Below are 475,492 nucleotides of genomic sequence, written 5' to 3' on the forward strand. Positions count from 1 at the left end.
TTCCCATATTGGCAGTGCGGCCTACCCATTCCCTGTGGTGGGGCTGTTGGGTCCGGCATAGAGCAGCCCTGACCTCACCCCTCAGAGGAGCCCAGCAGCCCTGGGCACCCACATTCACACATCAGTATTTCAAATTCTTCGGTCTTGCTGTAAGTTGTGAATTATAGCTCAAGAATCCTACAGCTGATATGCAAAACTCAAGTTACCTATACATGGGTATTAAGTAACATACAGCCCCCTACATATGATCCTGTTAGAATTTAGAATTGCACAGGAAAGTCAAATCTTGAATGGTTTGACAGAAGACAGTAGAAATGTTTACATTTATGTCATAGTCTGACACAAGTTTGAAAAGACAGTGAATATGTGGGGAAAAAGATGAAGGACCACTCTGGACATCAGCAGAGTTTTGTCATCCTATATGTATCTTGTCAAAACAGAGAACAGATTTTTCATGTCCTTGTGGTAATGTACTACCCAAAAAAGTAAGTTTACTCAAACATGATTCTGCCACCATGAAGGGAGGTCTGCTACACTATAGCAGTTGCAAGCAACGCTCTTCAGAAACCCTGAAAGGGCAAAACACCCCAGAAGTTGTTAAAACAAGCCATCAGTTTCTGCCTGAAATGCTTTTCCATAATTTTTCAGCTGCTGAAATAAAAGACTTGTGGTACTCTGCCTCCCTCTTTTCACAAAGTGCCACCATAAGGTAAATAATGGGTAGACATCAGCATGTGAGCACAACAGGAATAACTGGAAAAGTTAACGTGCAGAGAGAGGAAACACTAAAAACAGGAACCAATAATCCAGAAAGATATCATCCAGGCAAATGGCAAAGTATGTATCTATATAGACTATATGTGTCTGTTTTTCTGTTATCAAGGCCCTTTAGAGAATGTATCTGCTAATGTTTTTGTAATGCGGCTAATTATAAATAGATCACATAGGTATTTTTCTAATTAGCAGCAGAGATTGATCATTTCTGTCTGGGTTGAGTCTGTGTGACTTCCTTTAGGCCAGAGTCAAGCTAAAAGATACTGCAATAGTTATCTCAAATTTGAAGAAATATTTGGCTACCGCTGTAGCATGCTTGCATTTCCAGGTGCTGGGCTTTGATTTTAACAGAAACATGATGATCAGGCCTAATAGAACATCTTTTTAGAAGGTAAATCAATAATACTGTGCTACGTAATTCTAAATTACAAGGAGATCGATAAGGGTGCTTGAGTTAACAGTGCTCTGTAAGCTCATATCAGTGCTCCATCCCGTTCCTACTATTCTCTCAAAAGCAAGGAATAAAGCTCAGGAGTTTGCTATTTGCTTTCCTCGGGTTCACACACTGCACTATTAATAAATGCTCAATAAATAAAGCAAATTTCAGGCCAATATCTTCTATGATATAGTGTTGGCTTGTAAGCACCAGCAGCTCTTCTCTTCTGTTCCCTACTTCTCTACAGCTTCTGGGCACTCCAGTTCACCTGGGGAATAGCAGCAGTGCTCTGCTGCCATAGTTCTTTGCTCAGTATTGCATTTTCATTATCTTCCTCCTGGAAGCACAGCTCCCTGCAGAGGAAAGCACAGCAAAGCTCCCTGTAGAGAAAGAACACCTTTCAGACATTCTAGCCATTTACTCTCTTTTGAGTGCATCTACATTATAGCTTTAGACTGGATTAGATATGCAATCCTAAGGTGCATTTCTCTATCATCTTTAATGACTATTCAGAGGGGTCCCAAGCTTAAGAATATGATTCCTTCTGGAGCTGCATAAAGGCAGTTTTCTGGCATTTTAAGGGGTTTTGCTAGTGTTTCAGGTTGGATGAAAAAACTATGTAGAAAATGCCAGGGCCTGGAAGCTGGTAATTTGCCCTTTTCTGGTTTTAATTAAGAAAAAAGAAAAAAAAAAAAAAAGGAATGTCTTTCAAAGCCAACCCTGGCACCAGAGTGTAAATCATGGAGAAACAATGGTTCTTTAAATACTGCTGCAAGACTTTTTATAGTGGGAAATTCTGGTTATCTTAAATATAGGTCTCACCACTTCTTACCTTATCATGCAGAGTTTAAAAATAATGCAACAGAGCTTGCTGATTCACTTCAAAAGAAAAAGCTACTGTGCTGAAAGCCTAATTGGAACATTACCACCCAGAATAAATTAATATAACACAGTTAGGAAAAATTGAAAGGTGGTGGGAAGATGCTATAATAGAAGTTGCACTTCTATGCTAGTTAGAACAGTCTTCGTCACAACTTTATTTTAAGTAAATGCAGTCTCTCAGCACTACATTTTCTAGAAGAGTTCCGTAAGCCATCAACACTTAGACATCAGAAAGTTGGACAAGTTTCCCACAGAGCCCAGATCTGAAAACTTCTGGGTCCTTTGCTCTTCAGAGCATGAGGGTCTCCTGACTTTCAAAGCATTTGGAATTGTTCTTAAAACATTGCCAAACATAGTTCTAGTCCAAAGGTTTAACTCCTAGAATCATTCCTGTATTTTCTTCTACCTATTCTTCTACGATGAGGTTTTTTGGAACAGTTTGAGTATATTAGTATGTACACTGTACACAGTGATTGCCTGCATACACAGTAGTTAGTAGATCCTGGCTTGGACATGGAAGGATGTTGATGGGCGTAGCATGATATCTCCAAAGGCACCATGTTTTTTTTCTAGGCTGGCTTTTTGTATCTCACAAGTAAACAAATTTTTAGTTATGTCTTATAGCCTGCATATAACAAGTGCCTAATTTTGTTTCTTCATATTACATTCCTCTTAATTTCATATTACATTTCCTTTGTCTAACTATATTTAGTGTAATTAGACAAAATTTAGTAGTGTAGAAAAGATGATCTATTCCCTACCAAAGCACTCTTTGTAATTTGAAATAGCAACATCATGCTATTGTACTGCTGTATGGTTTTATTTCTCTCCTCTAGTGAAAAAATTTCAACATTAGTAATTCATGTGCATTTCTCTAGTCATAAAAACAAGAACTTTTGGAACCAAAAATAAAGATTAATTTATTAATTATTTATATCAGTTCTAATCCTTTCTTGTGGAGACATCTTACACATCATTCCTCCAAGAAAGCACAAATTAAAAAGAGACTTCTTAAAATTTCTCTCACAGTAATCTTCAGAAAAATAGAAGCAAATCAACTGTACTGTTTTCTTCCTAGCTATCCAAGTGCATATGATCGAATTATATAGGGCTGTTCGTAATGTATCATGGGTATCTGTAAACTATTTTTCAACTAAACTTCTAAATACCTAAGGGAAATTGAGATTTTTTTCAAGTAGGTAATTGCAGCATCTTTTCGAAAAGCAAAAAGCCAAGTCCACATAGCAGATTCTAGGGTGCAGATTCTGAAAAATGAAATAATGTGGAAAAATAAAATAATGCAGAAAATATCTGCCACCAAGACAGTGATACTTTTCTAGTGCTTATCGCCTACAGGAGTCAGCCTGCAAATTACAAACATATACAGCAACACATGCTCACATGCACAGTGCAGTTTATCATCACAATGACTACAATGTTTCTCACAGTTCAATGTCTTTCATTTGAATCTTAAACTGAAATACATCAAGGATGTGACAAATCCTGATTTGTCAGAACTGGAGGTTCTGTCAAGTACCAGTTGCAGTGCTTCTTGCTGTGCCAGCCTTGCTATGGCTGGCATCTCAGCCAGTCTGTCAAGCTGCCCTTCAAGGAGCTTTGAAACTCTGCTCTGCTCCAAAAAAAAAAAAAAAAAAAAAAAAAAAAGGCCTGCATGGCAGATGAGGCTTCCTCTTCCTTCCTAGACCACCATCTGTCTTGCAGAGAGAGTTTTTAGAAAGGCAGCGGAGGATCTGGCTTCAACAGCTCTGGATAATGCAGGTTTCCAGCAGGCAAAGAGAAGTTGGGTTCTGAGCCTGCCTGGCGGTGCACAGTGGTAGGAAAGCAACACCAAAACCACCTCTCTGACATATGCCTTGATCTGTCCTTTTTGGTTCTCTGGGTGGCAAGCCTGTCTTCTTTCGTATCTGCAAGGATAAGCACGACCTCAACATATGGGTCTTACCCTGAAAGAGGATGTATAGACTGGAATGAAGAATGGAAAGCGTCCATGAACAAGGGCATACACACTCTGGAAATCAAATTAAAGCACTCTAATTCTTAGTGTAAGAGCACTATATGTGTTTTCTCCTTGGTTACACTGACCATATTTTGGCACTGAGCTCAACCCAGTGACATGAGCATCCTACTTTGGAGGAACTATGATATTGTACAGCATAAGGAGACATTGACAGTCCTTCTACCATTTGTTCCCAGGGTCTGATTCTTGCTAAAAGTGAGCATAATGTGAAAAGATGGTATGTACAGGAAGACAAAGACACTTCTGTGGAAATCTTTGAGCAATATCTTCCTTATCCACAGCTGGTGCAAGCCAGATGCATAGCCAGCATACTGGAACCAATATATTTATCTGGAAAACGTACTTTCCTGCATACCAAAATGTATTTCCAAGTAATGTATGTAAGTGATACAGATGTTGCACATTTCAAACACCTCAAGCCTTTGAAGAGATAAAAATAGATTTTTTAAAATGCAATATCTCCTTTCGCTCAATTTAAAACATTATGCTGAATAAACAAAAACATTTCTTATCCCAAGAATGCAGCTTTGAAGGTGTATTACATCTTATCTTCATTACTGCAGATTCATTTAAATGTTATTTTAAAAAGGAGTTATTTCAGTTCTACTGGTCACTAATCAATGAGAGATTAAAAAATGCTTCATAACATTCATCTCAGCTGATAAAAGCAAGGTTTTTCTCGTTTCCCCTCAGCCTTCACATGAAAGTTCATTGCATGCAGATTGAAATTCAGAACACAGTTCAGAACCAGTTCTCTTTCCCTCAGCAGCAATCCTATTGTCAATCTCCACACGACATTCAGAATCATGTTGTGCTATTCCAGAAGGAATATAAATATCCAGAGCTGTGTCAACAATAAGACCACTACATATTATGCTACTGGGCATAGAAAGTGCTTTGGTAAAAAAAACGTCTTTTTAGCACAATGCCTGCAGTTTTTGCAGCCCTGATGCAATTCAGTTTTTCCCTTTGTAATAGCAAAGAGTATAGCAAGTTCAGGATCTTGTGAAGTAATATTCCTTTCATCTTCTCAAGCCTCAGTAGCGTACATGACCTGATGAAGAACAAAGGGATTAACGATACTCTGAAAGTTAACTATGACTCACGTCGGCATCCACAAAATCATGTCTTTCACAGACAGGAGGTGTAATAAAATAAAAATAACATTTAATTGCATCTCTTAGGACTGAACAATAATCATATAATATCTGCATTTCCCTCTACGTGAGATGTAGTACATCTCACTTAGCAGTTTCAGTCAGTGCTTTCATACTGATTGATATACACCAGCCAATTAAGCCTGCTCCCCACTTAAAAGTAATTAGTGCCACTTCCCAACACAAGACCCATATCCTGGGGCAGGGAGAAGTACTTCTTTGAACCTTGCAGCTTCAGAAGCATTTATGATACAGACAAAAGTCCCATACAGGAAAATTGTGTGTAATTGATACTATCCTCCAAAACATACTGAATCTGCATTGTCCTGCTTCCTGCATTTTCTACCACATTTCCTACCACATTTTCTAACCACAGCTACTAATAGGACAAGGGGGGAGGATTTTAAACTAAAATAAAGCAGATTGAGATTGGATATTGGGGAAATTTTTCACTGAGGCTGTGGTCAGACCCTGGCAGAGACTGCCCAGAGAAGCTGTGGTGCCCCATCGCTGGAGGCACTCAAGGCCAGGTTGGATGGGGCCCTGGGCAGCTGAGCTGGTGGTGGGGCTGGGTGGGCTTTGAGATCCCTTCCAACCCAAGCTTTTCTATGATAAAATATAAAGCAATGCTTCTTCAGAAGCATGAACAAACCCTGAGTGTTGAATGTATTTGCACCAGTTATGTCCTTCTGAAAAGGACAAGGTGGGTTCTTACACTCAGGCAAATGTTCGAGATGCTGGGACATGTTATGAGACACAAAGTCTGTGCTCACATGAGGTGGCAGAGCAGGTGAGAGAAGAAAAGGCCTGTGGCCTGCCTGTGGCCAGAAAAGCCTTGTTGTAGAGCCTTATCACCAGAGCACCACTGCTTATGGGCTATTCTGTGAAAGTAGCTTGATCTTTAATCAGCAAGTACTTCTTATCTGCCAGGAACAGGTGGTCTTTGAGGAAATTTGAGCAATACATTTTTCTAAGGGAAAAAAAATAAAATTTCTTGAGAGGGAACTTGGGCAGGTGGCATGGACACATGCAATTGAATCATATGATTCACTAAATCAAGTGATCTGTGCTACAGGCAGAAAGTTACATTCATTTGCTATTCTGCCAGGTAGAAATTTCACTACTGATATTAAGGGACTGCTTATTAAATCATTTTGTCAAGAAGCTTGAAGCTGAATTCAGACACTACAGTTGCACAGTGGAAGGAACAACTTTTTTACTGTGAGAGTAACAGGGTACTGGCACAGGCTGCCCAGAGAGCTGTGGAGTCTCCTCTGAAGATAATCAAAATCCACCTGGACACCTACCTGAGTAACCTGCTGTAGGGAACCTGCTTTAGCACATGGTTGGACTTGATGATCTCCAATGGTCCCTTCCAACCCCTATGATTCTGTGATTCTGTGAAATGCTTGGTTCAGATAGAAATTTTCTAAGGCAAGCAAACCAATGTGAAATCAACTTCCAACACTTTGAAAGGATAGATAATAACAAGACAAGGAGAAATGGTTTTAAGTTGAAGAAGGGAAGATTTAGGCTGGATATCAGGAGGAAGTTCTTTACTATGAGTGTGGTGAGGTGCTGGAACAGGCTGCCCAGAAAGGCTATGGATGCCCCATCCCTGAAAGCACTCAAGGCCAGGCCGAATGGGGCCCTGGGCAGCCCGGTTTAGTATTAAACGGGGAGGTTGGTGGCCCTGCCTGCTGCATAGGGGTTGGGGCTTGATGATCTTTGAGGTCCCTTTCAACCCAAGCCATTCTATGTTGATTCTATGATTCATCCTAATTCACTGTAAAACCACTATTAGCTGTCCGGCAAAAGTGCCATATTTCCAGGTGTGCCCTCACCAAGGGACACTAATGGTGAGTCATCAGATGGCACCATAGCTCACCACACACAGCCTTGTTCTTACATTGAAAACTTCCAGGAAATAGACAGGAATGCACAGAACAGGAGAGCTGATGCTGCGGCCAGTTTAAATCCCTAATAGCCTCATGTTTCTTGATACAAATGTAATCATATTAGACAAGTTCCTATGGAAATTTATTCATTTGCCTTTATTATCCACCAAAGGAGATTTCACAAGGTTCTGGAAATCCAATAAACCTCCATTTATAAGTCATGGCTTGCAAATACTTAGTGATGTGCTCCACTGCAAAAAGCATATTACTATGTTAATGGGCACACACTGGGCTTCCATGAGATTTGGAAATTCTTTCCGAATTTTTGTGGGGAAACAAGATAAGAGTATATTATCATTTAAGAATGTCATTATTCCAGACCTAATCTCTCATTAACCTGAGCATGCATTAAGTTAGAGCTGGCACCTTGCCTAATTCTTATTTTATAAGCTACAATTGTGGTGCACGTTAAAAAAATACACAACTTTTCTGTCTTGCATTATCCTTGGCAATTTTTTTTTTTTTCTATTTGTATAGTTTCATATTAACATAAAGATAATGTAATTGCTTCTGTGCTTATAAGCATTATGTATAATGTACATATGCAAGAACAACATAATCAATTTCTTTTGTGTAAAACATCATTAAAACAACTAAGGAAATGAAGGCTGGGCAGTTTGGTAATAGCACAAGCCAGAGAAATATAGCCATAGATAAGAATGCAGTTTTGTAACAATAGAAATCAACTTGCAGATCACAAAAATAGTTAATGTTTTGAAAAGTTATGCAAAACTAGAGAGTGAGAACAGCAGAAGGCTGGAGAAAATTAGACTGGGAAATGCAATGCAATATAGCAATAAAGAAAAGCTTATGCAATTCTGAATTACACGCTGTCACAGCAGAGGGAGGTAATATTCCCTTTCTGTACATCTTTAGTGGGCTGACAAGTAGTATGCTGCATTCGCTTCTGCAACAGAAACTAAAACAAAATAAAACCGAAATTACAGAGCCCCTCAACAAGAATGTTTGAGAATATTTTAGTATATAACATACTGTCATTGGAGACAGCTAAATGCAGCATAACTCATGTCACTCTTTAATCTGCTTTTACATTTTGATTAAGAATTGCAGATAATGGCATGAAGGGTTTTCTCAAACCAAGGGGCATAATTGGCAACTCATAATACTCAAAAAATCCTAAATACCCATTTGATTCAGAATACAGAAAGCTGTTGGAACAGTACAGCCCAGGTTCAGTGAAATATCTGTATTTTTATATTTGAAGATGCCAAAAGCTGAAAGAAGAACTAGAAATCTACATTGTTTTATGGATGCAGTAGCAATTGCAGAACTGAACAATGTGTGACCTTCCTAGTACCCCTAGGAGCATATAGGTTGCTGTGTTGTGAATTATCTGCAGTCTAGATAGGATTCATTGGGGTCCACATTCATGAAGACCTGAAACAGTCCAATCAGTAAGAGACAAAAGCATTTATCAACATCTGGAAATCACTTTCACTGATCAGCAGTTACAGTCTGGCAATATCTCTTAGAAAAAGGTGTCAACAAATTAGAAGGAATAGAGAAATGGTAAAAAAAAAAAAGAAAAAAAAAAGATTAATGTGTTGAAGAATTGATTAAGGAGGAAAGAATAAAAGACCTGAATACGTGAAGATGTGAAATGACTAAATATTTTATTGTAGAAGCCAAAGGAGGAGGAAAATTGTTTGGAATTAACTAGTGAGTATCAACAATGCATGTGCAATGACAATGCAAGATGGGCACACCTAACAGACAAACGTATTTTTTCCCTGGCAATCTTTGCAGCTTCCACTGCTGCTCCTGACACTTCTCAGAATAAAGGTATTGGTGTTAGGAGGAACTAAAATGTGAAGGAAAATCACGTATTTGAAACTGGGTTTTGAAGGATAAACACTTTGTTTTCAAGAGGCTACAAAACCCTTTGCATCCCTTGACTATTGCTGAAAAAATAACACAGAGCAACCCACGTGTAGAAAGAAACCCCAATAACCTCTTTGTGTCTCAGCTTTCCCAGCTGCAGAATAGGCTCAGTAATATTTCTTGATTCATACACGGATGTTGTGACAACAAATTCAATGACATGTATGGGCCAGCAGGCCAGTGTGGGAACAAGGTCTTGTTACATTAGGGGCGAGGTGAAATGACAAGATATGAGAAGAAATGTATCTCTAGCATGGTTCTTAAAAATCATCTTGTTGACCCGGATGGGTTTTTAGTGAAGTCCTCAAGCTGAAAAAAAAAAAAAAAAAGAAATTCTGGGAAATGAGAGGCAACACAACTGCAAAAGAAAAAGATCTGGCACCACAGAGAATGGAAAAGTGAAAAGCAGAAAATTAGAGAAGAAAAAATATGTAGGTAAACATCTGAAATATTAGGGGAAGAAAAGGGAAATAGCAGAAATACAGGAGAGAAGTATAAGAAGCAGTACAGAGTGACACAGCAAACCAAGAGCTTCCCAAGAACAACTAACCTGGAGATTCTGCTGCCTCAGAATTTGGTGGGGCACTGGGGTGGCTTTGTGCATTGGAAAAGGAATATGGAAATTAGATGGCGGATCTGCAGAATGTCCAATATCTCACAGTCAGTGTCACTTGCCCCAGAGCCACGATTAGCTTAAATTGGATGGGAGTGGCTTTGTGAAGTATTTGATACCTGAATTGCTTGATCAAGGTTCTGGGTCAAAAGTTTGACATACAAAAGTCTAATGTAAGACAAGTACTGCTCTGAGGCCAGTATGGACATATAGAAGTGAGAAAGCACCCTGCTGAATGTGCTTTCAGTTCAGTAAGGATCTTCCAATCAAGGAAACCTCACCAAACTGGTGTTGGCATGGCAGGGTGTGGTAAGACAAACCTGTGTAGATGGATTCCCATGTGTTACATAGGGACCCTGCCCTAAATTGTGGACCACGTGCTGGATTACTGAAGCACACAGGAATAATGCAGAGAAAATAGTGCTGAAAAATAATTTTTATGTGAATCCACTGAATATGAAGTTCAATAGCTACTTAACTACATATAGCACTAAATGACATCACCTCTTCATCCTTGTTTTGATTTTGCACTCATTTTACATTGTCAGAATGCAGTGAGATCAAAATACTGAACGTTCTTACTTTTGGTTTTCAAGTTGTGAGTTTAGGTGTCAGTTGCAATTTTGGGCATTGAGGAAGAGCAGAAAAAAAAATGTGGACAAACTGAGCATTTTTAATGAAATTCAAAAATGAAACAGTTTGCGTGGGAGGACTACTGTGTCTTGAGGCTGACTCCAGATTTGGTTAGACAGCATTTGGTTAGACAGCAAGGTCTTTGGTTCAGGATAAGAGGCAGTGGTCACAAAATGAAACACAGGTGTTGAGATCTGAACATCAAGAAACGGTGTTTTGCTGTATGGATGAGCAAGCACTGGCACAGGCTGCCCAGAGGCTGTGGGGTCTCCCCCTCAGAGATCTCCAGACCTCTTGACCATGGGCCAGGGCACCCTGCTCTGGGCGACCCTGCTGGAGCGGGGCTGGGATCCGATGGGCCCAGAGGACCCTGCCCTCCTCAGCCATGCTGGGACTCTGTAAACACAATTAGTTTACACTGTATTAACGTTTTTTATGTCTTCTTCACAAGTGCAGGAACTGGATTTTTTATTTTTGCTAAGAATGAAAGTTGAGACTTGTAAGTACAATTTTCTGGCAGAAAGACTGGCAAGGACAGGATTTTAATGCCTCGTGCACTGTTGTCTTCAGACAACAGTGTAATGATTTCAATAAATTACAGATCTCTCTTCTACATATTGTAGCCTAAGATGAAATAAACCGGTGCCGTCACAATTAAATGTATCTATACTGACTAGACCTGACTGGTGGGCATAAGGCAGAGTGACACAACAGCAACAGGAACTCTGTGGTAGCCTATAACTTGGCATAGCAAGAACTTTGCGGTAAGGACCAGGATGTAAGTTAGCATATAGCAATTTTGTGGTTGTGTAGACTATTGGAAGAACTGAAGGTGAAAAGTACACTGGGAAGCCTTCGTGAGGAAGACTTGAAGACCCCTGCCCACAACCACCAGAGAGTAGCACGCATGCGTGTGGAGGTGGAACGTACTATAATGACTTCCCCAACCTAATTGGAATATTATGATGAGTTCTCGGAATTGTTTAAGCAAGCTCAGCCCACCATTTATGTAATCCTGTGCATATGTACATTTTGGTGTGTGAGTTAGGAGGAGTTATCCCCCTCACACCTGGCACCATAATAAACATATCTGCTTTATAACCTTATGGGGGTTATAGAGTTTGGTTCCGCATGTCAATACTTTTTTCCAGATCTCTAGCAAATGCAGCCTCCCTCACCGGTCTGGCAGCTTCTCTCTGCTCTTGCATATTCCCTGCTTCCATTTGGTTGTGCATCTTCCTTCTTAAAATTACTGGAGAAAAAGAAGGGAGAGCAGAAATGCTACATGTACCAGCAGCAAACTGAAAAACTGCTGTTTGTGTTCAAGAGCTTGCGGAGGATGACAATTTTAGACAATCTGTGGAGCTTTCTCCTTTCGCAAGAGAGCAGTTGGAGTTGAGCAGAAGTTGAATTATTGTATAATTGCAATAAAGTCATATTCACTTGCCAAAGATGAAAGGTACCAAATGCATCAGAGTTTAGCATGATCTCAAAGGAATACCAGAGCTGTCATTTTTATGGTGTGGCATTCCCTCAGCCTGAAATTGCAAAAGCAGCTTGTTCAAACTCTTCTAGAGCTCTTTTACTTTGGTTGGCAAGAAAGTGTTTAGATTTTTTTAGTGTTTTTTGGGTTTGGGATTTTTTTTTTTTAAATATATATATCAGAGAACAGAATAAGAATGAATACCCAGCTGGCACAGTGTGAATTTGCCAATCAAGCGTGACTGTATCACTCACTTAAAGCTGAGCTAAAGAGGCCTCCAGACAGATAGCACAACTCAGGCATGGCTTTTCTAGCTTTTATCCCAGGAGTCCAGAAAAAAAGCAACAGCAACAACAACAACAAAAAACAAACAAACAAAAAAAAACACCCAAACTACCAAAAACCCACAAACCTCATGAGATTTACTTACAGTCTGTGTGGACTTGCTAAAAGCTTTCATGTGATGCCACACAGGAATTGCCCAGTTAAGCTGAAAGAGATGGGGAACTGAAACAAAGCTGCAAATTCAGCTGGGATTTCACTGCACATGACAACATGCAGCCCTGGAAGGCGAACGTGTAAACTGGGAGAAGTTGCTATTACTGTTTCTTAAAGTTTGTCCTGGGACCAAGAGTTTTAATTTGCATGTATTTGCATAAGCAGGAAAGCTGGAGTTCTACGGGCAGGAATGTCAGGACAAATGAGATTCAGAACATCTCCAAGATATCATACAACCAAAGAATCAATAGGGCTGGAAAAAACCTCTAAGGTCATTAAGCCAACCATTGACCCATCCCCACCATGCCTGCTACCCATGTCCCTCAGTACTACAGCCACACTGTTCTTCAGTATCTTCATGGACAGTGACTCCACCACCTCCCTGGACTGCCTTTCTGAGAAGAAATTTTTCCTAATATCCAACCTGAACTTCCCCTGGTGCAATTTGAGGCCATTCCCTCTTGTCTTTTCGCTGCCACCTGGAAGAAGAGGCCAACCCTGTCTTGCTACCACCTCCTTCAGGTGATTGTAAAGAATGATAAGGTCTCCCCTGAGCTTCCTCTTCTCCAGACTGATCAATACCAGTTCTTCCAGCTGTTCTCCATAAGATTTTGCTCCAGACTCCTCACAGCTTCGTTGCCCATCTCAGAACACACTCCCATGGCCTCCATGTCTTCCTTGTATTGAGAGGCCCAAAACTGAACACATACTGAGGTGTGGCCTCACTAGAGCTGAGTACAGAGGGATATCATTTCCCTGCTTCTGCTGGCTGCACTGTTTCTGACACAAGCCAGGATGCCATTGGCCCAGCAATCCAGCTTGTCCACATCCCTCTGTAGAGCCTTCCTACCTTCAGGCAGGTCGACACTCCTTCCTCTCAGCTTGGTGTCATCTCCAAACTTACTGAGGGTGCACCCAATCCCTTTGTCCCTGGTTATTAATAAAGATATTAAACAGAACAGGCCCCAGTACCGATCCCTGGGGAACACTACTTGTGATCGGTCACCAGCTGGATCTAATAAACTCCATGCATCACCACTCTCTGGGCTTGGCCTTCCAGTGACTACATCATGTTGGGAACTAAAAGGACAAAAAATGAGATGAAATTCAATAATGGAAAAAATAAGGTCGTGCACTTAGACATTTATAAAAAGCATTTTTATTACAGACTGTGAATGATAGACAAGGAAAAGTAGTTGCCTGTATTAGTTGCTCACAGCGTGATCCCAGAACATTGCTGTGATTTGGGCATATACAAGCATACTACCTGTATGAAGAAAAAGTTGTCTGGGGAGACACTGGAAAGACTTCATCCATTGCAATAATCTGTGAAAAAAAAAATGTTATATTTCATGCCAGCTGTGTGTGGAAGAAAGCTGAATTCAAATTGTATTCAAGCTCTTGGTCCCAGTACTATAGGAGGAGACCAAGAATAGTAATAGGACAAGGGGGAATGGTTTTAAACTGAGACAGGGGAGGTTTAGATTAGATATTAGGAGGAAGGTTTTCACACAGAGGGTGGTGACACACTGGAACAGGTTGCCCAAGGAGGTTGTGGATGCCCCGTCCCTGGAGACATTCAAGGCCAGGCTGGATGTGGCTCTGGGCAGCCTGGTCTGGTGGTTGGCGACTCTGCACATAGCAGGGGAGTTGAAACTAGATGATCATTGTGGTCCTTTTCAACCCAGGCCATTCTATGATTCTGTGATTCTATGGTAGCAGTAAAAAAGAGTGCTAGCCTCAAAACACAAGTTCTGTGCCAGCCCCACAGCCTAATGATCCAAGGGGTTTGCCCACTTAGCAGAGCTGATTGCAGCACACAGACATCTGAGCAAGCTTGAACTATCCTTGCACGGTGCCTGGTGCCAGGAGAGCAGGTTAACGTGCTGCACCTCACTGAGGAGCGGGGGTCTGCTGACATCTGGCATCACAGCGAACAAAGGAAGTGAATAATTACAGAAAAACGTTTACATGGCAGAGGCAGTCGGCACTGAGCTCCGTGTATGCTGGAAGGAAAGAGCTCTTTCAGTCTTAGTGGTCCAGGACGCAGCTCGTCATCACATTTAAGAAGACAACAGCCTGACTTCCTTGCACCCACGGCTGTGTTTGTGACCTTACTTGGGACTGCTTTGATGGCAGAGTGCTCCCAGGTCCCACCACACAGGTCTTGGGGCAAGAAGGCAGCGTGCAGCAGCAGCAACAGAGAGAAATGGGCAGCTCTGCTCCCACAAAGGGATGGTTTGCAGAGAGGGCTAAAAAACTTGCATACGATATAAGTGACAGCGGAAAAAAAAAACACACACCTTGTTGAAGGCACAGATACTGTCTGCGCTTTCCCTATGTAAAAATGGTGACGGTGCTGTCAGTTCAACCCCAACTTTCAGCAAGGCTCTGAGCCGGCTCTTGGGATACCCGTCCTGCTCTGCCGACCGCCGAGCATCCCCGCGCAGGTGACCGGGAAAAAAAAAAACAACCCGGGCGGCTAAAAGCTCTGTGTTACCACTCCCTGCCCCGACCCCAAGCCATCGGCTTTGCAGGAACGCCCCCGCCAAGCGAGCGGGGCTCCGCACCCCGCCGTTGCCCCACAGCTCGCAGCGAAGCGCTCCGGCCGCTCCCCGCGGTGGGACCGCAGCCGTCCTCCCCCCGCCTCCCGCGCAGCCCCTCGCTCCCCTCGGCCGGGGGAGGGGGCTACCGTCACGTGTGCCGCCCGCTCCTTCCTCCCCCTCCCTCCCTTCTTCTTCTCCTCCTCCTCCTCCTCCTCCTCCTCCCCCTGCGCGGCGGCGGCAGCGCACCGCCGGGCTCCGCTCCCTTTGTTGCAGGCGGAGCGGCGGGCGCCGCGCACAAAGGAGCGCGGCCGGGGTACCGCTCCCGCGCCCCGCAGCGCCCTGCCCGGCCCTGCCCGGCGGCGGCGGCTCCGCGCGGGGATGCTGAAGGTGCGCTCCGGCGCGGCGGAGAAAGGACGGTCCCGCCCGGGCGGCGCCGCGGGCTCCGCTTGAGGCTGCGGGCCCTGCCGCCGCCATCCCGCCGCTCCCCCGCCGCCCCTCGCCATGGTGGCGGAGAGCCCGGCCGCCGCCCGGCCGCCGCCGCGAGCGGGACCCCCGCGGGGGCTGTGCTGCGCCTCGGCCCTGCTGCTGCTCGCTCTCTCGGCGCTGCCCGCCGCCCGCGCCTCCCACCCGCTGCCCGCCGGCGAGTGCCAGGGCGGCGGCAAAGGGAAAGGCGGCAACTGCTCAGGTAAAGCCCCGCGCCGCCCTGCCCACGCGTGCACGTGGGGGAGCGGAGCGGCGCGGAGGAAAACAAAGGGGCGCCGCTGCCCCGGGGGCTCCGCTGGGCGCTGCGCGGGGCGAGGGACGGGCGGCCGAGCGCCGCTGGGATGGGGCTGGCTCCGTGCGTGGATAGATAGATAGACAGACGGATAGACAGATGGAGAGATGCTGGCGCGGTGCGGTTTCAGCGCGTTGGTTCGGCGTGACAGCAGCGCGTCGTCGTGCATCGCGAGGGATATGGCGTTTGTAAAGCGGGGCAAAGTAAATACCGCATGAAGTTTCCGTTTCGCTAGCGGGGCTCGTTTCTCCCGTCCAACCCCTCCTGGTGAGGGCAGGTCGTTCTCTTTCCCCCCCTCCGAAGCGCCGCTCCCCACAAAGGGCCGAAGCGCCGCTCCGTGCCTTCTCCGAGGCGATGAACGGCTCCGTGCCGCCCGCCCCATTGTGTGCAGCGGGCGCGGAACTGAGCCCAGGCACGGGGAGCTCCGTCTTCGAGGCACCGGACCGCAGCCGTGACAAAGTGGGGAACAAACCGCACCGCCGCCCGCACTCGGTGTGCTTATTTGGTCTGAATTCATCCGGTTTGGTCGTCCGCGCGTTGTACCGCAACGCCGTCGCGGTGCGGCTGCCCGACTTTTGTATTGTGTTTGCAGGAATACTGTGGTCGTTCTTTAGGAGGGGTTAATAGGTCAACGTGTCGCCGGCATTAGCGGCTCAGCCGTCAGAGACGTGTGGGTCGTTGGAGCAGAGTAGGGGCATAAATCAGCGAGGGGGAGTGTGAAATATCAGAAATATCGGAGGAAGTTTCTAAGACAATGTGGGATGTGCGGAGACTGTTCAGGAAACACTGCTGGAAGAGGGCATCCAGGCTGACACCATCAAGTACAAAAAGGCAGAAGCAGATACACGTGCCATCTACAACATGAATGGCAGGCACCGGTTGTGGTGTCACTGTAAAAATGTAGAAGAAAAATTGTTCTTAAAAAGGCAGCAGTAGTCAGGTTCTGCTGTGTGGTAACTGCTTCACACATGATTGCGATGTTTCGGTTTTCCACGTTGATTTTAAAGAGCCTGATATCAACACGTGGTGTCTGGGACAGGTGTCCCAATACGGCTTCATTGAGTTTTACCTGGTTGGTTCTTCCCTGCCAGAGATGACTTCCCTGTATGTACACGTGGAGCATCAGCAGTTCTCGGCGGACTGGCTTGCACATCTCACTGTTTGCACAGGGCAATAAACTTAGAACTCTGTGACAGCTTTTTCTTCAAAAGTTGGGACTCATATAATTACTTTCCGTGCTCAGAGAAGCAGAATCCAGACCTTGCCTATTACTTTGTCATTTTGATGTTTGTATCAGGTTGACCGAATGCCCTAGAGCAGTTTCTTAAACTTTTTTGTGTTGGTCCCTGAGGCTGTAGCACTTCCTCACCACTCGGTTATGTAGCTACCTTTATTTTCTGTTAAATTGTTAGGAAACGGCTGAAGTCCTCTCTTTAATTCCTCTGGAGCATGCTGCTAAAGAAAGAGTTTGCTGTAGCAAAAGAGCACTGCAAGGTGAACAACGTGGGCAGATAACATAAAAATTCAGATGCTTTTCTAGCCTTGATTCTCTCCCTTCTGCCCAGGCATTGCAGTTCCATCTTTTGTTTAAATTATGATATAATGGCATTATCACTGGCCAAGGGAGGATCATATAATCAAGCAATTAGAGCAAGAAACAGAGAATTAGGACATAGCTGCCATTAATTGATGATGTGATGTGGACTTCTGTGCATTTGTTTATCTGTCGGTCCCTACTTTGCTAAGTGAGAAAACTGAAATAACTTGATTTTAATTAGAATGCTGGATAAAGCAGAAGTTGGTGGGGTGTAGGTTTTTTGTTTGTTTGTTTCTGTAAAAGAGAACAGGCACCAAATGTTAGGGTTGATGTTTTAGAGGTGTTATTGCCAGCTTTACTTGTAGTCATCTTGTGCTGCGCTTCTGGTACTCAGTGGCTGTAAGCAGGATGGTGTGATAGCTGCTTATCTGCTCTGGTAGTGAGTCAGTCTTGTCCTTAATAAAGACTGGGAAAGGAAGTATAAAATAGATTTAGTTTATGAGTTGCATTTGGGAATCCCCACGCTGTACTCTTCAGTTTCAGTCTGGATGGATCCCCTGTGTGAGTTGTGTTGCAGCCACAGGGGTTCATTTTATTGCAACTGCCCAAATTCAGTGCATTGCAGTAAGATTTGCTTTAAATTTGAGCACTCGGGATTCCAGTTAGCAGCAATATATCTCTCTTGGTAAGTATTTCAGCTGCTCCTTCCTTTATGTGATCATATATGCTTGTTGGGATGATTTCACACACCTTCTATGAGTCTTATTGGCCATATGCTGCCCTTGGTTTCTTAAAGTCTCTTTGAGCAATGTCTGTAAAGATAAAATTGTTTCAAGATAACTTATTGAGGACTGGATGAGGCCAAGGAATAGTAAAGGACATGTGGTCTTCACAGGATTACCCTTCTGAGGAGCATTAAAGTCTTTCTTTGGAACGATCATAACATCTCTGAAATAGCTTGAAGATGGAAGTAGATGGAAAATGCTGATTAGAGGGAGGAAAGGGAGAGTTGGACAAAGGAAAGTATCCATCCTGTGTGTAGGGTGATAGTGGAGAGTATGATGTGCTGTTTATTGAGCATGGAACTATAAGCTGTCAAAAAGCTTATAAATCTTTAGACAGAACAGCAGAGAAAGCTATAGAGGAGCAATCCTTTATCACATACACATTACCTTAAGTTTCAGTATGCTTTAGAAAAATGTTTTCTACCCTGAAATACTTCACAGAGTAAATTAGACAGAGAATGTGAAAATGGACAAAAGAGAGCGGTGAAGCAGGGAACATCAAGTGGTAAACCATCAGGAGTACAGCAAGCACAAGCAAAATTCATGCGTTAGGATACGGTAGAATGAGAAGGAAATAGTAGACATCAGAAGTGGATTGAAAACATCACGATGCTGGGCAACAAGAGGGTCCTGAGAAGGGATGGGAGTGGAAAGTGTTGGTTGACCTGTACATGAGAAGAAGTGAGTGAGGAAGCTGCATGTAAAAAGATAGAAAGCTGAGAATGGGAACAACTCACAAAGGATAACAAGAATTAGCCACATTGTATGCACATTTTCAAAGCGTGTTTGAGCTTGCCTGCTTGCTCCCTGTGTGAGCAGAGCTTTAGAGATAGAAGATTTGGGAAGGGCACAGAAGGTGAGCAGGAAGAGCAACGGGAGATGGCAGTCTCATGCAGATAAGGCAGGAACATCCCCAGAACATGATAATAACTCCAAGTAGTATAACAACAAAGGAGAGAAATTACACTAATTGTTGATTTTTGCACATACTCAAGGAGGGAGCAGTGCATTTAAAATATGTCTTCTGTCACTGTTGCTAGATATGCATGTAGTAACATAAATAAAAAGATCTCTTTTTGTTTGGTCCTCTCTTCTCGTTCGCTTTCTAGCACTGATGAATCTGCCATCATTCAGAATTTGAAAGTCTTTGTCCTTGTTCTCTCCTCCTGATATTGTTGTTTCCCCATATCCTTGTCATGCAGCAGAGGTTGTTCAATTAGGCGCTCTTTATTTCCATTATTTTGTTAGATGATATCAAGTCTGTTCTCCAGGCACCATAGCAAGGATCCCCAAGATTATCATTGCTGTGTCAGCAGAAGTGGCACAGCATAAACATATGAAGAAAAAAATTATCTGCACAAGTCATCTCTTTACTACTTTGATGTGGTGCATGTAACGAATTTTTTAAATACGTTACATAATAATAATAACAACAACATATTTTTTAAATTACCTGCAGTAATCAAGGACCAGCAATGAAGAATAACACATCATCTGTAGTTTGTGTGTGGACTACTAGTGCTGCTGTCTTGTTCAGTGCTTAATAGCTTGTGGGGATTGTAGGAAGTGGTAAAAACAAAGGTCACTGAAGCCAAACCAAAGTAGCGATGCTTGAAATATGTTGCTTTGCTCTCTCCTTGAGTGTGGCCCTTGCCTTTGCGAGGTCTCCTTCCTTCCAAAACTGTTCGATAGTTAACGGGACGAGACACTGAGAAGCTTAAAAAGTAAGTGCCAAAAACTTAGTAAACAAGAATCTGTTAGAGTTAGGAGTACAGTGTTTGAGGCACAAACTCAGTGCTTCTGACTACTCAGTTGCCTTTGCAAGATTTTCAATCTCAGAAGCATCTAGGATACATCCAGGATAGGCTCTCTTTCAAAAATACTGTCTACATTTACTGGCTAATTGCAGTTTTAGAGTTCAAACTAGGATAAAATATCACTATTTCCTGATGTGTTATCTATTATGCATGAGCTGTTGCAGTTGAATACTTCACCTTTTTGTTTAGGATAAGCAGGAGTCTAAAGCTACTCACATTGATAACATCTACTCTGTGAAGTGAAAAGCTGAGCTGAAGAGTGGGTTGGCCAAAGTGAGTTGTGTATGCACTCTTTATCAGTCTAGGCTTCTGCACTATCCGAAGCTTGGATCCATTGTGTCCCTACTGTGCAAGGGAAGAACATAAAGCTGTGCCCAGTCCACCTGGTCCAGATGAAAGCAATGTGGGATGACATAAACCTCAGACACTTGCTGTTGCCAGAGCTTGCCCTTGTTTGTGACTGAGCTCTGCGTGACTCTGTCAGCCAGAATCTGATGTAGCCTCAAGCCTGGCTTTTATCTGTGCTTAACCGCTGGAACAGGCATACTCTTTGTGCCTTTTTTTTTTTTTTTTTTTTTTTTGATTGTTATTCTAAAGATTAACTAAATGGGGTTTTTGGTTCTAGTGTGTCATCCTAAGTTATACAAGACCAAATCAATTTGTGTTAATAGTGTGAAGCCAGATTGGCAAGAATGGAAAAGCAGGGGATGGTTTGGGATACAGGTTCAGGTAAATTGGCCTAGCTGTTCTAAGAAATACATGTCTTGTTTGTTTGTTTGTTTGCATAGACAAACCTGATCTGAAATGGTATATGGGACTTGAAAAATTGGTTATTTTATCTGAGACTATGACTTATGTTCCCACAGATGAATTACAACAGTCAAGCCAAGTAAACTGTGATATGTGTTTGTGCCAATTGAGCTTCTGAAGTAAATGATCTAGACTCAGTCAGGTTACATATCACTTTGAGAAACTATCATAAGGCATGAATACAAATCAGCTATAAGGAAAAAGTGAGAACGATTAAAAAGAGAAATTAATACTCAGAGAACACCATGCACGTATTTCTTTCCCTATAGTGTAATTATTTAGCCATGGAATGTCCTTGCGATGCAGATTCTTATGCTGAATTAAGAGTGAAAAGGTAATTAAAGTGGAATTGAAAGTGTCAGAATAACAAAAAATCATCTCATAACAGGTGTCACTCTATCATTGTCACTAGTGGGAACTGATGCTGCTATGGAGTAAGTGAAGCTTGACTGAAGAGACTGGATGGGATCCAATTTCTTTACTGTTTCTTGAAATGGAGAAAAGAGCAGCAGTGTTTGTCATGAAAAATGTTGCCAAGAGAACCTTCCTTCTGTACCGAGACCTTCCTGATAACTCCTGTTACAGGGAAAACAAGAACCATCTTTATTAAGAGCTGTCAGGCATTTTTATTGCTGTTGATGTACGGATAAGCATTTGTACTTAGAGTCTGATGTTTTTTTTTTTTCTAGAATTGACAGTGCACTGGATAAAGGGAAGAGTTAATATTTACTTGGATTTGGAAAAAGGAAAATCTGTGGTCAGGGTCTTTGAGTGAAGAAGGAGGAAGGCACAGAATAGCACAGATATGGAGAGGAGGCTGGATTTTCCTTTTTCCTGTAAAGAGATGATCGTGTTCCATCACTGATCAGCAAGCTGAAAGTGCTTGTGACTTTTCCCTCCTATAGTCAGATTTTGGCATGTGTCCATATAGGAGATAGGAGAAGTACCTTCCAAATTAACTATAGATGTAACTTTTGGGGAAGAAAAAATGATGAGCACCAGGGATGTTGAAAAAGGATCTATTTTTCTGACTGTAGATGACAGCTTATCGTTTCTGGTAAGTCCCTACAGATGCTGTGGAACAAAAGTGGTGATAGAGGATATGTTGTGTTTTTGAGGAATAAGCCTGTCTTTTTGTAAGCTATCTGCAATATCTAATAGAGCTAAAGACCAAGGAAATTCTATGTTTGTTATTCTTTAAAAAAAAAAAAAAAAAAAAAAAATCATTCTATCGCAAGAATAGCTTTATATAATAATTAAAAATAAATAAATAATCAGCTATAGACTAAACAATCCTCTCTTCTAATGGCTGTAGTTTATTCCTAAATCATCTTGAATTTTTAACAATTTAGAAATACAGAAAAACATGGGAAGAAAAAAAGGAAAAGCATGAATGTGAAGTTGTATTCTGTAAATCCTGACTGTGTAGAGAAAAGCATACTGTACAAAAGAAAACCACAGTAAATTTTATTATTTGAAGCCATTTCTTGACAAAATGGTTCTCCTTTTTGTAATATTTTTTCCTCCAGAAAGGATAAAAAGATACAGAAAAAATTGTTTAGGGGTAAGTTCAGCAATCAAAATGTGATCTGATGAAATTAAAATTACCTGAAGAACCTCATTATCTGCTTCTTTGTCTTGATGAACAACTACAACATACCTTTAGTTCCAATTTACTTCACAGTTGGCTTCAAGAGGATCTGAGGGCAGAATTCTTTCGTTATTAGATAGATACCTAGTAGCACCATTAGTTATTGAAGTGTTTGGGAATCACAGGTCATATGTTCTTCAGTGCATGTATTTATTTATGAAAAGAGAAAAAAGAGTCAGACCTGTGTGTCCTCTAAGATTCTTACCATGGAATGTTTGTCTTATGTGAAGTAAGAGTCATGATGCCAGCAAAGCTCTTTGAGTACCTAGCAAAGTGACCAGAGGAATTCTTTCTGAGCCCATTATGTCCCCAGGCCAAGCTGGGTAGGGCTGGGACGCTGAGCAGGGGTTTTCATGGGTTTTGCAGAGGTGCATGCCTCTGTTCCAGATACAAAGTTATTATTAAACCAATTTCAAGGTTCCATTTCTTTGTAAGTTGCTCTGCAACTGCCTTACTAGTCACAGTGTGGTTTTGTGAGGAGGTGGTGTTTAACTAGCAAATCAGGATTTATTTTAGGATAATTTCAATTCTAATTATAGGCAACAATTTCTAAGGACTGAAAAGACGAGTCTTTTCTGGTAATAGATTATGTGTTACAGCAACAGTGTTTAAAGGATCAGGTTCAAAATAAAATTAAATCCCTGTAATGCCTCTCTTTTGACTTCGTATTATAAAAATAAATTTAGTTGCAATTACAGTCTTGAAACAGTCACTTTATATAACAGTGTTCAAGCTGGCAGGATCCTCATCCACGCCTCAGAAATAGCGTTAATTAAGACCAGCAGGAAAACATGTGAAATGAAAGAGGAGAAAATCAAGAACAAGACAGAACTGTCAGTAAGTTTTCTGAAGGGAAATTATCCTTTCCGTAGCTACAACAGCCGACTTCTGCCAGGCTGGGACCTTGCTGTGCGCATCAGTATCTTTAAAAGGAGCGCTTGGCAAGACAGCGCAAGGACATTCAGGCTGTGAGATGGCTTCTGCAGTCTGCTCTGGAGGCACAGCGTGAGGCTGCGGTGGGCTGCCCCTTCTCAGCGCTCGACCTGCTGGCGGGTGGCAGCTGAGCTCCTCCAGGCAGGGCCTCGGGGCCTCCTCCGCCTCACCCATCCACATGGGACCGGTGTCAGAGCAGATGGAGGCGGCTGGCTGAGCCAGAGAGCCGGCGAGCTCCGGTTAATCTGCCCTTGAGTGCTGTGGTGTGTTTGGGATGAAACGCTTAACCTTCAGAACTCTGATTGCCTCACCCCGGGTCCTGCCCTGCTTATTCCCCAGACTGGCACATTTTGGCCCTGTTTCAGCAGCCTATTGCAGATGAAAAAACCTGCCTCAGTCTGCTTGAATTCCTATGACATGGCATCTAATGATGTGAGAAGGAGCACCTGGCCCACAGCGAGGTTTTGCTGTCACATCTACTCACATATGACTGTAGAAAACCTAAAAACCCCTTTCAGCAGCAGGTGAGAAAGTGCCCCACTGCTAAAACCTGAAGCACAGGGAGGTGTTTGGTGAACCTCACAGGAGTTTGACTTGCTCTCCATGGTTGCATGTACGGTTTCACACATAACTACCAAGAATAAGTGATTAGATAAGCATCATTTGCAAAAGTTGCTGAATTTCCTCTAAAATGTTAGTACAAACAAGTACCTTCTCAATTGCAGCATAAAAGCTTGAGGTCTGGGCTAGCCAAATGTGTCAGTGCATATGCAGAAAAAAAAATAAAATAGATCAGGCATACAAAATGTGGGAAAGCTTTTAGAAAAAAAAAAGTTTTAATCATTAAAGTGTCCATAAGCCTCAGGGCCAAAATGTAAAGTCAGTAGCTGGTTGATGAAGACATCTCAGACAGCGTTTTCAACAGGCGTTTCCATAGATAGATTGATAAAAATTGGTATGTAGTTACCAGTTTGTTGCTTTAAAACTCAGGGAAGCGCTGATCTAATTAAATCTTTACATTTTGCTAATTAGCATTGACTGTGGTTGTGCGCTGCCTCTCTCTCATCCCTCTGGGAGAGGCAGAGGTCAGTTCATTGTGCCAGGTGGGTTCTCCAGGGCAGAGGGGAGCAGCAAAACATCCTTAGAAAAGCCAACGGGGTCCCCCTGAGCAATAATACCAGGTGCAGCGGTGGGCAGATGAGCTGTCACCTTCCTAAAACATGGTGTTTTAGGATAGATTTTCCTTCATCCTCCATTTCTCACATACCTTTACCTAGATAATTCCATAAGGCAGAGTCCCTTTTTCCTGTCTTGACTGGAATTTCAGGGTTATAGAAGTGAAAATAAAATAGACAGGCTCAAGTTAAGATTATAGATTTTTTTTTTTTTTTTCATGTACAAAAGGTGGATTGGGAAGGCAATTTGTTTAATTGTATTTCTCCCATGGCTATCTGCAAAGGATGTCCCTTTGTTTGTATGTCTACATGGAATGCTTTTGTGGAAATATGTATATATGATTGAAGTGTGCAGAGTCAGTTCTGAGCTGTAACAAATAGTCTTTTGCACATCAGAATCTTGCAGTTGTCATAGGTATGAAACAGAAATCTTGGCTAGAAAATATGGAGAACAGCTGCCTTATTTTTGTTTGTTTTTGTTAAGTGAGAAGAGGTATATCATTATCTCAGTGCTCTTTGTTTAAACCCCTGTCTGTAATGTAGAAGAGTTACCCAGGTGAGAGAACACAGCCTCCACATTTGCAAGTGATATTCGCACTGCTGACTGAGCAAACAAAGAGGAACTGTGGAACCAGGCTCAGAATTTGAGCGTTTTGGGTGATTTATCTACCAGATGGTAAATGCAGTCCAACGTAAAAAATTAGTCTGGGAGCAAGGAATCAATCATCCAGCACACTGATCAGGAAAGGGATTTGGGTGTTATAGCAGAAAAATTAATGAGCTGGCAATCTGCAGCAGAGCAGCATTAAAACAAAAAGATACTATACTGTAATAAAAGGGTCCATATACAGAAGACAAAAGAGATGAATATAATGCTTTGTTAAACACTGGATAAACCTAATCAAAAGCAGTGTATTCCCTAAAAAAATAAAAAAAATCCCAAATTATTCAAACATAATGGTGAAATTGTTTGGTATCAAAACCTGGAATTACGAGTTAATATACAAATGTGAAGTTTTTTTACTGCCTTCACAATTTTTTTTCCCTCAAATATACAGTCTGTTGAGTCACAGTAATTACTTATTGGTAGCATATATTTATATGCTATTTACAGTCACAGTACAGTGGACTTGGAATAATCTAAACAAGATTACGTAAAAGGAACCAGTACTACTTTACAGAATAAATATTTATTTCTATTAAAATCCTCAAAATGTTTCCTTAGCCCCTTTCAGTTACTCAGGGTGGAAGAGCTCAGCATAACGCCATCCTTACAACCAAACTCACTCCCTAACTTTTCTCAGACTTTTCATGAGAAGTCCAGGCAGAGAAGACTCAGAAAAGGTGGCTCCTGTGCTCAGTTTCCTCTTCTGTTTCTATTTTTGAATTCTAAGGATCAGGCTGCCTGGGAGGCGATGATGTGTGTGGGCAGTAGGACCGAGCCTGTAGGGCTTGACACAGGTGGAGACTTGGCAATGGATCCCACCTGAAGCTTGAGGCAGCAAAGGGACTTCTGTGAGAGGTGGTAGCTGAAATAAGTGGTCTGGAAAGTCTCTCTTTTCTACTTCAGAAAACCACGTGAAAGAAGTAGGCTACAATGTGGCTATTCTGCTACAGAAAGCTGCTTTAAACTGCTCTTCTGAATCCTCTATGAGTAATGTCTTTTATTTCTGAAAACAGTCAAAGAGATAGGAAACTGTATTGCCATACTGTCCTCCAATTTTGTTTCTTATTTGGTTTTTGTTTTTCTTGATAGTTTGGTGAACAGCTAGTGAAGTGTTGAGTGTTCCTGTTTATCATGTCAGCACACTGCCCAAATTCTTTCACTTACTATTTAAGCTTTTTGTTTTGTTTAGTTTATTTGCTTTTAAATGCTCCCTGGAGAAATATTACTATAAGGACAAGAGGAAAGGATCTGACTGTCCAACCATGTAACCAGAGGAGTAAAACCCACTACTTAAGGCATTTTTTGATTGTTAATCCCTGCTTGATATCAAGGAGGGGCTACTAATTGTAATTATGATGTATCTATGTATAAAACTACAAACAGATTTATCTGATAGAGTAAACAGGAGGAGCCTGCAAATACTAGTTCCTTACGGCTGTACTGGTTAAGATTGTAGAGACACTTGATGATATTCCATAGACTTTTACAGGAGCTGTAGCAAAATCTATAGCAAAGGGATAGACTTGAATGCCTGTATTTCTCCTACACAGAAAGGCAGTTTTACCTTAAAATTTTGCAGAGCATGTCAGAATATCTTCTGATACTGTGCTGAGTTGTGTTTACGTAGCTCAAGTGCACCAGGCCCAACCTTGGTGTAAATAGCAGCTCTACCTCCATCACCAGTTGTTTACCTTGAGGCTGAAATTGGCCTTTTATTTCCTCTCAGTTGTATGGGTGTGAGATGAAGGGCAGAATTTAGCCATGTGGCTATTTACATACAGGGGTTTCCCCTGGCTGTATTTATTAAGTATCTTTCTGTTGTTTTAGAGGGTCACAACATTGTTGAAGAGGGCTGAGGATGCCCGTGGCCCCACGTTTGAGCAGAAGAGGTGGGTTAGATTCAGCATGGCAACAGCACGGAGTCTGTCGGTGCCTTAGAAGTGAGATGATTCAGAACAGATACAGTTGTGCATCTGTGATCCTGCTTGTGTGCCCCCTCTCTCTGCGGGCTGATTGCTGGATTTGTAGGAATAAGAGGCTCCTCTCCAAGCACTGGAGGATTCTGACAAAGCGTGCGTGTCCTTTGCCACCTCCAGTTGAGGGCAAAATGAGAACCAACCACTTCCCTGCTTCTCTGCTGTAAAGCAAGTAATGGCAGCTAATTTATGGCAATTAGGAAGCCTCCCTCAAGAGCCGTGAGTTGACACCGGGTGCATTTTGGCACGGGCTGTGCTCCTCAGCCCTGGGAACCTTGGGAAGACAACTTATGAGCTGGCTAATCCGGTGTTACATTTGCTAAGGGAATCCCCAGTGGGGAAGAGCGAATAATTTCCACCTGCTTTGTGCTGCATGAGTGGCACGACAGGAGCTGATGCGATCGATGAACGTATTCGAAGGAGAGGCAGCATCTTGGCTGTATTTTAGAGAATGCATTTCTTTGTTCCAGATTCTGGCCATCACAGCGTTGGTCACATTCACTCATTCACTCGGGCCCTCTTTGTACCTGCAACCCTGATGGCAACGAGGCATGTAAGGATCCCACACTGTAGCATAGTGATAAATTCCCAGCCCCTGAAAATCCCTTTGAGGCTGTCAGAGGGGGTTAGCAGAAGCTTCGGGAATCATATTTCTCCTTGCGTTTCGGGAAGGATAAACGAGCAGGCAGAAAGGAATTATTAACTATAGATTGAGCTGACAAGTCTCTCTCTGGGAGGTAAATGCATTTTGGTAAGCTGAACAAGTCGTCAACAGTGATTTGTTTGTTAAAAGTGTGATGCAGTTGTTGAAGTTTTAGAGCAGCAGAGCTTATGACTCGGCTCTTTGCCGGTCCATAACTTACTGGCATTACCAGAATTCATTAAGTAGCCCAAATTAGCAGCCAGGGGCTTGTTTGTTTGTTTTTTCCCCGTGACTTTTATGGTACTGGTGGTTCTGCTACTTTTCTAAGGTCTTCCTGACTGTTTAATTATGGTTTTCAAAGTCATCCCTAAATAGAATAGCGTATGGGTGTTTGGAGGAGAGAGTATATGCAAATCTAATTATTCTCCAGTACTATTCAGAGTGTTATGTTTCATGGATATTACACAAGCGTTAATTTATTTCCTTTCTCTGTATACAGAATAGGATTCCATTGCTATTTTTATATAGGCATGTGTATCACAAGAATACACGGCAGTAATATTTTAATTTATAGATCCATTAAGGGATTCTAATGAAACGGAACACAAGAGGAAACTGAGTTTTTTGTATTAATTTGGAAACCATTACATTTCAATCTCCTGCGTGGAAAATACTCTTGTTGGAATTGGCTTCAGTATAATATTTGGGGAAAAAAAAAAGTACCCTGTGTTTCATTTGAAATCAGCAGCTGCTTAAGGTATTTTTATAAATTCTTGATTTTGAGGTAGTCTGGAAGAAATCATAGAGATCCAGGGGCATGATTCCCTCTAAGTAAGTTTTCAATTGTAGTACTGTTCTTTCCTTCTTGGAAAGGTCCGAAGCTGTAGAACAATTAGTGTTGGGATTAAATCTTTCAGAACTCAAATACTGCAACATCCTTTAGTCTTCTCTTTTAGATAACTCATTTTTTTAAGACCATGTTTCATTTCCTATATCTAGTTAAGTTCTGTAACTCATTTAGAAATAGGCATTTCTTCCCATGCTTTTAGATAGCGAGGTAATATTTGCAGAAAGGAGCTTGCCATGTAGGCTGACTGCCTTTGCTAGATAGTCTGTTGTCCACGTGGCTGGAGAAAATCTCCCGTGTCATTCTGGTTGCTGCTTCTACACTGAAGCCTATTTCTCAGCATGATTCTCTTTCTGATCTGATGTACTATTTGCTTAACAATCTCTTATCAGTGAAAATCCAAATTTTGTTTAAAAAAACTTAGTAAGCAGCTTAATTTAAAAAAAAATGGAATGGAAAGGATAGATTTTTAGGGACATTATTATAAGAATATCTTGCTCTTAGAACCTGTGTTCAGAAATTTCCCACTTCAAGAAAAGAATCAGTAAATTTTGATGTATTTTCAAAAAGTCTAAATGTCACCTGTGGACTAAACTAGGCTGAAAACTGCCTTACCTTTTTGTAGAAAATAAAGTTTGGGCATGAACTTAGATGTTAGGAAAAACAAAGCACTACTGAACAGCTTCCACTGGTGTGAGTTACTGCATCCTATTTGGGGGGGGGAAGGAGGGGAGGGGAGGGAACCAGTCAGACAATGGGAAATCCCCAGTTGCTGAGTATGTCTGGAAAGTCTGTTTTGAGTAACTTGTCTAGCATTGCACAAGGCCATTAGAATTGCGACAAATAAAATTAATTTTGGAATCTTCTTTCGGAGTACTTAGTTTACTCTTTTGTTATGGCTTATCATAACTTCCCTTTATTTAAAAAAAAGAAAAAAGACTCTCCCTACCAACAGCTAGGGAAAATTCAGAAATCTCACATGGCAGGCTGATTTTTTAAATAGCTGTGAGAAAGGTTAAAATCATTACGTACTGGCAGAGACTTCTCACTTGAATTAATGGCTTAATGGATACCATTGAAAATAGTTCTCCTATGTGAACCAGGCACATGAAAACAGACAATTTTGCTATGTACTGACATGAAAGCAAAGACCCAGCAATCCCCATCTCTCTGTCAAGGCTTGGGGTCAAGCATATTCCAGCCACTTTTGGCAAGCCTACGTTTTCAGGTAGATTGGATGGATTTTTTCATAGGAGGATTCAATGGTCTGAGCTTTAGAAAATATACCTCCATCATTCCAACGTGTGCCTCAGCTCCCGTGTAAGGACATGGAGAAGCTCAAGTGCCTTTAATGGTACAAGTGATACAATTGCTTAAAAAAAACACAAAAAAACAAATATGTGCTCTGATTTGATTGTTAAGAACAACATGGCTGGAAATCTTCTGTTTAAACAACAAGCCTGAGTGCTATAAACAAAACAGGATATTAGGATGGAAGATGTTACGCAATGTTAACTAAACACACAGTCCCAACTCTATGTATTATTTCAGTTTAGGAGTTTGCAAGTTGCATTCAAGTTAAAGAACTCTGCCTTTGCCCAAGAAGGTGGTCAGAAGTTGGGAAATGTGAATGCTTTGGACTGTCCTTGGGTGGTCAGACTCATTTGTTCAAATAGGTAAGAACTGCTTTCTCATCACTTTCTCATCTTTGTGAGAATGTTCCTGAAATTTCCTCTCGAAGGAGTCGGCAGAAACATTGTGTGCAGCCTTTTCTCCCTGTCTAGGTAAGCGTATATGTATTTAGTTATGGAAAAGAAAATATACAGATGTAACAAATATTAATGCTATTTGTTTTGTAGAAAAAATCAGCTGAATAATAACACCAGAAAGCACTTTTACAGAGCAGGAAGGGAAAGTTATGGATTTTTTATTGTTCTTATGTTTTAAATGTGAAAGACAGCCCAGATTAGGATATGGTATTACCAAGAATTGCCTTTGCCCTTGATTTCACCCTCCTGCTGCTGGCTGTGCATCCCACCACAGACCTTGGCCCACTTCAGCCTTCAGCAAACCCCACTGTCAGCCAAGTCCCCTCACTAGGACATAATGGGCCAACAATAATAGAACCATTAAATTTGGAAAAGACCTCTAAGATCAAAAAGTCCAACCACCAACCCACCCCCACCATGCCCACAAACTGTGTCCCACAGTGCTGCATCCAGACAGTTCCCGAACACTTCCAGGGAGGGTGACTCCACCCCTCCCTGGGAAGCCCATTGTAGTGCCTCACTACTCTTTCTGGGAATAAGTTTTTCCTAATATCCAGCTTGAACCTTCCCTGGTAGAACTTGAGGCCATTCGCTCTCATCCTATTGTTGTATCAGGCAGTTGTAGAGAGCAAAGAGGTCTCTCCTGAGCCTCCTCTTCTCCAGATGACATAATCCCACTTCCCTCATCTGCTCCACATAAGTCTTGTGCTTCAGTCTCTTTATCAGCTGCATTGCCCTTCTCCTGGTGCTATTAGTGGCTTCTTGACTGTTGTGATGGGTACCAGAAGTGACAGTGCCATGAGGTGGAGAGCAGAAAGAGATAAGGAGGAGAGCTGCATACTAGTCCCCATCAGTACCAGCGAGCTGTCTTCCAAATTGTATCATCACCACACCTAGAAAAATACACTGCAATCGCTATGGCTGCAAATATGTGTTAGGCTGTAGATTTCCACCACCGCCCTGAAGTAGTGGATTTCAGGAGATTTAGATTAGGTGTTGGGGAAATTTTTCACTGAGAGGGCAGTGAGGAACTGGCACAACTGCCCAGAGAAGCTGTGGTGCCCTATCCCTGGAGGCGCTCAAGGCCAGGTTGGATGGGGCCCTGGGCAGCTGAGCTGGTGGGGGTGACAGCCCTGTCCCTGCTTTGAACTTCATGATCCCTGAAGTCCTTTCCAACCCAAGCCATTCTATGATTCTGCATTATGGGCAGAAATTTTGTGGGCTTGAGATCTGATCTGTCTGAAGATGAAGATGCTATGGGGTGTGCATGAGATCGAGTTACTAGAGAAATTTCCTGCAGACTTTTGGTGTAACTGAAGACCGTCAGACACAAAAGGTTTATTCCCATTTTCAGTCTTACATAGGCAGCATGAAAGCACCGTGTATGATTCATTTTCTTCTTTAATTTGCCTTGTTCTTCATGTTACACTCCACTGAAGATACTTACTTTTATTTCTGCTATTCCACATGGCAGAATTTATCTTCAAGAAAGGAATTTAAGTGCAAGAAAGCTTTTATAGACAGAGATTGAAGCAGCAAAACATTAGGCAGGAATCAAATGCAAGATGTTAAGCACCGTCTTTCCTGAAATCAAGGAGCAATTAAACTCCTTATTTCACTGACAAACTTGAAACCTGTAAAGTAATACGGTAACATAATGGGAAGCAGCACTTAATGAGCTTATACAGTTATTGCAAGTTAAAAACAGTTGCATGTTTGGCAAACAAAATACTGAGAATACATTAACATTAAACGGTGGCGATAATGTAGTCAAAACAATAGCAATGTACATAAGCCTCACAGAGCTATTAAATTTACTGTATCTTCTTTGAGGAGCAAAAACAAGCAAAGGAAGCACAACACAGCTGTAGGGGGAAAAAAAAGCAGGATTAAATCAGAAAAGCATGCAAGCTAATGAAAAAGAGCAATCAGGTTCACCTTGGATGGCAAAAACAGAACAACTCCAAACAAAACATAATATAAATCTTTTATCTCAGAGGAATCTTCTTTTTCAGGGTTAGCCTCTCTGGAAACAGGCTCAGTGGGAGACTTTAATCACCTAATCAAACAAGTAATAGAAATGATTAATGATTCCTAACCTGTTCAAACCCAGCATCTCTCGGGGTCTGCTTCATCACCTGAACTTACAAGATCTACATCTGCCAGATTGGCTCATGAGCACGGAACCCAGGGCACAAAGCAGGCTATTTCTAAGAATGGTGTGAGCTCTCTCCACTTCAGCAAGTCGGCTGATTGGCAGCACGGCTGGAAGCATATAGCTTTTTCCCTTGTGTTTATGGAAGTAGCCTTCCCAGGCTACAGGGAAGCTGAGGACACAGTGGCCACAGTGTCCTCTGCTACTGCCCTTTCCAGCCTAGCTCCAATGGTCTGTCTGTCCCACCTGCGTTTCCTTAGCTTAAAAAAAGAGACTGCTGTGGGAGATGATGTCAGAAGTCTGACATTTCTCTGCTACCACTCTCCCTTCAGGCCCTTCCTTCACGGAAGAAAGTCAGCTGGGTCGAGCATGATCTGCCCTTCAACTGCTGACTGCTTCTACTAGCCTTGTCCTTTCTGTCTTTGAAGAGGGACTCTGAGAGGATGTTTTCCAGGGGCTGTGGTGAGAATGGCTGACTGACTGTACTCGGTCCTCTTCTTTGACCTCCCTGAAGATGGAGCAATGTTGGTCTTTCATGGGTAATTGACACCAGCCTCACAGTCACATCAGTCAGTCCTCTCAGATCCTCCAGTGAGACCCATCTGGCCTGACGGTGCTGAACATGTCTGATTTTTCTAAGGAGTCTCAAACCTATTGCTCTGCTGTTGGCTGTCCTTTTTTTCTGAACGGTGTTGATACCTACTGTGATTTGGGAGCAGGCTATGAAGACCTGTAAGACAAAAGAGACACAGTGTGCTTCAGCCTCTTCTTTGATGCCTGCTGCCTTTCTCTTCCCCATCCATCAAGAGATACATTTTTCCTGAACAACTTCTTGCATATGGCACTCCCAAAGAATTGTTTCTTTCTAACCTTAATGTCCCTTGCTAGCTCCAGCTGGGCTTTTTCTTTCCCGTTTTTGTACCAGAGTACCCAGGCAATGCTTTTGTTCTCCCCCTTTGTAGCCTGTCTGTGTTTACACTTGTGCGCCCCCTTTCTGTACCTTCAGTTCATTAAGAATCTTCCTCTCAGCCAAGAAGGCATGCTGCCAAAAAGGTGAATGCAAGACAGGGAGCAGTCAGAGCAATATAAAGGTGTGCGTGTGAAAAATATGGTGACTTTTCTGAAGGAGATAGCGAGGCGGATGAGGACAAGGACTGTAAAATAAGATGTAATGGTGTCCTCATTTACCCAGGAAGAGGATGTTGATGGTAAGGAGATCAGAGTGGGTCAAATGCCAGATTGTTCACCCTGTTTTTGGTAAAGTTTTCATCTCATAACTTCATAGTACTGCAGATACCTTGCTGCTGAGATAGGTGTACACAGTTGAGTGTGTGGAGTCAGGAGCAGAGAGGGCAGCAGGAAAGTAACAGAAGCAAAAGCTTTCTGAGGCAATGAAATTTTCTGTCTCTCTGTGTAGGAAGAATCCAGTGAAGATTAGTATCTAAGAGGAGTTATAGAGGGTAATTGGCTGGATGTCAGAAAAGGTGGGGCAGGATGGCAAAGCTAGTTCTGTGGAATGAGAAACCTTATTCATCGGAGAAGAGGAACTCAAAGATTAAAAGATCAGAAGGAAGAGTTCATTACTAAGTCTAGGTCAAATGGATGAGGTAGGCTAAAAGGAGCGAGAAGGGAAAGGTCTTCAGTCAGAAGTCAATGAAGATTGAAATTGCTTGAGTTCAAAGCAAAAGTTAAAGGAAGAGGGAGAGGCAAATGCAAGAACAGAAGGAATACCTAAAAGGGGATTTAGAGACATGGACTTGGAAGGAAAGAGGTCTTGCTAGACTTTAGGGAAAAACACGAGGTCATAGGGTGAGAGTAGCAATTCTTCACTGATGTTGAAGAGCAGAATGGGTTGTCTGAGGACAGAGGATCATGGTGGGTGGTGTGGGATGGCAAGAGGGCCATGGGCAGCACAGGGGTGCTGGAGAAGGAATAGGAGATATGGCCTTGAGAGATAGACAAGTCTTGGATCTAGATGACAGACTAGTTAGTGAGGGGAAATTATCATCAGAGAAAGAGCAGTGAACTGAACGTTCTAGAGAAAAAACTCTGCCGAAAAAACTAAAAGGCAGGAGGGGGAAATTAATCAAAAGCCAATTTCTTTCTTCCATTTTCTGTCTGCCGTAGAACAAAAAACAATGAGAACAATCCTTCCACCATTATCATATATTTATTTAATTAGTTTTATCAGTCATTGTGGTTTCCAATTAGACATATATATATATGTGTTTTTTTTTCTGTACTTCTCTGTTTAACAGACCATGAGGAAAATTGACAGATTAAACCCCTAATCCTGAATATATGCACGTGCTTAATTCTGAAGTCATATACTTATGTTATTAACTGTGTTGTTAGACCAGAGCTGTAGTGCTCAGCTGCTTTGGTATGTAAAAATAAAGATGCTTTCAAAAGGATTTAGTACTGTTTCAGATTTAGCAGATTTGGATATTAGATCAATAATACTTAAAAATAAAAAACAAACAAAAAAAACCCAAGCCAACAAAACATCAAAGACATGTACTTTCTTATCTTGATCATATTTTTATACAACAGTAAATTCCATGGATTTATCATTCATGAGATTTTCAAAGGTGCAAGCCTAAATTATTTGCTTAATGTTTATTGGTACCTTTGATATCCCCTCTAATTTATTTCAGAAAAAGAAATGTCTTCAAATGCAAAATGAAATCTATGCTGGACTAATCTACAATGACTGGATCAGGTCTGAAAGGTAGAAACAGGTGTTGTCCTGTTTTTGAATTTAAAATGTGGAGCATGAATGAATTGGGTTTAATCTTCATAAAAGAAGAACAGGTTGCCCAGGGAGGTTGTAGAGTCTCCTTCTATGGAGATCCGTCTGGACGCCAACCTGTGTGACCTATTGTAGGGAACCTGTTTAGCTGGGGGTGGAATTGGTGATCTCCAGAAATCCCCTCCAACCCCTGTGATTCTAAGATTCATCATTCACAGCTAATTCATTCATGACATTTGATTAATAATTGTTAGTTGAGATTTTTCACTGGAACATTCTGTTGTTTTGTCTGGTTGAAAAGAATGAAGCTGTATTGTCAGGGTTTTTTCAGCATGCTCTGACTTTATTCCTAGACTTTGTGACAGAGTGAATGAGGGTGATACTACAGAGGTTTATAAGCTCATTTAGAGATCATTCTGCAGTTGCCCAGTCTTATGTTTTTACCCTGTAGTTTTTATGGAAAAATGCACAATGTTCTAATTTTGTGTATGTAACTTCGACAAATAATTCACATCCTTCTCTTATTTTTTATTTTTATTTTTTACAAAGTTACTATCCATGATAAATGTTAAAGTATTACATTCTTACACTGTCTAAGCCTAGTGTAAACATGCTGGTCTTCATTAACTTTTATCTTGTCAACTGCAAGAGATACTGTGATGAAATGTCACATCCTGATACAAGTTTTCAAATCACTACATTTACCAACACTTGGTTGTTTTTTTTTTTTGTTTGTTTTTTTTTTTTTTTTTTGCATATTTAGAAGTATAATATAGAGTTTAAATATGCAAATTGTTTTTGAAAGACACAATTCAGAAAGGATTATAATTTTCACAGGATGTTTACAGAGATTTAGTGTTTTTCTTAAGTAAATGTTATTGGTGTCACTTTGATTCGGTGACATAGTAAAAACGATAGATCTTGTTGTGTAGTACAGGTGTAATAGAGTACAGGTTTGGGGAGAAAAAGTTTTTGGAGAAAAATGGATTACAATAAATGTTTCCAAGACCCTTTTGTGAAAACTAATATTTACAGTTGTACTTGAAAACCACGCATTAAATACAGGGAGAGGCATGGCTTTTCCCTTGGCCCTCCAGGGAAGTACAGCACACTGGTGTGCTACCCAAGGCACAGCACAGACCAGGAATGGATTAATCGGAAAGCCTTCTAGTTGAATATTCCTGCCTTGTGGCACCTTCCTGCCTCAGTGCAGGGCCTGCTAGTTCTGGGGGACCTTTGCTGACCTGTTTGGGAAGCGGATAGGAAGACAATGCTGTGATGAGTGTCTGTTTTTCTTGTTATAGCGCTAGGTCATCTGGGTTGTACTTTGCTTCCATAATTCTTGCTCAGTACTAGGAGGAACACAAAGCAAATGCTGTGTTGCTGTCCTTATCTTGTATGTGCAGTGATTTTTATGCAAAGATGTTCCATGACATGATTTCAGTGCTCTGACATTTGGGCAGTGTTTGGGTTTGAATGGATGGATGGATGTAGGAGTCACTGAGGGCTAGGGCTTGATTTGTTTGGCAAAAACCTGCTCGGTGATTTCAAGATAATAAAAGAGCTGCATTGTCTCCTGTGTGACACCTTAAAAAAATCCCCAGTGATAGCTTTCCGCTGGGATATGTTTTGCTATTACTTCACATTATTATGTGCTATATTTACCAATGCAAAATGAGGTTAGTTAGCTAGATATGACAGGAAAGGTGTAGGAGCATACTTTCTGTGCAGAACATCTTTCCTACAGGAAGGCAGCCAGGTCTCACACAGCTCAGGCAGCGAGCAAGGAATGATCTCTGTATGAGCAGTGTCTCAAAATCCTTCCCCTAATAACTGCACTTGTAAAAAGAAATATATATATATGAAAATGCATGAAACCAGTGTTAAAGAAGGGTTTGTGTGAAAATCAGCAGCCAGGCTGGGATTAAGGGCAGAGTGGTCAGATTGTTATGAAAGTGGAAGCAAGTCTTCACTTGCCCCCCTTCTATGCTCTGCTGAGTGTCAATGTGGGGTTTTATGCTTTCAGCTTCTTACACTGAGCTGCTATGACTGCTGCAAGGATCTGACTGATCAAAAGTGACTGGATACAGCGGGTTAGTTCTGGACACAGTGTATACGTGTTATCTATATAGGTTTTGTAAAACTAGATGGCCTCATGTCTGTAAAGACATTCCATACAAAATGCTCTCCTGTAGCAGCAGTACTAGAACAGCACCAGTATTGCTAGTTTGCTAATGCTAACAGAGTTATTCCTGTAGAAACAGTGTGTTAAAAGCTTTACTACTTCAGGAAGTGTTTGTTCTTCAGCAAGAATATTTTTGGCAGAAATGGTCTTGCAACCCTTGGGAAGCAGCTCAGAGCTGAATCCAGCAGGTATACTGTCCTCTGCAGCCCTCCTGTGCGTGAGAAACAAGCCAGGATTTCCAATTTTTCACAGTGGACACAATTCAGACTTCAGAAACTTCCTAAGCAGTCCATTGGTTTCTTCTCCTTGTGGATCTGTGCTCTTATTTTTTCATCTCTCTTGCTTTTGATGCCCTTTCCCTTGCCCAGATTCTTCCTATGCACAGCATTCTCCTTAGCCTAGCAATACTGCATTATTTCATAGCAGGCTTACAGACTGAAAAGATAAAGAGGAACCTTTCACCTAATTCTGTTCTGCCAATATGTTGCTATAACAAGCCCACAGCCGTGGTATGTGAGTACCTACCTATAGTGCATTAAGCAGAGCAAGAGCATTTGTCATGTGGGATCCTTTCCTTCTTTCTCTCCGTCCCCTGGGGAAAATTGGATGCTGATCATATTGCTATACTTAATGAGTTTATTAGTGGAGCAGAAGTTGAGGAGTAGAAGAATGCAGACAGGGGTAGAAATATGGGAGCAGCAGGTTTCTCTGTCTCTCAGGTGGAGTGCAGCTGTCTGGCAGCACCCAGCTCATTCCAGCAGGCAGTGGAGCTCTCCCAGTTCCCTGGGCTGGTTCCAGGTCCAAGGACATCACAAGCACCACACAGGGACAGTTTCCCAATGTGTGTGTGCTCAGTCATGCCCTGCGTTGGCTAAGAGTCCTGTTGTCTTCTTCCTACATAGAAACTCACATCTTCTAAGAACTCTTTGCATTTTATACTTCTGTATTTCTACATTTTGTTTCTCATGACAGAGAGAAGACCAACAATTGTTCGTAAACTATATCAAAAACTTTTTTAACTTTTTTTTTTTTTTTTTGGTGCTGAATATTTAACTGCAAGTCCCAGCAATCATGAGAGCACAGGAATTTCAAGCAACCTTTTATTTCCTACTGCTAGGAACAGTAAGGAGAAAGGATACTCGTGTCCTTCTCTGAGCAGAGTCCTCACGCCAGGATGAATAAAAAAGCAAAGGTTTTTCTGGATCCATCATTGTTAGCTTCAGCCGCTCTGAGTGCCATTTTTAGTCCTGCTCAAGCTGTGGCATGAGGTTACATGACCTGTTTTTACTGATGTCCCCTGCATGAAGCACATACAAGTACTTTGAGCAGTCAGCAGAAATTGATTGTGATTCTACAGGGATGGTGTTTGGTCAGATAGGATTTTTGGAGCTGTTTGACCAGCACTGCCATACTGACCTGCTCCCTCCTTAGGCTTGTCTGTCCTTCCTTCTGCTCCAGAACTCAGTGAGGTTCAGATTGGTTTGACTCACTGTGGTGATCCTCTTTGGAAAACGTCACTGGGGTCACCTTGGCTTGGAGATGTGGACTCTTCATTCTGAAGGTGCTCAGGATCCGTGCCTCTCAGTTGCCCTTTGGTATACCATAAATAATAGACTCTGCATGTAGTGTTAGGTGGACAGATATCTTTACATTTCAAGACCAGTTTCAGCAAAGATTTTAGCAATGAGTTTGGCAAGTTTTCCTGCTATTTCTAGCTGAAACTAAAGAGCGCCTGTTCCTATACTCTGAGCATTCTGTAAATTCTTTAAAAGTACAAAGTCAAAACTTACATCAGTCTTTCCCAGGCATAGAATAGTGCCGCTACCTCCTCAAAGGTGTGAATGAGCAGATGTGTGTACCCTTGAAGGCTGTTTTCTAAGAGGGCTTTAATGCTCTCGTGCTCTACGCAAAACTGTCAGCCTGTGCATTGACCTCTTCCTCACAGCCCAGAAACAAAAATCACAGATCTTCAATTTTGAAATATCTTTTATGGGAGGGGATGGGAGCACTGAGGGCCAGATTTTCAAACCAGGTTTGGATTAAAGTATGACATACTTTAAAAAAACCACATTTAATACTTTAATATTTTGTGTTTGTGGTGCGACGTATTTGTTATTGTCTACTTTTTTAAAAATTTGTTTTGCAAAGTACTAAAATTACTTAATTTTTTTTGCATATTTGTATATGTAAGTAAGGAAAAAAGTAAGGCCTAGAGAATTGTGTATTGAGAATTGTGAATAATTGTGAGTGGCAAGTATTCACAGAGAGCTTGTGTAAAAACAATACTGTTTGCTTAATAAGAAATGCAAATGATTTCTTTAGGAAAAAAATGGTAATTAAAAAAAAAGAATACCAAAATGTTTACTAAATCAGTTTTCAAATATAGGTAGTAAAGCATCTGTTTTCTCTGACTCTTCCTTCTAATGTTATCATTTCATGATGTAATAAATAGCCAGTCTACTAACTACTTCAGGGGGAACATATTTTTGCAGAAACTACATGGCACAGCTGTCCAGTGAGCTTTTATTTATTAGATAATTAACATATAGTTCCAGTTTCTATAAATCGTTGTATCTGGTATATAAATACTAGATTAATTCAGTTGTCAACAGAATATGTGGAAAGATACTTATTGAATGATATAGTGCAGTTTGTGTTAAATGGATGATTAAAAAATGAAAGTATTGCAAAAGCATCTGAAGCTTTTTTATAGCGTACTTGGTTTTCAAATGACCTTGTAAAACTAATTGTTCGTGGGGAAAGACTGCTTTTCTGTCTTTTAAAACTTGCACAGTATTTTATTGCTACTTTATCTCTTTAAAGATGAATTCAAAGGGAATTGGACAGAATTTTGCATGTTTCTTCTACCTTAGTCCTTCACAGAAGGTAATACTTTAAAGCTGGGTTTTTGCAGGTTGGCATTTATAAGTACACAGAAACAGAAACAGAGCATTGTTGCAGAGCAGCAAAATTGTCCAGAAAATAACAGCATTTGAATATTGAGAAGCTCTTATGTAGTGTAATTCAGACTAAGGTTGGATAACAAACACAAGCTGTAGTAAGAGTCATTCGAAACGTATGCATATATTACTTTTTTTCTTAAACCTGGAGGAGTTACATTTTTAAATCATCAAAAAAATGTAAAATGGAGGAAAAACAACCTGAAAATTAATTTTAAGGCCAGAGGGGACTACTACAGTGATACTTTAAAATAAAACATGCAGTACTTCAGTATTTACACTCGATGAGCATGCTGCCTGATCACTGCATGTGCATGGTCTAGTTCAGTCAGTAAGCCCCATAAAAGCCCATAATTTCTGGCTGAGCTACAGCATATTTTTTACAGAGACACTTCTATCTTGATTTTCAGAGACACGGAAATCCATCAGGTCCTCGGGTTCATTTCCACACTGGTTAACACTTCTCACTATCAAATCTGCTCCTCAATAGTGGTTTAAAACTACTCAGAGTTCCTGCTCCCAGCAGCCAAGCCTTGTTTTCCTTTTGCGCCCTACATCAAAAAGTGCTCTCTGCCATCAGTAGCCATCTTTCTGCCCAGGTGTTTTATATGCTGTAATCAGCTCAGCTTCTCAGCTGGAATCTTGGGGAGGAAGTTAGACAAGTCTAATTGGTCCTAAATGTCTGCAGATGTGTTCCAAGCATTGTCCTGAGCTGTTTGTTACAGAACATCCCGGAAGATGTGGAGGAAGACTGAGAGTAGCTCTTTTTGTGTGTGTCTGCAAAAGCTTTGTTCTAATGCGAGAGTCTGAGGCCCTCAAAAATCCTAAATGAGCTGGAGCAGTGTTTCTCTGCTCCTAGCATCAGGGCTGTCTGAGGTAAGCCTTCTCAAACTAGGAGGTCGCCACTTCTTCGAGCCTTCAGCAGAATCTCTGGTGAGCATGGCCTGTTGCTGAGGTGGTCAAGAGATTCTGAGGAATGTGGGCTGCCATTGCCTGGGGATGGTGGGGGCAAAGCTGGGAGCAGGGTGCTGGGGTTCTCTTCTGCCTGAGTGAATCTCTGTCAAGCTGATGATGACGCACATGGTCTGGGGAATTGCGTGGTCGTGCACGCGTGTGGAAAATGTTATTGATGCTGTCAAAGAGTCCATGCAAAATAAGTTTGAGATTGTCTCTCACTGAAAACTAAGGGCGGTTTCCCAGCCTGAGCTGTCTACCACAGAAAAGATTTGCCCTTCGTGGAAGTAAAGCAGCTCCTCACAAAAGCTGTTGCTGGTGAGGTACAAATAATCATTTTTGTTCCCATATTATTAATATAAGGAAAGCATAGATCTGATAGTACTGAATGTGTTTTCACTAGTGTATACGTCCTTAAGCTTTTAAAAGGGCCAATTTCAGAAAGCTGATAATTCTAGTTAGGCTCTGAGGAAAAAGTGTTTTTAGCAAGCATTCATATATTTTTTAAATTTAAATTCCACGTATATTTTACCAAATGCTCAACTATATTTATTCACCCACAATGCAGCGCTGGGACAAGAGAAGCATAAGTTAACAAGTAAATTAAAGCTTCTAACGTGTACGTTAAAAAGTCAATTTAAAATTTTTATTTGCATGTTTACATGTGTGGAGTCAGAATCAAAGAATATTTATGTTGCAATCCACTTCAAGAATACACCTTATCTATTTACGGTGTGTATATATGTATGCATAGATGTATGTATATATATGTCATGGAACTAAAAAGGAGCATGATATAAATTCAGTGTTTGGTAGAACAGCGTGTAGATAAGGGAAACAAGAGGACAAATGAGAAGAAATCAATGCCCAGCAGAGGTAAGAACAACACAGACTGTTCCCAAGGTGCAAGAGGATGAAGAAAACCCCTAATAAAGATAATGTTTCATTACCACATGGAGATGGTAATGGAAATGGCCAGAAAAGTACTCAGATAAGCATTCAGTAAATATTTCCTTCTAAATTCAAGAAAAGTCAAATGATAAATGATGTAAAGAAACAATGAAGACAAATTCTTTTTGGTAGTAACTGGGGAGAATTTTAAGCTGTATACCCGATGGTAATTTTAAAATAGGCAATTAAGGAGCTGTGTCCATCATTGCTGAACTTTAATAATTCTGAAAATTTGAAATCTTTAAGACTTCTTTCATCAATATTTAAAATTGGGGTTCTCTTCTACCAAATGCTTCTTAATGAAGATGGGATTACTGTTGTAGCAGTGCACAAGCTGAGGCAGTAGTTAACATCACCTTGTAAAATCATGTCTAGATATTTGTGCCTTTTGATCTAGGAATCAGTGCATAGCTAACCAGCTACACTGAGCTCACTTCAGTACGGTTTTTGTTTCTCAGATTTCCATCCTACTTCTTGTCCTAGACTTCTAACAAGGTTTTCCTTTTGGGGGAAGTGGGTAGAGGAGTGTCAGTTCCTGTTAGCTACAGATTTCAGACTCGTTTTTGTGACCTCTAAATCCTTTTCTGAGCCAGCTTTACCATGACAAAGCTTCTTGTCCTGTAGATGTGAACAACTTCTTTTTTCCTTTGTCTTTTTCTTGCCATTGCTACAATTTGGCATTGTGGTTTTAAACACTATTCAGGAGTTGAACAAGCCTGCGCTACCAGGCAAAATAGATCACACTGTAGGTCAGGCTGTCTCCTTCATCATTCATTCTTTCATGTGCTATATGACCTGTGAACTTAATTCAGATAAAGACTGTATTTTCTCTCAGATCACTGATAAAAGGATTGAATGGTGTCAGGCCAGGGATAGACATCAGAGCAGCTCATTAAAAATGCCCTTACAGAATTCCCAATTTACAATTATTGTTGAATTAGAAGTCAATAATTGTCATGGATTTCTGTGCATGATTTTTTGTTAATAATTCTAATTGAAGTGCTTTGCAAGTCTATTTTACAATCATAGTTACCCTTCACAAAGTCACAGTAATCTCACCAGAGAACAGCATTGAGTTCACTGGCCATCATAAAGCTGTTGACAGGCATTAAAAAACAGTAATTAAAAAAAAAAAAAAAAAAAAGGTGAGAGCATGCTCACTTCATTTCATTCCTCATATGCTGTTGTATGATTTTATTCAGAGTCAACATCATCAGCCTACCTAACCTGAACTATTTGGAGTGATGATGCAGAATTGTCTGTGTAAGAAGTTGCATCTATTTTGCAGTCTCTCCTGATTAGCTTGCCCTGGCCTTAATTTCCATTCTGCTGGAGAAAAACAAGATTGCTCTCCTGAGCTTTCTCAGCTTCAGCAAACTGAGCTGATCCCCTGCTCACAGGAAGGACCTAATCAGAGGCCACTGCTTGAATTTTCCCAGAATCAGGATAGTTTTTGTGAAACAACGGTAACAACTCGCTCAGCCACACGGAAAGCAAACAGGCACATCATTTGGATACCTGTCTGCATCTCTGTTGAAGAAGCTAGCACGTGTGCAGTTCTCAAGGGGGCAGAGGGGGAACAAAGCCTTGCCATCAAGTTGGTTCCAGCAGACAGAAATCAATACTTCCTGCAGAATTCTTCGAGCATTATCAGGAAAGTGACAATACAGATATCATCAGTTTAAATGAGAAGAAAGTAGAACGTGGAAGAAGTGAACATATTAAGACACAGTTCAAAGTAACATAACAGGCTAGATAGGCCTAGAGAAAGCCATGCTGCACGTAAACCCATGTCTTAGGATATTACTTAGGCTTCCCAGGTAGCAAAGAGAGACTCAAAACCAACCTTCCAGCCTTTCTCTGCAATTGATGTGAATTGATCTCATACTAATCCATCCCATACATTTTATGAGAAAGTTTTCCAGTACTTCCAACAAATGCCAGCAACAAATAAGACCTGGAGGCATAATAGCTAGGTGTGATATGGACATTGCATCTTAATTTAAATGTTTGAATAAGCATATATCTCTGGCTAGTCAGCCACTTTGTCAAGACTTTTAAAACAAAAAACAAAAAAACAGCCCTCAGGAAAGCCTGGAAAATGAAGTATATGGACCTACAAACACAGAATAAATTAAGCAAAGACACTTTTACCAAGCCTATTTGTTGTAAGCACAGCAGCAGTAATTTCTCCTCAGATGCACTATTAGCCCTTCATGCTCTCAGTTGCTTTTCTGTCGATTAAAAAGGAAATGTTGGCCCAGAGATGCTGACAAGGTTTGAGATAATGAGGTTTTGAAAGGCTCAGGTCTAGAAGTACGTGGTCAGAAGAGACAGTCAATAATTGCCAAGAAAGCTTAGGGAATGTAGGAATCCAAACACGAATGCACGGAACTTTAACTTTTATCTCTAAACAACATCTCATTATTTTAAGTCCAGTATGGAAAGCTTGCCTAAACATTTTTATAAGCTTGATGTTGGCAGTAATGGATAATGCTACTACTTTTCTTTGCCTTCATCGTTCTTAAGGAAGCGTACTTTGCTCTCTAGTCTAACAGTAGCTGGAAACATGTACTCTTATTTCTGGAAAGTAGAGATTGTCAGGAATCAGAGAGCTGGAAAAGTGGGCTTCTCTGATCACCCTGTGACCTGGGAGGTATTAAATATCTCCAGGGCTCGAATAGCAAGTGGATCATCAGACTTGAGATGGGGAGAAGAGTAGGGAGAATTGTTTTACTAGAAATAACTACAAAGAAAACAAGACAATTTAATTATGAATTTGTTACTTTTTCTTTTCACAAAACAGCTTCTCCACTGAATTCATTTATTTGAGATGAGTAAAGTCTAACAAGTGTCCTTGTACTCATAGTTTAGAAATGTACAGAGCTTTATCCCTTTAAGCTAAGGATGGCTTTTGCTTTTGTAGTTTTTTTTCCTTTAGCTTTGATGGTAAATAAATGAACTCCTCGGGGTCTTTTTAGAGCAATTTGAAGCTTGTGATGCCAGAAAGTGTTTCAGAAAGGAATAAGACTGTGAAATGAGTACTCTCCATTATACAACTGTCTTCCTCTAAGTAGTAATTATGACTCTCCTAAAAAAATAATAATACAAAAGCCAGCTGAAATGATGAACCAGACAAGCTCTTCCCTCCTTGCAAATAACAAAAAGTGATTATTAGACTCATTCCCTACCCTTCCCAGTGTTCTGTATCAATTTACTTTAGCATAACATACGTTAGAGAGAAATTAGTCTTAAATGAATATTTAGATATTATACAAAAATAAACCTGTCAGGAAAATAAGTTAATTATAAATGTCTCCCCTGTATACAAGTTATAATTTAATTTTCTTTTGCATAATAGGAATAACAATAAAAAGAAAGACAGTGTGTTCAAATTAGCACTTTAAATTCCACTTAAAAAATTGAACGTTATTGTTCAAAATGTTTGTTTTCTTCTTCCTCATAACTATTCACCCTGACTTTTCCAAAAAAGTTTGAAGACAGAACCTTCTTTTCTTTAAAGCCAACATTTACATTTATGGGACTTCTAGTAAAGATGTTTTAAACTATCAGTTTAATAAGGAGACTATTCTGGGGTATTTTGATGGCATGAGGAAAGTGCACAAGAGCTGCCTGGACACTGACTCACTGTGAGACCTTCTCTGTTTTGACCAAAACTAGAATATTTCAACAAGATTTCTAATTGATGCTTCATAGCCAGCTCTACTGCTGCAATTACTAACATAGGAAATTCACAAGTGTGTGTTCCGGGTCATTGTTGGCTGATTCTAAGACAAGACATAATGTCTTGCAACGTGCCTGAAAATCCTTGTCTGCACAGGCCATCTGTTATGCATTTTGCTTATCTATTAATAGGTTTAATGATGTGACTGACATCCTGAGACTGAAATGTATACTTTTAAGGGAATTAAATTTTCAAATAGCAGACAGCTCTTCCCATGTATGGGTTTGATAAGACGTGGCTGGTGATTGCAGTGGTTAGCTTCTGCAGAGGCTGCTTCTTTTCGAATGTAGTCAAGCCAACCATCAGCTAGGCTCCTAGAGAAAACAAAGGAGTTGCTGGCCCTTTCTAGGCTGTATAAGTGGGGAACATAAGCTTAATTTTGTTTTGGGGAATTTGCCATATTTTGATATTCATTTTTTTGTGGAGAATTTTATGGATGTATTAGAAGGAAATTGAATTGTTCATGATTTTTTTTATTATTTTTTTCCCCTCCTTCCCACCTGCCACCATCACCTCCCGTTAGCGACGTGTATGGTGTTTGCCTCCCTTAAATTTTACCCATGAATACTTTAATGTCTCTGTATTTCACATCTTGGCTCCTTTCACACCCAGAAAAATGGCTTAGACTGGGGAGAGCTTTTCAAAAACACCCTGAAGCTAGGAAAGGTGAGTCCAGCCCATGGAAATGTATGAAAGGGCAAAACAGAACTGTGAAGTCACCGATCAACATCTTCCCCTTTGTTCAGAGGAATGTGCATCATGAGGGTTATTTTTATTTTTGCTGCATTATTACTGCAGGATTGGATGTCTGCATGCTAGTGCTTGTGAACATAATGGAGGTGGCTCAAAAAATTGAGCACTATGAGAAAAAGGCCAGAAAGGGTTGTCAAATAAATGTGGCGTTCGGTTAAGCAATTAACATTTGATAAACAAGAACAGAAAAGAGCATTTGTAAAACCAGGCTATGAATTTGTAGTCCAAAGTTCTCGCTTTTACCAGTCAGTAATTAAAGATGAGGCTTTGAAGGTTAAATCTCAAACTTAGAGCAGTTCTAAAATTCAAACACTGCAAAGAAAACAGCAGATTTGAATGTGTTTCCTGTGTCTTCCTCAAGCTTCTTCTAACAGATGTCTTTCTATCCTAATAGACAGTTTAACCATGGCTTAATCAAGTTACACGTGTTTGAAATGTCTCATACATGCCAGCTGAGCTTCCTAGCATCCTCCTGCTCACCCGCCTGCCCTGAGCACATCTCTGCTGAGAGATGGAGACAGATGCCATGCTGAGCTTGTCCTCTGATTGAAACATGGCAGCAAGCCTCATAGATGCTCTAAGGGGGACCACTTGCTCACTTTCCTTATAGATAAGGCAACTAGGAGGTTGTGTGCAGTATCCAGATTTTACCGTGATGACAAGAGGTTTCATCAACACATCTTCTCTGTAGAAAAAAAGGGGCTAGGTGCATAGATACCAAATTCAAGACAAGCTTTTTATAGAACGCAATGGAAATCTAGTAAGAGCAAAAAGAGAACAGCAATGGAAATCCAGCAAAAGTATAAAGGACACAACAGTAATTGCTGAAAACACTGAACGTAGTGAAAGTCCTAAAAAAAAAAATTCACTCATTCACACCAAAACTTGAAGACATTCAGAGTGCTGTGAGGCTTTTAAGGTGGGCTGTGTCAATTTTTTTCAGATGTGAACTTGGTTTGTTTTTGGGGGAGGCGCGGAAGGGGGGGGGTTTGGAGGGAGGTGTGTGCGTGTGTGTGTGTTCTAATGCAGCTTAATATTAGGTTGTTAAAAATTAGAAATGTAAAATGCCTATTCTAGCGAAGGAGAATTAAAAAAAAAAAAAAAAAATCATCTAAAACCTCAATCTGCCACACATTTTAATGTCTGTGCTGTTCAGGGTCCTGCCCTTTGACATGGGGTCACGAAGCGCTGAACAAACGACACATTGACACCCTTCTCAGGCTGGGTGGCTGTCTCCCCCAACCCTCCAGCAGCAAATTTCCCTCTTTCTGACCACTGCGTTCTTTCTCCCCAAACAACTCATCCTCTTCCCACCCGCCTGTCCCCACCTGGCCTTCCTGTGACCTCCCATCCATCAGAAGCCTTGACATCCATCCAGTCGCTGTTCCTGGCTCCATCAATTCACATCTTGCCTCATTTCTGTTCTACCTTTAACTCTGGGCTACCATTTTCCTGTCACAGCATAATTTGCTCAAAGCATCCAAATCTGGCCTGTGCCAGAAGATATCTCAAGACCACCCTGAGACTCACTGTTGAAAATACTGACCTGCTTTTTCTCCTTTCTTCCATCACAGCTTGCCTTCTGCAGCCTCTTTCTCCTGTCCATCACTTCAGCTTCTTTCAGGATCCAGTTACCAGGCTATGCTGCTTTCCAAAGAGTAGGTGGATATTAACCACAGCTGTTTCTCTCCCCATGCTTGGTCTCTTTCTGTCTCATTTCTCTTCCCATAAAACTCTTTTCCCAGCCATAGGACTGATGTTATAACTATTTAGGAGCACTAGCTGGTATTTCTGGGTCTCTCTCTCACCTTTGTTGACCTTTTATTTATTAATTCTCCTCTCTCCTTTCTTATTCCTTTATTTGCTTTTTCTTTTTATCCTTTAGTATTATCCCTGTACAGAACAGGCATTGTTTTCTTCTGTCTTCCAAAAATCCTTCCCCTCCACTCAAGTATTTCCTATAACAAGTCCTTTTGGTCTTTGATACCTTAAAGATTTTGTTCAAATACTTTTCTGCATTCTTCTCTGTGGATTTCTCAGTAAGGTTTTGAATGATATGGACAAATAACCTCAACCAAGCTTCAGACCTGTTATTAATTACTGCATTGTTGTTGCTTGGAATCACTTTAAAACACCCCTTTTTTTTTTTTTTTTTTTTTTTGAGAACAGCCTTCTTCTCCCAACCAAACTTTTGTTTTTGCCTGGTTCTCTTTGTCTTTTAGTTAATTGTCCATCTGTCCATCTGCCCACAGTTGCCTGTATGTGAGCATCACGCTTCAATTTACTCAAGTCGAACCCTCAGTCACACAGTGTGCTTTATGTTCACTGCGTTTCTTTTCTTTCCCACAAAGTATCCTTACTCTTACCTGAATTTTCTTTTTCGTACGGTGTCTTTTCTCCGCTGATCTCAACACTTTCTGCTAATGATCTTTCTGAGAATTACAGCAGACAACAATGCATGGATATAGGGAATGTCAGTCATCTGTAGAAGTTTGTGACTAGATTTTTTTCTTCCACACTGGAAGTCCTGTGAGCAGTCTGTCACAGAATCACAGAATTGCCAGGGTTGGAAGGGACCTCAAGGATCATGAATCTCCAACCCCCTGCCACATGCAGGGCCACCAACCATCCCACCTAATGCTAGACCAGGCTGCCCAGGGCCCCATCCAATCTGGCCTTGAACACCTCCTGGGCTGGGGCATCCACAACATCTCTGGGCAGCCTGTTCCAGCACCTCACCACTCTCATAGTAAAGAATTTCCCCCTCCCTCATCTTAAAACCATTTCCCCTCATTCTGCAGTTATCAACCCTTCCAAAGAGTTGATTCCCCTCCTGTTTGTAGGCTCCCTGTCGTACCTCAGATATCTGTGTCTCTTCAAGCTTGATGTGGGTGTAGGTCTTAGTTTGCTATTACTGTTTAAGTGCAAATAAAACTTGCTAAACCTAATTTCAGGAAACACAACAGAGCTCTCTTTCTCTCTTCTGTTGGCGTGTTGTATCTGCAGTTCCACATTGTTACTGCCACCTCTGTGGCCTACACATTTAGGGTCTGTTTAAATCTTGATAATTATTTCCTAAAAAAAGATTTACCCCAGCTGGCCTTTTCTTCCTACCCAAACAGAGGAAATAAGATTTATGTGCCGGCTCTTGTTTTTCTTTGTGGTAGTCTCTGCTGACACCTGCACCTCCCACATCAGGCCCTGCAAAAGGCAGCTGTCAGAATCTCTGTCCTTGCCCATCACTGGGACCTTATTATCTTTCCCTCTCAATACTTGTGCTGACACCTTTGACTGCCTCTGGTTTAAATTTTTTGTTCTTATGTCTTCAGACCTCCCTTACCCTTCCCCTAGCCAAATGAGCTCCTTTCAGTTTCATCCTCCTCCCATCTCTGCTCTGACACTGCTGCTGCTCACTCTCTCCTTTCCCCTCCTCATCCACTCATCTCCCCTTCATCTAGGCTGCAAGGGCCTTGATGTTTGTTGTTACAGATTATATCCATTCGTAAGAAGCTCACTTCTGTTCAGACAGACAAAGGAAGAAAGACTTGTTTTCTTTCTGCACTTCCCCCTTGCCATAACTGGAGGCAGCTCGCAGGCCTGCCCTGGTCACCCTGCGTGTCGCTCACCTGCTCCACAGCTCTTCATGGTCACAGCACACGTGGGCTCAGGGAGAGGAGCCTCTTTTCATCTGCACTTTGAGGCCACTAATAGGCACTCAGGCAGTGTGAAAGGAGCTTTAATAATTAATCACGGCAATTCAGACACACAGATGCCAGGGATTTATTCTGGCTTCACATATTTGGTCGTCTGTAGGATGAAGCTGATTCCCCTGCTGCTTGCACTGTGTTCTGGTCCAGGACACAACTGTTGTGTCTGTATGTTTACTGACTTGGAGTCTTTTAGTTCAGTGGTAGATGGCTTTCTGTATGCTCTAAAATATCCTAATCACATTGTATGTTTTGTAATTCTGTCTACGTTAAGAAATCACAGTTCAGTTATTAAAACTCATTATAGTGAACTGAAATTAACATTCTCATATTGCATTTTATAATGCTTTTTGGTCACAGTATCTTCCCCTGTGTGGACAGAATTCGGTATCTTAGCAGCTTCAAGTAATTCCCACTATTTTTGGTCTTCCTTTGATGAATGGATGAAAAAATCAGAGAGCAAGCTTCTGAATTCCTTGAAGTTTTGTTATTATTTACTAAGAGTCTGTAGTCACCTGCAGTTAAAATGTCTTGCTCTTAGCTCCTTGAATTTTTTTCCGGTCTGAGGCATCACGTAAGATCATATTGTGTTATATTATCTGCTTTGTATCTGCAAATCTGACCAGGGCTGACTGTCAGCTTGGCGGAGCTGCTGCAAGGTGGGTGCCCATTGCTTGGCACGCCTGGCAGGCTTGCCGCTGGTTGTCCCAGTCAACAGCAGGCAGCATAGGCAGTGTGTCTGGTCACTGGATGGAGAAATCCAAAATGTGTTTTAGTCTGCCACAGCATCTGGCTGCCAAGTGGCAAACACAAAACGTGCTCAAATCTTGGATTTCAGCTGTGGCATCATGCTGGTAGTCGGGGGGGAGCATTGTCTGAGCTCACTGGGGCAGCAGAATCTTCAACACTTATTCTGCATGTCTAATATTACATTATCCTGTCTGTACTTTATCACATGCAAATTTACTCCTCTGGTTTAGTTTTGATCTGTATTAGGAGACTGATTTAAAAGACTTGAATGATATGTTCCACAGGACTCTTGAAAACTAATTATGTTTTACAACGGTAATGGGATTTGTTGAGACAAGATGACGTTCAGCATTACCAGTTGATGTGCTTCTGTTTTTCTTTATTTATATATATATGTATTTTATCAGTGGCTTCATTCAACTGATAATGGCATCTAAACAGAAACTGATCTAAACAAAAACAACATTATTACTTCATGGATGTTGTCCAGTTTTGTAGAGCTAAAAAACACCACTCATTGATAAGGAGTTCCTTGATGAAATTATCCTAAGTCACTGGCATAAGTGACTTTTTATGTATTTTTTTCATCTATTGGAAATAATGTTTGCAATCTACTTATTTCCTAATTGCCTCTACCTTTTAGAAAAACATGTCTATCGATGACTTGGGACTTTAAAAATAGGCATTTTTAACCACTTTATAACAATCTTTTGTATTGTCTTTCCCCTTATTTATTAATAGTCATAATTTCTCACTGGTGCGTCTTCCCCTTCACAGCCACAGTGTATTTATAAGAGACCTTTTGTTCTCAGTAATCACGTTAGCTAGCATTAAATCATTCCTCTTTTCTGCTGTCCATATCTTTTCTTAGCAAGGCTCAACTGACTAGCTTTTCTTTCATTTTTACATCCTTGTCTGCTTTTTTCACACTCAGATTTGCGAGGGGTTCCTACAATTCACATCAGCTACTTCCATCCCATCTTTTCTGAAACTTCTTTTCTGCTCAGGTTTGCCTTCAGAATTTTCTGGCCTTCTTTCCTATACCTGGGTATAAACGCTCCATGCCTCGCAAGGGTAATAGTACTTAATATTTAAAAACTGATTTTCATCTTCTGAGTTCTTTGTTAAATAAATTAATTAATTAATAGTAAAGCATTCTCTGAATGCATTCTCTTTCTTGAAATCAAATGCTGTCAATTCTGCTACAGAGAGGTGAAGTAGCTCATGAAAGTGCAGTGCTTTTCTTCATCAGGCAGATGTGTCTTAATTCTCAGAGAAGAACTACTATTGAGTTCTGGGTGAACACTCGTACAGAAATTTAGAGAAAGTCAGTTGCTGGTAGGAGGTTTCCCTGGAAAGAAACAGTCACATAATTTACCTCCTTCTGTACTTCTTGATTGAGCTTTGAAGTAAATGTCTTATGCGTTGATTATTTGGCTTTTTAATGATCTTGTCACAAATACTGTTTAGAGATGAAAAAATGCTTCTGAATGAGGATATGAATGTACACAAATAGATCCTCTCTAGTCTGAATACCTGCCATTCAGGCAGGATGGATTGCTTCTCGAACTCGTGCAGTTCCTCTGATCAGTTTCTATAGTCACAGCATCCAAGAGTGCCAATAAAATGATGAACTTCCCAAGGGCAGGTAAGCAGCACAGAGTTGTTAATGTTGCAATCCCTTCTGCTTTTTGGAGAGACTGAGCAGCAGAAGGACCTTCTGCATCTTCTTCTGTGCCAGTTTTGTTTTGGATCTTCTGAAGGAAAGGTCTTAAAATCTAATAAAAATTCTGACACTTGAAGAAGCACAAGTAAAATCCCTTGTTTTCTCTGCAGCCTAGAGATATTTGTGTTTCTTGCTTTTTCTTCCTCACTGTAGAACTGATATTCCCTGACAGCATAGATTGCAGCTGGAAAATCATTAACTGAATGAAAGCTGTTCCCAGGCAGGCCACCATTCAGAGGAAAGCAGCTATCTCCTGGGAAAGGGAGGGCAGCTGGGGTGGCCCAGTGAAGGCAGTTAACGAAACCTTGGAGAGAGAGGCTATTGGCTGAGAGCATGCCTTTGGAAGTTGGCCTTTGAGTTCAGAAATGTGCTCCTGATCCAAAGGGAACCTCCTGGTTGTACCTGCTTTCTGTGTGGAGTGGTTTTGGCAAACGAGAGTGAGATTGATTTTGGAGACAACTGGACTGAAATGAAGTCAGGATTGTGGATGGCCCATCCCTGGAGGTGTTGGAGGCCAGGTTGGAAGGGGCTGGGGGCAGCCTGGGCTAGCGCCTGATTTAGTGGATGGCAACCCTGTGTGTGGTAAGAGGGTTGGAACTAGATGATCTTTGAGGTCCCTTCCAACCCAGGGCATTTTATTACTGTACCCACTGCACTGCAGAAGTGGCAGTCAGTATGCGGGGCCAGCCTAGAGCAAGTCTGAAATGGTGTCTCCCCGTAGGAATGCGTGGTAGGCAGCAAGTCCTTAAGACCAAATGTTTTATATTGCAGACCCTCCTGTTCTGTCACTCTGGAAGACTGAAATTTGAGACAATCTGACCCAATAAAAGCAAATGGGGTCCTAGTCATAGCTCCTACGTTGTTGAACTTGTGTGTTTCGCTTCCAGTGTACTTCTTCATCTGTCTCTGTTGTGTCTCATCTTTGTGTTTTTGAAGCAAGGAGTTTAATATGAGGAAAGCTGCAGAAAGGTCTGACAGCTCAGGCTTGGAAATAGTGTTATAGATACGACAACAGCTTTTACACTACCAAGACGATCTGTAAGCTGCAGGTTTGTTGTAATGTCACATTTTAGTTGAGAACAGCAAGTACTTTCTCTGATTTCTGCCCTGGGATGGGTGTTTTTGCTTCTAGCTGGACAGGCAGGGCATTTTCTGTAGCAGGCACTCTGAGACACAGCGTGACTGTCGCATCTACTGTGTGAGATAAAAAGTTCATCCCTCAGCACAAAGCATTTCCAGCATTACTGGGAATGATTGCCTCTTGCTGGCTCACCCTGTCAGCACGAGGGCTGTAAAATTTCAGGACCTCTTGAGTGGTTCTCCGTGACCGGTGGCTGAAACTTGCCTCGTGTTTGTTACATATGGAAAATGATGAGAAGTACCTCACACCAAGGGGCTATTTCAGGAGTGGTCATAGCAACATCCCTTCTTCCAACTTAGCAGCAAGTATAGGTATCTTGGTATGACAGCCAACAATTTAAATATTTAAACCTGCTATTTAATCATGCACCATGCCATTTCAGGATGCTACCTGCACTTAAGCTGCATCTTTAAGCCCCGTGCAGTCTCCTGGATACCCAAAGTGGGCATCAAGGTGACTGTGTTACAAGAGAAAGTGATTTTTTTTCCTAGGATTCTCCTTGAATTTCCCAAACTCAAGGCATTACATAGTGTGTTTTCTTTCTAGCTCTGGTCACTCATTGCAAGTGGGTCACGCATATCTTGGTAGCAGCAAGATATCCCTGATATGTACTGCTAACATCAGGAATTTAGGTGAAATTCATTCCATCTGACTCTGTCAAACAAGCTAAAAGCGTTTCTTGGCTGAAGTAGCAGATGGTGCTTCCTGAAAGGAAACAGAGCAATAACTTTACCCGCTCATGGAGACCTGCTGCCTTTGCTTCTCCATCTCATATCTCTGTGGAGGGGAGATGTCAGCACTTAGTCTGGGAATTAGAAGGTGTTCTAGGACTGTCATAGAGGGAGGAAATGTTAGACATCCACAGATAGTCATATATCTAAGCAAGCTCTTGGCACACCCCAGGTTAGTGAGCTGTTTTAAGACACCATAGAATCATGGCATATCCAAAGTTGGAAGGGACCCACAAGGACCATTGAGTGCAGCTCCTGACTTCACACAGGACCACCCAGAATTTAAACCCTATATCTGAGGGTGGTGTCCAAATGCTCGTTGAACTCCAGCAGCTTGGGGCCATGCCTATAGCCTTAGGCCTGTTCTATGCCCACTGCCCTCTGGTGAAGAACCATTTCCTAATATCCAACAAATTTGTATGGTATCCTTATGGGACACGTTGGTGACTGCAGAGTGTGCCTGTTCACACATTTCCTGAATATGTCTCCACTGGTGTAGTGAAGATATAAAGCTCAAGTTGTCTTTTTCAGTAAGGGAAAATAAAAAATTTGTTGTTTCAATTACAGTGAAAGGTCTTAAAAAGAAAATTTTGTGCTGATTTGGATCATCTGTTTTATTTTGTAGGGGTCTAGATTTGCACTAGAAAATTACAGTTTCTCTTGCACATATAACTTTGAATTTTTGAAGGTAAGTTCCCAGGCACTATATAAAAAGAGAGGAATAAAGATTTCTCTATCTCAGGTATTTCAATAGTGTTTTTCAAATTTGTCTTTCACAGACCCCAGGAATTCATATTTAAGATCCCTATATTTCTGTAGTCCCACAGTCACAAAATAAGTCACATTTCAGGGAAAAGAATTCCTCCCAGAACGTGCACAATTCACATTTAACATTAGAAGTCAACAATTCACATTAACACTTCAAGTATCAGCCTACTGCCTCCAGATGCTTCTTCCTTCCTCTGTGCTTCTTTCCATGCATACCTGTGAGAGCCAGTTCTGCCCTTTACAAAGTCATTTTATTGTGGCTTCCAGTTAATCAGCCACTGGGAATACGCAGGTTAGCTAATATTCGTTTTGCCTTACAAGTGGAAGACAGAGCAAGCTAACTAATAAGGGCACAGTATCAGAGCATGAGGAGGCAAATAAAAATGTAATAAGAGAAATAAAAAAAATCCTAGACTGTGGAAAAAATATCATGTGGATGTGATAAAGAAAGAAAGGAAGAGGAAGTAAACCAAAATGGACCTTTAAGAAAGGAATTGCAGAGATACATATCTTGATTTGGATTTTCACATTATTAATTTTTTAATTAAAGTGGGTCTTGTAAAATATGGAGGATTTACAGTTCTCTTATTAGCAGCATGATCAAATGACAGCAATTCTTTTCCACTTTATACTCTCAATAGAGCTTAGCATTTTTTATTTTCTCAATTTAAATGCTTTTTTTGTGTCTTATCTCAAAGATCAGCTGCAGTCAGTTAAAAAATTCCTAAGAGAACTTAAAGTAAGGATGAAGTGATGAGCATTTACTTAAATTTTCCTGAGAGCACTCCTTATAAATGCTATTTCTCATGGTATTGCTAACATTTCTGAAAGAAAACATTTTACTGCTATGGTGATACTGGTATCATTTGACAGCACATCAAGAGTGCAAAAGACCACTAGTAATTTCATCAGGCATATAAAATGTGCTATAGGACAGTGGAAAGGAAGAAAACAAAGCAAAACCAATTGAGATATTTCAAAGTTATAAGCAATTTCTAACAAAGTTTGTTTTAACAGAAAGAAAGGGGAAATGTTATAAAGTACGTTTACGTTATTATGGGTACTTGTCTTTGAATAAATGGTGAGGAAGGAGGAAATGAATTTATCAGGCTTATCCCAGTTCCACAAATCTCTACAGCTGGTATTTGCCTTTTGAACACATCAGTATTTTACACTGAAATACACAAACACATTTATCTGTATGTGCTGAGCTTGGAACACACTTGAGGGTTGAATCTTAAGTTTTGCTTCAGAGTGGTGGGATTGTGAGGTATAAGAATCAGCAGATCCAGACAGAGGGCTTTGAAAGCTCTGAAAAAATATATTCTTTAAAAAAAAAAAAAAAAAAAAAAAAAAAAAGGTGTTAATGTCTTCTGGAAAAGTAATTATATGACATTTATTGCTAGTCCCAGCTGTAAGCAGATATTCTTTGAAGGTGGCCCAAGGAGACTGCAGCCCATGAGCTGCTGTTCCCCTCTTTGAACAGCAGCTGAGGAAGATCTTAATGGCTCAGCTTTTGGAGTCTCCCAGATTTTCAACCAGGACTTCTTCTCAGCTGTTGAAGTTGTCCAGGAGGGAGGAGGGTCCTGCCTCAGCCCCCACCCTCTTTTGTGGAGCCCAACTTGCTGCACTGGGACTGTGGCATGTCAGACTATGTGGTCTTCTCAATCATGGGTAGATCTGGAAGACCATATATTGAGCATGCCTGGAAACCCTGGGGAGCTTGAAAGCGAACCTGGGATGTGTTGTTGGCCATCACAAGGCCACACAGTGCACCACACAGTGCACCAAACGTGCAGACATAAAGGCAACCAGGAGATTTGGCTGTCTCCTGAATTCAGGCATGAATTGGCTTCAGTAGGGCCAAATACACTCTAAAATGCAAGATTTGAAAAGCATGGATGGTATTACCCCTATCTGATAAAGCATTGTCTGTTGTTTGCTTCCCTCCTCATCCTTCTTCCCCTAGGCTTGTGGCAAGTGCTGGCTGGAAAGGTAGCTCCTAAACTAAAGGAGGCGAAATTTAGCTTAGATGTTAGAGAAAATACATTTACTCAGAGTGCAGTGAGGTGCTGGCACAGCTGCCCAGAGAAGCTGTGGTTCCCCATCCCTGGAGATACTCAAGGCCAGGTTGGATGGGGCCCTGGGCAGCTGAGCTGGTGGGGGGCAGCCCTGTCCATGGCAGGAGGGTAGAGATGGGTGGGCTTTGAGGGCCCTTCCAACCCAAACTATTCTGTTATTCTATGATTCTATCTCTCGTGCTAGGAAGGGACAGAATAGCTTGGGTGTTTCCTGAATTTAATGTGAACACGTGGCTGCAATGCAAATAGACACTGGTGACAGCAATGGCCAACTGGCAGAACATAGGTTTGTGCCTCTGTTATTTTAAATTTAGGATGCCTACTGAGCCATCCTTATCCATCGACATGATGAGTTTTTCAGAGCCTGTGATTGTTTAATATAATCTGTTTACTAGGAAACATCTGATAGCTATTGTAGAAAATGTCAGATAATTTATGTTCTTGTTTTCCATCATGAGAAAAAAAAAAAATACCATTTTATATCAATAAATATTGCAGTGGCTTATACACAAATGGACAAAATGCAATGTCTGATGCACAGTCCTGAGAAATAGGGACACGAGCTGAATAAAATTCTAGTTGCATTTGCAAAAGCCTGATAATTGGTGTGATAACACAGATACAGGTATTGTTTGTATTCTCACCCTATTTTGAGTCATTTTTATGCTACATAGACTATTCCAAAAATACTATCCTTTACATTTTTGTGTTAAGATAGCTTTATAAAGAAATGGAGATTTGTGAATGGCACTCCAAATTAACACTGAGGAAATGGGCTGGGGGAGCTGGATAAAATGGAGAATAGAAAACCTATTGCATTTTCAATCAGATTATAGTAATCTACCCAAGATAAGAAAGAAGCATCTCTTACACTTTACTGTAATTATAATAGGGTAAATTCTGTGTCATAAAACACAAAGATTTGTTTCGCACTCATGATTATAGCAAAAATCTTCCTTATTTTTGAAATAAAATGGTAAGCTTTTCCCTTCTAATTAAGAGACACAATGTATAACAGTATAATATGGAATGATAGGTTTTTGTTTAAGAATGTATTAATGTCTACAAATCGTTTTATTTACAGATAAACATAAGCAATCCTGATGGATTTCACTTGGGATTTTATAGGCATGTGGTTGTTTCAGTTTAACCCTTCCTTTTGTATTTACAGAACAGTAAACTAAGACCAAGCCAAAATATTAGAGCCTTGTATATTTTTGAAAGAAAATAAGTTGTTGTTCACAGACAGTTCTTTCAGATGAGTCAGTTAAATGTGATTGGAAATGAAAAGCTATAATTTAAAAGCATTTTGTGAATTATACTTTTTGAAAAAGGAAAAAGCCCTTGCTTTTGACAAGGCAATTTGTATGGAGACAGATATTTCGTGGCTTCAGGTATTGTGCTTCAGAAGCAACAAAGAGGCAGTCGGCGTCCTCTTTGTCAGTTCAGCAGCTTCCAGTATCTCAGTGTGTGGCAAAACACTGTCAGTGCTACTCGCTAATATTTCATAAGCTGAGAAATACAGACTGAGGTTCAGCTGAAAGGAGCTGCTCCTTTTTAAAATCATTGACGTTGCACACAATCAATATGTGTACAAGGAGTGATTCGTTATTTGCAAAAAACTACATTTTGTCTCATTTATTAAGCATTGCTTTACCCAGACTTGTGTGTTTCCAAGAAACCTTTAACTTTGTTCTAAGTTTCTTGCCTTATACACATGGAAATGTGGAATTCTGCAATGTTTTTCATAGTAGCTCTTCATATGTCATCTTCTGGGAAAACTAAGAAAAGAGCTGCAGTATTGTAGTCCTGTAGCTCTTTCTGGGCCTGCACCAGGTGAAGAACAGGTCCCTTTGTCAAGATTTGACAACAACAAATCTCCTATTTTCTTTTTCTTGCACCCAACACAGCTTATTTTGCACAATCAAGCAAAAAAAACCCAACAAAACCACATTATTTTTAAAAAGCCTGATATTGCAATCGCAGTGAAGTCTTGCCCTTCAAGTGGTGGGGTTTTTATCTTTCTTCATATTTTATTTACAGATTTTTGGCTGCCCTACTTCTGTTCCCACTGGAAATTCCCTAGGACATGCTTTATAACTCTGCTGATGGAAGAACTGGCAAGCTTCCTCTCTATTAAATGGAACCAATGCAATATTCTCAATTGGAATTTAAGTTTCTCTTGCAAAGAACGATTAGAATAACATTTTGGAAAGCTTTTGCCTCAACAGAGCTAAGCAGCATCAATGCTGCCTGTGCTGTCTGCTTTTAGAAGAAGCAGGATAGCAAACTGCAAGCCATCTACTCGTTTAATCCCTTTTAGTTCCCTGTCTTCTATGCAAATGGCAATTCATGCCAGCTGCTTGGATTTCGTATTTGAGTCCTGCACCACCACGTTGCTGTTGGTGCTGTCTTGAGGGAGTCCTCTTCAATCCTTCCTCTTGTACCATTGTTTTACCTCAGGCCTCTGTCCTCACCCTCTCTCATTCATGGCAACTTAGGGATACTGTCATCCTCACCACTTCTTTGTCTCGTCCTCCAAAGTGCATTGCCTTTTAGTCTGTAACTTGTGTATGGGTTTGTAAAACGACGCTCTGTATGTTGAAACAGAGCCTTGAAGGAGTTTCCTCAGTAACCTGACTTCTATGCAAGCCTCTAACAGCAGTGCTGGATAATTCTTGTTAATAATGTTGGCAGCAGTAACTGTTTTTTCTATAGTTAGGGTAGGCAGAGGACTAATAGTTTGTCACATTTAGAACTGGAAAAAAAAACTGAATTAAATACGGCGTGCCAAGGTACCTCTCAGCTTTATTCCTAAGTGACAGTGATCAAGTGAAGGTATATACTGATAATGCCGTAGAAGCTTCTAATTAACTTGGATAAATTTCATAGAACCATTAGGGTTGGAAAAGACCACTGAGATCATCTAGTCCAACTGTCAGCATACCCCCACAGTACCCGCTGACCACATCCCTCAGTGTCACATCTATACACTTTTAACACCTCCAGGGATGGTGACTCCATCACCTTCCTCGGCACCCTGTGCCACTGCCTCACCACTCCTTCAGAGAAGAAATTGTTCCTAACTTCGTTCTGCTTTACTAAGATTGAGCAGTACTAAAACTCAGTAGTTAGATACTAATGGCTCTGGAACCTTAAATCCATGTTTGACATCAGGGCACTTCCTAGTTACTTAAACACTCCTTACTCGAACACCCACTTGGTAGTTTCCTTACGAAGCATCCACTGCTATCATGGTATCTGAGTCCAAAATTAGGAGTAAGCAGAAGCTCTTACTAGGAAACTTTCTGTTACCTAGTCAGAATGTCATTCTTTTCTCTGAAGAACATCAATACTGCCTTTGAAGTCTCCAGAGCTTTAGACAAGCATCTCATTCTTCAGACAGATATCATTGTTATTTCTAGTCCTGAGCAAGTACTACCATTTATATAGTTGTGTATGAGATTTCTGATTTCAGGTACATACACTGCTGACATACCTTGTAACGAAGGGCTAGATTTCCCTGGGAGAGACTAGTATGTAATCAGAATATAGCTGTATTTTCAATGGGGAAAAATGCTAAATGCAAACGTATTAATATACTGAAGAACAAGTTTCAACATTAATTAATTTGGATTTAATACATTTGCAATGGAAGACTGCCCTACATTAGACACAGTGAATATTGAATTATTTAGATGGGGTCAAGTTATAACTCATTGTGATGATTTGTAATTTTTTTTTTTTAAGTGAGAAGACTTCTTAAGCTTTTGGAGAAGTGTGCAATCCACTTCAGCCTTTTAATAATTATGACCTTTGCTTCTTCAGACTCTTGGGCCTTTGATAAGGACTAGTTATTTCTTTCCCTTGAATGTTACCCATGTGGTAAGAGATGAAATACTTGTTCTTTCTAATTCTTCCTCAGTTTCTGTCTGCCTCTCAGTTGTGCAGTGCTAGGCATGGAAATGAGTGCAGAATGTTTCCCCAAAGAAGAGTCCCAATTTTCCTACTGAGGATGAGGAAGAGTGAACCAAAAGGGAGGAAGGATACAAAGTGTTTCCTTTTACCGCATCTGTGAAAGCTTGCTCTTGTTTCCATGTTTAAGAGAGGAGAAAGTAAAAATAGAATTCAAAGCCATATATTTTCATGGAATCATAGAATGGCCTGGATTGAAAAGGACCACAATGATCATTTAGTTTCAACCCCTCTGCTATGTGCAGGGTTGCCAACCACGAAACCAGGCATTTTGGAGCCTTTAAAATGGTGCTACTTATTTGTATGGTTTGTATTTGCTTGATTTATATGTAGTCATACATGTGGAGAAGGTGGGGCACTCATACATCTTGAATTGGACTGCTGCACTTTTTGACACTTTTTCTCAGAGCGGAGCATCCAAGATACTTTTTGTGTTATCCTCCCTATATTTTACAAAGAATATTCAGTCTAGCACCCATCCCAAGCTATTAAATATGGAAATAAATGTTACCAGGATGCCAAATATATTTCTACTGGAAGTGGATGCACCTTCCAAATTTGGCTCAATAGCTTACCCCTTCAGTCATGTATACTTTTACGTTAAGCTCTTCAAACATGCCAGTTGTTTTCTTAATTCTTTTAATGAAGTCAGTGGGAGTAAGTGGGGGAAGACAGAGCTCTCAAAAATCCCACTGCAGCCCAAAGGCAGACTAATACTGAGCTTCTGTGCTGATAGGAAAAAATGAAAAAAAATATTATTGGGTATTAAAATATTCCCCAGCACTTCCTGATAAAAAGCCTGATAAATGATTTAATGTTCAAGAAATGCATATAGTTACAAAGGGATCTTTTTGATATTAGGGTTGCAAAGTACATGTGCAGGTATGACTGCATTCTGATGGCAGCTTCAAACTGAAGAAAAAATGCTCCATCATTCCCTATGGAATGTTTCTCCAGCAGTTTGCCCAAAAAATAAAGGCAATGCATTATTTCAGTGCTCTTTGTTGTGTCCAGTTGTTTCTGTGCTGACTTTACAGTTCCTGGGAAGCTCCTACCATTAGCTTTGCAGGATATCCAAGCAGTGCTTCTCCAGCACTCCAGGAGTCTGTTCCCTTGGAGGGAGCTCTGTCTCTTGACTGAGGACAGTAGGGGAGCACTCTGGGTCCCAGGGATTCTGGACAGCAGGGAGCCTTCAGCTCCTGTGTGGCCCAGTGATCCACCGCCATTCTGCTCTTGTTGCTTATTCTGTTCACTGTGCCACCTTCTAATGCTAGCAAAGAGATTTTACCACTGCCGGGCTCACAGAGGGAAGGCTCCTCTCAAAACAGGAGGTTAAAAAATAAAGGATTAATAGCATTGTATTTTTTTATCCCCCGACAGAGTGACACACAATTTTATTTAACATCTCTCCAGCTCTTTTACCATTACGGTTGAGGAAGCATTATTTGTTTTACTCTCCTTGTCATCAGGTGCTTACAAGCACTCAGAAAATTGTCCTCTGGGCTAAAAGTTGTTTATACCGAAGATTTCAAATGGCTTCATTTAGGGTGGGTTTTTATACAAAGAAATCTCATAGGTCCACCTGTCCTATTGTATAGTATTCTTTGTTCTACAACTTTCCGTCCTACAATTTTAAATCATACTCCAATCACAACAGTAACCTACATTGAAAAGTGGTGCTGAGGCAGTTTCTTCATCTTTTACATAATGCAGTTTAGTTTCAATTATTTCTAATGTAATATTGATGACTTTTTGGATGAATCTTTCTATGTGGAAGCTTTTCTACATACTACCTCAAATACTGAAATTCATTACAACCACTTGCAATGTTAAGGACCCTGAGCTTCAGACCTCGTGTTTGTGAATGTAACATCTGTCCCACATGTGTTATATGACACAGACATGTTTCCATCTTCACTGACACTGAAGATGAAAAACACAGAGGGAACCTGAAAAGCTTGAAGAAAACCCAGCTGAGTTCATTCTTCCCCGGTTCAGAAGGGGAGACAAGCCTTATTTTTACCTTTGTTCACATTGTTACAGTGCTGGAAGAATATTTTGCTCATACTTGTATTTATCTATGAGTAAACGGAATACTTCGCTTTATCATCCTTGCTACTGGGACTCAGTTTTAGAGATGAAATACAGAGAAAACTTGAGGTGTACAGGTGTTTCCTCAAATGTACCTCTGTTTACTTCTAAAGAGGGTTTCTTCTTGAAACAGGCTTGTGTTCTTAAAGCTATTAGACACGTGCAACACAAGACTGGTTATTTTGTCTTAGATACAAAGATCATTGAATGGTTTGTGTTGGAAAGGATTTCTACTCCCATTAGACCAGGTGGGTTAGGGCCCCATGCAGCCTAGCCTTGCCTTGAGTACTGCCAGTCATCCACAGCTTCTTTGGACAGCCTGTTCCAGTGCCTTACCACCCTCACACTGAAGAATTTCTTGATTGTATCAAATCTTAATCTCCACTCTTCTAGTTTAAAACCATTCTTCTTTGTCCTGTCAGTATTCACTCTGGTCAAAAATCTCTGTGCTGGCTTTGGGAGGTCACACTGACAAGTCGCAATCAGCACAGCAAGGGAAAATTTGTGTTTGCTCTTTCCAATCCTATCAAGTAGCAGCATATTGGAAAAAAGCTATATCTCTGTCTTCTTGTTGTGAGGATCTGATCCTGAGTTAGGAGGAACCAGGGGAGGTAGAAAACCAACAAGGGTTTTGTCAGGCTCCTGTTGGGGAAGGTATGGGAAGATAAGGGTTGTGATGTCTGCTTATCAGCAGACTGACTGACACAAGTATTTATAAAACATGGCTGACCAAAGTAGCCAATAGCCTAAGTAAAAGGATTCTAGATCTGAGCAGCTTATCTGGAGGTTTTGCACCATTAAAGAAGCAGGGTGATGGTGTGCTACCCCTAGGCCTGAGTTTATTATTTTATTTCCTCTTGGTAGGCAGCCAAAATTCTTCCAAAATTATATCAGGAGGAGACCACAAAGTGACATGGATTATTTTCATAGAAAGGATTGTTTTTCTGTTTTAAATTCCGTGCCAAGAAAATGCTTTTCTCAGAGTTGTGCTGAGTGAGGAGTGTGTTTGTTAGAACAAGAATAGAAATAGTGGTTTGGGGTTTGGTCTTTATCTCAGAAGAAAGATGGACAGACCTTTTAGAAAATGTGAGACTCTCAGTGGACTAAAACACAAATTGCAAGAGATAATTTGGAAGATCAAGCCTTCCAATTCAGTTTGTGACACAAAACTCAAAGTCTTTACAGAATTTTTCTGAAGAGTTTTCCAGTTTCCAATTCAAAGACACTGAATAATGTCATTATCTACATAGTGATTTTCACCTGAATGTCTGTTACTGCTTTACAGCTGTAAACACCAGGGGTCTCATTCTACAGCAGCTGCAGAAAAAAATGTTGATATTTGTTATATATTCAGGAATATCTCAGAAAAGAAAAAAAATCTGTTGCAGAGGAACTCTGTTCCATACTTTTCATCTCCCTTTTGTCCTCTCAGAACTTGTTTCCATTCTACTACATCCTTTTTGTGATAATGGACCAGACAGCACACATTATTAAAAAGGCAGGGTACATTCTAGATTATATAGTGGCATAGTAGTGTTCTTTGGTTTATTCTTTGTTCTCTTCCTAATAATCCATAACATACAATTTACTTTTTTTTTTAAATCATTGTTAAGTTTGGAGCTGACATTTTTAAAAAGCTGTCTATCACAATGGCAGCATTACAGTCTTAAATGATAATAACAGTCTCAGGATCTTTTGTTAATATTTATATATATATATATATAGTTTGATTTTTCTATATGTGTTATTTAACATTTATCTGCATTGAATAACATCAGCCCTTTTATATCCCAGTCACTCAACCTCATGTTTCTCTGCAACATTTCTTCTAACACCGTTAATAACCTGATACTACCATAAAGTCTTTTCACCTTATTATTCGTATGTCTTTCTACTCATTTATTAATAGACAAAGGAACAGGTGGCTGCACTGGTGACATCTCCTTAAAGAAAAATCAACTGTCTGTGCCCTGTTGTTTTCTTTGTGTTTGTCAATTATTTCTCTGTGTGATCAGTCCTTTGGTGCATTAAGTTATTTAGAATTTTTGATGAAGCCCTTTATCATATGAGCATTTAGGCATCAACAGCAGAATGTAACCTGTCTGCAATCCCGTAATGCTACTTTTGTTGCAGCAATATTAAATATTATTTAAAAATCGTAACACTTTAGTCTGTAGTATTCATCATTGCTTCTGTCATATCCATTGTCCTGGGTGATGTACTGTCTACAGGAGGGATCAAAAGGAGGGAAAAGTAGATCAAAAGAGATCTACTGACCCATCACTTGTGAGTTTGCTACATGAAATAGACTTATGTTGCATAATTGTTCTTATATGATTGCTTTTTTTTATCAGATTTTCCACTGTATTTATTCTCTGCCTCTGTTCATAATAACAGTGGGTCCCCTAGTTGGTTTAAAACTGTAAGGCATTTGAATTATCCTCAATAACCTATAATTACTTTTATGCAGCTTCTTATTTATTTCATTTAAAATTGTTGTATTTACTTACAAATTCTGAATATGGATGATACTTCTTGTAACACCCACCCTGATCCAATTTCCTTTACAGAGGATAGTGTACCTCAAAGCTAACTATAAGTTCCATGTTGAAAGCTGACCCTCAGTTAACATGAAAATTAGAAAGCCTAAGAAAAGAAGGATAAGAGGTCAGCAAAAAAAGTTGGGATTGCCCACAGATAATATGGAACAAAATTTCCCCATCCACTGTCATGATGTTAAGTTGTTGGTGACTTATATACTGTACTTCTTAAAGATGGACTTTTTCAGCTCATTTTGTTTATATCTTACTTCTTAATGCTAGCATTAAATTATGGATCTTTGCAGTTGTCTTATAATGCAAGATCATTTCTCTATTATCCATGGAAATGTGACTTTGTCAAAGGTTTCTTTTCAATACACCCGAAATGGGGAAGATACACATCACTTTACAATAGAGGTGGAAATGAGAAGACAGGTGAGCTCTGAAAAAGACTTTGAGGTACGCTATTTTAAAGATCTTTTCCATCCATAGGTGGATGCCATCCAGCTGAGCAATGCAGATTGGGAGAAGATATTCTCGAGAGTAGCCCTTCTGAGAAAGACTTAGGGGTCCTGGTGGATTAAAAACTTGATGTGAGCCCATTCTGCGCGCTTACAGCCTGGAATGGTATCCTGGGCTGTGTCAGGAAAGTGGTAGCTAGCAGGGCAAGGGAGATGATTGTCCCTCTCTTCTCTGCCCTTGTGAGGTCCTATCTGGAGTACTACATCCAGGTCTGGGACTCCCAGCACAGGAAAGATGTTGACTTTTTGGAGAGGGACCAGAGTAGGGCCATGAAGATGATCAGAGGTCTTTTGCATTTCTCCTATGAAGATGGGCTGAAGGAACTGGGTTTGTTCAGTCTGGAGAAGGCTGTGGGGAAATCTCAGTATTTAAAAGGAGATTATAAACAGAAGGAAAATAAACTTTTTACACAAGTAGACAGTGATAGGACACAAGAGAATGGTTTTAAACTGAAAGAGGGGATATTTGGATTAGGCATCAGAGGGAAGTTTTTCAGTGAGAGGGTGGTGAAGTGCTGGAACAGGCTGACCAGAGAGGTTGTAGGTGCTCTGTCCCTGGAGGTGTTCAAGGCCAGGTTGGATGGGATGCTGGGCAACCTGATCTGTATTTGATCTAGCAATTGGCAGGGGCTTTGGAACTTAATGATCCCTGAGGTCCCTTCCAACCCACACCATTCCATAATACTAAGTTTGGTCCAGTGTTCCTTTGCCCATCCATGCTGCAAGAATGAACCTGGGGCTGCTTTACTTCATGCACTCAGCAGATGAGCTACTTGCTCATCTGTCTAGCTTGGACATCGAATGCAAGACAACCTCAGAGACCTGCAGTAAGTTTTTACATGAGCATCGCAGTGAGTGTTGTATGATGGCATTCCACATGAAGCATTTGGCTTTCACCTTAGTGTGTTGGATAATGTCTATTTGTAAAGTGTGCATCAACTTGGAGGAAGGTTATGCAAGAAAAAGTGTAAAATCATGTGACATGGGTAAAAGATTTTATACATCTCACACTGTTCTAAACAGTGAGTGTTCAGAATTATCTAACGCGCCTATCCCTGAGTCGTTTTAATGAAGGTCTGAAGTCTAAATTTAAAATAAAGATGTTACATTTATGTTTTGAAATCAATTTTGAAAACATTACATGGTCACTGAGTGATAATGAAAACTCCTATAATGTGGGGCAGCTCAGTGCAATTAATGAAGCCTTCCAAGACTTTTTTTCTTATTTTTCGTAATCTCTGCCATCCTTTTGCTGATTCTTTCCACTTCTCTTCATTGTCTTTTCTTTTCTCTACTTTGATCTAACTTCATTACTATTTACCTTGGTTTTCAAATATATTTTCATCAGTTTTAAAGTCTCTCAGATATCTTCTGAATTACAGAGTACCTATTAATAATATTTCTGAAGTCCTGCAATGGCAAAATAGCAGATTTATGTGTTTAATATCTTATTGTATCAAGACCTCAGATGGCCTTAGTTAAACAAAAGGTTTTTCTGCCATCACCAAACCACCAAGAGATTAGTCCCCAAAGAGCTTTTGTGGGAAATCTGCATGAGGTGAGAGAAATTTATGAAGAGTGCAAGGTTGATAAAGTGACTGCATAATTACCCATCAGGATGCCATATCAGGTTTGATCTGTTTATAAAAGCCACGCACTAAAAATAAAACTTGGCCAAGTTTCCTTTGTATTTCTCTGTAGTAATCCTAAAAAGGTCACAGCTGTGGAAATGTGACTTCTCTGTCCCTAAACAATCAATCTGGTCTGTTCGTAATCATTTTAGCAATTCTTTAGTATGCTCAAAGAGCATCAGCTGCATCTTCGTACTGCAAAGCTCATTCTGGAAAACACAGTGCTGCCTGGGGGACATTACAAACGTCTTTGCTGTGTGTGAAAGGGGCTGAGGTATAGGGTGCTTGAGATTTAGACAACCTTATGGTGTCTTTGGAATCCTCCAGTACTGGAGAAGGTAGATATTTTAGCCTGTTCCTGGGGCCCTTAGAGGTGGTCTGCTTTAAATATGTGCATTTGATGGACTCAGAGGCACAAAGCATTTCCTCACTGAGTATTGTGCAGAGAGAAGCAGAGACTTAACGAAGAACAGGCTGGTCTTATTTCCTGCTGGAATTCTGTGCCTCAGAACCATTTCAAGTCTTTCATCTGCTGTGAAAATCTATTTTAGTTTAGTTTAGTTTAGTTTAGTTTAGTTTAGTTTAGTTTAGTTTAGTTTCTTTCCATATTGTCAAGTGCAGCTTGGCCTTTGAAGTAGCTACTTCATTAGTAGATGGCTCTAGATGTGCTGAGAGGCTTTGTTCTTCTTCCCATTTAGTATAGACAAGATAGAATCAAAGTGATGAGTTGAATAACGCATAAGGGATTATAACAACGTATACAATTGAAATTTAATGTTAATATTTATGCTTCATTATATATGCTATATAATTATATTTATAATTTTATAATAAAAATAATTACATATAATACATATGCCTTATAATATATATGCCTTTGTTCAGTGTCTTCATCAGTGACTACACAACATCATCAGTGATCTGGAGGATGGGATAGAGTCCACCCTCAGCACGTTTGCTGATAATAGAAACCTGGGAGGAGTAGTGGACACACCAGAAGATTGTGCTGTCATTCAGTGGGTTCTGGACAGGATGGAGACTTGGGCAGGGAGGAACCTGATGAGGTTCAACAAAAGCAAGTGTAGAGTCCTACACCAAGACTTGATGATCTAGAATCATAGAATTGTTTGAATTGGAAGGGACCTTTTAAGGTCATCTAGTCCAACTCCCCTGAAATGAACAGGAACATCTACAGCTAGATCAGGTCGCCCACAGCCTGGTCCAGCCTGGCTTTGAGTCTCCAAGGATGGGGCATCCACTACCTCTCTGGGCAACCTACTTGATACAGGCTGATAATAATATTGTAGCATAATGCAACTTATGAAAGAGATTCGGGAATTCATTCTTGTTTAATACATTCCAGTGTTTATCAGCTGCAAATAAGGAGTAGTCAGGAAACATATGGCATCTGTTGCACACCACATCGTGCATTTCAGTACCAGGAAGATAACAAAATTAAGGGAGGAGCATGGGTGTGAAGACCTTTGTTTTTCCACCTGTAGCAGATGGTCACATTTCTAATTTAAAATTTTCTTGGAGTTTTGGCACACTGCCATCTGCCTCCACAGCTACAACAGCGCAATAACTCTGTCACCTCTCTTAGAAAATGTTTCTTGAGAGTAAATTTAATGCTCAGTGAAGTGTTGAATTTACAGCTGCTGGGAGCAGAATATAGCATGTAAGAGATGGCCAGGAGGCCCTGCTGATTTCCCTCACCTGGTTACAAGTAAGGTTGTATTTATATGAAACTGTTGTGAGCAGCATTTGGGAGTTGCAGGGAAGATGTTTTCAGTTATTTGTTTTCACAGGCCCTTCAGCAATCCGGCATACAAGGAATCAGTCAGCAGTATTAATGAAGATCTTCCTAAAAGAGCTTGACTAAGATTATTCAAAAAGTCGCTAATCATTATCATTGCAAGAAGACTGTTTTCTGTAAGATTTTTCTTTGTCTCAGCTCTGTCAGTTTTTATCAATGCTGAAAATATCTTTGCAGTCAGGCATTTTTAGTGTTAAATGCATTGCCACAGATGGTGTTACTTCTATCCACAAATCTATCTGCTCAGATATTAGACTGGGGATGATGGCCTATCTCTTCAGAGCTGCCTAAATTGTTTGCAGGAGTAGCACTGCATGGGTGCTTGAGACATGGGAAATGTTTTGTTGAATTTCTCTGATGAAGGCAACTCAACTTCCTCCAGGTTTCAGTCACTGCTAACTTGAATTAGATTTGAAATTTGGTCCTGGGGTGAAGATCTTCCTGTCCTGTGACCACAGTCTCAGTCATCAAGTTGGATCTTTATTCTCTGTGTTTTCAGCAGCCTGGGGGGTTATGCATGTGTTTAAGAATTTCACATGTAAGTTTGTTCTGTTCCTCCATTTTTCTGAACTCAGAAGTAAAACTTATTATCTGTTTAAAGTCTCATGGTGTTCTCGGAAATCTTAGTCACATTGACTGCTGTCAGAAGGCAGGTAATTTGTGAGTGTTTTTGGAAAGTGTCAGTTGGACTGTCCCAGTCCAGCAGCTTTTTCCACACGTTCAGTCAGCCTTGAGCAACGCCAGGAGCAGAGGCTTGCAGACGTGATCTTTCTTACAGCTACCTGAGGTGTGGATCCCTTCCTGGAAAACCTCATGTGCCTGGAAAGAGAGAGAGAGAGGAGATGAGACCTTGCCATCAGAATACTGGTACTTGGGAATTACAACTTCTTTCACAGAAAACTGAATGGGTGAGAGCCGTTTCCTTTTTGAAGAAAGGCATTTTTCTTGGTTTAAGCCCAATCTATGCTCCCCTTTCTAGTCTTCTTTTCTCTTCTGTCTCTCCCTGGTTGGGGCAAAACACATCTCAAAAGTGAGTTTGGACTCCCCCACCTTCCCATGCACTTCTGCTCAAGAAGCAGCCCCATGTGCTGCGTGTTTCCGAATAAACAGGAGCTTTCCGTGGAGGAGTGAGAAACACACTGCTACTGTGCTAGCTGCATTAAGCTCTGTCACAGCCATACAGCTGGAACACAATTAGGGATTGAAACTAGTTGATTTTTGAGATCCCTTCCAACTCAAGCCATCCCATGACTTTTGAGCAGTGATTATAAGCTACTTGGATAGAGCTGATGAGTCACATGAGCTGCGTTAATACAGCAGCATAGCTCTTTAGCTTGCATTAGTTGCCTTCACAAGCTAATGTTCATTTTATTCCTTAAATCATTTGTGTTTGCTTTATTTTTGGTTACCATCATCATTTTCTAGTAGTAATACTGAAAGTATTTCCTTTAAAGAGAAGGTGGTTAAGGCTGGTATCTAAGCAATTGGATGAACTTGATGTGGTGTCTTGCCTTGCCTTTTGTTGTAACTTTTGATAAATCATTTTATCTCCCTCTACTTTTCTTCCTCATCCATTGAAATGTTCATGATAATGTCTAATTTGTATCATAGTTTCTATAACTTCTCTGCTTGTGCTGCAAGTCATGGACTGGCTGTTTTCCATGCCTTTCAGCAGGGGGATCAGATCTGCGTTGCAGCCTCTAGGTATTGCAATATTTCACGTACTTGTAAATGAGAATGACTGGAAGTAATGAGTAATGTTTAAAATTTAAGCTATTTAGAGGCCATGTTTTAGATTTCTGCTATCAAGTCATCTTGCAGACAGCAGCATTTTCCCCTTAGAGAGTGAATAATTAAGGGCAGATTAATACACTATCTGAAAACTCTTTGTCAGATATTTTCTGCAACTTTTAAAGGATGATTTCAAATATAAGAAATAAATGGCGACTTAAAATACTCCTCCAGACTATAATTAATTCTACTAATTTGTCTCTAATAGACCAAAGCCCTAATCAAGTTAATTATTATTTGCATAAAAATTAGGTCCTCAAAAGTTCCTTCATCCTACAAGCACTTAAAGACATTCTTAATCTTACACATGATCAGTTCCATTTCATTTATTTAGATCATAGAGATGCTCAAGGTTAAGTCTCGGTCCAAGCGCTCACAGGACTGAAGCCATAGATTATGTGATAAATGGCAAACGTCATTGCAGACAGTATAGTTCCTCACTGAAAGCCACTATGTACACTATAGAAAATTGGCCAAAACCCCTGTTTTTTCTTGGCTTTACATCTGATAAATGAAAGGGCTTGGCATTCCAGGTATTTTTCTTTCGGCTTTTTATTCCTGAAGGAAAAATGGTTAGAATAATGGGAAAGAAGAATGGGAGAAGAGCAGCATTGAAGCCAATAATGAACGCTGAAAATGTAATTACTGACAAGATTGAGTATGGAATACATGTATACATTCATTTTGCATTTTTAAAATATTTCCATTTTTCCCCATGAAGCATTTTTTGCAGTCATTGATAAACTGTGTAATATGCAGAGCCTGCATAATAATCTGATTGAAACTGTCCAATCTTTCTCAGTGTTGTGGCTTCGTTTATCTTCAAAGGTCCATGAAGAAGTGTTGGTTTTCACTAGTGTTTTCATTATCCTTGGAAATTACTTATTAAAAAAAAAAAAATTGAATAAAAAAAAAACAACAAGCCACTTTTGATTTCCCAGGCTCCCAAATGTCTTTAAAATAAAATAAAACAAACAGACAGGACCCAAGCAACTTCTGTAATTTTCATTAGAGGAAAGTGTAAATCCATGTGCAGAGCCTGAATTTTTAAGCACCCTTTGTTGTTCCAGAAAGGTTTCTGCTTTCATTTTATGCATATTTTGGTATTCAAATGTCACAGAGGTAAAATGATAGATACCCTTTATTTCAGAGGTCACATCCTAAATATGGGGTGGAATAACTGATTTCTTAAAAAATTACTGATTTTTTGTGCCCGGGAAGGAAAGTGGAAACCATTCCATCTTTGTGTTGGGACTTCCATGATGCTGAATGAATCCTGTGTTGATAAGAGCTCAAGAGTGAGAAAAACATACAGGCCTTATGGTAAAGGGACACGCTTTCAGATATGCTTGAGCTTTCACTGATTTCAGCTCATGTTTCAGCCACAAAGCCAGAGTTTTTCAACCTGAGTTACATGTCACCTACAGATCAAAGAATAAATTCTCTGTAATGTATGGAGGGTAATTATCTGGTTTGGTGTTGATTTTGACACCATTTTGCTTTGTTTAGGCCTTCAGGATTTCAGGATTTACACTGCTCTAGGTGTCAGTGAGAGCAGTGTTGTTTGGGAGTGTTTGAATAGGTTGTCACTGGTCTATATGCATAGGAAATAATTCTCCAATTTCCTTAATGAACTTGACTAAAATTTGTAATAAGCCATAGAAAGATTTATTCAGGAAGACAAAGCTATAACTTCCTTCGGAACAGTGTGCTTGCCTGCTTGGTTCCTGCACTGGGAATGATGCTAGAAAGCAGGCAAAGAGCCCTAGTTTGGGGATCAGGGGGAAGAGATACAGCAAACCCATAGCAAGGCACTTGGAAATATTTTAGATGTATGACCATCTATAGTGCAGACTGAGGGAGAGCGAGTAGGCATTAAGGGAATGAGGACAAATAATATTTTCCCCCTGACCATGTAATACATGTGCTACACAACAGTCAGAAGTCAACAGTTTCCTTTATGCAAACAAAAAAATTAATAGGAGTCCTGCTAGTTGAAGAGGGCTGATGAAGTGTAAAGCACTGTTTTTGAACTGATCAGAGTGCCTCCATTAGTACAGGCAGTGATGTTCAGCAACACATCAGTAATCCCATGCATTTCCTTGGTAATCCAAGTAAAACTCTCACCAGCTGTAGAATATTGCTTTTCAGATCTTAAAAGTAAGCTGAGAAGTCATATTTGGCATAGGACAGAGCCATGGCAGGGAACACAGTCCCTAGAGATTGGCTACTCTACTAAATTTTGGGACATATATTTTGTCAAGATATCTCGCAATTTTAGAAAACAAATACTGAAGTAGTCTTATTACAAGCATTCAGCCCCCATGAAAACTAATTTTACAGTTGAAATATTCCTGATTTTACCATCACATAAAAATACATGTGTTTCAATGTGTTTGTATCATTGAGATTTCAATTTCTAAGTCATAAAGGACCATAGGGACCATAATGGCATCGTTAGTAGAGAACAGTGACTACTTATTGCATGCGTGCGCGTGGTTTGATCACATGAGCCTTGTTCTGGTATATGTACTCTCAGCTCCTCCAATTAATGTAAATGTGGAACCTTTTCCAAGCAGCCGCTGATTTTTCATAAACCTGTAGGGAGGTCAGAGTCTCAGGGCCTCAATCACTGTCAGATTTGGCCAAAATTGCCCAGTGAGTGCAACGGTTGTTGGAGGAAACCAGCTGAGGCACTCTGGGAAGTCATTGCTCTGCACAGTAGTAGTTTCCCTAGAGACTACTATTGGTAATACCTGCTGTAATCTTCCTGTAAATATGCTATAAGAGCGTGTTGTGGGTTTTTTTCCCCCCCTAATATTTTAATTTTATGTAAAAATATTCAATGACATGCTAATTTCTTTGTAAGAGCCTTGCATGATCACGTTCAGTACTTTTTGTAGTAAGACAGAGATTCTGCTTTGCAGACAAGATTTGAAGGCAGTGTCCCGGGTGGCTGCTGACAGAAACACATATAAAATCTGTGCCCTGTGCCAGATTGCTGCACCACCTGACCCTGATACCAACAAATATATTTCCGAGAGAGAAAACCATTTCACGTTCTTACTGTGTCTTTGGCTGTCTCCAAGCAGTTGCACAGCTAGTCAGTTTGTACCATTTGCTGAAATGCTCACCTACAGATTATACATAATTTCTGAAATATTGTCAAAGCTTTTAATGTAACAAAAAGTGCCTCAACTTTCTCTACAAATACATTTTTTTTCTTTGTATGATGGAAACAGAAATGCACTATGGGCTGAATCCAATATTTTGACAGAACTGTCATCCAAATACTCATCACTCTGACACTTTCCTCACTTTTTTTCACACTGAATAGAGTTAGTCTGAGGCGTATTTGTAACGCGAATAATTGCAGTGTGGGAGACTCTCAGGTTCAAAGGCAATCTTGTTACCTTGCTGTGTGAGTGCTAGTTGTTAAAATTTGCTGTGGTTTCCTATTGTGTGCAAGAATACTAATTACTTTAGCAACACGTATGCATTCGTTTTCTCTGTGTTTTAGAAGGAGATTATCGTGACTGGAAACGTAAAAGTATAATCATCCTAGGTAAATTGGACGGCACTTAAGCAATCAAATGTTAATGCAGTTTTGTAAAAGTAGTTTTAGGGAAATATTTCAAGCTTTGTTCACTCAGTTAGCATTCTCAAGAGCCAAAGTACAGCATTTTTCTTCTGCACAATTGACTCTTAAATATTGCAGCAAGACAACAAAACAGGTTTTACTAGTTCTATATTACTGCTTGAGGTTGCTTCAAAAGCAGCAGATTTGCTATCAGCCATTCAAATCATCCATTCATCGCCCAATTAAAAAAAATGTCTGGGAGGATCTCAATTCCATTAGATTACAACTGTCTATGTTTGTTTGTTTGTTTGTTTTTTAAGGTAAATTCATTCTAAGCATTTCATTTATTTTTTTTCCCACATAGCTTCTAGTCTGTTCAAGTTGTTTTCTTCTAATGGAAGTGGGAAAAAAAATGTAGAATTTTCTGTTTGTTTCTATTTTTTCCTCTTGAATTTGAATAACTAGTTCAAATGAACAAAATAGCATGGTCCATTGTATCTTGCTTTGCCTTATCTGCCACAAGCAAGTATTATCTGTCTGGACAAGTAATACTAAGTTTGTCTGAGAGGTCTGACTGCTCCCTTAGCCTTTCACCATAGCCTCAGAACAGAATCTCAGAAGAGATTCAACAGTTATAAACTCTTGTATGCAAATTGCTATGATTTTTGTATTCCACAGTTGTTGAAACTGGTGGGAGACAGCAAAAAACAACCTTCCCAGAAGTGTTTGATACCCCTTGCCTGTGTTCAGTAGGTGTTTGAACAGTGCCCTCATGTATGTGCTTTAATTTTCAGTTAGCCCTGAAGTTGCCAACTAGTCAGATCAAATGATCTTTGTTGGTCCCTTCCAAATGAACTGTTCTAATCTATTCTGGTCTAGTCTCGTTCTAGTCTAAAATGGAATGGATAATTGAATGCAGAGCTGTTCATCAATTACTAAGTCAGGGACTTGCAGTAGTGGCTGCTCACTCACAGTCTTGTAGGATGAACTGCCTCTCAGTGAAGCACTTTATGAACACAAGATGGAGGCAAAACAGGAATGAATACTAGATGTTTAAATAAAATTGCATCAGTGGCAGGTGCCAAAGCAAGTGAAGCAAAACCTTGGGGCCTTCTTTCCTGTAGAACTGTTTGTATACACATACACATCTGAGCACTGCATGCTGACTTGTTTCAAAACAAACTGCCTTCACCACACAGTCATGAAGTAAGTGGAACGGCACTTCACTTTCAGAAGTTTACATTATTTGGTGAGTTTTGCTTCTACTTTTCCTTTTTGCTACAGAAACAGCACAGGAGTTGAGAAAAGTGATGTCAGCCAAGTGCTGGTGAATGTTCCATACCAATGCTATCAAAAATAGCCTTTGCTTTCTTTGTCTTCCGAAGAGCCAAGAAGAGAGACTGTGTGTCCCTGTTTCACATTTCCTGTATGAATTAGATCTTCGATGTACAGTTTCACTATCTTAAAAGAAGCACAAAGCCTCCAGGAAAAAAGCTATTCTTAGCAAATCGCATTGTTCCAGTCACAAAATGCGAGTAAAGGCATCTCTACTTTTCAGACACTGCTAGGGCTTGTTCCTTGCTTCTTTAGTGTCTCTGCAGTCATATCTGCTTTCGAGTTGTTTTTCTCCTTAAATTTCCTATTTCAACCTGCGCAGCAGAAACATGCTTCCTCTTGAATGTTGCTCCGGTGTTTTGAAAGGCACATAGAAAGTGCAGTGGATGAACTGTAAAAACAGGCTAATGGTTGGAAGTGGTGTAGAAGGTGTAGTATCACAGAATCATAGAATTATTAAGGTTGGAAAGGACCTCTAAGATCACCTTAAGTCCAACCACCAGCCCATCCCCACCATGCCCACTGACCACATCCCTCAGTGCCACATCCACACGGTTCTTGAACATCTTTAAGGATGGTGACCCCACCACCTCCCTTGACAGCCTGTGCCACTGCCTCACTGCTCTTTATGAGAAGACTTTTTTCCTAATACACAACCTGAATCTTGTGGCACAACTTAAGGCCATTACCTCTCATTCCAAAGCAGGAGCCAGCAAGGAGCTGAAGAGCAACAATGAAATAAATAGAAACAAGTTACATCATACATGGCTGTAACTTGCATTTATTGGTAAAATGGGGAATAACATAATGCTACCTGCATGGGACTGGTGGGATCTGCGGGAGAGCAGTGCTGTTTTGTTCTGAGCTGGCAGCTGCAGGCAAGCAAAGATATCTAAAGGGCATCCAAAATACTGGGGGAATCTTTTTTTGCAGCAATTTTATTTGCTTGTGATGTCTCTCAAAGTCTCCTTTGTGATTTAAGTGGACAAGCTGTGCACAACATCTGAGGTATAAGCTTGACTCTTGAGTGTCAACTTTGGTGTGGGATAAAGGATGTGACTGGCAGGTAAAGCTTTGTTTGAGAGTTAGATTTAAAACCCATGTTGTTACTGTACTTGTCACATGAACAGCTCACCTTCATAATCTGTAAGGGGAAAGTGTCCTTTTTTGTTTCTTTGGTGTTTTTTCCCCCCATTACACTCTAATCATTCCTAAGTAGTTTGCCGAAATCACCACCCAGAGAAGCCATTCCAGAGTCATAAGGCTGGTCAAGGAGGTAGTAGAACTTCTGCAGATTTTGACTTTCTTCTGTGATGCTGAAAACTCATCCAGTCATAACAGTACTATCCCCAGTATGCTTTGTGGACTTTAGTGTACCCTCACATAACATAATTTCTCCTTTGGCCACTCTTTTCCAAATAAATGTTGACCTGCTCCAGCTGTTCTTAAAACTTTGTTTGTTTAATCAATAGGGTAACAAGAGGTTTTTCCTGCCTCAGCTGAAGTATTGAAAAGGCTGAAGCTGGAAGCACTGCCTGTACCTGACACCTACACTCACTTCCAAGTGAGGAAGGTGTTTTTTGTTTCCTTGTATCTGTTCACCATCACCACGTGCAGCTGCCAGCCCCAGGAGAACCATGAGTTTTGAAAAAGCAAATTGCTTATGAAGTTACTGGATTTGCCCATCCTAGATTTTATTTTATTCTCTGGGCATCCAGATGGAAGAAACATGTGTGGTGTACTTAAACTACAAATTGGATTTCATCTTCAGGTTCAGAATTTTGACACATGTAATTTAGCTTGGTGCTAGAGGTTTGTGCCTCAGAGCAGTGCACTTCGAGGTCACAGAAAAAAGCCATTCTCCAGCTACTTGTATTGAGCTGTATTCTGAATTCTCTGAAAGGACACAAAATGGAAAAGCCTTTACTTATTTTTACTGATGTGTTATATTGTCACAAAGTAAATTTCTCTCAAAAGAGGAGGAAAAAAACCAAGCAAACAAAACAAAAAAAAAACACCAAAAAGACCTGGATGTGGTGCAGCCAGATGCCTGCAGCCTGCTCTGCGCAGGTCCCTTCTCATCCCATCTGGAAGTGTATTGGTTGAACAGATACCAGCAAGTCACTTGTAATACCTCATTTCAGGTCTGTGGAGATTAATTTTATCATAAATTTGGAAGCTTGATTTAATTGCGCTAATTTTCTCCTGGGAGCTGATAGATTTCTACGTACAATATTTCCCCTGTATGTAATGAATCATAGTGAGGCTTCCTTTTATTTATACCTGCTAAAAGTCTAGGAAATGAGTTGCAATAGGCATTAAGGAAACATGTCAGAAATTATCTTAGACCATTTGCTGCGTGATCTTCATCCATTTCTAGGTCTATTCTCACATATGATGATAATATTCCATTCTTCTGGAAATAATCGCAGAAACTCCATTTTAATTCTTTCTCCATGGGGAGTCCATTCAAGAGAGAGCTTATTTCAGACATGCAAGACATCTATTGCTCCTCTTCGCATCGCTCTCTTACCATCCATTCTCATTTATTCACTTCTGAGCAAAACGCTATAGATGTGGAAGTCATTATGGCTACCACACTTCTCAGTGCTTGTGATTTTGTCGAGTATAATCATACACATGTCAGAGCTCTGATTTTACTGCCGCTTGAATTTGCTGCTGAATGGAAGCAGGGATTAGATGCCATTCTATGAGAATAAAGTTCATCTGTCACATTCAAGAGCCAGTCACCAGGGTATCTTGTCTTTCATACAGTTTTGGAAAATCACTTCGCCTCCAAGTCTCTGAGTGACTTTTCCTGCTAGGCCTTTATTGCTTATGCAAAAAGCTTGCAATCAGTGTTTATGATTTATATAGAAAGAAAGGCAGTCCACTCAGAAAATTAAGTAACAGTGTTATAACTGTGTTGTTTCTGTCATCTTAATTCCTCCTCCTGAGGACTTTTTAAAAAATGAAGTCTGTTTCTTGGGGAGGAGGGGAGCTTACAAGGAATCATTCTCCACCACCATCTTTCTATCTCCTGGTTTTATCCTGAATTCGTTGCATGTTCAGCCTTGAGAGGAGGCTCAGGGACATCTCATCCACGTCCATAAATACCTGAAGGGAAGGTGCAGAGAGCCAGGCTCTTTTCAGCGGTGCCCAATGCCAGAGGTAATGGGCAGAACTGGAATACACAAGCTATTGTCTAAACACCTGGAGTACTTTTGTGCTCTGTGGTTTCTGGGGTACTGGCACAGGCTGCCCAGAGGCTGTGGGCTCTCCTCCTTGGAGATCTCCAGAGGCCAGCTGGCCGTGGGCTTGGGAACCCTGCTCTGGGAGGCCCTGCTGGAGATGGGCTGTGTCCTGCCTACCTCAGCCATGCTATCATTTGTAACTTATGTTGGGAGAATACAGAGACTGGGGAAAGTCTTCAGTAAGCTGCTTGGGCACTTGGACGGTGTGTAGATCTCAGGATTTCAAGCACAAGTTGCAGCTGCCGAGTGGCTGCTTCCACTGATATGGAATGTTGGAGAGCGCATAGCACCAGAGTACTGTGAGCTCAATTAAAGAGGGCTGGAGTTAAGAATGGGGAGCCCCCATCTGTTCAGTGCTCTGAGCTCCTGAGAAGAGGATTTTGATTTTGCTAGCACTGTAATTTGTTAGCTTGGTTACTCCCTTTTATAAAGTACATTCTTTGAAAAATGGTATTGCCAAAATGTGAATTCTTCTTTCAGATATGACAATCATTTCCTCTTAATTAATCTCGATAGTTTGTTCATCTTCACAGAGCAGATCTTCACAGGGAGAAAGAAATGCACGTTTCCTTCAGGAGCAAATTATGAACACACTAAATTGAAAAGCTGCAATGTTCTGTCACATTAACTCGGGTCCTACAACATAGCAATCACACTTGATAAATGGTGACATTAAAGAGAACACGTGCACCGGGTTGTGATGGCAACGACGATATCTGGCTACTCAGTGTTACATGCCTTGCCCTCCTCGTTTATGTCTTTGGGAGTGATGGACATATATGAAAAAAAAAAAAAAATCAATAGTTTTTCAATCTTTTGTTGCAGTTAACAAAACATGGGGATTGCAATTGGGATGTGTGTTGGGCTATAATATCCCTGCAGCTTTAGTTCTGTGGAAAAAATATGCCGTTGCACTGTGTTAAATATGGAGGTACATAATGCGTTGTAGCATCATTTGAGATACTTTTTTATGTAATAGATATTTATTAATATGAATTATTTGGGGGACGTATAATGCTATATACTCCCTCAGGAACAGTTTTGGATGGTATCTGCTGTTGCTATACCAAAGTGTTTGTCAGCACTGTGAGCAGGAGGGTGACTGCAAGTGGCAGGGAGAATTACTCTCTTCTGATTTTGACTTGCATCTCCCCATTTCTGAATGGCTGGTATTAGTGTTTTGTATAAGCCAGCTCTCTATGGAGAACAATTGTTACAAGTATTACAAGTTACGGGCATCATTTTAAAAACTACTGCTGTCACTGAATCTCTTAGTGGGCTGTGTTACTGTAGAGTGTTCAGGTTTCTGACTCAAGCCCAAGCACAGAACATCCTTTTGAGGACTGTCATTCAGTGTACTCTTAAACATTTGCAGTGGATTTTCCCAGTGCTTGTGGTACTGTTTTCCTCTTTTCATTGCAATCAATAGCAATAGCAGCACCACTGCATTGAGGCCACAAGTTCACATTTAGGCTAACGCTGATTCCTTCCATTATCCCTCCCGTGCCTTCTACTCTTCTTTCTCATATATAAGAATCAAATTAAATATATATTTCAAAAGAATGTACTTTAAAAATGTGACACTGTATAAGCAGCTGTTGTGTATGCAGCTGATGTATCAACCTCTTGGTCCCCTGTGCAGCACAAGCCAGTTTGCTGGTTGTGCCACTGGTACAAGCTTACTGGGGCAGGCGTTGTATTTTGTGCCATAGTTTTATGCAGCAGCTAAGACAGAACGGCTCTGGTTCATTACTCTGCCTCCTACAGTGCAAGCAAATTATAATAGTTTAAACACACTGTGGTTTGTTTTCAGGCATCTCTGGCAGAGAGGGTATGCAGTGTGATTTGGCAGTTCCTTGTGTGGTGAAGCAGAGCTGAGCTGACCGATGTGATGAAGCTGCTGCTGAGGAGGAGGCTACAGTCCTCTAAATTACTCATGTTTCAATTTCTGTTTCCTTTCTCTACTTTTTTTTCACAGAGTTAAATGTAAAAGAATCTGATGTAAGAGTGTGTGATGAATCGTCATGTAAATACGGGGGAGTGTGTAAGGAGGAGGGCGATGGCCTGAAATGTGCCTGTCAGTTCCAGGTAAGGAGTGCTCACTTTTCCATTTGCCTTTTGTGTCAGACTCTGGAAAATCCAGAGGCAACTTGATTATTTTTCTTCCCATACTTCTTGCCTGGGGAGATGGTGAGCTTGGCACCATGTCTGTAGCTCAGTCGGCTAATCAACTCAGAGCTGGATTATAGGTAGGGGGTGCCTCCAGTCATACTCTTCAAATTTCATTTACTCCTTTTGGTAGTCACAGGCCTTTAATACTCGCGGCTGAAAATAATAACAGCAACAGCAATAATAAGAATTAAATTAAATTGTGCCCAAACAGGAAAAACAGCAAAGGTATGTAAATGTACTCTGACACTGAGTGGGCAGTGAAAATGAGATAGTAACAGGATCACCAGCAGTGGTCATAAAGTTTATTGAATGAAAATGAGCTTATTGAGTGAATTATTCCCACTCAGGAAAACAAAAAAGTGGTGAGAATTGATTTTTAAAAAAACATGAACTTTAAAAAGTAGTGAATAAGAAGTTCAATTTGCTCCATTGATTTTTGTGCCTGTAGTTTACACTTTTTGTGACTATCATGGCAATCCTACCCCGAACATTTTTGAGAAAAGAAAATAATCATAGAATGAATCATAGAATAATAGAATGGTTTGGGTTGGAAGGGACCTCAAAGCCCACCCATCCCCACCCCGTGCCATGGGCAGGGCTGCCCCTCACCAGCTCAGCTGCCTAGGGACCCATCCAAACTGGCCTTGAGCCCCTCCAGGATGGGGCACCACAGCTTCTCTGGGCAGCTGTGCCAGAGCCTCATCACCTTTTGAGTGAAAAATTTCCCCATGATATCTAATCTAGATTTTCTCTATTTAGTTTAAAACCATTCTCACTTGTCCTGTCACTATCAGACCGCATAAAGAGTTGGGTCTCACTCCTGTTTATACGCTCCTTTTAAGTACTGGAAGGCCACAGTGAGGTCTGTCTGGAATCTTCTCCAAGCTGAACAAGCCCAGCTCTTCTTAGGAGAAATGCTCTAGCCCTCTGATCATGTTCATGAGATACTTTGAATTCATAATTTATACCCAGGACAAAAGTATCAAATATTGAGACTCCTGGTAAAACTACAAGAGTTAGCAGTGTTACCAACCAGCTCTAGAGTGGGCTATCATTCAGTGCTTTGAAAATAATTTTGTGTTCTGTTTCCAATAAATAATAAATCAAGGGGAACCAGAATAGCAACAATGTTTGTGTGATCTTACACCGGTTTTGGATCCTGGTCTTTCAGAGCTGGCTTTTGATGTAGTGTCATCAGTTGGGTACCTACACTGAGGGCATCCTACAGCTTACATCCCCTAGAAAAAAATGAGATCTTATTGCCTTTTAAAGTGAGAAAAAAATCTTAGGAGAAGAATTTTATTCATCAGCCTTCATTCTTGCTGTAACTGTTATTTATGAAGAACAATAAAATCAAAACCCAATAATGGTTTTAAAAATGGAAAGAAATTCAACCCTAGGCTAAGCAAAGGTTTCATTTATTTTCTGTAGGTGGTAAATTTTATAACCTCCCAATATTCAGGTCAGGAGGGCTAAAATAAGTAACCGTCTCATGTGATAAGCTGATAGTTTTTCTTCAGGAGCTCATTTTTAAAGCCAATGCTATTTTAAAGCTAATTATAAGTTTACTTGTACTTCTTGAAAAATTTATCCTATATTTAAGGAAAGAAGTCTAATCATGAGGAGAAAGTGTCATATTTTTCAGGCATATCAGGTTGAATTCTTTGTTTAAATTTCAACCTTGGTTATTCAGCAGAAGCTAGGTCCACCAAAATAACCCAGGCAATGAATACTCAGCCTAAATTGCTGGGTTCTCTGTGTTCAAATCTGTATGAGGACCAGCTAATCTTATTGCTGATAGCACAAAACTGCGCAGAGGAGTTAAAGAAATTTGTGTACAATGCTTCAACTAAACCAACACTGGAAGGAAGAAGCAGGGATCTAATCCTGCTCTCAGAATCACAGAATCACCAAGGTTGGAAAAGACCTCCAAGATTATCCAGTCCAACCATCCACCTACCACCAATATTTCCCTGCTAAACCTTGTCCCTCATTACCACATCTAAATGTTTCCTGAACATCTCAAGAGACAATGACTCTTCCACCTCTCTGGGCAGCCCATTCCAGAGCTTGACCACTCTTCAGGAGAAGAAATCTTTCCTAATATCCAACCTCCACTGGTGCAACTTGGGGCCGTTCTCTCTAGTCCTATTGCTAGTTACACTTGAGAAGAGGCCAACCCCAAAATCCTATGGAGATCAGTAGGACCTTGGCAGCTGTGTACTTCTGAAGACTTCAAACTATACTTTCAGAGTATTTGGTGATTGCTGTAGAACATGGTTTTTTTTTTTTCCCCTTTTGCCACATGATGAAATCAGGAGCTACAGGGTGTAAATGCAGAGGTAACCCTGAACAGAATTTCCTGTTCCCCACAACTCAAGACAGAGCATTTGGCTAAACTGGCCACTGGTCTGATTGACGTTTCTGTCCTTCCTCAAACTGCAGTTTTCAGGAAAATTGACTTTAGCAAGAGAGATGCCTAATTAAAAGTCTCATGTCCATTGCTGGTCAGGTGAGGGTTCTCCTGTTGGAGGGCAGGACTGTCACTGGCTGTGGGCTGCAGGCTTTGGCTCCCCTGGCTGCCTGAGTGAAGGCTGTTTTAGAGAAGAATTACACTTAGACTATTTTTAAGGCAAAGGCTGGTAAAGACTGTCCATTGTATTCAGGAAAATGCATAGAGACTTCAGTTTCTTTTCCCTTTTCCTTACTCTTTCTTCCTCCTCATGTATGGCCATTCCTGGCCTGGCAGCATTTATTAACTATTTGGTCTTTCAAAACTTTTAAATATCAATGAGTCATAGCTTTTCCTCCTAGGATCCCCTTTGGAAACAACTTGCTGCCAAATTTCAGTGTTGTCATTGAAACACATATCGTGGCATGGCAGCATGAACACTGCAGGCCGTAACCTCTCTGAACACCTTGCGGGCTTTCTCTATCTCACCAAGTCACCTACTGTAAAGTGAGATACTGGAACTTGACTCTCCAGCAACAAATGTACAGATTAGCCTGCAGGAGAGGTGCTGGAGGATGCCGTTGTGCTTTGTTTGCACTGACCTTAGTGATATCCTGACTTTCAGCAGGCCTAGTCAAAAAAAGGTTAACTCCTTTTTTATTATAACTGAGGTGGGAGAGAACACATTTACCAAACTTCTGAAAAGGTCTCTTGCTGCAGTTTGTATGACATTTTGCAAAGCCTGAATTAAAAAATCAACACCTGGCAGTTGTGTTCTGCATCAGAGATGGTGCAGTGTTCTTTTTAGATCCCAATAAGAATGGTTCAACCACAAATGGCTTAACAGGGTAACTGCTTTAATAAGATAGAATAAGGAATATTGATAGCAAGTAAATCTTGCATCTTAGCATCTTAGAATTCACTAAAGAATTACCAACCTATTAAAAAACATATCACTTTATCTCTCGTTTTCTATCCTCAGGATAGAAACCTGAATGCTTAAAATATGGCACAGTAACTTTACCATTAATAGTATCTCTAAGCTGCTGTCCCTTTGGAGCAGTTTAGCTTAACTAACATTGTTATTTCTGTGTGTACTCTCTGTCACTGGCTGAACTTTCTCAGTTTGATAATACACTTCACATGTTTAAGAAATTTGGCAGCTAGTCTGTGTCTTGGTTCATTTTTTCTTGGTGCTTTTTTTTTGTTTGTTTTTTTGCCTGGAAGTTCTAAAGATGCAGAAGATGTCTAGAACTGTAGTTACCACTGAAGCCCCAACAGGGCAATGTGATTTCTTCCAAACAGCGAGGTGGGGTTTGAATACTCGGCTCAAGCAGGGAGTATGTAGCACTCAGGCACTGGCAGACTAGCTGTTTTAGTCTGTTTCTCTGCATATCTGTACACGTTATACATACAAGAGATATATAATCCATTTTTCTTAGAATGAAAGAAAATAGCAAAAAACAGGCTGCTCCTGCCAAAGCCTTTCCAAATGATCAATTTTCCTTTCTTTTTTTCTTCTTATAAATTGTACCGATGCTTTAGACATTGCACTCAAAATTTGGCAGTACAGCTATACAAAAGCATTATTATAGTTGTTGACCATGCATAACACTCATGATACTCATGAATTTAATGGTGATTGTCTTCCATTTCCCTTGAAACATTGTTCTTTGCTCAAAAAGATCAACAGAGTTCCCTTTGAGTCCCATGCCTTTATCTTTCAAATGATTGTAGATGTTTGTCATATTCCCTTTAGACATTTCTGAGATCCAGAGTTATTTAGTTATTTTAATCTTTCCTGCTGAATTTCTATGTTCAGTCCTTATGGAGATGGACTATTATTTCAGCGATCTGAAAGGAGTATATACAGTGAAATAATTTTCCTTCAGTGATAAGAATTATAATTTGCTGCTGGCAACTTTATATTTACACATCTCTCTTCCTATACATTAACATGCAATTGAGATGATCCATGTGCTTTTGTATGACTGAGTTACTTTGTAAATTCTTTTTCAGTGTCACACAAACTATATTCCTGTTTGTGGATCAAATGGAGACACTTACCAAAATGAATGCTTCCTCAGGAGAGCTGCTTGCAAGCATCAGAAAGAGATAACAATGGTATCAAGGGGACCTTGTTACTCTGGTATGTAAAACATTCTTTGTCACCAATGAATGATGGTATATGATCAGCTCTTTTGTTTTTCCCATAAATCTAGAGATTTTCATTTTCATGCTTTTTGTTGAGTGAAATTACATGCAAACCACAAGTCCTCTTTAACAATGAAATATAGAGAAGAAAGCTGATATACTTTCTGATATCCTAACAGGTTAATAAATGAACACTGAAACTAGAAGTACTTTATCTAGAAAATACTGTGTGAATGCTTCTGATGTATGTATCAGGGAACCCTGATATTCATTCAAAAGACTCACAGTGAAATTGAACAGATTCTAGACTATTCATGTCTTTAGGATGTACATTTGTTGGATGTACAAGATTAGTGTGACATCCAAAAGCAGATTCTGATCATCCTAACCTCCACTGTACTTGCAGCCAAACCATCACCTTTACTAATTGCACATTGGTCATGACCTTGAAGATATGCTTAACTCTTACAAAATCACTGTACCTCACATTTCTAGTGGGCTGGTGTTTCCACACATGTAAAACAGGTTTTCCAGCACTTAAAATACACAGGACAAGTTTTCACTGTCTCTGTCTTGAATGCTGCAACATGCTGTTGGACATAGAAGCTTTAGGTACCAGAGGTCTTCTGAATGCCTGGTAAGATTTCAAAGCTGGTGAGGTCAAACAGATGCCTGGCTGTCCAGAATTAAACTGTATGGCTTAGCAGCATCAACAGCTGCATACTTTCATACATATACGACACAGAAAGAAACAAAAGCTTGTGGGACATCTCTCACCTTATTAGTAGTGACTAGCTTACATCTACGTGGTAGCACAAGGTGTGGCTATGGATCAGGTGCATACTCCTGCCTAGCTTTGCACTGGCAATTATAGATACCAATGACTATTTAGAGGCAGCAGCCTGGAACTTGCTGGTATCTGCAACATCTGTCTGGAAACTAGGGGAGATATTTGGGCAGTTTACTTAGGCCAAGTTCATTGCTACTGTTCTATTGCTGGTCTCAGAGATGGCTTGTTTAAATGCAGGGTGGCTGTGTTTTCATAGGCTGCTCTACTGCCTTCATCTGCAGCACAGCGCTATACTGAGATGTGATTTTATTTACTAAGGTCCAAAATGATGTATAGCATCTTGTGCCTGGCTGAGCTGCAGATGATTCTTCCAGCAGACCACAGGAAACTAATGGAATGTTACCTTCTTTCTCAATCTGCCACCTGTAAATTATCTCCAGAAGACATAGAATAGCAAAAAAAAGATCCATTAGCATTTTGGAGCATTCATGTATTCCATTAACAACATCCGAGAAGTATGCGGATTTCTTTTTTTTTATTTTATATGCACTCTGCTCTACTTACTAAGAAAGATATTTTGAAATGAAAAATTTGTTCTTCTCAGCTTCAGGTTGCTGGCAGCTAATTACAACATGGCTCTGCTAATCTGAGATTTTTTTTTTTAGCCTTTCTCTCCTTTTTTCTTATGTCCCACCATAAGCCCAGGAAATGCAGTGCAATTTTTAGCACTTAGCGTAATACATCAAGATGTGCTGAGACACAATTGAGCGGAAAGTACTGAAAACATTTCTGAAACGAGGGATGCCATTTGGGTTTTGTACTGCACTTACAGTGGCCCAGTCACTGCAGCTCTACCAGCTCCCAGAGTGTCTGGTACACTCTGATTGATCTGAGAAAATGGGATCATAAAAGCCATCCTCTGGAACCAGCCTATTCCCTGCTGGTGATAATAGGTCATTGTGGAGTCAATGTATTTATACTCTTGATCTGTAGCACATCTCTCTCCCTCTCTCTCTCTCTCTCTCTCTATATGTGTATATATATATATATTAGGATAAAATGCCTGAAAGGAAAAATCCTTTATAGGTTCACATTATTTTTCACATAGTGCCTTGGAATTTGCTGTGAAAATCCTTCTGTTTGGGGATGTCTTTGGGAGCCAAGCAGAGACTCACTGTTTTTCTATCAGAATCTGCTTTTCAAAGCAAAGGCTTGCTTTATCCTGGAGGGATGCACACAAGACAACAGCAAGGAATTCCCCCAGTGGCTATGTAAGAGCTATTTCATTTTAAGTACGTGAAAGCTCTGAAGCTCATACAAGAATGAAAATCTTCCCGTTTGCTGGGGTCTGCTGCCTTCTGAGGATACAGCACTGGAACACAGTACACAGAATGATTTAATCAGATGTATTTCTTGACAGGTAACACTGTGAATAATTTTTCACAGTCATGGGTGATTTAACAGCTTATTTATATATTTATTTCCTTTGTCTAAGAGCCATCAGAGTGGCAAGATCCTAAAATAAGCACCGTTAAAAAAAGAAAGGAAATCATAGGTGCGTTAGGAGTGAATAAAATGCAGGTTTTGATGTTAAAATGACATTTTAGAGAATTATAAGAGAATGTATGACTGAAGCTTTGGGACTGCATATGGAGGTCTCAACATCTGAAAAACCCATTTTTCTATGTAGGGATGGTTGATTTTGTTTGGTTGGTTGGTTGGTTTGGTTTTTTTTTGCCAAATCTGGTTTTACAAAGATGTTTATATGCCTAAACACTCCTGGCAAAAGCTATGATGAGGGTCCATGGGTTTTAGCCAATACGTGCAGTCTCACATTGCAGAATACAGCGATACTGGAAAAATGAGTGAAATGCAGCTTTAGTGCTCTCTTTGCTTAATACCTAAATATATCCTAAAGCAGCCTTAAGCTAGCTAAAAGTCAAGCAAATTAACCTGCATTCATAAAGAAGGCATTGTCCAGTTGGAGACTAGGTGGAGAAGTAATGTAATGTAAGAGGCTTGACAAGGGTACTTCTTGGTGTCATTTCCCACTTTTCCTTGTGCTTTGTTGGCCTTCTCCTAGCAACAGCTGGATGGCTGATTGTGGGATTGTGTTGTGAACTAGAACACAGCACAAGCCCAGCTTTTTCCTTATTGTTTTCCAGAGAAGCTGTGGTGCCCCATCCCTGAAGGTGCTCAAGGCATGGATGGGGCCCTGGGCAGCTGAGCTGGTGATTCTATCATTATTTATTTCTCTCTGATCAGTTTCCCATCTGCAGTGCAGCCCACAGATTTATGCAGGGCTGGGAGCACTGAGCATGCGGAAGTGGCAAGGCCTATGCCAGGACTGCTGCTATCTCAAAGCATCAGCCATCTAGCTGCTGTTGCGAGGTCTTCAGCAGCTCATTGGGGGTGGTGTTACACTGACACTGGTTATGCTACCTGAAGTTCCTCTACAAGGGGTTATCCCAAACTGGCCTGCTAGAATGGGGTTAAGAAGTCAGGGAGAGAGCCAGTCAGGGTGCTCACGCACAAAGAAGGACCATCACTTAGACCCTTGATTTCTTCTGTCTCCACCTGTCAGTGAATTTATTGATTGGTTTAAAATAAATTATTTAGTGAATACAAAATACTCCTGTATGATTTATTCCCAACAATGTGTGTTCCTATTAGCCCATACACAAAGCCAGCATTTTGACTGCTGTCAATTTTACACTATATGCACATGAAAATGAAACCACACGACACAGTCCTTGACATACCACATTTACAGGGTATACATACAGCATACTGTATGGTTTGGAAGGCACAGTCAATTGCTTTCTGTGTTGAGATTTCTAAAGTTAAAAACTAAGCTATTTGCAGATATTATGGCTCTGTTAGATTTAAGGAGTGATACTCTTAGAAGTGGCTTAAACTTCACGTTCTTCAGTGTGAAGAAGTAATCAAACTCTTACCCTGAATTTAATTCATCTATTTATTGGTGAGCAGCTTAATATATTAGATGTACACGTTGTCCTGAAAAGAAATATAATAAGTTTAGTTTAATCCTTTTGAGGAAGATGTGGAAGAAGTTCAGGACAGCTCACTTCTAGATTCAGAAAATGGGAAAATAACTGTTGATGTTTTTACAATAAAGCTGTAACAAACCTGAAAACCTGCTATAAAAACATGCGTGCATTTTGCCAGCTGACTGAGACAGTCCTAGCTTCAGTGCCATGCAGGAATTTCCTGTCCAGCCTTCAAGGAGAGCTGGTGATAGCACAGCATCACCATCTGTCATTGCAAAGGAAATGGTTTGCAAGTGAAGAACAAAGCTTACACAAACCATGTCAACACATTCCAGAATTTAATATTCTGAACTTCTTTTGCATGCAATAATTTATCAGGAATGGCTACCAGAATCAAATGATAGCAAATGCTTTTCCCCAGAAGACATCAAGATAAACCAGCATTGCCTATGTGCAGCCTGGCAAGGCATAGATTAACAGCTTCTCTCCAGCTGTGTGTGTGGGGGGGGGGAGAAGGGGGAGGAGTGGGAAGGGGGGGGCGGACGACCTTGCAGCTGCTGGCAATTAGACTTGTCAGCATTCCTTCCCAAATGCTGCTGATCTGAAAACCAGGGGTAATTGCTAGCAGAACCCCTGTTCCTGGGGATAAGAGCCCTGTGGGAGCAGGTCTGAGCTGATGGGTGTGTGGGGTGCCTGAATTTTCACCCAGCTTGGCAAATGTCCCTGTGTGTTTGGCCAGCAGCAGGTCCTGGGGGTGGCACTGCATTGGGTTTCACTCTAGTTGGCAGCTTAAAGTAGGCTATGATGGTTTCAGAAGTCTTCTGAAATGCTGGTCTTTGGATCACAGCCTGGGGACTTAACTGATCTGCTGCTGCTTTGCTTTGTGGGTGGGGATGCGCTTATAATAAGTTCTTGATTTCACCTGCTCTTCACCCAGAAGCACTCCTGTGTAACCAGTGTTAAACTGCAGAAAGTTTGGCCTGTCCCTCCTGAACTGCTTATCACTCAGCTCTGTCTTGGCCTGGAAAGCCAGACTGCATGCTGCTAATGGGACTGGGGTAGAAAGAGCAGTTGCCCTTTCACTCTTTCATTTTGGCTTAATAGGATGAGTAATTGACAGCAATTAAATAAAATAGTTGACGTTATCTGGGATTTGTGGAATGAAGTTCTGGGGATGCTGGTGTCAAAAGACCAAGATCTGCTTAGCGCAAGGAAGTGGCACATGCTGTTTTTGTATTAAAAAAAACCAACACATGCCAGCCACCTAACACCCAGCTATATCCCAAAAGCTTTAGGAGAAAATCCAGGACTTGGGTATAATAACTCCTGAGTGCCAAAGTTCAGATGCTGGAAATCTCAACAGTCAGCTAATCCTTGCAGCACCCAAATTCCACAAATACATCAGATTTTTTTTTCTTTTTTTTCCTGGAAAATGGCAGAGTTTTACCTCTGATGTAGGTATTTAGTTCTGCCCATGACACGATAGCCACTGACCTGTTTCTTACACAGACCTTAACAAGGTGCCATCTTTTGGCACTTCTTTGCATACTCCTATGCAAGGAGGATTTGGTGAATTTGCTCTGAAGGCACTGCTGGGCCATGTGGTTCACTAGAAGGGTCTGCTTGTTCTAAAGCTGTCAGCAGATCATTGGTGCTGCTGTTTGGAGCATGTGCCAAAACCAAGGGGGAAGCCAGTTCAATTTCCATGGTAATTGGAGTTAAAAGCTGGTCCCACTGGGAATCTCTCTCTAATTACTGAACTGAGGATGGTGGGATGGTGCTTCTGTCCAGCTTTCTTGCTTGAGTGTTCTTCCTGGCAGGTCCTGCAGCATGGATACTGTCTTTCAAAATTCTGCATTGGTTGAGGGCCTGAAAAGAGCAAGGCTGCCTATCTGAGTAAGCTTGTAGAAAATGCTACTTTTAAAACCAGCAGCTGTTTGGGAGAACCTAGCCAAGGCTCAGGAATACACAGGAACACCAGTTTGGTATAGCATGCTGGACACAGGCATGCTTACATAGCACCCAGCTCATGGAGAAGCACTCAAAAATGATGCCAAATGTTATACAGGATACCACTTTTTAAAATTTTAATGATACCTTGAGAACTGTAAAGCCAGCAAGTAAAGAATGTATCCATTCCTTTCCTAGGATGCTCTTCACAGAGTTGCCTGCAGAACTCCCGCAGGTCAGCCCAACGATGCTGAGCATCACATCTATCATTTACGTGGCTCTCGTAGCTCCTTGTCTTGGGCTGGGTGTGTGCTGGGGAGTTAGGGCCAACAATGTAAGCGTGGAGCAACTCAGGTTCCTCTGAGGCATTTTAGCCTTTGGATTTTGTAAGAATTGCACACTGAGCTTTCTCATGTTTGTAGGTCAGCATCCCCTCCCCTAAAACAGCTCAGGACACAATTTCACCACTTCAAAGAAGCATATGCACTTACATTATATAAGTAAATTACACTCCTTCAAGTTTCTTAATGAAGCAATAACACATCCTAAAGCATTTTTTTCAGCAATTCAACACTTACATTTTATACAGGATTGTCTGCTTTGTCAGTAAATTGGGTCACTACGGGTGGAACAGGAGTCCTTCTGTTTTTGCATTTATTTCTGTAAGGTACTAAGCACAGTCTGTTAGGCACAGAGTAGTGGTAGAGAAGGAAAGAAAGGAGAATTTAGTCTAGGGAAAAGAAAAGTCTCTCTTGCTGATATTCTGTGTGACAGGAGATTATTTTTAATGTGCAAAGTGACCCAGTAACGTGGAATTTCTCACTTTCCTCCACGCATTAGAGGGAATTATTCTTAGAAAGATAGCTGCTTAAAGAAGAGGTGGGGGAGGAGGAACTGAACAAATGGAGGTTTGGCTCTTCCTCTGATGTGAGCAATGAGCTCGTAGGTGGGAGTACAAACCCCCCTTCTCTTTCTGTTCTCCTTGTTCTTTTGGATTTGTGGGAGTAGTTTCAGCTGCCTCCTCTGCCATCAGACTGGGCATGAAAGGAGGGGTGTGGGATGTGCGCTGCGTGTGCTCTGCAGCTCTCCTCATCTTCCAGAAGGCTAAGTTAACCAGAGAGAGGAGCAATTTGCTGGCAGCGATTGCCATCCCATTTCACCTCCCTTAAGCAAAGAAAGACCAAGGGAGATCTGTGACTCCAAAGGGCTTGTCTGCACAGCAGCACCAGCCTGAGGACAGTGGGATGCACATCCCTGTGCCCTCACCACAGTGCTCTGAAGAGGAGTGAGTTGGCCCGGGGTGGTGATGAGGTACTCAAACTGTTAATGCAGAGGGGATGCAGCTACGCAAATTCACTCATCTGATGCTAATCCAGTCAGTCTAATGCCAATTAAATAATTATGCTGTTAGAGCATCCTTACACAAAGTGATTAGCTCACTTGAAAAGAGCTATTTAATAGATAGATGACCTAAACCAACTTTACCTTGAGGATCAGTTGTTTCTGCAGCCAAGTGGTTTATGTATTACTCCTTCATGTGCTATTCCCAGGGCTAGAGGGCTGAAGGTAAACCTACTTTCCTTAGTAAACAGATTTAAAAAAAATCAGGCTGCATGCTCTTCATCTGTTTTAGGTTTAACAACTCTGAAGCTATCACAGTTGAAAAAAAGGCTAAGAAAGCTGCTCAATACCAAGCATTGCTGCTCTTTGAATAAAAACTGTCCTGACAAAATAGGCCATGACAAACCCTATGAGAGGATGCCAGCCTTTATGCAAGATGTTTGTTTTTACAGCTGGCTCATGAAATGTAACACCTGCACAATGTTTTACAGTGACAAGTTGCTAACAAACAGCTGCTCCTGGAGCAATATTTTCATTTGCTTTCTTTTTTTTCTTTTTCCTCTCCCCTTCTGTTTCCTTTTCAGATAACGGCTCTGGGTCAGGAGAAGGAGGTGAGTACCAAACCCCAGTTACATGTGCTCTTGGGCTTTCTTTTTTAGTATATGTGTATCTGTGTCTGCATTATGTGAGGTGCTGCTGCGCCTCAGGAATTAAGGAAAAGGTATAACAACTAAAAAACAAGCTTGCATGCTGAGTTCTGAGCCTGAGCCTCTCAGAACAGTATTTCTGCAGAAATATTTTGTAGTGTGCATTTGACTAACGTTGTTCTCTCAGATATGACCTACATCATTTTTCATTTGTTTCATGCATGCTGAAACAGTATTGCCAGCGACGTAGTGTGCTATTTAGATCTCTACTAAACCATTGTATTTCACCTTTATTTTACTCTTGAAAATGTCTATTCACAATAAATTTGTTTTCTTGCATTCATTTCCTCAGTGCCTGCAATGTCAATTTCTCACTTTATCCTTGGCAAACACATTGCCTGAGATATATAAAGATTACAGTATGATATGTTTTTAACGAATATTTTAAATGTTCCTGTTCAAAGCTGTGTATTCAAAGAAGGCAAATAGCACAGCAGGTACTAATGGAAGCATTCCTGTCTTGAGCACATCTTAACCTTCTTCCAGTGATTAAAAAACCCATGATTTTACTTAATTCTATCTCTGATGCTAGTAGCAAGAATACATATAGAATGAAAAATGTAAGATATAGGTATAGACACAGGAAAGCCATTTTGCTTCTGAGTTTTGTTTGTGTGAAGCACTGCAGTGCATACTGATGGAGTGTATACAAGTCACTGTGTTTGACACCTTGAATTAAGTGCACATTACTCAAACAAAATATTCCCTCAAGCCTCTCAGGGGCCTTAGGTTTTTCGTATCTATTTCCTAATGGCTGTATGATTGGCAAGGGGCTTCATGATGCCTGCTTTCACCACATCAGTTCTGCACAGCCCAGGCACAGGCAGATGGGCAGCATGTAGGGCCAAACCCAAGCCCAGTTGCTTCCATGAGAAATGCAACAAGTGGTGCTCTCTAAGGCAGTCTGAAGAGTTATTTCACCAGCTCACATGAGGTCCTGTCTCCATGGACATGATGTTCAGTTGCCTTCACCTTTCTAACACAGTCTGAAGTATTGGGACCAATTTCCTGCTCAAGCACTCCCTCTTGTTACCTGTACTAGTGACTCTTCTGATGCTTTTCTGAACTTGCTACCCACTCCATTGCTAGCTCTGTCTGCTTCCCATTTTGCTACCCAGCTCGTTATTCCCTGCAGCTGCTCCTGCAAGCTGAGAGTTGCTTGTTTCAGTACTACAGTGCACTTCTTAGAGGAGACAGATGACAGTAATTTAGCCCACGTCTGACTTTTGTTTTTGCTACAGTTTTTAGAAATGCTTGAATGTTGTCGGGAATTCTTGTAGTATTTCCTTAATCAGATACAAAGTTTTCTGTTAAAGTCTCTTGTAAATTTTACTGTGTTAGTCTGGAATAGATGACTGACAGATGCAGGGATTTTCTGGTAATTTTGTGAACAGTTTGAAGAAAAGTAGGACAGAACACGCTGTCTTTTGTTGGCTAAGCTGCTCAGTGATGAGATGAAAGATACAAGTTCAAATACATTTGTTGCTTGGTTTGGGGCAGGAGACTGAACCCACAGTCTCTTGGTAAGAGAGTCCTAAACTGTATCTCCCTTGGCCTCTGCTGTTGTAGCTGCTCTCAGTTAAAATATTCATTGAGCCTGGGACAAAGGGACCGGGAAGAAGGAGACAGCCTGGAGGTTGGAAGGATATATTCTTCAGAGAGGCTTTGTTAGTCGAGACTTGAATTTTAATTATTTATGCAAAATAGAATGGCATCAGCTGAAGAGACTTGGTGGACTCTTCAGGCTGCTTTGCAGCAGTGGGCAGTGTCTGGTCTTGGGAGTGGAATATGTGTGCTTGCTCATATCAGGCAGACGGGAATAAATTCAGTCTGAATTCCTTCACCCCATGTGAGTAACTACACTGTCTGGGTGTTCTATGAAAAAGGGGCAGCATACTCTCTATCACTGCCTCCTCCAGCAGTTTTGTGACATTAGCCTTTCACTTACCTGACTCTTTCCTCTGTGTCAGCTGCAGCGTCCTCACTTTTGCCTACTATGAAAAACATCATATATTGTTCTTAATTTTAGGCAGAAAAATATTTTAAATCGCAAAAAGCTGTAATTCCCACCTGTCATGGTTTCTGGATTTTTTGTTGTTGTTTGTTTTGTTTTGCTTTGCTTTGCTTTAGACACATGTAGTGTCTAAAGTGTAGTGTTCCCATGATAGCGGGAAGAGTTTAAGGAAGCTGCTAAGCTGTATAGAGATAGGGTCAGGAAAGCCAAAGCCCGGCTTGATCTGAACTTGGCTAGGGATGCCAAGAACAAGAAAGGCTTCTACAGGTACCTCAACCAGAAAAGTCCTGGAGGTTGTACCCCAGGCAGGATGGTAGCAACAGACAGAAGTGATATGGGAGAACCATTATGGCTTCACCAAGAGCAAATTCTGCTGAAGCAACTTAGTGCCACTGCATCAATGGACAAGGGAAGAGCCACTGATGTCATCTATCTCGAGTTCAGTAAGGCCTTTGATCCGTATCCCACAACATCCTTCTCTCCAGATTGGAAAGATATGGATTTGATGGGTGGACTGTTTGATGGATGAAGAACTGGCTGCAGGATCAAGTCCAGAGAGTGATGGTCAGTGGCTCAGTGTCTGGATGGAGATCAGTGACAAGTGATGTCCCTCAGGGATTGGTACTGGGGCTGATACTTTTTAATATCTTTATCAATGGCATCAACAGTGGGGTTGAGTGCACTCTCAGCAAGTTTGCTTATGAAAACACCCCACCAAGCTATGGAGTGCAGTCAACACACCAGAGGGGATGTCATGCAGAGGTACCTACACAGGCTTAAGCAGTGGTCCCAGGTGATCCTCATGACTTTCAACAAATCCAGGTGCAAGGTCTTGCATCTGGGTCAAGGCAACCCCTGTTACCATTAGAAGCTAGAGGATGAAAGAACTGAGCACAGCCCTGCCAAAAAAGACCTGGAGGTACTGGTGGATGTGAAGCTGAACATAAGCCAGTAATGTGCCCTCGCAGCCCAGAAAGCCAACTGTATTCTGGTCTACATCAAAAATGCATGGCAAGCAGGGCGAGTGAGGTGATCCTGCCCCTCTACTCTGCTCTGGTGAGACATCACCTGGAGTACTGCGTACAGAAGTGGAATCCTCAGTGCAGGAGAGGCATGGACCTGTTGGAGTGCATCCAGAGAAGGGCCACAAAAATTATCCATGGGATGGAACACCTCTCCTATGAGGACAGGCTGAGAGAGCTGGGGCTGTTCAGCCTGGGGAAGAGAAGGCTGTGAGGTGACTTGAGAGCACCTCAGTATCTAAAGGGGAGCTACAAGAAAGAACGGGACAGACTTCAGCAGGGTCTGTTGTGATGGAACAAGGGGAGATGGTTTCAAGCTCAAAGAGTGTAGATTTAGGTTGGATATAAGAAAAAAATCTTTTACAGTGAGAGTGATAAGGCACTGGAACTTTTTGCCTAGTGATGTGATTGATGCCATGTCCTTGGAGACTTTCAAGGTGAGGCTGGATGAGGCCCTGGGCAACCTGATCTAGCTGTGGTGTCCCTGTTCACTGCAGGGGAGTTGGACTAGATGGCCTTCAGTGATCCCTTCCAAGTCTAAGAATTCTATGATTCTCTTTATGATGCAATGAAATATTGCTGCCACAGTCTCCCCTTTGTCACTGAGTTGGGCATACTCCTCTACCTTGTCTTCAGTGCACTGAGATATTTTCTGTGTCTGGGAGTTAGCCTTCAAAGAATGGAGCCCACTGTTGTTTTGATTACCAAACTCTGCTCTGGCCAAAAAAAATCAAGATTGTTGTACTCAGAATGTTTTCATATCTGGAAGTGTTTTTATTCCATTATTCAAGTAACTGTAAAAATGTTACAAGAAGATATTAAAAACATCAAAGAAGTATTACAAGCTAAGGAAATTTAGAATTAAAACAAACCATGGAAAGGCTGCTGAACCAGATGGGGTTGAAAGAGCATTGTTTGGGATCCTAACTAGAGAAAGTCCAACTACAGGACTGACAGGAGCACAGCACAGTTCCTTCCTGGCACAATTCTCTCTATTTTCTTCCAAAGGAAGCCAGGGCTTGCTGAGATACAATAATCACCTCGTTCTTACAGTTTCATAGAAGACTCTTGGCTAAGGGTGAGCAAATAGGGAACAAGTTCAGGGATTTATGTGCCCCGTTGGGTGCAGATGCTGCTTGTGAGAAGTACTGTAAGAGGAACAATGCAAGGGTAAGAGAGCAGGATTCTGTGAGCGAACATAATCGTTTAGAAATTTCTGTTTTCTTCTTAGGATTTACATTTCCAGAAGCTAATCACAGAATCAGTATTTGCTGTGTTCCTTAAACACGCAATTAGCGGGATTGTGTGCACACCAGCGATGCTGGCACATACCAAGTGGATGAGTGCAGCTGCCTGTACATGTTCAGGAAGCACTGCCCCTAATGTGCAGGAGATGTACCATTTCTGGTAGATTTTTAAATCTGAAAGAAAGTACTGGGAAAGGATCTATTGCTATAGATCTGCTGTCGACAGTCTGCACTGCTTAAATTAGCTGTGTGCCTCCCGTGCAGCTGAGATTTGTGCTAGTGGTTCACATTGTTCTGTTTCATTTTCCAGATGCACTGCAAGCTCATTAATGATTCTGAAACTTGACTTCATGCAGAATTTCCCTCTTGCTCCAAAGCTGAGTGATATTGAATGCATTCATTTTAATGTCAAAAAAGTGCATTTGAAACTGATTTTAAAAAAAAGAAAAAGAAAAAGGAAGAAAACCCTCTTCCTCAAAGATTACTTCAGGCAAAATCTTGCCTTAGAAGTTGTCATATGTCACAAAAATTGTGAAACTACTGATCCACATTCTCTCCCAAATCGTATTTACTGTTACAAAGACAGGAGATTTCAGCAAAAGAATTAGAAGTGGGAGAATGTCTTAAGTACAATTGAATGAACGTGAAAGACTATCACTTCTAAGGGTGACACAACTGTCTAGTTGCCCTCTGACTTTTTCAGTAAGTGATTTCTATTTCCTATGCTCTGATGGCACGGTATTCATAAAGAACTGCAATTAAAATCACTCATTTTGCTCAGTCCAGAAGTCTGAACCTTTAATTAGCATAATAAAAAATTATGGTTATGAAACCAAGCTGTTGATTACTTGTAGCAATGAGTATCCTGATGCCACTTCTAAGAAGAGTATGGATTGTTAATTCAGAAATTAGAGAAATTTCAAAAATCTCATTGTTCTGCCCTTATGTTTCACCCCTATAGAAAACAGTGTCAGAGAGTGGGATTCAGCTCTAAAAATGTTGCTTAATTGATGATGATTATGGGATCCTCGGACATGAGCTATAATCTTGTATTCCGCAATATCCATGTCCTGAAGAATACACACTCATAAAAATGACTCCTGATCCACTTCCTTTAATGTGATTTGTTACTGTTTGAAGCAGAACTGGTGAAGAAGTCACATTCTCAGATTCATGTTCATCTCTGCCAGTAGTAAATTGTAACAGGCTTTTTGGCCTGTTGGATGTAGTTCCAAAATTGATAGATCAGGGCACAGATCAGTTGTGATGTACACAAACTGTTGTGCATGCATAAAGAAGATAGATTGCTTGCTCATATGCCACATTTTCTTTTTTCCAACATGAATTTTCCTTTTAAAATTCTTATTATTGTTGGAACCTGCTATGTTCTCCCAATAAAAAGAACTGTCTTGACCCCGTAAAGCAGCCTACGGAAGATTAACTTGGATAGGTTTTATAGATTCATACAATGGCTCTGGTTGGAAGAGTTTAAAGACCATTTGGCTCCAACCTCCTTGCCGTGGGCAGGGCTGCCCCCTACCAGCTCGGTCTGCCCAGGGCCCTATCTAACCTGGCCTTGAACACCTTCAAGGATGGGGGATAGGGGATCCACAACCTCTTTTGTCAGCTGTTCCAGAACTTCAGTGAAAAACTTCCCTGACATCTAATCTAAGCCTTCCTTTAGTTTGAAACCATTCCCCCTTGTCCTATCTCTATCTACCCGTGCAAAAAGGTTCATTTCCCTCCTGTTTATGATCTCCCTTTAAATACTAGAAGACCACAATGAAGTCCCCATGCGGCCTTCTCTTCTCCTGAATGAACAAGCCCAACTCCTTCAAACTTTCTTCATAGAGAGCTGCTCCAGCCCTCTGATCATCTTTGTGGCCCTCCTCTGGACCCACTCCAACAGCTCTGCATCCTTCCTGTGCTGGGGGTCCCAGATCTGGATGCAGTACTCTAGATGGGGCCTCATGAAGGCAGAGTAGAAGGGGGCAGTCACCTCCCTGTCCCTGCTGGCCACCCCTCTCTTGATGGAGCCCAGGATACCATTTGCCTTCCGAGCCGCAAGGGCACATTGCTGGCTCATGTTAAGTTTTTCATCTATCAAGACCCCCAGGTCCTTCTCCACAGGGCTGCTCTCAAGGACCGCTCCTTCCAGTCTGTAGGGATGCCTGGGATTCCTCCAGCCCAAGTGCAAAACTCTGCCCTTTGCCGTGTTGAAGCTCTTCAGGTTCACCCAGGCCCACCTTTCTAGCCTCTAGAAGTCCCTCTGAATGGCATCCCTTCCTTCAACCATGTTGACTGCACCACTCTCTTAATTTCTCACTCTGCCTTAGTTTCTTGATTTGATAAAGCCAGCAAATGCTGATTATGATATTCACTTTGTGGTCTAGTTAGGCCTTCACAAGGATGCACTGAAAACTGTTAGCATGTGTTATGAATGGCACCACACATTTAACAAATGTCAGTGGCTTTTCAAGCCAACTTCTTAGAGACACATCAGTGTCCTTGAAGAGACGGGTCCTGTTGATTAGTAAGAAACCTTCAAGGATAGCATGTCTAACTGTCCTGCTATGCCCATGACATTAATTTTTTTATTCTTTTTGTTCAGAGAATATCTGTTACTAAGCAGAATGCACTTTTGATAAATAAAAAAAAGATGTAGTAGTGGTTAGACAGATGGCACCCAATCATTTCAGGCTTTTATGCTAAGGAAATAACATGCTTGCAATACATATTGCTAAGTTAATTATTATTAAAATAATTTGTTTTGAATTTCTAATCCCTCCAAAACCTAATAGGGAAAGTATCTTGTGATGAATGTCTAGCAGATTGCATTTAGTAATTAATAAATTGATATACAGTATGTGCTTTTTAGCAGGCTGCCATCTGTTCCTTCTCCTCACTGGGGACAACACTTATCCAATAATTGTCACACAGTCAGGGTGGTATAAACAGACACCATTTAGAACCTCAGATAATTTTTTCTTAAAATTCTGATAATACTACTGATGTATTTTAATGTATTTTAATATGACTGCAGGAGCTTGATGGTGATTAACACTCTGGATAGGAGGTAACATCTTGTCTTTTAGGCATATTTCTATAATGCGGAGTGATTTAGAGAGATGTAAGTGCTGATTCCATCACATGGTTTGTCACTGATTATCAATGTTACTTCCAACAGCTCTATTTACTTCTGAGGTCCTATACTCAGTAGGTAAAATTAACACCGAACTAAAACTTGCAAGAATTACTATAATTTCACCAAAGGTTCAACAGCGCAGAGACAAAGAGCTTGCATGTTCTGGTGTTGTGTCGGTGAGAATTGCCCTTAGCAGGGATTTTAGAGGGGCCACTGCTTGTTCACAGTGATGCAGGAATCTGGGGCTCAGAAGGACAGATTCTTCTTGGCTCCTGTGCAGGGTGACATATAAGAAATGAGAGCAGGTTCTTCTTATGTGACCTTTTAGGGCTCACAGAACTACATTTGGCATCTTTATGAAATTGCAGGACATCTTCTTTGACATCTAGTGACTTTCCTGTCCTTTCCATTTTCTATCATCTTCCACTTATGCATAATTTCTCTAGTGCTTACGCCAAAGCTGTTGTGTCTTTGGAAAAAAAGGAGTTTGGCCATATTTGAAGAAAGACAGTGTAGTGAATCGGTGTTTATATTCTCTAGCCAGAAGGTCTTGCAGTGAGAGCTGATCCAGCTCTTGCTAGTTTTCCCCACTGTTATTCATAGCATCATTATGCACAGAAGTTACAATTGCCAAATGTGTAAAATACCTGAGACACAACAAGGGCAGTGGTGGTAGGGAGTCTTGCAATGTGTGGCCTTGAGTCATTTGCTTCTGCACAACCTCAAGTTCTGCACACACTATCATTATAATAATCACTCGACAAACATTGCCACGGCTGGCCTGCAATTAAGATACCAACTTCAAACTCAACCTCTTCAAGCTCCTCACAGATAAATAGTCCAGACATCCTTTTATTAAATCTTCAATGCCAGAAATGGAATTTCAAAGGCTGGAGTCTTTCCTAGAGCACACTTACAGCTGCACCATGTTGTTTATACTGCACAGCAAGGTGTAGCTTGGACTACCAAACTAGGCTTTGCTCCTGATCCAGCTGGCAACTAATACTTTTGCATAAGCCAGCAGCTTGGTTTAGATTGATCAAGAAACTGCTTGCCAGAAATTTAGGATGGCTAAAATTAGTTGTTGCACTTGCTTCAAATGTAAACTTACTGACAAAAGAGCAAATTTGCACCCTTGTTTTAAATTATGAGAATAATCTCCATTTTAACTAGTCCATCATTATCACTGCCCTAAGAATTAATGGAGGAGAGGTTAAGTTACTGAACAGTTGAGTGAACTGCCACCCATAGTATGTGATGCTGTGGACTGTAGTTAGGAGAGGAATTTTCAGTGCTAGGCATACCAAGGGGATTAGTATGACTTCAGGAGGTATCTTAAGGATATAGAATAGGATTTGCTGTGGCCCTTCCTATTTTTCCCAAATTGTTTTTGATTTCAGTTATCTTCCATGAGGTTGCACATCAGTAAAAAATCTCTGTACTCCAAATACAGATAGGAATTGATTTTCAGGAGATCTTCCCCAGACCTGGGAGTTGTTGTTGCATAGATACATGGCTACAGAGCAGCCACAGCTCTCCACGGGCTCCTTCCATTTCACTGTAAGCAGTGATAAATATATGACAGCAAAGCTCTCTTTCCTGCCCATGCCTGGGGGCAGTCCAAACTTCACCTTGACACAAATCAATACTTTTTCTTCCAGCCAGAGGTATTACAATTGTAGGAACACACAAATGAGTTGCCAAGGGAAGCAATTTACTGCTGGCCAGTTCCTCCAGAGCAATTGTCCATTTGCAGGCTCCTGACGTAGAGCTGGCCAACTTCTGCAAGGAAATAACGACTCAAGGAGAAGTGTTAGCGGATAGTGCAGTTCAGACAGACAACTGGGAGTCACAGATCCCATCCTTGTGCCTTATTTCTTTGAAGGACAGAGTATTAATGAGGTGCTGACCTGAAACACTAAAGGAAACTGAAAAGAGAGGGAAAATGAGCTTTCACTCAACATGAAATTAAGATGTCAAGAGCAGAATTAATCAAGATACCAAAGAAAGTGAGGAGAAGAAATTTTGTAATCATTTATACATCAACATTAGAAGCCTGCATAATAAACAAGAAGAACTTGAATTGCTCGTTTAGGAACATATTTTGACCTAATTGGTATTACTGAAACCTGCTGGGAAGATTTGATTGATTGGAATATTAAAATTAATGGCTATAACCTATTTAGGAACAATCAAATATGTAGAAGAAAGGAGAAGGGAGAGGCAATCTGTCAAGAGGTGCATTGCCAATCTGGAGACACTCACAACAGAGGAACTATTGCCCTCAAATATTAATGGGTGAACTTATTTTAACAGCACACAAGTTGGGTACAGAATGTGTCTGCTACCTATTCAGGCTGAAAAGACGGTTATTATATATTCTGTGTTGATGAGAAAAGTTGCATTTACGTGAAGGACTTCAATCTAAATCATACACAGTGTTTCATGCTGCTGGTACATCATGCAGCTAGTAATGAAAGAAGCTTCTAAAAATTGCGGATGACCGTTGCCTAACTGGAAATGTTGTATCAAGATGCATTCATCTGCACTACACTTCTTCCTGACAGGTGTAAATTAACAGTACCTGAGGTGCAGGTAATTGTGATTTGCATGCATTTATTATGTGCAAATAGGATAAAGTACAGATAAATAACTCTATATGCACTAGGATTTGCATGTTTTAATCAACAAAAGAAGACCACACTTTTTCTTAAAAAAGCAAAAAATATTGAAGATAGAGAAAGCAATTTTAGCAGGGAGAAAGAGAAGTTCACACTGAATAGCTTATAGATACAATTACCTAATTACTGTTTATGAACACTGAAATGCCAGTAGTGCAGCAAAAGTGCTCTGTAAGGCATTCTGGTTGTATTTCAAGTGAAGTCAGATAGTTTATATAGAAAATGATGAAATATTTTCCATCCTAGCAGAACAGCAGAAGGTTACTAAGCACCAAATGTCAAAGGCAGATGTTTTATAATCTGCAGATCTGTCTGGTTTGCACCTAAAAGCTTCAAAAATGACTGATAAAGAATTTTGTGGGCTACTCATCTCTCTATATTTATTTTTTGTCATTAGAACAATGAGAAGTAATGTACAGATATTTTGAGAAAGGATGTAGCTGTAGCCTCTCATATTGGCACCTGTCAGAAGCAAAGCAATAGAATAGAAAGTGGAAGAATCAACTGAAAATAGAATTAAGGGGGTGGAGGAGGGGGCAAATTTTTTTTAATGACAGTCATGATTGGTTTCTGGTAAATCTATCTAACCACTTATTTTTTTAAAAAAGAAGTTTGTATAAAGTAGTGGTTTTGAGGTGTACCACTGCAATCAAAGGCAATATCTCACAAAAGTCTAAGTAAATAGAGGACACAAAATCCACACAGTGCACATCCAATGTAAGTTAGGAAATCATTAAATGTTAAAGAATCCTTATGAAATTATTGTTTTTCTGTGGACTCTTGGTCTTGAAATGTGTACAAATCAGAACTGATCAGGCTAATGATATGCCCAAGCTGGCAAGGTTTTAGAGCCCTAGAGTGAGTCCAGGATCTTGACCATCTTTCTTGGATGCCAGCCTCTCTCTTTGCAACAGATTGTTGTCTCTGAAGAGAACTCATTCAGGAATAATATGAATAATAATGTGAATGTTAATAGTAATGGTCAATGCAGAAGAACAGTCAAAAAGTAGCATGTTAGGCATATGATAAAATTTAAAAACTACATATAAATAAGTTGTAACTGTAAATATAAAAGAAAACTACCTCTATTGCAATTTAGTAAGTGTGGAGATAGAATATGTATGGTGGTGTAGTTTTGTAATAAATTTTGGGTATGTAGTCATCTTCAAAAAATGAGCATTATGCTTTAGACAGAAGTGAAGTCAAGAGAGACTAACCATGTGCTTTCCATATAAGCTCAGCCTACAGTTAGAGGGAAAGATTCCCTTCAGGTAAGATCAAGGAAGATTAGGAACGACTATTGTGGATTCCTTTTTTCTATTGAAATATAAAGAACATAGCAAGATTTTAATTGTTGATGGTTGGTTGATTTCCTCTTGCTACAGCATATGAAACTATGAGAAAGGAATCACTTTGTTTAGATCTCTTTTCGACAGCCTTGTGCAGTCAGTCTTATACAAACGTATATTAAAGTTCTTGACTCCCTCTGCAGATTTGTTTCCTTTTCTTCTTTTCAGGCTCTCCTACTGCATTGTTAAAATAAAAAATATTAAGAAAATATTGTATTGAAACAATTTCCATGTAGTTGTATTTCTTTACTCAACTAAGAGTTTTGATGTCTATGTCAACAGTAAGATCCGTGCATTTGTTTTTTAGAATATTTGGGGTATTAATTTTACTTTTCAGGGACATAGCATTCATCCCATTTTCTTGTTAAGATCACTTTCTTCCTTTAGTCTCGTACCAATCTAGAAAATATACCACAGCATGTATGAGAGATGAGTATAGTCTAAGACTGTCATCAGAAATAAAAAGGGGAAGAAATGTGAGAAGTAATGTAAGTGTGTGTCTGGTGAAGTGAGAATAAATACAATGAAATAACAATAAAGGAAGAGACAATGAATGAAGCAGTTGTGTTTTTTGGAATGCTTGTCATTGTTACTGTTCTATCAACCTCCAATTGCTGGATTTTGAAGGATGGAGCTCTTTTAAGGTTTAGAGCTCCAGTTTAAGTATATGATAACTTTTGACAATATAGTTGAAGGTAAATGAATTTAGGCAGGCAAAGTCAGAGCTTAATATAGAAGTCACGCTTTCTGCTAACAGTACCTTGTTTTGTTTAGAGTATGAAGGATCTGGCACAGAAGTTCAGAGAAAACACTCAAAATGTGGAGTTTGCAAATATAGGGCTGAGTGTGATGAAGATGCAGAAAATGTTGGGTAAGTAACAAGTTTTCCTTAACAATGTCAATGAACAAAAAAAAAGTATTTATTATCTTGACTATGCTTGTTTCTACTAATTGAAGTTTTAATGCTGTCTAATAATAATGTCTTTGATATGTAGCAGTGAAGAACAAATTATTTTTCAGCTGCAAGATATAGAGAGAAAACAATGCCAAGACATATTGGAGAATCTTTGTCAAATATTTTTTCAATGAAAGAATATTTATTTGTTACATTCTGGCAAAACAAACAAACAAACAAAAAAAAACCACAAAGCACAAGAATACAAAATAAATGCTATCATTCATCTCAGACTATTTTCTGTATGTTCTGCTTTTCTGTACAGTATTACTGTGGGAAGAATACTTTTCTTTTATCTTCGAGCTGGGATCTATTTCACATATAATGTGTCATAAGTTCACAAGATTTTATTCTGAGATATCAGCATAAGGAAATCTCAGGATGTAAGGCAGTTTAGCACTAATATTCAAGATGTACACTATAACTTGATCTTGAATATACAAGTGAAAACAAAATGATATTTGTACACATAAATAGTGGCCCAATACTTTAGGTTTCCTAAAATGTCATACCCTTGAAGTAGGCTTGTTCTTTTACGGGGAGACAAATGAACTGTAGCCATATTTCATAATAATTACGATTTTCTGCAATATTGCCTTGGTCTGCTTCATTTATGACTGTCGAGATGGGTATAGATTTGTTTGTTATATGCACTGGGATGTGCTCTTGGCTTTGGAAAATCAATTTTTGAGCATTCAATTTCAGTAAAAGATTGCCTATTCAGTCTATACAGGTAGAGTTTGCATTTCTGTGGCTTCATAGTATCCATAAGATAAAGTTGAAGAAAGTGGAAGATTTTTCCCCAGTGTTCCACTTATATAAATGAAGCCAAGCTCCCCCTTCTTGATAAAAGTAGAGTGTTTTGTTGTGTTTTGTTTTTTTTTTAAAGATTTCATTAGTGCTCTTCGAAAAAATATTGAAGATATTTAAATAGAAAATAATAAAAAGTTAGGAAATATTCTTATGAGGCTTGCTTACAACCTATCAGATCTGTTTTTTTTTCAATTTTGTCAGCTTTCCAACCTAAATGACTTCATTTTTTGCCCATTACCTTTGACCAGTATAGCCTTTAGTGATATTCTCTGTCAGTTTGGATTCAGACTAAGTAGGGCCCTACTACCTTAGATTACCTATACAAGGTTCATTTTGACATATCACACAAAATGTCGCAGACTTACTTCAGTAGAAATTAGGAGTTTTGGTGCCTTTTATTCCTAAAATCAAAGCCGTTATTTACCTGGCAGAAGATGGGATTGAAATTTGTTTGGGAAACTCTTAATACAACCTCCTTTCAGAATGCTTTAAACATCCATGTTTTTTAACCCCATGAAACTTTATCATCAGATATAAAATTATTTGCAACACAAACATCTTTAATCAGATTTGTATAGGCACCACTCAGTTCATATTTTTATTTAACTTTCTTAGTATCCTAGAATGGTTTGGGTTGGAAGAGCCTTAATACATAAAACAGTTCCAACCCTCTACTAAGGGCAGGGATACCTCCTACTTGCCCAGAGCCCCATCCAGCCTGGCCTTGAGCACTTCCAGGGAGGAGACATCCATAGAATCATAGAATAATTTTGTGCTGTATTACTGCCATTATCGCTCCCAATTCTAACAAACCATGCAAGCACTCCAATTTAATAAAAATACACTATCTTGATTTTTTCCTTTTTAAACCATGAGAATTACCACTGCAACTTTTTTGGCATAATGGAGTGATATCTATTGAATCATAAACAAAAATTTCATTTAGTTCTGTTCAGGTAGACTTAGGCCTGGGTAACCCTTGCTTGGACTTCATGGCGTTAAAACACTTAAACAATTGGTGTGATTACAAAAGGCATTTTAGGAGGATTCTTTTTCAAGATAATAACTGCATGAGTTAACTGAACTGTCTCCTACTGTTCAGTAGATGATCTCAAGCCATATTCATGAGATGCAATCTAATGCTTATGGTAAATATAAAATAATGCATTTTTGCATCCTTTTTCCAAACGCCGCAATCTGAGACATTGCAAACATCAGTTCCTTTCTGTTCTGAGTGCTCCTGAGATGTGAAATGACATCTGCACTACGATTTCATGAATAAACTAAGTTATGGATAAAATGATTAGCCTGCGGACAGACAGTAAATTAGTGGAAGGGGAGACATCTATGCCACAAAGTGTTGAGAGGTTTGAGATAAATGAGCTAGCACTAATGAGAAATCCCCAGTCCTGCCAACAGGGCAGCTACAGCAGCCTGGAGTGCAGCACAGGCAGATTTTCTCCTGGTGACAGAATGATTCAGCTTGAGGCAGTTTTATTTCATATGGGCTGTGGTTTGTCTTTTGGACCTCAAAAGATGTGGCAGTCCTATGCAAAAAATGATTACATCTTTAAGTGAAAGCTACAGGATAATTTCTACAGTGGAACAGGAGCAATACTGTGGTAGCAACTACTTGGCATTTTCTGATAGCTATAGTTGGACTTGCTGATGTCTAAGCAAGTTCTTTCTTCTTGGAGTTGCACAGTGATAACATAAAGGTGAAAGATGTGTCAGAGCATGGGAAATTCCAATTTGATATAATGGAAAACATTTCTCCCTTAGGGTGGTCAGACTCCAGAAGAAAGTGTCTGGTGAGGCTATGGAGTTCAGACCAATGAATGTGATCAGAACCTGATAAGACACAGCCACAGACACCCTGGTCCAGCTTTACTAGCTTTGAGCAGAATTTTGAAATAGCTGACCTCTGCACATACTTTCAAGCCAAAATTATTCCGTGATTCATAGAATCACAGAATGGTTTGGCTTGAGAGGGACCTTTAAGATCATCTAGTTCCAACCCACTGCTATAGGCAGGGACACCTTCCTCCAGAACAGGTTGCTCAAAGCCCCATCCAGCCTGGCCTTCCATGCTTCCAGGGAGGGGGCATCCACAACCTAGCTGGGCAGCCTGTTCCAGTGTCTCACCACCCTCACAGTAAAGAATTTCTTCCTAATATCAAGTCTAAATCTATTATCTTCCAGTTTAAAGCCATTTCTCCTTGTCCTGTCACTACATGCCCTTATAAAAAGTCCCTCCCCAGCTTTCTGTAAGGCCCCTTCAGCTACTGGAAGGCCACTGTAAGGTCTCCTTAGAGCTTTCTCTTCTCCAGACTGAAGAGCCTCAGCTCCCTCAGTCCTTGTAGGGGAGGTGCTCTAGCCCTCTGATTCTGTGTAATTATCAAATCCCAGTGCTTTCTAAAAACAAATTTAAACAAGTGTAGTTGTATGCAGCTGAGGTGCACTCCATGTTACCAGTTAGTGATTTTATTTTTAGTTGCTCCTTAAGCCATTCTTCCTCTTACAATTACAAGTATTTAGTTTTCAGGCTAAGCATTGAAGTAAGATAGCTGTCTCTGATCAAAATTGCAATATATGCCTCTATTATACAAGATCATATACAGTCTGAAAAATGACAGCTTTGCTCAGCATTTGTGATTTGTATCTTCATTTTGTTTGATTTCTCATAAACATTATCTATACCAGAAGTGGTTACAATGCATGGTAAATTGAATGCAAAAATATGAACAACTTTATCATTTGCATTGCCTTTTCAGAAACTGTGGATGTTAATTTCAAGTGGACTGACTAAGAGAAAGAAGTGAAGTCTGAGCAGATGGTTGTCATAGACAGCATGCCATACTTAGAAAATTAATGTTCAAGTGTATGCAAACTAGGATAGTATATAAGATTTCCTTATAGAAATATGAAAAGGAATTGATTCGAGGAAACATGACAGAAATATACTTTTTTTTTCTTTCTCATACAATTTATAAGTATTTCAAATAATTTTGACTTTATGGACAGACTTTTAAAGACCATAAACAATCACTAGTGAATGTAATAGTCTTAAGATACATAAAAAATTACTATGCATTATTTGTTCTGTACCTTTCTGTCGGTGGCAACAGCCTGCAGACAACAGACTTCACATAGATTAGATATGATTTTTTCCCCCTTTACCAACAGAACTGAATCATGCATTGCATTCTTCGTGGAGAAGCCATTGTCTGAGACTGGCCTGACTGTACTTCACTTTCTGTCCTGTCTATCAAAATGTTTCTCTGGCCAGAATTTTGCTCTGTTGCTTATAAGAAGCAGCATATGGTACAAAACTTGTAGTAAGAGAATGAAAAAGGACGCGTGAGGTTGGTAAATTTAAACTTTTGTGGAAGAAACTGGCCAGAAGCCTAAAGATGTAAGCAGCATGAGGGTGGTGTGTGTTTTCTGCCTGAATTAGGAACGGGAAATGACTTCCTGTTGAGAAGTGGGGCTGGAGATGGCAACACACAGCTTGGGGCCACCAAGAGTAGTGCTGATGTGGTGGAAGCAAGTGAGCTAACCCTGCAGGGAAGCGACAGAAACACAGTTTTCTATTGGTAGTTTCATCTTGGCGCGCACTGGACTTTTCAGCTCTACTGGTCATGTTACAGTACACAATCAGAATATGGTTTATTAATAAATATTGAAACACACATACTAATCCAGTATAAATGTAAAATAAATGCATAAATGTGGTTGCACAATCATATTAATTAGTGTAGCACTTACATCTTTCTTCAAGCAGTGTATACCAAAATTTATACTACTGCGGCTGTTAAGGACACTGAGATATTTTTTTTCTCAGATGGATTCACTTAATGTAAATCTCGTACAAAGCTTCCAAACCACATGATGCCTTAGTTTACTGCATATGATTGAAACAGATTTTTTTTCAGTTCCTTTGAGACCTGAATATTATTTTTTACAATAGCCACTTGCAGCAATGATAAAGAAATTGATAGCATAAATATACTTGTGATTTTTTTGGGAATATGAAAGCCCACCTTTCTGTATTTCTTTAGGAGATTTCAATTTTTAAATGGTCCCAGTTTATGTATTTTTTAAAGGTTTATTTTTATTACCTGATCTTTCTTTTTTCTACAAGTTTCTTCTTATACATACCAAAAATTATTCTCAGATTAAGGCAGGATTTTTTCATATTGATGTTTCAAAATTACAGAATGACAGAACTGTAGAGGTTGAAATAGACCTCTGGAAACCATAGAGTCCAACCCCCTACTACAGCAGGTTTCCTGCAACAGGTCACATAGGAAAGTGTCCAGCTGGGTTTTGAATATCTCCAGAGAAGGAGACTCCACCACCTCTCTAGGCAGCCTGTACCAGTGCTCTATTCCTGTCACCTTCACAGTACAGAATCTTTTCCTCATGTCTGTATGGAATTCACTGTGTTCCAGTTTTTGCCCATTGCCCCTTGTTCTGTTGCTGGGCACCACTGAAAAGAGCCTGGTCCCATCCTCATCCCCAACTTGTCCTTTAGATGTAACTTCATCTCACGTTTTTTCTTCATATGCAAAGTATTTTTTCAAACTAAAAAGTAGTTTTACTTATCAGAAGTGATATCCCCTCCTCTTGCACTCTTGCATTACATTGTGTGTCTCTTTTTCTCTCATGTCAAAGCATTACTGAATACTTGAATAAAACATTCTGCCAACACCTAGTAAGTATCTGAAGGCATTGTTGTAACTTCAGGAAATTATAAATAGAGGAAATACAGAAATGAGATTCTGAGCACATGCAGTCTTTTTTTAATAATAACTGCTATGCTGTCTAAAATCTATTTTGACTCATAGTGTGGAGTCTTTTCCATCAAGATCAACAACTGTTCCCCAAGTAAACCTATTGAGATTAACATTTTACAACATTTACTTTTGAGAGAATAGGTGTCTCAGTGCCATACAGATTCAACAGCCACGAGATCTATAATGTGTGTTTTCACAACAGCCAAAACAGGAATTCAAAAGTATAATTATTGATGCTTAGGAATAGCAATATGGATATCGTGGGATCCTTCTTTTTGTCTTCTCCATGTAATCTATCTTCCAGGGAAAGGATTGGTCTGTTTGAAGTTATGGCACACTAGTTCATACTTGCCTCTTTGGACCACTTTTCCGCTCACTTATCATAGTCAATGTTTTATGACCTTTTTTTATGACCTAGGGTATGATATTACATGCTGGTATTCATAAGAAATGGTATTTTAATCCTGTGTGAATGCAGTTCACAGGTTTCTGGTCCTAAGTCTTTGTGTGGCAGAAAACAAACACAAATAAAGGAAATCAACCTAAGCAAGGGATTTATGATTTTTATATGGGATTGCATACAATTCGCAGTTGTGATGTGAATTATGTACAATTGTCCTCTAGTAAATCCTGATATGAAAGGAATTGTACAATGATTTCTTCGTTATACTAACTAATAAGAAATTGAACAGGCTCTAGTGGATAATAATCCAGGCTTGTTTTTCTTTAATGTATGTTTTAAAGATCTTTGCAGCAATGCATGCCAAGACTTTGAAGGTTTGTATTACTTGAGGATGGAGGAGGAGTTAGGCCACTCTTGTGAGATCAAGCATCATTCACTATGTGCTGCTAGAAGCTCACTGTGATTAGGGACTTAATTTCTAAAGTGATCAGAGAAAGCCATAAAATTAATGTAGGAGGTGAAGGGATGGCGGGAAAGTAGCTGAGGCTTATGGTATTTAAAGAGTGTGCTGCTTTCCTGGCAGAAGTAAAGGCCGAGAGGGTGTTCAAGCAGGACATAGAGAAGCCTGCAGAATTGAAATGTATTTCACTTGCACTTATCTCTTCAGTGCTAAAAAGGGATTTTAAAAAGGACGCCAAAAAAAAAAAAAACTAATGAATATTCAACGTTAGTTGAATAGGTAGAGAAATCGCTTTGAAACCCAGATTTTCTTAGTTCAAGTTTCATCTGGAGAGAATTGCACACAAGGGAATGAACATCAAAGGAAAGGTAATCCTTCATTTGCCTTTATCACACTTGGTTATCTTCTTAACTGCAATTGCAACACCCCAGCTATTTCTGTTCACCTAAATTTATTCCATCAAGCTTACATTTATCCATCTGTGTGCATCTCACGTGCTGTTTTATTCTGCTGTTTCCATTCTATACTTGTAAACAGATATGTCAATAAATAGGTGAGTAGCTGGGAAAGTTTACTGTTGCATTCTACTACTGGAAAGGAGGGGCTAGCAGTACTCCTCATAATGTCCATCCAGAAAAACATTCCTGGAAAATCCCACATGGGCACAAAGGCCTGCCCTCTGCTTGGAATGGCTGGCCTCTCACAGCAGTCACAACCACTCCCCAAGTCTGCTTTTCCTCTTTTCTTTGAATCTGTCGCAGTTATTAAGCAGCCAGAATTTCCAAGAAATCGCATGCCCCTTGAAGCCTGAAAAGGAAAAGGAGCCTTGAAATGTGTTATGGTCTCTGGGGATCTAATTAATTTACTGATAGCAGCAAGTGCTCTTACAGCCTGAGCTTGTTTCAAATGTGTCACGTCATTTCACTAAATAAGTTTTCCTTGTTACACCTAGTAACCTCTTATAAATGAATGGTACGTTCTCATTTCTTATTTATTGGAAGCACCTTTTTTTGTTGTTGCTTGGTTCAGTTTTATCACCACTTGATATTCAAATGCTTTTCTGTTTAACTAATGGTGTTAATGAATGCTTTGCATGCAACTTCCAAAAGCAACTTTCATGAAAGCAAATCATTGCCTTCTTTCTTAGGATATCAGCTTTCTGACGACAAGTGACAAAATTTAGTTTCTTTGTGTTTACCCTGCCACATCATGAAAACATCTGGATATGTCCTGTTGATTTTTCAGGCCTAAATTGAGAGACACTAAGTAGTAACCATCTCCAGCAAGACATCAGCTTGGAGAATTAAGTACCGTTTCAAGCCTCTTGATTAAAAACAAATAGGAAGGGTCTTGAAAAAACTCTTGTTGTGCTCTGACTCTTTTTATCCCAGTATGACTTCTGTAGCAAGCTGGAAGCACTCATTCGCTTCTTTCTGGTATGAATCATCAAATACTTTTAAGTTATCCTTAGTACAAATGTATGTTAAGTGGCTGCTCTTTAAGTGATTAACTTTCTTCTTCTGAAAGCTGCACTGAGCAGCCACACATCAGGCAGAAGGTACTACTTGGTAGTTTTTCATTTTTCTTACCAGCAAAAAGCAGGATCATGTTTGGCAAGCACATACAAAAGCCAACAGCAGAGCAGCAGTAGGGCTTGAACTGTGGAATGCAAAAACATCCAAAATTAACAGCAGATCAAGAATTTTGCCATTCTCTCAGCCTGTGCTGGGATATGATGACCAATTTACTCAACAAGGCATGGCTTTGGCAAGTCTAAAGTAAGACTGATGTTTTCTAAAAATCAACTGGAGGGAACAAGGAAGCCTTTTTTTGCAGAGCATTTTTTAAAATTATTTTTTATAATAAAGAGTGCACTTTTCTGTGCACTCTTATCAGGTCAGCATCAGTAGTTTATGCTTGGACCACTGCTGGACTTTAGAGAATGGTTTCTGGAAGTTACTCAGGAATAACGGACTGAAAGCTAATGATACTATGGTATTTGAAAGTATTTTAATGTTTTTGCAAGCTTTTGATGTAATAATTTTTGAATAATTATTCTTGGTTAAAATTTGGGGTTTTCTTTCCTAAGGGCCTTCCTGATTCCCTTGTGGGATCACTTGCGAGGCACAAGCATACCTGTCAGCATGGCACTTGCCTGAGAGACAGGACTCAAACCTCTCTGCTGCCCATATTCAAGCCTTGTCACATGTGATCCCAAGTGTCACTGGCTCTGCTCTGGAGACGGGAGTTCACTTCAACCACAGTTTTCCTGTCATTGCATTTTCTGGCTACTTTCAGTATGAAAGCTGTTTTAACATCAAGTTTTCCACACTAGAAGCATATAAGCAAATACTGTTCTGCAGTTATTTGTGACTGACATCCTCACAGGGCAGCTAGGATTGTGGCAGTGATCCAGAATAGGATCAAGCTTTAACATTTATGAAAATATACTAAGGGGTCAAAACAGCAGTGTCTAAGCAATTGTGGTTCATTTCACATGCAAGGATTGAGTTTCCATATGTGAGTAATTTTCTATTATTACAAAAAGTATTGTGTGATAGGCACTGTGTTTTGTTTTTTCTTAAAACATCCATTCTGGTACATTATAATTTCAGTGTGCAGCTACTTGCTTACCAGAAGGCACATGCACAAAGCACACCTCATAATTGAATGCATCTTGCTCCTGTTCTTTTCCATAAAGAATAGAATGAAAATTTTATCTAAAAATCAGTTAAAAATATGAAAAGCTAGAATCAAAGCTGTGATGCTGTCTCAATAGATGCAGAATAGTACTTTAATACCTATTTTAAATGAGTAGAAATAAGGTGGAAAATTCTGTTTGAAATACCTTTTTTTTTTCTTAATGTGGGTTAATATCTTAACCTAAACCTTATCGATATAGGCTTTCCAATGCTTCCTGCTTTATAAAATTATGTTCCATTGCAAATCATTCCCCTGTAGTTTAACTGTACTATCTAATGTACAGTTACTATCTATATGTACTATCTCATGGCAGGGATAAGTTCACATAGAATTATATTCTATTTTTTTTTAATTTCAGATATCCTGGGTAAGGAGGCAAGAGGCTAAGGCATGTATTTGCTCTCACTGAAAAGTATTGCACTGCTATTTTACTGGAAAAGGAAGGGGAGGAAGGGTCACATGGTGTATTGCTGTTTGGGAGACTGAAAAGCAAAGAAAGCCTCTGAAGCACAAGGTGTTAAAATCAAAAGCAGGAAGTCACTGCCTGAAGTAACAAAATAAGGGCTGAAATCAACAAGGTGTATAATTTACACCTCCTCAAGGGCTGTGTTTAGTTGTCCTAGGCTTTGACATCTGCCTGACGTTAGGAGTCCAGCCCATGGTGGTGGTCAGTTACCCTTAGGCGGTTGGATTTTCTGTCCTTGCTACAGCATCAAGCCATTGTCCTGCTCTCTGTAGCTCTCTGACTTCAGGATGTAGCATATTTTCTGTATTTCACAGAAGGTTCATTTGGGAATCTTACAATACTTTCCTGAGTTGCTTTTAGGTTTCAGACAGTGGTAGTGAGCCTGTCCTCTCTCAGGAATTCAGCTGCCAACTTTGTTTTTTTGATATACAGCATCAGAGCAGCAATTCATTCTCCCATGGTTTTACCTTCCTTAGCAAACACCAAGCATTTAAAAACATTTTTTGTTTCATGTTTTCTACCAAAAGCATATTTCAGCTTCACTGGGAAGTTCAGTCCCTTAAGCTGAGTTCATAGGATGGGAGCATGTGGAGATGTGGGCCTCTGCTAGTCTGCTCTCACATGGCATATTAGCAAAAGGAAGAAGGATAGCAGATGAAGCAGTACCATGGAGACTAGAGGCTGTGCAAGTTGGTATCAAATGTGCCAAACAATTTTTCATTATGCTTCTACCTCCTTTTTTTTTTTTTTTTCCGTTCCTGTTCACACTCACCTCTCCTGGGCTGGGGCAGGAAGGTATGCTGTCAAACCACTCACCTCTGCCTGGTGCCCAGCTCAGAGTGCCCCACATGCACTTTCCTAATATGTGCTCCTGGGTCCCTCTCTGCTGCATCCACAGAGGCCCTCTTCTCTTCATGCCATCATGCCCCAGCTAAAGCCTTAACTCATTCCCTTCCAGCCCTCTGAAAGGCTTCAGATTTTCACTTTTGAATAATGGAGCAAAATAATCTTAATTTTTGAAGTATGTCAGCCCACTTCATTATCCAGCAGTATATGTAAATTGCCTACTTTTACATGCCAGACAGCTCAGTTCAAGCATCTATACAAGTAACTGAACTGCCAGGTGAAGGTCTGAGTTATCATTTTGCCTCACAGACATAGGCAAAGCAGCAGCTAACAGCCTCAGGCAGATAACTGTGCATGTGAGTGAATGTGTGAAACTTCTGAACTCTTGAGCAGAAGCTTGCTAACTGCTAGCTGCAACCACCACGGTCTGCTTGTAAATTTGGGGTAATACAGTCTAAGTGGAAGTGTCATGTCCTGAGTTCTCCAATTAAAAAAGAGACATGAGGCGAGGTCATCAATTAGGAACCTGATGGTGCATTTCATTCCTGATGGCAGTCTAGAAGGGGAAAGCAACAGCTTGGGTTCCAGAGAGAAAGCGGTCCTAAAAGAAAGTGGTCATGGAAAGGAGAAAGAGGGCTAGAAGGAGGATGGGATGATCCTGGAAGCAGGGACAGATCCTGAACCAGGCGTGCCCGTGCTGGGAGATGCCCTGGGACCTTAGCTGGATTTGCAAGCACCATGGCTAGTAGTGGTTGGTAATAGCAAAAAGCATCAGAGAAAGAACTAGCACCACTTTCTGCCCAGCCTCCTCACAGAGAAAGGCAGTCAAGACCTACCCAATGATACTCTGGCATTGCTCTCTAGCCAAGGAAAGGGATTGTGCTACTCTGCTCTGCGCTGTGCAGCCTCACCACAAGCACTGTGTGCAAGTCTGGGTGGCACAATATAAGAAGGACATAAAACTCTTAGAGGAACATACAAAGGAGGGCTACAAAGATGGGGAAGGGTCTCTTGAGGGCAAGAGGTATGAGGAGCAGCTGAGCTCGTGGTTTTTTGTGCATTTCTTTTTTCTCCCCTCTTTTCCAACATCTAGATAAGAACTTTAAATGTTGAAAATAAATTTTTGTACATGAGCTACGGGGTTGGAGTTAAGGCTGGGAGTGTTTATCAGTAATCTTAAAATAAGAAGACAAGAATTCACAACTACCTCCTAGAAGAAGCATTTTGCAGTCTGAAGTAAGTATGCATTTAACACTAGGTGTTAAGTCTGAACTAAACAGAGCTTGAAAATTTAAGCAGTTTCCAAGAGTTTCAACACTAACTTGTCACATGAGAAAGGAAAAATGATTTTCAAAAGTCACCTTGTTTGTCACCAGCAATGATAAGAGCTAACAGTAATTGTGGTGCTGCAGACTTTGGATGATGACTATAGGCAGAAGTGGAGCTGTTTGGACACAGAAACAGAGATGGAGTTTGCTTGGAGATAAAAAATAAATGTGACAAGGATGGGCATGCAGGTGTAGATGAGATTCCTGATTGCTGAGGAAAGATATCAGTAAGCACACAGCCAGTGCCACACAAATGAGGACTAGCTCTCTGTTAGTTTGGTTCAATAAATGTACACAACTGCTGAGCTGTGAACATTTATTTGCATATACTAAATCCTAATAAAGCTCTCATTAGGCTTATTGAGCTTAAAGTCATGGGGGAGCATGTAAACAAAAGAGTACTTCCTTTCCCAGGTCTAAGGTTTATAACCATGCTGAGTTCCCATTTCTAGTAAGAAAAAAAGTAATGTAACATGTCAATGCCATTGATATTTAGGGACAACTTTCAGGTAGCTCCCTAAGATGTGTAGAGCCTCTTTACTGCGGCAGTTTTTAATTGTCTGTAGGTGCACATTAAATCTGTTTGTGCTAGAGATGCTCGTTTGTCTAGCAATAATCTGAAGTTCACAAGTTTGAAATATTACTGGGAAATGTAGTAGCTTTAAAGCCAAAAATAACAAAAGTAACAAAATATGCTCATGGAAAGAGAGAAGAGAAAAAGTGTGGAAATAGGTTTTACTGCAAGATTTGTTACTGACTTGAGGCACACACACACGTTTATTTAATCATTTAATTGTATCTGGAACAGCTGGAAAGAACTTAAAAATCCTGACATGTAGATAGCTTGTCTGTTGTTTTTTTTCCCTCTCCATGTCTTACAAGAATGAATCCAGATTAATCTAACAGCAGTCAGACAGACCATGTGTCCCCTGTGTGGAGTTTTCTGGTGAGAGGACAGTGTGTCCTCCTTAGAGGATGCAGAGCTCTCACCTCTATCCTGCTCTCACAGCACCCCTGCCTCCTCCATCCTGCAGCCATACCACTTGCTTCTGTGAGCCTTGCGGAGTGACATGAGAGATATTTAAAAAAATAAAAAAGAGAGGTTCACATAAAAAGTAGTATATTGTCTGAAATAAGTAAGAGGTTGGAGGTTGGAAAGTTGGAAGTTTTCTAGTGCCATTTACACACGCCAAATTTCAGAACTTTTTGGGGGGAGCAGCAGAAATGTCTAACTAAAAAGGAGTAAGTCTCAGCCATAGACAAGTCTTAGTCTCCACTATGTTTGGGTCAGTAGCAGCCTGCACATGATAGGTCTTTTTCCTGATTTTTGTTTATGATCTCTTCTTGCAAATGATACAGAAAATGCTTTGTCTAAAACAACTGAAGTATTACATGGATGTAACATGAAATAGTTAGATCACATAATCCTGTTTTAAATACAATATAATAAATGCATTGTTAACTTTCAAAGGTATGAATGAATGTTTCAGCAATTCATTCAACAATGAATTGCTCTGAAATAAAAAAAAAATTCTTTTAAATGCTTAACAGAAATGAAAGTCCTGTTCTTGCTCCACCTCAGGGATCCCGACACCCCCCAAAAAGTGGAATATTCATTTGCTTTTGAAAAAGCAGAATTCTTGAAAAACAACAAACATACTTTTATTCATGTTGTGAATCGTCCTAGCAATGTGTCACCATTTTTTGTTTATTAATCAGTGAGACTGTTATCATTGTAAAACTGGAAATATCAATACATTTTTTAAAAAGATCACTGAGGTACTCATTCATGATTCTGTAAATTCTTCTTGGAAACCTGAGGTATCAGCAAGTTCTTCATCATCCTCATGCAACAGGCTCTTCTCCTGGATGAAGGAGGCTGGTATTAACATATTAGCTATTGTTTGCTCAAGACTCAACATCACTTGCTCTTTGCTTGCTGGATGTCAATTTTGTTGTTTCAATTTCCAGGTGTGTATGCAATATAGACTGCAGTGGGTACAGTTTTAATCCTGTCTGTGCTTCTGATGGAAGTTCTTATAACAACCCCTGTTTTGTTAGAGAAGCATCCTGTCTGAGGCAAGAGCAGATAGACATCAGGCATCTTGGACACTGCTCAGGTAGGTTTAATTTTATTTCTCCAACAAATGTAAATTCAGAATATAAATAGGCTTGTTAAAGCTTTTCCATTTTTAATTAGAATTGGCTGATCCAGGTATCAGTGAACTGTATTTTAGTTCTCCTCACTATCAGTGAACTCACCATCTGTATTTTAGTTTTCCCCACATAGATGTATGTTTACACTCCATATATATGATGTGGTATGCTTCCATTAACTTTTCTTCTTCTGGCTGCTATTACCTGAAAAGACAACAAAAGGTCATAGGAGAATGTAAGCAATATCCCTACATTAGGGTACTGTTAGAAGTAGGAAAGAAAAGGGAATACTGGAATGTGGAAAATGCTTACTGTTGCTACTGGAGACTGTAAAATATAATTGCAAGGTGAGTAAAGTTGGGCCTCAGTTGCACTGCTGTTTATCCATTCCCTTTTCCAGTGCTGGAAAGGTGCACCAAAACTGCCATGTGTGCTGTTGATCATAGAATCATAGAATGGTTTGGGTTGGAAGGAATCTTTAAGGGACCTTTAGCCTGGCCTTAAATGCTTCCAGGCAGGGGGCATCCACAGTTTTGGAGTCTTGGTTTCAATCAGATCAAGGTGAATTGCCTATAGGACCTTCCTGTTGTAATAACAGCTGTTCACCATCCCTTTGCTGGTTACAAAATCTGTAATTTGAATAGTTTGAAAAAGAATATATATCTCAACCAAAATAACTTAGGCTCATATAATGGAAGATATTTAAGTTCAAAATCTCAGTCTGAGGTGAGCCCTGTGTTAGGCTAGAGTCTGGAATTACTGACTCTACATGCTCCTGCCATGGTTGGATGGGAGGAACAATATGGGAGTGTGTGTGCTTGTACTGCACTTTTTTCTTTGACTATTATTCTCAATGATGTGTATGCAGTGGCTTGGAATTAAGCTTTTCCTAATAGCTATCCATGCATGTATTTATCATCTAGAAGCAGATGACACAAACGCAGTTGGAAAGAAAGACGACGGCATGCAGTACCGGCCAGAGGTGAAAGGTATCGTGCTGGCTTTGTGCTGTTTGGTTATGGTTTCCCAAGATGAGAAAAGACAGTGAGCAGGTCCTTTCTCATCTGCTTGCAGCTTTGATTTCTGTAGCCAAAACAGACCTGTGAACAGCTTCTTTCTTGCAGCACTGTCATTGTAAGGCTGGCATGAAGTAGATGTGCAGGATTTGTGAATTTTGCCTTGCCGTATTCTTTTAAGATGCTCAGCTGCTCATCACCCCTCCTCAACAGTCACAGGATTAGACCCCTGCCAAGTGCTGTGAAAATGCCTTTACTGCAAGATATCAAGCTGTGAGATAACAGATGAAATTACACAAGCCCCCTGCAATCCCCTCTTTTCTGAAAACATCTGCCAAAAAAGTGCAGATTCTGTATTTGGTCATTTTAATATCTTTTATGTAAAACAAAATGCTAAATCACATTGGTTGGAAACGTTTTACCTATATGAATTAATTCCTTAGTATAAACAAAAGAAGATAGAGTTTCACTTTCTGCTCAATTATTTTATGTGTCAGCACCTCATTTTTTCTCAGAACAAATGCTCATGGCTCTTGCTCAAAGTGTTGCTGTCCAGGAAAAACACCTGGCTTTCTCAGAGCAGATCTGCATAGGTGATAACCTTGCCTCCTCTTCTCTCACAAGTAATAGCAGTTTTACCTTCTCTGTTAGCTCTGACCTTTAATTTTTTTCTGTCATTACACTTGTTTTGCACTCCCATGGCCACCCGCAATAAAAGCATTCAGCCATGCCTTTAGACATTCCCTGTGTTCATCTTGAAAACCCATTCATTGCTAAAAAGCTCTGTGCTTTTTTCCTTTTTCACAAATTCTTTTATTTTCATTCTTTTTAAGTACCAATTGGAATGATGTAATGTCAATATTCACTTACATTGTGGGGGCATAAAAGGGATGAAATGCAATATACATCTTATTATGTGATTGATAAAACACCACTTTTGGTTCGTATTTGGAAGAAGTTATAGTCTTTTATTCCTTGCCCATAAATTGTCCTTGAAATCAAGTAAATGGGAAGAGCACTGCATATAATAATTATGATTAAATATATAGTTTGTGCGGTCTCAAGTTCAGCAGATGATGTGCAAGAAGGGAATATGTTGTGCTAAAAAATAGTTCTAAGTTTTTTTTATGTGGTAGTCAAGTTTTTTAGACAGCGAAAGCCTGAAGTGAAGTACTGTGAATGACTTTTTCCTACAGGAGAAGAGAACAGGCTGCACTTCTATCTGTGTGCTTTTACTTTTGAGTCCTGTGCATCACTCTTGTTAAACCCTCTCCTCTGAATATATAGTATCTCTCAGTCCTTAGAATCATGGCCAGGATGGTCTCCTCTTCCTATTGTATCTACCTAAAGTTAAATCAGAGTGATCTCACTTCATTGGTGCAACTGGACTTCTGTTTTTGTCCTGCTAAGATGGACATCACTTTCAGTTGCTGTGCAGGCCTCTTCTTTCTGGTAATGCATCTAATTTTTTTTTAATTGATCACTTTTTCTACACCAGTTAAATCTCTCACTTAGAAGTCTGGCTGGCCTCTCATGTTAAAAATTGATTCCCATCAATGGATGGATAAATGTCCATTTTACTTCGCTCAGCCCACGTTGTGTTTATGGCTTGAGCAGTTGTGGCTACTTGGCTGCCTTCCAGGGGATGCATCTGTCAGTGGGTCCCACTGTCTGCATTCATATATACAATAAGAACAGCACAGCCATCTGGACAGACCGATGTATGTAGCTTATTACTAACCCCTGATTGAGATAGATACAACAGTAATTAACTGCTTGGAGGAGGAGGGAGGTAACAATTTTGAGATGACACAATTTCCTCCTCTTGGACATACCACCATGTAGTCTATTCCAACAGAGGAGTATCAGGTGTATTGTCAACATAAGGCTATGTCTTCCACTTGTGTCAAGTCTTCTGTAACTTTGAAGAACAGCCTGAACAAATAGGCTTTCTTAGTAGGAAACCTAGAGGCTTCTGAAACCTCTAATGTTAAGATAATTTTTTTCTTAATATTCCAGAAAATATTCAAGGGAAACCTAAAACAGCAGCATGCATTTCCTTTTTTTAATCTGTATATGAATGCATTCTCTTTCTTTTTGGTGTTATTTGAAATAATCGGTGATTGTGTAAGAGAATTCTTCTTCACAGTCCTTTTTTGCTTTGCACCTGCAGTTCATTATAATCTTGTGTTTGTGAAGCTATAGTCTATTGCCTAGAAATGAACATAATTCCACAAGTACAACCACATCTTTTGATCCCTGCACTTTAGAAAAGTTCATTACAAAAGACCAACTTCTGTATTTCAGACTTCTTTACAGAACAATTTTTTGGGGAAATGGTATAAAATGTATGCAGGTTTTGATAGTGACAGATGCAGGAGGTCTTGGGCAGAAGGGACTGCCCTCCTCTGCTGGGCTGCTTTGGCCAGCAGCTAAGCACCCACCAGTTGCTCATTCACCTACTCTATTCCCTCAGGAGAACAGGGGAGAAAATTGGAAGAGCAAAAGTGAGGAAAAAAATAATTGCTCAAGGTAAAAATAGTTTAATAGATGAAGGAGAAAAAAAGAATAAAGCAAGCGATACAAAGACCATCACTCATAATCTCCCACAAGCTGACCAGTACCACCAATCTCTGAACAACTGCCACTTTGGGAAGGAAGACCAAAACCCCTAGTTCTGTTGCTGAGTATGAAATCCTGAATATCTTTTTGTACGCTTCGGGACAGTTGTCCCTTCCAAAGCTCTTGAACACCCCCAGGTTGCTCAAAGGGAGCAGAGGGATGAGCAGGACAAAGCCTGTTGGCTCTGCAAGCTTCCTTCAGCAACAGCCAATACTGGCTTGTTATCAACACTTTTTCAACTATAAATTCAAAACCCAGAACTATAGGGGCTGTGGTGATGAAAGAGTTAGCTCCATTCCAGCCAGAATCATTACACTTTCCAAAAGAATTGGTATTTTGAGCTCATTGCAGTATTTTGAGGTTCCTACTCTGAAAAGGAGTTTCTGTAGGAAGACTAGGAAGACAGCTGTTGTAATGTGTTTGATTTCAACTGTAATGACTGCTGATACCAGTCAGAACAGAATTTTCTACCCAGTAAGTATAAAATGTGCTTTAGTTTCTTTCCAACCCTTCAGATCTTCTGTTTAGACATAGGAGTGGGCTTTATGTATCTATGTGTTTGCTCCATGCTACAGTGACACTGACAAAACTTCTGATCTTACCTCACTTGGTTGTTTCTATCAGAAATACTTTTCTCCTTTCAAGAAAGCTCACATAAGAAGAATGTTAGGATATTTCTGAGGATCATTTTTCAGTGTGATGCATCCTACCAAATAACAGCAGGTGTTTATGAAACTTCACCCTTAAGCCTTTGCTTCACTGTTCTGCATTTCTTTACTCACCATCAGTCTTTCAGGGCGTTCCTCAACTATTCTTGCTTGAGACTTTTTAATAATACTGTACAGCATTTATATTTTTTATGTATCTTTTTTTTTTTTTTTAAGATGCCAGTGATCAAAGAGAAGACATTTACATTGGTAACCACATACCTTGTTCAGAAAGCTTTAATGGCTACTGCATACATGGAAAATGTGAATTCATTTATTCCACTCAGAAGGCTTCCTGCCGGTAAGTCCTGAACGCCTCCAAAATATGCTTGAAATTGCCATATGGCTTAATCAGAATGTTCCTTAGCCATAATTACAGCATGTATCCGTTTGCAGTTACTGAAGCAGTGGCACAGAAGCCACATGCCTGGGCTGTGGGCAGCACACAGCTGCAGTGGTCACGCAGAAGCCAGTGTTCAGAGGAAGGACTCAGCTGCTCATATGCAAGGTGGTTCAGAAGCTGAATCCCTCTGAAGACTCTGGCCTTAGTGTTGGCTCCTTGTTTTCAGCTGGTAGATCTTGTCAAGAGAAAAGCAAAACCTAGAAACCACTGCCTGTTCCTTGCATGGTTTTTCTGTCTGACTGCAATTGCCCTATTGATCTCTAAATCTGTTCTCGTGTTATCTATACATCTTATTGCTCTTGGCATAAATTCTCTGGAGTATCAATGTTATTTTTAATATTTATTGCCTCACAATTTTTAATATTTATTGCCTCACAATTATATTTATTACTTCACAATAGTATGTTTTATTTAGAGAGCATAAATTGCAAAATATTCTTTATCCACATTTTTTGTCTGCAGCATTATTTAACAGCTCAGTATTAAGCTACTGTTACCCAAGAAATGTGAACTTTTTATTTCTTTAGCTACCAAGTATTTTTTTTCTCTAAGTGTCACTAAATTCTATGTCTCTTTTTCTTTAAAAATTAGGAAATCATTTAAAAATGTGTGTTTCAGAAAATGGCTACATCTTAATAACATGTAGTGCCTTACTTATTTGGAGTTTTCACTCCTGAATTTTATCTCGCAAATTTGTACTTCCAGAATAATGTAGCGGAAGGTGCTATTACTCTTTGCTATTTATCCTTAGCTTTGGAAACTTCAGCTATAAATCCATCAGATCTTATACTTTCTCCCTTGATCTTTATCAAGTGAGGCGTTTCTTCACTACCAACATGTAAGGGTTTCCAGACTGACTAGAGAGCAGGAAGCCCAAAAAGAAGAGCCAATACAGACGTTGGCTTAGCCAATTGAAAGCTTGTATTCCTTTACCCACCTGAGACACGTTCTTGTTTTCAACTCTCTGATAGGATTGTATTTGTTTTTCTCTTTTCTTTGGCCAAAACCAAGAGAGGATAACATGCTTTGGTTTCTCTTGGGAATCTGGTTGCATCCCCAGCATTGTCTTGGTGGGCAGCAGTTTTTGAGTACAGTGTTCTTTTGATCCAGAGTTGTGTTTATTACAATTTATTATGGATTTATCTGCAAAATATTCAAGTTAGTGCTGTTTCAAAAAAACCATTCCGAATGAACTGACTTTTTTAATTTCTCAGTTTTATTCTGGTTAGCACTATTATAAATAGTCATTTATTTATTTATAATTCAATTACTATTCAATTGTTTAAATATTTATTGTTAATCTGAAGTACAGATAATGAAGTCTTAATGCTTTTGATTAATATACTGCCTCTTTAAATTCTATTTTATAATTACCTTTAGTATTACTACTATTGCTTATTTATTTAAATGGTTGATTATTTAAGCTGAAATAGTCTCAGCACTTGGCGCAGCACAGCAAACCTCACAGGGTTCCAGTCAAGAATTTCTGACTGTCAGTTTTCGGCCTGAAGCACCAAATGTCCTTTGGACTTGCTTGGCTATTTAAATACTCACGGTCCTTATTTCCAAAGAGTGGTGTGTGAGATGTACCAGATGACCTACAGAACTGCTGAAAATACCTATTCAGAGCAAATCTGATTTATGCTGTCACTGAGTACAATGAATCGCTATGCTCACCGTACAGCAGCCCTCCAGAACTGCCATCAGGTGGACTGGAGGAAGGCTTTGTAGTAGTAAATTGCACAATACTCAATTTAGTAGCTTTTGCACAACTGGGATCTGATCTGTCTCCTGCTGCCTCCCTGGTGCAGTGCAGTTGTGCCCTTATGGCAGGCTGCATCAGGAAGGCAGAGTTCATCCCCTGCAGAGGAATCTAATCTTCGTTTCATTAACTCCATTAATTGACTGATCAGCATAGTCTGATGAATCCTCACTGACCTATGTTTATCATGCTTTATATTAATGCAGAAGAATGCCTTAAAATCTGTTCTGCCCATTTACCAGGCAGCTTAAACTATTGCCTACTACTTCACCCACACTACCAACACAATTCTTAACACAAACAGTTCTGCTTTGCAGGAATTCAATAGTGCTAAATCTCCATTCAGTATTTCTTAGAAATAATTTCCTGCCACTTCAGTGTTTCACAGCAAATGTTTTTGAATTACTTGTGCTTCCTTTGCTTTGTTTTGCCTCATGCTGTAAAGCAATTCTCACATTGATCACCATTTGGCTGTTGTTATCTTCTTTAATAAAAATAAAAGCAAAGTCACAAAGAAGAATTCAATCCTCTTCACTTGCACGAAGGCCACTTTCTTCTTCTTTCTTCTTACGTGATCAACAGTGTTCCCTCTCCTCTTACTTCTTGTATGCTATCACGTTTCTCCCAATTCCTTTCCAATCTTTAGCCATTACCAGGCTTACTTACAATATGCTGAGGCTTTTCTTTAATAGCTCTGCTGTTACTGGAACTTATTTCATGCCTGAACGTAAGTATCTTACACAGCTGCTCGTGGCTGGAGATATGAATATGAAAACCCCAGCAGTTATCTCTGCACACAAAGGGAGTTTAGGAGCCACCTAAGCAGTTGCAGGAAGGTCTAGGAAATAATCATTTTGTCCCTCCAAACAGAATTAACACTTAACCCTAGCGCAACGCTTTTGTATGGATGAGACCAAGTCTGTGTTGTATCCAGTTTACAAAAGAAGTGGTTTTGTTCCTGTGGCAGTAATTCTGCAGCTTTCTACTGTATCCTTAATGATGTGCTCTCATCAGTTGATTTTAAAGGATAGCTGTACAAGGAACTTGTTACTCCTGCGCTTGTTAGTGGTCCTTTAAAACAAGCACTCATGGATTCATACTTCAACCTGAAGGCTGACGGTTTTCAGTAGTTCTTCCCACCTACACTGACAAGAAGAGGAGAGATTAAAATCCCTTGCCCAGGGATGTGTATTTGGTAGCCCTGCAGGCTCCAGCACTTCCTGTGGTGCTGGGTTAGATTTTTCCTTTCCTTTTTGAGCTTCAGCCTCTCTCTTCTTGCAGCATGAGGTGCTCCTGGGTACTCTGTCATTGCCACCTTCACTACTGGCAAACCTCACTGTCACTGCACAAATGTGTCATTGATTGGGAGCAGCCTCTGCTGAGTTTCTCACTGAGCTAGTTGCTGGTTTGCTTAGGCAAGATACCATTTAGAGCAGCTGCTTCTCTTTGCTCTGGCCAACTTTCATGGCTTCTTCCACAAAGTCTCACATAAACAGTCAGGGGTTATCAGGTTTTTTCCCATTAGCGTCCTGTAAGGGAGCTCAGTTTCCCCCCAGGGGATTGTGAGAGTCATCTGGATGAGCTGCCAGCTGTGAGTCTCCTTGACTTCTCTGCACAATCAGCAAGGGAGATTACCTGACCTCTGTGAAGCGCATTTGCCCTGAAATTCCTGGTGGCTCAGGGTAAGAGGTTGATAGTGAAGAGAAAAATTGGAAAAGACTGTAGTTTGGAGACATGGCAGGTGGGGTCTCGAAGCTGCTCTTGTCCAATAGTTTTTGCAGGATTCCACATCAGTAAGCTGCAGCTTGAAAGGGCATTTTCCTTTTTCCCTGTTTGTTCAAGGTTTTTCTTCCTTCTCTATACTCCATGCTCATCTTGACATTGCTGCCGAGTTCCTTGAGCGTACTGCTTTGTGTCTCATCTGGTCTATTTTCTTTTTTCATCTACTTGCTTTATTTTTCCTAAAAATTGCCCTAACTTAACCACCCCACATACTTCTTTTGCCCAACCAGGTCTCTCACTATCCAGGACAGAAGAGACAGACTACGTTTTCTGCCTCTCCTCTTGTCCCAGAAATCCAAACCTTTCTCCAATTCAGGCACTACCATATCTCCACCTTCTCCCCAGCTCTTTCTCAGCAACCATCCAAACCTCTTCACTCATTCACAGAAAAGGCAGAATCTCAGCTCTTTTGTGTGCTTCTGCTCTCTAAATTTCATTTTAGGCTTCAAAAAGTGATGTGTCCTGAGCTCCTGCAGCAGCAGTGATAGCACTGATGAGGCTGTTTCTCTCCTGCTGTCACTGATGTGAGTACTGGGCTTTTTCATCCCAAGTCTTGGACTCCTTCTTTCAATCACAAAATGACTGGACTGCTGTCAAAATACGTATTCCATTAAATGTTCCTTTTCTTTTTTCAGGTGTGAATCAGGATATACTGGACAGCACTGTGAAAAGACAGACTTTAGTATTCTTTATGTTGTCCCAAGTAGACAAAAGCTTACGCATGTCCTTATTGCAGCAATAATTGGAGCCGTACAGATTGCCATTATAGTTGCAATTGTCATGTGCATAACAAGGTGGGTAAAAGCCAAAGGAGTGAAAAATTACACATTGTACTTATACACTTTTTCTATATTTAAATCTTTTCCCCTCCGGATTTTTATGTGCATTAACAAGTACTCTCAAATACTCACATAAAAGATACCTATTACTCTTTTTGTCACAAAATACACATTCATTTCAATTTGCAAACCACCTGCATCCTCTCTGAATCCCCAGAACAGCTACGCATGAGAGGAGATCAGCCTTGAAACATTCAGAAGGTCAGCTATTGTGTTAGACCTTCATGGAGTTATTCAAGCTTTGATATTATCTTATAGAAGATATGGTTCCCCATCCCTCTCCCCCCACCCCCCCACCCTGCTGAAACCAGAGAGGTTGACATGTTGCTGTTTTCCTGCAGTTCAGCTATAAATAATGTTATATCTTGCATTGCCCAGTCTCCAGTGGGCTGACTAAGTCCTTTCTTGGTCAGAATTGCTGTCTTTTTTATAATGCTTTCTTAGATGTGTATCCGTCTCCAGGAAAGGGATGAGAGGTGGCCTCTGCCTGGGGAGTTCCAACAAGCAGCAGAGTACCTGGAGGTCCAGCACTGCAAGGACCAATTGATCCAGTCTTAACACCCCCTGGATTTTAAATATGAAATTGTAAAAAGTAAAGCCAATACAGCTATTTACCATAATACATGCATTTGTCAATCAAGGTTGAAGGGCATAGCACCTTGCTGGTTTGGTTGTCAAGTTAAGCAGAATTCTTTTCTCAGTGGGATTTTAAGTGTCCCACGTAAATCCACAACCATCAGCCAGGTACCAAACAGCATGAATGTCCACTCAGCCAGCACAGTTCCTACACTCTTTGGTGTTGTTAAGTCAATTCACTATTGCTAGGTTTAAATTTATATGGTATATATTAAAGCATTTGTCCTTTTTTCTTTCTTTCTTTTTTATTTTTTTTTAAACAGAAAATGCCCCAAAAACAATAGAGGACGTCGGCAGAAGCAAAACCTAGGCCATTTTACTTCAGATACATCATCCAGAATGGTTTAACTTAGTGATTTTTATACCTACATTGACCATGTGATGTACATTTTTATTATATCTTTTTTTAAAGAATGGAAATATTTATTTCAGAGGCCTTATTTTTGAACATTTTTAGTGTAACAATGTTGGTCTGTATTCTGAAAGCATCAGCTCTAACAGCTATGGACTGTTTTAGTACCTTTACTTTTCTGTTTTTGAATACAGTAGTTCATTTTCTGTATCTGTATCACATGGTTATATAATAGACTTGTGCTTTATTCATGGAATGTAATATTTTTGGGAACACAGATTTATTCCACCAATGGTTGTAGATTTAAAAGGGAACAAAACAAACAAACAAACAAACAAACACAAAACAACCAACAATAAAAAGTCCACATTACCTAGCAAACAAGGCATGAACTAAAGGTAAAAATGTTTACAGCTTACTTTTCTTATGAGAAACTAGAAAACACTGTGTTTAAATACCGTAGATATTTAAATGTTTTTGGAAGTTAGTAACTGATTTTTTAGACACTGCCTATCGCATGAACTGTGAAGCTGTGTGCTGTGTGTAGTTGTAACATATTTATGAAACGTGTGGGCTGGGTCAAAGCACTGCCATCTTCATTAATGATTCCGACAATTTATTTTTAAAGGGCAAAATTATGAATTTCTTAATTTGGGAAGTTGCCTGGTAGAGCAGATGGCACAGGTCCAAAAGAAGTAGGTCTTGGTAGATTTAGGGGTTGTAAAGGTTGGTGTTGAATAATTGAACACAAATAATTGGAATAAAGCCTACTTTATCACAATTGAAGCTGTTTTAATACTTCTTAAACTTTTTTAAAGAAAATACATGTTTTAACACCTACGATGCAGATTGTATAGTGTTTGTGATTCAAACAAAATAAATAATAATTTTAAAAAAAAACAACAAAAAGAGCAAATAAAAGTGAATGAGTTACTAGTGCTCTTGTATAGAGTATTTTCAAGAGCTAAGAAAGTCCATCCAAGTTAGTCTGCTGGTCATAGTTATATTAATAGACTGTTAGTTGTTGTTCGAGAGATCCAGAGATAAAGTGTGAATAGGACGTGTTCAGCTGTTTTAACATGTAGTTTAGGCTTTCAGAATTTTGCATGTAGGATTTAATAATTTGTTCAATTAAAAAAAAAAAAAAAAAAGCTTTCAACATTTTGAACTGGAAAAGCATGTCACAATACAGCGTTTTCACTATATTGCCTCCGGTTTAGTGTGTTTATTTGTTACCTCACGTGGCAATTGCAGCCAGCTGAAGAGCTGAAGTTTGTTTTGCTCCAAAAACAGCCAGTGCTCATTTTCCAGAGTGCTGTTTGAATTCCATCAGTGCAAGTGCTTCAGGAACACAAAAACAACAGTAGATCATTTAAAATATGCGAGTTTGCTCGCCTGCTTAGTTGGTAAGTTACTTAACTTCCCTGGATTAACACTAATAACTTCATCAGCACAGAAGCGTGACCCTTTAAAAGTGTGCTCCTTTCCAGACATTGCTTCCTAATTTTAGAGGTTTCATGTTGCTGAAAGCATCTGAGCCATCGTGTGTGGACATTTGGTGTGCAGAAGCATCTGACCCACCTCCAGGAGCGGCGTTCCACTCCCACCCTTCAGCATGGCCGAGGCCGCCTGTCACACCGGCTGCCTGCAGTAGTGGTTGCAGGGCATTCAGACGAAAGGCTCCTGCCAAAGAGAGGCAAAATGGAGCGCCGGGAGATCACTCTGGAGGCTGACAGACTCCACCAAAACCGCCTGTCGAGCGTCACTGAGGACGAGGAAGAGCAGGACGCGGCATACACCATCGTGACGGTCCTGGACAAAGTGGCCAACATCGTGGACAGCGTGCAGGCGAGCCAGAAGAGAATAGAAGAGAGGCACAGAGAGATGGAAAATGCCATCAAGACCATACAGATTGATATCTTAAAGCTTGCCCAGGCTCACGGCAACACTGGCTACACAGTAAACAAGCTTCTGGAGAAAACCCACAAGGTCAGCTCCACCATGAAGGAAGTGCGTGCGCGGGTGGAAAGGCAGAGCGCCAATGTACGGAAGGTGCAGACAAAGCAAGAGGAGATGCTGAGGAAAAACAAATTCCGGGTTGTGATCTATCAGGTAACCAAAACCTGTCTGTCATAACCATTGCTGTGCTATGTTTGTGCCACCTCCTTGGTAGCTGTGAGTAGGCACCATATGGTGAACCAAAAGGTGCAGCCTGTCCAGCAGAAGTGTGGCTTTATGCTCTCTTCAGCACTGAGCTCCACTTCTCCATGCCTTTCAGCAGAGCCCACGGGAGGCTGGAGGCTGTGCGTGCAGTCTATTATTAGTGTTGGTGGGTTTCAGAGCCAGTAGTGTAAGATTAACTGCAGATCAGCAAGGACTATTTGTTGCCTCTCTGAAAGGTAATATGAGGCAGGCCCTGTAAATCTTGTCATACAAACCATGCCTGACATTCATCTCTCATATTTTTTTCACCATATTAGGTAGAAGTCCAAATAACAAATTGTTTGTAAGCTCTCAGGTACAGTGTCTTTCTTTTAACAATTTTAAAACATATGGTGTATTTAACTTGCAGTGTTACCCAAGCTTTTGCTTGGGGACTTCCTTCATTGTCTCAGTCTGCAGCACTGTGTGCATAAACTCAGAACCACAGTGTCTTCCTTGCAGCAAATAGTTCCTTGCATTGCTATCCTTGGCAATGCTTTCCCACAGCACGGTTCTTCCAATCATGCTTGGTGAGTGAATTATACACTCTTTCATCATTCTTCATTCCAGGATGTTCTCTGTTCTTACAAATGATAGTATTTGAGGAGGAGTTTCATAAAATGGCAGGCTTTTGCTGACACCCATACACAGAGCCCTTAGTGCAGCCAGTTCATGGGATCTGTCACTGACAAGCAAGTGCTGTGAAACTCATTTGTTTAATGGCCTGATCCTTCATTTGCTGAAACTTCCCAGTTTCTCAACAGAAAGTGCGAGTGTTTTATCTTTTGCCAGAAGCATAGCTTCTCCTTCATTCCAGTGAATCCCCAAAGCTTCTTTCAAAACAAGTCCTATTCATCATTAGGCAGTCTTGAGAATGTCAGCCATTCTGAGTAACATGATGTGCTCCCATTGCCTTGTCTTGAACCCTGATTTTCTAACTATTTGTTCATAAATAACATTATTTGCACAAATGGGTCCACTTGTTTCAGTGAGTATATTCACCAGCATATATAGCTGATAAATTATTATGCATAACCCAGCTTTCTTAACTATTTTATTTTCCAGTTCTGGGAAGAAATAGCTTTTTTAAAAAAAAGTAAAAGCTGAAGGTAGGCATTCTTTAATGTAATGTTAGTAACATATGCAGCCAAATTGTGCCTCCCAGCTTTTCTGACTGAATTACTTACTGTGGCTGCACAGAAGAAAGTGTGGGCAGAATTCAGCCAATTATTACAATTATTGCAAGCTGCACTATCATGATGGAATAGCAAACAGGCAATTCTGCTTTTTCCTTGCATATCTTTTCTCATCTAAAGATAATAAATATCTTTGACTTTCCTGATTAATGGCATAGTGCCATTTCATCGATAGCCCTTTACCATAATTATTGCAGTAAAGTTGATGCTTTGAAAATGTTTGTTCTTAAAACAGTATTCATGACATAATACAATTTTTACCCCTGAAAACCTGAGTTATCACTTATTATTCATTAAGTATAGTAAAATGTTATGGAAATAGATTTACACATAGCTGTAAAGAACAACTGTTGCTATTTTTAGACCTGTCACATCAAAGGCAGCTCTCACCATGTGTACTTTCTGTGATAATCACCTTCAGTGGAGTCTCTGGACTCTTTGCTTATTTTGCTGGACAAGAACAACCTGCACCGTGTTCCATACGTTTAACCCTCAGTTGGAACTTTTCAGAAATGCAAACAGAATTTAGGATTTGTCTCTTTCTAGTTTTCCATTTCTGTGGTAGTTAAGGACTGGTTGAGCACATGAATTACTTCCTCTGTGACTTCCATCCTTTTCATAAGGTGAACTGAAGAAACCTTTCCCCTCATGCACAGCAGAGGAGCACTATATGCTGCTATCTTTGCAGTCTGACATTTAACACTTTCCTGGAGGAGGAGAACTGTTTTGATCACAAAAGCAAGGTATTCCAACGTGATGGAGTTTTAATGCCCAACACACTCCTGAAAGCCTCTTTCACACAAGCGTAGTCATTTTCACACTGTTGATTTACACCGGTGTAAGCGCACTGTTGCATTGCCAAGACCTGAATGACTGAAGCTTGGCTACCATGAGGGGAAGTCTGCTAATAGCTGGTGAGTCAGTGTGGGGCACCCACTCCCTTCCCTGTATTTTACAAATAGATGGAACCAAGTTGTTTACTTGGAGGTTGTGAGTGACAGCTCTTCTGTAGTGGCATTTTTTTTTTATGAGCCATTTGGGACGCTGTGGTGGAGCCAGTGACCCATGTGTAGCTACAGTGGAATGCTCCTGTGGATTTTAGTTTTAACTTGTGCCAGAACATCGGCCTATGAGGAAAAAGGAAACACCAATTAAATCCTAAAGATTTTCTTTCAAGTGGATGGCTTTGATCACATCATTGATGGAAGGAGCAGGCAGGTTGAAAAGGATCGTTGGCTGGAGGAGATTCCCAAGAGACCTCGGCCATGATGAAAAGATTTGGCAAATATCCTCACATTTAAAAGAGACGAAATGATCATCCGTGAGGATAATGATTAGGAGAAAGTGAGCATTCGTTTTTAAAAGGCCAGGCAGTTGAGGACAAGATTTATTGGCAGGCAGTTTTCCTGTCCAGGTTGATGGCACCATTAAAACTGCCAGGTTACGTCAGACTTTCTAGAGATGTCTTTGACTCCAGTGTGCCAGCTGTCCTCAGAGTATAATGAGAAACACAGAGTACATTATAGGTTGTACAGGTCTCTGTTCACCTCTGTTCATGTTATTCTGAATAACCAGCTGTGAGAGCTGTCATTTCTCTTCAGTCAAAGAGCACCTCACAATTTGTTTCATTCTGACTAAATTATTCAGAAATAGCTAATTTCTGAATAATTTTAATCCTGAAAGAACTTGCTTCATTTACTTTCTCTCATGTTCTGCATGTTCCTCTCCGAATCTGAATGTGCAGCCTCCAGGAAGCCCATGTTACAGCAACTGGTCTTCAGAACAGCATCCCCTGAAGGGACTGCCCCACTGCAGGTTTGGTGAGAGGCCAGCAGATGAAGCCTTGTGTGGAACACTCATATTATACATAAACAGATTAAAATAGAAAGGTATTCCTGGCCTCTGTCATTTTGCTGCATGATTATCTGGACATTAAAAATAGTGAACTTGAAATGGGGACAATAATCTGAAAATCTGAAGTGGAAGCACTTCCATATGCATTAGGGGTGTATCAAGCTCAAGGAGTGAGGCTGCAAACATAGGCTCTGTTGGACCTGCTGCATAAAAGCACCCTCTGTCAGTACGCAGTTTCAATTATGCCTATGCTGAGAAAAACCTGAGGGTCAGCGTGACTGAAAAGGTAGAGAATATAATGCTTCTATTTAAAAAAGACAAAAGAAACAACTGCCATTCATCTGATGTTATTTGGGCATGAGAAGGGCAGACTTAGGAGAGGCTCTAGGCAGCTGTCTGCAGAACAAAACCATTAGCTCCATGAGGCTAAATAGCTCACCAAGAACAGACTGTTGTAGGTAACCCATTTTTGATTATTTTTATGTGTTACAGAAACATGGCAGAGCTTATCCTTTTTCCTGTTTTTGTATCTGATGTCTTAGCTCTTAGTAGACAATCTGGAAAAAGAACAAATAACAGTGGACTGTTTTGTGGGACGCATGGTTTGTAAAAGGTTTTAGGAGAGTTTGCTTTTCAGACATCGCTGTCAACTGTATGCTACTTTTGTAAATGATCTTGGCACAGAATGCGATGCAGTTGCTAATAAAATATGCTTAAAATGATGACCTGTCAGTCCAGAGAAAAAAATACAGAAAAGAAAGCAAATTATCTTTAAAGCTAGAGCAGTGGTAATTGAATTGTGCACAGTCAGCTCCGCTACTTAGCAGAAGCTCTTGCTGATAGTTTGACTTCATAGGCCCCATAGTTGGGAAGGACATAAAAGGATATATTCATTTCTCAAAAGATGTTTGGGGGTTTGTTGCCATTCATACAGCTGAGGGAACTGGGATTGTTTCAACTGGAGAAGAGGAGGCTCAGGGGAGACCTTAGCACCTCTGTGATGACCTGGACAGGAGGTTGTGGTGAGGTGGGAGTCAGCCTTTTCTACAGGATAACAGTGCTAGGATGAGAGGCAATGGCCTCAATTTGCATCAGGGGAGGTTCAGGTTGGATATTAGGAAAAAATTTTTTCTCCAGAAGAGCGGTGAGGCACTTGAAATGGGCTGCCCAGGGAGGTGGGGGTGTTTGTGAATTGTGTGGATGTGGTACTGAGTGACATGGTCAGTGGACATGGTAAGGGTGGACTGGTGGTTAGACTTGATAATCTTAGTGGTCCTTTCCAATCAGAATCATTCTATGATTCTATGCATGTGCTGGGACAGGGATGAGGAGTACAGTAAAGAACGCTGGCAAAAAGATGAAGTGGCTGTAAATTGAATGAGTAGAAACCAGGGATGGACTCTTTGTGCTGGAGACATAAGAGCCTGGTCTTCTGCTTGACTCCACAGGGAGAGGGGATGAACTCTGTATGTAACCTCTTGCTATCAAAAATGGAGCATGAAAACTTAATGAACAAGAGATAGCATGAGTTGACTAATTGTGCTTGCCAAGCCTCAACACAGAGGGCCTTTATTCAAGATTTGTGGCGTATATAAATATATTTTTACAGCTGAAACAGGTAATTGCCTTGGCTGAAATTATAGAGAATAAGAAAAACCCAGCAGTTGTGTCAAAGAGTGTAGAAAGTCCTTTGTTTCCAGTGTGGGATTCAGCCTTTCAGGTCAGAGCTCTGGGCCACCCTGTGCCATGCAGCTAACAGCCAGGCTGGTAGAGCAGAGCCAGTGCTAAACACTGGGGGAAGATCATAAATCACCTGTGATTTTGAGGGGGAAAAATCAACCATGCTCAACCAGCTAAAGGAAAACTGTAGTTCTAGGGATGTGTTCTCAAAGAAAGAGAACAGGGGGGAAAAAAAAAAAAGAAAGACAAAGCAGCTGCTGGGCCATTTCTATGTTCTTAAAATGGGAAAGGTTGCTTGTTTCACAGGACCATGTGCTCACAGCATACTTGTCTCCATACCCCTTGACAGGGTGTAAGCAGGGCCTTCAGCCCCATTCCTTTGTGAGGCGCCTAACAAGAGACAGCAGCCATTCTCCTAAGGGATGCCACTGATTTTTCTCCACCTATTAAAGCTGAGTGGTGGAAACAGCAGATCCCAATTTACATTCACACTGGATGCTGTGGTTCAGGGCTTTGTGTGGGTTTGGCCAGCAAGCCAGTGGGAGAGTGCAGCTGCATTGTGAGCCTGCTTGCCTCTTCCCCATGGTCCCAGAGGCTGCCCAGAAAGATGTATGGAGATGTATGGACATAAGGCTGCACGTGACCACTGAGAACACATCTATTTCAGCAATCTGCCTTGTATCTGAAGAATTCTAAGAATAAATGAACTTGACCCTGATAACAGCAGTTAGGACTGAAATTCTCAGCACTGCTGAGAAGAGCTGGGTCTTGGTACAGGAATAATAGTGACCAATACAGCGCAGGCCTAGAAGTGAGGAATATCTGAAACCATGAACAGGAATTTTAAAATTTAGAATGGCATTCTTTCTGCCAGGTGTTGGACATCAGGAAGACACATGTTTGCTTGTAGACTCCCTTCGAGAGAATAGAGAGAAATTCATGGAGGTTGATTTGTCTGACCTACTGCAGATATCAGCTTCTCCATGCAGTTTCTGCTTGATAAGTACCTCTTACCTCCATTGACTTGAAAGGGAGTCTAGAGGTTGCTTGGGCAGACGAGTTCAGCAACTTGTGATGAATGGTTGGGTTTCTGTGTACTTGACAGCACTGCCCCTCTGCAGTAGCTTGCAAAAGCAGTCATGTTGTGAGGGAACAATGAATGAAAACATTACAAAACAGATTTTGTTTGTCTCATCACCTCTTGTAAACACTCCTCTTCCACTCACAAAGATTTGTTATGTACGGATAAATTGCAAACCTGCTGACTGTCCTGCAGAAGTATTCTCTAGGCCAAAGCCATAAAATAAGAGCAAAGTGAGCGTGAAGTTTTGATTTTCCTCGGGAGCTGCAAGTAGTCCACTTATGCAGCGTGTGGTGATACAGAGCCAAGAGCTTCTCCATGTGCTGGGGTACAACTGGGCAGCAACCCACACATAGCCTGGAGCATGCTGCGCTCAGATAATGAGAGAATGAGCTAGGTTTCTTTACTGTCCTGGCAAAATTAATGAATTTCTGACAGAATTTAAAGAAAAGGAATGCATATCAGGCTTCACAGAAGAGGAAATGAGAAGGATTGTCTGTTCTGATCAGTCTGCTTTTTCATTATGTAAAAGTAATTCTAAATACAAGCAACAGCACTTGGCCATAAAAAGTCCTACGTGCTGAAGTGTTTATTCCCTTCCTACTTTACTTGATAAAATCCCTTTGATGCCCTTTTAAGATAATCCTATTTCTCCCTCCTTTGAGCAGTTTTTTGCCTTGATAGCAGAGATTTTGAAATAACATATTTGCAGGAAAAATGAAGGGATCACTTGAGATATACAAAGCTTCACTCTTAACTGTTAGAATAGGAGTAAAAGTACAGATTGATTTGTAATTGGTTATTCATCAGCAGTTTCTTATTGATTTAGAGAGCGGTTACAAGGAGATGTTTTAGCAATTTACCTTGGCTACTGGTTTGAATAACAACTCATTCATTTAACATGCAAATTGCCAGGATTTTTTTAATATATTTTCTTGATACAGTTTCCTGCTTATCAGCTGCCAGTCATTTGCATCTCAGGTTGTCATAGATACCAACAGCATCTCCAGGCCAGGCAAGAGCTGGCCTCTCACCATTTTGCTGCTCTGTGCGCCGACTCCTTACTGCCAGGTGACCATCAGTCCCAGCTGTGCAGGAGCCATACCATAACTGGCACACTGCCTGCCACACGTCCCAAGGCTGGAAAGAGAACTCTCTTTCCATCACCTTTCCATTGTGCAACAATGACAGCGATTTATGAGGTTTCCACTGTCTCTCCTCTCTACTTTTGGTGTAAATGGGTTTGTTAGGAGCTCTTTAGGAGTACTATAGGTTCTCTAGGATTTTGAACATTGATTTTTGTATGCACACATACATACATGTTTGCATGTTTTAGGGCTTTTGTGTGTGTGTGATTGTTTCGTTTGTTTAATTGAAGGCACTACCATAATTCTTTACTTGCTCATTCTATTCTTCTCTGCTATTATTTCTTGTATTTAAAAAAAAAAAAATCTGATAAAGTTGTAATTGAAACTGAGTAACAGTTGAGTGTTGATAATGGTTCTCTTTATAATTGGTAGAATTCTACCATGAGGCTCTTTAAAAAAAGTATGTAAAACTATTTTATGAAGTTTGTAGCATATAAGTCAATGTTCATTTTTTCTTTTTTACCCACTCTAGAAGCTCAGTTTGGGCTTTGAAATATCTGTTTGAAATCCAGGATAAGTGTAACAAACAAGAAAGGAGAAGTGGAGTAAAGATCCTGAACTGGTCACATCCACTTTAATGCCCTTATATCCCTTTATTTTTTTGGTGGATGATGAAAAACATGCACAGCAAAAGCCCTGTCAGAAGGACTTGTACGAAGGCCTTTGAAAAACCTTCTGCTGTGAATTAAAGCTCATGGCTTCTCCGTACTCCACTGATAAGGGGTATAGAGTGTGCTTAGTGCTTGAGGGATAGGATAGGAGAGAGTCAAGGAGAAAGCTGTCCTATGGCTACTAAGTCACTGTATTTTTATTACAAAACCTCATTAAGATACAGTGCAGTTTCACTAATATTTTCCACTTTGCTAACATCTTCGATCCAGAAATCTGAAGAAGAGGTGCAACCTCAACCTAATTTACAGTCTTCCTACATTTGATTCTGCAAGATGTGTGCAGAAACCAAAGGAAAAGGGAGCATCAGAGCTTTGGCAAAGCTCACTGTCAGCAGCATCTCACATCCACAGCATGTGAGAAATACTACTCAGCCACTCCAGCTGCTGTGTCCAGTCTATAGGGCCTTAGCTCAGATGTTACTGTTCAGAAGTCTTAATTCCATCACACACCTATAAAAGTTAAAGCACTCTTCCTCAACTAGCAGATTGTAAGGCTGAGTGCTGCAGAGCTCTGGGAAACAGCTCGCCAAAAGTACAGACACATTCACTCTTCTCCTGGAGGAAGACACAGTCCAACGACTACAAACAAAATACCATCTCTCTGTCCTCTTTTTTTTTAACAAGTGTCCTTCATAAGTACAGTGTTCCCCATCCACCATACTGTATTTATTTCTGTACATATTGAAATTTCCGAACAGTCATTATGGAAATATTTTTGTTACCATTTCAGCTGAAAGAGTGAGCTGTAATTTAGAAACTTTGAGGAACTGTTCTCCAGCTGTGTTTTAGTTCATTTTCAGAAAAGAAGGGATTATGTTTATATATAGAAGTCTTTATGTAATTAATGTTAATTTGCACATGCTAATGCAGATGATTATTAGCAAAGTATTGTAGTTTTGTTCCTGCTGATTTTGACAGATGAGTTGAATAACATTCCACTGTAATCAATGCAACACAATTTGTTCCTAATTTTTGTAAGCATTAACAACTATTTTACTGGAGGGTTTTTAATGAAGCCAAAGCTATCCGCAAAAGGGCTTAATGTATTTTATTTTACATAGTGCTATTAGCCTGTACAATAACATTAAACATGACTTTCTAGTAACAAGTCGCTGTGAAAAATGACAACTACCGTTTTGGGGCAAAAAGTTTCAGTATACAGCAAGAGTGACCATTCCTCATGATCTCACAATTCCTGATCTTTCTCCTGCTTTCTGAATTAAGATAACAGTAGCAAAGATAGAGCTGACACTGGCAGGCCTCAGAAAGCAGCTGAAATGGTTACTGCAAACAGGAAACAGCTTGCAGAAGCTTTAGGTAGGTGTTGTACATCTGCACCTGAAGGGCTGCACTTCCTGGGAGCAGAGGACGTGCAAAAAAACATGGACAGAGCTGGTAGGGAAGGAAAGGCCATCTCTGCCTCATGAACCTCCAGCAAATTGCGGGCTTTCCTCTTTGTATCCCTCAGTGGCTGTAGGCAGAAGTGACACTGACACTGAGCCACACATCTCTGAAGTCTGTACAGACACCAGGCTTCGTATCAGGGGCCAAGTGGGTCTGTTCCCCTGAGAGATTTTCCTGTTCAGATAAACTGGATTATTGGATCCTTTCATTTTCACAAGTTATTTTTTTTCCACATCTTTAATTCTTCAGCAATTTTTGGTAAATTGTTTGGTTACAGCTTTTGGAAATTTGTATGTGTATTTTTGAGCTTTAAGCTTCTATCAGTCTTCCTCTGGAGGGGCTACATCAGTTCCTAGGGCTAAGGTATCATGAGCGCTCATCACTTCCAAAAAGGCAGCATGTCATATTACTTACCAAAGCAAACATGAAAACCAGAGGTGCTTGCTGTAAGTTACAGATGGAGCAAGACAAGTTCATGGTGCATATCCTGAGAGAATTGGGTGGAACTGGGTTTACTGAATAATGTTTAGTTTTCTTACTGACTCTTGTGTAGCTAGCACACATAAATTAATACGTTAAGGGTCCTTTCCTTTCCGGGCAGCATCAGAAATGTTCACTGAGTTCTAATTTGTCAAGAATGTGCAATTATCTTATGGAGATAAAGGGCTGCAGTCCTCTCTTCGGGAGGGTAGAGCTGGCACAAGCACAAGTACCTATTTTGTCTATGGGATATTTACTTTTATTCGTGAGAAATAAGAGAGGCATATCAGCTTCAAAAACCATGAAGAAGGACAATGAAACTGTGAACCTTCTGGATCACAAGTCTTCTGAGGAGCAGCTGAGGGAGCTGGAATTGTTCAGTCTGGAGAAGAGAAGGCTCAGGGATAACATTATTGCTCTGTACAATGACCTGAAAGGAGGTGGTAGCAAAGTGAAGTCAGCTTCTTCTCCCAGGTAACAGCAATAGGACAAAAGGGAGCGGCCTCAAGTTGTGTCAGGTTCAGGTTGGATATTAGGGATAATTTCTTGTAATAAAGAGTGGTGAGGCAGTGGCACAGGCTGCCCAGAAAGTTGGTGGTATCACTGTCCCTGGAGGTATTCAAGAACTGTATGGATGTGGCACTGTGGGACAAAGTCAATGGGCATGGTGGGGATGCACTGATCATTGGACTACATGATCTTACTGGTCCTTTCCAACCTATGATTGTCTGAATTGGACACATCTATTCTGAAAACTGTTAGGGAGTAGTAAATGTGAAGCCATGAATTCATTATTTTTAGACAGAACCAGTCTGAAAAGAAAATTTTGATTAGGTACAATGTTTTTACAGAATTTGCCAAAGGCTTCTTCTGCCATTTGTATCTTGTAAGATTACATGAGATAGTATGACCCTACCTTATTTTGTTACAAGGTTGTATTTTGGTTAGCAGTAATTCACTGCAAGCCAACAAACAGAATGCTTCACTCACAACCCTTTTAAAACAGACTTGCTGGAAGATGACTCTGTGCTTTCATTCACAGGAGGAAACCGAGTGCCCTTCATCTCTCTCTGTTATCAAAGAGCATACAGCTGGTGAAACTTTCGAGGATGACTTCCTCCCACCTGATGATCTGTCTTCTGATGAAGAATACTATATTGAAGAGAGCAAAGCAGCTCAGTTCAAGAAATCAGGGATGAGGCGCATAGATGATATCAAAAAGGCATTTTCAAGAGAAAATATCCAAAAGACGAGGCAAAATTTTGGCAAGAAGGTAAATAGGCTTCGAACTAGAATCGTGACCCCTGAAAGGAGGGAGAGGATCAGGCAGTCAGGAGAGAGACTGAAACAATCTGGGATACGGATCAAGAAAACCATCTCACAGGCAGCCCCGACAAAGGAGACGTTCAAGATCCACAAAAAAAACAAAGAGCGAACGGTAGCTGAGGGCCAGGAGGGGAGTCAGGAGGCTGGTGTGCACATAGCCACCGAGCTCACGGCCGCTGAGCCCTTCACTGAGGAGATCTCCTATACAGAAGTGATCACGAAGGTAAAGAAAGACAAGAACAGCACACCAAGAGGTGCTGCCCAGACAGCTGAAAGAGGAGTGATGACGATCCCAGAAGTGGTGCTTAAGCAGGAAGGAAAAGAAGGAGGGGGTGGAGGTGATGATGTCCCCTTGCTAGACTTGAAGCAATCATTGTAAGGAATTGATGAACAAACACCCCATACTGTCCTCAGGCACAAGAGAGAACACAGGCTGTATGCCCTCAGTTTTAGAAAAATGTGTGAATTTTTGTTCTATCACAAAACATGTATTGATGTTGTTCTATCATCTACGTGGGTATCTGTAGTGTTGTTGTCCTGACAGGAGCAAAGCCACACCAGCTGAACATAGGGACTGCCCCCAGAGAGTGCCAGCAGCCAGCATTAGCCCATATGGAACCCATGCGATGTGGCAAAGGGAGATGGAAATCTGCTCTGTTTTCAAGACTGAATTAGCATTCATTTAAACAGCCTAATTACTCTCTTCAGTTTTGTGTACAACATTATAAAAATGTCTTCCATAATCTCATACCAATTCTTTGCCTCAGAAAATGATAATGAAGCTATTACATCATATTAGCAGAAGGAAGAGCTATGAAAAATGTCCATTCAGCAGTATAAATCTTTTCATTTTAGGGCCCTCACTGCAACAGCAGGAGGAAGTTCCTGCCTTATTCGGGGTGGGACAAAACATAGAAAGAATAATAGTTTTTTTGCATTTCTTCTCAGTGGAAAAGATAAGATTCTGAAGTGCTTAAAGATTATTTCTAGCGTTCTGGAAGAGGAAGGATTGATGGGCTTAAGCAAGGTATTTCCTGCACTTATGGAGTAAGAGTAATAAAGCAGAGGACGTTAAATATGACATACCAGGAGGAAAAGAGAATGAGTTATATTCATGCTATGGAAAGACATGCTAGCAAGAAATGCAAGGGCATGGAAAAGTAAAAGAGGAATAAAATCAATGTGTAGGTTCTGGATAAATAGAGATAAAAACTAGAGTTTGTGTTTGTTCCCTCAAGATCTTTTTAAGATTTGTTACTCTATCCAGAGGATAATAGGGTTTATGAATGTAGTTGGCCAGACAAGAGAAGTGTTTTGTTTTCCATGACTGTGTGGTTTTTCTGAGCTTCACTGCAATTAAAATCTATTCTACAAAGCTGCTGAAGTAAAGGGCCATAACCCAGCTTTTTGTGTCCCACCACCATCACTATGGACAGCCACAGCCTCAGGGATTACGAGATGGACACCCTTTGGAGTATGGAATGCTGTTTATTTGCAACCCCCAGTGCCCTGAAACCAGATATGTTTGTAAACATGGCCACTATGCGGACATGAGTTGCTGGACTGTATTGCTCTCTTCATTCTGAAATGGCATTGCCTTCAAAGCGCTTACCTACAGCAACGTCAGGCGTTACTGTCTGTGCGAAACCTGTATGATAGTGCCAAAAGCTGTATCAGTGTGTTTAATATCTCAGATTCGTTTTAACAGCAGAGCGTAACTTGGTTATCTCTATACATTGTTTGAGGACTCCCTGTTGTTAATCTAGAATTTAAATATAATTAGTTTGATTTCAACTCTTCTGCCTTCCATTTCTTTCATTTAGTCCGGTGGACATCACATTTTAAGTGAAAGAGCTTTAGCAGTAATAACTAAGAAATGCTGACTGGGAAAGGTCAATGTTTTGCCATGTTAATGGCATCTATGGCATCTCAAAGCAAATTGAGATGTCAGATTGAAAGGAGTAATGCCACTGCATGGAGGGACAGAATGGGAAGAGGGAGGGAAACAAGCAGAGGAAGATACCTCTTTCAACAGTCAGTGGTGCATCTTCACTGCATGGTAAGCACAAGTAGAAAGGGAAAGAGACGTTTCTATGATGGGATACATTGAAGGTTTTGTTTTTCAATAACTTCACAGAATTTTCTGGAAGCAGGTAGCCGTGGTCTTCTTCCTGTTGGGTACAGAACTGTCACTGCCTGTAGTGGAACCCTGTACCATTGGTTCCGCAGTGGTATCACCTGCCTTCTGCTCTGTGAGATTTGAGGTCTTCCTGAATTGACAAAATAGGCATTAGTTGCTGAAATGAAAGGACCAAAGAAGCTGTCACTTTTTTTTTTTTTTTCCTCTGCTTCAGGACAGAGTGCTAGAACCATGCTCCTATAGATTTTCTTTACACAGAGTTTAATTTTTTAATCTACTTGACAAAGAAAGCAAGCGACGCCGTCTCCATGGAGCACAACATATAAGCTCAGCTGCATGCATATTTTTAATGAGCAGTTCTAATTTCAGGTGTTCAAAGGATTTACTGTTTTCATAACAAGTAGCGAGTACTTCAGGTGTAACTCAACGTAAGCTCTTCATTTTAAGCTTTATCAGTGTCACTGGCATGAATTTTGCATGCACCAAGAGGTTAAAAGTAACACCATAGCCCCTCAAGGAGACAGGAAGTGGGAAGAACCCTACGCATTAAGTCCTCATTTTCTATACCACAGCACAGGCTTCCCCATTGGAAGTCTCTCTTACCTTCTTCGTGATTTGCAAGGCAAAAATCTTGAGGCCCAGTTCTTCACCTTTCTCGTAAGCAGAATTCTCAGTGGAGTCAGCTGACACGCTGACACACAGCTGTGCTGCAGGAGGCATGGAGCAGATATTTGGAACAGGTGGTGTCACTGGGTAAAACCATCCCACCTCCACCCCATGTGAAGTAAGTTCTAAAGGAATCCTGCTCCAGCTGCTCGGTTTTCCAAGAAGAAACTTGGCCCTTTCTGCTTAATAGTGGGTAGGACTGCGAATATTGAACTTCCTCATGGACAGAACTCTGTGCCTGCTAATAGTAGATTGAAACTGAGTGTGGGGAAAGGTGAACTACCTTCTTAGATGGTGGCTGAAAAGAACAAGAAAATTGCAAGTGCTTACAAGGAGAAAAAAAAAGTGAGTAATGAAGCACTCACTGTTTCTTTCAGAACATCCAACAGCAATTTATTTTGCTTTGAATTTGTGCTAGTGAAAAAAAGCAAAACACATTTTTTGGCCAATAGCTGTCTATTAAGAGAAGCAGCAATCACCCTTCAATCATAGGGTAAACTGCAGAGGTGACAATACACAAAATAACACCAATCTTTTTAGGTGAATCTACTCCCAGAGATGGCTTCTGTATCCTCTACCTTTTAAAAATATATATATTATTTCTTTTTCTTCTTTTTTTTTTCTTTTTAACCTAGACTAATGCAAAATACAGCATAAAATGCAGTTGAGAGGTTTGAGGCTGCAGGACTCAAGGCAGTAACACCAATGTAGCAAATATTAGTTGGGCCAAAGTGATGTTTAGGCATGTTTACTCTAAAAATGGTTTCAGAACTTCTTCTCACTAAGAATTTGGTGTGTGCACATCTTCTTTCTAATGGGACATAGGTTTGGCAATGAGCTAGCATGCAAAAGCAGTAATTTGTGCAAAGATAAACTCACTTCTATTACCATTTCCATATACAAGAGACTATTCAAGGAAATAGCAGCATCCATCTGTAAAACCACTCAGCAAGTTTACAAATGCAAAAATCAAGTGCATTCACATATGTGCAGAAAAGGATGAAGTTTTATTATGAGTTTAACTCACTTGTCATTACTGCTTTAATAATGCTATGCATGGTAAGTTTTTAACTACAAAGTTGATTTTAAAAAGAATCATAATGTACTGTGAATAAGACTTATACTAGGAAGAAAAGACAGCATCTACAAAAGAACCACCATAAATGTTAGAGCAGTTATCACAATCATAAGCATGTTTTCCCTAGCATTTCCTGTATGAGCAAACTAATTGAATGTATTCCTCCTCCACCAACAGCTGCTGTACCTGTTTCCCTCTCATGTTCCCAGGTTAAATACATTTAGGTGTATTCACTGTGAAGAGAGTAAACTGATCTATGTATGCTTAACACGATCTCTGTACCTTACTTGCTAATTCCCACACCACTCTGAAAATAACAATGGAATTCCTACTGGCTGCAAACTTATTTCCTAGGTGTCTTTTTTTTTTTAGAGCAATTTGTTGGTCCTCATTTTGAACTGCAGAGCAGTGCCACCCCCCGTAAAGTCCAGTGATCAGGATTTTGTGCTGTTTTCAGGTACAAAGAAAAAATGTACGTCAGATCTGTCCTCCGAGGCTTTTTGTAGACAGGACAGGAGTAGTACACATTGCCTTGTTGCTTCTTTGGGTCTTGTAGTGCTGTCATGCTGACAGCATACACATGGACTACAGGAAGACTTGTGAACAGCACCTGAAAATGTTAAAAGAGACACTGGGTTCAGTATTAGCAGGATAGGGTGTCCAAACTTCAGCATGCTGGCATTGGACTCGTTGGACTGCAGCAAAAACAGCAGCCCCTCAGCAGAAGCACACAGAAGAATCCAACCCCTGTGCTCATTACTACACTGACCCCAACCTGTCTTTAAGCCACTGGCAGCTCAGAGAGAGTGGACTTAAGGAACATTGGAAGGAACAGAAAGTAAGAGAAACCAGCAAAGCTGCAACATGGCAAAGGATGAAAAAGTGGCAGTATGGTTTTAGGAGGGCGTGAGACCATTGCTTTTTTTCCCCATCCTTTTCATCTCTAGCAGGTGTTCCCCATTCTTTCCCCACCTCCTGTTCCTTGAATGGCAAGGTTGGAGCTGCAGAGGCCCAGCTGCATTCATTAAGCCTCCCTGTTACACCTGTGCTGTTGGCAGTGGCATTCTAAAGGCCCAGGGTGCCTCCTGGGTTATATTCAAAAGAGATCCCTCTGGTTTTCTAGCAAGACACAGTACTCATTAGCACAGATAAAGGTCTCAAACCGACAGCTCTTGCTGATGATGCCAGAGTATCTGGGTAAACTCCATACTTGAAGGATGTCTTTTCATAAAGCAGGAAATGAGTACCATAAGCTGCCACTGGCAAGATCTGGTTTGGAAAACACTGCCCTCAGCCAGGTACAGAAGTGTTTTACCTACAGAGCACAATGGCCTCAGCTCCACTTCCAGGACAGAACAAAAGTTTACCAGCACACACAGTGGCAGCTTTCCCTGTACACTGACCAGAGCATGCAATCACTACTCCTTAACTAGGCTTTAAATGTGCTCAGTTGCCTCAGCAAAATGTAAATTCATACATGGATAACTGAGCAGAAGCCCAGAACTAATACCAATAATTCAAAAGCAGTGCCAGGGGCTTCTAGTCACTTAAACACTGTGATCAGAGCAGGCCTGGATTCTGAGAACAGTAACAGGACCCACTCTCTCAGTCCGAAGGATTCATGGGTTGCACTCATTCAGATGCAGTTCAGCGCCTGGTCTACTCTAGTGCAGTGCCTCCCAAACTCATCTTCTGACAGAGGCTTTTTGGTCTGTTGTGGTGGGTAAACACCCTGTCCTTTTCCCAGTCCTGCTATTATTTTACTCTCTTACAACCAGCTGTGAAACATATGCTGCAAGCACTCGGAATACTTTCTGGTTTTCTCTGAACACACCATTTACACTCCAGTTAGTGATGCCCCATCAGTCTTTACCTTTGGTGCTGACTCGACCAGCTTGCTGTTCCTGCGGTCCCAACCAGCCCCTTCCAGGATAAGGCCATATATATAGACCCCACCAATGTCAGCGGGAGGCGGGCCAGCCACATCTTCTTTCATCATCTTGGTCACCTCATTGTGCAAAACAACACTGTCGAGTGCCCATCCTTTTGCCAAATTTGAGCGTGTTGTCTCCTGCCTCATGGCAGTGAGGAATCCCTGAGGACAGCAAATATGACACAGGCTTTTGAAGAAGCTTGAATGCACCCATTGCCAACTGTTTTCCTGTACAATAGTGGCACAAGCAGTATAAACCTCAACCCACAGAATCTCACCTACATATAAAACTAATTTCAGTAGTGTAACTCCGGTGCTTTCCTACACTGTCCCAGTGTCAGGCGTTCATATACACTTGCTATGCTTGTGCTGGCAAATAAGTCACCAAAGTGGCCTATTTAATGTACAGGTCTAACTAATCTCACCTTACTCACCTACTTCACAAGACAAATGGAGAAGGGTTTACACAGCTAGCAAATAAATGTGATTTGTAAGATTTTAAATGCAAGTAATTGCTGAGGCACCAATAATACCATGTTTTCATGCGCTATATTACCTTTCGTTGTAGGAACACTGTAAAAATGCTTTTCAGTCAACAATTCCCACTGCATTTTACAGACCACGAAGCAAGTACAAACTGGGATCATGTAATTAACTACTGAAATGCCCCTGTCAACAGGGCAAAACATAGCTGCTGCTCAGTGCAAAGCTTCAATGCACTTACACAGCATATTGCTGCAGACACCAGCAAGATGAACACTCAGCATTTCAGCAATAGACACTGGAACTGGTTGCCCAGCGCAGTGAATGCCCCCTCCCTGAAAACATTGAAGGCCAGGCTGGATGAGATTTTGAGCAACCTGGTCTAGTGGGAGGTGTCCTACCTATAGCAGAGGGATTGAATTGTGTGATCTTAAAGATCCTTTCCAACCCAAACCATTCTGTGATTTTAAGAAACTCATTCTCTGTTATAAAGGAACAAGAGGGATTTATTGGGGGGAAAAGCTGGTAAAGTGCTTACAGTAAGAGTGGGGCTGATCTCTTTTCACTGGTGACAGGTGACAGGATGAGAGGAAATGGCCTTAAGTTGCATCAAGGGAAGTTCAGGTTGGATATCAGGAAAAACTTCTTTACAGAAAGGGTTGGTAAGCACTGGAATAGGATCCCCAGGGAGGTGGTTGAGTCACCATCCCTGGACTAAAAACTGCTTGGATCTGGTGCTCAGGGATATGATTTAGCAGACGGTTGTTAGAGTTAGGGTAGTACGGTTAGGTTGCAGTTGGACTTGATGATCTTTAGAATCTTTTCCAACCTGAGCAATTCTGTGATTCTAAGAAATCAATAATAATGAGGGAATTTATTAAAATTTTTAGTTTACTTTTATTCATCCAATCATAGTGGAGGCTGAAGGAAAGGAAAAGAAGCTACATGCAGCAACAGCAGCATCATGGTCTTGGTGTAGGGCTAGCATCCAACAGCTGAGCCTGGTGCTTCTGCTGCAGGCCTTAGCACCTCCCAGCAACAAAGCACCCTTTCCATTATGAGATGACATTCATGAACTCGAATGTTTCAGTTAAGTGACATTGGTGGCTTCTCATTAATGCCATTTCAGGAACCCCAGGACAAGTATTGCAAAGAGCTTTTGTGATAGCAAAGATAATTGTAATTGCATTTGAAGTAGTTGAGAACTCTTGCACACCGCTAAGGGAGACAGGATTAAAGGCCAAGTTCTTCTATCAAAATGGCCATTAAATGAAAGCAGAATCCTTGTAGTTAATTTGTGGAATTTAAATTTGGGGAAGCATGATAGTACTGTTAGTTTAAAGCACACAGCATTCACTGCCAGAAGGCCCCACTGGGTCACCAGACCCAAATCTACTCAAATATGAAAGGGAGAAGAGCAGGAAGAAGACAGGACAGAACAGTGACTGCTCTAAGGGAATCAGTTCAAAGGCTCTGTGGAAATACAGATATAAAAGTAAGCTCAGATCTGTACGTTGTCTTCAGGGATAAGATTTAGTTAGCAGACTCTTCTTGCAGAGATGGCTGAACCTATATGTTCTCTGCAGTGGGACTTGAAACATTTATATTCCCATTAGAGTGAATCCCAGATGGTGTTAAAGCCTGCAGCTGAGACAAGGAGCCCCAGTTTTGATTTCTAGTATTGAAACCTCTTTTAATTTCTAGTATCATTGTCCTGTTTGGTTAGTTGCTTTTTCTTGTTGTTCTGGTTTTGTTTTTGATTTTTGAAGGGTTGCTTTTTGTTTTGCTTTTGGTTGGGTGGGCTTTTTGTTTGTTGTTGTTTCGTTTCTGAGTCAGGAGGTGAAAAAAAATTTTAAACTGCAGAAAATGATTTCTTCTTTCCCGCACCTGCCTTTTCCCAAACATCTCCCTGGCCTACTCACTGAAGACTGCTAAACATTGGATCCTTTGCCTTCTAACAACCCATGCATACTAACTCTGAACCTTCCAGAATCAGGCATCCATGGAAGCTGTGACAAGAAGTAAAGAAACCAATGTCTATTGTTTTCAAGATCACATAATCTCTTTCACCTTGCTTGTGGAGTTCCTTGTTTGTCACTTATTTTGTATTTCCTACAGAGAGCAAAATATTGCAGGGTTACTATGGAATCAAGCAGGCTCTGAGCAATGGAGCCATTGCACTTCATCTTCCTATTAGTATTCACATTACTTTGGCATCTCAGGCTCTCAGAAATAGGCTGGGGGTTCATTATGCTGAGCACTCTGCAACCAAAAAGACAGTTCTGCCTCATAGGGTTTAAAATCCATATAGGACAAGTGACAGCAGCTGGATACAGCAATGCAAACAAGGAAGCAATCCAGCACAATAAGGCAATGGGAAGGTAGAAATGGCAGATGCGTAGCACTGTGGGTTTGAGGACTACATTCAGGAGGCACGTTTTTTTGGTGATTGTCTTAGCCCAATGCAGAATTACAAAGGGAATCAGTTTTTCTTTCACACAGAAGCCTCAGCCTGCCCTCATTTGTATCACCATAAATAAAAATTAACTTCTGTGCAACCACTGAATTGATCCCAGTATATAACCAGTCCAAGGAAAGAAAAGTCTGGTCCTATTTTTTTTCCCTTATTGCCAGCGTGTTTCATTCTCCCAGTGCTATAAATCTACTTTATTGTCTTCTGTTACCCATGGCATTTACCCATTGACTATAAAGTGAGCAGTGAGATCTATGCAAGTAGGCAAATTACAAATTATTTAGGAGCTGCATTTCCTCTCCCAAATGAAAGGATTTTTTTCTGAGTTTCTCAGCTACAAACAAGCCATTAAATCATTAGAACCAGCACTTCATCACCTCAGTTTGCTTGAGAAGATGGAAATCAATTTTCTTAACATGTGAAATAATGGTTTTAAGAACAGCAACGTTATTAACAAAAATAATATTTAGCTAAATAGAAAATGTGTCTTCGTTCAGACAGATTTCTTGTAGAATGTTCCCATAGCCTGGGTTACAGAAAATAGAGACTACAGAAATAACCATCTGATTATGAAAGCTGTGATTGTCAGCACCAATGGTTGTTTAAGTCAGGTAAACACATCTTCTTCTGGACTTTTATTTCAATGCACAGTATGCATTTAGGGAGTTCTGGAATGATGTGTCATGAAGTGTTTAATTTTAGAATTTCTAGAGGCTTTCTCACTTACTGTGCTGTATTAAATCGTGACTTGTCTGGGGACATTTTACTCTGATTACTTGGCAGCTTTTTTGAGGAATCCAGACACATGGATCTGAAGGAAATACAGAATGCCACAACTGGGCTGGCCAAATTTCAGGACTGACACAACCCCAGACAGCAAAAACAACACCAGCTAAAACAGTCAATATAGAATCTGTGTCAGTTCTTCCTAATCTGTAGAGCAAAAGAAAGTAGTAACAAAAGCCAAAGCCATCAGGATTTCATCCAACCTGATCATTGCAATGGTTACTTAGGAATATTTTAGTGTTCTTAACGAATCAAGTACAGAAGCATAATTGTTTCATTAAAAGCACTTCTACTCTCTTTCATACTTTTGCTTGGGAACCCTTTACTCAGGGATTTTATAAGCATGCTTCTGTGCTTTAAAGTTGTATGGGCAGACAGCTGACAGACAGGCTAGATGATATATGAGCATTTCCCAGCAGTAGCACTAAAGAATATTTGCCACTGTTGCTTTCCCTCTTCGAGGCAGCTGTTTCAGCTAGCTTTTGCATTGCCAACAAGTACTGAGATTAAAATACATCTTTAAAATAGCTCTTTACTAAGGCTCCACAGCAACCTGTTGGCTGGATGCTCTCTCAATGACTCACTTCCACAATTCACAGTTCCCATAAACATCTGTGAATCACAAAAAGCTTTAATGAATGTGGTTATCTGTGCAGGGGATCTGCACATCACCAAACTATGTGCGCTTCACCTCTTTTAACTCTGCTCTCAGCTGTTCCCTTTTTTTTTCTTTTGTTTTTTGTTTGTTTGTTTTTCACTCTGTATCAATGTTTTATTTTGGGGTGCAGGGTAGGGGCTGTATGTTTTATAGGTCTCTCCAAATCAAGACTGGCATACTGGGGTGGTATAAATAACAAGCCTTCCATTTCAAGGAACTGATTTACAAGGATTGAGAGTGAAATCCAGATCCCTTTACCCTACGTCAAAGTTTTCAACCATATTTTGTTTTGTCCTTTAAGGGGTTTTCACACAATGAATGAAAAACAGATTACTGTAGCAGAGGAGAGGATAAAAACAGGAAATGTGGAAATGGGAGAAAAAATGCCATTTCTATCCTACAATCAAAACAATCAGAAGATCATTGAACCACAGAACAGTTTGGGTTGGAAGGGATCTCAAAGCCCTCCCAGCCCCACCCCGTGCCATGGGCAGGGCTGCCCCCCACCAGCTCAGCTGCCCAGGGCCCATCCAATCTGGCCTTGAGCAGGGATGGGGCATTCCATTATTTCATGGTGTCATTTTTTGTCAAGCAAAAAATTCATTAGATTTTGGACTTAATTTATGTTATATTTAAGCTAAAAATGTATTTAGATTATACTTAGGATGGTCATGATGGAGTTAGCTTGAAGTTCTTTCACTGTGTAATCTATTACATGTGAGCTGTGTCAATCCGGCTGACCTACCTGTGGATTAAAGAACCCTGTCATCCAGAACTGATTTGGTCGGCCATCCAGGAGCCAAGTGCTGAACTGCTGGTTTCTTTCAAGAAGCTCAGTAAACCAAAATCCTAAAGTTGTAGACTCCCAGGAAATCCGAAACCATAATTTGGGAATTCTGGCATCATACATACTATCCAATGCATCTTGCAGTTCTTCTGACATAATTATGGTTCCTGGAAGATAAGTAAAACATTCAGAATGAACTTTTCTCTGGCTCACAAAGGCAATTAAAATTTTCAAATGACATCCTGAGTCTAATAAACCCTCTTTTGTTGTCCCTTAATTGCACACCTGTTGCACCAGTCTTATCAGTGTGTAGTTAATTTGCACAAATTTATAAGACTCGATTCAAAGGAAATGTGACAAGATAAAAGATATTTCTTCTGTTATTTTGATCAGAAGTAAGGATTTTTTTAAACAACTCCTTCTCCTTCACATACAATATTTATATTCATTATATTGACATTGCCTTTGGAATGTGATTAATTATTTAATACTTTTTAATATATTTTAATAGCTCCCAAATACATGATCAATGATAGAGATATACAGTATAACTCATCTATATCCTCAGCATGTACTGACAGTTATTATATTCATGAAATGCACTGCTATTAATGATAACTTTGTACACTTCCATTATCAAGATTGCCAGTAGGAAAAGAGAATGTAGAATAAAGCTAGAGGCAAGATTTATTTGTTTTTATATTTATTTCGGCACTATATGCTCGTATTATCCATGCATAATACTGTTGTCTCCATTAAAATATTGGCAAATATGTGATTATTATATGACACTTGCCATTCCATGTGCCAGAAGTTCTTACATCTTACCGGTCTATTCCCAGCAGTACTGACAGCAAGCACATGGCTCATATGTGGGATAGGACAGGACAGGGTAGGATAGGATAGGACAGGATAGAATATCTTCTAAGAAACTAATCTGATAGCCTCCATTCTGATTATATGTTTCTCTAATATCAAGTGTTCACTACATCATCACGTACATAACTGTTGTTACTGCCAGAAGGGTTATTTGGTGACTGTAAAGATGAGCTGCACTTGCCCATACCAACATATCTGTATGGAAATGAGGCCTGTATTAAGCAGGCATTCCAAATACCTTGCTTTCGTGGCAGGTTCCCAGTTGAAGAGAAAGAGGAGAATATCCAGAAACCAAATATCAGCTTTTAATTTAGATGAATGCAGTCTAAACTCCTGTATAATCGTGTGCAAATCTGTTGCTTTGTAACTATATGGCAAATAGGCTTCATTTTTTTCTAGCAGATAATCATAGAATCATTTAGGTTGGAAAAGGCCTTCAAGATCACTGAGTCCAACCATCTACCTGACATACCGAATCCCATCACAAAACTATGTCCCTTACTGCCACAAGTGACTTGCTTTTATTTACATGCATCTCTTTCTATACAGCAAATGCCATGAGAAAATGCCTTTTACAAAACCCCAAATATTAAAAAGTGCTGCAGCAGTACAGACTATAGCAACCAGCTATTCTGCATTCTCTGTAATGGCTCCATAGTCAGGTTTACATCTGTGTTCTGGGATATGTAAAAAGTCTTTTATAACACAGTTTGTAAACATCCTCATTTGGTATAAACCATCTCTAACAGAATGCTAAGCACAAGCATTTAAGGAAGAAGTCACTCTGTGTCATCTCTCCTTTGCCTACAAAAATGTAGTATTAGATTGTACACTTGATTAGCCCTCTGGAGGCAGAAAAAGTGAAAAACAAATCATGCAAAACATGTTGGCTTCAATTTCAGAGTAACCTTAGTGAGAGCAGAAAATAAGTGAACAGAGTTCCCTTCTCCTCAGAATCATTGCCATCTGAACTGAGAAATAACTCTTTCACCTTTGGTTCTTCCTTCTTTTCAGGCAAATAGAGCCAACTTTCTCCCAAAAGAGGGGTTATGAGAGAGCCACATTTTCTTCCCAGTTGTAGGTAAGCCACTCTATGATTCAAATAGAACATGGTTCAAGAAGGCCAAGCACCCGGTGTTGCACTTGGATCAGGGCAATTCCAAACTTGAATAGAGACTGCAAGAAAAACTGACTGAAAGCAGCCCTGTGAAGAAGGATTTCGAGTTCCTGGTGGATGAAAAGCTGGATATGAGCCAGCAGCATGCACTTGCATCCTGGAAGGCCAACTATGGGCTGCGTCAAAAGAGGTGTGGCCAGCAGGGAGAGGGAAATGATCGTTTCACTCTACTCTGCTCCTGCAAAGTTCCATCTGGAGTACTGCATCCAGGCCTGGGGCCCCCAGTACAAGATGCACTGTGGTTGGAGTAGGTCCAGAGAAGGGTCACAGAGATGGTCAGAAGGCTGGTGCATGTCTACTACAAAGAAACACTGAGGGAGCCTGTCTGTAGAAGAGAAGGCTCTGGGGAGACTTCATTGTGGCCTTCCAGTTCTTGAAGGAAGTTTGTAATCAGCAAGGAGACTGACATTTTTTGTGGGCAGATAGGGTAGATAGGACAAGAGGGAATGGTTTTTAACTAAAAGAAGTGAGATGTAGATTAGATATCAGGAGGAAATTTTTCATTCAGAGGTTTGTGAGACAGCGTAACAGGTTGCCCAGAAGAGCTGTGAATTCTCCATCACTGGAGGCATTCAAGGACAGGCTGGATGGGGCTCTGGGCAGCCTGGTCTACTGGATGGCAACTCTGCACATGATAGGGAGGTTTGGAATAACTTGATCATTAAGGTCCCTTCTAATTCAAAGTAGTCTTTGATTCTATGAAGAGACTTGAGGAATGTTTATTCAATATAGGTTAGATGACACGTGGTTCAGGAAGCCATATGCTTCTCCGTTGAATCACATCAGATGTGATTCAATACAGATGTGATTCAATACAGATGAGCACAATAGTTGCTAACCCAGTAACAGGAAGATTTCTAAGAATGATCATCTGCAGTCTTGTTCCAGTGGTATTACCTCTGCTAACTGTTGCTTGGTTCTTTAATTTCCTTTAAAAATACAGTTGTACAGAATTTCTATATTGAGAGTTCTACAGTTTTGAATGCATTCTAAATATTACTGAGAGCTTCTGAAAAGGAAACTGTTTAGATATAATGTTGAATGTATATTTTGTTGAACTGATCTCAAAAGAAAAAAAAAACAAAAACCAATAAATGTAAACACCTAACCTAGGTGTTTCTGCTCTGGCAGGGGGATTGGACTAGATGATCTGTTGAGATCCCTTCCGATACCTGACATTTTGTGATTCTTGCAGGCAGACTGCAGCTTTTCAAGTATGTACATAAAACCAGTCTGCCTCAAAGTGTGGTGCAACCTCTCAGGATGGCTGCCCGTTATGACTCAGAGCAGCTGCTGAGAGCGTTAGGCCAAAGAGTTCTTGAGGATGAGGTATGTTCACAGCCCTGGCCTCGGTCATATAGTTGCATAAATATTCCTAGTGAGTGGGTGTCAGCCCTGGCAGTAGGCATACAGTGCTTGAATTTCAGCACTACAGCACACTGAATGACATCTGTGGGTGTCGGGATGCATTCCTGCAGCTATAATACTCTGATAAAAATAAAAATGTAAGAAATAAAGTAATTGTCAGAATTGAAATTGATGAGAAAAATAACAGTATCTTTTTGGAGAAGGGTGATAAATGCATTTGGAAAACTGTATTTGATAAACTGAGTAAGTAGTGCAACACCACATGCTTCTCACATTTAACTTCTCAGAAGATCAAAGCCCTGGTTACCCTATGAAGAGACTGAATGTCCTATGAACTTAATGTGACAGGCTGGAAAGTATTATGAATCAAGCCAACTGTTAGTAACCGAATTATTTTTGGTTTTACTTTACGGTATTCCCTCTCTTGAATGGAATAAATCTCATCTGAAATGGCTGATGGAAGGTCAGGTCAGTTAAAGATGTTAGGGCATTTTGATACTCCAAAACAATACTTAATGTAACTATACTGTCCACAGAGTACTTACAGCTTTGGAATTAGAATGCCCTATCTTCATTGCCCTAAATTTATTAAGTCTTGCTTTCAAATCACATCTAAATTTAACCAATTGCTATATAGCAAATGAGTTCAATCAATCTACTCAGTTCTGAGTATTACTAGTTTTATTGTTAATTAAGTAGTCTGTTCTTTTAAACTGATCTGTATTTAGAGTGACTCATTCAATGGATGTAATGCTGTCTGTGGACTATATCAGGAATTGTATTATTTCACATAGTTGGTCCTTTCCACTACCACACCTATCTGAAAATGGTGGGATTTGTAAAGTTTGGATCTACATTTTCAATTTTACATTTAGGAAAATCTCTATCTGGATTAGAAACTATGATTTTCCCATACAAATGACCGGATAAAGTTAGAAATGAAAGATCTTAAACTCCAGTATGAACCAAAATAACCCTCAGTTCACAGACCGATTCTTTCCACAGGCACAGGATGTGAATCAAGAAAACTAGAATAATTATGCGTGATATAAATGAGATGAGAAGGAGTTAGCTTCTCCATCAAGTACAATTTGCCAGTGGCTGTCACAATTATAATAGGGTTGCAGACCATCCCTCGAGAACAATACTTCCTAGACAATGAATCTGGGCAGAGCACTGTCCTCTACAGCCAGTCTTAACAGTACACAGAGGAGAGAGCTCAGTGAGAGCATCAATCTGTTCTTGGCTATCACTGTAACAACTACAACAAGTTGGTCTTTTCAGCCTTTAATCCCCACTGAAGCCTATGTCCCAAGCCACTGGGTTTGTTAATGTCAGATCATTCTGGATGGACCAGACACTCACTCCTTGTCTCTGTCACCAAGCTGCAACTCCCTCTGTTGAATGTGTTGAGGAGAAAATCCCAATTTGCTCATAATGTTATAAGCCTTCTTCTATTTCTGCCTTATGGCATCAGCTAACTTGCTGGTGCTTTCCCCAAAGAATGCATTATCTATCATTCTACTACATACACAGATTAAAAAAAAAAAAAAAAAAAAAAAAAAAAAAAAAAGCTGTTATATATTTTTTCCCATACCTAAAATCTGATCTTTTCTTTCCAAGTTGTAGTACATTCCTATGAGCAGACTGATCACTACCGCTATGCTGAAAGAAATCAATTTCTCTGCTTCAGACAATCTTTCCTATTTCCCTGTTTCTTCTTCTTGCAGCACTTGGGAACTTCAGCATTTGGAGATGCTTCCCAGGAAGCTCTCAAAGCTCATTTAACTACACTCTGCTGCTTTTGTCCTGAGCCACTCGACAATTCAGCACTTCCTTTTGCTTGTGGTCCCCAGAATAGGAAGAGTAAATCAGGCAGGCAAGCCCTGCAGTGTATAACACACTCTCCATTTTTGACTTTTAGACTATTATTCTCTCCAGCCACACCCAACCTTTGTCTTGTTCTGCTTTCTCTTTGTTTCATACTTTCCTTTTCTGGTAGAGAATCCTCTGATTTAATTCTTCAACTCAGGAAAGATGAAATAAGAAACTTAAGTTGCACGCTCTTTTTTTTCCTTTTTTTGTTCTCTCTCTCTCTATATATATAGAAAAAAACACAATTTTCTGCATTATCAAATTCCTTCAGTCAGTAGGAAGAGAATTTCAAAGTAGCCTTGTACAGCCTAGCCTTGCAAACTGTTCTGAAAACTTACTCCAATATCACTTGCTTACATCCACTAAAAGACTGAAAATAAATATTTTAAATCAATTAATTGAACATATGCACATCCTAAAAAGCAATACAAATCATTACCGTAAGCTAGAGTAATAGAACAGGCAGGGAAACTGTTATCTACATTTTCTCTTGAATGTGTTTCTAAACAGTTTTCTTGTCCAGCAAGCATACATTACAGTTATTGAGAGGTCTAGAAATAATATGCCACACTTTGCAAAAGACAGCAGGAGGCACTGTGCATGAGAACTAAATAATGGTCATCCATTATTTATGCTGAGATGCTGAGCCAAAAGTAACAACAACTTAGGACAAAATAGACTCATCCCTCCCATTCCTCCAATGAATTTCCCAGTATTCTATTCCATGAATATCTTCACTGAATGCTCTTATCTTCAGATAAAATCCTCATTCAAAAGTGGATCATACAGATCCCAATAAGCCTTACACACACACTGTAAGGATCAGTAAGGTAAGAGCCCGAGATCTTTCAGTCCAAAAGTCTATGACTAAGGTCAACAAGACGAACTAAAATTCTATATCTTAGCAGTTTTAAACCATTGTTAATCTAAATGGAATCTACCCATTTTAATCTCTTCTCGTCTTTGCAGCCAATGGGAAGAAGAAACTCCATTCATTGGAGGCTGCCTTTCCTGTGCACTACAGCAAGACTTGTTTCCCAAGCTTCTGTTTTTCACCGTATAGAGCAGAATAGATTATTGCCTAGTTCTTTTGGAGTTCAGTTACATTCCCATTGTAAGGTACAAGGAACCTTACAATTACTTGCAGCATCATGATAAAAACTCTACTACCAAGATCACAGTATTCTGAGTTTTAAAAATAGTGAATCTACCTCATTCTTCCAGGGGCTTAACAAGAGTTTGTGTATGGAATCTAGGAACTCTAAGAGATTCCTACTATATATGCAGGACTATGTTACCTTATGTCCACATGAAGTCTTTGGTGTTTCAACATATTCTCATATTAATGACATTAAGGAAATACCTAAGGCAAACACACTGACTATCAACAAAGTATAAGGACAGTGAGGAGCTACAAGCAGGTAATTAAATCATTTTTAATAAGGTAGTAAATTAATGATTGAGATCAAATCAAGCAAATCAAGCCTGGGTGTGTAGGCAATGCATTGTATGCATTACATGCATTAATTTAAGCTAGCTTTGTAACATGGTGAGTGCCATAGAGTAGTTGCAGTGGATAGTTTGCTTAAGGCTGATAGAACATCTACATGGCAGATGCTATGGTGACTTCTGAAGTTACTACTTCTATTGATTCCACTTCCTTTCCTTTCTATGTTGACCTTGTGGCTTATGACTCCCATAGCTATTTGTACACTGCTTGTCTTTTGTACCAAGTAAAATGAATGGAATAAAAATCCCAGGCCAGCAAGTCATGAAAACAAATCTTTACATATTAATAGTAAAAGCTTTTAGAAGGTTTTCTGCGTTCTCAGATAAGTGGTTAACATGAAAACAACTTATCTATCTAACTCTGCAAGCATTGCAAAAATAATAGTGGGAGTTCTGTGGTCAAATGACATTTATATATACACATACATATGACACAGAAGCATAACAAATCTAAAGTTTTGTACCTGGCTTCAACTTCTCATGAGGTAGGCAGTTGTAAAGGTTTAGTTTGAATACACTACTGAAAACAAATGCCAAGTGGATGCAGATTTTTGATCAAAGCAAGATCTAGATATACTTGTAAATAAATGAGGTAAGCATTTGTTTCTTTCACACTACAGGCTTTTAAACAGACTACTGAGCAGGTAAAAATGCAGTGAATAAAACATACTAAAAAACTGCTTTTATTTCCACTGCAAAGGATTCAGTATCTTCCAATACTACTACTAGCATGCTCCACTGGAAGTCGCTCAAGTGGAATTAGAGATAACTGCCACAGAATCTCTCTTCCCACTTCCTGGGCAATCAATAGTCAAAAACAGAATGATTGCTTGGGACATAATTGAGAGTACAAAGTGCAGCTCCAATATAATTATTACAATCTGATCAAAAAAAGTATCTCTCCAGGCAGCAAAGTTTATTGGTGGTATGCAGGCTTGGGCATGGTTGCCAGCAAATATGTTGGACACATGGTGGGCATCTTCACCCACTCAAGAAGGACTAAGGATAACTCTCAGAGAAACTCTCTCCTCACTTTCTTCAATGATAGAAGACACATATATGTGCCATCGAGGCACTTACCAGTGCTACTTCAGTGCATGGAGGTACATGCAGACCTCCCTCCACTCCAATCTCACAGATAGGTTAACTCGAAATTTGCCTGTACTCAAACTGCAACAGGGATTAGGAATAACTGTCTAGGCTATTACTGTTCACTTTTATTATTTAAGGACACTGTCTTCAGTGGCAGAGGTAGCAGAAAGTGCCCAGTCCTTAGTAAACAGCTACAGAGTTAGTGTGCCATACCAGAGGTACATACCCTTCCACAAAAAGAAGGCAAGGCACGTACAAAGCAACTCTATAGCTTCTATATTGCTCTGCAAAGAATACTGTCACTCTGCCAGGGGCTTAAGATCTGCTCTTCATATCCCATTAGGATCTGGAGTTTTGGTTCAATCCCCATGTCTCACTACTCCCCAGATGAAAAGATGAGAAAACAGCTCTCTTTCCTTGTCTCTAAACAGTTGTCCCTATTTGCAGCACAGTCTCAATTTAGGTCACTTGAGAGGACAATCATCACTGCTGTTTTCTGATTTATGTGAAACTCTGTATTACACCAACTGTGAAATAAATTCTGGGCAATCAATAAGTAATTAAAACAGAACTATTGGTTGGGACATAACTGAGAATACAAAGTGCAGCTCCAATCTAATTATTACAATCTGATCCAAAAAAAGTAGCCCTCCAGGCAACAAAGTTCATTGGTGATGATGCAGGCTTGGGCATGGTTGCCAACAAACATGTTGGACACATGCTGAGCATCCTCACCACTCCCAAAAGCTGAACGCTGTTAATCTGCCCTCCAGTCAGAGGAACAAAGCTGGCTCTACTAATTCCTTCAGCATCTCTCATGTTCAGCTGCATGCAGACTCTCACTGAGGGGGGTTTGTATTTCCCCAAATAAAACACAGTAAGCAACAAGATAATGACAAAGTCTGTCTATCCACATCCAAGCTGCAGAAATAAATAGTCAGACCTGCTTTTACAAAGCCACACAGTACATGAAGACTGAAACTATAATCTGAAACACAATATTTATTTGAAAATTTAGACCTGCTATAAGCAGCTGCTGGGGTCTTAGCAGGTTCATGATGCCAGGGCCAGATGCATGACAAAGGCAGATGTCAAAATGCATACATTTTATTTGAGCAGGCTAATCAGTGTAGAGAAAGAGGAGCACAGGAGATGATTTGATGCTCCGGTTGACTAGTTTTGGGAGATCTATTACAAGAGAGAGCGTTTTTCCCCTTTGCTGAAGCAAGACAGAGAGCCTACATTTTCTTTCCATCCCCTAATTAACACACCACGGCATGCACCTGATGCATCATGAATCTGCCAGAAGCCATTAATCGGTATTGTTAACTATACATCCCATTTTGTTTTCAGAGCAATTTCTCACTATATTTAACTTGCCTTTCCCTGAGAAATTATGTTTTAGAGGATTGCACAAAAGTTACAGCATTAACTTGATTAAGCACCTGGTAGAGGACTGTGCCCACTGTGCAACTGAATACTAAATGCAAAGAAATTATGTTACTCATCCACCTGTCTGCATAATACTGTACATTTTGAGACTGTCTTGATCAAAGAAAGATTAACTATTTCTTGGATAGAAAACATTATTTTAATTTACTTGAAAAGGGACTCTATGCACATATACAGGGGAATCTTGAGCTCAATTTTGAAATAGAAGACAACTGGTACTTCTAGCTTGGTCTCTGCATAGGTTATTATAGGATATGGAAACTAATTAGCTGTACTGCCATCTGTATCAGAAGGGATTCATTTGAGGCACTCTGACCTTCTCCCTGCAGGGACAGCTTGCTCTCTCTCAGGTATTTCCTACCTCTTTGCTGGAGAACAGGAGAATTGGGTGAGATCTTAACCACTGGAACTGAACCCATCCAGCATCATTTTGATTTACTGTTAATTCTTGCAGCATTCAAGCAACATTATAGGATATTTCTTGTATATTTCAACTCTTACAGAGGAGCAAAATAGGAAGTGAAATCAAAAAGCAGACAGTGATATCATCCTTCCTTCTTTTCCCTCACTCCTGATCAAATTCTCCATCTGCTTCTAGTCATCAGCACACTAGAGTTATATTAAATGCATTCAGCATTGCTGACTTTCAGCCAAACTCTCCCGTCTCTGAGAGACAGAGCACTGTTGCCTCCTCCTTTGATGGCCAAAAGCAGAACCCTGTCATTCTCTTTTGACTGGCACTCCTACTCACTTCAGATTCCATTTAGAGGCATTCCATTTGGTTTGACCAGTTTCATGAAAATTACAAATCCCATCCTAGATTAGAATCTTTGTCATTTGGCCTGACCACTCTGTCTCTCAATTACTTAACAGCATTGCCTGTACCTTCTTCAGTATCATCATGTCTCAGCTTAATTTCATAAATGATTCTGACACACACCCTGATCACACGATTCAACTCCTCTGAGCTCTGTAGAGATCCCAGAGAGAATCATGGAAGCACAGTAATACTGCACAACACATCGAACTGCAATACTGGAGCATGTGCAGACAGAATAAATTGAGGTGGAATGTCCTTAGAGATGCAAACAGGAATCTATATAGGCTATACTATGACAAAGAGATAGAGAAAGAGAAAGAGGTTGGTGGAGAAAGAAAAAGTGAGAATTGGGGGAAAAAAGGGAGAAAGGGAGAGAAAAAGAGGAAAAATATTTAATTAGTAAAACAGCACGAACAGCCTTTAGTAATTAAAAAAGATTGCAGCTTAATTAGTATCATTCTTAACATTGCAACTCACCATCTATAGCCAACTTGAGATCAATCAGTGTGGCTCGAACACTTGATATAACATGCTGCATGCGGTCAATTTCTTGACGGAGAAATATATTCATGGGTTGAATCGCTCCCATCTTTTGAAGCTGGGCTTTCACCTAAACAGGAATAGTGAGATTCAATCTCCTGTTTCCCATGCAGTAACTTTTGAAAGCAAAAGATTGTTGTTTTTTTCAACACTATCCCATAATTCAAGAAAAAATAATTCTTTATGTAACAGATGGCCAGGCAAGGCATGTGCCAGCAGTAAGATTTAGCACAACCTGACTCATCAGCTTACCAAAAGGAGATGCTCCATCAATCTAATGAAGGAAAGTTCCTTCTTTTGGAAGGAACACAGCAGTTCCTTCAGTCCTTGCTAGGCCACAGAGTCTTAGATCTTAGATCTTTAAAAAAGAAAATCACAAATGGGTGTTTTACTGATAATTTTGTGTTTCCAAATAATGCTATAGGTGAGCTTTCTCAGCTCTACTTGCCCTGCTGGGTTGAAATAATGCTACAGAGTGATATATAAAAACAGAACAATATAAAAACTAGTGCAGTATGTGCACCATTTTGTAGGTAGAAGCTTCTGGCCTTCTTAATTTTCAAGGATTACGGTATCACACTGTGTTCAGAGAATATTCTCAACATTGAATTGTCTATGTTACCTAAAGACATATCACAGAAAAAGTAGCAAAAGCCAGAAAATCTCCACAATGAGGACAGGCTGAGAGAGCTGGGGCTGTTCATCCTGGAGAAGGCTTCAGATAGACCAGATAGCAGCCTCTCAGCATCTAAAGGGGAGTTACAGGAAAGAAGGGGACACACTCTTTAGCAAGGTCTTTTGTGATTGGATAAAGGGAAATTGTCTCAAACTAAAAGAGGGGAGATTTAGATTGGGCATAAGGAAGAATTTTTTTACAAGAAGGGTAGTGAAGTACTGGCACAGCCTGCTAGAGAGGTGGTGGAAGCCTCATCTTTGGAGACACTCAAAGTCAGGTCCAGGCTCTGAGCACTCTGACCTAGCTGTAGGTGCCTCTTGTCATTGCAGGGTTATAAAGGTCCCTTCCAACTCAAATGATTCTGTGATTCAGTGATTCTAAATCACGTCTTCTACAGGTCATACAGCATAATGTTTTTTAGAGAATTCTTGACTGTAAGACTCTCAAGTGTTTTCCCCCCTGTTGTAACTCATCTTTCCGAAAGGCATTGACCTGCTGTCTGGACTTGCTGAGCTTATTTTGAGCTTACTAACAAAAGATGACGAAGAAAGAAAGTTTATTACTTTGAAAGAACAGAATATAATTGGAATTCTACTGCAGCCAAATAGATACCACAAAATTCGGTCGTAAGTCCTCTGGATTTTGCTTTGTATTTTCCCAGATACAGTCATATATCTATGTGAAATACTCATAGGAAACACTATTGGAGCGTACCTTATTATTATACCAAGTAGCAAATCTCTGCAGGATAAATATAATGCAGTAGTTGAGTAGTTATAACTGCTAGTATAAATGAGTAAATGCTTTGACAGTTTCCATTCTGCAAGTTTCAACCTTAAGCCAAAGAAAATACATTTTTAACTTTGTATGCTATTCTCCTTGGGAGACAGTTATCAGCAAGGCTATTCATTATATTTTAATCACAAAGTCCCATGAGTTTGTCAGACAAAATGTCCAAGAAGTAGTTGCCAGCCAATTATACTAATGCTTTGCAGTCTGACAGTTCATTTTAGTGACTGGGTTAATGTATTTCTTCCTAAAAAAAAAATCCTAAAATCAGCTATCATGAGACTAGACTAGGGACAATAAACTTTTGGGAGGATAGTTTATATAACTAGCTTTACCAATTTTTTCAGACAAAATTCAGGGAAAGCTGCTTCCTGACAGTTTCACAGACAAATTTATCACACTCACACACCAAAAAAAAAGTTTGATTTTTTTTTTTCTGAAATATTTAGAAGATCTCTACTGCATAACACTAATAAGAGTGGGATTATACAAAGTACAATTCTGTGCTTTAAATAAGAAATAAACTTCTTCTAGCCTGCAAAGTGTGTGTTTGTTTGGGGCATAATTTAGAATAGAAACTTTTCCTGTCTGAAGGAAAACTGTATAAAACAACCTGTTAAAGGTATTATTTTTCAAAATGCAGTAATTTAAGAAATTACAAAGAGAAGATCAAATAAGCATTCTAATATATTACTATATTGATAACAGCACAGTTTAACTAATGAATTCTCAGGGAAAAACAAAAACATCTGATTTTTTTAATGTACCTAAAAATACCTGCAATGTTTTGAAAAATGGAATGACCCAATAATGCAAAAAATTTTTAATCCATCCTAGATAAATTCACAGCACTCAGCCTGGAGCACTAAGCATAACTAGATATAAAAACTGAAATAATGACATACTTATGACCCTGTTGCGTACAAATCAGTCTTGATCTGCACTGAGATTTACTAGGTGTAAGATAGTGCTTTTCTTGGAAATCTTGCTGGTAAGATTAGTTTTAAATACCAGCTTGGAGGTATGATTGACTATTTTGTATTAGGATTCTTATCAAGCAATCAGATGAGTTACTGCCAGTGCTGTATTTATTATGACATAAAGAGACAGATCCTGACTGACAGAAAAAAAACTTCAAGACAAAACTCAGTAACCAAAATAGCCTTTCTGAGATTAATATACTAATTCCATAAAGCCCACTTACATCTCCTTCTCAACATGAAATCAGCTGTCAGCTAACATAAAACTGAGGTGATATAAAGAAAGAAGGAAATAAAATCATAGTCTTAATAGTTCGCCCTGTAAGATTTTGCAGAGCATATTTCTACTGTATGAGCCTTCTCTATGCACATTTTGTATCTGACCTCAGGTTACCAACTCCTTTGCCACTGCATACTGTGTCAGATGACCACTGTACCTGAGAGGGCTGGTAACTAAATCAAAGGTACCTTAGTTCAGATGAGGAACGTACTGCATTTGTTTATTTTTGTTGTTTTAGCCAAAGTACTTCACTGATAAGTAGATCCCAGGCATACAAACTGGATTGACTTCAAATTAAATTAACCCAAAAGATATGCTATCAGTGAGTCTGATGTAGTTCAGCCAATGGTAAGACCCAGACAAGAGTCAGACCAAAGCAAACTCCCAAGTAAAACACTTAATGCAGGCTGGGATCCTCAGATGAACTCCAGCTGCCATACAGTAGTTCCTAATGTAGTCTTAGCCTTAGTGGAGGGTAAGGTAAAATGATGACTATGAAAACATTTAAGGAAGAAAACATTGTTACTGGGGTTAAAAGCCAATAAAGTGCAGTATCTCTGGAATGTCTCCATGTCTATTCCCTAGTAAGCTGCTTTTCAAAGCTTCAAGAAAATGCTTTCCTTATAAATTTCTGCGTGTGACAGGCTGATGCTTACTCTTGCATCCATCTTCACTTGCATGGATTGATCAGACCTAATAATTTTAGCACTGATCTCTCTAAGAAGCAAAATCCAGATGCAAAAATAGTTATGAAAGCAGAAACTTCATCCTGCCTCTGCCTTTGGAATGAGAAAACAGTTGCCTTTGAAAAGAGAAGACAGTTTTAGGTCAGGTGGAAGGTTTATTTTGCTTTAGCTTCACATGGGTCGTATTGGAGTCTGATAAAGCATGCAAAAGTGACTTGTTTATAGGCTTTTGAGCTGACATTTGGTCAGTAGTGAGATTGTGGAGAGGAATCACTACAAGAATATAACAAAAGAAACTCCAAATGTCATGCACATCAAAGGCTAATACTTGGGAAATGAAAGCCCTGGTGTGGCAGCCTGTATTTCACACTGTATCAAGAGAAGGTACATCCAGCTCTCAGTGTCAGCAGACAATTGGCTTCACTACCATCCATCACTAACCTACAACGTTGGGGCTTTCACTCCAAACAAATGAACTCTACACTTTCTTACAGGAGTCACAAGAACTGGACATAGACTGCAGAGGCACCTACCACTTTCTCTAAAGAGAAATTGCTTTTACTTACTTTCATTTGTTTCCTAATTCTTTCATTTCCTCACTTCTTTTCTGCATTGACAGTATATCTATAACAAGATTTTGGAAGATTACCACATAATGGCCTTTCTGGAACTCAATATTCTGCTAAAAGAAACCAAATGGCACTGTTAGGACTACTAAATGTTTTTCCTTTGCTGCTTTTATCCAATGAGGCGTGCGTAAGAACTCTTTTTGACACATTCCCTCAGTCTCTTAGCATTTAGTAGATCATTTTTATTTGTTTCAGGATTGTTAAACTGATTTAGTAGGTAGTAATGTCCTGAATGGCCAAATGTTGACTTAAACTGACAAACAACAGAATTTGTCTCAATCTCTTTTTTTCAAATATCACAGAAAGAAACTGCATCATTCATTTAACTTCTTATACTTGTGAGCATAATTTCACTTTTCTCCTTCACTTATTATATTCCAGGTTCTGCTAAAATCTGTAGCTTCTTCCCTCAAAGAACATTTGAAATCTCTCCCTTCCCTTCTGCTCTGACTAACAAAATTATTGGCTGTATGTTAGAGAACATTCTTTTTTTAATTTTGGTATTCTATTCTATGTAGTATCTTGGTATTTTGTTTAGCTTGGAGAAGAGAAGGCATCAGGGAGACCTTATTGTGGCCTTTCAGTACTTGTAGGGAACATATAAACAGGAGAGGAAACAGCTGTTTACAAGGGTGGATAGTGATAGGACAAGGGGGAGTGGTTTTAAACTGAGACAGGGGAGGTTTAGGTTTATTAGATGAAGTTTTTCACACAGAGGGTGGTGACACACTGGAACAGGTTGCCCAAGGAGGCTGTGGATGCCCCATCCCTGGAGGCATTCAAGGCCAGGCTGGATGTGGCTCTGGCCAGCCTGGTCTGGTGGTTGGCGACCCTGCGCACTGCACAGGGGTTGAGACCAGATGATCATTGTGGTCCTTTTCAACCCAGGCCATTCTATGATTTGATTCTTTGATTCTATGTATTCTCTTTTTATCAGTTTATGCAAGCTGACACTTACAAATGCAGCTTTATTTACAGCTTACTCCTGTCCTCTCCACTCTTTCTACGAAGTTCCAGAACAATAGAACTTAACTTCAGATGAGAACGTTTGATCTTTAAAAATGGCCACACTCCAGCACCATATACTAATGCATACTGGGGACTAGCGGGAGAAAAGGCAAATTCCCTTCTGACAAAGAAAGCATTATTGAAGACCCAAAGTAGTTTTAAGATAAAAAGAATGACAAAAAAGGTAAATCTTTTAGTTAAGGGAAAAAAAGGAAATTTTGAAGAACCAGCAACTGCAAAAGAAGTATTACAAAATTCATAACACTGAAGAGGCAGAATCTAAAGCTGCATTGCCGCTGACTCAACCAAAAAGATGTACAGAAGAACACATTACTGTCAAAATAAACTTGAAGCTAATGACCAGTAATATTCTGTAGATACTTAGAGCAAAGGCATTACCACCATGATAGAGAAACTATTATTTTTGGATGGTGGAAAAGTTCTGTGTCATCCATCAGCAATGTGAAGAAACAGTGTGCAAATACAGAGATGTGATTAATCAAAGAGAAGTGCAGTTCACATATCAAGAGGTGCAGAGTCTGAGAAAACTAGAAATCACCAGGAAGAGGTAGCATCTACATTTATTAATAAGATAATGAAACAAAATTGCCCCTTGAGTTCAGAATACCTTTACAAGAAAGACAGAGGGAAAAAGCAGATCCAACTGGACATCTTCTGACTATGCTTGTTAGAAGAAATGTGAGAAAGGCTTGGGGGACATAATTTAAGAGTATTAATAACTAATATTGGCTGATCTGATACAATGTGAATCTCATTACTTGAATCAAGAGAAAATCTCTCAGCAAATTGAAGCAAGAGGTTTCCTGGAAGATTAGAAATGTCAGAGAAGGAATACAGAAGCAAAGAACTATTTAATTGTGATAATCATTATAGAGATGATTGCTTATGAGAAAATAAAATCTTGAATGTACACCTGGCAGGTCATGAAAGAAAGATAATAGTTTGTCTTATTACTGGATGATGAAATGGCACTGAAAATAATTAGTGGTTATTTTTTAATACATTCACATGGGAAAGTATGTATTGTACCCAGATAGGGTACCAAAAGAGAGACAAGTTAAGAGTGAAGGGCTGAACTTCAAAAAAAACCCCTCCAGGCTTTGTGTCTTTCACTACCATCCATGACTCCAACGCTGGTTGACTGCAAAGCTAAGATTTGTGAGGAAGTGACAGAAAAAGGAAGGCCAATTCTATGCACACTTTGTATGGACAACCTGAGTGAATGAAACCAAGGATTTAATGAGAGTGAACGAGGCCACAATTAAACAGAATAAATGCGAGACAAAAACAGTCATTTGTTCAAACAACTTAGAAGCAAATTTTGGATGAAACAAGCATGGTGCATTTTACAATATTAAAACACTCTGCACAAATTTCCAAAGCATAGAATATGAAGACAAGAATATCCTCTGATCACAATTTCAAGCAAATTGTACATTCTAAACAACTTCTAAAGTATTACAAATTCTTCAAGAGAAGCAAAGGAAAAAAGAAATCACTATTTGGAGGATTCGGGAAATACCTTGTAAAAAATAGCTTAATATCCATATTACAAATACGGCAGAACTATATAAGCTACACACATATTCAACATTCAAATGCTATTCCAAACTGAGAATAAAATTCTAAGGAACTAAATAAAACTTGACATTAGTTCAGTGAATCCACTTAAATCTGATGTGAAGGAAAAGAGAAAAGGATGGAGAACAATCCAAGGTGTAGACTATAGGCATAGATCCAAGGTGCTAATTATAAAAAGTATTAAATCAATAGTCGCTAATAATAATTATATACTTGTTTAATTTTATTTGCTATTTATCGTAGTTATTTATTTTCTTATCTGCTTCTGAACAACAACAGGAAAACTAGAAAGCTGACTTCATCCTGAAACAAGTTCTATAAATAAATGATGAATATGCTCCCACTGGGAATCACTCAATAGGCATGTGAGAGAAAAGGGATATACAAGCATGAATGGCTGGAAAAATAACTATATCGGGAAAGATGCTAGATAAACTCACAAAAGAAAAGTTGTGAATTTAAATAGTTTGCCAGGAGGGGGAGGAAAAGAGAAGTTCTAAGCCGAATTATAGCTATTTATAGAAGACATATTAAATGTAACATGAATTGTACAATAGAATACTGTAAATACTGCCAAGATCCCAAGACTATTGGACATGCCCTAAGTAAAAGCACTGGTATCTTCCTCTAATCTACTGAGGGGGAAGAGAACTTTTTGATAGCTGTTCTGTGTCAAGGTGGCTCATTCAGCAGACTGTGCTATTTACAATGTAAGTATCTGATGTAAGAATAATTTAGATGATCAACCCAAACAGTCTTCTAGAACGCTATGAATAAATTGAAGAGCTTTTTAAAACGCTTGACATTTAAATGTAAGAAAGAAGCACAATAAAACACATACACAAAACATCTGCATCAAAAGAGCATATACCTCATGGGGGTTGTAATCTGGAGGTAACTTCTCCAGCATCTCATCAGCAAGGCGCTGCACCACTGCTTCTCGGGTCTCCCCTCCTCCACTGCTGCTGTCTTTGGGCTGGATGCTCACTATTGTATTCAGCGTCTCATTTGCGAGGTTGGTTTGGTAAGTTATATCTGCATTAGGGTGCAGACCAAATACCTTAAAGTAAAAGGGAAAAAAAAAAAAGGGAAAAATGCATTTTTTCTTCTAAATTTTATCAGTGAAAGAACCCACTGATACTGATAAACAAGGAACAAAATCCACAACCCTATAAAATAATAGAGAATCAATGGAAATACATCCATTTAACTGGCAAAGAAGCGAGCACAAATTATACAGAAACATTAACGTAGGTTAAATCTACAATAGCATTTTCGTTCAGATGATGAGAGTGGTTTTGAACTATCTGGTTATCGCCATATACCAGGGTTTAGATCATGCTGTGCACACACTGATTCCTTTTCACTGGATCAGACTAGAGCTTGCTGGGAATGTGCCATGTGCAAATGCTGACCCCTCTCCACTACCTTTTCCCCTCTGTAGATCTACTACTTTTGTATCAGGTCAAGTAGATGCCCCTATCAATCAGACCAAGTGCCATTTCTAATGCATTTTGTTTCACACAGTCTCTTAGGCTTACAAAGCATGGAGCTCAGAGAATAGAAAACAGCTCACAGTTTAAGGACCTAGAGATTTTATGACTGGTGATAATATTTAGGACATTTTATGTTTTGAGCTATTTTTGGTTTAACTCTCCTATTCTTTACTTCTACTTCTTTTGAAATTGAATAATTTTATTTAAGATAGAGCTAGCACAGAATTACTGCAAAGCTGCCCTTTGTTCGAATGATAATGGCTTTCTCAGAAACCTCTGCTGAAATATCAGTAGTCTGTAATTGTCAAGTTGACTGCAGCTTTTCTCCAGGAGGAATTGGATTGTGACTTATTTCACTAGCCCTCACTGAATTATAGCTATTAATTACCTCTAACAAACTGAGCCACTGATCCAGCAATGAAGAAGCTTGCCCCTAAACCAAGCACCGAAGCCAAGCAACGTGCTTCTCATGTTTTGTGTTTTTGTACATAATATTAGAACTAGCATCTTCGAAAAAGACATTCCTACTGATAAATATTTACACACTCTGAGTATGGAGGGTAAAGGGCCATGTGCAGTATTTTTATATTTAGAAATCTAAAAACTCAGAGGAGAGGAATAGAAATGGCTGCAACAGTGTCAAAGCTAGCAAAGCTGCACTGATTTACACCAGCTGTGGAACTGACCCTTACAGCAGCACAAAGAACACAGTGCAGACCTAAAGCTGCCCAAGAGAGAAAGTGGGATCATAACTAGCATATAATTATTTTCCAGGATTTAAATCCAGGCAGGATTTAACACATTTTACAGACAGCGGTACCTCAATCTGTAGATTTAGAGACACAAAAAGCAAAAATATCAATGCACTTTATTTCACTCATTTTTTATCAGCATGCAATGATACACACAGTTGAAGATACGCACTTTTCTGCTTCTGCTCTCGCAGAATAAGGCTTTGTTTGGTTGGTTTTGTTCCAGCAGATTTTATGGCAATGCTATAGCCCAAGTTAGAAACACAACACTGCTATAGTGAATGTAATTTGCTGCAGTGCTAATCCAAGGGGTCTTAAAAGCAGAAAACCCTCTGGTCCTAGGTATGCATGAGAGTGACACATGAGGTATTGAGAAATCAGAGTAGCAAACCAACGGATGGACCAGTGTCCTGTAAATTAATCAAGGAACAGAGTTTCTCATTTTTCGTGAGTCAAAATCTTGAAATTTTGATTTTAAAAGGGATGCTAGATTCTGCATTTCAATTGGTTGGTTTTTATTTAGCTTGATGAAATTCAAACCCAATTGCTAATACTCTACACCCCTCTGAAATCAAAGACATTTTCAAAGGGATTTCTGAGTTCAATAGCCCTCTTCAGAAGTCAGTGTTTATTCAGATCAGAGGTTGAAATTTCATCAAAAGAGCAAAGATGCTGTAATCAGACTTATTCAGTCTTTCTTTTTCAACCAAAAATAGAAAGGAGAGGAAATAAAAGATACACTGCTTTTTTTATTGTGCTTTGACTAGCACAATATCCTTTGTGGAACAGAAGACCAGTAGCTTAAGAGGTTAAAAGTTTCCATGAGCAATTTTGACAGATTTTGGAATGACTGAAGATAGTAGTCATGTTCCTCCTAACCTGTGACAGCTATAGGAGAAAAAGATGTTTGCATCCTTGGACTTGATCCAATTTACATAAAAGTCAATGGTAAAAGGTGCCTCTCTGTCAGTATAGATGCCCTTGCATCTGCTATCACTACCTTCAGAGATTCAAACCTTTTCAAGTTTGTTTTATGAGCATGGATTGTTCTCAGCCTCCTTTCTAGCACATTATCACTAATAGAAAATCAGTTTTTTCTATTCAATCCTGCCTATTTAATTTTAATAGAACTTACCCATAAAGGCATTTATCAACTTAATAGCAATGAGACAGAAACTCATAACATTCACTTCCATTTCAATTTTAGCTAACTGCAACACATGTAGCTGTGTTAGAGAGAGCAAGATGTCCCAGTTCTGCAATTAATGTGACCACTGCAGTATACACACACTGGGTCATGTATGTAGGTCGCTCTGAAAGCAAAATCTATTTATTTTTCATGGAAACTACAACAGATACAAAGAGCACAATAACACTATTTGAAAGCAACACTATTGAAAAGAGTCTGACTCCTTCTCCTTTATACCCTTTCAATAGGTATTTATATGTATTGATAAGATCCCCCATGAGCCTTCTCTTCTCCAGGCTAAAGGGTCCCAGCTTTCTCAGCCTTTCTTCATATGAAAGATGCTTCAGTCCATCATCTTCACAGTCCTGTGTTGAACTCACTATCTTGCCTATGCGGATCAGAGCACATGAATGTGAGGTTTTTTTCTGAGTGCTTGAAGAAAGCTTTACCTATTTTGTCTTCCTAATTAGCAGAGCTATAATAGACACCAACTACAATTACACTCACACTGGTCTGCCTGTTAATACTGCCTATACATTCCTGGCTCCACAAAATAATTTCTCTGACAAAAACTCTCTTTAATACTTTAAAATGTTTTACCTCAGGTGTATCAATCACTGGCAATTGCTCTATGTACTGGAGATAGTCTTCAACTGTTTTCCCTTTTGGAATCACGTAATCTTTGTAGAAACAAAATTTGTCACTAAACATATGCTCTCCAAACCACACTCTCGCAAATGTATTCAGCAGAGCTTTGTCGAGGTCATCAGTTACACGGCCTCCGTACTGTACTTCTCCAAGCATGTAGCGAACACAGCTCCAGTTCACTCCGCGCTTAATGTCCATATCATCCAAATGATTCTGAACAAATTGCACACTGGCTGTGAAGTCTGCCTGATTAAATTCATAAGGAATGTTCCAGCCCAGTGGACCAAACTTTCTTCTTTCCTGCAAGACAGGTAGAGTTAAAGATAAAAGGCTGATTGTAACTTTGGAGAATATGTTGAGCGTAGAAGAATACAAAATATGCAGTATTCCACTAACTTTAAAAAATGATTCTTCACATACACACACGAATCCAAATGCTTGATTAATTACCTAGTAGTTAAATATTTTTCTTCATTTATCACCACCAGTAGAGACAGATAAACAAAGAAGAGAAATATAAACATTTTCACAGAGGAAGGAATTCCCCTTTTTAAAGTAGTCCATCTGTGAATCTAGAACTGTCATTTTTGAATTTCAGAAATGAAGGTACTGTTTTAGGATGTTCAAACCACATTGGCCACAATAATTTTTTATGGTTCTTTTTCAGTCTGGGTACATTCAGAACACTGAAGTCTCTGCATGGTGGAGATGCAGGAAGCAAAAGCTGCTTCTTACCTAATCATTTATAGATACAGCTAGCAGTGTGTGGATCATAGGGCAGTGTCTGATATTTGCACATTCTAAATTTCCACCAAGAAGATGACTCAAAGTCAAGTACACTTCAGGCTGCCATTTGGACCACAATGTTTGTATTGATTTGCTAATAAGGCTTTACATCTAAATATATTTTTCATTCACTAACAGGTGCATTCACAAATGAACATGACTTCATGACAGAAGAATACAAAATATGGTTTGAAACCTGAACAGTCGTGTGAAGAAACGCTACAGCATATAGTAAAGGTTTCCACTGTGGCATGTTGCTCACTTCTAGGTGATCCTGAGTGATAGTAGAGTAAGTTCGTTTCAAGCTAGCTTTCACACCTAGAAAGTAAGTATAAAAATGTAAAAGATGAGCAAAAAAAAAAGTATGGAACCAATAATTCCAGTTTCTGTTAAACAGGATTCACTCCTCCAATTTACAGTTTCATCTTATACATAGCTTCAAATAACCCTTCTGTAGCAACAATCTTTTCAGCTGGTCATGCCAGGCAATGTCCAACTACATTTGGTTCAGGTAGAAGACGATAGATCAAATTATATTAAATTCTGGCACACAGAAGGAATTACAATTTACACTTATTCTAAATGCTACCAGTAACAACTGAAATACAAACATAACTATTCAGCAGCAAACAATAGAAAAGACACCTAACATGTAAAATGAAATGCAGCACTGAACATCCGAGAGTCTGTTTCAATAATTACACATAAAACGAGCCTCTCATTAGCCATACAACACCAAGCATGAGTTCCTCACTCCCTCTTATGATAATTTCCATCTAACCAGCTTAACACAAGTCTAAAAAGATGGATTTCTAGTGCAGTAAATAGAATACTGAGGTCATAGTACTTCCAATGATAAAATAAAAGCCCTTATGCTTCTTTCCTACTTCACAAAGATCCTGTAGGACACTATTCAAGCAAACACATTTTCAACATGTATCAGAATAAAGCTCCAAAATTAATAGGAATTCATCAAACTAAGCGTCTTATCACAGCATGCTATGAACATAGCAGGACAGTATCAGAAAACTACAATTGTTTATATTTCATCCTGACTTAAATTGTTACCCCAGGCATATTTCTGTTATTAAATGCAAGCTGTAAATTGGCTATAGCCTGGATTATAAAACTGCCTCTTGGAGTTATAGGCCGTTATCATTTGATAGGATTTATGATTTGAATGATAAGGAGGGGTCACAGCACAATCAAAAATATGCTGAGCGCTGAATAAAAAAGGGTGGAGGAGAAGACAAAGAGATGAGAAATTTTTATCAAGAGACTGACTAACTGCTCTTGAGAGTGAAGTACGTACACTGAAAGAGGATGCCTTTCACTTTGATCAAACGCTCTGGAAAAAAACCTTACTAATATGCAAAGGATGAATACTGAAATAAGAGTTTTAAATGACTGAGGGATTAAATTTGACCTTGGATACAAATTTTCAGCCCCCACTGACTTCATTAACTGAAATCAGTGCTAACATGCATATAAATGCAGGGCAAGTTAATGCATTACGCAGTCAAAGATGAGGGAGTTACTAGACAGAGTAAGTGTTAGGATTGAGGATTTCATTCTGCTAGAGTTCAATATATGAGGGTTGCCTCGGAAGTAATGCCTCCTATTTTATTAAGTTGGGCCACTATATCAGGGATGAATGTTGGTGGTATGGCAGTAGAGGTTGAACCTTCCCACTAACACCCCAATGTTGCCATGTGACAGATGGCAGCAGAGGGGCAGTCTGACAGAATGGCAACTGACACGGAAGTGCATGTGAAGTAAAGTTGTGTCATTGAATCCTCCATGCAGAAAAAACGGCACCCATTGACATTCATCAGCTCTTGCTGAACGTTTATGGAAATCAAACAGTGGACATGATGTGAACATGGTGAGGTAGTGGTGGTGACAGAGACATGAAATACAAGCCACCTTCTGATGGTGTTGAATATGTTGAAAAATAGTGTTTTATAGTTGAGATTTTGCTCTATCAAATAATATTATTTTGCTTTTTTATCTGTTGTAGTTTCCATGGAAAAAAATAGGAGGTGTTACTTTCAGAGTGACATGTACAAATACAGCCCTTTCCAATCATACACAATTAGCAGCATGTAAGTTGCTCCTATAAATATAAAAATGACACTTGCAGATAGCAGCGTAGTTTGAGTAAGAGAGTGGCAGTCAGCAGTAGGACAGCTATAGGTTAGAGACTAAGAAAAGATGGATTATCTCATATCAGACAGAATCATGCCATACAGGTGAGGCTGCAAGGGGCCTCTGGAGGTTACCTTGCCCAACACTTCTTCTCAAAGCTGGATCAGCCAAAGCTTGTCACTCAGAACTTTGTCCAGGTGGGTTATGAGGAGGGAGCCTTTAAAAAATCTGAACAAGCTATTCCAGTCATACAGAGACCATCCTCACACTTGTTCTTTTTTCTATACAGAAATTGCCTGAATTTCTACTTATGTCCATCATTTTTCTTCTTTCACTTGGCACCAATGCAAAGTCTTGCTATTTTCTTTACTCCCTCCCATCACATGTATATATGCATTGATGAGGTGTCTCTGAACCTTCCCTTTTCAGGGTTAAACAATCAGAGCTCCCTCAGCCTTTCCTCATACGTCAAATGTTGTAGTTCATTCAGTATCTGAATATTACCCCTCACTAGACTTGTTCCAGTATGTCCATATGTTTTCTGCACTGAGAAGCTTAGACCTGGACAGACCACTCCAGATATTCTTTCAGCACGGTTTCAGTACAGAAGTATCACCTCCCTTAGCCTTCCTAAAGCAGTCTAGTACTGCTGCAGGCCATCTTTGCTCCAGGGGTGTATTGCTGGCTCATGTTCCACTTGATATCCATCAGGAGCTCCATGTCCTTCTCTGCAAAGCTGTGTTAGCAGCTGCATGACCTGTCATGTGTATGTGTATTAAGTTCTTTCTCTCCAGAGGCAGCAGACGCAGTGTCTGGCATTTCCCTATGCTGAAGTTCAACAGATTTCTGTTATCCCATTTCTCCAGCCTGTCAACCTCCCACTGAACAACAACATGACCATCTGGTATATCAGTGCTTTCTTACTGTTTTATATCATCTATATATACTTGTTGAGGGTGCACTCTCTCCCATTGTCCAGGTCATCAGTGAAAATGTAAAATATTAGTGGCACCAGTGTCAACCCCCTGTGTCCAGCTCTCCAGCTGGATTTGTGCAGCTGACCACAACACTTTGAGCTTAGGACTTCATACAATTGTCAGTCTACACTTGTGAAATCCCCACTTCATTAGTGTGTCTCTAAGGATATCATTGGCGTCAAAAGCCTTTTTCAAGTCAAGATAACAACACTCTTTGCTGTCCTTCATCCAGTAAACCCATCATCTCATAATAGAAAGCCAGTAGGTTGGCTACTAGTCTCAAAGATTAGTAAGTAATCAATGGCTTATGGTTTCCTGGCAGCCACTGAAAAGTCAAGTACACCAAGGACAGATATTGTTCATTATCTTCATCAGTTGCTTGAACAAGGAGACAAAAGGCAACAAATCTGCAGATAATAATTAAGAGAGGTTGACATACTAAACAGCGGAGCAGCAATTCAGATGGATCTTTAGAGCGCTGAAGACTTCACAAACAGTACCTGAGTGAAGTTCAACAAGAACTGTAAAGTCCTGCATTTGTGACAGAACAATCATATACATTTGTACATGCTGAGATCTGACTGCCTGAGTCCTACTGATAGGACTATAATAACCTCAAGGTTATTGCAGATGCCTGGTCTGCTAAAGGACTCACAGTAAATAAGGCAAATCAGATAGTGGGCAACCTTAGTAGGAGCACAGCCAGCAGATCAAATGAAGTCATCATCACTTTCTCCTTAGTAATGATCAGACCTCCCCCCTCAGAAACAATGTCCACTTTTGGCATGCAAAGGAGATGTGGAGAAACAGGAGAAACCTATAAATGTGGCTTGGAGCTAAGAGTGCATGACCTACAAAAACAGATACGTAAAAAACAATTTAAACTGTGAATACTGAAGGGCAGCAGTGCGTGTATATGTGAGACAGTGCTTGCCCAAAACTGAAAAGTTGAATTCTGAAGCACAAACCTGTCACTTGGTAGCTGCAATTGGTACAGGCTACAAAAACTGAGTGAGTCAGAATGATGCAAGTCAGAATGATGTAAGTAAGAACTACCAGTCAGGAAGCTGATCACACACTGTGCTTGTGCATGTGGACTAAGGCTGAGGAAATTGGCAGATTAAGGGTGCAAAAAAATGCAAGATAATCATTCTAGCTGGAGAAAACAACCCAGAATAGAGCAAGGTCCTGATGATGGTGGAGTTGCATGGATACAAATACCAGGGGATGCCCATAGACCTACGCCAGTAATGTTCAAGACTAGTTGTTGCATACAGCTACGCAGCATGAAGCTGACTTGACTTTCCACTGATTTTCTGTCTGAGCTTCCTGGACAGTAGCATTCTCTCAAATGGGAAGGAAAATCAAGACCAAACAAAAGAAGCATTGAGGTGTTTGGAACACAAGAAAGTGAAAGTCTAAAACAATCACATTGCGTAGAAGCTCTAACCTCGCTGGTTCTTCAGTAAACCCCTGTATTCAGATTTACCAGAAGTTCATATTTACTCTCTTGTTGGTTACAGAAGCTAAAGGGTGATCAACAAATACTTGAAGGGCAATAGCAGGGATGCTGGGATCAGACTCTTTGCAGCAGTGCCAGATGACATAAGAAAAAGCAACAAGCCACAGCCACATACTGCAGTATAGGACACTGAGGTCAAGTGTTCAGAAGTGTCCTTCAGTTTCACTGCCCAGAAGAGCACCGGATCAGTTTTCCTCTGCATCCTTGGGTAGGATCAACAGGATGGCAAGAAAAGAGTGGCAGCATGCCACTGTCAAGATCCATAGGGTCTACCCAAACAACAAAACACAATCAATTTCCGTTACAAAGCAATGTCAGTTTTCTCCCCAAAAGAATTATGCTTTACACAATGCAAGACCAACTTACAAAGTGCTGTATTTAGCACTTTGAGAGAATAAAGACTAAACCATAGTGTGGATTTCAGTGATACAGAGAGGAAATAAAATTAAGCTCCCTTTTCTACACTCCCCCAAGAAAAGATTTCCTACCTTGAGGTGGTTCATTAGTAAATTTGATAGATGCCTGTAAAAAATTAATAGGAAACTCTGGGTGAGCCTCTGTAGTTATCCAGGTTCTGAAATCTTCACTCATTGATTCTGTTGTTGTGATGGTGTCCATTAATTCATTAAGAAACACTAAGCCAAGGTGGCAGTTCTGTAGAAGAAGCCATCCTCCATCTTGCATGCATTGATTTAACAGGCGTCTTGCATGGACTTCCTGGCCCTGACCCATTGAAATGGCACGACAGGGAATGTTCTGGAAAATAAAAAAGTTTTTATTTGGAATTTTTTAAAATATAACTCTTTGCAATGATTGGCCACATGATTTACTGCTTCTTTAAGCCAGTAGGTAGTGACACTGTACCACAAGGAAAACCACTAACATCAATGATAATTTATTATATCAAAACAGAGAAAACAGAAAAGCATAAGATGAAAAAAGACCTCAGGAAGGTATTTGAAAAAGAAAAACTAGCCAGGTTGCTACTAGAGCTGTACAATTCCATAAATAAAATGCAGAAAAAACTCCCTCTTGCTTATCTCTCTTACTGCCCTTACTTGTTAATAAGCAATCCCCTGACTTAGGTTGGGTGCCTGGATTCTAACTGGGAAAATTAGAATTCCCAAATTCACTTGAGTACATTATTCTAAATACAGGTGGAGTTGGAGGCAAGAGAATTGATGAAAAGACTTAGTTTCATGAACAGTTTCCTGCCCAAGACATATAGCTGACTATCCCTCATGCCATGAGCTATGAGCTTCATAAAGACTTACCAGTCTGGGCCTATCTTCATCTGGCTAAAAGCTGCAAAGGTTAATGTTAGGTTTTCCTGCTAGGGACTGTCACTGTGAAACAAAACTGAAGGAAGAAAGTCAACCAGTCCTAAACAGTGTGGATGAGGCTGTAGGAAAGAAAGTTTAACCATATGGACACAGGGTGTGATGGGTCATTTCGCCTTAGGGTCAGAGAACAGGTCCTGACCTGATTTTACTGAATAGCATAAACACAGCTACTGTATATGATCCTCCTGGAAAAAGATTTAAGAAGAAAACATCGAAGATTAGAAAGTAGTTATATCCTGCTCTCAGATCAGTATAAAAATGAAACCCCAGCCAAAGAAGGAAAACTAAATAATGTGAAACAAGTAAAGCTGAATAAGCTGTGAAACCATGTGAGAAGAACAAACACTTTCTCTTTTCTAAGGAATATCCAAGTACAGCTAGCAATCCTGTAAGTCAGACACTACCACCACCCCTGCAGACTGCATAGATACTCAGCTAGTTCAGTATTCCTTAACAAAGCATCTGCTCATAATTTGCTCCTCTTAGCAATGTTACCTCTCAAATGTACACTCATTAAAGGTTATAGAAACATCAAGAGAAGGAAAAAATATTTTTTCACTACAGACTGTTCTTCTTTTATTCCTTCTAAAAGATTTTTATCAAAATGTTCGCCTACAGAATGTTTCTGTAAATAGTGAGTCATACCAGTATATCAGTGTCATCTTAATGCTGATGAAATTACTATAATTTTAGACATCCCAGTGTCCCTAACAGTTTTGCTGAAGGCTCTATGCATCAATCCCTAAATAAGAAATAAATAGTATAACAATTAAAATATCTTGTTCTAATAAAGTTAAAATACTAGGCGTTGTGAATTTCATTTTTTAATTCAGAAGGTTGAATTTTCACTCCAAGTTCAAGTGAAAGCACTGGGAACATAAATCCAACTAGTTTTAAAATAGACCTAGCTTTATAAGGGTAATTATATAGATCAGGAGTCACAGCTAATGTTTCCATTTCTTTGAGAAGTGGTCATCTGAAGAATAAAATTTTAGAGTGAAAGATAAATTCTGGTTATTAATTTGAATAGTTCCAACTGTAGATAATTGTTTTATGTTGTTCATATCATTTTCAGCCTGACATATTATTGTATCTATGCTTCCTTAAAACATGAAAACATTTTAAGACTGCCCACTGCAATACACTCTCAGAATGACAAGGAAGCCTGTTTTCTTGACAGCCAGAATTAGAGAGCACTTTCTATGAGCATTTGTCCCAGACTGACTGAGGTCTTGCTTAGGATTTGACAGCATGGGAGGGTGTTTTGTTCCCCCCACTGCTGACTTCAGTGACTCTGACTTAAGTGACTAGCTGACTTCAAAAGATTCTGTAGGGAGTTCAGCACACTTCACTCCTTACATGGCCAGTGTAATGAAAAGCTCAGCTCCTGGATGCAGGACAGTTACATTTCAATCATGTGCTCTGAAATGCTTTCAGAGGCACCACTCTTTATTGATCACAAAAAATAACTCCTATCAGAAAATGCATAAGTACATATCTAGGAAACTGATTTGCAGGATATGCACGTTGAAGGGCAAAATAGGTGACAGAAAACACCATCACAAAAGTGATACTCAAATTGGTATTCATGCCATAGGCCATGAAAAAAAAAAAAAAAAAAAAAAAACCACAAACAAAAACAACAAAACAAACTCCAATCAGAAACAACTAACATACAGGGGACTCAAAAGTTGTTCATTTCCAGCCTATAAATATTCTTGCAGTCACTGTTTTACAAACAGGAAAAATATTGTTCTTCCAACACACTGCTTCCACTAAGTCTAAAAATCCTGCTGAACCAACTACCTTTCTCCCCTTCCCTACAGTGATACATTGGCTGGTTCTCTGGTTTTGGGACAAAGGTCATGTCAACAACCTGACCTAAGATTCCTAACATTAAGCGCTGATGCCAGAGTTAGATCCTAACATTCCATATAACAGTCAGATAAATAAAATAAGAGAAGCCTGTTTTCAAGGATGAGCACCTGAACTTTCTAATTAATAACCCAGAGATTTGTGTGCAGTTCTCACTTTTGCAAGTGAATTTTACTATGTGTGTAAAAAAAATCTGCACCTATAAATGAAGATACATTCTGTCAAGGAGGAAGAGTTATCAGGAACAACTGTGAATAACTTATTCTCAGGACAATTATATTTGCATCTACACTGTGAATTATAAAACACAAAGTATAGAGTGCTATAAGAAATGTTGAATTTATCCTTCAAGTGAATTGATGGATGGGTCTCCAAAATCATTTTGTCTATCACTAATTTTTTATATTGCTTATTTATATTTCTGTTCTTCCTGTAACTGTCTTTACTGTGATCTCCTGCAGTGAATGGGATGCAGCGCACGTTGCTAGTAATGCTATGTTCTTATAGCTAAGTGTTTTCACTAAGTAATGAACTATACTGGTCTGCTGCATAAAGACAGAGGGCTCATTGGAATAAAACACACAGAAAGCAGGAACTAACATTTTCATTTCCTCAGAAAATTCATTTTGGCTATTGGTCTGAAATTAACTTGCAGAAAACAATTGTATGAATAAAAATTTCACCACTAGAACAGACACAAAACATGGAAATAATATTTCTAGTTCAAGAGAGAGACATTTTAAATGTCTTTATCAGCAAACTCAGTTTAGGATACCTTTGACTTTGCAAGACGTTCTATATTTTCAGTGGGGTCAGACCCCACTGATAAAAAGCATGTCAGAGGTGTTCGACAGTCACTTTCTGACCACATTGCTTCCATCTCAAGTATAAATCCTTCTGCGTATTTCACACCAAGGGATTCTGCAATGTAGTTTCGAGCCTGAAAAACAAATCAAAACAAAACAAAGCTACCAAAAACATAAATATTTTATTTTTAATTTACTGGATTGGTAGATAGCCAAGTGAAAGAGCTGCTTGTTACCTCCCCCATTAGCTCCTCTAAGCAAGTATTGTTGACTCTGGATCTACAGCATAGCAGAACGGACAAATTTTTCAACTGACTGAGTTACAGTATTCCATATATATGTTGGAAGAGCAAACAGAAGTTCTCCTATCCAGTGGTTGCTCAATTCAAGTTTCTTATGCTTAGTATCTATTTCTACAAAAAATAAATATACAGCTCAGACCGCAGTCTTAAAGGTCTCAGCCTTTTCTATGCCTCCATTTTCCTCTTTTCATGGACATTTTCTAAAAGGATTTCTAAGTTGTAAAGGATTTCTAAGGTGTATGAAAGACTTTTTTGAAAGCCATGATTTTCCAACTGTGCAAACAACTAATTGAGAAACATCCAAGATCAAAGGAGACTGAGCCAGATGCCAGATTCAGAAACAACACATCCATCAATAAACTTTCCACTACTGTGACTTTTGTCCTACTGAAAAGAGGTGAAATTTTATAGTGTTTGGAAAGACACTTTTAGGAAAAGAAGAGATAAAGAATATAATAACAGAAAAGTATCTCCTCTTTCCTCAACAATTAAAATAATTACAGTATTTGAAACCACCATCCAGAGACATTCTTTCTCAAAGGTGGTTGTGACAGACGATGTAAGTATTGCTGGATGAGCAGTAGCAGCTTTATTATTTTGTTCTGTTTAGATTGTGGAAAGTGGAGTTCCCATACTTCCCTTTGCCAGCTGAAGTGTAGGAAAGGAAGAAGGATGGAACTACGTGGATTTTGTTGAAGAAAAGGTTTCTGAAAAAAAGATAGTGCTCCTAAATACAGTGTGCTATTACAACATATAATGTGTAAAGATGAGATATAGAAGAAAATCATAGAATCATAAATCTTAGAATCATAGAATGGCCTGGGTTGAAAAGGACCTCAAATATCACTTAGTTTCAACCCCCCTGCTATGTGCAGGGTCACCAACCACTAGATCAGAAGTGGTTGCAAAATCAGAAGTACTACTTTTCAGTGCAGCTGAAGACTAAAAAAAAAAAAAAAGAAAACAAAGAAAAGATATAATCATATTCTCAAACATCTCTTAGAAACTTATATAGAGAAGAAAATCCAAATATCACATACTGTTGAGAAATTGCAATCCTATTGCAGTTTCTCTTACAGCATGTGCCATGGGACAGTCTTAATTATTACTTCTTCAGTGTGGAGGTGCAGGTAAGTAAAAAGTTCTGTTATTTTACTGCACCTGTCATTTAAGTGAACTGTTCTCTTTCCACTTCTTGTGTGAAGAAATATGGATGCATCTTTTAATCCTCTGGAAGAATGCAACTGCTTTACAAGTTTCATGGCTCCACTTACAAAACACCACAAAAAAATGACCAGTATTCTTAAAGCTTGAATACAGTGTTAAGCAATGCCCTAATGTGTAACAATTAAATAAAATATATTTTTCCTATATATTAAAAGGACTTCAATATCTTTCTCGTTTTTCAGAATACTTACTCTGTGAGAAAACTACGATAAAAAACAAAGTCAGGGAACATAAGTTTAGAATTAGTAGTTATAGAGGAGATGCCACATATCATAAACACCATATGAAAGCATATCTTACTTGGGCAACGGTATGATCAGGGCACCAGCTACGGACAAGGAGAAGCTTACGGAATTGATCCAGTAAGCTGTCATACCCATCAGGAACAGCAGCTTTTTCAGGTGCTTCTGCATCAAACCAAGCTTTCCAGGCCTTCTCATTCCTAACAACTTGTACCAGAAGTTCATTAAAAGGGCACAAGCTAGACAACTGCACAAGATTGAGCCACGTCATGTCAAGGATCCACTTTTTTGGTTTCGGTTCCACAGAATTTAGATCCAAACTGGCACCTCCTGCAAAGCAAAATAATTATATGGGGAATACAAACAAACAAACAACAACAACAACAACAAACAGAAAAAATAACAAGTAATCCAAGATACTGATTTTTTTTTTTTTTTATTTGGGGGATAACAATCTTTGTAAAATAGGACATAGAGACCTAGAATTATGCGTAGAAGACTTATTTATTGAACAGTGAATGGTCTCAATGCCTCCCAAAGCTGATATCTCAGTATTATTTGAGTTTCTTTTCCTCTATCTGGAAAGCTAAAGCAATACTTGTTCTATGATGCTTAAAACCAAGTGTTCTGTTCAGATGTAGAAAGGATCTATGTTTAGTCCAGCCCCCTTTCACCTACACTACAGAATGACAAAGCACACAGTATATTCATTTCCAGGACTGCAACTTCAACAGCTCACCCACCACTCCAGCATCATGCCCATTCGTACTTTGAATGCAGCTGAGTCACAGTTGAATATTAAACTGGTGTTCACTGAGCAAGCTGAGATAATTGGATGCAAGAGCCTGATTGAACTTATCTTCATTTGTGACTGTGCCTAGCTTATCTCAGAGACAGTGTATGCCCCCACAAGAACATTATAAACTTAACAAAATTTTTATTTTGTCATTGTGTCTTAGCAGTGACATGCTCTGGTAGCATAATATGGAGAAAGTGGTACATAGCAATATTTTACAATGTTCAACAAATTTCTACTTTCCTTTTACAATCACACTTAAATGTGGTACAGTGTACCCATGCCTTATTATGCTGGCTCACCAGCGATCAAAACAGGTTTTGCTGACTGTCTCCAAGCTCACAGATGAAAGCATGTGGCAACACACACACACACAAAAAAAGAGGCATGCAAGGGAAAATTACATGGTCTTTTACAAAGTAACAGCCTTTTTTTCCCTGTTATCCAACACAAAACTGTTAAATAAACTCATTTTAGCATTATTTTGACAACAAATAGTCTATGTTGTTTGTTTTGCAAATTTTATATTGTAAATTTCTCTTTTGCAATATACATGTATTCACTCACCAGTTAAAAAGCACCACTCCTAATGGATAGAACATACTGCTAGTGTAAGCACTGCAAAATCTGAATTTGGCAGTCCACAGACATATGCAAATAGAGAATATTTATAGAGAAATTACCTTTGATCAGTGTCTCAAACTCACTATGTGAAATTTTCTTGGCCTGCAAGTCAATCTTCAAGGCCAGCAGCAATGTAAAGAGGAATCTGTGATTTTCATACAGCCCTCGAACTGTATACTTGAAGACTTCATAGGTGAGATGCTCGATTATATACAGCACCCTTTTTCCTGTAATCTGAGATTTCTGAGATCTTTCCACTGACAGGTCAAAAATGCCAAGAAACTGCCGTAAGGATGTTTGGTACATGACATTCACCAAGCTCATTTCCACAATTAGGAAATAAAGAATGCTGCCACGACCAGCAACTGGCCGATACTCTTCACGTGCAGTATTGATTTTCACCTCTGTCTCTGCTGCTATGCTTAATTTTTCACTGACCTTAAAATAAATTGAAAAGACAATGCAGATTTAGTCATGTCATTTGTGATTTATACTGCACAAGCAAAAGGAAAAGGTCTTGATTAAGATCACATTTGTATTTTCAGTCAAGCTTTGTTGGTGTTTCAACAGAAACAATTGTGTCTTCATGCGCTCACCAAGCACAATATGATTTGATTCAAATGAACACTTGCAAGGTATGTCTGGAATATAGGAAATTATCCAGGTAATAGTTTAATTTTGCAACATTTTTATAATGGAGAATGATACAGTTTCTACTATTTATTATGAAGTACAATGCTGCATAGAAACTCTAAATTGGAAAGCAAAAACAGAAAAAAAATCTTTTCAGAGATAATCTTCAAATTACAATTACAAAATGCATTGGCAAGGTATTTAGAATTTACCTCTTCTGCTGTTGTTTTAGTGATTCTTAGGACTTCTATTAGAGACTCATCTTCAACCAAAGAGCCCTCTGTACTCGTTAGGCGAAAGAGTAGGTTATCTTCAAGCTCCTGCATTCTCCTCCTGTTAGATGTCACTTCCTCCATCAGTTTGACTCTTTCTGCCTCAAGTTCCTGTACTCAGAAAATCAAACATTTTCATTAATTAATTAAAAAAAAGCTGCAAAATGACACAGAAAATTTGATTTAATGCATGAGAAATTAGAGGGTTTCCTGCTTTTTCTATAAAATACAGAATCATTATATGCTAGAGTGATTTATATGTATACCACATTTGTTTGATTAATGATGCATACTGAGGAGTGAATATGCATCAGAATTACATGAACAAGCTTCCTCAGAGTAAGATGCACTGAAACTAGCTTCCAATGGGAAATGATAAAAGCCACCTTACATTAAGTACTTAAAATTAAATCAGACAAAGGAAAATGCCTTGTATGGACTGATTTTACATTTTAGGGAAATTGACTGGGTGGCCTATTCCATTTCTAATTTCTATCATCCTGTGACTTTGCAAGATACACTCCTCCACTGCTTAGAAAACAGAAAATACTACAACAATTATTATCTACATGATGTGGAATTTTTATGCAATTTCTACAAGACAGGTGATGGCAAGTGACAATAATAGACAAATCAACACAATGCCAAGTGAAATGAGGCATCTGCATTGCACAGTCCTACACAGCTTAGAGACACCCTTGCTAGGTGCTTTATTTAATCAATCAAGTCAACATTCCTGTAAGAAAAAGGCAGTTAATAATACCAGTCTGCCTAAACTTACGGCTTTGGTTTATTTTCATTCTTGTCAAAGTGACAAGTTAGAGAACAAGGAGATGTATGAAGTTATAGAGAACAGGGGAAGCTCTCTTGTATTTCAGAGAGGGAGTGAAAAATTTCTTCACTCTCACAAACTTCTTATTTGGAAATCTGTTTACAATATATTCTGAGGCTATAGAATGTAGCTCTGTGGAAGCTACAAATAAATGAGCCCTAAAAGAAGAGAATGACTAAAGCCTCAATCATTCAGTTTCTGCATTTTCTCCTCTTTCATTAACACACAAAAAAAGGTTAGAATTACACAATAGAACCAGTTCTGCAGAATAATTACATATGCATTTACGTATGTGCTTAAGTTCTATTTATGGCCATGCTTATTTAAGAATAGGCACACTACCCATTCTATTTGTAAGATTTTAAAGCATATCTTTCAAAAAGTGAGCAAAATGAGCTTTTGCTTGCAAGTGGATTTCATGACCGCATTTGTAACATAAAGACTAGCTGCTCTGAACGCAAACTTTGGCAGCAATTTATTTATCAAAGTAGAAAAAGATGCTGATGATATTTTTTTTCCAAACAGAGGAGCAATCTTTAAAGTAAAAAAAAATAAATACTTCTTTGATCATATATTTCATTGATCACTGTAACAATCATTAAGAATGTCTCGGTCCCTTTAATCTATTACTTTAGCTCAGTGATCATAAATTCGTCTTCTTGTTTCTAATAGAAAACCAGCTTTTCAGATTCTCTGTTAATGCTCTGTCTTTTCTTTGAACAAAATTTATCAGAGCTCCCTTGGCTATCCATGGCAGGACATTCATTTCTTACTGAGACAGAATAACCATGATTTGTTCATATCTGCTAAATGGAATGGTTTAATAAATGTGGATCACTTGCAACAATGTCCCTGTCCAGTAATTAATGCTAATACTAAATAGTTACCCTTGCAGCTCCCTTCAGCTGATACACTGCACTGGATGAATATTTTTCAGTAAATAATTTCTAGCTTGTATTTCTATATACATTCAGTGTGAATTCTGTAATGGTTTTGTCTAGGAAAAGAAAAACAACACCAGACTAAAAGCTACTCGCACCACTTTTTATCTGAGCAATTAAAAGTAGAAGCTTCTCTGCAGGCCATGAGAAATCACTTCCGTCTTGAAAAGACATTGAAAACTCCTTCTCTCATCAGAGATCTATAATCACCAATTGCCTGATAAGGAGGAGGAAGTTGATGAGACTTTCTACCAACAGCTGAAAGTAGCTTCATGACCACAGGCACTGGTTCTCATAGGGGACTTCAATCAACCTGAATATGTGCTGGAAAAACAACATGGCCAGGCACACATAGCCCAGGATGTTCCTGCAATGCGCTGAAGATAACTTCCTGATGCAGGTGGTGGAGTGGCCAATAATGAAATGTGTGCTGCTGGACCTTGTTCTTACAAAGGACTGGCTGTGAATGTGAAGGCTGAGGGCAGCCCTGGTTGCAGTGACCATAAGATAGCATAGTTCAGGATCTGACATGGAAGAAACAAGGCAATAAGTAGGGTTGCAACCCTGGACTTCAGGAAAGCCAACAATGACTTCCTCAAGGACATACTTGAAGGTATCCCACGGGTTAAGCACTGGAGCCAACTGCTGAATAAGGTAGGTGCCTTCTCAGATAACGAAATACACTGAGAGGGAGGAGTTACTGAACACTTTTTTTTGCTTCAGTTTTTACTGCTAAGACTGCCTCTCAGAAATCCCAGGTAAGAGAGAGGTAGGTCTGGAGGTAAGAGAGAGAGTCTGGGGAAAGGAAAACTTCTCCTTGGTTGGGAATAAACTCACTGCACAGAAATCCATAGGCCCCAATGGGACATACCCATGAGTGCTGAGGGAACTTTCAAAAGTGATTGCCAAACCACTCCCTACTATCTTTGAAAGGTTATAGAGAATGAAAGATGCCTGAGGACTGGAGGACTGCGAACGTTGCACCAGTCTTCAAAAAGGGTATCCAGGGAACTACAGGCCAGTCATCCTTACCTCCATCCCTGAGAAGGTGATGGAGCAGCTTATTCTGGATGGCATTTCCATCCAAGTGGAAGAAAAGGAGATTATCAGGAGTAGTCAACATGGATTCACCAAAGGGAAATCATACTTGACCTATCTGACAGTCTTGACCGTGCTGTGTGGTGAACTCAAAATGCCTGAAGGTCACAATGCTACTGTTTAACATCTTCATCCGTGACCTGGATGAAAGCATAGAGTCCACCCTCAGTAAGTTGGCTGATGATGCAAAGTTGGAAGGAGTGGCTGACACACCAGAAAGCTGTGCTGCCATGCAGTGAGACCTGGACAGACTGTAGAGTTGGGTGGAGAGGAACCTGATGAAATTCAACAAGCGCAAGTGCAGAGTCCTGCATCAGAGAAGGAATAATCGTATGCATCAGTACAGGTTAGGGGGTGACCTGCTGGACAGGAGCTCTGCAGAGAAGGAACCTGGGTGTTCTGATAGGCAACAAGCTGACCATGAGCCAGCAGTATGCCCTTGTGGTCAAGAAGGCCAATGGTATCCAGAGGTGCATTAAAAAGAGCATGGCCAGCATGATGAGGGAAGTTCTCTTCCCTCTCTATTCTGCCCTGGTATGGCTATAATGGGAGTACTGATTCCAGTTCTGGGCTTCTCAGTTCAAGAAAGACAGAAAACTTCTAAAAAGAGACCAGTGTAGAGATACAAAGATCATTAGAGGCCTGAAGCATCTCCCTTATGACTAGGCTATTACTCCCAACAGGGCAGGAGTAAAGTGGGTGGGGCCAGGATCTTTTCAGCTTTACCCAGCAACAGAACAAGGGGCGATGGGAAGAAACTGGAATATGGGAACTTCCACATGAACTTGAGGAATTTTTTTTTTACTTTGAGGGCTACAGAGTGCTGGAACAAGCTGCCCAGATACACTGTGGAGTCTCAGGTATTCAAAACCTAACTTGACATTTTCATGTGTAACCTGCTCTAAACTATCCTGTGAAACCAGTTGTTTGTTTGTTGTGGTTTTGTTTTTTTTAATTTGAAAGCAGCAACTCTGCTAACCCAAAATTTGTTACTTTTTTTTACAAAAATACAATTATGAAATACTCATTTGGAAATATATAAGACATTCCATTTGCTACAAAATACAACTTCCATGCTTTCATTTTAATGGGAAAATAAGCAAATATTTCATGTTAGAATAACTGAACAATATAATGTATTTATTGGCTGGCTGCCACAGTAAAATAGAAAATAATAAAAATGAAAAAAACAAACCACAATCCACATTTATCCCCAGTGCCTATGATGAATTGACCTCCAAGTTTTTTGGGTAGTCAGTTAAATTAGAACATACAGAAAGAAATAGGAATGACTTAAGAACAGGAATTGTTTTGGAGGATGTCTCAGATCTTGTATTATGAAATTTAATTTCTGAGAAACACCTATGAGAAAATACTCTTTCTTATATTTGTTTCCATATAATCAATGGAAATTTGATTATAAGCAGGGTCAAGTCTGTTTTGAGGGCTCCTTAAAAATTTCATATCTTCTTGCACACTCGAGCTGACTGGCAAAAGTAGTTTGATTTCATAAGCATTTATTCATGTAATTCAAATTAAGTTTAAAAAAGAATTCAGAAATAAAGGACGTTTTTGACTGAAAGAGGAGCATTTGCTATATATGAAGGAATAAAAAATGCTTTATGTAAGTCATGTATATGCCCATGATGTATTTTTAATGAATAATTTTCTTGTTTCTCTTTCCAGTGCTGGATCTTATAACAAATGTTTAGGTCCTTCAATTCAATTAAGAACCAGCTCCACACCATCCTTCAAAAAAAGCACTAAAATAAACCTAAATGGGCATTTTTGTTCTTGCATTTGATTTCAGTCAAGACACTCATGGTGCAAACAAGTCTTTCCTCTACACAAATCTTGCAAATTACTTCATACCTGTTTTTCTGTGAGGATGACACGGCCAAGGAGCTGATCTTCCAACCCCCGCACAGTAACAGTAAAGTCAATCACTGTTGTTCTTGCACTGATTTCTGGAGTATAGGCAGGATTAGCCAATTTTGTTGTCATGTAAAGGGTAAACCCTTTCATGAGATCTACCTCCTTGTCACCTACTTTCACCTGAAAATAATAATAAACAAAAACAACCTAGTTTTTAAAAGTTAAAATAAAAAAAAAATCATTTTCTCCACGAAAAACAGACTAAATCTTTCTCATTATTATTTCATGAACACTTTTTAAAACAAATAAGAAAACTTATGAGTTCATTGCTTATCTTTTTAAGCGTAGTGAAGGTATGAATCTTCATATCATCCAGATTTTCAGATACCCAGCACCTACCCTGTGTGTGTTTTTTTACTTTTATGTTCACAATTCATCTTACTTTGTGTGCTGAACCAGATTTTATGAAATTCTTTTCCAGGATGTTATCTAGAGCAGGATCAAGTTCCTCTCCAATGTTTTCTATTAACAGGGGTCGGCCAAGGGACAGGCTGTCTTCTATATGACTTCTGAAGAACTTGTGGTTCATAGCTGTAACCTAGGAAGATTGGTCACAACATAGCATGCATTTGTAAGCACATGGAAAACAGTACAAAATGTAATGCAGCTTTCAAAAAATCATACTTATCCTGGGATATCATAGAATCATAGAATGTCTTGAGTTGGAAGATGGAAGGAACCATAAAGCTTAACAGAACAGGGAATCACTCTTGTTTGTTTTCTTTACTGCTATCTGTATATTTAGTTATCTATCTACTATCTCTCTCTGTATATTATTACTGTATTTTCTTAATACCTTTTAAACACTAGTGGATTTATGCTTGAAACGCTAATGTAAAGCAAGTATTCATAGCGTTTGGTCAAATACCAATCTTGCATATTCCATATCAGATATTGAATTGCCAACTTAGTTTCCATTTCATTCACAATATCAAGTCTTAAACTTACTAAGAATAACAATGATAGTTTTTCATTTATTTAACAAATTTAATGCAAGCCTTTGAGATTAGAATTGAACAGCCTTGATAAGCATCTGTTATGACATGGTTTGGAGGTGCTTCTGACCAGAAAACAAACTGCGATAGATATGTTTTTTAAAATGAAGACTTCATCTTGCAGGCACTACTACTCTTTGAAAAATAATTAAGATTAAAATAATTAAATTACGATTTTTCAAAAAATTAATATATTTAGAGGCAGATAGCACAGGTTTTAAACAGTGTATTATGTCACATCACACTGCATTTTTAGCTCTGCTATAAAATAGATGTATCGGTTTCAACAAAAATAGTATCTTTTTAGTCCAAGTGAAACTGAGGGATGAAGGTAGAGTCTGATTGACCAAAACTGTAATCCCAACAAGACCATATTAAATGAAGCATTTACCTGTAGTCCATTATTCTTTTCTTTATTTTTAATCCAGATCTTTCCTTGACCTTGTGGATCAATGAGCAAAGGATATCGAGACGCTTTGGTGACTATTATGCCATTCTGAATTGAAAGGTCATCATTTGGAAGACCCTGGAGGTTCCATTCACTGACTGTAGCATTGTCAACAAGCATACTGGTGAGGTTCAGGTCCTAATAGAAAATAATGTTTGTAATGACAAAATTACAACCGGTTGAAGGAATTACATTAAAATATCCAGTGGAAGGATTGCCTTCTTATTCTGATCACAATAATGGAATGCATTTGGTAGTTTACCTTTTCTTTCTTCAAGGCCTAAACATTTTAAAGTGGGGCAATAATAAAAGTGAATTCCGTTTGAACTTTGAAGTCTATTAATTCTTAAATGTAATGAATGGCACCAAAGAAAGAGAGCAATAATGTTGGAGAAACTCTGAAGACACTTCAGTATCTGAGGGCAAACTGATTTAGATCTTGTCAAATTCTATTCTTGCTACCTCATGAGGGTTATACTGGCCAGAAGAGCTTCCTCCTGACATAAAGTTATGGAGTGCCTGCCAATTATGTATATGAGTACAGGATAGCTTGTGGAGAAAGAAAAAACATGTTACAGACCAATAACATGGGCTATCATGGAAAAATATTGCTGCTATCATCAAAACTCTTCCCAGCTCATATACTCTCCTAAAGTTTGATAGTACCTAACAACCAACTTGCTTCATTTTATTCACTAGGAACACTGACCTCTCAAAAATGTGTATGTGAGGGAAACAGTACTTAAAATCGCAAATTGAGCTCTCCAAAATATTTTTGAAGTATCATGATAATGATGTGAGCTTAGAAAGAATAAAATTGAATATTTTATATTTGTTCCTTTCATTTTTCACTCAAGAACTTTCATTTTTTAACCTTGCTCAACAAACTTGTCTAAAAAGAAAAAGCCTGTAAACCTTAAAAACAAAACAAAACCAAACCAAAAACCACAGAATTTAGCAGCTGAAGTCTAAAACAAGATTTCAGGTACTGTCAGACCTATGATAATCATAAATTAGTAATACCAGTGGCTGCAAGACTCAGAAGATTTTTTTAACTCTCTGATCTTTTTTCTACTCTCATTATTGAAAAATCTGAATGAAACAAGGAAATTTTCCTCAGAAGACAGAGAAACTTTAAGAGTTTGTTTTCCAGTTGTGAAAAGAACATAAAAGAATGTAACAGCCAAAATTTTCAGCAAGTGGAACATAAAGCCATATTTAATATACTAAGCAGCTGAGTAGCATCCAAACAGCTTTTAGGTTTTTGTTTTGTTTTGTTTTGTTTTTTGTTTTTTTTTACTGCAGTAGGGAGTTTCAGCCACTCTGCAACTCTGAAACTTAGCTTATTTAAGTGCCTAGCTACACCAACAGACAGCTAATTTGAAACAGCTCTCTTTAAATTGTTATGCCTAAATGACTCATACACCCACAGCCAGTTAGTCTGTGACAAAGTAAGGCAGATGTCAAGCCTCTCCCTTGAACTACAAAGCAGCTTTTTTTCCTGTGGTGTGAAGTATCAAGAGAGGCCCATCTGCTGCCTTTTGTGAGTACTTAATTTGCTGAAAAAAAATTATAACACTCTTCCATATACTGTCATTGAAATCATAATTCTATCTTTAACAGCAGCTATCTAAACAGAATGGTAATTATGGTTTGAAACTCATGTTAATTATGACATTCTGTGTCTAGCCTGTCCATAGGAAAAAAGCATAAACATGAGCAGCACAAAAATAATCAAAAAGTATTCCTCAAATTTTGAAGGCTGAAGCTTAGTATCAATGTGGTCAAAACATCTTCAGAGGCAAAATTTTGGTTCCTTGCTTGTACTTTTAGACATTATGTAGCCAAGGTCTTATTGTGAAACAGCAGGGATCTTGACAGATATTCTCCAAGGTAAGCAGCTTTTAAGAACATTTTGTACACTGGGTTTGAGAAAGAGCCTCCCTTAGATAAATGTATGTAGGATAAGTCCCATAGCACACTGGTGAAGAATCTTGCCTGAGACTGCACTGTGACTGGTACTTTATTAATAAATCCGTCCAGGCCTTATGTATTACTTTTCATCTGAAGCTCTCAAAAAGCTTTGCTGGGCAAGTCAGAATCATTAATCTTTATAAGTCATACCATACATTGGGCTGGGCTGTGAGGCTTACTCTGCCAGCTCAAAGTCAATCATTGTTATAAGAAGCACTATCCACCATATAGATAAATGAAAAAAAAAGAAAAGAAAAAAAGATTCACAAATAACTTCTACGAGATGAAGAGCATGACAAACTCCCTGTGGCTATGCAGCCCCCCTAAAATAGGTTTTAAGTGTCAAATCCCCCAAGAGGCTGACAATAAGATGCAGCAGGGATAGTAATCTACCTTTAACACATCTGTAGTGGTGCAGCCACAGGTGTACACAGGTTGCTCATTGTTTCAAGGAAAGGAGCCTGCCCTATACGGTAGTCCCAGCACAGAGGTTGCTCACTTTATTAGAGTATATGACGTGTTCAGGGAACTGAAGCTGCATGATGGACATTACCTCAGCTGCATTTTAGGCCACCTATATCCGTGCAGACTTGAGCCACTTAAGGGGAAGCTGTATAAACTCACAAAGAACAGCCTTACTGGTGACAAGCCTACATCAGTTTAACAGTTTAAAGTGAAGCAAGCTGAACTGGTGTAAATCCAAGCTTTTAAAAACATGGGGTTGTTTTTAACCTAATCATTTCAACAAGACCCTTGAAGTTAAACTATATTAAACGGTGTGAGGAAACAGCAGAGGGTGCAACAGGAGGGTATTAATTGCTAATATATAAGGATGCAGAGGGGATATTTCTGATAAAAAAATGTGTAATAGTCCATCATATTATTGGGTGTAAGAGTATTTTTATGTTGACCAAAAATCTAGCTACACGAAGACTAAATGTGGAATGTGAAGTCTGAAAAAGGAAAAACTGTGTTTCCATTTTACACATATTTTCTAGCAAGTTAGATTATTAAAACATTGTACTTCAATAAATCTGAATGAAAATAATGGAACCTTCTATTTCTACTCTATTTTCATCTACTTACAGTTTTGCTTATTAAGAACAGTAAGTTAAAGAATGTATGATGGAATTTGTCATAAATATGAAATAGATGCAAAAAAAACCTTTTTCCAAATTCCATCTTTATATTTTAGATTCACAGTTCAGAGTGAAAAGTGGATATCTAGAGAAAGAAAAAAATTTTAATGGCAACACATGAGACTGTACGTGGTAAAAGTGGAAACAGGGCAAATGCTGGTAGGTAGTTGACTGGGGCAAAACTCCCAGCCAGCCCAGAAGCCACAGACTAATCTCTCCATCTCTTCACTGTTCAGTGGGTCCAACTTGGGAGACTGAAAAAAATTCTAGGGGCATGGAAGTTAACCTTTTTAACAGGATAACTTAAAAAGTTGTAGGAGATGATTACAGTGGGTGTTCTCTTTGATACAGGTATTTTCTACTTTTGGTAAATGCTAGATGTAGCTGATTTATTCTATGACTGAAATCACAGATGCAACAGGGTATGTGTGAAAAACATTATTAAGAGTGAAAAATCTGACTACCTGATGGAACCCCTTATGTTGCAGTAGATCTGTTCTAAACTGCTGATTTTGACTTAATTTCCATTTTATGCAATTTCCTTCCAGGAGAGCAGATCTCAGGTAGCCTCTCTGACTTAGATTTGCCAGAGCCTTTTCCTATGCACTGATATTGCAATGCATGAAAGTATTAAGAGAATTTTTTAGAAGCTCAGTTGTCAACTGTTCAGAATTTTTATTTATTAAAATTATGATGCAATATGACAGCTCATAAATAATTTTTTAATTAAGTATTTTTTCTGGAATTGATTGCTCTTAACATTATTTCTCTGCAAGGCAATAAAGTTAAAACAAAGTATGAACACTTACATTACTGTATGGAATCTTGCTGCTGTTCATCTCTTTCTTCCACAAATGGAGCAGTAAATTCCTGTACTCCTGATTGAAAGGTCCTGAGTAGGAGAGAAATGCAGTGGCCAAAAGGACATTCCCCACTAAATGAGTAATTTGATTTTGAAAGTTTTTGCTGCTTTCAGTCCAACGAAGCTGTGTGTAAAAATATTATAAACAAGTTAGAAGAAACAGACACAAACCTAACCATGAAGATCCAATTTCAGAATCTCTCTTTCTTTCAGGTAGGTAACTGTTCTTGAACCACAAATATCCCTTTTCTTTTCTTTTCTTTTCTTTTCTTTTCTTTTCTTTTCTTTTCTTTTCTTTTCTTTTCTTTTCTTTTCTTTTCTTTGCTTTGCTTTGCTTTGCTTTGCTTTGCTTTGCTTTGCTTTGCTTTGCTTTGCTTTGCTTTGCTTTGCTTTGCTTTGCTTTGCTTTGCTTTTCCTTTCTTTGCTTTTCCTTTCTTTGCTTTGCTTTGCTTTGCTTTGCTTTTTTCAGAAGTAGAAGTAGAAGTTTTATTGGAAGAGATGGCAGCCACCTAAGCGGGGAATTAAGTATCTCTGCCAACAGGCTGGCCAAACGAGTAGAGGGGGCTTTAAAGAAGGAATGGAAAGGAAGGGAGAGGACAAACAACAATCAGTGAGGAACTGAAGGACCAAGTTGGCAAATAAAATGCATAGAGTGATGTATACACTAGAAACCTAAGAATCAATAAAACAGAGGACCACCTGTAGCATATCTACATAAACAAGGTACTGCCTACCAGAGAGAATCCCAGGATAGTTTTCATACTGGTTCTGGGAAATCAGCACAGCCAGACTCCTCTCTGAAATGCTCATACACTAATGTGCACAGCACAGAGAACAAACAAGGAATCAGAGGTCTGCAAGTAGCTACAGAGTCATGATCTCATGGGGATCACTGTGACACAGCAGGAAAGTTCCCACAATCACAGTGCTACAACACATATATAGGCTTGTTATGAAGGACAAGCTGGAACAGTGAGTAGTTTCCCTCTATGTGAGAAAGCAGCTGGAATGCATGGAATTCTTCATCTGAGTCTCTGGATGGTCAATAGTCTTTGGAAGGTCACTATGAGACTCCTGAGGACACAGCGAATACAAATATCACTCCTGTAGGGGTAAAATGAATGACGCTTAGAAAATAGAAGAGAGTGCACTGTCAGCAAGTTGACACACTTGATAAATGGGCTGCCATCCAGAGAGCACTTAACAGGCTGGAGAAATGGACCAACAGGAATCTCCTCAAATTCAGCAGAGGAAAGTGTTGGTACTGTGTCTGAGAAAGAAAAACTCAGTGCAACAGTATGGTCCCAGCTGGGACTGACAGCTAGAGTGCAGTTGGGAAGAAAAAGGCCTGGAGGCTCTAACAGACACCACGTGGAACATGAGACAGTAACAAATGCTCATAGCAAAGATGGCCAAGAGCATCCTGGGTTACCTTCAGATGACTGCTGGAAACGCATCCAGGGAGGTGATTATTCCTGCTATCACTGGTGAGACCACTTCTGGACTACTGTGCTCAGGTCTGAGCTCACCAGATTTGGACACATTAGAGAGAGTTAAGCAAAGGGCTCAAATGGGGCCTCCATCATATGTGAATAGTCTGAGTGTACTGAGACTATTTAGGCTTGAGAGCAGACTCTTGGGGGGAATTTTGGCAATGTATTAATATGTCATGAGTGATTGCAAAGGAGATGGTACCATACTCTTTAAAATGGTACCCAGTGAAAGGACAAGTGGCAGTGGGCAGGAATTCAAATACAGGTAATTCCATTCAAATATTCAAAAAGACAGTCAGAGTGGTTGAGACTGGAATAGTTGCCAACAGAGCCTGAGGAATCTCTATCTTTGGAGATACTCCAACTTCTATTGGATAATGTCCTGAGAAATCAAAAATATGCCAAAGCATCTAATATTTTGGACTAAACATTTTGAAGCACATCTGTACAAACACTTGAGATCTGGCCTTACAGGATTTAGTGGTTGAAAGTTGAAGCTCTCATCAGTTTTGATTCTGTGTGATTACAAACAAGGACTTCTCAAAGCAAATAATCAGCCAATTACAAAAAAAGACCATCCCGCTTTTTCTGGAAACCCTCAGGTTCTATTATAAGCTGAAGCTATAAATATCTGCATAGGAGAGTAAAACTTAAAGCTCAGCACAGAGGATAAAGATTAGCCCATAATTCTGTAAAAGGTTTCAGTAGCAATCTGAACTTAAAATATAATCCAGAATATTAGTCAAGCTTCAAATTTCTATTCTTGTATAGTTGGTGAGAAAAAAAAAAGAGTAATCCTTCTTATGAATATTTTAGGGCAATTATTTAGGTTAAGCCTAATTCCTCTTCTTACTAAAGTTAAAAGGAATTTGGCTCCTTGGCTTTCATTTTGAACGTTATCCCAATACAAGCCATATGATCATTATACGTAATAATTTGGCTAACCCAATAAAGGGTTTTACTTTGTTAGATACATTGGTTTCAAGAAAAAAAGAAAAAAGCCCACATGTGTAACTAAAATATAGTGTCACATGATATCAAGACATCACCTTGCCTTGAATTTCTTGAACACTTCTAATGTTTGTTATCAGACCTGAGGACCAACTTTGTGCTAGAACTATACTCATAATGTGCCAGCACCTTTTCTCCACCTAAGCCTTCTATCAGAGCTCTGGCATTATTCATCTTCCTTCTGCAAGCCTCGGCATCATCAAGTAAGGCCTGCTTCTCTTTCATAGCAGCATCATACATGGCTTGTACTTGATCCAATTCCATCTGCTTCTCATCCAGCTGATTTTGTGCATTATTCAGTTCAGTTTGGGCAGCTGCAAGTCTTCCCTCTTGCAAGGCTAGATTTGCCTAGAAGCATTTCAAAGTAAACAGTCATTAATACTTGTTATTTGGCAAGTCAATGATATTCATTTAGTGGCATATACTGTGCTGTATCGAGAACTTCTGAAAATAATACATACACAAGATAAAAACTTTTCTTCCTTTTTATTGTTATTCAATGCAATCTTAAAATGTTTTAATAATATTTTCGGAATGATCCATTAATCACACAACGATTAATGGTTTATAAGCACAGTACCCTTGAAATAGCTGTATACTAGATATATGAGGCACTGCATACAATATTTCCTGTGATATCTTCTCAGTGCAAAAGAAAATTAAGATTGTGCCTCACAGACTATAAAATAATAACAATGATAATGGAAACTAATCTTCTTCTTTCTTCATCATCAATTATTGCTACAATAAAAATGTAACAAACACATTTTTGGCTCCTCTGGAGACTAAATCTCTAAAGACATTTCATGTGTGTCTATGAAAATTTGAATGATAAGCTGACATCTTTGAAACTTGGCCTCTTCATTTCCATATTACTACTAAGAAAAATATATATATTCTGTGAATCCAGAATGTGTTTCCAAATACTTGTTTGTGAAAGATTAGAAATTGACAAAATGCTTATGAAACACTCACAGATAAACTTTGTTTTCATTTGCTCTGAATATTTAAAGCACCTAAATATTTAAATATCATGCATTTTTATTTTTCCTGCTCTAAGAGTTACAAAGATGGAAACTAAGAATCTGTAAAAATGTTTTATTAAAATTATGAACTTGAATCTAATCTCACATCACATCAGAGCAGAGCAAGGAATCTCTGGGATGACTTCTAGTAAACAGTATAACCTTGGGCTGGTTCTTAACATTAAATCTTGACTAAAGAGATAAATTTAATTCCTATCAAGCTATACTAAAATCAGCAAATTCTTGCAGTGGATAGGAAAAAAAATTAAAAGAGAGGAACCAAATCCCATTTTGAGATTAGGCGTGATAAAAAAGTGGAGCATGGAGTCCACTGTGTTTCAAGATAGGTCTGCCAGCAATTAGAGAAGCATATTTGCAATAGTAATTGAAGCAAAAATTTAACACTTCAGTGTTACACTTGCAGAGAACAGCACTATCAGCAAAACCATCATTTACTGTAGCCACTGCATCTGCTGACAGATCCTAGAGATAAACAAACATTCCATAATGGAGATAAGCCAGCAAAATGACCATTCATAAAATATCCATCATGTAAAGATGCTGAAATATTTTTATTCTACTTTTATTTCTTAAAGTGCATATTAAAGAACATCTCCTAGAGACAGACACTGTTGAATCAGCAGACCAGTGAGTCTTGATAAGACTCAGCTAAGCAGATTTCAGAATCACAGATACTACTTTTAGTGAATCTTGGGCTCTCTGGAAAAGCTTAAACGCTACAGGAGTTTTGAGTAGGTGACATGGTGTTCCTCTGTTCAACACCAGGGAAGGCAAAGAGATGGAGCAGGGCCCTTTCTAGATTCCAATAAGAAAGTACTGACAGCAGATGTTTTAAGAAAAAAATGCCCCAATAAAACAAGCATAAGTGTAGGTAGTGAGTAAATCTTATATCCCTTCAGATGCTGAGCACCCCATGTTCATGCAACATTGGACAGAACCTAGATGAATTTTCACATGGTGTGCCATGCAGAGCAGATCCTGTTCATGGAGAAAGACCGCTCTCTTTTGGCCATTAAAGCTATCATATACCCCTCTTTTTGTTCTGTCTGACTAAAGCAATTGTCTTATTAAGCCATTTGTTGTTGGATCTTTTACTGAGACCCAGAGAGGATGCTGCAGCATCCCTCTCTCTGCTACCTAGTCTCCTCCTCCTCTGGTGCAGATGATCTCTAATCACTGAAGCCATGAGAGACAAGAATGAGAGTAAAACAAAGTTATGATGCATTGCTTCATCACAGCTCACAAATGGTGAGGTGACACAGGGAAAAATATCATTGGAAAGCTTGGAAGAACAGCTGAAAGAACAGGAACATTAAACCTGGCTGTGAGGATTCATATTTCACCCTGGCATTTACCATAGCAATACACAGTGAGCCACAGTGAAAAAGAATGCCCAATACATACAAGCGGTGGTGCCTTGCAAATATGAAAGGCCATATCTCCACAGAGCAATAAACTGCACAGAAAGGTACAAAATATGAATAAAACAGACTTCCTATTTTTTAAAAGCTCCTAAAAGGCTACCAGCCTTGAAGATGTAGGCACAATCAAAATAAATAAATAAATCTCACTAAGAAACACTTCAGATGAGTGCAAAGAAAAAATCTATTGCACTCTAACATGGAAAATCTCCAAATTAGTTAGGCATTACAGGGATTGCTAGCAGAAGAATTATAATAAGAAGTAATTTTATAGACAGTTTAACTAAGGTTTTCAGCTAAGTTTAGGGTAATAATAAAATATTAGTTCATTTAGGTATTGGTTTGATGCGTAGGATGCTTAATCATATGTGGTGAACGACGCTTGGTTGCACAAGACTGAATGCTAATATACCTGGGTGACCAGCATGTGTGACTCCCTAAGGCAGAGACTACTTGCTTTGGTTCTCCCTGGAAATCATCACTCTCTGCCTCTCTCTTGAATTCCATGTTTCAAAATTACATGGGTACAAACACTGCTTTCATATAGACATCACTAGCAGGTTGGCTGGCAGCTTCCTGCGCAGTTTTGCCTTGAGAGCAGAAGGAAAGTTTTCCTGCCAAGGAGGCTATTAGAGTTGCAAGAAGCTTCTTATGAAGATTTCCAGCCAATTAACAGAGGGAAGAAAATGTCTCCCAACCACAAAGAACCATTGCGGCCTTTCTAATTTTAGTGACATTGCTACGCGAACAAGATTCATACCCTTCGTTTCATCTCTCTGAGTCACGCAGCAAAGCAACGATTCAAAATTTGTTCCAGTTGGATGCAGTGTGAAAGCCTGATAAATGGATTTTATGTGAATGAATCATGAGGATTGAGGACATGTGAACCACACAGCAAGCTGTGGATAGGGGGGGTTACGTGAGAACACCTGGAGGCTTGTGCAAGAGCCATGTCTTCGGCCTTTCCTTGCCGCTGGCACCGTGAGGAACCACACAACACCCTCATGTCTGCTTCAACCAGTGCCTCATTTGCTCTTTCTTTATCCTCCATCCTGCATCTGTCTGCATAGGCCAAGTGTCATTAATTGGCACAGACTGAACTGTTGAGCTACTTTGCCTTATTCCAAGAGGCCATCTAAGATGCCTTCATAGCAAGTGGTGAGATGATTTTGCCCCTCTTAACCTTTGTAGTTTCCACATAAATACAGGAAAAATAAACAAGTAATTACAATCCACAACTATGCTGTTAAATTTAACATGTCCAGAACCTTCCTCTGGCACTGAAATCTGTAAGAGTAAAGAAGCTCATGTAAGACTCTTCCTTTCTGTAAAACATAGCACTACATGCAAACAGACCTGCAGAAGGGCTCTTTGGCCAGGCCAGCTCCTGAGAGGTGCCCAGAGATCACTCAGAAAATGCTGCCTTGTTAAGATCAAGTACACACTAGGAACCATTCTAACAATTTAACAGTGTAGATGCTCATTTTCTAGCATCTAAAGTTCAGTCACACTGTTTAACTTATCAGCATTGCCATAGCCTCAAGTTCCTCACTTATTCACTGCAAATTCAATTTTGCTAACCACTGAATATAACCGGTCTTGATCCAGGAAGGCATTTAAATAAAAATAAATAAAAATGCTTTATTTGATAAAAATCTTCATATTATTAAATGCTATCTCTGCTCATGAACTAAATGCCTAGAACAACCCTTGATCTTTATGAAGAACAGCTGTTGCTCAGTAAATACAGGAAACGTTACTAGAAGTGCTTTGTGGATGCGTTGGATGACCACATTGGTCTTTTTTTCCTTTTTATTTTTTTTTTCTCTTTTTGCAGTCATTCCCTGGGTACATGGTATCTGGCTGACATTACTTCATGGTAATGCAATCTCTAGCTGCTCCTGCCTCAGCTTACTGCTGATTTTTCACACAGATGGTCCACTGCTTTTGTATCATCCTGATCAGAGCCTCAATATCATGAGAAGGTTGGAATCAGAGATAATTTAGGGAAACATTATAAGAGAAGCAAGCACATACATAGGTTTTGCAGACATTAAAAAAAAAAATGGCTTTTCTTCATCTCTAAAATTTACTACTCACACACACACATAAAAATACATACATACATGCATATATATACGTGCAAACAGATCCGTGCAGAATGACATTAATAAAATCTTGTCCTCTATTTCTTTACTATTGGTGACCATTTGGGGGAATTAAAACAACCTTTGAAAGGCATCGAGATCCTGCCTCTTATCTGCTTTATGCAGCCTCAATAGCTGTTAAAGATTCTTCACTTCTTCCTTTCCAAGTTACATGTCCTGACTCTAACCTGTTTTGTTATAGGTGATCTAATCCTCCCTTCCACCCTCTTCACATAAATGACTTCCTTGAATTCATACTTGTGGGTATCAACTTGACAAACACACTCTTATTTAAACAGTTGGCACCAAATTTTCACACTGTTCCTCCTAAGGTGAAATTCCAGTTATTGCCTCCTATGGGTTTTAGTTCCACACAGAGACAAGCAAAAGCAGAAAAAGCAGTAAAGTTCCATATTTAAAGCAGCATGTGATAGGGACAATTCCCCATATCAAACAGAATTTATAAACTACAGACAAACTTTTCTTGATCATCATAACAGCTTAAGGAGATCTTAATTAAAATCACTGGAGACATCTCCAAGGGAAATTATTTCCTTATTTTAATTGGATGCTAGCACAATCACAACTAAAGCCAGGGCTTCCTCATTCTACTGCTATTTTCTTCAACTAATGGATAAACAGATGATGTTTCAGAATTATCAGGTTAATCCAGCAGGCTTGCTGACTGGTTAACAAACTAGAGGGAAACTGCTCATGGTCATGTTGAGGGTCTACAGGAAAGCAGTAAATAAATGGTGGCTGCTTTATGATAAACAACCACACTGCACTACATTTGCAGGCAATGTTTTTTGTACTGTGTTCAACTCTGAATAGTGATGCTTAGGCTGCAGGCCACATATCTGAAGAGGTAGGTAATTATTTCAAGGGAAGAATTCATTTTTGCACGCTTATACACAATAATTACTAAGATGTAAGTCATTATTAGTCAGTTTTCATAAAGTGTCACATTTAAGATTAAGGAGGCTCTGAGTCCCATTTAAGATGCAACTAAAAAATACATTGGTTGGATTATGCAAGTGTTGAAGAGGCCTATCTCCTAGAATTGCAGTTAGGATAAAGTGATTTGATTACTTCATTCAGTAAACCTGCTTCTAGCACTGGATGATTTACCCTGTGCTAATCCTTTATGAAATCTGATTGTACATTTATTTTCAATTATTTTCTTAGCATCACTCCACTGCTTCCCACAATATCTTCTTTAAAACTTTCCTTCCTCTATTACCTTCAATTTTAAAATAATGGAAACTATTGCCATACCTGACAATAGGTATCACTTTGCCAAGAAATACATGCTTAGCTTTGTATCAGTTCCAGTGTGGCAAGATGTAAATATATAAATATAAAGATAAATTTATATGTAACTTTAAATAATGTATAATTAAAAACTGCAAGAGCACTTCCACAGCTTTCATAGAGTTGCATCTGAGCATTAGTCCAGTATTTGCCCTTGTTTTTTTCTTTTCTTTTATAGATCTCAGTAGGTGCATATCAGATTCTATTTTCATTAGTGAACGTTCTATTGTTTTTAAAAATATAAATCACAAAAATACAGTCAATGGTTACTTGGATCAAAAATATGTTTTAATGACTTTGAGTTAGATCAATCCAGATAAACTAAAAGCACATTTGAAGACTTTTGAATATGCAATGGATACACTGAATTACACAAAAGGAGACTGAGCACAAGTACAGTGGAAGCATAACTGATTGGTATGTATTTCTTTCAAAAGAAAAAAACCAAAATTATCCATTTAAGCAGTTACTATAAATCACTATATAAATATTCAGGTTTTTTTTAATATGCTCATATATTAAACATTTCAAAGATAATAAAACTATCTTTAGCAGTGCAGATAATGGCAGCTGATTCCTTTCTACTGTAATTTTACAATAATTTTACAGTTCCTAAAGAATTCTGTGCCAGGTGACTACATATTACATATACAATCACTTGTAGTGACTTGACAATCAAAAATTTTCTTAGATAATTCAATTCCAGCTAAATTCACTAAAGAATACTCCTTTGTCAAGAAAGGTCTCTCCCAAGACCATGACAAGCATGCTCCTTCCCAGGCCAATAAGACAGGGGAAATTTTCTTGAAACTGTGGTGCCTGGGACTAAGGTCAAGGACAGACATAGTAACTCTCACTTGCCAATAGCCAAGTTGTATAAAGAATCTGTGCACTGAAGGCTCCCACTGAAAAGTGATTGCATGCAGAGGAATAACAACTGTGCAACAGTGTAGCTGTGTAAGGGGAAAAAATGGCTGGACTTCTTTGACTTTTGAGTGTTGGACTTCGGAATTGAAGAAGCAAAGAAATAAGAATCTCTTGTAAATCGCTATCTTTTTTAGCCCAAATGCTGTTACATTTTTTGCCTTCAGCCGTAGTTACCTCTCAGAAAAATGAAATCAATAATATGAAATACCTTAAGAGGAAGGACTTCTTTATTAATACCATAGAAGTAAGCCATTGCTTGTGTCCATGAGCATAGGCCTGCTACGTTTCCACACACTTTTTTAGCCATCTCCAGATTATAATCCTCCATGTCCAAATAAGGCTCTAAAAGCTCCACAATTTCTCCTGTAATTGAGTCCTACACAGCAGAAGGGAAAAAATTATTTATGGGAATGAATGTTAAAATAAAATCTGCTTCACCAAAACACCTTTATTCTTAAGAACATGACTCTACCACTTCTTACAAAAGAAATGAACTAAATATTGCTCATGAACACAGACAGTGCTTTCTACTCTTGGAAAGGACAGATTAGTTGGGGTTTTTTTGTGAACTCAAGTAAAAATAGCTCCTAATTCCACCAAAAAAAAAGTTGACTAGAGTTTACATTCATACATATATTTAGAGATACTACTCACATTTGTAGCTCCTGACAGCCTAAGCTGGTCTAACTCCTATTACAGCTCTCTGCACCTTCTTCCCCTTTCAGCCTCAAGATCTGTTCTTGCCCCATCTTTGATGACATCATCAGTGCTCTCAGTGAGCTAGTATGGAAGCCAATATGATAGAAATCCAAGCCAGCACACAACAGTGTTCTGTTTTCTACTAGCAAGTTCCCTGAAGTGGCTCACCATGACATGATACAAATCATAGTGTAAACAGAGGGAGTTCAGTGTGAAGCCTGGGAAAGGGAAAAGGTGAAACTTTTCATTTCTATAGAGAAACCAACACAGACTTGATTGAAACCATCCCTTTTCCTTAACTGTAAATGTGATTTCTTTCAGCTTTTCATTTCATTATTCTAATCTTACATTTTTTTCTCCCTTCTGTAGAGAGTATGAAAAGCCAGATCTTTGATGATGGTGGTTAATCTATAATTACACAAGTGTCAGAAGAAAATGGAATTCATCTCCTTAAGCAATGTAGAGAGTAGAATAGATTATACAGGGTAATAATAGTTGCTTAACAACAGAAGCATTAAGAATCTTCCTTTTATTGGCAATGTATTAACATGTTCTTGAAATGAATATAAAAATGATCCCCCACTAATAGCATCAAGCAACATACCCTTTTTTTGGAGGTATATATCAGAAAGGACAGTCCTTAGCTACTATAATAATAACAAAGACATTAATTACATTATTCCTAAAATCATATAGTATGATGTTCTAATTATGAGCATTTGCTAATATGAAGAGTAATGCTGGATAAACATTTTCATTTTTTTATTCTCCTACTCGAAATTATAAGTTAGCAAGCCAGCAAGGGTGCAGCAAAGGCCAAACAGCAGTGGCCTAAGATCCTACTCAAATGTCATTCTTTTCCTTTTCAGGAACAAATTTTAAACCTAAGGAGTTTTTTTCTTCCACCGATCTTCCTCGCATAACAAAAATAAGAAAATATAAGAAATCTCACCAAAAACAAAAACAAACAAAAAACAAACAAAAAACAAACAAAAAACAGTATAGTATAGTATACTCAGAACTCCAGACATGACAGCCTTACTTCTCACATATGGTCAATACTGGAAACAAGAAATAAGGCAAAGGGATGACATAGAAAGTACTTCATCAGGGATAGATAGAATCTGGAATTCCTTGTCACACTCATCAGTATGAGTTCCAGCAGGAACTTAGCCTCACAGAGGCTGTTCAAATTGCTCTGAATAAAGTTAAATGCGTTCCAAACTACCAGCAAGAACATGTAGTACCGATAAGTGCTAAAACTGGAAACCTCATATGCTTGAGTAAGGAGTGTATAATTGATCCCCATTATCTTTGAACTTACTTCCTCTATCTGTTCAGAGAAGGCAGCACTTGGAAAAGTGGCCAGATTGACAGCCCCAGAAGGAAACTGTCTGCAGAGATTGCACAAGTATTCCACATGCTGCCATGTCAGTATGGCTCACAGAGAGAAACAGCTCCTGGGAATAGCAAAAGTAGCAGTTTCAAGCTACATCTGCACAACAGAAGAACTCCAGTAGCTTAAAAAGACATCAGCAAAATGCACAGCTGAAGCTGATTAAAGAATCCATGCACAAATGAACAGAGTTTTCTGCAACATTGCAGAAAACACAGGTTTTGCCAAAACCTGCTTGGTTTTCTGGGTTTTAGAGTTGGGCCCCAATTTTGTCATTCCATAATCCATCCCAGGTCTTCTTCTGGTCTAGCTACATAGAATCATAGAATCATAGAATTACTCAGGTTGGAAGGGTCCTCAAGGATCATCAAGTCCAACAGCAGCCTAACCATAGTACCCTAAGTCTAACAACCCTCTGCTAAATCATATCTCCAAGCAATGTCATGGTACATGTCTAGGTACATCTTCTCTTCCCTGGCAAGAAATTCCCCTTGCATCACAGTCTAGAGAATCTTGGTGTAAATGGGGCAAGCTTTTGCCCCTAAAAGAAGTAAAATCTGTTTGTTTGTTTTTTTTTTCATTTGGTTGATCATTCTGCACTTTACTATTTTTCTAATAAAATAGTCCCAAAAGTTTGCAATAGCTCTGTATTTTTGCAGGATTTTCATCCTCTTTTATATTTCCTCCCCATCAAACAATTTGGGAGATGGTGTTCTGGAGCACTTTATATGCAAACAGGTCTGGTAGATGGAAACCATCTTACTGGGGGTGGGAAAACAACCAAAAAATCAACAGTGAACCCTTTTTAGCAAATTCCTACAGAGAAGAAAGAGCTGCTTGAATAAATATACAATCAAGCTTCTCAAGATTTGATTCAGTGCTTGGAATAATTGTGTCTGCCATCATAACTGTGTGGTCCAGGAGAAAGTTTACTGAAATAGGGAACCATGAAAATGGAGAGGAAAACAGTTATCAGCAACAATAGATGAAAAAAACCTAATGTTTTTCAGACTACCTATGTCCTTCTGTTCCTGTCGATGATATAACACACAAATATGAGGATGATTTTACCTGATCTCTGAGATAGCTATGGGAGTAATAATGCCATTAACAACTTCTTACCTTCTGAAAACTAAGCAACATGCCAAGAAATCCAGAGTTATTCATTAATTTCAGAGCCTCAGTCCATGATGGCTTCACACATGGGCGTTCTTGATCAATTGTTACTGAGTCTATTTTTCTTTGGAATAGAAGTAGCACACAATCCATAATTCGCATTATCAAGTGAGGAGGTTTACCCAGTTTGCGAACAGTTGCGATGTCAGAGGGCTTTATTGTCTGTAAAGAGAAGAAAATAATCAATTAATTTAAGCCATTACTTGATGGGAGAGAAAGATCTTTTGCGGAGGACTGCATGTTTAATGGCACTGTTTCAGTTTTGCAGGTGACCCAGAAGTAACACTACAGAAAGGCCAGACTGCTTGTACCACTAAGTGACTCACTTTATTACCTGACAGTAGAGGAGATACTTCTTATCTTACCACTCTGCTACCTCGTTTTTCAGTTTTTTCCTACCAGGTCAGTGCTAGCTCTTTCACATTATTTTATTTTTTCAACCACAATATTCCACAAACAGCAATTGCAAAATACATGTATGTTCAGAGTATCTTTGATTCTGACCTGCAGGGCTGCCTCTGCTTCTTCCAAAGCAGGTCTTGCAGCTTCAAGCTTCTCTTCTGCTGCTGCTTTATCAATGGCAATGTCATCCACAATGACCTGAGCTTTGTCTTTTACCTTTTGCACCTGCATTTTCACCTTTTCAGCAGCTTGGGCTTTCATTGTTACTTCCAATAAAACTTCATCAGCTTTTTTTGAAGCTAAAGCCAGATCTTTCTCCTTCATCACCAGCTCTTTGGAAAGCTGATTTACTGAAACCTCAGCTTCCATCAGTTTTGCAAGACCTGTGTAGAATAAATTCCACGCAGCAATATGAGTACATGCGAGAAAAACCTCAGTGAAGTGATCTGGATACTGAAAATAAGTCACTCGTATTCACATTTAGAAATGCCAGTGAGTGATCCCCACCTAGATAAAGCAGGGTTAATATTCATTTAATATTTCATGTATTTTTTATTATTATTTTATGGATAAAAGTCCTCAGAATCTGTCATTGGTCACTTATTTATATTTTTATATGTGATGCTAAAAAATGCAAATGGTGCAAAATTCACAAGACTATATGAAGTACTAAACTGTTCCTAAGATCCACAGAACAGAGAAGAGGAACCTGACATCCTAAATAATGCAAGGGAAAGTGAGATTAGGCTGAGCTTCTACATTAAACATATAAAGATCCAGATGAGCAGGGAGGCTGGATTCTTGAGTAATATTTCAAAAATTTTATCAAAGGATGAAAAAATTACATGTCTCTATAAGTATAAAAATCCTTATTAGTAAATGCACGCATACAAATCACGTAAATCACTCTAACCTTCAAAAAAAAAAAAAAAAAGCACAAATGTTCCTTCCAGCCAGCCAGTCACCAACTATCCAAGCAGATATGTGTAAATAGCACTATTCTGAAGTTGGTGGCAGTAGGAGAAGAAATGATTTAAGTTCATGTCCAGCTCTAAACACCATTCAACTTCAGAAACCATTTGTTAACTGTGCATGCAGTGCACTATTTTAGCACTATTTTAGTTTTACACATGCTATATAATGTTTATTTAAAATAATCTTCATAGTGACTGAATCTGATTATTACATACTTTCCTTCGGATTTAATTTTAGTATGTTTAAATGTGAAAACTAGGAAGTCAGTAGCTCTGTGGCATACAGGCATATAGAAGCAGGAGTTTTAGGCATTTTAGCTGCTAGCTGGTGCTATTTTAAACACTCATCTGCAATATGCAATATTCACAAAGTTCCTCAAAACAAAAGCTCCATATGTTTTTTAATCATACACAACAAAGCTGAAAATAGGACAGCCTGCTTCCAAATGAAAGTGAGCTCACAGTTCAAGTCCATAAGCTAACTCTCTAGACATGTAAGAATTAACTCTTTAACATTCTTTTATTCTGATTCTTCTCAACTTAAAAAATAAATATATATAAAAAAATACACAGCCAGAATTTACAGTACCTGTTCTCATACGTTCAGACAAACTTCCAACACTGGCAAACTTCTCCTTGTAAATAGCTTTGTAGCCTCCAATGAAGGACAGGTAAGATTTTGGAGTCACAAACGTTCGGCGTCTGTATCGTTCAAAGTATTCAACACATTTTTCAGCTACAATATCTTGAAATGTTCCCATGGTGTTAATAACACTTTGTTTCACTTCATCTGTGCACTCTATAGGGTAAGAAACTAAAAAATGTTGTGCAACTGCTACAAGAGCATCTCTAGGCCAGCGCTGGAACCAGTCCATGGTGCAGCCTGAAATCAGAGCTGGAAATTTGAGTGCACGAGTTCTGAACTTTTCCCCAACAGGAGAAAAACAAAGTACCACGTGCAAGTTATTGCGAACTCGAGTAAGAAAGTAATTATAAAGATTTTCACCAGTGGGAGTACGCTTTGGATACTCTTTCCTCATTGCTGGTATCAGATCTTGTGTGATTTCACCTATTTCATCTCGTGCAAAAAGATTTGAGACTTCACCTGAAGCCAAAACATTGTTCAGGTACTCGAGAAAAGATTCATCTCTGATTTCGTTGTCTGTGAATATAAAGACAATGCTCTTTCCTTTTTGCCCAGCAGTGCGGTACAAGATTTTCAGATCATCCAAGAGGTTATTGGTGGCATATGTTCTGGGACAGAAAAGGATTAAAGAAAGAGAGAACAAAAATGATAGATCGTTCTGGGAAATACCTTTCATACGGGTCAGTTTATTTAGGCAGGATAAAATTCTACATATGAAATAAATACTGTATGTCCATGGTTTATGGGCTGGTTCGGCCCGGTTCTGTGACTAATTGGGGAGGAGGAAAAACATGATGTTGACTACTGATAACAAAAATTCATGAAACCATGACACTTTATCTCCCACTTTCATTTTTCAGGGATTTTTTTAATTAAATATTTTCTCAAAGTGAATGATTGGTTCCATAAATCACAGAAGAGGAGGTGAAATCAATAGAATAAGGTGCTAGAAAATAAAATGTAAGAGTCATGCTATCTTTAACATATGCATGATACAGCTGTTTTGCATCCCTGCAGATTGTAGACTTAAGCTCTTTGTTCAAATTGAAGGTTAGTATAGCTGGATAAAGTTGTCAAGTAGGTTCTGTTGCCCACTGCTGTTAAACTTAAATACAGATGTATTATCTTTCGAAGATATTAAGAGAAAGTTAAATAAAATCACTAAGAGACAAGAATAACCACAACTGAGTTTTCTATTGTGTTATTTGTGTTATTATATTGTCAATATTTGTAATATTGAACATATAATCACTTGGGCTGATTCATTCCTTACACCTCTTACAGGTGGTGCATACAAGTATGATTCTGATAAATTCCATGCAAATTAATGATTCAGATTGAGAAATATCAAGAAAAGTAAACTAAAGTTAATAAAATGCCAGATTTTGTCCATTGTGTCCTTACACTATTAAATTGCTGGAATTAGGAACTTGTGTTCTTTGAAATCAGTTAATTTCCAAGGGTCCTACGTAATGTAATACAGACAATGCACTGTTCAGTATTTGAAAACAAAACACTGTTTTGAAATTAAATATACCACACAGAAAGTCTTCTAGTTCCCTAGCAGCTCCATCTTAACAGAACTCTACAAATACCTTGAATGAAAGTACTATAGAAATTGTGCAACAATCTAACTGTTCAATTTGCTAGTGTGAACTATAATTACTACAGTGATTTGTGGTATTGTGATAAGAACATGTAAGTGAAAAATTCTCAACATGTTCCGTAGTTTTCAAAGAGAAATAGAATCATAGAATGGCCTGGGTTGAAAAGGACATCGAGTTTCAAACCCGCCTGCTATGTGCAGGGTCGCCAAACACCAGACCAGGCTGCCCAGAGCCACATCCAGCCTGGCCTTGAATGCCTCCAGGGATGGGGCATCCACAACCTCCTTGGGCAACCTGTTCCAGTGTGTCACCACCGTCTGTGTGAAAACCTTCCTCCTAATATCTAACCTAAACTTCCCCTGTCTCAGTTAAAGACCATTCCCCCTTGTCCTATCACTATCCACCCTCAGAAACAGAGAAAAACACACTGTCAGTCATGGATTCTTAACCCTGTAAATGCTATTTGAAAAGATAAACAGGTGAAGGGCAGTCATTACACTCCCATTTGCTTCAGGAAGATTTAAATGAACACCTTCCAGACAATTAAATGGTATCGCTGACAAATAATTAATTGGAAAGATCTCTTCCAATTCTCTAGTCGTGAATGACAGGGACTGTTTCAAAACAACATCTACAGAATAAAGACAGAGGAAACCTTATTTCCCACTGTGTTTCTACTCATCCTCCCCCTGACTTCTTCTCCCTCTGAAAAGAAACCTAATAAATGCAACTTAAAATACAGGGCTCTAACAAATAGATTAGATAGATAGATAAAGAGTTCCCTTCTCTTCCCCTTAGTTTCCACAAATTACTAAATTTCAGTACTACCCACTATTAAGTAATAGTAACAGTTCTAAAATACGATCTGGGTCCGTAGGCATCTGTAACAAAAGTCACTATTTCCCCCAGCCATATCTTTAGTGTAAAATGATTTAGTGGGAATTTACAAGCATGCATTGCAAACTCAAATGCTGAAGGAAAGGAAGACTTAATGCTGTAAAGGCCCCAAAACAAAGACCCGGGGTCAGTCATCTACAGATTGCGTATTTACACAGGTGCTTTTGGTTAAAAATGTAGTTTACATTGAGGGATAAAATGTTTGACAGGTTTGCGTTGCTTTAACGCATGCTTGCAGTTCATTTCTATAGGAAATATCTATGTACACTGTTTTGTATTACCTTGTTAAAGTAATCTGAAAGCTCTCATATCCAGCAATATATGATGCTAGCCTGGTCAGACTCTGTTTTCCAGATCCACCCACACCAACCAACAATGCATTTCCTTGTGGAGTACGAATAATCCGTGATATTTTAATCAAATGAGTGATTGCATCCTATGTATTGACAAAAAAAGGGGGGGGCAGGGGAGAGGGGGATGTTAAGGTATAAAAAATATTACAGTGTATATTTATCTAAAAGCATATAACTGAGCAACTGCCTCACAACAGATAGAGGCCTTTGAAGCCAACTGCTGAAAACTCAGTCCTGTACTCAACAGAATCAACAAGAGATTTTCATTTTCTTCAGTGACCAGCAGACCTAGTACAGGAGAAATGGCCCTGTATCAAGCTCATATGACATGCTGTCAAATATGCATATTTGTACGTCACAGATTCAAACATATGCCTCCTTAAGGGTTTGGAGGAAAACTAGAAAGGAAGTGGATTAACACCCTCCTCCAACTTTTTAGGTGAGCTACTTACAGTCTCTCTAAGTAGGCTGCCAAAAGTACAAGTACACTATAGAAATTTCTTATTCAACTGAAATATTCTAAAATGGCTGAAATATTCTAAAAATCAACTAAAGAACCCAATCTAAAGATAAAAGAGCACCAAGCATCAAGAGACCTTTGAGCCAGATGACTATTATGATGGGAACTGTAGAAACAAATGAGTTGTGCATTGAATTATGCAAGACAGGAGAAATAAAAAATGGAGAACTATAAAAAGATGGGATCATTTTTGAGAATTAAAGCATTTGGGAGACACAAACATGGCTTTATATATCTATAAGGATCACTGGATACATGTCTTGCCATTTGAGCTATCTCCAAGAATAATCTGATGAAAGAGTTTAAAACATATGCATCGGCAAAGTGCAAAAGACCAGGTGGTTTCATAATAACAAAACTAGAAGCACTAATACCTTGAAAAATACTAAATCCATCTTTGATCCTCTGATGCTTTCATTGTACTGTTGCATGAACATTTGTAATCTTTCAGCCAAATAATCCAAAGATGGGATAGGTTCATAAATTTTAGGAGCCTTCAATTCCACATCATCAGGTTCATCTCCGGTGGCTTCTGGGGCATCACGCAAAAAATCTGCAAAGTATAATTCTGTAGATCCATCTTCAAATAGATTTTGATTGTGTTCTGCAGCAGCAGTCTACAACAATACATTAAGGATCATTTTAATTACGAAACATTTTATTGGTCCCTCTCTGTAGCAAAGACTTTAATACTATTTGCATACCTTTTTCATCATATCTTCAAACCAGTCTTTATCACTTTGGCTGATGAACCTGTCTGCAATAACACGTCTGCATTCATGCTGGAACAAGGCTACTAAAACACTGATGCTCTGGCAGACTTCAGAAGTAACTGTTAGCATTCCTTGCCAAATACGACTAAGGTCTCGTAAATTAAAGATGTAATGAAATTTAGCTGGAGTTGGTAAGATCTGCAAAAGAACATCATAATCTACATTCAAATAACTACTAAATAAAAATATTCCTAGTTAGACTTAAATTAATACTGTATATTTTCACAAACTTCAACATCAATATTGCATTATAGCAGAAATGAACACTTGGCATTTAAAAAGCAAAGGTAAAAAAGAAATGACAGTAGTAATAACCAGCTCTTTAATTTCACATAAATTTCACATAAGTTTCTTTGAATCTTTCAGGTTCCAGTAATACAGGCTGGAGAGTAACCAAGAAAAGTTAGTTAGCAATGGCATTAAAGGCCACAGTAAGAACACCAATATTGCTTAAACTGTGGCATTTTCCTTACTCTTTCTTCCAAATCATTTCTGTCACTCTTTTTTTGTCCTTCCAAAGACTACATGAGGATAAAAAAAAGAAAAAAAAAAAAAAGAAAAAGCACACGAAAAAAAAGAAAAAAAAAAAAAAGAGAAGTTGAGGAAAGAGGATTTGGAAAAAAAAAAAAAAAGAACAGTTTACCAAAACTTACTAGTACTAAGAAGACTCAAACTAGAACTCCCTATTTCTCTGTATAAGCCAAGTTTACATCAACAGATCAGGTATCAAACCCATATCTATACTTTCCTCTACCCTCCTCCACTTTTTTCACTAAAAAACAAAAGGGCATATCTATACTGTAATTTTAACTTTCCAAATTTCATTCCATGCATGTATCCAGCTTTTCACCTGAGAAAGAAAAAAAGACAAACATTTTCCTTGCTCTAACCTCCTTTCAAGTAGTTGTTCAGAGAGAGTGATGAGGTCTCCTCTCAGCCTCCTCTTCTCCAAACTAAACAGCCCTAATTTCCTCAGGCAGTCTTCATGACTCTTGATTTCTAGTCCCTTCACCAGCTTTGTTACTCTTCTCTGGACAGACTCAAGCAATTAAATATTCTTGTTATAGTGAGGGGCCCACTTGAAGCATAGTCTCACAGTGGATATGTACAAGGGACAACCACTTCCTTATTTACTCTATTTCTGGCCAGAATGACACTGGCCTTCTAGGACACCTGGGCACGCTGCTGGCTCGTGTTCAGCTAGTTGTTGACCAGCACCCTCAAGTCCTTTTCTAGTCATGCAACCGGACTCAACTTATGGGCCTAGCCCATCCATATCCCTCTGCAAAACCTTCCTACCCCCAAGCAGATCAACACTGTCAGCTTAGTGAGGGTACGCTCAAGCCCCTCATCCAGATCACTGATAAAAATGTTAAAGACAAATGGGCTCAATATCAACTCCTGCAAAACACTAGGGTGATCAGCCACCAAATGGATGAAACTCCATTCACTATGACTCTTTGAGCCCAGCCATCCAACCAATTCTTTACTTAGAGAACAATACACCTATCCAAGCCATGATCTTGGACATGAGAACACTAAGGAAACACATGTCAAATGCTTTACTACAATCCAGGTGAACAACATCCACAGCTTCTCCCTCATCTAAGTGGGTCATTTTGATAAAGAAGGTTAGTCAGGCGGGTTAATTAGGAAGGACCTGCCTTTTGTAAACACATGCAGTCTGCTTCTGATCATTTGTTTGTCCCATAACGTGCCACTTAATGACATGCAAGACAATCTGCTCCACGACATTTCCTGGTACCAACATTAGATTGACAGGCCTCTAATTTCCTGGATTCTCCTTCACTTGTAGACTGGGCCACATCTGCCAACCTCCAGTCAACAAGGACCTCCCTGGATAGCCAGGACTGCTGGTAAATTATTGAAATTGGCTTGGTCAGATCTTTAAATTTTCTCATAATTCTAAACATCCTTTTAGAAGATTCCTGTTTGATTTTTAATTTATGGTTCCTTTTGCCCTTGACATTTTCTCATACAGAAAGCATCTAAATGCTCTCAACAACTATATTCTCTGTATTATGCTTAAATTTTGTTAGACAAATAGCGAGGTACTTACATTAAAAAATTCATCATGGGAACTTCAGACAACAGTTATACCTACAGCTATCATATGAAGTATAAACACACATGGCAGTAAAAAAAGTCTGGTTCTTATTATTTTGTCATCATCAGATGCTTCAAAGACTTCATAATGGACATAAATTTACCTTTGCTTTTGTTGTTTGCCATACTTTTCGTGTTGTAGATACTAACGCAGAAGCCAGTTTACATATTTCCGCAGAAAAACCTCGTTGCTCACAGAAATAGCCTTCAGCTACTGTTCGAAATATTTTGTCAATAGATGAACTGGAAGGTAATGTGCAGTTGTAGATGGTGAACTGGCGTTTCAGGCGTTGTGGGATGTCATTCCGACCTCCCCCAGGATGAATCATTGCAGCTACAAACTGAATATCAACCACGTTCATAAATTCACCTGGCTTCTCCAAGTTGTAGAAACCTTTCTGTTCCATCAATTGTCTTACAATCTCATTGGTGATCTAGTTATCCCCCCCAAAAAAGAAATGGAGCAGTTAAGTATGTCAGGGTTTTCCACTTAAAAAAGAAAAAAAAAAAAAAGAAGAAGAAGAAGAAGAAGAAGAAGGAAAGAAAAGAAGAGAAAATCTGTAGTATAACAAATCAGTAAACAAAAGGAAACATTTCCCGTATTTCTGAATTTCAGGTATTTTGTTGGGCATTTAGCAATTTATAGCTATACAAAATAGTAAGAAGAGCCCCAGTGCAATGAATTAGCTGCATCTAAGCTCTGTGAGCTAAGTAGTAGTGAACATGAGGTCTGGCATCCAATTCAGTTTCCATAATATCAGTCGAAGAAAATGCATATCTTTGAAGTTACATCCAGTCAGACTATTTTTTCAGATTGCCTGGGCACATAGATGAGTGACATAGAATGGTTAGTTCAGCACAAAATATAGTCACACTTTCTCCTGTATAGAGGTAGCGAGAGAGCAGGATTACATAAGGTGGACGAATATGACTTTCTCAGCATGTCTTTTAAAGTCAAAGTTTTGGAGTGCAGGTCAATAAGTACTCATTTATTAGTACCTCCAAACAGCTCACTAGACTTGTGTGTCAACTGTAGCATTAGATTTCACCTAATAATAACTGCATTTTAAAGTCCAGAGTGGATGGAAGGAAAGAATTTCTATTTGCTACCTGGACTTGTCTACATTCTTTCTCAAACTTGTTCTTAGTACAGATAGTTTGTAAATTCTGCAGGCTATGTATGTAGACAAAAGAAAAGATTTAGAATCTATAATGTCTGTACCAAATGGCTTGGCACTGGCACTAATCCTCTGGGGTTGCACCAAAGTTTATCACCCACAGAAAAACTGGCTTGGGGAAATTGCTTTTAGGACACATATTTATCTAGTCCATATTATACTGTTTTCCTACACTTTCTTTCCTCTGAAACCTGCAGGTCACTATTTCCATCAGTAGTAACAATAAGACCATCAGTTCTCAAATGTCAGCAGTTTCCTTTTACCTGATCACCCCATTCATTAATCACAGGCATGTTGATGTCATCAATAAAGACAGTCATTTTCTTCCCTGCTGGAGGACCATAAGTGGTACCCATTCTTTTATCTACGTAACTTTCTATGCTCCTTTGGAACATATTTGGTAGAGTTGCAGAAGAAAAGTTTAGACGCTTGGACAAGTGAACATCAGGATCATACTTGCTCATGTAATCCTGTAAGATAAGCCAATTCTAAGTAAATTAAATTGGTAAGTCCAGGTTACTTCAGTTGCCAGGAGACAGAGATGCCCAGCTGCCCTGCAAAAATCAAACATCTACAAAACCTCAGTCCTGCTAGTAACTTTAAAATGTCAAGCAGCAGTTTATTTAAAATAAATATACTGTCTCCCACCTAAAATTCATACTCTCCAATCATGTTTTCTATAAAGTCTCTAAGTATAAAAGTTTTAATACTTAGACACTTACTAAGTGTCTCAACAAATAGACATATGACAACTCAAGATGCAAATAAATTTTGCATTAGTAAGTGCTGAAGGGTTTCTAAACTCAAGTTATTAATGATCATGTGTTATAGCAGTCTTCAAGAAACGAGTGAAAAAAAAACATTTTTACATTTACATCATAACACCATACCTAACGACTAAAGCAGAGTAAAAGAAGAGTAGTGTAAGATTAAACACAGATAGATCAAATTTACTGATATTTATCTTCTCTTAATGAAGTAATCCTTGGGTTTTATGAATGCATACAACTCCCACAGCAGCTGCTAATGCCCTGAAACAACAAGAGATTCATTCTTCTTATTTAGAGTGGCTTTATAATGAAATTTAAAAAACAAAAAACAAAAAATAACCCTGGAGTCATACCAAGACATACATATAAAACAAGGGGAATGTTTTATTTAGTAAGAATCCTGGGACATAAATTAGTACTAAAAATTCCAGATTTCCAACATTATTTCTGTTAAAGATTTAGTTCTCCCACAATGATGACAAAGTTGAATATTCTTCACATTCTTATCTTTATAAAAGTGATGATGAGAGATGTTTGGTATGTCATAAAAGTAAACCTCTATCATTGCTGATTAAGCAGCCAAGGCCAACTCACCACAACCATGAATGTATAACCATTCACAACCACTCTAAATATACACCTTTGCAAAGAAATATCTTTGAAAAAATAAGTTTATTCAATTAGGTTATTTTCGTTAGTTAACTATCAGATTCTGTATGCAATTTTCAATGTTGTCACACAAGTTTCAAGTCAAATTCAGTTCTTTTGCAGTTCACCAATTAAGAATACAGAGTGCAAAGTAAAGATCTTAAAAAAGCGTTCCATTGTAGGTTCTTTATTTAATATACTGATGCCTTACTCTATCCTTCAGATTAGTACCTAAGAGTTCTATATTAAAGCTTTTTACTTCTTTATGAAAGTAGATGCTTATGTCTGGAATTTTCTTCTTCACAAGCTACTGAAAAGTAAAATTCTACAGAAGGAGAAAGCAGAAGGGGAACATTTGTAAGGGTAGTTAATTTTCAGTCTTACTTTAAATAAGATCAAATATCTACTGGGACTTCCTGACACTAAACTCCCATGTGTAAGGAACATACTCTGCTCCATAGAATAGACTTTAGGTAAGCAACACCCAAGAATCAGTTCCAATTATTTTTAGGGACAGGAATGGCAGCTGAAGGATCAAGGTTGCCAGTATCTGGCCAAAATCCAGCATGCAGAATATTGAGACCACCATCCAGACCCCGCCTGTGCACTCTGCTAAAATAGTTCTCCAGCTGGTGCCAAGAACAGAAGTTGACATTACACTGGCATGCATGTTGGCATCAACAGCTGAGCTGAAAAAGTAGTATTAATGGCAACTGGCATTGGTACAATTCACTTTATGTCAGGGCTCAGAAAGCACATCCCTGGAGGACATAAAATGGTTCCAGATTTTACGAAAGCCAAAGGTCAGTTTAGGCCAGTGTTTTTCAAATATTTTTAATTTCCAAGCCTCTACAAATCCTCCAGTAGAGGCACAGATGCTTGTATAGTAAATTCAGTTGTCCTAACAGTAGGTTAGGCTTATGCAGCTATCCTTCGCTGATGAAAGAACATGCATATTTCCCTGAAAATTGTAGAAACCATGCTAAAAACCATAACATTTTGATTTTTAAAAAGGGATTTCAAATTTGATGTGAAATTTGTGTTTGCTCATTCTATTTTTTTATTGTCTTCTGTAGTAAGTTACTAATTTTTACATGTCATTAGCACATACATTAATTTAATGGCAATTGTGTTCTCATTTTCTTGCGCAGAAAGAGCAGTTTGTCTTTTCCATTGAGGAAAATAAAAGAGCAGATTTTGAGCACTAAATTTCCCCTCTGAAATATTATCCCAAGTAAAGAAGGATGTTCCTTATTTCTTTTCAGTGTGGCTTGTGAAGAAAGTCCACGCAACAAGGGTGTAAAAAAAAAAAAAAAATCAATTCACATATTTCACCTCTGAGAAAGCAAATGGAAATAATAATAATTAAATCCTTCAAGAATTAATATTTCCTTAGCAAAATCAGCAGTTTGGCTTCTCCAAAGAAAGGAAAGATAAAAGAGCATTTACGAGTCACACAATCTGGTGATCATGGTTAGCAAATTTTAAATAAACCCTTTGTTCTAAAGTACAGATACTTTTGGTTTTTTGATTGTAGACTATGTGAGTATTGGAAAAATGCCTCAGTGGGAGGCATTGATCTTTCACTTCAATTTAACACTTCTGCCAATGTCAATTATTTTTATTGCAATGTTATCATACGAAGATATAACTCGTTTTTCCATTCCACCTACCTTAATCATAACTGTTTTTCCTGTTCCCTGTTCCCCAATTAGTAGAACAGCTTTTCCTTGCTTCATGATAGTGTACATTAGAAAGTCTGTTCGAACACTGTCTACATTTGGAACTAGAATGGAAGTATATTCTGGTACTGAATCTATAGGGTAAATATATTCAGGGACCTGCATGAGAAAGTTATAAAAAATGTTTAAGATTTTGTACATTGCCACACAGGCACTCTACATTAGAAAACAAAAACAAATGCACTGCATTTGCAAAATCTTTCTTCCTGAAAGCTAAGCATTGATTTATAACCAAGTAGTACCATGCCAAGCTTTTGTAAAAGGATGTGATGTTAGTATACTAACGGGATATCTGCATTTCACTATTCTCTACTACATGAATATAGTTTTTTCTTGCTGGGTGATAAGCACGTTACTAGGGTGACAGATAGGAGACAAATCTAGGATAACTTTTCTGTTTCTTTTCTAAAGCTATTTTAAATGCATGTTTCCATTCTCCACTAAAAATATTTATGGAGAAAAGAAAAAAGTCTTTCAAAAAGGAAAGAAACTCTTGAGCAGTTCATAGGGTTAATCTCCTTAACTGAATTATGAAGGGCTTTAAATGATAAAATAATCTGGCTCCTATCAAATACATTTTTCTTTTATACTCATTAAGAAAGCTTATCATGTCACTCCATACGAACCTTCTTTGACCAGTGTTCCCACTGGCCACTGGTACTAATGCCAAATTCAAACATGGTTTCTTCTCCATTCACAGGTGGAAGTTCTTTCACTGCAGAATGCTTTCGTAGGAACAGCTCCATTTTCAACCTGTCATCTGGTTCCAAAAGAGCTCCAATTGACCACATTACAGCAAAAATGAACAGGCGAGCAATATGTTCCTCACTGAGCTGCTTTTCATCTCGATCTGACAATAAACCCTGCAAAGCAGATGCAATATGTGACAACCACCATCCTAAGACAACATCCCAGCACAAATAACGACAGATAGAAAAACTGATGTCTTATCTACCTGTAGAAGGTCAATAGCTTGTTTGATGTACATACATTCTAAGACTGCCATTTTTGGTGTCACAGCTGAGAAAACAAAATTGATCATATCCTGGAAAGAAAAAATATCATTTTAGGAATCTGCTTCCCTGTTTCAAGTGTATGCTTCGTTCTCAGACATGGCCAAATTCTTAATTTCAACAATATTCTCAGCTATGTTCCTAACAAATGTTTTCCCCATTTCTGGAATTATGAATATGTGAACAAGAAAATTGACTAGCAAAAATATACTTTAAATTTGATTTACCACAGCATTCACATAAGCTGCACAGCAATTTTCTAAAGAGCAATTTGAAGATTGCTTTTCAGTTACATCAAAAATCTGCCATTTGTGCTCTCCACTGGAAATTTTAACCTACCATTGCCATTTGTGTAGTGGGAAGATAGAAGCACTCAAACTGCTGCAATGATATGCATGTAACATATGACCTCACCACTATAAATTTATATCTGATCTGTTCTCATTGCACCACAATGTACCTAACCCTCTCTAAACTAATACATTCTTTTCTGTAGAAGTATGACAATATCCAAAGGGAATTTTGCAAATAATTTAAATTTAATCCAGACTTTTCCAGATTATTCCATGGTGATGGCTACTGTGCCTGCCTCAAGTTTTCTGTAAGATCTTCAGCACAGTCGCAAATTGATGTAAAGTCCACTCTGAGAAGAACAGAATTGTTCTAAAACATCAGCTGCCACCTACATGCAAGCAGTCTGAGAGATTCTGTTCTAAAGTCCTTAAAAACTTGGACCTAAGTCTCTCTGAGATTCAGCTTCTTCATGTGTTTAATAGGATAACTGTCACACTGAGAACCTCAAATTGCTTAATAATTGGTTTGAGACACTCAGAATAAAGATATTTCATAAGTCAAAGTTCTCTGTACTTAAAGAAGCTCTGTTTTCACCAGATGTTTTATGTTACTTAAAATGCCAGTGAGGTTTGTGTTGTCCTTGTTCTTTGAGTTTACAGGAAAAAAAAGAAAAGCATTAGGTCTATATACACCAGTACTTTACTATTACTATTTTAAAAACTATATGACAGCAGGATGCAAGTTCTAGACAGCAATTAGCATGAGTTAGCTATGTATTAGGATATTTTGTTTGGATGGAGGACTGGAAAAATTAGTTGGGCCATGTTCAATAAACAAAAATTGCAAACAATTTGGATCAGGAACGTGCTATCTTTCAAAAGACGAAAAAATGAAATCACATGGTAAAAGCTCGTATGAGAAAATATTCCACTGCCATTTCCAATTACAGTGGAACTCACTGGACGCTGGAATACTCTTTAGGACAAGAAGTTGGTAACATGCTCACGGGGTTTTGACAAACACAACAAAATTATGCCAGGTTATTAATATTTCTAATAGTAATTTAAGCATCAGCATTTAAATATTAAAGATAGGAAAGTGTGGGTTATGCATTCAGCTCTGTCCTCCAGAGGTAATGGCAGCTTTTACCTAGATGTGATTAGGGTGAGATCTAACATGGATGGAGAGAGATGCCGTATCTGTCTACTTTGCTATTTTGAGAACTTTAGGAGTTCCTTAGAACAGGGCAATTAGGCATCCAGGCTAACAGATTTTAAGAATAAAATTAAAAAAAAAAAAAAAAAAAAGTGAGTGTGATCAATTTTTTTTTTTAAAATGTAAATTTAATTATGTTAGTTATTTCAATTCTTTAAAACTGTCTTGGATAATTATTTCAATCAGATAAGATCTGTTAATTACAGATAGCAGCACCATTCGCAGATTTAAAAAAACAATGACACTATAACTTTAAGAGAGCAGAGACATTGGAAGGCGATGGAAGTTAGCTTGAAATCACTCCATGATTCTATGAGTGAAATACCTCTCAAGCAGGGAATGTTACTGAGAAGAAAGAACAGAGACCGGGACAATGAATGTCCAACCCCACAATCACCCTGTATAAAACATGCCATGGAAGTAGTAAGGACTCAAAAATAATCTTAACTCACAACAAGGTTGGAGCCCTGCTTCTTTTTTTGTTTTGTTTTGTTTTGTTTTGTTCTCCACTTTATCCCTGTCTTTTACATAAAAGCTAATATCTTGCAGGAATATTTTGCTATACATGAAAAGAATTAAACTCTTTACATTAATTCATAACTATTATTCTCTGGGACTTCCTCCTACATAACTGCTATTTGCTGTACCTTTATTAGTGGTTATTTTGTCCAGTATATAGGCTTTCAGCAACAAATTCTATTTTCATTACCAAATATGATCATTGGGGATTTTTTTTTAAACAAACTGGAGTTACTGAAGCAACTATCTTACTCAATTTTAGTTAATTTTTCCAATTTAGATTGTCTTCACAAGACCTCTAGTCTGACTCTCCTTAGTTACTGTATTTCCATCTACAGTCTAATCTACATTTTCTTCAAAATAAGAAAAAAAAAAAAAAAGATATCTGGAAGCTGCTTATATATGAGCTTTTCTTAATACTAGCATTAAATTGACTTGGCTCTGTATTTGGGCTTTGATACCATTGTTAAAGCACCTTATTTCACAATTTTTCTTTTAGTATTTAGTTATCCATTTTTTTATACTTGGAGGGAAATATTAACTGTAAAAAGAGATATCTGAATACAAAAGTAGTGTCACCCTCATCTGTAAAATCACTGTCATCGCTTCTATTATGTGAGCAGCAAAGATAGCTCATTAGGAGTGAAAAAAAGCTGACAGCATGACAGCTCTCATTTACATTTCGATAGTTCCAAATGCAGCCTTCAGCACAGAACTAACTTCATATTTCACTGTATTTTCATCTCTCAATCTAATAAAATACGCATTTTTCAGGACTTTATTGCTATTGCTTCAGGCTTGGGTATTTTAAATGTTGTTGTTATATTTTCAGAGCAAAAAATATAAACAGAATTGTAGCAAAGAAGCAGTAAATTGACCCACATATACATCACTTCGGAAGCATATCTTAAAATTCATTATCAGAATTGATTCTCTTGCTGCTGCAGTAAATACTATGTCATATCATTATGTTTTTGAGGTAGAACAAAATGAATAGCTTGTTAAACATCAGTTATGAAGTGAATGGGCACTAAAATGAAACATATCTGTGAGAAGACATTTGTTAGCATTCTAGGCATTCCAAAACATAACACAAAAATAATCTTTCTGAAAATGTCACTCAAAGTTCATTATAAACGGCATTTTTTAAATCCAACAAAGAAAAAAAATACTACAGGAGAAGCCTTGGTGAAGTCTGACTCAACTCACACAGGAAAATTGAAGAGAGCAAATGGGAAGGGAAGGGATATCAAGCTGCATTTGTTTCACAAATTTTAAGTGAGGAAATCAAAAGATTACAAAGCTGAAAGATTAAAAAGTAATTATTTCTGTAAACCTTTTCAAAGAAAAATTAGTAATTTTTTCAAAATGAAAAAAATTATACTGCTAAGATTACTCATTAGGACCATTGTCCATCATACTAATGAAAACTTTTAAAATATTCAGTATGCTAGGGTAAAACAGAGAGAAAGAATGTTCTGAATCATCCCTGTGTATCTACTGATTGAACCGAACTTAGTAAGAGAATGTTTCAAAGAGATGCCATCTCAAAAATCTCTCAAAAAACCATATATCATTTAAAAACACATAAAAAATAAATAAGGGACCAAATGCATTCTTGTTACAACTGAAATTGAGAAAGATTACAATAGCTTGAATGAAGCTTAATTTCTTTCAGATCTTAATTTTCTCATTTAAAAAAAAAAAAAAAACATAAATTTATCCACTCCCTTGGTGTATCCTAACAAGAGCTAAAATTGCAGTAACTATTACAAAAAGAATATTTCTGTTTTGACATCACCATAAAATAATCATGAATTTAACAATTCACTGCCAAATATCCTACGCAGACAAAACAAAACATCCAGATTATTCATCAGATATAGTCTTACTTTTTCACTAATCTTAGAGATCTTTTTTTTTTTTTTTTTTAAATCCTACATTCTTATTTTATTACATAAAAAAAACACAAGTAAATAATTGAAAAAACATTTAGGATTAAACAATGCATCATTAATAAAGAATAAGGAATGTCTTTCTTTTTTTTTCTAAAATGATTAAGTACCTGAAATACAGCACTAAAGCAATTCCAAAGAACATCAGAGTATGTAGCAGGCAGTGTTTGCAGCCAAGCCATTAAAATAGGCTTCCAATCTAACACTGAAGAACTCATGAAGACCATGCCATTACGAGAAACTGTTGCCGGGGAAGCATTGTCAATGTTGTGAGGTTCAAAAATAATTTTGCAACTGGGGGACATTGGAATACGATCTCCATTGGCCAAAGTCAGCGTCTTATTATCATCCAGAACAGAGTTCAGGTTTTCAATCCATATCGCATCAACAGGCCCATCCAAAACTATCCAAATATGCTCACCCTAAAGAAAGAGACAAACATGCAACTTCATGTAAACTGACCAAAAATATCAAAAATAGACATTTAGTCTCAGAGGATGTACTCTTGGATATAAAATCATAATTTTCTGCTGACTGGCTCAGTATGTACTGCAGTTTTTCATGAACTGCTCAGTGGTTGAACCTTTCTTTTTTTAAACTGTGCCACATTTAAAAAAAAAAAAAAAAATCAAAGAATCGTGAAAAGCAAGATTTTGGACTGCTCTAAACATAAAGCTCTCCCTCTCTCCTACAAAAAAGCATTAGCAAATCCATCATTCATCAAGGTGGATTAAAACATTTCCAGTTAAATTAAGTCACAGACAAGGCACATGCTCCTCATGGGATGCTACTTAGTTTTCTTATATAAGGCTTCCTATTCTATAAATGAGAACTGAATAAAACTGAAACTTCTTAAGATTTGAGTGTTATATTACACAGTGAAACTTCATGTGCAGGTGCGATAAAAGAATTTGGAAATAGAGCAGTAATGACATAAAATCAGACAGGAGAATATTACCTTTCTTGTCATGTCAAAACTTGCTTTTGAATTTGAACAGTAGGACTACCTGATTACAGAAGGAAGCAAAACTCTTAAAATATATTCCAATTTAATTCTGGAACCTCTGGAGCTTGAGAAGCACATTTCTCTCTGGCATACACACATAATTCTGACTTTGGGGTACATTCAGCTATTCAGATACAAAGCAAAACTAATACTGCATTTTCCCATTTGAATTTGTAACAGAAGATTTTTTACATAAATGACAGATAATGAGATCTTATGGAAACAACAATAAATGCCCTTATTAACTATCACAATAGAATACCCATTACCTTCTTTGCTTTTAAAGTTTTTCTCCATAATGTAGAGAAAATGCCATCTGTCCAATCATTTGTGGCAACATCAAGGGTACCAAACATCTGGGAAGCTGTGATTGCCTTTGGGTTCATTCTCATCTCTTTATGAGGAGCACCACAATCTGTCATTGCTTTCATCAAAATATTAATGCATTTGGTCTTTCCTGCACCAGTTGGACCTAGAGTCATCATACCTTAAAAACAATACAAATGGTTTAAAATGAAATATCATGCTACCATTTCATGATCCTTTCCACTAGCAATCCTTGTTTTATCCAAAAGCCTATACAAAAAAGATGTTTCTCTATAAATGCCTGGCCTATTATGACAGGCAAGTCTATGTGGGTCTGCATCCTCCCTCAGGCAGTTCTGTTCCTTTTTGTAATTGGGAAACACAACTGCCTTTTGATGTTCACATACAGTGACATTGACATGACTGGTGGTAAACAAAACCAGTAATTTCTAAACGCATTTAAGGAGTAGTTCCCAATATATACTAAACCAAGCAAATCTTTCAGAGCCACACAAAATTAAAATATGCACCTGCATCTATCTAACATGACTCTTGACTATAATGATACATTTTTTCTTACAAAAGTAATGACAGTAACCACATTTTTAATTTCATCAGTATATATACATATTGTCTTAGGAAGAATGTCTTCAACAATAAATTAAGCCTACAGCTGATCTTCTTTAGTTTATTTTCTACATGAAGTATTTAAGAGTTCCAGAGTCTGTTCAAAAGCAAATGAACATTCAGAATGAGTTTCCAAAGCCTTCTATGGAAGCTTGGTAACTTCTTTCAATCTTAATGGCAACTGGACAACACAGACCTTAGCTGGCTTTATAAAAATCTTCAATAGAATGGAGGAACATCAAACCCAAGTTACAGTCCTAATCTGGTACAATACAGAATGTGCACATTTCCCAACGTGAGCAAGACTGTGCAGTAAAAAAGTCCTGGCATCCAACTGTTAGGTCAATTGGAGCTGCATGACCAATGGAATAGCAGGCATATGTGGAAAGAGGCATTTAGACAGAATGCCACAGTGGAGAAAGCACAGAGATTCCATGGAGCTTCTTGCTGTGGAGCTGTTCTTCAAACAGCTTCTTCCAGCAAGAGGTTTATCTAATCAAAATTTAAATCATGAAAACTTTTACGATTCCTGTATCAGCGTCATAATTTGATATGGAACACTGAATCCAGCAGTTTGGATGCAAATTATATACTCAATCAAGTATTAACTACTAGTTCCTTCATCTAATCCATAATCTGAAATAATCTTTTGAGACATTAGCTCTCAGACTATACATGAGCAAGTATTTCCTTCTATTTGTTCCATTTGCTTGAGTTTACTATCACACTAAAAGAATAAAAAGGATGGCTTCTTCAATATAGATTTGCTACTTTGCAACTTCATATTTTGTCCCTCACAGACTAAAATGCCTAGATTTTTAAGAGTCTTGGCAAGCATTTCAAAGGGAGAATATTTTTTTTCAACTATGAATGGCAAACTTCTTTGTACTAGCATCTTTGATATTCTTCTTAGGACTGGGTAAGTTTTATTCAACAGCCTCTTGTAGACTATAATCATGACAAGTGTAGAAAGCCTGACACTGGAAGGGACCTGTGGAGGCCATCTTGTCCAAACTCTCTGCTCAAGCAGGTGGAAGGCTTATTTCTCCTCAGACTCACTGGCCAGATTTGAAAAAAAAAAGAGCACTTGGAATTATAGTGCATGCATAGTAGAATCTATAAAATTAAAGACTTGAGTGATTATTTTTGCAGTCTTCTCAGTATCACTACTTCACAGTAACGTTAAACATAAGGTTCAGTACTGATCACTGAGGGCAACTGTGGTTTTCAGAACACGGAACAAATTCAGACATCTCTGAATTGGAACAAATACTCTACATTCTAACTTGTACTACAGAAATTTCAATCATTTTGAAGGCTATCTTCTTATTTCCCATAAAAATGTAATGCTACGAAGCTAAAAATTCACTATGTGTGCATTGCACAGTGATAAAGAGTCCTAATACTTTCCTATCCACATAAGCTTTAAAAATGACATCTGTCCAATTTCAAAATACATTTTTTGTGAAAATAATCTACACTCTGCACAGATAATATAAAAAACTGTATTGCTTTTATGTAGCCTCAAAACCTCTTCTCTCATGCTAACCATGTCGGACTCGTTGAGTTTCATACAGCTGAATGAGTTTAAGAATCCATGGTGGATGATGGATAAGCCCTGCTTTTTCTGCCTGTTTCTGAATGGCTGACTGTAGTTCAGGATACACAGCTTTATCCAGAGTAATTCCAGGGAATAGGTCATTAATGAGACTCATAAATAAAGGTTCGTCTTCATCCACCTGTAAAGGATAAAGTAGGGAGGAAATACATTGTTTATTAACTGAAATTGTTATTACAGCTGTAAACACTACTCAAGAACATGCCATTTAAAAGATAGTAGTAGAAAAGTGTATATTTTCCAACATAAATATTATACATCTGATTTATTAAGTGAATTTCATACAATGCAATCACAAGTAGCAATTTCTAAATTAAATACTTAAGGCTCATAAAAATGTTAACTTTATAATACAATTTGTATCAATATAATCACACACATTTCTCAATTTGTTATGCAAGTCAGTAAGATTTATTAAAACTGTATTTTCCCATTTCTTATGATCTTTTTCATTCTGTAAATCACTGAAGCATGCCTATAGGTTTGACTGCATGTACCAAAGAGCTAAACAGATTAACATCAGAAACAGCGTAATTGGTTCCCGTCACAGGACTGGCTGCCAATGTAAATACATGGACTCTAGATATGCTATAACCTTTCAATTACAGCAATATAAATAAAGGATTAATACTTCAAAGAGTGATAACAAGATAGACTACACTATACAAGGAAGTGTTAGCTGCTTCCAGCTACTTCACTCATTGCAATTCTTATAATATTCTAAAAAGACAACAGAGTCCCAAAAAATGTTTAAATTGAAATTCGGGATTAAGAATCTTCTATGACATTATTAAAAAAGTAACACAATGTATTTTTCCTTTCTCTCAATTGATGGGGTAGAAAGAAGAAAAAACAAAAGGCAGTTAGAGTAAGAGGTCAGATCCCCTAGAACATTGGTATTTCTGATTATTTCTCCACCTGTTTTTGATGTGTTTTCCTCTCTTTAAGAAATAGTGCTCTCACTATAACTGTATTCGGATAAAAATAAATAATCTAGTAGAAAAAAATGAAACGTATCCAAGTGCTGAAGGAAAAGAGCTTTTCAAAGTGCACTGTAAACACACTTCACAAAGTCTAATAAAGTACTCTTGGAAAAGACATCAGTGTTACAATACCAGTTTGGAGAGGTTCATGTCCCGCAGAACTCTCATCACTACAGTTTTCTCTGGCTCTTTGGGATTAGATCTTTTCACTGCTCCAAGTGTTCTTAAAACAGACAGGATATTTCTTAGTCCAAAGTCATAGTGAACCTTGAAATGATATATAAGCAAAATTGGTACCACAAACACTGAAGAATTCCATATCATTAAGGGGCTGAAAAGTATATTAACTAAAGAAATCTCAGCTATTGAATTTTTAAACACTATGAATTTCACACCTTTTCATCTTTTAAACTGAAACTCTATCTCACCTTGAAAATATTTTCCAGTGTTGCATGTGAATGCCTGCCAAGTCTCCCTTTTGGTGGTACACTACCACATTCACACATAACCTGTAACAAAGCTGCTGCTTCTATCATTTTCCTAAATTCATAATATGTCAGATGCACAAACAGTAAACCACATGTCTTCAGACTACTTTTCATTACCTGCACACGTAAGAACTGCTATTATCTTCATATATGGTGTATTGGGATTGGTAACTAAAAGAGCCCATTCTCTGGCTGGTATAAAAAGAACGCACTGAAATTATACAGGCACAATTTATTTATACGTAAGCCTATCTTATCCTATACATAATCTCAATTCATGCTCTGATATTTTCATAGCAACTGAGGTATCTCCACAAATAAGATATCTTCTGATCTATATACAATTATTTGTAATGTTGAATTCACAATTGCTATCACTGACAAACTGGAACAACTCACTGAGCACTACTCAAAATTTCAGCAATGAGTAGCTAACTGGTTATTACTTGTTAAGTTTGTAGCAAACAATACCATAACTACAATTCAAAATGACTGAGAAAATTCAACAAATGATCAACAGAGGATGAATTTAAATAAAGAAAAGTGAAAAATACAGCAAGGAAGATAATATCCAACTGCAAAAAAAAAGAGAAGAACAACTTTTCTTTATTGAGATGAAAATGAATCAGATGCAGAAAGCTTTCTGAAAGAAAGTACGTGTCATGGGACTCAAACCATAGATTCACCAATCACATAAATCTACAATTATACAAGGCAATAACAATGCAAGCGATCCTTTTGGACCTTTCCATTGCAGTTGGCACTTTCATACTGTGCCCAAAAGTAGTCAAACCTATACTAGGAAATCTAGAAAATAAAGATTTCAGCCAATTATAAAACATGCTATATCATGAAGAAGGAAAAAAATGTTTGCTTTGCAAGTAGGAAGAGTAAATATGTAGCACATAGTTTGAGTTACAATTAAAGTCTTCGATGTGCAAAAAAATTCTGCAAAGAGGAAGGGAGAAGGAATAGATAGGAAAAGAAGCAATGTATTTAATTACAGCATGGGATATTTAAGTCAGCTTTATAGCTTCATGGAAAACTTTGTGACCATAAGGAAAATCAAGCTTTGGAACAGACTGCCTGGGAAAGTGCACGCTGTCTGTCAATTGAAAATGTTAAGGAGAGTCACAAATATTTACAGCAAATTATTTAGCTAAGAAAACAGTCTCAGTGGTGCCAAGTGACAGGATGACAGGCAATAGGCACAAATGGAAATCCAAGAAATCCCTCTTCAATATCAGAAGAGGTTTTTTTTTTCCACTGAGATAGCAGCTTCACCAGAGAGGTTGTGCTGTCTCTGTCCTTGGAGATACTCAAAGCCCACCTGGATGAGGTGCTGAGCAATTTGGATTCATTTAAGCCTATTTCAGCATGGATACAGGACTCCTTCCAAACTCAGATCTCCTCTGACTTTAAAATTGTATATAATGGATTTATACATGAGCACAACTGTCCAAAGGGCTTCTGACAGGCACAGGCAGATGACAAAGTAGCAGACTGTCATGGGTTTGTATAAAGCTATGCTTCTTGGCTTCTACTGCAGAGTACAGCATCATGATGCCTGAAGTAAACTGCCAGGACCAAAGATCAATGTAACAGGCTTCTCTGCTCATTACTGAAGAAATGTTAGAGGGTCCTGATGAAATTATAAATTCACACAGGAGATTGTTTTCCAGAGATATACTAGCTGCTAAAATAAGAACTATGTAATTTAAGTTATTAAGTGTGATGAAAGGGTAACATTCAAATATATCATTGTGATGTGGCTAGGTCTCAGAGCTGTGCCTGTGTGCACAGCCAGTACATTTGGTAATTATATCCATTAATTAATAGTAAGGAACTCCCTTGCTAGCATCAATGTAGATGAGACAAAGGACTGACCTAAGACAAGGCAATTGAACTAATATGAGACAACAAACCATTTGACTAATTGTTAAGGAAATTTTCCATATAAGCATTTCAGTTTCAGACTCCTTCAGGCAGTTCCCACTACAGCTAGGCCAACTGAGAGGCAGCACTTACATGACTCAGTATGTTGATTAACATGCTGAGTGGAGAATCCCACTGTCTCCAGGGCAGTTTCTGCTGCAGAAATAACTATACGCAGAAACTTTCTGCAGATGCAGCAATGGTCACATAGAAAAAAAAAAAAAATCGTACACAAACAAAACAGTCAAAGTAAATTTTATATACAGTTAAGACAGTCAGTAGCAATGGATCATGGTGTCTGAGCACAGGAATGATCACACAGGACCAGAAGACCTGCCCAGGGGAGTTTCACTCAATTCAGCTAAAGACTTCATTACGAGGACCCTTGTAAGAGAGCTACCTATTGCCATTCAGTGATTCACTGAGTGAGCGTTACGAAAAGATCTCAATGCTTGCTTGGTTGACTGTTTGGGGTTTGTTTTCAAAGAATCACAGAATTGCCAGGGTTGGAAGGGACCTCAAGGATCATGACTCTCCAACCCCCCTGCCACACGCAGGGCTACCAACCATCCCACCTGTTTTGTTTTGTTTTGTTTTGCAGGGGAAGGTTGGTGGTTTTGTTGTTGGTTTTGGTGGGTTTGTTTTTAAGCACTCTGTCCAGGTATGCCTGTGCAACAATTCCAATGTATGTGAAGTGATGCCTGCACAAATGCCTCATCCACAGAGGAGGAAACAATCATGTCCAAGACAAAATAAATACAAAAACTGAGACAATGAGAAATTTTAATCCTACTCAAACAAGCTTCAGGGAAAAGAGAAGTCCATATTCAACATGTATAAGAAAACCTATGTTGCTAACTGCTGAAACTGTGGGCTTACACAAATTTTTCTGAACAATGTCCAAAAATTCCACTTGAGAGAGGCCTCAGAAAATTATTCTCAGAAATGCAGCCCAAAAGCCTGATAACTACTAAATGCATGAACAAGGATAGGATTGAGGGAATAAGGTGGACAGCAACAAATCAACTAACACAAACAGATGCTACAATCAATATAGGGTGATTCAGATTGCCTAAAAACTAATTTGAAGGTTAAATGGAATCACCTTGGGCAATTTACAAAGATAGTAGTGAATATAAGATCCTTTAGAAGACAGTCTACGACATACAGCTGGTGAGCCAAACTCTCTCAGAAAAAAGGAAGCCAGAGAGAAATGAAAATGAGAATCTAGTTTGGTTGGCAATATATACTGACACAGTGAAATCACCAAGGGATGGAAAAAGAATGAGAAAATCCAAATCTATACTTTGTTATTTTACCTCTCAAATAATGTGGACAATTTGATGCTTTACCCTCTTATTCTGGTGTAGTTGAAGATTTCTACATAGAAGCCAACAAAGTCTTTAATAAATATGTGGTGTGGATGTGGACTAATATAATGGAGAACACAGTCGTATGTCCAGGTACATTAGGATTCAAGAAGAGCAGGCTTCTCATTTGAGCTGCAATTTACCTACTACTCATATCATTTCTCTTTGAGACCCTCTAGTGGACAGTCAGCACTCAGCATTCAAAAGATAAAAACTAGTTCTCTTAAATGCAGCTTTGTTCTTTGTTTCTACCAGGCAGTTTTCAGTTATTTAAAATTCATACACTGTCTCTCCAATACATCTAGTCTTTGTAAGTGAAAAGACTGAAAAAACTGTCCTTTACAAAGCTCTTTACAGCTCTGCACACTATTCATCCTATCTTTATCATTATCTGCATTCTGTTTAAAAATTACAAAACAAACTTCCTTTTCTATACAAACTTGTTTGAAAACTAAAAATAACAGGATAATTTCAAATTCTGTTGCTGGAACTTGAAACTGAAAACCTTAAAAAATGACTACAGTTCTGAGAGTCAAAATAATTATATATTCCATGAAAGTATATTCTCCACATTCCCTTCCAGTGACAGCTTAGAGTTGGACAAATATTTATTTTACCTGTTTAGATAACTGCTCTTCACAGAGCTTGTAGAGTGTATAAAATTTTCGACTAAGGATTTGGTTGTCTCGGAAACCAGCACTTGCCAGCTTGACTCGCATAATAATGCCACGGTCAGGCACCATCATAGCAACTGTACGAAACTGAATCTTCAGATTTTCTGGAAGCTCTTGTCGTCCTGCGTAGCCAGGGTTCTGAGGAATGAAAAATACAAAATAAAATCTTATTTGATGACAGCAGGATAGGAAGGTTTATCTTTTTTTGTAATTATTTTGCAAACACAGGTGCACATGCCAGATCACACCAGATAACTGAAGCATGTTACAATTACACGTTACCACTAAACTGTCCAAATATTGCAGTTCATGAAGTACATGGTATCACATATGGTATTTTGAGATGCCAAAGGCACACAGATCAAAACACGCAACCACTTACACATTAGATTGGAACTTTTTTTTTTTTAACAGTTTTTTTTTTTGTTTTAAACAGTTAGCTCCTTAGGGTCTTGATAGCATTGCACTGCTGAAGGTTACTGTCTTAACTTAAACTGACCCATCTGATCTTTCACTAAAGAAGTCTCTATGACTACTACATGGGTCAGGTCGTCAGCTCTGAGAACAGTAGTCTCTGGCTATGCAGTAATAACTTATTAAATTCTTCCAGCAGTTTTCAAACTACATTTTCTCTGGACTTGGTATGTCACAAGTTAATTTGTTAATATATTTTTTTTTTTTTTAATTAGAAGGACAACATTAACACCATTTCAAAGATAGAAAACCTGAGAATAAAGGAAAATGTTTTAACTTCGAATTGTGCATATGTAGCCTAAGCTAAGGAGATGGGAGTACAAAGAAGCTTTTATGGCATTCTTACACTTTCCTGTTTCTTTGCCTCCTGCACTGATAGAAACAATCCAGTCCACAGGAACCAAAGATAAATCTTTGGGAGGTCAGTGAATCAGAGTGAAGGTGACTTCCTTCATGCTGTCATAGAGAAGGATTGGAGTTAAAAGCTCTTCAGTGGTGGTGAAATACTGACTGAAAGATCTAGAGTAGTCCTTCCAATGGCCAATTACTTCTGTTCAATTTTGATAGACTAAAAAAATTAGATGGCTGGATTTAATCTCAAACTGTCAAATACTGAACTAAAAAAACCCTTAAAATATGTAGTTAGGACTGCATAAATCAAGTCCTAAGAAGCAGTTAAAAATATGAGCAAGTGAAAATATCATTATTTGAGAAAATTACTATTCAAACTCACTATTTTCTAAGAGAGTTCCAATGATTTTATCAGGGATACTTTTATGGACAATGATATGTGAAAGATTTTCCACACTAACATCATTTATATACATATATACGTACCATAGTCAGAAATATGCCAAATTCTCTGTCCATGTCAACAACATCACCATCAGTGAAAATGAACTGAGGTTTCTTATTTTTCTTACACTGAAGTACAATATATATCTGCTGAGCAGCTACTGATAAAACTGGAAGTTCAATTCGGTTAAATTCATCAAAGCAACCCCATGCACCAGACTGGGCTAAACCTAAGAAAGAGAAAACAAGGAAAATATTTGATTAAACACAGCGTATCAGATCAAGTGAGAAGAATTTATATATAAAACATATTCTATATAAGGTAACGTAACATGAGAAAAACGAGGAATATTAACGCAGAAGAAAATGAGGAATAAAAACTCAAAATAATTAGGCTGTAATGATACTTAGAAAAAAAATTAGTCTTTCTAAGAAAGATAAATAAAACTACTCTCAAAGAATCTTACACTTCTACAGTAATCATACGGTAGTAATCATCCAGTAATATTGTATATACAAGGGGTGCTCCAAAAGCAATCCCTCCTATTTTATTATGTTGTCCCATGATGTTAGAGACACGGTGGTAGGACAGTAGGGGATGAACCTTCCCACCAGTATTACATTACATGTTGTTGCCATTTGACAGAAGGCAGCAGAGGGGCAGTCTGAGAGAATGGCATCTGACATGGAAGTGTGGATGAAGCAAAGTTGTGTCACTGAATTCCTCCATGCAGAAAAAAATGGCACCCACAGACATTCATCAACATTTGCTGAATGCTTATGGAGAACAGTGGATGTGAGCACAGTGAGGCAGTGGGGTGGTGCGTTTCAGCAGTGACAACAGTGATGTGAAAGACAGTTCAGTTTTAGACAAGCGATTTTCCTTGGGGAAAGAAAAAAACACTGTAATGCCATCTGCTGTATGGAGTTGGGAAATCTGACTATCAGACAATATGAGTATTCAATAGCTTTGAGTTAATTCAGTTCCAGTAAAACTATTTTATTCTGGTGTTGTTTAAAAAATAATAATAATTTTAAAAATAAAAATAAAAATAGAAAGAAAGAACAAAAATGTACATACACACCCCACAAACACCCAAGCAAAAAGCACAGCAAGGAAACTGTCCACTGTAAAACAGCTTCAGTTTTGTTGTGCATACAACAAATTTTCAATTTTGTTGTACATATGGGCATTAATTTCTGTCCACTCACAGAATATAATATGCTAAGCAAATATGGAGAAGGGATAAAAGTAGAATATAAAAACCAAGACCAGAGAGATTACTGCTTAAGTTTAAGAATAAAATCAGTACCAGATTTCCTGGTATCAGTATCAGACATCCCGGTCCTCAAAGTGGGTCTAAGAAATGGCACACCTTATCTTCTGTACTCTCAGGGAGACTTAAAAATGTATCTCTGCCATGCAGTGTTGCGTTCCTTTCCATCTCAGTGGCTCTCTGGCCAGTCACAGCTGGGTGGCCCAACCTCTGGATGCTACAACACCGCTATGTTGCTTAGTACATGAATTAAGAACCCACACTCAAATACTGCAGCCTGCCACAACCACCCCTGTTCTGACAGATGACCCAGCAGGCCAGGTGATCATATCCTACGTGCTGCCTCATTCATCACTCCATCTGCCTAAAAATAGGGTGATAGTGCAGTAATTAATCATGACAAAGCAACTATAAATTCTATTTTGTGCTGAAATTGCATTCTTTTAAGAGTGCAGTGCACACAGGAGTGATAAAATTCAAAGCAAACTCCACTAAAACAGAATCCTGGCTAGCCAAAGCATAGGCCATGCAGAGCTCCATATTTATGTATTCACCTTCTGAATTAAGATAAAGATCAAATCCTACATTAAATATTGCATTAACCATTAAATCACAGAAAGGCACCTCAGGTAAAACAGGAGTTATTTGACTCTATAAAAACAGAATCTAAGCAAACATGACTTTTATATTCATTCACAGACAACCACAGAAAGGTTTCTTAAAGTGTATTCACAGACACTTTTCTGCAGTAGTAATATAGTATGTCTGATTTGTAGTTCCTGGGCAATTTTAATATTGAACTTGATACAAAATAAAACTTGAAAACTCCTCTTCGCTCTTCCATAGAACCAGTTTATCAGAACCTATGATATGTTTCAAGTTTAAAAAACAAAGCTATCAAAGGTAGAAGTCCAGGTCCCAGACATCTCAGCTAGACTATCTGGCTGTGAATAGATAAGGAGAGACAGGAAGACAGAGAAACAGGGAAACCTCATTTCCAAGTCAAGGTGATGGAATATAAAGGTTATCATAGACATGTTTGAGAATTCTGAAGAATTTCTCAGTGTGTACTCTTTAAAATGCAATGTATTTCACACGAATAGTTTTGTTAGCCTGCATGAAATAACTTTTACAAATATGCATTAAAGAATCTTTCTCAAAACTGACCTTTCTCCTTCTATTAACCAAAAAATAGCTCATTTCCTTCCCAGAGATAACATATCTATCCTTCAAGAAATACCAGATATGTTAAAGACATTTCAACCCAAAAATTGTGATTCCAAGCCAGGCCCTTCCAAGCTGCAGCCATAAGCCTAAACTAACTGGTGGCTTTCAGAAATGATTTCAAAAATCACAGAAACGTCTAGGTTGTAAAAGATCTTTAAAATCACCAAGTCCAACCATCCCCAACCCCGACCTATCACTAAACCATGTCTCTTATTGCCTTGTCCTCACATCTCTTAAATAACTACAGGGATGATGACTCCATCACTTCCCTGGGCAGCCTACTCCAATACTTGACCACACATTCTGTGTAGAAATTCTTCCTGATATCCAATCTAAACTTCTTCTGGCACAACCTGAGACCACTTTCTTACAATTTATCACTGATCAGCTGAGAAAAGCGATTGATACCTTGCTTGCTGCCATCTCCTTTCCAGTAGCTGTAGAGAGCTATAAGGTCTTCACTCAGCCTTCTCTTCTCTAGACTAAACAATCCCCTCAGTTACTCCTCATAAGCCTAGTCCCTTCCCCAGATTCTTTCCCTGCACTCAAGCAACTCAATATCCTTTTTACAGTGAGGAAGCCCAAAACACACAGTATTCAATGTGCAGTCTCACAAGTATCACATACAACAGGGCAACCACTTCCCTAGTCCTGCTGGCCACATTGTTTCTGATATAATCAAGGATGCCATTGGCCTTCTTGGTCACCTGAGTACACTGAGGGCTCATGTTCAGTTGGCTGTTGACCAGCACCAGCCAGATTCTTTTCTGCCACGCAACTTTCCAACCACTCTTCTCCAAGCCTATTTCACTGCATCAGGTTGTTCTGACCCAAGTAGGATCAATCTCATTTTTTTCCCCAAACACACAATAGCTTGATCAATGCTGAAAAGATCATTCTGTTCAGCAAAATTCATTATCAGATTTCTGGTCAATTTCTCTAAGAAGTATGCCAACGTACCACTAACAGATTGACTGAGGCACTCTGGGCTGCATTAAAAAAGGGTGGCCAGCAGGGACAGGAAGGTGATTGTCCCCTCTACTTGGCTCTTGTGTGGCCCCATCTGGAGTACTATGTACAGGCTGGGGACACCAATACAAGAAAGACATGGAGCTCTTGGAGAGGGTCATGAGGAGAGCCAAGAAGATGATCAGAGGGCTGAAGCACCTCCCCTACAAAGACAAAGAGAGAGCTGGGCTTGTTTATTTTGGAGAAGAAAAGGCTCCGGGGAGACTTCATTGTGGCCTGCCAGTACTTGAAGGGAGCATATCAACAGGAGGAGGAACGGCTGTTTACATGGGTGGATAGTGATAGGACAAGGGGGAATGGTCTTTAACTGAGACAGGGGAGGTTTAGGTTAGATATTAGGAGGAAGTTTTTCACAGAGGGTGGTGACACACTGGAACAGGTTGCCCAAGGAGGTTGTGGATGCCCCATCCCTGGAGGCATTCAAGGCCAGGCTGGATGTGGCTCTGGGCAGCCTGGTCTGGTGGTTGGCGATCCTGCACATAGCAGGGGGTTAAAACTAGATGATCATTGTGGTCCTTTTCAACCCAGGCCATTTGATGATATGATACGATTCTATGATACTCCCAGGCATCATGGTCATCTGACCACCAATTTGCTGATCCCTTGTAACTCACATTTAACATTGGCATGCCATTAAACGAGCCAGCCAGATTAACAAGGACACCTTTACAACATTACTTAGCTTAACAATATTACACAGAAAACTATCAGTTCACAGAAAAACAGCAGATGAGGGAATTAGAGCCCTAAAACTCTGCTCATTTTCTTACATATAGAAATTGTGCCCGGTTTTACTTAAAGATGACAGTGAAAAGATACAGTTGTCACTATTGCCTCAAAAGAACTGAGAGGATAAGCTACCAAACTGCTTAGGATAAGAAGACAGAAAGAACACAATGACACAAAGATTAGATTGCTGAGTGTAGAGAGATCAGTAACAGCTTAATCAACAAGGAATTGGGAAAAAATATCGAAGTATAAGAAGATAAACTCTCACAAAGGAGCAGAGAGGAAAAAGACAACAGCTCAGTGATATCAAAGCTAAACTCACTTCAAGAAGAACCAAACTAACATTCCTTCTCCTGACTGATGGTTGCAGGTACAGCATGGACACAGTAAATGACTGGGCTTGGGGCTACTAACACATTTATCCTCAACCAGAAAGCATGCTGGTCCCAGTCTACTTCTGTTTATTTTCAATGAGCAAGATAATTTGGGTAAACTAAAAGCTGCATGTAATCCTATTTGCAAGTTCTCACTTTATATATACAATAAAAGTCATCCAACTAAAAGTTGGCTCAAGGATCTGGAAGTTACAAGAGAAATTTGTGACCTTGACTGAAAGTATTTATATGTGCAGGTAGTTCAATCTCTAGCTTAGAAATCTTCCTGCATTTGTTTGGCACTACATAAACGAGCAGTTTTCCACAGCTCCTGATCAGTAGGTGACTGTTTTCTATCTTCATATGCGATGATCTGGCCTTGGTTAAATACACAGTATATACCTTGGATAAGCACTATAAGAATGTAACGTACTCAACACAAAAGTCATCAGCTTCTAGGGATTTTTTAACCACATCTCTGTGTGACAATGGGATACTGTCTTCTGTTCTCCATAGGATCAGTTTCAGCCTTCTTTAAGGCAATGAATGCCTTTCTTCACCTTGAAAGAGGCTAAGACAAACTAGCATCTTTGATCTCTTTTGTCCCAGCTCATGGTTCGCAGGAATAGAAAGAGGATGGAGGCTGGCTGAGGCAGACAAAGCAAGAATGATTCTTTCTTATCTACGTTCACATTCTTGTCAACATTGCTAACGTTTTTGAATGTTCACTTATTGAGAAGGATATTCTGCAGAACACAGATAGACACATACTTCAGAGCCATCATCAAAGGAACCTGGCAAATAGATCAATATTTTTCCTTCTTTCTCTGTTCGACCTATTTCCACTTTCCTTTCTGATACTGTCATTTCTGATACTGTCATTAAAGAAAATCAGCAAGTTAATGAGGCCAAAAAAATGTCTGTAAAGAATCAAAAGGATTAGGAGGAAAAACAACAATGTCCAGTGAAGCGAAAACAAGTACTACTTTTACCTCAGTTCTTAAATATGGACTACTGGTCAGCTTGATTAACTCAGCCTTACACAAACCTAGTAAGACCACAGGGAAGACAGAAAAATGGAAAATCTTTTCACAATAAAATGCAAAATCATCTTAATCCAATAGTTTATGTGTTTTTTATCCCCATTAGAAAAGCTTAACTGGATACTCTTAAGCTTTTAATAAAGAAAATTAAAGAAATAAGTTACTTCAGTTAATATTTTGGCCAGCATTTCTGGCTTAACTAAAAATAGAAATGATCTCTAGGTTATATTGTAACCTTCATGAGATGTCACAATAGTGAAAATTATTTTTATGATACCTTCTGGTTTTGATTTAACTGTCCACCACTTACAGAAAATGATGGTGTTCTGGGGTCCATATAACCCACTGCAACTACGTACAAGAAAAAAGACATAATGGAATTCACAAACATCGGATCATTTGATCCAATTTTTTGCAAATTTGATTTGCAAACCTGACTTCGAAGATCTGTTTAATGTGAAAACATTGCATTGGCTGCTGTCTCATTTTCCCAGTTTCAAAAAATGTCTCGAGTTTGAAATAAAACAGTACAGTACGTTTGTTTGTCTGCCTACTTTGTACAGTGTCACTGAACTGTAGATTTGTTCTCTTGTTTGACGTGAATTGGGAAAGAGAGGGCTGAATACTCTCCCTTAGGGCGGTTGGAATTGTCAATGGTTTATGGGCTGGTTTGGCTCACTTCCGTGACTAGCAGGGAGAGGGATTTCATGAATCCACACCTGCGGAAAAGGGAAACAGGGGACCCAAAAATAATTAAAAACAGAGGCAATGACCTAAGAAGAAACAAACTAATTTACTAAATATGGTAGCGGAATGCAAGATAACACACTATAGTACAATATAATTAGAATTGAAGCTAATAAATTAAATATAATGAGAGTGTCCGAAAGGTGGATAGGCCTCACCATAAAGCTGAGGTGAGATGTGCAGTCCAGTTAAGCAGCAGGGAGGAGAGCCTGACAAAGAAGAGCATGTCAGATGACCTACCAAGGCCTAATATCTGTTCCCCCTGAGCAGAAATGACAACAACACAGCAAACAGTCTTCTGGGGAATGTAGTTCTTCTTCTCTTCCGGACAGGCACCCAGAACTTGAGCATTAACACTTTAACTCCCAGTGCACTACATGATGTTATGATGTGGAATACCAATAATCAAAAATCATAAAACCATGACAGGAATTGTTGCATAAATAAAATCAGTAGAAAAGATGAAAAGGGAAAAGAAAACAAGGATGAAGCCCCCAAGAATTTAAAAAAGACTGGAAAGAGTGAAGGCAATAAATAAATAAATACAAATAGAAGAATTGATCAAACATCAAAAGAAGTGTATGTGCATCTAGAAATAACAGGAAACAGAGAAGAAAATATTTGATTAATCACTTCTAAGTCACTAGTGAGGAGACAGAAACATATGATTTTAAAATGAAGAAGTCAGATTTTTTCTTACCTTTATAGATACGACCCAATCCCCTGTAGTCCATTTGGTCTGAACAATTGAAAACAACAACATACTTTCCCAGGCACTTGCCCATATCTTTAGTTGTCTCTGTTTTCCCTGTCCCTGCAGGTCCTGCAGGTGCACCACCCATACTCATGCCTAGGGCCTGTGCCAGAGTGATGTAACATCTAGAAAAAGAACAAAGACTTCTATAAATCCTTTTCTACTCTTAATTACTTGAAGTCAATTAATGTAATCACAACACTTGTATTATGTAGGGCTGAGGAAAGGGGCAAAGGAGGCATACATGAGTGTGCTTCCCTGCGGTAAATCCTGGGCTAACATCTCCAGCCTCCCCAAATAGTATGGAGACTACTCAAGGGGGAAGTATGACTGCTATTCTAACCTATAGCCCTAAAATCCCAGTAAGCCTATGTTCAATGATGTTAGCACTGTGATACTCAATAGCTTTATGATAAATCTGGGAAGAGAAAATGGGTGCCGTAAAACAAACAAATGGTACCAGTATCATTTCCTATAAAATAATACAGTGCTCATTCTAACATAATAGCAGTAATAAAACTTTATCACCTCATAAGCCAGTAAACAGTTAACAGATACTCAGTTAACACTGAAAAAATATCATTCCTAACTGTTCTGCTACTGTGGTAAGTCCATGAATAGTACAAATCCTGAGAAAGAGCCCTTGCATTTCTTTTTTGTAATTTCCATGGCATGGTCTGTGTCTGACATGATGTTTAGGAGCACTCAATTTCAGTCCTATTAATACACTGCAAGATAGCAAATGTATATTTATCATGTGATTCAGGAATGTTTCTGAACACCAGATCATTAGCCAAACAGCACTCGATTCCAAGGTGACTAATGGAAAGCTTAAATGTTACTACATGAAAATTATCATAAACCCATGTAAGTCAACATAGTGGTATTAAAGTGGGAAAATTTTCTAAGGGGAATAAATTCTATTTTCACACAACACATAAAGTTTCCCATGCCAACACTAGAAAATATCCCTGTTTCAAACACTCTTTCAGTGTATGGTAGTAGATAGTTCCAATCTCTGCAGCTCCGCTTGGATCTTGCAGGTAACCCCAGACAACTCTGGGATTTAGTTATTATAACTTAAGCTCACTTAAAAGACTCATTCTCTTCAGAAATCTGGTGAATTTTTAGTGTACATATACAGAATTTGGCAGATGTGTGTTATATTTTAAAAGCCTGTATCCTGCTCTCTAAGCAGCTCACTGGACAAAATTTTGTTTCAGAAATTGGCAAAAATCCAAAATATCACTTGTAAATAAAATCTTGTAGTACAGAGCACAAAGGCAATTCTGCATCAATTTAGCAGTATGCAGCTATTCTTCACATAACAAACAACTAAACACACACAGTATTTTGACATTCCTATCCACACTTAAAAGAACAAACTTTGGCATCACAAATACAACTGCTTCTTGCCTCAGTGAAGCACTACAGATCCTTCAGAAAAATATGTACATAATGGAGTTTGTACCGTACTGTATAATTCTCCAGTAATAAGAATTTCTCCTTAAATTTTATTTAAAAGTGTTGGAGGTTTTATTTATTTATTTATTTCCCCCATGTTTGCAGTTTTGCCATTCTCAGTTTCTTGCTTTAAATGTATATCTGTACTGGCTGTTTGATGCAATTTCCTGAGTTACGGATTTTTCCCTAGAGCAACTTCAAATTATTTGCCATAATCCCAAATTCATATTCAACTATTAATTGACTGAAAGCAGCAACACACTGCAGATCCACTTAAGTGATCGGTATTATGTTCTGCTATATTCACCTTGAACACACGTAAGTTTTCTATACCTACCTCAGCATAGATAGCCTAAGCAAACACTCAAAAGAAAAGTCAGGACCTCTCTATGGGGTGCCTGCTTTCCCTAACTAAATTATATATGAGCACTGGCCTCTGCTGTTCAGCATCAATACTGCAACACTGTACTGCAAATCAGGCTAAGAGCTCCAACTCACAAGAAAGTTAAAGGAAACAAGTAAGACTCTAAGTACTAGGCATTGTAATCTTTTTATAATAACCTGTCAGTTAAAGGAGTTATAACGAGTCTGTCTGTACATCCTAAGTATTCATTGCAGTAGGTGAATTCTACATCCGTGATTTGGATAACACATTTATCCAAGTCTTCAAGAAAATAAAACCGAGATTGCTTTTGCCATTCAAAGTCAGATGGAGATTTAATGTTCATACGTACCTATGATGCAAGAGAAATAACATTAATACAGAAGTCAAACAATATAATAAATTCATTTTAAATTCTGTTCTCCGCACAGAAGAAACATCTGCTAACCATAAATTCAAGAAGTTAAAAGAATGAGCATAGAATTAGGCAGGATTCAAGACACACATTGTTCTTTTCAAATCCCTTTATAACTTAGTTTGATCATTTCAGATCCTTTCAAGCACTTTGATTTTCCTTTGAATTGCGTTTAGAAATTATTAATTGTGTCTTAAAAAGACATCAAAGAACAATGACAGGTAGCTTAATTAAAAAAAACTATTTAGTAATAGTGGTTATACTGCACGGTGCCATTACTCATAAAATTTTAAATGTTGGACAAAAATGGAATGCACTGTATACATTTCTGTGCACTTATTTAGTATATTTCAGTACAAAGTTGCCACACGTGTTCAGAGCTGTAGCAAATCAATAGATGTTGTTTCATTATGTGAGGCCCCATCTGGAGTACTGCATCCAGGTCTGGGGACACCAAAACAAGAAAGACATGGAGCTCTTGGAGAGGGTCATGAGAGCAGCCATGAAGATGATCAGAGGGCTGAAGCACCTCCCCTACAAAGACAGGCTGAGAGAGCTGGGCTTGTTTATTTTGGAGACGAAAAGGCTCCGGGGAGGCTTCATTGTGGCCTGCCAGTACTTGAAGGGAGCATATCAACAGGAGGAGGAACGGCTGTTTACATGGGTGGATAGTGATAGGACAAGGGGAATGGTCTTAAACTGAGACCATCAAAATTATGATGAGAGGATAAAACTCCACACTTAATTTAGAAGTTGGCAGTTTTCTTTCTAACTTTTATTTTTTCTTTATAATTTTTGCTCTTTACACATGCATTTCTTATTTTTCTGTATAATATATATGCATAAATCAAACAATGCTGTATGGAATTACAGATCTTTGCAACAAGCAGACTTTTCCAAAGTTATTTTACTCCCAATTTTATGACTGTAGTTTCATTTTCAGAAAACTTACCTAAAGGAATTCTCATGCAATTCAGTTATAAAACAAACAAACAAAAACCATTAAAATATCTGTTATGGGTATTGTTGCTATCTTTTTCAAGCATGCAGAATCTCACAGCTGTAATCTTTAAATAACTGTTACCTTAGATCAACACAGAGCTCAGGTTGAAAATCACATGATTGATAGTATTGCTAAGGGCATGCTTTTTCTTCTAACACTTAATTTAAATAATTTATTAAATTTTCAATTTGAAAGAATATCTTAATTTAGAAATATTAATCCCCACAATGAATCTGTGCTTGAGAATCAACAACCACTTAAAAACCTGAAGAGTGCTAAGTCTTAATCCATGAATTTATCTATTTACGCTTCATCCTTATCTTCACGTGACATCTCTATGAAATGAAACTGAATAGAATAGGTATGCTATCACAGCACTAATGTCAGAGCTATTCACAAAGAACACATTGTAAGATTTGTTTATATACTGTATGTGCAAAAGCTTGTATATAGAAAGTCTCTTAAGGGTTTCAGAAACTCACCAAATCATCAAAGATATCCTTCTGGTGTACATGAATAGTAATTAAAGTTTCATATTTTGTGCGCTCCATTCTTGTTAGATTGTGTGTAGTCATGTCAATCAAATCATTTAGAAGTTCCAAAAACTTCTGATTTGTTGCGTGCATTACCTTACACAGCAAGAACAGTCACATTAACATAAACACAATTTGTTTTCCCAATGTTTAGAAAAAAAACAAAAACCATCTGCAAACACCTTGGCCCCATGAAATCTCTGTTTTGTTTTGTATTTATTAGGTTTGGAATCCTAAATCTGGATATGTGGGCTGCCCTCCAAACATAAAGTCATAGCCCAACAAAGTGCAATAATGTTATGCCTCTGAGTGAAGATGTCACATACGATTTCATTCCTAGATTGGACACATCTTCAGCTGATTCCATCCCTGTATATTTTCAGAACCATCAACCTTTTTGTTGTGGGTAACAGTATCTTCAGAGGTGAACAGGAACCTAGACATCTATCCCGTCTTCTAACCAGAGATGATAAAAAATGTACTGTAATCTTCAATGCTAATGCTGAAATAACAATTTTTTATGTGGCACCAGATTCTGTTACAAAATCTAAAAAATAAATAATAACTACATAACAGTGACTTAGGTAGACAGCATCAGTTTCTGTCAGTGACTTTCCTGGTACACAAAAAAATCACAAAGTGCTAAGGTGTCAGAAAGAGCAGCTCATATATATTCCTGTTAAAATATGTGAGAGAAGGATCACACTAGCTTCCTGTAAATATATTCAAACCCTAAAACTCTCCCTGTTTTCTGAGAATAAGCTGTTAAAACCACCTCAAAACTAATGGAGCTAAACAATCTCCCTGCCCTCCAAACACACATAGAGATTGTCCCTGACAACAAATGTTGTTTTCTAGGAAATGAAAAAGAATCTGAGTCTAGTTAGTATATGAACTGGAGAGGACTAAAAGCAGGTCTGTGCCCTTTTTAAATTTCATACAAGAAAAGGCAGCACTAAATGGTCGTTTCCACAGTCTAGAGTCTTTGTTCTAATTAGCTATGAAAGTACAGCATAGCACCTTTCTCCTCAGTTTTCCTTTACATCAGGATGGTGCTTCTAATTCTCAGACCCACTTCATTGTTTATTCCTGATTGACAGTAATTTCCAACTTTTTTGTTCATATTCCTTCCTTCCCACTTTATAGATTCAGTGTTATTAAATTAATAACCCCTTGGTGTTAATAGTAATAAATAATTGCTTAAATAAATAAAACAAATAATTGCTTCTCTGAGCAATTGAGATTAAATCAGCAGCTCTTAAAACAGCTTGCATTCCTTCCTTTCCCTGTAAAAAAACGGCTCACTAACTGAAAATTCTAAGTCACTTTACACTAGACAAAAGCTGATGAAGTACAATTATTTCCCCAAATATGAGGAGCTCTTATTTCTTTCCAAATCTGTTCTGGGGAAAGTAATAGCATGAGAGTCACTGTATTCCCAAATAATCGCTTCTCAGTTTGACTGTGCTGACAGAACAATAGAGAAAATCACAAAATTAGAAACAACTTTAAGCCATATACTGGGCAATCTGTGAGGAGGTATGACCTTGTAACACATTTTATCATTTGCTATCCTGTTAGTTTATTTGTTATTCAGGTTATTTAATTAGTACTTTGTGCTTTTTGCTGTAAATTACTTGTAACTTTTCACAATATGTACTGATCCAAATAACAGTCTTTAATTAATCCCCAGAGATTCATTAAATACTACCTTTTTGTCTGTTTTGGTACAGTTCAATGCATTCTCTGCATCTCTGGTCCAGATCATTTGAATTCCCAGAAGTCCTATTTGTGCAGGAAACATTGCCTGAAAGTCATACAGCTTAAATCCTGAGTCGCTAATGGCCAGTGATGCCTCTCTAATGATAGTGTGGATTGTTTTCCGAATCCCATTCAGCAGCTGACCCAACCAGATTTCCACGTTGCCCTGAAATAATAAACAAGAAAGTATTTTTAAAGAATTAGTTTATGAATAATTTACAAGGAAGAAAAGACCTATGTGACTTTTTTTCCCCACCCCCAGTCCTTCAAACTCCCATTTCCCTCTCTGCCATTCTCTTTGTTATTTTTTTTTATTCTCTAATCTAAAAAAATTCCTCTTTCCCTGCTCCACTCCCTTTCTGCATGCTTTTATGTGTGATGGATTTGGTACTTCATATCGGTGTTGCTGAAAAAACAGGTAAAGTAATTGTTACAGAATGACACAACTGTCCTGTCCTTTTCGGCCTTGATCACGCTGTTCACGCTGGAACATTTTCATTCAGCTAGGCAAGTAGTAACATGATGCAACACTGTTTGTTATTACAACACAAATCTATTCTAAATCAAGTTACGAAAAAGTGCAATATGTACTGCCATTACCTGAGCTATAACTGGTTCAATAATATTGACCCGTTCTCCTTCTTGAGATTCAAACAATAAAATCTGGTCATAGTTTTTTTCATGAAATCCAACCCGGTTAACGTTGTCAAACAAACTTAATAAATGTGCCTGCAATAGAACCAGAAAATAAAAAGCTCCACAAACTGATCTGATATGGCATTCTTATTCTGCCTTTAAATTATGTATTAGAAGGTTTTGCAGATTTTCCACAGGTGAAAAAAAAATTCACTTGACTAAATAAGAAAAGTCACCACTAAAATAACAAAACTCACCACTTACTAATATCGACCATAAGAGCACTACTGCTTTATTACTTGTACCTGAATAGTGTGGGAATCAGATGCTTGACCAAGGATTTCCAGAAGAACAGGATCAGACACAAAAAAAAATCTTGGAAATTTTAACCGCTTTTTCTCCAAGTAACCAGTCAGTGATTTCTGACAGATTTCCAATTGCTCCAGCAAATGTGGTAATAGCTGTGCCAAAGTCTCATCTCCAACACAGCACTGTATTATGTTTGATGTTTCATGAGCTTTCTGCATAATTTTCTGCCATGATTTATCAATGTTCTGAAATCTTCTGGCTTCCTGAAGTACAAAACAAACAAACAAACAAACAAACAAAAACCATATCTTATATCTCCCTCAAATCTGTCTATTTTAAAAACTTAAAGAATTACTCTTCTGGAAGAAGTCAGAGCACTTCCTAAATCTTTCTCATCTACCATCATGGAAATTCGTAACAGTCTTTTGAAGAGACTGCAATAGTTCAGAGAAATTACCATACATACAGCTGCCCAAGTCTCACAGGATCTCTTTGTGGGACTTAGTTAGGGACTGAGTCCTAGATACACAGAATTCATACAGAAAAGCTGCCATTGCTTTATCGTGTAACTTAGAGCCTACAAACACCTGCAAAGACAGAGAAAGTCACACATATATATGAAAGACACGATAAATTAGCTTTGCATTAAGTAGTACTGAACCCTGTACTATCTATCATATGATTCACTAATATTACAAGTTGACAAGGACAGCTGAACCTGAGTTATAAACAATTATGTTCCTGTAGGTATTGCTAAGTTCTATGCAGTTCAACCAGACAGACCTCAGACTGGCGAAATTTCTACTAACCTGCCTGAGTAGAATAACTCACAGTACTATATTATCAAACACATTTGTAAGTGAACTGTGAAGTGGATAACCTCTTGTTACAACATACTGCCTTTCACATACAGTTATCATAAATCAGCATACCTGAGGTAGTTGTTTTGCAATGTCTCCACCAACAAACACAGCTTCAAGGTAAATCCAGAGGTTTTGTACAGCAATCCAGTTTTCAATTATTTCTGCTGTATTGCCTAGCTTCTGGACCCAGTGTTGTATAGTGGATTTAAATGGTGTGTTATACCTGTACAAACAAGAGTTAAAAAAAAAAAAAAAGCAAAGTCAAATATTATAATTGTTTATTTTTGGTTTTCATTAGATTTAAACCATATGTGCATACATTAACTTTTGTACCTGTTGCTCATGAGTGAACCCAATATCATGAGGCTGTCTTCCACCAAAGCTATTTTCTCTAATGTATCTGATCCTTTCAGAAGGAGTTCTCCTCGTGTTTTGAATTGGCCAAAACTGAAAGCATGGGTACTCCATTCACTGATAACATGCTTTAATTTTGCTTCAATATCCTTTTCTTTAACAGCGCTGATGCAGATATCCTATGTAAGATTAAAATAGTAAATAAAGAATACTACAATATACACTTGTAAAAGCAATTAAAATTTACTAGCTAGATTCTGACTTCAGAGTGAGCTTTAGCTAATGAAAATATATGTAGGAAAACCCCAAAATATAAGTTACAACACATGTTTATATTATAGAATTATTGGCAACTGAAATACTGTATGGGCTATACTCCATCATTGTTGACATTCAGTCACCTTATACTTCTGAAAATTCAATCAATAAATCTGGGTGCAGAATTTGCCTCTCTGAACAAAATAAAATTTGGAGTCCAATATATCTACTGAGGGTGTTAGGGAAAATAAACATTATCAATCAAAACCAGGCAATATCTCAAGAGCAGCGTGTGTGTGGGCAACAGGAATGTGTGCTACTTCTTGAAGACAATGAGGACAAGAATGCCGTAAAATTGGCTATTGCATCAGAAAAGGGAAAAAAAAAAAAAAAAAAAAAAAAGGAGAAGCTACTTAGATTGAAGTACCCCAGATTCAGGCTCAGAATGTACTGACCGCCATTACAGGTTTAAAATCTTCTTTTGAATGTAAGGCTGCCACTCTGATCCTTTTGAAAGGCTTAAATTCTTGACTGGATATTGGGTTTGATTTCATGTTTTTCTCTTAGAATTGGAACAAGATAAATCAGGTCACTACTACAGAAGGACCATAGGTTTAGAAAACAGGTTCACAATAAAAATGAAGAAAGAATGAAACAATTCAGGGTTTCCTTCTTTATTTTTAGCTGTAATTTATCCTTGTAAAAGATGACAATGGCATAAAATGAATGTGGCAATATCTTTGTGCACATTACACAACTCTTCTCATTCCTCTGTTCTCTTGAGAAGAATGTTTGAGATACAAATGAACTTTGTGTCCCTTTAATTCCATATATCCTACTGGTACTGTGTTCCAAGAATTTCAAGTATTTAGCAGGATTAGACTTACAGCCACTTTTTCTCTCTGCTGGGACATTTAAAAGGAATTTAAAAAATATATAAGTAAGCAGATCTTAAAACAGAAGCATGACAGAATCATACTACTCTCAAAACAACAGAATTCCTTATATGGTGGGACTAGTGTAATACCATCTATTAATTTCATCCTTCTCCAGGATAAAAGGAAGTAAATACTCTATCAATACTGATATCAGCTACCAAACTCCACGCCACAAAAGAATTCTCTAACTGAAGCCAAATTTGTTTAGGTTACAAAGCTGACTAGATAAAAGGACAGAAAAGTAAATATACCTCAATATCTTCTTTATGTTTTAATAAGGAGGCATCCGTTATGTTTTTCAAAGAGAAATTTTCAGAGTCAACTTCAAAGTGATGTCCAGTTACTTGTGCAATTCTTTCCCAGTGTCGAGACATCATTGCCTAGAAAAGTCCATAGGAATTAGGAAAGGTTTTTAAAAACTACTATTCTAGGACTAGAATGATCACATATTTTTTATTTTATCTGTTAAATAAAGGAATCTTGATTTCCATTCCACTGAAAGCATTAACAGTTGTTCCTCATCTCATTATGAAGCTTTTTGTTTTACTTTTCTGCAACCAATCCCAGCTAGATTTTTGTCATAAATAAAGCTGCTTTAATCTATAAAAAAGAATTACAGAAAGCATCTTACAGTCAGACAGTACAGTCATAAATAGTTTTTCAAATTAATGTAATCTCCAAATCATTATGCTGAACATGCCTTGTTTGCCATCATTTCAAGCAGAGGACAGCTCTCTGTGAAATCATCAATTTTCTTCTTTAGGTCTCGAAATGCTTGCCATTCCTTCAGAGCTTTTGGTAACTTACGAATTCTTTAAAAAGAACAAAAAAGAACAAGTATTTGATTCCCCATAAGCACAATTCAACATTTAATAGTACAATATACTCCCATTTTCTGACCAGTTTTTAAAAAAATCCAGTTACAAGCTGGCAACATAAAATATAGCTGATTATTTCTGACTGCAGGCATGAAACACTGCTAAAGACAGGAAAAACTTACACTAGATTGGGTTGGTTTCCATTTCAGTTAAATTAAAGAATGATAATTTTACCTGCAAACTCATGCTTGAACTTAAGCCTTTACGGTATTGTTAATTTATTTAAAAATTGGAAATACACTCTCTTTTATAAAGGGGAAAATGATTGAGAAGCATGTATTTTTTTCAATAAAGTACAACTTAAATCAAAACTGATCTGCCTGTAGGCTGAAAAAATCCTTCTGTTTCAATCAAGTAAGTCGTATTTTACAACTAGTTTGTATGAAATATGTTTAAAGAACAGTCTTCCTCCCTCTATGAATGATTTCAATATGAAAAATAAATGAAAATGAAGAATGTCTAGCACTGTGAATTGTCACTGCTCCGTTTACTTCCAACAAGTTATGACAATTTTCATCTGGAAAAGATATGGACCAAAGACTGACGGCAGTTCTTTTACACTTTGGCATAAATCCAATCAGTAACAAAAAGATCCTCCAATGACATTTTTCATTTTTCACAGCTCAAAATCAGACAGATCTGTTACACAACATTGGAGCACATGTGAATTCTTCACTGCTTGCAGCTACGAGGTAGATAAAATACACATACTGTCATAGCACTGCAATGATCTCTGTACTCTTTCATCTTGAATCCAACAATAGACAATATCAAATGTGCTAAAGTACTGCAGATGGAAAATTATATTCAGATGTGTGGATAAAGCTTTGAGATGCTATTTCTATGCTGAGACACAACAACAAACTTTCTTACAATGGTTTTCTTAGGCTAGCAATTGGAAAAGAAATCTCTTCACTTGGTAATAAAAATTGATGATCATTTAAATACATTTTCCTTTGTTTTGATCTCAGTAATAACTTCCAAGACCAAGTTCCACAAAATATGTACTACATTAACAAACTATTCCATTAATCAAAATAAAATAAAAATGTTTAAATTACATTCTGAGAATTACTTGACATTCTCTTTAAGTTATACTACAGTAAAAGATAAAGGGAAATTTCCATATAGTTATTAATTGTAAATTTCATTAGTTTCTTACCACATTCCTTTTCTAATTTTTTTCCTTTTTATATCAAAGTATTTGTTATTTATTACTATTTAAATTATTTAAAGTGGAATTATTTGTACCTACAGTCATCTTTAAGATTCTTCTTCCCATAGTAATCTTTTCTGTTATACTATTCTTAAAAGAATTAGCAAACATTAAACTGAAGAACTACGCAGATATTTAGAATTATGTGAAAACACTAACTGCATTTCCAGTATTCCTGCTCATTTCATAACACAACATACCATCTCACTACCCTCTCAGTTAGTTCTGTGGGTTGTTTAAAGCTCTCCAGAATTAAAGACAATAGCTTGATTCAATACGCTAACAAGTCTGCCAAAGGAAGGACAGCACTGGGTTAAACCTCTGTTATAAAAGATGTTTATTGCTTCTTCGTAGTCTCCCTGCTCCAAAGATGGCTCAGCATTTGAGAGGGTTAAAAAAAAAAAAAAAAAAAGGACATGTGAAGCAAAGAAAACACATAACTTTCAAAAATGTTGTCATGCAGTGGCTTCCTTCAGTAGTTCCAGTAAAAGAAAACAAAAAATCATGCCACTCCACGAAAAATAAGTAACTGTAGAAAAGAAGATGATGTAGATTGCAGAATTCTACTGAAACAAAACCAAGACTTCTAGGTATTATTGAAATGCAGAAGTATATATATTTTACATACATACATTTTTACTATTATTTAAAAAAAACAAACCCACACACAAAAAAAAGTTGAGTTGTTTTTGCCCCAAAACTGAAAAGCAGTTCACTCTTTTTTTCCAAAAAAGGAAAAAAATCTTCACCCCACCCCTTCAATGTCTACACAAATGGCCCTTGATAAAAGGGTCACATGCTCTAAATACCATACAACTAAAAAGTCTGACCACACACACACACACACACTCACAAAAGTTTCCATTCTTTTCAAAGACTTGGGATGAGATAAAAAGCACAGATTTGATCTCTTGAATAATACACCTGAAGTTACTCAAGTGTCTCTCAGGTCAAATTTCGAACACAAAACCAAAAGCTGATCTGAACTGTGCATGTTCCAGAAGAAAGGAACTGCAGAAGAGAAGGGTCTTTATCTTGAGTATGAACTTGTCTTGACAGAATTCACTGAGAAAGTGATCAGAGCCACTGTGTAAAAAGATAAAGAAAAGGCTTATACAAACTTAACAAAAGGCTGAAAACAGTTAATCCACTAGAATTTTCCACTAGAAGAAAACCATAACATCTTTTTTTCCCATTAGATGATATGATAAAAATATTGCATAATTGTTTTTGACATATCTGTTTCTGATGTACAGTTTATAATTCCCATTAAGAGCAGAAGAGAGACTGTTCTCAGGGAATGGATGCTTAAGGCCTTCATAACTATTCTCTACTTTTGCATGTAACAAAAATCTTTCTTTTTCTAGCAACTCTGTACATATTCTAGGGACAGAAATCAGAATACAAAGGAAGTTGTCCAAGGGAAAACAAGCCAAATCCTGTTGGTTCAGGAGTCTTTGCCTCTGAACGAACAGAGGAGTAATAAGTTGGATCAAAGACATCTTGCAGACCCAGCCAGGGCTGTTCAAAACTGAATGTGTCTTCACCAAAAGAGTAGAAAAAAATCCTTTGTGCTGAGCACTTAAGCAACCCTGAGTTTTAAGTAAATCAAAATAGTTCTTCCAGCCAGGATAATTCTCACAAGATAATTAACAAAAAAAAATGAGAAAAAATAACACTATGTACATCACCAAACAGCAACTTACTTGTTTTGAAAATCCAGAAGTTCGTTGTTAATTTTTTCAATATTCAAATCACTCCAAAGCATTTCATTGTATCCGTTGATACTAGCAATAACTGAATTATAAAGACTGTAAAGTTTCTGAAGCAATGAAAGCTCACGTTTAATTTTGTGCAGTTCAGGATACTCTGTTTCAGATTTTAGAAGGTGAAAATCATTAATGTTAAGTACAACTATATACATGAACACAAAAATCCACATATTTCTAAAATGGATAATTAATTGTTGTATGAAATCAGACTTGCAGTTTTTTAGTGTCTATAAAGGCAAACTTTTGTAGTTGCATTATGTAAGTACACCAGATTTTAAAGCACAGCAATTATTTAAATTGTTTTTCTTAATTTATATTCCTTCCAACTGTATAATATAATCTTACAAGGAAGGTACTGCACATACCTATATGGAGACAATGTTGAAAAAGTAGATGAAAAGGTAAAAGAACATACTGTGGTTTTATCCAAGAACTAAAATATCCCCCATCTCAGTTTGCACTATTTAATTAAGAGGAAGAGATTAAACGGGGATGGGGGAGAGGAATTCTTTCAAAACAGATACTTGACATATGTTAGGCAATAGAAGTATTTAAAAAGATCTCCCCAAATGAAACATTTTGCTCCATTTCTATTGTATCTGTGGGGCTTTCTAGTTAAATATATCATGCTTCTGTCTTCAGACAAGAAAACACTGAATTCAGTATGTACAAATTGAAGTACTTATCACACTTTAATTCATATGGTAGCATCCAAAACTGGAAGTGTGCCTGATTAGGAATCATAAGAATATTATAGACAAGATGTACAATCCTAGTGAATTAATTATATATCCAAGGATGGGACAATCTGAATACTTCATCAACATATTCCCAAAAACTGGATATGAAGGAAAGCAGAGAGGAAATGTGTTTGACTCTAGACAGAAAAAGCAAGAAAGCTAAGCAGATAGACCCTTCCTGGGATGCTTGGAACAGTGCATTTGTATGTGCAGGCTGACAGACACTGTTTCACATAACTCATAAGGAATACAACTATAATTTACTGCAAAGATTTTTTTTTTTTTTTTTTGTAATGAATTTGGCACTGAATCCATTACACAGGTCCCAAACAAAAAAATATTCACACACACATATATATATGTAAAAATAGCCTATTGAACCAGGTGTCTATATTCTCTGAGAAAGTACCTGTAACAGGAAGACCAAATAATTCTTCCCCACCAGAAAGAGAGATATACTTTGTCCACAGTTCATCAAATCTAGCTTGAAAGAGCTGTAATCTCTCACTTGCTTCATGGGGAGGAACATTTTCTTCACTGGGGCCTCTGCAAAAATAAAATAAAAAATGAAAAAACTGCAATAAGTACAAGTATCAGCCATGCAGGTTTCATGAAGAAGTGCAAGAGAACACAGGCATAATTTACTGGATAGTATTTAACATTTTCTAATGTTTTGGGTTGTTTTTTTTCTAGAAATTTTTACAATAGTTACCAGAAGAGAAAATGCATGCCCACACAATATATTGAGTTTTATTTGAACACAATACATTTTGTAATAATATATATGCTCCAGCTTACCAATACATATAAAAAACAGCAAAAAGAGCTACAAATGTTTTGTTTTCCATTTCTTTCTCTTTCTTCTGTAAAACAAATTTATATTCTTAAAAAGGAAAAGATGGCAGGTACAGAACACACAACTGGCATGACTTCAAGCAGCGCATGCCCAGACTCAGACATTAATTTCCTTGTCAAAACACACAAAGAGTGTGTGTGTTATCACACATAATCACAACAGATCACCAAATTTTGGTCCCTTCCTTCTTTGTGCCACACTAGCTGCTAACACGGAAGTGTCCAATGAAGCACAGGTACTCCACGATTTAAATTTAAAAAGTCCAAGTAAACATTCCTGTAAAGAACAATCAGTGAACTTTGAAACATTAGGAATTGGAATCTCTGCTAACTTCCAAGGCACTATCTACATATTTAAATATATGCTTTAGTGCTTTGTTGTGTCTGGAACACCTTAAAGACTTCAAATTTGGATCTGTATTGAGAATCAACTCTAGCACTGAAATCATGCAAACTGATCTATGGCTGCGAGAATATCTTGTATTATTCTGAAATCTGGGTCTTTTTAATCAGTTCTCATATCAGCATTGATGCTGTGTTGTGTTTAACTCTTTCAATGCACCATTCTGAACAATCACTAATTAAGCATAATTGTACTGTACCACAGTTCACCTACTTTTCATTATAGTCTTTGCAAAATTCTGTAGTATCAGCCTGGAATCTCTGAACACCTCTCAGCAAATCTGTTTTCATGATTGGCTGTAACTTCAGTAGCAAATTCTCAACCTGCAGTGCCTAAATGCAGACAAAGAGAAAAAACAGGCATAAAAGAAAAGGAGAAAAACCACAGAATTTTCCAGTATTTCAACATAAATTGTCTGGCAATAATTGCTATAGCTGTTATTTGAGAAACAAACAATACACCAATGATACCAGTGTGTTTAGGTTCTTCCAAGCATAAGCCAATCCATCAACTCTTTCCATGTTTCCATCCTGAAAAAGCAGATTGTATCTCTGAAGCACAGAATAAGATTCTTCGATTGGTCCAACTGTCATGTCAATTTTAACTTCATTCTCTCGAATTTCCTTTAGTGCTTCCATTGCTCCCCGTACATCATCAAGGTCACGGATAGGCCTGCTTAATTTCTTGCTAAGATTTTCAATGAATGAATAAATTTCATCCATGTCTGCGGCAGATCTTTCATTCAAAGCTAATCCAAATGTTCTTTGTCTTGAGTGGCACTCCTGAATAAGGGCTATTTTCAATGACTCTGTCGCAATATCCACTGATTCCAGAACAAAGTGATTTGGCAGGTCTCTGATTTGCAGTTCTAATTGCTAAGAAAACACAAATGATCAACTTTTAATTTCACTACAATTATTTGAACAGTTCCTTCTTATGAAAGACATGATACTTACAGAAAAGTATCCAATTTGAGTCTGGAATTCAGCCACTGTTGGGATAGTCTCTATGAATTCCTTCACTTTTTCCTCTGGATCCTATATAAAAGTTTATTTTAATTATTACTTAGCACTGGTATTGCAATAATCTAGCCAAGACTCAGCTGTCTGATGTACTATGCAAACACAAATAATCCCTCTTAACAGAGTTCAAAGTATAAGCATTAAGCTCCAACTGTTTCACTTGATCTGCTTTTCCTGATTCTTATTCTTTTTACAGCACTCGTTATTAAAGCATTTGAAATCTATCCATAATTCAAATGCAGACACTGATGAGGATATCCCTTAGTCTCTGCAGAGGTAAAAGCTTCAGTGCCATCTGGGTCTCAATAAATGGGCTAAATAAAGGGTTCAATTACAGCAAAATTAATCTTCATCCAGCTCAGCAACGCTCACCTACAGTAACTACAAGTAATGCTTCCCAAAGAGCAGTCTCCTCATGAAACCCGCAACAGCATTTAAAAGATTTCACAATACAGCTACATATTTCATTAAATATATATTTAACCTTATTCCAGATGCCTGAAAATTCAGAAAAGCTGTTCAGAAGATCCGATGCTCTAGCTTTGAGAGACAAAATAACTGTACTTAGTTGAATCGCCACTTTGTTTACATCCTTATGCTCGACGATCTGCTTGTCTAAAGGTTTCAGTGCCAACATCCTGGTGAATTTATTCTCATCACCTAGCTCTATGGCAACAGATTGTTCAGCCTAGCATAATTAAACAATAATAAACATATATACATTAGTTTTATTTTACATTATTGAATGCACAATAAGACACATACAGTGGGTACATCTATGAGTGGATAGAAAAGTGCAAAGGAAGAATCCACAAGGAGACTCCCTGCTTTTAGCTTTCATTTTTACAGAGCTATAGTTCTAGTGCTAATGATAATTTTTAAAAATTAATTGCCACGTGGAGTTCCTTGTTAACTACAGGTGTGCTGATTCCACCTCCTATACAAATGTTCAGGTATTCCTTTCTTTGGTAGAGGATCACGATCAGGCTGAGGGGGCAGGCGCTCTTCAGTCTAAAGAGACACTCTGGGAGAAACTTAAAACAGCTTTCCAAGACCTGAAGAGGGTCAACAGGAAAGTTGGGGTGGGACTTTTTATAAGGGCATATAGGGACAGGATGAGGGGAAATGGTTTTAAACTGGAAGAGGGGAGATCTAGACTAGATATCAGGAAGAAATTCTTTACTGTGAGGATGGTGAGACACTGGAACAGGTTGCCCAGAGAGGTTGTGGATCACCCCTCCCTGAAAGCATTGAAGGCTAGGCTGGATGGAGCTCTGAGCAACGTGGCCTAGAGGAAGGTGTTCTTGCCTACAGCAGGGGGTTGGAACTAAGTGATCTTAAAGGTCCCTTCCAACCCAAACCACTCTATGGTTCTGTGATCTCTATTCTTGGCCAAAAAAAAAGTGTGGAAGGTAATCTCGTGTAGGCTACTTAGAAATAAGCAAGCAATTCCTGAAAGAACTTGTGTCAACTCGATCTCTTCTAGTTGCTTTTTATCATTTGTAGGACTCAAAAGGTTCTTTTAATGCAAATGAACTGATTTGTATTTGTTTTTTAATGTCAGATTGACAAAAGAAGAATTATTTTTTTTTAAGACACTTTTCAGTACAGACCCACATGTATTTCATTACCATAAGACAGAATTAAGGCCATCTGATTACCATTACTGTCCATTTCTAAACATGAATAAATTTTATTATCTATTTGTATCTCAGACCTTCCCAAGGTTTTAGTGCTTATTTTAATACTGATAATACATACATATAGCAATTACTTTAACACTGTAGCCTTTGTATGTAGCCTGAAAGTTTAACTAACTTTTTGGCTGGGAAAACTAATAAGTTGTGTTAGTAGCACACTGTATAATGCTGGTTTTCATACATTGTCCACACTGTCATCATACTTTAACAGTATTTTAAAAATATTTTTATTAAAGCTATTGTTGATTTTAATAATAAAAAACTTCAACATTAGCTTTATTAATTGTTATTCTTTGCTCTTCTGTTCAATTACTTGATCTGGAGATTAAAAACTAGGCTTAAACTAGTAAGGAAACCTTCCAAATTACAAATCAATGTATTACTGTAGAATACATTCATATGAAATTGAGAAATGTTAACCAAAATATTGAAATTTTAAAATAATAAAATAAAACACTCACCTGCTGCTGCTTATGATGTAAGTAAGCAAATTTCCAGAGTGGGATATCTTTGGCTATTGATAATATTATATTTACTGCTTTGTTTACAGCACTCTGAAAATAACAAAACATCTACTTTGAGCACACAGAGAGATCAGAACAAGTGTGTGGGGGGGAAAGGGGTGGAGGAAGGAATGAAGGAAAAAAACAGATCCTCTGAACAATACCAAAATGGAAAAGTTGTACCTCTATCTTTATCAGAACTGTTCTAATAAGCATGGAGTAGAATCATGCAAAATAGATTTTGTTAGAGGAAAGAGTACCCCATAAAGCTTTGTCAGTCAGACATTCTATTTTTATGTGCTCTTCAAACAAGAATATAGGAGAGAAAGAGAGATCTATGAGCTTCTGAGGAATCATAAATTAAGTATTATTTCACTTTACATTGGTTATAAATATAAAATAATATTAATACTATATTTCACATTCACATCAGAATGTCTGAATAAATTTGTCTGAATTTATACAGGCAGCTATATAAATTATCATATAACTTTTCTACCTATGGTATTTAAAAATTACACTTTATGGTGTGATTTCTTACTGACAATATCAAAAGGCTGCAAATGAAATCTGAGAAAGAATTCAGCAACTGATTTTGATGGCGACAATTCCAGCTGAAAAATCTTCAAGTTAACCACATAAACAACTAATACTTTTCAAAGAACTTCAGAGATCATAGCAGATGGTAAATACAAACGTAAGAATTTAGCTGAATTAGTGTAGGTAAGCTTAAATATTTAAACTCTTTAAACTCTTCCACAGTACAGGGCTCCAGGCTTTTAATATTTCTCTTTGTATTTCACTACTGCACAAATCTGATTACTGAATATTTCAAAACAATCATGTCTTCTTAAACTCTGAAAGTGTTTAAGGAGATAAGGAAGTCAAATCAATGTATCAAGGGCATTCTATTTTTTTTCTTGCACTTGCTTTGAAAACAATCGTAGTGGACTGTGAACAGGAGTTGATAAGCTTGTAGGAAAATGGTTGATTCTACTGCATAACAAACCTAACTCGTGGTTTTGTTCTTAGCATCCAGTGATGTCATATGAACTCAAGTGACTTCTAATCTTTTCTTCCACTTCCTTTATTGCTAATACCAGATTAAACTTGCAAATCTGGCTTTAAATAATGCATTAATACAAATTTTTAACAAAAATGACTGAGACATGCAGTTATTCAGTTACCTGAATATCTTCGAGACTTGGTCGCAAGACAACATTAGGAATAGCCAGTTGAAAATCAGTTTTGAACAAAGGAATTCTCTTTGTTTCTACAGACCTGATCATCTGATACCTAGAGTCAACAACACGCAATTGATGTCTCAAGGACTCTAAGGAAATCTTCGTGCCTAAATAAATGCAATATTTATGTTATATTTTTTACCACAATAAACCTGCAATAAAATCTTCAAGTGATATTAAAAAACTAAACAAATCTGAAAACAAAAGACTCACATCTGACTAAAGAATCAGTATTCCTCTGGCAAAGCTGTCCCATGAGATAATAACAACAACAAGACATGCATTCTTGGCAGCGTGTTTTCTGTTTCATGTCAAGATGCGTACAGGAGTATGAATCCTGAAGAGTTAAAGGGAAACTCTTAGACAAGTAATGGTATTATCCACTGTATAAGTGAAATATCAAGTTTCTGACTACATTATAGCAGGTTACTTTTAATACTGTAGAGGCCTTACCTCCAGAGTTCTTCCAGTATCTGCTTTCAGCCTGTGCATAAGAGTGTCTACCAGTTCATACACAGAGCATTCCACTTGCTGACTCTGTCTGCAAAAACAACCTTAGAGTCATCCACATCAAGTCAAACATAAGGAATAATTTTTAACTTGTTTATAGACGCATTCTCAGCTCCATTGCACTCTGAAGTGCCGAATGTGCAGGGAGACACCCTTCTACTTTTCCCTTTGCTCCTACTGCTTAGACACACATAGAATGTAAGGCATTAAGATATGCAGACCATCGGGAAACGCATTCATCAGACTCTCATATCTTATTCAACTGGACTTCATAATAATCAAAGAAAAATAAGTTCTTTTTCTGGCTGTAGTTAAGAAAGAAAAAGCAGGCTTATCAAGACAATTCAGTAAGAAAATGTTAGTTATCTTCTTGACCTATTTTCTAGCTCTGAAATCAAAAATAGTAAAAAAATAAATACAAAGCCAGTATCATGTTTTGCAAAATGCACATAGACATTTTTTTGAGAAGAACAGAGCAATTACTCTTCTATATCCTGGAAAATAAGCATAAACTAAAAGATTTTCAGCTCTGGGTAAATTAGAAGTCTTACATTACTGAGCTAGCATTAAGAATCAAGCAGTTAGCACTGAGATGACTTTTCAAGTTTAATCCAGTTCCATTTTCCTTGCTATTCAGTAGAATGCCATAAGAAAAAAAACACAAAATGCTAAATAGTGTAAATGCAATTTTAATATGCTGTATTCAATTACTTGGGAGTTCCTGCTCTGTAATCTGAGACTATCATTTTGCTTTTCACTAGTAGTCAGTAACAGTAAGAATATTTTTTTTTAGAAGTACATTCTCTGTGCATAAAAAGTAATACATAAATATTTGCTCCCAAATTGAGCCTTCAAATCTATGCAATAATACACCTACTGAGAAAGTTTGCGAGCAGTAGAGACAGCAAGATTTTCTGTCTGTTCCAAGAATGTAGATACATCTATAGGTTCATCTTCTGGTAAAATTATCAGAGCAGTGTTTGACATATCCTCCAGAACTCTTTCAATTCTGCACTCCAGGGTATCAGCAGCTTCTTTGACTATAAAGTCCAATTCCCTCATGGTACTATAGACATTCTCAATAACTAAGCAAAGAAAACAGAATGAAAACAAATCATGTGAAATACAAACCTCTTAAATCTCCCCAACCTGCCCCAAATTATTACAATTAAATGATGATTTAACAACAATGGAATATGGAATTAAGGCACGAAACCAAAGCATGATGGACTTCCTGTCCTTTGGAGTCTTTAAATGAAACCATTTTACAATAAGTAACAGAAGAATCTTCGAAGTATTTCTTCTCTATTAATACTGGAATGAGAAGGATTAACAAAAATCATTGGAAAAAAAGAGAGGAACAAACGTACTAAAAATATTCTGGTTCTCCTAAGAACCTACAGTGTGAAAGTCAGCATTGTGGATTGAGCAACTAAAATTCCTCAAGACTGCACAGAGGTTAAACCACTTGATTTTTTCTTTCTTGTATATGACCTAATTTAATTTGGAAAGAGACAAAGCCAGTCCCTTAGCAGATGTGTTTACTAAGCTGAGTAAAAATGATTGTTTCTGAATAGAGTGGATAAATTCTTTTGCTGTCTTTTATACTTTATATAAAAAGAAAGAAATAACTCATCTGGCACATTTTGGTTATTAGCAGACAGTATAATTTGAATTATCAGTACTTTGTCTAACTGTTGAATGTTTAAAATAGAAGATACCATTTATTGCTATTAGGAGGTTAATGATTGAATCTTGTCTTTTTTATTGACTAGAATGAACGAATAATCCAACCAATTCCCTAGACACTTTTCCTTTTTTAATACATAAATTAGGTACTTCTAAATCCATTTATTTCTCATTTTCTAAGTTTTAGTCTAGAAGGCTACCACAGGCCCTTGTGCTTTCAAACAGAGGAAAACCTTGTCTTTCTTTTTTTTGTTTTCCAGTCAGGTAAAGATCAATAAATGGCTAAAAGGTGGCCAGCTCTGCCTTAAGAAATGGCCAGAGCCCTTTGCACTAATGTCACATGGAACAGTCACAAATGTTGCACAAACCCATGCCCACATCTGTTCTTGTTTATCTTGCTTTTCATTTTGAAGAAAAAAGTGGGAGCCCAACATCAGTTTGGATCAAGTGAGAACAGATTTAGAAGCATGAGCTACTGTTTTCTCACAGAATCAAACTACAAAATTCTTGCTAAGAGCTTTACGTATGTCATTTCAATGACACTATTATAGAGTTAACTTTATGCTGTACTTCATGAGGATAACATTCTGTCCTAATAGCTGTGTTGGGAAAAGTCCATGCATAGTTCAGAATTTTTAAAGTTTTCTTAGAAAAAAATAGAATTAGAAATAGAAATAGAAAAAATAGAATAGAAATCTGTCCCTTACTCTTTTCAACTTTGAATTTGTCATGTCTATTTCAAGATATTCAGAAAGGTCAGTTAAAAAGACCTTTCTATAGAAAAGATAAGAGACATTATTACAGCACCAAATGTTTGTTCTCTTATCTCTCACTCTTGTATCATTCAGGGTACAGTTATCTACCTACAGCAAAGAGGTCAGTCCACAAACCATTTTTTTCACAGAGAAATAAAAACAGAATGCAGGCATAAGAAGAGTTCTACATTTTTTCCTTATGTGGACACTTACTTGGAAACAGATCAGAGAGATACTGATAGGGGAAAAAGTAAAAATGCACAATAATTTAAGAAGCGTGATGTGACAGTTTAAAATCAGTAAATGAAAAGGTATGTAATTCAGAAACACAATGCAACACAAGCCCTAATAATATGATGTAATGTTACTCACTCAAGTTTGCAAGACAGCTAGAGAGTTGAGGCTTTACAGACCCTCCCAGCAAAACATTACCACCAAACAATATTATCAACAGCTTACCACTACTTCTCTTCCTACATACATTTATTGATATTTAAAGAAGTCCAGGACAGCTGTGTCATGCCTGGAGCAAGGGCATCCTCAACTTGTTCTATGAATGGCTTCATTAGTGGTTTCAGCACAACAGGAATTCTATTCAGATGCTCTTTGTAATTGATCAATAGATTCTCGAGACTGTAAGACATGGTCGTGTTTAGAATGTGTTTATTTCAGATATAAGAAACAGACAGAAATTTGGTCACATTTTCTATTAATAAGAGTTGCAAGTCCTGATCCCATGTTAAAAATTAAAGTTCCTCCCAGTTCTAACAAGGTCTCTTTCTCCTCCCAAACACTGGAACCAGACTGGAGAAATAATTATTTCCAGAGAGCTATCTATTTAGGGCTACTTTCTTCCAAGGAAAATGCATTACAGACAAAAATAAGGAAATTGAAAACACTGTTTTTCTTCCCTTCCTCCTATCTCACAGAAAAAAAAAGAAAAGAAAAAAAGAAAAAAAAAAGAAAAAGAAAAAGAAAAAGCCTGTATGAAAAGACACTACTTATAAGGAAATCTAGATTCATAGTACTCAGGGCACAAAATGCCAAAGGAGCCAAATTCTGAATCAATATTTTTATGAAAATGGAGCTCCATAACCGAGCTCCATAAAAAAGAACTGGAAGTCAATGCAGCTCAGAAGTCAAAGATACAAAACAGATTATTTACAAGAGCTGCTGCAGAAAAATGATAACTGTGCTCTATGCCAGATTAAAACCATAACACTAAATATTGTTACAAACAGTGTACTGAGAGAGTCTATTCACAGAATGCAGAGTATTTTTCCAATGTTACTTAAGGCAAAATTAGTGTCTGAATATTCCTTCTTTGCTTAGGGAGTTGGTCTGAAATCTCTTTCACAATAGAAAATAAATTTGGATTTTCTTTTATTGCAAACACTTTCTGTACATTTTTGTTTCCCTTGGATGGCAAATATTAAAACTATTGCTTTTCAGAAGACTGAAGCACATAGAGTTTGATTTGCATGTTAGAAATTTTAGGTTTGTTCTGAAACACTCCATGGATAATTCATGAAAAATGTGTCATTTCAAGAGTGAAAGACTGAAAATATTAACAGTAGAAAGGAGGGCTGAGAGGATTTCAATTCAGTTATGAAAATCTTTGAACTTTGTCCTTTTCTGTCCACTTCTTTATAAAAACTACTTTAAGTACACTCCTTACAAAAATGACTCTTTTTAGACCTATCACCCTTACTTAAAGAACTAATAATCAGGATCCCAAAGAACTGAAAAGAACTCCTACAGCACAAAATTTAGCTGTTACAATGACAGAAAGAAACTATTTAAAAACAACATAGGTTATTTCAGATATTTAGCATGAGAGAAAAAAAAAACATGAATATTTGCATATAATAACTTAGTTGATGTATTACCCATACCAACATTTGGGTTGTGTCTCAATCAAGTGATAAATTCCAACTTAATATCAAAAGCATTATTCTGTTACAAAAGTAAATGTGATACTTTGGAATGCAACCCATATGTTATAGTGTGGAGAGATGCCTTAGTACCTAGAAATTCCACTTACAGAGTAGCTGTTATAGTAACAAAATAAAAGCATGTAGACATTATCTAGCTACAATAATTTTGTGGAGAGAGGAATAATTGCATATTAACAGTTCTACTATGGAATTGCAGGGGAAAAGAATAAAATTTCAGTTAAATTCCATCACAGTGAAAAGTTACAACAAATCAGAAGTACATACAACAGACTCAAAGCTAAGGATTCCTATCTGCAGATGAGAATCACATCCAGAAAGTGTTCACTCACTCCATTTGATGTTTTTTAATCTGTTCTTCGTCTGCACACAAGCTGAGGACAACATCTGGAAGGTTAAAATGCATTTTTTTCAGGTACTTTGTTTCGTAAAGTACTTCCAGGACCACTGGATCCAAGTTTACAACCAATTCCTTTGTATAGTGGTAGTGGGGAGAAAAGGGGCAGGGAGAGAAAATAATAAAGCAGTATTTTAGTAGTTTAGTGATTACATGCAGTATGTTACATCTGGAAGATATGACAAGATATAGAGGACTAGCCAAAATTTTTTAAATTGATCCCTATGTTGCAATTTCTACAAAGAACTCCAGGCTCCTGTACAAGTATTTTTCCAGATTTTCCAGAATATTAATCATCCAATAGCTTCCACTGATTTCATTTTCCCATGATTTCTTCACTGGCCCTAAACCCTTGGCTGCTGTGACTTCCCAAGTCTGATTCTAGTTCTGCACCTGTCTCTGTGAAAGCTGATTTGCCTTCTCATCTCAGTTTCTCCATATGTAGACTGCAGAGAAATGTTGTGTCTCTGTTTAGCCTCTGTACGTTTCTTAGGGCATAAAATGCTAATAAGGTGATGAATTAAGCTGAAAATCAGGTTCTAGCTTTCCATTATGGAATCAGTAATTCAAAAAATGTCCATTTTAATTGTAATTTCTCTGCAGTACAGCAGAGTAAGTCAGTTTTAAAGAATGGTAGGATTTTCTGTCTCAGCTAGCAATATTGAAAGCAAATTAGTGACTGCAATATAGGCAACACATTGATGTTGAACACTATAGAAAAGCCTACAATCTAATTAAAAACTCTTTGTTTGACTAATACTTTGGTTAACAAAGAAAAAAATACATGAAATAATACATTAAAAGATGTAGACAAATCTATACTGAGCATGTGTTTGCTGGGCACTGCCTCTTACATGTCCTGAATAAGGCAAGGGGCTTATGAAGAAGAGAGATGATTATGTCTGTATCGTAGCATAAAAAGGAAAAAAATACAGTTTCATCAATTAAAGTAGTTCATTTTCTATCCTTATTAAGATTACATTAATGCTGTGCTTGTCTTTGCATGACATGAGTGAAGTATCATAGGTAATACTAAACAGCGCAGCAGTAATACAAAATAAATCCTACTTACTTTGGTTTCTGGGTGCCTGACAAGTAAGAAAGCATGCAGAGCATTTCTAGCCTGGTCAGCAAACCTGCACCAGGCTCTATAATAAATAAGTTCAAATTCCAAAAGAACCGCAGCCATTTTATTGTAGTTCTTAGCAACCTTTTTCATTTCCAATGTCTGCAAATAAAATAAAATAAAAAAATAAAAAATAACAAAATTAGAAAAGCCAACACCATTTAATCAATTTGATGAGCCTAACATAATAGAAATGTCCTCCAGTAAGGTTTTCCTCGCTACCATTAGGAAAACAAAACAAAGTTTCATGTTACACAATTTAAGAGAGGGTAAAACAAAGAACAAAAGAACAACCTCATCTAGAGTACTGCATCCAGATGTGGAGACCTCAGCATAGGTGAAACACAGACCTGTTGTAGCACATCCAGAGGACGGCCACAGAAATGATCCGATGGATAGAATACCTACCTAGAAGGAAGGGCTGAGAGAGCTGGGGCTGTTCAGCCTGAGGAAGAGAAGGCTCCAGGGAGACCTGAGAGCAGCCTTTCAGTATCTAAACAGGGCTGTAAGAAGGAAGGGGACAGACTCTTTAGCAGAGTCTGTTGTGATAGGATAAGGGGAAATGGTTGCAAATCAAATGAGGGGAGATTTAGACTGGGTACAAGGAAAACATTTTTTACAGTAAGGGTGGTGAGGTACTGGAACAGGTTGACCAGTGGTGGAAGTCACATCCCTGCAGACACTCAATGTCAGGCTGGACCAGGACCTAAGCAGTCTGATTGAGCTGTAGATGCCCTTGCATCTACAGCAGGACTAGATGACTTTTAAAGGTCTCAGAGTTCAAGCAGCATTTAGACAGTGCTCTCAGACATAGGATTTGAATTTGAGGTGGTCCTGTGGGGAGCCAGGAGTTGGGCTTAATAATCCTTGTGGGTCTCATTCAACTCAGGAACGTCTATGGTTATGTGAAGCATTTGAAGTTTAATATCTCAGTCCTCTACATTGTAAAGCACTGCATTGAGAAGGCTCTAAGCATAGGTCCATGGCCAACAATGGTGTGATGAGGAATAACACAAGTCCCAGTAGGGACAAAAGAATTTGCAGAAGTCATCAGCTTAACATCTCAAGGGAAGTAACTGTCCTGAGCCACAGAATAACAATGTTGCAAAAAGAAATTGAGATCCTGGAGCAAATAATAATACTATCCAGTTAGATAAGCTTGAATAGAATTGTTAGAAAAGTGAACTTAGGAAAAAAATAATTTCTGTCTGTTAATAATTTGGATTAGAATTTAGCATAAACCATCCTCTGCTCATTTCCAACCTTCAGAAGTGTAGTTTTCTTTTTAAAGAATCTCATTGGATGGTCAATTTTTCTGTACAACTGCTGGGCCCACATAATCTTCCCTGTTACCTAAAATACAAAACAGATGAAGCTATATTTCCATTAACTTAAAAAGCCAAGACAAAAAGATCTTTCTCTCTCTCTCATTTATTTCATTCTTACTGGTGGTATATTACGTGGTATAGGTGGATTTTCTTTTTGCTCCTGGTAGAGTTTTTGCACAAAGTCTAAGTCTTGACTGTATTGCTGAAGGACAACGGTATACTTCTCATTAAGATCAATTTGATTTTCTCCTATTTGTTCAAGCTTCATCAGAAGTCTCAGCATCTGTTCAGTCTAAAAAGGAAGAGGGAATACTGCAAAAAATGTTCATAGTTTAGACAGTCATGGTTCATAAAGCCTGGTTATTTCTATTTATAACATAAGTTATATAAATTTGTAAGCAATTTTCTAAGAAGCAAGAAAATGCTTCCAGACAAATTAGTGAACTTCAATATTTTGTGCTGTCCAAAATATACTTACCATAGACTTAAAAAAGAAACTTCCACCACCACGGAATGTTGCACACTTACTTTGTTCTGACCCTCCAAACCTTACTCTTTTTTTTTCTGTAAATAGTTGTAGTGGAACACCTACCCTGCATTATTCTCCAGTAAGTGAATACCTAAGAGTTTAAGAAACGGAATTTTGCATCGAACTCGCCTGTTCTGACTAGTGTTATATATCTGCATACATAAATACGGGCAACCTATGAAAGACCTTCCAGCCTGAAGTCTTACATCTGATGAGGCAACGAACTGAGGTCTTCCCTCTGCACTTTCAACTTCTCTTTCATTTCTATACTGACATACAACAAAAGAGGATCAGTAGCTTGGCTTTACCTCTGATTTGTCCAGCAGTAGGAGACAGGGCTGCAGTAGAAGAGCTGCTGAATACTACCACCAAACCGCATGTACTGTTTAATTATCTACAACAATCCTACCACAAAGCTTGGAAATTCTGACAAACATGAGTTGTTTCCTTTCACTGGCCTCAAGAAAATTATGTTGTATGACCCTATAACAGCTTTTTGGTTTTGCTTTTTTTTTTTTTTTTTTTTAAAGGAGAAAAGCAGATACCTATTCTTTGGGAGGAAAGAGGGAAATCACCACAGAAGTGAACATTACTTATGGACTTCTGCAAGTGAGTATACAGAACACAGGACAAGGAACACTGAAAGAGAGCAGAGTAAGAAAGAAACAGAAAGTCAGTCCAAAGATAATGGAAGAAGATAGAGCCACATAAATATGACAGTCCAAAACACAGTGAGAGAAAGAAGGACCTATCCTAGTGTGTCAATATCAATATCAGGGTGGAAGAGGGATGGAGAATACTAGATTGAGGAAAGAGAATAAACCAGAAAGAAAATATAGGGCTATATAGAGTTAGTAAGGAAAGATGGTACATGCAACTAGCAGTAACTATTAACGAATGTTAACTTTCAGCACTTTTAAACATATTCTGACAGTAGCTTGTAGTAGGCTTGATGTCCTCCTACCTTATCTCGGACAGCCCCAGTACAGCACAAAGCAATACCAATAAAAATGGAGTACAACAGGAATTATGGATATTCAGCCTTTCTGAACATCAGAACAGGAGCTTGCATTTGTAAAATTACTTACAGTTACAGTCTTCTCGAAACAGGAATCCACAAATTCTTGTATGGACTCATACAGTGTTGCAATTTGGTTCTTAAACTCAAGATAATCTTTATCAAACTAGAAAATTGTAAAAGGAAAAAAAAAATATTAAACTGTACTGTTGCTTTTACTTTATGCATTTTTTTTTACATAAGGTTTCTTGGAAATTTGCATTATCTGCCTAGCATATAAGTTAGAGAACAGAGATGAGACCAATAATGAAGGCGTAAAAAGTCTAAGCAAAGCAAACAAAAAGTTAAGAATTATTAGGCTATATAATTACAGCCCCATCTTTATAAACACAGTGGACTGCAGAGGAAAAAGGACAGGCAGAGAAAAGCTAACAACCTCATCAGAGAGAACATGGTACACTTAATCAGCTCCCTATATGGGTATGAAACTCATCAAGATTAGCAAACTGGGTGGCCTCTCTAGAGCACTTTACAGATTATGGTGGGTTATTATTATAAGAAAGTCAGAAGTCCTCTGGACTTAAAAGATTTAAGCACACTTGCAAGCAATAGTTCAGGAAGGCAGGAGAGCAAGTCAACATTTCTAGCACTTCTATTGAGAGGCTGCCGATCCAATAAAGCAAGTGAGCTACATTTCCAAAAAAGTAGCTCAATTCTAGGATATGCAGTATGTATTTAAATCTGAATTTGAGTCTGAAGCTCTTCAAAAATCACTTTAGTTTTCATCCACATGACTCAGTACTGGAGATGATGTCATTCATTTCTCCTTCTGAAACAGTCATTATTTGGTATTGATACTGCCTTTATTATTCCATTAAGTAACATTGAGTAACCCTTGCACTTGCTAAACTGAATTTAATGCACCGACTTGTCTAAATTAGTTTTCAGTCTGCAGTTCAAAATATATCTATCTCAGAAACAAACAAGTTTAGGAAATGTAGTTTGCACCATTACTTATCACACAAAATCTAGCTTATCAAAAAATAACAAAAGTATATGAAATAAAAAGCAAAATATACCCAAATTATTTCAAACTGCATTAAACTATGGAAAAATATTATTACTGCAACAAAATGCTATAATCATAGTTATAAAATGTGATCTTCCCTGCATAACTTCAATGAATAGCACAGGATTAAGGGATTGATCATCAGACAAGCGTTGAGTGCATGTACCTCTTTTTTTCTGTGATCCAGAACATCATACTCTTTTGATTTGGTATTTGTAGCAATGGTCTGGAAGTGAGTATTGATCTCTTCAATTCCTTCTATTTTTATGCACTGGAGCTCTAGTAGGCTTTCCATAATATTGCTCATATCTGAAATCTTCTCCAAACGTTTACAGAATGTGTCGAATTTTCCAAAAATATAGTTTTCACTGATGAACAAGAAGCAACAGGATTATTATGTATATCTATTTGTATCTTTTTTTCCTATTCTTATCTCCTATATTCTTCCAGAACTAATATCAAGTTCACCATTAAAGCACTGATGCTGCAATAATTACAAATCAAGTAAAAACCATTTTGAAATAATGAATACAACACAGAAAATGCTTAATTCTCATATCTGTCAAATAAAACCTCTTCCATATTTCACAGGAGCTATTCTTGAAACAAAAACATGCAAAAAGAGATAAGAATGTGAATGTACAATACACTAAGGCACGTTCCATGGTTGAAGTACCAATACAGGTAAAAATTCCCCCTTGGCATTGTGACTGACAACCCAGACCAATGCTGACTAAATATAACTAGAGTCTTTTCATTTGATTCACGGCTCAATGCATTAATCCAGCACATGCATAAATTCCCTGAGATCCTTTAAACATCTGTTAAATCAACAAGCAACTGGCAAAAACATGTGATTGCTTATATCTTGGGGAAAAAAAGAAAAAAAAACCATAACTCCACAAGTTTTGTTCTGAGTATAATAAAGATTATATTTTAATTCAGCATTCAACTTCTCAGGAAGCCAGGAGATATGACACCTCATTTATAAATCTTATAAGGGAATGTGATTCAATATTAGAGTAAATTGCTTACCTGAAATCAAACTGCCTGTCACTTGGATTTTCCTTTAGCTTCTCCCTAGTGCTCTGAAATGATATTTGGTACTGTTCTTTCAGGAAAATGCATTGCTGTATCCTCTTCAGCAATTCTTCCCTGGACAAAAAAAAACCCAAAACAAAAACAAACAAACAAAAAAAAACCCCACAAAAGATAAAATCGTCGTGAGGGAGCTGTACAGGAGCATAAATTAAAACAGAATATTTCAGTCAGGTGGCAAAATAAGAATACAAAATTATAAATACTTAATTGATTGTAGACAATTTCTGAAAACTGCCCTTTACCCACAATAAAATACAAAAGGAATCCAAATGTTTTCTGTCAGATTTATTTTTTGTCTCCCAGCCTGTTACCTTAGTGTCTTCTTTGAGTTGGTTACACAACTACATACATCTTGACTACCTATGCATTGATGAAGTTTGTAGCATCTCTTTCTTCTCACCTCAGTAACCATAATCTTGATTGAGTTTTCAAGAGATAGTTTTAATCATCACTTTTCCAGCTGCTAACTTGAGATGTCATGTTCATTTTTACCCTCCTCTGTGGTTTAATACATGCTTAATATTTGCTCTAATGCATGGGTGTTTGCTATACCAATAGTTCTACCTACCACAACAGAAAGGAAGTACAAAATTAGTCTCAGAACATGTCTAAATAGCAAGCTTATTGTATATCTATCTTTTTAAATTTAAGGTGCCTCTTTGGCAACATTAATACTCCTCATGTTCTTGTACATGTAGCACCATCCATAGATACATAGTAAATACAAGTCTGAATGACATTCTGTCACCCACATACCTCAGTCCAGAGTACAGCTGAATTGTAATTAAGATCCTAGTATATATTGTACCCTTTCTCAAAATGACTTTACTGTTCACAGAAGGCAAAACATAAATCTCAGATGGAACTTTGTCAGTCTGTCCTTGGAGTTTATTTCTGAAGAATCTCAGCTCCAAGTTCTAACAGCTAAAGTATGTTTTGGTCGAAAAAATCCACCAGCACAATATATTGAGTATTGTGTACTGATATACATTACATGCCTTTCAGCAACACATTTTTTATAACACGTAGTAAGTATGATTTGGCAGAATAGTTAATTCTACATAAAATGAGTAGTCACAAATTTAAAATTAACATGGGAATGAGGGCCTAGTAGGAGAACCAGCAGCTATAAAATTTACCTTTTAATAATTTTGATGCCTCATCTGTGATTTTACTTCTAATTTTAACAAAAGAAGATGAAATTATTAAAACTGTCACCTGTCCAGATCCCAGATTTTAGAAACACCTTCACGTAGATACGTCTTGCACATGTTAATCATTTGATTAGTGATTTTAAGAAGAAGAGATGTCATGCACTCTGATGTGTTGTAGTGCGGTGATGTACAGTAGATCATACAGACTGCATTCATTAAACTGGGTATGTGTTCCACCACTGTAACCTATATCAGGAAAAAATGAGAAAGTCAATAATTCAAATTTCCTAAAAACATAACCTATAATGTCATCACTCTGGGAATACTTTTTTCAGTAATAAACATCTTTTTGATTGTTTTTGTAGACATCAGTATGAATTGAAACATGTAAGTCACACATAGAAACTTAACGTACTCTGTCCAACAGAAAAGAGTGGGGAATTGGCTGAGCATAAATGAACAGGCTTTCTTCCAGAGCTGGATTTTCCAGAGGAAAAACAGAGGCTGCGCTCTTTTTGAATATGATCTGCAGTATGTGAAGGCATTGTAGTCTGATTTGCAAAAAGTAAGCTACCTGAGGAAAAAAGGTGTATGCTGGTACAAAAAAGTTAGCCTGCTGAAGGAAGTTCAAGAAGAAAGCTGGTCTTTGCTCATTTTGCCTACACCCGAAAATAAAGAAATCTGGAAGGAGAAGGAAAGTCAATAGTAATCTGTATTTTCCTGAGCATACTGGACCATAGAGTTCTCTGTTCCACAGAAAGATTCCACAGAAAATCAGCAAGTCAGATATATTAAGAACCCATCACAAGAGATAATGACTGCCCTAAAACAAGATAAAAGATTACTGCATCTAAAAGTCAAATCCAGTATGGTGAAACAGTGACTATCTGCAGAATAACAGCAGTAGAAAACATGAACTATTGCTTATTTTCTCACACCTTTCAGTTATCTTCTGAAATGACAACTTGCTGCACAAAAAAACTAATATTACCTCTGGCTTATTCAAAATTTGTTAATTCACAAATGCCATAGAAGTAAAGTTCTCTACTACCCATTTAGCATAAGAGTTAAATACTGAACAAAAAGATATCTGTCTTTCATTGGCAAAAGCCCTTTCTTTTCTAAATTTCATGTTAACTGTTTTTATTTAGAGTACTACTTACAGGAGAAGCTTTGGCCAGTAGAGCAAAAAATTTATCCAATGTATACAGATATCTTACATTGTCTTTAGCTTCATTGGCAGCAATCGTTATACTACTATCCTGAAGGGGGAAAAAAAAAAAAGAAGAAAAGAATACTAGTAAAATTTAGAGAAGAGGTTCTTGTACTTTTACAGTCCATGCTGCAATTCCAAAACTTGATGGAAGCACAATAGCATAGCTTTGATAATCCAATTTAATTTTCAGAATTGTTTAGAATGATTTTAACGTGGTACTCCTGTTTTCTAAATTACCAGTTCCACAGAACTAGAAACTGGCAAGTTCCCTAAAATATATCAGGGTGTTTCCATCTCAAGCATCTCTTTTTAATAAGCACTTGTTAGGGCAAATGAGACATGACTATTTTCCTAAAATATTTCCGAAACAGGAGAATACTTTTCTAAGTGGTAGAAGATCTACATTCTGGCATTTTCAGGTGTCAAATTGCATGTACACTGCTTACAGGTTTTTTTCTGGCCTGTCTACAGTTCTGACTGCTAATTTTAGATAACAGATATCCACTCCACTGAAGAAGTAGTTATGCTACAAGAAGCAGCCAGTTTTCAATAATTCTAGAAACAATATGATGAACTTTCAGACATCACAACTGTTGAACTGTATAGGGTACAGCTGGAGAGACAAAATATTGTATTTCTCTGTTGTTTTACTTTTGCACCATTCAACCCAGTATCTTTAAGACTGACTTCCTTTCAAGTTATCTATTTAACTTCAGGATCACTGGTGTTACGTATTTCAACAAAGGGAGAATAAACCACGGTATAAAAAGAGCATAAAAAGAGCCACAACTATTCTTAGCATTGTGTGCTCATTTCTGTGTGTATAACAAATGCAGTACTAAATTAGTTTTAAAAAACTTTTATTAAAACATAGTAATTACCAACTCTTTCCACTGCTTTAATGTCTTCGATCTTGCAGCCTGAAGAATACTTAAAGTTTTCTTTACTCTTGAACTCTTTATGTCATCTAAAAGGCTTTGAAGAAGGAAACACACTTAAATCTCTGTTGGAATCAGAGTTTACATTTATTTATAATAAAAAAATAAAAAAAGAAAGCTTCTTTCTTAACCTATTAAATAATGACATTCTTGACTTCCAATGTTCCAGCTCTGCAGATGGACCTATGTCATCAGCTTCCCTTCTCATTTGCTCACTCTCCACTAACACTTGTCTGATCTGTTTGATCCAAATCATTAACACCTCTTCAAGTTTCTCAGTGATCTCTGTGTTACTTCCTTCAAAATCAAAAAAGAACACAGTCTCATGAGTACCAAAAAGTCTTAAATTACGTTTTTAACTACAGAGATGAAATGTTTTTGGCAAATTTATACTAAGACTCCATGCAAACTGAGTATATTCAAATCACTGCCAGCAACAGGAAAAGATTAAGATTATAACAAGATGCACATGTATATGTCTTACCTCTTAAGAGCCAACAGTTCACTTCTGGAAGTTGTTCTACCTAGGCTAATACAGGGCAGAAGTATTGAGTAGTTTGGTATGACTTCACTCTGAAATTCCTTGCAGTGATAAGAAATGGTGGAAGGCTACTGTTCAAAGAGATATAACCACCCATTTTCTCACATATTTATATATACGTGTGTGTGTGTGTGTGTGTGTCCTTTTTTTACTCACAGTCTTTGGATTTAATATTGGATAAGATTTCCCTAGTGTCAAAGAAAGCAAAGAATATACACAAGTCTTCACTTGGCAATTGCTTAGCTAGCAAACCAGGAAGAACGGAGGCCAGTCTCTACGTGATCCGGCAAGGAACTTCCTAATAAAGATAAATGAGCTAAAGGACAGAATTGATGATTTGATGATTAGACAGTTTTAAATCTGACAAGAATTAACAGAAAAATGTATATAGGTCATGGAAGCTGAATTAATTCTTCAAAATAAAATTTTAATAATGACATAACATTTATTTTCTTAGGAATAGCAGCACTATCCAAGTGTTTGCTTTGCTGTAGGAATTACTTACCTGCAGTCATGTAGTCAGACGGGTTCTGTAAATTACTGACATAAGTATCAATATCCACTTCTGCAAGCTGAATTCTATCTTCCAGATTCTGTCTTGATGATGACAAGGTGTCCACAAATCTATCGACGGAATATAGAAAATCTTGTATCTGGCTGTTCTTCAGACCTTCTTTCACAGCTCCCCAGTGCTAGTTGTTTAACAATTAATGAAAGAAAAAGAAAAGAAAAAAAGTAATCATGCATTCCTATGTTCCTTAAATTATTTATTTATTAGAAAGCTATTTCTTATTTATGGCAGTATATTAAGGTTTATCAGTAAACCTCTCTAAATGTGCTCATCAGTACTATGGCATAAACATTTCAAAGTGTGCACTGATTTAGTTATTCTGTTACATAACATCTATAGTAGGATGGAATCATTTTCTTCAGAGTGTCTGGTATGATGTTATGTTTCGGTTTTAGGAGAAAAACAGTGTTGATAACACACTGATGTTTCTGTTAAACAGTGTTGCATAGAGCCAAGGCCGTTCACAGTGAAGGGCCCAAGGAGCTCGGAGGGGCAGAAGTGGGATAACTGACTTAAACTGGCCAAAGGGATAGTCAATACCATATGACACCATGTGAAAGGCGTTTTGAACAGGGCGGGAGTTCACTTCGCTCTCTTCCACTGTTCAGGGGACTAGCTGGGCACTGGTTGGGGGTTGGTGAGCAATTTACATGTGCATAACATACATACATACATACGTATTTGTCATAATTATTATCCTTTTCTTTTTCTCTATCTTAGTAAATAATTTTATCTCAACTCATGAGTTCTACTTTGTTTTCTTTTCAATTCTCTCCTCCATCCCACTGGAAAGGAGGAGAGTTAGCAAACGACTGTGCTGCTGAGCCACCTGATGAGTTAAATCAGACAAGAAGACACAAATTAGCATGAGGCTCTCAAAAAGTAAAAGACATCTCCCTGTTCTCACACTCAATTTTCTTTATTGTTTTTTCCCCACTCTGATTTGGCAACTTCCAAACAGAGAAAATAGATTCTAATCTCCCTTATTACTCCAGGTTTTGGGAAAATGGGAGCATAAACTAATAGGATTTGACACTACCATTCTCAAAAGACACTGAGATTTATTATATTTTTTACTTCTGAACATGTACTTCTAGAAGAAACAGAACTAGCTGTGATGCTTTGCAATTTCCATAAAACAAAGGACAACTAAATGATGCTAACCTGGCTGTGACAGCAGCACCTTCTGTCTACACTCTAGAATAAAACTAGGGGCAGATCTTTAGCTCTATCAGAAAGACTTGGCACTTAAGACAGTTAGAATTAAATGATCACAGTTTTGCCTTAGAACAGAATGGCTGTTATGCCATTTTCTTCTTTGACATGAGCATTGCAACTGCTGCTATTACTTGAAAATAACCAATAACCATATGAATTTCAAACACTTAAATACGAATTACATGACTCTCACAAAGGCCTATATTAGACTTGCATATGTTTATGGCCAGCTTTTTGTTCATCAGATGCACAACATACAACAGTCACTTACTTTAATTCCAAAAGTTCTTGAGAAAAACAAAAAACTATCTATTTGATTACCTGCTGGGATTTAAGCGCTGGTATCATGATCTGGGACAAGAACAATTCCAGACCCTGAAGGATATTTCCATTAGAACAATCGAAGATGCCAAAATTCACCTCCTTTGGGAAGAAATAAAAGGTAATAAAATGTATGTAAACTTTTACATTATACTATTTCAGTAAAATTCAATACAGATATAGCTCATAACTTCCTAGATTTCATGAGGACACTGCCCCAGATACGGAATTTGCTTTTGCGATTGACTAAAATTCAGCAGTAAATTCCAGGACTTGACATACTCACCAGAAAAATCTGTCTCATATTGTAGCAATACTTTAGTAACCAGTCAAGATTAACCACTTAATATCAATACATTAGTCTTAAGACAAATTTATATCTATATTTCTCCAGTAGAGGAACAGCTTCCATCTATCATAAGCGTCTAAAAATTGCATCCCTTCCAAGTGTTATTCATTTATGGACTAGTTGGCTATTCTGTTACTGCCATTTTGCCTATAAATGTAAATACATTCTGAACCCAGACCATGTGCTCTTTACCACCCATACTGTCTAGCTACTGTGGCTCTGTGTGTATTTCTTGTTAGCAGAAAGGGAGTCACATTCATAACTTCTGAACTGCACATACACTGAATTTTTTTGGCATCATCATAATGAAAGCTTCATTGATCTGGAGTGCGTATTCAATAGTCTTAGAAGCTTCTACTCCCAACTTTTTCCTGTGCAAAGACAGCCATTCTTAAGTGTTTTTGGAATGGCAAGTGCAAATTTCTGGAGAGGATTTGAAAAAAAAGATTCAGCTATTTATCTCGAGAATTATAAAATGGCCTGGGTTGAAAAGGACCACAATGATCATCTAGTTTCAATCCCTTGCTATGCAGGGTTGCCAACCACCAGACCAGGCTGCCCAGAGCCACATCCAGCCTGGCCTTGAATGCCTCCAGGGATGGGGCATCCACAACCTCCTTGGGCAACATGAATGGACCTCCTTCATGAAAAAGTACAGCAAGTATTTCCCATGCAAACATGGGTATTTCAGAAAGCAAGAAAAGGTTGTTCTGATACTTTTCTTATACCCTAATAATGCTATTAGGGACAGAAAAACCTTGCTTTAATTTCAAGGATGAACATTATTTTAAATATTTTAGAAGAGAGCTATTTAAACACGCCATGTCCAAAATTCAGGTTTGTCCATTATCAGAAAATGTCTGTGTCAAGGACTGTATTCCTTGCCTCTACTAAATTTATTTTTCATGGTACGTTAATAATGAATTTTTATTATTTAAATTTTTGTTTTTAATAATATCACAGATAGCTACTTTTGTAATTATTATAATATTACTTAATCACAAATATACTTTGATGAAAAGAAACTTTTGTTAAAAACACAACTAAACATTTTCATGAAAACACTCCCCATTTCCTTTTCTGATTCCAGTAGAACTAGTTGAGTGAGTAAAGGTTTAAGAATTTTAAGTGCACTGCAAACACTGCAAGATTTTTGACTGACCTGGCAAACATTTGATGTGGTTATAACTTTATCTGACATCCTTAGGAAAAATGCACAGATTCCTGTAAAGTTCTGTGAAAAGCACAAAATACATAAAGATAAAAAGAATGCACATTTACAGTAAAAATAATCTACTTAATAACATGTTGAAAACAAAATTTAGAATATATGTATTACTGAAAAAAAGTAGTGAACTGTTTGTAAGATATTTAAGCACATCAGAAACACCCCTCTGGACCGAGCAGTCTAATATCACATCTCTGACATGAAAATGCAGTTTAGGGAAAGCTTGTGTTACTTCCTGTGCTCTGTTCCTTCACATTCACATTCCCTCACCACCTGCAATACATGTCTGAGAGCTGCTGGATAACATGTTCCTGTCTAGTCCATTTATGGACCTATCCACAACGCTGTCTAATCCTTTTTTGATTCTGTTGACATAAGTTCAGTGAAAAAAACTAAATATATACTCAGCTTTCAAATATTTAGAATTCATTTCATATATATTTAGACCAGAATGAATCATCTTAAAAGGATGTTTTTCTTTTTCTTTTTATTAACTGAAAGATTATTCCAGACTTCTGATTCAAGTATTTTAAACAGAAATTTTCATCCTTTTTTTTTTATGGACTGCAGTAATGTAAGTTTCAAATCAGTTCTGCAAACCACTCTTATTTTTAATCTATTAATTAAAATAACTCAAAAAATTTGAAAAGCCTTTCCAATTGACTCAGCTCACAAATTGTTCAAAAGAACAAATAGTCCTGTTTACAACAAATACAATTCAACTGTACAATGTCATGTGTGTTATTCTTTGTTGTACATTGAGCTGATTTTACACAATACCATCATGCTGAAGAGTATGGGCATGTGCAAACAGAACATCAAATGCTTTCTACTGCAAAAAGAGAATTCATGAAAATATAATTTTGTGCAGGAAAATATCAACTTCGGCCAAATATTCTATTTTTCAGTAAGAAATCTCAAATAGAAATTCAGTGCCACTGAAGTTTAAAATCTAGTCATTTTCAATCTATTCATGAATTGGAAAAAAAACCAAGCCATTTCTCATTTTCATTTTTTATTATTTTTATTATCCTTTTAATGGTTAAGCAATGAAAACTCTCCAGGCTTCCAGTGTGCAGTACTGACATAGTTCTCTTGATGATAGTTTGCTTCAAAAATAGAAAAATTCACACACATCTCATGATTATTTTTTTATTCTTCACTTCATGTCAGAAATGGCAAAGAAGCCCTCACACAGCAATACCTGTGAGTAATGCTTTCATACTTTCCCATTCTCCAGACAGTTCCCTCCCTAATCCTCTGAAAGCAGGAAATAATTCTGCAGCTGTCTTTTATAACAAACACGTTAACGATGTCAGTGTAAGCACAATGGGAAAACAAAACCAAAAAATCATTTCAATGCCTTATTCAAAGAAAATTGTAGATACACCTAATTGCCCCCAGAAGAAATCAACAGAAAGAAAATAAATTAGAAATCGTAATGACACTCCTGAATAGTACTTCAACATTACATAAGGATGTAGGTATAAGAACTAGAATTAAATAAAGGAATTAATAAATATATTTTTGGAGTAATGGGCAGTATTATTATGTTCTATTAAGATAAAGGGATAACACCATTGTCAGAGAGGACCATTGCTATAGCACAAATACAAGGAAATACAAAAACACTGAAAACGTGGGATGCCACTTTAGACATGCCAAAAAAAATGTTGAGACCTACAATTTTTTAACAAGGTTTTATTTGACTTTCTCTCTTATCGGACAGCAAAATCCACTAATCTCCACTTCTTTCCAGATCAGATTCACTGGTAATGAATTGGTAAATTCCAATCTCAATTCAAGATATGTGGGGAGAACATGGACTAAGTTCTTGACAGGAAGTTTTAAAAAGTTGCTTTAACACTGCACAACTGTTACAGTACTCTTTTCTTCCCCTACATTTTCCTTTGCAAATGTCAACTATGAAATTTTTCAACCATACCTCTGTAGAACCCATGGTAAGAAATAACTTCTTCTGAAGGAAACTGTTGGTTGATCCATCTGACCTCAATGAAGCATTTGATGTTTGCTAGCAATTGAATTATAAATACAAGGTTAATACAATAAAAACTACCCTTGTAAACATACATTATCATATTCGAATATGTGAATAACAACTAAGCACATTGTGAATCAGTAATATCCAGGTAGAAATTGTGCAGTTGGGTTTATTTGGGGAATAAGCCAATTAATAAATTTGACTGTACCTAGTAAACAGTTTCCTTATCTTGTTATTTCAGAAGAAAATCGAAGAATAATGAAAAAAAAAAAATCAGAAAATATGTAATGGAAGTGAATATGAAGTGCTTAATGGAGCAATTTCCTCCATGGAAGCAAACTAGATGTCTCACAGAAAGAGTCATTGAATAGTCTGAAAAGTACAAGTGTGAGCAAGGTTTTAAAGGAACTCCATCAGTTGGATCCTGCCAACAACATGGATAAATTTTGTTTTATGCCCATATCTCTAATCATGTATCACACTGAAAAACTTTCTTTCAAAGAAGTCTTGCCTCTCACTCCCCTCCACTGAGACATCCCTCTTCATTAGAGCCTCCTCTCTCTGAAGCAACAAAAAAATGTGAGCCTGATCAAGACTACTTCCCTCTCATTTTCTGACACAGACATAAATAGAAAATAATTTGTGGAACCTTCCAAGAATAGAAGAGAAAATTATGTGGAAATGGCCTGTGAACACCTCTCTTCCAAGTTCGAGGAGAGAACCTTCCTAAAAAGTCAAACTTTCAGTTCCTGCTGGACCAAATTACATGAGGTAGGACATACATCACCCTCCACACCAAATCATATTTTCTTACCACTATGCACAGTCTCAAAAATAAAAAAATAAAAAATAAAAACTATTAAATGCAGAAATGAAAATTTCATTTAAGCCAAGTTGGACACTTATTTCTGCCTTGTCAGTTATGGAAAACGCTTTCAAGATCTTAGTTTCATCTTGACTCAAGTCAGAAGAACGTGTTCATCCCAGAAACATGCATATGCAGTCCCAGTGAAAAGAAAAACTGTTCTGACAGCTGAGCTGATTCTGTGCTTTGCAAAGTCTCTAAGCAATTCCAGTAATACTCAGAAATATAGCTTACAATGAATGTGTAATTCCTTCTTGCACTTAAGAGAATCAAGCACTAACCATCAGTTTTTCTCCCCAACAAGCCTAAAATATCATCTTCGCCCATTAGTCCATCATAACAGAGTTCCTCAGTGGCATAACCAAAAAGAATTGTGGTAGGACTTCTGCAGTTCAGGGAGCTCACAACAGTCACATTAGGCAATTTCAAGATCATTTGGCAAATTCTCATATCATGTGCTCAGTGGAAGTTGAACATATGATTTTGGTTTTTATGAACAGGCTCCTCAAAATTGAAAGGGAGAGAAATGCAACTTTGGGACCACAACTACCATATTTTTATTTATCATTTTCCAAGCTTAACATTCTTTTCTGAAGCACGAGACAGACCAGAATATGAAGAAACCTTAATCTAGAAAGAAATTTTTCTCCCTCTTGAATCTGTGCTTTGACCATAATGGAGTCGGTACAGTTCAAATCGAAGGACAAAGAGATTCTTACTCCAGCAGTTTCCCATTCCTATAATACTTATGTCAGCCCATCTAGTCCTTTTAAACTCTGAATACTGTGGATACTTGACCTCAACTATGTATTGCTTTTTATTGTTTTTTTTTTTTTTTTTCTTGAAGACTGGATTAATATTTTATTGTCCATTTTTGTTACTTTTTATGCAAATAAGAACAGTATCAAACAATGCTACAGGGCATTCTTCTGTTTCCATACAAGTCAAGATGGCAGTGTCTGAAGAATGAGATTCAGGTTCTTTTCCATTTTCTTTGGCATGAAGAAAAAAAAAAGTTTGCTAAGATTTCCTGAATTTTGCCACAGTTATGTAATTTCAAAAAAAAAAAAAAAAAAGCTATTTTTGCAGAAGTGATAATAGAAACATACCTGCAAAACATCTTGGTAAAAGAACAGTAACTTTTTAAGTCCGTTAGGAGCAAAGAATTGTTCTATAAGTTGAAACTAAAAACAAAATTACAACAGCATTAATTGTGAAGCAGTTTCAAAGAACTGGAAAATTTGGAAAGGTATTTAATACCAGTAATTTAATGATAATAAGTATTTACCTTGTCATCAGAAATAATGGCCTCCTCCACTTGCTGCTCACTTAAGTCTATTCCATCAGATAACTTTGATATCAAATACTTGTGTCTTTCATCTATCTGAGCTCTTCTCTCCTCTTTAGTGACTTTAGCTTGCTTAGCTAGCTCTTTCCTAGTTTCACTGGAAAGCACTATACTTTTCTTAGCAGTTGTCTAGAAAATAAAAGTTTGTTACAGAGAGATCATTTTTCCCACAGTTATTTTATATTCAATTAAGGATTATATTTTTTACTGTTAATCTTTAAGGTGTTTTCATAACTACTTAAAACAGGACCATGAAAAGATTTTATCAAAGGAAAGGAAAGCAAAAAATAAAAATCACTATTACTTATTAAATATCACTAATAATTAACTTGTTAGTTCAAAATTACTTCCCAGCATAAAGCAGTTACCATAGAAACTTCAGAACAGGACCTCAGAATAAGATGTGGATCCTGGCACTGAAATGGCTCTTATTTCAAATCACCGCTTTATGAATCTAGCTTTCAAACTTCTAAATGTCCATACTCCAGATCTGGGACCAGATCCACTTCTACCCTCTCAGCATTTTAACACACAGTATCAAGTTATTATCTCAGTGGAAAAGAAAATAAAACAAATCCACTACAGAATCAGTCACCGCTGGAACAAGTAAACAATTGATATTTAATATGCAGGTTATATATAGGTAGTAGAAAAGTGGTAAAGAAGAAAATTTATGTAGACAAAAGGCTTTTTAAAGTCTTCATAACAATGTGAACAGACTAAATATTTTTAAGTCAACAGTTAATCTTCAGAAGCTGTACAGAGAAGGAAAGATTTGGGTCAAAGAGTCAGTAAGCTAAGCATTCCTCTTTGCACTAGTTCCCAATAATGCGAGTGCCTGGAACACAAAGAGTGTTCTTCTAACTCACAATTTTTAATGGAGAAAAACAATGATAAATTACTTCATCTTTCCAGTGCTCTCAATTAGGAACTGCAGTTGAACAATCCTCTTTTAGAACACGATTGTTTGTAATCGAACAAACAAACAAACAAAACCAACAAAAAGAAAAAAAAATGCCAGTAGCTGTTGGTCAGTACCATTCTCATGTTTCTATAAGCTCCACCACTCCTGATTCAGAGTTCCTTCTTCTCCTGTACAGATCCCTGTCATATATGTCAGTCTCTTATAATCTCTGGGCCCCATGTGAACAGCTGGATCTCTCGTGTATGCCTTTCTTGAGGCAGTATTCAGTTTCTCTTTCCCTCAGGTCAAATGTAATTCAGCAAAAGCCAAAAAATTCCCACATTACATGATGTAAAACTATTAGAGATAACAACAATTTCCATGCTTGTAGTTGTTAAATCTCTATAAGCATTACAGCAAACAGCTTTTACTTCCTCTGGTGGCAACTTCTTTCTTATTTATGTCTTAGTAAGGATACTAGAAGCCAAATACTAAATGTAATTTCTTCTGTGCTGTTTCACCAAGAGTATAAGATGACCAAACAATTTAATAAATCCTGTCTGGGGTGAAGAAAAATACAGTGTTCTGACAGTGTTGCAGGGGAAAAAAAATAATAAAAAAAAAACCCTACCATTTTTTAAAATACATTTTATCTCTGATTCACAGCTTTTGGGAGAAACACATTTTGATGCAGCATAGAATAAACTAACATTTGTGCCAGACCTTGACTGGATCCAGAAAGAATTAATATAATCTGAATTATTTTAGTTAAATAAGCCTGCTCAGAGCTATGGATGGAAAGGACTCAACTCCCTCCACAGATTAAGCCAGTTCATTTAAACTAACATGAGATATCGAGATGCTACAGATATGACATTATTCAAGTATTCTTAACTAATATAAATCTTCATCTCAGCAAAGAAAAGAGATGATGAAAAATTCTATGAAACAAAAGCCCAATAACACACATGGAGGGCATAGAAATTAAATGGCCTAACACTATATGCTTTTGAGTGCTTCTACTTCCTTATAGTCAATAGATTAAGTGAACTCTGTACCATCCAGTATTAGATCAAACTTTGTCTAACTTTGTCAATGACAATTTCAACTTGTACAGAGGAAAATTTAACAGGCAAAAGGCAGCTGAGCCACCACCTCTATTAGAATGAATACACTTGCCGGAAGAACAGAAGCCCAAGATGATCCTGTGACAGCAGATTCTAGTTCAGTGCTCCTTGTCTTTAGGACCCCTCCAAGCCTACGATACTTACTTTCTGTGCCTAGGGAAAAAAAAACAGTGTAGAATACATGAGTTTTAGTAGAAACCTTTAGAAACTGTTGGGGGAATATCTTTTAATGGCTTTTATCAATAGCAAAGAATACTTAGAATACCTACTGATAGGGAAAGGGTTTATAAGAAACAACAAACAAGCCCAATAATTTAAGGTACTAGCTTGAAGAAACCTGATCTGGAAAAATCACAAATTGAAATATTATTGCTTTTCACATCTGCTATTCTCATCCAGTTATTCCTCCTCTATCTAAACTCAGATAGTCAGGCTCATGTCTGGCAAACTTGCTACCTGCAGACACTTAACAACTTGTGCCCGTGAACATCTGAAGAATATGGACTACTAATATTTGCAATAAAAACAAGACATCTGTTATTAGCGTAAACACCTTTTGTTGATTGTCTAAGCCTCCTTTAGAGCTTCTGAAGATTTCTGAATTTTATTTAATCAAAAACTTAGCAAATCCATTTTTTCTCCTAGAAATGATAATTAGAATATTAAAAGTAATTTCAGTGACAAGTAAGAGTATTAATGTTTTTTTGATACTAAATAAAATAACATTACAGTGAGTCACATTATTTATTTTTTTTCGAGTTCCATGTTTTAAATGGTTTCTTCATACAGAAGAAAAAGTAGACAAAATGCACTGTGCTCTCCTTGGCTAACAAGCCAGTCATTTCACTGTAGATTATCAAGTTGGGCAGGTATATCTTTTCCTTGCTGAATCCACACTAGACATCAGTCAGCTCCCTCAGCGTTTGTGAATCCATCCTACCAGAGCCCATTGACTCACTTTTGTTCAGTTTGCTTACGTATTCCCTGGTCTGGTAGAAAAGGATGAGGTTAGAGAGTTCTTAAGTGAAATGGACATATCTAAGACCACGGGTTACAGCCAGGAATGCTGAAAGAGATGGTGATGTCCTTGAGGAGCCACGCTCAATAGTCTTTGAGCTTTGCAATCTATTATCACTGCTAATATTCTTGAAAAAAGAGATATCATGCTATATGCCATACTGTATACTATACTATAGCGTACTACTAATTTTAATTCAAGAAAAAATTGTTCTAATTGCATGACTATGATTCAACACTAGGAACTGTGTTAAGGGATTGGAGTTAGCACTATACTTGGACCTATAAATATAAATATATGCACATGCATGTACTTACATGTACTTTTTCATAAAGCTGAAAAGTGTATGTTGTGGGACATTCCTAAGTGCATGTATCCACTCAGCATATGTGAACAACTGATACACATTTAAATACTTCACTAAATAATCAGTTGCTCACATTGTTCCTGGATTTTTTTCTCCTATATGGTAAACAGGAAGTATCATAGAATCATAGAACGGCCTGGATTGAAAAGGACCACAATGATCATCTAGTTTCAACCCCCTGTTGTTTGCAGAGTCACCATCCACAGACCAGGCTGCCCAGAGCCACATCCAGCCTGGCCTTGAATGCCTCCAGGGATGGGGCATCCACAACCTCCTTGGGCAACCTGTTCCAGTGTGTCACCACCCTCTGTGTGAAAAACTTCCTCCTAATATCTAACCTAAACCTCCCCTGTCTCAATTTAAGACCATTCCCCTTGTCCTATCACTATCCACCCTCGTCAACAGGGTCATTTTCACTCCTGTTTATATGCTCCTTTCAAATATTGGAAGGCCACAATGAGGTCTCCCCCACGCCTTCTCTTCTCCACAGTACTTACCATTGCTCTCTCTCTTACCCTTTTTTAGAGCAATGAGAGGTGGACAGAGTTCAGTGTCAGTTTTGGCTGAGAGCTGCATTCTCCCCAGTTGCTCTGAGTCCTGTTGCACAGGGACATCAGGAGAGGAGTGCAGCCCATCTCTCCCCCTGAACTCAGCCTCATCTCCCACAGCCTCCTCCATCTCCACCGCCACTCAACAATTGACCTAAATCAACAAAACAGAAAATGACTCTATAACGTGATACTGCTAACAACCAATCACACTGCCAGTACGTGCATCCCTGTTGTACCATCACAGAATCGCAGAGCCGTTAAGGCTCGAAAAGACCTCTAAGACCGTGCAGTCCAACCCCCAACCCACTCCCGCCATGCCCACTGACCACGTCCCTCAGTGCCACATCCACACGGCTCCTGAACACCTCCAGGGACGGTGTGCCCCCCGCCTCCCTGTGCATCCTGTGCCACTGCCTCACCGCTCTATTCTCAGAAGAAACGTTTCGCCCCGCCGATCCCCCGCGCCCTGCCGAGCTCCTTGCTCGGTCTCAGCGCTCGCAGCCTCTCCGGCACTGCCCGCAGCTGCTATGGCAACCCCTACACAAACGCGGCTGCCAGGCTGCGAGTTGCAACGCGTTTATCCCCGTTTCCCACGAGCTTCTAATTTAACTCCTCTCCTACGTGTTTCTTAGCGTCCCGCGGTGCTGTGCGACACGAAGCTCCAGGCAAGCAGCAGCCCCGCGCCTCGGCAGACCCAGAGCCGCCCGCCCTCAGCGCAGCACCGCGAAAACAGCCAAGAAGAATGAAACCGACTCATGCTACTGGCTTCTGCATTGAATTTATTGAAGTGATCTGAAAACCACAGGGGGCCGCAAAACGCCCCGACGGCCGTTCCCGAAGGACCAGCTCGCAACACCCACAACGCTCCCATCTCGGACAGAAACACGGCGCAGACGCGGGACAGGCAGCGCAAGGCGCACGCGTGCCCCCGGGAGGGCGAGGGGGAGCTGTGCGCTTGCCCTGCGCCTGCGTGCTTGGCCGTGACGCCGGGCTCCGCGCTCGGCTCATGCGCGCTGCCCGACTGTCACCGCCGTCCCGAGGGGCGGGCTGCCGCAGGCGGTGAGCGGCTCTGCGGTCCCCGGCGCCGGTGAGTGGCTCGGTGTGAGCGGCGGTCGGAGCCCGGCGGACGGAAAGCGGAGGGGGCCGATCCGGGGGGGTCGCTGGGGACGGCGGGGACGAACGGGTGCCGAGGGCCCCTCCGGGCCGAGGTGGCGCGGGGGGCCCGGGGCCGAGGGAGCTCGGCGGGAGGCGGCTGCGGGTTCGCCGGGGCGGGGCTCCGGCCTCCGGGCACCTGCCGGAGCGGAGCCGGGGCTCGCCGCGCTTCCTGCCGGCTTTGTTTTGAGGGGCTGAGGCTGCGTCCCGCCGAGCCCGCGGCCCGGCCCTGCCCGCTGTGCTTCGGTGCTGGGGCGGAGGGCGCGCGTCTGCTTGTCTGTCTGCGAGGGGTTTTCCTAAAGCGCCGGGCTCGCTTTTGTTGGCTCTTTGCTCGTGGTGGTGGCTGACAGCCTCTGCGGAGTTGGCACGGTTCCCTGAAGTTTGCTCTTCCTGTGTGAGCGGCTGGAGGTTGTGAAACGGCCCAGTTATCTCAGCACGTCGCTGTGTAATTGGAAGGTTGCAGCACGCTGTACTTTCCCCCGTAAGGTATACTAGGTGCTCGAGAGGTGGCTGTGTGTGTTAAGGCTGACCTAACTCTGCTCATACTGTGTACTCAGAGGGCGGTGAGGCGCTGGCGCAGCCGCCCAGAGAAGCTGTGGTGCCCCATCCCTGGAGGCGCTCGAGACCAGGTTGGATGGGGCCCTGGGCAGCTGAGCTGGTGGGGGCAGCCCTGCCCATGGCACGGGGTGGGGATGGGTGGGCTTTGGGGTCCCTTCCAACCCAAACCACCCTATGATTCTGACAGCCCTTCCAAACAAGAAGCATTGGGCCAGGCTTTGCAGACTCTCACTCTGTGGTCATTCCTTCCCATTTGGAAGGAATCAGGAATTCCAGATGCATTTCTTAGATTTCAGTGGATACCATGTTCTTCCATCTTTGGTCATTAGTATTCTTTTCTACCTTCTCTTAAATAGCTTGAGAAAGCAGGTCTGCCTGAGAGCCAGCTCATTTTACCTTTTCTGCTTTTAATGTCTAACACTCGTTTACATGCATGTCTTGACTTAACTACAAATTTTGCTGCAGACTCAGGTAAAGTATTTGATTAATTTTTCCCTGCACACCTGCACTTCTGATACTGTAAGAAGAGGAAATAGAGTGGGGGGAAAATCTTCCATCAAAAATCTAAGCAGAAGTGCTTTATAGTTAAGTCTTTGGGTTTAGAGCTTCCATGGTTATGTTTCTTTCCACTGCTGATACCAAATTTGAGCTGTTGAGAGGGGACTATAGATGTCTTACTATGACTATAGATGGGTTTAAGTTCTTCAATAGTTTGTGCTTTGAGCAGCCACTAGCTTCCTGTATGCACCCTTTTAATAGGCAAACCTACGCTAGATTACATAGTGTTTCTTTTATAAATGAATATTTGCTGTTCTTCTTTTGTTATTTTTATCTTTTTTTGTATATGTGCTTCCATAGAGCAAGGTAAATACAAAATGCTAAACAGAGAACATTTCGGGTAATGAAACAGAGCTAAGTGACTTCAAATGTGATTCCTGTGTAATACCAGTTCCTATTTTTTGTAATGCTTTCTAATGGTGCTTCTGTCAAGTTGCACCATTTTTATAGCTAGAGTTTCCTCCCTAGTTAAGTTTGAAATGATGGAGAGCCATCAAGTGAAAGTGTATGTTCTAAAAACGTTATGTTTATTTTCAGTGCTGTTGAATTATGAAGGCATATTGAGGTGCCAATCAGCCATGGAGGAAACGGATAGGGAAGCGGTTGCAACAGCTGTTCAGAGGGTGGCTGGAATGCTTCAGCGTCCTGATCAGCTGGATAAAGTGGAGCAGTATCGCAGGAGGGAAGCTCGTAAGAAGGCTTCAGTGGAAGCTCGACTCAAGGTACGCAGTATGGGATGAGTTGTCCTTTTTTTTTTTTCCCTTCTACTTTTTCATTCAAATAGTTTTATATCATGGACTGGAATTTTTGGTCTGAGTGCAAAAGAGAAGTTTTGCATCCTGAAACTAATGCAAGCAAATGTTTTATATCCTGTTGAAGTTTTGTTCAAGCATTTCAAATGTTCTTATGACCTTGTACTTGTACAGTCCTGTAGCTTGTACAGTTTATCCACAGACAGGTTCCCTCCTGCAGTGTAGCCTGTCAGCCAGCAAATGTTGTGACAATAGAATATTGAACATGTAACAAAACTTGATGATTAGCTCTGAAAGAACGATCGGTGCTGAAAATGTGTTTAGTCTCTGACTTTTATTTGAGCTTATGGTTGATGATAGCTTAATCTTCCAAATAGCGTATGGTGATACGCGTATGGTCATTGAAGGAGAAAAGGTTTCTTGAGTCCTTGCTAAAGGACTCAAAAAATCTGAGGATTTTTGAATGTTTCTGTCCACAGTGCAGCCTTGAAAATAGCTTGCATTCCTTCTTGGCATAATAGTATACAAATACTATACTTACTATAACAAAAAAAAAGGAAACATGAAGTTTAGTGTAAGGAGTTATATTCAGGGTGCCAGCAGGCTTCTTAGATGAAGAATAGCTGTAAAAGTAATTCTTCTGTATCCATCTGAGGATTAAAAACTAAAAACCTCACTGAAAGGAGCATGAGAGGAATTGAAAGCTTTCAAACAAGAAAGGACAGTGGATCCTGATTAACAGGGGAGGAGACAGATGTTTTAAGAATCCAGTTTAAGTGAAGATTCTTGGCTCACTGCATGTTAATGAGTCACTTTATTATTAAGTTATTAATCTTCTTGCTTCTTGAGTCACTGGACCTGACTGGGATCCAGTGCCACAGCTGGTGGTTTCACCAACACAATAAATGTCTGAACACAGCTTTTTAAGTTTTGCCTAAATCCTCTTTATAGTGGATTATAGCTCCATGGAGCTGTAAGGAGACGTTGCTGCAGGGATCCCAGCTGTGTAACTTAATGCTGAGGGCTCTCACTTGAGGGGTAAAAAAACCAAAACTGAAGTACTTAGCACTGTTCCCGATGGTTCCAAATAGTTTTGTTTGGATTTTATGTAAGCGATGGTCAGTTCAATCTAAGGTGAATACGTACTGTAGGAGGAAAAGCCTGCATGCTGTACCCCTGCTTTCCCAGCATCCCCCATTGATTGTTGAAAGGCAAACTGAACATCTGGGTGGGTGCCTGTTGTTTGAAATTTCTTTGGCTGTTTGAATCAGTGACAAAGATTAGTTGATGGTTGCTGTTTTAACATAAGTTTCTACAGAAGTTAGAAGTTAAATATGTAAGAATTTAAATTTGTGAAACTTGGAAGATATGCCTCAGAATAAATTGAAAAACTGAATCAGATGGACTGAATGTTAAATCGTTGTATGATTTGTAAGCTACAGTCATCTTTAGAAACTTGTCTTCCCTCGATGTTGAAGTACTGCATTGCAATTCAGTGCAATGTGAGGTAGGGGAAAATTTGTTAATGTAGCAGTTCTGTAGACAGATAGTGTATAAAAATTCTGTACTGCTGCTCGACTGTGCTGAGTCTGACAAAAAAAAAAAAGCATTTTTATCAGTAAAATCAGTGTATCATAATTTGGAAGTACATAAACAATTGTGGCTTAAGATTGACTGCATTTTCCTGGGATGTTCCCTTTATGTTTAAAACACAGTAAATGTTGTTCATAGCTACCAGGATTTCCTCTTTGGCTTCTAGTAACAGACAAAAACAAACCCGTGACAGCTCAGGCCTTTTGACCTTACATGTACAGCAAAAGTTAGGGCCAGAGCCGAGCTAAACTGTGTGTGCCTCATTGCTTTACAGTTTGTTTCAAGTCCTTGAGTTCAGGAATAGAATTTTTGCTTGTGCCTGGCTTTTGGCTTGTCTTTTGAACTGTGTTATTTCCAGTTTCATTTTCTCTTGCCCGATTTCATCGTAGTTGCGTATTTTTTAAGAAGATAGCTATCTAAAACATGGATGTGATCTGATTTCTTTCATGAAGATATGCTTTATAATGCATGTTAGTAATCTCAAGACTTTAAAACGGTATTCAGGAGTAATGGCCCATTTGAAGAGTCATTATTTCAAGTACTGTCTGTCACAAGAGATCTGTATCGATAATCTTGCTGTATTCCATAGCAATCTAGTAGTTGCCTTGTCAATCTACTTGTTTTACATGGACTAAACATCTAGTGTTTGTTGTTTTTTTTTTAATATGGCAATACTAGATACTGTTATCTAAGTAAAATTTTTGGAGAAATATTGAAAATACAGTACTTACAATGCATTATGGTTAGCGTGAGAGTTCTCCGTCTTTTTGTTTGCTTTTAAGGCAGCAATCCAGTCACAGCTAGATGGAGTACGAACGGGTTTAAGTCAACTGCACAATGCACTGAATGATGTAAAGGACATTCAGCAGTCTTTGATAGATGTCAATAAAGACTGGAGACAGAGCATCAACGCCATTGAAAACCTCAAGGACGTTAAGGATGCTGTAGTGCAACATAGCCAGCTGGCAGCTGCTGTAGAAAATCTCAAGAACATATTTTCAGGTAATCTGCTATTCTTTATGTAATCTGTCACAGTCTTAAAGCACTTCAAAGTGGTACAGACCATATGGTTATTGAATGATGTGGGAACTTTAAACCTTGCTGGGAATGAAGAATTAAAGAGAAATCACCTACATGTCATGTTCAGCAAAGTAATATTTCATCTAAATTTCTCCGTAAGAGCTTCCAATCTGGCTTATCTTCATCAGTAGAAGTCAATAAGAAGCTTCTTGTTTGTGATTAGTAGCTGGAATCATATTTTTAGTGTAGAAATCTGAACTATGCAAGCAGCATTTACAGAAGGTTCAGATGTATGTGAAATATGCTGGGTATCTTCAGCCGGGCTTGGGTAACAGTAGTCCCAGGTGATCTTCGGAGGTAAATAAGTTTGCAAGCAAATGCAGAATGTCAAGGAGCAAGATCTCCAGTCAGAGGGTTCCCTGGCAATCTTTCTCCAACGGCAGTTAAGAACCTCAAGGATGATTTGTATTAAAGTAACATCCAGCAAAGAGCAATGAATCTTTGTATGTTCCAGTGCTAATTTGTTTCAGGGATGTTGTCTTAGTTTACCCCCATGAATGCAATTGAGACCTGAATGCAGTCTTTTGTTTTGTAGTGTCCTGAGAGGCACTGGGTGTGAAGTGTTTCCCCTGAGATTGTTACAAAGTAGAGTTGATGATAACTTTTCTCTCCCTGAACCAAATGTTTTCATTACAAATCAAACATTTTTCACCTCATTGTAACTGTCTTAATGGGCTTTTTTTTTTTATTTGATTGCCAGATTTTATCACTATCTGCTGTTCTTGTGACATTTTCTCCATTTTTTCTTCTTCTTGCCACTGAATCCTAATCCTATTCTGTATTGTTCCTTAAATACTGAATGTAGTTTTCCCATTTGTTACCTAGTGCTCATATTATCTTGAGTTTATCTTTGGAGTTTTGATTTGATTTTTTTACCTCTTTTTCTTCTTTTGTGCCTTTGTTGCAGTTCCAGAGATAGTGAGGGAGACCCAAGATCTGATTGAGCGAGGGGAACTTCTGCAGGCGCATCGAAAACTGATGGATTTGGAGTGTTCTCGTGATAACCTGATGTATGAGCAGTATCGCATGGACAGCAAAAACACACATGACATGAACCTCATCCATACGTACTTTGGGGAAATGCAGAAACTTTCTGAGGAGTTGGCCAAGCAGTTGTGGATGGTGGTTCAGAGATTTCTTGTTACAGTCCGTCGAGATCCGACCTTGCTTGTTTCTGTTGTTAGAATAATTGAAAGGGAGGAGAAAATTGATAGGCGCATGTTAGACCGGAAAAAACAAACTGGGTTCATACCTCCTGGCAGGCCAAAGAAATGGAAGGAAAATATGTTCAACATTTTGGAAAGAACTGTGAGCATACGAATTGAAGGCACTCAAGCAGATAGTAGAGGATCTGACAAAATGTGGCTTGTGCGTCATCTAGAAATCATACGTAAATACGTCCTTGATGACCTTCTGGTGGCTAAAACCCTGCTGGATCAATGCTTTCCCCCACACTATGACATTTTCAAAAGATTGCTAAGCATGTACCATCAGGCTTTGTCTACCCGCATGCAAGAGCTTGCTGCAGAGGATCTGGAAGCAAATGAGATTGTTAGCCTTCTAACTTGGGTTTTAAATACTTACAAAAGGTAAAGTCTCATTTATCTTTCTGTGAGAAAATTTGAGGATTAGCATACACAACACAGTCTGTGCACTAATAATTGCACATCTGTTAACAGAGTAGAAGATAAAGAAGATACAGCTGTTTATAAAAAAAAGAAAAAAGAAGAGGAATAATAGTAAAGGACTGTTGATATTTGTTAATGCCTTTTACTTTCTGGAAGCTACTCCTTAAAATTTCTCCAGGTTTTCTAGTACGTGGTTCTGAGTTGCTCTGTAAGCTTGAGGTTTTAACACAGCTCCAGAGCAGCGTGGAGCTGCTGTCAGCCTAAAACAGTGTGTTTGTGCACTGCTTGGTGATGAACTGGGGGGAGCAGAGGAGTTGGAGTGCTTGTGTATGTGAAGCAAAATGTTTTTCGTTGGGCATAGCCCCAGTAAATTAGTGCGATTATTTACTTTCTATTGTTCTCCTTTGTAGAGCGTGGGACTGTTTAAGTATTGCTTCATGACTGTTAAATGGAAAGAATGTAGTAACTTCCTCCAGATTTTATCTGGATTTTACCATGTGACAGTTTGTTTCTTTAGAAGAATTTCTGCCTATAGGTTCTCTCCTGTGATACTGTCAAACTCTTAGTGTCTTTTGAGTGCTGTGATATGTTGAAATAATGTAAGGATTGAGTCTGTCCTCTTATTCTCCTGATAGAAACAGCTCAAATGGCAGTGTTTTAATTTTTGCTGACATATAGTTACTAGGCAACTGATTTATTTGGGAAAAAGTACTGCTAGCTTTTTGTGCTTTATGACTAACCTTGTTCTCAGTAGCTGGCAGTGACTCAGAATCTGCACTGTGTATGGTTTTTGCTGTCTTTGATTGTTTGATCTCACTGTTTCAACAGATAGAGCTCCTGGTAGGTTTAGAGTCTAGCACCGTTCAGCAAATAGGTTGGAGATGCTACTGTTCCAGGGAGTTTTTATGACCTGTTTTAAGATATGTTTTGGCTTACTCTTTGCTTTACTTTACACTGTGACATTCTTCTGCTTTATTTCCCTATAGGGAATATCCAGGAGGAGCCCCTAATGCATGTTTAATACATGGGCCAGAAGGGTATACTTGAGATGCAGCTGATAAGATAAAGGAGCTGAGTTCATTGGCTTCTCTTCATTATTACTAGAGGGCCAGAGGAATGAAGCAATGAATGTAAATCTGAAATGTGGGACTCTCTCTTCCTATGGGGGCATTGCCTGGGCAGAAATCCTGCTCCCAGGTTTTTCATTTACAGCCTTGGGCTGATGTTCCACTGAGATAGTTCTTGGTCTAAAAACTGTCAGTGAGGAAACACCTCAGGAAAAGTTGAAGGCTGTGAGTGTCTCTCTTTCCTAGTGGAGAAGCCTGATAGGGCAGCACAGTAATTGTGTTCTTTTAGGTTACAAGAGAGCATTATATAGATGGCAATTAGCTTGTGTAGAGGGTGGTGGAATCTGTGTGTGGGTGGGAAAGTTGAAGTATTTCAGTGGGATCCTTGCAAAACTTAACCAAATCTCAGTTGCTGGACATCTCTTAACAGTACAATTAACAATTCTCTATAGAGATCTGAATATAATAAACTGTGCTGGCCTGTATGACATCACAAAAACTTCCATGAATTCATGAAAACTTCTGTGCAATCAGTTTAAACTTCTTTTCCCCGAATGAAAAATAGGCTCTGCATTCCTATTCACTTGTATGGAAAATAGTTTCATCCTTTCTAATCTTTCTTTACTTTTAATAAATGTAGTTGAACATCATAGAGGACATAGGAACTTGTACTTTGTTTATGCTCATTACAGCTGCATTTCTAAACTAGCTGAGAAGGTAGAAGCCAATAAAGAGATGCCTTCAGCATTCTTTTTCATGTAATGAATTGATAAGAAGATGGTGCTTAACTTCTGTTTATAATTTTGAAGGATAAGAATTTAAAATACACTCTGCTGAAGTAGAAAGTGATCACTTTGTAAGCTGTTTTTAGAACTAGATTCCATTCATAGCTCAGGAATAGCGATCTTCACGTGGATAATAGCCACTACTTTTGAGTGGGATGCAGTTTTTACTGTGCTAATGTATTTGTCTCTCATCATTTCGTCAATGAGAATTTTGAAAACATACTACAGTTAATTAAACCTGCCCTAGGTTGGGATCAGTGCTCTAATCTGTGCTTTAGAAAAATCTAGGTTGTGTAAGACTCTCCTGGTGCTCTTGTTCATGACATCTTTCTATTAGATGTTACAATCGAGTGTTGCTAAAACTGCTGAGAAGAGAGTTGAGCAGCATTGACTGCAGTGTCAGTGATCTTCACGCTAATGAATGGAAAGCACGGTGCTCTGTGTCTGGACGACGTCCCAGAGCTGAACACCTTTCTTACAAGATGAGTTGGCATCAAGCCTGCCATGAAAGACAGTATAGAAGTTTTCTTGTGTTAGTTTCCAGGGAATACAATTCTGGCTGAAAGTTCAACTTAATTATGCATGTTTTGTGATGGGAAACAACCCTCTCTCTAATGGTTAGAAGCCTCCTGGCAAGGGTTGTGTTATTGCTTCCTTTGTAACGATTAGGAAAGGAGTATTTCATAGAAAGTCTTTGAGGACTGAAAGTAAGGATCTGTGGTCTTTGTTCTGTGACTTCAGTTGGTATGCCTTAAGAAAAGTGTGTTGTTTCTGTGGTCTTGTGAAGTAGGGATAATGGTGGTCAGTGAGATTAGAAATACTTTCTAATACAGCATAGCGCCATAACCAGCTTCTCATTTTACCCCTATATGACTCTAGAACAGGTCCTGCTATTACAATTGTTGTGTTCTTTATGTGAACAGCGATGGAGTGGGATTCAGCTTTCTGAGAACCTTGAGCCCCTTAATATCTTCAGTCTCCTTTCCTGCACCTGAAAATGACGTTACAAATGTAAAGGGCTCAGTTGCACTGGATTGTGTGCCTTCACAGACAACATGTTTGTAGTGTTTCCTTAGCAATTAGGTAGGGTATTTCGAGGGCTGCAGTGGTTTTTGTGATGTGGAAGCACTGCTGAGCTGACTCACTGCATGTCCCCATAGGACACCTTGAATTTGCAGAAATTGAGAAACTAAACACTTGAAGAACTGAACTTTTTTTTTCTTTCCCTCGCCGAGTATATTTGCATCAATTGTTAATAAAATGCTCTGAGGAGTGTAGTTTTGCTTTATTTATTTATTTTTAAGCTCAAAATATTAAGGATTCTTGCTATTTTTATGCTTTGACATAGCAAGCAACTTCTAGAAATCTTATTTAGAGGAAAAATCTCATTGTGAAGTATTAGTTTTCCATAAACCTTTTAAAGATGTTCTTGAGGGTTGCTCTAGTTTTTCGAATCCTATGCGATCAAGCAAGTACAGCCAGCAGTGCTGTTATGGCACTGGATCCATGATGTACCCTTTTGATTTAGCTTGTAAGATGTCTTCTCTTGTAGAAGTGAATTCTCTACCAATGCAAGAAGCAGTGCTAGGTTTTATTTGAGTGTACTTTAGTTCTAACGAGGAAGTAAAGTAGCACAACAGAAGATCTTTGAGAAGCTCTGCTCAAAACATGAAAGGGTTAATATTTAAATATTTTAAAATTAAATATTTAAAATGCCTTTAACACTTTTTATGAAAATATGCTGGGCTAAAGTTCCTTAGATCCTATTCTTTCATATATATAGTTTTATGTCCATTCCAAAAACTTCTTAATAGTGGCAATAAGTATGTTTACAAAGAATGTAAAAATTCCTTGGTGATCAGACCGAAAAAGCTATGTAGTTTTTAACTTTCATCTCATTTTCCTTTGCTGATCTGAAATATTGTGGCGTGTTTTGTTTTGTTTTTGAACTCAGTACAGAGATGATGGGGAATTCAGAGCTGTCTCCTGAAGTGGATGCAAATTCTCTGAATCTTCTGCTTTCACAAAATGTGGTAGATCAGCTTCTCAGCAAGTACATGTCAACACTTACTGTAAGTACTAATAATTCAAAGATTCCTTCATATGAATGTATGGCCACACAGGTGCCTTAGTACTCAAAGTGCTGTACTTCCATCAGAGGAAGATACAGTGACAGACATGAACTCAATGCCTTTACTTGTATAAATCTTCACATACTACATGCAGCTTGGTTTATAAAGTTATAATCAGAGAATTCTATGGATGTAAATCATGAAATCTCAAAGAATAATTGTCATTTACAGACCGCAGTAAACACGTTTTGTTAGAAAGGGGGCAATTCCAGTGTTTGTACTTAGAAACTTCAGAATTCACAGCACTCGTAGTTAAAGTATTACTAGAATTAGAAGCTGCTGATTCCTGCTTGGTTCTTGTAGTAACCGGTCTACATTTGATACCAATTTGATCTTTTCAAGGTAATCAGGATGCTCATGGGATATATTTGCCAGTCTTTTTCATTTAATGGTTGTCAGCTGCCTAAGCAGAGCATTTCCTTTTGTGCATGCCCTTTCAAGTGCATTTTAAATACAAAAACGCTGCATCTTGCTTGCAACAGGTGACACTTCATCTTTTTTAAACTACAAGTCATCAAAAATTGGTTGGCTACATGGCAAAGGAATCAGTATGTGGTTGCCAGGCTTTTAAATGATTTTTTCTTTAAAGATTCAATGTTGTTTGCCTCCTAGACTGGCTGTTGGGGTATGTGAAACTTTGGACTGGCAGTTCTTGTATTGTTCAGTTGGATTCCTAAGTCTGGGAGCTCTGCCAAGCAGAGGAGGGAGGTCTTTAGCTGTTTTAATTTGTTAGATACTAAAACATGCCTAGCAACCGCAACCAGTTGGACTTGATGCCCATCACATCTTGTTATCTGTTACTGCACTTCTCTATGACTGCTATTCCAAATATTGCAATATTTTATTTTGCTTTTATTGTGGTGCTGGATTAAACTCTCTCTGCTTTCTCTTGGTTGTTTTATTTGATGTAGTCTAACATCATTGGCTGGCTAAGGAAAGCACTGGAGACAGATAAAAAAGACTGGGTAAAAGAAACTGAGCCGGAAGCAGATCAAGATGGGTACTATCAGACCACGCTCCCAGCTATTGTTTTTCAGGTATAAGAAAACTTGTTTATTCTAGGAAAAAAAAATGCACAGGAGTTTTTGGTTGGTTGGTTATTATTATTATTTTTTTAATAAAATTGGTGCCAGTGACTGTTCTTTTACTTACCATTGAGGGAGGCCTGCCTTTACAACTAAACTTTTTCCCTTAATGTAGATGTTTGAGCAGAATCTTCAGGTAGCTGCTCAGATAAGTGAAGATTTGAAAACAAAGGTACTCCTTCTATGCCTTCAACAAATGAATTCATTTCTAACCAGGTAAAACAATTATTCAAGTATAAATACTTTATCTTGCCTCCAGTTGTCTTCATTGCTTGGTTTTCCTGTGGATGTTTCTTTATTTCTTTGTCTCCTTGTGCCAACCAAGCTTTTCTTTCATTTTCTTTTCTTCCTTCCTTCACCAGAGAAGTTCTGTGTTGGTGAGTGGCATGATGAGTTCCTCTTTGGCTCTAGTTTTTGGAGTCAGTTCCTCTTTCTTTGATATTTCAAAGTGGTAATCCTTTCTCATAACAAAGAGAGAAACAGAGAGACGAAACATCACATGAGCAACAAGCCCTTTAAAATACTTTTGTAAATAAATGGCAAGTCCTTATGGAGCATTTATTCTACAGTGTGTAGTTACTACAGATTTTGTGTCTGCTTAATGTTGTTTTTTGTATGTGTTACAGATACAAAGATGAAGCACAGTTTTATAAAGAAGAACATCTTAAAAATCGCCAGTATCCTCAATGTTATGTTCAGTACATGATTGCAGTCATCAACAACTGTCAAACTTTTAAGTAAGTCTGTATTTTCTTGCTAGATTTAATTATAATACTACATGTTCCCAGGACTTTCTTGGGTTTTTATATACAAAGAGGGTTTTTAGGTGAGATAGTTTAGCTGACTAAAGAAAGCCAATAGGTTTAAATGTATTCAACATTTTAGGAAGCAAACTTTGTTACTCCTGTTGGCAAACCAGATCACATTCACCTGTGAAAAGCCACTCTTCTTTCAGAATTGCAATTGTCTGCTTCAATTTGTCTGGGACCAGTTATCTTTTCATACATTTGTTCTCTCCCAGTCCACCTTCAAGCACTGTGATCAAGGTGGATGCAACAGGGTATAGTTGACTTTATTCAGAATATTAAAGCAGGATAAAGAAATTCTCATTGCTCATGTTTCAAAACAAGAAAAGTCCTTCATATGTTTCAGAGTTCAGCAATCCAGTCTCTCGTTCATCTCTTTCTACTGCCATTCTCCAGTCCACAAATGAGCAGTAGTTCTTATTTTTTTTAACCAACATGCAAGTAAGTTAGTGTGGTCACTGGAAAGTCATGCTGAGGAGTCATTTAAGGCTTCCAAAGCAAGCAGAAAACATTGCTTCACCTTGCAAAAGTAAGACTGTTATGTCTGTTTCTGTTCATGCATTCGGAAAATTTAGTAGCAATGCATCTTCTTCAGTGGATGATGAAAGGCCTTGTTATTTGTCACAGAGAATCTATTATCAGTCTGAAAAGAAAATACTTGAAAGTTGAAATGGAAGAGACATTATCAAGCAGTCATGCAAGCATGGATGTGATTTTAGACATCATTGCCAAAGAAGGATGCTCTAGCCTGCTAGATGAAGTCTTCATGGATTTAGAGGTTGGAACTTTTTTCCTCAAAAAAAAACAAAACAAAAACACAAAAAGCATTATTTCCTAGGACAAATAATTCAGGAATGATCTAGGTATGAAATGTCCTGATTGCTGAACGTGTGCTAGCAAAATGCAAGGAAACTTCATTGGTACAGTTTGAGTGTCAGAGACTGAAAGGATTTTTGATTGTATTTCACGGGATTGTTTCAGGCAGGTGCTTTGTAATAGTGAATATACGTATATTTTAGGAGAGTGTACACAGTCAAATAGTTGCACAGCTGCACTGTAACAATTATTTGCTACTGATAATACACTGCTATCTTTATACAGGTGCCATAAGGAAAACCATTAAGATTGTTTACTGTCAGTAAAGATTGTCAGTTTCTGACTGATAAATTCAGTTCAGGAATTCTGGCTTCTGATAGAATCCTCCTAAAAAAAGGGAAAGGGGAAAAAAAAAGGGCTATGTATAGTTTAAGAGAAATTAGAAATGTGGGCAGGAAGGTGGAGAAATGAGAGAGATGTGGAAGGAAGAAAGATGTTCTGAGTATTTTGGTTGTGAATGACATTTTGAAATGATTCGCAGTAAGAAAGATGTGGGAGCACTGTTTATTCTAAACCTGGAGCACTTCAGCAAAACTTTTATTTTTTTATTAACTGTGTTAGTTGATTATGAAGAGGCACTCAGTCCACTCAAATGAGCAGTCTTTGAAATTATTTAACTTGAAGCTTTGTGTCTCCATTAGCATTTGTACAATGCTTTGATACACAGAGTATTTTCACTGGGAAGAGGAAACAAGATAGCAGACCTGTGTGAGTGTTGAGAATACTGGAATTGCATGTTCTGCAAAAGGCATAAAGCGCATAGGCCACCAGGTTTGGTACAGACACATGGATGTTGGGGAGTAGCCAGTAGCAGCTCAAGGGAATGAGCACCAAATTTCATTCTTGCAACAGTTGAAATGTGCATTGTGTTAAACTGGAATTGTCCTCCTAAGGCAACTTTGTTCTTGGACCTTAGTTTTTTTAATTCAACATAGACATTTAAATAGAAGAAATCCTACCTAAAGGATTTTGGAGAACTTGTGAAATAACTGCTTAGGTTAGTGCAGTTGGTTTATATACACAACTGGTGTGTACATCGAGGTAGCACTCTATGGCAGCTGTAGTTCTGACAACCCATCACATCATTTTTCTGTGTTAACTGTTGTTCTGGTTGAAGGAATGTAATTCAGAAATATATTACACTTAGAATTGTTTCCTTATTTTTCTTAGTTGCACTAATCTGATGAAAAGTGTCAAAAATTTCATCTCATCAATTATAATTGTTATCTTCTCAGCCCCATCTGAATGAGCTGATGACAAAGAAGTGGTTGTTGGGGTCTAATGCTGTGGGAACTATTTGTGTCACTGTAGAGGATTATTTTAATGACTTTGCAAAAATAAAAAAGCCTTATAAAAAGGTAGGTGCAAAATATTCTACAGTACCTTGCTAATATACTCTGAATGTCCTTTTGGTTTGGTTTTTATGGATACTGTATGGAATGTAGAATTGGAACACAGACATTGAAATTCTAAATTGATTAATCACTGGAAATTAAACTGTAATCATATGGCATTAGTCTGAATTGAGCATTTCTCATCTATTTTGTTCACAGCCATCTGATGTTTTCAGAGAGAGATTGGACTTGCAGGACTTAATACAGAAAATATATTGTAATATTACTAAATTGTATTATTACCAGCTTGAATTTTTCTACCTCACATGAGGTTGACCAAAGGCATAATACATGTTAAAAATGCTGTTATATCAGTATATTGGGTGGTCTTAATATATTTTTCCCATGGTCTGTCAAAGGATTTTTTTTTTTTTTCATTAGCCTTGAGATTTTAGTATTATTCTACTTAGTTTTACTGAATTAAAGTCAATTTGTATGTAGTTAAGATAGCATGTCTTAAAATTACTTACAGCAGTTTAGGAAATACTTGAAGCTAGCAAGATCAGGATTTACATGAGGCCTTTGAAGAAACTCTTGGGAATGTTTGTAAGATACAGAATCATACAGTTATTGTTTCTTACCTGAGCTCCTATGGAGACAGGAGGGACTGCTTAAAGTTTCTCTGACCTTTTAACGTGTTTGTCTTCGGGATCTAAAGATACTGGAGGCCTTGAAGTATGTGAATTATAAGAATTTTCACTCCAGAAAAAATATATAAAAGAAGTTAGGTGGTCACAGAACTAGTCTGTCTCCATGGAACAGTTTTCCAGGACTGATTTGTTACTGTGAGGTAATTGTGCTTGACATGAGCTTGACATGAGTCATTAACACCAATCTCAGAGATCACGTGTGTTTCATCATGTAGTGTTTGTTGCCACCTTAGGGAGAAAAAAAGTCAAACATGACTTTTGGCATTCATTATACCAGCTATTTGATTGCGTCCCAGCACAAGTTTCCTACACAACACACCTGATGTTCCAGCATCAGTAGGACACACTTGTCTTTCCCTGAAGTTAAAACGTTCTTGATTAACTCAGTTCTGAAAGTTCAGGTTTTAAAAGCCATGTGAACAGAGCAGGTTTTTGCTTCTTCATGTTAACATCATGAAAATCTGAAGCCACTCCAAGTATATTATATTAGTGAAAGCCGTATACTGGTGATAGAGCACAAAAACGTGTTTCAAAGCCTAATCATTGCTCTGAATGGGGACTTTGGCAGTTATCACTGGCGTAAGCCACCACTTCTTTCTTTCAGACGATGACTATGGAGGCCCATCGAAGGGTGGTTGTGGAGTACATCAGGGCAATCATGTTAAAACGTATCTCTTTCAAGAATGCAGAAGAGAGAAAAGAGGGCGCAGAAAAAATGATCAAAGAAGCCGAACAGTTCAGATTTCTGTTTAGGAAGCTTGCATCTGTGAGTATTTGTTTCAATAATGATGTTAACTTGGTAATTTTTAACAATTTTGAATAAAAACACACTGCTTGGGAGTAACAGCTGGAGTTAGGTCTCTGTATCTCCAACGTGGGTGAATAGTGAGTAACAAGAATGCCATGTGGGGGTGTGGTCCAAGTTCATGAACAAGCACAAGCCCACTGCTAAAGCAGTATCTGAATAGCCTCGCAGTGGCACCTTTTTACATAAACTTTAAGGGGAGATCTGGCTTTCACATCAGTTATTCCTAATGTTTGTGTTGCGGATTAGCAACAGTTATAGACCAGAATACAGAGTTGTGTGGATAAATACGACATGTTTGTCAGACATGGCTTCCTTTACTGATACTCTGGAGATAATGACTGCAGATGAGGAGGAATAGGGAAATGTAGAAGAGAAGAGGCTTAATGTGACAGTTCGTAAACATTTTTGTCTTAATGGCTAAAGTTTCCACTCTTCAGGGTATTTAACAGCATTGTCAGACAAAATAAGAATAATACTAATTAAAGAATTGTATATAGATATTGGGGGAGCCACTTTCTTTAGTCATTTTTTAATTATTATTGTTTTATTATTTTTTTAATTATTATTTTCCAGGGATCTGGAGAGGACACTGAAGGGCTTTGTGATATCATTAAAGCCATTGCAGAGGTTATCAAACTAACTGACCCTTCCCTGCTCTATCTGGAAGTTTCAACTTTAGTCAGTAAATACCCAGATATCAGGTAATTCTCTTTGCCTTCAAAGTCAAAAATAGATAATATCCTAGTTTCTTTGTAACAATGGGATAATTTTAAAACAATGTGTAGTATGTTCATATTAATCATATTTTGAAATGTAGCTGCTTTTTTTAAATAATGCTAATAGCAAATGTACATGTCTTGGACTAGAAGGTATATGCATTTAAGTACTCATTGGTATGGCAAAGAAATAATGAGACTGTTCCCATTGTGTTTTGGGAGGGTGGAACACATCCTAGATTCCTAAGTGTAGCCAGAAATAGTGCCTTATAGATAGCTGAAAAAGCCAGTTCTTTGTGACCACAGATCAGATTAAGAATTAGAGGTCCACGCTGAAAGTCAATGAAAGGATGATCTGTGGTATTTCTAGCATGACGTTACTTCTGCAAGAACCAATGCCAGCCTTACCTTTTTTCTTTGGCAGGGATGACCACATTGCAGCTTTGCTGTCGGTGAGAGGAGATGCCAGCAGAGATATGAAGCAGACGATCATTGAGACTTTGGATCAAGGGCCAAGCCAACCCAATCCAAACTACGTGCCAATTTTTAAAGAAATTACAGTTCCTACTCTAAATGTGGCAAAACTTCTTAAGTAAGGGACAGCTCTGTTCATGTGTTGTTACTGGCATGGGATTGACAGGTGTGAAATAGTGAAATATTTGAGGGCGAGTTTGGCAGTGCTGTTTCAAGTAACGTTCAGTGCACACTAGGTATGTTTCTTTCTCAAGGTCGGGATATGGGATATAATCACATTTCTGCAGGTGCTGATACTGCTCTCAGCAAATACATTTCTAGTCGTGAAATATGGCATTGCAAACGTATAAAGATACTTACACTGAAAATAACACAGCTGTGGCAGTGCTGGGTGTGTGTTGCTCTTCCAGAGCCCCGTCCCATGGCACAGCATTGGGTGTACATTAATGTCACCGTTCACTCCTACCTTATGCTTGGTGTATGTAATTACTTTGGTGTAAAATAGTTTGTGGCAAAAACCTCGTTATGGAGCCAGCTTCCTGGCCGCGGGAACGCAGAGGGAATCAATAAACAGCTGAGAAGGGCGTGAGGTACAAAATGTCGTCGTTGTGGATTCCCTAAAAAGAGCACACGAAGCACCACTTGTTCAATAAAACGCTAAACCACGGCCACCTTCTGCTGTGTGTTCTGTGTTTTGGCTAAGGGGGGAACGAACTTCACATTTAAAAGCTCATTTTAACACAGGAGGGACCGGGCCTGCGCCGCCTTAGGCCGCACCGGCTTCTCGTCGCCATGGCGACGGACGTCACGCGCCCTTCTTCGTGCTTTCCTGCGTGGGCGCGGTCTGGTGACGTCACTCCGCGCCCCGCTCGGCCCGCCCCCGGAAGCGGAAGAAGGCTCGCGCTGTCCGGGTTGGGGCGGCCGTTATGGCGGCGCCTCACGGGATGGGGCTTCCCGATCCTTCCTTCTTGTGGAACGTCTTCCAGAGGTGAGGCCGCGGAGAGCTCGGTGCCGCTCGCCGAGCTGGTGCGGGGAGGGAGCGGGCCTCGGGAGGAGGCTGGACGCCTCTGACGGGCGCTGGGCGTCGGCCGAGGTTTGCGGCTGTGTTCCCGCAGCGGGAATCCCGAGGGAGAGCTGTAAGGAGGGCTGGGGGAGGCGGGGTGGAGCGAGGGAGGTAACCTGGAGGCGTTTGCCTGCTGGGAATCCGGGAGTGCCGCAATCTGTGGAGGGTGAAGAGCCTGGGGAAGCTCGTCCCTCGGGCCCGTTTTGTGGGAGATGTGTCAAAGGGTCCGCCTGGGCTCCGCTAACAGCGAGGCCGGGTATGGAGTAAGCGGACTCTGGGTGTGTTCAGACTGGGGAAGAGAAGGCTTCGGGAAGGCTTTCTGCTATCTGAGATGAGCTTATAAGCAGGAGGGAGGCCGACTTTTTACACCGGTAGATAGTGATAGGGCAAGGGGGCATGGCTTAAACTAAAAGAGGAGTGATTTAGATTGGATGTTAGGAGGAAATTCTTTGCTCATAGGGCGGTGAGAGGGCGCTGGCGCAGCTGCCCAGAGAAGCTGTGGTGCCCCATCCCTGGAGGCGCTCGAGGCCAGGTTGGATGGGGCCCTGGGCAGCTGAGCTGGTAAGGGGCAGCCCACGGCGTGGGGTGGGGCTGGGTGGGCTTTGAGGGCCCTTCCAACCCAAGCTGTTCTGTGATTCAAAGGATGATAGGTTTGGATCAGCAGTGAGTAAGAGTTACTGCCTGGCAGGAGTGACTCAGAGAGGTGGCATTTGTCCACTACCCTTGTGTGAAACTTTATCTGAGAACTTGAAGGAAGTATGTGTGATGCCATTTCCCAGTTTCAGCTGGTCCAGAAGGAAGCAGGTGAACATTCTGCCTTCTCCACCAGGTAGGCCAGTAGAACCATTTTAAATAATGCAGCTAGCAAGGCTAGCTGCATGGGTCTTGCTAGAAGTATTCCTATCTGGCATACCACTGTATAGGTGTGTTGGAATATATTGACAAGAGATTGGTTATAGATATGGATAAAACTGCTACAGTTTATGTAGTCCAAATAGTTTCCAAAGAGGCTTTCAACATACATAAGCATCAAACAGCTTTAGAGAAATCTGGCAGGCATGGAATGAAAGGGAAAGTTCCTTGGTGTATAAATAACTGGCTGAAAGGGAAAGCGTGTGGTTTTCTGTTACACTGATAGATGCAGCGGTTCTGGGATCTTTGTTCAATACATCCAAGAGCACATATACATCTAGGGGAACAGAGGGTAAATGATCAGCTGAAGCACAAGCTTCAGCTTCTAGTTACACAGACTAATGTTTGAGTATTTTTAAGGCATCTGTTTCTTTTTCTACTAACAAAGCACAAATGTGCACTCCAGATGTTGTGGCGGATTCTTGCAGCAAGAGCTAAGCCTGTGAAGGCTTGGCAGGAGCACCCTGCAGTACTCAGTGACCGAGCCGTGTCACCTTCACGGTTGGATCCTGATTGCTGTATCGCGGGTAGCTGAATTCCAGAATAGATACCTGATGGCTGTAAGGAAGATTCATAGAATCATAGAATTGCTCAGGTTGGAAAAGACCTTAAAGATCATCAAGTCCAACCACAACCTAACCATACTACCCTAATTCTAGCAAGCCTCTGCTAAATCATGTCCCTGAGCACCAATCCAAACAGTTTTTAAACACATCTAGGGATGGTGACTCAACCACCTCCCTGGAGAGCCTCTTTCATTCCATGCTTAACAACACTTTCTGTAAAGAAGTTTTTCCTGATATCCAACCTAAACTTAACCTGGTGCAACTTGAAGTCATTTCCCCTCATCCTGTTACCTGTCAGCAGTGAGAAGAGACCAACCCCACTCTCTCTGTAAGCACCTTTCAGGTATTTGAAGAGAGCAATAAGGTCTCCCCTCAGCCTCCTCTTGCCCGACTCAACAGCCCCAGTTCCTTCAGTCGCTCCTTGTAGAGCATATTTTCCAAACCCTTCACAAATCTTGTTGCCCTTCTTTGGACCTGCTCCAGCACCTCAATGTCCTTTCTGTACTGAGGTGCCAAAAATGAACACAGTACTCGAGGTGAAGCCTCACCAGTGCCGAGTGCAGAGGCAGGATCTGCTCTAAGCTGACTGATGGTCGGGAGCAAGATAAGCAGATTGTAACTCTGCTACACTTACGTGGTAAGGTTTGGTAGTGGGGGTCTGAGGTGGCTCTGTGAGCAGAGCCCTGTGCTGCCTGTTCAGCTCAGAGCCAGCCCCGGTTGCTCCAAAAGGACCCTCTGCTTCTGCACAGGGATCAGCGAGGCAGGACTTTGGAATGGTTGGAATGGAGAGGGGGTAAACTATCAGGTGCAGGGGGAAAGCCCTTGTGTAAACAGAGGGAAGCCACCTCTTTGAGTTAAATTGTTCCGTTGTCAGTATGTGTGTGTGTGTCACGCATTCTTATGGAGAAAACTTGGAGCTTTCTTAACTCATATCCAGAATGTCTCATCAGTCTGAGTGAAGTATTTAATTTGCAGTGCCTGTGAGCGATTGACTAAGCAGTTATTTATTTATTATTTTTTTTTAAAGACGAATCTTGTTTGCATTTTATTTGATAAGAACAGAAATGCTGAGGGTTGTAGCTAAATCCTGTTAATTTCAGCAACTTAAGGCATGCCACTTTTTCTCCTCTCCTCCAGGGTTGATAAAGACAGGAGTGGAGTAATCTCAGATACAGAGCTTCAGCAGGCACTATCCAATGGTAAGTCAGTCTGTAAAGGGGGAAGGAGGCCCATTGTGAACTTCATGGTACATTTCATGCCAGTCTGGCTACTTGACTCTTTTGTTCTTGACTTTTTGCTCCTTGCTCATCTCCACTGCATCTCCTTCTGAACCAGTGTGAAGATCAGACATTTGCAGCCAGCCTTTTTCCTGCACGTAAGAGCTTTTCATTCAGTATGGTGCAGGAAGTGAAGGTGGTAATTTTTTATTTTTAAATGAGGCATTTTTTTTCCCACTTTTTTTCCTAACCAAGTAGAAAGATGTACTTCAGACCTAGCTTGAATCATAACTAGGGCATGGTCAAATAACTCGGGGAAGCCAAATAAAAACAGAAAACTTTTTTCCAGTAGTCACATTTTCCTTCCTTCTGGTGATTCCGGATGGTGATGTTGATTTTTTTCCAGAATATATCCTCTGTGGATGGTTGTGTGTCACAGTCCAACGTGGTCCAAAAGAATGTAATGTGTTTCTTTTGAAAACACTAAGAAAGTATTCACTGTTGTCACTAAATATTGAAGTTTAATGTGTTCTTGACAATAAGCTTTTCAACATGTCAAATTTATGCAAATAGTATGGCAAGGATGGGGAATCGCATAGTAGAGTTATTTGCATAGTAAAATCCTGTGCTGCCTTGTTGCCTTTTGTTTTTTTTTTTTTCTCTCCTGTGCTGACATGTTCAGGTATTTGTCGTGTCAGGGGAGGAGGAGGTAGTAGTCTGTTGCTGGCTGTCTGAACAAGCAGAAATCAGTACAGTTCTTCAGCACTGAAGTTGCTATGGTTTCTCTGTATGGAATCTGTATTAGTCTATTGAAATTTTCTACATGAAATAAGTTAATATACTCTGCTCCTTAGAACTTTGGAGTGCTTCCAACCCAGTGAAAACTGGTTCAAAGCGAGTAGCCTTTCCACATTCAGTAGCAGCTGTTCACAGAAGTCCAAAGCTCCTCTTCACATGGCTGTGCTCAGCCCTGTCTAAGCAGTAACATTTATTGGCCTGAAAACACTTATTTAAACAATGCTTTGAATTCAGCATGGTGAGGGATTTATACAGAACTCAACTTGAAGTTGCATTGTGTGGCTCTGTGATGTTAAGAACCTGTTCTTTTCACTCACTGTCCTGTAGTAACCCATCTGTAGAATGGGAATCAGATTTTTAGTTTTACAATGAGAAATGAGTGAGAGACTCCTGACAACCTGGGAAGAAAAAACTTATTCTTGGCTCTTCTAAGGCTTTGGTTCTCAGCTAGATTTTAGTTTGCGTTTTGGGTGGGTTGCTGTTTTTTTTTTTTTGTGCAGCGTGAAAAATGTTGGGTTTCTATGCAGTATCAGTAAAGCATTGGTCGGAAGTCATCAAGACCACAGTTATTTCAAAGCAGCTTTGTTAAACGTTAAGGAGCTGACTTACTTAGCTCTGAATTCTCTACTTATGGTTCCTGTGGCTTTTTGTTTGCTTGTTGTTCAGTTGCCTTTTTTGAATGTTGCCTGGAGGAACAAAGTAATTCTTTCTGTTTCAGGCACGTGGACTCCATTCAATCCAGCGACAGTCAGGTCAATTCTTGGTGAGTATGGCTGTGTGCTGTGAAGTAAGCAAAGACTCTTGGTTTTTCAGCTCTAGTTTGAGAAAGCAGTTGTTGCAGAATATTTTCAGAGAAACAAATATATACAATTATCATAATACTTGTACATTATGTTTTTCTATTGTAAAGTTGAATGCACATTTAAAGGTCTGGTGAACCAGTCTGGTCGTGGTGAGCTGGTGTGTGACTGTAAAGAATCCGTGGTTTTCTAGTCTTGTTCTTTTTTCCTTAGTAGTTGTAAGATATAAACCAAAGTATTGACCCTTTTGAACTATAAATGAATGCCCTGTGTTTAAAACTTGCTCACCAGCAGTCAAAAATTCCATCCCTGTGCAATGTGCTACCTCCATGAAGGGGATTGTATCTGTAATTTAAAAGCTGATCAATGTTCCAATGCTTCTGGCAGTCTATAGACGTTGCAGGCTTTCTCATGAATCCTAAGAAAAGAGCAAACCCTGCTTTCTCATTTTGTCACTAGATTATCAGTCAAACCCTAAGTGCTTTGAAACTGGAAATGAAAACACAGGAAAAATAAATATTCTGTAACTCACTCTGATTTTCTTGCTTAATCCTTTCCTCCTTTGGTGGACGACTTAAATATCATTTGTATTTTAGTAATTCCTCGCCTGTTTACAGTACTCCCTAAAGCACTCGCTTCTTTCTTAAGACACCAGCAGATCTTCCTGATGACTTGGCAGAGCTGAGGTTCTTACATGGCTTTCTTTTTATTTCAGGCATGTTTGACAGAGAGAACAAAGGCGGTGTGAATTTCAATGAATTCACTGGAGTCTGGAAGTACATCACAGATTGGCAGAATGTCTTTCGAACGTATGACAGAGACAATTCTGGAATGATTGACAAAAATGAACTAAAGCAAGCACTAACAGGTTTTGGTAATTCATTTGTAATTACAGTTTTTATGATCGGATTATGTCATCCAATGACCTTGGTATTGTTAGGGCTGTACTGCTGGGACACATGACTAGAAATAGAAATGAGACAAGTGAAAGGCAGTAGGACAAGGGACCTCTTAGAGACACTGCCACAGTTACAGCCGTGGAGATTGTTGGCTTGCTTTTTAGAAGTATTTCCCTTTATGGAGGAAATGAAAGTGCACGTGCTAGTACATGTGTGTGAACTGTTTTTTCCATTCTGTTAGTAAATCAATGGTCGCTTTAATCCATAATGATGTTTACTATACTGTGTGTAACTGTTGTTATTGAGCATGGTTTATATTGCATGCCTTCTGTTTGTACACCTGTGTTGTTCAGTGGACAGCAGGAAAAAACAAGTCTCTTGTAACTTCTGTTTTCTGCTTCTGTTGCCCATGCCTGCTGAACAACCTAGCACTCTGTTCAGAAACACTGTAGTAACTGAATCGTCCTAAAGGATTTCTCTTGTCCAAGGTTACCGGCTGTCTGATCAGTTCTACGATACCCTTATTCGGAAGTTCGACAGACAGGGAAGAGGCCAAGTTGCTTTTGACGACTTTATTCAGTGCTGTGTTGTTTTACAGGTAAGAAAGAAGATGTGTTATTAATGGCAATTTAAAAAAAATTGTCTTAAATTTTTATGGTTCTCACTTTATAATACTGGAACTAGAACTTGCTTATGAATAACCATCCACTTGAATAAAGCGTACAAGAGATGCTAGAAACATCTCTAGCTGCAGATCGTCACTTGTTATCCATTTGCATCCCATAATCTGAAGCTCTTTTTGACCTCTTAAGTATTTTTAATGGGGTGAAAAAATGAAATACAACCTCGGGAAAACATTTAGTGTTCTTCTCATTAGCTATGATATACACAGTTTCTTTGGGTCTCGGGTGCATTGAAGCTGGAGTGTGTTATGTCCCATGTTGCCCTCTTGTGTGTACTCCAAAAAATGTTCTTGCTATCTAAGCTGTGAGGATTTTCTATTTCAGTCAAAGGCTCTGATTTACAATCTGATTTACAGGATTTTTGACCTAACAGCTAAATTATTTGTTCTTTCATCTCTGCTGTTCCTGAAGGGGCAATGGTAGTAAAAGACATTTTAAACAAAATGAAACAAAAACCAAACAGCAACAGAAAACCAACCCACCTTTTCAGTTATAGGAATGTTTATGAGGAGCAAGAGAAAAAGGAGAGAGAGAGGCTGTCCCTCTGCAGGTATATTCTTCTATTTAGAAAAAAGGCATGGTTTATCTAAGTGTCTCTAGCCTTTCTGAAATGTAGGCAAGACTGAGGAAAAGTTGGGAAATTGCAGCAAAGGTCAAGCTGAATTTTAGTAAGAAAGAGAACAGAATAAGAATTTTTCTTCTTAATACATCTAGTGTTTCCACAGTACCTTAGCTATCTTCCAGCATGCAATAAGAAGAGAAATGAGTCTTCAGGGTTGGACTTAGATGCTGTCTCCAGAGATCCCTTCCAATCCCTGCAACTCTTATTCTGTGTAATTGGATCCTCATTATCTGCCTAAGTGCTTTGTTCTTCTCCTTTAGCTTTATGGTTGTAGCCTTAAGTCAAATGCTGCTGCTGAAGCATGTATTGCTTTTATATTCACTTGCAAATATGAGCCAGTTTTGATTTGCTAACAACTTAAATTCTAGTGGAGAGGGCTTTGCCATTGCTCATCATTCATGTGTTGTCAGTGCAACCAGAGTGGTAGCTGTTCTGGTCCGCTGCCAGCACTGCCTGTCCTCTGGGGGATTGTTCAGAGACAGCTGAGATATTTGTGACACATTGAGTGGTCTGGGATAAAAAACTAGAAATAAATAGTATTCTTTAGATCCTGTCTGCAGCTGACTCTCAAAGGTATGAAGAATTTTGCTTTGTTCCCACCTCCTGAAGAGCCAGCTATAAAAAGTGTTCTGGCTTACAAATAAAAGCTTAGATAGGCTTAGGTGTGTCCTGGGATCACAAAATCAGATCCACTAAACAGCTCAAGCATGAAACACAGCAAAGAGCACCTTCTGTGTGCCTGACACTGTGCCATGTCTACAAAAGGCACAAAGAAGCAGCATTTGTACATGAAAGTGTGGTAGTCTGCTCTTTCCTTGTATACAAAAATGTTTTTCTTTCTCCACATTTTTAGAGGCTGACTGATGTATTCCGACGTTATGATACTGATCAGGATGGCTGGATTCAGGTGTCCTACGAGCAGTACCTCTGTATGGTCTTCAGCATTGTATGACATTGACATCAACATCTAAGAATCCCACACTGGCATTACACAAACTGGAGTTGCCAAATCATGTACTGAATAAGATAATTGCTGTATTGTAATGGATATATAATTTCACATCCGTAAATTTTGTACGTAACGTCAGTCATCGCTTTTAGAATCATGTTTGTTTTTGTGTTTTTTGACTCTAAGATCAGCCATATCATGCTTACTGTAGCACAGAAAGCACAGAATCTAGACATAACTGGTGCCGTGTCTAACTTAACTTTCTTCCACATATCCTGCATGGGGACAAAGGACACTTTAGAAATGCTGAATTAAAATAATGCTTGTTAGTTTGTAAGAGTCAAAACTCCGAAGTTGCACAACATGTTTTGCATGTGCCTTACTTTTATAAGAATATAATGTATTAATTTTTAATACAGAACTTAAAATTAAGTAAAAATGTTAGACCAACATGTACAGTCTACATTTGTACAGTTTTTTGGAGGGTGATGGCTGTGTTCCTGTGTTGCGGGGTGTTTGTTTGACTGTTTTTTTTTGTTTTTTTTATACTTCGTGGTCCCTCCCACTTAACAGGGATGGCCTTTTCTTCTCTCCTTTCTGTCTTTACTTTCTAGCTGCTTCTCTCTTTCAGGGTATTCTTAGGCCATTTTTCAAGATAACTTCTTCACATTAATTGCCAACACTGCATCTTCTTCAGTTAATTCCCTTCAAGTTCTTAAATCCTCTGGATCTATGGTTCCCTCTTAATGTAAATAATCCTTTTTGAGTGAAGCATCCATTCTGCAGTGGCCCTGATGGTCAAGCATTCTCAAAACCTTCCAATCTCAACAATTACAAACAGAAAACAAGCAAAAATATAGTAAAAGCACTTAAGGTTTCTTTTATGCAGTAACTTTCAAGAAGCAACCTCAAGGAAGTAAAAGTTAACAAGCTCACTAGGATTACTCTGAAAGAAAAATCTTAAACCTCCTCTACCCAAAGCAAGATATATTTACAAAGTTATAGTATCTGGCAGCTGCGGGGCAGAGAAACTAGCACCAGTTGTCACTAAGGATCTGTTACACCATTACTGGACACTGGTAACATTTCTAAACATTTGTATGAACTACCACTGACAAACGGTCACAGCACAGATTCTCCTAAAGGACTCTGAACACCTAAAAGGTGCCTTTAGCTTCCAAAGGGCACAAAGGGCTAATCCTGTGAGATGCTGGGGGAACAGACAGTGACAATCCGATATCAGAGACCACCTGAAGAGCTTCCCATTGAGATACTCCACTGGAAAGAGCTTCCCACTCCCTTCCTGCAAAGGTGTTTGTCCCCCGTGATAATTCTCCTGACCAATACATCTACGATCATTCACAGATCCAAGGTTGCAAAGCCAAAACCAAAAAAGCTGGCACGAGAGGAATTTCCCTGGGTTGTGGCCTGTGAAGAAAGTCAAGTCACTCTTTTTCAGCCAGCATCATCATATTTGACTGCTGTAGAACAACTGGAGCCAGCACTTCCTAAGGGAGCTGTACTGATGTAAAAAAATCACCAGTGACCAACTGGAATGCCTCATTTCAGGAGGAGAGCTGCTTCTGAAGGTGGGAAAGCAATTAACAATAATCTGGCTGGGAAGTACACAAGCTACCCCTCAAAACACGTTTGATCCCAGATTTTTATCAGTGGTGTTTTAAGGAAAATTAAAATTGGTTCAAAAGGCTATGGTACACCTTCAGAAATGTTGCCCTGGTGCCAAAGGGTGTGGTGTGGCTGTACTGCTGCTGAAGGATGGCTAACATTTGCAGTGCGGTCTGCAGCCCATCAATGCCTACCTTGTGAAGCTTGTTTCCCAAAGAAGACCCAGTGCCCAGAGAAACAGGAACACACACAGCACTCATTCTGTTCCAATGCTCTACTACATGGGGGCAAGACAGGGCACAGAGGCTCCTTGGGAGCAAGTAGCCAGAAGATGACTTAAAGAAATTGGCCAACACAGGAAAACAGAAACAGGAGGAAGTCTTCTATCATACTATTGGAGAAGTGACTGAAAGGATGACAGAACTTCCCTCCCCCTCTGTAAGACCACTCATCCTGTGCAAAACAAAAAATAAGAAGGGTGTGTGGAGGAGGGAGGAGCATCTCCTTGGGGAAGAGATCATTCAGTCACTGTATGCCACTGGAATATACAGTACTGACAGTAAAATCCCACAAGGAGTCAAAAGTAGAAAGAAAAACCTCTCTATGGAGACTTCAGCTGAAAAAAACGTAACTTTGATTCAGTTTATCTGGGTTACCAGAAACTTACTGCCTCCTTTCCTCCAGGAAGTGTAGTGCAAGTGAAGAAAAAGGAAAGCAGATGTATTCTGATGCATAGTCCAAACAAGAATAGAATTTTAGAGAATCAAGTGTATGTACCCTATCATCAATTGCTTTGTTGCTTTTGTGTTACAAGTTTACGTGACGAGGTCCAAAAGGTTATTTTTTTGTGAATGCAAAAATATATTAGTATAGCTTATGAAGACAAACCTGAGTTCAGCACAAGTATTTAATGTGCAGAGAAAAATACTCCAGCTATGGTTAGAAACAAAAATGACAGCCCATAACGGAGCAGTGAAAAGGAGAGCAGAATACTGGGAGTAAACCGTCTCAAGCTAGTCCTTTTCTTTAGCCCCACATTAGCTATATATGATATATACAGCAGACATCTAAAGATAAGCACTGGTGAGCTTACAGCTCAGAAGTGCAGAGGGAAGAAATGTAAGTATAGACCACTGGTAAACACAATGAACTGGTGCTCATTTCTGTTAGCGCATCATTTTGATTATTTAGTTTCCCCTATTATTATGTAATAGCCATATGGGTTCTACTATGTCTCAGTAGGCTTTTGTCAGCACAAAGAATGAAGAATTTTTCATTTTAGCATGGATCCATTTATCAACTGAATTTTTAAGTTGATTCACAAGTTTCATTCTCAACATGGATATAAAAGCGCAGATATTGTACGTCTCTGTTCTGTAAAAATAAAATGAAATAATGTCACACTCTCCTCTCCTTTCATTAAACAGAAATGTATTGTATCTATTTCTACAAACATCCCAGCTATAAAGGCTTAAGTTAACTGAACTGACCTGAAATTTGTGTGAAGAGCAGCACATCTGGATTTTCAAACAACAGATCTGTATTTTCAGTGAGTGTTCTTCCCCCAAAAATTAACATAAAAGCAAACTTCTCTTTTTTCTGAGTGGGGAAGATCATTAAAAGGGCGATCAGCTTTTTGCTGACAAAATAACATTAACATATTTTCCAAAAAAAAAAAAAACCCGGAAGATTTTTCTGCAATACACTAAGATGTAACAAATACATTTAAAAAGCCTAAAAAAAAAAATAGTATTCACCTCCATTATGTGCAAGTTTGTGTTCCAGCTACATATGTTTTAATATGTTAAAAAGATAACACTCTACCTCCCTTTCCCCTTCCAAGAACACACTTAAATGCAGTCTCTTTCCTGCAATCCAAGATATGGAGATTCTTGAGTCTGTTCATCTGCTTCCAGTTCAGCTGTTGTTGTTCCTTAATCTTTTCCTCTAGTTTCTATTAGCATACTGGCTAACATCTGAATATTTAGTTCTAGAAAGGGGAAATTAAAAAAAAAAAGTTACTTCTTTTTCACGTTATTTCACACAATACATCAGAGATTGTTTAAACAAAAGCTGCTAACTGACTTTCCTAGTTCTCTTGCATAAGCATAGCTTAGACTCACACCCAAAGGTAGCTGTATGACAGTACATGTCCAATGGCCTTAAAATATTTTACAATGTATTTCCAAAGCAGAAACTTTTCTAACATAAAGGAGTATTTTTCCAAATGGAAAAAAAAAATCAGGTAACAAATCACCTCTTCGGTAACATTTGTTTTGTTATCCCAATGTGTATGATCCATTTTGCATACTTTCAACAATTCCACCCAAGTTTGGTTCTGCACACATTCCTATTTTTTTTTTTTCTTTTTTAATCTATGCCAATGTATCCTCTCCCCACAGCTGCCACCCCAATAGAACAGATAGCTAGCAAGATGACCCAGAACAAAACTTTCAATTCAGGAAACTTCACTTCACTAGTCACAATCTTACAAGTGCTGGATAACATGAAGCCAGCTGTCTGAGCACCCCAGTCATCATAGGTATATCCTTTCCTTCCAATCTGTTCAAAACACTGGGAGCAGGACCTACAGCATCTTCACCCAACATCTTATCTGAGCTTCTGAACTGCTCATTATCTCTATACGAGCCACCACCAGGGAAGGAATAGCGATGTGAACCCCAATCATTTTTATCACCTGATTTCTCATGCCTATATTCCTGACACCTCGATTCCCAGTTCCAGTTAGATTCCTTCTTCCAGCTAGAGCCCTGGTTCCAGTTTGAGTCCTGGTTCCAGCTAGAGCCCTGGTTCCAATTTGAGTCCCGGTTCCAGCTAGGACGCTGGTTCCACCTAGAGTTCTGGTTCCACCTAGAGCCACCTCTTCTTGAAAAAGCAGAATTTGTAGAAAATGTACAAGAATTCACAGACCCATCACTCTTGTAAGAGAAATAGCTTTGTGAAGGATAGTTTGTTGAGTATCTTCCAGATGAAGGATATGAAGAATTGGAATAGGGTAATCTCTTATCACTTATACCCCTTGCTTTACTACATGTTTGTTGATTCCTCCAACTTCTACCTTCCCTGTCATATGGCATTCTGTTACCAGGGAGCTTATCTCCTTGCACATCTTTGGACATATACTCTGATGAGTACTCATTCACAGAACCTGTCGCATAAGAAGAGGCCCCAAGGGCTGGATTGTTGTTGGAAGCAGACTGGTTGAACTGCCTCAGCCATTCGCTAATACCACCAGCAGAACTTCCAGTCTGGAGAGCAAGAGAGTCCCTGAGTGCTGACATCACTGCAGAGTCAGCAGGTCTTAGTCCATAGGAAGATGATCCATCATCAGTTTGATAACTGTGCGAGTTGGCAGGAGCAAAAGAATTATCTGCAGCACACTGTTCATATTGAGAGAAAAAACGTTGATTCCAGTTAAAATTTCCTAAATAAAGAAATAAATACATAATGTAAGGAAGGGCACCAGAGGTTAAGTAAAATATTAAAAAACGAACCGAAAAGACAACTATTCTGAGGTTTCAAGAAGTGCATTTTTCCTGTTTCCACGTTTCCCACCTTTGTACCTTACCTGAGTCCTTCTACCTTTCCACCCAACAACCTTCATGCTAAATAGGGCACACAGAGTTTTCAGCAGCACCTTCTGAATTATTTTCACACTGAGCCAAACGGCATTGACTGAACATAACCAGAATATTTTGGGTGGCTTTTCTGCTTTATTTTTCTTCTAATTCATTACATACATCTGGGACAACTGTTTGCAAAATAAATTTAATTCATTACAAGCCCCTTTTTGTCTGACTATTTACTGGGTTAGAAAACATCAGCTTTTGTGCTACAAAGCTGAACAAAGAATAACAGAAGGGAAATAACTGACTTAACCCAATTAATTACTTAATAAATAATCTGAATTCAACCATATTTTGCTTTACTATCATAGCATGATAAAAATCAACCACTGGAATTATCATACAAAGGCCTCTCAAGTAAGATTTATCTAAGAGATCAAAGAGATCAGGAAACATCAACTTTCTGTAATAATTATAAATAATGAGCCAGTGTCTCAACACTTTTGATTTTAGCACACGTGCTCTTCAGCTACAGTGGATATGAAATAAAATGGGTTAGCTTAAATCACATCATTTTCTCCCAGTGTTTGTCTTCTTCTTAAATATATCAGTTCTGCAGTAAACAGAAAAAAAAAGATTTACAAAAATTCAAGTCTTCCTATCCTCTAAAAATACAGTCAACCAAAAATTTGCTAAAGCTCTACTTTTGCAGCTTACCCTTACATCCTTTCTTACCAAGTTTCTGTGCACCCCAAGATTTGTGGAACATAGAGGGGAGCAACTCATTATCAAATAATTAGAAGGCCAGTAACCAAAAGAAACCAACTAGAAACCTCTTTCATTGCATCCCCTAGCAGTATCAGCAGAAGCATTCAATGTAAGAATGGGAAATACCTCTTTGAAGACACCTTGACAGGCCAGCCTTCACAGTGAGCTAGGCAGATGCTACTGCTTGGATTTCCAGCCACCTCTATTCTTTGTAATATTATGCTGTGAGACAGAGTGTTCCCAGACAGACAGGGTTGAAGTCATGAAAGCTTCAGAAATTGATAGCCTGAACTGACTCAGAGGACAAAGTGACACGGCACTCTAGAAAAAAAAGCACTATGGCTGGCCACGAAAATAAATTAAGAGTAGAACACTAGAAGAACAAGGAGTCTACACTACCTTTGTATTTTCCATATGGCTTATATGGTTTGGTGAAGTTTCTTCTTGCAGGAAATCCACCTTGAGATGTTGGCATCAGTGGCCTCAGTCTGTTAGTATAATTCACCTAGATTAAGCAGAAGTGTAGAATGTCTGTTCTTAAGCTGAAATGTTCAGTATTCAAAAAAAATTGTCTTAAAGTTAGCAGAGTACAATTTTAGGTGGCAGCAAACTCCATATGAAGGATGTTCTGTTCTGCTGGTTTCAATTACCACACTGAACTACCATTTGAAAACACTTTTTAAGAGGTGTGAACCTGAAGAACAGAATGAGGTGTCTGGGATGACAATACCATCTGTTCCAGATTTCTTTACTGCTCCTCGAAATCACCTGGCTAAAACATAAAACTGGTGTATATACAAATCCTGTCTCTAACTAGGGAATGCAGAATGAAAGGCTCAACTACTGCCTGAGATTAAATGATGATTTTTAACCAGCTCATGAGAACTGCATTTTACTCACATGCCAGAATGTGGCATATATAGGAAATAGGAAAACAGAATACTGCAAAGACACATGTCAGATACTGTTAATTTAAGCTGTTGTCAGCCCCAGCCTCCAGCCCCTTCCTCTTTGTAAATGTTTTTCAAGACCCTTACCTATTACCTACCAACACAATTCTCAAGCTTTATACAATTTCAAGAAATTCCAGTTTGGGCACTGTCTTGCTTCTTTTGTTTTTTTCAAAGTAGTCCAGGCTATATTTTAAATGAGAAAGGTCTTTAAACTTGTCCGTTTTGTACTTTTCACTAAATCCCATAATAGGAACAGCAAAAAATATTTTTCCTATAAGAATCAACTTCAAACTGCTCATCCCCTAGCAGGAAACTGGAAATGGTAACCTTCAAGCTGATGTAGCACAGCACATAAGCAGATTTCCAACCTGTTATTTTTTTTTAGTGAGCAGCAAATGCATAACAATTTGAAAGTGTAGATCTCCAAAAGGTATTGACATATGTTGGAGACAAAAGCGTAAAGAGTTACCATCACTCAGCAGATATGGAGCATATTGTTTATATTTAAGAATCCATTCTGCAATTTCTTTCAGAAAAACACATGCTAAACTTTATGAATCAGTAGCTGTCGGAGGTGTTTAGCCATTTTTGTACAGATTTTGGTCAATCTTCACACTCCTTTTTTTTCCTGTGGGTATTCAGTTTTCATGCAAAGAAGCTGTGAAGGTTTGTAAGGGCATCCAATAAAAGGCAGAACATCTCGCTTGCCTTCATCTTAGGAGATTAAAGATCTCAACTGGGAACAGAATTACCAGTAAAACATTTACCCAAACGCTCATGAAAGAAAGAGTGACACATCTGGGTAACAGATAAACACCTGATTAATCACAGAAGAAAAGCTATCAAGCAAGGGACCAAATGTAAAGTAAGGATGACAATCTGACATCACAATGTAAAACGGGGCACAAATCTGGGCAGGAAACACTTGCAAAATGGAAGGAAAACAGATGGAACGTGATGAAGAACTAAGAAGCAGTGCCAAGCAATTAATGAATTTGATACTTCAAAATTGTAAAATAATTTAAAAATATTTAAATGAGGAGGGTTGGCCTATTATGAACTGTGACAGTTTGGCATGACATTAACATAATTAGTTCAACCATTTCTTGCCTCCCACTGGTAACACTGCTACAACTCTGGTCAAGATGAAGTCACTTACTGCTGCTTTCTTTTCACAAAAGGACTTCAAAGCTTCTGTGAGTTCCTGCGTAACACGAACAACACGTGTTGCTTCTGAGTCTGAGGTGATGTGAAAAGTCTCCTGTTGAAAAACACAGCAAGAATTGCTAGCTCATTGGGACACCTAAGTGTCATGTACACAAATAGACCAATTACACTTTCATTTTGGTATAACCAAGGTTAGACCACTAACTTACACATATTAAATATATAATACACAAATACAAACATGTATTTGAAAATACATAATTGTAAATAAAATTATGTCCTGATAAGAGGCAAAACACAACCCTTGGTGTCTGTAGCAATCCCATACTGACAATAATGAACATTCTGTTGCAGTCCTAAGTGTTAAATTTACACTCCTTGTCAAAGATTGAATAAAAAGTAAACTTTGGATACTTCATCAAATGCCTCTGTTTCTGCCATTTTGGTAACAAAAAGATGAAAGTTTTTACCATAATTTTCCTATGTATACTTTTGGGAAACAGAGTTACAAAAGACAGTGATATAACTACATAAAGTACAGAAAAGTTATGTGTATATGAGCCAGAAGTGTGCCCCTGGAGCTCGGAAAGCAAATGGTATCCTGGCCTCCATCAAAAGAGGGGTGGCCAGCTGGGACAGGGAGGTGGTTGTTCCCCTCTACTCTGCCCTTGTGAGGCCCCATCTGGAATACTGCGTCCAAGGGAACTGGGCTTGTTCAGCCTGGAGAAAAGAAGGCTGCGGGGTGACCTCATTGCAGCCTTTCAATACCTAAAGGGAGCCTACAAACAGGAGGGGAATCAACTCTTTGAAAGGGTAGATAACTGCAGGATGAGGGGAAATGGTTTGAAGTTGAGAGAGGGGAAATTTAGGTTGGACGTCGGGGAAATTCTTTACAGAGAGTGGTGAGGTACTGGAACAGGCTGCTCAGAGAGGCTGTGGATGCCCCGTCCCTGGAAGTGTTCAAGGCCAGATTGGATGGGGCCCTGGGCAGCCTGGTCTAGCATTAAATGAGGAGGTTGATGGCCCTGCATGTGGCAGGGGGTTTGGAGATTCATGATCCTTGCTCTAGATCTTCCAGTTTCACTTGGTTATCTAGTTCTACAGCAGCAGCAGTCACGGCATCACAGACAGCAGGACCAAACTGGCTCCTATCACTCAGTTTATCAACCTTGGTTTATCAAACCACAGCACTTGAGCAACATCAGTGATGCTAAAGCTGCTCGTTAGGGTGGCTCCTCAACAAAGAGAAGAATGGTCCAGTGACTAGTGAGACCATTCACATTGAAGCCAACATGCTGTTCTGAGCTTTTCAAAGAGCAAAGTCCATAAAAACGTACCTTAGAAATTAATGTTGGAGTCAAATAAATTTGAGCAGTAATCAATGGCTACATTACAATATTCAATGTTTCACACAGGTGAAGCTCCACCACTGCAAAGACTTACCAAATTCTTATCACAATTATTTGGCATACGTACCAAGAACTCCAAAGCTTTCTGTTTCCAAAAAGGATCATTCTGTGGGATTGGGGAAGAAAAATTAGAAGAACACACAGTGTTTGTAATACCTTCCTGTACAAAACAAGGCTGTTTAATCTTTTATCCAACAACAATAGTCAACACAAATGAAAGACAGTATTTTTACGTTGCAGCTGTAAACATTAAACTCTAAATAGCACAGAGCTCCTCAAGTCAGATACAGAGATCATTTAGGATTTCACTTTTGAATCAGAAAAAAGGGATGATAAATCTTTATTTTAAGATTTAAACCAAACCTCCAGAATAGAACATCTCTAATCTGAAGAGGGGCAAAACAATGGAGATTGGAGCATAAGGAAGCTTAAGACATTTGCAGAATTATTACTTCTACATACCTCATGCTTATGATCATCATCCCACCTTAAAAAGAAAGAAAGAGAAATACTAAGACATTTAAAAGATTACTAAAATGTCAGGTTTACTTTTGGTGCCTAGGATCAAATATTTCAATTTCCAAATGTATATAACTTAACGATACAGGATACATTTTTCTATATCCAAAACACTGTATTTCTTAAAGGTCTTTACTCTGACTCTCAAAAAACAACAGTTGCACTGATGAACTCTACAGATCAGTTAAAGGAGGTGACTGAAATAATGGAAACTTTTTTCCTTTCTATATGAACGTAGGTGCCTTTTCTACAGCTTAGGCAATGGCATCCCAAAGAAAGTGGTAACACCCTGACATTTGAATTGCAGTTTTCATGCAGGAGTACATCAGACTGCTACCGAATTGCATAAGCCGTGTAACATCTAAAAAATCATTGCTACGTAGAAACTGAATATCACATTTAATTTCAGGTGTTTTTCTCTCAGGCAGAAAGCAACAATTTACACAAGATGAAGTATAATGAAAAGACAATACATTTTCCCTGTATGTGATATTTGTTACAGAAGATATGTACTTAACAAGTAAAGTGATCTCAAAGAAATCTCTTTTGATTCCCCTGTGGAAGTTATATTCTCACCTTGCTTTCTTCTTTGATGGGGCTAGAAAATTAAGAAGAATCATTAGCACCATTGTAGGGTTTCCACCATATTACCGCAATAGAAACATTACTCAAACCAATCCATAACTGGCTCTAAAGTGATGGCAGTCTTTAAAAGGACTAAAAATCTCTCCGACCAGTACAATCTATATTAATTAGAAAGGAGGTTTAGAAACAAGATTATCTTTAAGACAGCAGCTGTGCTTCAGAGAATCAGTTATTGCATCATACATAACTTAGCACTTCTTAATGTGTTCCAGCAAAGCAACTGGACAAGTACTGATTCTCAGGACAAGAGACATATTTATCCCTACCATATGATGCTGAAAGACTCGTTTCTGTTTTTTTCTAACACCTGATGTTTCACCTGATGTTGAACAAATGCTGATAAGTTGCAACAAGAATTTGCACTGTATGTCCCAGAGTTTTCTGCGTGTCAGGAGAAAAAAAAGTTTGCCAACATTTCAGAGAAGACATCCAATGAAGAAAGAATCACAGAAACAGGATGGGAGGGATCTCTGCAGGTAGGACAACAGAATCATACAAAAGCTCAGGTAGGAAAGGATCCATGGGGGCTGTCTAGTCTAGCTTCATGGTAAGAGAAAAGTACCCCAGAGGCACTAAGTAGAACACTCAATAAAAAACAATTAACTGAAAGATGAGGACAAGGAACATTAGAATCATTTTCCTTGATTTACTCAATTTGTGCTGTTTTAACAGTTAAGTCCCCCCTATCTGAAGACAAGAAGCTCTGCACTTCTTAAACTAACAACTGAGGTTCTGCTAACTTCAGTAGACTAGCCTCAAAATTAGATCAGGCTGCTGAGCCCCAAGTCCAATTTAATTTTTTAAGTCAATAAGAAAGGCAATTTCCTACCTCTTCAGCACTTGACCTCTCAACTGTGTCTAACTTTCCACTGTTTAATCAGCACTGCCTTCACTACAATTTGTAGTGACACGTTCCTTCTCTGCACACCTTCAAGAAGCCTGGCTCCTACTCCAAATACATATTTTTGGTAGCAGAAGACAGTAATTAGATCACATTCTTAGCTGCTGTCTTAATCAAACCTGCTTCCCTGAAGCTGTCCTCCACATTGTACGAGCCAGTTCCCTCACAATCTTCATAGCTGACAAGCATTCTTCTCACACTTTCACCAGAATTTCTTGTGTATGCAGGACATTATTCCAGAAGCAATTTAATGAGTACCAAGAATACTCAATAAGGGAATGAACACTTCCCTCAACCTGCTGGCTACACTCTTCCTAATACAGTCCAGGCATTCAGCCTTCATTACATCCAGAGAAAATTGATGATACATGCTTGTACTGTTGTACACAAAAATCTGTAGGTTCTTAAAATTTGTTCTCTATCCAAATAGTATCCAGTTTGTATCCAGCAGGGTGTTGCTCCACCCCAGATGTAAGAATTCATATTTACTTTAGCCAGAATTCAGGAGGTTTCTGACACCCTATTTCTCTAGCTTCCCAAGATCCCTCTCAATGGGAACTTTCTTTTACCACATACTAAGCATTCTTCCAAAGTTTGATGTCACCTGCAAACTTGACAGTGCTGTATTATATTCCATTATCCAAACTGCTAATGAACATGTTAAGCAGTGCTGGCACCAATATCAGCCACTCAGGAATGCCAGTAGCAAATCAGCCAGCACACCTAAAATCACTGACAACTGTTTTTTGAATTTAAACATTTTTCTCAGCTACCTTTTACCCAAGATATCCCAAGTGTAAAAGCTACCCTTTTACACTTACAGTATCTCCTCAGTTTGGCTACAACCATATTAAGTGAGTGAGACTGAGCTGAAAACTTCCCTGAAGTTAAAACAACATGTAACCTTCCACATCTACAGAGCCAGCCCATTGCAAAAGGCGATCAGGTTGGTCAAGCCCAGTTTCTCCTTAGTAAATCCACAGTTGCTTCCCAGTCATCATCTTGGCCTTTACCACCAATAGATGACCTATATAAGGTCTTGTCCTATAATTTTTTATAAGGTCTGGTCAATCCTGTAGCCACATACCTCACTTTTCAAGAAAAGCATACCTGGATTTTTTCAGGTCACCAAGGAACTCCACTGATTATGACCTTTCAAAGACTCCAGGAGAGGGTTCCCCCAACACCAGGCATAACCCATTTTTTCCTATGTACTTGCACATGCTCAATTTGCCAGTCCCTAAACTAACCCTCCTCTACTGTGACTTCACAACTACGTACAACATCTTGAAAGCAGACCTTTATTCAGTAAAGTAAAAAGTGAAGAAAGCAACAAGCATTTCAACGTTTTCCGTGTCCTTTATCACTAAGTTACTTGCTCTGTTCTTCAGTGGGTCAGCTCTTTTGCTGCTGTCACGCAGAAGCCTTTCTCTTGACCTTCACCAAGTTTCAACTCCATCCCAAATACATCTGAAATGCCTACATATTTCTTATTGGCAGCCTGCCCTCAAGTCTGTATGTTTCCTTTTAAGCACTGAAGATTGGTTGGCTGTCCTCTCTTCAAACTCACTAGCCACCTGCTATACCTGTCCATATTCTTGTATAGCAGAACAGATCATTTCTGCTCTTTGAGAGTTCTCCTTGAAGACTCATCTCTTTTGGGTTTCTTTTTCCTTTCAAGGCAGCCTGTCAAGGGATATTGGCTACTAGTTTTCTGAAGATGAAGGCAGTTCTCCCAGAGACCGGGATCTTGGCATCCCCATTCCCCTAAGGATTTTAAATTATATAATCATAGAATGGTCTGGGTTGGAAGGCACCTTTAAGGTTATCTAGTTCCAATCCCTCTGCTATACTACTGCTCCCACTAGGCCAGGTTGCTCAGAGCCCCCATCCAGCCTGGCCTTCAATGCTCCCAAAGAGGAGGCATTCGCAACCTCACCGAGCAACCTGCTCCAGTGTCTCACCATTCTCACAGTAAAGAGCTTCATCCTGATATCTAGTCTAAATCTACTCTCTCCAGCTTAAAAATATTTCCCTTCATTCTGTCACTACCTGCCCTTATAAAAAGTCCCTTTTCAGCTTTCCTGTGAACTCCCTTCAGATACTGAAAGGCCACTATAAGGTCTCCTTGAAGCCTTCTCTTCTCAAGGCTTAAGAGCCCTAGTTCTCTGAGCCTGTCCTCGTAGGGGAGGTGCTCCAGCCCTCTGATCATCTTCATGACCCTCCTCTGGACCTGCTCCAACAACTCCATGCCCTTCTTGTGTTGGGGGCTCCAAACTGGACACAGTACTCCAGGTAGGGTCCTACGAGAGCAGAGCAGAGCAGAGGGACAGAATCACATCCCCCAACCTACTGGTCACTTTTCTCTTGATGCAACCCAGGATACGGTTGGCCTTCTGGGCTGCAAGTGTACACTGTCAACTCATACTGAATCTTTTAATCAATCAACACTCCCAAATCCTTCTCCTCAGACCCGCTCTCATGCCATTCTCTGCCCAACTTGTATCTGCGCTTGAGGGTGGCCCAACCCAGATACAGGACCTTGTACTTGGTCTTGTTAAACATCATAAGGTTGGCTTGGGCTCAACTCTCAAGTTTGTCCAAGTCCCCCTGGATGGAATCCCTTCCCCTTTTGCATGATAACTGCACCCATTCAGCTTGGTGTCATCTGCAAATGTGCTAAGGATGCACTCAATCCCACTGCCCATGTTGCCTATAGAGATGTTAAATTACATCGGTCCCTGAGGAATGCCACTCGTCATCAGTCTCCACATGGACACTGAGCCGCTGACTGCAACTCTCCTGAGTGTGGCCATTTAGCCAATTCCTTATCCAGCGAGTGTTCCATCCATCAAATTGATTTTTTCTCCAGTGTGGTGACCAGGAATGTCACGATCATAATCTCATGATCATATCAACTAAGGCTGCCTCTGATCATCATATTCCTCAGTCTTCTCCTTTCCTTGTGGGTAAAACGTGCAAAACCCTTCCCCACTGACCTTCCCAATACCTACATGAAAAACTGCCCGATTTCAATTTTGGATTGTTTGCAACTTTGACAAGAAGCCTCTATCTATCCATATCAACATTCCAGTCATACATCCTATGGTATTATAGTTTTGCAGTTCTGATGATGTTATAGCTTTCTGATCATACAGAGAGTTCCAGTTTCACCATCCAGCCCAACCTCTCACTTCAAGAAAGATTACTGCCAGCTTTATAGAGCCAGGTCTTGAAAACCTCTGAGGACGAAGAATTCATTACCAATGGATAATCTGTTCCAGTGCTGTTCCATCCTCTAGGAAAAACTCAGTTTTTCCTGAGTTCAGCCTCTCAATCTGCCATCCATGGCTATAACCTCTTATTTCACTTTTTGCAGTTACCAACAACTGCAGCATTATCACCTTTGTAGCAATCTACTAAAAGGACAGTCATCAGTATTCTTTCCCATCTAAAGAAGTCCAGTGCTCTCAATCCTTGAGTATCACCACACCCCTCTGCTACGTATTCTCCAATTTCTCCATCTTCTTCTTGAGTTAGAAGGAATATAACTAAATAAAATATTCAAAGTTTGATCTTATCAGTACCAAACAGTGGGCAATAAGAACATTCATCAGTCTGCTTGCTGCCTGTGCTCCACCTGAAGTGTTACAAGATTGCTTTATATGAAATAAGAGCATTCCATTGGTTTATATTCGGCTTGGCAACCACCATAGCCATCAAGCCCTTTTTAGGGAGGCTGATAAGCCTGTCACTTTCTATCCTGTACTGACACATGGAGTTACCACTTACCCAATGAAGATACAGACAAACTTCCCCACTTATCTGCTATAATTTCAAATAAGAAATAACTCAATCTGAAGACTGTTGTCCAGAACAGCAAACTAAATCTTCGGAACTGTTTTTAATTTCCAGCTGCATTCTGTAGTAGCATTAACAGTAGTTTTTAGAACAGAAAATATTGATGCAAGCAGAATTCAGAAACTAAATTAGACTAGAAATTTATATGCTGTAGTACCACTTTGTATTTATACAGATTCTCACACTTCATAAGAAGGTCATAGGGCCTTCAAGTTCATTAGCTCTCAAATTTGAGCAAGTGATTACTGGAATCAACTTAATAACGTATAGATGACCTTTCTTTAGAGAATAAAGAAATGTTTTAATTTTTCCTTTGAGGAAAGCAACAAATCAATCCCTCCAAAGCTTCTCAAATGTATACAAAATGTATACATAATCCTGTTGGTTTTGCATGTGATCTCAGCAATAGCAAAAACTTAAGTGTTAATGTCTGTTTTGTCTCTTATCCAGATAACGTTTCTTAATTATATCCTCAAACTCATTCTCACTGACAGAAGGGAGCTCTGAAGATGAAAGTCACTCTCTAAAAATGTGATCTACTCTAAACCCACACAGTCATTAAGCCAGTAAGCATGAATTCCTTCTAAATAAGTAGTGTTTTTATTTTGGAATAAACTTGATGTTGTGCTACTGTGATTACTACTTAATCAAAGCAGAACATCACAACACTCTTGTCTGTTCCTTCCAGTTCTTCATAGCCTGTGGAACTGCATGGGATTTTTTTTTTTTTAATGTCCTGAGTCAATACTTGAATACATTTTACCTATAGATGTCCTATAGAAGTCAGTAAGCACTGAGATCAAATACTATCATGTCCACACAACTTTCCTCGTGTTAACACTATACAGTGCTGCCTACCTGAAAGTTGTTAATCAGCTATTTTGTCCTTCACTTACTAGCAATCTGGATCATCATCATTTCTCTGAAATACTTAAAATATTTTAAGATTCTTCTAGAAGATGAACTTTCAGTATTACACCTTCTATATTATAGAGAAAAAAAAATCAGCAGCGGTTTCCAAAAGATTCCCATACAAAGAAGAAATGATAGCAACATCCATTCAGATTTATGAAGAGCAAGGTATAGCACCTAACTTGCTAAAAACCTCTATACCAAGATTCTGACCAACAGTTCAGACTGTGGTGGTTAGAATACACAAACAGTTCTGGAGGTTTTAGAACTCATTCATAAAGTTTACTTTGAACTGAGGATTACAGGACCAGGCTAATGGGTTACATGCCACCTCTTTCACAAAACAGACAAAACTTCAAAAGGGTCTCTGCTACTTTGTTTGGTAGACCAACATAAATAGGTACAAGACACAAAAGTGATCAATTCAAATAAATCACCACTGTGGTAGGCACTATAGGGAGGATTCATACTGACATACGCTGTTGATCTAAGCATCCTGTACCCATTTCAATAAGCCTAGTGCTACTAGTACTAGGGTCAAAAGGTAACAAGTACACATATTTCTTCAGGTTGGAAAATGATACAACTCAAATATAGAGGGAGGATGTTGCTTTTACGTTGGAAGGTTTTGTTTCCATTGCTCATTCAAATAAATTTGCTCAAAAAAAGATAATTTCCACCTTCAGCAGCAATTCAGCACTGATTTGTATGCCTTTTGATGATTGAAATTAGGTGGAAAAGGTTTTATCAGCTTTTTCAGAGAAATCCATCTAAAACCGTATTTCTATACTTCTTGACTTTTCTTGATTATAAAATTACTGTAGTTATCTTAAATATCTCCAGAACCGAGCAGCTAAAAAAGCCTCTCTTTCTTCATTTCAAATTTACAAAAACAGGAAAAATCTTTGAAAAGAAAACATTTTTTGCTATTACTTACAATCTTAATGTTTTAAAACAGTCAAACCCTTCAAGTTCAAGCAGTAATTCAAACCAAGCTGGTTTTGGCTGTCACATGTGTTATATTCAAATAATACATAAACTTACGTGAGGTACTTGGTCTTATGTATCCTTCAATCTAGAAAGCAGACATAGTTTTATATTAGATTTTTCTGATTAAAGTTCATTACAATAGTCCCTATTGCAACTGACTGTAGAGACCGAACAAGTACTTTTATTTGTCCTAGAACAGTTTTACAAATTATATATAGCCAGTACAAATTAAATTTAAGAGAAAATTCACAAACATTTGAGAAAGTTAAATTGTGTTAGTTAAGAATCACTGAAATAAAGCAGTAAAATCTCCAGTTGGACATTTTCTAACTGAAAGGAAATTAACTTCTTCAACAACTTCATTTTTTTCACAGAAATTTCAAGACTACTGTTCCTTTCCCCACGTTTCAGGGCGACTTTAGCTCAAGTCTTGGTTCTACTTAGCACTACACGTTCTAGTCACACGCAAGAATTTAACATGATTTGTCAGTAGTACTTTTAAAACTCACTAGGTCAAACATAAATGCACTGATTAAAGATACATTATTGAATATTTAACATTCACTTCCAGTTACCTTATACATTTTTAATCCTTCAGTCTTCTCTAGCTCTCCTGCTATTCTTTTGAGAAATGAGACTTTGCATTCTTTTACATCTGTTGCCTTTCTCTTCATTTTGTCTGGAAATTCTTTGGACTGTAGACGAAAACAGTTTTAGATGAGCAACATCAAAATCCATATATTAAAGAACAGGCACATTTCATTTCTTGGACAAGCTTCTAAGGACTAGTAAACAGTTTTGAATATGAGTAGCTAGTTTCTTCTCCATAACACAACTAGTTAAATGTTAATGTTGAAAATATATAGGATGTCTTCTCAACAGAATTTGGATACTACATAAAGTTTGCAATTGAAAGGTAACATGCTCTATACAATATCCAATAATACCATGGGCATGCCGAGAAATGAGAGAGAAGCAAGGACTGAGAAGCTGATCTCAGATGAGATTAAAATACTTAAGAACAGACTTCGAGTAGATGCAGATATGCACCGCTGGATCACATTTTCTCAGTAGTTCACAGCTTTATAGCTATTTACGTTGATCTGACCCATCAATACTCAGTCAAGCAATTATTAGTGACATCATTGGGGGGGGAGGGGGGTTAAACTTCAAATTTGATGTAGGTATTCGTAGGAAAAAAATTATTTTTTTTTTCCCTATCTTGTGATCAAAATTACTTACTATGTATGCTCTTCTGTGTTTATATCCACTAAGATGTTCTATCATGGGCGCCATCTCTGTATTAAACCCACACAGCTTGCATTCATAATGCGGCTCTCTTCTTCCCTCAAATCTGATTTCAACCACATGTTCTAAGCCTGTAAAAGCAAGAATTACAAATATCTATATTTAAAATAGGCTATTATAAACAGAAATATTTTCTTCAAAAGATGCTCACTAAAAGCCAAAATTAATAAAGAAGAGTATTCCATTTTCAGAATTTCAATGCTTGTTCAGGATCACAAAGGTCAGGTTTGCTACCCACATCAATTAAATTCTTTTCTTTACAATGCTTTATTCAGGAGGAAAAAAAAACTTCTATGGAAGATTTGCAAACTCAGTAAAACAAATATATAGCTACTCTCCTGCCCAGGATATTTTTAAGGAACAAAAAACCACATTTCCTTCAAGACAGCCATATAAGATAATTAATGGAGACATGTCAGTCAGTCAAACAAAAAAACAAAACCAGGAAATACCACACCAAGTTCTATATTAAAAACAAATCAGTTTAAATTACTCAATCAAATAGAATTTGAGTAGCAAATTATAATGCTTGAGTAGCACAAAACATATCCAGAAATAACAATAACCCTTTCATAAAATCAAATCCTTTGTTAGATAAAATCTTTTTTCTTTTTTTAAAGAATTAACAGGAGAGAAAATGGATTTGCTTTATTTCATTCCTAGAAGTCACTGAAAGACAGACTACAGCTTAGAAGCCCTCAGAAATCTCTACATGTGATGCTTATAACTAGCATTAAAAATTTACTTATAAACTTGTGCTACATAAGGAGTGATGGCAGCAGGAGAGGTGTGTCCATTAAGCAGTGATAACGCTGCATGTGGAGTACTGTGACAAATTCTGGGCTTCCCAGTACAAGTGAAAGGGACAAACTTGAAAGAATTCTGCGAAGGGCCATAAAGATGATGAAGGAACGTAAATACCTTTCACGAGGAAAGGCTAAGAGAGCTGGGAGTGTTCAGCTTGGAATAGAGAAAGAGGGAACATAGGTGTGTACAAAAGCACACGAAGGGAAGGTGCAAAGAAGATAGATACAGGCTCTTATCAATGGTGCCCAGTGACAGAACAAGAGGCAATAGGTTAAAACTGAAGCACAGGAGATGACTTCACTGTGAGAACGAGTGGTTATCAACAGAAGTTGCGGAGTCTCCATTGCCTAGCAGATATTCTAAAGCTACCTAGATACAGCCTTAATCATCCTGCTTGGTGATCATGCTTGAGCAAGGAAGTTGGACAAAATGACCTCCAGACAGTCCTTCCAACCTCAATGTTTTCGTTTTCTGAAAAAGCATCCTTACTGAGATGGTTCCTTCAGGAAGTAATGATCTAACTAGTAAGGTGCATAGAAGAGGTGGCTTTTACAATGGTTGTGTAACAAGTGAAACTTTAAAAGGTATAATGTATAAGATACATCCCATTAATTACCCAACACCAATTACATAATGAAACAATTACATAATGAGACAATATCAAAGTATCACCTCATATTTCAAAACATATGCAATACAAAAACATAGCATTTAGAGAACAAAAAACCACCATACCAACTAGAGGTTCTTCTCTTTTGGGATCATTAATAAAATCCTTCAGACATGTTATGTCCTTTGTGAGTCCTCTCTTCACTAGGATAAAAAAAACACAAATAAATATTACAGTAAAATGAACAAGCACATTAGACAGCTTACATTCAATTTCTATGATTTTACAGGAGCTTCTAATTGAAACTTAAGGGGAACAAAGCTAATTTTCACTCTGAAATGTGAAAAAGAAATGGATAGGTTCTCTATCACTCACAAGAAGACTCCAGCACCATGCTTTCAATAACATTTTTACACATAAGGAATTGATGACTGCATGAGATCAAAAAAAAAAACAAAAGACAAAAAAAGATCTAGCAGAATCCAATTTACTGACAAAACAGTCTCAAGTTCATAGCCTGTCCCAGACCATGCCAGTCGTTAGTAAAAAAAAAAAAAAAAAAGAATTTAAAAAAAAAATCACTTGCCTCTCATTTCTGCTAAAACTCTAATGCTCATATTGCACTCTCCATATTATTTGTTTGGAATCTGGAGTTCAATACTCATACTGCCCTAAATCTAATAAAGAGACATAAGTTCACTAACATGGCACTAATTGAAACTCCCTGCATTCTCTAGGCAGACCAGAAGCTGCACAATCATGTTCGTTATGCTCCTGAGCATTAACTAGAATTGTTTCAGCTGGGGGCATCTGTCACTCCTCACTGGGTTTTATTTGCTTGGTTTTATCTTTAACTGTCCTAAAACACTTCTGAAGTATTCCTGGTCAACTCAGAGCACCAGCTACACCTATCTGTAAAACAAACTCAATGAGGCAATAAATGTATTTTAAAGTGTTCGCTATTATAAAAGAGTATGCTAAAGCGTTAAAATACCTGATTCTATATCTGATAAAAATGTGCAGAAATAGAAGTTATCTTCCTAATTACTTACAAGTAATACATACACCCCAGTGAGATGGCTGAGTCACCATCCCTGAATGTGTTTAAAATCCATTTGGACGTGGTGCTCAGGACGTGATTTAGCAGAGGGTTCTAAGAGTTAGGGTAGTATGGTTAGGTTGCAGTTGGACTTGATGATCTTGAAGGTCTTTTCCAACCTGAGCAATTCTATGATTCTATGATTAAGTGTATTTCAACCTAGTACATTTCCCGAGATTCTTCCCGAGAAGAGTCATAACCACTGACAGTTTCTTCAAATCCAAACAAACAGAAGTGGAACTTCAAGCACTAAATAATGTGTTACTGTTTTTTGTCCTTCTAGGATGCCAGGTTACATTTAAAGAAGAACATAATCAGGACAGCGAATTTCATGTTTGCTCTTATATATTCACTCCATCAGGAGCATGTGTTTGCTGCCATCAAGCCCAATGTCAGGGCTGCATATATTAAAAAAATACTTCACAAAATGCCAGCACTTAATGTATATGCATTATCTGTTGTAACTTAAGTGTGGTGGAAGATATCTGCCAGGACAACTCCCGCTACAGGACAGTGAGGCCAAATCCTCCAAAACTTCATAGGTCTTCTTAGTTTTATTTATTTGGAAATGCATCTTGTTTTACATGCTTCTGTTAAACTTTCACTTTATTGTATCTGTACATACAAGCATGCTACAAAAAGCTCAGTTGAAAACTTCATTATCTAATATTCTTTTTAGATCATCAGAAAGAAAAAAAAAAAAACTATGATGCCTCAGGTATTGATTTATTTCACTGAAAATACACATCTAAGAACTTTCCTTAAATAAAATAACCAGTGCACAAAAGGAACGTTTGGTAACTTGCATTACTTCTTAATAAATCAATTAACAAAAGCTTTGATGGTTTTATTTTAATGATGCCCAAAGTTGTATTTAAAAAGGAGGTTAGCTCATTTATATTCAGATACCTGGTCTCTGCATTTCATAGCCCATCGTAGTTCGGAAGGGAGCTGGAGGACCTAAGATGACAGTTTGACAGTCAGACCAGTCCTTCTCACACGCTCTTAAGTACATAATAGATCATCCAACCACCTTAATGACCTGAACAGTTATCTTCATTATGCCCGTTTAATATAGGTTCAGTTTACAACAGTATTTCATCTTGGTACACTTTTCTTCTGTAACTTAACTTCCCCAAATATGAAAAAGTCTTCTTTTCTGCTCACCTTCCTCACTTACACAAGATACCAACCACATAGATAAGTACCATAAAAACATAGCGTATCAATTACTTCATTTTTTTAATTGCTTTGCGTACCATCTCATTATTTATTTTAGCTATTCAGTTTTCTGTCTGAAAGCAGATCCAGCAGCATAGGTGCCCGACAAACTCTTACCTAAATATTGAGAGCCTAGATAGCCCCAAGTCATTAAATTGCATGCAGAATAGTACTTTTACACAGGCATCTGTACATATTTCTAACCAATTTCAGAGTGAATGTTTAAATGAGCTTTTTTAAACATGACCCCTTCATTGGGAACTTCTCTCCCTTGCTCACTCTTAAATCCATACACACAGACATACCCATTTAATGATGCTCTCAGCATTTTGGAAATTGTTACAACCAAGAATAAATGAAAACAGTTCATACAATTCAGATCACACAGATCTGAGTACTGTTTAGCTTAAAAACTTGAAAAATTAGACTACTCATTTGCTCATGAAATTCTTATTTTTGAAGAGATTTTCCATGCTCATAGCAAATACTGTATGTTGCATATAGCACAGGCTTCCTCCTTCTGCACAAGATCAGCAGTGAGGAGATATATATCAGAAGTGTAAATCAGATCAAAGCTGCAAATATTCTGCAAACAACTGCACTATTAATGTAAGGGAGGGGTATAAGGAATTATGAGACATCAAGAAGGACATAAGTTATCCAGCTTTTTCAGTAACAAGCTTCAAAATTCATGGTAGTATAAACAAGAGAGGCTCTCCAGATTCTTTGCAAGTATGAAAACTACTTAATTCCAGAGCTGTTTTGTTAGGCTTCATCCAGCCTGAGATGGATTTCGGATCCAGCAGGCCCTGACAACATGGTCAAAAGCTAAATAACACCAACAGGCATCTGCAGGAAAAACTATTCTTCTATTTTAGTTTGCTGCAACAAGGTTGAGTTTACACGTACAGTCAAGCTTAAGAAAAAAAAGACACAGCAACAACAGATCAGTTACAACTCCTACTACCACCAAAGATACCCAGCGTGTTTTTTTTTTTCTTTCCTTGTTTTCAAACATTTACAGACAGCTACAACAGTCTCTGCTAACAGCTTAACAGAAGTTATTATCCAGTAAGACACTCTCCTATGCAATGATGCTAGTTTTGCACGCTAGAACTTAAGCTTAACATTTATGAGCCCCATGGCTTTGTAATTAGTCTACTAATAATGTTAAATTGTATTTCTTAAGTATCTCAAAACCAGAGCAGTAGTATTTTCCCTTAAAGCCTATCACTGATAAATGAGCTGGAAAAAATCAGCTGCACTTCTGCACTCAATGAGTATGAGTAGCAACCCAGACTCTTACTGGTGTTCAGCGATCGGGGCCCACTGCAATTAACTTCTTCATCAGTAATCTGACTCAGGGTGCACAGAACACGGTCGGCAAACTCACAGACAATGCAGGCATACAACTGATGTCAAGGCTTTAGTTGAGCAGGACTTTGGGAACACTGACTGTTAAAGAAACTTTAAGTAACGTAAGAATTGAAGAGCTCTACAGCTGAACTAATGCCATTTACCAGCACAAGCTGAGCAGCTGCACAATTACTAAGAACCTGATGGTATTGACAGATGCTAAATTGAACACCAGCCAAAAGCAATTCTCTGAAAACAAGGTAAACCCCCTTCTGAGGGTCTGTACAGGCAACTGGGGTTGTTTACTCTGGTGAAGCAGAGGTTAAGAGGAGATTTAATTGTGTCAATACTCAAGCGCAGTTACAAAGACCAATCAAACCCTTTCAAAGAGGTGGCAAAAGCATAACAAAGAGAAAACAGATAGCTACTTAGGAGGCACAGGTTTACTTTGTTAGGATGAAAGTTATTTAAGACAAGGCAACAACTCCAGATTGATTAAATGGAGGTGGCAGACTCTGTCCTTGGAGACCTTCACCCCTTCAATAAGGAAGGCATGATCCAACTTTGGCAGCAGTCCTAATTCAAGCAGGAAATTAGATGAGATAGCCTCAGGAAATCCCTTCTGAATAGCAATTTTATTTAGTATGGAATATTTTCCAGATACTAGCAATCTATACCAACAAAACCACCAAACTCTCAAAACTCTCCTTTTAATATTCAGTGACACTAGTCATAACACATTTGTTTTCCTCCTTCCATACCTATACCTGTATTTGTAATGCACACACATTTGTATTTACTGTCAGATATCACCAATTCAGTTACTCCAGAACAGCAATGTACTGAACTCAGCAGAGCAGACATTTCTGAACACAAGAGGTGAAGCGCACAAAATTATTCGGACAAAGCAACAACAGTTTTCCAAATTTCTTTCTTCTTTGGCCAAAAGATCATAGGAAATAAACGCTCAATCTCCTCCCTTCCTGATCCCTGAACACACAGATGAAACTGCCTCAACTACAGCTGAAAGAATGACCACTGTGCAAAGAAGTCATATGACCAAAATTCATATACTAAGTTAAATCAAAGCTCAATAAAGTCCTAGAACTTCAGTATCTTCTTTTCCCACATCATCTATTTAGATTCGCTCTTCCAAACCGCTTGGGAGCAGACAAAAAACAACAAACGAAAACAACCAGACACCCAGTTTTGTCTACCACAAAACTAACTTGTTGATAGTTTTGCCACGTGGAAACTTGAACCGTATCCACAAGTTTTTCTTACAGAAAGCAGTACTCCTCCAAACACAGTCATCTGTAAACAGACTTATTTCTTGGCCTGACTTTAAAGGCAACTAGATTGCGCAGTTAAACAGCCAGGTTTGTCACACTCACCACTGCTTGAAACACTCAGCATCCAAACAATTGTGGGAAATTGTCATTTTGGTTTATGAATGATAGCTGTATTGGTGTTGTTCTCCCCAGTGACAAAGGAATTTTATTATTATTATTAATTCTCTGCAAGGAAGACATTGCTGATGATAATGTAAAACATTTAAATGTCAAACTTTGTCTTCTTAAGCACTTGTTCTTCAGATAGTGCGTATTTCACATACCCATCAGGTTTTGTCCCAAGCAATTTCCAAGAAAACTCATCCTTCACTCTGATAACATCCATACATTTTTGCTCCTGGTTCTTCAAACTCCACTGTGAACATGCTGTCATATTTCACTCTCACTGGAGTATTTGATAATACTTACCAGAACAGCACACAACAGTGATAAAAGAGCATCCCAGGAAATTATACCCTAAAATGACAGTGGACTTATACTTTACATAATAGGTGTTAAGAATATCCATACCCATCACTAAGTAATCCACAAACACTGTCTACAATTTATTCATTCTGTGTGTTTGCAAACCGTAGAATTCATCAGCTATTTAAAATTTAAAAAGTCAACCATATTCAGACTTTATTGTTATACCTCATTGAACATCAATTAATTTCCTGGAGTTGCAGACTCTCAAGGTAAAATGTAACTGGTAATATACTTGTTGAAGAGTTTGAGAAGTTCTGTATCTGCCTTAAATTAACAGCTCTGAAATTCACCCCTTCCCACCCCTCCAAAAAAAAAAAAAAACCAAACAAAAGCAAACAAAAAACCACGTGCACCCCAAAGACAAATAAGTAACTTCAGCAGGCTAACTTTGGCCTTCTCTTGACAAGACAACTGCAACAAGAGCTTACAAATTTGGCTTCCCATGTGCAGGTCTTCAATGAAGCACAGGTCAAGACAAAGAAGAATAAAGGAGACGTCAATACTATGTATACTCATTTCACATTAGAAATAAAAGGATGCTTATTGCTTCAACGTGGATTACTGTGGTTCGGGATTTTCTGGATTAAACAAAGCACACCTTGTAAAGTTTCTGCCTTGTGGCATCCTGTGATGCTGTGACTACTCCAAAAGTTAGCTCCAGTTTGTTTCCTAAAGTTGCTTATGAAGATTACTTTCCTTAACGATCAGGGACTTATTCATTTCCATAAGATATATCTCAGCTGAAAAACTTTAACGTATGATACGTCTGAAGATGCTGTGGCTGAAATGACCATATGTTCTTACCTTGAACCTTCATGAAATGCTGAGCCCACAGTACATTAAGCAGTATCATTTTCCAGAAGCGTAGGTTTTTGCAGACACCTGCATCCCGCCGCTTTCCCTACTGTCTTGCTATCACACTTTCTTCTGTCCTCTTAATCAAGTTTCAGTTTTCGTACTATGCATCTTTTGCATTGCTCCTCCAAAACAAGACTTTAGATTCTTGAAGCAGAAACTCTTCAGTAATCAAGCTTACGTTCATCATCAGTACCATTCTTAATGATCTTTTCCAATATGAAATCCAACAAATGGTATAGAAACTCATCTTCCTCTAAAAATGTTCCACCCATGGCCAAAGAAATCTGTTGTTACTGAGATATCAATAAAATTCTACACCGCTGAAAACCCACAGGACACTGCATAGACATGTATATCTTCAGAACTCTTGCAGAATTTGTCAAGTAGCATTACCAACATTTCTAAGAGAAGCACTGCATGCAGATCTTATGTCTACTGATGCAGAATGTCTCAGAGTTGTTCGCACACTTGAATGATGTGCCTTGCACTAACATTCTGTTTTCAGCCCGAAACCGCCAGTGAAGGTAATGAAGACCATCCTCTTAGAAAACAGACTCTGACCAGTGCTTTCACTGGATCTTCCTCCTATGCTGATTCTTCTGAGTGCAGTAAGAGGTGAGCTCAGCCAGTAGCGCTTCTATCAGTGAAGGGCTGACATCACATTTTTCTGTGCAGATATGTACTCAGAATCCATTTTGACTAATCTGGTTCAAAAGATACTGGAGAACAGACATCAAAGCCAAGATGTGTTTCTGTAAGCCTAGTTTCTTAGGAGAACATGCTAAAAAAATAAGCTAGAAATGAAAGGCTCATTTCTTGTGATGACTATACGTCCATTCCAATTTATTATCTTTACACTAGTTTTCAATCACTACTTCTACATATGCCAGTGCTCTCTGCTTGTGGTACTTTAAAATCTTGTGCATCCATGCTTTTAAAGCACACCATTTCAAAGCAAGTCATATCCCAGATTTTGAGTCCTTCTACCATTTACTTTCATTTTCTTGGCACATGTCTGGATCCATATTGTCATTTTATGGGAAAACATTCCCCAACAACTCAGTTTACATTGAGTGGGTCTTTGCTACTCCAAGTCCACACTACAATGAAGAAAGGCATAATGTTCCTGTGATGCAGCGAGGCAAGTTCAGCACAGATAACGCAGCATCTGAAGCAGTGCTGTGTTAGCCTACTTGTATAGATTCTTAGTGTACTGCCTGAAGCTTAGCAATAAGAGCATGAAGCTGACAACAAGCAGCAGACAATTTAGCTTGGGAAGGTAAGAAACTAAGATACGGCCTACCTATTCCTCTATTAAATAGATATATGGATACTTAGAAATGGAAAGGCAAAATTAAGGCTTCTGCTAGTAAGTATTTATTAATTCAACAGTTCATTAGATAAATACCTCAAAAAAAGTTCAGCATATAAAGAGAACTATAGTTACAGGTATACAGATCTGAAAAATGCAAATATACAAACTACTGGAAAAGCAACAAATATTAAACCCCCCAAGCAGTACCTACACTAAGAAGCTGGAAAGATAAAAGCGTTATACTTACAATAGACAGTCTTGAATCTCAGTGCTTCTTCTTTCTTTAGTAATGAAGATGCAAGTCATCCCAAAATAAAATAAGAAAAACAAATTAATGTGCTGTGCCATTTGAAGGAAAAACTCCGTACTTCCTGAATGAAGCCTTTGCAGAAAATTACAATACAGGCCAAAGTTTCCATTATCAAATAGGAAAAAATGAGCCTTTATGATTATCTGCAAAAGCTCAAAGTACTGGCAAAAGCATACTTACAGTTAACATAAGGTAAATTTCAAGAGAGCCCTGGTATTAATGAAATTTTAAGATACCAGGCAAAACTTTGGTTTCCACATGACTGCAGCCTCTAAGGTTCCAAAAACTGTAGTTCCATCAAGAAAAAACCTCACACAGAAAAGAATAACAAGCTAACAAAAAAATAGCTTCCCCAACATATTAGGTGGCTTTGTATAAAATTCCAGCGTAGCCAAGTCTCCTGAAAGTTTATTCCATCATGAAGAACAGGAAAAGTGGCTTTCATCAGCTGAATCCAGAACAGATCACTTTTTGGAAGCGTCTAAGAAAAAGAGCAATTTATATTTCCATTTTAAAACGTGGCTAAAACCAATACTGACTTATTTTTAGACCTTTTTTTTAGCAAATACGTACAAACTTGCCACCAAAAAAATGAAAAGAAGTGTCATCATTTGCAGCAAGACAACTGTTTACTCACGAGCACTTCATGGAGTTCAGTGCTCTATTTTCAGTACTCAGCGCCATGGAAGATATGTTGCATGTGAGTATGACAGCTCAATAAGAATCAAGACTGACACAACAGTTTTGTTTCTTTTCAAAAAGCTAAACAGTTGATCTTTCATGGTAGCTAAAAACAAAATAGAAAAAAAAAAAGGAAGTCACTTAATCCCAGTAGCATCACAGACAGTGAGTGGGTGGTGCTGTATTAATTCAGCAGGATTTTGTAAGCTTGGAACACAGGGTCTTCCTTCCAGTTATCCTGCCACCAGTACTTTTGTTATGCATAAAACCACTTGTCATTCTACACCAGTTTTACAATAAACAGCTGTTAATACCTGACATTTCAGAGAAGTGTTGAAAAATATTAGCAACTGTGAGCTGCTGTTGCAAGAAAGTTTCTTGCTGTCCACTTTTGGACAACCAATTTCAACTGCACTTGGATTACCACTTTAGCACTAAAAATGTTATTCCACAGTTGAGACTGATGGGTCACAAGTAAAATGGAACTTCTCTAGCTTTAAAAATAAATCAAGAAGAAAACAAAAGAAGAAAGAACAACAAAACTACGTTGAGAATTAATATTCTCACATATTAAGAAACTTTTTCTCTGTCCTTGTGTCACAAGCAAATTGCAACAACTGTTTTTGAGCTGACTGTGAAAAGTTAGACACTTTGTTAAAAGTTACTCTAACTGTGAGAAGTCAAAACTCAAAAACTGCTGTCTTTTAGGGTTCCAACCTCCCAGACACACACTGAGATTAGTTTCCACACATTCAAGGTCAAGGGTTATCAAACAAAACACTCTTTCACGTGCAGTAAATTATGTAAACATCATTTAATTCTTCCTAAATACATACACCCTTGAAATTACATAAGCTACATTAGCAACAAATTAACAGAAACTCCGTTTATTCACAGAACTGCTTGGGTTGGAAGGGACCCCAAAGCCCACCCAGCCCCACCCCATGTCAAGGACAGGGCTGTCCCCCTGCCAGCTCAGCTGCCCAGGGTTCCATCCAACCTGGTCTTGAGCCTCCAGGAATGGGGCACCGCAGCTTCTCTGGGCAGCCTGTGCCAAGGCCTCACCACCCTCTGAGCAAAGTTCCTCCAAACATCTCCTCTCTTTTGGTCTAAAGCCATTTCCCCCTGCCCTTTCACTACAACACTGTGTAAAAAGCTGGTCTCTCTCCAGTTTATAAGTTCCTCTCAGGTACTGGAAGGACACAATGAGGTCCTAAAGCTTTCTCTTCTCCAAGCTGAACAAGCCCAGCTCCCTCAGCCTGTCTTCATAGGAGAGGTGCTCCAGCCCTCTGATCATCTCCACCGTCCTCCTGTGGACCCACTCCAACAGCTCCAATGCCTTTCTTTTGCTGATGGTCCCAGGCCTGGACACAGTACTCCAGATACAGCCTCACGAGGGCAGAGTAGAGGAGGACAATCAATTCCCTCACTCTGCTGGTCACTCCTCTTTTGATGAAGCCCAGGAAACATTCGGCCTTCCTGGATGCAAGAGCACACAGCTGGCTCACTGTTAAGCTTTTTGTCCATCAGGTCCACCACATCCCTCTCCAAAGGACTGCATTCAATGAGTTCTTCTCCTAATTTGTACATATATCTGCAACTGCTCTGATCCAAGTGCAACATCACGCACTTTGCCTCACTGAACCTCAGAAAATACCCATGTGCCCACTTTTCAATCCTGTCCAGTTCCCTCTTGAGGCATTCCTCCCTTCTATTGTGTCAAAAACACCACTCAGCTTGGTGTCATCTAAAACTTGCTGAGGGTACATTCAAACCCACTGCCTACATCACTGATAAATACATTGAAGAACATGGGTCCCAAGACTGACTCTTGGGGGACACCACTCACCACCAGTCTCCTCTTGTATACAGATCCATTGACCACAACCCCCTGGCTGCAACCAGCCAACCAATTCTTCATCCACCACCTTCATCCAGCCTTCAAATCCTTATCTCCCCAGCTGATAGATAAGGAGATATTACGGGATCATAATATAGGCCTTGCACAAGTCCAGATAAACAACATCCTTGCTCTTCTTTTGTCCACCAATGCCATCGCTCCATCACAGAGATTGGTCAGGCACGATCTGTCTTTGCTGAAATTATGCTGGCTGTCTCATATCTCCTCTTCATCTCATACATGCCTTCACATAGCTTCCAAGAGGATCTGCTCCATTATCTTCCCAGGCACAGATGTGAGGCTCACCAGCCTTTAGTTCCCCAGTTCTTCCTTTCTCCCGTTCTTAAAAACGGGAGCGATGTTTCGTTTTATTCAGTCATGGAAGTCTTTGCTCGAGAGCCACAATTTTTTAAGCACAATGGAGAATAACTTTGCAATCACATCAGCCAATTCCTTCAGGATCCTGGGATACATGTCATCCGGACCCTCTGATTTGTACACACCCAGCCTCATGAGATGGTCTCAGACTTGCTCCACTCTTACAGTGGGACAGATTTTGCATCCCCCAAAACTCACTCAGAGGAATAACAACACACAATAACATAATAGGCTCAGGAAGACTGACTGCCAGCTAAGACCAAGGCAAAGAACTCACTGAGTACTTCAGTACTTCTCTAAATCCATTGTAGTCAGTTCTTCCTTCTCATTTATCAAAGAGGGTATACACTCTCCTCGGCCTGTCTCTTCTGATCAATAATACCTAAATAATTCCTTTTTTCATATCCCTCACCGAGCATAGATCCATCTGCACCCTAGCTGGAGATCTGTGTCCAGATTAATCCCTCATATTCTATCCAAGCCACCCATCCCTGCTTCTGCTGCCTGTATTGTTCCTTCTTTTCCCTTCACTAGTTCCTTACTCAGGCACACCAGTTTCCTTCCTCCTCCACATGATTTCCTGCGTTGGGGGTTGAAGAGCTCTTGTGCTCTCAGAAAGGCGTCCTTAAAGAGTTGTCAACTCCTCTCCTTTGCCCCCAAGCTTCCCAGGAGATCACATCCAATAATTCCTTAATCAGCCTGAAGTTCACCTTCCTAAAGTTCAGGGTCCTGACTATGTTTTGACTAGGCCCATATTCCTAGAGCTCACTAACTTGACCAAGGCATGATTGCTACAGCCTAAACTGCCTCCAACCTTAACTTCTTTAACAATCTCCTCCACACTGGCAAGCACCAGATTGAGTAACATTTCTCCTCTGGCTGGTCTATCCAAAACCTGGACCAGGAAGTTATCTTCAACAGACTCCGGGAGTCTCCTGGATTGCTTGCAGTGTGAGGTTGACACAAACGTATTTTTTGTGTAGGAAAAGCTCTACAGTTTAAAGCAGTTTGAATCATGAAGATAAGCTGCAAAGGGTTAACAGTGTACTAAGCACTTGATACACTTAACAAACACCATAACATCAAGGCAAGTTTCCAGAATCTGAAACCTATGTTACTAACCCCAGTATTAAAATAAATGCTTTTTCCAAGCACGGTTGATTTTAATACCATGCCAAAGGATAAGTAAATTGCCTGCATGTTGGGTATTTTCAATCAACAATTCTGACGCATAACAACCTGTGCCAAAAGGTAGAACAGAATCAAGAATACATAAATGGTGAAGAAAAAAACCTACCAATTTCTCATTTCTAATGAGGTCATAAAGTCCTGAATCCAGATTCTTCTCTTGAATTTGAGCATTCCTACTCTCCCAACATAGGATGGGAAGACAGAAAGTGTGAATCCTTGATATAAATCAGGAGAACCTTCATCTGTGCTCCAAAGACTGCTAATAGAAGAGGCAATGCTTACCCTATTGGGACCATCCATACAAAGAACTGCTCAAAATGCAGGGGAAAAAAAAAAAAAAAGACACTCCGCTCCAGGATTTCCTCTCTAGCACAATATCCCTGTTACTCTTGGTGCAATAAGAAGTACGACTGAACTTATATAAAAGTTTATTGTCTAACCAGTTTATAATAAGCATTCAACTGTTTTCAAAGTACATACATAATACTAGCCAATTCCAACTTCCCAAGAGCTAAGAACTTTATGAAAAATACATGAATACTACTCTAATCCTCCCCCCTACCAATATTCGTTCATCAATGAAACCACAAAGCCTGTCAGTATACAACTATACAAAGGTAGTAAGACACTCAAAATAAGATATACAGTAGCCTTGCACTGCAACCATCCCAATTTCAATCTTTTTACATCGGTAGCTTTTAAAGGGTTTAGGCCTTGTGAATTATTAGCATTAGGTGTGTACTCTGCTTATCCTCCTGCATAAGGACAGGAAGTATCACCTTCATCAAGATAGAAATTAGTGCAAGAAAACAAACTCTTGACACAGCAACATAGATCAATTCGCAGGACTGCAAGAACTCTGAAGAGGTACACTACATGATCAAAATATTGCCTAATATTTTGTAAATTATTCACTTGATCTTTCTGGTTAGATCAATGATCATCTATTATTCAATTAGGCAATTACTCAGACCTGTTGGGAAAAAAAATGCTAAATCTTCATATCAAAGTACAAATAGAAAAGGCTCCAAATAAAAAACTCTAATGTAGTAACAAACTAGGAAAAAAAGTCAATTTTGAAGAATTATTCTGGTTAAAGAACATAAACAAAGCACTATCCATTATCATTATGTAGTCTGTCTTAAAAAGAACATAAGCTTAGCACTTTTATGGCGACCTCATGCTTGGTGGTATTAAGTCTTCTTTTGGTATCTCAATGAATTTTGATCTTCTGCCGTCTTATAATTAAAAGTAAGGCATTAAAAGTACTTGAAAATAATGACAGTGTGTCCTTGCAGACTTATTCCTATAGAAATGTAGTCGTGATGTACCAGGACTCCATACCAGCACTGACATTCAACACCTAATAATCATCCAGTTTCCAACATGTCTGATGCTTGCTCACTATCAGTTCATAGCCATCATTAGGTCAATAAATTTAAAAGAATGTAGCCAAGGATAGAGTGATTTACTCAAATGGAACAGAAGGAAAGCAATACATGGATTTGCTGGGAGAACTGGCACTGGTTTTTCCACTTTAAAAAGGAGAAACAGCAGTAATTCAATCACTATGAGGGTTAGCTAAGAAATAAAAAGAAACAACCACAAAACCAAAAGAACTTCTTGAATCAGCAAGAATACTGGACATGAAAAATACTACTGTACTATACATTTCTGTTGGTTCAACAAAGAACACTATGACAAAATCCTGGGAGAAAGCATTTGGAGAGCCACGGACCCAAATAATACTTATACATCAAACTACTGAAATGATTAACTAGCAGGTTATAAAATACTACTGAACAGCTATGAAAGACAAACTGTAAGAAATGCCCTTCCTCTGCAAATGAAAGGGGAGCCTGACTACTTGAGAAAAAAGGAACTGCAGTAAGCCTCGTGTTCTGGAAAGAATAAAAGATCATCAGGAAAACATCACAGCAGACACTTTTAAGTGCCACAACAACACAATACGATGACAGCCATCTTCTGTAACAGGGAAAAGAATGGACAAACGAACACACCCCAGCTTTACTCATTTTAAAATTTTCTTCTCAGTCTAAGATAACTGTCAGTCATACAGTTAAATGTTCAGTCAAACAGCATTTGGAAAAGTCTTTTCTCAGCACGCCCCCACAGAATACTGTCTAGTAATTTAAGCAAAATACAAGGAAAAGTAGTAAAATATGAAGCTGCCATTTGAGATACCTCAAACAAATGGAGCGACCTCCCATAGGAAATCTGAACTGGCGTTACCATGTATAAACAAAGTTCATGCTCCAAGCAAGCTGGTTTTCTTCAAAGTACAAGCAAGTTATGCAGCCTTGGAAAACATAACAGTGCATTCATTAACTACACCCAAATCCAAAGTTTGCACTTTCACCATGTGTGACTTCTATGCAACTCAAAACACAATTTCACATTTAATACACATCTGCCTTCAGATTAACTACTGATGTTGCAAGTTACAAGCAAAACAGAGTTGAGTCTCCCACCTCAAAGTCTTGTTCTTGGGATTTTTTCAAGCAACCAGCTGCTACAAATCTACTGATGGGTTAGACAAGCACTTGAATACTTGTGAAATCAAATACTATTACGAGAGTCCCAGGTGTAGGATTAAATTAACATAAACATGTAATATGGAAAGAAGTTACCTTTCTATGCTTCATACCACGATAGTGTGACTGAAGACTTATAGAACTCATACATGGAACTTTACAAACCTAAAAAGATAAATTGAAAGTACATCTTCAGTTATGCTGTGGATATTTTGTAGCTGGCAAGGTGTAAGAATTGGAAATACAATTTTACATTAAGATGCTAGAAGTCTTTTATGACTTAAACAGAGCAGTTTAAATCACATCAGGAGCACGTCACCAAAGTGACCAGAAACAGTGTGCAAACCTGATCAAATAATACTTCAATATATATTTAAGTATACTGGGTGGCATGAATCTTTGAGAAGCCTACACTTTCCCTCCTACCCTCAATTACTGGATTCTTAGTTCTCCAAAATTCTCCAGCCAATAAGAAATGATCATACAGTAATTAGAAAGGAAAGACCAAAAAATATATTTCAGAATAACTGGAACTCCATTTATCATTTTACCAAAGGGATCAGAAAAACAGTATAGGAAGCTATCTGCGCTAGGATCCACAGAACATCATAACAATTACAGGACATAGCTTGACATAGCTTATTTCTTTCAATCATTAACAATACAGTGACCAATATACAATAGCATTACCTATCACCTTGACATGCTGTCATTTCCTTCAATATGCCAGAAAAAAAAGTTACTGAACAATATGCAATACACAGAAACACACTCTGATCCAGAGCAGCATCCTTTAAGACCAAAGGCACTTGCAGAGGTAAGAATAACTAACAGAAATCGGAAAGACAGCCTTTAAGGGCAACTATACTATACCTGTAACTACTCAACAAACCAAATTCACAAAACCAGACAAGCAGCTCGTCCAGGAATGGGCCAAATTATCCTCCAATATTAACAGCTTCTCCCACCAGCCACACTGCAGCTCGGTCAGTTCTGTCTGACATCCGTGGTTTTTAATACCTTAAGCCTGTATTCTGGCATGTATTCCAAAAAGCCATTAAGAAAGGCACTCACTTCACAATAGTATATTTTTTTTTCAGATTCTGGTTTGGCATCTTCTGGCTTAGCATCTTCAGCAACGGAGCTCATCCTGCAGAACTGTTTCAAGGCACACAATTAAGGAAAGAAATCCATAATAAAAAATAATAGTCCTGCTCACACACCACCCTTTAGCGAACAATTGCGGGGAGGGAGCAAAGCATCCATCGGGTGAGTAAAGACTAATTCCTTTCTAGAGCAAACCACGTCTTTCACCGCCAGGACACCGCCGCAGCCTCAAGCCGTCCGTTAGGGCACCTTCCCGCTTAGCTTCACACGAAACGCTTCGCACAGAAGACAGAAAAAAAAGAAAACACACCGACCCCGGGCTGCCCATTTCTCTTCCTCCCCCTCTCACCCCCGCCCTCCCGCCGCACACACCCCCCGGCCCGCGCCCGTCCCCTCACGGCGCTGAAGAGGCGGCGGTACCTCCTAGCCGCTCCCACCCCCGGCGCTGGGCTCGCACGCCGCCGGCACGTCCCCAGGCGGCTCGGTAACGACAGCAACCGCCGCCAGCCTTCTCGCGGCGCGCCCAGCGGCACCGTCACTTCCGCTTCCTGCCGGCGGAGACAGCGCCCCAACCCCGCCGGCCGGCGCGCGCCCTTTCCGTTAGACGGACGCGGTCCGTGAGGCGCGAGGCCGCGCGGCTCAGCCAATCGGAGCGCGGCCCCCCTCAGGCGCGGGAGAGGCGGGAGGAACAGACGGCAGGGCGTGGCTTTAAATGCAAATATTTATTATTTCTTTTAAAATGTCTTAACTTTACATTTCGGACTGGTAATAAATGTAAAATATAATTTAAGAAATACACATGAAAGTTCCCTCTAAAAGCAGACTGAGAAAACAGTACAATTAAAAAAAAACCAAAAAACAAACAAACAAAAAAAAACAACCACAAAACAGAAAAGTGCACCTGTTATAACAAAATTCAAAATACAAAATCCACGCATTTAATTAGGCTGCTGCCGATACACCTGGGGTCTATTACACCTGTATAGGAAGCAGCATAGTTGCTACTGGTTAGATTACACGTTAGCAGAGGATCCCGGCTCCTGGCTTTGCTGATGCCCATCCCCGCCATTCCATGAGTGCATCAGCCTTACTCCTGCTCCATGCACCCACTGGTGTGTGCTCACACAGTGCTCAGCACGGGGCTTGGTCCTTCCAGAGCTGTGCCCATAATACTGGGCTCAAGTAATACCCATCTGATGGGGAGAAGCAGTCAGGCCAAGTGTTGCTCGGTCTCTGTGCTTTTTTTATTTAGTCTTATCCTCCACTGTTCGGACTTAGGAGGAACAAGAATGGCACTTTTAATTTTTTTTTTTTTTTTTTTAATGGTTAACAGCAGATTTTGATACCATATTGTATTATTTCTATGTCTCTGTAACAGTTACAGGCCTTAGGATGGGGTCACGTTAAAGCCCTCAATAATTCTTTGCAGTTCTGATCCTAAAACCTAAAATGGACTAATAGAAAACACTGCTCTGTATACTCTAAACAACACTTCCATACTCATCTTTTAGAAAATTACATATTAAAAGTGCAACTGCACAGTGAAAGGATGAAGGCGTGTAGGAAAAGAATGAAGGATCCAAAAAGGAGAAGGTGGGCTCCTTCATTTATGTAAAGAGAGGGCAGGTCTGAATGCAAAAGTGTCTGGCAGTGCATACTTGAAGAATTAAACTCCTGGTGGCAGCTCAAGTGTTTCTTGGCAATACAGCTGCCTAAATAGGGTATGCTTCCCCAGCTAAAGGACTCTTTTCTGTTCTATGAGCTGTAATTACTCCAAGACTTGTCAGTACCTCTGTCTTGTTCAAAGGGGACAGGGAAGGAAATGGGGCATTGCACTTCTGCACAACGTTGTTCTTTTGGCAAAGCTTTAAAGTGTGCCTGAAGTAGATAATAAAGTTATGGAGGCATAGAACAGAAAGGGTGGAGGCTGCAAAGTACCATCCTATAAAATCACAAAGGTAGAAAACTGAGGGAGAAAAAGCAGAAGTTTTTCAATAGATACAGACACCTTTAAGGAAGAAAGGGTTCTTTGGTTTCATTAGGAATCTGTTAAGAGGTGAAGGAGCGTGAAGAAGAGCCCTTTCAGAAGAGGGAACGCTGCTAGTCATGTAGAGGAAGAATCTTCCAGAGTATCCAACCCTGCCCACAGCACGAAGGTTGGAACTAGATGATCATTAAGATCCCTTCCAACCCAAGCCTTTCTATGATTGTATGACTATAATGAGAGTAGAGCAAAAAAACACACACAGTGTTGCTGCTTGCCTCTCATTGCCTCAGATTTTAAGTAAACACAGGAAGAAAATGATGCAAAAGTTAAAAAAGAAAAAAAAAAGAAGATGAAGAAAAAGAAGAAAGAATAAAAGTTCAGAAGTGACAGTAATGGGATAAGGAAGGGAGAGACCAAAGTGTGACCTAAAAAGAAGCAGAACAGTGGTGACACACCTGTGACACTCTCCTGTGCAAAATGGAGAGTTCTAAACTAGAACCTCATCTGATTTTTTAACATAGTCTTTTAATTAATTGACTGAAATTACTGAGATTAGCTATGCAACTGATGCTCTTTACATTGCCTTCTGCCACATGTTTGTGTTTTCCTCATACTTAGGCACTGGAAAACCATAATTCTATCAATACAAATGTGAAAAGAAAGTTTTGAATGTTGTACAGCTGTCACTGCAATCGTGTCACAACAAGGAAATTATGGGATTCCAATTCAGGCTGCACAACCAGAGCACCAAGTAACAGTTCAATGGCAATGACCAGCTAAAAGGGTGTTAATGAAGACACTGAATTTGTCATAGTTCCAAAGAGTAACTCCATTCAAGGAAGAGGAGCACTGCATGCCTCCTAGAATGATGCTTTCAGTCTGATGGAGAAACACAGCCTAGCACTGAATGACCTCAATCCTTGTTTTCAAGGAGCAGAGAATTGCTGGCAGTGAATTAATGCTGTAGTCACAAAACACCTTGACAGCAGTGTGTCACTCAAGGTGATAATTCTTCACACTCAGATTTGTCTTAGTAATAATGTTTTACTCTTTCCCCTCAAACACCATCATTGATGATCTTGTTCAGTACTGTTAACTGAAATATGCACTCAAACTACACTTGAATTTCTATCTAAATTCAAACTAAATTTAAAGAAATTGGAATCTATCTCAATTTACATCCCAACACAACTTGTAATATGATAAAACTTGTAATTCAGTTAAATTTTAACAATGCATACTCCACAATTCCAGAAACACTGTTGGTCACATTTGACTTGCTTCAGATTTCAGAGTATCTGAGAGCATTTTGTTACAATCAAAGAAAAATCTTAAAACTAAGAATATCAATTTTGAGAAAATGTCACTCAAGCTAGTGTATAGAACACAGTTCTCTACAGGTAGAAAAACAATGTGATAGCTGAGAGAAGGAGAAGAAAAGGACATGGTATGTTTAGAGGGGGAGGGAAATAGTTATCATAGTATTACGGGGAAATGTGTGAATATGTGCCACTTGTATTCAAAGATATACTTGTCAGGTTGGTGGCATCTATGAACATAAGCTACTGGTAGCCTTCGTCTATGAGTTCGGCTAAATGAGAGCCTTGTGGGTAAACCCTGAGCATGGCCACCTGCAGAATGTCTAATGCACGTTACAGAAGTCTGCTTCAGTTACGACATGAGATTTCATAGAGGATTTTACAAGACTTAAGAGAGAGGAAGAAAATCTAGGGGAAGAAACTTATTTTCTAGTGAGTGAACAGAAGGAAAAGACAAGAAATAAAGTACAAAAGCTCTGTACATCTGTCACTGAGCTGGGGTCTCAGTTACATGACACTCCAATGAAAGAAAATGAGTAAGGGTTTATTTTGTGACTACCTGAGGCAATATATGTATTTAATGATAGAAGAAATTATATCTTTTTCTTGTTTCAATTAAAATATCTTTTTTTTTTTTAGATAAATTAATGGCTTTTATGAAATAAATTCCCTGTGTGGTGTTGTTCTACTTAAGTTCCAATATGGCTTCAACAGAAAGAGTTAAGCAGGGCTTCCAGGAAGCAGAAGCTGATTCTATCCCACAGACTATTCCTTGCCTCAGGCTGGATGCTTTCCACGTAAGTATTTTAAGTATTGGGAATTTCCAGGAGAATTGCACATGCCCTGTCAATGTTAATACTATATCAAGGATCATAACAAGAAGTCATTCTGAACTGGTGACATACAAATGTCAGACCTCCCTAAGCCATCCAGAGGACACTGAGACTCAGTTCTAAGGATTTCAAGAATATATCAGTGTCATCTAATTAAGGGCAATGAAAACATTAACACATTATAATCAAGTACTAGGAAGTCAGTCTGTCCTACAAAAAATTTAGGTATAGCTGTTTGCTCTTCTATTTCACTAGTTAAATCTCCAGACTGTGGACCAACTGAAACGAGGTCATCCCTTGCACACACATTGCTCTCTCTTTAGATTCTCAAAACAAAGTTCTGTTTTGGTATCCCAAGAGTCTGGATTAAATATAAATTATCGATAGTGTTACCTACAGTGAAGGTCTGCCCCAGTTTCAGCCACTGGTCTTAACTGCATCCTGGCAAACCTTAGAATAGCCAAAAAAATCCACTCTATGGTACACGTTTACCCTTAGCTCAAATCAGGCTGGTTTTTAGGTAAAAACAAGGGGTTTAAGTGATACGCTTTAATTGGACCAGTATTTGTAAGATTCTGTGCAGCTGTCCACTAACAGCTAAATGAGGCCAAATTCACAGTGAAGGCAACAGCTTTAGCACTGATAATAATCTCTGGTGTCTGTGGGCTAAGTAACATCTCAGAGGCAAATGCACTCTCAGACAACTACAAAAAACACACACAAAAAAAATCGCACACACACAAATCCAAGAAAACAAACCACCAAGCCTCTGAATACCAGAATTAAGAAGTTTGTTCTGCCTCTGAAGAATTTACAGCTGAGAAAGTTTGAATGCTATTGTCAGTCAGGTCTTAGAAAGCATTGCATCCACACTGGAAAAAGAAATGCATTTCTTTCAGCTTGAATACTCCATGTTTGTAGCACACAACCATTTCATTGGGCATTTCTTCTATGAGAGGAATTTTTTTCTTGTTACAATAAATACACTGAGAGGCTCCTAAAACAGATCTTAGGGCTGTGCTTGGAGGATATAAATACAAACTTACTGAGAATAAAAGCCAAACATCACTGACTGGAAGCATCTTAAACTCTTCTTTTCTAAACGGTAGTTTTTAAAGTAGTACCAATAATACTAAAACAGCGACCACTACAAAGAGAAAGTAACAATTTAAAGCAACTGCCCTGTCTTTTTCCTCTGCCATGGGATCATTAATGCCTGCATACAAAAAGGTTTTATAACATTAAATCACTGGTAATTTAACAGGGTACAATGCAATGTCAGATTTTAGTCCAGAGGGGATGAAGGACAGATACCTGGTCTTGAAAAACAGATATGAAGAGATTGGTTTTCAGCATTTATTTTCCCAAATAGTGCAATCTGCAAAGTTCTTAAACAAAAGTGACCTTTTTTTTCTTACTATCAACAGTGGCCAGCAGTTGTTGAAAAGTACGATAAGTTGCCCATCTCTTAATAAGTGCATTTCATAGGAGACTGCTGCATATGTGATAACTTTTCCCAAAACAGACTCCATTGATAACGTTTTTTTTTATGTGAGCCTGGCAGTAACAACTTGGCCACAAGCTAAGTGGCTAAAATCAAACCTGATATATGGCCTAAGTGTAAATTACCCTGTATTTTTAATGGATTTAGACTTTATGGAACAATAAGGAAGGAAATCTAATCATATTTGCATAGGGAGGAGTTAGGAGGTGACATCTCATTTGAAGTGACACCTTAACTCATCCTCTGAGAAGAAGGCCATTCTTGTATCAGATTAGATTTTCCTACATGCAGAATTTTAACCAATTCTTACAATATCTGTTAAGATGGCTAAAATATGACTGGATTTGTTGGGAGCCTGAGAAAAGTCTTCTCTGCTGAAATAGACGAAAAGAGCTTTAAATTAAGATAAGTCAACAAAATAGACTTCATTCTACATCAGTTTAGAGAACTTCTGTTGGGATAATATAATTCTGCCTCTGCAGTTATGCCATGAAATATTTGTCACAGACAAGGCACTTGGAGGCACAGTGCTCTGCAACATTGCCCCTGTTGTGACCATTTACATCTGTGCAAAATGGCATCAACATTTCCAGATGTGGATAGTAGTGTTTTATGGTCACATTGCACTAATACAAATGATAAGAGAAGATGTAAAGTAGTGCTGAACCAGGCAGGCCTGGGTAGTCTCATTTGGAGGAGTATCACGGTGAGTCCAAGAGTGGAGTTAAACAAATAGCTTTCTGGCAGTCATGCCAACATGTCCTCCACTTGCTCCACATTGCCCTATCTCTACAATACCCCATTTCTGCTCTTGTTTTTGTATATAGTGAATCAGTGGGACAGACTTTGTGCAGCTCTGCTGATTTCTCACAGTCTCACTCGAATACCAAGATCAATTTGACTGATTGGGCTTAGCTTTATGTGAGATGAACAATGATATACTAGACTGTGGAGTAAAATCCACCATTACAGTTTCATGTCTGAATTGGGTCTGATGTTGCATTGTACCCACTGGTGAAAGTGTTAAGGCAAAGATATGAAGACTATCTCAAGTAAGGGACAGTGTGTAGTTAGCAGGGAACTGATAGATCTCAGATGCCAAAAAAATGAGATGTTCTATTGCTTGAGTTAGGTCAGCTGGACTATGGCAGAATTAACTTGAGCTGCAGAAAGACATTATTGCCCTTCTTATCCATTCTTGTCTTTCTGTGGGGAACATGTCCTTATGCAGGACAATCATCAAAAGTTTTATTTCTGTGTAAAGTGCAGCAAACCATTGATCAAATCATTGTTCATAAGCTGAACTGACATGCAAAGAATGCATGTGTTTACTTCTGCCAACTCTAATGTGCAGGCAGTAACTTCTACCAGACTTGGAGAAGAGGCCTCCCAGGTGCCACTCCCTGTGCAAAACTATTCCCCTACCTGAAAACTGCACTTACGCCACTTACAGCATTAGGGAGAAATTTATGCCACTTCACTGGCATGTGTACAGCCATGCCCACAGTAGCTAGAAGGAATGAAGACATCAGAATTATTTATAACATTTTGAAAAAGAAAACATTCACTATAGGACTTCTTTAAAAAAAGCACATATACATCTAGTTGTGTTTTTTTTTAATGATATGGGTTTTCTATAGTTGAAGGTGATATAAAGTTGAAATAGTGCAATTTTAAAACAAAATTAGTGCAGGAGTCAAACTACAACAACCAAAACTGAAGTTGTAGATTGTTTTTTAAAGTGGAAATACGTGACTATCTGGCTTCAAAAGAAAGCATATGGATCTGTTTTCAAAAGCACAGAAGTGCACCAAAGTGCTTTTGAAAGTCATAAATCTAGTCGTCTCTCAGTGAGATTAAAATTTTCTTTAGAAGATGAAATGAAGATGCTTTTAAAAAAAATGTTTCTAATCTTATTTGGGATTTGATTTTTGCTGTCAGATGACAATGACCAACAAGCTGCTATCAGTCAAAGAGATACCATCACATTTAAAAGTGCATTTCTTTTGTTAATGTTACAAGAGCAGGGAAGATAACTGGTGAAATATTTTCTTCTCATGTACATTTAAAAGCCTTTTGTAACTCACTTAAAGAAGTGGATAACATCCTATTGTTCAGTTTTTCAAACAGCAACATAAAAGACAAATGGCTTTAAAATGGAAAATATGTATTAAAGCATTATTATTGTGTAGAAAACATGTGGAAAAAAAACTATTTGAAGTGCAATAATTTGTAATGCATTTTGTGAATGCTATTTGTTTTAAATTAATGCTGTCCATTTAAATCAAGAATACTCTGTGTGTTTGGGAAGCCCTTGCCTGTTGTCATTAATTCAATATTGAGAAAAAGGAATAGCTGATACTTATTAGAGTGGCTAAAAATAAAAATGAATAACACCAAAGGTAAACTCCTGGCCACACTGAACACCATAAACATTTTGTCTTTTCACAGAGGCATCACATCAGCTTGAGAAAAAAAAGCAAAGGCAAAAATCAGAAATAGCTACACCTTGTTACAGAACTGCAGACATGAGAGGAAAAATGATGAAGACACATTAGCAGGTACACCTGTGCAATAATTTTTCTGTATCTGAGGTTTCGTCTTTCATTCTTTCCAAAGATCACTAAGAGAATGGCTGTGTTTAAAGGCATGTGTGGGAGTGAGTGTGCATCTGTGTCTGTTTTGTTCCACACACAGAAGTACACGCACACACACACACTTAACATCTTTCCACTGTTTTTTAATTTTAGTAACTCATTTAACCCAACTGGAAGTGAAGCTACAATTTCTTCTTGTTTTCAACATTATAAATATTCCCAATGCTACAAAATCTATTGTAAGAATGTACATTCAGTGGCTTTATGAGGCACAGGACCTGCTGTTGTATTTTCAGGGAAGCTCATGTGTGCTGTGTTCTGTCCAATGTTGGACAACGGTGGGGAATCCAGGGGCTCGCGCTTGATTGCTTGAACCAAGCAAGGGTTTTTAAATTCACATGGCATTTTAAACAGCTCATTACTCTGCTCCTTCTCCCCCGGAGCAGGGCTGTAGAACTGGCCATAGCCCTCAGCGTGCGGCAGGTCAGGCAAGCTTTCAAAGCAGGCGGAGGAGTTCTGGGGGCAAAAAGGGGACACCTCTCTGTTACGCAAACCCTTGCAAGATCTGTTCAGATTGAGGTTGCTGGGATGATTTGCTACAATGCACTGCCAGTTATGTGGTGTGTAAAGGCAGTGCCTTGGCTTCTGGCAAGGTGAAGCTTGCTGACAGAGGTCCGGTTCTGCTTTAAGGTGCACCCTATTGGGATAGCTGAACAACTGCTTCCTCAGGGTGCCGTTCTCATCCAGCCAGGCTCGGTTTTGTGGCATTGGGTAGTTATCAGCAATGTTTTCAGAATCAGAATCATATTCTGTTTTGATAGGCATATCCAATGGAAACGATGCATCATAGAGAGACTCCGAGGATATTAGCGATCTCTGCAGTTTCAGGTGGTCTGTAGTATAGTTCTCCACAGCACGTTGTTGTAAGCCTGAGTAAGACTGACAATTTTCTGCACTACCCCAGTGGGAAGGACAAGTTGATGCTAAATTTAAGAAACTTTGGTCTCTGTTGTAGAATGATCCAGCTCTTCTGTTTGAACATGCATTCATTCGCTGATTTATAGAACAAGAGCTTGAGTTTCTGAAAGTCCAGCTACTGTTTGTGGTGCAGTTGTTTTGAATGCCTAAAATTGGTGTATTAGAACTGAGAGATTCCTCCTGCACAAAACACTCACCATTTGTATGAGGCTCAAACTTCACTTTTACATTATCTTGCTCATTTTTTACTGCTGTCCAGTTGAGATGCTTCAGTTGGCCCAGAGTTTCAATGGCACTGTTGTAGGAAAGTCCTTCCAGGTTTCCCTTCAAACTGGCAAAACTGTTCGGTATCTTCAGTTGTTCATCTTCTTCCCTTTCAGTAACAGTAGGAAAAAAGAACACATTCAGTAAGAGGTTTGTAAATGGACCTTTTCTGTGGTACAAATGGAGTAATTTGATATATATTACAAGCAATGTTTTTTCCTTAGTTTAGTACCTCACACTCTTTTCCATATAAACTTTGTATTTGTCCAAGATAGAAAAAAAAGCATTTCCATGCATGTGAGCATCACTTTGTGCAAGACTACCTTTCTGTGGCACTCTTACATTTAAGTTATGACATACATTTAGTTGAGGCACACAGTTCATAAAGACTTTAAATATCATAGTATTTTATGTACTGTATGGTAACCTTACACTGTCATTCTTCTGTTAAAACGTATCTAATCAACTTTCTTGTGCAAAAACAAACAAACAAAAAAAAGTCTAGAGAGAAATAGGGTGCAAACAGCATGTTAAATTATGTATTTTGTTTGTGAGGAGTTATTAAGATGCCTAAGAACTTTCTCATCAAAGCAATTTGAGTATGAAACATGGGGGTCTTATATTTTGAGAATGCATAATTAGAGAGAGGAAACAAAATACCCAAATTAAGTGTCGAGAATAGTCACAGATGTTCATATTGGACGCAGGGTTATTTTACGTGTCCAGCTTAATTTGTTTTGTCTTTAATTTTCCAAGATGATCAGTGAATTAATTTTCCATGACCTAACACTGAAGAACTCAACATTTTTTAAGAGTCCAGACAAAGAAAATTGCCTGAGCATTTTTGTACTCAATGCAGCAAGTTTTTTTAACTCCAAACTCCAATTTTGCTGGAATTCACAAATGTGCTGTTTTGCAATCATGCAGAGTCTGTACTATGAACCTGCACCCTCCTTGTCAGAATGAGAAGTGGACATTGCAACAAGGAGGCAGGCATGAAAAACTGGAGAAATTTTCAGAAGACTTTTTTCTTGACTCACTCTCAGAAACATTTTCCTTGGGTATGGACTTAATGCGCAAGTATAGGAATTTCCAGTAGGGGGAGTTCATGCTATTATAAAGAGAGAACTTCCCACAGTAATGAACAGTTAAGAACAGAGAGCATTTTCTTTCTTCTTAAGTACTCTAGAATGCAAATTAGCTGCAGAATTACCTCTTGGGAAATGGTCTAATATGCAAATAGCAATAAAAGTAATAAAAGTTTAGATCACCAAATCAAGGATTTTACAGTGAAACAGTGAAATTTCTCAAAAGAAGGTATGTTTCAAGGAAGATAGCACGCATTTTAACAAAACGAAACAAAACCAAAAAAAAAACCCAAGAACAAAACAAAAAAAGTAGTGAGGGTAAAAAGGTGGAATCTACTGCACACTAGCAGGAGGACAGAACTGAGTATCATCTGTGAGGCCAACTCTAGTAAAGCTTCAGCTTGTAGGAACTATTAAACAAAAAGGTAGATTTAAATGGCTCAGAGTGTAAAAATGTAACTAAGAAAGCATCAAAGAGCATGTTCAATTGCACAGAAAATAATATAACATGGAGACTTGAGTACAAGGAACAGCCACTCTTAATCTGTTTTGTAGAAGTTCATTACTTTGCGTGGCAAGATGATGTTTGTGCCATCCCAGTAAAAGTAAAGAGGTGAGAGGTCCTCTCCTATTCAAAAGATTCTGGAAGGTATGCTGTCTGCAAGGGGTATCTACTCTAGAAGTTCAAAGATTAATTTTCATTTATTTTTCCACCTGCAAGGCATCAGAAAAGAAAAGAGCAGAGATATTGGTCACATGTTTTCCTCAGGACCAGGTGGTGGCTATGTAAATCTCCTGGCCCCTGCTCTTCCTTCAGATAGGTGTGAACTGGGACAGTCCCATGGAGAAAGGAGGAATAGCCTATGCAGGAGGAAAGGGGAAAATGCAATGGAGAATTCCTCTCTGAACACACATCTGCTGGGTGTAGTTTCCACTCCACAGCTGAACCTACAGCCAGCTATGTATAAGATCTACAACATACAATAAATGCAAACATTCCTGATTCGATTGTGCTGAACATCCACAACTAAATACATAAGCTCAACTATCATCCACAAAGACAAAAAAAAAATAGCTTAACATTATCAAATATTAGGAAAAGCCAGGGCACTAAATCAACAAAGAGTTTCAGCTGTAATGTAAAACCAAACCCCAAAATACATTTTTGTGCAAGAAAGCCAAAACATATTAAAAACGAAACAGTCTGAAGTACTTTTTAAATGTGTATGTACACTCAACTTCAGAAAAAGACTGAAGAATGCAAACATATTTTTTAGGATTATAACAGCCTTTTCATAGGATCTGGGACATAAATGGATTTTTATTTGTTAAATAAACTAAGTCCTCCTTATACACATATTTTCTTAGGATGCGACACTCATTTAAAGATCTCAGACATTAGGAATTCTAAAATATGGGTTTCTTTAGTATTGGAAAATATACTTACTTTAGCATTTGCTGTTGGGCAACAACATATTCTGAACAACCACTTCGATACAGAAGTTGAGTGTTAGCTTGAACCCAGACCCAGTGATCTTCATTTGTTTGTACTTTGACTAGAGAAATGCCATTTTCTCCATTATTCTTCGCTATGCAATTTAAAAGAAAGTATATTTTAATCCAAGCAGTTTTTAATATTTTTTTCTTAGCTTTTAAAAATTATTTTTATTTTTTACTGGTGAATGCCAAGAAGTTTGCTGCCTTGGAATTGTCAGCAAAGTACTTGCTAAAATATGTCACAGAACTAGGAAAACTACATGAAGAATAAAATTTGAAAAATCTAAGGTGTTGATTAGAAACACTTCAGCTGTAATGAAAGGTATTTCAGTATTATTATTTCATTACCAGTTTCTCCGTCTCAATAGTATTCCTATATCAGTGATAAAATATTAATGAAAAATGGGGCTATAACAGTGGTGTTAAAGAAGTTACAGGCTTTTGCAGTACAACCAAAGGCTGAGTACAATTCTACAGAAGAAGTTGCCCTTTGGAGAAGACTCACCATGAGAATTCTATCCATTGCAAAAATCTGAAATACAGCATAGATTCTCATAGTGTTGCCACACCCAAACACTGGGAAAGCATGAGTCGAAGTCACAAGCAAATCTTGAGTTCACAAGACGATATTTTTTTTCATTTTCCTTCTATTTTCTGATCTTTTGGGGAAACTAGCATCAATAATATATTTTCGAGTTTTCTTCACATAGAAATAGATATGATTGTTGTAAAGAAAAGAAAAAAAAAGGAGAAATGGGACTGAAATCTGGAAAGGTGAAAAGAAAAGGCAAGATTCTTTCTCCACAGGCTGTATATAAACTAAAAGTACTTAGCATACATACCTTTGAATTGGTTTTCAGTAATCTGTAATACATTAGCAAAAGTTGCACCTTCATGGTGACTATTTCTTCCATATAATTCTGCTGCTTCACACAGACCTGAATTACCTTTGGAACTGGAGCTGTAAGGGTCAGAAAATGGGGAAAATTCCTTGTCAGCGAATAACAACAAAGGCCAAATTGCAAACTCTGAAAGATGTGATTTTTAAGCTGTTGACCATTCTCTAAGATCGATGCTTTAAATATATAATAACCAACACTAAATAATCATCTATGTTTCATCTGATGGTTGCTCAAAGTAGAGTATGACTGGAATTCTGCATCCAATTAAAAGGAATAGTTATATTTAGGAGTATTCTGCTCATGGCTTACTGTATCTGGAACAGTAAGTTCCAGCTTGAATTGAGACAAGCGCTGAGTTCATTCTGCTCTGCCTGTCGTTCAAGATACTTACTCACCAGCAATGCACTTAAAGATTACCATGACTTCTATCTGCAACAGTCATGTGATTTAAATGGATTTCTTCCAATCTTTAGTTTGAAATATGTATCAAAGTTTGTAAATTCTTTCCAAACTTTTTCCTTCATGAAGACCATCAGACTAGAAATAACTATATACATTTTCCGACCATCCTTGGACAGCATGCTTTAAACCTGAACCAAATGAAACACTGAAGTGTTGGTTCTTTTTAAATATAAATAAAATAATAATACAAATGAGATAGGAAATATATGAAGCACATCTTTTTTCTTTTTTTTTTTTTCTGTCAAATCCTTAATCATTGCCCAGTTTTCTACTTTCATAGCTAGTAGAATGAAATGCTTCTTTGATAACTTCCAAAGATTAGAAAGAAGAATCCAGATAAATTATGCATATTTACTTTCTAAGAAAGAGTTAATATAGAGAGTTACTTAGCATCACTTATAAATTTAATTAACTGGAAGCTCACAGTACATTTTACTAGATGCTATACGATTAATTTGAAAATACTTTGTATTCACTGTTGCATCATCAGCTTTGTGTTTTGTTTTCACAAGTAGGCTTTTCATCTTCATCTCTGTCACAGAAGGGAGAAGTAGTGGTACCACTATGCAGAATAAGGACAGCTGAGGTGGTAATACTGCTCCTGATGAGGACTTCTTCCTCTGTCCAAAAAGAAACTTCAGTTTGCCTTGAAACTGCATTGTCTGTTATGTAAAAACACAACAGAATTACCTTAAGCATTTAATGTATAAACATTTTAAAAATGCTAATAAGAACTATGCCACCTACTGATTAAGTAACAACAAAACCAGTTTTGAAACAGGGAGAAAAAAAAACAATTTTCTATCTCTCACTATTCCTCATTTTCTTTGCACATCTATCTTTTTTAGAAGAAAAAACAAGATTGGTCTTTACTGAGCAAACAAGGAAGTGACTTCTAGAAATAAGGCACTCTTAGCAAGAATATTAAATATGCAAAAAACTTTTTAATTTTGGTGGTTTTTTTTTTTTTTTTTTTTTTAATTATTAAAGCACCCTTTGCAAAAGTGAAAAAGGAATCGGTTTTATTCCTGTTCCTTTAAGTAACACTTCATGAATAAATGCTAATGGCTGAAACTTCGTTTTGCCACTCTTGTGCTAGGGCCAGTGTAAACAATGGACAGATATTGTCCGAGAGAACTTAAAACATAAACATTTATCAGTTCTTTTAACTTGAAATATTACAGCCTTTTCTTTCATTATTTTTTACACGTATAAATAAATGTCTTCAGTTGTTTCTTGTTAGAGTACAAGTGAAAAGCATATTCTGTCCATGGCTGCAAGCTATCTATATGTGTTCCAGTATTTTTCATATGAAGTAATTTAAATCTAGTGCAGCATGACTACCATTGTCTAAGTAAAATTACACTTACAAGGAAGCCAGAGGTACTGTCCAACAAGCAGCGAACTCGACAGATGAAACAACGAGTTAAGAAGGAAGAATAATCTGTTGTTGTGCTGTCATTCTCTTGTGCTTTAAACAATTTACTGAGAATATATTCTTCTCCTGTCAACAACAATATATATCAGATCACTCTAGGAAAGAATGAAGATGTTCTGTACCTACTTGAAAAGGAAATTGCTAAATGCTATTTTATAGAGGGTAAATATTTAACTGCATCATGTACAGGCGTATCCGGAGATGCTCTACCAAAAGAAAGAAGGGCTTAACAATGGGATTCAGGTGACTCTCTTCAAAAACTTTGCTTTACTTCCTGAATTCTTGTCGGTTTTAATGATGCAGAGTAGGGTAACAGATGTTACAGATTTTAATATCAGAGACTAGAGATTGTACATTAGAAAAAGCAACAAAATCAGGAAAAAAATGCTAATGCAAGAAAAACAAAAGCAGAAACAAAAATAAAACAAATGAACAGTGTCTGATTAGCTAACGTTCAGCTGTTGCCTTCTTGGTTTTTAATGAAGCATTTGCCATTTTTGGACTACAGGTGCATAGCTTTTGAAACATTTATTTCCCAAAAGACACACACAAGTATTTGTACAGAAGAATGAACTCAGGAATTAAAATTCTCCACTGTGTATACTCAGGACAAAAAATTTAAATGTTTATAACTTTTATAGTTTGAAATACTCGTGCACAATTGTTCCATTTGTTTTCTGCATACTGCATATAAAATTTTGCAAAGTACTTGTGATCTGTAAGTTTCCTGCAAAATACATTCTATCCAACTTTGGAATTCTACGAAAGTACATGACTCTGTTCCTAAAGAAAGACTTCATAAAAGCTGCTGAAGGATTTCTTCCAATTTCCTCCTGCCCCGCTCATCTGAAAAACTATTTCCTTATCTTCTGGTGAAATGCATACGTTTAACTGGGATCCATTCATAAAGTTAACAATTTCAACCCCATTTTCTGTAGTTGCAATTTCTGGTTTACACATCATGTGTGGGAATACAAGAAAAACTGTTCAGAGCAGAAGTTGTGGAGCAAGATAAACAGCATGAGAAACAAGGACACCTCTAGAAGAAGAGAAATCGTCTCACGGCTCTCACTGGATAAGCGCCTGTGGGAACGGCTGAAGAGTGTTTTGTAAAATGCTCTGTTGACATGTAAAGGTGGATGGGAAAGTTGTAGGGGTGGATGGGAAAGCTAGAAAAAGAAAACTTGTGAAGGTATATAAGTGATGTGAGAACTTGTAATAAATGACTTGGATCATTCACATCTGAGTCCGTGCATCAGGTGCTGTAATCATGCAGGAGAAACCTTGAGCATACATGTCCACTTCTCGTTCTAGGCAAATACAGCTTCAGAGGAAAAAATATGTTGCCAAAACTAACTATTCTTCTAAACATTGTGATTTATGTAACTTCACATGGGAAAACAAATGGCAGAAAGTCACTGTGGTACTGCACAGAACAATTTTGCATGTTTTTTATCTTTCCTTGTCATTGAGAGAAATACTCACATCCTGATTAGTATGAAAAAAAGACTGGTAGAATGAAAACTGATGTTGTTTATTCTGTCTTGATAAGAATATTCATAAGCACGTTAGTCAGAGGAAAATAAAGGAAACATCAGTGTTCTAGCCTCAACAGTACACACTAGCATGAAAAATCCAAAATCAGGGAGAAACATCATTTTGGGGATATTAACACTATAAGTGGCCACTATGCAGCTTTGCAGTGAAGAATCTAACTTGACAAGGAACAGGAAATAGGTGGAGGGCAGTTCTAATTGTACAGTGATGTGTACATTTCCAATTTACACTATATAGTCCTACCTGTTTCTGTCTGTAGTTGCTGTCCAGACATCTGAGGTGGATTCATGGCCCAGTGCAGTTGTCTACAGAAATCCTGGCGATCGTCAACATGAATGTAATCATATATGTTTTGGTGCATTACATCAGTCTGAAAGAATTACAACAAGCAACATTTAATCTGCAGGTTTAATGGGGCAGACTCTTGTATTTATTAGAATCACAGAATATTTGGGGTTGGAAGGACCCCTGCTATGGGCAGTGACACCTTGTTCTAGACCAGGTTGCCTGAAGCCCCATCCAAACTAGACTCAAACACCATCAGGTATGGGGCATCTACAGCTTCTCTGGGCAGCCTCCTCATTTTCACAGTAAAGAATTTGGGTTGCTATCTTCCAAAAAATAATGACTGATGTAGGGAATTTTGAAAGCAAAGATTCACTGAGGAAAGTTACTTCAGAGGCCCCTGTTTTTCACATCTGCTTTTTGACTTAATATCCTCAGAAGATTATTTTTAATAGCTTATTGCAAATGTGAATCATAAAAGTACAACTGGCAGCCAAATAGTAGTGTCCCACAGGGATTGATGCTGGGTGCAGCAATGTTTAATTTCTTGACAAATGGGTGATGGGATACAGCATAGCCTCAAAAGGCCTGCTAAGGGTACCAATCAGGTAGAGCTGGACAGACCTTGACAGGCTGTAAAAATGGGTTGGCAGGAACCTCAGGAAGTTCAACAAAGGCAAAATCCTCTCTAATTTTGGGTTCTTCAGGAAAAGAAACTGAGGCTTGATAAAAGTAAAAGAAATTGCAGTAAGGGTGGTAAAGGATAAAGTAGAAAAAAAAAAAAATGCAGTAAGGGTAGAACAGAGGGGCTGTAGGATCTCAAAACTTGTCTAGGTGAGTCCTGGAGCAACCAACTGGAGCAGATCGAGCAGCAGGTTGGAGCAGACAAACTCCAGAGGGCCTTTCCAACTGCATGATTATATTTACTCTGTGCAAGCAACCAGTCTAGAATAGCAGCACCCTATACAAAAGGATGAATTTGATTTTACTAGTAAATCCTGTTTCTGTCAACAAAAAACTTTACAAAAGGAAATTGCATCCTATGACATTACAAAGAATTCCTCTTCAACTCTCCGATTTAAAAAAAGTCTAAAATAGCATAGTAAAATAGTAATGCAGTATATCTAATCAGCAGTAGAAGAATAGGACAAAAGAACAGTGTTCTATGTTTTAGAAAGCCAGTTGGCAGAAATGATTAAAGGAAAATCATTAGAAAGCCTGTAATATTAAGCATTCTATATATTTGCTAATATAGTTACCTGATGAAACCCTAGGTAGTCCACAATCGTTGATGATGCATAAAATATCATTCCGTCTGCACTCACCACCAATGCAAAACCATTCAGTGACTAAAGAAAGGAAAATAATGATCATCAGAAAATAAAGGGAGAAGTAGGTATAATAATTTAAATAACATTCTAGTTTAGTTTCCTTTTGATTTCAAATATGAACAAACATGAACATACAGTCTTTGTGACTGCAGAACTATAGAATATTACATTCTAAGTGCAGAAGAAAAATAATAACATAAATGTAGCATGGTTTTGCTGTTTTTTTTATGGTGTTTTTTTTTGTTGTTGTTTTGGTTTTTTTTTTGTTGGTTGGTTGGTTGGTCGGTTGGGTTGGTTTGGGGATTGGTTTTTTTTGTTTTTGTTTTTGCAATTCTGAATAAAATTTCTGGGATTTAGATGGTGGAAATGTTTTCAGTTTCATAGATTCATATAGATCCACATATATTTTGCCTGAAACACACAGCCAGACTAGGCTGTCGAAAATCTACCCAATCCTAGCATCCTGACTCCAGTAGCAAAAGAGTGCAACTGCTTCCTAGAGCAGTCTTCCTGCCACCCACAATTCACGTGCATCAATTGTCTTCAATAACTTTTGAAATAACCTTTGAATATTCCTGTCACAGCCCTAACTATTTTAATAAATCTTGATGACTTTATTATATTATCTGTATAATACCTTATCTTTTTAAAAGTCTGATAATACGACAAAGTTCTAATCCAGTGTCTTGTACTAAAATTGTTACTGATTGTCTAATAAGATACTCACTGATCATACTGATATTCTTAATATAATGAATAGAAGGAACTACAAAAAAAAAAAGCTCTCTCTGAAATGAAATAATGAATAACAACCTGGCACATGCTTTTTGCAAAAGTTAGGGGGGCTAATTGCAATATAACTACAATATTACATTACAATATTATTATCTATTTTGAATTTGAAATTGACATTAATTCACATGATTAAAAAGTTTAATAACATCTATCAAATACTTCTTTTTGGTTTTGGTTTTGGTTTTGTTTTATTTAAAACATTCCATTCCATGATGCTTTGCATTTATATGCATTGAAATATACAGATAATGTAATAATTTCCAACAAGAAAATTAAACACATGTGTTCTTATAGCTATGGCTTTAAGATTTGATGTGTATTTTGAAGTATGGTTATTTTCTTAAGCTTTTGTAAAAACACAAACACAGAAAAACTGCAAAAAATGCAGTTAAAATCAGGCAACAAATATTTCACTGATAGAGAACAATATTTAGTCTAGAAAAATGCTAAATTAATGAATTCAGTGATGTAAGGAAAGCAGTAAGAAAATAATTGAAATTAAAAGTAAGAATTAAATGAAATACATGACATGAACATTAACAATCATCACGCTGCCCGCAGTCTGACTAATTTTGCCTCTCCTCCCTTGATGAAGATTCACTGACATATTTTCATTCCAGCAGATTCACATTCCAAGGCAGATGAGATGTTCCTATCCTGAGATAGTTTTCAGGTCTTTTGAGATTGCAGTTCAAACAGCTGCTGATGAAGTACTGCTCTGTTTTTATTATCCTTACTTCACCTTTCTCAATTTACAGTTGCTGTGATGTGTGTCTTAATCCTGAGTTAATCCTGAAGCCTGAAGCACAATGGGAGCAAATTTTCGACTGCTCAGTTAGTAGATACACTAACATATTTTTTCTGAGTTTGGTTCTCTTTTGAGTTCCTAAATAAGGACCAGATTTCCAAGACTGCTTAAAGCCTGTTCCCACTGTGACAATGGTGGGCAGAATTTCAAGAGTTCAGCATACAATAGGCTGACCTCCTCAGAAGATTTGACCCAACCATAAATGTGGAGCACCTTTGGAAACTTGGCCCACTGGGGCCACATATGGCCAGGAGCTGTGGGCCTTGAAAAAGCTGTGAAATGGTGACTGGAAAAAGCTAGCAATCAGACAGCAATGGCTTACCTACATTTGGAAAAAGCAGTAACAGCATCCCTTTTGATCAAATGGATGTCAAGTATGAGTCAGCTGTAAGAACAGCCAAAGGCAAATCATGCTGATCTCCAGGACTGCTCCATCAATCTAGATCCCTTTCAGAATAAGCGATATCTTTGGCTAGTGGATTCACAAGTTATCCGTGTCTACTCTTCAACCACAAGCTCTTGCTGGGTTGGTGCTATTTTCTACTTAAAAAAAAATGTCCAAATTCATCCCAGGACATCACCAAACAGAAGAAGTATGCCAAGATTTCTACATATTCACATCTGTGCCTTTCAGTGTACTGAGTGAAGCCTCCAAAGACGGTATCTGTCATACCCATTTCCAATATCAAGTGGAGACAAGAAAGCATTTTTGGCACCTTGTCTCTTTGGACTCATCTTCACAGCAATGAAACCATCAGTGATGTGATGTTAGGAATTTTATTACATTTTGAACATCTGGCAGGCCTTTTAATTTGGGCAGACTAAAAATTTCCATAAAGATAACCATAGGACAATTAAGGGACCTCCTTTGTGCAGATGCCTGTAGCTGTTACGATGCATTTTCCAAAAGACCTCCAGTTTAGCCTGCACAGCTAGAAATTAAGAACACATAGAACATATGCACATGTACCCTAAGAGACTTGCTTTAAAATGCAAAACTTGTTTCCCTCTATTGGAATGTGGGCAGGTTATTCTTTTTACAAGTCTTTATTTCATTAAGCCAGAATTAGGTTGGACCAGGTTTGTAAATATGGGAACGGGAAATGGGATTATGTGTATTTATAAGGGTTCAGAACAATGAAGTGGGAACTGCATCTGGAGAGGTATTAAGGAAGGGTGGGAAGGAGTAAAAGGAAAGAAGTGGAAGAAAGGTTCAAGGAGCCATGTATCAAGGTTAAGTCAGAAACGAGTATGGATTTGAGGAGGGATGTAAATTAAGAAAGCTATAGATTTTCCCTTTGTTTTGCTTCTCAAAATGCTAATGTCTTTTTCTGAGTTAAGATCTCTCAACTATGCATCTCCTGGTTTCTGGTTTTCATGGCCCAAAAACACAGACATCAGATGCTCTGCCTTGCAGGCAGGAAAAGTATAACCCACTCTGGTGCAAAAACAACTTTTATGAAGCCACATGAAGCTATTGAGGATTAACGCAAATTCCATGTGCCTAAACCTCATTTTAGCTGGGAAACCTGCTGCTTCAACCACAATAAAAAAAAATAAGTTAAAAAAAAAGCTGGACATGGAGTAGAATTTCATATCCAGTGAGTTACCCGTGACTCCAAATGTTTTCTTAAAATTACCTTGAAGTGCTGTTCAGTGTGAAATCTGGCATCTATAGCACAGACAGACTGGAATAGAATAAGAATTGGGCTGAGATTTATACTTTTCTTACCTACTGGCTGTGGCTGTGGAAAAGGAGGAGGGCATTTGCAGGTCTACCCAGATGTGGGTCGTAATAATTGCAAATTAGTAGGAAAATACCTGTTCTGATCTCTCAAAGAAATCTCTTAGGTATATGATATAGAAGTTCATACTCAAGCTCTTTACAGGAACACCATGTGGAGATTTTGCATTATACTGGACAGAATGCTGCTGGTTATTTGAACTGACTGCAAGACATAGACAGCTTCAATGCATGATAATGAACAGAAACTATTCATAGCTTTCTGGGTGTAAGTTATCAGGTCTCATAATTAACAGGACAATGAAATGTACAGCTCTGTTCATGGTTTTAAACATTCTCGGCTTCTGAACTGAAGTTCTGGGCCTTGGCTTTTCCTCATTCCTGCTGCATGGGGGACTGCACTAAGGTGCTGTGTCAAAAACAGCGGATATCTACCTGAATTATTAGTAACCTGGGAGGAGGAAAAGGGATGGAAAGAGGACTTGGATCAGCCTCACACTGCAGCTCACTCCGCCTAACATGCAACGATCTGGCCAGGCAGCCAGAAATCTGCCTACTGAAGTGCTTCTTAATGCTCTGTGAAGACCATCTGCCTGCCCAAAACACAGACAGGACAGCACAGAGAAGTCAAGAGCAGCTCTCCCCACCTTGGCTTATTCCTTTGAGCATAAATAATGGAAAACCTAAAGTAGGGCTCATGGATTTTAGGGGAGAAAATAACCTAACTCTCTACTTCAATGTCAATGTCATTTTCATTGTGTGCAATTTGTGTGTTTTAATTAATAAGGTTCACTTGCATCCTTCAATAATTGGTAGCCATTTGCATATATTTGTGCGCACGAACACAAGCATGCAAGCACACACAAAGATATTAGTGTGGACAGTGGAACTCCTGCAACAGAAACCAACTAACTTCTAATCTGCAAAAAGGCGTAGCTGTAAACTGCCATTTGGTAAACCATATGGATCCAATGACAGATGGAATTTCTAATCCAGAATAATAGATGAAACATGTGAGACAGACTTAAATATGCATTGTGAACATTTGTTTGTTTGTATTTGGCTTTTTAAAAACACTTACATGAGTTTTCTACATTGTGCTTAGAAATGAAATCACTCTTTTTTTCCAAGTGGGGAAAAAAAAAAAAAAGAGAGCTTGGCACCAGACAGAGGCCTGTGTTCTTTTGAAAACATGTACATCCAATTATGTACTCACGAAAAGCCGCACCTGCTACTGAAACAAAAAACAATGAATCTGTCAGTTCAAAGAAAGTACAACATTATTCTGCTGCCCTCGGTAGCTGTGAGATGAAAGTTATCAGTTCCTTCCATTAAGAAGTTTTAGGAACATTATTAGTAAAGAGGTTCTCTTTGGGAATGAAGGCAAATATTTTGAGGAAGATAGGACTTCCTTTGGCAACAGCCTTTATATATCCTGATGTTTTTTTCTGGTCCCATAGCAGAAAATCAGCCAGTAAATACTTCAAAGATATTTTGGTCAAGGTCGTGGCATAGTAAAAATAAGAAAAGAAAAAAAAAAAGAAGAAGAAGTTCCAAGCCACATTTCTCTTATTACTCTTCCTTGAAATAAAGGAAAACTCACTAGCATTCGGTCTCCAGAGACCGTGTTGCTATGGTTACTAAAGTACAACAGTCAAGGCCTGCAGCCATGCCTTGCTTTGAACAGATTTTCAAGTCACGCAACTTGGGTACTAAATTTCCAGGGTCAGTTGGCTTGCAGTTTATCTGGAACGGTTTCATTTAATAGTGTGTTGCTGGGTTTTGTGTCCTATGCAGGATGGGGCCATTTTCTGATGATCTAAATAAGAAGCTATTTAAAAACTTTGGAAATGATATACTCACCCTTGTCTTTCATGCTGAAGTCTTACGAGTATTAGAAGGAAATTGCATGCAGCTAATGTGTCTTTAGCCGTATTGTTTAACGAGTCAGTACTTCATTCCACTGGTGTCTCTAGGATGCACTATTACTCTTCTAAAAATCACAAAAGAATCCCTAAGCTTCTCTTTATAAACCAAAGAGAAAGGAACACTTACAGACCCCTGCAATAAAATCCAGCATAAAAAACTATTCAGAAATACTGTATCTAATGACATCAGAAGATGCCCTTTGCTCGGTATGTACAGTATCTCCTAGCCCTTGGGATGCTTATGTATTTCTTTGTATCTACAAAGCAACTTCAAAAGGAACATTTGGGTGACTAAGTACTAGTCAATGCAAAGGGGGAGTGGCAGAATTGTTTTTAGCATTCAGTTCTGATCAAAGACTTGCATGTACTGGTTAGTTTTCAGGCTAATGAAACAGAACAGAATATAAATTTCCATCATTGGAGCCAAGGGAGGAAACAGATTCTACAGACTGAAGCCTACAGCTCTGGATTTATATGGGAAGGCTTTCAGACGGGCTGCTGGGGCTGACTGGTTTTCATAGGCAGATGTGTGCATGACAGTGGAACCAAGTGAAAATATTCAAGAGTGAATCTGCAGCATAAATGTTGCTTTTCAAACACGAAGAAATACACACAGATGATCAATTATACTCCTTTCATTCTTCTTGTCTTCCCACATAAAACCACATTGACATTCCTTCCCACCTCTCTGAGCCCAGATATCATTTCAGGCTCCTTAAAGACAGAATGGAAATTCAACATCAAGTGCCGCTCTGCTCAAAGCAGAGCTCGTCCAAAGTTTCAAAGATCGTCCACATAAGCCCTTGAGCCCTGGACCTCATGTTTACTGTTGGGTGGAACAGCTTTGCCATCCAAAATGCACAGGCAAATGATTCACTCAGTGTAACACCATTTTTCACTATCATATCACTTCCACCAAAGAATTAGATCAACTTGGAGATACTTATTTACATATGTGCCTTCAGTCTAAAGAGGGAGCTGGAATGCTGCAGCTTGTCAGGAGGCAGCAGACAAAACTGGCCTGCTGGAAATCAGTTAGGAAAATGTAAGTCACTGGGCTCTGGTAATTGTGAGCTATAAACTTTCAAAAAAACATAGTAGTTCTCTGGAGAGTGAGACTGTAATGTGTGCACACATGTAAATGCACTTTAAACCATGGTGATAATGTTTTTGATATGCTCAATGCGTAATAAGTATTGCACATAACTAAGAACAACTTTGCTTTTAAAGTTGTTTTGATTACATGATGTAGAAATGCAAATGTATCTTTTCTTCCTTTATACTTTATTTCCAAGCTAAGCTTTTGCAACAAAGCTTGTGAAGCCTACATCAAGTCCTTGGGGTAGAGACTCCCTTTGTTCTGATAGGCATAAGCTACTGGCCTCTGGTGAGCACAGGGCCTCAAAAGGATCCACTCTGCCAAAGACAGTATTGAGAAACAAGAGCTATATGCAGGCTGAACTGAAGCATCATTTGATTTTGTATTTGCAAAAAGTTGATACAGTGCTCTCTAGAAAGAGATGCATGCCAACTGAATCCAATTGTTTTCACAAGAACTAATCGCTGGGCATTAGAATGTAAGTTGTGCTACAGGCTTCTAGAGTTGAGCAATCCTAAGCAATAGCTTAAATAAACATTAGGGAAAGTTTTCTCTGCAAAAGTGAATTGAAGGGTGACACCGAGTACTTCAGTACAGATTTGTTACACAGCATACTTGTTTGGAAGCACCAACAATGCTTACTATTGATGGCAAAGTTTGATCAATTTTTCATGCCTAATTGTAAACAACACCAATTCTTTTCTTTGCATTCACAATGAGGATTTCAAATGAGAAGCAAGTATATAAAGTATGTGAATACCACCTGAGATTGTACAAGTAATGGGGACTACACATAGGGATCTAAAGAAGAAGAATATTCATAAGTATGAATTCTAGAATTGTCAGGAAAAATATTTTGTTTATTAACACATACAAATATTTACCCTGATTAGTAGTATGCTAACAAGTACCTGGGTGAGTAATATGTCATTTACCTAAGCAATTATCATGAAAGGATAGAAATTTGACATAATCTTGCTATCTTTCTTTAGCCTCCTCATGAATCATAGATGTTGAATTTAAAACCGTGCTCTACCAGTAATGGAACCCTACTGTCAATGCTCTTTCATAAACAATGTGCCCTGGACTACACTTGGAAATAGAAACAGTCTTTATAGTAATTTATGCAGTTTCTCATTCCATTTTCTCAAAACCAGATGTTCTATTCACAGATGCAAGTAAAGATGGGACAATATCATATCTTCAGTGCAAGTTCAGCCCATCGTTCTTTCTAAGTCCTGCAGCTGCTCTGGGCTTTTCAGGCTTCTCTTCAACAATTTCAATATAGAAAATGCTAGTCTGATTAATTCTATTTGAGAAGACTCAAAATGAAGCATTGATTGTTCACTACTCTGCACTTCTGATAACAAATTTAGTTAGGTAGCCTTTGCAGTAACAAATGTAGTAAGATTACCCATTATCTTCCACAGAAATAACTTACTGAAAAGAGTCTTGAGTAATATTTATCCAACATATTGGACAATTAGACATATGTAAGTACTAAATGTCTGGAATTATTTTTAGTGTTATTTATATGTAACTGCATCAAGTCTTGAAGAGAAGAAGCCACCATAATATTCCATCCACAGCTGACTTTTATTCACACTTGCAAGTTGTTAACTAGCATGAAGAGCAGACATCTCTTACTGCAAGAAATCAAAACCTAAAAGAGACAATGCTGACGCCAATGCACTGAACACTGAATGCAATGTCCTAATTTCAGAGTATATTCTTTCTGTGCATTTAACACTATATATTGCATTTTCTAATTCAGACATATTTTTGAAAGGGAAAAAAAAACCAAAAACAAAAATAAAAGAAAAACAACCTGTACTCCACATTCTCTCCAGAAATAGATGCTAAAACAGCTTTTTAAAGCACTGTTTCAGGTCAGCAAAGTTTTTAAGGGAGTGTGAAGTTTCAGAATTTGTCTTTGGGAAGAGTCTTGTTGCTTTAGTTATCACCTTACGCATGTTTTGTAACCTGTAAAAAACCCTGTATAAATGTAAGTGGTCCCCCAGTGGCAGCAGACATTGATTCTGCTGTGATCATCTGGAATATGATGGAGATGGAAAATTACAAGACACAGCTCCTCCAAGCACTAGTAACAAGTGCAAATCCTAAGTTGAATTTTAGACTAGGTGAAGACCTCACCCAGGCCTTTCTGTGAGTCTCTGGTTTAGTCTGAGTAGACACTGGTCATTGTTTAAAAAAAAAAAAAAAAAACAATCTCAGTTACTGGAGAATCCTGAGGACTTTGTAGTATTGGGAGGAGAATATGAAATGCATTGGAGAAAATGTCTCTTTGCTGGACATCATCAACTTTTGCATCTAGGAATTCCTGGAAGAACTTGAATTATAGCAGCATATTAAAAGTATCTTTTCTTTCTTTTTCTTTTTTCTACTCATAAAATGCCAAGGACAGCTAAAATCAGAATGATGGCCATTTCTCATGAAGTTCCTAAAAAGGCAACTGGACTATCTGAAAAGTTCTTCTCTGTCCTCTTTTCTCCTTATCAGTACTATATCCCCAATAATAGAAAACAATATATTTAACGATCAACAGTATGCTTTGCAATATCAGTTTTCTTTTCTGCTCAAACCTATCAAAAAGTATTCAATTTCTATTAAATAAGTTACGCAAACAAAAAAGAAAGGCACTCTTTCTGGTAAGTCATATATTCGTTTCTTTTGAAAACCACACAACCATACATACAAAAAAAATACATCAAATTTGCAAAATTCTTAAGACAGCACACATTCTTGCCTAGATCTGCTTTCTTAATTGCAATTTCACCTTCCTGGGAAGATATCTAGACTGAAGCTCATTACCTTTTCTGACTTGAGAATGAGGAATATACTGGGAGCAAGCTGCAAATACAGATTAGGCTACTGGTTTATAATTTTTCTAGCTCAAGACCGGCTAAACAATGTAAAATTGTGAAAATATTAGTTATCTATGAACGCAAGAGCTATTTAAGATGGTTTCTATTTCTTGTTTTCTTTTCTTAAACAATACATGACTTTGCCATCTTCAGAAAATGGACACTTCCCCAAAAGCAAACACTCATAAAGAAACGTGTAAGGACACAACATGTGTTATGACTTCCTTAGCTACCTGGATGTGAGTAGTCCAATTCTAGCAACAGATTAAATCCCAGCACATGGATACAACACAGCGCTTGCTTGCAGACACTGAACCTACTGATTGGTAAGAACAGTTGCCAATGATTAGTTCTGGAGTCAGGGAGAGATAAAAACCTAATTGAGTTGAAATAAGAGAATATGTTTTGTTGTGGAGGTCACGTGGCCATGGGACTGCCTCCAGAGGCACTGAAATAGCCTGAGCAGAAACAGAGGAAATGGTTGTGAAAAGCAAGCTTGGGTGACGTTTGCTGTGATGAGCAGCTTGGAGACAGCAGTAAGGGATCTCAAATCCAGATTCACATCCAGTCTACGTCCAAAGTTGATGGACAGCTTCTCTGCTCCCCAGTACAGATACAGATTCTCAGCCAGGCCTCCTCTTACCACATCTAAAAAATTGCAGCTTGTTTGCTGTGCCCTGACACATGGAGATTGACTCTTCTGATGCCAATGCAAACTGACACGATGCTGCCTTCCTTTCTGCATACCTGTGCTGGCTGCTGACTCCTCTTTCTCTATCACATTAAATATCAGCTGCTTGACCTGATTTTGAGATCGGCTCACAGCTTAGTACCTCTAGGTCTGTAATCTTCCATTCCATGTTGGAGAAGTGAAATGATAACTGTCACCATTCCAATATGTTTCTCTCTCTCATACATGGGCAAGAATTGAAGACCAGCACTTAGTGGTGTCTCCTCTGTTGCTAAAAGATTCCACACAAGCATCTGCAAAGATGCTTTCTCCTTCAAATTATTCCTCAATACTCTTTCAGCAATCAGGACTTGTGCAGTCCAGGCAGTTTGTACACAATGATGCCTGGCTATTATGGTTACAGTTTTGCTGCATTGTTGTCATGTTGTCAATTGGAAAGCATCTGTCATCTCTTTTCTCACATTTAGATTGTGAATCTGAAGGAAAGGGTTCACATCTTTTTCTTCAGTTCCAGCAGCCTGTCAAGCTGAATGATGCTGCAGCCTAAATTTCAGAAGCGTAGGCACTATGGTAGTATTGTGATTGCTGCAGTAGTAACAGTAACACTAAGAACTGGAGTAGAGATCTAACAGTATTCAGAAGTCAGAGGCTTTTCAGTCCAGACTTGTTTGAGAGGGGGAAAAAAAAGAAATAAGTGAGAACATTAGTTGTTTGTTTAAAGGGCAACAGAAAGGATATTTTTTGCAGAATGTTGTTCCCATGCCAAATTTCAAGTCTGGATTTTAGAAATATGCCCATTTGTAAAGAAAAGGAAAAAAAAAAAAAAAAAAAAGAGGGACCAAAAACTCTGAAATGTTCCTTTGTGTTCCGCCTGTGCCTGCCAAGCAGAAAGTGAATGTACGCATGTGATAAAGATGGCAAGTTACTCCTGACCCCATTTATGGCTCTTTTTTCATGGATATATTCTCTGCTAATCATCCCAAGAGACTAATGTCAGTTTAAATCATGTCATCTGAATTACTGGGAGAAGGTTCATGTTTGAAAACAAAGAAAAGCAAAAGGGTTATTTGGGTAACTTGTAAAACTTATTAACTGAGAAAGAAAATGCAGCAAGACCAAGAACGCTTTGTGAGAACTTCCTATTTTGGTGGCTGCATTTTAAGCCTGCAAATTAAAAGGTGAAGCTGCGTATCATAACCTAACAGCTTTATTTTAGAAGGACTGTGGTGAGAAAGAAAGCGCCGTTGAAAGCTGAAAAAGAATTCAAGAGCAGAATAAATCAAAAAGTTCCTCTCTACCAGCTTCCGACTTCTGAAGTCTGTGCCTTGGTCACAGCCCTGTGTAACAGCCGTGCACTTTTGTCTGACTCCCAATCTTCCTTTTCAAGTTTAAATTAAAAAATAACAGGAAGAGTCAAATCTTTTGCTCTCAGACTAAGATTCAACCTAGTGTACCTTTTTCAAGAGCATAGTTTTATCAAGTACTGATTACATAAATCAGTTTGGAAGGAGGAAGTGGAATTACACTAACAAGTTTAAAAAAATTACAGGAAACCAAGTGGGAAAAGGTTTCCTATGTTATTTCCTTAAGCAGGGTGAAGAACAGCACCAATAGGATGTTTTCTAATGTATCATTTTCCAACTCCCTTGGAATGAAACTTGAACTCCAGTTCAAACTGTCAGTAGAGGCCACCTGGAAGTACCTTTCTGTGCCAAATGTGTACATACACCTCTCTGTTGAAAGTAACTCCCAGAAACCTTACTATTTGCAGCCACTTCTGATGTAACTACAGATTGTTAAATAACAGGATTCCATTGCGTTAAATCCTGAATCCTCTACTTAGATAAAAACTCCAACTGGCTTTCCACTGGTTTTGGTCAAGACTGCAGCTCTACACCTGACTATGCTTTCTGTTTTGCATCAGCAGCCCACTGCAAACACAAATGGTGCTGATTACAAAGCAAGACACCTCATTTGCCCCACTAGTTGTGATAACTGCAACTCAAGTCAGCAAAATTCATCTGCCAAGTGCTGAAACAAAAGCATACCAATAGAACATGAAAAATCCATTTGCCATAGAGACTTTGTTAGTTAATGCACAAAATGTCAATAATTTCTTTTTTTCTGCCACTGGTGCAAAGAGAGGTCTTTTTTGTGCTCGTGCAGAACAATGGAAGTCTCCTTCATAGCCATAATGACATCTAAGAGTACCCAGCAGCAACATGGGTCTCCTGATCTTAGTGTCCCAGCAAGCTAACATGAATAAAAATCAAAATAGTTACTCACCACCAGCTGCTCCAGAACAGTGGAGAGGGGTGCAGGAAGGTGAAGATGGTTCAACTGAAAGAGCAGGTGATTTTTGGCATCAGTGGATGCCAGGCAGGCTTTTGTAATGGAGCCTTTATCACTCTATGTAGAGAAATATAGGCTATGGGCTCTTTCTCTTCAGCACACAGATATGTTAAACCTGCAATCACCCTTTCAGGTTGAAATTCAGATTATGCCTGAAAGACCTTTGCATTTCTTCTCCCACACTAGGGTTTTGAGGCAAAACAGCAATCAAATTCACCTATGTCAATATTTGTTTTTAGCAGGGGAATGGTAACTGAAGTATACATAGCTAAATCTCTGCTCAACACGGGTAAATGTATGGTATCACTGAATAAGAAATACTATTATAGTATGATGCCTCTTTGGTACAGCTATAAACCAGAACATGAGACAAAATCACTGAAATTTGGTTTCTGTACTCAGAAGGCTTAAAAGTTGAGGATTCACAGTGGAAATCAAAATGGGCCTTCCCTAAAAGAGCACGACTTGCCAGTGAACATGGAAATGGCTAAACAGGACAGCTCTGGCCTTTATCAGTATTCATCAGTGAGATAATGCATGACAGACCCAGGCAGTCTTATTCCATTAACATCTACTTAGGAGCTGGACAGATCATCCAGATTTCATTTTAATACTCGTGATGTTTTGGGCATAAAGTACTATTTTCACACCTGTAAGGAATTATGTCCGTATGTCTGGAGACAGAGACACCATAAATCCTATGCTGCAGAAGGAAACACCACAAAGATTGCTCCCTCAGTAGCAAATACTTTTATAAAGAACATGAATGCTGCAGAAGCAGCATTGAGGTGGTCCACAAAAGCAAAGTAACCATTTTCATCAGGTACAGCTCAGTAGATGGGTGATGTTTAAGCAAGAAGGAGGCCACTGCCTGACTGCATGATGGAGAAAGAAAGCCCAGAGAGGGCCATCCTCTCAACAGTGGGTGTTTAGTTCCTTAGATAGGATAGTACATAATACGTGGAAATTAGAGATGTTCTTGGGATGAGATATTACCTACACAACAGCCTAAACTCTGAGCCTGGACTTGAGAGCAGCATAGCTGGGGGGAAGAGTATGAGATGGCTAACAGCCACAAGATGAGTACTGCAGTCAAGGCTAGTGCCTAAATAACTATTGGTGATTCATTTTCATTTTTCCAAGTAACAATTTTACTGAGTTTCTCCACCCCATCACCGCACCCTATAAATTCTATCTGGATTTACTGACTGCCAATACAACTTATTCTCCCACTTTTCTGGTTACAAGTTTGGCCCAGTGTTCTTTAAACATTCAGTAATGGGCTTCAGAAATGGCATGAAGCCTTTTTTTCAGGAAGGCGTGTGGAACAAGGGCTGCAATACCACTTGTCTTGAAAAACATTACAAGAGTGCAAAATTAATAATCATTACTGTAGTCAAACTGTTGGTGTCCAAAGTCTTCAAGGAGAGCAAAGATTGAAAGAATGGAATATACTGAAAAAGACCGTTAATAAAATTGGATTTTGGTCATTAGGGCTTTCTTTGTCTTCTTTCAAATGAAAACTAAATTATGGCAAAAAGGACTCTTTTACTCAGAAGAACTGATCCTTAAACTTAAAACTCTGGAAGAAATTACTTATTTAGATACCTGCTGTGCTCCACTAAAAAGTCTTTGATAAACTGGTATCATTGTTTATTCCATTATTGCTGATGAAAGCTATTTGATTTTAGCTGTAAAAATATCTCTATAAAATCTTAAATAAAAACACATGTTGTGGCACAGGCCTTTAGAAATAAAAAAGCATTTTAAACATACTTTGAAGACAGCCTAATTTCATTATTTTCTTTTAAGCTGAAAGGGGAAGTACTGCATTGTTCCAAGGCTGGAGAGGCACAGATAAATTATGTAGCAGTAATTAGCATTCTCGTTCTTCCGTATTTCTACCTATACGTAGAGCAAACGTGATCCTCTACACCAGGAAAAAAAATGCAATTATCTCTGTTTCTCCATTATTGTTTCAACTAGGAGCAGTATTATTCACATGTATTTTGGTGATGCAAGGAGAGGTTGCAAAGTGTGAAGTGGTGTCATGAAAAGAAAGCAGTATTTGACAGTGGCAAAGCATCTTCTGAGAGCAAGTAAAGTGGCCAGATTCACAAGTCAGTGCATAAAACATAGCAAACACCAGCAAGGCTGTTTGCTTCTTTTCAGAAGGAATCACAAATGCAACCACTTAGTGAAAAGTGCACAGGCCCCAATAACTAACATAGCAAATTTGATGAAACAACACAAACCCACTCTTCATCACATTCCATGGCATCTGGATGAGTGAAACTCAGGCCCCAGAGAACGTTCTCAACAAGTCCTAAGGAAGACTCACCCTTTTATTCTAGGTCAAACAGTCCTGGCTAACACATTCATATTAACATGCACTTAATCATCAAGATAGTGATCCATATTAAGTATGATCTAGGACAAAAATCTCCCATGTATTCAAATAGAGTGTGATTCATATACCCTATAGAAATCAGACCATAAACATAGTCAGTAATATTTGGCACTATTTGAAATTATTGTCAGTGTTCTCTCCATGTGTTTGAAGATCCTTAGTGATTATAAATTGTGGGTATGTAATATATACCAAACAAAGCATAGTCTAGAGATAGGAGAACATCATGAAAAATCATATACTCACCATATTTATCATTCATTGTTTGCCTTCTACTTCCTACTCCAGAGAGTGGAAACTGTTGCAAATACCTGACAGCCAAATATCTCATTTTGGCACTCATGCTAACTAACCAAATGCCTCTGTGCTACTTGCTTTGAAATACAAAATTAAAATCTTCTAAAGTATGAGAAGGAACAAAAGCAGTATGCCAGTTTTGATTCCATAGACTTGTACAAGTTATCACACTGGTTCTCATGCTAAAAAGGTGTTCTTTTTTTTTCTCTAATAGTATAAAGCATCCATTTGCTGAAGGTTATTATTTAATTTACATTTAAGTGTATCTCAAGGCTGTCACTGAAACATGATTTTTATTCCATAAATATTATTCTATTCAATACAACTATACATATGTAGTTTTAATCAAATAGGAATTTCCAAGGATCCTAAGTGTATAAAAGGCACAATTACATCACATGTTTAAAACGCAGATGTATCTGTGATGAACTATTGGTTCACTAGTTAACATCTGTATTAATTCTTCATCCCGATTAATGAATCCAGTTCTCAGTAGCAGTATCATACCACCCTGCCAATACAAAGTCATCTTAAAGGGGATACAAGTACATAGAAAGAATAACTTCTGCACACACTGCTTCCTTCAGAGCACAGAGTTCAGGAAGTAGAATAAATTAAAACATACCAGAATAACCTTAGGTCGGATCAGAAACCTGGCAAGCTGTTGTTGGTACCTTCAAAATGTGTGCCAACTACAACATATCTTGGCTCTCACCCCAAGTGATTAAGAACTGTGAACTGGCCCATAAGACTTGAGGGACAGCCCAGAAGATGGAAGGCTGCAAAAGCCCAGCATATTGAGCAAGACAACCACGACTGCCAGCATCACTCCTGCAAGAAGCTCTCACAAGCGTGACTGATTCCTCAGTGATTCACTCCAAGACAGATGGTCTGTTCCAAAATGCCACAAGAGATTAACCCGCAGAGTCTACCAAACAGTAAAAATTACTTAGAGCCCAAAACGACAGCATTTGTCACTCACCTCTAGTAGAAGTCCACCTTCCTGGACAGCAGTCTTGTTAGATACATTATCTTCTTTTATTGTCTGACCAACTTGTTTCTTAAAGTGCTTTTCTTGAATGGCTGTTGGAAAGAGTTATTATGAGTTTAGAGATCATACGGACTAGGGCCACTAGACTAAAAATCTTATTTAGGCACTTAACATGCACTGGACTAATTGGGAGTTAGTGTCCTCGTGGTCTGGATCTCAGTTACTGACAAGTTGCTTTTGTTGTGAGGGAGATAGATACATACACATTCGGCAGTCCAGATGTTTTTTATATGAAATATCTATCACACTTTTTATTGAACATATTTTTTCCATTACTGTACTCTACATAAAGCAATAGCAAAAACCCACAGAAAAGAAACAAAGGATAGTTAGTAAGTTGTTTTGTTTATAAGAATATGTACTATGAAAATGTAAAGAAATGCTGTCATGGCTTATGTAACTCAGAAGACAAGGGACTGAAATACATTTCTTGTTTTCAGCGCTGACCTCCTTGGCACCATATTATTTTCAGTCTCACCATACCCTTCTCTATTCTATGAGTCTGAGACTGATTGCTAGATTCACAGGAACCTTCTTAAAGTTTTATTTTTGCAGGTCTGTTACTACATGAAATCCATGAAAATCATTCAGTGTGGATTGAAATCACAAATATGTCCTAATAATAATGAAAACCTTCATGGGAATCAAAATGCCTGGTGGCTGCTTTTCTGCACGTGGGTTAACACTACTTGATCTGAAATATCTTTGAATACTCAGACTGTAGTCTTCAATTCAATTCAGAAAAATCCCAGAAATACAATCTCATTTTTGAGGATAATGAGAGCATTTCTGAGAACTCTGATGCCACTTAACATATTGGGTTTTTGCATCCTCTAGGGAGTATGGTTATCCTTTGTTTAGTAAAAAATAAGAAGTCAACTCCATGCTTACTGCCCCATTACAGTAACACAACTGTCCCAGGCAGTAAGTAGTGATTCAGTTTTAAGGCTTTTTATCTTTCCGTAGAGAGTGAGAGGAGAAAACATAGCAGTGGAACATATTGTACATATAGTCTATTCCAGCTAGAAGAGAGTTGGTGCAGCCACAGTAGAGGCGGTTAATAATCCCAAAAATGGTTGAGAAAAACAGAAGCCATTTTTATAAAATCAGAGTAAAAAGGGAAGACAGCCAGCAAGCTCTAACGTTCCTGAGTATCTAGATAAAAGTCATGGCAATAGGTCTTAGATTTTTAGTAGGATTTCAAACAGAAAAAAATAAAAAGCCTACATTTTTTAATGGCTTGAATTATATTTATTGCAAGTGAACGTGGATATGACCTAAATGGAGTCACTTCCTTTTCAAAAGGCTGTACAACAGCCATTCTGTCAGACTGCCCCTGTGCTGCCATCTGTCACATGGCAACAAAATGTAATGGGATATTGGTGGGAAGGTTCAACTTCTACTGCCATGCCACCAACATCTGCCTCTGATGTCATGGACCAACATAACAAAATAGGAGGCATCACTTTCGGAGCAGCCCTCATAATTGCAAAAGATCATTTTCTTTGTGCTGCTTAGCCAAGCCTTCTGCTACATCTACGCATAAGAACACACCTACAGCTGTCACAGCAGAGTGTTAGGCACATGTGGCAGTCATTTTCAAAAGCACAACCCCTATTCCAATGGTATCTTCCAGAATTTTCTCCCTCAGAAAAGATGTTTTTGTAGCTACTTCCAAAGTGTTTTGCCATCTTTGCAAAGGTTAAATGACAGTAAGGGAGGGGTGAGAGGAAACCAAGGTTTATTTTTTTGATCTGTTCTTTTGGCTTTGTGAAAATTCCACCAGTTCTAGCTTCATCGTTAGTGGAAACTATTATTGTACCTAACCGAGCAGGCCAGAGCTCCCTGCCTGTTTGTTAGCCTTCAGGCTCACACAAACACAGCAGCAAAAGCACAAGAGATGTTTGTTCCGCAGCTTGTCTGGCTAGTATAAATTCCATCTCCAAATGGAAAGTATTTTAATGCTATTTTGCCGGCTAGAATTACCCTTATGTTAGGCCACACACATCCGTTTCATAACATACTCTACTCGCTGGCCTCAACTGCAAAGAGAACTATTGCACCATCAAAAGCAAATGGCGCCCTCCAGGCCAAGAAGCAGGAGCCCCTCTGACGCAGGCATGTCTCCCTCATGCACCTGAGGCCTTGCTCAATAGTCGTTCTCCGTCTGCCTCCCTGCACTGGAAATACTCTGCTAACCCACCCACTGGGGCAGCAAGGCTTGGCTAGCAGCGACTGCTCAGAAGAAACTGCTGCTAGCGGTATAACATCATCTGGGGAGGGCAAAGAGAGAAAGGCAGAGCACACTGCAGATCTCCAGTATGAAAGAGGGAGGAGAGGCAAATATGGCATGGTGAGAAAAAAAACTGCAAGATGTTATCTCACTAAGCAGAAAACCAGGGGAAAGAAAGGAGAGCAGCCTCATGGTGTCCCTGTCAGCACCAAGTCTCAAATGGGAGAACTGAAGGAATGTATTGGTTACAACTGGTAGCTCAGCAAGGCAGATGTGACCAGGATGAAATATTCCATAAAGTTGCCGGCCTCCTGAGCAAAAATTAAGCCCACTATGATGAAAACCAACCAACCAACCAATCAACCAACAAACAAACAAACAAAAAACAGAGAATGAAGGAGTACTGTCTCCATAGGCAGGGAGGAGCAAGTTGTGGAAAATTAAAAAAAAAAACAAACAGAAACAGCTAACGATGATTCAGTGACCTGAGGGGAAATCTTCTGGCTTTTGGAGTCCCATATATCAAGAACGGGGCAAGAAAATAATGATATTGCAGGCAGTCTGATGAATGCTGCTGGCTGTTAAAAAAAAAAAAAAAAAAAAAGGAAAGTTTTAGCTTTATAGAGCTTTGGACTCCTTTCTATGGCAGAGGCAACGTTTTGGGCCAGACTGCCAGCAGTTAACATAGAGAGCTCACCTACAAGGTTCAAAACCAGCAAAGAGAATGGGTAGGAAGCAGGAGTATGAGAGACCTTATTCTAAGCACAAATTATCTAGCCTGCATTTCCAGAATACAAAATAAAACAGAAGATGGAGCTGTTCTGCCAAAGAAGATGAATGAGTGTATTGATACCATAAGGATGATAAACACAAGATACTCAAGAACTGGGGCTGACAGTTTTGCAAGGTCATGCAATTGTGAGCATAGTGCTATCACAGGCAACATTAAAAAGCCAAAAGTCTGGAAATGCTGGGTCCTACAGAAGACAACACTATGGAAATATTCTGGACAGAGGAACAGGGAGAAGGCTAGGAGAAGGAAGAAAAAGAAGGAAAATGGCCAAAGCAGTTTTCCTGAAGATCAGATCAAAGACCTAAGAGGATTTTGCTCCAATTTCTGATGTAAATGTGATTAAGGAGTGGAAACTGAAAAAATAAAGTTGAGTTAGAATTATAGCTAATTAACTGGGGGAGCAGGACAGGGAGTCACAAAATCATAGTAAGGGTGATAAGTTTGAGTTAATGGAGTATTGGACTGTCTTACATGGTGCTGTTGAGGCTTTAACAGCCGCATTGTCTCACTGTAAAACCTAAGTTCTTCTGAGCCTCCAATTCTGACAGGGGCAATGCTATTTGCATTTATCAAGCAGTTGGCTTCAATACTGTAATACTGTAAAAAACAGAAAAGCTGCCTGACACTTTCAAGTGTAAGGAAGTATCATGAAAGCAGCCTTCCCTTTCCCCCAGAAATAACAGAACATATACTCGTTGTGGAATATGCTTTCATTAGGAGGGATGGAAATTTCAGGACTCTCACAAAACCCCACTTTTTAAACCAATGGGAATACATTCTCTGAAGTGTTTCTGCATCCTTTCCTGCACAAGCACAGCCTTCTTTCTTCAAAAAATCATCAGAGAACTACCTGCCAAGCTAAGGCCTGTAACAACCTTAGGTGTGCTCAAGCTGCACCACAGCCATCCCAGGGCTCCCAGTGCTGAGGCTTCCTGCATCCCACAGCAGCACAGGAAGGGCAATGGAGGGATGCTGTGTCTGATCTGGGCACCACGCCTGGGTTCATCTGAGGTGGGAGAAGGGCACAGTGCTATTTAGGCTCAGAAGGCTGCAGGTGCATTGGCTTCAATTCTATCTATGAGGAATACTTATGAGACCAGTGATGTCCCAGGGACACATTATTTCTTTTAATGGGCAGATCTAAATACTTGAATCGAGCCTGCAATTTCAGAGACCCCGTTTTACTAACACACATCTTGCTTGCGGTTACTGTTACTCGAAAGGAAGTGAAAACCGGGTCTTTCTTCCTGGATCGCAGAGATGCAGGAAGAATTAGCTATGCATGCTACCCCGAATGCTAAGAAAACAAAACAAAACACCACAACTAGGAAACATTCAGTCTGAGAAACTTTGTTAAGCAAGCCTACAGACATGAACCAAAACTGTCTGTTTCCTCTTGCTGTGCTGCAGAAGACAGTGAGTGACAGTAAGGACAGAGCTCTTTCAGTACACACCAAAATTAAAAAATGCCTAATATAGAGTAGGTTTCTGATACACTGCTGAGACATATGAGAGGGACATTGCATTCTGCAGTGCTGCAGGTTGCATAAATGCACTGGGAGGGGATCTGGCAGCAAACTGCGCCCTTTGAATGTGGTGCTCAGTCCTGGTACAGAGGCTACCAGAGCACCAGATGCAATTGCGCTAGCAACAATGCAAAGTTTCTCTTCCCAACTCGGTGGTTTTCTCAGTCTGCTTCTTCTTAAGAGATGCTTTGAAATCCAACTGCCCTTTGAAGTTTCTCAAGTACAGCATGACATTTATTTAAGGTACAACCAAAACTGTTTTCTTTCCAGATCCCATCCCCTCTCTCTTCTCTCGTTTTCCTGCAAGCCTCCCACGTGTGAGGAGCACCGAAACGGGCCCCCCTCTGGGCCGCCCGGCCACAGCCTTGCGTGACGGGAGCCTGCGGCACGTGGGCGTCCGCCGGGCAGGCCGCCATGGCAGCAGGCTGACACCCCAGCCCGGCCGGAGGATCCCGTTTGAAGGGGAGGCGCGGGGGGGGGGAGAAGGCCCTGGCGCGGAGGCCAGCTGCTGACTAACCCGGCCGCGCTCTCACGCAACCCCACTGCCTGTCAATCTCCCCTCGCCTCTGACAGAGGTCTGGCGCCCGTTCAAACCCTTGCGTGCAAGCAGGCGGGCCGCCTTACCCTGTGAAGTATTTCATAATAACAACAGCTGTTAAATATTGATGACTCCTGGCAGGCTCTGAATGCTTTTCGTGAAGGTTAAGCCTTCGTGTAATGGAACCTAATTCCTCATTATGCACTGTATCGGATATCTGGAAGTTGCCTAAAAAAAGCAAGAGGGCTTAAAGTACAGAATCAGAACATAACTCGCCAGCACCAGGGAGTGGGGCAAAAAACAGAGATGTGAAAGGCAAGGAGAGTTTCTGTGAAGTAAGATCCTTTTCACAAACACCACAAAACACTACAGGAGCAACGACTGGAGCGGTGGATTTAGCTATATTCCCCTGGGTCGTTTTGTGTTTCTATAAATAGCTGCAGATGAAATAAACTTCATAAGGCGGCAATCTGACTGTCACTGCAGTCTATATATGAAAGTACACATGGTAATTATTTCTACAGAAAAAGAAAAGGAAGAGAAAACGCAATCCCATAGCCTCTCCTCCAGCATCAGTCCAGACAAGTCTGACTTGCAAGAAGGATTTGTGGCCATCAGGCTCTGAGATGTTGCCCTGGAAAGCATTCAAGGCTGGGCTGGATGGGGCCCTGGGCAGCCTGAGGTAGCGGGGGGCAGCTCTGACTACAGCAGTTTAAGAAATGCTGAGAGCTGTTAGGTGGTTGTCATGAAAAGTACGTGCATATGAAGAGTGTATAGAGTATTAGCTAGTCTTGTGATAGTTTTTTTAGTGGTTTTTTTTTTTTTTTATGCTAACTGTATCTCACAAAACTTGTTCACAATAAACCACACTTTTACTTCATGTTTTTCTGTAGTCTGGAACCGTAACATCTTTCTTATCCCACAGCTTCTGAGCAACCAGAGGTCCACTGAAAAACTGTGCCTCTGTGTGAAACCTACTTGCGTGATGCAAGCAACAAACTCAAAATACCTTGTCTAGAAAGCACATCTCCTCCCTGTGGCTCACTGTTGCAACCTTTCTCTCTTTGTATGACTCAAGAGATATCTCACCAAGAGAAAACCCCACACTATGCATTGGTAAAGATATTTTAGGTATCTGCTTGCACTGCCCTAACTAAGTATTAGATTAATCACTTGGTCTGGTAAACTATATTGGATATAAGACTGCCAAAGAGATTCACTCCTCCTAGATTATTCCCAAGTATAAGACTTATTCCAAGTAATTTTTTTCCATTTCATCTTTGTAATTCTATTTGATTATCTACTGCTTTAAATCTGATAAATTGATGTTGGGAGGAATCTGCTGATTTATAGATTTGGTCCTGGGGCCTTAAATTTATCTCTGTATTATTTCATTCTAAGCATGATTAAGCTGTAATATGTTAGCTTGTCCTAGAGTGTATTTGCTTGCACACGCTCTTACATACATACAAAGTAAATATAATTGGAGTATTCTATTAAATTACAAAATGGGTCACAAGCCTGAGTCCTAGGCAATCTTAGGTAAGAAATCTACAATCCACTTGGATAACTTTCACATCAACAGACATAATCTTTATACAAATTAAGATGGTTCCAACAAATTACTTGCCATTAAGGCTCAAGCTTGTAAATTACTTGTTCATTAATCTGAATCAAGTTGTGAAGTGTGAGTTTAATAAAGAAAAAAAATTTAAGAGAATTCTGATGTATTTAGAGACGATGCTTAACAATAATTAGTTCCAGTGGGAATGGCCTTAGAATGTATAAAAAAATGTAATTTTATATTTGTTTTGCTTTAGTCTCAATTTTCCTCCATATTGCACTATGAAACACTGCATGTTCAGCCAATGTAGAGGTTTTCACAGTTCAGCAAATTCAAGTGGGCTACAGTGTGTTCTGACCTGACACATCCTGACTGTTTGAGAAGGATCCCCAGCAAATCTCACTGATCATGGCATACATGCATACTCAGAGGTACAGTACTTCAGGACACATTTACTCTATTATCTACGGAGCAGATAGTCTACCAAAACGACTTGCATAGTTTCCCAGTTGTTCTTAGTGTCTTTAATTAGAGTTTTGTTGAATAGCTGTTCATCTTTTTCCTTCTCTACATATTTAAAAAAAAAAAAAAAGTACAGGGAAAAATAAAAACTTTTCTATATTATTTGAATCGTTTTCTGTCTTTACGGTGAAATAACTCTTTTTATATGGATCATATTATTTCATAAACCTGAGGCCATTTTTTTTACTAGTTTGATTCTTCCAATTAAAATAATTAAATGATGGACACTGGGAGACATCTCCCTTTGAAGTGAGACTGAAATGCCTACAACTGTTCACTGTGCAAGACTAATTATTGCATTAAACAAACAAACAAACAAACAAGTCTTCTTTCACAGGAAGCAATTTGTTGAAATAAGTTCAAGTCTGAAGTATATTTCAGAAATATGAGACTAGAATTCTTTTGTTGTTTTTTTTTTCCTCGAGAAGACAGCTAAAAGAAAAGTTATAGGTGGTAAGAAGTAAGAAACTACAATCTACTGGAATCGTCTCCACTTTAAAAAATGGAGACTCTTAAGTGTTGCATCTTATGGAAGAAATGCAATAAAGTCCTCGTAAAATATTTATCTTGAGAATATCAGAACATTTTTAGTCTTTATCAGCTGCAGAAGATGTGCACCAGTTTACCCTCTTCAATTTAGACCTACAGTTCAGAACATTTAGTAAATCAGTCCCTGAAGAACGAAATCAAATCAAAGGCCAAGTATGAAAATAAACGCAACTAGGAAAGTGTATGAGAAAGTCTCTCTCACCCTTCCTGATTAAATCAATCTGACAATGACTGACTTATGTGAAATTTACATTATCTTTGCTTTCCTTTTTGGATTTGATAACCTCTTTCCAGCCCTGTGTTTGAAACAGGCTATCTCCTGAGCTTTCACTCCTCAATTTGTGCTGCTTTTATAACATTCTTGTCCCTTTATAATTTCATTTGCACCATTCTGCATGGAAAGGCACAGTCTAAATTCATACCTGCTATCTCCAAGAGGGAATTTAAGTCAGTATCTCTTAGAAGAGAGTTGAAAGAGCATATGTCAGTAGGCCAGTATATCACCCAAGTGACTGTTTAAAAATAGCCAAAGCACAAGATCTGGAGAGGATAAAGGAAACCTTTAAGATGAAATAAACATTGCATCTAAAATATTCACGCTGAGACCTTAGTGCACAGGATGTGCATATGTTACCCAGAAAACCAAATCTGGCTTCATCAGAGTCAGAGCTAGAAGTATCATAAGAGCAATTCCAATCTGCCTTATACAGCAGCCATGCTGGATCCAATATTAAAGGCAAAGGCAAAGGCACATTTGCTTTCCAGTGGACTTAAAATAAGCAAACACACTTGAGTATCTCCACCTTTAAATCAGATGGAGATTGCATCACTCTGCTGCACAAACACTGACAAATATATATCAGAGAATATGGCACTCCCTGTCTAAGGCAGAGCTGCTTTGCTTTGGTGATTGTAATAAAGAGCTGCCTTGAGAGGTTAAATGGACCTAACAGGTGGGAAAAATATGCCTGAGTGGGGCTCCTCAACCTTTGGCTTTTCTCCTCAAATACATGATAGAAGGTGCTGAGACAAGATAAAGGCAAAAGAAATATCAGGAACGGTATCTGAAAGTTCTAGAAATTATTTTAGAATCAATTTTCAGGATAGCTTTCAAACTGAACAATATCCCACGAGTTCTTAGAATACTGAAAAAAAAATAGTAGCATGAGAATCTCACCTAGAAAGTTAAGAATGAAGTAGAAGCCAACAACTGAAGTCAAAAATCGAAGTGCCAGAATACTAAATTGGTAATGCTACAATCCCTAGATAAGTTTAATGTGTTTTTATACACATTAATATTTTAAGACAGGCATTTAAAGTCTAGTCCTGTAAAGCTATCAGAACAGATGGACCTTGCTCCCAACTGGAATCACTAGCAAGTCAGAGGGACTGTAGGGAAAGCATTTCAGTTTGTCCAAAAAGAAATTGCTTTGCAGAACAGGAACCTTCTGCAGAAGTAGAAAATACATGTGCATCATGTGTTTGATTACTACAAAAACCTTCATTTTTCACTTCCTCACCACTGTTTTTCTTTGTCTCTTTTCACAGGCAGGTTCCATGCTCAGAAAAAAGATCCTCAACAGACCCAAAAGATCTGAAGCAGGCAAGGAATGGGCTGACATATTCTCTGTGTTAATAGTAGAGAAATTAAATAAATAAAAAGCCACAGTCCCTAAATCAGTGGCCATAATTAGAACCTTCAACATTTCTAAAGCATAATGAAAAATACTACTACTTCAAAAAAGACAGAGGGGGCAAGATTTGAAAGCTCTAGAAATGTAAAATGTAGCTCTGCTTTGATTTGCTGTTCTATTTTTAAAAACATAATTCTTAGATATAGAGATAAAATTAAAATCCAGCCACACACTTCTTATCAGACCTGTCCCAGAGAAGACAAGGAACAGCCAAACAATGTTCTGTTTTTCAGAAACAAAGTGCTAGCTAATAAAATATAACCCTTTCTCCAGTTTCAACTCTTCTGCACATTTGTCATTGACTTGAACAGGCAAGTCGGAGTCCTGTGAAGGTGTCTGCTGCCTCAACTCACAACAAGAAACAGAAGACATAATCACTATTCCTTATGGGAATAAGGAAGCTTGTGTTCCTCTCAAGAAATATAAGAGACTGTGGCCTCAACTTTCAAGAAAATGGTATTTAAATACAACTTTCACCAAGCAATCAATGGTAGATGAATAGTACACATAAAGAGAATTATGATACATATGTTACTTCTCATGTTCCTTCTTATTCTGTCAAAGTCTTCTGAATGAAATTGGTAATATCCTATATACTGACTCATCAGATCTGTTTTACACACATTATCTAACACAAATATCACCTGGTTTTCATCAGTTACAATGTGATTTCCACAGGATGTACAGGGACTCTCTGCCAGAGTCAGTCCAATAACTCTGAGACATAAGTTATCAGCACTATGCTGAGGAAAATATGAAATGGTTTAAGGCAGAAAACAAATGCTGCAAATTGCAAAGAGCAAAATCAAAGATGCTTTTGCACATATTCTTTAATGCTATGAAAATTAACTGAAGAAAATCTGTACACCCAAATTTGTTTTTGAGCTGCATAGTTTTATGAGGAGTTGTGAAAGCCTAGGTGTCTGAACGCTGCATCTCAAAGAGATTCTCAGGAGCGAGAAAGCCTTTTTCCTCCTGCCGGGGCAGAGCTGCAGGGAGGAGGCTCATTTGTGCATTGCCGGTCTCACAGGCAGCAGAGCTCTATTCCTCTGATCAAGAGATCACTTTCATAACCACTTTTCTGAGGTCACAAATGAGTCTGCTGCAGTCACGCAATCCCTTGCCTACCAGAGTTTACTATAACAATACAGGTTCATGAAGATCTTTTAAAGAGGCAGCACATCCTTTTTACCAACGCAAGTGTACGGCGCACACATGGTATTACATGGGCTGAACCAAAACATTGTGGGGCTGTTATATTTCTATTCAAGCAGGGGGAAAAATGTATGGTTTGGAGTTTTATCTGGGTGGAATAATGTCCCCTAGATAAAATTAAAAAATAATAATAAATTAATATAAATATTTCTAGAATTCTTTTAAAGTACATGGGTGCCTTTTTCAAATATTTATTCAGCCTGTTCCTTTTTTATTATCTTAAGGTCCGTGTCTGCCAACCATGTGCTACTGTGAATTATGCTAATTAAGATATTTGAAAGCCATGGTAAACAGTGAAACAAACATTACATTAAATAAACAACAGATATGATTGGTCTGAATTAAACATTTGCTGCTGCAGAGTTAGAAGCGGCAATGACACAGAAACGTATCATCAGGAAATGGGCTTACTATCAAAAATTTGTTCAGAAGAAATACTATGAGAATACAATGAATACTAGTTAGAGCTTGTTTCTAGGACAAAAAGCCTATTTTATATTTTAACTGGGAGTGTCCCACAAATGGCCAACATACTGATCTGTTTTATGGAAAAGCCACGTTGCTGTTAGTCGGACTGGTCTTTGGCAATGGTGGTGGGGGGGACATAAATCTAAAAAACTAAAACTCTTTTTCCTGCTATGGTAAGTCATTTCTACCCATTGAATGGGGGTTGGCCTATTTTCACAACCTGTTTGCACTACGAAAACAACAGTTGTTCCATCATGAAATATTTCCATTAATGTACTCCATTTAACTGAAATAAAGTTTTCAAAAGCTTCTAAATTACTTCAGAGCCTGTGATATGAGAAATGAAGTTGGACGTATCTCTTATTGACTTTTGTGAGGATTAGTACAGGCACATATTTCATCTACAGATAGCATGGGCTTGCCCAAACCAGCTTTGTAATCCAGCTTAAATAAGTAACAATAGCAATGAGGGCACAGCGCTGAGCCCACGAAAGACTCGTGGATGGGCTGTGATGAGCTGTGTGCACACTGCATTGCAAGCTCTTCGCTATAATTAGCCATGTCAGACAGATTAAAGTCTGTTCAGATATACGTACACGTTCTACAGCCAGCTTCAGGGACTGCGGAGATGTGCCCACGGCTGGTGTAGGGCCCTTTGCTTCTTCCATAGAGATTCAGGCTTGACCCTGATACCTATCTTCATTCAGCACTGGGAGAAGTCCCCTCCTATCGGCACTACAGTTTGCAGATTACAATTAAATGATGTCCTTATGGTGCAGCTTTGATATGCCTCCTCAAAATCATCCTCACCTCTGCTCCAGGCCTCGCCTATGCTTACAGGTGGGAATTAGGCTGAAAACTGGGCAGGGAACAGTGGGGCTGCTGTTTATGGACCCCACTGTCAAGAGGCTGCTGCACTCCACAAGAGGAAAGTCAGGGCATGAGGCAGGCTCCGACATGTGTCATCACAGCTTCTAGGCTTGGATAAAGTGCTGTTGGAGGTGGTGAGATCTATAAACAGAATGTGATCTATGAACGAAGGGCGTTGACAGCCTGAAGAGTGACCTGAAGGGTAACAGGATCGGTGCAGACAACGCTAAAGGCATTTCTGAAAACAGACCATGGCTTCAAAACTTTCTGAAACTTTTGAAGGAGTTGCCCTAAGTCTTGCATTACTGATTTGTTCTAATTCAGTATTACAACTTCCCATGGAAAGGAAAATCATATAAGGTCAACATGCGCCTAAACAAAGAGATGAGACTTTGCCCTCTTTATAAAATTTGGCTAAACCGCAACTTAATGCAAGATGAAATAGCCCTGGATAATAATGCTAAGTATTTAATTAGCAGCAATTTTTCCTTTGTAGCTATGGAAAGAGATATGTGAGAATACTGTTGTTTTACTTTACCTTTACAAACAAATTATACTGTTCTTCTGGAGGCAGATGGCAAAGAAATCCTTCGAAACAGCAGCAGTGAGCATCTGTATGAGGATTCCAGGGAAAACAGCTGCTAGAATTCTTGCTGCTTAGCACCACTTAGTATGGCAATATGCTGCAGAGCTGGTACCATACAGTTTTGTGCTATTGACAGTCCTTTTTTGATTCCTCAGTATATGAAAATAAAATATTTTCAATCTTTTTTCAAGAACACGACCTCTTATTTTCAACTTCAGTGTGGAAATTGCTCTAATTTAAGAGCAATTAAGAAGGAGATTTAAGAGATTTAAGAAGATTTAAGAAGGAGTCTAATGCACATCCTCAAATTCAATTGGATCTACGATTCTAGAGAAAGAATTGGTCAATAATTTAAGTATAGTAAAATCAGGAAAAAAAACAACCTCTGTTATGTCAGTTTCCAAATAATTACTGCAACCTGCCCTTGTTCCCTTTGTAGCTCTGAAAAGTTGCATCCAACAGCCAAAGATCTGTACGTCACCTCTATACATAAGAGAAAATGAAGACAGTGTTTTGAAATGGCTGCAAATCTGTCTTTAAATTCCCCTTTTTTAGTCCTTTTGTGAAATTTATTTCATTTGAAAATCATCCAAAGAAATGTAATCCAACTCCCTTAAACTTCAGCTAATAAACTAAAATCGAACGATTTCAGATTAGTGTAATACAAATCATTATTTAATACATAAATTGACTTTAAATGGATACTAAGAGATATTCTTTCATTAGAAATAAGTTTAAGCACTGTGAGAAATTACAGTAATTACAATCAAGCTTCAGGGATTTCTGAGTAACTCAGTTACCAAAATTACATCAAGCGTGCTCAGGAGAGCTGCTACCCTTGTCCCCTTCCTGCAGCCTCGATATCCTATACATATATGGTGCACAGCTACTGTTCTCCCATAGCCCAGTGCTTTTCTGACATCTTTTTTTTCTAACAGTGGAAATAAAGTTGTTCTTCTGCAACAACGTAAAAGAAGATCTACCTTAGACAGGAGTGCTGAAAAATATCCTCAGTATCCAAGTAGTAGGCATATTCAAGAGGGCAGCAAATAGTGCTGAAAGAAGTTTAAGGCAAGTTAAGACTTTGCTGAGACTGAGCTTTTTGCACGTGGCTGGGCATACCCCATGTCTTAGCGCTGCCTTTGCTTGGTGCATAAAACAGGAGAAGAATCTGGAGTGCCTGACTGTGGCACTTTGCAACAGTCAAGGCAATGCAGCTGGGAGTCAGTGGAGTCAAGGCTGGATCGGGGGGCAGGCTGGGAACGGAGCAGCTGGAGCATTCTTATGTCTAAGGCATTTTCCACTGCCCAGATGTTCCACAGTTGCCACTAGTTGTGAGACACTGGACAAGCCAGTCCCTGAGGGTGTTCTGATCCCTGGGACGCACTAAGGAGGCCCAGGCCTGTCCAGCATCAAAGAGACACAAAGGTATTTTGAGGCGCTGATCATCTCTTCCCCCATGTGGTTGCTCTGCCAAGTTTAGCTGTGGTGCAGGAATTCAGCTGTGGTGCAAGATTCATTTTGTACTTTAACCGAGTAAGCCAAAATACCATCTGAGACCAACATGTAGTTAATTGCTGTGAGAACAAAACTCTGAATTTCCTGACCTATTCAAAGTTTGAATTTCCCATTATTTCCACATTTCCATCCTAACAGATGGTATACAGGACATAGTTTCAAAACTCCCTGCATTGGAGCATATGCAAAGAGAATGAGATGAACTGAACTGCGCAGGCCTGGAAACCTGCTCTTTATTCACAGAATGGTAAGCTTCTAAAGAAACCGACCGACGTGCCCATGCAACCCCCCTTTCATAAAGCTAATCCTTCTGATGGAAACTCTTGCACCAAATCTATCACTGCATGGGGAGCTGGAAAAGCACTGGTTAGCAGAGCTGACTCATCAGCTGACTAGCCCACAGCATGAGCCACAAAGGACCAAGAATGCTGGTGGTGGCATGAAGCGTGTGGGTGGGAGCAAGGAATAAGCAATCATCTGGCAGCCTAATGTAATAGGGAGGGTTGACAACACTCATTATTTATTCCCCCCTCCCGCCCTAAGGCTTCATCCCTCTGCTGCAGTGATTCTCATCATCCTGACACTGTGGTAGGGCTCTATGCAGGGGAGGGAATGAAAGGTACATCCCCTGTAGCCCATGTGATGAAAGCATCAGCTGGCTATCTGAGCTCACCACACCCGGACCACATACGGTAAAAGGCCCTCATGGAGGAAGATGGGACAGAGGTTTGCCTGCTCCTTTTCTCGCCCAACAGGAGATGAGAACAATGTATTACTAGCAAAAAAAAGAGAGCACTGCTTTCTCACCAAAGTCAAGTCTGTTGGTTGAGAGAATAGATGGAGATCTAGTGTTGGAATAGCAGAGGGCAGATGTAAGAAAAAGAGCTTAGAGAAGCGAGGGACACAGAGAAGGAAAATGCTATAGCAGTTACAGGAAAAAGGGGAAAGGAAACTATGGAGAAAGCAAGAAAACTACAGGTGAGGAAGATACAAAAATGAAACATTTAAAAAGAGGCATAATGATTTATGTCTAGGAAGGGCTGCTACAGTTAAATAGGTGGAAAATATTTCTTGAGATCTCAGAAGAAAACAGATTAACAAACCGCAGACAATGAAACAGGGAAGGAAAGTCACCAAGGTAAACAGTAAAAGCTAACACAGGAAAAATAAAATTGGTGGATTTAATTAAAAGCTCGATATGAAAATACACTGATAAAATCCTCCAAATTGACCACATGTATCCCATTACTTCTGCATTAATCTGAGATCACTTTTCAGAGCTCTTCCCCTCCAGCATCTTGCTAATCTGGCAGCAGTACAACTAGCTGATGCCCAATTTGACTAGCAAAAAACCTCTCCATACGAATTACTGAAGTTGTGAAGGTGCGAGCTTACTCACTTCTTTAATGCTTCACTGTTCTCAGTACTGTCTTTCTTTGATTTGCAAAAATATATTTAAATTCCAGCAATGCATTTGCAAAACACTAAGCCAGATTCTGAAGGCCTGAATTGTGTCATCCACTAATGGCAATCAGGTAAAATAACAAGGAATTAAAGCCTTGATCAACTGACTTTATGTTTCCTTCCCAGTCAAACCTGTTGTTTTCTGTGAGTCAATTTTTTGTCCAAATTTTGTTTACAGCTGGACTTCCTCAGCAGATTGCCTCAGTGGTAAGGAGGTTATAGGTTTCTCACTGTCTTCTTCATCCTTGGAAAATTTCCATTCTATTTCCCAGTCTCCACTGCAGGCATTTCAGGACAGATGACTATAGCTTAAAAGTCTTCCCCAATATGTTTCTCACTTGCTGCTGTGCCTACACCGTTTAGCAAGGGAGCAGTGGAGACTTCCCATTCCACCTTACTTCCTGAAGTGAAATTAAGTTTGTTGAAATTTTGTTCAGAAATTCAGAAGCTGAAATATTTGCTGAAGCTAGAATATTTCAAGTAAGCACATCAACCCCAGTCTGGACAGTGTGACTCGACCTGACTAGGGAGAGAAAATAGAGAAAATAGAGAAACAATAAAGCAATCTCTTTACCCAGTGTATTCCTGAAATTTTGTGCCAGTGCAGTTCTATTCTCCCCTCTGGCCTTGCTCTGCCAGAGATGACTATCTGAGTCACACTACTACTGTTAAAGACATTCTCAATTACCAGTGAGATCTCAATTAAAAGGTGACATTGCAAAGCAAAACTTTGAATTGACATTACCTCTGTTTTCCAAGACGTAAGTTTTCAGGAACAAACGTAGGATCACTCTACCCAAACAATATGGTACTTATTATCAAATTTATGAAATATTTCTTAAGTGCTTGTTAGCATCAATAAGAATGAAGACTGAATATCACATTGTGTAATACCTTCAAACTCTCTGCTATGTCACTAAGTGTGTATTTGGCTCACAAGAAAGATTTCTTCCTTTAAAATGATATGTAGAGCTGTATTGCTAGCATTTAATTATCATAATGTTATTCTGATGGTTCTGAGGAAGTGTTGAAAACAGCCAATTCCTGCTGAACAGTTATTTTCAAGCACTTGGCACTTTGCATGGCTGAGCCTTCAATAACTATTAAAGTAATTCCTGTAATTTTAAATACCTTTGATTTCCTCATACAAATATAATTTTTTTTCCAGATATACAATCCTTTTCTACATGGAGCAATGTTTATTAAGACATAAAAAAAAGAAATTTTTTTTCCAGTATTGTCTTAACCATCATCATAACATACTGGCATATTTTCCTCATAAATCCTTACATTCATCAGTTCAAGATCTATCTAGGTTACATTGCTTGTCCCCTGAAGAAATGTTTTCATAAAATATTATTTATTGGGCTGTTTCCCCTCACAAGGTTTATAGGGGCCATCTGATGGCAAAGTATCGTTTTAAAAAATTATCTGGAACAAAATACTGAGTCTTTCTGACAAGCTTTCAGTAATACTGATATGCAACATCATGCCAATACGTGGAAGATAACATTTCTGGTACAGATATTGAAACCTGATCTAAGATTCATATAAGGGCCATATATGTTTTGCAGGTATACAATTAGTAAAGTGATTATGAAGTCATGTATGGATCAGAAAAAGAAAACCTAATCTATATATAGATTTAGATCTGATCTTTCCTTGCTTTCAGTCCTCTTCTCTCTGCTTATTTCAGCTGTTTCCAATATGTATGTAGCCAATTCACTGCAGGTTCAGAGGTAAAGGAGAATAGCTGAAACTTTATTTATTATAATAAAAGCTACAGCCAGAAATTTACTTCCAATACATACTTTCAATTTTATATATCCCATACAGATTTAAAAAGGAATGCATTGAGGATATTTCAATGGAATCTTAGAAACACAGTAAATCCACATGATCTGTTTTCAGCAAGACTGTTATATAGCATCAAACCCTCATGAAAGAAATTATGAGCTCATTTGAAGGAAGTTTTAAAGTCTATTTGCATCTTCTCTTAGGAAATATTTCATTCAGTTTACTGATACGCATTCTGCCTCCACTTCTACAGATGTAAAGATTTTTTAAAAAATCATCACTTGCCTTCTGTACACGATTGTACTAAAATTCTAATCAAATTAATACTGGATTTATAAAGGAAAATCTGCTATGCCTTATCTGAAAAGTATTTAATTTAATGGTGGTGAATGTTCAGAGCACAAATATGTTACTGCTACATTGGACAGAGAGAGGAAAAGCATCTGTGTCAGTCAGCTGGGATTTTCTTTCAAAACTATAAAAAAGAGACTAGACCAAGTATAATTAAAGAAAAACAAATACTTTCTAGTAATCCAATGAGTTAAATCATAGGTTCAGTTACACAGCAAAATGAGGTAAGATTTGCAGAAATTGAGGTTGTTTTTGTCCAAACCAGGCCCCATCTGATGTTTTAAGATTACCAAGCATCTAGATAAGATATAGTCACAGCCTGGAAAGACAGCTGTCTTACAAAGAAACAGCCCTATAAACCATGTTATAAATTATTGACTTTTGAGTTTGACTAAACCATTAATTTATTTATTTACTTTTGTACTTCTATAAATCTACCAGCCATCTGCAGCTTTGCTCATAACAAGACTGCTGTGCTATACGAACTAGTGAGTAATCCAGGCATTATTTCAGGAAGGGCATTTCATCCTTAAAGGGCAACACGAAGAAGGTGAAGGATGGCTGTAGGAGACAGAATCAAAGACAAAAAAGTGGAGGGAAGGTTGATTATTAGGCATGGTTACTTACAATTACATGTAATAGCCAAGGATTATTACAACTACATGGCCTTGATGGGAAAAAGCTGGACACAGAGATGCCAACAAAGGTAGAAGAGCATGTTGTTCATCAGAGAAATGGGCAAGAAAGAGAAATTACTAGCTATGAATTCTGTGGAACACCAGCAATATCAGGAAGACCTGTGATACGGAGGCTACAAACCAAATAGAGCACAAGATGTAGGCAAGTCTCCATGTTGTGTTCAGAAATAAAGATGTCAGAGTTGGTGGAGGGGGGCAAGATGTCTATAAGGTATAATGGAGTCAAGATGGAGAGAAGGGAAAGCAGAGGTGCTGCAGGGACCCTGAGAGTGTCCCCTGGAGGCTGGACCTGAGCTCCAGTCCTTACCTCCTCACAGCTGTGCTTGGGCCTGGTCATGGGTACCAACTGAGCCCTGGGTTCTGACCTGTGGGCCAATGTCATAGCCTCAGCCCATCCTCAAGTAGGTGGCTGGTGCCTGTGGCTGTGGCTGGCTGCCCTCCTCCTGGCTGCTCTGCTCCTGTAGTGTAGTAGGACACTACATGGCTGACAGTCCCTGTGCTGATTGGTCTCATGGACACTCTCGTCCCTTTGGGAGCAGCCAGCCCTCCCAACACCTTTGCAGGAGTTTCTGACAGCAGGTGTTTGAGCAGTAGTGGTGCCAGCCACCATATGGACAGGGATTTAGAACAAAAGAAAGGAAGAACCAATCTTGCCCATAGGAAGCCCTCAAAGGTACAGTAAGGTACAGTACTTTGGAAATTATACAAAGAGGAGGACTGAAAGGCATGAACTGCTGAGACTTGAGTAATCTCCAAGACTGTGGAGACTAGTAAGAATGTAAGCAAAATCAATTATTAAAGCAATCCTGAGAAAAAGAGCCTTCCTTCCACGTTAACATCGAGCAAATGTCTCAGATTGCTATTCAGAGACATCACCACTGAGCATTACATGACATTAGAGTTCTCAGTCATTGACACACATGTTCTAAAGTAGTAACTGGGTTAACCAGGGCTACCTACCTGTATTCTGGTGAGGTGTTTTGCTTATTGCTCGTGTTAAATTTAATTTCATTTGCTCATTTTAAACTCCAAGCACAGAATACAAATAAAAACATATACCCTTATTACATTCAAAAAAGTCAATAAAATACTATCAGTTAACAAAACTTAAATTGAATTTATCAGAGACTAAATAAAATCTTGAAAAACAGAATTTATTAAAAACAAAACAAAAAAACAACTAAGAGCACTTAGCCTTGCTCTCTTCCATGTCTTGGTACCCTCTTGTCTTTGGCTTGAGTCATTCCAGTAGATTTTCAGGGCTATTAGAGATGGAAATACATTTAGCACCACCGAATAAAAAGCCAGTCACTCACTGACAAAGCATGCACATACTTAGTGTAAGTTAGAAAACAGCAGATACAGACAACACAGAGAATCGGGGAAAAATGCACAAAAAAAACCCAATGTCTCAAAACTTCAACAGCCTGAGAATTATCAGAATTTGGGGGAGCAGAAAAAGGAAGAAGTTTCTTTAAATAAAGATCTTGAAAGTAGATCATAAGACATATCTGTGTGTGGTTAAGGGGGAGATGCAACGTAGCATTTATTTGAAAACCTAATAGGTAGAGGATGGGAGCCAGTTAAGGAATTAGCTTAGGAATCAATCTTTGTCCTATTCCCTCTTGCTGAAGCTCTACCTTCCTTATCTCCCTAACTTCCCAGGTTTAAGACCATCAGTAAACCTCTCTTTACATATAACTTGATCTTTATTGGGTATGAAGTCCAGCTGAAAGGACAGGGAAAAGTGTTGATAAGTACAGCTTAAAGCTATTCTTTTGTCTACTCTTGACATATTATGCTTCCTCCATATTTTCCCTGCTACTATGCCTACAGCTCATATTGAGATTGCATCTCATGAACTTCTCAGGGTCTCAGCCATCAGCCACCATGAATTGCTGGTGAGACACAGAATCATAGAATCATTCTGGTTGGAAAAGACCTTAAAGATCATCAAGTCCAACCTGACCATACTACCCTAACTCTAACAACAGTTCACTAAATCATGTCCCTGAGCACCACATCCAAACAGTTTTTAAACACATCCAGGGATGGTGACTCAACCACCTTCCTGGGGAGCCTATTTCAGTGCTACTCCTATTCCAGAATTCACCCAATGCTGCAAAAAAAGGCTTGTAAGACAACATTTAGAACTGACTGTATAAAGGCACTACAAAGTCAAGAAGCTGAAACACAGTTTTGAAATGCAAGATTTTTTTAAAAGTCTTAGAAAGGAAGTGCTGTTCCAAATTTACATCTGAGTGGAAGCTCTTACTTCAAGATATTAGTGGATTTGTCTTCTCAGAAGTCTCATTAGAAATAATTTCTGAATATACTTTATGCTATTTTTGAAGAGCGATCTCCAAAGCAGTTATGACAATAACCGAGATACAGTTCTCACCCACCTTTATCCACAAATATCTAGAGAATGGTCATAGGATAGCTTGCTGTAATGATAAATGACAAGGAACACTAAAGCAGATAGGGACCTATATGCAATGGAACATGAATTCTAGCTTGGTCTGAATGTATGCTTCCAGCTTTTCAGCTACATGGATCACAAGTGTCATCTTGAACTCTGCCTTGGCATAGCCAATATATCTATACAGACACAAAAGAGTAAAGTTATCTGATCAGGCAAGAACTAGAGAGAGTATATCAGCACCAGACATGCACAGAGCGTAGCACAAAGATCTCTGAGCTAGATTTAAGGGTGTGGGCACACAGCATTTTATGCTGCTACAAAAAGCTTGAAAAAAGTACAGCTATGGGATGGTAAGGAATGTACTGTGTAATGAGTAAGCTGTGCCTCTCAGGAAAGTTCATTCATGTGCACGTGTCTCCAAAGCCACTCTGCTTCTTGCTGAAGGACCAGCTCTGACATCTGCATTATTTCAGAGTTCTCTGCAGACAGCTTCACCTTGTACTGTAAGCCAAAAGTGATGCAGTAGCAGAGTGAGGAGAAAAATCAATCCCACACTGTTCTCTAGCCTAAAACTATTTGTCCTATTCATCTTCAAAGCTCTTTGCAATTATATTACGCCAAGATAAATTCCTTATTCAGTTGGACAAGAGGTATTGTCTTTCCTTTAAAACATCTGCATTTAAAATTAGAAACAAAGTAAATCATTTTCTTGACAGTAAAGAAACACGTTTCCTCTCAGAAACAGTAATCGCTCATGAAACTGAGAACAAGGATAAATCAAGCCAAAGTTCATGCCCGAGGGAACGCTTTCCTACCTCCCATCCACTGCAGCAGCAATGAGGGCAAAATTATTGTTAGTACCTTCTACCCCACAATTGCTAGCACCTTCTGTTCTGAAAGTACAGTCCTTACTACAGTAAAGCCCAATCTTGTTTCCAAATGCAAAGAAAACCTGGGCTGCAATAGAACTGAACTTATACTAGGTTCTTAGTCTTCAACATCAAAACACAATTTAACTCAAGAAAATGAGGTCACAAGAAGTCCATTCATTATAGTGTAGGATAAAAGAATTTGATCCACAGGACCAGTGTATTTCAGTGATGGGTTGCAGGCTGGGCCAAGGAAGATCTTAGCTGCAGAGGACAGATTGAGCAAGAACAGTGCTCAAGCAAAATCAAATTTCTGAATACAAAAAAGCACATAAATCAATCTACTGGTTTAGATGGGCCCATTTTTATCCTTGTCGTATGCATCTATTTATTTCTACTATATGAGATTCATAGTGTGAGCTAACCAAATGGAACCAAGCATAAAAGCCTATTAAATCAGAGTGGTTAAAAATGACTAACCAAGCTGGAGAAAGATAACGACCCGTTAACAGCTCAAACTGCTTGGGGGATTTTCCCTCACACTGGACCAATATAGCAGCTGTGGTTTGTGGGAACACCTATAAAACCAGCTATTCTGTGTTTTCAGTGACCATGTCGTCTGGTTCTAAGTGTACTTTTTCTACTGCTAGAAACAGTTCCAGTGCTAGAACTGTTCCAGTGCCATATACCCTGAAGTGAAATCTCACAGTCAAAGATGCTTCTCCTGTCAATTGTCATTTCCAGTTTCCTGGTTTTATCATTAGTGTTACCAGTATCAGCAGAAAAACTGAAGGCCACAGGAATATTCACTTGAATGGCACTCAGCAATAGTAAGGTGGTGTAAGATATAGATCCAGAACTGCAAAAGGAAGTTTTACACAAACAATCTCAATCTTGTTGTATTTCCCAAAGATAGCACAATGTCTATAAAGTCCAGCCCTGTTTGCAAGATGACTAACACAGCCTAACAGCTCTGAGCTTCAGACGCCTGACAATATAAAAAACCCACAACACATGACACACAGGCAACAAAGGAGTACCAGAATAGATCTTACAGTTATTTATTATTAACGTTCTTCGCTTGCCATTTTACTAAAAAATAGGTATGTAACTTAGAGTTAGCCTGAGAACTTGACATTTAACCTACTAACTGGTCACTTGATCTTCAAAGGTGATAGGAATTCAAGCAGCTTGAAGAGTCCTCTTGTTCTTCCTGAATATAGACTTATTCCAAATTAAATCTTGCTTGAACAATCCACTCTGCTTCTCCTCCAGAAGGTATCTTGTGTGCAGGAAATTAAAGAGAAAAACTAGCAAGAAGAGGTATTAAAACCTTCAGACTTAAAAAACAGTAAAAAGATGAGATAAGGTCTTCTTCCAAAAGTAAGCAAAAGGTCTTCCAAGGGTCAGAGAGGTCTTCTTCAGGTTATCTAAGAAAACATGTAGTCCAAAGCAGCCTCAGGTATTCATTACATACAATGAAGGGTTTTCCCAAGAAATACGGGAAAAAGCAGAAGCGAAGCACTGATGTAAGCAACATGTTAATGTGATGCAATAGAATGGTTTCTCTGGCAATAAAAAATGTCAAAAGGTCTACCCAAAATAATCCACTGTTTGAAAAAAAGGTTATGTGGGGGAGAGAAGTTGTGCAGCTGATTCTTCACAAATGAGTCCTGCTAGGTCTCAGGAATGTATATGCAGCCGGCCTTCTTAGCGTCTTGACACTTCTACTAAGATTTCACCAAAGTAGCACTTTAGCTTTTGATTAGACAGTGACTTGCAGAAGTAGGTCTTCCTTCAAAGATGTACATATGCACCACTTACATAGTAGAACACTCTTTTCTTATTTCAATTCCTATATCATTATGAAGATGGTAAAATTCTAGAGCAGAAGAGAGTAAAAAATGTCTTTCCTTCATAAAATGTTCCTTTTTGCTGAACTATTCTGAATATACTGGTCATTTGAATATGATGACTGAATACTACAGTCACTGGAAAAACCTTATCAGTTACTAACCCTCCTTGGCCAGAGAGGTTCTTTTTGAGTGAAAGAAGTTAAATATGCTGTCAGAAATAACCTATACAACCTAAATATTATAGACAATCTACTAATCTATGTCTGTGGACTACAGCAACAGATATCCTAAGGATATTTTGAATGTGTCCAAAAAGTTAAGTCTTTATTTCCCTCACAGTAAAGAAATCATTCAAGAATTCAGTTTCAGAGAACAGCACTGTAAGTCCTTTAAATCAGCAGAGCGTGTCTTTAAAAAAACAAACTTGTAAATGTTAAACTACACAAATATTTTGGAGACCTCTTGATGCATGGTATCACATTCAATCCTAGCTAAACAGAGAACCATAAATGAAATCCTAGACTTGCCTTTACTCAAAGTATAGATTTTGTCAAAAACTACATGCTTAAGGATAATCTGAAAGCTTCTCATTATTTCTGTAATTTAAATTAAACATGAATCATAATAGGAAAAGTCTGGTGAGAGTGAAGAGGTGGAGTCAAGAAGGCATGATCCACAAATGCTGATGTAGGGCATTTTATCCTGTTCTCAACATGGCATCTCCTATTACATTTCTTTAAATTTCAGGTCTTTCATTCTTTTACTGCATCTGTTCTAAGTATATCCAGTACAAAAGACCAGAAAAGTCCAGTGAATGGCCACAGTCCAGAGACTGGAGCATCTCTTGTATGATAAAAGGCTGAGAGAGATGGAAGTCTTTGGTCTAGAGAAGAGGAGGCTTATGAGGGGATCTTATCAGCATGTATATATATCTGAAGGGAGGGTGAAAAGACAGTGAACTGCACTCTTCAGCAGTGCCCAGCGTCAGGAACAGAGGCAATGGACACAAACTGGAACATGGGAGGTTGCATCTGAACACCAGGAAGCAATTCTATGCCATGTGGATGAAATCAAAGGCTGCCCAGAAACTGCAGAGTTTCCTCCTTAGGGAGTTCCAAAAGCCACCTAAACATGAGCTTGGACACCCTGCTGGAGCAGAGGGCCAGATAGTTCGAGAGGGCTCATGGCCAGCCTCAGCCTTGCTGTGATTCTGAGATTCACTAAGACTACAATTCTACATTTAAGAGACTGCTTTGGGCTACTCCAGCTAGCTAATAAAGAATTTTTTTTCCACAAGAAATGTATCCAGTATGGGCGATAATTTTAGCAATGCACTCTAACTTATGAGCTTAACTTCAAAACCATTTAAATCTTGTTACAGAAGAATCTTCCATGGTGATACAAAGTAAAATCTATAAAGCATACCAAAAGAACAAAGCTTGATTTTGGAAAAACAAAACAAAACAAAACACTTCTAGAAGAAACAGAAACACTAATGAGGGACAATGGAAAGAAACTGGAAGCCTGATAATCCCTCTCCTTGCTTAGCAGTGGATCTTCAAAAGAGCAGCTTTCATTCAGCCAAGCAGCACTCATAAAGTAGTGCTGAATAGTATTACTGTGTGGATAATGCACTGAAAGCCAGATCCTTCTTTGCTTCCCTACCCATCTGAAGTTTTACTTTTATAACTTTCTTTGTGTTACTGGAGTCACACACATCTCATCAGAAGTATATTTGCCAGCAATGGATTGAGGACTGTTGCAGTAAGTGTTTACATGCTACAATAATGTAGAGCCTTATGGTCTGCTCTTAGGACAGCCTGATGTAAAGAATCTAATTAATAAACCTAAGGAATCCAAATAAACGTAGTAAGAAATAGATACAGGAGGAAGAGATGAAAGCTGGAAGAAATTGCAAGTAATTGAGGATACTGAAAATCAGGCCAGCTGGGAGGAATCCTTTGTTGCTTTCTTCTTAAAAGGAATAAATCCAATTTCCATTAGAGATAAACATCATTGGGAATTGGATCACACCAAACATATAAATGAGTAAAAGGAAATGACCTGGTAATATAATGTTAAGTCAGAAGAAAGACAGAAACCACACAGATCTGGAAAAAAAAAAAAAAAAATCTTAAAAAAAGACTGTATTGAAAGAGAGAAACAGGTAAGAAGCCAAGAGGGCATCTTGGTGAAAGGGACTAGGAAATCCTAGACCCAAGACTCTTACAGCAGCAAAAATAAAAAAAAACCCTGCAAAACGAAGACACCAGCTCTGGAGATGAAACACGTAGGTATACCTGGAGAAATGGAAGGTAGAATCTCATAGGTCAGATACCTAAGAAAACTAAGTGCGAAGGTCTTTCAACAGACTAGAATGTAGGGAAGTATGAAGTATGTCAGCATTAGTGAAGAATAGGAAATACAGTAAAAGACCATATTAAAATCCTGAGTTCTTCAAGGATTAGAAGCTCATAAAATATATTTTAAAAGGAATAAAATAGAGCATGGTCATATAAGAAGACAAACAGAAAAGCCAATGCCTGAAAGCCAAGAAAGGTGAGGTTATAAAAAGCATGCTGGAAGTTCTTAAATGATACAAAAAGACTGGGAAGAGGTTTCTGCTACTCAGAACTAGAAACTCAGACAACTGCTCAGTAGTAGATAATGCATAAAAAGTTTTGTGTGTTTACTGCCTGTTCTGCTTCCATCACTAAAGGTCAAGCAGATACTGCTAGTATTAGCAACAAGGTTAGCACCTTGATGGATGAGAGTGCTTGCAAGTTGATCATGTCTAGCAAATTTGCAGCACATTCTGTAAATGAGCAGAGCATTCTCAGAAATGTTAGCTGTAAATTTATGAGAAATCATGATAAAAAGGGAAAATGTAGAAAGACTAGAAAAGGATAAACATGGAGCTTATCTTTAGGAAGCATGGGAAGAAGGAAGCAAAGAATATTAGGGCCACAACAATCTCTAGTAAGCCAAGCTTCAATCCTTAGAAAAACACTAGGAAAATATATCCAACAGCCTATCAGTAAAAGCTTGAAAAAAGTAGAAGAAGAAGTAGAGATCAACAAATCTGCCAAAGATTTGTTGCTGAGTTACACCAAATTAATTACTCTTTATAAAAGCACATGTGGATGGGATGAAAGAACAATAGATATTACATATCTTCACAACTTCAAAATGGCAATTCCTACTGCCACACAGTATCTTCATAAGTAAAATGAAGAATCTTATTGTAAAGAGGGCCAAACTTACACAAGAACACATAATCTTAGGAAAGTTATCAATCATTTCCTGAAATATGGTAGGATGCATTTTTCATGGTGTCCCGGACTAATTTTGAAAAAAAGATAAAAGCAGAACAACCAAAATGATTAAACCAAATGTAGGTCTTGAGGGAAAAAGAAAGGAAAGTAAGAAGATAGGAAGGTAGGAAGGTAGGAAGGAAGGAAGGAAGGAAGGAAGGAAGGAAGGAAGGAAGGAAGGAAGGAAGGAAATTGTTCTTCTGAAAAAAAGAGGGCTCAACTGCAGTGGGAGATATCCAGACTGCTGGAGATCACTGGGATTGCAGATTCATAAAATGGTACACAGGTATCTCTCAGACACACAGTTGATTCTTCATTGAGGATAGTCTCTTCCAGGCCTATTTCCTAAAATCTGAAATTTTACACAGAAGCAAATGAGCTAACATTACTGACAAATTTCTCACAGCCTATTACAATTCACTTTAAAATGATATATCACTTCAAAATGAGGGAGGTCAAACAAAATGACCCTATGCTTGATTGCCAGTATTTTGGATAGATTTGGTTTACAATTTGAATGTAAAATTTACTGAAACTTTAAACACTTTTACTCTCAAAGTTAATTCAGGACTCTTTGTTTCTTATTTAGTCATCAATAAATTTGTCAATTTTTATATTTCACAATGAAATGAAGTCTGGAAGTAAATAAACACAAAGAAGGCACTGAATCCTGGAAGTAAATAAACACAGAAAGTAAAAATAATGGGAGATATTTGTTGAGATGCCACTGTTTTTGTCTGTGTGCATTATTATCTATTAGCATATGTGTATGTGCGTATCAACAGGCAAAACACATGCATAAAATGTTCAGATGGACAAAATAAAGTAAACTACTGGATTAAATTTATCTAAATTATGCAGCAAACTATTTAAAATGTCCCCACCTCTTGAATATCCAAAGAATCACCCCTATTTAGGTCCATACTTTTACCATCTAAGGCTGCACTCACCAACATTAGCTATCATTTGTTAGAAATGCTTATGGTTAGAAGTATTAACATTAAGAAAAAAGTTTTTTACAATATAGGCAATGAGGTACTGGCACAGGTTGCCCAGAGAGGTAGTGGATGCCTCAACCCTGAAGATAATCAAGGTCAGACAGAACAGGGCTCTGAGCAAGGTGAACAAGCTGCAGATATCCCTGTACACTGCAGGGGAATGGGACTAGGTGGCCATTAAAGGTCCCTTACAACTCAAACAATTCTATGATTCCGTTCAGTGGTATGCTGAAGGAGAGTTTGAGTGGAACACCAATATAAAATTGGTTACACTAAGAACTGAAAAAAATCTGAAACTTTGAATTCCAGTTCTAATGCATAGAATCATAGAATGATTCTAATTGTATTCTTATTTTGCCTATTGGTCTACCTACACTGTATTTTCCTTACTCGTAAGCCTAAGGTAACTGCTCTTAGAACAGACTTGAGATGTTAGAAGAACAAGGTGCTATTCTTTCTATACTGATTTGCAAAATTAAAAGCTGTATTAGAAGGAAACAATTTAAACAAAAAGAGAGCCAGTCTTAAAGTGGAACAAGACCACCATTTTTCCACCACAGGAAAATTTGAGAAATAAGAGCTACTGAAGGGTTTATCACCAAGATTGGTAAAGGAAGGCAGAATACGTTTAACCAGGATGCAGTATGTCCAAGTCAGAAGTCCAGCAAGCTCAGATGATCACAGACATTAAGTGCCACTCCATTCCCACAGCAGCCCCAGCCAAGACAAATTTTTGTCAGGCCAATGACCAGCACAGCTTCCTGTAGCTGCTGATGCCTCTCAGTCTAAGCACTGGTTCAGATCCGTGCTGCGTTATACGAGAGATCTGGTGAGATTTTAAGGTTATGGCTTCAAGCCATTCTGAAGTGCTTATCAGGAAAATGCAAAATGACTAAATGTGTATAGCTTGGGGGAGTGGGACTATTAATAGTGCCACTGCCAACTGATTACAGAGATCTGAGTACTGTAAGCCAAGAAGACAGAGCCAAATGAAAATGTTTCTAAGAATGAGAGAGGGAATCCACCACAGTGACTGTTAAATTGACTACTAGGAAAATCTGTGTTAAGAACCAGATTCAAATTTCGGAAAGGAGCCAGAATTTTCGCTTGCATAACTTAACTAAAATGAACTGGCTTCAAGTTATTAACCTGTAATGGTCACCAAGAAGAGAACAGATGACTCGTGAGTGTTTGCTGTCTCCTGATTCCTAATTGTCTGAAAAGCAAAATCAATATGGTGAGGTCACTCCATGACCCCTGATTGGCTATTATTGATCTCTACAAATTGAAACATTTATGCTGCACAGGGAGGATTCCAGCATAGCTACTGAAAGGACACCTAGTGGCAAGTCAATGAGTACGTCTGGAAACTGCTGGGACTGTTGAAGGTCTGCAATAATAATTATCACAGGAGTTGCTGAACAGTTATAGGTTGAACATCAATGTTCTATGTGAACTTTCGTGTCAAATAGCTCAAGTGTTACGTTTTGTTGTTGTTTTTTTAACTGCAAACAGCATTCTTACAAATACTTTTTAAGAACATGGAATTTAAGATTCACTTCCTTCAAATTCGAAGAGCAGGATTCTAAATGAAAGATGAACATGCCTACATATGAAATTGTGACTACAATTGTGGATCTCCTGAATCTCCACTACACCGACTTTAGGAATATTGGATAGCTGAACAGAACTTGTCACAGATATGTTTTACTGGATACTCGAACCAAATTTCAACATGCTCATCATCATTTCTCAGGTCTTTCATCGCGCCACTCTAAAATGCCCTTACCAATTCCTTCTCTTCTTACAGATCACCCTTCTCCCCCTTGAAGATAACCAGTCACAGGATATAAATTCTACGTATTCAAGCTAACTTTACTCTTTTTTCTGTCCATCCAGCTTTTCAGTCACTTTTTGCCTGTGTTTATTCCAAACCCCTTTATGTGTACTAATGCCCTTGTGACCAGGAGATGCCCACAATAAAAAGCTGTATTCCAGATGGAGTCATGCTGGTCTCATGCAGAGAGGGATTATAACCTTCCTGTTTAGCGACATGCTGCCTCTGGGCAAACAGACCAAAATCCACACTTGGCTTTCTTGTTTATGTCAACATATCATATTACAAGCATGGAACAATTTGCTGACCACTATCCTTCCTCGATTATTGTTTTTATGTTCTATTTTCCAGGTTACTCTCTTCTGCCAAACACCAGTTCCTTTGGATTAATTGTCCCTGAGTGAATTAGTACAGATTTTCGAGATCCATTTTTCCAGAGATATACATATATGCATTTATCCAATGTTATAACATCTCTACGTACCATTGGTCTGTTCTCTATCCTCACAGCGTTTATAACAACTCTCAACTTAGTACCATCCTTAGATTTTAAAAGCCACAAATAAACCATTCCTGCTCCTCTATGCTTTTTCATCACAACAAAGAGCCAAGCACTGGGGATAATCTTTGTTTGCTTTTTTAGATGACCTCTTACAAAAGTTTGGTTAAAAAATCCTGCTCTGCCCTGTTTCTCCACAACACAACCATGAAAAAGTAGATCACAGAGTGACACTGAGCCAAGGCTGCACTCTTGCTCTTAGCAGACATCAACATCCATTTCTTTTCCAGCTCTGTTTCAGGAGCTCACCTCTCCTTCACTCCTGAACCTCCACCCTGGCCTGCTCTCTATCTTAAAATGGCATGTAGTTTCCTTCCTTTACTATAAACAATGCTTTCTGTAACCTTAGTTTCACAATGCAAACATTTAAAAATAAGAATGAAGGGAACACAAACTATGTGTCCAATTAGACAATTTGAGGATTAAATTAAATGAAATTTCTTGAAACACGGAACATTTCAAAGCAATGAAGACTGGTTTTACTTGTCTTACTTTTATCCCATCACTTTAAAAAAAGAGGACAGTCTGTCTTAGAAACTCTGGCAGAAGAGAAGTAAAGGTAGCTGAAGACAGCTTCTTCCTTATGAATCCATGGGAAATGAAAACACGGCTGAGAAGAAGGGGCAGTGACACCCAGGTATGAGTTCAAAGGGAAACAGAGGCACTCTGTAAACTCCCAGATGACAGAGGCTGGGCAGCCAGCTGCTGCTGTTAACATGGGAGGCTCCTGCTATCAATAACATCACCACCATCTGTAACATGATATCAGCTTGCAAGATATCGTGCAATCTGGCATTATTTTTATATTAAAAAGTAAAAAGAGCAAGAGGCCAACAAATAAATAACATTCTTCAGTAAAAAAATAAAAAAATAATAAAAAGAATAGGGATCCTTTGTATACATTCTATATAGTAAGGAATAGATGAGGAAAGAGTAGGAAAGAGTAGCAAATGAAAATAACATTAAAAAAAAAGTACTGTTTGTCTCCACAGTCCACCTTTAAATTTTGGTTGGTTATACTCTACCAAAAAGGCTCTTGCTTTTCTTTTATTTAACAATTATTGAGAGGATTTTCATTGCTGTATCCCTAATCCAGATTTTGCTACTGTGAGTGCTGCAGTAACAGAAGAAATGAAAACTGTGTGCAGATTTGGAAGAATTCTTATTATGTACATCTGAACATGCACATTTGGCTTTCATTGTATGGTGTGCCAGACAGCTACAAAAACAAAGCGTAGCCTATTACAGCTTTAGTCAACATTTAGAACTTTAGATCACAAGTATCCCAAATGAAAGTGATTCCTCTGACCTTTCAAGCAAGCCTATTTCCTGTTGGGCTTACAGTAAATACAGGTGGTACTTTAGTTGCTTTACTTTCATGTTTGTTTAAACAGACATTGCAAACAACAATAATAGCCTCAAAAAGGGAGCACAACATAGCTACAGGTATTACAACTTTACATTTACCCCAAGCCTCTTTGCAGATTTAAGGATTTTACGGCCATGTTTTCCCGTTTCCTACAGTGCACTGAGGAAGAGCAAGGGTAAACATTATTTGGTAAAAACCACACAAAAAGCATAGGAGGAAATGCACAACATTTCCAAAGCAATATCTCATATGCAAAAGAAGTATGTTCAATAATAGAGGTTAGATCTTTCTTTTCTTACTTTACCAGTGTAACACCACATTTTAATTTTACTCACGATTAATAGAAAGCAGTCATAAATAAGAGGGAGAGTTTTAAAGGGATCCTGCTATCTTGAGAAGACCTACCTTGAAAGAAACTTTTGACTCGCAGGTAGCTGACACTAAGGCGCAGCACAGACAGCTTGTCCAGCTTGGATATTATGTCGGGTGGGAAAGGCAGGAGGCTGGCCAGATGGTCTAGTTCTGCGTTTAGGCGGTCCCTGTGCCTCTTTGAAGGATTTGATTTTTCATTTCCAGCTGCAGGCCTTCTGTGGTGGAGAAGAGAGTCACGTTTTCGATTACCTGTTTTACCTCCAAGTAGTGCAACCATAGACTGAGATGCTTTTTGCCATCAGCTGATAACAGGCGTAGTTAATCAGCTCCTATGCAAATTTGTTAAGTTTTTATCTTCTGCTTAAAGAATACTCTGAAATTTACCATTTTGCATTGCACAAAGACATGGGCATTGGCCTCTTTTCTCATATCTGTCCGGTGGAAAACGGACGAAGAGATGGTATCTCTTAGATAGGGCCCTGTGACCTTAGAGGAATAGATGCTACCTTTGTGTCTTAGAGAACAGTGACCTTAGAGGAATAGATGCTACCTTTGTGTCTTAGGGAACACCAGGAAAAATGATTCTTCATCTGTGTTGTACAAATTACAGTACAGTACAGTAAAGGAAAATTACCATGACTAATGCATGAACCCATTCAATACCCAGTGTATTCATTCAAAGCATCTCAGTGCCTTCCGTTTAATGGCTCAGAATTAACTTGTAGGTCAGGAGATAATTAAGAAATGAGCCTTTCTTCAGATATGATTAAAACAATATGGGAAGCAACATGAAGAGACATCATTTTGCCAAACTCAAACATCTTGTGAACATCCTCAAATTTACCTTTCTGTATCACTAATAACAAAGGTAAAATTTTGGTTTCTCTCTTGAGAACATTGATACTCCTCTCAAAACATAATATAGAATATATTATTTATATATAATATAGATAATGTATAATTATGTATATATATAATATAGAATAGTATTATTCAGATTTCAAAACTGAACACTCCTACTCCAACTCCATTAGGCACCCCAGTGTGGAACAGATTCCACAGAAAACCTATTGCAAAGATGTTCAAGGTGAAATCTATCAACAGTGAAAAAGGAGGCAGATTAAAATTGTACACGCAAAACAGTGAATCTTATCATAGAATCACAGAATCACGGAACCATGGAATCACAGAATCATAGAATGTTTGGGGTTAGAAGAAACCTTAAAGTTGTCCCAGCCCCACTCCTTGCCATGGGCAAGGCTGCCCCCCACCAGTGCAGTCTGCCACAGCCCCATCCAGCCCGAGCTTGAGCATCTCCAGGAATGGGGCACCCACAGCTTCTTCTCTGAGCAGCCTCTTTTGCACCTATCTCACAACCTTTTGGGGTGACCAGCACAACAATAGGGAGTGTTCCACACCAAAGTACCAAGGCATTTGTGGCAAGGTTGAGAAAGTTGTTATCCACAGCAGACAGCCATTGCTGGGCCCAGCAGTGGTCAAGTTCTTTATCCAAAAATAAGCCACTGGAGATGTAAATTGAACAAATCCATGACCTGAGGGTGTACAGCAGCCCAGGACTGCAGCTGAACTTGATTTTGACCAGGGCACTCAGTACTGTGTACACTCACTCTCATAACACCAGTCCTAGCTGATGTTGCAGTACATTGCTACATTCATCCTGAAACCTTTTCTCCAGAAGAGACATATAGAGAAAGATCAACAGGGAAACGAGGGCAAAAATTATATCAAGTTTGGAAAATGATAGACAAGGAAAATATGTGTGTTTTAGCAGTTTCACCAAACTAAATGCAAGGATCATAATCTTATCTAGCTTCGATAGAGCTCCAGTGGAGAATCAGAGTACATCAGGTCACTTGTAGCTATTTTCTGATGCATTTTCAACTCCATACATTGACTAGATTTTTCAACTATAATTTTAATTTTGAACATTACTATTTCACAAGGTGCTCAAAGGGTTAAATTACAACATAATTGGAATGTTCCCTTTTTATAAATGCAATCATAATTTAGAATTGTGAAGAGTTTGGAAATAAATACTATGTTTAGGAATTAGTAAAAAAAGATCGATGTCTCTTACATGTGATTGCTGGCTTTGCTGCTAAGTGAAAACCTCTTAAATCAAATCAGATTTGAAAAAAAAAAAAATTGCTACCTTTGCAAGCCTTCACTTCAATTTAACACAACAACATCGACAGATAGAATGAGTGAAAAACCGTTCAAGACAGGTGTCAGTGAAAATGTAAATCTCACTTTTTCATTCAAAATTATCCAAATTTGTATGTGGCCTTTCAGCAACACAAGTACTTTCAGAGACGTGGGGGAGATTTTCGTGATTGGGGATCAATAAATGACTTTTCTCTATGAGAAAGAGCAAACATCCAACAAATAATACAATAATAAATTGTTTTTAACAAACCCACTCTTTGTACATAGCGGGTACTAATTTTTTTGAAGTAAACCCTGACACTCAGCCATTCTCACAACATCAAAATGACATCTGACCTCTGGAAAGCAACGACTCAAGTTAAGTAGAAGTTTAGGAACATAGGATATTATTATTTGCCCTTTACATCTGACAAACCAATCAAAGTAAGGAAACAATCTAGCACAGAAAAAAAAAAAAAATCCAATAAGGAAAATTAGACTGAGGAGCTCAAAATGTAAAAATGTTCAAGACTGATATGGTATAGAAATTGTTAAAGCCTATTTGTCACGTAAACTCACAACTGCTCTAATCAGAGATGTATGGCAAATGCATGGGCTACATCTGTACCGAGCAAAGTAACCATTTTCTGGAAGTTACAGGGAATGATGTAAAAAGACTGCAAGAGAATGGAGTCTTCCTGAAAACTCAAGGAAATGATTCAGTAAGTGAGTAAATCGAAACAAATGTGAGTTTGATGCAAATGGTAATTAGGCGCCAAGTGGATAAGATTTAAAACAATGCAAGCTCCATGGAAAAGCTCCCTTAGCTATCCTTCAAGGAAAACAGGCAGGAAGATTCTTCAAGGAGTTGTTTTGAGGCAAATGGAAATTCTAGCCCTCACTTGAAAGTAGCTGAAAGAAGCTGAAAGTAGCCATGCTTGTCGTGCTTACGTAAAAACTGATTTTCAAACTACATAAATCAGGTCTTAATAGAGACACAGCATTCACTCCATGCCTTTTTCACTTTGCTTTTCATACAATCCTATTACAATAAAGTGGCACTTGTACCTAAAACAGTAAAGCCAGCATTTCTTTCTTTGCTTCTTGAACACAACCATCCAAATTCTGCTCTACACTAACAAGGATGCATTCCTGCACGGGACCATACAAGCAGTCCCTGGAAGTGAGTGCAGGAGCTGGCACACAGACATTTTCTCTGTTGTTGGTACATAAGACATTGAGCTGTTTGTGCTTCAGTGCCTCAGTTTGCCCAAGACCCACAGGTTGCCACTGTTGTAAACCAGTTTGGTAAGCTTGCAGGGGAATTTCCTGCACCACAGATTTGTACACTAAGTGCTGTGTCTTCTCCTTCTCTCCAAGCCATACCTGCTGCCCATTGAGGCAGTCCACATCTTTCAAGAAAAAGTTCACTCTGAAGAATTTGTCCAAGTATGCTCAAGTGTGAAACACACTGATGATCTCAGCTGAGAAAATCTAACCACCTGATAGGACAGGAGGCTTTCAGTAAGAAGAGAAAGGGAAGAGAGACCATGAGATAGAGCACAAAGCAAATGGTTTTCACCAACACATTGACCAGAACCCACTGGAGCTGAGCCCCAGTGCTAACCACACATGTGCAGATGCTGACCATCTCTATGAATGAAAAGAACTGAGAGGAAGCTGTTTGGAGGAAAAGGCACCTTTTCAATGATATGCCTCTGCTAAGCCTTCACAGCAAGGAGAGGAGAAAGCAGAACTCTTGGTCATGAAGACATTACATCAACAGAGAAGATGAGAGGTTGGATAGTGTGATACCAAGTAAGAGGAAAGGCTATGCCACAGAGGGCCTTGAAATGAGAGCTGCTCCTAAGATCTCTGTTTACCCTGGCACTGATACAGTTCTGACTGAACTGGGCAGTTTGGAGCAGTTAAAGATACACTCAGAGCGAAGGCAGCTGAGTTTGCCTTTAAAGAGCTGTAAAACATTACAAGAAATGTTTTGTAGAGGGAGAGTTTTACAAGTTGCCAGGGTTTGAGATGAAGTGGATGTAGCTTTCAAACAGTAACTGTCCTGAAGCACTGCCCAAGCATTGCTAGTATGGGTATTAATTTCAGTGCAATGCTTTTAGTCTGAGGTTAAAAACAAGATCTCCTTATTTTTCAGATGCTTGAATTACTAGCAAAATATTAGATTTCCACAGGAAGTAAACACTTAGTAGAAAATATTTCCTTTACTCAAAACTCCAGTTTTCTGGATGAAAAACATATCTGATGGAAAATTTTCATTCACCCTGACTTCCAGGTGTTTGATCTGGTTCCATAAATGCCAAAATCCTTTAGTGCAGACTACATATAATGGGACTTGTTTGCAAGCTTTCCATGGTCAAAGGAGAACAGCTAGGATTTGTTATATATTTATATGGGTGAAGGTAGAACTTAAACCTGATGCACTGTCTGAAGAATGGCAAACTATCAAAGATGGTCTCTCCTACTTTCAGGTGGAGAAGAAGACAAAATATAGTAGCTCTTCCCAGTAATACAAATTTTCTACTCATTTTTTCATAGTCAAATGGCTCTCTTCATTCTCCCATGGAGCTTTTTCATATATTTTTCTCATTGTTCTGTACAGTTACTTCAGAATGCAATTTCCAATGTTCTATGCCTGCAAAAATGGGCACTGTCATTCTGTGATATCTCCAATTAAAAGCCAGCTGCAGGATCATCAGCTGGTTTGATAGCCTGATCACAAAATGTTAACAGAGGAGCAGAGAGTGAGCTTCCTGGGATGCACGTATATTGGGAAGATGTTAAAGTACCAACTGTTCTGCAGAGGGGAACACTGAACCTCTGATTTTCTGAATTCTGCCCTATAAAAGGCCAAAAATTCCTAGAGAAATCCACATATCCTGCTCAGATGAGCACTTATCTCACTTCAAAGAATCACAGAATTGTCAGGGTTGGAAGGGACCTCTGGGAGTCATGAAGTCTAACCCCTTGCTAAAGCAGGTTCCCTACAGCAGATTGCCAAGGTAGGCATCCAGGCCTTTAGGGAAGGAGACTACTAGCTTATCTGGGCAGCCTGTACCACTGCTCTGTCACCCTCATGATAAAGAAGTTCTTCCTTGGATCAGCATGGAACTTCCTGTGCTACAGCTTCTGCTCAGTGCCCCTTGTTCTATTGCTACACCTGAAAACAACCTGGCCCCATCCATTTGACTCCCACACTTTAGATATTTATAAAAAGTGATGAGATACTCTCTCAGCCTTCCCTTCTCCAGACTAAAGGGCCATGGGTCTCTTAGCCTTCCCTTGTACAGATTAAGAGCTCCAGGCTGTTACTCATCTTTGTGGTCCCACTGGACTCTGTCCAGGATATCCCTGTCTTTTTTGAACTGGGGAGCCCAGAACTGTCAAGAGAAAGTTAAATTTCTAGAGGACATCAGGATGATAAAGAGACAAATAATAGTTTGGACTGGACAAAGAATTCCCATCAACTTATTTTCTCTGAAAAATTAGGTTTTCAGGCTGAACAACCCCCTTGGAAAGGTGGCTGTATCTACTGTGATTCATTATCAGAACAAAAAGAAGAAAAGTAGAATAAGGGTATAGAGAAAAATGTGCTATGCTATCAAACAAGACAAAAAATGTTATAACAAAAACAGCACAACATGCATTAAAATCATTAAATGTACTGTTCAATAATGTATACCCCTCCAAATTCGAGATAAAAAATTTAAGGCTACATAACAGAAAGGATATCTCACAGTCCTGAAACATCAGTAAGATCTGTTAGGACTGAAGGACACAGACCCTTAGAGGAGCCATGGACTCTGTAAAGTCATAGGCATTCCGAGCCTCTTTAGAGCAATGTTAGAAAGACTGTGAATGAGGAAAGGCTTACCAGAGACCAAGCCCACAAACAGATATGGTTTGAGGAAAAGACCAGTGTTGCTAGGAAGTGAGAAATCATCCTCAGCAAGCAAAAAGTAATTATCCACAGAAAATAGGGGGTAGTCTCCAGTGCGGGAGCTAAGTATTCTAGAAACTCAAAGCATTTGATTCCCTTTATTTTAACAAAAACCAAGTTTCTCCATCAAAGTTATCTATGTCTGAGTGGATAGGTATGTTCAGGTACCTGCACTGCAATCTCACAGCAGAGCTATTTTCAAGGTACTTGCTACTTTGATGTTTTTGAAGGCAAAATTCCCTAATGGGCTTCTGAGGACATTTCCATCCATAGATGGCAAGCGGCTTTCTTAGTTACTGATTTGTCTGGAAGACATCTCAGAGAGAAGCTCTTCTAGCCAACATACACACTCCGAACATGAAGCTTAACATTTCTCAAAGCAACTGCGACTCTCATTCCTTTCTCACAAAAGCTATGATACATAAACAGTTCCGCACAGAGGTAAATTTCATGTACTGGCGCAGTTCCATAGCTCATGTAGGAATAAAGAAGCTGTATGCATACTACTGCAAAAATGTCACATACATTTTGGATCTAATACTCTGGCACCGCAGGAAGAACACTCCATTCATTATCTTTGCCTATTGAAATCGTCACCTCTGATACATTTTACATTAAATATAGATATGTATCTTTTTAAGAGGCAACAAGTGGTTCACGTGCAAATACTACCCAAAATCCAAACAAAATGAACAGATTTCACCCAAACTTTCAGAGAAACTCCCTTTTGACTTTAGACCAAAATATACAATTTTAAGCCAAGTGAGTTATATTTGGAGCTCTGAGAAAATGCAAATAGAGAAATCTGTTTTAATTAACTTTTCAGCCTTAAATTGCAAAGACCATCAACGCCAGTTCATAATTTTAACACACTATGACTGTGTTTCATAACTATGTAATCAAATATAACACAGAAGATGTCAGATAATTATATCAAAAGACCTTGTTTTCAAGTAGTTTATGACAAAATCATTTTGCATTTGAATGATAACTTTTTTTTCCCTGCATTTCAAGTATCTTTTTCTTCCTGTTGTGTTTCTTTTTTCTGCTTTGCCTTCACACATACAATTCTTCTCATTTTTTCTTTGAATAAAAGTGATTTTGTGGTAAATAGTGGCTCAAAAATGATGCCCTCTTTATGCAAAACGTGAGTCACCAGTCCGCTTTTTCAGTTGGCTGAACTGACCCACTTTCCAGACTTACATCTACTAGTTGTAGTGATGCCCCAAGCCAGGCAAAGCCAAGAAAGGGGGAAGGGGGGACATACCAGCACACTGGTGCCACTCAGCACACAGCTTCCCCAGAGGCTCCTTGAGCAAGAGACAGGGAACACAGACACACAGAGGTAGCAGCCACTCCCCCCAGCCAACTGCCCAGCTGACAATTAATCCACCAATATCTTCTGCCTACAAACAATTGCTGCTCCTATCACTCCTCACAGCACTATGCTATGTAGCATGCTGTGGTGTGCACCACAGCCACTGGACTCCTTCTGGGTCATCAACTAGCAGTGGGTAAGAACAGTCTGACCCATGCACAGCATCCTCTCTGGAGTAGAAGAATCATAGAATACACTGAATTGGAAGGGACCCATAAGGATCACTGAATCCAACTTCTGGCTCCACACAAGACCACCCAAAAATCAGACCATATGACTGAAAGCATTGTGGCATAATAACAATTCTGCAAAGTCTTTGGAATAAGAGCAATGGTACAAGACGCTGTCTGGAGCCAGCCTCCAGCCTGGGTTTCTCACCATGACAAAAGATCTTAGGTCTCTCCTGGGACAGCAGAGTATGGGAGGATTGGATTCATCCTACCTTATTTCTAGCACGCATATCTGGAGGGAGGTGCAACTGCCTCCTGATCAATGTGATACTTAACTGTTTCTGAATGGGTTTCCTCCTTTTCCTCCCAGCATAGAGGCATTCCCCCGGAGGAATCATTGTTTTGATGCTGAAAAAGAAAAGGAATAGGTGTCTTAGTTCAGAGATTTCTGCGTTTCGTACCACTGTATAAAATGACAGCACCAAGAAAGTTCAGCTGAAAAAATGTTTGTTGCCTGAGTGTGGCATTCAACAACACTAAAAAGAACACTGGCATTAGTTAAGATAGAAGCATAGGGCTTATTCCAATTTCCTACCTTAATGTTATTAGAATATTGATGTTTATATTCAATTTTCATTTTTTCAAATTAAGCTTACTATACATGGTATAAAAATACATCCTGTTTACTCGATATGCAAAAATATGTTTTTTTCCCTCTAGGCTCATTTTTAGATTGAGCTAAGCAAATAAGAATGAATAATACTACTCATCATCTTTTGCAGGGAGGATTTCACAGCTTTTTAAATACACAGGAATATTGTCTTCTATTACTGAAACTGTGGTAAGTAGGAAGCAATTATTCAAATTAGCATTTGTCCAGGTCCTCACACCCTCATTTTTAGAGACTGAGAGCATATGTGTTGGCAGCTCAAGAAGCAGCACACAGCGCTGTGGTTAGCGCTAAGACCAGGAGGTGACAACTTTTAGACAAAACTGTTGCTCTGCTTGGGTATGTCAGACATTGCAAGGCCTAAAACAAGTCTTTGTGTTCAGTCTGTTCAAATCTTTTGGAGTTTAGCCGAAAGCAAAGTCTCTTGGTTTTCTGTCTGAAGGAGTATTTTAGTCTCGCTGGATACTGTTTAACAACGGCTGCGCATTGCCTGAGAGATTAATATATCTCAAGAGTATGTGCTGCTTTGTGCAAGACGAGAAATCAGGGGAATCTTCTATTCACTGAATCAAATCCCATGCTATTGAAGATACCTATGTCATATAAAGCAAATCGTGAGCATACTGAACCTCCTTTAAAAAACTACTTAGAGGAGTTTTCTTTTTCATTGAAAGACAGTTTTCTGATAACTAAAAACCTTTTGCTTTCCAGATTAAATTTGTTCATGGTCATTTTATGCCCATTTGTTCTTCTGCCAACATTGTCTTTTAGTTTAAATAGCTCTTCCTCCTCCATTGTGTTTACTCATTGGCATATTTTTAAATATCAGTCATGTCTTCAGCCAGCCTTCATTTTTTCTATTCTAGGACAACCCAGACTGTTTCATTCCCCTCTCGTGTTACAAACTCCTTATTCTCGCCATCATCTTAGAATCCTTTTCCTTTACTATTTCAATTAATCTGTCCAAAACATGAATAAACAGAATCACGTACAGCATATTAATTAAGCCTACCTGTAGTTCATACATATCCATAATGCATATATACACATATGTATTAACAAACTACTAGTTCTTTATGGGAGCTATCTCACTTGGTATTAGTTTGACAGCATTCTCCTTTTTCATAGCCACTCATAGCTCGCTGTCACACTATGGCCACATCATGCACAGTTCTCTGTCTTCATGCATAACTTCTACCAAGTTCATGTACAGTTTGTGAAGGAAACCTAAGTTTCAGTCTGCAAGTGCCTGGCCATCTCGTTCATACAATTAATCTGCAATTGGTTTTTATTACATGAGAACGGTGTACACTTCTGTATTGACGGTGCGAGCAACTGAGGTTACTATTACACTCCTGGTTTTATATAAAATGCTGTAGTAAAAATGAGATTGCCTACAAACTGATAGTTGAGGAATAATGCTGGAAGCTTCCCTTCTGCTCAGTCATCTTCCTTCCAGTGTGTGTTATTGATTCAGTTCCTTCCACCAACCTTTCAATTCTTGTACTAGTCCTCAGCAGCACAGCATCCTTCACTAAAGTCAGATAAATTAGGCCTACTGTACTTCCTTCATCTGAAAATTCAGTTGTTTTATTAGCAGAAGACTATCGAGACACTTTGTCATCATTATCTAAATCTACATTTCATTTTTACTTCACTACACAACTAACTTTGGCCATTAATTGCACTTGCCTCTAGAATTTGCTCTAAAATACTGCCAAGTAGAGATAGCAAACAAATGGGTCAGTAGCTGCCCTCTCCTAATTACAGCTGACACTGGTAACACCAAGTCATTCTCCACTTGGTGCAGTAACAAGTATAGAATTCTTCTAAAACACAGAAAACTGCTACAATAAGTTCATCTAAAATCAGATATGTCAACTGTCTCACCAGATCTATTAAGGACTGGATGAAGTGCAATAAGTACTGCTGCAAGTTAGGAAGGTAAGTATATTCAGCAGGTTTTGCTTACATAAAATATTCTAATCACCTCCAAAGATGTAGTTAGGTTAAGCTTTTTCAAACTCCTATCTTCTGCAACAATCTGCCAATTGTAATAAGCTTGTCTACACTGGTGGGTTTTCTGCTCCAGTGGGAAGCTGAAATGGTGCAAAGATGCTGAGAGAATTGCTGTAGTTTCTTGTGAGACCTTACATTAAAAGATATTTTCTTTACATTGTGATATTACTGTGTTTTGAGTCCTTCCCGTTCGTAACATGAATCTATGAGTCATAGTCCATGTTTCAAAACAGTGTCACATGCTAGACTTCCCTTCCCTTGCCTTTATGAGTAAAATTAAAAGGAGGAGGAAGACTTGGACACCATAATTCAACTGAAAACTGAAAGTTAATACTTTATTCAATTTTCCCAAAGGACAATTTTGTTTTAAAACCCACTCTGGTCAGTTGGTAATATCTGACAGCAACTAGAAATAAATTAAAATGACCTCAAGTATGTAAACAACTGAAAAACAGGAAATAAATAACAAGCAATGTAAACTAGAATTCATGAAGTGTAAAGCAGTGGTTGAGAAGGATAAAAGTCCAAAGGAAAATTCATGTGTTGCAAGACTAAAGAGAAAAGATAACACAAGTTTTTTGATGAATGTTATGAACAGAACTTACTAGATGGAGCGAAGTTAAATATATTTGACAGATATAACTCTAGTCTCTACTTTCTGAAAACATGGAGAATCAAATAAGAACAAACTATGCGTTCTTCAGGCTTTCTATAGGATCTCTCCCCAAAATTAGGACAAGGGGTTACCACAGCAACATGGCACGAAGCACAGCCTCAGCACCTGAGCACTTTCGTCCCAGATATGTACATACCAGTAATGACAATAGTGGTATGCAGATGAATTTGAGAATGAATGCACTGGAATAAAGACCAGCTCAGAAGGTTCGTGGCTAAGAGTCCTAAAAATCCTAGGATCATATGATTGTATGGCTGAATATGGCTGAAAACAGCACTTGGAAGTTGAGCTGCAGAGTGATAGACTAGTTGCTTCCAAAAGCAGAGGAAGAACATGTATTCATAGTCCTGCCTAGACTGTGTCCTCTTCTGATGGCTTGGGAGCTCTTCACTTCACCACTGGAGCAGCACAGCGCATCTCCACCAGAGCACAGCAGCCTGATAGTGAGAAACAGGAGAAGTCTGGAAGGGGGCAACACTCAGCTGCTCAGTGCAGTCATGCGCTTTCCTTTCTCTTCCTTTTCTCTTTCTGTCTTTACAATACTTAAGAGCCCTCACGTGCTCCACCCATGTCTGAGAGAGGAAGAAGGAGAAGCCACAGCCCCAACCTTCTGCTCCACAGCAACAGGAGACGAACTTGCACAACTGAGGAGCTCCAGGAGCAGGAGAGCTAGGAGTGAAAGGAACCAAATAGCTAGGCTGGAGAAGAGTACATTTGGGCCATGATCAGTCATTGCTTTCATCCGATGCTTTTAATTGGTGATGGCATTAAGTTGTAATCAATCTCTGAACACTGAGGAATCCAGAGGACTGAAAGATGGCTGCGTATAGCAATATTAGAGAAGTGAAACATCCAGCTTACCAACAGGTGATGAGACTGACATCTATCCCAAGAAAAAAAATATCTGAAAAGTTGATAAGAAAGCCAAATAACATCACTTAGTTGAGTTCTATAGAATATCAGGCTCTTCGGAGGGAAACTTACTGAGAAGTAACCGAATCTGTCTGATGCAGGAATTTACAATTTAGTTGTGGAGCACAATATAAGTAGATAAAGAATACACTGAATGATAGATACAGAAAAGAGTAATCACTGACAAACCACTGATAAACAAAAAGGTTTTTATAAAGACCTTACAGGCACAAAGGTTCAATGAAAAGCCATCACTGCTAAAATCTGCAGTTATAAAAATTCAGAAGAGTGGACTTAAGCATTAAAAAACACTTAAGACAGCACTTAAGTAGTCTGTTTCTGTGTATCTCCATTGTTTTTTAATACAGCCAAACACATCTCAGAACTGGGAATGCAAGTCATTGCTGCTGACGGGGGACTGCATCCTGAAATGGCAGTGACTTGTGAAAGGAATTACAGATCAAGGTACAAAAAAAAATGATTACAGTCTATATATCCTGAACTCTCAGGAAAAAGCTGCTGCAAGGGCAGCTAGCGCAGTGGCTGATCCAAGTGAAGTGATTTTACCTCTGCTTACAGATATGATGAGACTGCTGCTGGAACAGTGCATACAGTTCCCATGGAAGTGTTTTTCAAATATTGTCAAAAATGGGAAAGTGCAAGGAAAGAAGCTACAAAATATACTTGCAGGCTGAAAAAACTGCCTTGCATAGAACAAATTCAGCCTGCTTACATACCAAAAAGAATTTGGTGATTAGAATAAGAAGTGAAGTATTTTCTTTCCTGGGGAAGACATCAGTGCTGAATTGTTTTAGTTTAGAATATAGCAAGCACTTATAAATAGAAGCTGAAGCCGGATATATCCAAATAAGAAATAAGGCAATAGTCTGTAACCTCATATTTAAATACAGGAGCAAGGTACAAATCATTTAATGGATTCTCCATCCCCTGCTGCCTTGAAATCACCACTAGATGCCTTCCTACAACAAACAGTTCACCCAAATAGAGGTTATCTTCTTAAGTGAAATACAAGTATGTGGGCTGTATGCAGGCATACTCAGGAAAAAAAAAAAAAAAAAAAAGGTAGCTGTAAAAGGTTACATTATCTAATGGCCTCTCCTTTCATTAGATGTTATGAATCATTTCCTGGTCTGAATGTGATACTACACTATGTACTCAATGTACAAAGTACATGAGAGGGCTACACAGACCACAGGGCAGAAGCGCAGGTTTGGAAGAGACAGCCTGGGAACAGGGAAGTTGTGCTTATCCCTGTTTCACCACACAACCGCAGAGTGACTTCAAGAGCCAAGAGGGAGCAGCAGCTGCTGCAGGGCCTCATGCTCATCCACAGCACCTCGTGCTCATCCACAGAGCTTCCTGCTACCTGGGAGCAGCAGCTCTGCCTAAAGACTTTCACTCGCAACAGCTCATCAAGAGTACAGGAGCTGCTGTGGCAACTACAGACCTGCTGATACATGATCAAGAGGATACTGAATATGGGAGTTATATTTTAAATTAGCTAGGAAACTAGCTTGCTTTATTTCATTACTATCTTCTTAAGAACTCAAAGTAGTTGGCGCTGGTTTGCATTCAAGCAGCAGGAATAACCACCCAGTGAAGATCTGGAAAGCCTTGTCCCATCACTATCCACACATGTAAAAAGTTGATTTCCCTCCTGGTTTTAAGTGTCCTTTATATATTGAAAGGCTGCAGTGAGGTCTCCCTGGAGACTTCTTTTCTCCAGACTGAACAGGCCCAGCTCTCTCAACCAGTCTTCATAGGAGAGAGGTGCTTCAGCCCTCTGAGCATCTTCATGGCTTCCTCCAGACCCACTCCAAAAAGCTCCACAAGAGCAGACTCACAGCATGGCTGAGGCAGGCAGAGCCCTCTGGGCCCATCAGATCCCAGCCCTACTCCAGCAGGGCCACTCAGAGCAGAATGCCCAGGCCCGTGGATTCTGGAGATCTCCAAAGAGAGTCCACTTGCACAGGAAAGAAATGATGTCTGGTAATCAGAGGGAATCTCTGCACAAGCAAAAATTCTGAAGTAACCTGGAACAGTCCTTCAGGTGCACTGGTATGGATCCCAGTAGATCAGCAGGCAAAAAATTAGGCAGGCTGGTGATGGAAACTTGCCTGAGGGGCAGGTTTTGAAACCCGTATGACAGGCAGAGTAGAACTGTCGCTAAATTAATTGTGATTAGCACATTTTTGCCAAACGCACTGCTTCTGACTAACTGTCACATGTTATAAGACAATGGCCTTTGGATATATTATCTGTACAAATACCATGCAATACTGTGTCCAGTTGAAGCAGCCATACTTTAAGAGAAATGGAGAGTCACAAAAATGACTGATCGCTGAGAAAAGAACCTTGCAATCAGTGTCTGGGAGCAAACACTGCTTGAGTTGTCACGAAGAACAGCAATAGAGGACTTCCTCACAATAAGCAAATAGATTACGTAAGAAACAAACATTTCGTGACAGAGATCAAGCTAATTGTAGCAAGATCCAATTTTCAGAATTTGAGGCTAATTAAATTCAAATTATAAATAAATGTGGATAACTATTAAAATAATTTACCCAGGGCTGTAGAGAACTCTCCATACCCAAGCAATTTTTCTAATCAATTTTTTTTTTTTCCTTAAGAAAACTATTAGCCCTTTGTGGTGAAGTATTTGTTTAAGGATGTCTGATAGTCTGTGTTAGACAGGAGACTGAAACAGCTGATCACGGTGGCTCTTTCTGGCCCTAAAATCTACTCTTCTGCCTCAGTCTCCACTCTAGTGAAAGAGTAAGAAGGTTAATTCACAAATCTGAGAAGCTGTTACAAATGTAAGTTCACTAATAGAAAGCTATGTTAACACCTGAGAATGTTGTGCAAGTACTACAGATCATACATTGAGCTTACAGCACAGCAAATGTCATCTGTCATAGTATACATAAAATCTCTTTTCAATTTCCTTCAAAGAAAATGCATACATATTTGACTACAAGCTTCTGAAGACAAATAGTTTGTGTGCATTCGGGAGGCATCTTGCAGTCTGACAGTTATCTATAGCTTCTGTCTGAGCCCAGCACACGTCACTCCCATTCCTCCTACAGTCATTCCCATCCTCATGCTCTTTATGTGTGTCCCCTTGGCACAGCACAGGCAGAGCCAGGCTTTCCCTCTCACTGTTCCTCCCTTCCCGGTGTGCTCACGCAGCCCAGAGAAAAGCACTGAAAATATATCAAGTGCACATGAACGAGGAGGGCATCACCAGCACACAGAGCAGACCCCTGCTCCACACAGCAGGAATGGGCAGGGTGTGCTGTCTGCCCCATGCTGGGCACATGACTAAACCCAATTATTGAAGAGGCGTCAATCCTCATTTTCTGGAAGCCTGGTCTCATTTCTAAAAGCAATGAGCGCTCAGTGCTGCAGCTGAAGGCAGTGAGGACTGTGCTCTGAGCAGAAGAACACAAAGGACTGTGTTTTCTGAAAAATCAGGTCCTCAAGGCCTGGAATTGAGTAAATGGATATACATCTTTCAGATTTATCTGCTAATAGGACCATACGTCTTGGCATTATTACAGATTGCAATTCAGTGGTTTTGATGTACTTAGCTATTTTAGTTGCAACTATCACAGGAAAGGCTGTGACAGAATTAACAGCACTGTGTTCAGAACAGGATTTGAATTATATGTACTATGGCGCGGGGACCATGAGGCGAATGAGGATAACAAGAGCAAAATATTGAACTTCCACCTCACCAACCAACATTCATCATGGAGGCAGGTGTTCTGCAAAAGAGATGACTTGAGATCATAAGACAGTCTGAGGTTAAGTGTAGTGTGCGCCCCCATAGGTGAAAATTCACACCTCCTTTAACTCTCATATTTCCTAATTTGCCTTTTTTGAGATACGAGGATGTAAAATGTTAACTTTTTTTAAAAAAGCTTTGATGCATTTTTTTAAGTGGTTTTAAAAATTGTGCTGTTTTTAGATCTTCAAACATGCATTCCGCTACTTCAGGAAGAGTACGGGCTGTAATGCACTTAAAAGCACACACAAAAAGTCATATTGAGTATATGTCTGGTACAGTAATCCTACACAGCTAGTGTTGCCTCTTTCTATCAGGTCCTCCATTTGTCCTTGCCACAAGGCATCAGAGGAGTATACTGGGTTGCCACAGGAGCTGAAATACCCTTGGCATAATAAGGTACGAGCAGCAATGAACAATTTTGTTACAGCTGGGGCATTTAGGATATTGTCTGATCCATACAGATTATTTCATGATTAACAACACACTCGATCTCACATTGCAGTCTTGCCCCTAGTAGGAATATTAATGTACCATTTTTTAACCTCTAAACTCTCAGGTATACAGTATCTTTGAAATCTCCATCCCTCTGTTATGTTTGGTGGAAACAGAAAAGCAGATGCAGTGAAAGCATATCTATCATTTCCAGAGCAAATTTGACCAAGACCAGTAAGGTAGGTCAGTGAAATATTTCTGCCATGAATGTGTAGTGCAGCAGAACCTCATTTTAGCCGTCTTTAAACTAGGGCTAGCTCAAGTTCTCAGGGTAACCTTAGACTGACAACACAGAGCTCCATACAAGCTAACAACAGCATCGCTTTGAATGGGAACCATGACAACAGGCACACGTGGCCCTAAGTTGGCTGTTTTTTGCACTGTTTTTCCTCATGCCCACTCTCCTATTCACCCATAAGGTGGTACGTGTTCCAGCACACACATGCCACTGTGCTGGAGTCAATGAGACACATACTTTGAGCAATCTGGTCTACTGGGATGTGTCACTGCCTATAGTAGGAGGGTTGAAACTAGATGATCTTAAAGGTCCCTTCCAACCCAAATCATTCGATGATTCCATGCTGAACTAGTCACAAGTTGCAAGCCATGAACTCTGAAGCTATGTCAGTCCTCCAAACTCTTCTGTAAGTTTACCATTTTTCTTGGTGTTCCTTTCCCAGACATCTATTTTAACCCCTTGCTTGTCATTTTGTCAGACTCTGTAAGCCTGGGTTTTAGGGTTCTCTTTGAAATAAATGAAAAATTATCTTTTATAAGGCTATTTATGTTGTGCAGCCTGGCCATACTAGCAGCATGGTGGAATTTGGGAGCAAATATTAACAGTACAATGGGAAACACTGAGCTGTAGAAAGGAAGGCTACGTACAGACTGACTACTGACCAGGTGAAACAAGGAGCAATGCTGGGAACTATTCTTAGGAGTTTCCTACTGTAAAGCCAAAATTGCACTGTTTTAAATGGCATTTTAATCAGGAAAGGACCGTTTATCAAAATCAGAGAGTCTAAAAGGAGCCAAAAAGCTGATGATTCTTCTTGCCAGTGGGCCAAGATCTATTCCCAGGTCCTTCAGAGAAAACTTCCATACACCATAATGATACTCTAATTTCTCTGACTCCTCCCTTCCTTTTCATAAAGCACTTCTTAGAGGCTTTAGTTGCACTCCAGCACAGCACAGAAGTCAGAATACAGGACAGCTCAAAACCTGAATTTGGCTGTAGACAAAGATACAGTGTGGAAACAAAAAAGAGCATCCCAGACTCAGAAAAGAGCACTGCCCAAACTCAAGGGAGCTCCTGTGACACAGGAAGAAAAAGCATAGTGGAAGGTCCCCAGGAGAAGAAGCAGAAGTGGACTGGACCTAATGCTGACAAAATGTGACATCTTTATCATTATAAAGTTATTATGAAACGTGCGTGTGTAGGAGCGTGAGAGCAGGGAGAAAGATGACTTATAAACCTCGATGTAACATCAGCATGTTGGGGAGATGCAATCCCATTCTTTTCCTGGATTTGCTGTTCTTTGTTCCTCCTTCTCAGTCATTCAGTCTAACAAAAGAAGAAGCAGAGGATGAAGTGCCAAGCACCATGCAATAGAGGTTCAAAAGAGCTTAGATACATGAAGATTTGTAGGAAAGAAAAAAAGCCTTGAACTTTCAGGAAGGAAAAAGAAAGTGTTTTTATCAAACCTGAATACAGAAAAAGGGAGTGCAGAGAAAAGTTGAAATGAAACACGAAGTATTTTCTCCTAGAACTGAGTGAATTGTATTAGCTTGATGCTTAAACTGGCATCACTACTATTGTTACGGCTGCAATTCAGTCTTTTAAAACACCTTGCGAAGTGTTAAAAACAGTGAAGCATTTGAAAGAAGCAGGTCAGAGTTTAGACATACACACGGATAGCCAGGCTGACATTTGAGTCATCAAGATTTTGCTCAGTTCTGCCTTTTGTTTAATGAAGTACACGAAAATCAGAATGAAAACTCAGAAGTTCCAGTTCTTTGAGATATAAATTCTGAAGACAAAAGTCAAAATAAAAACGGATGTAGCTCTTTTTTTCTTTTTTTTTTTCTTTTTTTTTTTTCTTTTATTATTATTATAAAAGTAGCTGAACAAGTTATACTGGTTGAAAGGCTTGCTAGTTTGGTCTGCTATAGCAAGAGAGTAATAGGCACCACGGTCCAGATACATACTCAAATTCACTGCAGGTCCTTAACTATGGATATGTAAGTGTATAAGTGCATGATTTCCTCTCCAGGAACATGTGTTTCTCTTTTGTTATCAGTATAACATATCTGCTCTTATTCTCTTTCACACATCTCTGAACATACCTGCCTTTCTCTGTTAGATTGCTGGCACTTTGTGGCACTTTCTGTTGCAAATACTTTTCCAGTTTTAGAGATACATATTCACAGGGAAAAAAAATATATGCTTAAATACATTTTGAAATTCTCTGCAGTACAACTTCATCCTCTAATACTATTTATATCTGTTACTACTTTCAAGTAATCAATATAGACAAATTTGCTGTCATCAATATCTCCAGCAGAAGTATTTTCTACGTGCTCATTAATTTATTGTAATATATTTTTAGATATTTTAAAAGGTGTAAATTTAATTTTGTCAACCAACTAACGATTGCAACTGTTTCACTTTATATAATTTGCCCTCTTGCTTTCCAAATGCCCAGACTTTTTTTTTTTTCAAAATAAAAAGGAAAGCACTTTGTGGATATGTATTACTGTAACATAATTTGTCATGAGCACTTGCTACAATTGAGAACCACCTAACAACTAATAAGATGGCTACTTTAATTTTTAACGGTTCTCTTGAAAAGTAATAAGTGGGAATTTTTCATTAATTCAAAATTCTAAGGAATCCCCCAGTCTGTACAGCAGAGGAGAGGCTCTTGTATCTGCTATTAGAGCACACTTCCCCGCTCAGCCCCATCGATCTACCCCAAGATAGAAATATTTTGTTAATCATTACATCTTTGCAAATGGGCCTGAAAGGACCTCAAGAAATCCTGCAGAGCAGACTTCCTTGTTTTACACAGAATCAGCTGTTCCAAAGCCATTCCAAAGTTTCAGATCTGAGAAAGACCTTGTGAGCATGAAAGCCTTGTATGTTTTTACTCCAGTGAAATCAACTGAGTAAAAAAGCGTTACATCTTTCTCTGTCTTTTCTATTCTTGCAACGCAATTGCTAAACCCCTCTCAAGAGCAGCCTATGCTTACGAAACGTTACTAAGAAACCTAGAGATTAGCTATTGCTAAAATCACATTTTTTTTCTCTAAGCATATGCACCTAAACTTCCCTCGCTGTATAGTGAGACCATCATTTCTAGTCCTAGTTGACACAAATCTAACAGTTAAAGTTCAAATAACTTTGCAACCAACTCTGTATTTCTAAAGATTGCAACTTTTCATCTTTTTTCTTGTCATCTCTGGACTATGCAATTCCTTTAGAGTCTTATGTTTTCTAGTTATCTGATCATTCCTGTTGCTCTCCTCTGGACTCTTAATTTGGTCCGCATCTGTCTTCAAGCACCATGAACCCAAGTGAATATAATAATCCAGCTAAGGTCCTACCTGGGCTGAATAGGGGTAAGGTTTTTTCATAGGCCTATATATCTCGCCAATAACACTTTTGTTTTCAAACTCCACTGTTCCATCTAGTATTTTCACAACAGTGCAATGCCACCAACTGATGTCTAGTTTGTGATCCATCAAACTTCTACATTCTTTTCTCCTTAGCACATGTTGCCTAGTCAGCCATTCTCCATCCTGCACTTGAGTAAGTGATTGTTCCTGACTTCACAGCATTCCACCCTGCTTGGTTTTCTGGAGGTTGTTAGCTGGTCAAATCACTCCAAATTTGAGTATTGTCAAAAGCAAAGTACTCCAACCCCATTTCAGCCTGATGACACCTGCAGGCTGAGCGACCTCATGGCCTGGTCCATCGCTTGAGCCACTGAGGGGAGAAGGAACAGCTCTGAACCTCAAAGAGGTCTCTGTGGAATCTCAACCACTATGACTTGCTGCTCAGATACCTTGGTCTAATCCTAAATGACCATCTCTCTTCAACCACAGAACAAGCTTATCTAGAAATGGTCTGAAACAAGAAGAAAACACTATGTTTGTGAAAGATTCCTCATCTGTAGCTGCAGGGATGAAGAGTCAAACTGACTAGGAATGCTCAGGCACTAGAAAAACACACGTTGGAGGAGCAAATCCTTGTGAAAGACAATGAAGCCAAGAACAGCCCACTTTACAAACAAGGCTGCCACAGCTATGAGGTGAGAGCATAATATTTGGAGTTTCCACAAATGGAACAGCTTGAGAGACTGCTCGGGATCACGGCTCCTAGAAATCAGTGTACCACAAATGCAGCAAACTACTCCCAGGAAAGCAAGACAATGACCCCCAAACTGCCACATATTCAGCTTCACACTACCTCAGCTACAGTGTCACAAAAGAAGAAATCTGCTAACAATGGATTTTTACAATCCTAATGAGTGACAAAATTTGATTTTAAGTTAGCACATATTTTCAGCAACTTAAACCTATTGAAATAACCACTGTTTGGCATCAATACAAATAAAGTTTAAGAGTAAGGAATAAACATTTTATGTCTTTAATGCATGCAGATATTTCTACAGAATACAGAGCAATACCTCTGATGCACCAGGCACCACTGCAGTCACAGGATGACCCAAACACAACGACTGCAAATAATGTGTTTTGCAGCCTCAGCTGTAATAGGCTGCATCATCCAAATTATTTATTTGTTGTGAGCAAATGCAGCCTTGATTCAAAACTGTAGACAGCCTGGTCCAGCCCAAAGCAGCCTCATAATCCAAAAAGAACCTGTCTGCGTGCTAAATGGTTTGCTCCTACGTACACATGTTAAAGGCTCTCTACTGACACACATGCCTAAGGACTGCTGTCTGGCAGAATTTTGCACTGCCATCTTGCACTTGCCCTGCTGCTGCATCTACCGGAGAGAAAGACCCAGAATATGGTTTGAAAAAGAATAGTAAAAGAGGTACACTGGGTTTCTTGCTACTGTAGCTGCACACCTGTGCACTTAATGGTTGTAATTGAGTCAAGAGACACTACAATGCCTACGCTGAATTGAGTATATCACACGTTGGCACCAAGCCCCCCATGGTTCATAAGCATTAGTGGTGCATTTAATTGACATTACGTTTGCAGCACATTCATTTTGTCCATCCCACCTGCACAGTCCTGTAAGTCCATCCTCTGAAGTTCTGCAGTTACCCATGCAATATTCCCCATGTTCATGTGATTCACCAGCTACTATAAACACCTCAAGGATCACAGCTCTGAAGGCGAGTTGAACAAAATCCAAAGTGACTGCCAGCAGCTTGGTGGGACTTCTGGTGCAACAGAACAACACAAATATGCTCATGCTGAAGCATGAGTTTCTGCAGCGAAGACAATTCTTACTTTTCTTATCCGCATGCGGTGCTGCCCCATCCTGAATGCCTGCAAGTTCTTCCTTTGCTGCATGCTGTGGCTGTGTGGTGGGGATGGTGAAGACCACAAACACAGCAGCTGTGTGGGAGCATCCAGTCACTCATCTCACAGCCAGCACACGGAGCCCACAGTCTCATCGCTCTGCCAGCACAAGGCAGAAGCCCAGAGCTCATGCCACGCAGGTAGCCCCATGTATCAAGAGCCGGACCACGCTGTGCTGCTCGGGCAGATCACATTAGCAGCTGATGAATTGTGGTTACCTCAGCTATATAGCTTATTCCTCATGGGTAAGGCAACTCAAATTGGAAACATCACCACTCTTCAGCAGCAAGTTTGTTTGTGTGGACACGAGTCAAACTAGAAGCAATGTTTGAGTTGGGACTCTAGTTATTCCATAGTGAAGACAACCCCGTGTTATCCAAATTCATCCCCTCCCAGGGACTCAACTTTATTGGTTATTCAAACATACTGTAAAAAAAAACCTTGGCTGACACTTCCTACCCAAACTTGGCGTTTCCTTAAATTTTCCTCCAAAATCTGCTTTGTCCTAGCTGTCTCTGGGCACAAAGGGACACTCCCACATCCTTTACATTCCAATTGGGGCTAATTGAACTCACATGTCAGCGTGAGTCAGCAGTAATTACCAGGAATATTAAGGAAAGATTTGGCACCGAACTTTGGTTATTCAACAGCAGAGCCCCCATATTTTGTGGGGTCTCAGGTTAAACAGAACCCCATAAAAACACTACAGAAAAAGCCGTACCAAGTCCTTGGACTGGTTCAACTCCATATTCACAGTTCCTGATACTGGAACAGCTCCTACTGCATTTGAGATACACCTACAGAAAGGCAAACCTAATGGAAAAATCATTTCTGATTACTAAATCCTCCCCGGTAGAGTTCAAATCTGTTTATACGCTGAACCCGATGAATCAATATCAGAACGGCTGGCTGCTTTCTGCAGGCATCCCCACTGCACACAGGGCCTAGCAATGCATTTCCTCATCACGGCTCCTGGGCAGAAATCTGAATCGATGGAAAGCCGAGGTAATGATGAACCTCCCCCTTCCATGGCTCATTTGGACTAAAAATACCAAACCCAGGTTTTCTACATACAGGCATTCGTACCTTCCCTCTATACCCCATCGGCACGCATCTCCAAAGCGTGCTCAGGCTGAGGGTGAGGGGTTTACACGCTGTCCCAAGACAGCCTTCAGGAGCCAGTCCTCTCCTCCAGCCCACATATCGCCCAAACACACTCCTACAGCCGGCTACCAAGTGCACTGCACAGTCACCAGCCCAAAATCATGGAGACACAGAGAGCAGCAAGGGCTGTCAGCCTTACCGACACTGAGAAAGTCACAAACATCAACCAGCAACACCTTCTCTTTCTCAATATCCACGTTATTTAGGTACTTCATTTTGTTTTCAAGGAAATACATTCTTGCTCCTGGTTGCAAATTAACAGAGTGTCCTGCAAGTGGGTCTGATCTCGTCGGTCGCTACATGCTTTGCCTAAGCGCAATGCTGTAAGTCTTAGCCCCGAATAGAAACGCTCCACGGTTCCTAAAGGAGAACTGTTTTATTTTAGCTAGTGCAAACATATGTGCATCAACACTCTTCTCGACAGACGACTCCTGAGCCCAAACAGATCGGTTTTATTTAAATCCCGTCCCGCTCGTCTTTTAGAAGCTTCCAACTACCAAACAGCGTCAAGCATTTCCATGGGTTTTTCTCTTGGGTTGTTTTTTTGGTCTTTAGTCCATCTCCTAAAAACTCACCAAATGACGCACGAACACTGCGCTCATCTTCAGAAAGAACAAGTGTTTGATGTGATGTTACTTGGTTTTACGGTACCTCTGCTTTTTCTCCAACAAATACACAAAGCTACAAATTCACCCGAAGACGCACAAAATTCTCGCTCACCAAACAAACTAATGCAAACTCAGAAAAAGCACACGCTTCACCCTTCCCACACCGCTTTCGTACATCAAACCGAAACACCGAGAGAACCTTAAGTTCTTCAGCTGCACGCCACCGAAAGGACACATTTTCAGCGGACGCGCCGCCCGACCCTCGAGCTCTGCGCCAGGTAAGCGAGCTGGGGCTCGGGGCGGCTCCGGGAAACTTTCCTTCTCTTGCCCTCCCCCGAACCGCTCTCGAAGCAGCGGTTCAAGGAACGAAGGAGCCGGGACCGACCCCGAGTTTCAGCGTTCGGGACGCCGAAGCGGCTCCCGGGGCATCCCCGCCGCGGGGCCGCGAGCAGCGGGCACCTCCCGGGGCGTCGGCGCGGGAGGTGCGCGGCCGCACGGCGCTCGCTGGGGAGGAACAGCCGCGAGCGTCCCGCGGGGAGCGCCGGCACCCCGGGACGGGGCCGGGGAACGCGCGTCGCCCCGGCGCCCCGCGAAGCCTCGCCCGCCCCACGCGAGCCGCCCGGCCGCCGTCACTTACCCCGCGTCCCCGGCGCCGGTCGGGGTGCAAAGTTTCGCCGGAGCGGTGCGGAGCGGAGCGGAGCGGTCGAGGAGCGGCGGCGGTGCCGGGGCGGAGGTGCGGCGCCGCGGCGGGGCCGGAGGGCGCCGGGGGTGGGGAGGATGCTCGGCCGCCGCACGCCTCGTGATCCAGGTGGCGGGCTGGCGGCGGAGTGACACGGCGAGCCGACGGCTCCGCGCTCGCACGCGATCCCCAGCCCGCCGCCTCGCGGCCCTACGGCAGAGGGCGCTGCGGCGGCACCGGAGGAGGGCGGCGGGTCGGGGCCGCGCGTCGGGACGGGTGAGCAACGGGCCGGCTGCCGGCGCGCTCGGCCGGCCCTCGCCTCCCCTGCCGCGTCCCCGGCAGGCCTGGCTGCGGTGCGGAGCCGCCGGCAGCGGCTCCCATCCCCGCAGTGCTGGGGAGGCGGGCGCTGCGAGGTACCACCGTGTTCATCAGCGCTGCCCTGCACTGGCCGCCACACGTAGCTTGATGGTCGCACAGGCCGCACTCGGCTGAGATCTACGGCCTCGGGCAGTCCTGCTGGAGAATCCCATTGTGAAAATAAAGGTGGCATGAATAGGAAAGCAGCAAACTCCACTTTTGCAAATCAGTGTTTCACCCGTGAGAAGCTTTGCTTCTTTTTACTTCTTGGCCTCCCATGCAAATGCAGTGCCCAGACATGGGAAAGGAAGGAAGGAAGGAAGGGAAAGAACCAAGAACCTGAGCCCGTGGCAGCAAGGCATGGCTGCAGCTGCGTGGCTCCCAGCTTCCCAAGCAGTGCAGGCCATAACACCTCGTGTCTCGACATCACTGCTAGTTTTGGCTTGGCCACTGATTTGTGGTTAACAGGAAGACCTCACTTTACCAAATGTCTCCCCATACAATGTCTCCAGTCCTCTTTACCCTTGTTCTCCAAGATGAGGGGAAGCCCAGACCCCAACACTCCTGTCCTGTCTGTAGAGATTGAGCAGCCCAGCTTGCAGGGAAACTATTGTTCCAGCAAAATAGAACCAGTCAGCGCTGTTGATTGCTCTGTTACTTCTTCCCAGACAGAGCCTTGGCTATAAAAATAGATGCAATAATCCACATGGACAGTCGCAATTGTAAACGACATTCAGAAAGCAAAAACGGAATTCATAGTTTGACACAGACATATCCCCAATCCGTCAGGATGTGACACATTGGCAACACATCTGTGCCAAACTATGAATTCCATTATTTACTTTTCATCTGGACGCTATTTATGATTGTAACCTTCACAGTAAATTAGTGTATCTATTTTATATCAGGCATTTTCTGAGAGGTGTTTGTGTTGTCTGCACTTATATACTCACAGAATTGATGGAAGTTGTACCAATTCAGGCCACCATAAATCTTCGGGAACTGCAGCCCGTACTTATGCGAGGAGGGTTTGCCAGCATAACTCTACCAGCAAAATCCTATCTGGCAGAGACAAGGCCTATGTTTGGAAAGAGAAATCAAAGGCCATCATCACTGAATAGCTCTCCACTAGATGGAACAATGGTGCTTCTGCTGCCAGGCCATGGACGCTGAATGATTTACCCAACAGAGAATTGGGGTGGAGGTGGAGCCCAGAAGGCACTGGGCAATGATGACGCTGTCATGTGACAACTATTGTTCACAGCTTCTCCTCGTCAGCACGGGGACATGGAGGAGAGCCTTGGAGATAAGAAGCAGCATTCTGGTGGACATGCGAAGGCACACGAAGACACATCCTGAGCTCTTTGACCAGACGTAAACCGGCTCTGCCTCAGGAGTGATGTCACCAAGCACAGTTTTGGGTGCCACAGTGTAAGACATAAAACTATTAGAAAGCACCTAAAGGAGGGCTACAAAAATGGGGAAGGGTCTGGAGGGCAAGAGTATATGAGGATATATATGAGGAGAGGCCCCTGTGTTGGCTCGGCGCAGAGCAGAGGCGCTGAGGGGAGGCCTGATGGCGGCTGCAGCTCCTCACAGGGAGCGGAGGGGCAGCGCTGAGCTCTGCTCTGTGTGACAGCGACAGGGCCCGAGGGAACGGCATGGAGCTGTGTCAGGGGAGGGCAGCTGGGTTAGGGAAAGGTCTGCACCAGAGGGCGGTGGGCATGGAACGGGCTGCACGGGGCTGTGGGCACGGCCCTGAGGGCTGGAGTTCATGGAGTGTCTGGATGACACTTTCAGACACAAGGTTTGAATTTGGGTGGTGCTGTTGTGAGGCCAGGAGTTGGACTCAGTGATCCTTGTGGGTCACTTCCAGCTGAGGATATTCTACAATTTAATGATTCTGTGGTGTTCAGGCCACTCTGCCAAATCTTTTAAAAAGTTTGTTGGACTGGGAATGGCACTGAGCTCACATGTATCCAGCTGGAAATCAGATTCTTTTGCACCTGTCTGCATCGATATGTCTGAAGTTGACATTTTGGATATTTTATGGGAGCTTTTCCACACATAGATGGATGACCCAGCCCACAGAAAGAATACTCCTACTGTGTTTCCTTTGCTCCCTGATTTTTAAATTTTGTTAAAAGTAATTACATTTGCCAGGCAAGAATTGTTTTTCATAATTTGACTGTTTATACTTATACCAGTTATGTGCAGATCTTTTTTATACAAGTTAAGTGTACTGAACAACTGCCAGATAGTTCTGCTTTTCTTTTTGAGTTTTAATTGCTTACTTGACCAGTATCTATTTTTAAAATGGAGCTGTAAATGGAGCAGCGAATTCTATCACTAACTGTGGAGGCAGGGGTCAGCATTCTTCTTGCCCCCCCCGTCTACTCACTCCTGCAGGGAACAAGTATGGTTCTGAGCCTGGGCTGTCACAGCATCATTATTTAAATTTCCACATGCATCAAGATGCTTTGCAGGACTGGAAGTTGATCTCAGCATTTTGTTGGACTGACACCAAGGTTATCAGGATATACTGATATTCCATTAAGTTGAGGGAGGGAATATTTAGGTTGGACATCAGGGGGAAGTTCTTTACAGAGAGAGTGGTGAGGTGCTGGAACAGGCTGCCCAGAGAGGTTGTGGATGCCCCATCTGGAGGTGTTCAAGGCCAGATTGGATGGGGCCCTGGGCAGCCTGGTCTAGTATTAAATGTGGAGGTTGGTGGCCCTGCCTGTGGTGGGGGGGTTGGAGTTTCATGATCCTTGAGGTCCCTTCCAACCCTGGCCATTCCGTGATTCTGTGTGATTCTGTGATTATCAGTGTTTGTTAGTTCATGTGCACAAATGTGAATGTATAGGTAGAGACAAAGAAACTGCAGTTGCTGCAGAGGCTGGGGGGCTGAACTGAAGCCCAAGAACGGGAACCCAAAGGCTGCAGAGTCCTGATGGGTGGCTTTCAAATCCTGCATCCTCTTGGCAAATCTTTGCCCATGTGCACACACAGATACATTAAAAGCAGACAATTTGAAAGGTTTTTCTCCCCAGGCTCCCTCGACTTGGTGGAAGATGCAAATATGCACCTTGGAAGTGTTCAAGGCCAGGCTGCCTACAGCAGGGGGCTAGAACTAGGTGATCTTAAAGGTCCCTTCCAACCCAAACCATTCTATGATTCTATGATTCTGTGTTCATTCAAAATGCCAGTCTAAGTACTGAGCCTAGATTCCCTTCCACACCTTCGTTTTCAGCATCATATGGTATTGATTTCTCACACAACCCAACTTCACTTCTGGAAAATAATTACAGATCCTAGCCTTAATCTGCTTTCTTTGGACATCATTATTTCAAGCCCCTACATCCTCAGAACATTCATTTTATCTTTAGTATTATTGCTTTTCAAATGCAATTTGCTTCTGAACAGTATCCTTATGCTCATTTTTTAGTATTTTCCATTATTTTTAGACTACTGGGAAGAGAGGTGATCTTGTGCAGGAGACTAGCAGGGAGCTGGAAACCAATATAATTTTCTTCTTGGTGCTTTAAATGACAAACGCTATTGGAAAAAAAGAGACAGACATTCTTAATATTCTCATAAACACAAGCATTTCCTCACGAAGCCACACTGGTTGTTTCTTATTCTTTCCATACTGCTTTTATAAACTCTTAAAGTAGAACGTAATTGAAATACAGTAGGTCTCCAGAGTGACAGATCGAGCAATTTCAAATGACCTTATTTTCTTTGAACAGAGCATTCAGACCTATCATATTCTACTTAAAAAAAAAAAAAAAAAAAAAAATTGTTAAACTGAGAGCAGTCCTTACTCCATATTTAGTCTTCAATTTAATCAGCTGTCCATAAGAAAAGCAGAAGTCAAATCACAGCTTATAGGAGCATCTTGATGGCGAGTTGATAGTTTTTCTAATTTTTAACAGTGTGTTTAATTGACAAGAGATACCTCTTTGCATACTCCTAAGGGCAGTTTGTTAACCTCATCCAACTGTCTGACAATGACAGCTGAAATTTCATCATCTGAGAGCTGCTTTTGCTTCCATTTTCCTACTCCTTAGGGCTATAGATGGGTAGGGCTGATGCACTGGTGGTTTTTGGTAAAGGCTTCTGAATGCTGCAGAAAAGGAAAGAGGAACTGCTCTGCTGCTGCCCACATATGAGGACTGCTGCTTGCTGTCTTGCTGGTAGGGATGCCAGTACAGAAACTGCCTCTGCAAATAGCAAAGGCAAAGCAAGATGCATAAACTGGGCAATGGCACCTCAGCAGTGGAAGCAACCTCAGTGCTGAATCTCCATCACTTTTGTCTAAAAGCTCACAAGAAGAAGAATGATACTAAGATGCTTTTTCCATTTTTCTGTGATGCTTTTTGCACACTGCTGTGTGTTCTGGTTCTGTTTTTAGCAATTCCCCTGGCCTTTCTTATCTAGAATTAAAAATGAACTTGTGAATTATGGCAAAAAGCAAGGAGGAGTGTTTATCATACTTAGAGAGGGACTGGGGAAAATAAAAAAAGGAAGAAAGAATGTTTAGAATTCAAAATCCTAACTGTATTTTCCCAACCTAAGTAATCAGAAAGAAATTACTACAAAAATATATTTTAAACAGCACATTATAAGATACCACATGTGATTTGTTGTCTTATTCGTTTCTTGTTAGAAGTCATACAGACAGCTAAACAGGATTGGTTTCCGTAAGTATTAACAAAGGGGGCTAAAGCAATGGGGAAATGGCAAAACAAAGCCCTTACAGGTTATTAAAGTCTTTAAAAATCAATAATTAACTACATAATGTCAGTGAATATTCAAGTCATTTCACTCCATATGGTCCATCTTCTCTCAGACAAGTCAGCTGCTAAAAACAAGCAGTAAGTCATCCCCATTCTTTTAATACTGTAAAAAATATTTGTTTTTATAACCAAATTGATTTAAGACTTAGTGCAGCCACAAAACATTCTAAACAGATGTCTAACTGAAAGACACTGGCATACTTTCTTACTCCGTAGTTATGGAAATTTGAGGTGCATGGAACCTGAAACTTCAATTTTTAAGCTCAAAGAAAAATGTATACATATACATTAAAAAACACGTTATAATAAATATCTGTTTGTTTTAACAGTTGACTTCAGAGAATAGAAAACATGCTCATTATACAGATCTGTGACTGGATTAAAAGCTGTGCTAACAGAAAAGTTGTTCTATTACTTATGATTTATGTGAGAGGAAAAATCACCGTATGAATATGTGGATTTCTATTTACAGCTGTAGATGGCATAGAAAAGAGAGAGACTTTATTGACGCATAGATGAAGAATCTGAAGTGTAGCACAGCCTTTTTCTAATTGTTTATTTGAGCACAGCACTTTCTAGTTGAAGTATTAGAAATGTTTCATCCACAGCAACAGAGGAGCACCAAACATTTCTGTCTTTGACCTTGAGCACAGAGTTATTCAGTAGGAGAACTATATTCTCTTTCAGAAGGTTGCCTGCTGCTTTCCTCTGCACGGTGCATAGTGCCCAACTTTTCATGTCTTTTGGATGTCCTGATGAATTTTAAACTTTGCAGAAAAGCACTTGCCAGTTGTGGATTACTGTATGAGTGCACATGGCAAGGAATAGAAGAAAGGCTCCGGTCACTATTTTGTCATTTATTTTTTTTTTTTAATTTATAATGTCAAATACTGTAAACTTTAATCTGTTGTCTGGGTTGAGTGCCTGAACCTGCCAGGTTCCTAGTGGGGATCTGTAGGAAGAAACAAGCTATGTCTGGCTAATTGTACAGAGAATGAGGGTTCTGCACAATTCAACAGTTTCTTTCCTTTCTCACAACAGAGGATGAAGTATTGAGAAGAGGCAGTACTGTCTCTGCTTTCTCACAAGAAATAGTTTGGCAGTAGATGTTTCATGGACATAAACTCAAATTTAAAATATAAAAGGTAGATGTTAACCAAATACTATGCACTGCACTAACAGTAAAAGTTCGAATTAAGGAAATGGGAAAATATGAGATAATAACTTGAATAAAAAGAAGCCAAAGCTACTGTGAGTAGACAGCCTTCCTCAGAGTTGCTGCAAGATTCATGCAACCCAACTTTTGAGACCTATGGGCATTTTGCTCCCCTAATCAGGGAAGAACAGCTTGGGAGCTGGTAGTGATTTAATCACTGATGTGCAAATAGAAATAAGGTTTGTCAGTCCTCTGATTTCTCTGTCAATAAAGGAGGAGTTTTGGCAGAGCCTGCCCTCACAGAGTTTGGCTGTTCACCTTCACAACTTGCCATCACACTTCTCTATGGTTATCTGGCATTTTTACCAGCTGTATCCCATTCAGCAACCTCAGGTGCCCCTTCTGTTAAGTCCTCAAGCAAGTTTAACAAAGTTTAACACTTTCAGTTTGCTCTCTGTCCTTCTTAGCCTTTCATTCTTCACGTCTTCCTTTGTCTTTTCCTTGCCTTAGAGACACCTCTGAGAAATGTTGCTGTTTATCAAAGAGGCCTCATTTTCTCACAAATAAGTAAGAAGTTTTGTCTTCTTTTAAAACTCAGCAGAATGGTAAATTTCATTCAGTCACAGAGCTGTAGTTCTCAGTACAAAGCTCAATGGAGAAGACAACAGCCAAAGTATTGCTTCATCATGTCTTCCCTGTGATTTACAAAGATTTGACATAGTGCTTGATAACTTTACTATTAAAGAAAATGTTCTGCCAAGATACATACTGAAAATTCACATTGTTTTTCTGAATTAATTTCCTTTGTCATCAAAATCTAATATGTACTTTGTAGGCAAGTGCTTAGCAATGCCGCTCTATTCTGAATGTTTCTATGAGGAGATCTGGGATGCAATCAAGGTGGCCTAGGAAAGCCAGGTACACAGAACTGGGAGAGAAGGAACAGACAGATCAGGAAGCTAAAACAGGAAAGATACAGAACTGCAGGAATCAACTTGGCTGAGTTCATGGAGTGAGGGGGAGTAGGATGGATTTTTGCTTTAGATATTGAATACTTCTAGATTTTATGGCTAACTGCAGAACACATTTAATATGTTTAATTAAGGAATTATTTTAATTCCTTGATAGACACATTAGATACTTTAGCCAAATTTTAGCACCTTTTGCAGATCTCTTGTTCAGTGCATCTTTAGGGTTGATACAATGAGTCAGCTGAACTGGATGGTGCATTTGTTTCTCAAACTCTAATCACCTTGTCCCTTGGTTTCCCAGGTACTCGGTTTGAGCTGGGGTGGATTGTTATCCTTTCTCTAAGCTCATAAAAGGCAGAAAATTAACTACAGGGGAAAAAAAAAAAAAGATACACAAACAAGAAAGAAACCAAACTGAGATGATATATGTAGCCGTCCGGGCAAGAGCTTGCATACAGTTATTTTCACCAGTGTGTTAATGCGATATTTCAACAACAACAACCACCAAAAAAAAAAAAAAAAAAAAAAAAAAAACCACCAAAAAAAACCATCGTCTCTTGAGCGCAAGAAGGAACATCAAGCCTTTCCCTTTGGGAGTCCTTGCAACTTTTCTGGAACTTAAATTCAGCATACCAACCTCAGGCAACGAGCAATTTTGCCATTTTCTCTGAAGCATTGCTGACAGAGCAAGTGTCCTCAAGGGAAGTAGGCTGGATGGTGGTGAGCAAGAGGAAGGGGTGCAACTTTTGCAGTCTTTTCAGGCTTCAAGCTCTCTGGTGCACTTTCTCAGGAGGAGTCATCAATCTTGTTTCTTTGGAACTTGTCCTCTGTCATCAACCTCTCTTCTGCTGGCCATGCCTAACTAAGTGTGTGGGTCTGAATGGGTGTACCCTGCCAAGAATTCTGTCCAATTTCAGAGCTGGGAGACACAACAGGAGACTTGCCAAGAGTGCTGTTTGACTCCTGTGCTCTTGTTGGCCACTTTCAAATCCTTGATCTTTATTCCATTTTAGATGGTGTCACATCTTCAGCCCTGCCCGACTCCTACAGTGGATGTACTGCCAAGGGCATCAGCTTCCATCTCAAGATAGGACTCTGCATCTTCACTTTACCACAGAGGCAGGCATCAGTTGAAGTGTGATGTCCAATGCTGAAAAAATGTCAGCTATCTTTGCGAGAGTGTGTCTGCTGAGTGCTAGAGCATGCAGGTGCAACAAGCAAATTAGCTCTACCAAAACATTAATGCAAGCATTTGCTTACTTTTACCTTGGGAGTAATATTGTCCTTCACATTTCTTACATCACCTCCCATTCCTCCTGTGAAGGGCAGCAAAAATAGGCACTGTCCAGAAGTAACAGGCATTTGCAGAAACAATCCTTTCCAAACTGGCTAGCCAGAACTTGAGTATTCTGCTGGAACTGCCCGTAGGAATAGGGTAGGTCTGCATTTCCTCTGAGGCAGAAAATCACCCTGATCAGCAAGTGGGCTCCAGTCCTGGATGCGTAGGCAAGAGCAGAATTGGACAGATTGTAGCTAGCTCCCTCTGTCTTTCATAGCCATTGGAGAATTACATTAGAACTTGCCAGCAGCACTGGAGTGTAAGAATCTCATCTGCACTTCACCAAGACTTTACTAGTTAAAATTTTCTTGCACCATTTTTCTTCAGGAGTTTTCTTTGTGTTACTTTTTGCAAATAGAGAGTCTTTCTGAGTGCCCAGATGTGCAGATAAATTTTCCTGGTTTTAGGATGGGGAGATCAAGGCATCTCTCTGAAGCATTTTGGCACCCATGTCTGGAAATTGAATCCAGTTCCTTTTACACTTAAGGAACTTAACTGCCTGGCAAAAAGGTTTATATAAAAAGCTGGTTGGTGATGCAGATTTTAATATTGAGTCATGGATTTATACCAATGGTGAGAAGCATGCAGTAATGCAATTTTTCACAAACTAGATCATCCATTTGCAACTTTTCAAACTTTTCTTATGTTGTTCTACTGCCTGCACTCTAAAAAGGCTCATCCTGTAGGTTTAAGGACAGAAAAAGACACATGCGGGCTCTGGTTTTGTTTTAGGCTCTTAGGCTAGTATTAGAAGATCACGCTAAGTGGTTACAGTACTGTCACAGTGACTTATGTTTCTCACATATTCTAGGCAACAGAATCAAGAGAAACAGATTTCTCACTAATGGGCAAAATGATATAGTGCATCCCATTTTGCTCTTCCCAACCCATTCCAACATGGTCTGCTGATGTTATTCACATTCTTATAACTTTTGGGCACAGATATAGTTAGTGAGGGATAGCAAACAATGCTGTTTTTCATCTTTCTTTCTAGTGTCTTCTACTGTCCTTTTTTTTTTTTTTTTTTGTCACTTTTTGCAACTGTTGGCTGGGGGAAATATGCTCCTAAAAATTTCAGTTAAATTTGAACCTGAATTTGGCTCAGATGCCTGAAGTTGAGCAGTCACATTTAAGATTCTTATTTTTTGACCAACACTTGGAATGGCAGGTGAGTTTCCTCAGTGCACCAGTAAAGTACGGTTCCAGAGTAACCTTTTCTCCCTGAAAGCTCAGAAGTGCAGGTATATTTTAACATGACTGGAGAAAACTCGTTAAGAAACATGAACTATTGAAAGGAGAAAGTGGCATCTCTTGTACCCAGCTACCAGTAGTTTCCCAATAGGTACTGCACCAAACAAATGGAGAGAGGTAAGAATACTTACAAATCCAAAAAGAGCAATTCATGATTGTGTTATATCATGTGTCATGCTGTTCTCTTTCAGCTGTGAATGTCAGCAAAGGGACAGGTTCTTTTCACATTTGAACCTCCCTGGTGGCTGATGGAAGTGTGCATCCACTTTCTAAACTCCTGGTCCATAACATGCATCACTTTTGCCTGTAGATTCTCCCTACTGTTCTTACAATTCACCATCTTTCTTCTTCCCTAGGTGACAAGGGAGGGGGGAGGATTAAAGAAGTGAAAGCTTGGAGCAGAGTAAGGAAGAATGTAGTGGAAAGAAAGTACTCACAGCTCTTTAGAAGACAAGTGATCAGAGCTGTTTTGTTTTAGAGCCATCCTTTATCACTTTATTTGCTGTGGCTGGGCTTATCAACTCTACAGGTGAGGTGCTGGGTCTAATGAGTTTATTCTGTTAAGGTCTGATACTGTCGCTTGTGTGGATGAGCAAAGAGATGATGAGAAAACTCAGACAGAATAACGAAGTATACAGAATATGGAAAGGGGAACAGGACACTTGGGACAAATATAAGAATGCTGTCAGAGTATGCATGGATGTGATAAGAACAACCATTTGGAATTCATCTGGCAAGGGGTATAAAGGACAACAAGAATGACTTCTTCAAATATATCAGGGGCAAAAGGAAGACTAGCAAAAATGTGGGCCTGCTACTGAATGGGGCAGGGTCCTGCATCTGGCAAGGAACAACCCCATGCAGCAGTAAAGGATGGGGGCTGACCTACCAGAAAGCAGCCCTACAGAGAAAGACTTGGGAGTCCTTGTAGACTGAGTATGAGCCAACAGTGTGCCCTTTGTGGCCAAGAAGACCGATGGTATCCTGGGCTGCATTAGGAAGAGTGTTGCCAGCATGTCTAGGGAGGATCTTCTCCTCTACTCAGCCCTGGTTAAGCAACATCTGGAATACTGTATGCAGTTTTGGGTTCAGTAGTACAAGAAAGACAGGGAAGGGAGCTCCTAGAGTGAGTCCAGCAAGGGGCTACAAAGATGCTTAAGGGATGCTGGAACATCTCTCCCATGGGCAAAGTCTGAGGGTATCTTATTGTGTACAAATATCTTAAGGGAGGGTATCAATAGAATGGGGTCAGGCTGTTTTCTGTGGTGCCTGGCAAAGGATGAGGTAACAGGCTCAAACTGAAACACAGGAAGTTTTATCTGCCTATGAGAAAAAACTTCTTTATTTTGAGAGTGACTGAATACCGGAACAGGCTGCCCAGAGAGGTTGTGGAGTCTCCCTCTCTGGAGATATTCAAAACCCACATGGGCATGATCCAAGTGCTCTAGGTGACTGCTTGAAGCAAGGAGGTTGGATCACTGTTCTATGATTCTATGAGTAGATGATCCCAAGTGGTCCCTCCCACCGTCAACAAACTGTGATAGATAAATACCAGAAGAACACTGAACTGAAGAATAAAGGGTACTACTCTGTCAGACTCGAGAAATTCCATGGCTACTATAGTGTTCAAATGTTTCAATCACCTATTAAAAACTTTTCCATTATTATTTTCTACCTACTCAATTTTTTCTCATCCTTTTCCCAGCAGAGGCTAGTAATGATTACACCATATCATTCCAATTTGTAGGATTTAATATGCTTCTTCTAAAAAAAAGAGGAAAACTGAAAAAATAATCATTTCCTTTTTTAATTTGACAGACATCATTGTTTTTAAAACTCTGTTAGCCTACGCTGATTTGCTTTTGGGGGTCTTTTTACTGGAAGTATTGTGTTTTAAAACTAGGCAGTGCTTGATTTCTGTAGTTATTGTAGTTTCTTATTTAAAACCAATGTTCTCATGTGGCAAAATGGGCAGCATGATGTTTGTCCATCACAGCTCAGTTCTTCAGTGGAAATGTAGATAAAGCAGGAATAACACAGCAGTTAATTATCATTCCCTCGAGGAAAAGTGAGCAGTGGAACATCAATGTTCAAAATGTTCAAAAAATCTAATCAATACATAAATTAATATTCAGTTGTACATTTAATAAAGCAATATGAAGTTATTCAGACCATACTTCGCAGCTTTCTAAAGTATCCAGTTCAACCACGCTAAAATCTTGGCAAAGAGGGCAGAGTATGTGTTTATGCCAAGACAGCTTAACTTTGTATGCCATTACTCTCTCTTCAAAGGTTATAGAAGTTTTCCAGAATAGTCTCAACACTATTTTTTTCCATAAAAAGATTGCAGACTAAGATAAGGCATCATTATTTTTATTGCACAGTCCTGATCCACTCACTGCACTGTACAATTCCTGTTGGTTCATTGTACACCAAAGAGTGGTAAAATTACTTAAAGCAACCTGGCTGCCTAGGGGAGCTGCATGAGAATATCCTGAGCCATATTTCAAATGAAGACTTCTGCACATTGTGTCAGTGGCAGCCATAATGGTCAGGAAATTTTCCTGCCTGAACAATGCCAGCCTTATGCAATAGCCCTTCCCATAGCTTTAAGGATGACAGGTCTCAGCAGGAAGAAAAAGTGAAGCAACGGTGATTTCTAGTGATGTTCTGCAGTGATTTGGAAACTTTCCACCTTCAAGCTTTCATTTCCCTGTGTGGAGAAAGACCATGGCTGGAACTTGCACTGGTGCCACTGATAAGCTTGCCTTTATTAAACAGTTTTGGGAAATGGGAAGGAAGGGAGTGATGCATTTGCAGTGTACTGCAAAAGATGGACATGTAGAACTTCTATTTTCTCATCCCCTGTTTTAAAAATGGAGCTATACCATCAGATCAATCTCTGGGCATTCCAGAGACACACTTTAATCAGTTACTGACACCTGCAGATTTCTACCAGCATCTCTAAGTGCTGTTCCTCTATTGAGCTCTAACTTCTTCAGGTATTTTTCCTCCACAGCACCTGCAGTCCTTCCTAACCTCTTCACAAACGCTTATGCCATACAGAAACAAAAGTCTTGCACAGCCAAGAGCTCTCTCCCCTTCCAGCAACTGACTCCTTTCTTCTGAGCATCTGTGCCAATCCCAGCACAGATCTCCTCCCCCTGCAGTAAGACCAAAAAAAAGTGAGGAATCATCTTAAACACAAAACGGATGCCAAATGGAAAACTGTTGTTTCTGAGTCACTGCTGGGGTATTGAGTACTCTCTTCATATGTCTCTTATGCACTAGTCCTACTCTGACAGACACTGTGGGAAGAATATAAGTGTTATCGTTCTGGGAGTCATTCCCTGCTGTCCTCAACGCCAGAGGAGAGGGATTGAGGCAAGACAGTGTTCATTTCTGCTGGGTCATCTTAGTTGCAGAATTCAGGCTCATCTCACAGGGGCACAGGGATTTCCTGTGATGCAGGAAAGCATCTGCCCTAAGCTTCTTGTCAGCAGAACTTTAATGCACCAAAGATTCCTTTGCTTACAGATTTTTTGGGACAGACCAAGTATAACCTTTTTTTTTTTTTCTTTTCCACACTGCTAAAATATTTAGGAGTAATCTGCACTGCTGAAATTCCCAAGCATGTTTCTTTAGAAAAAATGCAGGTGTTTGTAAATGTGTCTCTTTGCTCAGTTTATTCATTCTGCTCCTTCCTTTTATTAGCAATTGGAGGGAACTTTTAAAATTATTATACCCCTGGAATGGCAAAGCTTTGCTTTGCTTTAAGAAGGTTAAAGACTGCAGCAAATACGTTCCAAACAAATTGGATATCTGTGTTTAGAAATGTGACTTGGCAAGTGGAAAACTATACCTGGCACATGACTGATTGACTGCACATTTGTGATATTATGTTCTAATTTCTTAATATGCTGACTTCAAGTGGCTTGTGGTCACTGATTACAAGTTTTACTATTCTATTCACCTTCTGATCCAGTTCTTCGTTATTCCCTTCCAATATGTGAGTTATAAACAAATATTTTAAAACACAAAATGTGATGTCATCACAGACATCATGCCATTAAGAGGTTTTGTAATCTCTTAACATCCATTCATACACACCCTGTGGACTTAGTGAAGTTAGGTTCTTTTAGCTTTCCAATTTAGTGTTGACTATTTTTAGATAATAGACTATCTTATATAGCAAGGGAATTAAGACATATGAAAAAGACAAGATAAAAGGTATATTTAAAGTTGAATACTGGTTCTGTCTGCATAAATTAAATGTTTCTGACAGAACAACACAGTATTTGCAGAATCATAGTTTGAAAGCATGTTTTTATTTCAGTTAAGAATCACTTTGTATTCCTTTGTTTTGCTAACAAACAATTAGGTACAAATCATTAACTTCCAGTCAAAATGCAGATTTAAAACCCATTTTCTACTCAGGCTGTCTGGATCTTCCTCAGTTGCCCAGAACTATGTTGCATGAGAAGGAGCAAACAAATTCTTTAAGAAATCAGCTCGTTTATTCCTCTCTCCAAGTTCAAAGTCAGTGAAGCCTGGCTTTCTTAGCAGTCAGAAGGAATAGAGAGGAAAAGACAGTTACATAAGGTATTCCTTTGATGAGTGTGTCAGTCTTTCCTTTAGTAGATTTCTCATGTGGTTTTTGTGGTATACAGTATGATATACACCATGTGCATTACCAAGTGCATTCGCTTCATATGATGACTGACGTCTGTCTCTTGTTTATTATTGCACTGTTGACACGCTCCATAAAACTAAAAGCAAGAAATTTGTCCTTTTGAAAACAAAGGTATCAGCAACAGCAATGCTCAGTGAGTCAAAAAAACCTGGTGGCTTTCTTACTTACAGTTTTTCGTGTGTATCAAAAAAGGTGAGAGTTGAGCTGGGCAGTATTCCAGCAATGAGTCCCTCACAACACTTCCTCCAGGAATCACCCTGCCAGTGCAGTGTAGCCCCTTAGCTCTCTATAGAGACCATCTGACAGATCTCTCAGGTGTGGAAATTATTCTCAGGCTTCTGGAGCAGATATCTTCTGCTGAAATTGTGTCAGGGAAGAAAGTGTAGAGTTGGTCATTTCAGAACTGTGTACTGGGAATGCCAATGAAGCAGAGAAGATAAAGTGATATCTAGTGGGAGAGATGAGAACGAAGGCAAGTCCATGAGGTATATTGCTTTTGTAGACTTTGAATATCCTGACACCAATTTTCTTGGTAAAATTGGAAGTGCCTTCACGCTTCCATTTCAGTGCTCAATTCAGTGCTCAATTAATTTGTATATTCTTTATGTGAATGTACTGTTGTGTGGGGAAGAAAAAGCCAGAAGAAAGATATTCAGGACCTGCCATGAGTGGTCATGACTATAACATTTCTAGAACAGAGCTGACCTATTGTTAGTATCCATGCTTTCATAAAGCACGGAGCTCAGACCCACAGATCCTGCAGGACCTCTGACTTTTTGCATTTGTGCTCTGCACATTCACAGCCGCGTTTCAGACTGGCAGTGGTAGATTCATATGTGTGGTAGAGCATCTTTTATCTTTCTTGTCACCACTACTGATCATGATTTTGCCAATACTTCCCTTATCTTGCTGTTACAATAACCCCAAAGCAGCTCAGGTGCTGGAATGTGCTGCACACTGACTGCCTGGCTGGGCAGTGCAGCCAATAAACCCTTCTGGATTTCAGAGCATGAGTTATTACTACAAGATATTCACAGGGCATTGGGACTTTGCCCAAGGTGAGGAGCCCTACTGAACCTGAACCTTGATGTTACCCAGAGTACTTAATATAGCCTAAAAATAATTTGGATATTCTGCTGACCAGCACAATGCAAAATCTGTGGAAAATAGTAACATAAGGACCTAGCAGCAGTACTCCAGATTCACCCAGACAGCCAGTGGTCCTTAGTTCTTTGTTTATATTCTGCTTCTTTTGTAATACAATAAATACCAAGTAACTCTTCAGGAACTTGAGATAGGGATCTGTAGCATTTTTCAATCTTGGCACAACTTGTCATTATTAAAAACAAAAATCAGCACGAGGGAATGGGAAATGAGAGCAGACAACTTACCATAGATGATCCTTCTGTTGAAGTGAAGAAAACTGATAATATCTGTACATTTGGCTTCATTGTAATTCGTGCAAGAGCCCAGATAGTAGCAGTCCACAGATTCCTCTTTTCTGCCCACTTGTCTTCAGATTTTCCCCAAAGTGAATAGAATCAGATAAAAGAGAACATTTGGCTTATTTTACCATACAGTACATGTTTTACTATTTACTCTTTGAATAATCTCACTCATGTTTGGAAAATTTCTGGATATTTTTGTATACTACAAATGTATTGGCAAATACAAAAGCTACTTCTATGCTTAGCTTATGTCCTCCAGGTGTTTGCTTATTTAATTTGCAGTGAGATCTCAGACCATGGGACTGGTGGTGGTGGGTGAGGGGACAAGTCCTTCTTGACAGGATGGATTGTGTGAGAAGCTGACCAGAGTGGTATGCATTGCTTTTGAATGCTTTCTTGCAACTTTTTAAAGCTATACCATTAAAACAAATCTCTGGTGGTGATGGGTTATGTTTGTATGTAGTGACAGAGGACTGAGAGAAGGATTTTTGATAGTTGATGATGGAGGAGCCCCTGGCAAGGAGAGAAAAGCCCTTAGTTATATATGTTGATACCATTCAGCATTCATTTCTCTGCTATGAAAAAAGATGTGTGGTGTCCTCAGATATGTAATGTGCCAAAAGCATCATAAGGGTGGCTTAGGACTGTGAGGGAACATAGTAGGAGCAGAGCTGGCTGCTCTGCCAGCCATGGCCCCAGGCTACTTGGAGCAGAAGCACTGCTGGGACCAAAATACCAACCCTAAGAGACATAGGACATAGCCAGGCCAGGGTAGTGAGCAGGTCACAAATGCTAATAGGGCAATGTGGCTATCTGGTCAATCCCACAGTGCTGGGAGGAAGGACTGTGTCAGGACAACTGCCAGCAGCTGATGGCTGTTCCTTCTATTAGTTAAGCAGGTTTTCCAAGTTTATATGTTGTTGTAGTATTTTCTTTTCCCTGGCCTCTCTCCTTGGGTCAAGAAAATGTGTAGTCTGGAGTCCTTTTGTTTAGCTCTCAGCTTGGGAGTGGGAAAAAGTTACTCATTGCTGAGCTCTCAGTATAATTTAATTTCCTGGGTCTCTAGGCTGGTGATTTATACTGGTGTCACTTAAGAGTTTTTAGCAAGAGCATCTAGGAGCTGAATTGGCAGAAATGTGATGTGACAAGGTACAGGTAAGTATTCTTTGAAAAAAGGAAACAAACGTAAACGTTACCAAGAATGTCAAAACAGAGCAGGAGCTTCCGTTACTTTGTGTGTACTTTAGTGTTATCTGTGCTCATCAGCCTCCCTGGTCTTTGGTTGTCTTTGTTTTCATTTTCGCATGAACACAATGATGGGGCTTCCAGACTGAGGTATTTCAGGCACTATGTCTTACGCAACTTGCTCTTAAGCAGCTGAGACATGGGTGCCTATCTGTGTATGACAAGGATTAGTTTATTGCTTATTTAATAGGGATCTTGAAAACTTGTTTATAACTGTTTACATACAATTTTTTCAACAATTCTGATTGCCTAAGGCTACAGCATGTTCACTGTGCTTATGCACAGCCTATAACCCCCATGTGGCCTCAGGCAAATGGAGTGGTTAAAAGATTTATGCACTGTGTGGATAAACAAAATCTGGAAGAATTTGCCTGAGGCTTTGCCTGGATTGGCAAAATGGTGTGATTTTAAAACGTGCAAATTAGTACCTGGCATTTCTCATAAAGGCTGATTTGATGAGGAAAAACCTGTGTTGGAGAGATGGTTTTAAAAGAAACCTCATTGAGGTGCGGTATGTGCAAAGTAGTTACCAGGTATCATCATGTAAAAACAACCCTCTTTCCTGGATGTAACTTAGGTAAAGAAATGCCTCAAAGACTTTCAAGAATTTCCCCAACCGATCAGTGCAAAGAACAGAGATGAGAATTTGGGGAATTTTTTTTTCTGATGGAGGAAACGAACACAGGACTGCCAAAATGCCCAGCAGGTTCTGAGCCTGTCCTGAGCTTTGTGAAGGATTTCCTGGAGCCCAGAATCACAGCGAAGGCTTCCACAGAGGTGGGGATTCTACCTGCAGCATTTTCCACAACAAAACTATAGTCAGGGAAAGGGAAAAAAGGTATCCAGAGGGTTTGGAAAGCCTTGCACACTCTTTTAAACTGCATATGAGGAGCTCTATATAATTATGACTGTGCTAGAAGAGTGACTGATTCTCTTTCAGTATAAATCACAGGATCACAGAGGTTGGAAAGGGATCTCTGGAGATCATCAAATCCAGCCCCGTGCTAAAGCAGGTTCCCTACAGCAGGTCGCACAGGAAAGCGTCCAGACGGGGTCTTGAAATATCTTCAGGGAAGGAGGCTCTCACTGGCTCAGCCTGAAGCGACCTAAAGATGTCCGCTCGGCTTTGAACGCAACACAGCAGGTAACCCCCACACACGCGCCGCGGCTGAGCGCTGGTGCAGGGCCCGAGCGCCGCGCCGCGCTGCGCTGGCGGCGGGACTGTGCCCGCGGCTCTGGCCGGCCCGCGGCTCGCGGCTGCCGCCCGCCGGATGGAGCGGGCTTCGCAGGGAGGCGGTGGCCGGGGCCTGGGCCTGGGCCCGGGCCGAAGGTGGGCCTCGCGGCCGGCTCCTCCTCCGTGAGGACGCGGGAGCTGTCCGGGTGCCCTGCGAGGTGGCGGTTCTGCTCCTCGCGGCAGCCGCTACCTCTCCGCGGAGTCTGTCGTTGGCTGTTCGTTGTTGATGGGATGGCATCAAAGCAAGAGGGAGCCGTGGGCACCTTCGGTAGCGCTCTGCCCTGCGGATGAGTGCCATCCCTGTTAGCGATTTCCTCTAAGCATCGGGGTTACTGAGGGGGATTCTACCTGCCGCATTGCCTACAGAACTCTAGTCAAGGAGAGGGGGAAAAAAAAGTATTCCGAGGGCTATATTAAAAAGTCCTTCAGCAATTTTTGTTGTTGTTGTTCCTGAGGGGAATTCATAGCACTCAGATCATGCCACTTTGCCAAATTCTTGTTCATAATCCAGAAAAAATATGCAAATTAAGACAGTCAGGAAATGTCTCCCATCCATCACTCAGAACACCTCATGTCCTCACTCTCATCTTTTCAGTTTTACACCTAAGGCGTGAGATCCAACGGAGATGTCAGTTCCATCTCTTGCTGCCATCCCTTGTTGTCACAGAATATCCCAAGTTGGAAGGTACCCACCGGGATCAAGTTCAACTCCTGGCTCCACGCAGGACCACCAGTTATATTTCCCTTTCACTGTCATTACAGAAGCATGCTCTGGTGGTTGGGGTCCCCGCTGGTCATGTGCGTTTCCATCTGTAGGCATCCATTGTTGTGTGCTTCTCTGCTTTGAGACACTTCTGTGAATTAGTTCACCTCACAAAATAAGCCAGACCAGGGCTGTCTTGCTGTATTATTACCATTTGGGCAAATTTGGACCTGACAGTAAACAAGAGGGATGACTTGTAAATTTTCTGCAAGATTGTTCCTACTGCCAATACCTGTGGAATGTCTCTGGAAAAAAACCTTTGACCAGCAATTGCTTTTCAAGTATTGTTATGTCTGTCAGTTAATCAACTAGTAGGCTATTTTATTTGGAACATTTCTCTCTCTCTCTTTTTTTTTTTTTTTTTTTTTGGTAAATCACGTCACATTAAAGCATGCAGTTTATCAATGTCCGTGTGTTTTTCATCATTACCTCTTTCTATTTTTTCATTTTATTACCTCTTTTATCACACTTAGGACTTTGTCTAGAAACAAAACCAGATTTATTTGATACGATGTACCTTTTTTTTTTTTTCCTCTACAGAAAGGATGCTAATTACATTCAGATTTCCCATAGTGACCCTTTCCTCAACTAATATCCATCAGTGCTCCTCCAGGGTTCTGAATCTTCCCAGTCTTCTGAGATGAATATCAGTAGAGCAGGAATGGTCAGCCATCAGTTCTGGGGCTCGCAGTACAAGCTTCCTGCACGTTTTAATGAAACATAACAAAACAAAACAATTTTTCCTTCTAGCAGAAATCTATCATTCATTTTATTTGAAAAAGTCTGAGTGTTTCGTTATAACTCTCACACAACCAGTGTGTCAACCAGAAACCAGTAATTTACTGATTTCTGAATGCAGAAGAAACTATTAATTTTATCATTTGTCTTTTCTGTATCACCACTGGCATATGTAAACAAGAATGTTTACTTCATTATTTTATGTTTTTTTTTTTTTTCCACTCTCTTGTACACCTCAAAGACTCTTCATTTCAGCTTCATGTCCTTAGCTCTGCTGATTAAACCTTCTTTCCTTATTGTGATTAACATTTATCACCACTGAACTTCTTTAGCTTCTAGTTCATATTTATTACCATTCATTTTTGCTTCCTTTTCCTTATTAAACGATACCCTTACTGCCAACAGCTACATTTATTTCCCCTTTGAGGTAGACTTCACTTGTGATGTTCTCTTCATTTCTCTACCAAGAGGCAACTTCTGTTCAGAAACCAGCAGTGGCAAGAAAAAGGCTGTAGATGGAAGCTAGGTCTTTTACTACATCTGAAGGTATAGATTAAATAAATAAATAAACAAACAAGCCTTCAGATGCACAAACCTATCTTCAGGTGTCCTGTGTTCACATTCTGGAGGTTTTCAGAACCTTGAAGAGCACCCTGCTGGGCAAAAGTGATCACCTGTAAGGGTTGTTTAACTCACTTCTGATTGAAAATGAATTAAGGAGAAGAAGGAGAAGCCTTATTTTGATGTGAGGAGTGACTGAAATGTGTAAAAAAGATGTCTTTCACTCCTACTTTTATACATGATCGTGTTACCTTTTCTTTTTTCTTTTGAATGTCATGACAGTCCTTGTTGCTTTCTGATCAAATGCAGTGGAAGAGATTTGCTCTTAATTTTCTGTATCAAGTTGTGGAATATAACCCAAGCAGAGCCTGCTGAACAAGAGTTGGTTGCACGAAGTCGGCGAACAGGATGAGGTTTAGGTCCAGTAGCCACCCCTCTGTTCGAGAACTGCTCCTCACAGTGCAGGTTGGATAAGGCTGTAGCTATGCCTCTGTCACTCCAGTCACCTCCAGCTGCGTCCGCTAACCTTATCTATGCCTAGTCACGTGTAGTCTGGTACTCATGTCAAATGTCTGAGTTATGACCAAAAGTTAACAAGGAAAAGAGAAGTGCCACCTCTGCCAGAAACACGGCAACCATAAAACCCATGCGATAATTAACCTAGGAACAGTCCTTCATGTTATGAGGAACTGAAAATGAGATCTTAAGGAGCCAACAGAAGTTGTACTGTTTTTCTGCAAAGTTGTGTTTTTTCATACCCTTGTCTATATCTCAGCTTGCATAACCTCCTCGCTATTATGACAAAGTGCATGTAAAAGGGGTATAAAATCAGGATGCTGGAGGACATTGGAGTTCCCCTCAGACTGCAAGCCCCCTGCTCCCCTCAACTCCAGTTTTGTGAAGTACCTCATTCAGTGACAGATGTGCCAGCGAGACAGGTTGTATAATTTTTCTTGCCCTAATTTACCTTTCCTGGAATTTGTATAACCTCACCCAACCTAATCTCCTTCCCCCCCCATTCTGCCTCCACTCCCACCTTCCTGGAATACTGATTAGTCACAGGCCAATACACTGTTTGCTTAGAATACAATAGATCATATATGCAACAGCTTCTTCAGAATACATATAATTGTTTTGGTGCACCATAGTCATGGTCTTCTTGCTCAGCAAAACAAACCAGAGGACAAGGTGAGACACAAGTGAAAAACCACCTTATGTTGGTGTAAGAGACACCAACTGATTGAGGTATGTGCACTCTTACCTGATTTGAACCAGCCTTAAGGACTTGGAGTTTCTAACTCAACATGAGAAGGTAGGGCAACAAGCTAAGATGAGGAAAGCTGGATTTAGAGCAAATAAAGAAGGTATTTGTTCACTTTACATATAGTCCAGCTGTGGAATGTATGGTTACTGATAGCTTCCAGAAGTTCAAAAAGATGTTTTACAATTTTTTTCAAGAAGGGTCCATAGAAAGCTATTAAATGCAAAAAATCTCATGAAGCATCCATCTCACAGATCAGTGTGTACTCTGAAAGTATTGTGCGCTTACTTTGTTTAATGTTTTTTGCTGGGCTTGTGCTGCTGGGCTTGTGCCATTCTCCTAGATCAGATACTGGATTTGGTGGAGCTGTATTGTGATCCAGAACAATTTCTGCATGGTCACGTGCACCTGGATCCATGTGCCTCTGCAGTCCTGTCCTGGCAAGACATCTGCCCATACCACAGCAGGTGATGCCACAGTACTACTTAGTTGCCTGTGCTTTTGTAGACTTCCTCCTGACATCCTTGAGGTTCTCTTAATAGGAATCCAATTATTTTTGTTGCCAATCTATCACTACCAAAGACTGCCCAGAAAAAGTGCTCATGCTTATGCTCAGGTTCAAATGTGAGTTACTCAGTAAACATATAGGGTGAACATTTTAGAGAAGCTTGTGACCATATTAGTATTTGCCCAACAGAAATACCAAATTCTGTGGAAAAATATACAAAGGGCTTCACAAACAGCACTTTCTCTCACTGAGTCTGAGAATGTAACTCAGAAACAGTTTCTCTCTTCCACACAACTGAGCAGAGTTTAGTTTAAGACAGAAATAGCACAGCCATGGGTAGATTCAGTGATGCTATTTGAAAACAAGAGAGAAAGGAGAGAAAGGAGACTGAAAATCTCTTCTAATTAATACTTAACAATAGTTGAGGATTTATTGACTTTTCTGTGAATTTACAGTTTCCATTGGCAATATTTAGATACACTTTCTCAGAAACTCTTCACAGCTTATGTTTAGTAATTTATGATTCAACATTTTACAAGAAACAAGGCACTAAAATGTACAGTTAGTTAGTCATCCTTATTACATACTCCGTGAGTTTCAGACATACAGCAGATTCCTCTCACTTGGACAAATACTGACTCTCTTCTTACATCTCCACCATTAGAAATTATTCATTTTAGAGCCCTACTTTTGTTGCTGTTCCTGTAGGAATAGCAAAGAATTTACTACGAAATAGTAAATATCTACCAAATAAAGATCCTTCGCAATTCTAAGGACACAGATATACCAACTGCAAGCTTCTTGAGATTCAGACCTTAACATGGGCATTATTTATCCAATTTATTTATCAGTTATAAAACAAATCAACAAAAATTGTTCTTCAAAGGTGCAGTGGCAGAAGCTACTTCTGTGCAGGGCAGGAACAGTGCTGATGATAATCAGAGGCACTAAAATACTAAACTAACACTTTATGGTGGGTGAGATGGCTGAGGCTAACACCATACTAGACAGATCAGATTCACCTCATGGCTTAACCAGGGTTGGGGCTGAAATACTGTATAGTTTTTTGGTGCAATTAAAAAGCAAAACCCAGAAACTTGCTAATAAAAGGCAAAGGAGATACTATCTAATACTCTATTAAAATATTTAACACCAGAAGGAGTGTGCACATTTTCAAGTATCTTAGGACAAATTGCTCAGGACTTAAGTGCTAGTTCTCTTTTACAATGGCTGCTCCAAAAATAATACCTCCTGTTTTATTATATTGGCATCAGAGGCAGGTGTTGATGGGATGGCAGTGGTTGAACCTTCCCACCAATATTGTGTTACATTTTGTTGCTGTGTGACAGCTGGCAGCAGAGGAGCAGACTGACAAAATGGTGCCTGACGTGGAAGTACGTATGAAGCAAAAGCATGAAACTGAATTCAGAAAAATTTGTACCCGTTGATATTCATTGGAATTTGCTGAACATTTCTGGAGACCATACAGTAGATGTGAGCACAGTGAGGCATTGGATGGTGCATCTGAGCAGTGGTGACAGTGGCAGTGGGTCACCTCTGCTGGTGCAGATTTTTACAAGCACAGGATGCAGGCTCTTGTTCATCACTAGTGAAAATGCATAGCTAACGGTGGTGACTGTGTTGTAAAATAGTATTTTGTAGCTGTGAATTTGCTCTATAAATAGTGTTTTGTGCTCTTTGTTGTAGTTTCCATGGAAATAAACAGGAGGCACTACTTTACTTTTAGAGTTGCCTCTGTAGATGCTCACTGACAATAATCACAAACACTGTACAATGCAGTTTTATATACTGCTAAAATACAGCAGAAACTAATGGTGCATAAGTCCCACACAGTGTAAATAAAGAGTGATTTCCTAATTATTCAACCACTTACGCAAGAATGACAAAGAGGAGCACCTAGATTCAAATTTCTTCTTGAGATTGCCAACCTTTAGGGCTGGCAGTGGTTTAGGGATCATATTTCCCATTCCTTTGCATTTGGGTAGTAGCAATATTGAGCACTCTGCACACACATGGAAAGATTCTGCTTTGATTTTGAGAAGATCCTCACAGTCCCCAGGACCAAAGGAATTCAAGTGCTGGTGGAATATACATGCAAAATAGGGGAAATCTCTGCAAGATTGAAAAATGGCAGTGGAGGGAGAACTGCTTGTAACAGCCTTGAATAACAACACCCTGAGTCACTGCCAAATTAAAACGAAAGTTGCTTTTTCCCCTTGGAAAAAAAAACAAAAAAACTTCTTCAAACCTGGCCAACACAATGTACAAGCATGTACGTTGTACAGACAACAATAATGCATCTAAAAATGAATTCTCTCTTAAAGCCTTTTTCCGTCCAAAGTACTGTAAAAAATACTTTTGTAAACTGCATATTTTTGTAAAAGAGGTTCTTATGTAGTAGCAAGAGTCACTTCAGGAGAAAAAAAGTTAAAGAAAACCATTATGTGATTGCTCCTGTTAAGCAGTATATATAGCATCCAACACTGGTACTGCTGGGTGCCAGCTGTACCCACGTTACGTCCAGAAATACAACCACAAAGAGAGGCTCTGAGGGCTGTGCCTTCTGGTTCTGTGTAACCTCTCCAAGTACTGGTCTAAAATACCAGGACATCTCATGTCTAGAACCTAAAGATCAGAGCTCTCATTATTTAAAATTAGACACTTAAGAAAAAAAAAAAATCCAAATTCTGTGGAAAAATATACAAAGGGCTTCACAAACAAACAAACAAACAAACAAACAAACAAACAAACAAACAAAAAGAGGGAAGTAAAAATAAACACAAAAGACCATGAATAGAGGAAAACATGAAATATTTAGAAAAATATTAAACCTATTTTTCATTTTGTTGAACTTATATATATCCATGTGAGGATTCATCAGCAACAGTTATGTTTATTTCTTTTAAGGAACTTGAAGTAATGATAGAAGTAGCAAAGATTTTACACAGAAGAGGTGAGCGTGTTTGTATGATGTATTTCCTGTACTGGTTAACCAATTCCTAACAGAAAACTGAACCCATCAGACTGAAGCTGTGGTAATTTATTGCTCTTGGTAGTTGAACATTTGACAAGGTAAAATTTTAGCTTGTCCCATGATTTGGAAGATGTCAATGTACAATCTATATTTTTTAAATTGCTTACCATTTTTACAGATCACTAAAATAACCCGCTGCAGTTACTACACCCACACTTTTTACACTGTGAGAATTTGTAGATCAAGTTTGCTGCATCATTGAGTTTTGGCCACTTAACCCCAAATTGTGTAGGGGAAGGGCTCAGGCCTCGGCCACTCTTTTCCCACATTTGACTTCCCCAGCCCTGCTCCCTGGCAGTGCGTTTGTGCCAGATTTACACAAGCAGCTGTGACTTTTGGACCAGAATGAAAATTGAGATTTAGACTTCTCTATCAAACCCACAGCAACCTACAGAAATCTGTTGGCTTCAGAGAGACTATGTAAATGTACAATGGAAGCAAACAACTAGTTGATCAGTCTATGAGAGGAATAAAAGCAAGATTTAATCCAGAAGGATTTGTTGCAATTGGCTGAGACAGAAACACAAGTACCGCTATGGTAATTTACCAATCATACTTTAACTTGCTGCCCTCTTGGTGCGATGAGGCACCTCAGCAATATGGTTAGCAAAAATGGCTGTTCCTGCTGACCCCTCATTTGCATACAAATTCATCCACCATAGTCGATTTGGTAATTGTAAAAGAGGCAGGCACTCGGTGGCAGGCAACTTGAGAACCCATGGTCCCATCAGCATCACCACATCGTACTGCGTACAGCCAGATGAGAGCATTGCAGTCAAGAAAATCAGAACAAAATCAGTGTGGGAAGCATTCTCAGAATGCTATCAGCCAACAACAGCGTGCACCATAAAGCCCAGCCTTAGAGCCCTTGGGCAAGGCAGTACTTGAAATCAAACCAAATCAAAACAAATGCATTTTGGAAACTATTGTTGCTTTATTTGGCAAGAATTTCTCATTACACCTCATTTTAGATAGAAAGTTTGAGGTAAGGCAACATTTGGATTGGACATCATTGTTCTTGCAGTCAAGAGGTCAAGCCTCTGTATTAGGTCAACAGTGATGACTCCCAGCCTGCCAAAATTTCAGTGCTGGCTTAAATACCAAATCCTTCACATCACCTCCCTAATCTGCATTTGGAGTTTCAGTATGTGACAGTATGTACAAGGTCTTTTTTCAGATAAATGGAATTTATCACGTGTGTGTCAATTCAGTCCATAGGTTTGGTATTTAGAAGCTATAAAGCCAAGAGTTTCATTGAGTTACAGGACAGTTCTGTAGGAATATAAAGGTGCCTAAGAGGAGAAAGGAATTTCAAGCAAAATTCAGTGAGGATAACAGGTTAAAATTTTCAAAGTCCAAAACCAAAGAGAAGTCAAATTTTGCCTGCATGTTACACTATGGCACAGAATGCGTAGCGGGCCTTTATATAGGAGAAACATCAGGTCTGTTTGTTGCTCAGTACAACATTCCATGGTGTAACTGTATGGAAAGATATGGGTTTTGTGCGTGACCAAATTATAGGCAAAGCATGAAGAGCTTATATGTCACCTCATTAGCACTGTATGAATAGTGAGCTACAACTAAATTGGATCCAATGCCAGTTCCTGATTGAGGACTTCCAAGAACAGCCCCTTACATCCGAGAAGAAATATCTGAACGCTGCTGGAATATAATCCATCTCAAGTTGTGCTGAATGCAAACCTACTTCTCTGTTGCCAAATAAGTTTGATTAATTAGGTGCCCCAGCACTCAGTCAGAAATTGAAGCACACAACTATTCTGCAGCTGGACTGAATAACAACAAAAAAAAAGAAAACACACACACTCTCAATCAACATTTTTTTAAAAAACACATTATTTAATTAAGGACTGTCTAAAAATCTATCGTGCTCTATTTCTATTACATTAGAGTTCTTTCCCTAAATATATGTATTTATATAGTGTAGCTTTTTTTTTCTTGCCAGCTCTTCTGGAGAAGCAACAGATTTTTGCTAAATTCTATTTTACTGACTTCCCCCCCCCCTCCCCCCCCCCCCCCCGTGGCTGTTTTAACAGGAAAAGTGAAGACTGTGTGGTGGAATTCTTTGACTTTTGTGACACAGCTCTAAGGACAGCCAGGAGCTGTCCTCACTTGTTACTGTACCAGCATTTTATTTTATTTTTGGCTTTGTAAGTTTTTAATTTGCTCAGTCTTATTAACATGACTAATAATGTTGTGGGATGCCTAATCCCCTCATCACCAGAGCAGCAAAATCCTCAGGGCCACAGCTAGGAGTTTTTTCTTTCATTATCCAGAAATCTGTCCACGTTTCTATATGCATTTAAGGCAATCAGCATTTTTTGTGTGTGTGTAATTCTGTGACAAAACAAAAAACCAAACCCTACGAAGCAAAGTTCCCTTTAAATCAGCAGCTCAAAAGTTATTCTCTGATACCAGATACAGAGACCAAAGCTTACTTTCATTGTTTCAAGACATTATTTTTCTATGCTTACAGACGGCAACAAATGGCATTCTTTCTTTCCATTAAATGTACAGAGTTGCCCTTCGTAATGATTTTTTA

General features: G+C 39.0%; 7 protein-coding genes and 1 long non-coding RNA gene across 21 annotated transcripts; 5 read left to right on the forward strand and 3 right to left on the reverse strand.

Annotated features, from left to right (window-relative positions):
• Positions 1-15,406: 15,406 nt before the first annotated feature.
• On the forward strand, positions 15,407-132,633 carry TMEFF1 (transmembrane protein with EGF like and two follistatin like domains 1). The gene is made up of 10 exons (XM_031589423.2): positions 15,407-15,605; positions 82,177-82,286; positions 86,842-86,971; positions 94,653-94,679; positions 107,008-107,104; positions 120,978-121,126; positions 122,087-122,152; positions 125,686-125,809; positions 130,091-130,249; positions 131,194-132,633. The coding sequence occupies exons 1-10, from the start codon at positions 15,422-15,424 to the stop codon at positions 131,276-131,278; spliced, it is 1,131 nt and encodes a 376-aa protein (XP_031445283.1). The 5' UTR covers positions 15,407-15,421; the 3' UTR covers positions 131,279-132,633.
• Positions 132,634-132,833: 200 nt separating this feature from the next.
• On the forward strand, positions 132,834-145,155 carry CAVIN4 (caveolae associated protein 4). The gene is made up of 2 exons (XM_031589105.2): positions 132,834-133,394; positions 144,041-145,155. Exons 1-2 carry the CDS (start codon positions 132,984-132,986, stop codon positions 144,701-144,703), a joined length of 1,074 nt encoding a protein of 357 aa, XP_031444965.1. The 5' UTR covers positions 132,834-132,983; the 3' UTR covers positions 144,704-145,155.
• Positions 145,156-147,749: 2,594 nt separating this feature from the next.
• On the reverse strand, positions 147,750-295,248 carry LOC116226501 (dynein axonemal heavy chain 5-like). Its single transcript, XM_090137272.1, has 77 exons — positions 295,135-295,248; positions 294,680-294,866; positions 292,832-292,932; positions 290,689-290,877; positions 290,510-290,584; positions 288,479-288,565; positions 286,468-286,539; positions 284,957-285,058; positions 283,352-283,538; positions 282,437-282,602; positions 282,249-282,342; positions 281,315-281,413; positions 280,216-280,397; positions 278,932-279,051; positions 278,063-278,264; positions 276,898-276,993; positions 275,399-275,572; positions 275,216-275,305; positions 273,899-274,054; positions 272,762-272,901; positions 270,956-271,107; positions 268,908-269,115; positions 267,974-268,061; positions 267,734-267,857; positions 267,464-267,627; positions 266,235-266,327; positions 264,558-264,761; positions 264,008-264,088; positions 263,522-263,926; positions 263,265-263,383; positions 262,203-262,339; positions 260,988-261,150; positions 257,888-257,999; positions 257,439-257,567; positions 255,971-256,170; positions 255,707-255,860; positions 254,771-255,037; positions 254,430-254,558; positions 253,780-253,995; positions 252,018-252,164; positions 250,297-250,469; positions 248,218-248,396; positions 241,134-241,321; positions 239,766-239,960; positions 235,488-235,622; positions 234,304-234,493; positions 232,091-232,308; positions 230,926-231,237; positions 226,775-226,864; positions 226,446-226,682; positions 225,751-225,918; positions 222,923-223,129; positions 221,586-221,915; positions 219,286-219,492; positions 218,956-219,198; positions 217,990-218,144; positions 215,148-215,812; positions 213,687-213,967; positions 213,129-213,344; positions 210,120-210,287; positions 203,186-203,404; positions 200,500-200,676; positions 196,521-196,715; positions 195,517-195,672; positions 195,072-195,254; positions 190,269-190,439; positions 189,483-189,861; positions 188,062-188,333; positions 186,202-186,366; positions 182,697-182,964; positions 177,758-177,879; positions 176,728-177,075; positions 173,562-173,750; positions 165,978-166,110; positions 155,287-155,495; positions 150,082-150,303; positions 147,750-148,818 (listed from the first exon to the last, which is right to left on the reverse strand). Exons 2-77 carry the CDS (start codon positions 294,840-294,842, stop codon positions 148,597-148,599), a joined length of 13,974 nt encoding a protein of 4,657 aa, XP_089993398.1. The 5' UTR covers positions 294,843-294,866; positions 295,135-295,248; the 3' UTR covers positions 147,750-148,596.
• LOC149918504 (uncharacterized) lies at positions 198,038-215,414 on the forward strand. The gene is made up of 3 exons (XR_016465068.1): positions 198,038-198,120; positions 213,443-213,584; positions 215,364-215,414. It is a non-coding gene; the product is annotated as an uncharacterized LOC149918504 (long non-coding RNA).
• An 81-nt stretch (positions 295,249-295,329) lies between the features above and the next one.
• On the forward strand, positions 295,330-313,500 carry EXOC3 (exocyst complex component 3). Of its 2 annotated transcripts, none has more exons than XM_031589095.2 (13): positions 295,330-295,802; positions 297,521-297,705; positions 300,111-300,330; positions 301,316-301,997; positions 305,843-305,960; positions 306,932-307,057; positions 307,221-307,321; positions 307,732-307,842; positions 308,539-308,689; positions 310,023-310,145; positions 311,436-311,597; positions 312,213-312,340; positions 312,780-313,500. In XM_031589095.2, exons 2-13 carry the CDS (start codon positions 297,562-297,564, stop codon positions 312,949-312,951), a joined length of 2,238 nt encoding a protein of 745 aa, XP_031444955.2. In that variant the 5' UTR covers positions 295,330-295,802; positions 297,521-297,561; the 3' UTR covers positions 312,952-313,500. The 2 variants fall into 2 exon arrangements, with proteins under 2 accessions (XP_031444955.2, XP_031444956.2); XM_031589096.2 differs by lacking the exon at positions 295,330-295,802 and adding an exon at positions 296,017-296,353.
• Positions 313,501-313,673: 173 nt separating this feature from the next.
• Positions 313,674-321,790, forward strand: PDCD6 (programmed cell death 6). 2 transcript variants are annotated; one of them, XM_031589102.2, is made up of 6 exons: positions 313,674-313,817; positions 316,508-316,569; positions 318,104-318,148; positions 318,901-319,059; positions 319,573-319,682; positions 321,243-321,790. In XM_031589102.2, exons 1-6 carry the CDS (start codon positions 313,756-313,758, stop codon positions 321,339-321,341), a joined length of 537 nt encoding a protein of 178 aa, XP_031444962.1. In that variant the 5' UTR covers positions 313,674-313,755; the 3' UTR covers positions 321,342-321,790. The 2 variants fall into 2 exon arrangements, with proteins under 2 accessions (XP_031444962.1, XP_031444963.1); XM_031589103.2 differs by having other exon boundaries at positions 318,901-319,053.
• A 2,998-nt stretch (positions 321,791-324,788) lies between these two features.
• Positions 324,789-357,757, reverse strand: LOC116226280 (uncharacterized). 9 transcript variants are annotated; one of them, XM_090137271.1, is made up of 16 exons: positions 357,613-357,757; positions 357,160-357,243; positions 356,182-356,250; positions 349,318-349,351; positions 343,410-343,460; positions 341,527-341,604; positions 339,919-340,055; positions 339,252-339,371; positions 338,731-338,761; positions 331,944-331,965; positions 331,311-331,335; positions 330,916-330,954; positions 329,432-329,533; positions 327,719-327,824; positions 326,134-326,409; positions 324,789-324,954 (listed from the first exon to the last, which is right to left on the reverse strand). In XM_090137271.1, the coding sequence occupies exons 2-16, from the start codon at positions 357,232-357,234 to the stop codon at positions 324,899-324,901; spliced, it is 1,221 nt and encodes a 406-aa protein (XP_089993397.1). In that variant the 5' UTR covers positions 357,235-357,243; positions 357,613-357,757; the 3' UTR covers positions 324,789-324,898. The 9 variants fall into 9 exon arrangements, with proteins under 9 accessions (XP_089993397.1, XP_031444959.2, XP_031444957.2 ...); XM_031589099.2 differs by having other exon boundaries at positions 325,663-326,409; positions 357,613-357,756; XM_031589097.2 differs by lacking the exon at positions 324,789-324,954 and having other exon boundaries at positions 324,961-326,409; positions 357,613-357,756.
• Positions 357,758-361,293: 3,536 nt separating this feature from the next.
• AHRR (aryl hydrocarbon receptor repressor) lies at positions 361,294-447,958 on the reverse strand. 4 transcript variants are annotated; one of them, XM_031589104.2, is made up of 11 exons: positions 447,509-447,958; positions 431,297-431,368; positions 423,313-423,494; positions 391,226-391,326; positions 375,163-375,252; positions 373,862-373,988; positions 371,994-372,127; positions 371,089-371,285; positions 370,102-370,220; positions 369,210-369,351; positions 361,294-366,783 (listed from the first exon to the last, which is right to left on the reverse strand). In XM_031589104.2, the coding sequence occupies exons 2-11, from the start codon at positions 431,356-431,358 to the stop codon at positions 365,667-365,669; spliced, it is 2,271 nt and encodes a 756-aa protein (XP_031444964.2). In that variant the 5' UTR covers positions 431,359-431,368; positions 447,509-447,958; the 3' UTR covers positions 361,294-365,666. The 4 variants fall into 4 exon arrangements, with proteins under 4 accessions (XP_031444964.2, XP_089993388.1, XP_089993389.1 ...); XM_090137262.1 differs by lacking the exons at positions 423,313-423,494; positions 431,297-431,368; positions 447,509-447,958 and adding an exon at positions 396,097-397,189; XM_090137263.1 differs by lacking the exons at positions 423,313-423,494; positions 431,297-431,368; positions 447,509-447,958 and adding an exon at positions 394,013-394,122.
• Between the last annotated feature and the right edge of the window lie 27,534 nt (positions 447,959-475,492).

The sequence above is a fragment of the Phasianus colchicus genome, chromosome 3 (assembly GCF_987193195.1).
Source record: "Phasianus colchicus chromosome 3, bPhaCol1.hap1.1, whole genome shotgun sequence".
Lineage (NCBI taxonomy): Eukaryota > Metazoa > Chordata > Aves > Galliformes > Phasianidae > Phasianus > Phasianus colchicus.

Excerpts from the sequence above, each read along its gene's own strand:
- EXOC3 (XM_031589095.2), top strand. The coding sequence starts at position 297,562 with ATGGAGGAAACGGATAGGGAAGCGGTTGCAACAGCTGTTCAGAGGGTG. Across the intron at positions 297,706-300,110 it reads CAGTGGAAGCTCGACTCAAG|GCAGCAATCCAGTCACAGCT; the intron begins GTACGCAGTATG and ends TTTGCTTTTAAG. Across the intron at positions 305,961-306,931 it reads AGTACATGTCAACACTTACT|TCTAACATCATTGGCTGGCT; the intron begins GTAAGTACTAAT and ends TATTTGATGTAG.
- LOC116226501 (XM_090137272.1), bottom strand. The coding sequence starts at position 294,842 with ATGGAGGAGGCTGTGGGAGATGAGGCTGAGTTCAGGGGGAGAGATGGG. Across the intron at positions 282,603-283,351 it reads GTCTGACTACATGACTGCAG|GAAGTAACACAGAGATCACT; the intron begins GTAAGTAATTCC and ends TTGATTTTGAAG. Across the intron at positions 239,961-241,133 it reads TTGGCATATTTCTGACTATG|AACCCTGGCTACGCAGGACG; the intron begins GTACGTATATAT and ends TTCATTCCTCAG.
- TMEFF1 (XM_031589423.2), top strand. The coding sequence starts at position 15,422 with ATGGTGGCGGAGAGCCCGGCCGCCGCCCGGCCGCCGCCGCGAGCGGGA. Across the intron at positions 15,606-82,176 it reads GAAAGGCGGCAACTGCTCAG|AGTTAAATGTAAAAGAATCT; the intron begins GTAAAGCCCCGC and ends TTTTTTTCACAG. Across the intron at positions 125,810-130,090 it reads ACTCAGAAGGCTTCCTGCCG|GTGTGAATCAGGATATACTG; the intron begins GTAAGTCCTGAA and ends TTCTTTTTTCAG.
- AHRR (XM_031589104.2), bottom strand. The coding sequence starts at position 431,358 with ATGATTCCTCCGGGGGAATGCCTCTATGCTGGGAGGAAAAGGAGGAAA. Across the intron at positions 423,495-431,296 it reads AGGAAACCCATTCAGAAACA|AAGGCCTGCAGCTGGAAATG; the intron begins GTTAAGTATCAC and ends TCTCCACCACAG. Across the intron at positions 375,253-391,225 it reads AAGGTGGACTTCTACTAGAG|TCACTGAATGGTTTTGCATT; the intron begins GTGAGTGACAAA and ends TCCTTTCTTTAG.
- LOC116226280 (XM_031589097.2), bottom strand. The coding sequence starts at position 357,234 with ATGAGCTCCGTTGCTGAAGATGCTAAGCCAGAAGATGCCAAACCAGAA. Across the intron at positions 338,762-339,251 it reads AAGGATTAAAAATGTATAAG|ATTGAAGGATACATAAGACC; the intron begins GTAACTGGAAGT and ends TCTGCTTTCTAG. Across the intron at positions 327,825-329,431 it reads TTTGTGAAAAGAAAGCAGCA|GTGAATTATACTAACAGACT; the intron begins GTAAGTGACTTC and ends TGCTTAATCTAG.
- CAVIN4 (XM_031589105.2), top strand. The coding sequence starts at position 132,984 with ATGGAGCGCCGGGAGATCACTCTGGAGGCTGACAGACTCCACCAAAAC. Across the intron at positions 133,395-144,040 it reads TCCGGGTTGTGATCTATCAG|GAGGAAACCGAGTGCCCTTC; the intron begins GTAACCAAAACC and ends TTTCATTCACAG.
- PDCD6 (XM_031589102.2), top strand. The coding sequence starts at position 313,756 with ATGGCGGCGCCTCACGGGATGGGGCTTCCCGATCCTTCCTTCTTGTGG. Across the intron at positions 316,570-318,103 it reads TCAGCAGGCACTATCCAATG|GCACGTGGACTCCATTCAAT; the intron begins GTAAGTCAGTCT and ends TTTCTGTTTCAG. Across the intron at positions 319,683-321,242 it reads AGTGCTGTGTTGTTTTACAG|AGGCTGACTGATGTATTCCG; the intron begins GTAAGAAAGAAG and ends CCACATTTTTAG.